Raw genomic sequence first — 568,197 nt, 5'->3', positions numbered from 1 at the left:
GGTAGCTGGATTTGAACCCACACAGGAGGTTCCCAAGACCTTAGAACTGTGCATGCACACGCGCTAACCACTGCGCCGCCGTGCTGCCTCATGTAAACGTGCTTTTTAAAAATATTAGTAGGACAAGAAATTTGTATTTATTTTTAAAAACATGAGGCTGACCTGACAAGATTGTCCGCCATCTTGCAGCTACGGTTACTTTGTGAAAGGCTGAGCAGAAAAAATCAGAAGAAAAATGGTGCAGTTTGTTCATTCGGCGTCTCCTTAGTTTGTATGCCTTCTTGTGCTTTGTTGCACTCGTTTTCTGTTGCACGGCACAATACAGAGGCATCTTGTGGTCAAATATGACACACTATACCTTTGAATGAATAAAAAATGCACCACCAGAGTCTAATATAAAAATTGTATAAGATCTGTATTCCTGTTTATTTCACATTCAGTCGCATTTTATATGTATTCATTGCATACAATCTCATCTTGTCTCAAAGTAATTATAATTTAAAGTCACTTAATATGGTAATTTTCGCTTCTTTTTCATATTATTATTATATTCTTTAATAATATTTTACTGTTAATGTAAGGAAACTATGTATAAATATATCCATCCATCCATTATCTGAACCGCTTATCCTCAGTAGGGTCACGGGGCTGCTGGAGCCAATCCCAGCCATCTTTGGGCAATGGGCAGGGGACACCCTGAACAGGTTGCCAGCCAGTCGCAGGGCACACAGAGACAGACAAGCCCTAGCTCATTCAAACCTATCTAAAAACAAGTTATGTAAAAAGTGATGTTTCTCATTTTAGAGGTTTATGTAGGTTACTCTATTTCTTTGTAGGGGGTCTGGTCTTGGTTTACTCAGAAACGCTGTCTTATATTTAGCATTTAATGTAACTGTGGGTCTTTTTTGACGCATTAAAAGATATAACTAATTGCAGCTATTTAATGCAACAATTTTAGGTATTAATATACCTAAATTATATAATTAGGTATTAATATACCTCATTTCAAAGCACTTAAGCTTTTATTTTGAAGGAACCATTTCATTGTTTTATCCTTCTAGGTTCTTTTTCCATTTAAATACATAAATAATTTGAATAGAGGTACAAAACAGTTGTTAAGCTTTTAATATGTGACCATAGCACAGGATGCAACGTCATCGTCAGAATGTGATTTTTCAAAAAAAATGCCACAAGTGATGCAATGCGTATTGTACGGTGATAATATGAACAAAACAGGCCTTCTGTAAATTTCGGAACGAAAAGTTTTCCTCCAGTTAATCAGGATCTAGTATTAATATTGTCACTCATACGTCGCCGCCCGTCTATGATCTGGCTCATTGCTAAAGCTTTAAACTGAAAAACAACAGCGACCAGATGATGAAGTTGCTGCATCTGAGTCAAGTCAGGAGGCTTCACCTGCAACTGGTAACCATGGAAAGCAGTGCAATCTGTTGTATGTGGGGGAGCAGACCCCTATCCAAAATAAAGGCCTGGAGAGGGATAGGTGCAGCTTGGCATAGCTTACCCAAGACACACCACAGGAAGTAATACCCCGACAGCCCTGGCAGTTAAGGGATCCGTGAACCATGACATTTATGATGATGTCAGGCCAAGTGCAATTGGTGCCTCCCCCCTGGTTCAGTCAGAATCTTCCATGCAGGAGTTGATAAGCCAATATGCCCAGGTTGTGCTACCAGGCTGTACCTGCCTAAGACACACCACAGGAAATGGTGCTACCACAGCCCGAGTTGTTAAGGGATCCAACCAACCAAACCAACCAAAAATAATTATAGGAGGCTTGTTTCAAAAGAAAGAGAAAGGACATAAAGTAGAAACTTTAGGTAACTTGAAGATTGACCTCACAAAAATAAAGCACATATTCGTATTTCTTAATCACAGGACAGCGAAATTAAAAAAAAAAATCACAATAACAAGAATTATTTTTCTTTGAGTACCTATAAAACCTCACAGTTTTTTCTTCTTAAAGTATTTCATTATAAATCACAAATAGTTATTCAAAAATAAAATGTTGCCAAATATTTGAGATGCCCAGGAGCTCAAGCACCACCTAGTGTCTATCTGTGCTTGCACTGTTAACGTCAGTGATAAGATAAGAAGAACCCATAAATGTAGACACAACATAATATTTTCGAAAAAACGATTTATTTACAAAAAATGAATCAGTACACAATAGTGTGCAGAAAAAAAACAACGCCGTTTACTAAGATTTTCAGAATTCTAAAATATCAAAGCTACTCCAACACTGACTTCACTACAGATCCCTGCTGCGTAATGCTCAAACATGAACCAGATCTAAATAAACAAAACATGAAGGTAAGACAATGTGGGATACGTAGTGATACCAATTGGCTCTAACGGAACAAAACATACAAGGCAGAAGACACAGGATGTTGTATTACCAACCAGCTCGCACTGAGCAAAACATGAAAGGATGACAATGCACAAAATGTTGGAGTACCAACTGGTTAGAACTGAAAATGTAAGACAGAATATGAAGGATTTTGGGACGCAAACCAACTCACACTGAACAAAACATGAAAGGAAGACAACACAGGATACATGGTAATACCAACTGTTTTTTACTCAAACAAAACATGAATGGCCGAAGAAGAAGGATTTTGGGGCACAAACCAGCATACACTAAACAAAACATGAAAGGAACACAATTCGCAATATGTCAGCATACTGACTGGTTCAAAAAAACAACATCAACAAAGAAGATGCAGGATGTTGGACCACAAATCAGCTCACACTGAACAAAATACAGAGTGACAATGAAAGTTATTTTGTCTGAACAAAACATGAAAGAAGGAAAACGTTGGATGTTGGGACAAAGACCAGTTTGCACTACACAAAACATGAAAGACGACAACAAAAGATATGTTGGAGTACCAACTTGTTCTAACTGAAAAAAAACCTGTAAGACAGAACATCAAAGCTGTTGGGACCTTAACCAGCTCAGACTTAACAAAAAATAAAAGTAGTCAACGGAGGATATAGTAATACCAATTTGCTCAAACGGAACAACGGAAGACACAGGATGCACAAACCATCTCCCACTGGACAAAACATGAAAGGAGACGAACTGAGATATATTGTAATACCAAAGGGTTTTTACTGAACAAAACATAAAGAAAAATTTGCAGGGTGTTGGGACACAAACCAGCTCACACTGAACAAAAAAAGAAAGAAAGAAGTTTGCAGGGAACATAAGCACCTGTTAATAGAACAACCACATAACCAAAACAAGACAGTTACTCAGTGCACGAATAATCTAGCACAGAAAGATCAGCGCATGACAGTTTTTTTGATTAGCTTTCATTCACAATGTCTTTGCATTTTGGGGCTCTTCACTCTGGTCGTGTCACGAGCGAGAAGCAGAGGGGCCCAGCGGGCGAGCCGGGCGCCCTCAGGGCCGTCCCATGAGAGGACCCGAGGGACCGAGGGCCCTCTGTCTCCCGGCGATGATGGTGATTGATGCGGGCACAATTCAGACAGCCCAGACGTTACAGCAAATTAAAAGGCCATTTTGTAAAGTTGTAAAGGAGCAGAAAGGCAGGGCGGGGCCAAAAGGAAGGGGGGGGGGGTCACAACGTCAGCTTCTGTTTAGCCTCCACGGAGTCAGGAGTCCCTCAGGGATCCCGTCACGGCCCTTTCACATTGTAGGCCATCCTCGCGTTTGCACAGATGGAGTTTCTGTGATCGAACCAACGGAGAACGATATCATTCCTTGATATCTTTACACATCCAGAAATCGATAGGATAAATTATTCGAACAGTTTATATCTATTTTGGATCCAGTTTTTCAACAGTATAAATTCAATAGGATTAGCATCACGGCATGGCAGCAGTTTTTAACTTAATGGGTTTGAAAATTTGGCTGAGGGGCCTGGCCAAGAATAAAACAAAAGATTGATTTGAATGAGGAAAAAAACCACATCATTTATCCAATATTTCATTTTGTATTTATCTATTATTGTTTTTTGTTGGGCGGGCCGGATTAGAAAGGGCAACAGGCCGTTTTTTAGCCCAGGAGCCGCAGTTTGCCCTGCATGGTCTCCATAAGCAATGGGTTTCTCTCTCATAATTATGTGATCAATGAATTTGCTATAAAACATAAAATTTAAAAATATTTAAAAACAAACAAAACAAAAAACAATATATTATATTTTAAGTGCCAGTTTGGCCCAAAATGTACCAGAACATATGCAAAAACTGTAATATTATAAGTAAAATCAAATCTCTGACATCAGGACTAAAACGCTAAATATTCAGGACACTTTCAACAGAGTACAATGGTTTAATAAATATGTTGTGTTCTCACACTTTAGATTGTAAAATTAAAGCCCACAATTAAGAATTTACCTCTTTTTTAAAATACATTTAAGAAACTTGAACTAATATGTGATGATCCGAAGTCAGCAAATATTTCATTTACACTCATACATTAATCTTTCGTCTTCTATCAAGGAAAACAACTGCCTCGGACTCTTGATTGGCTCTCTGTCCCTATTTAAACCCATTCCTATCTGTCCCCTTTTGTCAGTCCGTCTGAGAACCTCAGTTAACACTAGGCAAGCCCTTTTTGACCCTGACTCCCACCTGTTTTTTGCTCCCGTCCGTCCCCCGACTTTGACCCGTTTTTGATCCTGACAATGTCTACTCTCCCGTTCCGATTTCGACCCGTTTTTGATACTGACCACGTCTACTCTCCTTACCTTTCCTGGCTTACGACTCGTTTACGACCCCGACCACGTTTTTGCTCCCCTGTCCCGGCTAATGACCCGTTTTCCCGTTCCCGAAACCGCCATCGCTCACCACGGAAGTTCCACTTCAGAGCGACCTGCTTCCCGCGCCAAGCCATCACCGGATCGTGGGCGCAACCCTTTCCCTTTCTTTCAACAAAACTTGAGCGAGACGCAACGCAAGTGGGTCCTGTCTCATTCTGGTCCTGACATGAGCAGTATTTTAGAACTACAAAGAATAATGGAAACAGACTCACCACAGCTCATTTATTTCGGATTTTTCGTCCATTGTAAAACACACCGTCACCGGGTGGAGTCAAAACGATGAAAAGGAGAGATTTGGTTTTCCGAGCACCCACTTGCTAACAATTTCTATTGATAATTTCTATTCCTGTATGACTTCTAGGCTGACATGTGTGTTCCGCCCGCAGTGAGCAATGCCGAAAAACGTGCTATAGGTTCTTGCTATTTGTCTTTTTTGACAAAACTTTATTGAAACAGAATAATAAAACAATGTACGCTAATTAAAATATTTAAATTTGTTAATTTAGTTATATGATCAAATATTTACTGCATTGCTAAAATTCGCCCTATGCTGTCTTAGTCGGACGCGGATATTATAATTCACGCGTTTGTTACATCCCATCTCGATTACTGTAATGCACTACTCTCCGGTCTCCCGAAGTCCAAAATCAAAAGCCTTCAGCTGGTACAAAATGCTGCAGCGAGGCTTTTAACTAAGACAAGAAAGTTTGATCACATTACCTGATTTTAGCTAACCTGCATTGGCTCCCTGTTAGCTTAAGATGTAATTTTAAGGTTCTGTTGGTATTATACAAAATCATCCATGAACTTGCTCCCTCAATCTTTCAGATTTAATTTCCCCCTATGTTCCGGTCCGGAGCCTTCGTTTTGAAAATGCTGGTCTACTCGTGATCCCAAGAGCCAAGAAGAAATCTGAAAGTTCGAGAGCATTCTCCATTCAGGCCTCGGTGCTGCTTTTACCCCTGAGATTCGATCTGCAAACCTCAGTAGAAATGTTTAAATCTAAGCTTAAAACACACTACTACTCTATAGCATATGGATAACCTATATCTTATGTTGACAGTATCCGTGTATTATTTGCCCTCATATAGGTTTTAGATCAGGGGATGGTGTCATAACAGTCTGTGGTTTGCAATGGTCTGTGGTCTGTGCAGCCCTTTGAAACCCTTGGCAATTAAGGGGGTCACAAATAAACATGACTTGACTTAAATGTTAAATTATCTTTGAATTGGTTAGTTTCGACTTGTTTTGGAATAAGGGTTACAGTAGACAAAACATCAGTATTTATTTTGAATTCTTAACATAAAGTATTTTAGTTTTCCACGTCTACTTTCAGTTCAAAAACATCCTGAGGCAGTTTTATCCTCCCGGAAAGTGACTTTGCAAACGACGTCGGAAGGCAAAGCGGCGCGCAGCCTTATCGACATGATTTACAAATCATTTATCTCCAATTTGAATTTAATTGACCCGGCCGACCCGGTGATGAGCGCCCCCCGCGTGTGGAGAGAGGAGATACGCCGCCAGACTGCCGAGACCCAAGCCGAGCAGCCCGAGGGGCTGGACCGGTCACGCCGTTCGGGTCAAAGCGGCTCCGAGTGGGGAAAGAGGACAGCTGAGCTGAGCTTTGTGCTCGTACGTGCAGCTGCCCTCAGTTAAAAAAGGGAAGCGGGCGATGTGTTGTGGGGGAGGGCCTCGGGAGCATCTTCATTCTGGGAGGGGAATTAAAGACAGGGGGATTGGACCCTGGGGACTTTTATACTGGCAGCAAAAAGGCACATGATACGTCTTTCATAAGCGGAAAAAAATAATACAAATGATAATTGCTATCTTTTTCTGTGTACCGCTGCTCGCTGGTTCATTAGCCCGGTTTAATTTTAATAGGGAATATTTTACATCGATCATACCAGCAAAAAATATACTATTTATGTCAGGTTTTACCAAGAGCATCATAAATATTTGGTACTTTAGACTGTTAAGCTAATATTCCGACCCAAAAAATGAATGTATACTGAATTTTCTCAATTACAAAATGATTTTGAGATTGTGTATTATTTAGCCTTTCATAGTAGTAAAATACGTTGATCATCCCCCAAAAAATAGTAATATTGATTTGAATAATAGGCAAAAATACATGTATATCTGTGCATTTAAAATAGAAAAAGAAAAATGAGCAAAATCTTCTGTAAATAGGGCAATAATTTAAATTTTCAATTTAATACGGTAATATCTATCTATCTATCTATATATATATATATATATATATATATATATATATATATATATATATATATATATATATATATATATATATATATATATATTGTATCTTTATTTATGCCTATAGGAACTTCCATGTACACCATTTACTTTACGTCAAAGCAAAATACTAGATAGCAGAAGACTCAAACTTGAATTTCTTAGGGGCTGCTGGAGTCGGGTCTGGGTGGGGTTTGGGAAAATTGGGTTTTACACCAAAAAAGCACAAATAAAGACATTTAAATTGTTTTAAATACATAAAAAAAAGATATACCATTAAGATCTCATATGGTAGAGAGAGTCTAACAATTAAGTTAAAAAAATGAAATGTCAAGAAAAAAAACATTATTTAAGAATACCATTGTTTTTATTTGCAGCAGGACAGAAATTCTACCAACTGTTGGTATCAGCTTGTGGTGCTGGTATTATAACTACGCTGGATATAGGTATCTTTTTTGGTCTGAAAAAAATGTGGCATGGAACATCCCTTATCCTTAGTGTTTTACCTACAAAACATTTTAAACGATCACATTCAGTACCAAGGACAGCAATAAACCGCAAACCTCAATTCTCTACTATTCCATACAGTCCTCAATTTTAGATTTTTAATGAACGGGTTAATATTTAATGCATTTCGTATTATCTGTGATATTTTAAAACTTTAGTTCCATAATTTAAAGAAAACACTTAATTCTAGAGTTAATGCTTTAACTTTTAACTGCATTAAACTGACATTTAGCTGCCCAGTAGGTTATGACATATTTTTTCAAGGAACAAGGAATGTAAAACTGCAAAACTGTTTGAATTAAGACTTTGGATTATCAAATTCAGTGCCAAAGACGGTAATACACGTTGAAACTCTATTTTCTGTGTTCTTGGAATTTTGATGAACAAGTTATGTTTAAAGGTATATTGTGTATTAGTTTACCTTTAGATGTCACTCTTTGGTGTAGTGCAGTGTTTCGCACACTTTTCTGTACCACGGATCAGCTTGATGTTTGACATTATTCTTGTGGCAATAATAATAATAATAATGATAGTAATAATAATAATCAAGTAAGAAAAAAACACGGCTGCAAATGAGTAAAAAAAATACATGAATACATGAAAAAATAAATACAAATACAAACAATACAAGCAAAAAAATAAGGTTACTTATTTTCTATGTGTGTGGCCAGATAACAAACAACTCATATCCCGAAGCGGTCCACAACCCGGTGGTTGCGGACCACTGGTGTAGTACATCTGAAAACAGGTAAAAAAAATCCAAAAAAGAATAAAAAGAACAGATACTCAAAATGACCAAACTATGCCATTTTATTAAAAAAATTGCACAGCCTTTTGCGTAATTTTGGGGTTCCGTAGCAGCAAGATGACAATTATTTCAGCTCCGTTTCTGTGAGGCTCATCTTATGTAAAATACCACCCGTAGCAGCAAAATTGCAGATAGTTATGTCAGCTCCCTTTTGGTGAGGCTCATGTTATGTAAAATACCACAAGGAGGTGCTAAATAATACACACCGTCGATTGATTGAGTTTTCTATTTAGTTTAATGTTTTAACTTTTTACAGCATAAATCTAATATTCAGAGGCCTGGGAGGTTAGGGCACAATGCAGGGTGATTCAAAAGTCTAGGACACATTTGAAGTCCCCACATCTCCTTAACTATGAAATGTAGTAAAAAAATGTATGGCATTTTAGAGCTCATTACATAATTTTTTTTGTGAGGCCATTTACTTTTGTATTCTTTTTCAATTTGGTTTATATTTTTTGCTGGCCTTCTCTTCTAAAACAGTGGTACCTCTACTTACAAATTTATTCCTTCAGGGAGTATCTTCGTAACCTGAAAATTTTGTAAGTAGAGACGCAGTTTGTATGTAAATGCGCTAATCGTTCCAAGCCCCCCCCAAAATTCAGTATGATAGTTTTTTTAATACAATTTTATAAGAGGATCAGAACCTTAAACAAATCCATATTGGATTTAGATTACAGCACAATAAACATAAAACAAAACGCACATTAAGTGAATAAACGAAGAATAAAGTAAATAATAAAAATGACATTAATGACATTCACTCAATCAGAAAAGACATTTCGTGTGGTTGAATTAGCAAAAAAATGAATCATGTACTGTTGTTCATCGTGCATTTCGCTAAATATCTGGACAGGAGCCACCAAAGAGGATGTCCATAGTGAAATAGCAGGGTAAATTCATAACGGATGGGTGCTTATGCCCAGCTAAAACAATGAGACGCCCTTATACCTCAGAAGATGTGATTGAACAAGTTTAAATATTTTTCCAGTGAAGCCCCATAAATCAATCAGAAGAGATAGAAGGGAACTTCAGACAACTGGCCTCACAACTTAATTAGTCCAACACTTGAAGGACGCTGATGAACCAGTTCATTGTGACTTTTTAATTGTGATGCAACAGAAGATGAAAGGTGACGGATTTGATGACCCACTTGTTTTGAGCAATGGGGCGACTTTTCATGAAAAAGGCAAAGTTAACAAGCATAAGACGTGCAGATGGGGTGATAAGAACCCATATGAACTTCTTGAGCAACAGCCAGATCCCCCAAAGGTGTTTTGTGCTATGTCGAAGAAAGCTGTCTAAAGACCATTCTTCGTTGAAAGAGCAACAGTCAATGTGGAGACGTGTCTCAACATGCTGGAAAACTGGTAAATGGATAAATTGAGTGAGAAAGAGTTCAGTGACCATATTTCCCAACAAAATGGAGCGCCACCACACTGGAGCTTCAGGGTTGGACAGATTCTGATTGCAACAATGTGACATAGATCGATTTGATGGTCTGGGCAAAATCAGTGTCTGAAATAACATCTGCACGCCGGGCGTACAACTTACAAAACGTCTCCGCCCGGGTGGCCAACAATTTTTTCAAGAAAAAAAATATCTTTTTTTCTTTTTTTTTTCTCAAATCAAACGTTTGCTTTATTCCGATTTCGAAATCTTCGTTCGGTTTGGAAAAATTCGGAATTTCGGTTCGTTCCGAATTTGCATACTCTGCAGCCAATCAGAAGCCTGCATCGAATACGTTCGTGCTTCTGGACTCTCCCGAGCGTTATAAGGTCGTGCATTTGCATATCATTTTCCAAAGTAGATGCACATAGAAGACATGAAAAATGGATAAGTGGTTAGTAATCAAGCCAAAACTTCAGCCCAGGAAGAAATATTCAAAAGAAGCTAACAAATTTATGACGCTACAAAACATAAAATACATTAAAAGCATCGTGGAAAGAGGAGTTCACGTGGCTTGTAGCAGACGACGCAACGCAAACATTGCATGAATGAAGATGAGTAAATGCAGGTCATACAGATATAATGAACTTAATTTTAAAGTGTTGTTTTGTTATATATTCTGATTATCAATCCTTAATACTTTGCAACAATGTTTTTTTTTTGCGATGAGTCGTCTTATTGCGTTTCAAGTTTTGAAAAATGGGGCAGGCAATTTTATGGCTGGGCAGGCAACATATCAGAGTTGTGGTGTCCGGTAACTTTTTGTCCTGACTTTCAGACACTGCCAAAATGATCAAAATGATCACGTTCTCGTGTCCTGGCCACCCAGACCTCCAGATTTCATATCATGTGATTTCTTTTAGTGGGGATTTGTAATAGGTTTGGTCTATGTGCCGCCTATTCAATAATGAACTGAAAGCAAATAAAAGAAGCTTTTGCAACCATTTACAATGTAATGGTAGGACACATTTGGCAAGATTTTGACTTGATGTGTGTCGTGTGATCAATGGTGCTCATTTTGAATTTACAGTGGAACCACGGTTTTCAGTTCGAACAAATCAGAGTCCGACCAAAAATTTCGAGAAATTCTTGCTTCGCTGTTAGGTCAAAAAATCGGAGTTCGAACGCCGGTAATGCGTGAGTCCGTATGCTAGGGTGCGATGCTGAGCGGCGTACGGGTGTAGATCGCTCTTTTCGTGACCAACTGTTATCGCGTGCGGACGTGCTTCGTTTTGCTTTCGCTTTTAATATAGGTGTACGATGTGTTTTAGCCCCTAATTATGCCTCCGAAGAAAGTCAGTGCAAGCGGCAAAGTTGCTACAGGTGAAAAAAGAAAAGTAGTGCGTACAACTATTGCATTTAAGAAAGAAATAATAGCCAAATATGAAGGAGGTGTGCGAGTGTCTGATCTTGCTAGGGAATACAGCATGGCTTCTGCTGACCACCACAAAGGTAAGAAATCCTATTCATAATTCTTTTCTTTATCTTTTTTTTTTTTTTTTACACGTTCGTGTTAGCGTAATCTTTCGTACGGAAGATTACGATAACACGAACGTACGATTAGCCTGGGTTAGCTTTATGTTTACGTTAAACATTCAAGGTAAACATTCAGGGTGTTGGAACGGATTAAAACAATTAACATTATTTTTAATGGGAAAAATTATTTCGGTGATGGAACAAATCGGTTTTCGAACAGGGTTCTGGAACGGATTATGGTCGAGAACCGAGGTTCCACTGTATTTGAATGTTTCATGTTAAAACTGAGATTTCTGAATTTACTAAATATGTTTTATATCCTCAATTGTTTCCATTGTATTTATTTTAAAACGTGCCTTAGAGTTTTGGAACACCCTGCATTTGAAGGAGCACCAAATGCAAAATCATTTGAACGGAGACATCAAATCGTCCATGTATGAGTGCAGCCGGACGATTACCGACACCGACCGGGGACCGATTCAAGATGTACTTGCCTGTCACCCCTCAACTTTCTGAATCAATACATCTGTCATCCGTACGGACCGGCCTGCTTGTGGTCTGCGTCAGCAGCTGTCAGTCTCTGATCTCCCAGTCGTATGCAAGCAGGGGAGTCACGGATTCCAAACAAGAATACAAGTGGAGCGCACGGACAAGCTGATGCAGCCGCCCACCCTTGTCCTTTCAGCTGGGTCTTCTCATGCTCAGCCTTTCATCGGAGGCAGCTCTTGGGGACCCGGCTTTTCTCCGTGCACAAAACAGATGGATGTCTTACAAAAGGGACGTCTTTTTTTTTCTTTTTTTGCAAGCTGGTGTTGTACATGGCTGATTACACCTAAATACCAAAATCAGAATTGATACAGTGGCTTCTGCTCAATTTATGCAATGAAGTTTTGCAGGGCAGACAGGGGGGGAAGTCAACATGGTCCCTTTTGTTTTATATAAATATATACCGATATATATATATATATATATATATATAAAATTTATGTTAAATTAATGGTAGGAATGGAAAACGTAGGCAGCACGGCGGCGCAGTGGTTAGCGCGTGCGTGGCACAGTTCTGAGGTCATGAGATCGAACCTCCTGTGTGGAGTTTGCATGTTCTCCCCGTGCTTGCGTGGGTTTCCTCCGGCAACTCCGGTTTCCTCCCACATTCCAAAATTATGCATGTTAGGTTAATTGGCCGGTACAAGTTGTCCCTAGGTGTGAATGAGCGAGTGAGTTGTCCGTCCCTGTGTGTCCTGCGTCTGGCTGGCAACCAGTTCAGGGTGTCCCCTGCCCACTGCCCAAGGATGCTTGGGATGGGCTCCAGCACCCCCGCAACCCTACTCAGGATAACTGGTGCAGATAATGGATGGACGGATGGAAAACGTTTGATTGTATGTGAAACAATTTGATGTGCCACTCTTAAATATACAATTATACTGCAAAACTAAACAAATATTATATCATGTAATTGAAACAATGTACGAAATATGACAGGCTGGCAACAGGTTCAGGGTGTTCCCTGCCCACTGCCCGAAGGTAGCTGGGATGGGCTCCAGCACCCCCGTGACCCTACTGATCTGATCTACTATCTGTGATAATAATAGATGGATGGATGCTGGTAAGAAATCTATATTTAAATAACTTAAGTATGGATGCAAAAATATACAAAACTAAAAGTCCTTTACCAGACAAAGAGTCTTTGAGCCTTTAACCTGACGTGACGCTTTTGTCACATAATATATTTTTCAAGAAAAATATGAAAGCCACAAATGAGCCAATATGTAAAGTACGACATGATACTATAAATGGTGAATCAAAATAGATTTTTTTTACCAGTGATTTAGGACCAAGTTATCGGTATCGTCGCACGCCACTGCCCATTAATGCCAAGGTCCAGCTCATCTCCAAAAAGCATGATAGCGCTTTACATCGGAAAACAACGGCGACCAGATGATGAAGGTGTTGTATCTGAGTCACATCAGGAGGCATCTCCTGCTACTGATATCCGTGAGAACTAGTACTATCTGTTTCAAGTTGGGGGAGCAAAACCATATCCAAAGAATGGGTGCTGACTGGTTGTGTTTGCCCAGGACATACCCCAGGATGACCCTGGCGGTTAAGGGATTCGTAAACCATGAAACGTGATTTCGTTTTTTTTCCCCCCAGCATTTATTTGTTTATAAATGGTAAATGGTCTGCATTTATATAGCGCTTTTCAAGTCAATGACTTCCCAAAGCGCTTTACAATGTGCTTCACCCTTACCCATTCACACACACACTCACACACACCAATAGCGGCCAGGCAGCCATGCAAGGCGCCGACCTGCTTATTGGGGGCATTGGGGATTCAGTGTCTTGCCCAAGGACACTTCGACGTATAACACGGAGGAGCTGGGAATCGAACCTGCGACCTCTTGATCCCAAGACGAGCGCTCTACCTCCTTTATCTATCTATTACTTCTGTATCTTTGTATCCATTCCAGTTCTATGTATTCTCTTACTGTTTTATTATTTACATATTTATGGTTAACTTATTTATATGCAAAATCGAACACCAAAGAAGCCAATAAATGAAAAGAAACAAAAGAAAGAATAACCGAAGCCTTTCTTCTTATCAGACTCTGCTTCCTCCCATCTCTCTTTCCGGCCGCACAACCGTTCCTGTCTGGCCTCCCCGATATGTTAATTGCGCTGTTAGAATGTCCTGTTAGATAATTAGCATACATTACCCCGCGCTCATCTCCGGATTAATTCTCGGGCTGCGTAATCGCATTTGCACCTCTTTGGCTGCCCTGTGTTATAGGTGAGGCGTGAATAAATAGAATCTTGGCCCATAGTTCTAGCACAGGCGTGTTGTGTGCATTAGAAGCTCATTGAACTCCTCCAGGCCATTTTTTTGTGGACTGAGAAGACTCAATAAAAGACATTTATCTCACCGGAGATAAACGGATTGCTGTTCACTTTATTATTGGTGTTGTAATCCATGCGTGGAACGTTTATTGTGAATATCCATTCTTCCGAAACATAGAGAGGAAGAAAACGTCACAACTGAACTGGGCTGGACTCATGATTCCGGTTAGGAGTAAGGGTGATCAGATCGTTGTAAATATTGATACTATCGATACTGAGCGAGTACAGACGCTGCCCGACCTATGACCAAGTTAGGTTCCGGACGATCGTTCGTAAGTTGAATTTGTTCGTAAGTTGAATTTGTTCGTAAGTTGCTGCAGTGCTATATTTTGTGTGTTCAAGGTTTATGTAAGAATGTTTAAGGCTTGTATAAGTAACCTGTATTGTTTTGTACTAAAAAAATAAACATTTCATGAAATAATATGCTCTATAAAGATAAATGAAGTGAATTTTAACTTACTTTTGGAAGATGGACTTCAAGAGTTAGGTGACTTCCTCCTCCGTGGAAGAAAGTGGCCGAAAAAAAGCGATCCAACCATTTTCTCAACCACATCGAGCTTTCTTATTCCACTTTCATTTCAAAAGAAACGGCTCGCCTCTTCTTTACACTTTACACCAACCATTTGAATGGATGCACGAGATATTAAACAATAAAAATGTCAAAAACAGTGGAGATGTTTACACACAAACTAGGAAGAGGAAGCGGATTTCTTCTTTGGGGTGGATGCTGGGTGACCTCCCACAGCGCCACTCAGCGGTAATAAGCACCACCGCAAAAAATGTTCGTATGTACCGTTGTTCGTAACTCGAATCTTTGTAAGTAGGGGAGTGTCTGTACTTGGATCGTATCTATACTATCATCTTGGGATCGATACAGTCGTCCAATTTTAGTAATCACTATAAAGATATCTTCAGTAAGTCTTACAAAAACATACAAAGGTAATGTTAATTTCTCATTGTACAGAGAATGTTTTCTACAGCACTTTGGGTTGCAAATTGTTGACTGGAAATTCGGATACAAATGAATTTTGATTTGAAATTGATACGTTTTAACTTTTTGAGCCAATTGTGTTTGCTGTCACAATTACCCATTGCCCTCATCTGTGCCCGCTGGTTTGGCGCTAGCTGCTGCTCGTTGCTTGATCGGCTCCTCTCCTATTTAAACTCAGTGCTCATATTCACTCCTGGTCAGTCTGTCAACAAATTTCTGCACTTGCAAGGCATCCATTTTGACTCTGTCCGGTATCCTGCTCGTGTATCCAGTATCCGGTATCGATCCCGTCTGGCCCGTCCTGTCCGGTATCTTGCTCGTGCATCCAGTATCGATCCCGTCCGTCCTGTCCTGTATCTTGCTCGTGTATCCCGTATCAAGTATCCATCCCGTCCTGTCCGGTATCTTCTCGTGTATCCTGTATCTGGTATCGATCCTGTCTGTCCTGTCCGGTTTCAATCTCGTCCACCCTTGGCTTCCTGTTTTTCCGCACCTGACCTCTCTGTCTCACTTCTTCTGCCCAGCGATCGCCAAATCCCTGGCGTTTGTGTTCCCGCGCATGACTGCCTGTTTCCGTAAAATAAAGCTTGGTGTGAAAACGTTACGCGTTTGGGTCCACCGTCCATTCGCGTTCTGACATTTACACTTTATTTGCACCACTGGTTTCATTTAGAATACTGTGCAATGAAATGTTTTTAAGGTTTCTTGTTGACCCTTTTATACAGTATTTGTATTTTTGCAGTATTGCTACTTTTATATGTGACTCTATTTTGTTCTTAAAGAGTTGTTGAAGAATAATACATTTTTTGCATGGTAATGCAGGGGTTAGCACATTCGCTCAACACGCAAAAGGTCCCCGGTCCGAGACCGAGTAGACATATTTGTTGGCCTGGACAGGGATGGGTGCCAACAGTCTGTACCTGATACACTACAGGATATAATGCCCCAACGACCCTAGTCGTTAAGGAAACCTATCCTACCCTTACTCACATTGCATCGTTTGCACTAGTTGCACTTTCAGAATTAATTTTTAAAATGTTGTGCAATGGAAAAAAATTAAGCTGTTGTGTTGACATTGCTTTATGTGTATCTTTATTTCATTGGTGAGTTTGGAGGATTGACTCTCTTGACTTTTGTTCCGAAATAGTTGTTGTAGTAGAAATATTTTTTATACTGTTAAAGTTTGCACTGTACGGTGTTTGTTTTAATGAAAGATAAAACATTTAAATTGACTAAAACCTTTGTACTGCGTTTATAACAACTATCATAAACTAACTCAGGAGAGGGGGGGAATCAATTACCGAATGATCATGACATTTCCAAGGAAAATGTATCGGCATCCAATCGGTAGAAATCGATAAGACCCTGTATTTACTTGGATCAGATCGATACCGAAATGTCCTCTGTGTCATGATTGCCGATTGAGCGCAGCTACGGCGGCTTAATTGGCGCCAACAGCCCGGACAGCTGATTGGCTGACACTCTCTTTTTAAACCCCCAAGAGGAAGCTGTCAGATCGTTATGCGAACTGTTGCCTTCAGCTCAGTAAGCCTTTTCATCCGACTCCGTTTTTGCCCTGCCTGATCTTTGTTGCCAACCTGTTTCCGGACCCGACTACGCCCCGTTCTGCCCGCCTTTTACCTGACCTGTTTTGCCCCGTTACCTGCCTACTTCCTGCTACCGACTTCGCTTACGAACTCGACACCGCCTTTGATCTCCAGTCCTGGCCAACGACTTGCTATTCCCGCCTGTCTCCGATCCTCCTCGCCATACCCGGAAGTGCCACTTCCGCACCACCTTTTGTCCGTCAGCCATTGGATCGTGGAAGCAAGCCTTACTCTCCATCTTATTCAATAAAAACTGAGGAAACGAGCGCTATTGGGTCCTGTGTCCGTTTCTGGTTTGTGACACACTGTCACCCAGGAGACCATGGAGCAGCAAAAATGGGGAAAGAGGAAAAACGTATATAGCACATTGTTTCACAAATAATACGACAGTACTCCTACTATCTGTATGTAGAAAATAATTTAAAATTAATAGTCCTAATTGGCATTTGAATCTTATCAGGCAAAGACCATACATGTATTGATAGCCACTCCCACTTTTTATATCTCATTTGAATATATTGAGTGGGCCCATCTGTAAGCCATTTATCTACATCCAAAAGCCGTTAGGAGAGCAATGTCCTCCCCCCCGGTTCCGCCCAGGCCGTGCCCCCAGCCTCACCGGCACATACAAATCAGCATGAGTGTGTGTTTCTGAAAAAGAAATATCTACAAATGTGACCATAAGTTAAAAATCTGAAGGATCGTTAAATCGTCCATAGGATTTATATTCTTCTGTTTAGAATGTCTGCATGTTTGAGTGACCTCACCCGTGACTGACAGTGTCGAACCCCCCCAAGGCGGGTTGGGGAGCGGAGACATTTATGTTAATTCTGCAACCTTTATGCTTCATGGATTGTGTATATTAAATTCACGCTCGTGTTTTGTACGAGATATTAAAATGTCTCCTGACGGAGCCTCAGGCTGAACTAGACGTCTTCATTTAGTGTTTTTGGGGGGGACTTCTTCGAAAGAAGATCTAGTGAATCGAACTATTGTTTGAAATGTTTAAATAGTGTACCATGACTTCTACTCAGCTATTAAAACGAATTGCAGAAGAACGGCTTTTCTCCCTTCACAAGTTCTTTTTATATCCAGGTTATGAAACGACGATCAAAATAAGAGCTACGGAAAAGCTGTTATGTCGAGGTTTTTATGATGGAACATTCCGGCCACAAATGACCAACAGATCAAAGGCTGTAAATTCACAAATGTGAAATAAGAATTGTTGAAAGGGTGGTCCATGAGTAAAAACAAAAGCTAATATAGAAATAAAAAAGCAGGCAAACACTTATATAGAAAGGGTGATCGGGAAACTGAAACTTTAAGGAAAATAAAGCATAAAGTACAGTGGTGAAGGAATTTTCCCATTGACACTTTGTTTAAACTGGTTCTAGCAAGTACTGATATCATTTAAGACTGTCATGAGTGTGATTCACCTGTGCCCGCTCATTTGGTGCCAACTGCCGCGGGTTCTGATTGGCTCCCTCTCACTCTTTGAACCCAGTCCTGTCAATCCCCTGTTGTCAGTCCGACTGCGAACCTCTGATGATACAAGGCAAGCCTTTTTTGACTCTGACTCTCGCCTGTCTCGTTTTTGCTCGTTTTCATCCCGACCATGTCTGCTCTCCCGTCCCAACTTACGACCCATTTCTGACCCCGACCACGTTTTTGCTCCCCTGTCCCGGCTATCGACCTGTTTTTCCGTCCCTGACACCGCCATCGCCCGCTACGGAAGATCCACTTCTGTGTTTGGATCACAGTTTCAGCGACAGACTGCTGTCACTGTCTTGTACTACGGACAGACTGATGCCATGAGGCTCTTTAACTCTACCCGGCAGAGTAAAAGCCCACAGTAAACCACACCACCTACATTGCATATTACCGAATCTTATTGCAATATGTATTCTGTGTAGCACTATTTAGTTATTCTATATAACACGCTAAAGTGGGCATTTGCACGTCACACTGGGTATTTGTATATTGTATTCTTTTTGTTTTATTATTGCATTGTTCTCAGCTCAGGGATGCTGCTGGAAATGTGAATTTCCCTTCGGGGATGAATAAAGTATCTATCTATCTATCTATCTATCTATCTATCAGTCCGAGTCCAAGAGCGACTTGCTTCCCGCGTCCAGCAAGCATCGGATCGGGGGCCCTGCCCTTCCTCTTTCTTTCAATAAAACTGTGAGAAATCGTTATGCGATTGGGTCTACCCTGTGTGTGGTCCTGACAAAGACCACTTTCTGGCTGAGAAATAAAACTAAAAACAATGTAGAAACTGAATAAAAAAGTCTCAATAAATGAATCTATCAAGACATCAAATAATTACGTATATACAAATAACAAAGTTAAATAATTAAGGCTAGATAAACGAAAAATGAAGACATTATGTAGGACTTGAAATAATAAAGCTAAAGAAATCATACAATAACGACTATAAATGGGCAGTACATTTTTCAATATTATAGTAGAATTTTGGAAAACTCAAAAGATTGTGCGACCAGAAAATCGATTTTATATTTAAAACATGTAGGTGCATCAAAGTACACCAAATCTGATGTATGTTTAGGGGTATTATAAAAAAAATGCCCATTACCAAATATGGGCATGGATTTAAAAACAACGTTGTTAAAACTCTTTGACCTCTTCAAGGCTTTACCGCACAGGTGTCAAACAGGCGGCCCGTGGGCCAGATCAGGCCCGCTAAGGGATTGAATCCGGCCCGCGAGACAACATTCAGAGAAGCACAAGAGAAAAACAAGCTGCAGGTTGAAATATGTCAACTTGATGTTGCCAAAGCCAGGTGCCTCTCACAAAGACACTGTACTTTTTTTTAACTCTCTCTCTCTGTCTCTGTCTGTCTGTCTGTCTCTGTCTGTCTGTCTGTCTCTGTCTTTCTCTCTCTCTGTCTGTCTGTCTCTTTCTCTCTGTCTGTCTGTCTCTCTCTCTCCCCTTTTCTCCCACTCTTTCTCTTTCACTCTCCATGTCTCTCTTTTTCCCTTCCATTGTTGCTCTTTGTCTCTCTCTCTCCCCTTTTCTCCCACTCTGTCTCTTTCACTCTCCGTGTCTCTCTTTTTCTCTTCCATTGTTGCTCTTTGTCTCTTTCTTTCTCTGTGTCTTTTTAACTTCTTTTGCTCTAACTTCCTTTTTCCTTTTCTCTCTTTTCTCTTTCTCTCTTCCTACCCTTCGTGCTTTCTTTTATCTTTTCTCCCCTTCCGTCTTTCTATTTCTCTTTGGATTTCTTTCTTCCTTCCCCTTCTTTTCCCCCTCTCTCACAACTTTTTATCTTTTGTTTCTCACGCTCTCTCCCTCTCTCTCTTTTTCTTCCTTTGTCCCGCCTTCTCTCCTTTTCCTTCCCTCTTTCTCTTAGTACTTCATCTCTTTTTCTTTCTCTTAAATCTACTAGTCCGGCCCCCGACAGAATGTTTGTTCTATCGTGTGGCCCCCGAGTTAAAATGACTTTGACACCCCTGCTTTACCGTGTGATGGGAAATTTTCCAATTCAATTTAGTTTACAATACATATGTATCCAATGTAGTTTTGGTCATAGCATAGTACTGCTTTACTGTCAATCTTAGGTGTGTATTTATGAAGACATATGCTTTTTAGATCTTGAGTAAATCGCATTTATTTATTTTTTTGAGCAAAATCTCTCCCCATATAGGCCTTGGGTAAAATGACAATAATATCTAGCTTACATTATTCATGGAAGGAAGTTCTTCCCATGACAATTCACCACTGGGAAACGCTACCTTCCATTTCGCATGGCCCCGTAATAAAAGCCCATACTTAAAACATAATCCTTGCACTATTTGGGTGTAACATGCCCCTGTCCTCCTGGGCACGATCCATAGGGGGTAATGAGGCTTTATAGGACAATGCCGTACAAACTAATGCCAGTTGCCGTTAATCACAAGGAAAGAAGAAACACAATGGCACAGCAAAGCCACCAGAGAAGACTGTCAGCGTCATTTTCAAGCAGACTTTTTAAGAAACACGGGGACAGTTTCAATATTTACAAGCACTTCACCCAAAATTCAAGCAGTTCTCAGTCATTGAAAACATTTTCAAGGATTTCAAGCACCTGTATCAACCCTGAATGAAAAGAAATAGACTTTTGTTCTTTCTTCACAATAATGAAAATCCGTGAATCTAATAATGTTCATCTTCACCCACTGTGGCCATTGAAGGGGCTGGCTCCATCTCCGGGTGAAGTGCTAATGGAGCAGCTGATCTCACCCTGGGAGTCTGCCAGTGCCGCCGCCATGTGAATCTTGACTAAGACATATGCTCATGACAAAACATGTCTGCGGCTGCAGTTCTGGCACCCCTGCTGCTCTTTATTCAAGCCCCACCTCCCTTCCCCTACAACCTCCGCAGGCACAAGCCCACAAATCCCGATATTGTGCTTCTGCTTGATTTCAAGGGTGCTGAGACTACCCCGAAAGTCGTTTCCCCGGCGCCACGTGGCGTCTGAAGCATTAGCATGCAAAGTGTTTATTGTCAACACAGATGCCACCACCGCCATGTCAATAAAGCCATTTGTGGGGTTGAGCGCAAATCACAGAGGAGCCCGGAGTCATCGATCCTTCACTCCGAACCCGGGATATTGTGGAGATGCGCCAGGACGCGAAGGTGAAGGCACCACATGCTACTCCTTAAGGACCGGTCAGAGATCAACATCACCCCTCCCCGAGAGGAGAAAGTCCACACAATTGGCACGTCAGGTTTGATTCCATCACTCTGGGACCATTACTTGGATGATCAAGCCAAAGCCGGGGTTCCTCCCTTCCCTGTTTGTGACTGACAGCAAAGATATACAGTATCTCCAGGTGGAACAAAGGCTTCTTTGAAGAAGTGGAGGAATGGGGGGCGAGAATCAATTACTCCTTTCGCTAGTGTCACAAAGAATGAATGCCTTCTCCACCAACGAACAATCATTGAATATCTTCGTTTGGTCGCTGCCCACCAAAGACTCCTGGCCTGTGATTTCAGGGTTTACGTTCCGTATTGATCGACTTCATCTGTTAAGCCTGCAGATAAGACGCAAATTAGCGTTGAGATGATCCATGGGTTGTTTAGATTTCAGTCTTGTCTGTATCGCTGTGATTTTAACTACTTGACTTGGCTTTTGTATCTTCTTGTTCCTGCTAGCCAATGACCTTCTCAGTCCTCAGTTCCCTCGATCGGTTCTATCCTTGTCGGGTATTTGAAGATTTGACGGACTAGATTACCATTCAAATTAAAATAGAGGTTTGACGTGTATAGCCGTCTGTTGTTGGGTACAAATGGTTGTTGGTTAGAATTTAATGTATATGGTAGCCCTACGGCATCAGAGCAGTCCGAGATGGTGGTTACAAAGTGAAATTGCTGTATATGGGGGATAAAAACCTACGGTATTTACATAAAGAATTCTGAATCCCCGGAACATACCTGTCAACTTGTACGTTTTTGCCGTACAAAGTCGATTATTATGCATTTCAAGACGTGTACGACGTACAAGAAAATCTGTAGGGAAAAACGCAAATTTGTCAACTATGGGTACCATCCGGTATACACCGACGATGACGAAACGGCAAATCAATCAAGTCAAACGAGTTCGCCGGGGTAGCATCCATCTCGGTATCGTTTTTTTTTCGTTGCTAACGAAGCGAGCGGTTTGATGCTACTGTGCGCATGCATCTGCCGCCTCGGATTTCATGTGGTAGTTATGTAGTGAAAGGAAGTCCGTCTATTTTTACAGAACTGGCTTTTTCGGCTCAACTCATTCAAGAGAGCCGGCTTTCAAATGGCTCACTTTTTTGATGCATTATATTACGAATCATTATTGTTGTATAAAGAAGTTAAGAAAAAAGGAAGTATAAAAGGAGAAAATGAAAAAAGACAGGTTTGTGGTTATCTCTTTAATCAGTATATTACCAACAACAATTCAATGCAGAAAATGAATTCATAATTTGAAAAAGAAAATGTATTATTCTACTTAATTATATTTGCATGTATTTTTCCTTCTACAGTGAACGTCCGAGCTACTTCATTTTTTAACTTTTTTATAATAAACCTCATTCATGTTGAGCAACTCAGTATCTCACAACAAAATGTTCATTAACAATATATATGATATAACAAAACACATGTAAAATATAACATGTTAAACTACATAAATAAACACGTTTATGGTGTAAGATTATTTTGTATTTTGTAAGGGAAAATGCAACATTTTGTAAGGACATGGAGCCCTGGAGGTTGACTGGTATGCCGGTACCTCAGATAAAAACGTTGAATTAATGAAAGAGTACTAAAGTACTGAAAGTACTATTCATATAACACGCTTAAACATCATAAATTAATATAGATGCAAAAGAAAAATGAAATATAATATACATTAGCTTGACATAACAAGCGGGTGAGTGCAGAGGAGGGAGGAGAGTTCGCTTAAATAATTAAACTGATTCTAAAACTTCCACTTGCAATGATTATCATGCCTTAAAGATTTTTTTTTGTTTGTTGCTTTAATTGCCTTATTCTGAATAGTTATCCCGGTCGCCGATTCGTTCCGGCCATGTAACTTTGCGAGGGTAGCAATTTGTGTGCCTTCTTCTTATTTCTTGATAATCGCCAGCTGCATATCCATGGTTATCATGGTTTGGCTTCTGCAATTACATCACAGCAAGATTTGGGATAGCAAAGAAACACAGTAAAAAATTACAGTATCGTATTTCCGATTCGGAATTTAGATAAATTCATTGTGGGAGGGGGGATTAGACCATAGCATATTGGCATCGTACTGATACTGTGACGCAAACCAATTGCAAACCAATATTTCATATGCTGTCGATCAATAGCAGACAAGCATCTTGGAGACGTATGAAGCACAAAACACTGCAAAGAATGAATATTGCAGTGATTGGTGTAAGGGCCTGCAAGGCCTTCTCTGTGGCCCTAAAAATATCCAAATTATGTGACTTTAATTACATTTTGCCCTTTAATGCTTGTTAATTAATGACTTGTGCCATTTAATTTATTTGTATTAATTTGTTACTTTCACAATGAATTATATACATACCTCAAGACTCAAAAGATCATTTTACATTCCTGTTTTACAAACCCTTTCAAATTCTATTTCTGATTCCGCCGTGGCGACCGGAAAAACTATACGAGACTTTGTTGCATCCTTGAATATCTTTCGGATCCGCCGTTAATCCGAAGCGTGATCCGCTAATACCAACAGATCGCCTTCCTCATGTAAATCAAGTCTTTCTCACAAAGCATTCGGTAATGACGGTATTAACTGTCGGCAAGACTGGGCCAAATCTGCTTCTGTGAAAGCAAATACGTTGTGATGGAAAAGACATGGCGCACACCGGGCTTGGATTTTCATTAGCCGGGTTTTACACCTCATTTATTTTCACTCGTCTTATGACCGGCTACTCTGGGATATGTAAATAATAGGATGGAATAATGAGTCCGTCTGTAGCACGGTGATGGGGAAGGGTGGGAATCAACCTATGATTATGTACCTTGACTGTTATATGGTTCTAAAAAAATTATTTGAATTTCCATAATTATTTTCTAATACATATCGTTATTTTCCCCTGAGGTTCGCTTGTCAAACTCCTCTCGAGGAAAAGCGTAAAATGGGAAAAGAGTGTTCTCGACCACCACCGCGGTTGACATTCTTCTCATCATGTTTTATACATCAGCAGGAAATGACTATGTCAGATTTGGACAGGCGAGTGACGAGGGTGAGTGACGGGAGAATACTCGGGAAAAACATCCGGAAAACAGTTTTGTGGCAGAGAACAAGATGGAAAAATACAAATGGGGTTGAATCTTCTGGGCCAGGAAGTCAAAAACGGGTAATGAGTCTAGGATAAATGATAAGGGTGAACCAACAGAAATGGTTTTTCACTATTGACCGTATTTTTCACACTGAATTATAAGGCACGTCCCCCAAAATTAATACTTTGTGATATTTTTTTCCAATATACCATACTTTCCGCACTATAAGGCGCACCGGGTTATAGGGCGCACCCCGAAAAAATAGTTTTTGGTCCTATATTTGACATACATAAGACGCACCGGATTATAAGGCGCTACAATGGGAACGTCGCCAAAACAGTCATATAGTTCAGTCAAACTTATTACCCCCATAACATTCCGAAAGCTCGCAAAGAAGCAAATACGTGTCGAGAACACGTGCGGATGCGGTGTCCGTACGATGTCACTCAAATGCATCATTCCAAATATCATTCGGAAGGATAAAGTCTTGGGATTCAAGAAATGCCAACTATTCCTTAGTTTCTATTTTCTTTTTCGCTCGCAACTTTACTGTGCATATGACAATAAACACTTGGAATTGAGTTTAATTTAAAAATAGACACTCCATTCCATCCATTATCTGCACCGCTTATCACAGAAACATCGAGTTCAGTCTGAACAACAAGATACAGGGAAAATATATAGCCGGAGTAGCTCACCGAAGTCGTTGTGTTCAATAATAATGTGCAACCATGGTCCTCTTATATTCGTTGAGTGTGGTAAATCCAGGAGAATAAAATATTTACAAATACAGAATAGTAAAAAATGCTTTCTCTTTGCCGTCAACCCAACGTGTGATTCACATTCATCTTTTTTGGCCAATTGCAGGCTTTGTTTTGTCGCTTTAGCCTATGCCAGCCTGTATATGATAAAAAGGATCCGCCCCCTTTACCTCCGAATAACTTTAGCCAATAGTGATCGATTCAACTGATGATTGACACATCTTTTTCGGCCAATTGCAGGCTTTGTCTTGCCGCTTTAGCCTATGCCAGCTTGTAAATGATAAAAAGGATCTGCCCCCTTTACCTCCAAATAACTTTAGCCAATAGTGACTGATTCAAATGATGATTGACACATTGGTTAGCCAATGAAACGCTGGTAAATAAATCCCAGCATACAACGCCTACTACTTGGCGTTTGGGGGAAAATCTAGTCGGCGTCTGCTGCTTTAGTTGCAAGACTTTGCGACTTAAAATTGATCTATAAATAAGGCGCACTGTACTATAAGGCGCATGGTCAGCTTTTGAAAAAAATAAAGGCTTTTAGGTGCGCCTTATAGTGCGGAAAATACGGTACAAGGCGCTCTGGATTACAAGACACATAGAATTAAAACTATAGACGCTGCGTTACTTAAGAAACGAGATAGTTTCCGGACGATAGTTAGTAAGTTGAATTTGTTCGTAAGTTGCTTCAGTGCTATATTTTGTATGTTTAAGGTTTATACAAGTATGTTTAAGGCCTGTATATGTAACCTGTATTGTTTTGTACTGATAAATAAACATTTCATAAAATAATAGAATAGAATAGAATAGAATATGCCTTTATTGTCATTGTTATGTTCTATTAAGATAAATAAAGTTGAGTTCAACTTACTTTTGAAAGATGCGCTTCAAGATAGATAGATAGATAGATAGATAGATAATTTATTCATCCCCGAAGGGAAATTCACAAGAGGTAGAAAGTGACCCAAAAAAAAAACATTTTCTCAACCGCATCGAGCTTTCTTATTCCACTTTCGTTTCAAAAGAAACGGCTCACCACTTCTTTACACTTTACACCAACCATATTGAATGGATGCACGAGATATTAAACGATAAAAATGTCAAAGTTTTTAACATGCTAGAGATACAGTGCAGTGTGTTTACACACAAACTAGGGAGTACAAGTCGGATTTCTTCTTTGGGGAAGATGCTGGGTGACCTCACAGCGTCACTTGCTGGTAGCTGTCCTCTACTCGGAAAAAGGTGCATGCAATACAAAATCCAACTTACAGCAATGTCCGGATATTTTCCGACATCCCGAAAGAAATGTTCGTGTCTACCGTTTTTCGAAAGTCGAATGGTCGTAAGTAGGGGACCGTTGGTACAATAAGGGCCAGGAGTGCACAAAAAACACATTAGTACCACAACTATGCATAGTTGGTCAGTCGAAATGTGTTGCAGATCATAATTGCAAAAATGTAGATGGAATGGGAATCAAACCCGGATTCCGGTGTAGATCGCTGGATCCTATCCACTATTTTTAGTCACGGCAACTCGTTGTTGATGTTATTACTGGGCCGAGCCGCGTGGATATTGTCGGACCATACATCAGTCCGTGGTTCAAAAAAAGATTAATGACCACCTAGACACAGTATTACATCGCTGACTCGCAAAATCTTTACGAAGCGTAAGCAATTCTGACCCACATTGCAAAGTTTTGAGGGTAGAAATTTTGGTTAACCTGATATATTCAAAATATGTAGGTAATAGCTAATAGGTAATCAATGTTTGTCACTTACAAAGCTTCGTTTGACTTAAAGTGAAACAGTTTTGTACCGATTTTTAATCATTTTCTGTTTTCTCATTTCTCTAACATTTGTGTGTTCATGGACCCATTAAAGGTCAGGGTTGGTAGATCACTAGTTACTGGGGTGTGTCTGGGGCAAATACAGCCTACTGGTACCCATTTCTCTCTGGGTCGATTTATTTTTTTATAGGGGTTTACATTCCCACATGAAGCATATTTTACTGGTTTCCTGTCACGACCAGCACACAGCGTGGACCCAATCGCGTAACGTTTCATTCAAGCATGTAACACAAAATTAACCCAAACCCGACTTCAAGTCCCGCGATTGAAACTAAATGTCCTTCATTAAAGTCCACAGTCCAAAAATCACATCCGGCAAAATGAACGGAAAATGATACCGGTACTTAAGGTTTGATGCAGACCTGCAGAGCCCGGGTCCCGTTGAAAGTAATTCAAGGAAAAAAGTGTATGTTTTCAAAGGTAAGGGTGGGAAAAATATATCAGATGAACACATTTACTCACGCAACTCCTTTTTCTTTAACTAACTTTTTACCCCCTCTTCTTTCCTTGTCTGTCCCTCACCTTTAGCGGTCCCCACTTAAACTCGGCACCCCGCGTTTGTTCCGCCCCTCATTTTTCATTCATCCGTGCAAAACATATCAGAATAAGTGTCTAAAATAAATAAAAATGAATACATTACAAAAATATACAGTTGCAAATACATATTATACATGGGTTACACATATTTACAAAGAAAGAGGGTACAGCGAGAGAGTTTTCAAAGCTTTAATAATAATAATATAGCTTTGACAGGGCAGCTAATGGTAGCAACACTCGAGCGCCGCTGGCGGCCGTTAGAAAAATTACATAAATTGGCCGCATCACTGAATAAGCCGCAGGGTTGAAAGTCAGGGGAAAAAGTAGCGGCTTATAGTCCGGAATTTACGGTACACATGAATTCTGTCCAATTTTGAGTTTTTGGGTCCAGAAAATACGGTAAATCAAACGGAAGTATTAAAAATCGAGATCATATTTCGTGGCAGGAGTAAACGCAGTTGTGGACGGTTGAGTGGAGGCGCGCCGGGTTACGGGAGGCAGAACAGATGGCGAGATCAGGGGGTCTCTCGCAGGCAGGGCACAATGTGCCACGAGGTGGCAATGACTAAATGAATATGATTTGTTCACCTTTGATACCTAAGCGGATTATAGCTAATGTTCAAACACGGAATGGTGAATAGCCGTGGATGAGAAGTGACACTGAGCGGAATAGCATTAGCTGCCCCTGAAGGCCTCATTGTTAACTTCTTGCCTAATCCTTATTAGGACTGGAAGGTCTCGGGGAACTGTCAGTGGCCACGGGGACGCTCACCCCCATTGTGCCGCTGATGGTTAATCACGCCGTCATGGCGGGAGGAGGAGAAAGCCAATGAAAAGAGAATGAGGGATCAAGAAAGTATATAAAGGTCCCCCTGCCCTTAATGGGCTTGGCTGAGTCTTGATCCGCCTTTGTGGCTCGGAGGCTGGAGTGCGGAAGCTCCCACTCGTCCTGTGCAAATGGTACCGGCACAATGGACGAGTCCTAGGTGCAGATGGAACTGCTGGAGGGGGGCTGGATGGGATTATACTTGAAATGAATTTGGAGATTTCATGCAATGGAATATGTTTTTGGGGAGTTATTTGTATGATTAAGTATTTGATCTCACAATGCCACATTCAGTTCTGTGGCTTATAATCCTATCAATGAAATTATATTCCTCTCTATAAGGCTCTTCAGATTATAAGGCGCACCCCCCTGAAATCATCTTTTGTCATATGTTTTCACACATAAGGCACACTAGATTATAAAACACATGGGATTAAGACTACAATGAGAGCTCGATTGTTTATTTGTGTTAACAGGGTTGGGTAGGGTTACTTTAACTGGATTACTTTTGGATTACTCCAATACCAAATATGCTAATAAAAGACAAAAGAAACTAAATATGAATAAAATGACTAAATTTTCTGCAGGCTTGGGGAGTAACGGAATACATGGAATGGCAAAAATGATGTTGGCAAGCTGTTTGGATTTCTTTTCATTTAGTTTCTGTCGCATTTTATGTTAGTTTTGCCGGAGATCAAAGAGATCAAAGCCAGGGGAGAAAGCTTACCACGTGTTGTGAGTCATCATTTTATTCATGGAGGGTGGAGTAGCATAAACGTGATCGAATCAAAAAACGAATCGTTATTCTGGGCGGGGGAACAGACGTGGTCGAGATCAAAACAGGTCGTAATTCGGGACGGGAGAGCAGACGTGGTCGAGATCAAAACAGATCTTAGCGGGAGACAAACAGGAGCAAAAAAATGGGACAGGCAAAAAAGAGATTCCGAGATTCGCGGACGGACCGACCAAATGGAACTGACAGGATAGAGTTTAAATACTGACCAATCTGAACCAATCTGTCAACAAGCTGCAACTGGCGCCACATGGGCGGGGCCAATTGGGCGCCATGGTAACCGTGACAAATCTTTCTACTCACATTTGTGTACATTTTCCTCATTTGCTGTATTGTTTTATTTATTGATAGATTTTTGGGGGGAATAAATATTTAAGCTTCTTTTGTGTAAAAATCAGTTTAATTGTACCCACACCCGAACTCTGGCGGCCCCCAATAAAATTGGGTTTGGGACCCCTGCATGTGATATTTATGCAATGGTCGAATTGTCAAGTCAAGTCAAGTCATGTTTATTTGTGACGCCCTTAATCACAAAGGGCTGCACAGACCACATATTATTGCAAACCACAGACTATTATGACAGCATCTCCTGATCTAAAACCTACATGAGGGCAAGGAAAAACTCAAAAACCTCAACATGAGGAAAATGAAGGAACCTTGAGTAAGGACCCCACATGAGGTAGTCCCCCTTCCAGGATGACCAGGCCAATATGGATGTTGCAGTAACAAATAATACACAGATATTGTTAACATAAAAATATAGGTTATTCATATGCTATAGAATAGAAGTGTGTTTTAACCCTAGATTTAAACAGTTCCACTGAGGTTGCAGATTGAATAGATGCCTAACTTACTTATTTAAAGACCCATTATTTAATTTGGAATTACCCCTCTAAATATATATACAGTGGAACCTCGGTTCTCGACCATAATCCGTTCCAGAACCCTGTTCGAAAACCGATTTGTTCGATCACCGAAATCATTTTTCCCATTAAAAATAATGTAAATCGTTTTAATCCGTTCCAACACCCTGAATGTTTACCTTGAATGTTTAACATAAACATAAAGCTGACCCAGGCTAATCGTACGTTCGCGTTATCGTAATCTCCCATACGAAAGGATCCCCTAACATGAACGTGTAAAAATACAAAAATCTGGTCGTTTACAAGTCATTTAGCACCCGGGTCTCCACAACAAGTGGTGAGCGGTTCATTGGAAAGGGGGCTCCGTTCCAACACCCTCAATGTTGGGCTCCGTTCCAACACCCTGAATGTTTAACGTAAACTTAAAGCTAATCCAGGCTAATCATAAGTTCGCGTTATCGTAATCTTATGAATAGGATTTCTTACCTTTGTGGTGGTCAGCAGAAGGCGCTTGCACACCTCCTTCATATTTGGCTATTATTTCTTTCTTAAATGCAATAGTTGTACGCACTACTTTTCTTTTTTCACCTGAAGCAATTTTGCTGCTTGCACTGACTTTCTTCGGAGGCATAATTAGGGGCTAAAACACCCATACGCCGCTCAGCATCGCACCCTAGCATACGCACTCACGCATTACCAGCGTTCGAACTCCGATTCTTTGACCGAACAGCGAAGCAAGAATTTTTCTCGAAATTTCTGGTCGGACACCGATTTGTTCGAACTGAGAGGCGTTCGAAAACCGAGGTTCCACTGTATATGTTTTAGGGTCTCATTCTTTTCAGGAGGCGCAATGACCCTTTTGTCCTCCGGATGTGCGCCTGCCGATAACCTCCGCGTCCCCTGGCACTTACACGTGTTGCACCACAGTTCGCCTGTCCGTTTCTCCATGGAGGTGCAAAGGACAATGAGGTTGTACTGTCATGCAAATGAAGCATTTTCAAGTACCTTTGCAAGATCGCCGGTCTGGCAAAAACAAGCCCTTCTGGAGCGCCTCCGCATTGTGCCGACACAAAGAGCAGCTGCGGCATTCCCATCCAAAGACCGGAGGTCAACGTCGCTGCAAAAGAGGTGCATGCGGGAAAAGCCAAGTTTATTCTGCTTTCTTGCAATAAATATATATAGACCGTATTTTCTGGCGGCTGCCGTGTGGTTAGCGTGCAGGCCCCAGCATCCAGGGTTCATTTCCAGCTACCGAAGCCTCCCTGTACAGAGTTTGCATGTTCTCCCCATGAGTGTGTGTGATTCTTCCTACATTCCCAAAAAATGCATGTCACATTTGTTTGTCCCTAGGTGGGACTGAGCGAGTGAGTTGTGTGTCTCCGTGTGCCTTGTGACTGGCTGGCAACCGGTTAAGGGTGTCCGCTGCCCACTGCCCAAAGATGTCACAATCACCCGGATCGGGAACACCTGTGTTCAGGAATTGGCGCCAACAGCCAGGACAGCTGATTGGCGCACCCTGTACATTTAAATCCCCAGCTTCCGGTAACACTTTGTCCGATTGTACTATGCGATCTGTTGCCATCTGCTCAGAAAGCCCGTACCTCCGACTCTTTGCCTGCCTTCTGTTTTTCTACCCGTTGCCGACCCGTTTCCGAATTTGCCTACGACCTGCCCTGCCCACCTGACTCCTGATCTCTCTTCCGAACACAACGACGCCCTTCTTCTCCAGCCCCAACCAACAACACGACGACTACGCCTGTCCACGACCATTCTTGCCAAGCCTTCACCCACCTGTCAAGTCTCGACAATCCGTCAAACAACGGATCGAAGATTAACGTCTTGTCATTCCTTCCTTCCAATAAAAATCAAGAAACGAGTGCAAGTGATCTCAGTTTTCCTTCCGTCCCGCCTGATAAAAGATGGTTGGCATGGGCTCCAGCACCCCCGCGACCCTACTGAGGATAAGTGGTGCAGAAAATGGATGGATGCATACCTATGAGCACACCAAAAACCCACAGATTGACCAGAATTATGTGCCTACAAATTCATGCATTTATACAGTGGGACCTCGCTACTTCGCGGTTCCACGTTTGCGGGTTCAGAGCTTTGCGGGTCCAAAAAATAATAATAAGTAAATAAAATATATTTTAAAAAAAAAGCATTTTAAAGCATTTAAAGAGGCGTCGCTACTTCGCAGATTTTCACTTTTCGCGGGTGGTTTTGGTCCCCATGAACCGGGTCTAAAAAATAATAATAATAAAATAAAATAATAATAAAATAAAATAATAACAATAATAATTTTATTGTATTTTTTTTTTAAGCATTTTTGAAGGGGCGTCGCTACTTCGCAGATTTTCATGGTGGTTTTGGTCCCATTAACCGGGTCTAAAAATAATAATAATAAAATAAAATAATTAAAAAAAAAAAGAATAAAAAATAAAAATAAATAGTAATAATTTTATTGTATTTTTTTTAAGCATTTTTGAAGGGGCGTCGCTACTTCACAGATTTTCGTGGTGGTTTTGGTCCCCATTAACCGGGTCTAAAAATAATAATAATAAAATAAAATAATTTAAAAAAAAAGAATAAAAAATAAAAATAAATAGTAATAATTTTATTGTATTTTTTTCAAGCATTTTTGAAACGGTGTCGCTACTTCGCAGATTTTCACTTTTCGCGGGAGTTTTTTTGTCCCCATTAACCGGGTCTAAAAAATAATATTAATAAAATAAAATAATTAAAAAAAAAAGAATAAAAAATAAAAATAAATAATAATTTTTTTTTGTATATATATATATATATTTTAAGCATTTTGAAGGGGCTTTGCTATTTCGCGGATTTTCACTTTTCGCGGGTGTTTTTGGTCCCCATTAACCGCGATAACCTGTATAGGGAAATTATTGGAAAAGCATTACCATATTTGTGTAAACAAGGATCAAACCAGAAAGCATTGGTAAGAGCACTGACTCCTAAACACCCTGCTAGGGACATGGATTATTCTTCATATTGCCAATAATAACATCCATAATTCTGTTCTTTGCCTTTGTCTGTATCCCTACTGTTCTGGTGGATATGATCGAAACCGCTGTCTGGGTTGGATTTCCGTACCATCCATTTATTTATTTTCTGCACCGCTTATCTTCACCAGGGTCGCAGGGGGTGCTCCCAGCCATCTTCAGGCAGTGGGCAGGGGACACCCCGAGTTGGTTGCCAGCCAGTTGCAGGGCACACAGAGACAGACAACTCACTCGCTCATTCACACCTATGGACAATTTAGACCGGCTAATTAATCTAACATGCATGTTTTTGGAATGTGGGAGGAGACCAGTGTCCGGAACGCAGGCAATGGGAGAACATGCAAACTCTGCACGGGGAGGATGCGGTAGCTGGGATCAAACCCTGGATTTTCGCACTATAGGGCTGCACGCTAACCTCAGAGCCACCGTGCCGCCCCCCGTAGCATCCATAGTTTGCAATTGTGATCAGTGATATATTCCAAATGATCATCCCATACCTGTCAACCTTCACGGCTCCATGCCCTTACAAACTGTCATATTTTCCCTTACAAAATAGAAAATAATCTTACACCATATATTTTTTTCAAACGTGTTTATTTATGTAGTTTAACATGTTATATCGTACATGTGTTTCGTTATATCATATAAATCGTTAATTAACATTTTGTTGTGAGATACCGAGTTGCTCGACATGAATGAGGTTTATTATGAAAAAGGTTCAAAAGTTAAGTAGCTTGGACATTCACCGTAGAAGGAAAAAATACATGCAAATATATTTAAGTAGAATAAAATATTTTCTTATTCAAATTATTAATTCATTTTCTGCATTAAATTATTGTTGGTAAAATTCTGATTAAAGGGACAACCACAAACATGTCTTTTTTCATTTTCTCCTTTTATACTTCCTTTTTTTCTCAACTTCTTTATACAACATAATAATTCGTAATATAATGCATCAAAGCAAGTGAGCCGTTTGAGAGCCGGCTCTCGTTAATGAGTTGAGCCGAAAAAGCCGGGTCTCTAAAAAGAGACGGACTTCCTTTCACTACACAAATCGAACTCGTTTGACTTGATTGATTTGCCGTTTCGTGATAGTCAGTGTATACCGGATTGTACCCATCATTGACAAATTTGCGTTTTTCCGTACAGATTTAATTATTCGTCGTACACGTCTTAAAATGCATAATAAACGTACTTTGTACGGCAAAAACGTACAGGTTGACAGGTATGTCATCCAAAGCACGAATACAGTACTTTTTTTGAACCAACCCTGGCCCTTATTGTAGTTTTCCATTGCTCTGTCAGTCCACCTTATAAATGAAAAAATGTCAAGTCTAGTCATTTTTATTTGTATAGCCCTTAAATACAAAGAGTCTCAAAGGGCTTCACAGGTTATTACACAGACTATTTTTTACACCATCCCCTGATCTGGAACCAACATGAGGGCAAGGAAAAACTCAAAAACCTCAACATGAGGAAAATGAAGAAACCTTGAGAAGGGACCCCACATGTGGCATCCCCCTTTCAGGATTACCAGACAGCAAAGGATGTTGCAATCACAAATAATACAGAGATATTGTCCACAAAGAGTATAGGTTAAAAATAAAAAAAACATCACAAAAGACTATTTTTGAGTTGGTGCATTATAATCCAGTTTGCCTCATAGTGCGTAAAAATACAATATATGATTGTCAACATCATCTCTCGTATCCCCCACCCCTGCCAGCCTGAAAACCATTGAAAGGCATTGTATCTGGAAAACAAAACACTCGATTGTCGTTCCGCAGCGTTATCTATGCTAGTGCGTAATAGCGAGGAGGACAGCAGCGGCGCCATCCAATTGATGATTCCAGCGCCTGCAGAGTCGGCAATCAAAGCGCTATTAATTTATGAAGTCGAGCTTGTCGCCGAACTCCCTCTTGTTTGTTTTGACATCATTAGAGAGCTGAGAGCTGCCAATTGCCAAGGCAAACAGTGCGGGCTTCTGCGTGTGCAGAGTCCCCTCGCCGTAGGGTTTGTGAAGGGTACACAGAATTAAAAGAAAATAGAAACTTAACCAAATAGGAAAAAAGAAGCACTTTGCTTGTGCGACTTTCCACAAAATAAAATAGATGAATAAACAAAAACACACTGGTTAGCTCATGGTGCTAGCCACGGAATTATCAATAATTAATAATCTTTTCATATATTTTTGATACACAAAAACAGGCTTCTGTAAGAGTCATCTCATTAGCTGCACCGCTTATCCTCAGTAGGGTCGCGGGGGTGCTGGAGCCCATCCCAGCAATCATCGGGCAGGGGACACCCTGAACTGGTTGCCAGCCAATCGCAGGGCACACAGGGACAGACAACTCGCTCGCTCATTTACACCTAGGGACAATTTGGACCGGCCAATCCACCTGAAATGCATGTCTTTGGAATGTGGGAGGAAACATACAAACTCCGCACAGGAAAGTCCAGTAGCTGGATTTGAACCCACGCAGGAGTTTCCCAAGACCTTAGAACTGTGCCGCACACGCGCTAACCACTGCGCTGCCGTGCTGCCCTCTTTATACACCTTAAATTGCCAAAACGTTGTATAATAAAGAAATAGAACCATAGTCGTTGCAGTGAGGGCGCCAACACCAGTGGTACAGACGACACACGAAAAGGCATTAGAGCGTATCTCATTATCAGGGTTGGGTAGGGTTATTTTAACTGGATTACTTTCAATTACTTTTGGATTACTTCAAAACCAAATATGCTAATAAAAGACAAAAGAAACTAAATATGAATCAAATGATGACTCACAACACGTGGTAAGCTTTCTCTCCGGGCTTTGATCTCTTTGATCTCCGGCAAAACTAACATAAAATGCGACGGAAACAAAATGAAAATGAATCCAAACAGCTTGCCAACATCATTTTTGCCGTTCCATGTATTCCAAGCCTGCACAAAATTTAGTAATTTATTAAAACTCTTGCAAAAACACTTCCTCATACGAACGTAAAATGGTACTCATGTCTATGTTTCTTGCACATCTTGACTGCACTATGTTTACTGCTCACCTTGCACAATGTTGTCTATTTTTTTTGCACTATGGTGACTATTTTTGCACCAAATGCATAATTGCACAAACCCTTACGATACCAAACTGTATTACGATACCAAACTTTATGTAACATCCTACATGCCGACATTTCTTGTGTAAATATTGTGTAAATTACAACTAACCTTATCCTCCTTGTTTTATAACCTTATCTTCTCTGTTCCTTTATCTTCTTGGCTTTTTTACCTCACTGTGAATGTGTGAACCTGGAGTGTCATGCCCAATTTCATTGTCACAATATGTTAACCCATTTTAACAATGACAATAAAAGTATATTCTATTCTATTTTATTCTAACATCCCAAACGGGTCGGTGGCGACCCTGACACAAGAGAAGGGCTAAGTCGCCATGGTTTATTATTCGAATATCCGACTACATCCGAACGTCTAAGTTGCTGTTATGCCGGTAGATCCCTACAAACCTTAACACGTCGCGTGTCAAACTTCCTACCCGAGGTAACCTCAAAGCGACCTTTTTCAATTTCCCGTTGTGGGCTTTTGTTCACCTGCCTTCTGCAGACCTTTGTCGGGAAGCACATAGCCCTTTCTGCCCCTCGGCTTTTGTTTATACACACAAAATTGCTCCTGTTAAAGAACAGAGACGAGCACCAGCAATCTCGGCAACGATTCACCCGCACCCTTTGGAAAAAGGCTTTTATATTGTTCCCATTAAACGTGTTGTACTGTTGGTCAAAATAAATAGCATGATTGCGGTAGTTAGATGGGTAAACGCTCTGTAAGCGGCCATTAGAGGCCACGAGACGGAGGACAGAAAGCAGACGGCAAGAAATCCTGCTGGAACCACCTCCAATTATAGATAATAGCGCCGCGGCGCCGGCGCATGCTAACAGGTACTATTTAAACAGGTTGTGGAGTTTGATTGGAAGTTATTTTGTCATTCGAGGGCGGCCTACGATTCAAGGGAAAATAAATGTGTAACCTTACACATTTTTGATATAACGGTTGCACGCTGTAGTTGTGGTTGTTTGGGAAAATAACAGTCAGAAACAGGAATGGCTCTTTATACGGTTAGCCTAGAAGCTTTTGAGATTTTAGCTTCAAACTAATGAGCTACCAGGGTTGGGTCAGGTTACTTTAACTGGATTACTTTCAATTACTTTTGGATTACTCCAATTACAAATATGCTAATAAAAGACAAAAGAAACTAAATAGGAATAAAATTATGTCCAGGGTTGGGTAGGGTTACTTTAACTTGATTACTTTTAATCACTTTTGGATTACTCCAATACCAAACATGCTAATAAAAGACAAAATAAACTAAAAAGCAAACAACAGAAACTAAATATGAATAAAATTACTAAATTTTGTGAAGGCTTGGGGAGTAACGGAATACATGGAACGGCAAAAATGATGTTGGCAAGCTGTTTGGATTTATTTTCATTTTGTTTCTGTCGCATTTCATGTTAGTTTTGCCGGAGATCAAAGAGATCAAAGCCAGGAGAGAAAGCTTACCACGTGTTTGGAGTCATAACTTTATTCATATTTAGTTTATTTAGTCTTTTATTAGCACATTTGGTATTGGAGTAATCCAGAAGTAATTGAAAGTAATCCAGTTAAAGTAACCCTACCCAACCCTGATAGTTGGGATGGGCTCCAGCACCCCCGGGACCCTACTGAGGATAAGCGGTGCAGATAACGGATGGATGGACGTTCTGAATGCAACTCAATTTCAGACAATCATTTTTGGACTAAAGCATGTCTATAAAAGACCAGATTTATCCCAAAATCCAGCATCCAAAACCCCGTTCATACAATGTTGAATCTCGCAATCGTCCACACTCAATTTGTTGTTTTTATCCGCGCTCGCCTCTCTAATTTGCAAACGTGGAGATCTCATCAGACTACAATTAGATATTGATTGATTTGACCATGTTGTGACATTTGTACCGTAAAAATGTTTGTTATCATATCACATGAGAGTAATTTGTTCCACAGGGTCAAAGCTTAATAACAAAATAATGTGTTTATTATGTTACATAAAGCATACAATTGCATCATGGCAGCTCTTCATCGATTTTCAGTGCTACCTGGGATATCGTGATTGACTTTGGACCGAAGGCAGTTAACAGAGACAACGAAGACCGTTATAAACTTTAAACTATAATTTGATCCAATTGTCTGTTTTTTCTTTGTAATAATATGGAACTAGTTTTGTGCCGATTATGTTTTTCTTTTTTTCCCATAATTCAGCTAAGAGTCAAAGTTTTCAGTATCAACTAATCCACGAGTCAACATTTTTTTTCATGTAATAATTACTATGCACTTAGGGCACAGGTGTCAAACGGGCGGCCCGCGGGCCAGATCCGGCCCGCTAAGGGATCGAATCCGGCCCGCGAGACAACACTCAGAGAAGCACAAGAGAAAAACAAGCTGCAGGTTGAAATATGTCCACTTGATGTTGCCAAAGCTAGGTGCCTCGAACAAAGACACTGTACTTGTATTTCTTTCTCTCTCTCTCTCTTTCTTTTCCACCCCTTTTCTCCCACTCTGTCTCCGTCTCTTTCACTCTCTGTGTCTCTCTTTTTCTCTTCTTTTGTTGCTCTTTGTCTCTTTCTCTCACTGTGTCTTTTTAACTCCTTTTGCTCTAACTTTTTTTCCTTTTCTCTCTTTTTTCTTTCTCTCTTCCTACCCTTTGCGCTTTCTTTTCTCTTTTCTCTCCTTCTGTCTTTCTATTTCTCTTTGGATTTCTTTCTTCCTCTCCCTTTCTTTCCCCCCTCTCTCACGATTTTTATCTTTTGTTTCTCACGCTCTCTCCCTCTTTCTCTTTTTCTTTGTTTGTCACGCCCTCTCTCCTTTTCACTCCCTCTTTCTCTTATTTCTTTATCCCTCTTTTTCTTTTTCTTCAATATACTAGTCCGGCCCCCGACAGAATGTTTGTTCTATCGTGTGGCCCCCGACTTAAAATGAGTTTGACACCCCTGACTTAGGGATACAAGAAAAATCAAAAAAACAAACAAAAATGGCATGATTCTGACTTTGTTTCTTTTAATTCTTACTTAAAAATCCTAAAACTATATATGTGAGAGGATTGGAGTTGGTAAAGAAACAGACGTTTTAAAAATAAGAAAAAAACAATTGGAAGGATTTTGACGTTTCTTTTAGACAATTCCACTTCAGAGTCATACATTTCTCTGTCTCAAACCAATCACGTTTTTTCGTTGTTCCTGTAGTGCAGACGCTGCCCTACTTACGGACAATCGTTGAATTTGTTCGTAAGTTGCTTCAGTGCGATATTTTGTATGTTTAAGGTATGTTTAAGGCTTGTATAAGTAACCTGTATTGTTTTGTACTAAAAGATAAACATTTCAGAAAATAATATGCTCTATGAAGATGAATAAAGTTGAGTTCAACTTACTTTTGGAAGATGGGCTTCAAGAAGTCCTCCTCCGTGGTAAAAGTGGCTGAATAAAAGCGTTCTGACCATTTTCTCGACCGCATCAGGCTTTCTTATTCCACTTTAATTTCAAAAGAAACGGCTCGCCTCTTCTTTGACACTTCCCACCAACCATAGTGAATGGATGCACGAGATATTAACCAATACAAATGTCAAAGTTCAATGTATAGAATGTTTACACCTGAACCAGGTACTGAAGGTTGGATTTTTTCCTTTGAGATGGATGCTGGGTGACCTCTCACAGCGCCACCTGGGGGTAAAGAATCACTACAAAACAACACAATACAAAATCTAATTTACAGCAATGTCCGGATATTTTTCGACATCCCGGAAAAAATATTCGTGTCTACCGTTCTTCGTAAGTCGAATGGTCGTAATTAGGGAAGAGTCTGTACAATAGACGGGGATAAAGGCCAATTCGGTAGAATGAATATTTGACAGGATTCGGACTTTTTTCCCTAGGAATAATCAAAAGATTTGTTTTTCCCCAAAAGAGTTTATTTCAGGGTCATAAAGTTTTCAGTATCATCTCATCGAGATGTTCTTCTCTGTTCCTGTAATCAACAAGGAAGAAGATATTTGGCAATTAAGAGAAAATAACAATCGCCAGGATTCTGATTTTTTTCCCCGAGGACTCTCACTTTAGAGCAGGGGTGTCAAACATGCGGCCCGGGGGCCAGATCAGGCCCGCTAAGGGATTGAATCCGGCCCGCGAGACAACGCTCAGTGAAGCGCAAGAGAAAAACGAGCTGTAGGTTGAAATATGTCCACTTGATGTTGCCAAAGCCAGGTGCCTCTCACAAAGACGGTGGACTTGTATTTCTCTCTCTTCTCTCTCTCTCTCTCTCTCTCGCTCTTTTTTTCCCTTCCCTTTTTCTCTCTCTCGCTGTCTCTCTCTTTCACTTTCTGTGTCTCTTTCTTTGTTTCTCTTTGTCTCTTTCTCTCTCTCTTTGTCTTTTTACTTTATTTTGCTCTCTCTTCCACTCTTCCTTCTCTCTCGCTCTTGTCTCTCTTTCTCTCTTGCTTTCCCATTCTCTCCTTCTCCCATTCTCTCTTTCTCTCCTTTTTTCTCTTCTCTCTATTTCTCTTCGGATATTTTTTCTTTCTCTCTCTTTCTTTCCCCCTCTCTCATTATTTGTCTTTATCTCTTGTTTCTCACGTTTCACGTTCTCTCTCTCTCTTTTTTTTCTCTTTTTCTCACTCTCTCTTTTTCACTCTTTCTTTGTCCTACCCTCTTTTTCTCTCCTTCGCTTTGTCTTATTTCTTTCTCTCTTTCTTTCTCTCTAATCTACTAGTCCGGCCCCCGAGAGAATGTTTGTTCTATCCTGTGGCCCCCTGAACTGCTTTAGAGTCATAAACTTATTTAAGAGGATAAGGCTTATTATAAAAACACAAATTCTGAGAAACATTAGCAATTATTTTGTTATTTTTTTCAAAGAACTTCCACTTGAGTCATACGCTTTCAGTATCAACTCATTGGATCATTGACAGGGAGGTTTCGGACAGTTAAAAATCAATTACCCAAAATATTGAATATATTTAACCTTATACAAACCATTAAATCACCATTTACTCATATACTGGGTGAAATGTCTTCCAGTTTTTGGGGGGGCGGAGTTATATCGAGCAAGGAATAACAGGAGTCATTTCGAAAATCCGTTTGCCCAAAAGCGATCCATCAAGCCACGTGATCAACATATTAAGAGACGTATTCATATTTCATGTTTAATTAAAATGAAATATTTATGACCTTTTACGTTTCAGGTGCCGATAATCATTCTTTACGCGATGTGCTGGCACACTTTCGTAGAAAATGGAATGTGCCTGTGTTTATTGCACTTACGAAAAACGGTAGATACGAACATTTTTTTTCGTGTTGTCGAAAAATATCCGGACATTGCTTTAAGATAGATTTTGTATTGTGTGCACCTTTTCCCGAGTGGAGGACTTTACTGTAGTGCTTATTTCCGCCACAACCGGCGTGTGGCGCTGTGAGAGATCACCGAGCATCCACCCCGAAGAAGAAATCCACTTCCTCTTCCTAGTTCGTGTGTAAACATAATATATTGTATCTCCGGCGCGCTAAGAACTTTGACATTTTTATTGTTTAATATCTCGTGCATCCATTCAATATAGTTGGTTTCAAGGTTAGAGAAGAGGCGAACTGTTTCTTTTAAAATGAAAAAGGAATAAGAAAGCTCGATGTGGTTGAGAAAGTTGTCGGAAAGCTTTTTTTCGGCCACTTATTACCACGAAAAGGGACCTCTTGAAGCGTATCTTCCAAAAGTAAGTTAAACTCAACTTCGTTTATGTTTATAGAGCATATTATTTTATGAAATTTTTATTTTTTTTTAGTACAAAACATTATAGGTTACTTATACAATCCTTAAACATACTTATATAAACCTTAAACATAGAAAATATAGCACTAAAGCAACTTACGAACAGATTCAATCTCGTTCGTAAGTAGGGCAGGGTCTGTATTCCCAAATGAGTTTTTCCAGTTAATATTTGCTTCATGCGATATGAAAATCAAATCACTCGTGATTCAAATCCACACCCGGCATTTATTTCCACGCACTCGCTGCAAAGCCCCAACATACGTTTCCCGCTTGTTCATGATAATCAGTGTTTTCTTTCCATTTCCTGCCGCTTTTGATTTTCCCCAGTGATCACCAAAAAAAACATAAATCAACGACACAATGCAAATGCGGTGGATAACAATTTGCAATAAAACGTGAAAAGGACAAAAAAAAAAAAAAAACAAATGCATCGAGCAGGCAAGAAGGCTTTTGTGCGTCTCGGAGGATCTTACAAGGGGAAATAGTGATTTATGACAGCGGCTAAGAGGGGGTCAGGACGAAGCCACGAGTCAATAATGATAAATTTCTCCTTGAATGTAAATGCCACACCCACCGTATTCATGGGTTTTATCAACACTTGGATCAACATTTCAGTACACAATTATCATTTGGATGAATATCCTTGAAAAGGGGTGTGGCTTGGTGGTTGATTGAGGCATGAAATTTGATGTGTTCTTCATTGAGCTTAACAGACACCGCACAAAAAAACTGAAAACTCGTGCCAACACTACCTCATACGAATATAATGTTACTCATGTCTTGTTCTTGCACATGCCGACTGCACTACGTTTAATGCTCAAATTGCACAATGTCTGACCATTTCCTGTTTCTGCACTATGATGTCTATGTTTGCACCAATGCATATGCTGACTATTTTTGCACTATGATGACTTTGCACCAAATGCAATATTGCACAACCGTTACGATACCAACGTTATCACGACAACCCTGTATGTAACATCCCACATGCCGACATTTCTTGTGTAAATACCATGTAAATTATAACTATAGCCTTATCCCCCTTGTCTTATAACATTATCTTCTCTGTTCCTTTATCTTCTTGCTCATACCTCACTATGAATGTGTAAAACTGGAGTGTCATGCCCAATTTCGTTGTCACAATATGTTAGCCCATTTGTAGCAATGACAATAAAGGTATATTCTATTCTATTCTATTCTATTCTATTTTTAGCTTCATGAATCAATTAAGATTTATAGCGACGAGCTGATGCTGATTTAAAACACTTAAAATCAACCAAATGCATCAGTGATGTGAAGTCAGAGGAGGCAGGTGAGGAACAGACTCACCTGTATTCATGGATATATAAAATAAAATATATTGAATTATTATATTTAATTGTATATCTCGGGGCAGCAAGGCGGAGCAGTGGTTAGCGTGTGTGCGGCACAGTTCTAAGGTCTTGGGAACCTCCTGTGTGGGTTCAAATCCAGCTACCGGACTTCCTGTGCGGAGTTTGTATGTTCTCCCCGTGCTTGCGTGGGTTTCATCCGGGCACTCCGGTTTCCTCCCACATTCCAAAAACATGCATTTCAGGTGGATTGGCCGGTCCAAATTGTCCCTAGGTGTGAATGAGCGAGCGAGTTGTCTGTCCCAATGAATTTAAAGAGTTAACATTTTCTTTATTTGCGTTGCGGCTTGTAACTAGAGTGGGGTGCTAGCTCCTCAATCAAGACAAATTGAGACGGACTCATTTATAGCACTCATTTTCCATCGCACCAAACCATACAGCGACATCTACTGGTCAAAAAACATACACTATCCAAGCAATGTATACGTCTTCCCCTCCGGAAAACATACACTCACTCAATAAATGATCAACTTCCTCTCCGGTACCCAAGTACATTGCACAAATAAGTGACCGATGCATTTTCCCCTTCTGCTTGAGAAGAACAAAAGAAGTAAAAGAGAAAAAAAAGAAAAGAAACAGCAGCGAGAACATGTTAAAAATACTAATCGAACACGCTTTCATCGGGGCTCCTAAGAGAGCATCTCATCCCGTTCCTTCGCCATGGCAACCGGGGATTCATTTCAGAGGTGTCATGCTGCATTATCATCTCGCCGGTTCATCCGATTCCCCTCCGCCCCCCTGGCTTGGACGCTTTTGCCCCCCCCCCCTCGACCAAACCCCCCCTTTCGAGACCCTCGATCTCAAAGATGCTCGGCGTCCCGGAAGGAAAGAGCCGTCTCCCGTCTCGCATTTGCATCAGAACACGCCGAGCATCGATGTTTTCCGACCGTTCCAGATTCGACAAGATCAACCTCGATTGAGCGTGTGCGGTCCGATCCAAATATCGATATTATCGATACTGAGTCAGTACATGGACAGGGTTGGATAGGGTTACCAGACGAAAGAAAACTAAATACAGTGGAACCCCGGTTCTCGACCATAATCCGTTCCAGAACCCTGTTCGAAAACCGATTTGTTCGATCACCGAAATCATTTTTCCCATTAAAAATGATGTAAATCGTTTTAATCCGTTCCAACACCCTGAATGTTTACCTTGAAAACTTAAAGCTAACCCAGGCTAATCGTACGTTCGCGTTATCGTAATCTTACGTACGAAAGATTACGCTACAAGTCATTTAGCACCCGGGTCTCCACAACAAGTGGTGAGCGGTTCATTAGAAAGGCTCCGTTCCAACACCCTGAATTTTGGGCTCAGTTCCAACACCCTGTATGTTTACCTCGAATCATAAAGCTAACCCAGGCTAATCGTACGTTCGCGTTATCGTAATCTTCCGTACGAAAGATTACGCTAACATGAACGTGTAAAAATAAAAAAAAAGGATAAAGAAAATAATTATGAATAGGATTTCTTACCTTTGTGGTGGTCAGCAGAAGGCGCAGGCGGACGGCTTGCCAACATCATTTTTGCCGTTCCATGTGTATTCCCTTACTCCCCAAGCCTGCACAAAATTTAGTCATTTTATTTATATTTAGTTTCGCAGCACGGCGGCGCAGTGGTTAGCGCATGTGCGGCAAGGTTCCTGTCTTGGGAACCTCCTGCATGGGTTCAAATCCAGCTCCAGACTTCCTGTGCGGAGTTTGTATGTTCTCCCCATGCTTGCGTGGGTTTCCTCCGGGCACTCCGGTTTCCTCCCACATTCCAAAAACATGCATTTCAGGTGAATTGGCCGGTCCAAATTGTCCCTAGGTGTGAATGAGCGAGTGAGTTGTCTGTCCCTGTGTGCCCTGCGATTGGCTGGCAACCAGTTCGGGGTGTCCCCTGCCCACTGCCCGATGATTGCTGGGATGGGCTCCAGCACCCCCGCGACCCTACTGAGGATAAGCGGTGTAGCTAATGAGATGAGATTTATATTTAGTTTATTTTGTCTTTTATTAGCATATTTGGTATTGGAGTAATCCAAAAGTCATTGAAAGTAATCCAGTTTAAGTAATCCTACCCAACCCTGTACATGGATCATATGGAGACTACTGTCTTGGGATTGAAAATGAGTTCACATTATAACTATCACTATGAAAATGTTAGCGGGTCGTAAAATTCTGTATACATTATAACAGGTGGTGGAAACCTATGGCTCGCGAGCCATACATGGCTCTTTTCATGATTACCGATATGCATCACCTGTGCCCGCTCCTTTGGCGCCAACTGCCTCGGATTCTGATTGGCTCTCTGTCCCTATTTAAACCCACTCCTATCCGTCCCCCTTTGTCAGTCCGTTTGCGACCCTGACACCAACCTGTTTTTTGTTCCCGTCTGTCCCCCGACTTCGACCCGTTTTTGATCTTGACCACCTCCACTCTCCCGTCCCGGCTTTCGACCTCTTTTCGTCCTTATATTCAATTAAGAAATATTGTAGTATACTGCAGAATAATAATAAGTTATTTTTACCTATCTACTCTTGTCTTTCTTTAATTAGAACATAATTTTGTTCGTTTGAAGTCACATTTTTCCGTTTTTGCAATTTATTTTTAACTGATTAGTATTTATTATTATATCACATACAATCAATATTATATTATTAGTCATATATTCGAAGTTAGTATTAAAGGAGCAGTGTGTATTGTTCGACCATGTCACGAGGTGGAAGGGATGACCGGACCAGAACGGAGGCAGGAAGGGAGAACTGAATTGCGTACGATCAAAGCTTTTATTTACCAAAATAAAAGTTGTCCAAAAACTCCGGGACAAAACAGAACAAAAACATTCTTACGCTCAGAATGGTCAGGTACAGGTTTCCTCCGACTTAAACTAAACAGGACAAGGCATAACAGAACAGAAAAGGTATAATGAGCCAACGCCCGCAATACCCACAACCCAACCTTAAATAGCAGCCACGCAATTAGCTGATCTGCTTCAGCTGGTGCCCAGGGGGCGGGGCAGACCGGTCGCCGGATGTTGTTGTGTAACGGAACTTAAAACGAGTGCTAAAACACACAAGGAAGAATGCAAACTACTTCCTCAAAGTGAACAAAATGCACCATTTTGCTTATTTTTTACCCCGCTTATATGAGGTTTGTGGGTACCCCTAGCAGCAAGATGGCGGACAGTTATGTCAGCTACCTGTTGGCGAGGCTCATGCTATGTAAAATAAATGCAGCTTTCTCAACTAACGAGTATTTTAAAAAATGCATTAAATAATGTATATATTTTTACATTTTATTAAAATTAACATCGTTTTTTTAATGATTAAGGTTTTTTTCCACTAGGTGGCGCAAAATTTAAGTTATTTTTAGTCCTTTTTTTATATTGTTATCTTATCTTTTATTGTACGGAACAATAAAATAATATTTGATTTCCTTTAATATATTTTAGTATAATGAAGAAATTTCATTGGGTAAGATGATATGCCATATCAAATTGTTTTACTCGAAATATGACAATTTTGCTTTCGTGTGAAACAGACCTATTTTAAGGTTAGTCATTTATTTTTAGTATGCGTTTTTTTTTTACATTGTAAACAAAAACAAAGAGCCTCTTCTCTAAAATAAGACATAATTCCCATCACTACAACTGAGAGATATTGTGCTTATTTGACGGAGAGAAGGCAGATAAGAGCACAACACAAGAGAGAGCACACACTGACAAAAATATGAGTGAAAATAATGACAATAATTCAATGAGCGGCAAAGGTAGGGGGGGGGGGGTGCTCCCTCCGCGGGGACTGACGCAAACACTGTGTGCTATATGACACAGGAGAGTCCACACTAGTGTCCGCTGACAGAGACAATGTTGTATAAATGGGGTTGCAGATGCGCTGCTCAGACTGCCGTCAGTACTACATCCACTTCTCTTTGGGTGGGCATAAATTGTCCGTGGTTTGGCACAGCCTACCCCTGATTGACACTTTTGAAAACAATAAACCGACCTCTTCATTCAACAAGACTTGAGACCAATGTTCCCTCTAAGCTGCGCGCGTGCGCAATCACGCACTGCCTGCACATTCTCAGCGCACAAGAAAATCTAGCCAGCGCACAAAAATCAGGGCTCGAAATTGCTAATTAAGAAGCGACTTAAGTCAAAGTTACAGTGCATGAAGGTAAAAATACACAGGTCACCCTGACGCTGTTTTCTAAATGCGGTATTTTGAAGTCAATCTCGAACGAAGTTGAAAAGTAAAGTCAGTAGAGTTTTTCGAGAACCGGCTTCTTCGGCTCGGCTCACTTAAGAGAACCGGGTCCCAAACGGCTCTTCAGGTTGTTTTTGCTTCTTTAAACGCTACACGACCAATTATTATGTAAAATTGTGCATATGATGACTTGAAGGAAGGGGTGGGGTGGTGGGGTTGGAATAGAACAAAAAACAAAAAAATACCAAAATGAAAAGGTAGTGAAAAGCTGAGAAAAAAAAGAAAGAGAGGAAGAGAAAAAAAGAAGGAAAAATTTAGAAAAAAGCCAGAAAAAAAGAAAAGAAAGAAAAAAAGGAAAAAAAGCAAATAGAGAACAAAAAGAAAAAAAGTAACAGCTAGGAAAAAAATAAAGACAATGAGATTTTTTTCAAGGAATTAAAAAAAAGACAGGGAAAAAGAAGAAAAAGTTTGTGTTGCATTCAAATAATTTCCAATTATATCAAGTGAATCTTGTTGCCAACATTGTACTTCCACTAAAAAAATCAATAAAACGAACGCATGCTTCAAAATTGATAATAATTTAGTTGCCACACTTGGGATTGCCGTCGCTCTCTGTCGTTTCAAGCGTTGCTCACCGACTTTATGTGAACGCTCAGACCCGTAGGGAAAATCACAGGGAACATTGCTTGAGACAAAGAAATATTCCGGCGAAATCTTTTGGATAAAAACGAAATTGTAGCGCGCGTGAACACACAGACACACAGCGCCCCGAATTACAATATTATTGAACTAGCCATTATCCCAAATTAAACCAGGTCTCATAAAACGTTTGCAGCGTGCAGGGCGGGTGATATAGCGCGCTTCCTCCCTCTCCAATCGCCCCAGGCAGCACCCACTTAGCGGGTGGTCCTTAATGCTTATTAAAAGGGGCGCATGTTAACGTCGTCTGGTGTCCTCTGGGTTCTGAATTTAGTGTCATTTTGTGAACAACTTCTGCGATTTAGATTTCTTTTTTTTTAAAAGGGGTTTTGATGCATGTTTTAATACTAGCCTGACCCCTGGTGGTTAATACTAAAAGTGCCTAAAAATGGGAAAATACTCTACAGCCTGGTGCGGGGTCTGCAACAGAAAGCTCTTTGGCGCTCCCTGGTGGCTCTACAGAGTTTTTTCATCCATTTTTTTTAATAATGGGAAATGTAGAAGGACAAACACGACACATTCTTACCGTTTTCCAATGAATATATTACTTTAACTGGATTACTTTCAATTACTTTTGGATTACTCCAATACCAAATACGCTAATAAAAGACAAAATAAACTACTCACTCACTCATAAGCTACACCGCTTATCCTCAGTAGGGTCGCGGGGGTGCTGGAGCCCATCCCAGCAATTATCGGGCAGTGGGCAGGGGACACCCTGAACTGGTTGCCAGCCAATCACAGGGCACACAGGGACAGACAACTCACTCGCTCATTCACACCTAGGGACCATTTGGACCGGCCAATTCACCTGAAATGCATGTTTTTCGAATGTGGGAGGAAACCGGAGTGCCCGGAGAAAACCCACGCAAGCACAGGGAGAACATACAAACTCCGCACAGGAAGTCTGGAGCTGGATTTGAACCCACGCAGGAGGTTCCCAAGACATGAACTGTGCCGCACATGCGCTAACCACTGCTAAATATGAATAAGAAAATACATATGAATAAAATGATGACTCACAACACGTGGTAAGCTTTCTCTCCTGGCTTTGATCTCTTTGATCTCCGGCAAAACGAACATAAAATGCGACAAAAAAAAATGAAAATAAATCCAACCAGCTTGCCAACATCATTTTTGCCGTTCCATGTATTTCGTTACCCCCCAAGCTTGCACAAAATTGAGTAATTTTATTCATATTTAGTTCCTTTTGTATTTTATTAGCATATTTGGTATTGGAGTAATCCAAAAGTCATTGAAAGTAATCCAGTTAAAGCAACCCTACCCAACCCTGTGAATATAAATATATATATTCACTTAAGCACTAGGGTTGTAGTGCCACCATTTCCTGTTGTGTGTCTTGGGCAAGTACAACCTGGTTGCGCCCATTTCCACCAGACAGTATGTGTTGCCTTTCTTCTAAGGCTAATATAAAGCCTTATATTTTTTGCAGCTCATCTGCCCCCCCTAATGGAGTGTCTGCCACAGTTAAAGATACAATGTGTCATATTTGGGTCCTATGTTTCCGTTTAGTGTTGTGCAACTGAAAGAGGGTGCTGAAAAGCACAAGAAGGAATACAGACTATGAACAATCAAAGTGATAAAATATTATGTTTCCCCACTTTTTGCTTAGCCTTTCGCGAAGAAAAAAAAGAAACAAAGAAAGAGAAAAAGGAAAAAAAAGAGAAAAATATGATAAAAATTAGAGAAAAAAGCAGAAAAGGGAGAAAAAAGTAAAGAGGAACGATATTGAAGAAAAAGTGGAAAAAAAATAAAGAAAGACAAATTTTAAAAAAAGAGAAAGTAAACAGAAATAGAAAAAATAACAAAAATAATACTCTAAATGTGCTAAACAGTAGATGGAGATAATGCCCTGCTCAATCTTTTCTTCCGTTTTAGTCAATAAGTGCGTTTGAGAGGGACCACATTTCATTTTAATGTGTTTTTGTTGGTTTTATTTCCCTTTTTCTACCCATAATAACAGGTCCCAAGAAAGTTAGTGATTAGGGAAAGGAAAAGTGGAAAACACAGCCATTGAAGTGCTGCTGGAAGGCACAGTAAATGGTTTAAGACTGCTATATTTTTTAGCTTTTTACCAGTATATTAATTTTTATTAGCTACACCATTAAACAATTAGCAATTATTACGTGCAGGCTTTATTAACATTAAGAATTTCTTTAAGTATGTGGCTATATAAAAGCAGTTTTAGGGGGTCACTTTTTTGCCATGTAGCCTTATATGCGAGTATATATAGTACTTGAAGTCGTTTTTTAAAAAAAAGGTGAATATTTTATATTATCTCTGCTTTAAACTGCATATATTTGAGAAGTGGATTTATTTTCTTGTCCTGGTCATAGTTTGCCATTACGGTGGAATACTGGGTCCTAAAATTTGACCAGTTGAGAACCGCTGATTTACACAATACTCTTGAATTGATTAGGGAATAGACTAAAATATTTATATAATATGTGTGTGGTCTGATTTTTTGAGAATTTAATAGGCTGAAATGTTGTTTTATTGTTTATATGTTGTCTTAATTTTGTCATGGCCAGCATGGTCGCCGTGGCGACCGGCTGGCCCCGCACCCTGGGCACCAGCTGAAGCAGATCGCCTAATTTGCGCGTTTGCTTCTTAAGGGTGGGTTGTGGGTATTGCGGGTGCTGGTTCATTACATTTTCTGTTCTGTTTTGCTCTGTCCTGTTTTGTTTGAGTCGGAGGAAACCTGTGTTTGCACGTTTTGAGTAAAAGCTTGTTTTGTTAGTATTCCTAGTCTAAGTTCCTGTTTGCCTGTAAGCCTGATTTTGTTTTGTCCCTGAGAGTTGGACGACTTTTATTTTGCTAAATAAAAGTACGGATCGTTAATACGAATGAGTTCATCCTTCCTGCCTCCTGCCTCCGATCTTGTCCGGTCTCGTGACAAATTTAGGTTGTAGTAAATGTATGAATATACATATTGAAGCATGCGTTTGTTTTATTGATTTTTTTTGTCTTTCTATTTCAATAAAAAATGTATAAAAAAGATAGCTTAAAAGACATTTATATTCTATAGCTTATGAATGACCTATATTTTCATGTTTCTATGTTTGTTAATGCTACATCCATTGCAACCTGGTAATTCCTTTGAGTTTATATTGATCGTATATCATACTTTAATATTTAGATTTTATTTCTTATTCTATTCTTTGTTAATGCAACATCCATTGCAGCCTGGTTATCCTGGAAGGGATATTATTTCAAGGTTTTTTCATTTTCCTTGTGTTGAGGTTTTTGAGTTTTTCCTTGCCCTCAAGTAGGTTTTAGATCAGGGGATGGTGTCATAATAGTCTGTAGTCTGCAATAGTCTGGAGTCTGTGCAGCCCTTTAAGACTCTTTGTGATTAAGGGCCAAACAAATAAACATGACTTGACTTGAGGTTTTTGAGTTTTTCCTTGCCCTCATGTCGGTTTTAGATCAGGGGATGGTGTCATAATAGTCTGTGGTTTGCATAGTCTGGTCTGTGCAGACCTTTAAGACCCTTTGTGATTAAGAGCGTCACAAATAAACATGACTTGACTTGAGGTTTTTGAGTTTTTCGTTGCCCTCATGTTGGTTTTAGATCAGGGCATGGTGTCATAATAGTCTCTATTCTGTACAGCCTTTTGAGACTGTCCTTTTTCAAGGTTTTCTTCATTTTCCTCATGCTGAGGTTTTTGAGTTTTTCCTTGCCCTCAAGTAGGTTTTAGATCAGGGGATGGTGTAGTAATAGTCTGTGGTTTGCAATAGTCTGGTCTGTGCAGACCTTTGAGACCCTTTGTGATTGAGGGCGTCACAAATAAACATGACTTGACTTGAGATTTTTGAGTTTTTCCTTGCCCTCATGTAGGTTTTAGATCAGGGCATGGACTCATAATCGGCTGTAGTCTGTACAGCCCTTTGAGACTGTCCTTTCTCAAGGTTTCTTCATTTTCCTCATGTCGAGGTTTTTGAGGTTTTCCTTGCCCTCATGTCGGTTTTAGATCAGGGGATGGTGTCATAATAGTCTGTGGTTTGCAAAAGTCGGTGTATCCCTTTGAGACTGTCCCTTCTCAAGGTTTCTTCATTTACCTCATGTTGAGATTTTGAGTTTTTCCTTGCCCTCATGTAGGTTTTAGATCAGGGGATGGTGTAGTAAGTCTGTAGTTTGCAATAGTCTGTGCAGCCCTTTAAAATCCTTTGTGATTAAGGGCGTCACAAATAAACATGACTTGAGTTGAGAATTTTGAGTTTTTCCTTGCCCTCATGTAGGTTTTAGATCAGGGGATGGTGTAGTAAGTCTGTAGTTTGCAATAGTCTGTGCAGCCCTTTGAGATCCTTTGTGATTAAGGGCGTCACAAATAAACATGACTTGAGTTGAGAATTTTGAGTTTTTCCTTGCCCTCATGTCGGTTTTAGATCAGAGGATGGTGTCATAATAGTCTGTGGTTTGCAATGGTCTGTGGTTTGTGCAGCCCTTTGAGACCCTTTATGATTAAGGGCGATAAACATGACTTGACTTGAGGTTTTTGAGTTTTTCTTTGCCCTTATGTTGGCTTTAGATCAGGGGATGGAGTCATAATAGTTTCTAGTATGTACAGCCTTTTGAGACTGTCCTTTTTCAAGGTTTTCTTCATTTTCCTCATGCTGAAGTTTTTGAGTTTTTCCTTGCCCTCAAGTAGGTTTTAGATCAGGGGATGGTGTAATAAAAGTCTGTAGATTGCAATAGTCTTTGCAGCCATTTGAGACACCTGAGCTACTCAAATAAACATGACTAGACTTGATGGTATCGTCAGTTTTGAAAAGCTTAGATGCCCTCTACTGACAGTAGTATGCAACTGTAGTCCGGCCAAGTTATTTCATTGAACTGTTTATATTTCTCTCTTTTCTCTGTATGCAATCATGAAGGAGGCAAATGTATTGGACAGGCAGTTTATTTACAAAGAGCAGATTCAGACACGCAAACAAAAGACAAGAATACTGTGTGGCCAAATCGCCGAAGAAAGCTAGAGGGTAGGAACATGTATGGAACAGATCTCAACAAAACCCGCCTCATCTCCCCTCTAGGTCTGCTACTGAATTAGCCTGCAGGGCATTACAGAACACAGATATCAACGTTTTGTCATACGCAATTCAGTTTATAAAAATATCACCACAGATTCACAGAGCGGACCTCGGAAAGACATATTTACAAAAATCCTGGCAAAGGGAAAGGTGAACAGTGCAGAGGGAGATCCCAAAAGGCAAAGCTAAAGCAATTCAAAATCTGGAAATTGACACCTCTTTCCTCTTTTTTTAATCGTTACGTAATCCTGCAAAGACCAGACACACAAATCTGTCGAATAGCAGTCCGTATAATCTGTGAAACTTTATCTTTTTATACACGTTTGTACAGCATACAAATAATCCTTTTTTTTTTTCATGTAGTCATATATACAAAGGCCAAGTCATACGCCCGCCACGTCTCAAGTGGAGAAGGTTATACTCGCGTTTATGCTAAAAAAAGAAATACACAAATAGGCTGATGAGTTTGAAATGCACCATACTATTCTTTTGTTTATGGTATGTTTCGCAATGTAAAGTTGGCTGTTTTGAGATATGTGCATGTCAGTTTTTCAATGTAAATCTCTTGAATTTCTGTCTCAAGGTAATTAGCTTGTTTTTATATTACTGAATATAAAAACAATGTTTCTCATATACATTTTCAACAATGAGTGTAATTATATCTGTTGTACGCTTATCAATCTTGTATTCTTTTATTTTGAAGTCATGTTCTTGTGTGTACTGATTTCTCTGACGCAAAATAAACCACTCCCTCTCTCTGTTTTGGACCTCAGCCAGGAAGGACGTAAGTTCTTTGCTGCCATAATCATGTAGAATTAAACTATATACATGTATTTTATCTGTGCAAATATAGCCACTAAATAGTCTTAATAATGTCCATCTCTGACCGTGCATTTCTCAGAATTCAATACAATGAAAATTATCTGTTTTTATATTCCTAAATTTCAAAACAATCTCTCTCACACACGCACATAGTCACGTTTCAAACATCAGTCTAATTTCATCTTTTATACGTTTCTCTATCTTATATCCTTTTATTGTGAAGTCGCGCTCATGTGTGTTCCTTTTCCTGTTTGTGTCAAATAAACCACACCTCCTGACCGGAGTCAGTTCTGTCGGAGAGATTTTGGCGAGATGGCTTCCCGGCAGTGCTAAAACTTAATGAGTGATTTCATCTGAGTAATTCTGCCAACAGAGAGTTTATATAATATATAGCTCTAACACGCAAAACCTGACATTTAACTCAATACAAGAAGCGGCGTTTTTATCGATTATTGTATAACGCAGAGGATTTTTAATATTATTCCAAAGGACGGATATGGAAGAAACAACCAGTGACTGCAAATTGCATTTCTAAATGAACTAAGTTTTAAAGGGATTATGGATACGGATTCAGGATTGGCTTTATCATCATTAGGTTTGATTTAAATATTGTATGTACAGGGCCTTGTAAAATTATCACCGGTATCAGGGAAAAGTATGGAGTCTGTGGGCTGCACTAAGAAATAAGGGGTACAAAAAATATCAATGCCTTTATGGTTTTAAGATTGTAGGATTTTGTTTCCACTGCAGAGCAAATAAGACCAGCACAAAATTGACTTCCAAATACAGTGGAACCTCTGTTTTCGAACGCCTCTCAGTTCAAACAAATCAGAGTCCGACCAAAACTTCGCTGTTCGGTCAAAAAAACGGGAGTTCGAAAGCCGGTAATGCGTGAATGCGTACGCTAGGATGCGATGCTGAGCGGCGTAAGGGTGTAGATCGCTCTCTTCGTGACCGACTGTTACCGCGTGCGGACGTGCTTCGTTTTACTTTTGCTTTTAATATAGGTGTACAAAGTGTTTTAGCCCCTAATTATTCCTCCGAAGAAAGTCAGTGCAAGCGGCAAAGTTGCTACAGGTGAAAAAAGAAAAGTAGTGCGTACAACTATTGCATTTAAGAAAGAAATAATAGCAAAATATGGAGGAGGTGTGCGAGTGTCTGATCCTCTCCCCACCGTCTATCTGCGCCTTCTGCTGACCACCACAAAGGTAAGAAATCCTATGCATAATTATTTTCTTTATCCTTTTTTTTTTTTAAATTTTTACACGTTCATGTTAGCGTAATCTTTCGTATGGAAGATCACGATAACGTGAATGTACGATTAGCCTGGGTTAGCTTCATGTTTCCATTAAACATTCAAGGTAAACATTCAGGGTGTTGGAACGCAGCCCCCTTTCCAATGAACCGCTCACCACTTGTTGTGGAGACCCGGGTGCTAAATGACTTGTAAACGACCTGATTTTTTAATTTTTACACGTTCATGTTAGCGTAATCTTTCGTACGGAAGATTACGATAACGCGAACGTACGATTAGCCTGGGTTAGCTTTATGTTCACGTTAAACATTCAAGGTAAACATTCAGGGTGTTGGAACGGATTAAAACGATTTACATTATTTTTAATGGGAAAAATTATTTCGGTGATCGAACAAATCGGTTTTCGAACAGGGTTCTGGAACGGATTATGGTCGAGAACCGAGGTTCCACTGTAACTCTTGGAATAAATGGAACAACTGCCTCCCCTTTTGGACAGTTCCTGAACTTACCAATTCACTACATACTATGATAAAATCTGATAACATGAAGTTTGAATGTACTTTAAATATCCTAGGGTATGTATTGATAAAATAATGTTTTCACCATATGTGATTATGTCGGTGAAGGGATATTCTCAAGTACTGAACATTAAGCAAATTTCTCACTTCTTTGGCTTTCTGTCAAGTTTAGCAACTTCAATCTTTGTCATGCGAATTCTGGTGGTCTCAGATGTTTATGACCCCGCCCAAAAGGGCTTGACCTGGTCAAGCGTTCCTGATCCGCAGGGTTGAGTAGGGTTAATTTAACTTGATTACTTTCAATTACTTTTGGATTACTCCAATACCAAATATGCTAATAAAAGACAAACAAAACTAAATATGAATAAAATGACTAAATTTGGTGCAGGCTTGGGGAGTAACGGAATACATGGAACGGCAAAAATGATGTTGGCAAGCTGTTTGGATTTATTTTCATTTTGTTTCTGTCGCATTTTATGTTAGTTTTGCCGGAGATCAAAGAGATCAAAGCCAGGGAAGAAAGCTTACCACGTGTTGTGAGTCATAATTGTATTCATATTTAGTTTCTTTTGTCTTTTATTAGCATATTTGGTATTGGAGTAGTCCAAAAGTACAAGGGAAAGTCCCATAATCTCCAGCGTACTATCATTAATTCTCTGTGTTAATAAATTGTGTGTGTTACTTCCATCGGCCTGGTTCATTGATTTTAATGAAAGAAAAAAAAATATTTATGAAGTAAGCAAAACACATAAACTATCATATGATTTGGCATTTCCTTAAATACTTTTAGGTCCAGAAATTATCTTAAATAATACGAGCCTAGCCCAAAGGGAACTGACATAATTATCCTCCATCTTGCTGCTGCGGGTACACCAAAAAAAGAAAAAGATTGGGCTCAAAATAAGAAAAAAGGTCACTTCCTTGTTCCTTATTTATACTGATTATCCACTGTTCATGGTTTTGACTTTTACATCATTGTGACTATCGGCCAAGCATGTTGCTGTTCTTTGATACCCACACCCCTCCTGGCTAATCGTTTTTGTAACCGTGAAAATATAATAAAAAGAGGAGGCTCAGAGAAGGGCTTGATGCGATTCTCTTATCCAAAGGCTCCTCTCCTGTTCTCCTTGCAAGTTCAAAATACATTAATGTCTTCTCTCCCTATTTCTACTAAAGTTAAAACCTAACATGTGGTTAAAATGTTTATGGACAATGTTACAAAAACGTGGAAGAGGTAGTCGAGTCGAACGAAGGTCTGGCGACTCAGGTGAAGGTGAACAAGACGTGGCTTCGGCGATGGGCGGCGATCTCACTTCAATGCTTTTGGTGAGGTGTCACCGCCAAAGGGAAAGCACCTTCTAGTATCGAGAATGTGCCTGCCAGTGCTGGAGGAGAACAGGATAGGGTTGGAGAAGTTCTCTTCGGTCAATAACACTATGATGCCATGATAATGTCACAGAGACAAATGGAGTGGCTTGGTAAGAATGATGTTGAATGGAAATGAAAGCAAGAACAAATCTGTAGGGTTTGTCCAATACTGAGGTGAAGAAAATACTGCGTCAGTATAGTTTTTGGAGTTTTCATGGATTTCTTGATTTTTTTTTTCCTAATTACAGGCAGTGTTCCCTCTAAGCTGCGCGCGTGCGCAATTGCGCACTGCTCGCACATTCTCGGCACACAAGAAAATCTAGCCAGCGCACAAAAATGAGGGATCAAAATTACTTATTAAGTAGCGACTTAAGTCAAAGTTACAGTGCATGAAAGTAAAAATACACGGGTTCCCCTGACGTAGTGTCCTAAATGCGGTATTTTGAAGTCAATGTCGAGCGAAGTTGAAAAGCAAAGTCAGTAGAGTTTGTCGAGAACCGGCTTCTTCGGCTCGGCTCACTAAAAGGAACCGGCTCTTTCGGGTCCTAAACGGCTCTTCAGGTTGTTTTTGCTTCCTTCATCCCAACATGACGGAATATTATGTAAAATTATGCACAAAATGACTTAAAGGAAGGGGGAATAGAACAAAAAAGAAAAAAAATACCAAAATGAAACAGTAGTGAAAAGCTGAGAAAAAAAGAAACAAAAGGAAGAGAAAAAAAGAAGGAAAAATTTAGAAAAAAGCCAGAAAAAAAATAAAAGAAAGAAATGTAGGGAAAAGGGAAATAGAAAACCAAAAGAAAAAAGTAACAGCTCGGAAAAAATAAACACAATGAGATTTTTTTTTAAAGGAATTTAAAAAAAGTAGTAAAAAACACGGAAAAAAGAAAATAAAGTTTGTGTTGCATTCAAATAATTTCTAATTATATCAAGTGAATCTTGTTGCCAACATTGTACTTCCACTAAAAAATGTGATTAAGTACAGTTCTGTATCTTACAACCGACTAAATAATCCCCCCAAAATGGTAATATTATGCGACAAAATATGTCAGGAAATAAAAAGAAATGGATATCTTGTGAAAGAATTATAAGAACAAACGATGTTTGTAGGCTGTACAACCTTTGCAATAGTACATGAGTCAATTCATTCAAAAGACAAAAATAATTTTGTATTGCTGGAAACTCAGCAAAATGTAACTTGATGTTAAGTTTTGGACATGTTTGATAATGGATTAGTTGCCACACTTGGGATTACGGTTGCTCACTGTTGTTTCAAGCGTTGCTCACCGACTTTGTGTGAACGCTCAGACCCGTAAGGAAAATTACAGGGAACATTGATTACAGGTATTTGTGGATAACTGTTCAAGTGTTTTTTCTAGCTCTGTGATGCTCCATTGTAAAATTGGTTACATTTTTGGAGTGCTTCTCAATGATTTTACGTCACGCCCCCCCCCCCCAAAAGAAGAAAACCTCTCGCTTCCCCCCCAAAACTCAATCGTCTTATCAGAGTTATTTGTCCTTAATTGAGTGCTTAATGTATGCTGTCCGCTGCCAACTTTTTCAAACATAGCAAGCACATAGTTATTTCCTCGTCCAACATCAGTGATGCCGATTAACATATATGCTTCCTTAAAATTCTTCTTCTTTGCTCTTGGGAGACTTTCACACTTTTCTCTTTACCTATACTCTCTGCCTGTCTTCTCATTTTTGTTAATATCATGGGGTCACTGGAGGGTTTGCAACTTTTTGTGTCTGTACTGCATAATCATTCTCTCGCCTATGCAAAGCGTGGATTAATTACCATCGAGCTCAAACACTGCCAATGAGAACTCTGCTGCCCTCTAATGTAGTGGAGGTGCAATGCACTTTATTTTAGGAAAGAAAAATGAAAATGTTTCCGATGTCGAACGGGACCCTCTCAGCAGAGCCTCGTGCTCCCCAGGAGTCCGGTCCCACTATTTTGGAACCACTGCATTATTCAACAAAAGTTTAAAACGTTTAATCCAACCAAATTAGCAAAACGCCTTATTGGAAAATACTAAGGGGCAAAATATACTTCTAAATATGTTTTTATTACTGGTGAATACATTTAGTAAATGTAGAATCATGACAACATAAATGATAAAACACATATTTTTTTTTAATCTTGTGTAGTTAAAAAGGAAATACAGTTGGAAATTTCAAAAATGTTAGCTTATTAAGACTATTCAAAATATGTATCTTCAAGTACAGTTTTTTGGAAAACATTTTCTATTAAAAAAACAAAAACATCTCTGAAGAGCGGAAGGACGCCTTACACCGACAACAACAGCGACCAGATGATGGAGGTGCTGTATTTGAGTCAGATCAGGAGTTTTTTTCTGCTACGGCTAATCATGGAAACTATCCGTTTCATGTGGGGAAGCAAACCCCAATCCCGAAAACCAGCCTGGAGAGGGATGGGCGCAACCAGGCTGTACTTGCCCTAGATACACCACAGGAAGTGGAACTCTTTCGACCGAGGTGGTTAAGGGAACATGTAGGGCATGTATTTCTTATTAATATAAATGAATTTATATTTTTTACATTGTTTGGATATTAATAATTTATACAATGTAACATATAATTTATATAGTATGATATATAATTGTCTGGGGATCAAGAGATCGCAGGTTCGATTCCCAGCTGCTCCGTGTTATATGTCGAAGTGTCCTTGGGCAAGACACTGAATCCCTAATGCCCCCAATAAGAAGGTTGTTGGGGGCATTAGTGTGAAGCACATTGGAAAGTGCTTTAGGAAGTCTTCATTGACTTGAAAAGCACTTTATAAATACAGATCATTTCATTTCATTTCATAATATTTATAGAATAATAAAAAAAATGTCCATTTTGTTTGGCAGTTTAACTAAATTTAATATTGACTTTATAAAAATCATTTTTGTGTAACTATTTTTGGTATTATCATTTGTGATAAAAAAAACAGACAATTGAGGGAATACATTTGCTATAATTATATATTCATTGCCTTCATTATTAAGCTATTTAGAACAAATATTGTATGTCAAATTTCCAGACAGTTATTAAATAGAATATATAATATATATTTTTCATCATTGTACATTAAGTTTTTGTGTACAGCACTTTTAGTTGCATTTCCATCTCTAAAAAAATGCTATAAAAATAAATATTTTGATCTGATATTACAATACAGACAAGCTTATTGTTCTCCATTTGCATCCCTTGGATGGAAAAGACGAACTGCGGGCGCCCTCTAGCGGTGAAAGATGAAATGGCAACAGGATGGCCAGTCATGCAGACGGGGTGAGGAAGATTCAGGAAAGGACGCTTGTGTTTTCGGAGTCCACAGCTCTCATGTTCATCACATCTCTACTTACTCCTCTCTCATAAACGGAATTGTCGAAAGAGGGCTCCTCCGCCATGTTGTTGTAGGGGGGCGATGATGTTGCCATGCTGATGGACTTCCCTTGGAGCCTGAAACAACAGGGGGACATAATATGTATTGTGCAATTTGTGCAAAGGTCATGCATCACATCACTCACCTCGTAGCACAAACATAAATCCCGAGCGCAAATACCAGGATAATGGCCACGGGAATAAAGACAGCCAGGGTTATATTGCTTCCCTCGACGCCATTGTTTGTATTGACAGCTGTGGGGTCAAAACACACGCAACCCACATAACATTAATACTGTTAAATACCAAAACACAGGGCTCCTGCACCTTTTTCATCACCGAATTCAAGCACCTTTTAAGGACCTTTGAAACCAATTTTTAAATTATGTTTCCAGTACCATTAAAAGATAAAAACAGGAGTGAATCAAGTATTTTGCAGAGCCACAAACATAGTGTATTGTGGAATCTTGCGTGTGCATTTCTAAAGACGTATGATTCAGTGTTCTTGTTTGCCCGCGTCCCTTCGTCCTAGACCACAGGTGTCAAAGAGGCGGCCCGCGGGCCAGATCAGGCCCGCTAAGGGATTGAATCCGGCCCGCGGGACAACACTCAGAGAAGCGCAAGAGGAAAACGAGTTGCAGGTTGGAATATGTCCACTTGATGTTGCCAAAGCCAGGTGCCTCGAACAAAGACGCTGTACTTGTATTTCTCTGTCTCTCTCTCTCTCTCTCTCTCTCTCTCTCTCTCTCTCTCTCTCCGTCTCTCTCTCTTCCACCCCTTTTCTCCCACTCTCTCTCTCTCTCTCTCTCTCCTCCACCCCTTTTCTCCCACTCTCTCTCTCTGTCCCTCTCTCTTCCACCCTTTTTCTCTCTCTCTCTCTCTTCCACCCCCTTTCTCCCTCTCTCTCTCTCTTCCACCCTTTTTCTCCCACTCTCTCTCTCTCTCTTCCACCCCCTTTTTCTCCCACTCTCTCTCTCTCTGTCCCTCTTTCTTCCACCCCTTTTCTCCCACTCTCTCTCTCTCTCTTCCACCCCTTTTCTCCCACTCTCTCTCTCTGTTCCACCCCTTTTCTCCCACTCTCTCTCTCTCTCTCTCTCTTCCACCCCTTTTTTCCCTCTCTCTCTCTCTTCCACACCTTTTCTCCCACTCTCTCTCTCTCTCTTCCACCCCTTTTTTCTCCCATTCTCTCTCTCTCTGTCCCTCTTTCTTCCACCCCTTTTCTCCCACTCTCTCTCTCTTACACCCCTTTTCTCCCACTCTCTCTCTCTCTCTCTCTCTTTCACCCCTTTTCTCCCACTCTCTCTTCTACCCCTTTTTTCTCCCACTCTCTCTCTCTCTCTCTCTGTCCCTCTTTCTTCCGCCCCTTTTCTCCCACTCTCTCTCACTCTCTTTCACCCCTTTTCTCCCACTCTCTCTTCCACTCCTTTTTTCTCCCACTCTCTCTCTCTCTCTCTCTGTCCCTCTTTCTCCCGCCCCTTTTCTCCCACTCTCTCTCACTCTCTTTCACCCCTTTTCTCCCACTCTCTCTCTCTCTCTCTCTCTCTCTTCCACCCCTTTTCACCCATTCTCTCTTTCTCTCTCTCTCATGACTTTTTATCTTTTGTTTCTCACGCTCTCTCTTTTTCTTTATCCCTCTTTTTTCTTTTCTTTTGAATCTACTAGTCCTGCCCCCGACAGAATGTTTGTTCTATCGTGTGGCCCCTGAGTTCAAATGAGTTTGACACCCCTGTCCTAGACGCATCATTTTTGCTGGGGACGCATAGTCTCAAATCAACGTGCGTCCCCGGGACGCTACTTTTTTGCCCCCAAATTGTCATTACTAGCCGATTCCTTTTTTTTAAACAAAGATTTACCGCACTCCAAACTTTTCGTCAGGCAGATCCGCCTTTGTTGTTTTGGTCTCGCGGTTTGAGTTTTCGTCTGCATGCCGATCTCGGCCAACGAGATCTCGTTGCTTCGAGATGACGTCATTGTTGTGGTGCTTGTCGTCGAGCGAAGGTTAAGTATGCCTCTGATACAGTTAGTATTAGGTGAAAATCAACACAAAATTGGTCATTTCTTCAGTGTCAGTAATAAGTCGAAACATAATGCAGAAAGTGATAACAACGGCAATAATTTTGGCACCAAAAAATGGCGGAGAAATTCATACCTGTCAACCTGTATGTCTTTGCCGTACAAAGTACATTTATTATGCATTTTAAGACGTGTACGACATACAAGAAAATCCGTACGGAAAAACGAAAATTTGTCAATTACGGGTACCATCCGGTATACACCGACTATCACCAAACGGCAAATCAATCAAGTCAAACGCGTTCGAGTTGTGTAGTGAAAGGAAGTCCGTCTTTTTTGGCACGACTCATTAAAGAGAGTCGGCTCACTTACTTTGATGATTGATATTACGAAGTATGTTGTATAAAGACGTTAAGAAAAAAAGGAAGTATAAAAGGAGAAAATAAAAAAAAGACAGGTTTGTGGTTATCCCTTTAATCGGTATATTACCAACAATAATTTGATGCAGAAAATGAATAATTTGATGATTAAAACTGAATGAATATATAGATTTATATTATATATTTGTCACCGATTTACAATTTCAACCTGGATAACACTAAATTTTGGGGAGCCATACTGTAGATCTCTGTTGGGAGCCTCACTTTTCAGAGGTTAAATGAACACTGATGATTTTTAATTTTGGGTAAATTACAAATGTATTTGTTTTTGAGACAACTTTCTCCCTCTATAGGTGTTGGGAAAAAATCTAAGTAATATATAGCTTATATTTTCAGTTGCAGGAAGTTCTTCCCATTACCACTGGGAAAATGCAATTTTTTGCATGGCCCATAGTCTGTACGTAATCCTTGCACTATTACAAATTTCATAGTCCTCTTGACAATGATGCTTCATGGGAAAATACCAGACAAACTAATACCAGCTGCTGTGATCACAACAAAAGAAATGCAATGGCAAACCACAACCACCAGAGAGCAGTGTTGGCATTATTTCTAAGCAGACTTTTGACAAACATAACCATTTCAAGCTTTTACAGGTACCGTATTTTCTGCACTATAAGGCGCACCTAAAAGCCTTTATTTTTTTCAAAAGCTGACCATGCGCCTTATAATACAGTGCGCCTTAATTATGGATCAACATTAAGTTTTCCAACTTACTTGCAGCCGCCGACTAGATTTTCCCCCGAAGGCTAAGTCGTCCGCGGTGTATGCTGGGATTGATATACCGGCGTTTCATTTCCTAACCAATGTGTCAATCATCATTTGAACCAGTCACTATTGGCTAAAGTTATTCGGAGGTAAAGGGGGCGGATCCTTTTCATCATTTACAGCAGACCTGGGCACTCCGGTCCTGGAGGGCCGCACGTCCTGCCAGATTTTGAAGTTTGCTCTTCTTTAACTCAGGTGATACAAATTATAACCTCGTTAGCAAGCTAGCAAGTGCTCGTTAACGATACTGGTGATTGGAATCACCTGTATTGGATCAGAGAAACCTCAAAAATCATGCAGAACACGCGGCCCTCCGGGACCGGAGTGCCCAGGTCTGATTTACAGGCTCGCATAGGCTGAAGGGGCGAAACAAAGCCTGCGATTGGCCGAAAAAGATGAATGTGAATCACACGTTGGGTTGCACTACGGCATAGAGAAAACACGTTTCACTATTATGTATTTGTAAATATTTTACTCTCCTGGATTCACTACACGGTTGTAAGAAGACCATGGTTACGTATCATTAATGAACGTGAAGGCTGCAAGAGAACTTAGGTGAGCTATGCGGCTTTATATTTTCCCGGTATCTTGCTTTAGAACGATCTTGATGTTTCTGTGATGAGTCTATTTTTAAACTCAATTCAATTCAAAGTGTTTATTGTCATATGCACAGTAAAGAACCCCGTTTCCCTGCACAATAAAATTCTTACTTTGCTGGCAAAATAAAATGGAAACTAAGAAATGTTTGGCATTTCTTGAATCCCAAGACTTTAACCTTCCGAATGATATTTGGAACGATGCATTTGAGTAATTGGTGACATCGTACACACACTGTTTCCGTACACGTCTGAGACACGTATTTGCTTCTTTGCAAGCTTTTGGAATGTTAAGGCGGTAATAAGTTTGACCGAACTATCCGACTGTTTTGTCGACGTTCCCATTGTAGTGCCCTATAATCCGGTGCGCCTTATGTATGGAAAATATAGGACCAAAAACTATCCTTTGGGGGTGCTCCCTATAACCCGGTGCGCCTTATAGTGCGGAAAATACGGTACTTCACCCAAAATTCAAGCATTTTTCAATCTTTAAAAACACAACATTAAGATCCAATCATTTTCACGGATTTGAAGCACCCGTACGAACCCTGGAAATAGTATTTTTTAAAGCAGAACTCACCGTCCAGTTTGTGTTCGTTCACGTATCGACTTGTGGGAGCTGCGGAGAGACAATCAGTGAGCATGTGCTGCACACAAAGGAAGCGCCGAACTCGAAAACTAAACCAAATCTTGTTTTTTTTTATCCGCGGCAAAGAAATCAATGGGGCGCGAAATTGCGCTCGTTACCTCGACAAGCGGGCGGCGTGCCGTTCCACTGAGACGGGTGCCCGGGCATACAGAAGATGCTAGCCTCGCCTTGCAGCTCGTAGCCCGGCTGGCAAGAGAAGGTCAGCATCTCGCCCGCTTGGTAGAAAGCCTTCTCGGAAGTTTGCGTCCTGGTGGGCGGGACTCCGGGGTTACGGCACGGCTCGTACTTTTCGGCTAAGGATGAAAAATCAAGTACAACTTTAGTTGGTTGTGAGCAATGTTCCCTCTTATTTTCCACGGGTCTGAGCGTTCACACAAAGTCGGTGAGCAACGCTTGAAACAACAGTGAGCAACAGTAATCCCAAGTGTGGCAAGATATTTAATTATCAAACATGTCCAAAACTTGACATCAAGTAACATTTTGCTGAGTTTCCGGCAATACAAAATGATTTTTCTCTTTTGAATGAATTGACTCATGTACTATTGCCAACGTCGTTTGTTCTTACAATTCTTTCACAAGATATCCATTTCTTTTTATTTCCTGATATATTTTGTCGCATAATATTACTATTTTTGGGGGCTTATTTTGTCGGTTGTAAGATACAGAACTGTACTTAATGACATTTTTGAGTGGAAGTACAATGTTGGCAACACTATTCACTTGATATAATTGGAAATTATTTGAATGCAACACAAACTTTTTCTTCCTTTTTCCGTGTTTTTTTTTCTACTTTTTTAAAAATTCCTTTAAAAAAAATCTCATTGTGTTTATTTTTTCCGAGCTGTTACTTTTTTCTTTTTGTTCTCTATTTACTTTTTTCCTACATTTCTTTCTTTCCTTTTTCTCTTCCTTTTGTTTCTTTTTTTTCTCAGCTTTTCACGACATTTTGGTATTTTTTTCTTTTTATGTTCTATTCCCCCCTTCCTTTAAGTCATTTTGTGCATAATTTTACCTCATATTTGGTCATGTTGGGATTAAAGAAGCAAAAACAACCTGTAGAGCTGTTTAGGACCTGAAAGAGCCGGTTCCTTTTAGTGAGCCGAGCCGAAGAAGCCGGTTCTCGACATACTCTACTAACTTTACTCAACAATGTTCGACTTCAAAATACCGCATTTAGGACACAACGTCAGGGGGAACCCGTGCATTTTTACCTTCATGCACTGTAACTTTGACTTAAGTCGCTTCTTAATAAGTAATTTTGAGGCCTTATTTTTGTGCGCTGGCTAGATTTTTTTGTGCGCTGAGAATGAGCGAGCAGTGCGCAATTGCGCACGCGCGCAGCTTAGAGGGAACACTGGTTGTGAGTAATTTTTCTCAAGTTTGGATAATGGAAGAGAGTGTTTATGGTGGGCAGCAATACATGCTAATTACCATAAATACTCGCGTATAAGCCTACATCACATATAAGCTGACCCCTTAAAACGGCTTCAAAATAGCAAAATACTAAAATACATATCCAAAATCTAAAAGGTGCGGTCCAGAATTTTAAAATGTTCTACTCGCTAACACCATCTCTTGCTTAAGTCTTTATCGTCTTACCCTGGAAAATTAGAGGGAACATTGTCCCTCACCCACAGCTTTACCAACCCTCAGATGAAAACAAAGCTTATGAGAAGAACCCAAAGAATATTTATCATGTTTTGTTTTTTAACTGGCATTTTAAAACCTGTTCACATTCTGATTTGAAATATTCACCCCCAAAAATAATATAGAATTGAGCGTAAGACTCACGAAGACACTTTGGCAGCCGGTCACTCCACTTGGGCTTGGCTGAGTCTCGATTGTAGCAGGTAAGGAGGCTGCTGCCTGACAGAACGTAACCTTTATGGCAGAAAAACTGCACAGAGGAACCGACAGCAAAGCGGGTGCCCGTGTTGACTCGCCGGCTGTGTTCGACGTTTCCGGGGTCTTGACACGTCACCACTAGAACACATGAGAAGCGGCAATTTTTGGAGGTGAATGTGAGTTTATGTGGGAGAAACAAGTAGTGAGGTAGGACTACTCAAAAAATTGGGACTCCATGTATTAACAAAAGGAGGTATAAAGTGACAAACAAACATGAGCCATATCCCCCTAGTGGGAGGTGGCTGGAGTCATTTCTGACTCTTTTTGGGAGATTGATTCAGAGGAGGGGATTCCCAGCCCCCTCGCTCAACCCAACTTAGGTGTTGGGAGTCATTAGGTGACTAAACCCCCCAATTCCAACCCTTAATGCTGAACGCCAAGCAGGGAGGCAACGGGTACCAATGTTTAAGTCTTAGGTATGACTCGGCCGAGGCTTAACCATGAGTTAATAAAACAAAAGAATGTCCCAACAAAACAAAACCTGAAAAAAATCCAATTCAGAAACGAAACTGGAAATGGGAACGGAAAATGCAATGAGAAAAGTAACAGAGAAACCAGATACAAACACAAACCTTGTGTGGCGGTGGAAATGAAAATGACCAGACTATGTGTGACATTCAAAATGTCCTTATATATGATTCAGGATAATCGGACACAGGTATGTGGTGATTGGCTACACCTGTGCCCAGTTCAAATTGGGTGGGGGCCCTCTGATGGTTGGAGGGATTTTTTAAAAAAAAAACCTTTTTTTTGTAAAGGTTGTAACAACAACAACGGGATGGCTAAAAGTCTCCTTGCTGCCAGGAAAGGGAACCAGGGCACCGTCAAGGGCTATCTTCACACCGCCGGGTCAGGAAACCAGGGCCAACTGAGGGACCTTCTCCCTGCCGTAGAGACAGGAACAAAAAGCCGCCACTGGGACATGTATTCTGAGGCCTCTTCCTGGTTCCTTTGGTTGTTGGGTCATTCTGTTAAGGTTTTCAGGAGTGCTGGACCCATTTGGGGGAAGTGGGAACTGAGGCAGGGTATTTAATAACAAAAGTCCAAGTCAAAAAACAAAACCAAAACTGGAAACGGAAACGGAAAATGCAATGAGCAAAGTAACAGAGAAACCAGATACAAACATAAACCTGGTGTGGCAGTGGAAATTAAAATGACCCGACTATGCGTGACATTCAAAATGTCCTATTGAAGGGTTTGGGGAAATCTAGAACAGGTGTGTGGTGATTAGACACACATGGGGCAGCAGTGGCTCAGGAGGTAGTGCGCTCGTTTTGGGATCGAGAAATCGCAGTTCGAATCCCGGCTCCTACTTGTTACATGTGGAAGTGTCCTTGGGTAAGACACTGAACCCCTAATACCCCCAATAAGCAGGTTAGCGCCTTACATGGCTGCACGGCCGCTATTGGGAAATGTGAAGCACATTGTAAAGCGCTTTGGTATATCTTGACTTGAAAAGCGCTATAGAAATGCAGATCATTTCATTTCATTTCACATGTGCCCAGTTCAAACCCCAGTTGGGGCCCTAACAGTGAAATTGGTTAGCAGGTTTTTCTCACCTTCCTGACATCTGGGCACGTCCCCGCTCCAACTCATGTCCCACTGGCACATGAGGATTTCCGACCCCGCCATCTCATATCCCGGGTAGCACTGGTACGTGACCACGGTTCCATGGATGAGGTCCGGGTGGGAGGTGCTCTTCCAGCCATTGGCGATCTCCGGCAACTCGGGGCATGTGTCGTTTCGTGCCACTTCTGGAAAATCGGAAAGTTTTTTTACATCGTCACAGCATTATTGAATATTATGATCAAACAGATGAAATATGTTTGAATGGATGTATAATTGTCTCTCTTGGCTTTTGTCATTGAATTTGGTGATTAATACAGGTAGAGTAAATCAACTTGGGCTATAAATACGTAATAATTAAAACACGTATAATGATAGATATTATTTGAGGCGCCTACTTGCACACAATGTTCCAGTACAAAGAACTATATAAAAACATTTACCGGTACATCTTTAAAGCATTGATAAATTATAAAATAAATTACTGTTATGGAGAAAGAAGAATTCATGAACCATATCCTGTGTTTTATTAAATTGTGATATACTGTCGAGGACACTGTTGTAGAAAGTCTTATCTCATCAGCCGTACCGCTTATCCTCATCAGGGTCGCGGGGGGGCTGGAGCCCATCCCAGCCATCTCCGGGCAGTGGGCAGGGGACACCCTGAACTGGTTGCCAGCCAATCGCAGGGCACACGGGGACAGACAACTCATTCGCTCATTCACACCTAGGGACAATGTGGACCGGCCAATAGAAAGTAAGTATTGAAAATAAATAGAATAAAAAAAAAATCTAGGTTCATTGGTAGATAATTAAGATAATTTTAACTACTTTTACAACTACTTATTATGTATGTTAAACTTCTAAAATAAGTAAAACAACTATCCTATTTTATCTTTTGTTTTTAATGTTGGTATGAATTAATTCTTAAACTGAGAAAATTAACCTGCCATATCATATACTTAGTTTTATCTTAAAATGTTTTTCCCTCCATTTATTAGAACATTAAAAAGGTAAATATCAACGTTTTTTATTATTTTTTTGTTTTATTTTACAAATCAGAGAATTACTGAATATTCTGATCAAACAGAATAAATACGTTTTAATGGATACATTATCATTGGCTCCCCTTGTTTTTTTAAAGCTGGTCATTAATAAAGCCGTAGTAAATCAACTTGGGCCAAAATTATGAAATAATAAATATTTTATAGAATGATGGATTTAATTTGAAGCCCTGTACAAAGAGTTGTATAAAACCACAATTAAATCATTAATACCAGAATAATGTATGTATATTTTAAGGGATTATTGAATTAATTATTATTAGAGCGAAAGAAAGAAAGAGAATACGATTCCAGTATGGATTTTCTTTTCTAGTTATAAAAAAAAAATCAGAAAATCAATTAATAATCAATAGTCAATGTGAATAAAAGAGAATTGATACACAATACATGCATTGATAGTAAATAATATTAATAAAATAAATAAGCATGTATTAGGCAGCACGGAGGAGCAGTGGTTAGTGCGTGTGCGGCACAGTTCTGAGGTCATGAGATCGAACCTCCTTTATGGAGTTTGCATGTTCTCCCCGTGCTTGCGTGGGTTTCTTCCCTCATTCCAAAAACATGCATGTCATGTTGATTGGCCGATCCAAATTGTCCATAGGTGTAATGAGTGAGCGAATGGTCTGCCCCAGTGTGCCCTGCGACTGGCTGGCAACCAGTTCAGGGTGTCCCCTGCCCACTGCCCGAAGATAGCTGGAATGGGCTCCAGCACCCCAGCGACCCTACTGAGGATAAGCGGTGCAGATAATGGATGAATTTAGGATTGAAATAGCAACTTTTCACCAACATTTTGAAAAAACAGACTGAAAATATTAGATTGTTTTTACATATTTTTGTTATATTGCTTTCCAACTTAGACCTCTTTTCTTCCAATCTTCAAAAAAGGGATCATACATGCAGCAAAACAATTCTCATTGTCAATTCTTTGTCAAGGGAGATAATGGCGTTGTTTTTAAGGATGAGAAGAAATAATCACACAACAGCAGGTGATACAAAACAAGAGTGTTTTGGGACACAAATGCAAACAAAATGCTCGAGACGTTTGCCGGAAGGAACGCAGCAGGCGGCTTGGCACCGGTTGATGCAAAACAACAACACAAAGGAACCGGGCAAAAAAAAAAAAAAAAAAAAAAGCCACAATTAGCTGTAGCCCATGATTGCGTTCTTGTTTTCGTGTTATCGGGCGCTGTGCACCTGCCATGAACCGAACAAACCACGCCAAAGGATCTTTTTGTTTCCGGCCTCACCGAAAAAGTGCACCACGAAGCCGTTGTTGTAGCCGTAGATGTTGGTGGCGGGGTCGGACTGGAATTGGATGGTGACGTCCGCCATGGATGTGAAAAGCTTGAAGTGAGGACGTTTGCCGCTGTACTGGCCCAAAATGTTGGCTGAAAGGTCATCGCCGTCATAGAAAGCCAGGAGGTCGTTTTTACCCAGGTTCAGTCTGCAGAGAGTAGAGAACCGCTGTCATTTCCATTGTCTCGCATGCATAGGATATGCCTGTTGGGCCGCCAGGGTTTAATTGGTCCTGCCAGAGTCTCAAAGAAATGTATTATCTATCTATCTATTTCTCAATCCATCCAATCTTGTCACTCCTAACATAGTCCTCAAACACTTCATCTCAAAAACATTAATTTTCCTTCTTAAATCTGCGTTCAGGCTCCAAGTGTCGGCACCATACAACACAGTCGGCACAATCACACTCTCATACAGTCCCCTCTTAAAATCCATACTCATACTCTTGTTGTTCATCACTCTCCTCAGAGCACCCAAAACCTTGCTTCCTTGATTCACTCTGTGCAATACCTCGCACTCCATTCCACCAACTGCAGCCACATTACAACCCAAGTACCTAAAGCTTTCAACTTCTTCCTGCATCTGTCCATGCAACCTGATTTCTAACGTCATGTCCACTCCATCACGTGAACACTTCATCACCTTACTCTTCCCAACATTGACACATAACTTACGCCCATCACACACTCTTCCAAACTCCGTTACCAACCTTCTCAATGTTTCCTCAGAATCAGCCACAAGCGCTGTCATCTGCAAACAACAACTGACTTACCTGCCACACTGTTCCACTGTTGTCCATCATCTCTACACCTCTGCCAAATACTCTTGCATTCACCTCTCTCACCACATCATCCATGTACACATTAAACAGCCATGGTGACATCACACACCCCTGTCTCACACCAGTCAACACAGGGAACCACTCACTTGTCTCACTCCCTATTCTTACACATGCTCTGCTGTTCATATGTATTATAAAAATATATAATCAGGTATTTAAATGTATATAAATGTGAAGTTAATCAAAATATATTAAATACACTGCCTCAGTTCCCACTTCCCCCAAATTATAAATGATTGCAAACGCCATGGTGTGTGTTTGTGCTTTGTATACCCGAGCGGCGTCTTTTCCCAAGTTGACTACAGACGCTACCCTACTTACGACCATTTAACTTACGAAAAACGGTAGGTACGAACATTTTTTTCGGGATGTCGAAAAATATCGGAACATTACTGTAAGTTATATTTTGTGTTGTGTGCATCTTTTTCCGATTACAGGACAATACTGTAGTGCTTCTTTTCGCCGCTGCCAGCGTGTGGCGTTGTGAGGTCACCTAGTATCCACCCTGAAGAAGAAATCCGCTTCCTCTTCCTAGTTTGTGCGTAAACATAATGTATACCGTATCTCCAGGGCTCTAAGAACTTTGACATTTCTATTGTTTATTATCTCGAGCATCCATTCAATAGGGTCGGTGTGAAGTGGAAAGAAGAGGCGAGCCGTTTCTTTTGAAATGAAAGTGGAATAAGAAAGCTTAATGCGGTTGAGAAAATTGTTGAATTTCTTTTTTTTTCGGACACTTTCCACCACTGAGGAGGACCAGATCGATACTTTGACATTAATTAATTTACAAAATCTTCTTCCAAGGGTTGGGAAGAAACACTGGACCAAGCCAATACTTGTTTTGTACAGTCAACCGGCCAAAAAGGATATATGTTAATAATTTCAAATAACTATATCCTGAGAATTATTTGTTGCAAAATGAAAGAGAAAAAAATGAGATACTTGAGACTAAAGGTGAAACAACTTTAAAAAAAATCCTGAAATATTTTCATTTAAAATTTTGGTAAATTTGTCAATAAAAAGAACCCTTCAAAATGTGGGTCATGTTGTTCAAACCAACCCCCAGATATTGACACATTATATTTTAACAGCCCCCAAAATATGCATTTCTGTCTTAAAGCAGCATTTCTTTTGATTTGAACTAAAAAAAAATTTTCAAAAAGTATTAAAGTATGTATACAAATTAATTTGGAATTTGGGTCAAGGAATAAAAGCAACCCAAAAAACCCCACCATAAAAGTTTATAAAAAAGTTTCAATAATAATTGTTAAAAAAAAGAAAAAGAAAATAAAAGATGAAATAACGTAAAAAAATGGCTGATTTTAAAACAAACAGAATATATTTTTGTTGGAAATAATAACCCAAAGTTTGTCAATTTATTTAAAAAAAAGAAAAAAAGAAAATACAAAATTGGGTCAAGGAATAAAATCAACCCAAAACATGAGGCCACAGAAATAAAAAAAATAAAACAACACATTTTGGTTGTTCAAAAAAAAGATAAAATAAGCATTGGCTTTCTTAAAATAAACAGAATATATATTTTTGTCTAATATAACACCCCAAATGTTGTCATTTTATTAAAACTAAAATACAAATTGGGTCAAAATTAAAAAAAAAAAAACAACTGCAAGAAGAAATTATTGAAAATATATATACATAAATAAATAAAATTATTTGTTTTACAAAAAAGGTATTTTTAAACAATTAAAGAATAAAATAAAGTACAAAGTAAAAACAACTCACACCTAACATAAAAGATAATATTTAAAAAAGTATCAAAATGTGCGTTGTAAAATACATTTATTAATTTGGTTGTTAAAAAAAAACAACACATTTTTTAACTGGGGCGGCAGTGGCTCAGGAGGTAGAGCGCTCGTCTTGGGATCAAGAGATCGCAGTTCGAATCCCGGCTCCTGCGTGTTACATGTCAAAGTGTCCTTGGGTAAGACACTGAACCCCTAATACCCCCAATATGCAGGTTAGCGCCTTACACGGCTGCACGGCCGCTATTGGGAAATGTGAAGCACAATGTAAAGCGCTTTGGGAAGTCTTGACTTGAAAAGCGCTATATAAATGCAGATCATTTTATTTCATTTCATTTCAATTTAAAAAAAAAACATATTCTTTTATCTTAAATATTGGTTGTACGAAACAAAAAATACAGAACGAACCCACCTAAACAAAAAAATGTACAAATGAATTTATTCGGAACAACTTAAAACGTTATTTTGTTAGGGAAGCCAAAGTGGTTGTTTTCTACCCCAAAAAGAAACAAAACAAGATCTCTTCTGAACCTTCTAGCTCAGAAAGCAATCTCAATTGCATCTTTGCTTGACAGGAACTACCACGAATCACCACAAGAGAGCTCCCCGAACCCAACATGCCTGATCCTTTCTATTCAGACGCTCGTCTCCGAGAGAGGAAACATTTCCTTCAAGCTTTTGTGCAGGTGCACATCAGCTGCAAGATATGCTCTGCTTCCATGCTAATTATCCAAGCTCCATCCCCCCTGTTTGGCCTAAATTAATCAGTGCTCATTATGCACGCCGCTCCTCTGTCATTTCCAGCCCAAGCACGGTGATGAATGATAATATGAAAAATGTTCTCATTAGAGTGGTAGAGGTGCTCCCCCCACCCCCACTTTCCTTTTATAAATAATGAGACAGCACTCATCCAAGAACCTTTTGTCATGTCAACACGCGTGACGAGAGCAAACACGTTCGACAAAACAAAAAACATTGATTTTTGTCTTCCTGACCTTCAACACTCGGATCACACTTATCTACATCACCCAAGGGCAGTGTTCCCTCATTCTCAGCGCACAAGAAAATCTATCCAGCGCAATGTTCCCTCTAAACTGCGTGTGTGGGTTTTTAGAGTTTTTCGAGAACCGGCTTCTTCGGCTCGGCTCACTAAAAGGAACCGGCTCTTTCGGGTCCTGAACGGCTCTTCAGGTTGTTTTTGCTGCTTTCATCCCTGTATGACCAAATATTATGTAAAATTATGCACAACATGACTTAAAAGAAGGGGGAATAGAACAAAAAAGAAAAAAATACCAAAATGAAAAAGTAGTGAAAAGCTGAGAAAAAAAAGAAACAAAAGGAAGAGAAAAAAGGAATAATTCAGAAAAAAGCCAGAAAAAAATAGACAAAGGAAAAAAAAACTAAATAGAGAACAAAAAGAAAAAAAGTAACAGCTTGGAAAAAATAAACACAATGAGATTTTTTGAAAAGGGATTAAAAAATAAAAGAAAAAACAGGGAAAAAGAAGAAAAAGTTTGTGTTGCATTCAAATAATTTCCAATTATACAAGTCAATCTTGTTGCCATCATTGTACTTCCACTCAAAAATGTGATTAAATACAGTTGTGTATCGTGCATTTTTTTTTCGCATTGCCGGAAACTCAGCAAAATGTAACGTGATGTCAAGTTTTGGACATGTTTGATAATGACTTAGTTGCCACACTTGGGATTGCTGTTGCTCACTTTTGTTTCAAGCGTTGCTCACCGACGTTGTGTGAACACTCAGACTTGTGGAAAATTAGAGGGAACATTTCCCAAGAGATATCTTTTTTATCATTCAGCAATCGTAATTACATATTTTTTCAACTTAATGGAACGCAAAGCATGATAACATGTTAGAAATCAGTGGTGGGGTATTAAGGTGCGCGAAGGCCTTCTCTGCTGGTTTAAAACGTATGCGAATCATGTGATGTTCAATTTTTTGCCCATGAATTCTTGTTAAATATTCCAAATCGTCTATCATCTTCTTTTACTGCTTTTCCCATGGTTGCACTTCTTTCAGATGTGTGCTTTCACATCCAAGCCTTTAACCTATCACATTTCTGCCATTACTTGTTGCCAGGGTCAGTAATCTACCCGGAGGCCTTCACAATCAGTTCTGCAGGCCCTGGGGTATGAAATAAGTGACGATAGAGCTGGTAGTTTAGCCAGTAGATTTCGAGTTGGTGAGCCAGCAACTACTAGGAGGCCGAGGGAAAGATCACCAGTTTCACAAACCATGATTCGCTAGGGGTGGTAACGGAAGTATCTAAATGAAAAAAAAGAAAACGGTCCCTAACCACTGCTTCTGTTGGAAGGACATTTTCAGTTCTAAATAAAATAAAAATGGATGCCATAAGTAGAAAAAGACAAGCTCGACAGGATTAGCCTCGTGAGATTGAAAAGCACATCTTGATGGGACTGAAACGCACACATAATCTGTAAAACAGAATAATGGAAATATTTTTGAGGAAAGAAATGAGGATAGATATTGTGCACGAATAGGATTTTAGGTAAAATGTAGCCGTATTTCTAAATAATATCACAATTCTATGTTATTATTGATGCTTATTTGTTTGTGTCACAGCTTTAGCTTCAGGTTTTATAGTTATTAAGCAGGGTTGGGTAGGGTTACTTTAACTGGATTACTTTTCAATTACTTTTGGATTACTCCAATTCCAAATATGCTAATAAAAGACAAAAGAAACTAAATGTGAATAAAATGACAAAATTTTGTGCAGGCTTGGGGAGTAACGGAATACATGGAATGGAAAAAATGATGTTGGCAAGCTGTTTGCATTTATTTTAATTTTGTTTCTGTCGCATTTTATGTTAGTTTTGCCGGGTATCAAAGCCAGCAGAGAAAGCTTACCACGTGTTGTGAGTCATAATTTGATCATATTTAGTTTCTTCTGTCTTTTATTAGCATATTTGGTATTGGATTAATCCAAAAGTAATTGAAAGTAATCCAGTTAAAGTAACCCTACCCAACCCTGTTATTAAAGGTCTGATTGATTCAGACACAGCACTACTGAAAACTTAGGTGGGAAATGCACGGCCCGCCACCGTCAGAAATAACAAATCGTGTTTTTCTTTCATTTTCAGGTAACTTGCTTTCATGATGAGTCGGCCATGATTGCACAACTCAAATGAGGACAAATCGCCACAAAAAACGCACGGACGGACACGTCTATATGGATTTGGCCACTAAGCAAGCGTGAAATTAAGAAAGCTAACTATTCGGGATAAAGAAAATCCCAAAAGGTGAGAATTCGGTTCAGTGCCTTTAGAGCGGTCGGAGGAGAAAAAAAACCCTTGCTTTTTACTTGGTAGTTTCCAAACATTTGAATGATAGCACCTTGGTACTAATGCAGGGTATAAATGAGTGGCCTTTATTAGCTTATGCTACTGGGCACAAGACATAAAAAAGGGACACTAGAACAAGTGCATTTATTAATGTATGTTTGGGTAAACTAGTACCATTATTAATCCCAGGTTAAGATATTGAATATATTCTGGTATATTTCCATGTAATTGAAAATTTAATTTAAAGTGGGAGTGTATATTAATCTACCAATAGAGGTTGTTGTAGCTTAGATTGGAGCTAAATCGTAGAAGAAGAAACACTATGGAAACTTGTAGGATATTATCTGCGAACGATTACCTGCAGCCAAGTGGCTAAAGTGAGTGGATAGAGAAGGAAACAGTCAAAGAAGCCTGAATCACAGAACTTGGTGAGCTGAGGAAGATAAGTGGCCATTATGGCTAAAAGCACTACGGGACAAGCTAGCTCTGAAGAATGGTCATTCGGGCTTCCATAGTAGTAAGATGTCATATCTTTCTGGTTTGGTCACTTTGAGTCTCCGTAGTTTGTTTTCTTCCCTCTGCTTTTTAGCACTCATTTTTCATTGGCACTACTCAATACAGTGAAAGCCAGCTTTCAATTAATAAACACTGTCTCTTTAAGAATAATTTCTTATTCAAATAGAAAACAAATATAAAAATAAAGAAAACTCTTTCATCCACAAAATACAATATATCAAGTACAAAGAGAATTGTACTAGAGGGGAAAATATGTAAAATATAGATCTAAAATTATCTAAATTTGACGCAAATAACGTAATTATAGTTTTCTTACATTGCACTATTATTGTAGCTTCGTGCAGTTCCTATGCACTAGCTTGTGAATATAAATAGTTTCAATATAGCTTCTTTTTAAAGTCTTCACTACATGTTTACCATGGAGTGCCATGTCTAATCTCATTGCATACAATGTTTAACAATATTGATATCTGTCACGGTTGCCATGGCGCCCAATTGGCCCCGCCCGTGTGGCGCCAGCTGCAGCTTGTTGAGAGAGTGGCTCCCTGGCCAGTATTTAACCTCTGTCCTATTAGTATCCTTTTGTCGGTCCGTCTGCGAATCTCTGTTTTTACACAGCAAGCCCTTTTTCGCCTATCCCGTGTTTTTGCTCCTGTTTGTCTCCCGCTACGATCTGTTTGATCTTGAACACGTCTGCTCTCCCGTCCCGAATTACGACCTGTTTTGATCTCGACCACGTCTGTTCTCTCGTCCTGAATAACGATCCGGTTTTTTATCTCGACCACGTCTTCTCTCCTCTCCTGGCTTTTGACTTGTTCCCGATCCCGAACACAGTTTTTGCTCTCCTGTCCCGGCTACTGACCCGTCTTTTCCATTCCCCACACCGCCATCGCTCGCCATGGAAGTCCCAATTCCGCGTTCAGAGCGACCTGCTTCCCGTGTCCAGCGATCACCGGATGGTGGGTGCAACTCTTTCCTTTCTTCCAATAAAACTGAGAGAAACGTAACGCAAGTGGGTCCTGTCTCCGTTCTGGTTCGTACTGTCTAATCTCATTGCATACAATGTTTAACATTATTGATATCAATGACAATAAAGACAATTTAGTTGATGGAAAGAGTTGCACATGCATAAGAATATTGCATTCATTTAATTGTTATTGACCATCAAATAATTTTTATTTTATTTCAAGTTTATTTTAGTTTCCCCAACGTGAATTGTTTTCTTGTTGGCATTAATATATTTTAAAATAAATACGTTTTCTGACAGGTTTTTTTTTTTTTTTATAAAAACGTTTTGAGAATGGTAAAATCAGGTGGTAATCACATTAAAGGGACAGTGTGTAAATGTCTAGTATTGTTTAGTGCACACAAAAACAAGCGCAACTCGCAACTAAGGAAAAATAGAAACTACGGAGACTCAAAGTGACCAAATCACCCAGTATTTCTCGAAACGCACATTTATATGATAGTTCATGTGTTTTTGCGTATTTTTCAAATCAAAGATATTTGATTAAGATTGGTTTTTTTTTACCAATAGGATGTTTACAAAAATTCCACAAAAAAAACTATTGCTACAGTGGAACCTCGGTTTTCGAACGCCTCTCAGTTCGAACAAATCGGTTCTTGACCAAAAATTTCGAGAAATATTTGCTTTGCTTTTCGTTCAAAAAATCGGAGATCGAACGCCGGTACGCTAGGGGCGATGCTGAGTGGCGTACGGGTGTAGATTTCCCCCACCCCTCGTAAAGAACTGATGTCACGGCAACGCGCACTGCTTCTCTGCTTTCGTTTTTCAAAAGCGGTGAAGGGAGTGTTTTAACTCCTAATTATACCTCGGAAGAAGGTTGGTGCAAGCAGCAAAGTTACTACAGGTGAAAAAAGAGGAGTAGTGCGTACAACTATTGCATTTAAGAAATAAATAATAGCAAAATATGAAGAAGGTGTGCGAGTTTCCCTTCTTTCAGGAATACAGCATGGCTTCTGCCGACCGGTAAGAAATCTTACTCATAATTCTTTTATTTATCCTTTAACCGCTCACCACTTGTTGTGGAGACCCGGGTGTTAAATGACGTGTAAACGACCTGATTTTTCTATCTTTACACGTTCATGTTGTTCCATACGAAAGATTACGATAACGCGAACGTACGATTAGCCCGGGTTAGCTTTATGTTTATGTTAAACATTCATGGTAAACATTCAGGGTGTTGGAACGGATTAAAACAATTTACATTATTTTTAATGGGAAAAATGATTTTGGTGATCGAACAAATCGGTTTTCGAACAGGGTTCTGGAACGGATTATGGTCGAGAACCGAGGTTCCACTGTATATGGTTATTTGTATAGCCCTTGATCGCAAGGGGTCTCAAAGAGCTGCACAGACCACAGACTATTGCAATTTACAGACTATTATGACACCATCCCAGTGTTCATTTTACCTCTGAAAAGTGATGGCATGCTCAAAAATCTATGGGTCCCAACAGAGATCAATGGGTCCCCCAAATTTGTGTTATCGAGCATGAAATTGTAAATCGGCGACAAATATATAATATAAATCTATATATTCAGGCGAACTAGCCTGGGTGAGCTTTACGTTAAATATTCAAGATAAACATTCAGGGTGTTGGAACGGATTAAAACAATTTTAAATTACTTTTAATGGGAAAAAAACGACTTCGGTGATCGTACAAATCGGTTTTCGTACAAAGAATTGGAACGGATGATGGTCGAGAACCGAGGTTCCGCTGTATATGACAAATCGTACAAACGCCCGAATGCTTACATAACTAGATCTCCCAATAAGCAACAATAGCCGTCGTCGGGCTTGTCTGCGAGTCCATTTTTCCACAGCCAGCGGCAACTTTCCTGCTGTTTTAAATTTAACCTCGCTGCGCTCCCGTGCCTGCAAACGCTTCAGGCAATAACATCATCACTTATACATTTTTTTTTGTTGCCGAACCAGAATCTTTCTGATGAAAAATCTCTTATTTGCCGAGCGTGGCGACGCGAGCAGCATGCTTTATCACGTGCCCCTTCAAAGGACATTGTGTATTATTCATCCCAATCCTATAATAAGTGAAGTTTATTTTGTTGACTCATTTCTACTGAAAATGCTACTTCCTTTTTTAGATAAATGCTTTGATTTTTTTCAGTGCTCACTTTTGGTTTAGCGTGGTTTAATGTCAGGTACCTTAATATCGCAGACAATCATTTAATTTCTTTAAAGCAGTTGTCCCCAAACTACGGCCTGTGGGCCGGATGCGGCCCGCCTCCACATTTGGTCCGGCCCCCTTAACAATACCAGAAAGCATTTTGATTTTTTTTTTCATATATGTGTATTTCTATTTGATAATAAAGTTGGAATTTTGCAATAAAATGTTCCTTAGTTATGAAGTATTTTCATTATTAACTATTAGTTAGTACGGCGCAACAGGGGTTGCTGACTTGATTTTGGTGTTATTTTGTAAAGCAGAAAAAGTGAAGTACCAGTATATCACCACTGGATGACATAGTCCCACAGGTCAGAGAAGGGTGTTTGGGGCAAGTCTCACGGGACCTCACGTGATTTAATGAGACTCTTAATGTCAATAGGTAAATGGTGTCGTGTGAGACTGACATTTACCATCTATTTTGCAGGTGAGATGTACAATACATTTTTACATTTAGGCACTCCTGCAATCATCACGCTTTTTCTGTTACAAACTGACCCCGGCCCCTCATCAGAGGAGGGAAAAGTTATGTGGCCCTCACAGGAAAAAGTTTGGGGACTCCTGCTTTAAAGGGACATTGGGTATTGTTTAGCATCTCCTAGTAGTGAAAAAATACAATTCATAATGAAAAAATAAGATATTGATTATGGGCAGCACGGCGTGGCAGTGGTTAGCGCGTGTGCACACACAGTTCTGAGGTCTTGGGAACCTCCTGTGTGGGTTCAAATCCAGCCGGACTTCCTGTGCGGAGTTTGTATGTTCTCCCCGTGCTTGCGTGGGTTTCCTCCGGGCACTCCGGTTTCCTCCCACATTCCAAAAAAATGCATTTCAGGTGGATTGGCCGGTCCAAATTGTCCCTAGGTGTGAATGAGCGAGCGAGTTGTCTGTCCCTGTGTGCCCTGCGATTGGCTGGCAACCAGTTCAGGGTGTCCCCTGCCCACTGCCCGATGATTGCTGGGATGGGCTCCGGCACCCCCGCGACCCTACTGAGGATAAGCGGTGCAGCTAATGAGATGAGATGAGATGATATAACAAGGCGGCGCAGTGGTTAGCTCGTGTGCGGCACAGTTCTAAGATCTTGGGAACCTCCTGTGTGGATTCAAATCCAGCTACCAGACTTCCTGTGCGGAGATTGTATGTTCTCCCCGTGCTTGCGTGGGTTTCTTCCCACATTCCAAAGACATGCATTTCAGGTGGATTGGTCGGCCCAAATTGTCCCTAGGTGTGAATGAGCGAGTTGTCTGTCCCTGTGTGCCCTGCGATTGGCTGGCAACCAGTTCAGGGTGTCCCCTACCCACTGCCTGATGATTGTTGGGATGGGCTCCAGCACCCCCGCGACCCATCTGAGGATAAGCGGTGCAGCTAATGAGATGAGATGAGATGATATCACGAGGCGGCGCAGTAGTTAGCTCGTGTGCGGCACAGTTCTAAGGTCTTGGGAACCTCCTGTGTGGATTCAAATCCAGCTACCGGACTTCCTGTGCGGAGTTTGTATGTTCTCCCTGTGCTTGCGTGGGTTTCCTCCCACATTCCAAAGTCATGCATTTCGGGTGGATTGGCCGGTCCAAATTGTCCCTAGGTGTGAATGAGCAAGCGAGTTGTCTGTCCCTGTGTGCCCTGCGATTGGCTGGCAACCAGTTCGGGGTGTCCCCTACCCACTGCCCGATGACTGTTGGGATGGGCTCCAGCACCCCCGCGACCCTACTGAGGATAAGCGGTGCAGTTAGTGTGATGATATAACGAAACACATGTACATGTTAAACTACATAAATAAACACGTTTTGAAAAAAAAATATGGTGGTCAGTTGTTACACCGTGCCCCTTCAAGACCAATATCATAGCGATGTGGAGGTTAATTGGGTGATGGTTGAAAGGGGCGCGGGGATCTTATGTTGACATCAGTGTGCCGTGCCTGTCGAGTTCCAATCAGGAGAGCCGGATAAGTGGCCGAGGGGAGCCGACTGCCAACGCATATTCATTTCAAAGCCAACTCGGAGACACACCAGGGAAGCGAGCGCGGGGAAGCTTACCGGCTAATCTGGTCTGAGAACGAGATGGAAGCGAGGCGGAATGCAGAGGACGAAAGTGTGGGGGGTGTCTAATTAGGACCACAACTATAGAAACACTTGTCACGGTGTGTCGGCGTGAGATAAAAGTCCAGCGTCTGGAGACGCCTTGTAGCACGCGTGGAGGTCGGGGCGACCTCAGATATCCTCTCGGGGGCTTACACTTGAATATCCAGCATGATGCGCTTGTCCTCTTCCACGTGGATGCCCCAGATGCAGTCCTGGCCCTTGTCGTAAGCCTCCGGCCAATTAGGAGACAGGACGACGCCGGCGGAGTCGGTGATCTCGCCGCTGCATACGGCTGCAACCGCGAAAACAAAAGAATTACAATCAGGATGTTGGATTCGAAACCACCTTTTGGATAAAAAGAACAAAAAAAATCCAGTATAGGGGAACCTCGGTTTTCGAACGCCTCTCAGTTCGAACAAATCGGAGTCTGACCAAAAATTTTGAGAAATTCTTGCTTCGCTGTTCGTTCAAAAAAATCGGAGTTCGAACGCCGGTAATGCGTGGGTGCGTACGCTAGGGTGCGATGCTGAGCGGCGTACGGGTGTTTTAGCCCCTTATTATGCCTCCGAAGAAAGTCAGTGCAAGCGGCAAAGTTGCTACAGGTGAAAAAAGAAAAGTAGTGTGCACAACTATTGCATTTAAGAAAAAAATAATAGCCAAATATGAAGGAGGTGTGCGAGCGCCTTCTGCTGACCACCAGAAAGGTAAGGAATCTTATTCATAAGATTACGATAACGCGAACGTACGATTAGCCTGGGTTAGCTTTAAGTTTACGTTAAACATTCGGGGTGTTGGAACGGAGCCCAACATTGAGGGTGTTGGAACGGAGCCCCCTTTCCAATGAACCGCTCACCACTTGTTGTGGAGACCCAGGTGCTAAATGACTTGTAAACGACCTGATTTTTTTATTTTTACGTTCATGTTAGCGTAATCTTCCGTATTGCCGTTGTTACCACTTTCTGTATTATGTTTCGACTTATTACCGACACTGAAGAAATTACCAATTTTTTGTTGATTTGCACCTAATACCAACTGTTTTTACGGAGGCATACTTCTCTTTCACTTGACAACCACCAAAACAATGATTTCATCTCAAAGCAACGAGATCTCGTTTGCCAAAATCGGCGCAAGACCAAAACAACAATGGCGGATCTGCCTGACGAAAAGTTTGGAGTGCGGTAAATCTTTAAAAAAAAAAAAAAAAAAAGTTATTGGATAATAATGACAATTTGGTGTCAAAAAAGTTGCGTCCCGGGGACGCACGTTGATTTGATGTTGTAGAAATTGGAGGTCCGATAATCGAGAGAAAGTCTTCTCATAAGTGGATAAGGATGGGCAGGAGCCAGCCGGTTGGAGGGAGATGTCACTTTATTGATGCGTCAATAAAGATCTCACAGAGCTAGGAACATGACAATGTATTTAAAGCTGGTAGTGACGTTTAGGCTTCGATTGAGTACACCCCAAAAGGCGGTCCTGTATCACGTATCAAGTACAGAGCGTCCCGTCCCTTGCACGCTATCTTCAAGGAAACTTAATGTCTGCCAAGAGTATCTTCAAGGATGTCTACCCGACCGTTTCCCACTACTGTAAGCAAGTCTTTCTAAATTTCTACACGTATGCAAATCCATTCTACATTTGCAAGTGTATTTGCCACAACATTGACACAATGCGTCCCCAGCAAAAATGATGCGTCTATGACGCAGGGACGCGGGCAAACGAGAACACTGCCATCCCCTGATCTAAAACCTACATGAGGGCAGGGAAAAACTCAAAAACCTCAACTTGAGGAAAATGAAGAAACCTTGAACTAATCTCCCTTTAATTGATAAAATAAATCTTCACCTACAGGAAGATATGGTTGCATAATTAATTGTTTAATATATTTTAACAATATTGTTACTTTTCATAAAAAAATATTTTCCTTATTTTACTGTAAGTAACAATGTATGTATTTTATTTTGCTATATTTTCAATTTATTTTCCTAGTAAAATAAGAAATATACTAAAGCCTTTATTCTGTGAATAATACTCGTAAAATGTTGTTAAAAAAATATCTACCCCTATTGGCAGATAGTTTTGCCTAAAGAAAAACAAAGTTGAAAATATAGTCGGATAAAAAAACTGTTGCTGTTTTTTTCTCAAAGTGATACAATCGTTTTCCTTATTTTACTATATTTTTTTAGCAAAACAAAAAACATTTCAAAACACAATTGTTCTTTTTTTGTTCTTTTTATTCTTGAAAAAGCAATGTTTTTGCCTGTTTTTTCGTTTTTCTTTTCTTTTTTAAAATATGTGTAATGTACAAAATAAAATGAAATTTTCGTATTTTTGTTGAAATTGATTAAAATATTTAGTCTACATCAAGACAGATTGCCTTCCATCTGTTAACTGATACTTTTCAATTCATGGGTAACTTTTTTTATTTTTTATTTTATTAAAATATAGAAATAAAGTGAAATAAAAAAAACCCAATCCCAAAACCCTTTTTTTAAATTTTACACTAAAAAAAAACTACTGGTAAATATTTCCATCAGCAACTATTACATTATCTTTAAATAAGGCCCAAATTATTTTTAAATTAATTTAAAAAAAAGTTAAATCAGCAGTTTTATGCCTTCTGCAAGATAAGAAAACGTTAATTGATAAGAAAAATAGCATGAAAGAAAAATTATATCAGCTGGCGGTGGATTCTCTTGATCGTACCGGATAATGATCACAAACTGAAAAATCAATGTTTGCAGGTGAAACAATAAATGTTTATAAGACTGCAATCTCCTATTAAAACCACAAATGAAATAAACCATTGGTGCAAGCTATTTCTCTTACGGGGAGAAATATAAAAAGCGCTCAGCCTGTAAACCAAAGGGTGTCCGTGACCCTGGGGGTGCGAATATCTTTTTTTTATTTGCTGGTGTTCTTGCGCTGAGCTTGACAGAAGAGCTTTTCCATTTTGCCGCGTTACCATTAGGTCAGCTTGTGTAGGTGAAGTGTAGAGAATAACAACAACAAAATAATTAAACCCAATTGCACTCTAGAGGGCGCCAACCTGTGGGGAGTGGCTGGCCTAAGGAGTGTCCACACCTGCACATCCCTCTTCTTGCTCCTTATATCGACAGGACCAGTACCATTGTTATGGTATCATCTTATTTGTCTGTTGTTTCTTGTCTAGGCATTTTGTTTAATATTTCACATTTTTGGTTTTGCTACTTTGTACCTGGCTTAGGTTATTAAAACAACATATTAATTTCGAGCAAAATGTGACAGACCCCATGTTGGCTCCCTCTAGTGCAGGGGTGTCAAACTCATTTTAACTCAGGGGCCACACGATAGAACAAACATTCTGCCGGGGGCCGGACTACTAGATTAAAGAGAAAGAAAAAGAGAGATAAAGAAATAAGAGAAAGAGAGAGGGAAAAGGAGAGAGGGTGAAACAAAGAAAGAAAAAGAGAGAGAGGGAGAGAGCATGATAAACAAAGGATAAAAAGTCGTAAGAGAGTGGGAAAAGAAAGGGAGTGGAAGAAAGGAATGGTAAAATGTTATGAAGAGAGAAAGAGAAAAGAGAGAAAAGGAAAAAAGGAAGTTAGAGCAAAAGAGGTTAAAAGACACAGAGAGAGAAAGAGACAAAGAGCAACAAAGGAAGAGAAAAAGAGAGACACAGAGTGAAAGAGACAGAGACGGAGTGGGAGAAAAGGGGTGGAAAAGAAAGAGAGAGAGAGAGAGAGAGAGAGAGAGAGAGAGAGAGAGAAAGAGAGAGAAAGATAAATAAATACAAGTACAGTGTCTTTGTTCGAGGCACCTTTCTTTGGCAACATCAAGTTGACATATTTCAACCTGCAGCTTGTTTTTCTCTTGCGCTTCTCTGAGTGTTATCTCGCGGGCCAGATTCAATCCCTCAGCGGGCCTGATCTGGCCCGCGGGCCGCCTGTTTGACACCTGTGCTCTGGTGGGTAATGGAGTGCCATATCAAGACAGTCTGTTTTATACTTTTACATTTTTTGCAGGCTTGGGGAGTAATGGATTACATGGAACGGCAAAAATGATGTTGGCAAGCTGTTTGGATTTATTTTCATTTGGTTTCTGTGGCATTTTATGTTAGTTTTGCCGGAGATCAAAGAGATCAAAGCCAGGAGAGAAAGCTTACCACGTGTTGTGAGTCATAATTGTATTCATATTTAGTTTCTTTTGTCTTTTATTAGCATATTTGGTATTGGAGTAATCCAAAAGTAATTGAATGTAATCAAGTCAAAGTACCCCTCCCTAACCCTGGTCTGGAGGAACCTTATAGAATTGGGTCTGCGTCTAAATTTGGACTTTTTGGGCACTTATTATACCACCTTTGATATCTCGAAGAGCTACAAAGAGATGCGGGATCTCCGCGGGTGGCCAACCCACTTACGAAGCGGCGGAGATGGCGTAGGGACTCTTTGTGATTAAGGGCTATACAAATAAACATGACTTGCCAAGACGAATCACAACAATAGAGATCAAGGATGGAGGGACTCACCCCTGCAGGCCGGCTCCGTCTCATTCCACTGAGCGTTTTCGGCGTCCACGCACTCTATAACCACCGATCCTTGCTCCAACGTGTAACCCGGGTCGCAGGAAAACTCCACCACGGCCCCCAAGCCGTACGTCGAATCGCTGCTGCTGAAATTTCCGTACTTCACGAAGGGGGCATAACACATCCCTTTGGCGAAAGCTGATAGAAAGGAAGGGGGAGGATATAGCATCTCGGTATCAACAGAGTAGATTGCTCACGTGTAGGAGGAAAAACTCACCTTCGTATCTGATGGCCGCTCCGGTGGAGGTCAGCGTCCCGTCCGTGGTGAACTCCACGAAGAGATAACGTCCCGTGCTCAGGACGCCCTCTATAGGCAAATACTCCACCTCGTACGAGTCGTACACGGCCGGGGAGTCGATGTTGTTTCCGTTCTTAATCAGCAGCCTGGAAAAAAAAGAGAAGCCGGTTACCCTTGAGTGTTAGCAGATGCGCAAACAATGGCGGAGCTGAGATAACGTCTGTCACCTCCAAATGAGGTCAACGTGTGTTGATAGCAATTCGTTCTTTCTACTTCTCACTTCGTAGATTTGCAAGACTGAGCATGTATCTCCTTGTGTATGACCTTTTTTTTCTTTTGAGAGAGATCGAGCATCTTTCCAGCCATTTCATTTCATCAAAAATGAGAAATTAAGCACAATGTCCATGCATCCATCCATTAACTTTAGCTTGTGTCGGGTCGCGGGGGCAGAAGCCCTAACAGGGAAGCCCAGACCCCATTATCCCCAACCACCTCTTTTAGCTCATCCGACGGGATCCTGAGGCGTTCCCAGGCCAGCCTAGAGACATAGTCTCTCCACTGCGTCCTGGGTCGTCCCCGGGGCCTCCTGTCGGTGGAACATGCCCGGAACACCTCCCAAGGGAAGCGTCCGGGAGGCATCCTTATCAGATGCCCGAGCGACCTTAACTGGCTCCCAAGGAGCACATTGAGCACAATGAATGTTTTTTAAATCTCAATTTGTGAAAAAATGTGTCTGGTATAGCAGATCTATCTATCTACCTTGTTCATATCCCTCAAGAGGGGTGACCGACAGCAAGACAAACACATACAATAACAAAGAAAATAAAAAAGTGAAAAAAATAGTAAAAAAAACACACACAAACCTTTTTGGACCATGGCCAACCCAAATGCCCAAACACCCAACCAAGTTAGGCACCTCGGTACCTAAGTTGGTCATGCTTTTGTCCCCCCAGATGACACGGGACATAAGAAAGCGGCCATGTCACTCGGGTCAGGGTGACACAACACACTTTTTTGTTCAACAGCAGGGCCCGACAGCTTTCACTGGTTTACCCCTGCCGCATCATATAAATATATATAGCAGATACACAGCAACAAATAAAATCCTACCCAAATGACACCACATGTTGCCAATTTATTGTAGAATTTTTGGTAATATATCAATATTATAAAAAAAACTATCCGCCACACTGCAAACATTTTAATTTAATCCTATTTGTTGAACATTTTGCCCATATTAAGCATAATTTATCCTACTTAAAGTTACCTTATCTATTTTTTTCTTGCAATCAAGAAAATTGATTCTTAAAATTATGGATGAAGCGCAAGAAAATGGAGGGATGGATGGATGGGTTCTTAAAATTAGCAAACTTATCTGATCTAATGTATTGTACACAATTTCCAAGAAACTCTTTTTTTTCAATAGAAAAAAATTAACAAATTGAGTAAAACAATCATTATCTTCTAAATGAGAATACTTTCATTTTTTTCTTTGTTTACTAAAAAAATTAGAATGGCCTAATTGAGATAAATTATACTTAAAATAAGAAACATGTTCAGCAAATGGAATAAAATATATTATTGTAGTGTGGCAGTTCTTATCATTTTAAATATATGTTTCTTTTTATAATGAAAAAAATCATTCTTACATTTAGAAAAATACTATGTAATATAAAAATAATAATAAATACATGTAATAATAAGACATGTCAACCAACATACACTGGTGTGTGATTTTGATAAAAAGTTGTACTTTTTTTAATTAATCAAGTAAATTGCAAAATAAGTTTAGTCGAGACGTTGAGAAGGGTCAAAATAATAATTTCATTTGAAAAGGAAAATCTATCCTTCAAACTTTTCTTTCCTTAAAGAATGGACATTGGTTCCTTCTCTAGGTTTCTTCATTTTCCGCATGTTGAGGATTTTGAGTTTTTCCTTGCCCTCATATAGGTTTTAAATCATGGGATGGTGTCATTATGGTTTTTGGTTTGCAATGGTCTGTGGTCTGTGCAGCCCTTTGAGACTCTTTGTGATTAAGGGCGTCACAAATAAACATGACTTGACTTGACTAGACATTTATAAGCAACCCTACATTTTTAAGGTTAGTATGTCATATTTTTATTTGATTTTATTTTCATTTTGTCATAATATAAGTAATAAATACATTTTTAAAAATGTTATTTGAAATAATTTAATAAATTATTGAACCTTTTACAGGTTCCATAACCGATTGTTTTTCTCCATCACATAAAGTTTTTGATACACACAATTTCCAATTTATTTAAAAAAAAGTCAAATACATAAAACACTAACACGCAAAACATTTTTCTCTGAGTGACTTCCGAAAATAAAGCAACCTCACTTTACTTCCTGGTTACCTGCTATCACTTCTAAATATAGGCAAAATGGCAAACATGTACAAGGTGAAAAAGGGTCCATGAAGGTCATTTCCCATTACTGATTATCAGGGTTGGGTAGGGTTACTTTAACTTTATTACTTTCAAATGAAATGAAATGAAATGATCTGCATTTATATAGTGCTTTTCAAGTCAATGACTTCCCAAAGCGCTTTACAGTGTGCTTCACATTTCCCAATAGCGGCCTTGTATTGCAGCCATGTAAGACGCTAACCTGCTTATTGGGGGTATAAGGGGTTCAGTGTCTTACCCAAGGACACTTCGACATGTAACACGGACAAGCCGGAATTCGAACTGGGATCCCTTGATCCCAAGACGAGCGCTCTACCTCCTGAGCTACTGCCGCCCCTTTCAATTACTTTTGGATTACTCCAATACCAAATATGCTAATAAAAGACAAAAGAAACTAAATATGAATAAAATGATGACTCACAACACGTGGTAAGCTTTCTCTCCGGGCTTTGATCTCTTTGATCTCCGGCAAAACTAACATAAAATGCGACAGAAACAAATCCAAACAGCTTGCCAACATCATTTTTGCCGTTCCATGTATTTCGTTACTCCCCAAGCCTGCACCAAATTGAGTAATTGTATTCATATTTAGTTTCTTTTGTCTTTTATTAGCATATTTGGTATTGAAGTAATCCAAAAGTAATTGAAAGTAATCAAGTTAAAGTAACCCTACCCAACCCTGCTGATTATCCTTTGTATTCCAGGAACGAAGCTGAAGCATGCCAACTTATAAAAAGAAAAACTAGCGCTAATCTACCTGTCATCGTCCTCCGCCAGGGCCACCTTCTCAAAGTGGATGTGCAGCCGCTGTCCTTCGGGGGCCTCCAGGACCCAGTGGCAAGTCAGGTTATTGCTGTAGTTACCGGGAAATCCGGGAGAAACGATGCGACCGGAGGTTGCGTTTTTGATCATCCCGCCGCAGGATGCTGCAGGAGGACAGCCCCCGAAAAATGGCACCGTAAATGAGCAGTATTATCACAATGTTTTCGGTAGACCACACAATAAAAGCTAGACAATAGCCGAGGACTCTGTGTCAACCAGAAAATAACCTGGAAAGAAACTTTGGGTAATCATTCCTTCCTATGAATCCATGCTGTGGCTCCTGGGCTAATTTTTTGCCCTGTTATTCAACTTTCTATGGTCATATTCTAACAAAATACATAAATCAAATGAGCAAACTGGTCTACTATTTGCCGTATCAATTTAGCTTATCTTGGTATTATTTTTCATAATCTAATGAAAAAAAAGACCCGAAAACCATCAGGAAAAGAATATGCCAATAGAAAAACAATTTATTGTTTTCTTATTTTCTAAATTGGAGAGAAGTGGTAACCAAAAAGGTGCCCGCCATCAGTAGCATTTAGGCAGCGGGGAGCCAATAGGGCCATCCGTGTTGTAATGTTTTGTCCATTAAATAATTCTAAATTGTCTGTCAGTCTCATTTCATTGCTTTCCCCGTGGCTTCTTCCAGATGTGTTCATTCATATTTCAGCATTTAACCAATCACATTTCAGCCATTACTCAGAAATCTGCCCGGAGGCCTTCATAATTGTTTGTGAAGGCCTCCTCTAGCATACCATAATGTCAAAGACGTTGTTGGTTTAGCCAATAGGATTTCTAGTTGGCAAAGTGAGAGGCCTCCGGTAGGCTGTGTGAAATGTCATCTCATCTCATTAGCTGCACCGCTTATCCTCAGTAGGGTCGCGGGGGTGCTGGAGCCCATCCCAGCAATCATCGGGCAGTGGGCAGGGGACACCCTGAACTGGTTGCCAGCCAATCGCAGGGCACACGGGGACAGACAACTCACTCGCTCAGTCACACCTAGGGACAATTTGGACCGGCCAATTTACCTGAAATGCATGTCTTTGGAATGTGGGAGAAAACCCACGCAAGCATGGGGAGAACATGCAAACTCCGCACAGGAAGTCCGGTAGCTGGATTTGAACCCACACAGGAGGTTTCCAAGACCTCAGAACTGTGCTAACCACTGCGTCGCCGTGCTGCCCTCTACTAAATAATAATACCCTTTATTTTTTTCCCTCTACAATGAACTTTAAACTTTGAACTTTTTTTTACATTGAGTAACCAAAACTCAAATCTCTGAAAATCACACAACAAAATCGTATTTAGAAATATTGACTTTTCAGTGCAACAAAAAAACATACAAGAAGAAACCTTATATGTTTTATAACAAAAAAAAACATTACTCCTGAAAAACACAGGAAACAAATTAAAACATTTACAGATGTACAACAAATAAAAACCGTTGTATACCATAAGGATTATACCTAAAAAAATCAGACCTTTTTTTTTGTATCTGAATTTTCTTGTGCAAAAAACGAAAAGGGGGAGGGGGAACAAAACCGAAACCAAACATACAAAAAAAAAAACAGCAACAACGAATAAAAAAAACAACTAAAAAATTAGACAACGAAAATGGCTTCAAAATGTTTTGCTAATATTGACAGCTAGCCAACTTAAAGGCTTATAAAATACATGTTTTGAAAAGATAAATAAATAAAAAAAGAGAGAAAAAAGAACAAACAGCATCGACACATAATCTAATCTAATCATAACAACTGGCCACCTTAAAACAATGATAAGGGACTTCTTGATTTTTGGGGAAAATGTGACTCCATGAACAGTTTCGAATGCTATTTTTTGTTGAGCGAATGCACATTTATTTTCAAGACGATTAACCCAAGCGGGGGAATAAGTGTAACTGGGGACAAACTCCCCTAAAATCATAACTGGTTGGTTGTTTGGTTGGATCCCTTGATTACTACAGTAGGCGAACCGTTTCCTGTGGTGTGCCTTGGGCAAGTACAGCCTGGTGGCGCCCATCCCTCTCCGGGCCAAAATATGTTTCAATCTGGTCTTGAACCGGGAAACTTTTCCGTTGTAAACGGATGTGCACTTTAATACGTACAAATACCGTAAATTCCGGACTATAAGCCGCTACATTTTTCCCTAACTTTTAACCCTGCGGCTAATTCAGTGTAGCGGCCAATTTATGTAATTTTTCTAACACCCGCCAGCGGCGCTCGAGTGTTGCTACCATTAACTGCCCTGTCACAGGCACCGGTTGGGATGAAAGTTATATTATTATTATTAAAGCTTTGAAAACTCTCTCGGTGTACCGTCTTTTTTTGTAAATATGTGTAACCCTGTATAATAGATATTTGCAACTGTATATTTTTGTAATGTATTTATTTGTATTTATTTTAGACACTTATTCTGATACGTTTTGCACGGGTGAATGAAAAAGGAGGGGCGGAACAAACGCGGGGTGCCGAGTTTAAGTGGGGACCATTAAAGGTGTGGGACAGACAAGGAAAGAAGAGGGGGTAAAAAGTTGGATAAAGAAAAAGGAGTTACGTGAGTAAATGTGTTCATCTGATATATTTTTCCCACCATTACCTTTGGAAATCTACACTTTTTTCCTTGGATTACTTTCAACGGGACCCGGACGCTGCAGGTCTGCATCAAACCTTAAGTACCGGTATCATTTTCCGTTCATTTTGCCGGCTGTGATTTTTGGACCGTGGACTTTAATGAAGGACATTTAATTTCAACCGCGGGACTCGAAGTCGGGTTTGGGTTAATTTTGTGTTTGTGTTACATGTTTAAATGTGGGCGCATGCGGCTTATATACAGGTGCGACTTGTGTATGTACAAAATCGGTTTTCCTCTTAAAATGTGGTGGGTGCGGCTTATAATCAGGTGCGCTCTATATTCCAGAATTTACGGTATATGATCTCAAAGTCATATTTGCAGATATCCAACCGTCACATTTGGCCTTACCAACGCATTGGGGCTCCTTGCCGCTCCAGTAAGGCGTGGTGGCGTTGCGGCAGGTGAGCACTTGCATCCCTTTCAACCTATAGCCGCCGAAACAGTCGAAAAAAGCTTCCCCTCCGGGGTGCAGCTTCGTCACAGATACCTCACCGCCGGCTGGTTCTTTGGGGAATGAGCAGCTCAGCACAAATGCTAAAACAGAGAACACAGAAGACGCCGTTCCGAATATTTTTGCAGGGATTTCATCACATTTCAACGCGATCGTGATCGTCTTTAAACTCTCGGAGTAGGAAGAAAAACAGCATCGTTATGTTGCTTTGGTGTTGCAGCAGGTTAAGATCAATGCCCCAAAACCAGATTGTCCCCCTTGCAAATAAATGAACTGAGAGCAATTGGACCAAGGAAAGCGCTTCTAATGGAAGCTATTAAACAAGCTCTCGTCCTGTCTAATAACCAGGCGGTTCTACCTCATTAGGGGGGTTTGTGGGGGAGCTTTTAATGACAATGCTACAACTTTGAAACTCCCGCAAATGAATGCGCATCGTAACAAGTAAACATAATTAGAGTCAGGATGGAATGGAAGCGGTTGTGGAGCTGGCCAAATGACGGTATACGTGTCAACTTTTAGCACGGCAACTTTCTGCTTAATGAGCTGTCCTGAAGACAAAATGAGAGCTACTAAAATGGGAGGGGAAGAATCAAATCTACAATCAACAACCGCTGCATAAAATCTCACCTTGAGCCTACATAATGTAAGATCACAGCACTTGCTATCTTTAACTTCAACTTTTTTGTTATTACTTATCCACCCCAACACATCAAAGGGACAGAGAGTAATATTTAATGCCTCCTAGTGGTCAAAAATGTTTCGTTCTGTAAAAAAAACAACAGCATTGCAGTAGCTCAGGAGGTAGGAGAGCGATCGTCTTGGGATCAAGGGATCCCAGTTCGAATCCCGGCTCGTCCGTGTTACATGTCGAAGTGTCCTTGGGTAAGACACTGAACCCCTAATACCTTCAATAAGCAGGTTAGCGTCTTACACCGCTGCAATACAAGGCCGCTATTGGGAAATGTGGAGCACATTGTAAAGCGCTTTGCGAAGTCATTGACTTGAAAAGCGCTATATAAATGCAGATCATTTAATTGAATATGATAATAACCAAAATACATGAACTATTATACCAATGTTATTTTTTATAGTTATTCATGGGTCAAGAAATTGTTATTTTTTGCAATGTGCAATCCATAACTAGATGTCGCCGCCATGTTTTTTTCTGGGATCTTTCTGCTACGCTGTGCTCATTTGGCACTGGTTTTCATTTGCATTAGACAATACAGTGCCATCTGTTGGTCAAATATTACTCAATGTACCTTTACAATTAGTAAATCAGCTCTTGCACATTTGAATTTGTTTCTTAGTGAAATAGATAACAAAAACGTTTTTCATTTGAAAAACCAGTTGAAAAAAAGTTAATTTTGATTACATCAATCAAATAATAATTTAAAATATTTTTTCCGTATACTAAATGACTTTTAAATAAAAAAATGTAAATTTAGCATTTCATTATAAAACTTTTTTTATTCAATACGTTGACATTGTATTATTTTGCAAGAGAAACAAGTAAAGCTTATAGTCAAACAAGAAAAAAGAAAATTTAAAAATGTGTGTGAAAATAGTAAAATCAATCAAAATGAGAGAAATAGTTTTACGAAATACTTTAGTAGAAAGATAATTTAAAATATGTAATGCGATCTAAGATAGCTTCAGAATTACTAAACAAGGTTTTTCATCCGTTTTCCTGACACAATGAGCTAAAAACGTATGTGGTGCTCCAAAAAAGGCGAGACGAATTTTGAAAAGCTCTTTAATTCACTTGGTCAATAAATTGTTAAAATAATTTATTTACTACTCATATTTAAGAAAAAAAATCCGTAAAGAGGAAAAAAATAGCGTCAGCAAATAAAACAAATCTTGATAGTTAGCCACTTATCAGAAACGGGCAGGAGGAGGAGTACAGGAAATTGATTCAGGACTTTGTCCGATGGAGCGACGCAAACCACCTGCACCTAAACACCACCAAGACCAGAGAGATGGTGGTGGACTTCAGGAGAACCAGAACTCACCCGGTTCCTGTAACCATCAAGGGAGAATGTGTAGAATTTGTCCAGACCTACAAATACCTGGGTGTGCAGCTAGACAACAAACTGGACTGGACTGCCAACACAGAAGCTCTATGTAGGAAAGGGCAAAGCCGACTTTACTTCCTCAGAAGGCTGGCCTCCTTCAACATCTGCAAAAATCTCCTGAAAATATTCTATGAGACAGTAGTGGCAAGCGCCCTCTTGTATGCGGCAGCGTGTTGGGGAGGCAGCGTCAAGAAGAAGGATTCCTCTCGTCTCAATAAACTGGCTAGGAAAGCGAGCTCTGTTGTGGACAAAGAGCTGGACAGCCTAACAACAGTAGCTGAGAGACGAGCACTGAAAAAGCTGAGGTCAATCATGGACAATCCATCGCATCCACTACACAGCATTATCTCCAGACAGAAGAGCAGTTTCAGCGACAGACTGCTGTCACTGTCTTGTACTACGGACAGACTGAAGAGATCTTTTCTTCCTCATGCCATGAGGCTCTTTAACTCCACCCGGCAGAGTAAAGGCCCACATTAAACCACACCACCTACATTGGATATTACTGAATCTTACTGCAATATGTATTCTGTGTAGCACTATTTAGTTACTCTATATAACACGCTACAGTGGGCATTTGCACGTCACACTGGGTATTTGTATATTGTATTCTTTTGGCTTTATTATTGTACTGTTCTCAGCTCAGGGATGCTGCTGGAAATGTGAATTTCCCTTCGGGGATGAATAAAGTATCTATCTATCTATCTATCTATCTATCTACTTCAAAGATTTTTCTCTGAAAAGAAAGAAAAATGAAAAAAAAAATCGAAAAAAGTAAGCTTTGGTACGTATTGCTAATCTTCACAGCTAGCCACCTTAAAGGTTTCGGTCGTCTCCTTGTTTTACGACCAAGACGATGATAGCTAAACTGCGCAAAAGGCACTTCTCTTCCCAGAAAGTCATTTCGGAGAAAATTTGATTTTATGAGACATATAACTCGGTACTAAACACGACCGCCTCTGAAATTAACCTCGAGGGAAAATAGCCGCCGTTGCCTAATGGCCATAAAGCGCGTGTAAAACGCTCTCTATCTCTTGTTTTAATTTAATGACTTATGTTTTCCTTTCGCATGAGCCATCGCTTTCCTGCCGCTAATGAAACTCCGTGCCCCCGCCAGGGTCCGGTGGCCCCCCTCAACCGGGTCCCCGAGATGTCCGTGCAATTCCTCATTTATCACCGGCTCCAATGAAGCTCGTTATTGCTATTATCTCAGAAGCATTTACATTCCTATTGCTGAAGCGCCCAGGGCAAAACTTGTAGAACCCATTCCGCTGGTATTAAATTTTGCGCCGCTTCTGTGCCGTGAGACACCGGGCCATAAAGTCTGATTATTTAGCCATAACAAATAATAGCCGCGCCGCTTCGGAGATTAGCCACAGGAAATGGATGGAAGGGTTGAGTTGTTGACTTTTTGTCGGTAACCTAGCGCAGTGGTTCCCCCCTTGTCTGACTTAAAGACCCACCACTCCACTCCGACCTATATCAAAATAAAAATTCAATTTCTCAACTTTATCGAATCAAAGGATTGTACATTTCGAACCAGAGATTGTAGACTCTATTCAACTATTTTTAAAACAAAAAAAATGACAAGAAAAACCAAAACAACTGTATACTCGCATCTCATCTCATCTCATCTCATCTCATCAGCTGCACTGCTTATCCTCAGTAGGGTCGCGGGGATGCTGGAGCCCATCCCAGCAATCATCGGGCAGAGGGCAGGGGACACCCTGGACTGGTTGCCAGCCAATCGCAGGGCACACAGGGACAGACAACTCACTCGCTCAGTCACACCTAGGGACAATTTGGACCGGCCAATTCACCTGAAATGCATGTTTTTGGAATGTGGGAGGAAACCGGAGTGCCCGGAGGAAACCCACGCAAGCACTGGGAGAACATACAAACTCCGCACAGCAAGGCCGGTAGCTGGATTTGAACCCACTCAGGAGGTTCCCACGACCTCAGAATTGTGCCGCACACGCGCTAACCACTGCTCCGCCGCGCTGCCCGTATACTCGCATATGGAAATAAAATCCAACCAAATCACAATAAAATGAGATGTGCTCCCTCTCAAACACAATCAGAATGGCGCCGATTGACTGAACAAGAAGAAGAGATCAATTAGGGCATTATCGCCATCTACTAGAATAGAATAGAATATACCTTTATTGTCATTGTTACAAAATGGGTTAACATATTGTGACAACGAAATTGGGGATGACACTCCAGTTTCACACATTCACCGTGAGGTAAAAAAGCCAAGAAGATAAAGGAACAGAGAAGATAAGGTTATAAAACAAGGAGGATAAGGTTATAGTTATAATCACGCAGACAGGAAAACGCTCCAGAGGGTCATCAAAACAGCCCAGAAAATCGTTGGTTGCTCTCTGCCCAGTCTGGAGGACATTGCCTGCTCTCGCTACCTCAGCAGAGCAGAAAACATCATCAAGGCCACCACCTCTTTGACCTGCTGCCTTTCGGCAAGCGCTACAGGTCACACAAAACAAAAACAAACAGACTCAGAGACAGTTTCTTCCCCAGAGCCATTACCACCCTAAACAGACACCGCACAAAAAACTGAAAAACTCTTGCAAAAACACTACCTCATACGAACGTAAAATGGTACTCATGTCTATGTTTCTTGCACATGTTTACTGCTCACCTTGCACAATGTTGACTATTTTCTTTGCACTTTGATGACTATTTTTTGCACCAAATGCATATGTTGACTATTTTCTTTGCACTATGATGACGATTTTTGCACCAAATGTATAATTGCACAAACCCTTACGATATCAAACTGTATTACGATAACAAACTGTATGTGACATCCTACATGCCGACATTTCTTGTGTAAATATTGTGTAAATTATAACTATAACCTTATCCTCCTTGTTTTATAACCTGTAATCGATCTCTGTTTTGTCTTCCTAAAATGATCAAACAATAGCAAGACATGTGAAGTGAATACTGTGTTTTAAGTCAATCACATAAATACGTTATCTGACTGATACTGGTGGAATGTAAGATTGAGGAGGGGGGCATTAGCTTGAGTTTGGGCATCAGAGGTTGCCGTGACAATTCCACCACAGGGGGTCCGCCCCCACCCATGCCCAGTAGACCAGAACCTTATTTTGCCAGGTGACCCACAGAAAACATGATTTCGACCCACTTTTTGGTCACAACCCACCAGTTGAGAAACGCTGACCCGGAGGGTGCTGACATAAGTGTCTGCAGCATATCGAATTTGCTAATGTTTAGGTATTCTAATTATAAACCAAGCATTATATTATATTATATTAATTTATATACCGGTATATAAACACATATATATACACATTCTATATTTTGTGTATTATATTGTTTTTTTGTTTTGTTTTTTTTTCAAAATTGCTGCTGCTAAATCTCTATATATCTATATATCTAAATCTATAGCTCTATATCTATATCTCTCTCTCTATATATATATATCCCTACATCTATCTATAACTATATTTTTCTTTACATTTATCTCTATATTTATCTATGTATTTATCTCTATATCGATCTCTATCTCTATCTCTCTATCTCTATATCGCTATCTCTATATCTTTACAGTGGGACATCGCTACCTCGTGGTTCCACGTTCGCGGGTTAAGAGTTTTGCGGGTCTAAAAAAGTAATAATAATAAAATAAAATAAAACTTTTTTTTTTAAAAAGTAATTTTTTTATTTATTTAGTTTTTTAAGCATTTTTGAAGGGGCGTCGCTACTTCGCGGATTTTCATTTTTCGCGGGTGCTTTTGGTCCCCATTAACCGGGTCTAAAAAATAATAATTATATAAAAAAAAAAAACATATATACATATATATGATTTTTTTTTGAAAGCAATTTTGAAGGGGCGTCGCTACTTCACGGATTTTCACTTTTCGCGGGTGGTTCTGGTCCCCATTAACCGCAATAACCGAGGGACAGGGTTGGGTAGGGTTACTTTAACTTGTTTACTTTCAATTACTTTTGGATTACTCCAAAACCAAATATGCTAATAAAAGACAAAATAAACTAAATATGAATAAAATTACAAAATTTTGTGCAGGCTTGGGGAGTAACGAAATACATGGAACGGCAAAAAGGATGTTGGCAAGCTGTTTGGATTTATTTTCATTTTGTTTCTGTCGCATTTTATGTTCGTTTTGCCGGAGATCAAAGAGATCAAAGCCAGGAGAGAAAGCTTACCACGTGTTGTGAGTCATCATTTTATTCATATTTCGTTTCTTTTGTCTTTTTTTTTTAGCATATTTGGTATTGCAGTAATCCAAAAGTCATTGAAAGTAATCCAGTTAAAGTAACCCTACCCAACCCTGTATCTAAATCTATAGCTCTATATCTATATCTCTATATCTATATCCCTATATCTATCTATAACTACATTTTCCTTTATATTTATCTCTATATCTATCACTATATCCATCTAACACTCTATATTTTTCTTTATATTTATCTCTATATTTATCTCTATATCGATCTCTAGCTCTCTATCTCTCTTTATCTCTCTATCTCTATATCGCTATCTCTATATCTATAAATCTATATAAGTAGGACAAGAAACTTATTGGGAAAATAATGTACTTTCTTGCAGTACATTACAGTTCAAATTGTCTTTTGATAATTTCCTCAACAGTCACTGCATCTGTATAATAAAGCATTGATTGATATTCCTGGAAATTCGAATCTAGGAGATCACAGGAATAACGTTGTGGAAGCATTCATCATTGGCAGGCGCCAAGATATTAATTACTGGGAGTCCATGCTTGTCCAATCACATTTCTCACAGCCCATTATAAGAGACAAGGTGTCGCCACGGCTTGCCGGGGGGGGAGACGAAGACGAATTGAAATATGCCCCCCCTCTTCGTTTGAAACCCCCCATTTTTTTCCCCATGGTGGCTACGGTTCGTTTAAGATGTAAGCAGGACGGGATTCGGCAGAGCGTCGACCTTTCCCAAGGTCGGACTGTCGTCCTTTGGATCAACAAGATGCTTCTAGGATAAACACATTTGATGCAAAATGAGTTCCCGTCGACGGCCATATTTGTTTTGGGAAGGCTAGAATGAAGTAATGAGAAGAAAGAATAGACAAGCGGTAACTACAATGCTTTCTTTTTTTGAAAGTATTGGAGCAAACATTTTATGTTTTGAAGTAGCAGTGGAGAATTTGGAACTTAATTACTATCTGCTTCCATCTCTTGGCTTGAAGTTATGATCGCAAACTCGGTCAGCTCCTTTATGATGCGCGTGCGAGTACGTTCAATTCATCTGTTCGGCCAAATATTTCCATATTTGGAGCTTGTAATCCGACAAATATGATTTTATTTTTAGTACTGTTTCGCTCAGTTTCACTTTCACTTTTGTTCGCTGCATACTGTTTTATTATTAGTAGCTCAGGAGGTAGAGCGCTCGTCTTGGGATGAAGGGATCCTAGTTCGATTCCCTGCTCGTCCGTGTTACATGTCGAAGTGTCCTTGGGTAAGACACTGAACCCATAATAACCCCAATAAGCAGGTTAGCGCCTTACATGACTGCAAGGCCGCTATTGGGAAATGTGGAGCACATTGTAAAGCGCTTTGGGAAGTCATTGACTTGAAAAGCGCTATATAAAATGCAGATCATATAAAATGCAGGTTATTTGTTATCTTATATTCAACTTTAATTGTTCTATATTTTATTTTCATTCTTATTGTTTGTTAATGCTACATCCATTGCAGCCTGGTCCTCCTGGAAGAGGGATTACCTCATGTGCCTTCTCATGGTTTCTTCCTTTTCCTTATGCTAAGATTTTTTGAGTTTTTCCTTGCCCTCATGTAGGTTTTAGATCTGGGGATGGTGTAATAACAGTCTGTAGTCCGTGATAGTCTGTGCAGCTTTTTGGAACTCTTTGTGATTAAGGGCATCACAAATAAACATGACTTGACATGACAAAATGTTAGCATCAGTACGCTAATGTCAGCTGGACGGCTTAGAGGTTTAGGATACGTTTTTGACTAAAAACCGAAAAATAAAGGAAAAATAGTCAAAAACAAAAGTCGGCACATATCGCTAATCTTGTTACATAGCCACCTTAGTTTTTTTTTTAATGAAAAACAAAACTCACAAAAAACAGGAAAATAGACAAGAAAAAATATAGCGTCTGCACGTATTTATAATCTTGAGAGCTGGACACATTAAAAGTTTTATAAGGACATGTTTTGAGAAAAGAGAGAAATTAAACATAACAAAAGTTCATGCCAGCATGTATCGCTAATCTTGACAGCTTGCCACAATCTTGTTGTTGAAAATAAAGACAAAACATAGCCTAGAAGAAAAGTTAGCGTCGGCATATATCGCTAAACTTGACTCTAGCCACACTAAATGTTTAATGTAGAACATGTTTTTGAGAAAAGAAAGAAAACATACAGATAACCTCGACAGCCAAACTAAAATATGTTTTATGATACATGTTTTCAAAAAAATGAAGAAGACTAGAAATATGGACAAGGAGAACCTTTAGCATCGGCATATTTTGCTAATTCTGAAAGCTAGCCCCCCTTCAGATTTAAGGAATGTGTTTTTGAGAAAAAAAGAAGGGAGAAGGAAAGGTTATCTATATATGCATAGCTAACCTTAACAGATAACCACCTTTAATAGGATACATGTTTTTGTAGAACAAAAAGAAAATAAGAGAAATAGTAAATACACCAAAAGAGGAATTAGGGTCAGCACATATTGGTATTCTTAATAGCTAGTCACCCAAAAGCATTTATAAGTAACATGTTTTCATGAAAAGAGAAGGAAAAATAGACATACAGTAAGTTAGCGTTGTCGTTTCCTGCTAATTTTGACAGCTAGCTAGGTTAAACGTTTAATAAGGAACATGTTTTTAAGAAAATAGATAAAAAAATAAACGAGAAGAGAAGTTAGTGTTATTCTACTGTTGCATACTGTGTTCTATTCTTGCTTAGTGTGCCATTCTCGCCTGGTTCAATAGTAGTAATATTGTTGATACGATAACATGTTGTTGTAAGTTTAAACAGGTGTTGATACGATAAGATGTTGTGAAAACAGATCTCAAACTGTTTTTTTGTCACTCCCTGTCCCTTTAGCAGAAGAAACACGTAAACTAGGGCGTTCCTAATACAATAAAAAGGCAAGGACGAAATGGACTTTTTCAGAGTGTGTAGTAGACTGTAACAGGCAGTCTATGGTCATCTCTCCTTGCAAGTATGTGATACTCACGGTCTCTGTGTCTTCTTCATGTGCAGGTTTTTATTACAAGTGTTGGGGTTAACCTAACAATAGTGCCTGAAAAAAACTAGCCACCTTGAAGGTATTGTAAGGAACATATTTTTGAGAAAAGAAATATGAATAATAGACAAGAATATTTGGCCTTAGCATGTATCGCTAATCTTGACAGCTAGCCAACGTTAAGGTTTATATGATACATGTTTTTTGGGGACAAAAATAAAATTTAGCATTAGCGTGTATCACTAATTGTAACAGCTAGCCACATTTAAAGGTTTAATAAGGAATATGCTTTTAAGAAAGGAGAGAATAGAAACTAGACAAGAAATGTTTGGCCCATTATGTATAGCTAATTATGACAGGTAGCCACCTTAGAAAATTCATAGAGAACCTGTTTTTGAGAAAAGAGAATGAAATAGGCAAGAACAAAAGTTGATCTTGATAGCTAACCATGTTATTGGTTTAATGGAAAACATGCTTTGGAGAAAAAAAACAGAAACAAATAGTCAATAAAAAAAAGTTAGCTTCTGCAAAGCTCGCTAATCTTGACAGCTAGCCACCTTAAAGATTTCTTAGGGAACGTGTTTTTGAGAAAAGACAATGAAATAGACAAGAAGAAAAGTTAATCTTGACAGCTAGCCATGTTATTGGTTTAGTAAAAACATGCTTTGAAAAAAAACAAAAAACAAATAGACAATAAGAAAAGTTAACACCTGCATAGCTCGCTAATCTTGACAGCTAGCCACTTTAAAGATAGAGAACGTGTTTTTGAGAAACGAGAGAATAGAATAGACACGAACTAAACTTAGCGTTGGCATATCTCGCTAATCTTGACAGCTAGCCACATTAATAGTTCAACAAGAAACTTGCTTTGGAGGAGAAAAAACAGACAATCAAAAAAAGTTAGCATCTACATAGCTCGCTAATCTCGACAGCTAGCCACTTTGAAGATTTCTTAGGGAACATGTTTTTGAGAAAAGAGAATATAATAGACAAGAACTAAAGTTAGTGTTGGCATATATTTTTAATATTCACAGCTAAACACATTAAAAGTTTTATAAGGAACATGCTTTGGAGAAAAAAAAGGGAAAACAATAGACAATAAGAAAAGTTAGCATCTGCATAGCTTGCTAATATTGACAGGTAGCCTCATTAAAATAATCATATAGAAGATATTTTTTTAGAAAAGAGAATTAGAGAATAGACAAGAACTAAAGTTAATCTCGACAGCTGGCCCTGTTATTGGTTTAATAAAAACATGATTTGCAAAAAAAAAAAGAGAGAGAGAAACAAATAGACATTAAGAAAAGTTAGCGTCTACATAGCTAATCTTTACAGCTAGCCCCCTTAAAGATTTCATGGGGAGTGTGTTTTTGAGAAAAGACAGAATAGAATAGACAGGAACTAAACTTAGTGTTGGCATATCTCGCTAATCATGACAGCTACCCACATTAATAGTTTAATAAAGAACATGCTTTGGAGGACAAAGGAGGAGAAAATAGAACAAAAGTTAGCGTTGGCATATCTCTCTAACCTTGACAGCTAGCCACCTTAAAGATTTCATAGGGAACATGTTTTTGAGAAAAGAGAAAATAATAGACAAGAACTAAAGTTAGCGTTAGCATATCTCGTTAATCTTCAGCTAGCTAAACATATTAATAGTTTAATAAGGAACATGCTTTGGAGAAAAAAAGGGAAAACAATAGACAATAAGAAAAGTTAGCGTCCGCATAGCTTGCTAATATTGACAGCTAGCCACATTAAAAAACATACTTTTTTTAGAAAAGAAAATTGAATAGACAAGGACTAAAGTTAGCGTTGGCATAGTTGCTAATCTTGACAGCTAGCCACATTAATAGTTTAATAAGAAACAGGCTTTAGAATAAAAAATCAACAAGAAAAAAAGTTTGTGTTGGCATATTTGCTAATCTTGACAGCTAGCCACATTAATAGTTTAATGAGAAACAGGCTTTAGAATAAAAAATAGACAAGAAAACAAGTTTGTGTTGGCATATTTGCTAATCTTGACAGCTAGCCACATTAATAGTTTAATAAGAAACAGGCTTTAGAATAAAAAATAGACAAGAAAAAAGTTTGTGTTGGCATATCTCGCTAATCATGACAGCTAGCCACGTTAAAGTTTAATAAGGAACGTGTTTTGGAGAAATAAGACACAAAAATAAACAAGAACGGCACGTATAGCTTACCCTGACAACTCGTCACTTCAAAAGTAGCTACGTTTGATTTAAGCTGAAAGCAGAGCATTGACCTTTATCAAGGTCGAACTGTCACCGTTTAGACTAACAAGATGCTGCTATTGATGAAGAAAATAAAGCCCGATGAATTCCCCTCCGCGGCCATGTTTGTTTTGGGAAACGCCGACGAAAAAAAATCAACGTAATGTGTTGCAATGAATGTTTTGTTGAGCGGCTTCCAGTGGAATCGATGGGGCGTGTAATTGGCGGCCACTTTGTGCGATTGTTAGGATAACCAGACGTCGTTGTGCGACACGGAAGATCGATGTTGCACAAACGCACACGCTCGGAAAAATGAAGGTAAATTTATGAGCGCGCGTATATGCAGCCAGAGCTCGATAATGGGTTCGCCTCTCGTCTTTAAAGGTGGTGTGCAGGATTTGAGAATTTAAGACTGCAATCATGACTTTAAAGCAGGAGATGGCGGCAGAGTAATACATGATATGCATGCAATTACCGTATTTTTCGCACTATAAGGCGCACCTAAAAGTTTCTTTTGTCTTTTATTAACATATTTGGTATTGGAGTAATCCAAAAGTAATTGAAAGTAATCCAGTTAAAGTAACCCTACCCAACCCTGGAAGTGCTTAACAAATACATTGGATTTGATTTGATAATTTTACTATATGCTTATTTACATTGTTTGGACTAGCTCAGAATATATCATTTTACATGTAAGTAGAAGGAAAAGTATAACCCGGCACCCTCCTCCACCCCTGGTTCAATTGGAGACGTACGAGATGATGAAAGTTGGTCTCACCTCGGTAATGGAGCTGGAGGACTCCGGCGTTTTGTTGACGGTCGCCACGGAAACGGATGGAGATCTGGTTGCTTCTGCTACGTAGAACCAGGCCTTTCATTAAGATCGATTCGTTGGCTAGGAGGAAAGATTCCCGGCCGCCTGTGTCCTCCACTCTCACTCGACCTCCTTCTGACGTGCTGCCATTCATCACCTAAAAAATTAAAGAAAATGACGATAAAAAACAAATGATGGTTGCTAATCCAAAACCATAAACAAAAAGAACAGATACCAAAAAGACTGAACAATCAAAATCGTTTGATTCAATGACACAAGCAGTATTTGCATGTATATTATATATTTTTATATGTTATATAGGGGCAGCACGGCAGTGGCTAGCGCATGTGCAGCACAGTTCTGAGGTCGTGAGATCGAACCACCTGTGAAGAGTTTGCATGTTCTCCTCGTGCTTGATATATTATACATCTACTTTTAAGTCTTTTTTGAAATTTATATTTTCCTTTTTTCCTTTCTATAATTTTTGTTGATGTTTCCCAAAAATATTTTTAGGCTTTTCTTTTACCCATTTTTTTCCATTTTTGCCTTTTTTTAATCGTACATTTTCCCATTGCAAAAAAAAATAAAAGACAACAATATGAGATGTTTTAGAATAAAATCGGTGATATATTTTTTTAAATGTTTTCAAACAAAGAAGAAAAAAAAATATTCACAATTATCACAAAAATGATCTCAGATAAGATTTTTTCTTACCTAATTAAATAAAAATATAAAGTAATTAGATATTTTTACTAAAATCATAAAAAAGGTTAAACACAATTTTTATATAAAAATTCATACCAAAACCAGATTTATTTTTTTCCCTCTCACTGCGTAAACTAAAATAAAGAAGATCTAAAAATAGGAATGATATTGAGGTACTCTTGCACCAACTCCCATTTGTCATATCTTACAATAGTTTCAATTTTTTTATCCAGAAAAAAATAATACAAAATAAAACAAAATAATTGTATATATAAAGTAAAAACAAATTAGCTGTTTAAAATAACATACTTTTTAAATGTGATAATCTGTCAGGACCCAATTGCGTTATGGTCGGTGGTTCGCGCCCCGGCCGAGTCATTCCTAAGACTTAAAAAGTGGTCGGCGGCGCCCTCTGTTGGCTGCGGCTGCATCGGCTCGCTACAACGGGTCAGGTGCAATCGACATTTCGTTCTGTGTACATTGTTACACAGAATGACAATACAAGGAAATTATTATTATTATTATTATTATTATGTTTCTCATAAGATTTATTAAAGGAAAGAGGAAGGGCTGCGCCCACGATCTGGCGTTCGCTAGGCGCGGGAAGCAAGCCGCGGGAAGCAAGCCGCTCTCGTATTCGGATTGTAATCCAAATACGGAAGTGGGAAGTGGACGGAAAAACAGGTCGATAGCCGGGACAAGAGAGCATAAACCTGGTCGGGGTCGGAAACGGGTCGTAAGCTGGTACGGTAGAGCAGTCGTGGTCGGGATCAAAAACGGGTCGTAACCGGTGACAGACGGGAGCGAAAACGGGACAGGTGGGAGTCAGGGTCAAAAAAGGATTGCCTAGTGTTAACTGAGGTTCACAGACGGACTGACAAAAGGTGACAGATAGGAGTGGGTTTGAATAGGGACAGAGAGCCAATCAGAATCCGAGGCAGTTGGCGCCAAAGGAGTGGGCAGGCGGTTCACATCGGTAATCATGACAATATTCATCGCAGCATTTTGGTACCAAAACACATGCTAATTGTAACAATATTATCACAAAGAATAACGATTATCATTCATATTTGTCTCCCGCTGCTTATATTTGTTTGTATTTTTTTAAAATAACACCCAAAAAAAAACCTCATGAAAGTGTGAGCGTTTGTTTTCCCCAGGCAAGGGAAGCTCATGAAGGACACAGGGGATGCATCCAGCATAAAACATTGGGGCCAAAGCCCCTGAGGGCCCCGTCATCCGTCACCTTCCACAGGACCTGTCATCGCAGCCGGCAACAGCTGTCCTGCCTCAATTATGACTCATTGGCCGTGTCAGGAGGGGGGGGCAGAGGATTTTTTTTTTTTTCAAGCCGCCTTCCATTCACCAACCCAGTGGCCGAATGCTCAAAAGTGAGACATGTTTCCATGCTCACCTAGCCAAATATTTATTCTTCTTACGGATGAATCTCCATATACAATGGTACTGTCACGATTGCCATGGCGCCCAATTGGCCCCGCCCGTGTGGCACCAGCTGCAGCCTGTTGACGGATTGGCTTCCTGTCAGTATTTAAACTCTGTCCTGTCAGTCCCCTTTTTTCGGCCCCTCTGCGAATCTCGGTTTTTACACGGCAAGCCCTTTTTCGCCTGTCCCGTTTTTTGCTCCTGTTTGTCTCCCACTACGATCTGTTTTGATCTCGACCACGTCTGCTCTCCCATCCCGAATAACGATCCGTTTTTTATCTCGACCATGTCTACTCTCCTCTCCTCGTTGCTGATCTTGACCGCGTTTTTTGCTCTCCTGTCCCGGCTACAGACCAGTTTTTTTTCCGCTCCCGACACCGCAATCGCTCGCCACAGAAGTGCCACTTCCGCGTTCAGAGCGACCTGCTCCCCGCGACCAGTGATCACCGGATCGTGTGTGCAATCCTTTCCCTTTTCCCCGATAAAACTTGTGAGAAACGTTGCACAAGTTGGTCCTGTTTCCGTTCTGGTCCTGACAGGTAGCTCTTTATAGGAATTTCATTTGTTCCAGGATCGTTTCGGCAGTAGTTCAGGAGGTAGAGCGCTCGTCTTGGGATCAAGGGATCCCAGTTCGAATCCCGGCTCCTCCGTGTTACACGTCGAAGTGTCCTTGGGTAAGACACTGAACCCCTAATACCCCCAAAAAGCAGGTTAGCGCCTTACATGGCTGCAAGGCCGCTATTGGAAAATGTGGAGCACATTGTAAAGCGCTTTGGGAAGTCATTGACTTGAAAAGCGCTATATAAATCCAGATCATTTAATTTCATCGTGCTTGTCACTTGAATTGGTTGTGTAAAAATAAAAATGAATTGATCCGCTCCTTAGGATACATCTTCCTGGTTACTCAACACAAATTTAAAATATTCATAGTTCACAGATCGCTGAACCGCTTGGATCATAGGGTCACCATTTTCCATGGCGTAGCTTGGAAAATTACAGCCCTGCAGTGCCCATCCCTTCTCTGGACCGTTTTATGGGTAGGAATTTGCTCCCCTACATGAAAAAAACAAGTACTGGTTTTCATTGGTACCAGTACCAGGAGAAGTCTCCCGATCTGAGTACTGTAAAGCACCTAGTCACAAACTAACCCATACTGACAAGTTCAAATTTCAGAACCCTGAACAAAATATCTCAATAGGGCCAACTCACAGAAGTTCAGGGATAGAAAAACCACTCATAATTATGCGCAAAACTAAAATATCTGCACAAGGTTGAATTTTGGGAACACACAACAAACATCATCTCACTGAATCATAAACTCTAAATCACAATGAGAAATAAAAAGCCTGGATTGAAGACCTTGATGAGCACTACTTTGCTGCTAAGTACCATATTTTCCAGACTATAAGGCAGACCTAAAAACCTCAAATTTGCCAGAAATTTGGTAGTGCACTTTACAAACCGGTGCACCTTATATACCGTAAATTCCGGACTATAAGCCGCTACTTTTTCCCCAAACTTTCAACCCTGCGGCTTATTCAATGATGCGGCCAATTCATGTAATTTTTCTAACGGCCGCCAGCGGCGCTCGAGTATTAAAGGTAAGATTTAAACCAGTGGAATATATGCGCAGAGGAAGACTGCAACTTCTTGGCTTGACTAGCGGCGAGAAATCTTTCACTAAAACTGGCCGCGTGCGAAAGGCAACTTTTTCGCAAGTCTGCCAGTGGATTCTGACAGCGTGGGGCAGCATCAAAAAATCCACCATCACCAACGGGTTTCGAAAAGCCGGTCTGCTGCGTGAGGGAGAGGAGGGCACAGAATCAGGGGTGGATGGGAGCGTGGGACGACGTCTATATGACTTTTTGACACTGAGGAAGACGACTTTGACAGCTTCAGTTCTAAAGAGGAAGATGAGGACGGTTTACCGTGATTTTTACAAGTACGGTATGTTTTTTTAACAAACCCGTTTACTGTTTTGCGAGCGTGTTGCTAGCGTGTTACTACCATTAACTGCCCGGATGAAAGTATTATTAAAGCTTTGAAAACTCTCTCGGTGTACCGTCTTTTTTTGTAAATATGTGTAACCATGTATACTATGTATTTGCAACTGTATATTTTTGTAATGTATTTATTTTGGACACTTATTCTGATATGTTTTGAACGGCCAATTAAAAAGAAGGAGCGTAACAAACGCGGGGTGACGGGAAGTGGGTACCGGTAAAGGTGAGTGTTTGTGGACACGGCGGACAATAGTGGATATATATTTTTCCCACCCTTACCTTTGGAAATATACACTTTTTTCCTTGGATTACTTTCAACGGGACCCGGACTCTGCAGGTCTGCATCAAACCGGTACCGGTATCATTTTCCGTTCATTTTGCCGACTGTGATTTTTGGACTATGTACTTTAATGAAGGAGATCCAGTTTCAATCGCGAGACTTAAAGCCGGGATTGGGTTAATTTTGTGTTTGTGTTACATTCTTTTAATGTGGGCGCATGCGGCTTATATACAGGTGCGGCTTGTGTATGTACAAAATCGGTTTTCCTCTTAAAATGTGGTGGGTGCGGCTTATAATCAGGTACGCTCTATAGTCCGGAATTTACGGTAGTTAATTTCTGTCAGTTACACTTTCTTGCAAAAGTTTAATGATCATGTTACTACATGTTACTACATAATAGCACTCCGGTAATTTACTTTGTCCGAGTCATTTTGCAAGTACAAGTTGAGTGTTTGAATGATTTTATTATGCAATAAAGTTGTTTTGACTGCAACGACCTTTTACAGATATTGTATCATCGACTAGCGTGGGCGGCTTTTACTTTAATTACAAAAGGTGCTGTTGCGCATTAGCGAAATGTCCACTTCACTTGTTTACATCCGGGCAGTGTTCCTCATAAGCTGCGCACATTCTCAGCACACAAGAAAATCTAGCCAGCGCACAAAAATGAGGGCTCAAAGTTACTAATTAAGAAGCGACTTAAGTCAAAGTTACAGTGCATGAAGGTAAAAATACACGTGTTCCCCTGACGTTGTGCCCTAAATGCGCTATTTTGAAGTTGAACGAAGTTGAGTAAAGTTAGTTGAGTATGTCGAGAACCGGCTTCTTCGGCTCGGCACACTAAAAGGCACCGGCTCTTTCGGGTCCTAAACGGCTCTTCGGGTTGTCTTTTCTTCTTTAATTCCAACATGACCAAATATTAAGTAAAATTATGCACATAATGACTTAAAGGAGGGGCAGCACGGCGGCGCAGTGGTTAGCGCATGTGCGGCACAGTTCATGTCTTGGGAACCTCCTGCGTGGGTTCAAATCCAGCTCCAGACTTCCTGTGCGGAGTTTGTATGGTCTCCCCGTGCTTCCTCCAGGCACTCCGGTTTCCTCCCGCATTCCAAAAACATGCATTTCAGGTGAATTGGCCGGTCCAAATTGTCCCTAGGTGTGAATGAGTGAGTGAGTTGTCTGTCCCCGTGTGCCCTGCGATTGGCTGGCAACAAGTTCAGGCAAGTTCAGGGTATCCCCTGCCCACTGCCCGATGATTGCTGGGATGGGCTCCAGCACCCCCGCGACCCTACTGAGGATAAGCGGTGTAGCTGATGAGATGAGATGAGATGAGATGACTTAAAGGAAGGGGGGAATAGAACAAAAAAGAAAAAAATACCATAATGAAAAAGTAATGAAAAGCTGAGAAAAAAAGAAACTAAAGGAAGAGAAAAAAAGAAGGAAAAATTTAGAAAAAATCCAGAAAAAAAGAATAGAAAGAAATGTAGGAAAAAAGTAAATAGAGAACAAAAAGAAAAAAGTAACAGCTCGGAAAAAATAAACACAATGACACCTTTTTAAAGGAAATTTAAAAAAAGTAGAAAAAAACACGGAAAAAAGAAGAAAAAGTTTGTGTTTCATTCAAATAATTTCCAATTGTATCAAGCGAATCTTGTTGCCAACATTGTACTTCCACTAAAAAATGTAACCAAGTTCAGTTCTGTATCTTACAACCGAATAAATAAGCCCCCCAAAAATGTTAATATTATGCAACAAAATATATAAAAAGAGATAGATATCTTGTGAAAGAATTGTAAGACAGTTTGTAGGCCGTACAACCTTTGCAATCGTACATGAGTCAATTCATTCAAAAGAGAAAAATCATTTTGCATTGCCGGAAACTCAGCAAAATGTAACTTGATGTCAAGTTTTGGACATGTTTGATAATGATTTAGTTGCCACACTTGGGATTATGGTTGCTCACTGTTGTTTCAAGCGTTGCTCACCGACTTTGTGTGAACGTTCAGACCCGTGGAAAATTACAGGGAACATTGCATCCGGGCTATCAGAATAGAAAAACAGAGGTTTGACGTCTATCGTCGTGGAAAAAAACCCACACTCAAAAAATGGACTGAGAAACGCCGATAATTTATTGTTGAAAAACATCTGGCGCGCCTTCGTAATGAACATTTACAGTGGCTCTCAGGAGCCGTTGTCGAAACGAGGAGGATGTAATCAAACTCATCTCACTATACATGGAAATTAAACGACCCGGCAGCTCGGGTGGGTGGTCATAAATCAACGGCTTTTGGACTCAGCGGCTGCAAAGACCTCATTATGATGATGAAACCCACTGACCGGTATAGCGAGGTGTCGACGGAGGCCACCTGCCTCGTCGCCCTCTATTTCGTAAGCTCATTTCTCCATCGCGGGCCGAATAAGCCGCCTCCAGGTGCTGTTTTCTGGACGTCTCGATAAATTCTGTTCAAAAAGGGGCCCGGAAACATTATCTCGATTCGACACTCGCCTCCATACAAATAAGCCGGGAGCAATTCCTCATTTTCGGCCCGTGGAAAACAATGACTCCGTCCCAGGCAGCCAAATTCTGAGTGCTAATGAGAACATGCCAGAGGCGATTGCAGAATCCATTACTAAATACCTTTTTCTGAAAATATATTTATTCACCTGTGACAAAACCACAACACCCAATTGGAAGTTGTGAGATTTTCTCACTTCAGTATGATGATAGGATTACAGAGAATACATTCTACAATTGCATTAATATGCCAACATAAATTATACACTTAGGAATACCACAAGGTTCCATTCTGGAGCCGTTACAGTTTCTATGAATAATCTTGCAAATATATTCTATTATTTACATATTATTCCGATTGCTAATTTCTAGTTTAAAAAATGGATACATATACATCCTTCCATAGATCTGAGCATCCACACATAGTCTTTGATCATCACTTGAAAAATTATCACGATTATCAATATAAGACCTAGTGGTCAAAACCTTAGATCATGAGTCTCCAACCTTGTTCAAGCTAAGAGCTACGTTTTGTTACAATTTAGCGCAAATGCCTATGTCATTATGTTATTATTATTTTGTTACAATAATGCTAGCAGATTAATTATGGAAGTAGGGTGAAGAATACTCAGTCCACCACTAAAAATCACAATGCTCCAGCAATCGTGAGCTATTTTACTTAATATGATAAAACATGTTTTTTCCTATGCTACAGTTTATATATTGATTCCTTGCTCTGCCAATACAATGATGGATAAGATTCATCAAGGTTCATTTATTTGTCAAGTCAAGTCACATTTATTTGTATAGTCCTTAATCACAAGATGTCTCAAAGGACTGCACAGGTCACAATGACACCATCCCCTGATCTTAAACCAACATGTAAATCTGACTGTGCCTCACCAGACAAGAACTTCAGAAAATCATAGTAGGATTGATCTTTCTTGAAACTTAAATCCAGATTTATTCATTTTTTAAAACTGACACCGATACAGTGGAACCTCGCTAGTTCGCGGTTCCACTTTTGCGGGTTCAGAGCTTCGCGGGTCTAAAAAATCTACCTTGCCTTCTCAATAAAAGCATTTATTGACTTGCGCGAGCTTATGTCAACTGAGGACACGGTGTGGACACTCTTATTGTGAAGGGGAGGGGGAGGCCCTGACACAATGCTTAGTCATGGTGAGTTACCGCTTCGCTCACCCCCCCTCTTTTAACTCCTCCCACCTCACCCCCTTCTTATGTGGCGCTCAGTTTATCATGGAGGAACTCGGCGACGCGACGTAAGTATATTCTCTTGTCACATTTCATCTCAAGTTTGACTTTATTATACCAAAAGCAAGCGGTTGTTTGTACTACCTAAACACGGCTAATTGTGTGTGGTCTCGTGTATTTGTTGTAAAAGCCGTTCGATGCCGCTAGCTATGGCATGTTGTTATTGTCAGAAGGTAGCTCTTTCACTTTCATTAAAATGAACACAGACCATTTTTTTAACTGTTGTTTCCCAAAAGGCTTTACAAAAACTCATCAAATATCACATTTTCACTGTTTTTACTTTCAATATGTAACCGGTAGTGTTAACGAGCGAAATAAACTGCGATTGCTGCATGTGGTTGAGAGCGGTTACTACAATCATACTGAATGGTTCGTAGTGGTTTCGCCGCAGTCCTATTCCGTGTACATACAACATATTTTACAGTTTTTTTTTTTTGTTATAACATGAATTTCACCCTCTCTCTCTCTACCCGTATTCTATATGGTGTACTGTATACAGGGAGGGTATACTGTATACGTTTTTTAAGCATTTTTGAAGGGGCGCCGCTACTTCGCTGATTTTCAGTTTTCGCAGATGGTCTTGGTCCCCATTAACCGCGATAACCGAGGGATTACTGTATTACGTGCATAATACAGTAATCCCTCGGTTATCGTGTGCTTTCTTTCCTAACGGAAACGGATGACTCTTCCCGGCTCCCCATTTTCCAAGCCAGCTGCATCTGTCAATGGTTCCCGCTGCAAGATGAGGAAGTAGGAGTAAGGAGAACATTGCACTCGACGGAAAATGAGACGTTGCGATAGAGGCGACGATTGTTTCCATTAATCAAGTTTTGGAACAGAGAAGAATGGAGAAGGCGGCTCTTCTTTTCTTCATGTTGTGCCTTTCAGGAACAAGACAGGGACATAAAGCCCGGGCTTGATCCTGATGAGCTTTTTAGGGTGTCAGGGCTTTGCCGAGATGAGTTTTCGTGAAGCCTAGCCGTCTTGAGAGGAACGCTTTTCAGGTGACACTAATTGCTGTTGCACCCATCAAACTGTCATAAAAGGAGAAGGCTGTGGCTGGCAGAGGGCTTGTGTTCCTTCAAACACACAGCGTCACCTCAGAAAAAACCAAGAGATTCGAGATGCACGCTCGAAAATACTAAAAGCAATCCACCAGGCATGAATCGAAAGCTATGGAAAAGTGCAGGCGGCTGTAAATAAACTCAAATGTCACAGCTTGAGAGGCATGGAATAAAGTGGGGGTGTTTTATTGCCAGGTTAGAAGCTCATCTCATGAATAAGATTGATGCAAGGTTGGCTTTGGCTTTTCCCAAGAAGGTTGTTAACTCGCTAAAACACTCACAACCGGGTGGAGCAGCAATCTTGCACTGTTAGGTCGGAACACTCCCCAGACTCGTTTTGGCTGGGGGCCACATGGTAGAAAAAACATTCTCACGGGGGCCTAACTAGTAAATTAATGACATAAAATGTGTGCCTTCGCTGGAGGGATTGGGGTCTTTTCCGAGGCTCACAACTAAAGGATTATTCAAGGGTTTAAGATTTGGTTATAAAACAATTGTAAAGTCCCAATGTGCTGTATTTGACCACTAGGTGGCACTGTGTTGTCTGGAACGAGCAAGGGCCAGTAATGGTATACGGCGCCGACCTATGTCGCGATTCTGCGGTGTAAAAGAAGTAGACTTCTTGACTTTTGCTGGTCGTTTTATTTTGTTCTCGATTTTTTTGAACTAAAATTATTATTGGTATGATTTTGCCTAGTATTCAATAATTCTCTCTCTCTCTCTCTCTCTTCCTGCACCGCTTATCCTCAGTAGGGTCCCGGGGGTCCCAGCTATCTTCGGGCAGTGGGCAGGGGACACCCTGAACTGGTTGCCTGCCAGTCGCAGGGGACACAGGGACGGACAACTCGCTCGCTCATTCACACCTAGGGACAATTTGGACCAGCCAGTTAACCTGAAAGGCATGTCTTGGGAATGTGGGAGGAAACCGGAGTGCCCAGAGGGAACCCACACAAGCACGGGGAGAACATGCAAACTCCACACCGGAGGTTCAATCTCATGACCTCAGAACTGTACCACACATGCGCTAACCACTGCGCCGTTGTGCTGCCCTATTCAATAACCATAACACTATATACATTTTTACTGGATGAACCTTTTTTCTACCACTAGGAGGCGCCAAACTTAGTGCACTGTATCTTTAGGGTTTTTCTTTTCCTCAATATGTTTTTCCTTCAATAGGGTTTGATCTCTTGTAGTGTTTATTAACTGAATATTTGTAAAAAATAATATAAAAAAATAAAGAGAAAAATTGAATTAATTTCCATAACAATTTATTTAAATCTGAAAAACCTGCTGACTGTAATGTGAGATAAATAGCTCACAAACACTAATTTAAAAGAGGTTTTTATTGAGGAATAGGAATGTAATGGCAGATTGCAAATAATGTTCTTAATTTTAAGAACTGTTGACTTAAATCAGAAAAATAAAGCTTAAATTAAACAACACTAGCTATTATTTGCATTATCACAGTGTATAAAATAAATACAATCAACATCTTTTTTTTTTTTTACTTAAAAAAACATCAAGATAAATAAATACTTAAAACATATGGCTCAATAGACGGAAAGGTTTAGTCTGTTTAGGATAAAATGTATCTGTTTTTTACTTTATTTATTTATTTTTGGGTGAACACTATGTTTGATAAGGTATAATTTTATTAATTTATTATATAAAATTTGGGAAATTTAAAGGTTCCTTTTTATTGTGGTCTGTAGAAAGAAACAAAAGTTTGAATTCCATTAAAATAGGAAACATGATACTCCAGAAAGTTTTACTGATTTTAAGTATCATTTTTCTTAAATATAGTATCGGCAGATAATTTTGATGTATTTCAATAATAGTAATGCAAATCCAATTTCAATACAATTCTAGATGTCAGTCATTTTTTATAAATGAAAAAAATCACAAAGAAAAATTGAAAGAAGAAAAATGATCTTCCTCATAATTCTGTATCTTGTTTAAGTATTAGTTTTCTGTAAACTTATTAAAACAACTAAAGAGAATTTTAAGAATGTGAAATGTTCTCATAATCTTATAAACATTGAGATATACGTACCGTAAAATAAAAGACCCAATTGCCAGAAATGTTTGTCCAATTAGGGTATTATTTCCGTATTTTATTTTATTCACATATTTAGTTTTTGTGTGCATTTAGAATATGTTGACCCATTTAAAAATATATATTCACATTATTTTATATTATTCTTGGGGGTGGGGTGATTTCCACACTATAAAGCACACCGAAAATAAGGCACATGATATTGTCAGGACCAGAACGGAAACAGGACCCAATTGCGTAACGTTTACGTTTAAGTTTTATTGATGGAAAGAGGAAGGGTTGCGCCCACGATCCGGTGTTCGCTGGACGTGGAAAAGCAAGTCACTCCCGTACTCGGAATGTGATCTGAACACAGAAGTGGATCTTCCGTAGCGATCAATGGCGGTGTCAGGGACGGGAATAACTGGTCGGTAGCCGGGAACGGGAGAGCAAGGCGTGGTCGGGGTCGGAAACGAGTCGTAAGCCTTCTGGGAGAGTAGACGTAGTTGGGAACAAAAATGGGTCGTAAGCCGGGAGGGGAGAGCAGGTGTGGTCAGGATCAAAACAGGTCGTAGCTGGAGACAAACAGGAGCAAAAACGGGACAGGCGGGAGTCAGGGTCGAAAAAGGCTTGCCTTGTAGACATAGTGATTCACAGTCAGACTGACAACAGGGGAGTAAAAGGACAGGGTTTAAATAGGGACAAGGAGCCAATCAAAACCTGCGGCGGTTGGCGCCAAAAGAGTGGGCACAGATGATTCCCATCAGTAATCATGACAGATATATATTTCTATATATATACGATATATTTTTCATCTGAAAGCTGCATGGAATTAAAACTACATCAAGAGCAGAATAAATAAACAAATACATTTCAATTTAATTTATTAATTTCATTGAATATAAATCATCATTAGGGCATCTGGTGTCAACATTAAAATTAATTTAGCAACAGACAACCACAAGAAAGCACTCAAGGACAACTATGTTTCTCAAAAGCAGAACAGTTAATGTATGCAGTATCATTTCATTCCAACTATGCATTTCCAATTGTATCCACCGTATTTTTCGGTATATAAGAGGCACTTTGCGCCTTATAGTCCGGAAAACAAAACAAATTCTAGAAAAATCCCTAATTTGAAGAACTGTGACTTAAAAACTCAAATGCACCCGACCACAAACGCTTCCAACATCCGTCTAGGATCCATACAACCGCCAATTGGTGTCTGCCGATTACGCAATCCATATTTTAGCTTTGACAGCTCGCGACGCATCACAGAGTCAGAAAAAACAAATAGTCTTTGTTGTAGAAAACCCTGCTGGTAAATTAACACCACCAAAAGAAAAGTCATTCTCCGCCTCATCAATCATGCTCAACCAGGGTCAAATTTGCGGCCATTTTTTTCCCCCTTTCGGTAGAAACACACCGAATTTAAAGTAAGGGTACTCGGATCGATGCGGCAATCGAAGCGTGTCTGTGAAGAGGCTGCGTGTCAAGTGTTAGTGCCGCTTATTAAAATGACGATTGATTGGAGTCAGAAGAGCGTGGTCAACTGCCGTCTCATCGACAAACAATTGGCGAAGCTCGGAAGGCCTGGAAAGTCAAGCGTGCTTTATTTTTTCTTTTCTTTTCAAATGTTTATCCAACTCAGTGAATCATTTCCAAAACAGAAATGTAAGTATAAACAAGATGAAATAACACAATCGTGGTCAATTTAGGTCAAACCTTTTTTTTGTTTGTTTTTAGTCTACCTCTTCCATTTCTTTTACCGTATTTATTCGTGTATAACACTCACATGTGTGTATAACCCACACCCCTATTTAAAAAAAAATTAACATTTCAATAAACAAACATTACCCCGATTTTAGCTAACTGGCATTGGCTCCCTGTTAGCTTAAGATGTGATTTTAAGGTTCTGTGGGTAGTATACAAATCATGCATGGACTTGCTCCCTCATATCTTTCAGATTGAATTTCCCTTCTATGGCCTGCGCTCTGAAAATGCTGGTCTACTAGTGATCCCAAGAGCCAAGAAGAGATCTGCAGATTCGAGAGCGTTCTCCATTCGGGCCCCGGTGCTGTGGAATGCTCTTACCCCAGAGATTCCATCTGCAACCTCAGTGGAAATGTTTAAATTTAAGCTTAAAACACACTTCTACTCTATAGCATATGAATAACCTATATTTTATGTTGACAATATCTGTTTATTATTTTTTATTGCAAAATACATTGCAGCCTGGTCATCCTGGAAGGGGGATTACCTCATGTGCAGTCCCTTCTCAAGGTTTCTTCATTTTCCTCATGTTCAGGTTTTTGAGTTTTTCCTTGCCCTTATGTAGGTTTTAGATCAGGGGATGGTGTAATAATAGTCTATAGTTTGCAATAATTTGTGGTCTGTGCAGCCCTTTGAGACTCTTTGTGATTAAGGGCTATACAAATAAAAATGACTTGACTTGACGGGAGGCGGCGCGGCGGGTCTGTGGTTAGCGTGCAGCCCCATGGTGCGAAAATCTAGGTTTTGATTCCATTTTTGTGTGGCCATGATTAAAATCATTTTTGACAATGTAAACCATGAACACTATGCATACAAAAAATGTATTCAGTACCCTTTCAAATCCGATTTGTCAGCTACACCAAGGAATCGTTTCCCTTGCCGTGCTTTTCTGCGCATTTTTTCATTTTTTCAGGACAACTTTCCTTTTTTTCCATCCTTCAACATTTATCTCTGGTACTGTGGATAAAAACACTGAGATATTTAAATTAAATCTAATGCTTTTTCATATGTCATCTGTGTCATTGGTTCTCAACCGGTCTGACTTCAGGACCGACCATTTCACTCTAAAGACAAGTTGCAACACAAATCAAGAAAACATTTAGCTTTTAAAATGTATCCAATGACAGAATTGTGCAGTTCGAATCAGAGATAGTATAGTATATTAACTTTTTGTTGTCACTGTGTACCCATTTTTCTTCCCTCATCACTACTTGGGAGCCATTACTATGGGCAGACGATCAAAACAATACCAACAAATTCACAATAAAATGAGATGTGCTCCCTCTTAACACGTGCCGATTAAATGAACAGGTAGAAAAGATCGAACAGGGCAGAATATTTTGTTGACTGTAGTTTTTATCATCCTCTTTTTTTTATCTTGTTTCTGGACTAAAATAAGAAAAAAAACTATACCTTATTGGAAAAATGATGTTACCCAGCATTCAGGAGATTCTTTTTATATTGAACAAACAATCAGCTGCTAGATATATTGGCTTTGCTTATTTTAAGGATCTTGGCCACTGTACTGAAGCTCAACTTCTTGTAGCCTTGGGAAGCCTTATGTAGTGCTACAATGCATTTATTTAAGGTGCCAAGAGAGTTATCTGCCATGGTGTGCCATATTGGGAGTTTCATTGACCAGTAAGATAGAGTGTACTTCAAATGGAACACACCTGATCCCTGAGACCTAGTAAGAGTAACAAGTCACATGGCATTTTGGGGGAAAATAACAAGCAGTGCTTTGTTTGGACATACAGGGTTGAAGTGCATGTGGGGCGTACTCGCTTTTGTGGCCAGAAGTTAAGTTATTGATGGCTGTATTTTGAATTTTTTAAGGTGAAAAATAATTTTACTCTACTATATAAGCTTTACACAGAGTTCTTTGTGTCTTCAGTGTTGTTCTGTTAAACATTATAATTAAATATCTGCAGATATGTGAGGGGTGTACTCACTTTTGTGACATACTATAAATGAGTATAAGGATAATTAAATTTGATGTTAGTTTTAACTTTTTCCGCCTTCCTTTTTTTTTGCAGTGCATGTGATTTAAGTCTGTTTTTTTCCCCCCAATAATTCCAAAACAAGATACAGGAAATAAAAATCTGTAGAGTTGCATTAATATCTTTTTACCAGCTGAGTCGCTGGTATTTCTAAAAAGTGCTGATTCATAACAACATGCATGTTTGATGCAGATGGGCCATGCCAAAGTGGAGATTACATATTTAATTCAAAAGCAGCAAAAGCCTGAAAAAAAAAACCCATTAACGCTTGAAAAGCTTTCCCGTACAACTGATACCAATCAAGGCACCAAAATGGCCAGACAAATAAAAATACGGCGGCATTAGTATGGAAATGGGAAACAAGAAAAGAACTGAAGAAGAAATGAGATTGGCGGTATTGAACACAAAATCTATCCCCGCCATCTTCTGGAACGCCGCCGCTGCCTTAAGCCTGTCAGAAAATGGAAACACTCCTGCAATCACGCTTTGTGGCAGTGGGAGAAATTGCCCGTCTGGGCTCCTAACCCCCTTCAATGCATCAAGCTGGAGCACCCCCCTGCAGAATTCATTCCCCTTTTCACCTCCGCAACACAAAATTCCAAACCCTGACGGACCTGCGAGGACAACGAGAGATGGAGAAAGCAAGCTAGGGAAAGGAAAGGATAGGAGTCTTACAAAACAGCCCTCTTATCCGCATATTTCATCAGTCAAATTAGACCGAAACTGATTTGAAGACATTTAACAGTGAATTATACATCCTAGACAGGGTTGGGTAGGGTTACTTTAACTGGATTACTTTCAATTACTTTTGGATTACTCCAATACCGGCGGCAGTAGTTCAGGAGGTAGAGCGCTCGTCTTGGGATCAAGGGATCCCAGTTCGAATCCCGGCTCGTCCGTGTTACTTGTCGAAGTGTCCTTGGGTAAGACACTGAACCCCTAATACCCCCAATAAGCAGGTTAGCGCCTTACATGGCTGCAATACAAGGAATATTGGGGAAATGTGGAGCACATTGTAAAGCGCTTTGGGAAGTCATTGACTTGAAAAGCGCTATATAAATGCAGATCATTTCATTTCATTTCAATTCAATACCAAATATGTTAATAAAAGACAAAATAAACTAAATATGAATAAAATGACTCAATTTTGTGCAGGCTTGGGGAGTAACGGAATACATGGAACGGCAAAAAGGATGTTGGCAAGCTGTTTGGATTTATTTTCATTTTGTTTCTAAAGTATCTATCTATCTATCTATCTTTCTAGTTTTGCCGGAGATCAAAGAGACCAAAGCCAGGAGAGAAAGCTTACCACGTGATGTGAGTCGTCATTTTATTTGATTTGATTTGGTATTGGAGTAATCCAAAAGTAATTGAAAGTAATCAAGTTCAAGTAACCCTACCCAACCCTGATCCTAGATTGCCACTTGTGAAGCCCCTTCTGAAGGTTTCTTATTTTTCTCATGTTTAGGTTTTGAGTTTTTCCTTGCCCGCATGTTGGTTATAGATCAGGGGATGTTGCAATTGTGGCCTTTTGAGACATTTTGTGATTAAGGTTGATACAAATAAATTTTACATGACTTTACATTTCTTTTCATAGCAAAGTCGTTTAATGCAATGGTTCTCAACTGGTCTTGATGACCCACCATTCCAATCTAAAGACAAGCTACGACCCAAAAAAAAAAAAAAAAAAAAAATCCAGTACTGTGCAGTGAAAAGCAGAAGATGTATGATATATTCACCTCTTTAAAAAAAATAATAAAAAAACAAACGGTTAGCAAAACCAATCCACTTTCAAGAACTGTATATACTTGCTATACTGTAGTGATTTGTAGTATTTCACTCCCTCTCTTTCTCTCTCTTTTTCTGATTTTTTCTTTCTCTTTCTTGATCTCTTTTTCTCTTTCTTGCTTTCTCTTTTTTCTCTTTCCTTCTCACACTCTCTCTTTCCCTTCTTATATTCCCTCTCTCTCATTTTTTTCTCTATTGTTTTCTTTCTCTGTCTTGCTCTTTGTTTTTCTCTTTTTCTCTCTTTTACTTTCTCTTTCCTTCTCTTTCCTTCTCACCTTCTCTCTTTCCCGCTTTTTCTCATTTTTTTCTATTTTTCTCTCTCTCTTTTGCTCTTTCCTTCTTTTTTTCTCACTGTCTCACTGTTCTCCACTCTCTTTCTAATGCTCACTCTTGTTCTCTCTTTTTCTTACTCTATCTTTTTCTCCTTTTCTTGTACTTTTGATCTTTCTTTTTCTCACTTTCTTTCTTTAATTTTCTTTTACAGTCTCTTTACTCTTTTTTTCTCTCTACGTGTCTCTCTCCTTTTTTCTCATTTTCTGTCTATCGCGTTCTCTCTCTCTATTTCTCTCATTTTTTCTCCATGTTTCTGTCTCTCTCACCTTCTCTAATGCTGTCTCCTATGTTCTCTCTCTCTTTATCTTTCTCTCTAATTTCCCCCTCTCATTTTCTCTTTCCTTTTCTCTTTTTCTTAAACCTACTAGTCTGGCACCCATGAGATTTTTCTTTTAAGCATGTGGCCCCCAGCTCAATTGAGTTTGACACCCCTGTTCTAGTAGATGAAATATTGTTTTATTATTTTAATTTATAGTAAGTATGGTAAATAATCAGGGCAGCACGGCGGGGCAGTGGTTACCGCATGTGCGGCACAGTTCTAAGGTCTTGGGAACCGCCTGTGTGGTTTCAAATCAAGCTACCGGACTTCCTGTGCGGAGTTTGTATGTTCTCCCCGTTCTTGCGTGGGTTTCCTCCGGGCAATCCGGTTTCCTCCAACATTCCCAAAACATGCTTTTCAGGTGAATTGGCCGGTCCAAATTGTCCCTAGGTGTGAATGAGCGAGCGAGTTGTCTGTCCCTGTGTGCCCTGTGATTGGCTGGCAACCAGTTCAGGGTGTCCCCTGCCCACTGCCCGATGATTGCTGGGAATGGGCTCCAGCACCCCTGTGACCCTACTGAGGATAAGCGGTGCAGCTAATGAGATGAGATGAGATGAGATGAGTAAATAATCATTCATAATCATTCATCTCCATTTCGATTCTTTGTGGCATTTCCTTGCACCATCTACCGATATCCCATAAATCTATTTCGGCTCAAATGAAAATGTTGCCCAGTGCAATATAGCAAAAATTGATGTCAAAATGATTTGTGATTACATCGCAGTCATGCACTCGATTACGACAGTGTGCAAATTCTGTCCACGGAAATACGAGTTGGTGGGTTGGGGGGGGTTTAGCCCCATTCCCCCCGAGATAGTTGCAAGAAAATGGCAAACAAACTCATCAGGGAAGTGGAAGCAATCAATTTACTCGCTCCGCCGATAGTTCGTGGCAGGGCTCTTTTCTTATTGGATGCTGTGATTAAAGGGAGATTAGTATCACCGAAATGGCTTCGCACAACATGATCAAAAGTGGAACTCTCCAAATGAGGGGAAGGAGCATTTCAATTGCCTAATAGATCAATTCGTGTGTGTGTGATAGGAGATGTGAGGAGGATGCATTCTATGGAATAAAAAAAACCTGGATGTGTTACTTTTTAGTTGTTAGTGAAAGAATAAGGTACAGTGAGCTTCTGGCCAGTGTTCCCTCTAAGCTGCGCGCGTGCGCAATTGCGCACTGCTCGCACATTCTCAGCGCACTAGAAAATCTAGCCAGTGCACAAAAATGAGGGCTCAAAATTTCAAATTAAGAAGCGACCTAAATCAAAGTTAAAGTGCATGAAGGTAAAAATACACAGGTTCCCCTGACGTTGTGTCCTAAATGCGGTATTTTGAAGTTGAGTTGAAGTAGAACGAAGTTGAGTAAAGTTAGTAGAGTTTGTCGAGAACCGGCTTCTTCGGCTCGGCTCACTGAAAGGAACCGGCTCTTTCGGGTCCTAAACAGGTCTTCAGGTTATTTTTGCTTCTTTCATCCCTATATGGCCAAATATTATGTAAAATTATGCACAAACTTACTTAAAGGAAGGGGAAATAGAACAAAAAAGAAAAAAATACCAAAATGAAAATGTAGTGAAAAGCTGAGAAAAAAAGAAACGAAAGGAAGAGAAAGAGAAGGAAACATTCAGAAAAAAGCCAGAAAAGGGAAAAGAAAGAAACAAATGAAAAAAGTAAATAGAGAACAAAAAGAAAAAAGTAACAGCTAGGTAAAAATAAACACAATGAGATTTTTTTAAAGGAATTTAAAAAAAAAGAAAAAAACAGGGAAAAAGAAGAAAAAGTTTGTCTTGCATTCAAATAATTTCCATCTTGTTGCCAACATTGTACTTCCACTAAAAAAAAGTGATTAAATAGAGTTGTGTATTGTGCAACCGACTAAATAAGCCCTCAAAAATGTTAGTATTTTGCAACAAAGGATACCAGAAAAAAAAGAAATGGATATCTTCTGAAAGAATTGTTGTAAAAACAAATGACGTTTGTAGGCCGTACAACCTTTGCAATAGTACATGAGTCAATTCATTCAAAAGTGAAAAGAATTTTTGCACTGTCGGAGACTCGGCAAAATTTATCGTGACGTCAAGTCTTGGACATGTTTGATAATGACTCAGTTGCCACACTTGGAATTGCTGTTGCCCACTGTTGTTTCAAGCGTTGCTCACCGACTTTGTGTGAATGCTCAGACCCGTGGAACATTAGAGGGAACATTGACTGTAACTATGGTGGTCCTGGCTTAGCGCTTTCTGTCGGATGTATGAATTGTGATTTGTGTGTGTGTGTTTGTATGTGACGTATAGGTTCCGAAACGGTTAAACTGAATTTCGTGAACATTTACACTATTGTAGCTTAGGCCTTTGTAAGTGTTTTTGGCTAGGTTTCGTGTCAGGGCACCCCCAATAAATACCCACAAAATTGCTGAAATTCAGTTTGAGTGTTGTCGGTTTTAACAGGTCTATAACGCACTCTGGCAGCCAAATTGGGTACCGCTGCCCAGCAACACCGGGCTATTTTGCTCTTAACAACAAAACCGAGAAGCAGCAACTGGAAAATTTGAATTGTGAGTATGCTGCAAGAATACCAAGCGACTTGAATCGCCTCCGGGCAGCTACATCATGTGCTTGCCTTTACCAAGTCTTCTTAAAAAAAAAAAATAAAAAAAAACACACACACACACAGAGGGCAAAATTGACTTTCTTCCAATCATCGGTCGCTGAAGTTCAGCACCGGTCATCGGCTCATCAGTATGGCAGACTGGAACTCCCTTTCCCGGGCCACCGACTACAAAGCAGTCAATGAATATTTTGTCGGTTCACAGCTAGGACGTTAAAAGTTGTTACTCAGGTACAGTGTTCCCTCTAAGTTGCGCGCGTGCGCAATTGCGCACTGCTCGCACATTCTCAGCGCACAGGAAAATCTAGCCAGCGCACAAAAATGAGGGCTCAAAATTGCTAATTAAGAAGCGACTTGAGTCAAAGTTACAGTGCATGAAGGTAAAAATACACGGGTTCCCCTAAAGTTGTGTCCTATATGCGGTATTTTGAAGTCGAGTCGAAGTAGAACGAAGTTGAGTAAAGTTAGTAGAGTTTGTTGAGAATCGGCTTCTTTGGCTCGGCTCACTAAAAGGGAGCGGCTCTTTCGGGTCATAAACGGCTCTTCGGGTTGTTTTGGCTTCTTTAATCCCAACATGACCAAATATTATGTAAGACTATGCACAAAATGACTTAAAAGAAGGGGGGAATAGAACAAAAAAGAAAAAAATACCAAAATGAAAAAGTCGTGAAAAGCTGAGAAAAAAAGAAACAAAAGGAAGAGAAAAAAGAAGGAAACATTTAGAAAAAAGCCAGGAAAAAAAGAAAAGAAAGAAACGTAGGAAAAAAGTAAATGGAGAACAAAAAGAAAAAAAATTACAGCTCGGAAAAAATAAACACAATGAGACTTTTTTAAAAGAATTAAAAAAAAAGGAGAAAAAAAACACGGAAAAAAGAAAAAGTTTGTGTTGCATTCAAATCATTTCCAATTATATCAAGTGAATCTTGTTGCCAACATTGTACTTCCACTAAAAAATGTGATTAAGTACAGTTCTGTATCTTGCAACCGACTCAATAAGCCCCCAAAAATGTTAATATTATGCGACAAAATATATCAGGAAAAAAAATTAAATGGATATCTTGTGTGTTTGTAGGCCGTACAACCTTTGCAATAGTACATGAGTCAATTCATTCAAAAGAGAAAAATCATTTTGCATTGCCAGAAACTCAGCAAAATGTAACTTGATGTCATGTTTGATAATGAATTATCTTGCCACACTTGGGATTACTGTTGCTCACTGTTGTTTCAAGCGTTGCTCACCGACTTTGTGTGAACGCTCAGACCCGTGGAAAATTACAGGGAACATTGCTCAGGTACCGTCAGCAGGTAAGAGTTTTCTGTGGTTCTCTGGAAAAAAAATCTCTTCAGAGAGAGCATCCTCAGTCAAGTTTTATCTCGGCTTTCCAGAGGCAAGGGAAACAAAGCTAACGTATCGTTTCAAGTCTCCGCTGCTAAATTAGCTGTTTGAGGAATCGCAAACGCCAAACATTGAGAATTAATTCGTATAACCTTTTATTTTTTTTATACGTATCCGTGCCGGCATTCAACCTGAGAGTGTTTCTGTCCTCCCACGTGCCCAAGTCATTCTCCGCCTGTCTATCTCCATCAACCCACACAAGAGCGACGAATATTGTGAAACGCCGAATATGTCATCGCTCTTTACTGGATTAACCCGTGCGGCCTTATTTCGCTTAAGAGTTTTTTTTTTGATGTAACACACATTAGCGTTTATTAAGCGCATTATGAGACGTAGCGGCCTGGTCGCCATTTAGAAAGGGCAACAGTATTGAGCAACATGTAAATAAAAAGGGGTCATTGGAAGCGAAAACGTGATAGGATAACTAAAGGAGGGCTGGGGAAAAAAATAAATTATCTTCAGGAAATTTTGGCCATCTGCTTATTCACTACAGTGGAACCTCGGTTCTCGACCATCATCTGTTCCAGAACCCTGTTCGAAAACAGATTCGTTCGATCACCGAAATCATTTTTCCCATTAAAAATAATGTAAATCGTTTTAATCCGTTCCAACACCCTGAATGTTTACCTTGATTGTTTAACGTAAACATAAAGCTAACCCAGGCTAATCGTACGTTTGCGTTATCGTAATCTTCCGTACGAAAGATTACCCTAACATGAACGTGTGAAAATAAAAAAATCAGGTTGTTTACAAGTCATTTAGCACCCGGGTCTCCAAAACGAGTGGTGAGCAGTTCATTGGAAAGGGGGCTCCGTTCCAACACCCTGAATGTTGGGCTCCGTTCCAACACCCTGAATGTTTAACGTAAACTTGAAGCTAACCCAGGCTAATCGTACGTTCGCGTTATCGTAATCTTATGAATAGGATTTCTAACCTTTGTGGTGGTCAGCAGAAGGCGCTCGCACACCTCCTTCATATTTGGCTATTATTTCTTTCTTAAATGCATTTCCTTTTTCACCTGCAGCAACTTTGCTGCTTGTACTGACTTTCTTCTGAGGCATAATAAGGGGCTAAAACACCCGTACGCCGCTCAGCATCGCACCCTAGCGTACCGGCGTTCGAACTCCGAATTTTAGACCGAACAGCGAAGCAGGAATTTCTCGAAATTTTTGGCCGGACACCGATTTGTTCGAACTGAGAGGCGTTAGAAAACCGAGGTTCCCCTGTATATGTAAAATAAATTATGGTGTAAATGTGCCTTTTATACTGTATTCTGTACTCTTACACATTATATTTAATTAATAATTGAGCAGTTGCATTTTCAAACTGTTTTTTGGAGCGAGCGCCTCCAAAGTCAAGAGCATAAGCTTCCCAGGCCAAAGGAACTTTGTCTCTACAGCCTGGAGGCCACTGGTGGGCTCCCTATCCGTTATCAAACAGGTGCACAGAACTCCTTCCGGCTAACCCATGCAACCCAAGGAGAGGAGCATAAGCTTCCCAAGCCAAATGAACTTTGGCCCTACAATTTGGAGGGCACTGGTAATTTTCCCAAGACTCCTATCTATGTGCAAACAATAAACTGCTGTGATTTATCATTCATTATAATCGCAAGCCATCTAGCGACCAACATTATAGACTGCATTTAAATATGTGATGCCTGCCTAAACCAATAAGAATGTGCCTACATACATGTGTTTTATTCTATCCTCCGATCAGATATCTATTAAACGGTATAAGAAAGAGGCTCACGCTTCAGTCCGTGGGATTATTTCATAGCAATCCAATAAATTTGTGCTTAGTGTAAGTGTATTTTTTATCGAGTTTAGAGCTGTTTTTACTTTGTTTTGGAATGAAATAAGTAGATTTGTAATTCGATTAAAAAAAAAAAGTCATCTAGGACATGCTAGATTTTTTTTGCTCATTTTAGACTTTTTTCTTTGTGGTAGATATATTTTTTAAAACAAGTAAAATTATCTACGTTCTGATCGAACATCAGAGAAGCATTTTTACGTGTTCTACGTAAGCCTTGTTATAACTTGCAACTACTTATACTTGTATTTTTCCTCCGGCAAAAAAAGGTTTAGTCTTGAAATTCAGAAAAACAAATGTCTCATTCATTATTTATTGTATGGATTGTTTTGCTTGTTCTAAGCATTTTCCCAGAGATGAAAGACATTATTGCTTATTTTTTCGACTTAAGAGCTTCTTTCAGTTGTTTTTCGGGTACAAAAAAAAATATGTATTCTCAAAATAAAATAAAAAATCCAATCGTTCACACGGTGGATTATTTAGCTCATTTTAAGCATATTATTCAGCCATGGTAGCACTTTTTTTTTAAAATTAGCAAACTCATTTACCATCTGCTATATGAGCCAATATTCCTTTTTCAAAGTATGTTGTTTTTTGGTGATTTTGAAGAAACAAGACAAAATATCTTAAAACCAGAAAGAATCTACAGTACTTGATTTTGGAATTATTTCTGCCAAAATATCAAATTTGTATTTTAAATAACTTAACAATTACACAGGGCAAAATATAAGAAAAACAAAAAAAACAAAAAAAAACGTATGATTGCTCGCTCAAGAGCAGTCTAAAATATTCAAGATTACTACAACCACACATACTTACTAGTATTAAAGTTGTTTTTAATCATTCATTGGTAATTATTAGGGTATGTGTATATATATATATATATATATATATATATATATATATTTATATATATATGGGCAGCACGGCGGTGCAGTGGTTAGCGCATGTAAGGCAGAGCTCAGAGGTCATGAGATCAAACCTACTGTGTGGAGTTTGTATGTTCTCCCCGTGCTTGCGTGGGTTTCCTCCGGGCACTCCGGTGTCCTCCTCCCACATCCCAAAAACATGCATGTCAGGTTAATTGGCCGGTCCAAATTGTCCCTAGGTGTGAATGAGCGAGCGAATTGTCTGTCCCTGTGTGCCCTGCGACTGGCTGGCAACCAGTTCAGGGTGTCCCCTGCCCACTGCCCGAAGATAGCTGGAATGGGCTCCAGCACCCCCGCGACCCTACTGAGGATAAGCGGAGCAGACAATGGATGGATGGATGCGTATATATCACACAAAGTATAATACAGAACATTTACAATACATTTATTTAAAAGGTTTTTCTTCCTTCTTTTTCTCTAAAATGTTATTTATTTATGTATTTATTAGTATTATTAGTGTCTGAAATAATGTCTGCCCGGACGCCCGGGGCGTGCATCTTTTACGTCGGGCGTACAATTTACACAACGTCTCTGCCCGGGTGGCCGACAACTTTTTCAAGAAAAAAAATAAAAAATACAAAAATAAAAATTCAAATCGAATGTTTGCTTTATTCCGATTTCGAAATCTTCGTTCAGTTTGGAACTATTGGAATTTTGTTTGGTTTGGCAATTTCCACACTCGGCAGCCAATCAGAAGCCTGCATTGAACAACTTTGTGCTTCCAGACTTTCCCAGGCGGTATAAGGTCATGGGTTTGCATATCAATTTCCAAAGTAGACGCACAGAGAACACAAGAAAAATGGATACGTGGTTAGTAAACAGGCCAAAACCTCAGCCCCAGAAGAAAGATTCAAAAGAAGCTAACAAAATTTCTGACGCTACAGAACGTAAAGCATCATAGAAAGAGGAGTTCACGTTCCTTGTAGCAGACGAGGCAACGCAGACATTGCATGAATAAAGATGAGTAAATACAGGTACATACTGATGGCAGATGGAAAACAGCGATGTCATATACATGCAATAAATGTTATAAGTAGATTTACAATCTTCATTTTAAAGTGTTGTTCTATTATATATTCTAATTATCAATCCTTAATACTTTGCAACAACAGCTTTTTTTGCCATTAGTCGTTTTATTGAGTTTCAAGTTGTGAAAACTTTATGGCTGGGCAGGCAACTTTTCAGAGTTGTCCGCCCTGGTGTCCGATAACTTTTTCTCATGAGTTTCAGACACTGGTTTTATTAGTAATAGTTTTGTCTGTATATATTTGCATCAATTTCCAAGGTTTAGTAAGAAAAGAAACTTTCTATCACTGTATGACGATATAAAAAGAAAATGTGAATTAAAAAATCATGATCACAAAATGAGAATCTTCTCTGTTTCATAACTCAAGAATGACAGTCACGATATTAATCAGTTATTAACAATCATTCTAAACCACACATTTTTGGGTATGCACATATTTTAACACGCAGACAGAAATCATTCATTTTAATTGGTTTTAACTCACATTTATGACTTTATTACTCTGTCCCCATAAAAAGCTACTCATAGCTTGTTCCTAATTTGCTTACATGCCGCAATGCAAAAGTTTCATACTGACCAAATCAATTCAAACTTTATTTACCGTATTTTCCGCACTATAAGGCGCACCTAAAATCTGTTTTTTTTTAAAAAAGCTGACTATGCGCCTTATAATCCGGTGCGCCTTATATATGGATCAATATTGAGCCGCGACAGGTCTCGCAACTTACGGTAAGCAGCCACCGACTCCATATTTCGCGTAGAAGAAGAAGTGCGCTGTGCATACTGGGAAATATTAAACAACGATTCTCTTTTATTTGTGCGTTTGTATAAAGACCCTGAAATGGCTCCTATTAAGAGACACGCTTACAACGCAGAGTTTAAACTCAAGGCGATCAGTCACGCAGTAGAACACGGAAATAGAGCAGCAGCAAGAGAGTTTAACATTAATGAATCGATGGTGCGGAAGTGGAGGAAGCATGAGGATGAGCTGTTTACGTTTTACATTTTACAGTTATTATGTTATTGCTTTATTGTTATTGTTTTTTATTTATTTTATTGTTTTTGCACATTACGAGTGTCACTATATTGCGATTGCACGAATGTTTAATTTACCATAACAGTATCAGACGTTTTTTTGCGTGTTGACTAAATGGAGGAAAAGTAAAATGTTATGCCTTGCTGTTGTTCAAAGATGTTAAAGATGTGTCACGAAAATGCTTTACCTCAGAGAAAATAATAAAACAGCTGTTTATTCATTTGGGGAGTGAATGGAGTTGTGGAAAGCTTGTTTGTTATCTATTAATAAAGTTTGACTGACCTATCTGACTGTTTTGTTGACATTCCCTTTTGCGCGGCACCATCTAATGGTTGCATAACGTAACTACAGCCTCTACTGTAGCGCCTTATAATGCGATGCGCCTTATGTATGGAAAAATGTTTAAAATATATCATTCATTGAAGGTGCGCCTTATGACACGGTGCGCCTTATAGTGCGGAAAATACGGTAATATTCTCTGAACTTTAATCTATTTATAAAATTACAAATTAATCATTTAAATAAAACAACCACCCAGCACTACAAACTAGGAACTCAACCTGCACGTGAAAGTAGTCCAATGCCTGTGGAAAGATGCAAAACTCTTTCACAAAGAAGGTAATAAGGGGCTATTATCTTCTCCATGTAATAGCATAATTCAGTAACCCTTTATTCAAACTTGATCTCATATTCTTGGAACCTTTGTTGATTTATAAGATGGCATACTGATCAAATTGGAATAAGTGTCCACTACTAAAAAAATAGAAACTCAAATTGCACGTGAAAATAATTCCGATGAGGTTTTTCAAAAGAAGAGTAATAGAGGGAGATTATCTTCTGCAGGAAAGTTTGTACCGTAAATTCCGGACTATAAGCCGCTACTTTTTTCCCAAACGTTCAACCCTGCGGCTTATTCAGTGATGCGGCCAATTTATGCCAGCGGCGCTCGAGTACAAAAGGTAAGATTTAGACCGGTGGAATATATGCGCCGAGGAAGACTGCAACTTCTTGGCTTGTGCATACTGTAAATTAAATTAGCGTAAACATACCCTCATCATGCAAAATGCAAAAAGGAAGGCACATGACGCAGCTTTCAAGCTAAAAGCAATCGAGCAGTCCGATAAAGAGGGAGCAAGCATGTTGCCAGCGTGTTTTGGAATAAGGGAGCATGGGACGACGTCTATATGACGAAGTTTCTTTCCGACACTGAGGAAGACGACTTTGACGGCTTCAGTTCTAAGGAGGAAGATGAGGACGGTTTACCGTGATTTTTACAAGTACGGTATGTTTTTTTTACAGACCCGTTTACTGTGTTGCGAGCGTGTTGCGAGCGTGTTGCTACCTGTCACAGGCACCGTTTGGGATGAAAGTTATTATTATTAAAGCTTTGAAAACTCTCTCGGTGTACCGTCTTTCGTTGTAAATATGTGTAACCATGTATAATATGTATTTGCAACTGTATATTTTTGTAATGTCTTTATTTCAGACACTTATTCTAATATGTTTCCCAGGGGCGGATAAAAAAGAAGGAGCGAAAAAAACGCGGGCTGACGGGAAGTGGGGACCGGTAAAGGTGAGTGTTTGTGGACGCGGCAGACAATAGTGGATATATATTCTTCCCACCCTTACCTTTGGAAAGATACACTTTTTTCCTTGGATTGCTTTTAACGGGACCCGGACTCTGCAGGTCTGCATCAAACCTTTAGTACCGGTATTATTTTCCATTCATTTTGCCGGCTGTGATTTTTGGACTGTGTACTTTTATGAAGGACATTCAGTTTCAATCGCGGGAGTTAGTCGGGTTTGGGTTAATTTTGTGTTTGCGTTACATTTTTTTAATGTGGGCGCATGCGGCTTATATAAAGGTGCGGCTTGTGTAAGTACAACATCGGTTTTCCTCTTAAAATGTGGTGGGTGCGGCTTATAATCAGGTGCGCTCTATAGTCCGGAATTTACGGTATATGTAATAGCAGCATTTTGGGTGATTGGTCAAAAGTCCGCCTCTTAATAGCTTGTAACGATTATTTCTTGATATTCTGGGTTTCTTTCACATGAATTCAAAAACAACAACCGAGTTCTGGTTCACAGAGGCCAGACAAAGTTAGCACAACTCAATCACTCAGTCCAAATCCTGGTATCGGTCCAGACGCCCGGGAGAACGATGCGAAAGTCTTGACCACTGACCTGAAGCTCGATGCCGTAACCCAGGTAGACGGTAATCAAGTAGTTGCACTCGGTGGCGGTGTCAAGCTGCTGAAAGATTTCAACGTTGCCCTCTGGGTCGGTGAAATTGAGGCCGCACGGCTCTGCAGAAGACAGCCAAAAGACGTGTGATTCGCTTTCGATACAGTCCGTTGATTCTCGCTGACAGCCCACCTGGGTCCTTGTGACCGTTTCAATAGTCTTTGTGGATTGGTACTTTAGCTATGGCAAGGACAGGTAGTGCACATCAATTTGGTGGTGAAGTATTACCTTGCTGTTTTGCGGTTCGACTGAGCAATACTCATTTATTTTCTATTCATAGGATCCACAGATAAATACGTAGTTTGCAGAATCACGGCGTCACTTAACAAGCGCTTTTACACTCAGGGAAATGTCTCCTAGTGATACTGATGACTGCGATTAGGCAGTGTTTGAGAGTCTCCCATTGTGAGAAATGTATAGTTTGATTATAGTTTAAATGTGCCTTTGTATGATTTTATCCTCCAAAGAAATGAAATGATCTGCATTTATATAGCGCTTTTCAAGTCAAGACTTCCCAAAGCGCTTTACAATGTGCTTCACATTTCCCAATAACGGCCATGCAGCCATGTAAGGCGCTACCCTGCTTATTGGGGGTATTAGGGGTTCAGTGTCTTACCCAAGGACACTTCGACATGTAACACGGAGGAGCCGGGATTCGAACTGCGATCTCTTGATCCCAGCCACTGCCGCCCCAAAGTACCTTAACAAAGCCAAAGATTATTTTTAGGTGTTGTTTGTCTTTTGTTACAATTTTATCAGTTTAGGTAGTTAATTTTCCCCTTCAGGCACGGAGATGGCGCCTCGCGGTCTTCCATCAAAAAAAGTCTTTCAGAGCGCCTTGCTGTCTCACCTCGCTAAAATGTGCCTCTCCCTCCTATCTATGCTTCCTTAGGAATACACTGCATCATTGTTCAAGCTTACCGTAAATAATGAACTCCTCTCTCAACGGGAAGGCTAATCCTTATCTTCCTTGGTCAGTTGGGCAGCTGGCCGGATATTTTAACTTTTGTTTCTCATTTATTATGATAGTGGGACACTTAATGACCAGCATTATATCGTTCCGTGTAATCATGTGATCTTGTTTAAGCCAATCAGTAATGCTGTTTTATGTCTGTGTTTTGAATACATGTGTGGGATTCATCTCTGAACCGGTCTTGGAGGCAGATCTGAGGGACAGCTCAGGTGGGATGCGCCTTCGATGAAGGGGCTACCCAACTCAATGTCCAACTCAGAGTGTGTTTCTGTCTTTTTAACACAATCTCAAGTTTTAACCTCGACACCATTTACAAGGAAACACAAGAGCAATGTCATCATGCTAATTGACGTCGTTTCCACAATTATATTTTTAATAAAATGGGATTTCATTCATGTCACTCACCAAAGTCAACAGACTACTATGTTTCCTTGCTCCAGAAATGTGGTCCATTGCTGTGTCTTGTCTCTTTAACTTGGCTTTCCAGAAGTAAAGACTTACACCATATATAGAAGGCCGTGGTATGTTTGCAACCGGTTCAGAAAATTAATCGTGAATCTTCTGGAAAAATTGACCAATGCACATGAGGATTTTTTTAGTGAACAAGCCGAAGTTTGCATTGATCATTCGTCTCTGTACTACAAGTCCAGTGTGCCCATATCTAGTTCTTAATTTTTTCATGGTTTGTTGAACAAACCTGTTTAAACAATCCGGAGAATTGTATTCAAGATTCATGGGTGGTTTTCCCTCCAATATCCTACGATCAACCAATTTCAAATCAAAATCCAGACACGATTGAATTTTTACTTCACTACTTTTTGTCTCGTTTGCTGTTTGATATAGCTTGTTTACCTTCTAAACAAACACTTTCTAAATTATATAGGGAGCTGTCTCAATATATGCCAGATTCACAAATAGCCCTGGTTTCTGGGCCAATTATGTACGATCAACTACCTCTCCTTGCAAGGTAAATCAAACTAGGCAGAGTTAAATTATTACATTACTTCTTTTTGTCTTATCAGCTGCTTGATTAGCTCACTTGTTCTTTTTTATGTAATACATGTGCATTGGGCAGCACGGCGGCACAGTTCTGAGGTCATGATATCGAACCTCCTGTGTGGAGTTTGCATGTTCTCCCCCGTACTTGTGTGGGTGTTCCCTCCTGGCACTCCGGTTTCCTCCCACATTCCAAAAACATGCATGTTAGGTTAATTGGCCGGTCCAAATTGTCCCTAGGTGTGAATGAGCGAGCGAATTGTCTGTCCCTGTGTCCCCTGTGATTGGCTGGCAACCAGTTCAGGGTGTCCCCTGCCCGCTGCCCGAAGATAGCTGGGATGGGCTCCAGCACCCCCGCGACCCTACTGAGGATAAGCGGTGCAGATAATGGATGGATGGACATGTGTGCTGTATTTAAGATATGTCGATCCCTACATGGCTAGGGTACATTGACCATTTACATATGATAAACAATCTCTCCTTGCAAGGTAAATTTAAAACCATTCACAACTGAATTATTACTTTAATTATTCTTGTCTCGTTCACTGCTCGATTCAGCTTATTTAACTTCTGTTTTTCAAGTAATATACAAATATGTTGGCCAATTACGCACGGTCAATCACATTTCTCTGCAGGGTAAATTAAAAAACAATTTGTTTTATAGCTATTTAGGGTTAACCTGGATGATTCTGTGAGGTTGGGAACGAATTAATTGGTTTTCAGGCATTTCTTATGAGAAAAATGTGTTCGAGATACGAGAAATCCTAGTTACAAGCTCGATCCTGGAATTAATTAATGTTGTATGAAGATGGGCTAGTATATAATGTTGTCTTCTAGGTTTTACACACTTGGTAAAGCTACTTACCAGACGTTTGCATCGTAGTGATAGTCGTAGTAGTCATCACGGAAGTCGACCTGGCTGTGCCCTGTGTTCGAGATGGCGACGTTAGCATTGGGGCAGGCAGGTTGAGATTGATTTTGTCTTTTGCCGTGGTTTCTCCAGCCTGGCCTTTCTCCATTCTCCAGGGTTGATCTGGCCGCAACGATAAGGGAGCAGCAGGGACGTCTTCGTTATTTGGTGTCATCCTGGTCGTTGTAGGCTGGAGCTTATCGCTTTCTTTTTTCTCTTGGGCAGATTGGAGCAGGAGTGGTGAGAGAGGTCTGGGCGTAGTCGGTGAGAAGGTAGTCGGCGACGAGGTGGCAGATGTGGTGGCGGTAGAGGCTACATCCGAGAAGGCGGGTGCGTCCTCGTGGGGAACGACTTGAGAAACTCCATCAGAGGAAGACACGGAACCCGGTCTGGTGGGAAAGGAGTTGTCGCTGCGAAAAAAATGCTGGTCGCCTTCAAAGTCCCTCAAGAGGAGATGTTCATTTAGTGCTGAGCCTTTCAGGATGGACCTGTGGTCCAGATTGCGATTAGGGGCTGGGGTGGTGATCCAGTGGACTTCACTCTCCGTGTCTTCTGTGGAAGGGATTCTGATGTGATCCCGGTTTAAATCCAGAGTTTTGCTCTCACTTTCGTTTGGACCTAAAAACAAACACAAGGAACATTGATTTATTTAAGAGGTGTTAGAAGAAGAGTTTTAATTCAAAACAGCACAGACTGAAAACGTGTTGATCCGACAGTTGTTTTCACAGTTTTCTTTCATATGAATTCGCTTTTTATGACGTATGTTTTTATAAATGCCAAAATATTTAAAATTCTGCCTTCACAAGCAAACTTCTTAAAGGTGGGGTCTGTCATTTAACTTGTCCTTAAAAAAGTTATATATTTTCTCTATTAGCTATGTGTTAATGCCCTCGAGCTCAAAGAACCCTGATGTTTTCTTTTGTTTATACCGTGCCTATTTGCTTTTATTTTACTTTTAGCAAAGCTCCTCGGTGCGGAATAAATTAGGTAGAAGGAATGGGGGAAGATAAGGGACTTGAAAAGTAACTATGTTTTTCTCCACAGTTTATTCTGTGTCTAATTTTTAGTATAGCATGAAAATGGTAAAAGTTAGAAAAGGCCTGCTTCATGTAGCGTACAAATGCCAACACATACAATCAAAAAGATGAATAAAAAAAGAGTTTATTCGAGCAGTCTAAGGAATGCACATAATTGAATGCGCATATCAAGGAGCTGGACAGGGGCTGCAATGATGACACAAGCCAGGAGATGGCGGCAGCAAGAACAAAAGTTCAAAATCTAGTTCAGTTTCTTTCATAAATAAAGCATTCTGAGAATGGAATCAATAATAAAGTTTTATCTTAAACACACAAAAAACTCAAATAAATAAAAACATAAATAAAGCCAGACTATTTCACTGATTTTAATTGTATTTTATTCAAAATTTGAAATATTTTACCTAATTTTGTAATAAAAAATATATATACTTCAGATAAGCAAAATGTAGGAAATGCTGCATACATATTGTAATATTGATATAAAACATTTCTTAAAATTTCTAAAATCTAAGAAAATTTTTTATATTATTTGACTTATTTTGAATGCATTTTTTTTAAATTGCATGACAGTTTAGCGATTGTTTCTAGTAAAGTACAAAAAAATGTAATAAAATATACCTACAATTATTAAAAGGTAGCAGATGGCTCATTATTTTTTTTTGCAATATTAACAAGATTTATTTAACTTAACCAAATTATCTACCACTTAAAAGAAGACGTTTTTTTCTTAATTTGAAGATTATTTCTCATATTTGAAAACAGAAAACAATACAATAAGAAAAGTCAAATGTAAGAATCAAACAAGACGAGTATTTTCTCAATCTGGAAAAAAATATATATATTATCAGTACCCTCACTGGAGAAAATGGCAGAAACATGTGTTGATTGTGTAGTTGATCATATTTTAAAGTATTGTAATTTGTTTCAGGAAAAATATATGCTTAAAAAGATAATTTTAAGAGCGCTTTAGCAATGTGGGTGGTTTGTGGAAATTGTGTTTTGTTAAATAAGCAAAACCATCTACTAAATATGATTACTGCTTATTTTGAATATGTATTTTTATTTGTCAACCAGAAAGAGTCTTAGAAGAAAACATACGATGAGAAATATGTACTGCCAATAGGGTAAGAGTTTATTTTTGCAGTGCCTATGATATAATAGGCTTTGAACAATTGCCATAAATGCTACAAATGCAAATACAATAAAATAACATATGTGCAAATCCTGAATTCAGAAATGTCAACCCCACTTTGAAGTTTAAATTTCATTAAGACTTGAAACTCACATTTTCCTTGCCCAACAGTTTGCTTATTTCATTAAAACCAGGTAAAGGTAAGCCTGAAAAGAATAACCAATGTTTTAATATTTAATCAAAACACTTTATAATTAAACAACACGGCCCTGACTGATTTAATTTTGTACGTTTGGCCTACATCGGTACGGTGTAATCAGCGCTAGCAGTGAATTGCCTCCCCCGCCGCTCGTTTGCCTGAGTTGTTCTGACAAACATAATTTGGAGTTGCCAAAACCTGCTCATAATCATGCTACTGAAAAGTGAACCGATAATTATACCAATTTTTTTTAAAAAAGGGTTGTCATAGATGTTGGTACCCCATAATTGAGTGTGCGAGTTTTAACTACCGTATTTTCAGAACTAGAAGGCGCACCTAAGATTTTTTATTTTTTTTCAAAAGCTGACCATGCGCCTTATAATACAGTGCGCCTTATATATGGATCAATATTGAGTCGCAAGGTCTCGCAACTAAGGCAAGCAGCCGCTTACTAGATTTTTGCCTGTAGGCGAAGTAGTCCACGATGTATGCTCGGATATATAAACCCGTGTTTAATTACCTAAGCAATGTGTCAATCATCATTTGAATCGGTTACTTTTGGCTAAAGTTATTCGGAGGTAAAGGAGGTGTTTTTTTTTAGCATTTACAGGGTCGGGCTAAAACGGCGTAAAAAAAAGCGTGCAATTGGAAGAAAAATATGTAAATAGCAACTTAGGTTGCTCTACGGCCTGGAGACATATTTTTACTAGTCTGTATTTGTAAACAGGAATTAAGGGGCTAAACAAACAGCTAGCAACAAGCAACGTCCATCGATACAGAGTTGCTTTTCTGCAGATTTTTTCTTTCATTTGTCGGCATTATTGCGTGTTCTGCATTATGTAAATATTTTACACGATTGGATTTACTACACTCACGGATGTAAGAGGACCATGGTTGCGTATTATTATTGAATGTGATGGCTGCAAGATGACTTTGGTGAGCTACCCCAGCTTTATTTTTTCCCAGTATATTGTTTCGGACTGATCTTGATGTTTCTGTGATGAGTCTATTTTAAAATTCAATTAAATTAAAATTGTTTATTGTCTTATGCACAGTAAAGAACCACGTTTCCCTGCACAATGATATTCTTACTTTGCTATCCACACAGTTGTGAGCGCAAAAGAAAATAGTAACCTAGAAACGGTTGGCATTTCTTGAATCCCAAGACTTTAACCTTCCGAATGATCTTTGGAACGATGCAATTGAGTGATTGGTGACATCTTACAGACACCCTGTCCGTACCTGTCTGAGACACGTATTTCCTTCTGTGTGAGCGGTCAGAATGTAAATAGGTTAATAGGTTTGACTGAACTATCTGACCGTGTTATTGACATTCCCACTGTAGCGCCTTATAGTCTGGTGCGCCTTATGTATGGAAAATATATGACCCAAAAATTATTTTTTGGGGGTTGCACCTTATAACCCGGTGCACCTTATAGTGCAGAAAATACGGTACTTGTTTACCAAGAGCATCATTTGAATTCACGGTCGCGAAGGAATTGCTTTTATTTTTTTTCCAGCATGGGAAGAAGAATCTTGAATCAATCCCCCAGATGCCAAACATTTGCTCTGGAAATATAACGGGCACAATATTGATCTTCACGGGACTGCAAAGTAAGCCTTGCATTTAAATGTCATGCCTTGGACAGTTGCAGGAAGACATTCGGGACGATATATCAACTGCAATGGTTATTGTCTTGCATATATTCAAAACCTGCTTGTGTTACTGTTGAGATTTTGCCCGACTCCCGGCAGTCTCGATGTTAATGAGGAAGAATGATGGAGCAGAGTGCTAGGTTAAAGCAGATTTTCTCAAGCAAATGATAAGCTTATAGTTTAATAGATGCTCACAATCAGGGTTGGGTAGGGTTACTTTAACTTGATTACTTTCAATGACTTTTGGATTACTCCAATACCAAATATGCTAATAAAAGACAAAAGAAACTAAATATGAATAAAATGATGACTCACAACACGTGGTAAACTTTCTCTCCTGGCTTTGATCTCTTTGATCTCCGGCAAAACGAACATAAAATGCGACATAAACAAAATGAAAATAAATCCAAACAGCTTGCCAACATCATTTTTGCCGTTCCGTGTATTCCGTTACTCCCCAAGCCTGCACAAAATGTCGTTTTTTTATTCATATTTAGTTTATTTTGTCTTTTATTAGCATATTTGGTATTGGAGTAATCCAAACGTAATTGGAAGTAATCAAGTTAAAGTAACCCTACCCAACCCTGCTCACAAAAAAGGGAATTACATCAAATCATTGAGCTTGAAACGGGGGAAAACAGTACAAAACCCCAAGATGTAAAAATCCAACATGTTCTGAAGGTCCTACCACAAGCCAAATGTAAACTGGAACGATCTTATCTCCCAAATCGCTCTACAATGCACTTCACACTTATCCACTCACACATCTATAGCACCTACCTGCTTATTGAGGGCATTAAGGGACTCTCTTAGATTTAACTCTGAGGGGCCAAACACTGAACCAGCACCCATTTGGGCCCAAGACTCGCTCTACCTCCTGAGCTACTGTCACTCGAAAGACAATGTTGTAGTTAATGCTTAATAAACTACCCTACAACAACAAGCAACTACTTGTCATTGGTTTCCTCCATTTTTTTAAGATTACGTTGTTTTTTGATTCTGAAAAAAAAAAATCTATTATTTCAGGTTTATTTTGTGTTTTATTTGTATATTTGGTATTGGAGTGATCCAAAAGTAATTGAAAGTAACCAAGCTACTTTACTGTAGAATTCTCATCTCATTAGCCGTACCGCTTATCCTCATTAGGGTCGCGGGGGGGCTTGAGCCCATCCCAGCCATCTCCGGGCAGTGGGCAGGGGACACCCTGAACTGGTTGCCAGCCAATCGCAGAGCACACAGGGACAGACAACTCATTCGCTCATTCACACCTAGGGACAATTTGGACCGGCCACTTCACCTGAAATGCATGTTTTTGGAACGTGGGAGGAAACCAGAGTGCCCGGAGGAAACCCACGCAAGCACGGGGAGAACATACAAACTCCGCACAGGAAGTCTGGAGCTGGAACCCACGACAGGTTCCCATGACATGAACTGTGCGGCACAAGCGCTAACCACTGCTCCGCCGTGCTGCCCTACTGTAGAATTATAATACTTAAATGATGTTACTGATTACATATTTCAACAGGTAACTAGTAAATGTATCATGTTAAATTTTTAAAGTAAGATTAAAAATTGATGAGATTGAAGATAGTCTTTATTTCCATTTACATAAAATGCTAATGAATGCAGCCTCCGTGTACAGTGTTTACAAGGAAGTTCAATTCACAAAGGGAGTTCAAATTTGCAGAGGGAGTTAAAAACATGAAGTAACCTGGAAATAACCTAAACATATTATATATTATGTAGGCGTTTTGTCATTTATTTATTTCGGTTCGAATCCCGGCTTGTCCTTGTTACATGTCGAACTGTCCTTGGGTAAGACATTGAACCCCAATTACCCCCAATAAGCAGGTTAGCGCCTTACATGGCTGCACAGATCACGGCCGCTATTGGGAAATGTGAAGCACATTGTAAAGCGCTTTGGGAAGTCATTGACTTGAAAAGCGCTATAGAAATGCAGATCATTTCATTTCATACTTCTTTTTAAATTCCTTTAAAAAAAATCTCATTGTTTTTATTTTTTCCGAGCTGTTACTTTTTTCTTTTTGTTCTCTATTTACTTTTTTTCCTACATTTCTTTCTTTTCTTTTTTTCTGGCTTTTTTCTAAATTTTTCCTTCTTTTTTTTCCCTTCCTTTTGTTTCTTTTTTTCTCAGCTTTTCACTTTTTTTTCATTTTCTTTTTTTTTTCTTTTTTGTTCTATTTCCCCCTTGCTTTAAGTCATTTTGTGCATAATTTTACATAATATTTGGTCATGTTGGGATTAATGAGGCAAAAACAACCTGGAGAGACGTTTAGCACCCGAAAGAGCCGGTTCCTTTTAGTGAGCCGAGCCGAAGAAGCCGGTTCTCGACAAACTCTACTAACTTTACTCAACTTCCTTCTACTTCGACTCGACTTCAAAATACCGCATTTAGGACACAACGTCAGGGGAACCCGTGTATTTTTACCTTCATGCACTGTAACTTTGACTTAAGTCGCTTCTTAATTAGTAATTTTGAGCCCTCATTTTTGTGCGCTGGCTAAATTTTCTTGTGCGCTGAGAATGTGCGAGCAGCGCGCAATTGCGCACGGGCGGAGCTTAGAGGGAACACTGGTTATCATCATGCAAATTCTTCTTATCTCCAAAACATGCTCTGCTACTGTCGATATTTCGCCAGACTCCCAGCGGTCTCGATATCGAGTGGCACGAAAAGATGGAGCGGGGAACTAGGTTAAAGCAGAGTTTCTCATGCAAAGATCGATAGGCGATCGATACGTCCGGGTTGGCAACCCCGCTGTGGTGATTACCGCGCAACCACAATGTTCTCAACCCTAATTGGATGTGCGCGGTACAAGCAGCTCAAAGTAACTCTTGAGATCTTCTTTGATTTCTGTTTTTTTCTGCTCTTAAGACTTTCAGCTTTGGACATTATCAACTATGAAAAACAATGTACTAAAGGAAAAGGCTGTTTCTTCAAATCGATCCAAGGAACTTGGGTTGATAAGCGACAGACCGCCACTGATTTTCAACATACAAGTTTGATCCAATATTGATTCAACCAGTTGTGTCCTAACCAATGTTCCCTGTAATTTTCCTTACGGGTCTGAGCGTTCACACAAAGTCCGTGAGCAACGCTTGAAACAACAGTGAGCAACCAAAATCCCAAGTGTGGCAAGATAATTAATTATAAAACATATCCAAAACTTGACATCAAGTGAGTTTCCGGCAATGCAAAATTATTTTTCTCTTTTGAATGAATTGACTCATGTACTATTGCAAAGGTTGTACGGCCAACAAACGTAGTTTTTTTCACACGATATTCACTTATTTTTATTTCCTGATATATTTTGTCACATAATATTAACATTTTGGGGGACTTATTTAGTCGGTTGTAAGATACAGAACTGTACTTAATCACATGTTTTAGTGGAAGTACAATGTTGGCAACAATATTCACTTGATATAATTGGAAATTATTTGAATGCAACACAAACTTTTTCTTCTTTTTTCCGTTTTTTCTCTATCCCTAGCTGTATGCCTATCGCTATCCCTATCCCACCTACCCTACCATATCCCTGAACTCTCAACCTAACCCTGACCTTAAACCTAACCCCTTAACCCTTTTTTTCGAATTTAAAAAAAAAATGCATGCTTTTAACCGGGCAATATTAACGATGATGCAATCGCACAACCGTGAGCACATTTATTGCAACGTCGGCTAAAAGTAGATCGCGAAGTTGTTCGTGCGACTGCATGAAGTCACATGACACCTTGTTAATTAGAGCGTATTCATAAATTAAAGGTGGTGACAGAATGAGATTACCGTTATCGTGCTGGTTAGTGCTCTTATGCAGACTAATACACAGAGAAGCTATTTAAAGTCCGTTGGGAAATTAGGTAGGGAAAAGGAAGCTACTCGTGTAGAATTCATTTTGACTTTGGTGGGTTCCCGCAGGGTAATGACAACTTTAGGAGGTGTGAGATGAAAAACAGGGAGGGGATTTGAAGGTTTTGGATAAGTGTTGGACTGTGTTTTGTATTTCGGGAAAATTAGAATGCATTTTTAAATCAAAACAGATGAAATAAACTGAATCACATCGCCTGCACATGGGATAAATGTTATTTTCATTTGTATTTTTTCTATGTTTTGAATTGTCTAAGAAAATAATGCTTAACAGTTATTGTAGAAATAAACAGTAGGTAGACCTTCATAGCATTCAATAACACATTTGTTACTTTACTGTATTTTGAATGTGATTTTCTCATAAAATAAGAAAATTATTATTATTAAAAAAATCCGGTATACTGCATGCACTATTTCTACCATAGGTTCCTAAAATGATAACATATAATCAACAATTAATCAACTGACGTGACCAATATTTTTTATTTTTTGAAAGTCATTGGTATCCCCTTTATACGAACTATATTTTATTGGGAAAATATATTTTATTAAATACTTCAATGATAATATAACGCTAAAAAAATAAAAACAATACTTTAAAAAGCTATTTTTCTGGTTAAAACGTGCACTAAATAATTTCAGCATTGTACATTTAGCAATAGTAATTACAAAAAAGGCTTGAAAAAGCACAATAAATTAAAGAACATAAATACAAACTTTTAAAAATCTTAATATATATATTTTTTACTTATTTGTATTTTTTTAACATTTCTAAAAGTGAAAAACAAAATAAAAGCAACATTTTTTAATATTACAAATTGCCAGTAATTCTGACTATTTTAGGATTTATTTATTCACCAAGAATAATGATATAATAAAAAATATATTATCATAATAATAACATTTTTTTATAATTAGAAATGTACCTAATAAAATGATTACTCACACCCGCAAGCAAAATGAGGGTGGTGATGATGTTTTTGTTTGGGATCAAAATAGATTTAGATCGGTTTGTCTTTTCTGTCTGTCCAACCAAGAATAGCAGTAAAGGAGTTTAGATATGACCACTCTCTTTCACAGGCAGTCAGGTAGGTTACCCTAGATGTGAAAAATGCCACAGAAGCTGTCACAGCACTTATAGTTCTATTGCCTTAGCATTTTTTCTGCAAATAAGAGCAAGAGGAGGACCAAACAAACTGCTTTTCAACAGTCAGTTTCCTGTTTTCTTGGATTCTTTGCATTTTTAGGTTAATCTTTTCCGAATAATATAGATGTATATTATTACAAATTTGGGCTGTTCAAGAGTTCTCTCGACCTGGACTCAGTCTTACTTTTTTTGTTTTCCATTTTCATGTGCCAATGACCCTGCCAAAATGGGACCTCAACCAATGTTCCCTCTAATTTTCCACGGGTCTGAGCGTTCACACAAAGTCGGTGAGCAACGCTTGAAACAACAGTGAGCAACCTTAATCCCAAGTGTGGCAAGATAATTCATTATCAAACATGTCCAAAACTTGACATCAAGTGAGTTTCCGGCAATGCAAAATTAATTTTCTCTCTCTTTTTGTTCTCTATCTATTTTTTTCCTACATTTCTTTCTTTTCATTTTTTCTGGCTTTTTTTCTAAATGTTTCCCTCTTTTTTTCTCTTCCTTTTGTTTCTTTTTTTCTCAGCTTTTTACTACTTTTTCATTTTGGTATTTTTTTCTTTTTTTGTTCTATTCCCCCCTTCCTTTAAGTCATTTTGTGCATAATGTTACATAATATTTGGTCATGTTGGGATTAAAGAAGCAAAAACAACCTGAAGAGCCGTTTAGGACCCGAAAGAGCTGGTTCCTTTTAGTGAGCCGAGCCGAAGAAGCCGGTTCTCGACAAACTCTACTAACTTTACTCAACTTCGTTCTCCTTCGACTCGACTTCCAAATACCGCATTTAGAACACAACGTCGGGGGAACCCTTGTATTTTTACCTTCATGCACTGTAACTTTGACTTAAGTCGCTTCTTAATTACTAATTTTGAGCCCTCATTTTTGTGCGCTGGCTAGATTTTCTTGTGCGCTGAGAATGTGCGAGCAGTGCGCAATTGCGCACGCGCGCAGCTTAGAGGGAACACTGACCTCAACCCAAAATGTTTTTCATGTCTCCAAACGGGTGATGCTATAATAGTGCAAACAAATTCTAGTTTCACGGTCTCGCAAGTGGACTATTTTCACTAAAATTCAGAATGCCTAGAAAATTGATATGCTCAGATAGAACCGCTGCGCATTTATTCCGACAAAAAAAAAATCCTCAACCATAGTACAACTTTGTTTCCGATCCCTCCCCGTATCCATGACAATCCGCAGCGACAGCGTGAGCAATCACGAGGGACTCCCTCTTAGGATGGCGAGCGACACGCGTCTCTCTTCACTTGCATATCAATGGAGTCATCAGAGAACACTCAGTGTATGGAGAGCGCCTTAATAAGATGAGACAAGCCACACTCCAGGCCGGACGTTGATTGACATCAATCTCCTTTGCATCCAGAGGATTTATTTATTTATTATAACACGGTGCGGGCCAATTAATCGGCAGCGTCTGCCTCCGGAAATCAAAACGTGACTGTACCGTACCTGTAGTGGTTTTGTTTGGATGGCGGCGATAAAGAGAGAGGACGGGACGCAATGAACAGCGTCTGATAAATGATTCCATTAGTCGACTTAATGAATTGATAATTTAATCAGGCTTTTGGGTGTCGCAGGTGAACGGAAGCGGAAATAAATAAAGAGTCGGGAGGAAAATGAAGGGAATTCAATTCCTGCGCTGCGAAAAAAAGATTCTTACCCTGTTGACAGAATTTGTTGCTCATTTTAGGTCTTAGTTAAAACAATTTACCTTATTTCTCAAATAAAATAAGCAAAGCATTTCATGAACCGGAACAGGAGGAGGACCCAGATGCGTAACGTTTCTCACACAAGCTTTATTTTATGTGAATGTGTTAATGTGCATGACTGCCCCAAACGCAAGTGATTCGGCAATCGCTGGGCGGAAGAAGAAAGACAGAAGTCTGGCATGGAACAACAGGAAGGCAGAGACCCACAGGATCGATACCAGTTACATGAGCTGATACCGGACTGAACGGGACTGACAGAAATGGGAGACTGAAATGAAATAAAAATGAAATGATCTGCATTTATATCGCGCTTTTCAAGTCAAAACTTCCCAAAGCGCTTTACAATGTGCTTCACATTTCCCAATAGCAGCCGTGCAGCCATGTAAGGCGCTAACCTGCTTATTGGGGGCATTAGGGGTTCAGTGTCTTGCCCAAGGACACTTCGACATGTAACACGGAGGAGCCGGGATTCGAACTGCGATCTCTTGATCCCAAGACAAGCGCTCTACCTCCTGAGCTACTGCCAGCCCATGGAGAACGAGATCAGACAGAACGAGATAGACGGGAACGATACCAGACACTGGAGACTGGAGACCGATATCAAAACAGGACGTACCGGAATGATGAAAGTAAAAATGTCTACTTCAAGTTCAGTCCAAACGTCAGCCCAAACACCAGGAAAGACAAATAATGCTAAAGTTTTTTCGAGCATATGTGACAAATACATTTTGTAGTGCAATGGTTAGCACATTCGCCTACCAGGCGAAAGGGTTACGAGTCTGAGACCGGATACAAACATGTGTTGGCCTGGATAGGGATGGGCACCGCTTGGCTGTACTTTCCCAAGACACCACAGGAAATGGTGCCCCTCCGTCCCGTGTGGTTAAGGGATCCAACTTAAACATGCATCATGAATAAGCTTACAGAGATTGCAATGAGGGTTCAAATCCAGCTCCGGACTTCCTGTGCGGAGTTGGTATGTTCTCCCTGTGCTTGTGTGGGTTACCTCCGGGCACTCCGGTTTCCTCCCACATTCCAAAAACATACATTTCAGGTGAATTGGCCGGTCCAAAATTGTCCCTAGGTGTGAATGAGGGAGTGAGTTGTCTGTCCCCGTGTGCCCTGCGATTGGCTGGCAACCAGTACAGGGTGTCCCCTGCCCACTGCCCGGAGATAGCTGGGATGGGCTCCAGCACCCCCGCGACCCTACTGAGGATAAGCGGTACGGCTAATGAGATGAGATTGCAATGATGACACGAGCCAGGAGATGGCGGCAGAGCGTAACAAAGTTCCAAATTCAGGCCAGCTCCTTGAAGTACGTATTTATACTTATAAAACATTACGATGTGAGCGTGCGAAAGTTGATCTTTGCAAATGAACACTGTATATTATTTTAACCTAGAATTGGCAAATTGCACCAAATTATTCTCTAAAAGCATTTAAGCGCACCGCCTTACATTAATCCATTTGGAAGTTGCGAGTCCTCTTTCACCTCCAGCCCCCTTCTTAATTGACTCCAGCATGGAGTAAATGAGAAGAAAATGAAAAGATAGATTACAGTAATGGAAGGAAATGAAGTGTGTAAGAGACATTTCCTCCCAGTGTGTTCTGGAGATGTGCAACAAGAGTAAATCGAATTATGAAAACGGTCCTACGACGTTATAACGCAGGCCATGGACACGGAGCGACGAGATGGGCTCTCATCGCGCTTGATGAAGATGAGCTAAACACGCGTGATGGAAATCGTAGGGAGTTGCGGAAATTGGCAATTGAACGGTATTCGAATGAGCATTTAAGCGGTCGCTGTCTCCCATGCAAATAAGGCGTATGTGTGTTTTTGTTCCGCTTCGGTTTAAGGTCAGGCCTTATGAGCTTCCATTAAGACCGTTTGTTTGGAGCCTGAAGGACGAAGTTCAGTCAAGCGGAACATAAGAAATGACAGCGTAAAGTTATACGGTTCCGCTCGATGGAGTCAAAGGGTAAAGCTGAGACAGACACTCCATCATATATATTAGATGTAGAGATGTAGAGAGATAGAGAGAGATATAGAGATATAGATAGAGATGTATAGAGAGAGAAATAGAGAGAGAGATAGATAGATAGAGAAATATAGAGGAATATAGAAAGATTCTTTATATATATATCTCATCTCATCTCATCAGCCGTACCGCTTATCCTCATTAGGGTCGCGGGGGGGCTGGAGCCCATCCCAGCCATCTCCGGGCAGTGGGCAGGGGACACCCTGAACTGGTTGCCAGCCAATCGCAGGGCACACAGGGACAGACAACTCATTCGCTCATTCACACCTAGGGACAATTTGGACCGGCCAATTCACCTGAAATGTATGTTTTTTGGAATGTGGGAGGAAACCGGAGTGCCCGGAGGAAACCCACGCAAGCACGGGGAGAACATACAAACTCCGCACAGGAAGTCTGGAGCTGGATTTGAACCCACGACAGGTTCCCATGACATGAACTGTGCCGCACAAGCGCTAACCACTGCGCCGCCGTGCTGCCTATATATGAATATATATATATATATATATATATATATATATATATATTTTCTCATCTCATCTCATTAGCTGCACCGCTTATCCTCAGTAGGGTCGCGGGGGTGCTGGAGCCTATCCCAGCCATCTTCGGGGAGTGGGCAGGGGACACCCTGAACTGGTTGCCAGCCAATCGCAGGGCACACGGGGACAGACAACTCGCCCGCTCATTCACACCTAGGGACAATTTGGACCGGCCAATCCACCTGAAATGCATGTCTTTGGAACGTGGGAGGAAACCGGAGTGCCCGGAGGAAACCCACGCAAGCACGGTGAGAACATACAAACTCCGCACAGCTGGATTTTAACCCACACAGAAGGTTCCCAAGACCTTAGAACTGTACCTGCACATGCGCTAACCACTGCGCCGCCGTATATATAAATAAATGAGAGAGAGAGAGAGAGAGAGAAAGAGAGAGAGAAAGAGATAGAGAGAGAGAGAAAGAGATAGAGAGATAGATAGATATATATAGAGATAGAGATATAGAGAGATATTTAAAGAGATATAGAGAGAGATATAGAGCTATAGATAGAGATGTATAGAGAGAGAGAGAGAAAGAGAGAGAGAAAGAGGGATAGAGATATAGAAATAGATATAGACAGATGGAAAGAGAGATGGAAAGAGAGATAGAGATAGAGAAGCAGAGAGACAGAGAGACAGAGCGAGACAGAGAGAGATAGAGAGATAGAGATATAGAGATATAGAGAGCAAGAGAGCGATCTAGATATATATTTACAGGATTTCTTATCAAGTACGCTGGAATTTATGCCGATCATTTTTACTTGTACTACAAGTCCCATAGCACTTTGCGGCATAAAATACTGTAATCCCGAGCTACTTCACACCCTCAGTGCAACAGGGGTTGAAAAATATCCCGCGATACATTATATTATTATTATTACATTTTTTTTCTAAGCTCAAAATAAGCATTGTAAGAGACGAACTTTGTTGAATTTGAAGAGTAATGATTAAAATCATTTATTCACTATGTTAAATATGAAAATAATACCAACATAAAATGTACAATAAAATTTACACTGTACAGTATTTGTTTAATGTCCGTCAAAGTCAAATTCATCATCAGATACACCAAATAGTTGTGACCCTCGTTGAGCTTTTTTTTACGGTTTTCTCCTTTCACTAACATTCGTTTCTGGCACCATGAATAAAAATAGTGTGATTATGAGGTAAAATTAAATGCCTTTCAAATGTCATCTATATCACTTATGGTCTATTGGTTGAGATTTGGCTCGCTCACTGTCGCGACCCAGGTTTGATTTTCGATTGTGGTCAGTTATAGTCTTCACTGAACAATCATAAATGTAGTAAAACAAAAACACAAATAATACAGTAAGTAACTTGTTTCTCTGGTGAAATGAGGAAAATGATTTGCAATCACAGTTATAATTGTATTCCTATCTTTTTATTTCTTACTTGAACACAAAATAAATATGTGGATTGAGCCAAACAATAAGCCATCCACCCTATGAGAAATGTGACATCTAATTATTCATTCATTATTCACCATTTTTAAACTTGTTTTATGTAGTACACACAAGTTGAATTATCAAATTATAAAAATAATATTTTACTTAAGAAACAAAGAAAAAAAGTACACCACTTTTCCATTGTTATCCATTGCTATTTTACAGGTTGTAATTTGCAGCCTCGGTGCATTGTGGGTTAAAAATATTCCGAGATTCACTATCCCGGATCGCATATAGCTGCGAGCAAGGGGAAGCAGAGCACATTTCTGCTGGAGCTGGCAGCTCTTTTATGTTCTGCTCAGCAAAAAGTGACCTGCACTCTCACAGCTAAAATCTATTATCCCCAATTGATATTGCTCGAAGCCTAGGCCAGCAGAGGGCATTTTTGTCAAGCCTCTAAGTTCTTTTTTGTCGTTCTATCCACGAGTGAAGTGCACTCGCCGGCTACAATCCATTACTTATACCCGCATATTGCTGCGAGAAAGGACCAGCAGAGCTCACTTTTGTCGGGCCTGGCGGCTCTTTTTTGCCGTTAGTGAATTTCTACCTAAAATGAACTGCACTCTGGTAGCTAAAATCCATAATCACTGATTGATGTTGCTAGAAGCCAGGTCCAACAGAGCATATTTTTGTCAAGCCTCCAATTTTTTTTGTCGTTCTATCCTGGAGTGAACTGCACCCGCCGGCTACAATCCATTACTTGTACCGGCTTATTGCTGCGAGTAAGGACCAGCAGAGCTCACTTTTGTTGGGCCTGGCGGCTTTTTTACCATTATTGAATTTCCACCTAAAATGAACTGCACTGGTGCAGAACCACAATGTCTAAGTTGTTCAAATAGTGCGCATTTTTTAGTTCCAAGTGATTTTAAAACGTGTGACGCAGCTGTTAAACCTGTCAAAACGAATCCATTATCCCATAATGCAGCTAACGGGGACCAGCAGAAGGCTTTCCGTGCGGGAGGCGTGCCACTATGGCCCGCACTCATGATTGCAAAGTGCATTTCTCTTTTTTTCCTGTTTGAGCCACTGAAGCGTGACTTTGTGGCCGGCTTAAAATGAACTGCACTGTTTTGGCCACAATCCATTGTCCCCAACCGACTATTGCTGAGATCCAGGGCTGTAAAAGTGATTTTTTTTTCCCGGTTTGTACCATTTAGGGCCATTTAGGCCTGCTAAAAATGAATTGCACAAATTATTCTTGGTCAAAAATTGCTGAGAGCAGGTGTTGAAAGAGCAAATTATATCAAACTTGTTTCACATTATTCCTGACAAATTGATGGCATCAGTGCGGCCGCGATCTAATATACCCGGTCGACTTTTGCTGCACACGCTGGGGCTGGCAGAGCAAATTTGATTTTTTTTTTTCAATTTGGTGGCTATTTTGCAGATTTTTGCATATTTCCATGATAAACTAGGGAATACTACAATATACATCTTCTTGAACGCCGTTATCATGCCATATTTTGTAGCAGGCGAGGAGAAAACCTAACTGCTATCCACTTCACCATTATGTTTTAGAGTTCTCTGCAACTGCATATTTCCGCCTCTGTCGTTGAATCAGAATGACTCAGTTACTGCTCACTTGATTTTTGTTTGAGGCGTCATCGTCCAGTATGTGTCATTACCGAGCTGTATTAGTTCTGCTCAAATGGCCCTCCAGTTTCTAGCCTCACTGTGAGCTTTACCTCCCACTGTTAATGTTTGTTTTGTTTCTACAATATAAATGAATTCATATTGATAATAATAGTCAAGTCAATTCATATTTATTTGTATAGAATAGAATAGAATAGAATATACCTTTATTGTCATTGTTACAAATGGGCTAACATATTGTGACAACGAAATTGGGCATGACACTCCAGTTTTACACATTCATAGTGAGGTATGAGCAAGAAGATAAAGGAACAGAGAAGATAATGTTATAAGACAAGGGGGATAAGGCTATAGTTATAATTTACATGGTATTTACACAAGAAATGTCGGCATGTGGGATGTTACATACAGGGTTGTCGTGATAACGTTGGTATCGTAACGGTTGTGCAATATTGCATTTGGTGCAAAGTCATCATATCACAAGTCTAAAAGGGCTGCACTGACTACATACAACTAAAACAGGTTTCTACTTAGCGGCTTTTGAGTATTGCGGGGCCTTTTTGAAACGCAAACCCTGCAAAAAGAGGGATTACTGTATTTAAATGTATACTTAACTTCTCTCAATACCCCAAAATACTTGACAGACAAAAATAGACCCAGCAGGAAAAGGAGGAATTAACTGTCAGGCCTAAGGAGGCAGCACCTCCCCTAGCCGGCGAGTGTTAACCACACAAACTGTCAGGGTTGGGTAGGGTTACTTTAACTGGATTACTTTGTTACTTTTGGATTACTCCAATACCAAATATGCTAATAAAAGACAAAAGAAACTAAATATGAATAAAATTACTAAATTTTGTGCAGGCTTGGGGAGTAACGGAATACATGGAACGGAAAAATGATGTTGGCAAGCTGTTTGGATTTATTTTCATTTTGTGCATTTTATGTTCGTTTTGCCGGAGATCAAAGAGATCAAAGCCAGGAGAGAAAGCTTACCACGTGTTGTGAGTCATAATTGTATTCATGTTTAGTTTATTTTGTCTTTTATTAGCATATTTGGTATTGGAGTAATCCAAAAGTAATTGAAAGTAATCCAGTTAAAGTAACCCTACCCAACCCTGCAAACTGTAAATAAACGGGGGAAATGTGAGCGGAGCATTTAGGGTAAAAGTGCGCATGATTTTTAGTATTTTTGTTCGTAAGATTATTTTTGTAACACACTATGTCTGGAGAAAAAAAAATATCTTGCACGATAAGCAAAAAATGGAAAAGGAGACCTTTGAGCCTATAGACAAAATGGATATGGAGTGTTTCAGCTAAGTGTTGGTTTGCATGTTCTCAAGATTGCACAAAACAAGACATATGAGGGGTTTTACTGCTTGATTTCAAAAGTATTGAGTATAGAAAGGGTGTATTCGTTTTACCTTTTAATTTGTTGTTGATGTGTAAATATTTTAGTGTAGGTTTCCTGTTTTTTACAGCAATGAGCTTTTTTTAAATAACAATCGTCATGTTTATTCTCGTATTTCAGTTTATTTTATTCCGTGTTTTTCAGAGATTTTGAATTGCTAGATTTTAAAGGTGTAGTATAAAAAAAGTTTAAATTTTTTAAGAGTTCACTGTAGAGCAAAAAAATATATATATTACTATGTTATGTTTGAAATTGTTTAAAAATAGTGTTGTCAGGGGTTATTAAATCTGGGTGCATATGATTAAAAAAAAAAACGTCCATATTTTAAATGAATTAAGTTTTAGTTGTAGAGCAAATAAGCCAGGCACAAAAATGTTTTTGACATTCTTTGTTTCAAATGACTCACTTTGGAATAGATGGAAGGACTATATCCCCTTTTGGACTGTTCCTGTACAAATTCACCATGTACCATAATGAAATCCGATAACATGAAGTTTTGAATGTAACTGAAACATCCAAGGCAATGTATTGATATTATAGTGTTCTCACTGTACGTAATTATGTCGATTGGAGGGACATTCTCAAGTACAGAACTTCACGCAAACTTCTCACTTCTTTGGCTTTCTAACAAGTTTAGCAACTTCAAACACCGTCATCCGATCCTGGTGGTCGCAGATATCTGAGACCACACCCAAAGAGGCATGAAAATGGTTGCGCATCCTGGTCCATGTAAAAGGTCCTGTAGATAGCTCGTCCTTTTTTTCTCTTCCCAGCTTTATCGTAGTAGTACGGGTCTGCACTGCGGCTTTGAGATCAGCACGTGGGCCATATATTGCGACCATCCTGAACAACAGCAAGTAAGAGGACAGTCTCAGATTCAACACCATGTTTGCTGGTTCTTGGGAATGAGCGTTTTTTATTTTCTGTACAAGAGAATCTCCCCAAATAGACTACCATAGCAGGAAACTATTTTCTGGCTAGTAACTTCCAGACTTTCAGCGGTCGAATACTCCCATAATCTCCAATGCGTCCCCCCTCCTTTTTTATCAATCATTGATTATCTGTGTTAATAAATTGTGTGTCCTATTTCAAACAGCATGGTTCATTGATTCCATTTTCTTGGGATAAGTAATTCATATGTAATTCAGTAATTCATATCAATTCATATTCATATTATAATTCATATATGCAGTGTTATGAGTGCACTGCAGGAAAGAGGTCTAAATACAATGGAAGCTAGAGCTCTTGTTGGTGATCGAAAGGAGTGGAGAGGTGTTGTGAAAGGATAGTGGGATGTGTGGACACGTTCTAAGGGATAGGCACCTGTATGATGCCGCAGGGGTAAACCAGTGAAAGCTGTCGGGCACTGCTGTTGAACAAAACAGAGTGTTGTGTCACCCTGACCCGAGTGACACGGCTACTTTCTTGTGTCCCGTTTCATCCGGAAGGACAGAAGCATGACCAACTTGGGTGCCGAGGTGCCTAACTTGTTTGGGTGTTTGGGCAATTGGTTTGGCCATGGTCCAAAAATTTTGTGTGTGTTTTTTTTTGCTATTTTTTTTCCCCTTTTATTTTCTTTGTTATTGTATGTGTTTGTCTTTCTGTCGGTCACCCCTCTTGAGGGATATGACCAAGGTAGATAGATAGATGGATATATTAAATCATATCAGAACTCAAAGTACTCAAAGTAATAATGTTGTTTTGTTATCTGTGTAGGAAATTCTAGCATCCTTCAGAGAAAGACATTTCATGTAGAGCACTGTTAAAGTCAATCATTATTAAGACTATTTTGTGGCTTTATTTACACAAATAAAATACATATAATGTTAAAATCTAATCGTGATACCAAGAGCAGAAATTACTCACGTCCTCCATGATGTTGATAAGAAGGGAAAGAGACCCCGCCCACAATGTGGGCGTGATTTATTATACGTCTGGGAGAAACAGCACACATGAGCACTTCACAATAAAAGAATATAAGATTGATAAACGTACAAGACATGCAATTAGACTGATTATTGAAACGTTACTTCATGTGTGTGTGTGTGTGTGTGTGTGTGAAAGAGTCTTTTTATATTTTGTAATATAAAAACAAGTTATATTCACACAGTGAATTCTGAGAAATATTACAACCAAAACGACCAAAATATCACACAGGCAACACCTAGAGGCACATTTGTTTACCGATTGCAGTAAAGAATAAATTGTTTCAATCCTAACGGTTTTCAAAATTAAAGCTAGAAAAATCCATATGTAGTATTATTTTAGAAATAGAGACACTTTTGAATAAAACAGATTGGTTGCCCCGATTTTGGACAAGAGAAAAAAGTATATCTATCTATATACTGTATATATCTATATTGAACTTGACAAAAAAATTGAGAAGGCAGCACGGCGGCGCAGTGGTTAGCGCGTGTGCGGCACAGTTCTGAGGTCGTGGGAACCTCCTGAGTGGGTTCAAATCCAGCTCCCGGCCTTACTGTGCAGAGTTTGCATGTTCTCCCCGTGCTTGCGTGGGTTTCCTCCCACATTCAAAAAAAACCATGCATTTCAGGTGAATTGGCCGGTCCAAATTGTCCCTAGGTGTGACTGAGCGAGTGAGTTGTCTGTCCCCGTGTGCCCTGCGATTGGCTGGCAACCAGTCCAGGGTGTCCCCTGCCCACTGCCCGATGATAGCTGGGATGGGCTCCAGCATCCCCGCGAGCCTACTGTGGATAAGCGGTGCAGCTGATGAGATGAGATGAGATGAAAAAAATAGAGAACCCTTTCATCAAGACTACGGCACCTTCTCCGATCTAAAAAAAAAAAAAGAAAAGCAAGTGCAGAGTGCCACAGGGAGCAGCGTCATATATCACTGTCAGCGTTCTTATTTGTATCCGGCGCCTCCCCATAGGCAGCTCGTGTTCCGCTTTACAGGCTTTATGTTTTCAGCCTGGCGATGGCGAGCGCTCACCTGGATCCGCTCTCTGACACCCGCTGCCACAACAAACAAAAGCCATTTCCAAAGGAGGACGTATATTAAAGGTGCAAGCTCGCCGTCCATCTATGTTTTATCACCTCGCCTCAGTCTGTTTATTTGTTTATGGTTTCCAGACAGGTTTTCAAACTTGCTTAGGATCAATTTTATGTGGAATATCATACGAGTGGTGGCTGAATTCCTGGAAGGTTCTTCACGAGGTGATGTTATGGATGGTGGCATTGTGGATCCTGCTCCATTCTCTATGATAACAGTAACATAATTAGGTTTGTTATCGCTCGTCTTTTTAGACCAATACAGAAATTGTGAGTAGCCTTTGCCACTGATGTGACATAGGAATACGATTAGTAGATACATTCTTTCCTAAATGCAAAAAAGTGTCAAGAACCAGAAACGGATCGGGACCCAAACGCGTGACGTTCTCACATAAGCCTTTTATTTTTATTATTTCTGTCTGCGAACCTCAGTTAACTCTACGCAAGCCTTTTTCGACCCTGACTCCCACCTGTCTCGTTTTTTGCTTCCTTCTGTCCCGCGGCTTTGACCCGTTTTTGATCCTGACCATGTCTACTCTCCCGTCCCGGATTTCGACCTCTTTTTATCTTTTTGGCTTACGACTCGCTTCCGGCCCCGACCAGGTTTTTGCTCTCCTGTCCTGGCTACCGACCAGTTTCGCTTGCCATAGAAGATCCACTCCCGCGTTCGGAGCAGATAGTGTCAGAGCGACCTGCTTCCGACGTCCAGGATCGTGGGCGCAACCCTTTCACTTTCTTCCAATAAAAGTTGTGAGGAACGTAAGTGGTTCCCGTCTCCGACCTGGTCCTGACATAATATCGATACCTGGTATAGGTATTTACACACGTCTACTCTCCCGTCCCGGATTTTGACCTCTTTTTGTCCCCGACTACGTCTTTTATCCTATTTTTGGCTTACGACTCGCTTCCAACCCCGACCAGGTTTTTGCTCTCCTGTCCCGGCTACCGACCAGTTTCCCTCGCCATAGAAGATCCACTCCCGCGTTCGGAGCAGATTCCGAGTGTCAGAGCGACCTGCTTCCGACGTCCAGGATCGTGGGCGCAACCCTTTCTCTTTCTTCCAATAAAACTTGTGAGGAACGTAAGTGGTTCCTGTCTCCGACCTGGTCCTGACATAATATCGATACCTGGTATAGGTATTTACACACGTCTACTCTCCCGTCCCGGATTTTGACCTCTTTTTATCCCCGACTACGTCTTCTATCCTATTTTTGGCTTACGACTCGCTTCCGACCCTGACCAGGTTTTTGCTCTCCTGTCCCGGCTACCGACCAGTTTCGCTCGCCACAGAAGATCCACTTCCGCGTTCGGAGCAGATTCAGAGTGTCAGAGCGACCTGCTTCCGACGTCCAGGATCGTGGGCGCAACCCTTTCTCTTTCTTACAAAAAACTTGTGAGAAAAGCAAGTCCTGTCTTCATTCAGGTCCTAACATAGTATCAATACCTGGCACAGGTATTTGCGCATGAATAATCATAATGACAAGTAAATTTTAACTCTTAAGACAGATTGTGTAACTATGTTCCAATAGAGCACAACAGCATGGCAGCAGACAGGAAAAAAAATAAAGAGTAATCAACACAGCCCAAAGTATCATTGGCTGCTCTCTGCCCAGTCTAGAGGACATTGCCAGCTTGTGATACCGCAGCAGAGCCATCAACAATATTAGACCCTTCCCACCGAAAATATATACCTGGTGACTTATTTGGATATTTTGTTGCTGATAAATGCTATTGCACTTCTTTTGATTGCACTATTGTTACGATGAACTATTCGTTTTAATCCCCTATTTTTAGAACTTGGGCCAGTTTCTAAATCACAGGTGTCAAACAGGTGGCCCGCGAGACAACACTCAGAGAAGCGCAAGAGAAAAACAAGCCTCAAGTTGACATATGTCAACTTGATGTTGCCAAAGCCTTTGTTGGTCTTTGTCTCTTTCTCTATCTCTGTCTTCTAACCTCTTTTGCTCCAACTTCCCTTTTTCCTTTACTCTCTTTTTTCTTTCTCACTTCATACTCTTTGCGCTTTCTTTTCTCTTTTCTCTCCTTCTGTCTTTCTATTTCTCTTTGGATTTCTTTCTTCCTCGACCCAACCCCCCTCCCATGACTTTTTATCTTTTATTTCTCACTCTCTCTCCCTCTCTATTTCTTTCTTTGTTCCGCCCTCTCTCTTTTTCCCTCCCTCTTTCTCTTATTTCTTTATCTCTCTTTCTTTCTCTTTAATCTACTAGTCCGGCCCCCGACAGAATGTTTGTTCTATCATGTGGCCCCCGAGTTAAAATGAGTTTGACACCCCTGCTCTAAATTGTACATTTTCTTCTGCCTTTAACCTGATAGGGTTTTCTCATTTTTTTTTCTCTTTAAAGTCTTGATTAGGTGTTCATCCTGAAATGCTATGTCGGATCTCTTTGCATACAGCGGCCTACTACGTTGTTATCAATGACAATAAAGACAATTCAATTCAGTTAGAAAAGTACCCCTCCCCACCCAAAAAGCTCAGTGCTTTTGTGTACACAACTCATCCTTCAATATCAGTCCCCGAGGAATGGTTTTATAAATATCCCGGCGACGCCAAAATCGGCATCCACAGCTCGTACGATAAAAAGTACGCGTCAAGCCGGAAAATGCAGTTTTAACGCAGCAAATAAACATATTCATCAAATGCCAGCAGTGGGCCAGCCAAATAGGTTGACATCATGCAGAGTATATTATATTATTTTATATGATCCTTTTCCCGCAGTGACTGCTTGGGCGCCATCTGGTCGTAAATGTAAAAGCAACAGATTTGTTTCAGTGAATTGACAACAAGAACCGTTCTTCATCTTTTGCCTTCATTTGTTTATTTTTGAGAAGTATAGAGGTCATTTTTAATAGATAACTCTCACGCCGGACAGCACGGCGGCGCAGTGGTTAGCGCATGTGCGGCACAGTTCAAGTCATGGGAACCTCCTGCGTGGGTTCAAATCCAGCTCCAGACTTCCTGTGCGGAGTTTGTATGTTCTCCCCGTGCTTGTGTGGGTTTCCTCCGGGCACTCCGGTTTCCTCCCACATTCCAAAAACATGCATTTCAGGTGAATTGGCCGGTCCAAATTGTCCCTAGGTGTGAATGAGCGAGTGAGTAGTCTGTCCCCGTGTGCCCTGCGATTGGCTGGCGACCAGTTCAGGGTGTCCCCTGCCCACTGCCCGATGACTGCTGGGATGGGCTCCAGCACCCCGCGACCCTACTGAGGATAAGCGGTGCAGCTGATGAGATGAGATGAGATGAGACCATATTCTGACTAGATTATAATACCGAAAACGAGCAAAGATGGCACAAAATCTTACACATCAAAAGTATTATTCTGTCATGAACTGGATCAGGACCCAAACGCGTGACGTTTCTCATACAAGCCTTTAATTTTACGGGAAACGGGGAGTCATGCACGTTAGGCAGCAGTCTGGTGTGAAATGATAGGAAGCCAGAGGCCGATGAGATCGATACAAATTGCCCGAGTAGATATCTGACAGATGGGGTCGATACCGGACAGGACAGGACAGACAGGATTGATAATGAAAACAGAGTATTGAAAATAAACAGGACAAACTAGACGGGAACGAAAACTTGAGAGAATAATAAACAGGATAAAAATAAACGGTATTGAACAAGGTCAAAAATGAACAGAAACAATACCGGACAGGGATTACCAACAGGAAACAGGACTGGGTCAAAACCCACGTGTTGCGGGTCAGAGGTTCGTTGACGGACTGACACAGGAAGAATGAGAGCACTGAGCTTAAATAGATGGAAAGCCAATCTGTCAATGAGCCGCAGCTGGCGCCACACGGGCGGGGCCAATTGGGCGCCATGGCAGCCGTGACATATTCAACTTTAAAACAAATAAATTATATACAATTCATGGTTCAAATGAGGATTAAATCATAGAAAATATTTAATAAATAAACAAATACAGAAAAAAAGATCATAGATATTCAAGATGAGCTACGTTTTCTGCCGGACAGGTGATGTTTTTTTAGTTTGCTAGATCAGATGTATAAGCTTATTTTAAGGATGTTTTAAATCTGGGAAATATCTAAATTTCGAAAAAGATATACTTTAAAACTGTAACACTTATTACATATTTTACTGTTATTTTACTACTCGAGAAATAAATACAAATAGGGATTACATCGTTTTTGTGGAGGAGGGGATGTTCTAAGATATAAAAACGAAAAAAATTAATACCTTAGATAAGCTACAAAGATAGATAATGTCTTAGTTAATGGATTGTTTTTCTCATTATATAAAGAAATAAGTGCAAATCCCTTCCCCTACGAAAAAAACGTACTCAAAATGAGCAAAATGAATAGAATATTTTATTATTATTTTGCAAGAAACATAAGTACTAATAGGAAACATATACAAATTTTATTTGGAGAAATGATTTTTAAATGTTAAAAAGCTCATTAATATTTGAGATGTGTCCTGATTACCGATGTGAGTCACCAGTGCCCACTCCTTCAGACTCTGATAGGCTCCCTGTCACTATTTGAACCCAGTCCTGTCTGTTTCCTGTTGTCAGTCCGTCTGCGAACCTCAGTAAACACTAGGCAAGCCTTTTCGACCCTAACTCCCACCTGTTTTTGCTCAACCGTTTTTTTTTCGACTGACCACGTCTACTCTCCCGTCCCGGTTTTCGACCTCTTTTGTCCCCGACCACATCTACTCTCCTTTCCTGGCTTACGACTCGCTTACGACCCCGACCACGTTTTTGCTCGCCTGCCCAGGCTACCGACCCGTTTTTTTGTTCTCGATACCGCCATCGCTCGCCACGGAAGATCCACTTCCGCGTTCGGAGCGACCTCCTTCCCGTGTCCAGCAATCCCCGGATCCTAGGCGCACCCCTTTCTCTTTCTTCCAATAAAGCTTGTGAGAACCACAACGCAAGTGGGTCCTGTCTCCGCTCCGGTCCTGATAAGATGAGCAACATTTTCTGCTAAAAGTGTAACTTTCTTACTAAAGGACGATTGTTTTATTTAAGAAATAAGAGTAAATATCTTAAATCAGGGGTGTCAAACTCATTTTAACTCGGGGGCCACACGATAGAACAAACATTCTGTCGGGGGCCGGACAAGTAGATTAAAGAGAAAGAAAAAGAGAGATATAGAAATAAGAGAAAGAGGGATGGAAAAGGAGAGGGCGGGACAAAGAAAGAAAAAGAGAGAGAGGGAGAGAGCGTGAGAAACAAAAGATAAAAAGTCGTGAGAGAGGGGGAAAAGAAAGGGAGAGGAAAAAAGAAATTCAAAGAGAAATAGAAAGACAGAAGGAGAGAAAAGAGAAAAGAAAGCGCAAAGGGTAGGAAGAGAGAAAGAGAAAAGAGAGAAAAGGAAAAAAAGAAGTTAGAGTTAAAGAGATGAAAAAGACACAGAGAGAGAAAGAGACAAAGAGTAACAAAGGAAAAGAAAAAGAGAGGCACAGAGAGTGAAAGAGACAGAGAGTGGGAGAAAAGGTGTGGAAGAGAGAGAGAGAGAGAGAGAGAGAAAAAAATAAATACAGTACACAAGTACAGTGTCTGTGAGAGGCACCTGGCTTTGGCAACATCAAGTTGACATATTTCAACCTGCAGCTTGTTTTTCTCTTGTGCTTCTCTGAGTGTTGTCCCACGGGCCGGATTCAATCCCTTAGCGGGCCTGATCTGGCCCGCGGGCCGCCTGTTTGGCACCTGTGTCTTAAATTGAGAAAAAAATCTACTGAAACTGAGCAACATTTTCATCCAATGCCGTAATACGGTAGACGGGCAAGATTGCCCATCATTTTTTATGCATCGCTGCTCTACCAATAGCTAAAGTTGCAAAACTAGCTCAAACTCAAACCCCTCCCCCGATTTACATAATTCATTTTCTACATGACGATGTCAAGTTATGCTAATTCGAAAGGCTTATCAGCATTTATCATTTAGCTAGGGGCTGCTTCCACTAACACGACCCCAAAAAATTTTCTTTTTTTCTCGAGTAACGCGGCCTGACAGCAGCAGTATCACGCACGGAGCGCGTCTGAATTATTCAAAGTGTTTTGAAAAGGGACAAAAGACGAAGGGAGAGTGACATCTTGTCTGCGGGGAATGAATAAGTGATGGTCGTCAGATGTCTCTCATGTCACTCGCACCTTCTGGTTTTTGGAGTTGGCGTTTATCCGAGAAAACACGACAAAACAATAGGCTCCTTTCAGTGTTGGTCACGTAGCCAAGCTGCGCGTGCATTGTTAATGCAAAATGGTGGAATTTATGTCAGTTTATACCAGCCCATTGTCACGGTTGCCATGGTGCCTAATTGGCCCTGCCCTTGGGCGCCAGCTGCAGTTTGTTGACGGATTGGATCCCTGTCAGTATTTAAACTCTGTCACGTCAGTCCCCTTTTGTCGGTCCGTCTGCGAATCTCTGTTTTTACAGGGCAAGCCCTTTTTTGCCTGTCCTGTGATTTTGTTCTTGTTTTTCTTCCGCTACGATCTGTTTGACCACGACCACGTCTGCTCTCCCGTCCCGAATTACGACCTATTTTGATCGCGACCACTCCTACTCTCCTCTCCTGGTTTTCGACTATTTTCCGTTCCCGAAACCGCCATCGCTGGCCATGGAAGTCCCACTTCCGCGTTTGAGCAACCTATTCCCCGCGATCACCGATCTCCGGATCGTGTGTGCACTTCTTTCCCTTCTTCCCAATAAAACTGTGAGAAACGTTACGCGAGTGGGTCCTGTCTCCGTTCTGGTCCTGACACCCATTGACATAACAAGATCGTGGATCGTAGAGTAAAATACCTTTTTTAAATGGGAGCAATTATAATGTACGTTAATAGTGGCTTAGATCACAGGTTCTCCACTGGTCTGACTAGAGGACCCACATCCCCCCAAGCTGCAACCGAAATCAAGGAAACGATTCTACTTCTCTAATGTATTGAATGAAAGGATTGTGGAGTTTTAAGCAAATAGAATAGGTAATTTTTTATACATTTTTTCCCAAAACAAAATGGTCAGCAAAACCTTAACGACATCAAGTAACATATTTACGCACATATTGTCAGGACCAGAACGGAGACAGGACCCACTTGCGTTACGTTTCTCTCAGTTTTATTGGGAAGAAAAGAAAGGATTGCACCAACAATCCGGTGATCGCTGGTTGCGGGAAGCTGGTCGGTCTGAACACGGAAGTGGCGAGCGCTGGCGGTGTCGGGATAAAAAAAAACGGGTCAGTAGCCGGGACAGGAGAGCAAAGACGTAGTCGGGATCAGCAACGAGACAAAAGCCCGGAGAGGAGAGTAGACGTCGTCAAGATCCAAAAACGGGTCGAAGCCAGGGAACAGATGGGAGCAAAAACAGGAGTGAGTCAGGGTCTAAAAAGCTTGCCTAGAGTAAACTGAGGTTCGCAGACGGACTGACAACCGGTGACAGATAGACGTGGGTTTAAATGGGGAGCCAATCAGTGTATGTCAGTATGTCAGTTCATACCAGCCTATTGTCACGGTTGCCATGGCGCCCAATTGGGCCTCGTCGTGTTCCGCCAGCTTCTGTCACGGTTGCCATGGTGCCCAATTGGCCCCGGCTGCGTGGCGCCAGCTGCAGCTTGTTGACAGATTGGCTCCCTGTCAGTATTTAAACTCTGTCCTGTCAGTCCCCTTTTGTCGGTCCGTCTGCGAATCTCCGTTTTTACACGGCAAGCCATTTTTTGCCTGTCCTGTTTCTTGCCCCTGTTTGTCTCCAGTTACTATCTGTTTTGATTTAAACCATGTCTTCTCTCCCGTCCCGAATTACGACCTGTTTTGATCTCGACCACGTCTGTTCTCCCGCCCTGAATAGCGATCCGTTTTTTACCTCTCCTGGCTTTCGACTTGTTTCTGATCCTGTTTTTGCTCTTCTATCCCGGAGACTGACCCATTTTTCCGTTTCCGACACCGCCATCGCTCGCCACGGAAGTCCCACTTCCGCGTCTGAGCAACCTGCTCCCGACCAGCGATTTCTGGATCGTGTGGGTAATCCTTTCTCTTCTTCCCAATAAAACTGTGAGAACCGTTACGCGAGTGGGTCCAGTCTCTGCTCTGAGATCTTCTCTCGCTCCATTTAAACTCCTACTTTTCGGGTCCAAAATGCAAGTGCATCCAGTGCTGACGTAGCCTAGAAAGGGATCTAAAAGACGGCGGCAGTCGAAAAACCAGGAAGGTGAGCCGAAATGACATTTTTTTACGTCCTCCGTTGCCTCCGGGCCGTCGCCTTGACTCACTCGGCTTCCGGTCGGAGGGAGCCAACTCCGACCACGTGTGTCCAAAATGGCAGCTGCGCCGAAGGGGGAGTTACACGGACGAGCGAGAGAGCGCCAAGCGTAACCGTGAGCAACCGGCAGCCGCGTTCTGCTACGATTTGACAGTTTATGGTCAGTGCGTTTATCACAAATGTCAGCCTGTATCAGCGCCGGCCTCTATCACCAGGAGGGTGTGCATAAAGAGTGCGGTGACAACGGATAAACTTGTCAAGGCTTTTTCTGTCGAAAAATAAATAAATAAAAGATACTAAAAGCAGTTAAATAGTACATCCATCCATTATCCGGACCGCTTATCCTCAGTAGGGTCGCGGGATGGCTGGAGCCCATCCCAGCCATCTTCGGGCAGTGGGCAGGGGACACCCTGAACTGGTTACCATCCAGTTGCAGGGCACACAGAGACAGACAACTCACTTATTCACACCTACGGACAATTTGAACCGGCCAATGAACCTGACATGCGTGTTTTTGGAATGTGAGAGGAAACCGCAGTGCCCGGAGGAAACCTACGCAAGCATGGGGCGAACATGCAAACTCCAAGTGTCATTGAATAGGTACGATATCATGACCTCAAAACTGTACCACACATGTGCTAACCACTGCTCCGCCGTGCTGCCCCGTGGAAACCACCAATGACAACAAATAAAAAGTTGACTTAACATGTTTGTGTTGCAATCTGGCACTATTCTTAACATTATGGTGGACCTGGCGCTGGACCTGACCCTGTGCTAGACCTGGCCCCGTGCTCATCCGTGTTTTCTTTCAGCGCAGTTAAAAATACGTGCTCGTTATAGTAATTGCCATCTGACTCTTCGGTAGTGGCCACCGTGAAGGGTCACACGAGCTGAAAACATGTGACCAAGGCAACTTTTCAAAGTTTTCGGAGTACGGGGAGAGCAAGCAAACTCCGCACAGGAAGGGTGGTAGCTGGATTTTGTCATGGTTGCCATGGCGCCCATTCTACCCCGCCCGTGCGGCTCGTGAACAGATTGGCTTTCTGTCTACTTTAAGCTCAGCGCTGTCACGCTTCCCTTGTCAGTCCGTCAATGGACCTCTGTCCCGCAAGACGTGAGTTCTGACTCGGTCCTGTTTACCTGTTGGATTTTCCTGTCCGGTATTGTTCACGTTTATTTTGTCGTGTTTAATTTTGGTGTCCAGTTGTCTTTCCGTCTATTTTTGTCCTGTTTATTTTTTTTCCAGTTTAGTTGTCTAGTTACTCCTGTTAATTTTCGATATCATGATTCGTTATCTATCCTGTCCGGTATCGACCCCATCCGTCCAATATATAATCGGGCAATTGGAATCAGTCTTGTCAGTCTCTGGCTTCCTGTCCTTCCACGCCAGACCGGCTGCCTAACGTGCATGACTTCCCATTTGCCGTAAAATAAAAGGCTTGTGTGAGAACGTTATGCGTTTGGGTCCTAACCAGTTCTGGTTCTTGACAGATTCAAACGCATGACCTCAGAACTGTGCCACAGACGTGCTAACCACTCAGCTGCCATTCAAAACAAATTATTTTTATAATTTTAAGAATAACCCCTTGCAGTATATTGTGCTGAAGCGTAAATAATAAATAATATCTTTAAAATAATTAATTTATGGATTTAAAAAAAACATCTTAAAGAAATGTGATCGGATAACTTTTCTTATTCTAAATATAATAATTTTACAGAATGAATTATCAATTTAAAAAGTATTACATTTCTTAGTTTACAGATTTGTTTTCTTAATCTAAATCTTGTCAGGAACCAGAACAGGATCAGGACCCAAACGCGTGACGTTCTCACCCAAGCCTTTTATTTTACGGGAAATGTCATGCACGTTAGGCAGCGGTCTGGCGTGGAAAGACAGGAAGCCTGAGACCGACGAGATCGATTCCAATTGCCTGAGTTGATATCGGATAGATGGAGTTGATACCGGATTGGACGGGACAGACAGGATAGATAATGAAACAGGATACCGAAAATAAACAGGACAAACAAGACGGGAACGAAAACTGGAGAGAACAATAAACAGGAAAAAAATAGATGGGAACGAAACTCGAAATCGATATTAAACAGTACAAAAATAAACGGAAACAAAACCGGACTGGAAATACCAACAGGAAAACAGGACCGAGTCAGAACTCACGTCTTGCGGGGAACAGGTTTGTTGACGGACTGACAAAGTAAGAGGGAGCTCACTGAGCTTAAAAAGACGGAAAGCCAATCTGTTAATGAGCTTCTGCTGGCGCCACACAGGCGGGGCCAATTGGGCACCATGGCAACCGTGACAGATTGTAATATTTATTAAAAAAGGTAAAACCTGTTTGCTCATTTGAAGTAAAATACCCACAAACCCCAAAATATAAAATACAAAACAATGTATAGTATTATTCTTTTGGTTATTTTACAGAAAATGTTGCTATTCAACAAAGTAAGAAAAAGAATTGCCCAAAATGGTCCAGCAGATAATCTGGCTCATTTGAAGTATTATTATTATTTTGTTTATAATCTAAATGTACAGTTAACTTAGAAAAATGTATGCACCCTTCAGATTTTTGTGAAGATTTTTCTTTTAATAATGGGAAAAAAGTAACATATGTATATAAAGTGTAAAATAATGCTTTAAAAGCGTACTGTGGACCTTTTCGTTTTCTATATTCACTTACAAGCTCTGGTTTTCTGTGTAATTAAAGCCTCTGTCAAATTGTATTGTATTTATAGAAATACTGCGGCGAAGCTTTTGACTAAGACAAGTACATTTGATTACATAACCCAATTTTAGCTACCTGCACCGACTCCCTGTCACCTTAAGATGTGATTTTAAGGTTCTGCCGGTATTATATCAAATTTTGATTGGGTTTGCCTCATCTTTCCTATTTGATTTCCCTGTTCCTGCTCGGAGCCTTAATTTGGAAAATGTCAGTGTGATAGTGATCCCAAGAGTCAAGAAGAAATCTGCAGGCTTGCCCGCATTCTCCATTAAGTCCTCGTGCTTTGGATTGCTCTGCTCTCTGAGATTTGAACTGTAACCTCAGTGTAAGGGTTTAAAATCACGCTGAAGACACACTCATATTCAATATCTTATGAGTGATGTTGACCTCATCCTCTTGTCCTTGAGGGAGATGGATGAGCCTGGTTTTTGCACAGTGAATGCATTTTAAGCCATCGTATCGGCACTTGGACCTGATGTTGGTGATGTATGTGTGTTGTCTGTTAATGTCCTTGCAACATCATTTGCAGCCTGGTCATCCCGGAAGGGGGTTTACCTCGTGCGTGGCTCCTTTTTAAAAGTTCTTCATTTCTTCATGCGGAGGTTTTGAGTTTTTCCTTACCCTTATGTTTGTTTCAGATCAGGGGATTGTCATGTTTACCGATATGGATCACCTGTGCCCACTCCTTTGGTGCCAACTGCCTCGGACTATGATTGACTCCTTGTCCCTATTTAAACCCACTCCTAAATGTCCCCTTTGGTCAGTCCATCTGCAAACCTCAGTTACCACTAGGCAAGCCTTTTTCAACCCTGACTCCCACCTGTTTTTTGCTCTGTCCCCCGGTTTCGACCCGTTTTTGATCCTGACCACGTCTACTCTCCCGTCCTGGCTTTCGACCTCTTTCGTCCCCGACCACGTCCTCTCTCCTCTCCTGGCCTACGACTCACTTCCGACTCCGACCACATTTTTGCTCTCCTTTTCCGGCTACTGACCTGTTTTCTGTTCCCGACACCGTCATTGCTCGTCACGGAAGAACCACTTTTGCGTTCAGAGCGATCTGCTTCCCGCGTCCAGCAATCATCGGATCGTGCGCGCAGCCCTTTCTCTTTCTTCCAATAAAACGCAACGCAAGTGGGTCCTGTCTCAGTTCTGGTCTTGACAGGGATAGTGTAATGGCAGCCTTTTGATACTTCTTGTGATATAGGGCTATAGAAAATAAACATGACTTGACTAGATTGCTTTTAGTTAAAAATATATGTATTTATTAACGTATTTTTTAGAACCAAAATATTTTTTTCAAATTATATGAGAATAGTTACCTTATTATTTGTTTGTCATGCTAGCGAAATAAAAAAATGGAATAAGAAAAAAATACATGAATATATTTGTCTTTAGTGGCGCATACATGATATACACAAAAAAGTCAACATTGTACCTTTAAGTAAGCGAGTCTTTTAACACAAGGTTTATATAAGGACCAGAACGTAAACAGGACCCAATTGTGTTACGTTTCTCACAAGTTTTATTAAAGGAAATAGGAAGGATCCGGCGTTCGCTAAGCGTGGAAAGCAAGTCGCTCTCGTACTCGGATTGTGATCCGAACACGAAAGTGGATCTTCCGTAGCGAGCGATGGTGGTGTCAAGGATGGAAAAACAGGTCGATAGCTGGGACGGGAGAGCAAAAACGTGGTCGGGGTCGGAAACGTCTCTTAACCGGAGACAGACGGGAGCCAAAAACGGGACAGGTGGGAGTCAGGGTCGTAAAAAGGCTTGCCTAGAGCAAACTGAGGTTTGCAGACGGACTGACAACAGGGGACAGATAGGAGTGGGTTTAAATAGGGACAGGGAGCCAATCAGAGTCCGAGGCAGTTGGCGCCAAAGGAGAGGGCACAGGTGAATCAGGACAAACAGTTTATTTTATCTTTGAAAAAATATTCAACACACAGCTTTTTTTACGGGCCCTCACATAGGATGCTAATAACAGTTTGCCACTGATGTCAATCACATTTCGTCGCATCCTCAGTTGTTGTATTTTTTTTCAAATATGCAAACAGCATTCATAGTCTGAAGCATTTCTACTTTTAATTGCTACATCTCTCCATAGATAGAAAAAAATGGAGTGTTTCTACTCAAAAACAAAAGATTCACAGTCAAGTACATGCTTCAAACATCACAACAAAGTCACCGAGCACCCTCCCTCGACTCGCTGGCGCTACCTGTCAGCTCGTTTCTGTGGGGAGAAGTGCTGGGGAGGCGATGAAGGGGAGGTTGAGTAAGCAAAGCAGCCCGACACATCGACATCAGAGCGTTTGCACTGCGGGCGATGCCAAGTGCAAGGTTGAAAGCGCTGCGACCTCTGCGCACAGCTGCTAGCGAAGGTTGCAGAAAACGGGATGTCAAAGAGGTGGCGCCGGATCATTTCCGTGTCGTTGGTGGGGATACCAGCAAAAAATGGCTGATAGAATAATAATTGGATTTGTATGTATATATATATATATATATATATATATATGTATATATATTTATACAGGGTTGGGTAGGGTTACTTTAACTTGATTACTTTCAGTTACTTTTGGATTACTCCAATACCAAATATGCTAATAAAAGTCAAAAGAACCTAAATATGAATAAAATTACATAATTTTGCACAGGCTTGGGGAGTAACAGAATACATGGAACGGCAAAAATGATGTTGGCAAGCTGTTTGGATTTATTTTCATTTTGGTTCTGTCGCATTTTATTTTAGTTTTGCCGGAGATCAAAGAGATCAAAGCCAGGAGAGAAAGCTTACCACGTGTTGTGAGTCATCATTTTATTCATATTTAGTTTCTCTTGTCTTTTATTCGCATATTTGGTATTGGAGTAATCCAAAAGTAATTGAAAGTTATCAAGTTAAAGTAACCCTACCCAACCCCGTGTGTGACTGACTGACATACTGATGGGAAGACAAAATTGATTCCAAGACAAGGGTATCAATCCGATCCAAATACTTGCTAAGTATCAATAATTTCAATATTTGAATAGATCCACCCTCTCCTAATAGCAAGAGCTTGTTTTTCCCCTACCAACCCTGCTAATTATCTTGATTACATACAAATCCAACATACAACCAGCTCGGTGGCCTTTGGGGGTATGGCCCCCGCCCCAAGACTGGGAGGTTGTGGTTCAAGCCTCGGCCGAGTCATACCTAAGACTTAAACATTGGTACCCGTTGCCTCCCTGCTTGGCGTTCAGCATCAGGGGTTGGAATTGGGGGGGTCTAGTCACGTAATGACTCCCAACACCTCAGTTGGGTTGAGCGAGGGGGCTGGGAAACCCCTCCTCTGAATCAATCTCACAAAAAAAAATAACTCTAGCCACCTCCCACTAGGGGGGTATGGCTGTGGTATATAGTCAGGGTTGGGTAGGGTTACTTTAACTTGATTACTTTCAATGACTTTTGGATAACTCCAATACCAAATATGCTAATAAAAGACAAAAACTAAATATGAATAAAATGATGACTCACAACACGTGGTAAGCTTTCTCTCCTGGCTTTGATCTCTTTGATATCCGGCAAAACTAACATCAAATGCGACAGAAACAAAATGAAAATACATCCAAACAGCTTGCCAACATCATTTTTGCCATTCCATGTATTCCGTTACTCCCCAAGCCTGCACAAAATTGAGTCATTTTATTCATGACATAACATATACCAAAAAAATATTAAATAAAGGATAAAAGGTTTTCTCTAAACCCTGCTACGAACGTTTTCAAATAAATACACACAAAATGTGATTAATATTATATTTTGTGTCAATTTAACCTAAATAGAAGAAAAAATAACCATTTAAATTCCATCAAAAACATGAGCACACGCATCTATTTTATTCCTTTTTTTTCTATTTTTGTGGCTGATTGCCTGAAATGTCATCCTTTCAGTCATTTTATTACCCCAGAGAGATGCATTCACAGCCAACTTTATTTACGGCCTGGGTGACCTTTGGCGAGCCGTAAACAATGCCCGTCTTTGCCGGTTTTTATAGCGTTAGGGTGTAAACGGTGTCCTCTGTGATTTTTCTACCGTAAGAACAACACGACCTCGACTTGGTGTCCGTGAAACGTGCAGCGAAGAATCGCGTAAAATTGGCGAATATTAAAACGATGGATAAGAAACACTTATAGTTATCGTGGGAGGAGCCAAAGTCCAAAATGTACCTGGAAAGTCAGAAAGAACATTTTTTCATGATTACTGATTCGGGGCACCTGCGACAACAGCCCTAGTCTCTGATTGGCTCCCTGACTCTTTTTAAACCCCTGTCTTCCAAGCGGAAGATGTCAGACCGTCTGCAAACCTGTGCTTTCAGCTAGGCAAGCTTTGTACTATCCGACATTCTCCTGCCCTGTTTTCTCCTGTCTGATACCTGTTGCTGACCTGTTTCTGGACCCGTTTTACCTTGCTCCTCGTGTCCTGACGGATCACCACCTTATCGTGGTGGGGCACTTTGCGCGTCTCCATGACCCCTAGAGCTATGTCGGCGGGAGTCTCGTACTCCTGGAAGGGTTACCCAAGCCGAACAGGTCGAAGGGTAGAGTCCAGACCAGACCTGGGCACTCCGGTCTTGGAGGGCCGCATGTTCTGCATGATTTTTGAGGTTTCTCTGATCCAATACAGGTGATTCCAATCACCAGTATCGTTAACGAGCACTTGCTAGCTTGCTAACGAGGTTATAATTTGTATCACCTGAGTTAAAGAAGAGCAAACTTCAAAATCTGGCAGGACGTGCGGCCCTCCAGGACCGGAGTGCCCAGGTCTGGTCCAGACTAAGAATGATCCCAAAAGCTGGTGGCGGCACGCTTTGAGGCGGTTTCCTACAGACCTGGATCCCGTTAGCCGCCTGCAGTTGTAGAAAGATGCCGGTCGTCTAGGGTCTCCCTTGCCACTGGAACCATCTTCTTTACAATCAAGATAGTGGCATTGGGGAAAGCGCACCCCTTACGCCACTTTAAAAACCATCATTGCGCAGGAATCCTCTTTTACCTGAGTCTCCGACCACAATCCAGGATCGGACTGTTCAAACATCAGCAGACTCACAAATAAAGGAAGATGGTCATCATGGAATCGATGGACAACCCCAACAACGAACCTTGCTCCTCCATCCCGGCCATCGACCCGTTTCGCCCTGTTTCCTGCCTGAAACCTGTTGCCGACCTCTTTCTGGACTTGTTACTGCCTTTGCTCCTCCGTCCCGGCCATCGACCGGTTTTCCTGCTGTCTACGACTACCCTCGCTCGACACGGAAGTACCACTTCCGCGTTCCTGCCATCAGCTACCCGAGACCGACGATCATCGGATTGTGGAAGCAAGCACTGCTCTCTTTCTCAATAAAACTGAGTAAAAACGAACGCTATTTGGGTTCTGTCTCCGTTCCTGGCTTGTGACACATTTAAGTTCAATGCCTGTCCTGTTATATGACCGGCTGGCTAGTAAGGTGTGGTTCAATGACTGAAACCCCTGAGGCCATTTTCTGTGTGGAAAAGCCTCCCTTAGGTGTTTCTTTTGTATTATTTAACCATTGTGATCAAGTGTTTCCTGAGTTGGTGGGTGGGGATAAAGGAGGGGATTTTACTGTCGCATTCTACACTGAATTTTTTTAATAAAGCACTTTGAGTACCAATGTATTGCCTGAAAAGAGCTTTTAAAAATTGATTTGATTTAAAGGAAGAATAAAAAAACTCAAAAACTCATGTGAACTTATCACACTTACCCTTAGCCCAATCCCAAAACATCCTAAACCTCACCCACACTTACCCTTACCCTAACAGTAGACATAGGGTTAAGGGTACGACCTATTTTCATGAAGCTGCTTGGCAATTGCCCTTTCCAGCCTCGTGGAGGTGTAAAATGTTGTCTCTGGTATGTCTTTGGTCTTCGCCATGAGTTAAAGTCCTACTGATTATATGGGGTGGACAAGTGTCTTTATGCAGCTAATGACCTCAAACAAGGAGTGCAGGTGGACTTCAAATGAGCGAACAGGTCTTTCAGGGTCAGAATTCTAGATGATACACAGGTGTTCAAATACTTATTAGCAGCTGTATCACACAAATACATTGTTAAAAAAAATCATGCATTGTGAATTCTGGATTTTTCTTTTTAGTTTATCTCTCTCACAGTGGACATGGACCTAATATGACAATTTCAGACCCCTCCATATTTTCTAAGCGGGAAAAATTTGCAGCTGTATCACACAAATAAATTGTTAAAAAATCATGCTTTGTGAATTCTGGATTTTTCTTTTTAGTTTATCTCTCACAGTGGACATGGACCTAATATGAAAATTTCAGACCCCTCCATGTTTTCTAAGCGGGAAAAATTTGCAGCTGTATCACACAAATTAATTTTTAAAAAATCATGCATTGTGATCTCTGGATTTTTCTTTTTAGTTTATCTCTCACAGTGGACATGGACCTAAAATGAAAATTTCAGACCCCTCCATGATTTCGATTACTTTTGGATTACTCCAATACCAAATATGATAATAAAATACAAAATAAACTAAATATGAATACAATTATGACTCACAACACGTGGTAAGCTTTCTCTCCTGGCTTTGATCTCTTTGATCTCCGGCAAAACTAACATAAAATGCGACAGAAACCAAATGAAAACAAATCCAAACAGCTTGCCAACATCACTTTTGCCGTTCCATGTGTTCCGTTACTCCCCAAGCCTGCACAAAATTTAGTCATTTTATTCAGATTTAGTTTCTTTTGTCTTTTATTAGCATATTTAGTATTGGAGTAATCCAAAAGTAATTGAAAGTAATCCAGTTAAAGTAACCCTACCCAACCCTGTATATATACATATAATTCATACAAAATTCCTATTTACCTGCACAACAGACTATGATGTATAGTAGAAATTGATATGATAATAATCCTGCAGCAGTCCTTTTGAGAATTTCAGGATCAAATCTGAAAAGGAAAGTAGTAAGTAGTAGCGCTGTTCCTCCGAGACCGATGTCTGGAGGTCATTCTTAGGTCTGTATCTCAGGTATCACTCGAAGAAGAAAAAAAAAGAACCAGAAGGAACAAAGCCGACACCGTCTTTGCATAGTGCTGATGCGGCAGCGAGATGCGCTGCCATTTTTCATTCTGTCGGTAACTGAACACAATTGTCAAGATATGAGCAGCCCAGTCATAAAACGCTAGCGTGCCGACGAGGCAATCTCAGACAGGCGTATTTGTCTTCAAAATTAATCCCGTTCAGTGCCGTTGACGGCTATTAACGTCAACGCAGCTGTTTGAGTGTGATGGCGCAATTTTGAGGATGGAAAATCTCGGACCGGTTTTCGCTCAGGTACGAAGAGACCTGCTTTCCCTCCTGAAATTGCTTGGAAAATTACAGTTGACGGAGAGGGACAAAAGGACAAGAAAGGGAGAATGGCAGTTGGTGGTGACTCGGCCGTCTGGTGGAATTTTAATTACTGCACGCGGCAGATCTTCTCACCGAATAATCTTGTCCCTAGAAAGATTTATGACCACCACGATGCTGACAAAGTGATGGCTTGGAATAAAAAACTATAAAATAAAGCTGGATAATGGATATTCCAAACACTTTGGTTCTAATTTGTATATATTGTATATATTATTCTATGTTATTAATAGGTTTATTTTGGTGTTTGGGTATTTGTTTTATTTCTAAGTATTTTTTTTTTTTCAATTTCCGCAACAAATACATTTTTAGCCAATTGGAATATAATTGTGCTATTTTAATTGTTATTGCAATTTGTATTTTGTCATTAATAACAAAGTGGTGAACATTGTAGGATAAGTTCATATTACTATATATAGTAAATGAAAGTATTTTATAAACCGCATTATATTATGTACAACTAACACTGGTAATATGCACATATTTATTATATATATATATATATATATATATATACATATACGGCGGCGCAGTGGTTAGCGCGTGTGCGGCACAGTTCTGAGGTCGTGGGAACCTCCTGCGTGGGTTCAAATCCAGCTCCCGGCCTTACTGTGCGGAGTTTGTATGTTCTCCCCGTGCTTGCGTGGGTTTCCTCCGGGCACTCCGGTTTCCTCCCACATTCCAAAGACATGCATTTCAGGTGAATTGGCCGGTCCAAATTGTCCCTAGGTGTGACTGAGCGAGTGAGTTGTCTGTCCCTGTGTGCCCTGCGATTGGCTGGCAACCAGTTCAGGGTGTCCCCTGCCCACTGCTTGCTGGGATGGGCTCCAGCACCACCGCCACCCTACTGAGGATAAGCGGTGCAGCTGATGAGATATATATATATATATATATATATATATATATATATATACAGTATATATATCATCAAATAGCATCCTTATGGGAGAGTGTTATGGAAGGTATGGAAAAATGGTTAAAATGCACTCTCCCAAAATCACGGAGCCTGTGTCTTTTTGGAGATGGAACTGTAGTACCCCACTGGGACTAATCATTTTTAAAAAATTCTCAAGACTGGATTCGTGACCTGCGCTCGCATCATTTTGAGACACTGGAAGCCATAAAGATTTGGAAAACACTACTGTTCAATGCAATTTCTTGTCAAAGAATGCTGGGAAGAGTGAATGGGTGGAATGGGACTAATGAGCGATGGGATGACTTTGGGAACTCTTTATTCACAACCACAATCAACCACAATTATATATTTTATTTTTTCCACATAATGAACTATTCTTTTGCATGTCAGTCTTGATGTTGGTTTAGTGGAATTCCTTTTCATCTTTGTTTGGAAAAAATGTTAAAAACTCATGAAAATTATGAATTAAAAAAAAGAAAATAGGAAGAATGAGCAAAGTATCTATCTGTCATGATTACCGATGTGAATCATCTGTGCCTGCTCATTTGGCGCCAACTGCCTCGGACTCTGATATGCTCCCTGTCCCTATTTGAACCCACTCCTATCTGTCCCCTTTTGTCAGTCCGTCTATACAAGGCAAACTTTATTTGACCCTGACCCTCGCCTGTTTGTTTTTTGCTCCTGTTTGTCTACCGCTACAACCTGTTTGGAGCCCGACCACGTCTGCTCTACCGTCTGTCCCCCGGCTTCGACCTCTTTCGTCCCGGACCACATCTTGCTCTCCCAGCCCCGGCTACCGACCAGTTTTCCGCCCCCGACACCGCCATCGCTTGCTATGGAAGATCCACTCCCTGTTCGGATCGTGGGCGCACCCCTTCTTCGTTCCTTCAATGAAACTTGTGGTAAACATTACGCGAGTGGGTCCTGTTTCCAATCTGGTCCTGACACTTTTATACATTCTCATCTATTATTATTTTTTTTACTTGCAGTAAAAGGCGAAAACTCTGCAATTTAGTTATATTATTATATAAAGACAATAAAGGCTATTTCATTTGATTCATTTTGATTATATATATATATTTCACATTGTTTTAAACTCATGTCTTTGGTATATCAAAAAAAAAAAATTGCTAATCTACAATATATTTTACGAGAGTGTCCCAGAAAAAAAAACGGTTAAAACTTAGTTTGATGTGTACAGTTTACATGCAGTGTTTCCGTCATGCGATAGTTAGACTATTTTATTTGTTTCAAGCTTTTTTGTTACCTTACCCTAAAATATAATTACATATATGACGGGTTAAGACTTCTTCTGTTGGTTTGGTGGATTAAAAAGTAATATATGCATACAGTCTATGATATCAACAATAATATATTACTTTCTTATTTACTGCAACAGATACATTTTAATATATTATTTTGCAACCTATTTCCCAAAAATAATAAAAATGTATGTCATGAACCGGAATAAGATCTGGACCCAAATGCGTGACGTTTCTCACACATGGGGAGTCATGCACATTAGGCAGCGGTCTGGTGTGGAATGACAGGAAGCCAGAGGCTGACGAGATCGATACCAATTGCCCGAGCAGATGGGGTCGATACTGGACAGGACGGGACAGACAGGAAACAGGATATTGAAATTAAACAGGACAAAATAGACGGGAACGAAAACTGGAGATAATAATAAACAGGACAAACATAGACGGGAATGATACTGGACAGAAAACGCAGGCAGGAAACCAGACAGAGACAAAACCCACGTCTTGCGAGGCAGAGGTTCAGAGGTTCGTTGACGGACTAACCAAGGGTGAGTGAGAGCACTGAGTTTAAATAGAAGGGAAGCCAATCTGTCGAGCCGCAGCTGGCGCCACATGGGCGGGACCAATTGGGCGCAGTGGCAACCGGGACAATGTATGTATACGGATAGAATTTAAATTATAATCATTAAAAAAGCAAAGATAGGTTAAGACTTATTCTGTTGCGTACAATATATTAAAAAAAAACATGCATTATCTGCATACAGTATATGATATCAGTTATAAACATCATCATTGGTTTTCGGCATTTATGGGGCTAAAAAAACAGTTATTATGTATGTTAAAGATGAAGAGCAACCAATGTACAAGGACCAATTCGGATTCGATTGTTCTCATCCTTCACATGAGCGAGTTCTGCTTTTTTTGGGTTCTCTCTTCTCGGACTCCAAGCGCTTCTCCTAAAAGTTCATTTCTTGCACAGTCAAACATACTATGAGTTTAAAAAAAAAAAGAAAGATGTATGCAAGGAAGCAGAAATGATGGATTCCCCACCACCGTGTAATTTCCAAGACTTGCAGTCAGGACAGCGCCCGTTTCACCCCGGTTTTCTCTTCTTGACATTTCTATTATTGAGAGGCAGCAACTATAAGATAGTAGGGCTTCTGCAGCTGCACAATATCCGCTCAGACCTAATCCTTTCACTGGCCTACTCTTCGTCCCTGTTCACCCAAACTATTTGATTTATAATCCTTCAGGGATTGGATTACCGCGCTGTGCTTGCTTGAAAATATTCTCATCAGCAGCGATCATGCCCGGCAAATGGTAAATGGATTAATAAAGGCTCGCTTTGCTTGTTGGGAGACTGTCTCGGAAACTTCATCTCTCGTCTCGGTCACGACTTGCTTAGACCATCAAGGGCAATCAGAGGCGCATTCGGTCAGCGGTGATTTTAATTTCACACTCCAAAGTCAATTTCACAGCTCGCGATTCTCGTATGTTTACATGTCGAGGGTCTCATCTCGGTTATTAGTGAGATGTTGTTGTTATGCCATGAGAAATGAAAGGAAGGAAGGAAGGGAGGGAGGAAGGGGGGAGGGAAGAGAGTAAGGAAGGAAGGAAGGAAGGAAAGGAGAGAGAAAGAAAGAAAGAAAGAAAGAAAGAAAGTAAAAAGAAAGGTGGGAAGGAAAGAAAAAAAGAAAGAAGGAAAGAAACAAAGAAAGTAAGAAAGAAAGAAAGAAAGAAAGAAAAAAGAAAGGTGGGAAGGAAAGAAAGAAGGAAAGAAACAAAGAAAGTAAGAGAGAAAGAAAGAAAAAAAGAAAGAAAGAAAAAGAAAGAAAGAAAGAAAGAAAGAGACAACAAACAAAATAATGAAGGAAATACAATAAAAGAGAGAAAGTCAAACAGAGGAAAAAAAGAGGGACAAATAAATCAAATGAAGGCAGTGAAAACGGAGACAGAGAGAGAAGGCAATTAGGAGAAAGCAAAAAAACATAAAAGACAGAGTACAACAATAACAATGAAAGATTAGTAAATATTTAGTATGGAAAAAAAGAGAACAGATGAAACAGAAAGAAAAAAAAGAGAAACTTCAAAGACAGATACAAAATAGAGAGAAAGATAAAAACAGAGACATAAAAGGAAACAAAAGAGAAAATAAGAATGACAATGGATGTGAGATAAAGTCATTCCAAGATAGAGAGAGAAAGAGAGAGAGAGAGGACATTAGTTAGAGACAGAAGGAAAGAGGGGAGAGAGAAACGGGATGAAGGAGAAAAAACGGAATCAACGAGAGAAAAAGAGACAGACACAGATAGGAGAAAAAGATCATGTAAGACAGAGGGACAAATATAATACAAGAAAGACAAAGACAGAAAAATTGTACAATATAGAGGCAGAAGAAAAACAGAAAAAAACAAGAAAAACAAATGGATAGAATATTAAAAGTGAAATGAAAATAGAAAGGTAGGCAGGTAGATAGAGATAGATGTCTAGATAGATAGATAGATAGATGTCCAGATAGATAGATATATGTCCAGATAGATAGATATATGTCCAGATAGATAGATGTCCAGATAGATAGATATATGTCCAGATAGATAGATATATGTGTAGATATATGTCTAGATGTCTAGATATATGTCTAGATATATGTCTAGATGTCTAGATATATGTCTAGATATATGTCTAGATGTCTAGATATATGTCTAGATATATGTCTAGATGTCTAGATATATGTCTAGATATATGTCTAGATGTCTAGATATATGTCTAGATATATGTCTAGATAGATGTCTAGATATATGTCTAGATATATGTCTAGATGTCTAGATATATGTCTAGATGTCTAGATATATGTCTAGATATATGTCTAGATGTCTAGGTATATGTCTAGATATATGTCTAGATGTCTAGATATATGTCTACATATATGTCTAGATATATGTCTAGATGTCTAGATATATGTCTAGATGTCTAGATAGATATATGTCTAGATATATGTCTAGATATATGTCTAGATATATGTCTAGATATATGTCTAGATATATGTCTAGATGTCTAGATATATGTCTAGATGTCTAGATATATGTCTAGATGTCAAGATATATGTCTAGATAGATGTCTAGATAGATGTCTAGATAGATAGATAGATAGATGTCCAGATAGATATAGAGATAGATGTCCAGATAGATAGATAGATGTCCAGATAGATATAGAGATAGATATAGAGAGATAGATATAGAGAGATAGAGAGATAGATAGATAGATGTCTTGATAGACGTCTAGATAGATAGATAGATAGATAGATAGAGATAGATAGACTCTACACAATCATTAGTGGAAATAACAGACCCTACGTACAATATACGTAAAGTGTGTGATCACAATAAAAGCACGGAGCTCCTCTGCCTAAGAATAGACGCAAGAAAATCTGCTCACAAATCTTGTGAACTAAACAATAGAGGAATCCAGGCGAAGCGCTATTAAAGCGTCAGTACACTTAACAAACCCCAACCAAGATGGATATTCCCAGGAACAAAGACAAGCATGTGTGGGAAAAACCCTTAGTTCTTTTAATATTGACTGTCTTTCATCTATCTTCTCACCACAAGCCAATCATGGAAAGAGTATGCTCCACACCAAGACTTCACAACGAAACAATACCGATTAAAAACAAGCACAGAATGGATTTTCCACGTTTCATTGGAAAATATTTTTTTCAAGAGGATGAAACAAAATGAATATGTTTTACTTCACAAATTAATTTTGGAGATTTTTCTAATATGAAAACAGCCATACGTTTTCACTTTACGATCTCGGATGAAAAGTTTTCCAGCCCCTCGTTAAAGTATTTTTGTAGGGTAAATTTGTCACGAACCAGGACAGGAAACAGGAGTGAGAACCCAATCGCGTGACGTTACTCACAGTTTATTGGGGAGAAGAAGAATGAGCGCACACTCGATCCGAAGATCGTGGGAAGTTTTTGGAGCGGGACGAGGAAGTGGTCAAAATCAAACAGATCGGGCCGAAAGTAAAACAGGATCAAAACACGGGCAAAAATGGAGATTCACAGGACTTGGGATATCTCAACAGAGTACAGCAGGAGTTTCGCAGGCGCTCTGACACCAGGCAACTCACAAGACAGCGTTTAAGTAGTCTGGCAGCAATCTGTCAACGCGTTTCAGCTGGTGTCAATGGGCGGACCATTCAAGCACCGTGGCAACCGTGACAGACTTTGGCGCCACACGGCAGGGACCAATTGGGCACCATGGCAACGTGACAAAATTAAACTATAAATGTGTGTCTTTTTATGTTATTAATTCCGATTCGCTGAGGGTTATGTGACCTGATAGTCAACCCATAAGAACAATGTATGGTCTCCCTAAACCTTCTGCTGATAAAACCCAAGGTCCCAAACATATCTGCTGGTTCAAGTTTCCTCAAGATAGCAAAACAGCATCCGGCTATCCGTGCTTGAGTTTAAATGAGCTGTTCTCAAGCATATATCCTGTTTCTCACTCTTAGTGAAGGTCACCATTGGTCAATGTGTTTAAGCTCACGATTCAGCTGTCTTCAATGATTGATTTACTAGTTAAAGTTTCAAGTCATATAATGTTTTGCGCTCTCACGACTGGAAGTGCATGAAAAGGCGGAACAAACGGTGACTAGGACAAAATCGGCAGGCTGAACTCGGTCAGGTGTCCTTCTTGCAAGAAGCTTAATAAGGTGTCACTCTGATCCAGACTCACACTTCAGTCTTTTTATTTCACATGTGGGCGGACTGAACCAAAGTAATAGAGGTTTAGATCCCCCACTATACGTAAGTATATATCCCCCGCCATATGGCTATTTCCTTTCTAATCTCCACCTCACAACTTATTAATGTTGTTTCTACTGTGTATGAATAAATTATGCACACTTGTAGCAGGGAAAAGATATAAACAGAAAGCAGAGACCCCTTAACCGCAGTGGTCATTGCTTAAGCTGAAAATGACCCAGGAGGATGGCCCAAATTGTCCCATATCACTAGCAAACCGTACAGGGAGTGCAGTTTGCTGTGTTTTACAAAAAACGTGGCTAACGTCTAGCATCCCAGACGCTAACGTGGAGCTACCCGGCTTCAGCGCTGTTAGGGAAAGAGACACAAAAGCCTGTGGGAAGCGGAGAGGAGGCGGACTTGCTATCTACGTGACCACGAGGGGGTGTAACCCTGGGCACAAAGATTTCCATCTACTGCAGGGACGTCGAACTTTTGGCCTAGCGTGTGACGTCATCCACTCTGCTGTTGCTAAACTACAACACAGCACCCCGAGGCCATCCTGTTAATAAAAAACAAAAGGATACTGCTGGAAGTGTGAATTTCCCTAAGGGGATGATTAAAGTCTCTATCTATCTATCTATCTATCTATCAAAGCACTAGTTTATCACTGCAGCAAAAAGGTGTAGCTGTCACCAATAGCGGTTAAGCGTCCCCTGACCAGCTGTTGACGGTTGGTAGGCGCCACCCATACTGCTAGTATATTGACCCATACTGACAACGTGATGCTAATTAGTCAATGGAGATGCGTTCAGTTTGGTATTTTCTCAATTGTCCCGGGGGACACCCAGAGTAGCGTATTTGCCGGCGCAAGCTAACACACCCTGGACTCATAACCAATTTGCCGAGAGAGCGCCGAGGATGCACACGCAAAAATCCAATTCGAGTTTCAAAGCGGCTCCGCAGATGGTTTGGCTCGCACTCGAGAGTGAAAAAATATGCCTCCTAGGACTTTCGACGTTCTGACTTCAAGCAAGATGGATACTGAAGGATTTTATACACAACACTATAAAGGATTTTATACAATTAACTATAAAGGATTTTATACGATTGACTCATAATGCAATGAAGATTTTCACTGAGTAGGCTTTAGTTCAATGACAGGTCAAGGCTGTTTCAAATGCAGAATATTTTGTCTAGTTCTGTTGATAACAGGACTCTGACGGAGGACGGCAGGCGTTGTTTTGAGAACAAGGCGCTGTGTTGTGAGAACGGTGGGCGCAAAACAATCATTTGGCACGCCCATGGGAGGAGCCGAGACGCCATCTTGCGGAGAGACGTGGGCCAAGAAGAGAAAGCTAAAGGACTTCAGGGAGGCTTCACACAGACTCAAATGTCACTAATTCGTCCGTTTTCGATGGAGTACACTAAGTTAAATTGTTAATGAAATTTAATCTGCCCCCGTTTGTGCATCTGTTTTTTTTTTTTTTTTGCACTACTGGGAGTTCTCTTATACCTAGCCACTCCTTTGCACATCTGTTCTCAGGTGTTATTGTTATTGTATAGTGACTTGTTTACCTGACTACCCATTTTGCAGATCTGGTTAGCTGCTCCTCTTGCACTCTTTGCACTACTGTATAATATTATACATAGCTATAATTATTTAGTATATTATTAGTATTTCAATGCTCCAACTCAATACAACATTTTATTTATATCTGTACATTCAAGGAAACTGTGCGGGTCAGATGTATTGACATTTCGTTCTGTATACACGTGTACAAGAATGACAATAAAGTATATCTGAATCTGAATCTCACTCTGAAAATGTCGGCTTCCTGTTCATCTTTTCCCTCAAGAAACGAGTGCGCATGCATTGTTGGGTGAATGGAGTCAGATAACTAATTCGAACTATTTGGTAAATGGTACTTTTGATATTTTAATTCCAACAATACGGAAAATATACCATTCGATTTGAGATCGGCGGGATTCAGCAGGTGTCACGTTCCTTGAAAACCCAACCGCACGCCGTACTATACCGTAAAACATCTTGACATTTCACGCGCTATTCAAACAATCTTGAACTCCGCCGTCGAGACGATCATTACGGGACCTGACACCGACTCTGCTTGCTCAGCCTGCAGGATAAATTGACACTATGGCTTCCGTTCGGTAATTTCGACAAATACATTTGTGTAACCGGGTCAGGATTCTGCAGTTCATGTGAATCTTCATCAAATACAAGCGGAACAATCGCTAAAGATAAAAACCCTTCAATACTGGAGCGCATTTCCCCCGAGCTTGTGCAAAATGTTACAAAGAGTACTTGTTTGAGGTATTTGTTTAGCTTGGTGAAGCTAGCCGCCGGGTAAGGAAGCAGACGTGGTTTTGGATGTTATTTTCGTGCTCTTGGTGGTAAAAATGAAGGTACTTTCCGACAGCCTTCCGGCTATTTTATGGAAGGTACGTACCGGTTTTCCCACAGGATTAAAATAAATGTCAACATACTTGGAAGCAACCGTACTTAAGGCTCCGTATACTTTGTTGGCAAAATTATAAATAACTTGCTGACAGGGTTGGGTAGGGTTACTTTAACTTGATTACTTTCAATGACTTTTGGATTACTCCAATACCAAATATGCTAATAAAAGACAGAAGAAACTAAATATGAATAAATGACTACATTTTTTGGGGAGTAACGGAACACGTGGAACGGCAAAAATTATGTTGGCAAGCTCATCTCATCTCATCTCATTAGCCGTACCGCTTATCCTCAGTAGGGTCGCGGGGGGGCTGGAGCCCATCCCAGCAATCATCGGGCAGTGGGCAGGGGACACCCTGAATTGGTTGCCAGCCAATCGCAGGGCACACAGGGACAGACAACTTTTTTGCCCACAGAGCAAAGAGATCAAAGCCAGGAGAGAAAGCTTACCCCTTGTTGTGAGTCATCGTTTTATTCATATTTAGTTTCTTTTGTCTTTTATTAGCATATTTGGTATTGAGGTAATCAAAAGTAATTGAAAGTAATCAAGTTAAAGTAACCCTACCCAACCCTGCTTGCTGAAAGTTGAAGAATGCTTGAGAAGTGTAAACAACGTACGAAAAAGGTTTCACAAAAGCAGGTGATAATGGTTGAAAAACATAGAGAACATTTGTAAGCTTTCATAGAGTGACATTAGCCACAATGGGAGTTAGAATATGCATACCTGTCAACCTGTACGTTTTTGCCGTACAAAGTACGTCTATTATGCATTTTAAGACGTGTACAACGTACAGAAAATCTGTACGGAAAAACACCAATTTGTCAATTACGGGTACCATCCGGTATACACTGACTATCACGAAACGGCAAATCAATCAAGTCAAACGAGTTCGCCGCGGTAGCCTCTATCTCGGTATCGTTTTTCCGTTGCAAACGAACCGAGCGGTTTGATGCTACGATGCGCATTACTCTACCGCCTGGGGATTTCCCACCATGCATCATTCCAAAAAAGAATATGGTGTAAGATTATTTTTTATTTTTGTAAGGGAAAATACGACAGTTTGTAAGAGCATGGAGCCGTGGAGTTTGACAGGTATGGGGACGGGAGAGCAAAATGTGGTCGGGATCAAAAACAGGTCATAGCTGGAGACAAACGGGGAAATCAGGAACGGGCGGGTGGAAGATCCAAGCGGGACCGATGGGAGTCAGAGTCAAAGTGCTTGCCTTGTAGAAACAGAGGATCGCTAACGGACTGACAACAGGCGAGTGAAAGGACTGAGCTTAAGAAAGGCGGGGAACCATCATTCCGATCACACGTGAACAAAGCAAAATCAGAGCAGTAAGCCCACATTACAACTTAGTTTTGAATTTTTTGGGGATACAATCATCAAGTCGCAATGGCCAAACCTGGATTAAAACGCTGTAAGTCATTCTGATCTGAAAACAACAGGCGGGGTTGATTGAGTAAATTTGAAGTACACGAGGTCTTAAAAAACATCGGATTCCATGTGGTAGTTGTGTAGAATAGAATAGAATAGAATAGACCTTATTGTCACAAAATGGGTTAACATATTGTGACAACGAAATTGGGCATGACACTCCAGTTTCACACATTCACAGTGAGGTAAAAAAAAACAAGAAGATAAAGGAACAGAGAAGATAAGGTTATAAAACAAGGAGGATAAGGCTATAGTTATAATTTACACAATATTTACACAAGAAGTGTCGGCATGTAGGATGTTACATACAGTTTGGTATCGTATGGTTTGGGCAATATGCATTTGGTGCAAAAATAGTCATCATAGTGCAAAAAATAGTAAACATATGCATTTGGTGCAAAAAATAGTCATCATAGTGCAAAGGAAGTCCGTCCCTTTTTAGAGAACCGGCTTTTTCGGCTCTACTTATTAAAGAGAGCCGGCTCTCAATCGGCTCACTTGCTTTGATGCATTATATCACAAATTATTATGTTGTATAAAGAAGTTAGGAAAAAAAGGAAGTATAAAAGGAGAAAATGAAAAAAGACAGGTTTGTGGTTATCCCTTTAATCAGTATATTGCCAACTATAATTTATTGCAGAAAATTAATTCATAATTTGAATAATAAAATGTATTATCCTACTTAATTATATGTGCATGTATTTTTTCCTTCTACAGAGAACATCCAAGCAACTTCATTTTTGAACTTTTTTTATAATAAACCTCATTCATGTCGAGCAACTCAGTATCTCACAACAAAATGTTAATTAACAATATATATGATATGGGGCGGCAGTGGCTCAGGAGGTAGAACGCTCGTCTTGGGATCAAGAGATCGCAGTTCGAATCCCAGCTCCTCCGTGTTACATGTCAAAGTGTCCTTGGGTAAGACACTGAACCCCTTATATCCCCAAATAGCAGGTTAGCGCCTTACATGGCTGCACGGCCGCTATTGGGAAAATGTGAAGTACACTGTAAAGCGCTTTGGGAAGTCTTGACTTGAAAAGCGCTACATACTTTCATTTCATTAGACAGCAACGCTTTCAGCAATCCCACTAATAATACGAAAATGAACGGTTCTTGAGGTTTTTCATTCAGCTAACAGTGGAAAACATTCAACTCTATTGTCTAAAAAACCCTGAGGCGGGGATTACCGTACGTCTTGGATGGTGGCCTATTCCTAATCCCCTTTGCTTCCCTTAAATGTAGTGCTAGTGCTCCATAATGAAACAAGGTGACGCAAAAGACAGCATGTATTTCCAACAAGCCAGGACAGCAGGCGTGGGTTCCTCCCGAGGGGATGGTCTCACTGATTTCTCCTCAGCCCGCGCCCCTAGGACGGATTTGCCAGCCACCGGCTAGGTTTCAAGGTTCTCATTACCGCCGCGTCCATGCAAAGCCGCTCACAGCCGAAGAACAGAATTCGAGAGCTACAAGCAGGAATGATGGATAACCTTGTCTGGGTTACAGATGGCTTCAGCTGGGGGAGGATGGAGGGGGGGGGTGTCTTCTCCCCCTCGGGAGCAGTCAGCCAAGTTTGGGACCACATGCCGACGAGCCGGTCCCTCGTCGGAAAACATACGGACGCACGGAGCGGTCCGTAAGGAGACCGAGGACAAAACAGGACAACCGGCGAGGAGCATTTTATCGATAAAAAAAAAAAAACTCCTGCGCATCTAGGCTATTCTCTGAGGTGCAATTATTTTTTTCATCACTAGTTAGAAAGATAAAACGTCCGCACTCGCCGCTTTGTGCGACGGGGGAGGGGCTTTGAAGTCCAGGCCAGAAGAAGCTCTTGATGATATACAGGCGGGCAGCACGGCGGCGCAGTGGTTAGCGCGTGTAAGGCACAGTTCTGAGGTCATGAGATTGAACATATGGTGTGGAGTTTGCATGTTCTCCCTGGTTTCCTCCCACATTCTAAAAACATGCATGTTAGGTTAATTGGCCGGTCCAAATTGTCCCTAGGTGTGAATGAGCGAGCGAATTGTCTGTTCCTGTGTGCCCTGCGACTGGCTGGCAACCAGTTCAGGGTGTCCTCTGCCTTAAGACGGCTGGGATGGGCTCCAGCACCCCCGCGACCCTACTGAGGATAAGCGGTGCAGATAATGGATGGATGGATGATATACAGGCTTTGCATTGGAACACTGTGTTAGAAAATTAACATCTAAATATTGTTCAACCTGATTATATTGCAGGGGTGAAAAGAAATAAAGAAAGAAAGGAAAGAAGGAAGGAAAGAGAGAAAGGAAATATGGAAGGAAGGAAGGAAGGAAGGAAGGAAGGAAGGAAGGAAGGAAGGAAGGAAGGAAGGAAGGAAGGAAGGAAGGAAGGAAGGAAGGAAGGAAGGAAGGAAGGAAAGAAGAAAAAAGGATGGAAGGACTGACGTCAGGAAAAAAGAAAGAAAGGAAAGAGTAAAAACCAAAGGAAAGATAAATTTGCACAAGCAGTTCTATGCAGCAAATCAAGAAATAAAAACAGAGACAAAGAGGGAGGGAAAAAACTGTGAAATTCTTGAAAGAAACAAAATAATAACAGAGAGAAAAAACAGTTAGGGAGAAAAAGCGATCGGGACGAAATGACCTAAAAATACGTCTGCGGCACTGAGCGAGTGCTAGAAAAATAAATCCTAAATCTAAACAAAAAAAAAACATGTATTTTCTTTGCCTGCGCCACTTCAACGCCACCTCTCTATCCCCCCGTGTGAATGAATACATCCGGATCACAAAACACTCCGGTACCGTAAATAAATTCCGGTCGCCATCGCTCGGATGGACCCCGGAGCACATGCGCTTTGATAGAGGGGGGACCTGAGGGTGAGCGCTTATAAAAGAGCACACCAGGGGGGGTGGGGAACGGGAGGTCGCCTCTCTTTGAGACCTGCCCTTTGAATAAGCCGCGCCTGGCCGATCGCGGCCTGCCGCTTGTTACAGGTAAGGGTAATCATCGGGTCCAGGCGGCGAGGCCTGAATAAAACATGACGAGAAAGAAAAAAAACCTAATCAAGCAGAGGGCATGGACGGGCGCCGTTCGCCACCGTCCCTGCCATTCGGCACATGTGTCCTCATACTAATGACAAGCCTAAAAGGAGGCAGAGGGCAACCTCTTCTCATAATCAAAGTGTTTTTATTCATGACATGTCTATTAATTAGTTTGGAATAGTCAGCACTGCGCGCTCGGGAGAATTTAAATTGGCTGAGAAGGATTTGCCCTTTCTCAGACAAGCCAATGATTTCTTGGCACGCTTTCCGTCGCTCTCGCCGGGAGATGAGAGGACAAGGACGGAGAAAGACGTCTTTCTGTCCGTCCGGCCTCTCGCTTCCGCGGCGGGTGACGCGTGGACCTCATCAATCACACGGGCGCTGAAATTGACACGGGTCCAGATGGAACCTGCGAGCCCCGTTGTTCACAGGAAAATCACAAAAAAACGAAAATCCAGATGTAGATCATCATATTATGGATGGAGAACGTAGTTTGTGGTGTTTGAGGTTTAAAATGGGGTACAAGCCAATTCATTTCATCATGCCTATCTGCTTTTATCTTAGTTTTATCCTCAGTATTCCAGCCACAAAGAGGCTGGACGAAAGGAGGCTAGTTGTTTTCATTTATTCCAAGATGAAAATGGTGAAAATAAGAGAAGGACCGCTTCAATCACAGTCCAGAATTAGAATTAAGGCAGGCCTGACAAAGGCTTTTTCCGCTGGTCCTCGCTTGCTGCAATATGCGATCGAGGATAATGAATCGTGGCCGCACAAGTGCAGTTTACTTCTTAGTAAACAGAACAGCAAAAAAGAGCCACCAGACCTTGCTGTGCCTTTTTGGTTGACAGAAGAGAAAACGAGAGCTGCCAGGTCCGACGTAAATATGCTGCGCCAGCCCCCGCCTGCAGCAATATGAGTTATGGGATAATGGATTGCGTCCAAACAAGAGCAGTTTACTTTTTGGTCGACAGAAGAGCAAAAAAGAGCTGCCAGGTCCGACAAAATTATGCTGATCCAGCCCCCGCTTGCAGCAATATGAGTTATGGGATAATGGATTGCGTCCAAACACGAGCAGTTTACCTTTTTTGTCAACAGAAGAGAAAAAGAGAGGTGGCAGGTGCAACATAAATATACTGTGCCAGCCCCCGCTTGCAGCAATATGAGATAAGGGATAATGGAACGCATCCATACAAGAAAAGTTTACTTTTTGGTCGACAGAAGAGCAAAAAAGAGCTGCCAGCTCCGACAAAATTATGCTGTTCCAGCCCTTGCTCGCAGCAATACAAGAGTAGGGATAATGGATCACGGAATATTTTTCCACCTGCCATGCCCCGAGGCTGCAAAGTAGAAAGCACAAAGAATTCCGTGTCACGGTTGCCATGGAGCCCTATTGGCCCCCGCCGCGTGGCGCCAGCTTCTGTCACGGTTGCCAGGGCGCCGAATTGGCCCCGCCCATGGACACCAGCTGAAACTCGTTAAAAGATTGCTCCCTGCCACTACTTAAACACTGTCCTGTGAGTCTTTTTTTGTCGGAGCGTCTGCGAAACTTTGTCAACGTCAAGCCCAGAGAATCTCCGTTTTTCCTGTGTTTTTGCTCTTGTTTTGCTCTCGCCACGATCTGTTTGATTTTGACCACTTCCGCGTTCCGAGCAATCTACTCCCCGCGACCAACGACCTCTGGATCGAGTGTGCGTTCCTTTCTCTCATCCCCAATAAACTGTGAGTATGTTACGCGAGTGGGTTCTACTTCCTGTCTTGGTCCTGACATTCCGAGATAACAGTATCTATGTTCTTCTTTGTAATATCAGCACAACTGTGACAATTCCACCTGACCGTGGGTCACTTCAGATTTTGGCCCTGTCAAATTTGACACAAAAACAATCGGGCATCACATCAGACACAAAAACAAATTGAGCCGCGGAATTGACACTTGTCAAAACGTAATCTCCAGTGATATTTTAGTCACGCTAGCTGACGAAACAGGAGACTAATTGTTTGCTAAATCTCATTCCATACTCCCGACGTGCAACAATGGCCCGGCTGGCTGCGTAACACCAAATTATCGTTCCCCGGGCTTAATTATTCATTAGGCAAACATAATTAATTTAAGACGCCTCTCTCGCAGGGGAGCTTTAAAATAAAGGCCAAGAAGGACGGCGTCGGGCTTAATGATGAACTCAAACCAGCAGATGGTCGCAGAGGAAGCGTCCAAACAAGAGTGTTTTTGTCAAAAATCGTCAGAAAACTGGAACAACTAAAAGGACGGGATATTAAAGGAATCGGGATATAGACAGGGTTGGGTAGGGTTACTTTAACTGGATTACTTTCAATTACTCTTGGATTACTCCAATACCAAATATGCTAATAAAAGACAAAAGAAACTAAATATGAATAAAATGACTACATTTTGTGCAGGCTTGGGGAGTAACGGAATACATGGAACGGCAAAAATGATGTTGGCAAGCTGTTTGGATTTATTTTCATTTTATTTCTGTCGCATTTTATGTTAGTTTTACCGGAGATCAAAGAGATCAAAGCCAAGAGAGAAAGCTTACCACGTGTTGTGAGTCCTCATTTTATTCATATTTAGTTTATCTTGTCTTTTAGCTAGAGCTCTTGTTGGTGATAGAAAGGAGTGGAGAGGTGTTGTGAAAGAAAAAGTGGGATTGTGGACGCGTTCTTAAGGATGGGCTGGGCACCCGTATGATGCGGCAGGGGTAAACCAGTGAAAGCTGTCTGGCCCTGCTGTTGAACAAAAGAGTGTGTTGTGTCACCCTGACCCGAGTGACATGGCCGCTTTCTGGTGTCCCATTTCATCTAGAGGGACGAAAGCATGACCAACTTGGGTGCCGAGGTGCCTAACTTGTTTGGGTGTTTGGGCAATTGGGTTGGCCATGGTCCAAAAAATGTTGTGTGTTTTTGCTATTTATTTCCCTTTTATTTTCTTTGTTATTGTATGTGTGTGTCTTGCTGTCGGTCACCCCTCTTGAGGGATATGACCAAGGTAGATAAATAGATAAATGTCTTTTATTAGCATATTTGGTATTGTGGTAATCCAAAAGTAATTGAAAGTAATCCAGTTAAAGTAACCCTACCCAACCCTGGATATAGAGAACCAATCGTAAATGCCATACGAATAAATAAACACTTAAATGAATCATGTAATACCAAAATGTAACATATGATTGCAATGTATTCATTAATTTTTGCGTTTTGTCGTTTATTTTGTCATTTATCCATTTCTGTATTTATTTTGTTGTGTATTTTGTAATGTATCTTGTCATAGATTTTGTGGTGTATTTCGCCATACATGTATTTTGGCAGTTGGCACCAACTTCCGCGGGTTCTGATTGGCTCCTGTCAGTATTTGAACCTAGTCCTATCTATCCCCTTTGGTCAGTCCGTCTGCGAACCTCAGTGAACACTAGGCAAGCATTTTTCGACCCTGACTCCCACCTGTCCCGTTTTTTGCTCCAGTTTGTCTCCGGCTTTGACCCGTTTTGATCCTGAGCCCGTCTACTCTCCGGTCCCAGGTTACGACCTCTTTTCGTCCCCGACTACACCTACTCTCTCGTTCTAGCTCACGACTCACTTCCGACCCCAACCACGCCTTGCTCTCCCAGTCCCGACCTGAATAAATTGTATTCACGTCATATATTTAGGCATTATAGAATTTATATACGTGTCTATTTATTTATATGGCATACTGTCATGATTGCTAATTAGGGGCACCTGCGATTGCCCCGTTGGCGCCAACAGCCCTGGTCGCTGATTGGCTCCTTGACTCTTTTTAAACCCCCGTCTTCCAAGAGGAAGCTGTCAGACCGTCTGCAAACCAATGCCCTCAGCTAGGCAAGCTTTGTACTATCCAACATTATCCTGCCCTGTGTTCCCTGCCTGATACCTGTTGCCGACCTGTTTCTGGACGCGTTTCTGCTTTTGTTCCTCTGTCCCGGCCAATCGACATGTTTTGCCCTGTTTCCTGCCTAATACCTGTTGCCGACCTCTTTTCTGGACTCGTTACTGCCTTTGCTCCTCCGTCCCGTCCATCGACCTGTTTTCTCGCTGTCTACGACTACCCTCGCTCGACACGGAAGTGCCACTTCCACGTTCCTGCCATCAGCTACCCGTATCCAACGATCATCGGATTGTGGAAGCAAACACTGCTCTCTTTCTCAATAAAAATTGAGTAAAACGAACGCTATTGGGTCCTGTCTCCGTTTCTGGACGGTGACACATACATTTGTAGGTATTTATTTATTTATATATACATGTCTTTCTGCATATATGGCAGTATTGATCCTCCATAGAACTCAAACCAGCAGATGGTCCCATCCAGTGTTCCCTCTAAGCTGCGCGCGTGTGCAATCGCGCACTGCCTGCACATTCTCAGTGCACAAGAAAATCTATCCAGCGCAATGTTCACTCTAAGCTGGGTGTTTGAGTTTATAGAGTTTTTCGAGAACCGGCTTCTTCGGCTCGGCTCACTAAAAGTAACTGGCTCTTTCGGGTCCTAAACGGCTCTTCAGGTTGTTTTTGCTTCTTTAATCCCAACATGACCAAATATTATGTAAAATGATGCACAAAATGACTTAAAGGAAGGGGGAATAGAACAAAAAAGAAAAAAAAATACCTGAATGAAAAAGTAGTGAAAAGCTGAGAAAAAAAGAAACAAAAGGAAGAGAAAAAAGAAGGAAAAATTCAGAAAAAAAAGCCAGAAAAAAGAAAAGAAAGAAACAAAGGATAAAAGTAAATAGAGAACAAAAAGAAAAAAGTAACAGCTAGGAAAAATAAACACAATGAGATTTTTTAAAAGGGATTAAAAACAAAAAGAAAAAAACAGGTAAAAAGAAAAGGTTTGTGTTGCATTCAAATAATTTCCAATTACTCCAAGTCAATCTTGTTGCCAACATTGTACTTCCACTCAAAAATGTGATTAAATACACTTCTGTATCTTGCAACCGACTCAATAAGCCCCCAAAAATGTTATTACTATGCGACAAAATATATCAGGAAATAAAAAAAAATGAATATCTTGTGAAAGAATTGTAAGAACATAACGTTTGCAATAGTACATGAGTCAATTCATTCAAAAGAGAAAAATAATTTTGCATTGCCGGAAACTCAGCAAAATGTAACTTGATGTCAAGTTTTGGACACGTTTGATAATGAATTAGTTGCCACACTTGGGATTGCCGTTGCTCACTATTGTTTCAAGCATTGCTCACCAACTTTGTGTGAACGCTCAGACCTGTGGAAAATTACAGGGAACACTGCTCCCATCGGAAGCGTCCGAACCAGGACGTTTTTTCCCGAGATCTTCAGATCACGCAAAAAACTTCAAAGACAGGAAATGGGAAGAATCGAGAGCCCGCCGCTTCATTTCCGATCTTTCCTCGTCCATCACGACGCCCGAGAGCCTAGCTAATTACACGCAAAGACACGAACTATGGCCTCCGTTGTCCTCTTCATCTCGTCCTTCTTCCCTCCATCCAGGCGAGGTCCCGGCTTTGATCTGCTTTCTATTCGCCGCCGAGCGTTCGGGTTTGGTCTCGGCTGACGATTCCGCGGGGGGAGCCCGGCACAAAGAGCAAACATGGAGGAGAAAGTGCCTTTTGAGATCCATTTGCGGTAATGACCGAGCCGCCTGACCCTTTTTTTTTATCATTCTCTGCATATAACATGATGAAAAAAATGCACAAACCTTCGGCACTCCATTAACTCGTTTAATTAATACTCGTTTATTTAATTTGTGTTTTCTAAAATGTCCATTTGGAGTAATAGTCTGTTAGGAATAAAACGATGGAAACAAAAAAAAACATTGTTAAATAACATAAATGAAAATACAGATAGATAGATAGGTGTCTAGATAGATGTCCAGAGATAGATAGATAGATGTCTAGAGATAGATAGATAAATGTCTAGAGATAGATAGATGTCTAGATAGATGTCTAGAGATAGATAGATAGATAGATAGATGTCAAGATAGATGTCTAGATATAGATAGATAGATAGATGTCAAGATAGATGTCTAGATATAGATAGATAGATAGATAGAGTGTCAAGATAGATGTCTAGATATAGATAGATAGATAGATATAGATAGTTAGATAGATATAGATAGTTAGATACATTGATGTCTAGATAGATGTCTAGAATTCTAGATAGATCGATGTCTAGATAGATAGATAGATGTCTAGACAGACAGATAAATGTCCAAAGATAGATAGATAGATGTCTAGAGATGGATAGATGTCTAGATAAATGTCTAGAGATAGATAGATGTCTAGAGATAGATAGATAGATAGAGATATATAGATAGATAGATGTCTAGAGATAGATAGATAGATAGATGTCAAGTTAGATGTCTAGATATAGATAGATAGATGTCAAGATAGATGTCAAGATAGATGTCAAGATAGATGTCTAGATAGATAGATAGACAGACACATATGTCACGGGTGTAATAATAACTTTTGTTTTATTGAAATTCCTGCTGAAATATGTTGTATAGTTTTTGTGTAAGTGTCCTGCAATGATGAGTCCAACAGTGCCACCTGCTGGTATGGGGTAGGGTTTGGTTTGGCTTTTGACATGTGACCGGAAGGCGGGGTTTTTAGCAGTCTACAACGAGCTGCCAACAGTAAGACACGATCTTTTGGTGCTCCCCAAAAAGTGAATTTTAAACATTAAAACCACAGCTGACAACTCTCTCAACATGCACAGTAATGTGATTGATGTTGTCAAGCTGTTTGGATTTATTTTCGTTTTGTTTCTGTCGCCTTTCATGTTAGTTTTGCCGGACTTTGCATGTTGTGCTAAAATGCTAATTCCCCTTATAGATCAAAGAGATCAAAGCGAGCAGAGAAGGCTAGATAGATAGATACTTTAATCATCCCCCTAGGAAAATTCCCACTTCTAGCAGGATCCTTTTGTTGTTCATTAACAGATTAACAGTTTAGCAACAGCGGAATGGATGACGTCACACGCTAGGCCAAAAGTTCGAGGTCCCTGCAGCAGATTTTAATTGTTTAATGTTTTTGATTAAATTAATTTTGACAGAAGGTCTGTGTAAAAACCTTCGACACTACCTTAACTCATATCATTAATACTCATTTAATTAACACGTGTTTTCTAAAATGTTAATTTGGTGTAATAGTCTGTTAGGAATACAGGGATGAAAACAAAAAAAAAACAGCTGCGGCTCATTAACAAATTAGCTTTCCGTCTTTTTAAGCTCAGTGCGCTCTCTCTTACGTTGTCAGTCCATCAACAAACCTATGCCCCGTAAGACGTGTGTTCTGACTTGGTCCAGTTTTCCTGTTGGTATTTCCAGTCCGGTATTGTTCACGTTTATTTTGTCCTGCTTAATATTGGTTTCCAGTTTTTTTCCCGTCATTTTTGTCCTTTTTATTATTCTCTCCAGTTTTCGTTCCTGTGTAATTTGTCCTGTTTAATTTCGATATCCTGTTTCATTATCAATCCTGTCTGTCCCGTCCTGTCCCGTATTGACCCCATCGGTCCGGTACCTACTCGGGCAATTGGTATCGATCTCATCGGCCTCTGGCTTCCTATCATTCCACGCCAGACTGATGCCTAACGTGCATGACTCCCCATTTCCCGTAAAATAAAAGGCTTGTGTGAGAACGTCACGCGATTGGGTCCTGATCCTGTTCTGGTTCTTGAACAATACACGCATTAACTCTTAAGTTAAAGCTTTCGCACTGGTTCAATCTTTGCATTAAAGCAACTTTGAGAAAAGCTAATAAATATTGGAAATGATATTTTCCAGTCTCCCTAGTCACCTTGTCTCCTTTCTCGGCAGAAAGAGCAAACCTAGGGGAAAAAATGCCTTTTGAGATCCATTTGTGGTAATGGCCAAGCTGCCTGACCCTTTTTCATCGTTCTCCTTCTTGGAGCCGCTTTATTCCAAGAAAAAGAAAATCATTAATCTCAAGTTCTTTTCAATGATGTCACTATTATTTTGGGGATGGCGACACCCCCACAAAAATCATTTGCTTTTCTTTCTGTTTCTTCTAGGGCAGGTGAGGCTTTCTAGTTTCTGTTACCATGGGAACGATTGTTTCAATGTTTTTCCCTGAACTATGTTACGAGAAATAACAAAGGATCATTACGGTTGTACAGGGAGTGCAGAATTATTAGGCAAGTTGTATTTTTGAGGATTAATTTTATTATTGAACAACAACCATGTTCTTAATGAACCCAAAAGTCTCATTAATATCAAAGCTAAATATTTTGGAAGTTGGAGTGGGGCTTTTTTAGTTTTAGCTATTTTGGGAGGATATCTGTGTGTGCAGGTGACTATTACTGTGCATAATTATTAGGCAACTTAACAAAAAACAAATGTATACCCATTTCAATTATTTATTTTCATCAGGGAAACCAATATAACAGCTCAACATTCACAAATATACATTTCTGACATTCAAAAACAAAACAAAAACAAATCAGTGACCAATATAGCCACCTTTCTTTGCAAGGACACTCAAAAGCCTGCCATCCATGGATTCTGTCAGTGCTTTGATCCGTTCACGATCAACATTGCGTGCAGCAGCAACCACAGCCTCCCAGACACTGTTCAGAGAGGTGTACTGTTTTCCCTCCTTGTAAATCTCACATTTGATGAGGGACCACAGGTTCTCTATGGGGTTCAGATCAGGTGAACAAGGAGGCCATGTCATTAGTTTTTCTTCTTTTAGACCCTTTCTTGCCAGCCATGCTGTGGAGTACTTGGATGCGTGTGATGGAGCGTTGTCCTGCATGAAAATCATGTTTTTCTTGAAGGATGCGGACTTCTTCCTGTACCACTGCTTGAAGAAGGTGTCTTCCAGAAACTGGCAGTAGGACTGGGAGTTGAGCTTGAGTCCGTCCTCAACCCGAAAAGGCCCCACAAGCTCATCTTTGATGATACCAGCCCATACCAGTACCCCACCTCCACTTTGCTGGCGTCTGAGGCGGACTGGAGCTCTCTGCCCTTTACAGATCCAGCCACGGGCCCATCCATCTGGCCCATCAAGACTCACTCTCATTTCATCAGTCCATAAAACCTTAGAAAAATCCGTCTTGAGATTTTTCTTGGCCCAGTCTTGACGTTTCAGCTTGTGTGTCTTGTTCAGTGGTGGTCGTTTTTCAGCCTTTCTTACCTTGGCCATGTCTCTGAGTATTGCACACCTTGTGCTTTTGGGCACTCCGGTGATGTTGCAGCTCTGAAATATGGCAAAACTGGTGGCAAGTGGCATCTTGGCAGTTGTACGCTTGACTTTTCTCAGTTCACGGGCAGTTATTTTGCGCCTTGGTTTTTCTACACGCTTCTTGCGACCCTGTTGACTATTTTGAATGTAACGCTTGATTGTTCGATGATCACGCTTCAGAAGCTTGGCAATTTTAAGAGTGCTGCATCCCTCTGCCAGATATCTCACTATTTTTGACTTTTCAGAGCCTGTCAAGTCCCTCTTATGACCCATTTTGCCAAAGGAAAGGAAGTTGCCTAATAATTATGCACACCTGATATAGGGTTTTGATGTCATTAGACCACACCCCTTCTCATTACAGAGATGCACATCACCTGATATGCTTAATTGGTAGTAGGCTTTCGAGCCTATACAGCTTGGAGTAAGACAACATGCATAAAGAGGATGATGTGGTCAAAATACTCATTTGCCTAATAATTCTGCACTCCCTGTATTTGTATTTGAGTTTTCTTGCCAACGCTAATAGATACTCGCATGAGGAGAACACCCGCTGTGCTGGTTGGTTTAATGGTGTCATAAACCAGGTGAATACATACTACGGCGTGGGGGCAATTGGGGGACTGCTAATTACTTTTAGTGGCCCCCAGTATGCACTGAAAGTATTATCTGTTGGGAGAATAAGGTTTTAAATACTGTTTTTATGTATGCAGGAAAAAAACTGTGGATCAAACTCCATGTATAACTAACATAAGATAAAAGATATGCATTAACTCTGAGTTAAACCTTTGACACTACCGTAACCCGTTTGATTAATATTTTTAATTGATAATTTTAGGCATGATTTGTTTTAATTATATTAAAATGTAGGTATTTTTTCCATCAGACAAATGGCAAAAAATATTTCTTATTGTAGGATTATTTTCTTTTCTATTTTATTTTCGTTAACACGCTTTGAATTTATTTTTGTATATGGCTAGTTTTAGCAGGTTGCTCATATGTGTGTCACGGTTGCCACGGCGCCCAATTGGCCCCGCCCGTGTGGCGACAGCTGCAACTTGTTGACAGATTGGCTTTCCGTCTATTTAAGCTCAGTTTTCTCACTCTTCATTTGTCGGTCTGTCAACGAGTCTGCGCCCGCAAGACGTCAGTTCTGACTCGGTCCTGTTTCCTGTTGGTATTTCCTGTCCGGTATTGATCCTGTTTATTTTCTCCTGTTTAATATCGGTTTCCGGTTTTGTTCCCATCTATTTTTGTCCTGTTTATTATTCTCTCCAGTTTTCATTCCCATCTAGTTTATCCTGTTTAATTTCGATATCTTGTTTCAATATCAATCCTGTATGTCCCGTCCTGTCTGGTATCAACCCCACCTGTCCGATAGCTGCCTGGGCATTTGGTATCAATCTCGTTGGTCTCTGGCTTCCTGTCTTTCCACGCCAGACCGCTGCCTCACGTGCATGACTCCCCATTTCTTGTAAAATAAAAGGCTTGTGTAAGAACGTCACGCGTTTGGGTCCTGATCCAGTTCCGGTTCCTGACAATATGGCTAGTTTAAGGATGCAATAGTATTCGGTACTTAAAGTCATTTTGGTTTTGCTGGTCAGTTTGTTTCTTGAAAAAAAGTTAAACACATTCTACTATCTTTACTTTAAACTGCATTATCCTTTCATCTGATGAACATGAGAAGTGGAAGTCTGTTTTCGGGTTTGGGTCGCAGCTTGTCATTAGGGTGGAATGGTCAACTCAGACTAGTTGAGAACCAGTGCCTTAAACGGACATCACTGATCACAACCTCCATCCCTGGAGCTCAGACAAGGAAGGTCCAGAACAATGTTCCCTGTAATTTTCCATGGGTCTGAGCGTTCACACAAAGTCGGTGAGCAACGCATGAAACAACAGTGAGCAACGGCAATCCCAAGTGTGGCAACTAAGTCATTATCAAACATGTCCAAAACTTGATATCACGTTACATTTTGCTGAGTTTCCTGCAATGCAAAAAAAAAAAATCACTTTTGAATGAATTGACTCATGTATTATTGCAAAGGTTGTAGGGCCTACAAACGTCATTTGTTTTTACAACAATTCTTCCACAAGATTTCCATTTCTTTTGTTTCCTGGTATATTTTGTCACATAATACTAACATTTTTGGGGGCTTATTTAGTCGGTTGAACGATACATGACTGTATTTAATCACAATTTTGAGTGGAAGTACAATGTTGGCAACAAGATTGACTTGGTATAATTGGAAATTATTTGAATGCAACACAAACTTTTTCTTCTTTTTCCCTGTTTTTTTTTCTATTTTTTTTAATTCCTTTAAAAAAAATCCCATTATGTTCATTTTTTCCTAGCTGTTACTTTTTTCTTTTTGTTCTCTATTTAATTTTTTTCCTTTGCTTCTTTCTTTTTTTCTTGCTTTTTTCTCTTCCTTTTGTTTCGTTTATTCTCAGCTTTTCACTGCTTTTTCATTTTGGATTTTTTTTCTTTTTTGTTCTATTTCCCCCCCTTCCTTTAAGTCTTTTTGTGCACAATTTTACATAATATTTGAGTGTGTAGGGATTAAAGAAGCAAAAACAACTTGAAGAGCCGAAAGAGCCGGTTATTTTTAGTGAGCCGAGCCGAAGAAGCCGGTTCTCGAAAAACTCTACTGACTTTACTCAACTTTGTTCTACTTCGACATTGACTTCAAAATACCGCATTTAGAACACAACGTCAGGGGAACCCATGTATTTTTACCTTCTTGCACTGTAACTTTAACTTAATTCTCTTCTTAATTAGCAATTTCGAGCCCTGATTTTTGTGAGCTGGCTAGATTTTCTTGTGCGCGGAAAAGCTCGGGGTAGTGCGCAGTTGCGCACACACGCAGCCTAGAGGGAACATTGGTCCCAAGCATCTTCATCAGTTCGCCGCCTTGGTGTGGGTACGCCGCTTTCCCGGTAATTCTCCGGCTATTCACATCATGCCCGCTGCGCCACCTCATCAATCCGCAAAGGAACAGAGGTAACCACGCTTTGCAGGTCGGCCATTGCCGAATTGTTGACAGCCGCACGCCCACAGCGCGGGCGGGGGGCTCACAGGACACACACCGATGCTTCGTTTACAGAAGGTAATTGCGCTGGAGCCTGGCGGCCGAGGGATGGACACTTGTGTTTGCTTTGCCCGCTTTACTAAAACTTTGGATTGGGTTCACAAACGTTATCGGAGAATTGGAATGACATTGCGGCCACTCGAGAATTGAAAAAACAAAAAACTGACTGGTTCTTAAAAAATTCAGATTGAACCAATTATTCTTTTTAATTAAGGGTCAAAAACCGCATCGATGTATTGATGGAAAAAAAATAGAATACCAAATAATCCCTATTAGAATGATTTCCACGCCTATCGGGATTGGACCTTCTCCAGATTTCAGATTCTCTAGGGCAGGGGTGTCAAACTCATTTTAACTCAGGGGCCACACGATAGAACAAACATTCTGTCGGGGGCCGGACTAGTAGAATAAAGAGAAATAAAAAGAGAGATAAAGAAATAGGAGAAAGAGGGAGGGAAAAGGAGAGAGGGCGGGACAAAGAAAGAAAAAGAGAGAGCGGGAGAGAGAGTGAAAAACAAAAGATAAAAAGTCGTGAGAAAGGGGGAAAAGAAAGAAATCCAAAGAGAAATAGAAAGACGGAAGGAGAGAAAAAATAAAAGAAAGCGCGAAGGGTATAAAGAGAGAAAGAGAATAGAGAGAAGAGGAAAAAAGGAAGTAAGAGCAAATGAGGTTAAAAGACACAGAGAGAGAAAGAGACAAAAATCAACAAAGGAAGAGAAAAAGAGACACAGAAAGTGAGAGAAAAAGGGTGAAAGTGAGAGAGAGAGAGAGATAAAAAGGGTGAGAGAGCGAGAGAGAGAGAGAGAAAAAAGGTGAAAGTGAGAGAGAGAGAGAGAGAGAGATAAAAAGGGTGAGAGAGCGAGAGAGAGAGAAAAAGGGTGAGAGAGCGAGAGAGAGAGAGAGAAAAAGGGTGAGAGAGCGAGAGAGCGAGAGAGAAAAAGGGTGAGAGAGCGAGAGAGAAAAAGGGTGAGAGAGCGAGAGAGAGAGAGAGAGAGAGAGAGAGCGAGACAAGTACAGTGTCTTTAAGAGAGGCACCTGGCTTTGGCATCATCAAGTTGACATATTTCAACCTGCAGCTTGTTTTTCTCTTGCGCTTCTCTGAGTGTTGTCTCGCGGGCCGGATTCAATCCCTTAGCGGGCCTGATCTGGCACCCGGGCCGCCTGTTTGACACCTGTGCTCTAGGGTATATATTGACCGATTTATTTTGTTTTCCATGATAGAAGATGGAAAAAAAATGGAATACCAAATAATCCCTATTAGAATGATTTCCACGCCTATCGGGATTGGACCTTCTCCAGATTTCAGATTCTCAAGAGTATATATTGACTGATTTATTTTGTTGTCCATGATAGAAGATGGAAAAAAAATGGAATACCAAATAATCCCTATTTCCATGATAGAAGAGTTTTTACATATGTCAAAGGTACATTGTATAAGATTTGGCCACTGGATGGCACTGTGTTGGCTAATTTGAACAAAAATCAGTGCCAAATGAGCACAGCGTAGAAGCAAGATGCCAGGCAAACATGGAGGCGACTACTAGGTATGGATTCTTCTATGTAAAATCCAAGTTTCTCAAACTATGAATATGTATTTACATTAACATTGGTATTATAGTTTATTTATATTTTTTTGGACCACTAGGTAGCACCAAATAGTATACACTGTCCCTTCAAATCAAATAATATTCTGTAATACAGCAATTTTTTGGGTTAGTGTAATACCAGCTCAGTAGCCTAGATGGTAAGGCGCCCGCTTTGAGACTGGTAGGTCGGTGGTTCGCGCCCCGGCCGAGTCATTCCTAAGACTTAAAAAGTGGTCGGCGGCGCCCTCTGTTGGCTGCGGCTGCATCGGCTCGCTACAACGGGTCAGGTGCAATCGACATTTCGTTCTGTGTACATTGTTACACAGAATGACAATACAAGGAAATTATTATTATTATTATTATTATAGTGTGGGGGTAATTTTAAAAAAATTGACCGCTCATAAGTGTCAAAATTATTAATTTTTGATAAAAGGGTTTTTTTCAGTGGGCCAATGCTGTTTTTTACTTTGAAGAAAAATTGTTATTTATTGTGGCCTAAATCATTGACTGTACTACTTTGGATTTATAGTATTTTTTAAAATAAAGGGATCAAAAGATTCCATCACAAAATAGCATAAATATAAAAGTATGCATTAGAGTTATAGCTTTAAAACTCCTTTAATTTCTTCAGTTCATGTGTGTTTTATATAATGTTGATTTGGAAAAGCAGCCTGTTTGAAAAAACAAGAATTGAAAGAAAAATAAGCATTACATAGAGTTAAAGAATTAACACCCCTTTAACACTCAATTAATTTTTGTTTTCTATCAGGTTTATATGGTCTAGGTGTCTGAAGAATAAAAGGATTGAAACAAAAAAACGCATTTATCAGATTACATAAATAAATGACATAAATAAAATTGGAACTTTAACTCAGAGTCAACACTTTCATTCGTTAATCTAGTTTTTATAAAATGTTAAATTTATCAAATTTTATGTTCAAGAATAAAAGGATAGAAAAAACACATTGATAAAATTCCATAAATAAGTAGGATAAATGAAAATACACGTAATAGCTCTGAGCTAAAGCTTAACACTCGTTTAAGACCTTTAAATTATTTGTGTTTTCTAAAATGGTCATCTGCTTTAATAGTCTGTTAAGAATACAAACAAAAAGCATTCATACAATTCCATAAATAAATAACATTTTTTAATGTATTCATTAACCCTGAGTTGGAGCTTCCACTCCTTTAATTAATCTGTATTTCATAGAATGTTAATTTTGGTGTTAAAAAAAATGGGGAAAATCCCAGGGAGCTACTCTGCAGCCCTAAAGAGCCACATGCTCCTTAGCCAATCAGAGTTTGAGTTGGTGACACCAAAGCCTTCTAGAAGGCGTAACAAAAAGTCAGTGGTTTCACAAACTTTGATGGATTAGGGGGCGTTAACAGAAGTATCACAACGCAAATGTGAAGTAGAAAGTCCCTATGTCCACACTGCTTTGGTCGAATGGACTTTTCCAGCCCTAAATTCAATAAAAATTACGACACGACAGTTTTGACTTTGAACATTAGCTTTGACACTCAACATGTTTGTCCTCCAACAGCAATCAAATAAAAATTAAATTATATTTTAAATTTAAGTATGTAAGGATCAAAACAAAATGCATTGATCGAAATCTATAAATAAATCATAAAAATAAAAATATACGCATTAACTCTGAGTTAAAGCTTAAACACTATCTCATGCTTCAACTCATGCATTGAAGACACGTTGAGAAATTCATTTAATATTAGATTTTCAGATCTTCTTTTCACCAGTCATGAGATAACCTCAACTTTTTTCTTCAAACGGGCAAAAACTCAACAACGTGGCACTCTAAATTTGTCACAGTTACCTGCTGGATCTATTTGGACACTTTACTAGGTGCAACACATTATGCCAACCAATGAGAGCTCAAGAAGAATAAAAATGATAACATTATAATGGATATGGGCAGCACGGCAGAGCAGTGGTTAGCGCATGTGCGGCACAGTGGAGTTTGCATGTTCTCCCCGTGTCTGCGTGAGTTTCCTCCGGGCACTCCGGTTTACTCCCACATTCCAAAAACATGAATGTCAGGTTAATTGGCAGGTCCAAATTGTCCCGAGGTGCGAATGAGCGAGTGAATAGATAGCTGGGATGGGCTCCGGCACCCCTGCGACCCTACTGAGGATAAGCGGTGCAGATAATGAATAAATGAATATAATGGAAATTTTAATGAGTTTAAAGTGCTCATCCCTTTGTTCTCCATTTTAAGGTCGTGCAACTTTTTCACTCGACGGTTTTCGTAAGAATTTCAGCAGACGGGGAGAAAGATTAACTTGTCACGGTGTTCAAGGAAACATCAATTCTTTCGCCCCCTTTCTTTTTTCCCCGAGGTTGCAAACTGTGAAATAATTTTTCCCTCCTGAGTCAATCAAGTCGCCAGGCTGCGATTGTACTGCGGGATAAAAAGCAGATTTTATCAGCTCAAAATTGGTCGCTTCCGTTAGAATCGTTTCGCCGACCGTTCGTCGCTTTGTTCTCTGTGAAACGGTTTCAGGACTTGGACTGAATTTGAGTCGTTAAAAATGGGAGAACTGGGAAACATGGACTGGTTTATCAAGCGGTTTTAAATGTTATTAGAATTCCCCAGGATTACACAGTTTGTTATGTTATCCCATTGAAATTCTGTGCTATTTTCTCTCGTAATGTTAACTGCACAAGATTTTTAATTGATAAAAGGACGGTTTATGTCTTATTAATAATTCAAACCCGTTCATCCCACTTTTATGCTTCTGCTCACTCTTCTGACAACTTAAAAATAAAATTGTCACAGACCAGGAACGGAGACGGAACCCAATTGCATTCATTTTACCCAGTTTTTATTAAGAAGTCAAGTCAAGTCAAGTCATTGTTATTTGTATAGCCCTTAATCACAAAGAGTCTCAAAGGGCTGCACAGATCAAAGACTATTATGAGACCATCCCCTGATCTGGAAACAACATGAGGGCAAGGAAAATCTCAAAAACCTCAACATGAGGAAAATGAAGAAACCTTGAGAAGGGACCGCACATGTGTACCAGGCAAAGGATGTTGCAATTACAAATAATACAGAGATATTGTCCACAAAAAGTATAGGTTATTCATATGCTTTAGAGTAGAAGTGTGTTTTAAGACCCCAAAAAGACCTTTAATAAGCAAACCCGGAAGGAGAACAGGACTTGAATGCACGATCCGATGATCGTCGGTCACGGGTGGCAGATAGCAGGAAAGCGGAAGTGGCACTTTCGTGTCGAGCGAAGGTAGTCATTGACAGCGAGAACAAACAGGTCAATGGCCGGGTCGGAGGATAAAAAACAGATACGGGTCCAGAAAAGAGGTCGGCAACAGGTATCGGGCAGGAAACAGGGCAGGATAGAGTCGGAGAGTCACAAAAAGCTTGCCTAGCTGGGAGCATAGGTTCGCAGACGATCATACAAGTGTTTTTAGGAAGGCGGGAGTTTAAAAAGAGTCCAAAGCCAATCAGTAATCATGACAGAAATAGCACACCTTCAGATCTACGCCGCCACACCCATTAAGTCTTCATGATCGCTAAGGGTAACACAAAGCTAGCTAACAGTCTTCCCGTGGTTAGACAGCTTTAAATCGAAAAAGTTTGAGCTTGATAGTCCGGCAAGAGACCCACTGAGCAGATGAATCGTGGAGAATGAGTTTTAGGAGGGTCTACCTGTCAGGACCAGAATAGAGACAGGACCCACTCGCGTAACGTTTCTCACAGGTTTTATTGAAAGAGAGAGGAAGGACTGTGCCCATGATACGGTGCTCATTAGATGATCAACTTGAGTCTCTGTTGTTCGTATTCTTCCCTGTTGTTTGTAGCATTCATTTTCTGAAGCACTACACTATACAGCCGCATTTAGTGGTCAAATATTACACAATGTTTGTCAGGCACAGAATGGAAGCAGGACCCACTCGCGTAACGTTTCTCACAAGTTTTATTACAGGAAAGGGAAAGGGTTGCGCCCACGATCCGGGGATTGCTGGACGCGGGAAGCAGGTCGCTCCGAACGCGGAAGGGAATCTTCCTTAGCGAGCGATGGCGGTGTCAGGGACGGAAAACTGGTGGATAGCCGGGACTGGGAGAGAAGGACGTGGTCGGGGTCGGAAACAAATCGCAAGCCGGGACGGGAGAGCAGACGTGGTCGAGATCAAAACAGGTCGTAGCGGGAGACAAAGAGGAGCAAAAAAATGGGACAGGCGTAAGTCAGTGTCGAAAAAGGGCTTGCCATGTAAAAACTTCGTGTAAAAGATTCGCAGACGGACCGACAACCGGGGATTGACAGGACAGGGTTTAAATAGTGGGGAAGCCAATCTGTCAACAAGCTGCAGTTGGCGCCACATGGGAACCGTTTCCTAGTTCTCCCATTTTTAAGGTGGGTGGATCCCTTAACCGAAGGAGTCATAGGGGCACTATTTTGTGTGGTGTATCCTGGGCAAGTACTGCCTGGTGGCGCCCATACCATTTTTCTAATTCATTACTCATTTCTCTTCTTGTTTTTTACGTCTCATGGACACTATGCAGGTTTACTTCCATTCCAAAACAGGAAAAATAAATAAATAAAAAGCCTGTGTCAGGAAGGACATCTGTTGTAAGAATTGTGCCAAACCGCAAATCATTCGAGTGACTCACTCTGGCGACCCCTGATGGGGAAGCCAAAAGTCAGAATAACAACGAACCTATTAATATTCAAGGAATCTTTTTGGAGGTTTAAAGTAAAAACAAGTAAAATACAAAATAAAACAGAATATTATTTCAATAAAGAGCATACCTGTCAACCTCCACAGCCCCATGGCCTTACAAAATGTTGTATTTTCCCTTACAAAATACAAAATAATCTTACACCATATTTTTTTCAAACGTGTTTATTTATGTAGTTTAACAATTTATATTGTACATGTGTTTCGTTATATCCTATATATTGTTAATTAACATTTTGTTGTGAGATACCGAGTTGCTCGACATGAATGAGGTTTATTAAAAAAAAAGTTCAAAAATGAAGTCGCTTGGACGTTCACTGTAGAAGAAAAAAATACATGCAAATATAGTTAAGTAGAATAATACATTTTCTTATTCAAATTATGAATTCATTTTCTGCATTAAATTATTGTTGGTAATATATTGAAGGGACAACTACAAACCTGTCTTTTTTCATTTATAGTTCCTTTTTTTCTTAACTTCTTTACACAACAATAATGATTCCTAATATAATGCATCAAAGCAAGTGAGCCGTTTGAGAGCCGGCTCTCTTTAATGAGTCGAGCCGAAAAAGCCGCTTCTCTAAAAAGAGACGGACTTCCTTTCACTACATGACTACCACATGAAATCCGAAGCGGCAGATGCATGCGCACAGTAGCATCAAACCGCTCGCTTCGTTTGCAACGGAAAAAAACAATACCGAGAGAGAGGCTACCGCGGCTTGATTGATTTGCCCTTTCGTGATAGTCGGTGTATACCGGAGGGTATCCATCATTGACAAATTTGCCTTTTTCCGTACAGATTTTCTTGTACGTCGTACACGTCTTAAAATGCATAATAGACGTACTTTGTACGGCAAAATCGTACAGGTTGACAGGTATGAAACAGACAATGAGTAATAATGATTTCCTCCTGGCAAAAATACACGAACTATCATGCCATTTTTAATTTTTATTCAAACAAATCTTAGTTTGAAAAATTTGTATCTCTTTGACATGGTGGAATCCCTTTGGAGTAGTCGCCGCCAATGTTCCCTGTAATTTTCCACAGGTCTGAGCGTTCACACAAAGTCGGTGAGCAACGCTTGAAACAACAGTGAGCAACAGCAATCCCAAGTGTGGCAAGATATTTAATGATCAAACATGTCCAAAACTTGACATCACGTTACATTTTGCTGAGTTTCCGGCAATGCAAAATATTTTTTCTCTTTTGAATGAATTGACTCATGTACTATTGAAAAGGTTGTACGGCCGACAAACGTCGTTTGTTCTTACAGTTCTTTCACAAGATATCCATTTCTTTTTATTTCCTGATATATTTTGTCGCATAATATTAACATTTTTGGGGGCTTATTGAGTGGGTTGTAAGATACAGAACTGTTCTTAATCACATTTTTAGTGGAAGTACAATGTTGGCAACAAGATTCACTTGATATGATTGGAAGTTATTTTAATGCAACACAAACTTTTTATTCTTTTTTTCTGTGTTTTTTTCTACTTTTTTTTTTTTTAATTTCCTTTAAAAAAAAAAGTCTCATTGTGTTTATTTTTTCCGAGCTGTTACTTTTTCCTTTTTGTTCTCTATTTACTTTTTTCCTACATTTCTTTCTTTTCTTTTTTTTCTGGCTTTTTTCTAAATTTTTCCTTCTTTTTTTCTCTTCCTTTTGTTTCTTTTTTTCTCAGCTTTTCACTACTTTTTCATTTTGGTATTTTTTTCTTTTTTGTTCTATTCCCCTTTCCTTTAGGTCATTTTGTGCATAATTTTACTTAATATTTGGTCATGTTGGGATCAAAGAAGCAAAAACAACCTGAAGAGCCGTTTAGGACCCTTTTCAGTGAGCCGAGCCGAAGAAGCCGGTTCTCGAAAAACTCTACTGACTTTACTTTTCAACTTCGTTCGACATTGACTTCAAAATACCGCATTTAGGACACAACGTCAGGGGAACCCTTGTATTTTTACCTTTATGCACTGTAACTTTGACTTAAGTCGCTTCTTAAGTAATTTTGATCCCTCATTTTTGTGCGCCGGCTAGATTTTCTTGTGCGCCGAGAATGTGCGAGCAGTGCGCAATTGCGCACGCGCGCAGTTTAGAGGGAACACTGGTCGCCGCCATGCAGCAGATTTTCACCTCAATACAGGAATAAAAATATGTTGCGTTCAATGGAACGCAGAAACAACTTCGATCATTTGCATAATTGATTTTATTTCCCAACATTAAAACATCGCCCCAGCAATTTAGCTTTGCCAGCTCCGTTTGCAGTGTGACCTTTAAAGTTCTCGGTTAAGACTATCACACGAGGGGGTATTAAATTGATATCAAACATTTGCTGTAGTCTCAGTTTTGTGTGCCCGAGCTGCGTGAAAGGCCAGGTCCTCTACGGTTGCCGTCCCTTCTCGTCTGTTTGCTTTTATAATTCACATGCAATCCCAAAACACACACTGAGCGATGAGTCACTGGCAAGAGCCTGAACCCCGTTCAGCTACCTATGTCAGGTTTAAATTTGTCAAACAGGGGGGATGAAATTTTATACGATAATTACTACATATTTTGAAACTGAGTTCGTTTGTCACCCTGATTATCATAACACAAATATTTTAGAGAACCGACAACACTTAAAATAAACACGAAAGCCATTCGTTGATGCAAGGGGCTAAAGCAGGCATGGCAAAAATACGCAGGGTTGGGTAGGGTTACTTTAACTGGATTACTTTCAATTACTTTTGGATTACTCCAATACCAAATATGCTAATAAATGACAAAAGAAACTAAATATGAATCAAATGATGACTCACGACACGTGGTAAGCTTTCTCTTCTGGCTTTGATCTCTTTGATCTCCGGCAAAACGAACATAAAATGCCACAGAAACAAAATGAAAATAAATCCAAACAGCTTGCCAACATCATTTTTGCCGTTCCATGTATTCCGTTACTCCCCAAGCCTGCCCAAAATTTTGTAATTCTATTCATATTAGACAAACCAAAAACCACAGCTGGCAAAATGAACAGAAAATGATACCGGTACTTAAGGTTTGATGCAGACCTGCAGAGTCCGGGTACCTGTTGAAACTAATCCAAGGGAAAAAAGTGTATATTTCCAAAGGTAAGGGTGGGAAAAATATACATCCACTATTGTCCGCCGCGACAACAGGTCTCACTCACCTTTACCCCACTTCCCGTCAGCCTGCGTTTGCTCCGCCCCTCTATTTTAATTCGCAAAACATATCAGAATAAGTGTCTCAAATAAATACATTACAAAAGTATACAGGTGCAAATACATATTATACATCGGTTACACATATTTAAAAAGAAAGACAGTACACCGAGAGAGTTTTCAAAGCTTTAATTATAATATTATAACTTTCATCCCAAACCGTGCCTGTGAAGGGTAGCAAAACGCTACTAGCAACACGCTCGCAACACAGTAAACGTGTCTGTTAAAAAAAAAAACGTACCGTACTTGTAGGAACCACGGTAAACTGCCCTCATCTCCCTCCTTATAACTGACGTCATCAAAGTCGTCTTCCCCAGTACGGGAAAGAGACTTTGTCATATAGACGTCGTCCCATGCTCCCTTAATTAAAAAGACGCTAGCAACAAGTTCACGTGCAGTAGCTCTGTTTCCTTCTTTATCGGAATGCTCGTTTGCTTGTAGCTTGAAAGCTACGTCATGTGCCTTTCTTTTTGCAATTTGCATGATGAGGATAGGTCTACACTAATTTAATTTGAGCACAAGCTAAGAAGTTGCAGTCTTCCTCGGCGCATATATTCCACCGGTCAAAATATAAAGCTGGCGGCTGTTAGAAAAATTACATAAATTGGCCGCATCAGTGAATAAGCCGCAGGGTTGAAGGTTTGGGAAAAAAGTAGCGGCTTATAGTCTGGAATTCACGGTAATTTACGTACATCTATTCCTGAAATGATCAGAAAGTCTAAAAATCGAATTAAATATCTGCCAGCAGAATAAAGTCATCAGTTTCCCCGAGCGATCTCCGGCCCTGCTAGCGCAACCCGCCTGGCGTGTTGACGAAGGAGGTTAATCCAAAACGCGGTCGCGGTTGAGCGTTATTTGTCGCGTCTACCCTTAAATGTCAGCCATTTGTTTATTTTACGTAAAAAGAACCCGCTGCACAAACACGAGGATCCATGCATTCCGTATAAATGTCACAGGAGAACTCGCTTGGGTGAACGTTTTCAAAACATCGCCGTTCCGCAACATGAGCTCGGTATTCAATTACGTGGCTGTTATTAAACGCAAGGAATGTCACTGAAGTCACATTCCTCGATGATTTCGCTCCCGTATTCGGAAACGATGACAACCGGCTGGTTGCTAGCGACTGACAGACAATTTCCTAAACACGTAGCAGTCGCCACGAGTGGCCGTGTTCGATTTTCTGGAAATGGAAGGGGGTCGATGTTAGCTACCTCCAAATGATACAAAAGGCTCCCGGGGGACCTCATTTCAATATGTCGAGTCAAAAGACACTGCGTACTGACAACTCAGCGGGACTAAAAATGCCCGCTGGAACATCGAACGGGAAGGAAATGGACGGTATGCCTTCGGTGCTTTTGCTTCTGTCCTCCGACAGTCACAGTACAAAGAAAAGCATTCATTGCTGCTTCCTGGTCCCCGAGAGGGGGCCGAGCCATTATGGATTTTGTGGAATAATACTGCAAAAAAGTAAAATGGAGTCAAAGATGAAAAAGGATCATTTTTTGAAGACTGTTTTTTTCAGTTCCGCCAGTAAATTATCTATATATCTACCTGCCAGGGTTGGGTAGGGTTACTTTAACTGGATTACTTTCAACTACTTTTGGATTACTCCAATACCAAATATGCTAATAAAAGACAAAAAGAACTAAATATGAATAAAATGACGAAATTTTGTGCAGGCTTGGGGAGTAACGGAATACATGGAACGGCAAAAATGATGTTGGCAAGCTGCTTGGATTTATTTTCATTATGTTTCTGTTGCATTTTATGTTAGTTTGGCCAGAGATCAAAGCCAGGAGAGAAAACTTACCACGTGTTGTTAGTCATCATTTTATTCATATTTTGTTTCTTTTGTCTTTTATTAGCATATTTGATATTGGAGTAATCCAAAAGTCATTGAAAGTAATTCACTTAAGGGAACCCTACCAAACCATGGTAACATCCTATATGCCCAACTTCTTGTGTAAATATTGTGTAAATTATAACCTTTATCTTCTTTGTTCCTTTATCTTATTTGTTTTCTTTTATCTTCGCTGTTAAAAGTGAAACTGGAGTGCCACGTCCAATATCGTTGTCACATTATGTTCAACCCATTTTGTAACAATGTGTTAAATGTATATTCTATTCTATTCTAATAGTCACTCAGGAAGAAGGGCGGAGAAAGTGGCCAGTAAGTATGAAATATTACCAGGGTTGGGTAGGGTTACTTTATCTGGATTACTTTCAATTACTTTTGGATTACTCAAATACCAACTATGCTAATAAAAGACAAAATAAATTACTAAATTTTGTGCAGGCTTGGGGAGTAAGGGAATACATGGAACGGCAAAAATGATGTTGGCAAGCTGTTTGGATTTATTTTCATTTTGTTTCTGTGGCATTTGATGTTAGTTTTGCCGGAGATCAAAGAGATCAAAGCCAGGAGAGAAACCTTAACACGTGTTGTGAGTCATAATTTTATTCATATTTAGTTTTTTTTGTCTTTTATTAGCATATTTGGTATTGGAGTAATCCAAAAGTAATTGAAAGTAATCCAGTTAAAGTAACCCTACCCAACCCTGACTGTAGCACCATCAATATGACACCAAGTTAAATCATTTCTTCTCTGAATAGTGAAAACGGCAACGATAAAATACAGTGCATTACAAAGTAACATTTTTAGTACATTTGAAATGTTATGTAAAGAATGTTTTTATAATTAACAAAAAGTAGGAACACAAAAGTATTGTCTTATTGTAGTTGTAAATAAAATAATATTTTTTGCAGTCATTTCTTTTAAGTAATACATCACAGTAAATTAGATCTAAAGCGGAAGCAGAGGGAAACGAAGAAATGAAATTAAAAGTGTCCTCGTCTTTTTTGACTTTTCTTTCTTTTTTGTTTGTCTTTACTCTTTTCAATTCCTCAAGGCGATACAATTGTCTCCCTTGATCTCTCCACAGCAGTGTTATCTTTCTCTCCTTCTTATAATATGTTTACTCATCCCCATGCATTCAATTACATCTTTCACAGGAAATTACTGCGAGGGTGGCACCACCCGCAAGAGGTCAGGACGGACTGTGAATACTAAAAGCACCCTTGCCCAAAATATCCCCCCTCCTCAACACATTACCCAGCCTATCACCTGCTGCTTTCCAGACAAAACACTTTCTGGATGGAATCTAGGACGGGGAAGAGGAGAAGAACCCGGCCACTGCCCTAATCGTTTCGAAGAGGCGTCCCCCGTCACAACCACAAAAGCCGCCAGTCCGGATTAAGGTGTTTTAAGCGTGAAAGGTGCTGAAAAGCAACCTGAGCCTTGGGAAGGGACACCGTCATGTTCTTCTCTTTCCTTCACGGCCGGTCATTACCATCGATCTGGTGCCGGGCAGAAAATAAAGCGCTCATGTACTGCCTTAACAAAGTCAAAAATATATTTTTATTAAAACTTGGTGTTTTCTTTTTCTTCACATAGAAAAAAATGCATTATTTGCAAGTTGTGCACCCTACCAAGTCCCTGCAGGAGGTCCTGCTCCCATTATGCTTTCTTTGTTTTGGAGGAGAAACATCAGAAAAGATGGTGGTCCTCAATAATGTTGCTGAATTCGGTAAAAGGGGAAATTGAACTCAAGACCAGAACGGAGATAGGACCCACTTGCGATACATTTTTTTCAGTTTTATTGGAAGAAAGGAAAGGGTTGCCCCCACGATCCGGTGATCGCTGGGCGTGGGAAGCAGGTCGCTCTGAAAGCGGAAGTGGGACTTCCGTGGCGAGCGATGGCGGTGTCGGGAACGGAAAACGGGTCAGTATCCGGGACAGGAGAGCAAAAACGTGGTCGGGGTCGGAAGTGAGTCGTAATCCAGGAAAGGAGAGTAGACGGGGTCTGGGACAAAAAAGGTTGATAGCCGGGACGGGAGAGTAGATGTGGTCAAGATCAAAAACGGGTCGAAGCCAGAAAACAGAAAAGGGCCAAAAAATGGGTTGGAGTCAGGGTCAAAAAAAAGACTTGCCTAATGTAAACTGAGGTTTGCAGACGGACTGACAACACGGGACAGAAAGGAGTGGGTTTGAATAGGAACGTAGAGCCAATCAGAGTCCGAGGCAGTTGGCGCCAAAGAAACGGGCACAGATGAAGAATACCGGTAGTCATGACAGATAGCCACAATCCAAATACGAATTCTTACATGAATTTTAGGAAAGAATTTTCCTTTGTTCATATAATTTCCAATTCATTTCTCCAGTAAAATAAAAACAATTATCCTTGAAGGGACAGTGCGTAATACTTTGAATCCTAAACCCCGCAGGACGGATCTGCTGTCTGTAACCTAGAAAATGTAATAAAAAGATAGGCCTCAAGAGAGAACTTTTACAACAGATTTGGAATTTGGTATTGTCGGATTTTTTTGGGACAGTCATCTCCTGTTCTCCTTGCAAGTTTAAAATCTACTGATGTCTTTTTTGTCTCATTTTGCGTCTGCAAAACTATTAACTCATCGGTTATCGATGATGCATTCCCAATTTAATTTACAAAGTTCCCAGCCCACAAGGCATGCTGGATGATATGGTGCATCTGCAAATGTCTGCAAATTTTTAGTTTTCGGTGCGCCTTGTGGTCCGGAAAACCCGGTACACCTGTTAATTCAAACCCAAGACCCCTGAACTGTGCTCACTGCTAACCTCTCAACACTCCTCCTTTACAGTGACCCAGGAGATGATTGCACCGAGTGGAAGGATGGGCTCTTGCAGAAAACCTCTCACATAATTATGTGTAACCTCTTTCAAGCCCATTCAATCTGTGAGACTGATTACTCAAACGGGATGGAAAATGCAGTTTCTTCTCCCAACATGGGGCTACACAAGCATCAAACCATTATTACTGTCATTGTAGATTATTGAATGCTTTCCAGGGTCCAAGAAAAAAAGCCCTAAAGAGAGGGTATTGTTTGTAGCCAGAGTAAAATACATGACCACATTGACCAATATTTACGTCGGGTACTAATATTTCATCTTTGATAATAATAATAATAACAAAGAGGAGCATCCTTTGCCAACCAATACAAAAAATAAGCACCCTGTAATCCAGTCTGGAAATGCTGACAATGCATTGTATTCACAGTTTGTCTCTCTATTATGCAAGCAAAGACCAAAAAAGAAGCTATTATTCTATTTGACGTTACCCGTGTTTGTTCTGTGCATAAAATTTATTACGTAGTAATAGTAAAATACATTTTTAAAAAGTCACTGAACTAGGTAAAAATTGATTGTATTGCTGGAACATATTTTACTATTTATGAGGGATTCTTTGTTAATGAATAATTGAAAAACGATACGATTTCTTACCGCATTTGGCATTAAGGTGACTCTTTTTTTATGTATTTAACTCGTTTTTATTGTATTAATCTAATACATCTTTGTTGATATTTTTTAATTGTGTTATTGTTTTTTATTTTACTTTAAATTTGTAATTTTTAAGTATTTCCAAGCTTTTAAAACTTGTTCCGCAAAGTATAAATAAGTGAAATTGTTTCATATAATTGTTGGCAGAAAGTTTCGCTAGTGTTAATTTTTATTTTTATTTAAATTCAGATTTTGAGGGTATTTAACATATTTAGATAATATTAAGGATGAAAAATAAGAAAAATAAAAAATAAAAATCCTAAAACTTCTAAAAATCCTAAAAGTCTATCTATCTATCTAGTCAGCATTCTTTTCTCGGTTTGAGGTTTTTTTCTACTTAAAAAAAACCCAAACAAATCCTATAAAAAAATAGGAAAAAAATGCTTAGAATAATCTCTTTTTTCAGCTTTTTTTCACTGTTTGGGAAATAATTTGATCGCAGACTTCAAAAACTATGATCAAAAACAACTACACATTTTCATATTAGCACCAGCATGTCAAGTTTACTCTGTTGACAAGCAATTAACTCAAAATCGAATTAAGAATTCAACAAAAAAATACGGGAATTAAAAATGCGAATCCAATTTTCTTGACGAACCAATACCGAGCAGCAAGATCACGGATCTTCATATGTCTGTGGGCTACTTTTTCCGCCGTGGGCCAACCGATCCAAAATTCTTGGCGTGTATCAAAAATAACTAAATAAAGAGAAATCATCATTTAAATGGAGCAAAACAAGCATCGAGGACTCGACTTAGGATGCATGCAACATTCCTCCGGAGCCAGAGAGGCATTTGCACATGAAGAGATGAAAATGAGCAGCATTCAGCAAAGATACGAGCTCCACCTACGAGGCGGGGAAGGGAAAGAGAAGCTGCGGCGGGTGCGGACGGGATGAGGGGGCGCTTCCTGGCGTAATGACTCTCATTTAGCCGTGACGGGGCTTGCTAAAATTGAACCAATTATGACAGCACGCAGATGCTGAATAGCCCTTGATGAAGTTAATCACCAGCGATCCGAAAAACAGGTGTCGAGCATTTTTTTTATATTACCGCCCCTCAAATTACGAACGATGCCTTCTTCAAGTAGAGAGTATTTCCAAAGAAAAAAGGATTTCATCCTACGGCTCGTCGTGCAACGTCTCGGAGCATGTGCAGCCGCTAAAACAGTTTTCAGCAACCATCAGGCAAAAGAAACAATACCAGGCCTTGGGTAGTTTTGTACCAGGCCGCACAGAAAAGAAAATAAGTTCCATGATCTTTTATCTATTGTTTTTTTCCTGACACTGCTACATTTCAGAATAAACCTGAATCAGGGCTTTGAGGTGAATAAAAAGCAGAGTGTGTTTGCATGGAAAGGTCAGATGCCTGTCGGGCATCCTAAACAAGGAGAAAACTAACCAGAAAAGCAACTAAGAGGCCCAGGTTACATTGCATAACCTGCAATCATACACACGTAAGTTGGGACAATCTGTGCATAACAGAGTCGTACGCTGGATAAATCTCTATTTTAATGGATGAGTGGCTTTCTGAAAGAGCACCACAAAAAGGCTTGTTTGGCGTTTGCAATAAGCCACATGGGAGACATAAATACCATTTGATAAAAGGTGCTGTGGTCAGATGAGACCAAAATTAAAAATGTTGGACTAAATGCAAAGTGTTACGTTTGGCAGAGAAGTAAAATTGCACATCGCCCTGAAAACACGATTCCCACTGTCAAACATGGTGGTGGCAGCATCATGCTCTGGGATTGCTTTTCTTCAGCAGGGGCTGGTTAGATTGTTTGAGTTGATGGGAACATGGATAGAGCCAAATACAATTATGAAAATGTGTTGGAGTCGGCAAGGGACTTGAAAACAGGGCGCAGGTTCACCTTCCAACAGGACAACTACCCTATGCATAAAGCGAAAATCTACAATGAAATGGTTTAAAAATAACTATTTAAGGCCAGGCCAAATTCTGGACCTCAATTTCATAGAGCATGTTTTAAAATGATCTGAAAAATGCTGTGCACAAACGATATATATATATATATATATATATATATATATATATATATATATATATAAGTTATGCACTTGAAGAAAACGAAGGAGTACTTTAATATCAACTTGTTTTCTCTTCGTGGAGTTCCACAATAATGCGATTTCGTATAGCATTAATTTTACTTTACTATAAAGCAATTATAAAATATAGCAGTACTATAATACAACAGAAACTGCTAAAAGTAGTGTAAATAAGGAAAATAACACTCAAAATACAAACGTTTTTAATACTTCACTTTGTTGGACAATTACAATGGTGTTTTGCACTTTAAGGAAGCTAAAGAATACTTTAATATTACTTTTTTCTCGACTCAAAGAAGCATTTGATTTATTTTACTATAAACTTAGTTTAAAATACAGCAGTACTCTAATACTAGAAACAACTGCTAAAATAGTGTAAAAGGGAAAATATGACTTAAAATAGGTAGCAATAGGTGAAGCTTTTTTATTTTTTTGCAGAGTCATTAAAAAAATGTTATGGACTTTAGGGAAGTAAAATAATAGTTTAAAGTAACCTCCGAGTTGCTCAATAAAGCTATTTCAAAGCTGCGCTGTGTCGATCGATTTGTCAGTTAACAAACTCGTTCATTCGTATTTGCCACTGGGACGGAAAAGTAAACAAGAGTGTCGGAAGGAGGGACGTGTGAAATAAAAAAAAAGAATTCTCTCTCGAGAGAGAGAGAGAGAATACAACAAAGTAATGAATAGCAGCCATCAATCTGCTTAGAACTCATTCCCTGCGAGGAAATAGGTCCCGCCCTCAAACAGGGGTTATTATTAGCGACGGAATGACAGGGCTCCATCTTGGAGACATTTTTTATACCTTAAGTGGGATGTCACGGAGAGCTCCGTCAACTGCTCATAACTCATTTAATGAGCTTCAGGAGACATAAAACACGTCTGACTGCAGGACCGCCGCTGATCATTGTTAACTTGGAATAATAATGTGTCGGCAGAACCGTAACAGGCTCAGATGAACCTCCTTAAACTTTACAAAATCCTCAAAGTTCGTATGGAGGGGAAGGGCTACTGGCAATATAATAATAGACGCGAAAAAAGGACATTGCACCGGATGCCAGTTTGTATTTTTCACGATTATTCCTCACTGTTGTTTGTTACTTTGACTGTTATGCAATGTTTACATTTTGACACTACCGGCCAATAATGTTGCAGTTCATTGAATCTCACACTATTTGGAAAGGATTTTCTTTTGTAATCTAGGAGGAAATACAAAGAAAGGGTCATTTTGCCTGTCAGGCAGCATAGGCAAGGAGAAAACTAACCAGAGAAGCAACCAAGAGGGCCATGATCACATTGGATGACCTGCAGGCATACACAGGGTGGTGGAAAAGCGACGAAGACATTTTGGAACGGGTTGGAATTTGTTTTAACTAAGAGTTGGGTCCTGTTCTCCTTGCAAGGTTACACTCCATTAACATCTTCTCTCCTTTGTTTGAGCGTCAACTATAAACTTATCACATATAAAAAATAAATAAATCATATTTTAGTACAGTACTATTTTAAAGGTAATCAATTGGAAGAATTTTTTGCTCATTTTAAACATTAGATACATAATTAATGTGGAGGAAAAAGGAAAAATACTAGAGGAATGATGCCTTAAACATGTTTTATGAGGTTTATCTGGAAAGAGAACATTACACATTTTTAATTTCGAATGATTTTAGAAAATCACAACCCATAGGGTCATTTTAAACAAAGCTTCTACAATGATTGAACATTTTATTCATTGTTTGCTCATTAAAAAAAGAAAACTTTTTATGTTTATTTAGTTTTTGTTATGTTGCATGGAAAGGATCCAAACGCAGAAACACGTTTCAGATTGTATAATCTGTAATGGGGACAAAGAAGTAACGCTCCGTAGAGGAAGGTAATGGAAAAACTGGTAACAAAAACACAGTCCATAAAACGGCAAGGCTGGAATAGTTACAAAAGCTTACTAAAAAGCTATGAAGTATTGAGGGCTTTCTTGAGCAAAGTGCAGGTGGGTTTGACATTCAACACTCCGACAATGAGTCTCTGTTGATTTTGCACTTAGATACCACAGTACTAGGTGTGCCCAATCAGGCCTTATGACTTGCGTTGGTGTACTGGAACCTCACAGTTATACTTTTTTTCTGAGCAAAATGTAATTGTTCACTTTTTATATGATTCATTACACTCATTTTAAATAATATTTTCTCCATTGGTGGCACATTGTACATTTGCTCATTTTAAGACACAATTTATTCATATTTTTCTGTCCTATTATTTTTCTGGCCAAAACTTTATTTTTGGTGTTTTTATTAGATCCATTTTGCTCATTTTAGGGAATATTATAACCATTGCTGCAACATTTTACTAATTTTTAATGATTGCGTTTAACTTTTCTGTAGTTTTACTTCTTTGCATGCTTTATGCATTTCCAACCCTACCCTCCATATAAGGTGCACCGGGTTATAAAGCTCACATACAAATGTCTGGTCAATTAGAGGTTTTTGGGTCTGCCTTGTAGTCGGGAAAAAAAGTTTATCCATCCATCAATTATCTGCACCACTTATCCTCAGTAGGGTCGCGGGGGTGCTGGAGCCCATCCCAGCTATTTGGAGCAGGGGACACCCTGTACTGGTTGCCAGCCAATCGCAGGGCACAGAGAGACACACAACCATTCACTGTCTCATTCACACCTAGCACGGGGAGAACATGCAAATTCCACACGGGAAGTTCGATCTCATGACCTCAAAACTGTGCTGCACACACGCTAACCACTGCGCCGCCGTAATGCCCGAAAATAAGTTTAGTAATTCCTAATATCTGTCAACTGTACACACTATTTTGATAGATATTTGTTTGTTTATTTGTTTGTTTCTTTTTCATACTGCCATTGCCGGGTAAAAAAAATGTAGGTATTTTATTGATATTTTAATGTTTTTTTTTTTCTTTTTTGAAAAAAAAGCAAAGAGGGGCGAGTAAAGTCAAACAGGGCCCGTATTAGCACATGTCAAATAAACTCAGGTCTGACTGCCACAAACGAGGTAGGAAAAGGACAACCAAATCAAACGTACACCCACCTAATTGCCCTTGCCCCATGCAGACATTTTTTTCCCTTCAACTTTTCAAACCAGTACAGCCGAGACCACAACAACAATCATTTGGGGGCATTTTTTCGCATACCCGCGGTGTGTTCGACACTCCCGCTAGGAGGAAAAAGGCGAGTATTTTTAGAGCAAAAAAAAAAAAACTTGCTTCCATTAGTAAATTTACTGCTTAGCCGGCAACCTTTCCATTTTTAATGGCGAAGGTGTCCACAGTGGCGGACTCAATTTGACTCCCCGCCCGGCAGGTTCCTCAAGCAGCCATCGACAAACGCACACAACATGTACATTTTCGACCTTTGACTCGTACTGGGAGCTGAGACGGTGCAAATTATAGGTGACGGCTGTATTCACCAAGTGTCTTTGAACGTGTCACTGAGATTATGTCTGATTATTATGTTGACTTCTGGATTGATTTGGCATTTGTTTGTCATCAACATTTTTTCCCCTCGGTAGATTTTTTCCGAAGTAACTCGATTAGCTGGATCGCAACTTTACACACAGAAGGCGTTTATAATGAGTCGAGAATGTTTTGCAAATTGTGACATCTGCTCGCTCGGAGTCCTCCATTATAAATGAAAAATATTTTCAGTTCGTACCCGAACTGTAACTTTAATTTCTTAATGGTGGAACATTTCAATTGCTATGTTTTTTTTTTAATTTCTGTTGGTTTTCTTTCTTTCTAAAGACATGCCTACCTTGGTGAGTTTGTAAAAAAAAAGGAAAATACAGGCAAAAATAAGCTTATTTGAGAAAAATGATTATCATTTCAAGTTTTTTTCTGATTTTAATCAGGGTTTTCACAAAATTTAAATACTTTTATTTTCAGTTTACGATGTGTTGAACTTGATTTTTATCCCTTTAAAATAAGACTTAAAGTAATCACAACTGTGAATTTGCAGATAGCAAGAATATTGGCTTATTTTTAATACCTGTAATATATTTTAATTCTAGCAAAAAAAATCAAAAATGAGAAAAAATGTGCTAAAATTACACTAATTTTTAGAAAAATGGAGGCAATTTAGGATTGTTTTCCTATCCTAATAACACTCTTCACGATATTTGAGGATTCTTACTTTACCACAGTTTTAACTTGTTATTTTGTTCTTTATAATAAGACACAACATAAACACAATTGTCTAAAATTTCAGATATCAGGACATGTTGTGTATTTTTAATATATATTTTTTATCTTGGCAAAACATATATGTGGATTAACAAAACATTTTGTTAAAGGGACAGTGTGTATTATTTGACCACTCGGTGTCAACGTATAATGTATTACAACTGAAAATAGGTCCTGAAAAGCACAAGAATTTGGATACCCATAGCAGCAAAATGGCTGACTATTATGTCAACTCACTTTATGTGAGACTCATGTTACATAAAGAATATGCAAATTCTTGACATGAGTGTTTTTAAAAATGTTTATTTATATGACGGATCATGTGCTTTTGCTTATTATTTAAATTTTCTACTCAAATAATGTTTATTTTTTAGACCTTAATCACAAGGAGTCTCAAAGGGCTGCACAGACCACAGATTATTGCAAATTACAGACTATTATTACATTATCCCCTGATCTAAAACCTACACGAGGGCAGGGGAAAACACAAATAACTCAGCATGAGGAAAATGAATTAATATAGTTTGTTAATAATGTCCCCTTAACTTGTTTTTCTTTAGAATAAGACTTAAAATAAGCATAATTGTTGAAAATGGCAGATATCCAGAGACATTTGCATATGGGGTTTTGGGGTTTTTAAGGGTTATTGATCTATCTTCGTTATTCATTATCCATTATCCGTTATCGGTCAGTTCATAATACGCTACAAAGCCTAGGAGCCGGGACACTTACTCTCAGCCAAAATGATTTAAGTATTTTAAGTAACAAAACAGTCGCTTTCAGAAATACAAAGTCAAAGTCATTAAACCAAATGAGTGTCTGTAAAAAGCTATGGTTTCTAGTTTTGTCCACTGGGCAGAGGACTGCCAACTACTTGAAAACGCCACCAACGTCTATAGCAGTCCAAAGTGTTTTATCCTTTTCCCAGCAAAACGGTTTAATTCATACAGCAGGTGTTACAAATTCATTAATTCTGGGTGGGTGGGGGCAAAGGGCGTGTCAGTATTTCAATTAAGGAAAAAAAAACTAATTCGGGCCAGGCCACCGAGCACGGATCGGCAGCCTTCGTCTGTGTCCAACAGCTTGCTGAATAATCTTCGGCAATTCCCGAGGATTAGCGTCTTATTACGCGACACCGTCTGTCATGCAGACTTCGGTATCTGAGGTTCCGGTTTTGCTTTCCTGAAGGGAGAAGGGGGGCGATTGTGATCAACCTCAAACGACCCATGCCAATTTGAGTTTTTAAGGGGCCTTTGCGTGTTTGGATGGACTTGTTGTAAGTTTGTTTATCTGTGTATTCGTCACAAAAACAACATCAACCATTAATCAATAAAATGAACATATAAACTATTTGCACACACAAAAAAACAGCTGTGCAATATATTATAATACATAAACATGTCCCCAAGCGGAGTAGACTGGGGCTGATTTTTTTAAGTGGCAACAAACACTCCATTTATTCCTTGCAGAGAAGACATATTTAAAACCAAAGCAAGAAAACAGAACATTCCTCACAAAAGGAAAATAAGAAAACAAAGACATGACATTTCAAACTTATAACAGAATCACCAGAGACCCCTAAAACATAATACACAAAGCACCTCTTGATAGATTAATCTTCTTTAGTATATTTATCTAGTTAAGTTAGAGCAAGTGTGAATTTCTTTTACACACACTTGCATCTTCACACTTTTTTGTATGTATTACATTTGTAATTTGTAATTAGTCAACAAAAGGCTTACATTAAGTCATTGGAATATTTCCTCTTGTTTTAAATATGAATTTAAACGTCACTATTTGCACATTTTCCGATGCAAAACCACGGGTGATTGTATTCCCCAGGTGTTGATTTCAAATACAAAGGATAATTGGAGAGTAAAATCACAGAATCCCGTTTAATTTGCAGTCCGAACAACAAAGCCAAGCGCCGTAGAAAGTTCTTACCTCGTCCTCGGCCGGCGGCTACGGCGGCGGCGAAAAGCCCCCACGCCAACAGCGCGCTCCACGGCAACGTGCGAGCCCGCCACGGACGATCCATTTGTGCTCGAGTCGAGGTCGTGCTGCAAAATGACGTCCTTGTGTCGACAAAAAAGAAAGGTAGGGGTGAGGGGGCGGGGGGTGTCAGGCTTTTACGGCAACAATAAGAAACAAAAGCAAAGAGAAAAAAAAGAGAAATCAGTGCATGGAGGGAAAGGAGAAAAGCGGCCGTGAAAAAGGGGGAAATAACAAAGCAAAGTTGTTTCTGCGAGGACGGACTTGGCTTCGATCGTCCGTGTGACAAGGGAGGTCCCCGGTTCCGTTCCGAGATTTAGCAAGCGGCTTGCGGCTGCGATGGCTGCAGCAGGCGACCCATCGGACGGAGACGGCGGTACGAGTCTTCAGCACCGAGGACAGCTCCTTGCGCCTAGCGTTGGAAAGGCGGAACCGCCTCCGTGGAGTTAGAGTGGGGGCGGGCCTTTGGCGTCACGTGACCCTGGCTGGACACAAATGATTCACCACGTAGTTCAAATAATTTAGTTTTACGATTACAAAACGAGCTAACGTCATACATGTACATTACAACAATAAGAATTATACTGAAAAAGCAATATTTTGTATTACTTAACATAGAGCAGGGGTGGCCATGACAGACAGACACACACAAGACACACACAATTAAAAGCATATTATTTTCCTTAACACACTCCTCTCTTTACAATACAACAAGTATTGTTCTTGTGTTGATTTCAAGGTTTTTTTTGGTTTGAACAATTTTATTAACACTTTTAACAGCAAATAAACAATGTGAGGTTTGAACATTTTTTTAAGCATATTCACAATTTCGTTATATCATTTTCTAACAATATGACGTTTGAACATTTTTTGTCGACATTTTTAACAGCAATTAAACACATTCACTATTTCATTATATCATATTCCAACAATATGAGGTTTTATCGCCACTTTTAACAGCAATTAAACACATTCACAGTTTCATTATATCATATTCTAACAATATGAGGTTTGAACAATTTTTATCGACACTTTTAACAGCATTTAACCAATGTGTAAAGGGCAATACTATTGTGCAGGGGCGTAGCTCTGTCTTCTCAAGTGGGATTTCTTCCCACCCTCCCAAGCAGCATCCTCCAGTCCTCTGCCCGGGATGCTCAGATGGGTCCTCTCCCTTCTTGCTTCTACTTTCCACAAGAAAGTGTCCACCCTCAATACACACAAAAAAAAACTAAATATGAAACAAGGCGAAGAGCCACAGTATATAGAAAATATGATGAGGCAGAGAGCCGCATTATTATTGGCCAAGAGCTGCATGTGGCTCTAGAGCCACATGTTCGCCACCCCTGACATAGAGGGTTTACCTATAAAACCATACTCATACTACCGCTTTATGTGTTTGACTACTGCTTTTATGCCCTTAAAACGCATGCAGATCTTCTTTTTTTTTTTTAAATCTGGCACTTTCTCAAGAGACTAGTATTTTAGTCCATAACCGATTTTCTTAAATAATTTGTGCGTGAATAAAGTGCTCAAACAAACGCATTAGATTTCCGTTTTGGTAAAAGTTTGCTACCTACAGCTTAAAAAGCACATGTTGTTTGTTTGTCTTGTATTATATTTGTTTGTATAATAATAATAATAATAATAATTTCCTTGTATTGTCATTCTGTGTAACAATGTACACAGAACGAAATGTCGATTGCACCTGACCCGTTGTAGCGAGCCGATGCAGCCGCAGCCAACAGAGGGCGCCGCCGACCACTTTTTAAGTCTTAGGAATGACTCGGCCGGGGCGCGAACCACCGACCTCCCAGTCTCAAAGCGGGCGCCTTACCATCTAGGCTACTGAGCTGGTATATTTTGGGGACTGAGTTTCACGTGAAAAATAGAGTGCGTGATAGAATACACCCCTTTTTAATGTGACGAGTTTGGCATGTATGATAAAATAAAAATAAAGATATCAGTTATTTAATTGTTTTAGACAAGTAAGCTCGTTTTATGTCTTATTTTTACTAAGAAAAACACAAGTTTAACATTTCACTAAGTAATCACATTATTAATAATAGTGGAAATGATTGTCAAAAAATGTTTACATACATAAAATTTTAATATGAAAACCATTTAATTCTGTTATTTTAGACATTAATCTTTACAATTTCCCCACAAAATACAAGTTAATCATGGTTAAATAAGAATAATAATTCTCCAATCTCACAAAGGGCAGGACATCCATTATCTGCACAGCTCATCCTCAGTAGGATCGCGGTGGTCCTGGAGCCTATCCCAGCGGTCTTCGGGCAGTGGGTAGGGGGCACCCTCAACTGGTTGCCAGCCAGGCGCAGGACAGACAACTCACTCGTTCATTCACACCTAGGGACAACTTGGAACGGCCAAATAATCAAAATAGCATGTTTTTGGAATGTGGGAGGGCACCCTAGTGCCCAATAAAGGACAGAGAGAATATGCAAACTCCACAGAGGAAAGCTGGTAGCTAGATTTGATCACATGAGCACAGAACTATGCTGCGGACGCGCTAGCCACTGTGCCGCCCAGGGAAGAGCGTCTTTACTGAAAATGAAAAAAAAACAACACAGTATTCATTACATCAAACAATTGTGTTTATTTTATTTTAGTTGTTCTTATTTTACGGAATAAAAAGTTTAAAATGTGCATTATCGTTCTTCTTTCTGAGAAAACAAAGTGAAAATGTAGATAAATGACTCCAAAAGTCTAGAATTAGGTAATATTTTTTCCTAGTCTTTCTGAAAAAATTAGTTGAATTTATAATAAGTATAATATATAGCTAAAACTAAAATCCTGTTTAAAACAAGACAACAAAATTGATTAAATATACTGTAAATGAATAAAAAAGGAAATCTAGTTTAGTCCAATGGCTGGAAAAAAATTCTAGACTATTTATCTTCTCTACAAACAATATTTGCCCTATTCTAAATAAATCATATTTGAAAGAAATAAAGGGAGTGTAAAAAACACATTCCAAAAAATAAAATAAAATTGGAGAAATATCAAATTTAGATCATTTATCCTCACTATGGTCCCAGTAGTTGCTGGAACCCATCCCATCATTCTCTGGAGAGAAATTTGGGACACCCGGGACAGTTTGCAGGCCAATCACAGAAAAGTAGCGACAAGTTAGTCTCACCAGTTGAACTGGAATTTAGGATACATTTGGAATGCCTAAATCAAACCTGTTCAGGCACTGGAAGAACCCTGTACATCTGAAGTGTGAGGCGGACATGTTATCCAGTCTACAACCTTCAGCCCACAATAGCAAAACATTTATGTCACAAAAGGGACTGGGAAGCAGGAAGTCGAAACTCATATGCGTAGACGATCTGTCACTTTGATTAGGAAAGAAAAGTTGTCAAACACACAAACGGACCAAAACAAAACAAAAAAGGGTCAAAGGCAATCAAAATTACAAACTAGGCATTACTCAGATCAAACGGGCATGAACAGGGTTTCAACGAGTGTTAAAAAATGGTCTGGTAACGGGCAGTCCCAAAAGGAGCGTTTGAGTACTCCAAAAGCAATCACTCCAATGCGTCTCAGCCGGTGTCAAAGGGCGGGGCCAGCTGGGCGCCATGACAACCGTGCAGGACATGAAAATTTACTTCATTCAAAAGAATTACTCTAGTACAGTAAGTAAAAGTTAAAACTTTGTCTGCCAATAGGCAAGAATTTTGTAAGAGACGCGATACACAGTAGGTCAAAACCGAGTTTCGGTTGTTTTTTATCGAGTTTTGCTGCTTGAACCACCCACAAGCTGGTCACATTGATCGGTCTCTGGGTTGGCTGACTCTTGCTGCGATTAGCACTTGGAGAAGCCGCTAGCACCCCAGATGACATTATCACACCCAAGATAAACGTTTGCAAAAATAAAATAACACATTTAGACTGGTTGTGTCATTTCAGTTGAAGTTTTGTCCTGTACAGGCTGTAGATCAGCTCACTTAACCAAGTGCCTTCTGTACACCGTGTCTTTTATTTCATTTATTGACCTTCCGGTCAAGTCCGGGCAAGTGACACAATAGCCCGAGATCAATATCCCTAACGGCGCCACATCAGACGTCAAACGCTATTTGCGAAGGAGTCAAAATCTCATTAAAATCGATGTACACACTTCTGCTCGCTATATTTTTGGTTTAGTCTTGAAGAGTACATCATACACCAATGAGGTGCATTCTGAGAATGAAAGCAAATTAGGAGACAAGTGCAGAGAGACAGCATGAGGAAGGCACAAGAGAGAACTTATTGAAGGTACGGAAATAGCATCTGCAAACAGATGCTATTTTTAAAATTAGAGCAGTTGAAAAGACCCAATCGTGTATCATGTAGATGAGTCGAAAGCACACGTTCTCTGTTGAGTGGTTTCCAAAATAATGGATGAAACTGACGTTACACAAAATCCCTGTAGCCTTAACCAACACAAAGTACAGTAAAAACAAAGGAGGTGACATTAATTCATTCTGAGGTGGGGATCACAAGCAGTGTTCTCGTTTGCCCGCGTCTCTGCGTCCTAGACGCATCATTTTTGCTGGGGACGCATCGTGTCAAATCAACGTGCGTCCCCCGGACGCAACTTTTTCGACACAAAATTGTCATTATTACCCGATTACTTTCATTTTTAACAAAGATTTACCGCACTTCAAACTTTTCGTCAGGCAGATCCGCCATTGTTGTTTTGGTCTCGCGGTTCGAGTTTTCGTCTGCACGCAGATCTCGGCAAACGAGATCTCGTTGCTTCGAGATGACGTCATTGCTGTGGTGGTTGTCGTCGATTTAAGGTGAAAATCAACACAAAATTGGTTATTTCTTCAGTGTCAGTAATAAGTCGAAACATAATGCCTAAAGTGATAACACCGGCAATAATTCCGGCACGAAAAAGCGGCGGAGAAATTCTTCGGAAGATCGCTAGGAAAACACAAGAGGCTAAGACTGGACGAAAGAAAATAAATAAAATAATACTCCTAAGCAAGATAAGGACTTTTCTGCCAAAATGAACTTAATTTTATTCCTGGTAACGCTATGAGGAGGGTGATAATGGATTGGACCTTGAGAAGGCATTACAACTGTGGCGTGACAGCAAACCACGAAGAATATATAAACTGAAAAATCTGAAGTGATAACTGCTTTGTATTACCAATTAACTGTTATGATTAAAACTGCATGACTATATAGACTAATATTTCAGCAATATTATTTCGTATAATTTACAATATTGTGAACTGAAAAATCTGAAGTCATAACTGCTTTGTATTACCAATTAACTGTGATGATTAAAACGGAATGAAAATATAGATTAATATAATTATTTCAGCAATATTATTTTGTATAATGTACAATATTGTTGTGAACTGAAAAATCTTTAAGTGATAACTGATTGGTATTACCAATACTGTGATGAATATATAGATTTATATTATATATTTGACGCCGATTTACAATTTCAACTTCGATAACACTAAATTTTGGGGACCCATAGATCTCTGTTGGGACCCATAGATTTTTGAGGATGCGAGTCCCCGGGACCCATCACTTTTCACAGGTAAAAGGAACACTGCACAAGGTACAATTATCATATGGCAGGGAATAGAAACCTATGGTAGTTGGCTAATGCATTCCAAACCCTTGGTACCTCAGTCAAAAACATTCAAAATACTTGTAAATATGAAACAATATTAACGAAACAGTATATACTAATTACTAGTTATGTGTTTTATAACCACAAATAATGCAATGAGTATTATAAGATGTGAAACTCAAAGTTTCGGAACAAAATAGTTTTCCCACAATGATTTAGGATCTAGTATCAGTATTGTCACTTGCCGCCGCTAATACCCGGCTTATCTCTGAAGAGTGGGATGACGCTTTACACCAAAAAAACGGTGACCAGATGATGAAGGTGCTGTATCCGAGTCAGGTCAGGAGGCTTCTCCTGCTACTGGTAACTATGGAAACCAGTACTACCAGTTTCATGTGGGGGAGAATACTTCTACCCACAGAAACAGCCTGGGCAGAGATGGGCGCCACCAGGCTGTACAGGCCAAAGACGCACCACATTAAGTTGGCGGTTAAGGGATCTGTGAACAGTACATTAAATTAAATTAGTTGAAAATTAAAACAGGATTATTTATCTTAAATTAAGTCAATTCCCGCTAATTTGATAAAACATACAATATTTCTTAAATAAATAGATATTTTCATTATGATGAAAAAAATAAATATTAAAAAAAAGCAACATGATATACCTTTTCCCACATGAGATATTTTTGATTATCTTGAGTATAATTATTCTTTTTTTACCCCCAAAAAATAAACAAGTGTTTTACTTGAAAGTAAAGGAAGATATTTAAAATAGGCAAAGTTTTCTTCAATTTGAGTAAAATTTTAAGTGTTAAATAAATGTATAAATCAAGATAGATATGGACTGTTAGCAGTGACGGGATTGGAACTGGTTCAGTAAAATTAGTGGGTGGATGCTGACACAGGAGAAGGACTAAAATCAGAACTGATTTTAAAACTTTGACTTGCGAGGATTGTTAAACCATTAAAATACTTTGTTACTTTAAACACGTCCTTATAGTTATTGTCCCGATCCACCATTGGTTATGGGCATATGCCTTAGCGAGAATGCCGTTTTCATATTTCTTGATAATCATAGGCTCAATTTCCATGATTAATATATTTTTCCGACTCCATTTATTATCACTGCAAGTTTTGGAACCCATAGCTCATAAATGGTTGATATGTGGGTTGGTTTGTTGGTTTGTTGGTTGATGGGTTGGTTGGTTGGTTGGTTGGTTAGTTGGTAGGTTGGTGGGTTGGTTGGTTGGATACCTTAACCACTATGGTTGTGGGGCACCTTTTCCTGTGGTGTTTCTTGGCCAAGTACAACCTGATGGCACCCATCCCTCTCCAGGCCTACATACAAGTACATGTACAGTAAAAAAATATAGTATTGTGTACCACTAAGACAAAGCACAGAATCTGAGCTGAATAAAGAGAAAGACATTGTGGGAGGGAGCGCAGCCAATAGCACATTGGAATCTTAGTGATTCTGTAACAAATACCAATAGCATACCAACATTTTATATGATATTGACCAATTTTGTGCATTTTAGGCATGCAAAATAATTTGTATAGGTAGTTTATGTCGTATGGTGGGGAAATTTCCATAACCAGGGTGGAAAAAACAGCTTGTTCTAGATCTTGATGTTGATTTTGACTACTTCAGCCAATGAAACATCTATTGCAGCCTGATTATTGTCATGTCCTGCATGGTCGCCATGACACCCAGCTGGTCCTGCCCCTTGACACCGGCTGACACAGATTGACTTAATTGCGTCTGGGATTCTTAAGGGCTCGTTTTGGGACTGCCCGTTGCCATACCATTGTTTTGTTTGACTCAAGGAAAAAACTGTTCATGCCCGTTTGTTCTGAGTTACTGCCTTTCTTTCTTGAAGACCTGTTCGTGCCCGTTGGTTCAGAGTGATTGCCTGTAAGCCTTTTTTTGTTTTGTCTTTGGTCCCTGCGTGTTGGACAACTTTTATTTTGTAAATAAAAGTAACAGATCGTAACGCAAATGAGTTCACATTTCCTGCCTCCTGGTCCGTTCCTTGACAATTATCCTGGAAGGGGGATTACCTTTTGTGTGGCCCCTTCTCAAGGTTTCCTTTTTCCCATGGTTTTTGAGGGTTTTTTTTCCTTGCCCGCATGCAAGTTTCATATCAGACATTTCGTGATTAAGGGCTATACAAATAAATTTGACTTGACATGACTAGATCATACCGAGAAAACATCGTAACGTACCTCCCAGGGTTTTACTGTATCTACCAATACACAAACAGGTCGTTCCCCCCAACTGACTCACCTCCATCATTATCATGACCTGGAAAGAAACACTCCGAAGCCCTTCAGCGTTAAGGTCCAGTTGGCATCCAGATGGTCGCGGGCGAGCTTTCATTCTGCTAATAGGTCGGGGAGGGGCAAGCGGTTAATGAAAGGCAGACCCTTGAAATGAAATGACCAATGTCCCGAGGTAATGAGGCACTCCGCGGCAGTGAGCCTTTTACAAGCGTTAAGGTAATTTCATATGGCGGGATGACGTTAAGAAAAAAAAAAGAAGAAAACATCTAATGATGCTGAGCAAGTGTAACAGAGGACTGCCTGATTATTACATGCTCGGCTGGCAAAGTCACGGACTGAGATGCTACGAAGGGCTACCGGCGCCGGCGCTTTTCAAATGCTATCAACAGGTCCTCATCAACGTTCCCTGTAATTTTCCAGGGGTCTGAGCGTTCACACAAAGACGGTGAGCAACGCTTGAAACAACGTGAGCAACGGCAATCCCAAGTGTGGCAACTAATCCATTATCAAACATGTCCAAAACTTGACATTAAATTTTAGTTTCCGGCAATGAAAAATTATTTTTCTCTTTTGAATGAATTGACTCATGTACTATTGCAAACGTCGTTTGTTCTTACAATTCTTTCACAAGATGTCCATTTCTTTTTATTTCCTGATATATTTTGTCGCATAATATTAACTTTTTGGGGGCTTATTTAGTCGGTTGCAAGATACAGAACTGTACTTAATCACATTTTTTTGTGGAAGTACAATGATGGCAACAACATTTACTTGATATAATTGGAAATTACTTGAATGCAACACAAACTTTTTCTTTTTTTTTCCGTGTTTTTTTTAAATTCCTTTAAAAAAAATTATTGTGTTTATTTTTTCCGAGCTGTTACTTTTTTCTTTTTGTTCTCTATTTACTTTTTTCCTACATGTCTTTCTTTTCTTTTTTTCTGTCTTTTTTTCTAAATTTTTCCATCTTTTTTTTCTCTTCCTTTTGTTTCTTTTTTTCTTAGCTTTTCACTACTTTTTCATTTTGGTATTTTTTTCTTTTTTGTTCTATTCCCCCCTTCCTTTAAGTCATTTTGTGCATAATTTTACATAATATTTGGTCATGTTGGGATTAAAGAAGCAAAAACAACCATTTAGGACCCGAAAGAGCTGGTTCCTTCTAGTGAACTGAGCCAAAGAAGCCGGTTTTCGACAAACTCGACTAACTACTCAACTTCGTTCTACTTTGACTCGACTTCAAAATATCGCATTTCAGACACAACGTCAGGGGAACCCGTGTATTTTTACCTTCATACGCTGTAACTTTGACTTAAGTCGCTTCTTAATTAGTCATTTTGAGCCCTCATTTTTGTTCTATTCCCCCTTCCCTTAAGTAATTTTGTGCATAATTTTACATAATATTTGGTCATGTTGGGATTAAAGAAGCAAAAACAACCTGAAGAGCCGTTTAGGACCCGAAAGAGCCGGTTCCTTTTAGTGAGCTGAGCCAAAGAAGCCGGCTCTTGACAAACTCTACTAACTACTCAACTTCGTTCTACTTCGACTCGACTTCAAAATACCACATTTCGAACACAACGTCAGGGGAACCCGTGTAGTTCTATCTTCATACACTGTAACTTTGACTTAAGTCGCTTCTTAATTAGTAATTTTGAGCCCTCTTTTTTGTTCTATTCCCCCCTTCCTTTAAGTCATGTTGTGCATAATTTTACATAATATTTGGTCATGTTGGGATTAAAGAAGCAAAATCAACCTGAAGAGCCGTTTAGGACCCGAAAGAGCCGGTTCCTTTTAGTGAACCGAGCCGAAGAAGCCGGTTCTCATCAAACTCTACTAACTACTCAACTTCGTTCTACTTCGACTCGACTTAAAAATACCGCATTTCAGACACAACGTCAGGGGAACTCGTGTATTTTTACCTTCATACACTGTAACTTTGACTTAAGTCGCTTCTTAATTAGTAATTTTGAGCCCTCATTTTTGTTCTATTCCCCCCTTCCTTTAAGTCATTTTGTGCATAATTTTACATAATATTTGGTCATGTTGGGATTAAAGAAGCAAAAAAAACCTGAAGAGCCGTTTAGGACCCGAAAGAGCCGGTTCCTTTTAGTGAACCGAGCCGAAGAAGCCGGTTCTCGACAAACTCTACTAACTACTCAACTTTGTTCTACTTCGACTCGACTTCAAAGTCGCCTCTTAATTAGTAATTTTGAGCCTTCATTTTTGTGCACTGGCTAGATTTTCATGTGCGCTGAGAATGTGCGAGCAGTGCGCAATTGCTTAGAAGGAACACTGGTCCTCGTCCCACACGGCGAGCTCAAAATTGCAGCCCGCGCCCGCGTTGGGCGATATGACCGCCTCGCAAATGAAGGCAGGCATAATCGTGGTGCATTACCTTCAGAGAACACGCTGTGACATCTTTTAGCTGGCAATCATAATCATTGTCCGGAAATCAGCGGCCTCCCTCCACCGGGTCTAATGGCGGTAATTTGAATCTGGCCAAAAAAGAAATCATCCACCGATACATCAGAAGGTCAAAATCAAATCCTGAATGAGTCATTTTCTTTGAAAAGAGACAACAGAAATCAAGGAGGGTAATGGAGGCCAGCAAAAAAATAGGATGAGAATTGTATAATGAAGCCAATAAAGCATAGCTGACATGGCTAACGATGTAATCGCACTACTTTTCATTGCACTGTTGTCAGGAAAGAAAATTGCACTTACAATTTAGGCTAGTCTTCAAGAACAACCTTTTCAGTCTGGTTTTTATCTTGTTTATCCTTAAATGCCATTTATGATCTTGTTGCACACGATGTTCTTTATGTTGTTAGCCATGACAATAAAGACCATTCCGTTCTATTCGCAAACGCGGACATCATAATTCACGCGTTTGTTACCTCCCGTCTCGATTACTGTAATGCACTACTCTCCGGTATCCCGAAGTCAAGAATCAAGAGTCTTCAGCTGGTACAAAATGCCGCAGCGAGGCTTTTAACTAGGACAAAAAAGTCCGATCACATCACGCCGACTCTGGCTAACCTGCATTGGCTCCCTGTTAGCCTAAGATGTGATTTCAAGGTTCTCTTAGTATTATACGGTCCCTTCTCGAGGTTTCTTCATTTTCCTCATGTTGAGGTTTTTTGAGTTTTTCCTTGCCCTCATGTTGGTTCCAGATCAGGGGATGATGTAATGATAGTCTCAAAAATAGTCTGTGTAATAACCTGTGCAGCCCTTTGAGACTCTTTGTGATTAAGGGCTATACAAATAAAAATGACCTTGACTTGACTATTCTAGTCTAACAGAAAATAACAAACATAACCATGTAAATTTCAGAAGAAATCGTACATGAATGTACCTAACTACACAGGAAAAAATAACTGGCACCGAACTTTACGTATATTCATACATTTTACCGAATGGTTCCGATAAAATGAGAACACATTTTTGAATTCATTATTTTTTTTTTAGTAAAACAAATAATGAATAAACAAAACGGTTCAAATGTTTGTTTACAAATTGCCTTCCTAAAATTGTCGTGATTACTGATGCGAATCACCTGTGCCAGCTGCCTTAGACTCTGATTGGCTCCCTGTCCCTATTTAAACCCACTCCTATCTGCCCCCTTTTTGTCGGTCCGTCTGCGAATCTCTGTTTTTACACGGCAAGCCCTTTTTCGACTCTGACTCACGCCTGTCCTGTTTTTTGCTCCTGTTTGCCTCCAGCTACAACCTCTTTTGATCTCGACCACTTCTGTTCTCCCGTCCCGAATTACGATCCGTTTTTGATCCCGACGATGTCTGCTCTCCCGCCCCGGCTTACGACTTGTTTCTGAGCCCGACCACGTCTTGCTCTCCAGTTCCGGCTACCAGTTTCCCGCCCATCGCTCGCTACGGAAGATCCACTTCCGTGTTCGGATCACAAGCCGAGTACAAGAGCGAACAGCGGATCGTGGGCACACCCCTTCCCCGTTCCTTCAATAAAACTTGTGGTAAACGTTACGCGAAGGGGTCCTGTTTCCGTTCTGGTCCTGACAAAAATGGGTCAAATTATCTCAGACAAGTATACTAACATTTTATGCATGAACGATGCATAAGCTGACGTTTGGGATGACCTAAGACTTATAACATTGGTAAAAATGGCGGCGCCCTCTGTTGGCTGCGGCTGCATCGGCTCGCTACAACGGGTCAGGTGTATCGACATTTCGTTCTGTGTACATTGTTACAAAGAATGACAATACAAAGGAAATTATTATTATTATTATGTCATCACACCATTTCAGTCACTCGGGAAGGGGTGGCGAACACGTGGCTCTAGAGCCGCATGCGGCTCTTGGCCAATAAGATTGCGGCTCTTTGCCTCATCATATTTCCTATATACTGTGCCTTCCTTTATGTTTAGTTTTTTTTTTTTGTTATATTGAGGGTTGACACTTTCCTTGAAATCAACACAAGAACAATACTAAGGAGAGGAGTGTGTTATGGGAAATAATATGTTTTTAATTGTTGGTTTTGTGTGTGTCTGTCTGTCATGGCAGGTGATTGCGTGGTGTGGCTCTTTGACTCTTACAGTTGAAAATGTTGGTTCTTTGTGTCAAACTTGTTCGCCACCCCTGCACTAGGGAGTCACCCACACACTCTCAAACGCTGGATAGGGGAAGCAATAGGATGAAGTGGGGGCCCCTCAATGCGTGGATAAATATCTAATCACTGTCATTCTGACATGTAGGGGTGATGTCTCATCTCTCATTAACTGCTCCGCTTATCTTTAGTAGGATCGCGGGGGTGCTGGAGCCCATCCCAGCAATCTTTGGGCAGTGGGCAGGGGACACCCTGAACTGGTTGACAGCCAATCGCAGGGCACACAGGGACAGACAACTCGCTCGCTCATTCACACCTAGGGACCATTTGGACCGGCCAATCCACCTGAAATGCATGTCTTTGGAAAGTGGGAGGAAATCGGAGTGCCCGGAGGAAACCCACGCAAGCACGGGGAGAACATACAAACTCCGCACAGTAAGTCCGGTAGCTGGATTTGAACCCACACAGGAGGTTCCCAAGACCTTAGAACTGTGCCGCACACGTGCGAACCACTGCGCCGCCGTGCTGCCCTAGGGGTGATGTATCATACTGAAATAATTCCCAGAGGCTTGATACTTACTAATCAGCAGCGCCACAATAGCTTTTTAAAATGAATTATGTTTTGGCACTCAGGGATAATTCTTCTGAAGATCTATACCTTATGGCACTGAATGAGTTAAAGAACCACGTCTAGGTATTGGCACAGGTAGTGTTATTCCAAATTTTGGATGCCCAATCTCTTCTTGCTGTTCAGTGAATTGGTGCCATCCCGATTGTGTTTGAATGGGACCATATCTCATTTTATTGTGTTTTAGTGTTTTTTATTGCCTATTTTTCCCTAATTATAATGGGTCCCAAGGAATGAATGATAATGGGAAGGAAAAGTAGAAACTTGAACAATGATAACATCAAAAAACAAAATGCTTGGATTTATTTTAAAGGAGGACAGTCCTTTTTTACTGACGCAGGTGCTTCGCCAGGACACCCTATCTGAGCTTCCGTCTTGTATCCTCAAGCTTACCCCATGCCCGATCTCTTCTTGCTGTTCAGTGAATTGGTGCCATCCCGATTGTGTTTGAATGGGACCATATCTCATTTTATTGTGTTTTAGTGTGTTTTATTGCCTTTATTTGAACATGATAAGGACCGCTCCAAACAATCTTTGAACACCTTCCAAAATTCAATCTTCACATTTAATGAAACCTACCTTGGACTATTTGAAGAAAAAAAAATGGGGGTAAGCAGCATGTTGGGCGAATGTGCTAACCACTGCACTACGGAAACACGAGGCAGGCTTATAATTCTGCCTTGGTCGGCTAATTCAATTCTGAAGAATCTAGAGAAAAAAAAACAAAAACCAAAAAACATAAATACAATAAATAATAAATGATGCCTGTGAGTGACATTTATGAAGGGCTGATCGTTCCAAACACAATCAATTCGCAATTTTGCTCGGTAGCGACTGGAATACGAAATTGCAATTTTATCTGCAGCCACTGTTCATTTTGAAGTGCGGACAAACAAACAAACCCAGATAAAAACATTTTGATGATAGGGAAGGTTTTGAAGTCAACATTTGCCCCAGTGAAGGACATGTTTTAATTTAACTGCAGAAGAGGCGCCGTCTTCGAGTAGAAAGACGATGCGTCCCAAAATACATCCCTGGAAAGTGTTTGATTGTTTTTCACGTCTTCTTGAATGTGTCTTCAGTGATGGATTGAGGGAGAGACATGTAAAAGTGATAATTTTTGCATGAAGAGAGGTGCTATCGAAGTGGTTCTCAACTGGTCTAACCCCAAAACCACCATTCCACCCTAATGACAAGCTGTGACCCAAATCAAAAAACAAAAACCCTATTCTATCTATCTACCTTGGTCATGCTCCTCGAGAGGGGTGACCGACAGCAAGACAAACACATACAATAACAACAAAATAAAAAGGGAAAAAGTAGCAAAAAAACACAGACAAACTTTTGTGGACCATGGCCAACCCACATGCCCAAACACCCAAACAAGTTAGGCACCTCGGCACCTAAGTTGGTCATGCTTTTGTTCCTCTAGATGAAACGGGACACACTTGGGTCAGGGTGACGCAACACACTCTTCTCTTCAACAGCAGGGTAAGACAGCTTTCACTGGTTTACCCCTGCCGCATCATACAGGTGCCCTGTTCATCCCTTAGTGTGTTTTATTGCCTATTTTTCCCTAATCATAATGGGTCCCAAGGAATGAATGGTAATGGGAAGGAAAAGTAGAAACATGAACAATTATAGCATCAAAAACGTAATGCTTGGATTTATTTTAAAGGAGCTCAGTCCTATTTTACTGACTCAGGTGCTTCGCCTGGAAACCCTATCTGAGCTTCCGTCTTGTATCCTCAAGCTTACCCCATGCCGATCCCTTCTTGCTGTTCAGTCTATTGGCGCCATCCTGATCGTGTTTGAATGGGACCATATCTCATTTTATTGTACTTTAGTGTTTTATTGCCTATTTTTCCCTAATTATAATGGGTCCCAATGAATGAATGATAAGGGGAAGAAAAAGTAGAAACTTGAACAATGATACCATCAAAAAACTAAATGCTTGGATTTATTTTAAAGGAGCTCAGTCCTATTTTACTGACTCAGGGTGTCCAGGCGAAGCACCTATCTGAGCCTCCATCTTGTATCCTCAAGCTTACCCCATGTCCGATCTCTTCTTGCTGTTCAGTCTATTGGCGCCATCCTGATCGTGTTTGAATGGGACCATATCTCATTTTATTGTGTTTTAGTGTGTTTTATTGCCTATTTTTCCCGCATTATAATGGGTTCCAAGGAATGAATGAAAGGGGAAGGAAAAGTGGAAACTTGAACAATGATACCATCTAAAAACAAAATGCTTGGATTTATTTTAAAGGAGCTCAGTCCTATTTTACTGACTCAGGTGCTTCGCCTGGACACCCTATCTGAGCCTCCATCTTGTATCCTCAAGCTTACCCCATGCCCAATCTCTTCTTACTGTTCAGTCTATTGGCGCCATCCTAATGTTTGAATTGGACCATATCTCATTTTATTGTACTTTAGTGTTTTATTGCCTATTTTTCCCTAATTATAATGGGTCCCAAGGAATGAATGATAATGAGAAGGAAAAATAGAAACTTGAAGAATCATAGCATCATGCTTGGATTTATTTTAAAGTATTAAGGGGTCACCTTGTATGTGATTTTAGCCTTTAGGGCCAGTATATACAGTATCCAAAATGGTGCTATAAAAAAAACGATGGAAAAAATCAGGGTAATTCAATACATGAGTTGAAATGGTCTAAACATTTCCAACAAAGCTCAGAAACTCATCGAGAGTCTGCCGTGAATCATCACAGAGGGCAGTCGAGAAGGCGTCACGAAAGGCACCGAATATGGAATGCGGACTCGTCCATTCTTGCAGGCAGCAATCACAGCCCCAATCTGTGATTTTGCAACGGGGGAGATGCTTCCCCCCTCATCACTCATGCGTGAAGAGGCCTCATAAATAATGTTTGTGCAAATGGCAAATGTGCAAATTGGCAATATCTTGTAGTTTGACAGGGGGGGTTCTATGTTTACTGATGAGAATGGAAAAACTGATTAATTACCGTGTTCTTAGCACTGTAAGGCGCACCTAAAAGCCTTTATTTTTTCAAAAGCTGACCATGCGCCTAATAATACAGTGCGCCTTATATATGGATCAATATTAAGTCTCAAGGTCTCGCAACAAAGGCAAGCCGACTAGATTTTTCCTCGCAGGAAATGTTTGTTGGGATACATATGCGAGCGTTTCATTTCCCAACCAATGTGTCAATCATCATTTGAATCGATCACTATTGGCTAAAGTTATTCGGAGGTAAAGGGGGCGGATCCTTTTTATCATTTACAGGCTCGCATAGGCTAAAGGGGCGAAACAAAGCCTGCAATTGGCCGAAAAAGATGAATGTGAATCACACGTTGGGTTGCACTACGGCATAGAGAAAACATTTTTGACTATTCTGTATTTGTAAATATTTTACTCTCCTGGATTTACTACTCTCACGGTTGTAAGAAGACCATGGTTGCGTATCATTATTGAACGTGAGAACATAGGTGAGCTATGCGGCTTTATATTTTCCCGGTATCTTGTTTTAGAACGATCTAGATGTTTCTGTGATGAGTCTATTTTTAAATTAAACTCAATTCCAAGTGTTTAGTGTCATATGCACGATAAAGTTGCGAGCGAAAAAGAAAATAGAAACTAAGGAATGGTTGGCATTTCTTGAATCCCAAGACTTTAACCTTCCGAATGATATTTGGAACGATGCATTTGAGTGACATCGTACACACTGTTTCCGTACATGTCTGAGTCACGTATTAGCTTCTTTGCAAGCTTTCTAAATGTTAAGGGGGTAATAAGTTTGACTCAATTATCTAACTGTTTTGTCAACGTCCCCATTGTTGCGCCTTATAACCCGGTGCGCCCTATGTATGGAAAATATAGGACCAAAAACTATTTTTTGGGGGTGCGGAAAATACGGTAAGTATTGCTTCTATTTCTACTTTGCCCATGACTGTGATAAGGCCCATTTGCACCTAGGTGTCAAAATGTCTTATTTTAGGAATATAAGAGAAGCTTGCAAATAAATAATGCATTTCTTCCTTCTGTTAATTGCACTTCCTGATTAGCATAAAGAAGGGGGAGCATCCCCTTGAGCTACTCTGCACACAAAACAGCTTCTCCTCCACTTCGGAAGGAGAAAATAAAATGTGTACAGGCTTTGACCCTTGACCGCTAGCGTTTCACATCCACTTGGTGTTTTTTTGTAATAGAGTGTGCAGAGAGGGGAAATCATCTCGCGCATTGTCTTAGGTTTGGAATTGACTCCGCTGGATGGCGCCCCCCTCCCTCGCGCCTGATCATTACTCCAATCTGACGGGTCGTGAGCAGCACCAGTCCTGCTCATGCAGAGCTTTGCCAATGGATTCAGCAGCCGGTGGTAATGAGCCCAAAAGGATTCCTCTGCGCCATGCTGTTGCTTTGATGACTCCAAAATTAACACGGCACAGGAAATGCTCAACACCTGCTTTAATAACATTGCGGATAAAGGAAATATGCCAACAGTTATACGAGGGCAGGGAAGTTTCTGTCAGGACGAGAACGGGAACAGAACCCACTTGCGTAACGTTCCACACAAGTTTTATTAAGGGAACCCTGCACCCACGATCTGCTGTTCGCTCTCGTACTGCTTGTGATCCGAACACGGAAGTGGATCTTCTGGGTCGAGCAATGGCGGTGTTGGGGATGGAAAAAAAACAGGTCGGTAGCCAGGACAGGAGAGCAAAAACGTGATCGGGGTCGGAAGCGAGTCGTAAGCCGGAATGGGAGAGTAGACGTGGTCAGGATCAAAAACGGGTCGTAAGTCGGGACGGAGAGCAGACGTGGTCGGGATCAAAACGGGTCGTAGCTGAAGATAAACGGAAGCAAAAACGGGATAGGCGAGAGTCAGGGTCAAAAAAGCAAAATGTATGTTATATCGTGAGCAAAGGAAGAACAGGTAGCATTCAGGGGACATTGTAATTTGTGATCTGTTTTAATTAGCAGCTGAGTAACGCACCGATTTGTAACAACAGTTACTAAAATGTTTTGATAACGCGTTAAACTATTCGTTACCGAGAAAAGTAATGAAGGTGTTCCTTTGAAAGGCATCATTCCCAATACTGGTGTTAAAAACTGCGCTATGTTCCCACTCATACCAAGACCTCCTTCCTTTTGACGTTGACATCCCTGTTCTAAGGTAAATATCATGATTGCTGATTCGGGGCACCTGCGACTGGCTCGTTGGCGCCAACAGCCACGGGACCTGATTGGCTGTTGACTCTTTTTAAACTCCCGTCTTCTGAAAGGAACCCGTCAGACCATCTGCGAACCTATGCTCTCAGCTCGGCAAGCCTTTTGTAGTCTCCGACATTATCCTGCCCTGTTTTCCTGCCTGACACCTGTTGCCGACCTGTTTCTGGACCCGTTTCTGCTTTTGCTCCTCCGTCCCGGCCATCGACCTGTTTTGCCCTGTTTCTGTTGCCGACTTTTTTTCTGGACCCGTTTCTGTTTTACACCCCCGTCCTGGTCATCGACCTGTTTTCTCGCTGTCAATGACGACCCTCGCTCGACACGGAAGTGCCACTTCCGCGTTCCTGCCATCTGCTGTGATTTTTGGACTGTGGACTTTAATGAAGGACATATAGTTTCAATCGCGGGACTTGAAGCCGGGTTCAGGTTAATTTTGGGTTCGTGTTACATGTTTAAATGTGGGCGCATGCGGCTTATATACAGGTGCGGCTTGTGTATGCACAAAATCGGTTTTCCTCTTAAAATGTGGTGGGTGCGGCTTATAATCAGGTGCGCTCTATAGTCCGGAATTTACGGTAATATGGTCGTACTTCCTGGTTCTAGTCAGGACCCGAACAGCAGCGTTCTGGATGTTCTGCAGCTGTCTTACAGCTCGTTTAGAAAGTCCAGTCACAAGGCCGTTACAGTAGTCTAACCTGCTAGAGATAAATGCATGGATAAGTTTCTCTAAGTCTGGTTTAGACAGTAAACCTTTGATTCTGGCAATGTTTTTGAGATGGTAAACGGCGGATGATGTTATGGATTTAATGTGGCTGTTAAAGTTTAGGTCTGAGTCCAATATTTACCCCGAGATTTCTAACCTGATTTTTAGCTTTTAAACTACCGTAAATTCTGGACTATAAGCCGCTTCTTTTTTTCCCTAAATTTCAACCCTGCTGCGTTTTCAGTGATGCGGCCAATTTATGTAATTTTTCTAACGGCCGCCAGCAGCGCTCGAGTGTTGCTACCATTAACTGCCCTGCCATAGCTATATTATTATTATTAAAGCTTTGAAAACTCTCTCGGTGTACCCTCTTTCTTTGTAAATATGTGTAACCCATGTATAATATGTATTTGCAACTGTAGATTTTTGTAATGTATTTATTTGTATTTATTTTAGACACTTATTTTGATATGTTTTGCACGGTGAACGAAAAATGAGGGGCGGAACAAACGTGGGGACCGCTAAAGATGAGGGACAGACAAGGAAAGAAGAGGGGGTAAAAAGTTAGTTAAAGAAAAAGGAGTTGCGTGAGTAAATGTGTTCATCTGATATATTTTTCCCACCCTTACCTTTGGAAATATACACTTTTTTCCTTGGATTACTTTCAACGGGACCCGGACTCTGCAGGTCTGCATCAAACCTTAAGTACCGGTATCATTTTCCGTTCATTTTGCCGGCTGTGATGTTTGGACTGTGGACTTTAATGAAGGACATTTAGTTTTAATCGCGGGACTTGAAGTCTGGTTTGGGTTAGTTTTGTGTTTGTGTTACATGTTTAAATGTGGGCGCTTGCGGCTTATATACAGGTGCGGCTTGTGTATGTACAAAATCGGTTTTTCCTCTTAAAATGTGGATTATAATCAGGTGCGCTCTATAGTCCGGGATTTACGGTAAGTGATTCCAGATGACTGATGACAAGCAAGGTCTTTGCTCAAAGCTAGCATCGTCTACATCTACGCTTAAAGCCAGAGTGGGCTTTTTCGATAATTTCCCTATTTAGCTTCCTCGGCCGTAATACGGGAAGCGTGACACAAAGCACGGACACGCAACGAGGTGCAGGCGCCTTTGACATGTCGTAGGGCTCTTGAACATACGCGTCGCCGTCCACTCTGCGTCTCCCACCGTGCCCCCCGTCCTCCCTCTCCTTGACCTTCTCTTTTCATTAGTCAGAGGCTGCCGCCGCCTCTGAGCGTGCTGAAAGTAGTGGGCTCCAAGGCTGCATTTATCATGATGATAAAGCGCTCTCGGGCGACGGGCCGGCATCTCAAGGCTGGCGCAAGCGACGCCTGACAAGTGACAAGTCACACAAACCTCCCCGCTTTCTTCATCCTCCCCCGCCAGGTGTCATCTATACAGTGCATTGCACTTTCTGGCTCGCAGGCAATGTTCCCTGTAATTTTCCACGGGTCTGAGCGTTCACACGCTTGAAACAACAGTGAGCAACAGTAATCCCAAGTGTGGCAACTAATCCATTATCAAACATGTCCAAAACTCGACATCAAGTGACATTTTGCTGAGTTTCCGGCAATGCAAAATAATTTTTCTCTTTTGAATGAATTGACTTATGTACTATTGCAAAGGTTGTACGGCCTACAAACGTGTTTTTTTTTACGATTCTTTCACAAGATATCCATTTCTTTTTATTTCCTGATATATTTTGTTGCATAATATTAACATTTGGGCAGCACGGCGGGGCAGTGGTTAGGGCGTGTGCGGCACAGTTCTAAGGTCTTCGGAACCTCCTGTGTGGGTTCAAATCCAGCTACCGGACTTAATGTGCAGAGTTTGTATGTTCTCCCCGTGCTTGCGTGGGTTTCCTCCGGGCACTCCGGTTTCCTCCCACATTCCAAAGACATGCATTTTAGGTAGATTGGCCGGTCCAAATTGGCCCTAGGTGTGAATGAGCGAGCGTGTGGTCTGTCCCTGTGTGCCCTGTGATTTGGCTGGCAACCAGTTCAGAGTGTCCCCTGCCCACTGCCCGATGATTGCTGGGATGGGCGCCAGCACCCCCGCGACCCTACTGAGGATAAGCGGTGCAGCAAATGAGATGAGATGAGATATTAACATTTTTGGGGGCTTATTTAGTCGGTTGTAAGATACAGAACTGTACTTAATCACATTTTTGGGAGGAAGTACAATGTTGGCAACAAGATTCACTTGATATAGTTGGAAATTATTTGAATGCAACACAAACTTTTTATTCTTTTTTCTGTGTTTTTTTTTCTACTTTTTTTTAAATTCCTTTAAAAATAATATCATTGTGTTTATTTTTCCCGAGCTGTTACTTTTTTCTCTTTTTGTTCTCCATTTACTTTTTTCCTACATTTCTTTCTTTTCTTTTTTCTGGCTTTTTTCTAAATTTTTCCTTCTTTTTTTCTCTTCCTTTTGTTTCTTTTTTTCTAAGCTTTTCACTACTTTTTCATTTTGGTATTTTTTTTCTTTTTCGTTCTATTCCCCCCTTCATTTATGTCATGTTGTGCATAATTTTACATAATATTTGGTCATGTTGGGATTAAAGAAGCAAAAACAACCCGAAGAGCCGTTTAGGACCCGAAAAGAGCCGGTTCCTTTTAGTGAGCCGAGCCAAAGAAGCCTGTTCTTGACAAACTCTACTAACTTTACTCAACTTCGTTCTACTTCGACTCGACGTCAAAATACCGCATTAAGGACACAACGTCAGGGGAACCCGTGTATTTTTACCTTCATGCACTGTAACTTTGACTTAAGTCGCTTCTAAATTAGTAATTTTGAGCCCTCATTTTTGTGCGCTGGCTAGATTTTCTTGTGCGCTGAGAATGTGCGAGCACGCGCGCAGCTTAGAGGGAACACTGCTCGCAGGTGGTCGGTTTTTGTCACATGACCTACTAATGATGAGTTAAGAGGAGGGAACATTGTTTGAGAACAGTCCACTAGCCCTTAGCGTACAGTACATCAAGTGAACCGTGAAGCAACAGAGTAAAGACTGCTCTATATTTATTTCCATGTATATTCTACCTAACAGATCATTTTCCACTCATTCAAGATACTGTGCTTCGTGAATTCATTGCCCTCCCCAAGGACGTTTTGTCATATTGCCACAATTAAGCCTTCAAACTAAAAGCTAAATGACTGGCAATGGACATGCTCTGTGATGGGCTCAGAGGTCTGTGAAAGCAGTAGAGCAGACAGCATTATAAAGACAAAAGACCAGACAAGGCAGGTCGGGGATAAAGTTGTGGAGGAATGGGATACTAGAAGATTTAGCAACATTTACACATCTAGCACAGTACAAGCAATAGTATCAACATGGGGTGAGCATAAAACCACTGCAAATCTACCAGGAGCCGGCCCAAACAAGGATACAACTAATCAGAAGAGCAACCAAGAGAGCATTGGCTAACCTGCAGGTATTCAGAGCTGAAGTTGGACAATCTGTGCATAAGACAACTATCGTGCCAAAATATTCCTTTTTATGACAAAATGTTTGCATGTAGGCTCAAGTAAAAGTTGGGCTTTTTTATTTTTATGTTGTTGTGTTAATATCCAGTGGTGCAATTTTCTAAAGTGTACAACTCATTAAGGATTACTTGATATGTTCTTTTAGCAGGTCATGTTAATTCATAGCACAAACAGCACAGTTGCAACCCTTTTAGACCACATGTGTCAAACAGGGGGGCCACGGGCCAGATCAGGCCCGCTAAGAGAAAAGAAGCGCAAGAGAAAAACAAGCTGAAGGTTGAAATATGTCCACTTGATGTTGGCCAAGAAAGGTGCCTTGAACAAACACTGTACTTGTATTTATTTTTCTCTCTCTCTCTCTCTCTCTCTCTCTCTCTCTCTCTCTCTGTCTCTCCCTCTTTTCCACACCCTTTCTCCCATTCTCTGTCTCTTTCACTCTGTGTCTCTCTTTTTCTCTTCCTTTGTCTCTTTCCCTCTCTCGCCTTTTTAACTTCTTTTGCTCTAACTTATTTTTTTCCTTTTCTCTTGCTCTCTTCCTACCCTTCGCGCTTTCTTTTCTATTTTCTCTCCTTCTGTCTTTCTATTTCTCTTTGGATTTCTTTCTTCCGCTCCCTTTCTTTTCCCCCTCTCTCACGACTTTTTATCTTTTGTTTCTCTCCCTCTCTCCCTCTTTTTCTTTCTTTGTCCCACCCTCTCTCCCTTTCCCTCCCTCTTTTTCTTATTTCTTTATCTCTCTTTTTCGTTCTCTTTAATCTACTAGTCCGGCCCCCGACAGGATGTTTGTTCTATCGTGTGGCCCCGGAGTTAAAATGAGTTTGACAGCCCTGAATTAGACGCATTTGTTTTCCCTGCTCCTTTTTCTGAGACCATGTTCCGTCTGAATTGTACCCGATTAAAGAGCCGTTACAACAGAGAACTTTGGAACTTTTGGAATACAATTCTAAAATTAAAAAGCTGAAAAGGCAATATGTCACTTGATTACGTCGGGTTTCATTTTATTTCTGTTCTTGAGCGCACTCATTATTCCGCGAAGCTTCCCAGTGACACTGATTGAATCGTGGCAAACGGCAAGTGTAATTTACAAGCTTTTCAGCACGTCAACCGCGCGTTTTATGCATCCTGCACTATTTTTCGTTTTTTTTTCTGTGCCTAAATCAGCAATCTGACTTTCACAATGCCGCGGTGGTTTGTATACGGCGGGTACGCCTGCATGCTTGGAAGACAAACAACTGCAGATTTTCCGTTTTGTAGAAAATGGAGGAGACATTCTGTTAGTGAGGCAAAAGGAAGAAAAATCTTATCAGCAGAAAACATGGCTCATTTTGCATATCAGTTTTCACGTAATTAGATATTTTAAGATGTTTTCGACTAGAATAAGAAAATAATCCTTAAAACTAGACAATTCCCGCGGCAATTGTAAGAGTTGTGATTAATCTGGAAGATGATCCCGGCATGTACCGTATTTTCCGCACTATAAGGCGCACCTAAAAGTCTTAATTTTTTTCAAAAGCTGACCATGCGCCTTATAATACAGTGCGCCTTATATATGGCTCAATATTAAATTCGCAAGGTCTCGCAACTTAGGCAACAGGCGCCGACTCGATTTTCCCCCGAAGTCGTTTGCGGTGTATGCTGGGATTTATATACCGGCGTTTCATTGGCTAACCAATGTGTCAATCATTTGAATCGATCGCTATTGGCTAAAGTTATTCGGAGCCTTGGACACGCTAAAGGGCCAAAACAAACCCTGCAATTGGCCGAAAAAGATGTGTCAATCATCCGTTAAATCGATCGCTATTGGCTGAAGTTATTCGGAGCCTCGGATACGCTAGAGGGCCAAAACAAACCCTGCAATTGGCCGAAAAAGATGACTGAATAGCAAGCTTGCTTAACTACGCCATAAAGAAACATGTTTCATTAGTCTGTATTTGTAAATATTTTACTCTCCTGGATTTACGACACTCACGGTTGTAAGAAGACCATGATTGCGTATCATTATTGAACGTGAAAACTTAGGTGAGTAATGCGGCTTTATATTTTCTCTGTATCTTGTTTTAGATCGATCTTGATGTTGCTGTGACGAGTTGAGTGAATTAAACTCAATTCCAAGTGTTTATTGTCATATGTACAGCAAAGTTGCGAGTGAAAAAGAAAATAGAAACTAAGGAATGGTTGGCATTTCTTGAATTCCAAGACTTTAACCTTCCGAATGATATTTGAAACGACGCATTTAAGTGACATCGTACGGACACCGCATCCGCACGTGTCTACGACACGTATTTGCTTCTTTGCAAGCTTTGGGAATGTTAAGGGGGTAATCAGTTGGACTGAATCATCTGACTGTTTTGTCGACGTTCCCATTGTAGCGCCTTATAATCTGGTGCGCCTTATCTATGGAAGATATAGGACCAAAAACTATTTTTGGGGGGTGCGCCCTATAACCCGGTGCGCCCTATAGTGCGGAAAATACGGTATATATAACCCCGGTTGATAGCATTTTGACATAGCTTAAAGTTTTTAACTCAGAGTATTTCTGTCATTTTTTTACTTGGTTCTGTGGGGGGAACCCCTAACGCCCCCAATAAGCAGGTTAGCGCCTTACATGGCTGCATGGCCGCTATTGGGAAATGTGAAGCACACTGTAAAGAGCTTCGGGAAGTCTTGACTTGAGAAGCGCTATATAATTGCAGATTGTTTCATTTCATTACTGTATAATAGTTAAAGTAGGAAACAAAAAAAAAACATTGTAACTTTTGGCGCTCAGGGATAGCGCTTCCATGATGGCACTGAATGAGTCAATTGGTATGTTACTGGATTTTCATAGAAATGGCTAAAAACAGCACTTGTGTCTTAAGGACACTCCCTCTCGCTTCAAAACCGATTTTTGCCACAAGGTTATTAGCTTCTTTTTATATTACTAAATATAAAAACAATGTTTCTCATACAAACACACACATAAATTAACGTTTCAATAATCAGTCTAATTGCATCTCTTGTATGTTTATCAATCTTGTATTCTTTTATTTTGAAGTCGTGTTCTTGTCTGTACTGATTCCTCTGACGTTTATAAACACTCCCTCTCTCTGTTCGGGACCTCAGCCAAGAAGGACGTGAGTTCTTTGCTCCCACCATCATGTAGAATTAAACTATATACATGTATTTTATCTGTGCAAATATAGCCACTAAATAGTTTTAATAATGTCAATACCTGACACATCTCCCGGTAGATACTCGCAACTCAGCTTTGTCAAGACGCCTCTCTATCGATTACCGGATCCAAGAAAACTCGCTTTTTCATTAGCGGCCGCACACAAACGATGGAGCGCCGGGAATATTTCCCCCGACCTCCCGTCGCACGATTAACAACATTGTTAATTGAAGCGAGGACAAATCGGGTGACGAGCATGTCGACTCCAAACAAAATGTCAGCGACGCAGTTGATGAATTATTGAGCACTTTATCCACAGCGTGAGTGTAACTCCCCATTACGCGGCAAAACAATGCAGAAGGTATTCATTAAAACGATATTGACACGAATTTCTAAAATACTGCTTGAAAAGTCAATGTGACCTGTAAACATTCACAGATTGATTTTCGTTTTTTTCTTAGCTAGGTTTGCCTTGTTGATTTCCACTGAGGTTTCTTTCAGATATGCAATTTTTACAATCCCCCTGTTATTATCACAGCATACACGCATTGATCCTCCATTGTGAAGTCAGTATAACAAATGTTTACTATTATAAATTATTTTTTCTGTCTTTGTATTTTTATATAACTTTCCCAAAATCTCGACTTGCATATTATAACTTTATTTTTTAAGATATTTGGAGTTTTTCAAATTCAGTAAGAAAGTACTTGGAGTAAGCTATACTTACCGTATTTTCCGCACTATAAGGCGCACCTAAAAGCCTTTATTTTTTTCAAAAGCTGACCATGCGCCCTATAATATATGGCTCAATATTAAATCGCAAGGTCTCGCAACTTACGCAACAACCGCCGACTCGATTTCCCCCCGAACGTGGAGTAGTCCACGGTGTATGCTGGGATTTATATACCGGCGTTTCATTGGCTAACCAATGTGTCAATCATCATTTGAATCGATCGCTATTGGCTAAAGTTATTCGGAGCCTCGGATAGGCTAGAGGGCCGAAACAAACCCTGCAATTGGCCGAAGAAGATGTGTCATTCATCCGTTAAATTGATCGCTATTTGCTGAAGTTATTCGGAGCCTCGGATTGGCTAGAGGGCCAAAACAAACCCTGCAATTGGCCGAAAAAGATGTGTCAATCATCCGTTAAATCGATCGCTATTGGCTGAAGTTATTCGGAGCCTCGGATTGGCTAGAGGGCCAAAACAAACCCTGCAATTGGCCGAAAAAGATGACTGAATAGCAAGCTTGCTAAACTTTGCCATAAAGAAACATGTTTCATTAGTCTGTATTTGTAAATATTTTACTCTCCTGGATTTACTACACTCACGGTTGTAAGAAGACCATGGTTGCGTATCATTATTGAACGTGAGAACTTAGGTGAGCTATGCGGCTTTATATTTTCCTGGTATCTTGTTTTAGAACGATCTTGATGTTGCTGTGATGAGTTAAGTGAATTAAACTCAATTCCAAGTGTTTATTGTCATATGCACAGTAAAGTTGCAAGCGAAAAAGAAAATAGAAACTAAGGAATGGTTGGCATTTCTTGAATCCCAAGACTTCCGAATGATATTTGAAATGATGCATTTGAGTGACATCGTACGGACACCGCATCCGCACGTGTCTACGACACGTATTTGCTTCTTTGCAAGCTTTGGGAATGTTAAGGGGGTAATCAGTTGGACTGAATCATCCGACTGTTTTGTTGACGTTCCCATTGTAGCGCCTTGTAATCCGGTGCGCCTTATCTATGGAAGATATAGGACCAAAACTATTTTTTGGGGGTGCGCCCTATAACCCGGTGCGCCCTATAGTGCGGAAAATACGGTACTTATCTAGGAGAGGGTATATTTGCTAAAGTCCCCCCACCCATTTTCCTATTTTTTTTTTCTAATTTTGGTTGAAAATCATTCTTAAAATGAGCAAATATTTATTTTATTTTCCGAATAAGTACCTTTGCTTCGTTGGTTCGTTGATGGACTGACAAACGAAGAGTGAGAGCACTGAGCTTAAAAAGACGAAAGGCCAATCTGTTAACGAGCTGCAGCTGGCACCACACGGGCGGGGCCAATTGGGCGCCATGGCAACCGTGACATCTTTGTTGACTCCTTTTTTGAAAATATTTGGAAAGAAATTAAACTTAAAATAAACAACATTTTCTACAAACCGGGTGAGGTTTATTTATGTGTAAATTCATTTTTGTTTGCTATGAAATGTCACTAAAATATCAAAGTGTTCCAAAAGTGCTTTTTTAGATGTCTGCAAGAATTTGAGTGTAGGCAAGTGCCCATGCTGCGAGTGCTCCCGCTGACTTGTAATAACACACCTCGGCGCCACCTGAAATATTCATAGCCAGGTAAGCCCATCGCTTTGTGCCAGTCGTGTGGATTCTTATTATCACTATCTTCTACTTTTGCCTCCAGGTCGCTTTTATTCCGCCACGGACAAGTCACCTCTCTGCTTCGGGTTGCGCCTCTAGCTCAGTATTCCGCCCTTTATTGCTTGTGCGATTTCCCCCAAATCCTGGAAACAATAACTGTCAGAAGTCTTGAACACACACCAAAGGTTAACACAAAACAAAAACAAATAGAAGTCTGGAAGCCCTTCAACTGACCTTCTCTTTTCAAACAAAAAATATAAACGGGCGGTGCTGGGACTAACATGTAACAAAGGAACGCATTTTTTGGAATGCTAGTACTTTTAATTGTACTGTAATGCGATATTGGCAGCACGGCAGCGCAGTGGTTAGCGCTTGTGCGGCACAGTTCATGTCTTGGGAACCATCTGCGTGGGTTCAAATCCAGCTTCAGACTTCCTGTGCGGAGTTTGTATGTTCTCCCCGTGCTTGCGTGGGTTTCCTCCGGGCACTCCGGTTTCCTCCCACATTCCAAAAACATGCGTTTCAGGTGAATTGGCCGGTCCAAATTGTCCCTAGGTGTGAATGAGCGAGTGAGTTGTCTGTCCCGTGTGCCCTGCGATTGGCTGGCAACCAGTTCAGGGTGTCCCCTGCCCACTGCCTGATGATTGCTGGGATGGGCTCCAGCACCCCCGCGACCCTATTGAGGATAAGCGGTGTAACTAATGAGATGAGATGAGATGAGATTAAATACTAGTACGATATTAGTACAATTAGTACAATGTTCGATTCAACTGTCATTACAAAATGGTGCTTTACTGCCAGGGTCGGGTAGGGTTACTTTAACTTGATTACTTTCGATTACTTTTGGAATACTCCAATACCGAATATGCTAGTAAAGACAAAATAAACTCAATATGAATAAAATGATGACTCACAACACGTGGTAAGCTTTCTCTCCTGGCTTTGATCTCTTTGATCTCCGGCAAAACTAACATCAAATGCAACAGAAACAAAATGAAAATAAATCCAAACAGCTTGCCAACATCATTTTTGCCGTTCCATGTGTTCCGTTACTCCCCGAGCCTGCACAAAATTTTATATTTTTATTCATATTTAGTTTCTTTTGTCTTTTATTAGCATATTTGGTAATGGAGTCATCCAAAAGTAATTGAAAGTAATCAAGTTAAAGTAACCCTACCCAACCCTGTTTACTGCGCTATTTATTAAAACAAATCATGAATTAAATTATCTTCTGATTGCTAACTTTCCCTCCTTCTCTCACGATGTGTCATATAGTCACCACTCCAACTTGCAGGGTACTCATAAAGTGAAGGTGTTATGACCAGAACGGAGACAGGACCCACTTGCGTTGCGTTTCTCACAAGTTTTATTGAAAGAAAGAGGAAGGGCTGCGCCCACGATCCGGTGTTCGCTGGACGTGGGAAGCAAGTCGCTCTCGCACTCGGATTGTCATCCGAATACGGAAGTGGATAAATGGTAAATGGTCTACCTTTATATAGCGCTTTTCAAGTCGATGAAGACCTCCCAAAGCGCTTTACAGTGTGCTTCACACTTACCCATTCACACACACGCTCACACACCAATAGGGAGTCCGTCTCCAAACGTTGGCTCCCTGTGCCTATTGAGGCAATGAGGATAATCAAGATGCTAAATGGTAAATGGTCTGCATTTCTATAGCGCTTTTTAAGTCGATGAAGACCTCCCAAAGATTACAGCGGTGCTTTTAAGTAACTAGTCCAGGGTTGGGTAGGGTTACTTTAACTGGATTACTTTCAAACACTTTTGGATTACTCCAGTGCCAAATATGCTCATAAAAGACAAAAGAAGGCAGCACGGCGGCGCAGTGGTTAGCGCATGTGCGGCACAGTTCATGTCATGGGAACCTCCTGCGTGGGTTCAAATCCAGCTCGAGACTTCCTGTGCAGAGTTTGTATGTTCCCCCCATGCTTGCGTGGGTTTCCTCCGGGCACTCCGGTGTCCTCCCACATTCCAAAAACATGCGTTTCAGGTGAATTGGCCGGTCCAAATTGTCCCTAGGTGTGAATGAGCGAGTGAGTTGTCTGTCCCGTGTGCCCTGCGATTGGCTGGCAACCAGTTCAGGGTGTCCCCTGCCCACTGCCCGATGATTGCTGGGATGGGCTCCAGCACCCCCACGACCCTACTGAGGATAAGCGGTGCAGTTAATGAGATGAGATGAGAAGACAAAAGAAACGAAATATGAATAAAATTACTAAATTTTGTGCAGGCTTGGGGAGTAACGTGTAACGGCAAAAACATGTAACGGTAAAAACGATGTTGGCAAGCTGTTTGGATTTATTTTCATTTTGTTTCTGTAGCATTTTATGTTAGTTTTGCCGGAGAACAAAGAGATCAAAGCCAGGAGAGAAAGCTTACCACGTGTTGTGAGTCATCATTGTATTCATAGTTAGTTTCTTTTGTCTTTTATTAGCATATTTGGTATTGGAGTAATCCAAAAGTAATTGAAAGTAATCCAGTTAAAGTAACCCTACCCAACCCTGCTAGTAACCGTAGGTATTACTGTTTTTCAGCCCAACACGGACTGTCAGAAATCTTAAACACACACTAAGGTGAAAACACAACAAAAGGAATACCAAAGTCCAAGAGCCCTTCAACTAACCTTCTCTTTTCAAACCAACAATATCAACTGGTAAACTTTCAATATCGAGCAAGGTAGAAGTCGACACCAGCGCTCAGGCTATGCATGACTTTTAAATGGAATCCTTGTGGTAAGAGTGGGGTCAGCAAGGGCAGATTTTGCCTGTGAGCGGCTTTTGCTAACACACAAACATGGCCGCCTCTCGCTGGTGGAGGTCTACCCGCAAGGTCAACCTTGCAGCAGGTCAATCGCCGTTCCAAGGGAAGCAAGGGAAAAGCGAGAATTCTCTTCCTGTAAGTGGGAGGAAAGCACGGGAAGCAAATGGATATTGTCGTGAGGAGTAGTTTGCTTAGAATTCACGGATGAATGGTTGGCTAATGCTATCTTAGTTAATAAACCCATTTTCCGTCTTTTGTTCTAGCACTGTAAAATAAATAAATTACCATCCCAATGGAAGAATATTTTATTTGAATATGTTTTATGTTTTTTTTTTCTAGTAATAGAATATTTTCTTCCTCATGCCATGAGGCTCTTTAACTCCACTCGGGGGAGTAAAAGCCCACATTAAACCCCACCCCCACATTTGCATATTACCCTATTTTTATTCCAGTGTGTATTTTCCATAGCACTATTTAAATACTCTATATCAACACTATATCTATCTATACCTATCTAACATACAAAAAATAGCTAAATTAGCTAAATAGTGTAAGCTAGCCCACAGTCCATTAGAATATTATATAATAAATTATTATTATAGAACCAGTACGTGGTACAGAAAAGGTTGCAAACCACAGAGCTAGCCAATAGTTGATTCTATCAGCAAAGTATAGTAGAAAATGTTGCTTATTTTATACTTGCTCTATTCCCTCGTTTTTGTTTTCGTATTGTTTTGTTTCTGCTTGGTAATATTGCATGAAAAAGCTTAAAGTATGAATGAGAGGCAGGGGTCCATGTCATGATTACTGATGTGAATCACGTGTACCCGCTAATTTGGCACCAACCGCTGCGGGTTCTGATTGGCTGTCTGTCACTATTTGAACCGAGTCCTATCACTCTCCTGTTGTCAGTCCGTCTGTGAACCTCCGTTGATACAGGGCAGACCTTTTTTACCCAGACTCCCGCCTGTCCCGTTTTTGCTCCCGTTTGTCTCCGGCTACGACCCGTTTTTGATCCCGACCATGTTTGCCCTCCCGCCCCGTCTATCGACCTGTTTTTCTATCCCTGACACCGATCACGATCCGATTGCGAGAGCGACTAGCGAGCACTGGAGCGCGGGCGCTGCCCTTCCTCTCTCTATCTCAATAAACTTGTGAGAAACGTTACACGATTGAGTCTACCCTTTGTTCTGGATATGACAGTCCAGGGTTTGATACTAGTTGCTGTGGCCTCCCCGTGCAGAGTTTGCATGTTCTCTGAGTACAGTCCGAATGCCAACCTTCACCCAAAGAAAGATAAAAAGAAGAAGAGTTTATTCCAGCGTGTTTAAAAAATGCATATACTTGCATATACTGCCAGGAAATGGCAGCCGGGAGTAAAAAGCTTCTAAATTCCGTACAGCTAATTTCAGAAAATGAATACTTAAATTAAGAAAAATCATCCACCTGCTGGTAGACATTTTTTCTTAAGTGTTATTTTTTAATCTATGTCAAAAAAAATCTTTTAAAATGAGAGAAACGATCTAAACTTTAGAATTATCTTAATTAAATTAAATTGGCGGAATTTTAGTCCAACCGAGTATGAATTTTTTTTGTACAGTGCAACGCATAATTAAAAATGTTCTTGCTTTTTTGTTATTGGACTTAATTCTTTTTATTTTTATTGTTATCATATTTTTTCTATGTTTTCTAATATTTGTTATTGCTATTATGTTATTGCACTAATTTTCATAGCACTATCCGTATGATGCAGTGTTTTTATTTGCCCTAATTGTCAACCGGAACAGGAGGAGGACCCAGTTGCGTGACGTTTCTCACACAAGCTTTATTTTACAGGGGAATGAGGCAGTCATGCACGTTAACCCAAATGCCAGTGATTCGGCCATCGTTGGACGTAAGGCAGCAGTCTGGCGTGGAATGACAGGAAGCCAGAGGCCGACGAGATCGACACCAATTGCACAGGCAGATATCGGGCAGATGAGGTCGATACCAGATAGGACAGGACAGACAGGATTGATATCAAAACTGGATATCGAAATTAAACGGGACAAACTAGACGGGAACGAAACTGGAGATCGATAATTCAAAAAGCTCCTGAAAATATTCTATGAGACAGTTGTGCCAAGCGCCCTCTTCTATGCGGCAGCGTGTTGGGGAGGCAGCATCATGAAGAAGGATGCCTCTCGTCTCAATAAACTGGCGAGGAAAGCGAGCTCTGTTGTGGGCACAGAGCTGGACAGCCTGACAACAGTAGCTGAGAGACGGGCACTGGAAAAGCTGCGGTCAATCATGGACAATTTATAACATCCACTACACAGCATTATATCCAGACAGAAGAGAAGCTTCAGTGACAGACTGCTGTCACTGTCTTGTACCACGGACAGACTGAGGAGAACTTTTCTTCCTCATGCCATGAGGCTCTTTAACTCCACCCGGCGGAGTAAAGGTCCACATTAAACCACACCCCATACATTGCATATTACCGTATTTTATTGCAATGTGTATTCTGTGTAGCACTATCTAGATACTTTATATAACACGCTACAGTGGGTATTAGCGCGTCACATTGGGTATTTGTATATTGTGTTCTTTTTGCTTTATTATTGTATTGTTCTCAGTGCAGGGATGCTGCTGGAAATATGAATTTCCCTGCGGGGATGAATAAAGTATCTATCTATCTATCTATCTATCTATCTAAACAGGACAAAAATAGATGGGAACAATACCGGACAGGAAACACAAGCAGGAAACCCGCGTCTTGCGGGTGCAGAGGTTTGTTGACGGACTGACAAAGGGAGAATGAGAGCACTGAGCTTAAATAGAAGTCAATCTGTCACCGAGCCGTAGCTAAATATACAGTGGCTCGGGAAAGAACTAAAAAATGTGTTGAAAGACTTGTTTCTGTTGTTTATTTTGGCAAATAAAACTTGTCTACATGGATATATTTGTTTTATTCTACATAATCTGTTTTGCTGTAATTAAATAGGTGCCATAAAGTGTGTGTTAGGGTTATTATCATTTAATAAGGAGAATTGCAACCGGCTGGTGTTGACAGGTATGTTAGGAAACCAGCGATACTCTCCAACAATCACACATACAGGAAACCGAGTTCAGAGATAGATTGGAGTTTAGTTTTACTTGAGGCGGAACACGTGTCGGACGTTTGGTTTACATAACGGCTGCAAAACTCCGACAGCAAATCAATTTTACCGGGCTTGCTTCCAAATGCAGTCCATTTTGATGTATACCCAACATGAGTGGAGCGGCCGCTCTGTTTCTTTTGTAAACGAGATTGTCACCGCCAACAATGATTGAGGAGACGCCTCCAATGCAGCACAAAGGAGAACAAAATAAACAAACAGGCATGATTGATCGCTGGCACTAATAGGCGAACATGCATTTTTATATCTTCAGATTACAGCAGGTCTTTATTTTTTTTTATTTTTTAGAAATATCCGCGGGTCGATACGCCATGTTAGATCCAGAAGAAGTTGCGGTGAATTGTGACTCGCATTAGTTCGAGAATACCCTAGAGCTCCAAGAGGGGAACATCCCATCTTCTGCATTAAACATCAGGCATTAGTAATCAATCCCAAAATACGCACCTTATTTTGAATGGACATGGCGTGTGTCGGTAACCTTAAGCAGAACTGTGCAGGAATGTGCAAAAGAACCATAAATGAACAGACAGGAATTTGCTGAATTTCAGACCTAAACAAACGATTTAGGGCTCTTTTCATGAAGATGTGTTCTTATTTTCAGAAACTTTATCTCAACTCATCTCATCTCATTAGCTACACCGCTTATCCTCAGTAGGGTCGCGGGGGTGCTGGAGCCCATCCCAGCAATCATCGGGCAGTGGGCAGGGGACACCCTGAACTGGTTGCCAGCCAATCGCAGGGCACACGGGGACAGACAACTCACTCGCTCATTCACACCTAGGGACAATTTGGACCGACCAATTCACCTGAAATGCATGTTTTTGGAATGTGGGAGGAAACCGGAGTGCCCGGAGGAAACCCACGCAAGCACGGGGAGAACATACAAACTCCACACAGGAAGTCTGGAGCTGGATTTGAACCCACGCAGGAGGTTCCCAAGACATGAACTGTGCCGCACATGCGCTAACCACTGCGCCGCCGTGCTGCCCTAGAAAGTTTATCTTGCTTTTGAAATTAAAAAAGGAAAATTCATCATTAAAATAAGTGAAATTAGGGTATCAAGCATTCTGATTGGATAAACAGTCTCTAAGAGAGTGGGGTGGGTGGATCACTTAACAGCCTAGTGGCGCCCATTCCTCAGTACAGTGGAACCTCGGTTTTCGAACGCCTCTCAGTTCAAACAAATCGGTTCTCGACCAAAAATTTCGAGAAATTCTTGCTTCGCTTTTCGTTCAAAAAATCGGAGTTCGAACGCCGGCGTACGGGTGTAGATCGCCCCCACCCCTCGTGAAGAACTGTTGTCACGGCAACGCCCACTCCTTTTCTGTTTTCGTTTTTCAAAAGCGGTGAAGGGAGTGTTTTAACCCCTAATTATGCCTCGGAAGAAGCTTGGTGCAAGCAGCAAAGTTGCTACAGGTGAAAAAAGAGGAGTAGTGCGTACAACTATTGCATTTAAGAAAGAAATAATAGCAAAATATGAAGAAGGTGTGCGAGTTTCCCTTCTTTCAAGAATACAGCATGGCTTCTGCCGACCGGTAAGAAATCCTATTCATAATTCTTTTCTTTATCCTTTAACCGCTCACCACTTGTTGTGGAGACCCGGGTGCTAAATGACGTGTAAACGACCTGATTTTTTTATTTTTACACGTTCATGTTAGCGTAATCTTTCGTACGAAATATTACGATAACGCGAACGTACGGTTAGCCTGGGTTAGCTTTACGTTAAATATTCAAGATAAACATCCAGGGTGTTGGAACGGATTAAAACAATTTTACATTACTTTTAATGGGAAAAAACGGCTTCGGTGATCGTACAAATCGGTTTTCGTACAAAGAAATGGAACGGATGATGGTCGAGAACCGAGGTTCCTCAGTAGTTAAAAACTTTTAACAGATAAACAGTACTTTTTTTGTCTTTTTTTCAATGTAAGATAGAGTGTTTTATTGTATAAGAAGGTTTTCTACTTCATGGATTTTGCCTATCATGGAGTTTGGAGAATAACCCTAGGATGAAGGAGGGTTCACTGTATATATATTGAATTTTTAGCCCATGCTGAGAAAGTTTTCTTTCTAAAGCGATTCGATTCCTTTTACTTGCAAAATATCTTGTCAAGTCAGGTCATGTTTATTTGTGACGCCCTTCATCACAAGGAGTCTCAAAGGGCTCCACAGACCACAGACTATTGCAATCTACAGGCTATTATTACCTCATCCCATGATCTGAAAACTACATGAGGGCAAGGAAAAACTCAAAAACCTCAGCCTGAGACAAATGAAGAAACCTTGAGACTCATATGAGGTAATTCCCCTTCCAGCATAACCAGGCTGCAATGGATGTAGCATTAACAAACAATACACAGATATTGTCAACATTGTCATAATTTGTCAACTGCCCTCACCCTTTCAGCCCCAGTTGACACTCGTTCCCTAATTAGCCCTCCTCCTATTTAATCACGTCATTCTCGTTCAATCCGTCAGTGAACCTCCGCACTTGCAAGGCAAGCAATTTTTACTCTGACTCCCGTTCTGTTCCCAACCTGTCCTGTATACTGTATCGATCCCTAGTCCCTGACTCGTTCCGATCTCCAACCATGCTCCGTTCTCCACGTCCCAGCTACCCGACTTATTCTCATCTCCAACCGCGTTTTGTTCGCGGGGGCTTCCTGCTCAGCCTGCCCATCGAACACCAGATTGCGTTGTTTTTCTCTCGCTCTGACTTCCCTGATCCCTCAATATAGCATTGTGTTAAATGTTACACATTTGGGTCCACTGCTTATACCGGTCGTGACAATTATGAAATATAGGTCATTCATAAACTATAGAATACAAGTGTGTTTTAAGCCTAGATTTAAACAGTCCCACTGAGGTTGCAGATTCAATCTCAGGGGACAGAGCATTCCACAGCACCGGGGCCCGAATGGAGAACGCTCTGGAACCTGCAGATTTCTTCTTGGTTCTTGGGATCACTAGTAGACCAGCATTTTCAGAGCAAAGGCTCTTAACTTGTAAGCATCACTCAATCTGCTTGCCTGTTTTAAAAAAATGCGTTGTAACGTTCTTCCTGAGTAAAACTTTCATGTTTATATGAATATTTTTGTTTTTTAACAAGTAAAAAAAATGCATCTCTTGGTTTTGGCAATAAATAACCCATTATGGAAGTGAACACCTGAATATTATTTGATCAAGGATAAAAGATGAGAAGGTTCGCCAAATGATTGAAACGAGGTTCCCTCCATCTGCAGCACCATAGATTTTGGTGTGAGTTGCTCGACATGAATGAGGTTTATTATAAAAAAAAGTTCAAAAATTTAGTAGCGTTGACGTTCACTGTAGAAGGAAAAAATACATGGAAATATAATTAAGTAGAATAATACATTTTCTTATTCAAACTATGAATTCATTTTCTGTATTAAATTATTGTTGGTAATGATTACTGATTAAAGCACAGGTGTCAAGCAGGCGGCCCGGGGGCCACATCAGGCCTGCTAAGGGATTGAATCCGGCTCGCGAGACAACATTTAAAGAAGCGCAAGAGAAAAACAAGCTGCAGGTTGAAAAATGTCAACTTGATGTTGCCAAAGGCAGGTGCCTCGAACAAAGACACTGTACTTGTATTTCTGTTTCTCTCCTCTCTCTCGCTCTCTCTCACACTTTCTTTTCCACCCCTTTTCTCCCACTCTGCCTCTTTCACGCTCTGTGTCTTTTAACCTCTTTTGCTCTAACTTCCTTTTTTCCTTTTCTCTCTTCATACCCTTTGCGCTTTCTTTTCTCTTTTCTCTCCTTCTGTCTTTCTATTTCTCTTTGGATTTATTTCTTCTTCTCCCTTTCTTTTCCACCTCTCTCACGACTTTTTATCTTTTGTTTCCCACGCTGTCTCCTTCTCTCTTTTTCTTTCTTTGTCCCGCCCTCTCTCCTTTTCCCTCCCTCTTTCTCTTATTTCTTTATCTCTCTTTTTCTTTCTCTTTAATCTACTAGTCCGGCCCCCGACAGAGTGTTTGTTCTTTGTGTGGCCCCCGAGTTGAAATGAGTTTGACACCCCTGGATTAAAGGGATAACCACAAACCTGTCTTTTTTCATTTTCTCCTTTTATACTTCCTTTCGTTCAAAACTTCTTTATAGAACATAATAATTCGTAGTATAACGCAACAAAGCAAGTGAGCCGTTTGAGAGCCGGCTCTCTTTAATGAGTTGAGCCAAAAAATCCGGTTCTCTAAATAGACTTCCTTTCAAAACACAAGTACTACATGAAATCCGAGCCGGCAAACTTATGCGCACAGTAGCATCAAACCGCTCGCTTCCTTTGCAACGGGAAAAAAACGATACCGAGATAGAGGCTACCGCGGCGAACTCGGTTGACTTGATTGATTGGCCTTTTCGTCATAGTCGGTGTATACTGGATGTTACCCATCGTTGACAAATTTGCGTTTTTCCGTACAGATTTTCCGTACGGCTAAAACGTACAGGTTGACAGGTATTCAGCACCTAAGAGAAGACGTGTGCCACTTTCATGGCAATCTCGTCATTTTTTTCTCCATATATCCGAAATAAATACTTATCAATATCTCATCTCATCTCATCTCATCATCCGTACCGCTTATCTTCATTAGGGTCGCGGGGGGGCTGGAGCCCATCCCAGCCATCTCCGGGCAGTGGGCAGGGGACACCCTGAACTGGTTGCCAGCCAATCCCAGGGCACACAGGGACAGACAACTCATTCGCTCATTCACACCTAGGGACAATTTGGACCGGCCAATTCACCTGAAAATGCATGTTTTTTATCAATATCATTATCATATTATCAATATGGCTAAAATAATATAGAAATGACAGTGAGGCCATACCAGAGCAAAGGAGGCAGTAATGTCCTTCAACCGCCTGCCGGAAAAATGATTCCGATTCAGTCCCGAACATTATTAGCGTCCTACCATGCTGATGGCCACAAAAGTAATTCGCTTAAGACTGGCGGCTTGGATCCCCGCAAGCATTTCCCCGTAAAACAGCCATGCAGGTGCACGATAAACCTTTTGAGGAGTGCTCAAGCGGAGTGCGTTTTAACACCTGCCAGAGTGTCATTTTGGAGACCACGGGAGGCCAAATCTGTTCATGTAATTCATTATTTATTTATTATGTTATGGAGAATTGCACTAAAATGTCCAAATATATCTATATATTTTCCTTTCTTTTATTGACTTCTATACTCGTTGACCAGGGTTGGGTAGGGTTACTTGAACTGGATTACTTTCAATCACTTTTGGATGACTCCAATACCAAATATGCTAATAAAAGACAAAAAAAGTAAATATGAATACAATTATGACTCACAACACGTGGTAAGCGTTCTCTCCTGGCTTTGATCCCTTTGATCTCCGGCAAAACTTGAAAAATGCGACAGAAACAAAATGAAAATAAATCCAAACAGCTTGTCAACATCATTTTTGCAGTTCCATGTATTCCGTTATTCCCCAAGCCTGCACAAAATTGTCATTTTATTCATATTTCGTTTCTTTTGTCTTTTATGAGCATATTTGGTACTGGAGTAATCCAAAAGTAATTGAAAGTAATCCAGTTAAAGTAACCCTACCCAACCCTGGACTAGTTACTTAAAAGCACCGCGGTAATCTTTGGGAGGTCTTCATCGACTTAAAATGCGCTATAGAAATGCAGACCATTTACCATTTAGCATCTTGATTATCCTCATAACGTTTGGAGATGGACTCCCTATTGGTGTGTGAGCGTGTGTGTGAATGGGTAAGTGTGAAGCACATTGTAAGGACTTTGGGAGGTCTTCATCGACTTGAAAAGCGCTATATAAAGGTAGACCATTTACCATTTATCCACTTCCGTATTCGGATAACAATCCGAGAGCGAGAGCGACTTGCTTCCCACATCCAGCGAACACCGGATCGTGGGCACAGCCCTTCCTCTTCCTTTCAATAAAACTTGTGAAAAATGCAACGCAAGTGGGTCCTGTCTCCGTTCTGGTCATAACACCTTCACTTTATGAGTACCCAGCGAGTTGTAGTGGTGACTACATGTCACATCGTGAGCGAAGGAGGGAAAGTTAGCAATCAGAAGATAATTTAATTCATGATTTGTTTTAATAAATAGCGCAGTAAACAGGGTTGGGTAGGGTTACTTTAACTTGATTACTTTCAATGACTTTTGGATTACTCCAATACCAAATATGCTAATAAAAGACAAAAGAAACTAAATATGAATAAATATACTAAATTTTGTGCAGGCTCGGGGGTGTTTGGATTTATTTTCATTTTGTTTCTGTCGCATTTGATGTTAGTTTGGCCGGAGATCAAAGAGATCAAAGCCAGGAGAGAATGCTTACCACGTGTTGTGAGTCATAATTTTATTCATATTTAGTTTCTTTTGTCTTTCATTAGCATATTCGGTATTGGAGTAATCCAAAAGTCATTGAAAGCAATCAAGTTAAAGTAACCCTACCCAACCTTGATTATGACTCACAACACGTGGTAAGCTTTCTCTCCTGGCTTTGATCCCTTTGATCTCCGGCAAAACTTGAAAAATGAGACAGAAACAAAATGAAAATAAATCCAAACAGCTTGCCAACATCATTTTTGCCATTCCATGGAATCCTTTACTCCCCAAGGCTGCACAAAACTCTGTAATTTTATTCATATTTAGTTTCTTTTGTCTTTTATTAGCATATTTGGCATTGGAATAATCCAAAAGTAATTGAAAATAATAAAGTTAAAGTAACCCTACCTAACCCTGTACAAGACACACCACAGAAAATGATGCCCCTAGGACCCTAGTGGTTAAGGGATCCAACCAACCAACAGACCAACCAAGCAACAAACCAAGCAATTCCATGAACACAATTACCATAATTCTTGTTGTGAAGAAAATGTATTTGATTTGCATTTGCTAGCAAACAGGCAATACAGGCGCGATTACATCCATTGTGATTTGAGACTCAGGAAGTACCGTCCTTTTACTTTCTTTTCCCCCAGTACAGAATGCCAAAATAGCATAAAAGGTTTTTCCTTGATTTGCACTCGACGGAAAATTCTTCATCAGCTTCAATCGGGATCCGCCACTTTTCCTTGCACGGCAATTACTTGTCAGCTCTGGTTTCTTAGCCCGAGAAGAAGCTGAAGGTCATCCATCAATCACGCTCAAGTGGATAAATGGAGACCTTTTGTAGAGCGGGAAGAATGACGAGAGGGACCGTAAGTGATTGGTGTGCGGCCCCTGCGCTCCACGATAAGTCGTCCTCATTGGCCGCGCACGCACGGCGGTGAAACCTTATTAGACAAATTAAACAAGTGAGTAGTGACAGCCAAGACGGAGAAGAGAAATCCGGCCATTGTTGCCCGTGACAAATGTGCCGATGACTTGCTGATGGTATCGACTGTGTAAATCCGTGTGTCATACTTCAATTTTCAGGTTCACTGGGCTTCCTCTGTCAAGACAAATCTAAGTTATCTGGTTTCGCTTTCCCCGGGCTGTGAGGGGGCAGCTGGCATGCGCTCAAGTTGAGGTCGGCTCGCGGATGCCGCTATGAATAAAAACTCTTTTTGTATGCGGTCATCTTAGAATGAACTAAAAGATATGTAGTCATTTTGTACGAGGTGAATTAAAACAGTGGTCGGCAGCGATGTTCCATGTAATTTTCCGCGGGTCTGAGCGTTCACACAAAGTCGGTGAGCAACGCTTGAAACAACAGTGAGCAGCGGCAATCCCAAGTGTGGCAACAAAGTCAGTATCGAACATGTCCAAAACTTGACATCAAGTTAAATTTTGCGGAGTTTCCGGCAATGCAAAAAAATATTTCACTTTTGAATGAATTGACTCATGTACTATTGCAAAGGTTGTACGGCCTACAAACGTCGTTTGTTCTTACAACAATTCTTTCACAAGATTTCCATTTCTTTTTTTCCTGGTATCTTTTGTCGCGTAATACTAACATTTTTGGGGGGTTATTTAGTCGGTTGCACAATACACAACTGTATTTAATCACATTTTTGAGTGGAAGTACAATGTTGGCAACAAGATTCACTTGATATCATTGGAATTTATTTGAATGCAACACAAACTTTTTCTTCTGTTTCCCTGTTGTTTTCTTTTTTTTTTTAAATTCCTTTAAAAAAAATCTCATTGTGTTTATTTTTTCCTTGCTGTTACTTTTTTTTGTTCTCTATTTACTTTTTTTCCTTTGTTGATTTATGTTCTTTTTTTCTGGCTTTTTTTCTGAATTTTTCCTTCTTTTTTCTCTTCCTTTTGTTTCTTTTTTTCTCAGCTTTTCAGTCCTTTTTCATTTTGGTATTTTTTTCTTTTTTGTTCTATTCCCCCTTCCTTTAAGTCGTTTTGTGCATAATTTTACATAATATTTGGTCATTTAGGGATGAAAGAAGCAAAAACAACCTGAAAGAGCCGGTTCCTTTTAGTGAGCCGAGCCAAAGAAGCCGGTTCTCGAAAAACTGCGCTGGCTAGATTTTCTTGTGCGCTGAGAATGTGCGGGCAGTGCGCAATTCTGCACACGCGCAGCTTAGAGGGAACATTGGTCGGCAGCCTTTTCTCTATAACAGACTGCTTCAATGTCCATTATTATTCTCATAGCCCAACCCACCAATAACACTAGTGATAATAACAGTAAAAAAAATCATAGTAATAAGTCTTAATACGCTGGGTAGATCACTAGTAAAAAACATGGAAAAGAAGGTTGATGGAGCGCAGGTGAAAGTTGAGGATGACACCCCGACGTTTGACCTGAAAGAAAGGAAAAACTGAGGATCTGTCAATGGAGAGAGATCTTATCTTTTGACAGGATGTAATTGCTGCCAATGAGAATTAATTCCATTTCATTGCTGTTGAATTTCAAGAAGTTGACGGTGAACCATGACTTTATTTTAGTTAGGCAGGAGGTGAGGTTGTCATGGGTACTGATGTGAGGCACCCCTGCCCGCTGATTGGCACCCTGCCACTATTTAAACCCCCGTCTTTCTGTCACCGGTTGTCAGTCCGTCTGCAAACCTCAGTTCACGCTAGGCAAGCTTTTCGACGCTGACTAACTCCTGTTCTGGCTTCCGGCTTCGACCCATTTTCTGATCTCGACCACGTTTTTTGCTCTCCTGTCCCGGCTACTGACGCGTTTTTTCCGCTCCTAACACCGCCATGGCTCGCTGCGTCTGTGCAGCCTGCTCCCCGTGACAGCGATCTCCGGATCGTGAGTACAATCCTTTCCCTTCTTCCCAATAAAACTAAGAGCAACACACGCAAGTTGGTCCTGTCTCTGTTCTGGTCCTGACAGAGGTAGGGTAATCCTGACAATGATAAAGTCTTAAAATTAAAAATACGATTTTCTGAACGAGTAAACGGATAGTGAGAATGAGAAACATGAAGTATTTCACAAGGTAAATTCGTAATTTCGTAAGTCTTTAAAGCTATTCATGTAGACTACACTTCGGGCCTGTCAGATTAATTCGGGATATTAATCTCTGGCTGATATAAGAGTCAAGGAAGACGCAGATTTGATATTTCCAGGAGGCCTCCAGTTACCGCGGGGAGAAAAACGGACCCACTCCTCTGAATGACTCCTCTTTCTCCCCGTGGCCCTGTGAGGCGATTCTTTCATTAGAAAAAGTCAAGCAGTTGTAAAAACATACCATGATGAGTTTCCTGTATCCTTCAAAATAAAGACTGAAAGTATGCGTGTTTTTAAACAGAATCATATAAAAGAGTAGAAAAATAGAGAACAGAGAATAAAAAAACAGTATGAAAGCAAGTATATTCCATCAGAGCCATTTGTAACGTGTGTAACTGAGAAAATTACAAATAACTAAATGTAATATACCTTACAGGCCCCAGCCTATTGTCTTGAAGACTTGATTGAAAAAAAAATGTCACCAGGGACAAAACAATCGACAAAAATCTGGATAAAAAAAGACAACCGGTTACCCAAAGCTACTGAATATCAATAGCTTCATTCCTGGCACTGCAGAGCTAGCTCGGAGAATAGCAACCAGTTTCTCTGTTTCATAATAAATCGAGTCCTCACTGCACTCCACTCAAGTCAGAGCTCATTCAGCACCGGAACCTTCGAGTGGAAATCATTTGAGGACCACCTATGCACGAAGAGCTGCAGGACTTCAATGATCGGTTTGCTGGTAGTTGCAAGAGGAGAGTGAGGACATGCCCGATTGATTAGAGCAGGGGTGTCAAACAAGCGGCCCGTGGGCCGTGTCAGGCCCGCTAAGGGATTGAATCCGGCCCGCGAGACAACGCTGAGAAGAGCGCAAGAGGAAAACGAGCTGCACGTTGAAATATGTCCCCTTGATGTTGCCAAAGCCAGGTGTCTCTCACAAACACTGTACTCTCACTTTCACTCTCTCTCTCTCTCTCTCTCTCTCTCTCTCTCTCTCTCTCTCTCACTCACTCAATCTCTACCCCCCTTTTTCTCTCACTCTCTGTCTCTCTCTTTCACTCTCCCTGTCTCTCTTTTTACTTTATTTTGCTTTCTCTTCTTTTTCTCGCTTTTTTCTCTATTATTCTCTCTCTCTCTCTCTCTCTCTTGCTCTCCCCTTCTCTCTTTCTCTTTGGATTTATTTCTTTCTCCCTCTCTCACTATTTCTCTTTTTATCCCTTTTGTCTATCTCTCTCTCTCTCTCTCTCTCTCTCTCTCTCTCTCACACTCACTCTCTTCCCCCCCTTTTCTCTCACTCTCTATCCCTCTCTTTCACTCTCCCTGTCTCTCTTTTTACTTTATTTTGGTTTCTCTTCTTTTTCTTACTTTTTTCTCTATTATTCTCTCTCTCTCTCTCTCTCTCTTGCTCTCCCCTTCTCTCTTTCTCCCCTTCTCTCTTTCTCTTTGGATTTCTTTCTTCCTCCCTCTCTCTCTCTCTCTCTCTCTCTATCTCTCTCTTTCACTCTCCCTGTCTCTCTTTTTACCTTATTTTGCTTTCTCTTCCTTTTCTCGTTTTTTCTCTATTTTTCTCTCTCTCTTGCTCTCCCCTTCTCTCTTTCTCACCTTCTCTCTTTCTCTTTGGATTTCTTTCTTTCTCCCTCTCTCACTATTTCTCTTTTTATCTCTTTTTTTTCTCACGTTCTCTCTCTCTCTCTCTATTTTCTCTCTCTCTTTTTTCTCTGACTCTCTCTCCCTCTCTTTTTCTTTCTTTGTCCCGCCTTTTCCCTCCCTCTTTCTCTTATTTCTTTATCTCTCTTTTTCTTTCTCTTGAATCTACTAGTCCGGCCCCCGAAAGAATGTTTGTTCTATCGTGTGGCCCCCGAGTTCAAATGAGTTTGACACCCCTGGATTAGAGCTTCAGCCTCGGCTGGGACAAAAATGTGTCAAGCATGGGGATGAAAATATAAAACACCAAAATATTATCTTACCAAGCTTACAGGGTTCAGTGCTTTGCATTAGTGCAAAAATTAGAATAAGAATTGTTTTTTTTGTCACTAATAACAAAGTACTGAACATTATCAGGATAAATAGGAAAAATAATTATAAGGTAGTGCTTAGAGCAGGGGTGTCAAACTCATTTGAACGCGGGGGCCACACGATAGAACAAACATTCTGTCGGGGGCCGGACTAGTAGATTAAAGAGAAAGAAAAAGAGAGATAAAGAAATAAGAGAAAGAGGGAGGGAAAAGGAGAGAGGGCGGGACAAAGAAAGAAAAAGCGAGAGAGGGAGAGAGCGTGAGAAACAAAAGATAAAAAATTTGTGAGAGAGGGGGAAAAGAAAGGGAGAGGAAGAAAGAAATCCAAAGAGAAATAGAAAGACAGAAGGAGAGAAAAGAGGAAAGGGAGCGCCAAGGGTAGGAAGAGAGAAAGAGAAAAGAGAGAAAAGGAAAAAAGGAAGTTAGAGCAAAAGTGGTTAAAAGGCACAGAGAGAGAAAAAGACAAAGAGCAACAAAGGAAGAGAAAAAGAGACACAAAGAGTGAAAGAGACCGAGACAGAGTGGGAGAAAAAGGGGTGTAAGAGAGAGAGCGAGAGAGAGAGAGAGACAGACAGACAGACAGACAGACAGACACAGAGAGAGAGAGAGAGAGAGAGAGAGAGAGAGAGAGAGAGAGAGAGAGAGAGAGAGAGAGAGAGAGAGAGAGAGAGAGAGAGAGAGAGAGAGAGAGAGAGAGAGAGAGAGAGAGAGAGAGAGAGAGAGAGAGAGAAATAAATAAATACAAGTACAGTGTCTTTGTGAGAGGCACCTGGCTTTGGCAACATCAAGTTGACATATTTCAACCTGCAGCTTGTTTTTCTCTTGCGCTTCTCTGAGTGTTGTCTCGCGGGCTGAATCCAATCCCTTAGCGGTCCTGATCTGGCCCGTGGGCCGCCTGTTTGACACCCCTGGCTTAGAGACTGGCCTAAATTGTAAAAAGTGTCTTAATTTTAGAAAAAAAAATATCAAGCAAAAGCAATGTAAACATTGTATTAAAACAGGTTAAAAAACACATGTTCTAGTATTTTTAAACGGCAGATAACTTTTTCAAATATTTTTTAAATCTTAACAATTTGAGAATGTCACAGTTGCCATGGCACCCAATTGGCCCCGCCCGTGTGGCGCCAGCTGCGGCTTGTTGACAGTTTGGATTCCCTGCTATTTAAACCCAGTCCTGTCACTCTCTTTTTGTCAGTCCGTCTGCAAATATCCGTGTATACCAGGCTAGACTTTTTTGACCCTGACTCCTGCCTGTCACGTTTTTGCTCCCATTTGTCTCCGGCTTGGACCCTGACCACGTCTGTTCTCCCGTCCCGACTTACGACCCTTTTTGTTCCCAACTGCATCTAATCTCCTGTTCTGGCTTACGACTCGCTTCCAACCCCGACTACGTCTTGCTCTCCCAGGCCCGGCTACCGACCAGTTTTCCGCCCCTACCACCACCATCGCCCGCTACGGAAGATCCACTTCCGTATTCTGATCACAATCTGATTGCGAGAGCGACTTGCTTCCCGCATCCAGCGAACACCGGATCATGGGTGCAGCCCTTCCTCTTTCTTACAATAAAACTTGTGGTAAACGTTACGCAATTGGGTCCTGATTCAGTTCTGGTCGTGACAAGTTGACTTAAAAAGGATGACGTTGACTATATATAATAAACAACTGAAACTGGAATAAAACTGATATTATATACAAAAATGACATGAACCAAAATACCGTTTTGATTTGCAACAACCCCTTCTCCCTGTTGTTTGAAAAGATTTCACAGAATTGCATTGCAGCTAAATAGTAGACTTCTACGGTGAATGAACTGTTTATTTTGAGCAAAAATAAATAAATGCAATCACGCTGTCCCAAAGTTGCCGACTCCCCAAGGGTGCGAGCCAATGACCTGCCAGATCTCATTTCTCAGCGTGTCTATTTACCCGAGTAGCTCTCATGAAGAGGGAAATGTATTGTGTCAGCGTCTGGTGGCTGGCCGGGTTATGAAAGTTCACCGACCCGTTGCTCGGAGCAGCCATTTGCAAAGCGTATTGGAGGAGAAATAGCATAAAAGATCAAGTTACGGGGCGGAATACTCAGGAATTAGAGATTTGACTGGAGGATTGCCTCCACAGTTTGTGCCCGATAAAAGCTTATGAGGTGTGCCGATGAAATTACGGAACAGTGAGTCCTTAAGTGGACACAAAAACTTTAGTTTTATGCACATGATGTTAGGATCCAGGGTCTTCCAGGGTTGCCAAAAGGAAGAGTGAATGTAGGACCCCATTCCTGACGCGATTTAAGAGATGAATTTAAGGACTGTGCAGACAGCAGTGGCTGTTGGATCTGTGCTTCATCCTGGACTTCTGAACTTTGCATCCTCCCCTATTACCCCATGTGCCTTTACTTAATTATGTCACGGTGGCCATGCCGCACAATTGGCCCCGCCCGTGTGGCGCCAGCTGCAGCTCATTGACAGATTGGCTTTTCGTCTCTTTAAGCTCAGTGCTCTCATTTTTCCTTTGTTAGTCCGTCAACGAACCTCTGCCCAGCAAGACGTGGGTTTTGACTCGGTCCTGTTTTCCTGTTGGTATACCCTGTCCGGTATTCATCTCATCTCATTAGCTGTACCGCTTATCCTTATTAGGGTCGCGGGGCCTGTCCGGTATAGTTCCAGTTTATTTTTTTCATGTTTAATATTGGTTTCAAGTTTTGTTCCCGTCTATTTTTGTCCTGTTTATTTTCGATTATCTATCCTGTCTGTCCCGTCCTGTCCGCTGTCGACCCCATCTGTCCGACGTCAACTCGGGCAATTGGTATCAATCTCGTCAGCCTCTGGCTTCCTATCATTTCACCTCAGACTGCTGCCTAAAGTGCATGACTCCCCATTTCCCATAAAATAAAAAGCTTGTGTGAAAACGTCACGCGTTTGGGTCCCGATCCTGTTCCGGTTCATGACAAATTACTTTTAATTTGCCTGACAATTTTAGCTCATGAACATAAAATTCGTTGGAACAATGGGAACTCATTTTATTTCTTTGAATGAGAACACATCAGGATAACTGTATTATCATGCAGAAATGAATCCAGGTAGGGTAGCCCCTCGCTACAACCAATTGACTTTTCACCGTTTCACTATTTCGCGGATTTGCTTCGTACATTGTGTTCTGTATTTTGACATTCTCCCTGCTTATTATTATTTAACAGTAAGGTTTTATATGAAAAAGTACAAATGAAAAAACATTCATACAGTACTTTTACTTGTTAAACAGATGCTTGAACATGTAAAAAGGGTTTGTTCTTTGGTTTCAGTGTTTAATAGTGTCACGGTTGCCATGTCGCCCAATTGGCCGCACACTTGTGATGCCAGTTGCGGCTTGTTAACTGATTGTCTTTCCGTCTTTTTAAGCTCAGTGCTCTCACTCTTCGTTTGTCAGTCCGTCAACAAACCTCTGCCCCGCAAGACATGGGTTCTGACTCGGTCCTGTTCTTGTTGGTATTTTCCAGTCCGGTATTGTTCCCGTATATTTTTGTCCTGTTTAATATCGGTTTCCAGTTTCGCTCCTGTCTATTTTTGTCCCGTTTATTATTCTCTCCAGTTTTCGTTCCTGTCTTGTTTGTCCTGTTTATTTTCAATATCCTGTTTCATTATCTATACTACCTATCTGTCTGTCCCATCCTGTCCAGTATCGACCCCATCTGTCCGATATCAACTCGGGCAATTGGTATCAAACTCGTCGGCCTCTGGCTTCCTATCATTTCACGCCAGACTGCTGCCTAACGTGCATGACTCCCTATTTCCCGTAAAATAAAAGGGTGGTGTGAGAACATCACGCGTTTGGGTCCTGATCCAGTTCCGGTTCATGACAAATTACTTAACGTTGCATTTTAGTTTTAATTTGCTTGAAAATTTTAGCTCATGAATGTAAAATTCGTTGGAACAATGTGAACTCATTTTATTTCTCTGAAATTGAACATATCAGGATAACTTTATTATCGTGCTTAAATGAATCCAGGTAGAGTAGCCCCTCGCTACAACCAATTGACTTTTCGCTATTTCGCGTAATTATCTTCGTGCATTGTGTTCTGTATTTTGACACTCTCCCCGCTTATTATTATTTGACAGTAAGGTTTTATTTGAAAAAAATACAAATGAAAAAACGTTCATACAGTACTTTTACTTGTTAAACAGATGCTTGGACATGTAAAAAGGGTTTGTTCTTTGGTTTCAGTGTATAATAGTGTCACGGTTGCCATGGCGCCCAATTGGCCCCGCCCGTGTTGCTTTCTGTCTAATTTAAACTCAGCGCTGTCACGCTTCCCTTGTCAGCCCGTCAACGAACCTCTGCCCCGCAAGACGTGGGTTCTGACTCGGTCCTTGTTCCCGTTTATTTTTGTCCTGTTTAATATCGGTTTCCAGTTTCGTTCCCATCTACTTTTGCCCTGTTAATTATTCTCTCCAGTTTTCGTTCCTGTCTTGTTTGTCTGACTCCCCATTTCCCGTAAAATAAAAGGGTGGTGTGAGAACATCACGCGTTTGGGTCCTGATCCTGTTCTGGTTCTTGACAAATAGAGTATTACATTTGATAATAATTTGGAAAAAAAGTAGAAGTTTCTACTTCTAACACAGGTTTTCTTTTTTACAAAACCTCCGTAATAATCAAGGGATCAGTGTCTCTCAATTTGGTTTAGTCGATGTGATTCTGGAGAACTGAGTATCCCTCTCCTCGATTTCAGTGAATTTAATCATTACGTGTGAATTAAATTCCAGCTCGGGTGGCGTACATCCAGATTTCTTTTAACTAACGGGACTAAATTGGAAGGGGAAAAATAGAATTGGGTGAATCATGTAGTGTGAACACAGCCTTGAAGACACACATTTCCTTTTGTCCTGCTTGATGTCGGACGAATAAAAGAAAATGGCTTTGGAAGGTTCTTTACTCATCCATTTATTATTTTTTTCTAGGATAGAACAGAATCGGGAGAGGCCGTCTCAAAAACCTTCAGACAAAAGAGACGGAGGTTTCCTCTTGTGGGACAAATCAGGGAGAAATTTGTTTGACTTCTGTGGAGTCGGTCTCCCGGGTCGGTTTTGACATGGAATTGAATTTGCATTTGATTTAATCGTATTTGCATGATGTCACTGGCTGCGATCCAGTGGCTTCTGAGAACAGTTTTCCAAAAATAAATATATTTTAACGACGCAATCAAAGGCTATCTGTCAGTGCGGCGTTGTAAAAACGTAGCCATGTTCATCGACATCCAGCTAGCCGGTTTCTGTAGCGCTTTTCGGAGCAAGTGTAGAGAAGCTTTTGCTTTTTGGGGGGAAAAAAGTTAAAAAATTTGAGCACATCAATTCCTGAAGGTAAAGCTGGACCTTTTTCTGATTCAGTTAGGTAGAGCTGCCAAATTGAAATGTTTCAGGTGATGGGAAAGTCACTAAGGCCCCAGAATTGTGAAACAAAATGGAATCATATTTCAACAAGAAGGAAAACAAATGTTTTAGTTTATTTTATGTTAAAAGATGTCACATTCATTGTTTATGCTGATTAAGTCAAAGTAATGTGGGCAGCGCAGTGGTTAGCGCATGTGCGACACAGTTCATGTCTTGGGAACCTCCTGCGTGGGTTCAAATCCAGCTCCAGACTTCCTGTGCGGAGTTTGTATGTTCTCCCCGTGCTTGCGTGGGTTTCCTCCGGGCACTCCGGTTTCCTCCCACATTCCAAAAACATGCATTTCAGGTGAATTGGCCGGTCCGAATTGTCCCTAGGTGTGAATGAGCGAGTGAGTTGTCTGTCCCCGTGTGCCCGATTGGCCGGCAACCAATTCAGGGTGTCTTCTGCCCACTGCCCAATGATTGCTGGGATGGGCTCCAGCACCCCCGCGACCCTACTGAGGATAAGCTAATGAGATGAGAGATGAGAAGTCAAAGTAATGTGTTCATCGGTGTTATTTGAGTTTTGTTGTCTGGTGTATTGTGCTATCCATCCATCCATTATCTGCACCGCTTATCCTTAGTAGGGTAGCGGGGGTGCTGGAGCCCATCCCAGCTATCTTAGGGCAATCGGCAGGGGACACCCTGAACTCCTTGCCAGCCAGTCCCAGGGCACACAGGGACAGACAATTCGCTCGCTCATTCACACCTAGGGACAATTTGGACTGGCCAATTTACCTAGTGCCCACGCAAGCATGGGGGGAACATGCAAACTCCACACAGGAGGTTCGATCTCATGACTTCAGAACAGTGCCGCACATGCGCAAACCACTGCACCGCCATGCTGCCCTGTTTTGTGCTAAAAATGGAAAAAATGCCCCAAAAGTATATCATTTTATAAAACAATAGACAAAATGGGGGCAGCAGGGCGGCGCAGTGGTGTGAAGAAAAAAATTAAATAAAATATAATACTTAATGAAAAATTAAATATGACAAAGATATCTTAAGAGATTCACCATCCGGCAGTAGCTCAGGAGGTAGAGCGATCGTTTTAGGATTAAGGGATCCCAGTTCAAATCCCAGCTTGTCCGTGTTACATGCTGAAGTGTCCTTGGGTAAGACACTGAACCCCCAATACCCCCAATTAGCAGGTTAGCGCCTTACATGGCTGCACAGATCATGGCCGCTATTGGGAAATGTGAAGCACAATGTAAAGCGCTTTGGGAGGTCATTGACTTGAAAAGCGCTATATAAATGCAGATCATTTCATTTCATTTCATTTCATTTCATTTCATTTCATCCGAAAACATGTACGGATACCTCACTCAGACACAGGGTTGGGTAGGGTTTCTTTAACTTGATTACTTTCAATTACTTTTGGATTACTCCAATACCAAATATGCTAATAAAAGACAAAATAAACTAAATATGAATAAAATGATGACTCACAACACGTGGTAAGCTCTCTCTCCTGGCTTTGATCTCTTTGATCTCCGGCAAAACTAACATCAAATGCGACAGAAACAAAATGAAAATAAATCCAAACAGCTTGCCAACATCATTTTTGCCGTTATGTGTTCCGTTACTCCCCAAGCCTGCACAAAATTGAGTCATTTTATTCATATTTAGTTTCTTTTGTCTTTTATTAGCATTTGGTATTGGAGTGATCCAAAAGTCATTGAAAGTAATCCAGTTAAAGTCAGACATCATATTTTTTCTTATCTTACAGATTTTAACCTCTTGGGGTTCTTGTCCCTTAAATACACCAATACTGCAGAGCACACTTCATTTGTCACACATAAACTATTTCCTACTCAAGAATAAAAGAAATATTTAACATGCCTCCCAAAATTCCCATCTACCATGGCTTATTTGGCAAGAAATTTTGGATCACCGCCTCCGATTGGCAATAGGGAAATCTCGGTGTAGCGCATTGTGTGTTTGGATCGACTCCAAACATGCCATCTGCTTCTCGAGACATGCCTGTAAATTGTGCAGTAAAATGCATTGTTAATTCTTGCTATCTTTGCATTAGTACTTAATAGCTCCAAAATGTTGCTAGCACGGAACAGCTAGCTGCCAAGCTCTTGGCTTTAACTCTCAAACGTCTGCAGTTCCGAAGGTCTCGAAAAACAGATAACCTTTCTTTTAGATTAACATTGTCTAAGTATTAACAATGTGGTATCATACCCTGCAGCCATGCAGCTAACTTGCGTGGCTAGAGAATGAAACGGTGGAAAAAAAGTGGAATACGCCAGTTGAATGACCAGCTGCGGAAGATGAGTGGCAGTGAAGGACAAAGCGTGAATAGCTAACAATAGCAGCTAGAATCAAGCCATACCCTGCAGCCGAGTGGTTAACATGGGTTACTAGAGAAGGAAACAGTGGGGTAAAAAGGTCAAAAACGCCTCAATCACAGGAGTCGGTAACCATCCCAAGGTAAGTGCAAAAGGCACAACTTGCTAGCTACACAAAATAGTCATCTGGGCATCCCTAATAGTAAGATGGCAACCAGACATGTTAGTTTTCTTCAAGTTGTGTAATTTAATGAAACTATCTAATTTTTTAAACCTAATCTATGTTTATGAGACAGTATATACAGGTATGTACTATACGTCTCACGTGGGAAGCAAACCCCTACAGATTGGTTCATCAATATCAACCTTAGACTTCTGTTTCATTTGTCATGAAAGAATAAAGGCATGGATGGCACTTGGGAGTCAATTTACCCCAAAAACCTTTGTCTCCCTGAAAATTGAGGTGGACTTTAGTTTGTGAAATATCAAATATTTCAGAGTAGTTTCACCCTTAGAATCCATCATGTTGCTGTTCCAAGGCAGTGAGGAATTTTACTCAGTGCAATGCAGAATGCTCAACTGAATTATAACCAAAGTTCAGCAAAATTGTCTTGTTATTTTTTGGTTTCTTTAATAATGTTATTTCGGGTACTCCAACGCAGCAGTCATTCCGTCATTTTAATGATCCTTGAAAATTCCGATCGGGAATTCAGGATGTTGCCAAAAGTCGTTGCCAACATCCAGTTCCGCCCAATTCAGTTTGTTGTACCACAGATGCCAAAAGGTGACCCTTAAAACCCATTTTTTTGGGGGGTTCAAACTATTCATGGATCCCTCAACCACCTGGGTCATTGAGGCAACACTTTCTGTGGTGCATTTTGGGTAAGTACTGCCTGGTGGCAGCAGGCTTGGGTAGAGTTACTTTAACTTGATTACTTTCAATTACTTTTGGATTACTCCAATACCAAATATGCTAATAAAAGACAAAAGAAACTAAATATGAATACAATGACTACATTTTGTGCAGGCTTGGGGAGTAACGGAATACTTGGAAGGGCAAAAATGATGTTGGCAAGCTTTTTGGATTTATTTTCATTTTGTTTCTGTCGCATTTGATGTTAGTTTTGCCGGAGATCAAAGAGATCAAAGCCAGGAGAGAGATTAGCATATTTGGTATTGGAGTAATCCAAAAGTAATTGAAAGTAATCCAGTTAAAGTAACCCTACCCAACCCTGAGTATGGGCCTGCACTCGGGAAAAGGTGCACACAATACAAAATCTAACTTACAACAATGTCCGGATAATTTCCTATATAATTCTATATAATATATTTTTTTTTTCGTATCTACCGTTTTACATAAGTCGAATGGTCATAAGTAGGAGAGCAACAATTTTAGTTTTTTAAATCTCCAAAATAATACATTTTACTCTTTTACAAGCCCTCCAATTTAAGCCTGTTTAGGTCTTCACTCGTGAGGCCAAAAGCAACAATTTCATTTACACAAAATTTCACGATCGGTTTTGCCGATCCGGAGATTCGACAAGCTAATTACTAAAGATAAGAGCATGATTCCGGCAGCACGGCGGTGCAGTGGTTAGCGCGTGTGCAGGCAGAGTTCTAAGGTCTTGGGAACCTCCTGTGTGGGTTCAAATCCAGCTACCGGACTTCCTGTGGGGAGTTTGTATGTTATCCTCATGCTTGCACTCCGGTTTCCTCCCACATTCCAAAGGCATGCATTTCAGGTTAATTGGCCGTTCCAAATTGTCCCTAGGTTTAAATGAGCGAGTGAGTTGTCTGTCCCTGTGTGCCCTGCGATTGGCTGGCAACCAGTTCATGGTGTCCCCTGCACCGATGATGGCAGGGATGAGCTCCAGCACCCCCGTGACCCTACTGAGGATAAGCGGTGCACAAAATGAGATGAGATGAGATGAGAAGAGCATGATTCCCTGTTGAGATGGTGTCAAAACCGGGAAAAGGACTGCGTCGTCAGAATGTAAACAACGTTTCAGGCCATCCACGTGAACCTCATTACGAGGCCTCGCTATGCACCGCGTCCATTAGAGTGAAAATAATTCCCGCAAATAAATAGAAGAACCCAAGCAGTGCACTCTGCGTTTTTTTTTTTTACTTTCTCTCAATTGAAAACAACTGCAACCTCCTCACCTGTTTCCTGTAGACAACTTGCTGCTGCCTCCAATCATCAACACAATCCGCCCTAATATTCGCAGGGTTGGGTAGGGTTACTTTAACTGGATTACTTTCAATTACTTTTGGATTACTCCAATACCAAATATGCTAATAAAAGATAAAAAGAAACTAAATATGAATACAATTACTAAATTTTGTGCAGGCTTGGGGAGTAACGGAATACATGGAACGGCAAAAATGATGTTGGCAAGCTGTTTGGATTTACTTTTAGATCAAAGAGATCAAAGCCAGGAGAGAAAGCTTACCACTTGTTGTGAGTCATCATTTTATTCATATTTAGTTTCTCATCATCATCTCATTAGCTGCACCGCTTATCCTCAGTAGGGTCGCGGGGTGCTGGAGCCCATCCCAGCAATCATCGGGCAGTGGGCAGGAGACACCCTGAACTGGTTGCCAGCCAATCGCAGGGGACACGGGGACAGACAACTCACTCGCTCATTCACACCTAGGGATAATTTGGACCGGCCAATTCACCTGAAATGCATGTTTTTGGAATGTGGGAGGAAACCGGAGTGCCCGGAGGAAACCCACGCAAGCACGGGGAGAACATACAAACTCCACACAGGAAGTCTGGAGCTGGATTTGAACCCACGCAGGAGGTTCCCATGACTTGAACTGTGCCGCACATGCGCTAACCACTGCGCCGCCGTGCTGCCTATTTAGTTTCTTTTGTCTTTTATTAGCATATTTGGTATTGGAGTAATCCAAAAGTCATTGAAAGTAATCCAGTTAAAGTAACCCTACCCAACCCTGAATATTCGCGTACAATAACCGCCTCCAAACACGATACCCCCCTTTTTTCCAGTAACCCTGCTAATCCTCCTCGCTTCCTCACAAGGTCAGAAGACGGCAACGCTCAGCAAATGGAGCCGTGCTGTAACAACGAAAAAATGCTAGTGTCTTTGGCGGCTCTCCAGCTTATTTGTCATTGTAAAAGGTGCATATTTGTCCACGCCGCCGCCGCGTCTTATTGGAGGAGACAAGCAATTTCCATTCACGCAATGCAAGGACGCGGCCCGTGGAAATTACACGTGACACATAAAGCGTGGGGGGGAACCAATTTTCCCACGTCGGGCTTCGAAGCGAAGGACGAGATATGTAAACTAACGTCGTGCGGGCAGTGAGGACGTAGCGGGATGTTCTATACTCGCGTAGGATATAAACATAAAATTCAGATTCTCAAAATAAAAATGTGATTTTATATACAGCAGTGTTCTCGTTTGCCCGCGTCCCTGCGTCCTAGACGCATCATTTTTGCTGGGGACGCCTTGGGTCAAATCAACGTGTGTCCCCGGGACGCAACTTTTTTGACACTAAATTGTCATTATTACCTGATTACTTTTTTTTAACAAAGATTTACTGCACTCCAAACTTTTCGTCAGGCAGATTAGCCATTGTTGTTTTGGTCTCGCGGCAATCTCGGCCAACGTCATTGTTTTGGTGGTGGTCGAGTGAAAGAGAAGTATGCCTCCGAAAAAACAGTTGGTATTAGGTGCAAATCAACAAAAAATTGGTAATTTCTTCAGTGTCGGTAATAAGTCGAAACATAATACAGAAAGTGCTAACAACGGCAATAATTCTGGCACGAGAAAACGGCGGAGAAATTCTTCAGAAGACCGCGAAGGCAAGGAAAACATGTGTTTTGAAACGAACGATTCGACGAAAGATAAACAAAAGAATACTCCTAGCAAGGAAAGGACTTTTCTGCCAAAATGGACTCAATTATATTCCTGGTTACGCTATGAGGAGGATGATAATGGAGGCTACATGTTCTGTGATGCGTGCACCCAGCGTGACAAAAAAGCTGGATTGCAAAAATTATTTCGCAATACGAACTTTCAGAAAAGCACATTGGATCGGCACAACGACAATGAAAACCACAAATTAGCTATGGAAATTCCGTTGCTGCAATTGGACCTTGAGAAGGCATTACAACTGTGGCGGGACGGCAAACCACGAAGAATATATGAACTGAAAAATCTGAAGTGATTAAAACTGCATGAATATATAGACTAATATTTCAGCAATATTATTTTGTATAATGTACAATATTTTTGTGAACTGAAAAATCGGAAGTGATAACTGCTTTGTATTACCAATTAAGTGTGATGATTAAAACTGAATGAATGTATAGATTTATATATTTATTTACAATTTCAACCTCGATAACACTACATTTTGGGGACTCTGTTGGGACCCACAGATTTTTGAGCATGCGAGTCCCCGGGACCCATCACTTTTCACAGGTAAAATGAACACTGATACAGTATACGTTTGTTCTGTTTTTGATAGTGGACAACTGCAAAGGAGATTGCATACGATGCCAGTTCATCATTTTGACTATTACAGACGCTGCCCTACTTCGTTCGTAAGTTGAATTTGTTCGTAATATGCTTCAGTGCTATATTTTGTATGTTCAAGAAATATATAGGTATGTTCAAGGCTTCTATAAGTAACCTATATTGTTTTGTACAAAAAATAAACATTTTATAAAATAATATGCTCCATAAAGATAAAGCAGAGTTTAACTTACTTTTGGAAGATGCGCTTCAAGAGGTCCTCCTCCGTGGTAGAAAGTGTCCGAAAAAAAGCGATCCAACCATTTTCTCAACCCCATCAAGCTTTCTTATTCCAGTTTCATTTCAAAAGAAACAGCTCGCCTCTTCCTTAGACTTTACACCAACCATTTTGAATGGATACAAGAGATATTAAACAATAAAAATGTCAAAATTCTCGCTGGAGACTCAATACTTGTAGCACTGCATGCTTACACACGAACTAGGAAGTAGAAGCCGGATTTCTTCTTCGGGGTGGACACTGGGTGACCTCTCACAGCGCCACCACAGGCCGGTAGTGGCGGAAAGAAGCACTACAGTATTTTCCTGCCAAAGTCACAGTACGATATTTTGTTGATGGATGTTTTCTATATTATGCCAGCACTGATTTTGTTGATTAATCAGGTTAACTCAACATTTTATTAATTCAGTCTCTGTTTTCTAAAGCCCATTTCACATTCAAATTTGAGAAAACCTTGACTCATGCTAATTTAGTTAACGGTCAACATTTTCTTAAAGGGACAGTGTGTATTATTTAGTACATTAGACAGGATACCACCTAATTATTTTGACTTTTATTGCTCACTAGTGTTAGTTGTTTTGACTGTCATGCACTGTTTATCTCATCGTCACTATCGGCCAATCATGTTGTTGTTCTTGGATTTTTGATCGGCTTTTGTTAACCAGCAGATTTAACACAAATAAACCACTCTGAAGAGGGCTTCCAAAACAGATTGGAATTTCTTGTTTGAGGTTTGGCCTTTTTCCTGTTCTCTTTGCAATTTTAACATCCATTGATGTCTGTTCTCCTTATTTTGAACATCTACTAAACTAATAACTTATCAACAAGAAAAACATGTTACACCTATAGCAAAAGTAAGAGCGATTCTTTCACAAAAATTTCAGCTAATGAGGTAAAAATATATTTTTTGCAGTTACTAAGTTTATTAACAGCATTTATAAAGTGTCAGGGTCAGCACAGCGGATGGGTGGTTAGCCTGCAGCCCTGCAGTGCGGAGGTTGAGGGTTCAAGTCCAGCAACCGCAGCCCCCCGCCCCCCGTGTGGAGTTTGCATGTTCTCCCACATTCCAAAAAACGTGCTTTTCAGGTTAGTTGGTTGGTCTAAATTGTCCCTAGGTGTGAATGAGCGAGTGAATTGTCTGTTACCGTGTGCCCTGCGACTGGCTGGCAACCAGTTCAGGGTGTCCCCTGCCCACTGCCCAAAGAAGGCTGGCATGGGCTCCAGCACCCCCGCGACCCTTCTGAGGATAAGCAGTGCAGATAATGGATGGATGGATAAAAGTGTCACGTTTTTTTGCAGTTATTTTGACAGATCTCGGCTTTTCAAGCAGGGTGTAGACTAAAATAGAAAGGGTGTTTGATACGTGGAATTGCCGGGCTAATGACTTCCTGCTCCAGTAGTTTGGGAAAGTGTCGGCGAGCTCCAAGAAGTCAAATCAGAAGCCAAATTTAATCTGCCACTAAATGGAAAGCCTTTAAGCAGCCACCCAGAGGGTGCACACAGGCGAGCTGAAATTGCATCAAAAGCTCTCGGGCAGAGTGAAGGACAGCTTGTGTGTCGGCATGGGGATTAGAGATTGGTTGGATAAATAAGAGATGGTGAGGAAAAAATAAAAACATACCGAGCGTGACTATCCAGCAAGGTGCTGATTCTCCGAGCCATCAATCTATTTCAATCGGCTCACTGTAAACTGTATAAGGATGAAGATTGATGGCGAGGAAGACCGCTTTGCTTCCCTTTAATTTGCCTCCAGCTCGGTTCCGCCACGCGCTATACATATTAAAACCTTCAGCGATAACGTGAGCAACAACAGCAACCTCCTTCCTTCCCCGAAGCTCGACTTCATTCATTTCCACCAATTGTTTGTTTCCTTGCCGTCTCCTGAGAAAAAGCCTACAGCTCCGCCGAGGAGATGCACTCGATTTAATTAAACGCATTGGCTAGGAGTCGTCGCTGACTTGCTATTCTTCCGTTCGAAACTGGAGGATTCAGGGGGGAAATTGAGGTAGCCTGGAAGTCATTGATCTTGTCAAGGTTCATTTATCGCCCAGAAAGGGGAAAAAAAAAAGTCCAAAAATTAACATATCAGATTCCTCAAACAGTAATTAATGCTTTCACTTCTTTTTTTTAAGATCTCCAACATCAAAGATCCTATATTAATGTCTTGCTATTTTTCCATTCCATACTGGAGGGGTTCAGGGGGAATTAAGGTGGACATGAAGGAATTGATTTTTTTCATACTTTTTATTGTTCATTTAGAAAATTCAGCTAATGAACCTAGATCAGAATCCGTCAAAAAGTAATGCTTTCATTTCAACTCTTTTGAGAGCACCGATATCAAAGATCCTATATTCATATTCATGACTTGCTATTCTTTCAAATTGGAAGAGCCAATGTTTGCCATTTTTACCTATTTTTCAAGGCCTACAGAAATAATAGTTCTGTAGTTATAAAGGCATTAACATTTCAAAGTTAGTGTTAGTTGAAGTTTCTTGAAAACTTGACTGACTTTGGTGCTTTTCTTATATTTATCTAACGTCTTGCAAACTAGCATTTTATTGCAAAAACACATAATTGATGTATGAACAATGCATTATTTTAGCAAAAAACTTCTCAGCCCCGATGTTCCCGGTGACTTGATCATACGATTTTGATATTCCTGCGGACGTGCACAAAAAATCATCCCTCCATGCCCCAACGATGCAAAGAGACTTGTTTTGTAGAAAGAAAAAAAGCTCTGTTTGTACTTATCAGTATATTCACTGATTCAGTACCCATTCGCCAAATGAGCCGCCGACACACTCTTAATCACTCTGAAGTGGGGTCTCCCTCGGTGTGTGGAAAAAGATCCGATCAAAGCCACTTTTACCAACTAATGTTTTTCATACTGAAATTATTTCCAGAGGCTTGATACTTACTCAGCAGCAGCACCAAACCCTATGTAATGTTTTGTTTTGTTTTATTTAACCCAAACAATATTCTTACGTTTTAGCACTCAGGGACGATGCTTCCTAAAATGTATTTCCACGTGATGGCACTAAATTAGACAAGGTAGCCAGGGAGTCATTGATATTTTCATAGATCATTTATTGTCAAGAGAAAAAAAAACATTCAGAAATGCAAATCAGATTCCTCAAACAGTAATTAATGCGTTCACTTCAACTTTTTTCAGATCGCCAACATCAAAGATCATATATTCATATTCATGAGGAGCAACGTTGAAAAAGGAACATGAAATGCAGATGAGGTTTCCCAAGATACTTTTTTGTTAGCTCGCTTGTTTTTTTTTGTTTTTTTCACATCGAGTTGCTCTTTTCAATTTCTCATGATCAACATAAGGCCCAAAATAGAAAAATACGGACTTCAAACAAACACGTGTATGTATACCTAACAAAATAGCCCTTTTATTCTATTTTATGGCATTCTATAAAAAGCCCATCCAAAATGCACCAAAAAATGATGTCACTTTGGCAGAAAATAGTGCTCATTTTTCTCATGTTATTATATTTTTATACCTAAACTAGAAGCCTTAAGTTCAGCAAAATTAGATGACATGCCTAATAATAGTTCATTATAATTTTTCTGATTGTTTTTTTTTTTACCTTTTACGTTTAGCTAGAAAAATATGTGCCAGAAAATTTGTTAATTTCAACCATTTAATCAGTATTTTTGTTACTTTTCTATTAATTGTTTCCTAAAAAAAAATGAGAAAATGTACTAAAATATATGTAACGGAAAGAGTAAAATGACCATATTTGACCAAAAACAGTTAATTTTGCTTATTTTAAGTAGTAATATCCCTAATGTATTCATTCCATTTATTTCACTTATGTTACAAAAAAATATTGAAATTTGAACAAAAACATATCGTCCATTGGCCTTATTGGATACACTGCAAAACATAAAATCTTAAATCACTGGCAGAGAAATTGGTTATATTTGAATATAGTGTAGCTTACATTTTTTAACACAAATAGGAAAAAACACCCTTGCAATAAACAAAAATGTCTACCGATAGATCTTATTTTCATCATAATGATAAATTCAACAGAGATTAAAAAAATACTCAAAATGAAGACATTTACCAGAAGAATTTACAGTATTTTTTTGCAGTATAATTTTACCCGTTTAAGTAAGTCATATTTGTTTTTTTTGGCTTTGCAGTACATTCAACATTTTTCTCTAGATTTTGCTTTTGGAGTATTTCAGGTTGGGAGCTAAAAACCGTAAACTTAATTGTATTCAAAAAAGAAAAATACTGAAGAAATAAGCACTTGCTACATCTGAACAGTTTGCTCAACATATTCATTATTTGTATCGTGGAAAACAAAATAAGAAATGCGTTTTTTTATAATGATCTGTCAATAGAGCAAAAATCTTATTTAATAATGGTTTATTTTCTTATATGTATTTAAAGAAGCATTATCACAACTTTTAATCACATTGTTATAATACATTTTAGATTGGAGTTGAATTTTTTTTTTACTAGTACCACTTAAGTTAAAAAAAACGATAATTCAGAACTGCAGAAATGTTCTCATTGGACGATTGTCCAAATAAATAATAAACTAAGGTAGCAATCAGAAAAACTCCTTCAGATTTAACTAGTCAACAGCTACATTCTTGCCTTCGATATAAATCCCTTTAACCGGCATATAAATCTTTTACACGTCTCCATAATTTACGGCAAATAGTCACCTTCAAAAACTTTGCGTGGACTAAAAGAGAGTCGTCTCTAAATTCACTCATCTCCTATATGAAGGAGACGGAGACGCCATTGACTGTCTACCTTCCCTTTGAAGTGTGATGGAAAAAGGATGAATTTAACACAGTCATCAACGCTTTCAATTTGAAAGCCCTTCGTTTTCGATTGACGCCACTTCTGTTCAAGCACCCGGCAAATGGATTCATTCGCCGTTTTTTTTCTTTTCCCGAGCAGCGATTCAATCTCTTTTGGAAAACCTTGACATTTGACGTAAAAATTATAATTCATGGTAATTAATTTAAAGAGGAGCGCATTCTTCCCTTCCAGCTCGCCTCCCGTTAATAGGAAGAGAGATAAGAGGAGTCTTAGGAGTTGGTCAGACTTTCTTGGTGAAGTCCGTCCAGAGTGAGCTTATCTAAATCCTCTCGTCGGGGCTGAGCAGACGGGAAGCACAAGATGAAGGCTTACATTTGCCTGAAGAGAACTCCTTTAAATTCGGAAGTGGAAAAAAATCAAACGGGACTGGATGTTTTTTCTGGTCGGTTTTAGGAAACGCCCTCGCCGTCGATGTCCACCTCGTCCTCTTGTTCGGTTCTGACCAGGGTCACCGGTTTCCTGGACGCTGGAGGGCTGTCACAATGGAGACACAAAATTATTTTGTTGCGATATTGTCAGGAAGTTAGTAATTCTGCGCTAAGGAAGGGTGGGAGGATGCATCCAAATATGGATAGATAGATGTTTATTGAAAGTATTGTTAGATACATTAATCAAAACATGACACAAAACTACCGTATTTTCCGCACTATAAGGCGCACCGGGTTATAGGGCGCACCCCGAAAAAAATCGTTTTTGGTCCTATTTTTGACATACATAAGACGCACCGGATTATAAGGCGCTACAATGGGAACGTCGACAAAACAGTCAGATAGTTCAGTCGAACTTATTACCCCCTTAACATTCCCAAAGCTTGCAAAGACGCGAATACGTGTCGAGAACACATGCGGATGCGGTGTCCATACGATGTCAATCAAATGCATCGTTCCATCATTCGGAAGGTTAAAGTCTTGGGATTCAAGAAATGCCACACATTCCTTAGTTTCTATTTTCTTTTTCGCTCGCAACTTTACTGTGCATATGACAATAAACACTTGGAATTGAGTTGAATTTAAAAATAGACACTCCATTCCATCCATTATCTGCACCGCTTATCACAGAAACATCGAGTTCAGTCTAAAACAAGATACAGGAACAATATAAAACCCGGAGTAGCTCACCGAAGTCGTTGTGTTCATAATAATGTGCAGCCAATGTCCTCTTATATCCGTGAGTGCAGTAAATCCAGGAGAATAAAATAATTACAAATACAGAATAGAAAAAAATGCTTTCTGTGTGCCGTCAGCCACGTGCTATACGCATTCATCTTTTTCGTCCAATTGCAGGCTTTGTTTTGGCGTTCAAGCCAATGCCAGCCTGTAAATGATAAAAAGGATCCGCCTCTTGACCTCCGAATAACTTTAGCCAATAGTGATCGATTCAAATGATGATTGACACATTCGTTAGCCAATGAAACGCCGGTAAATAATTCCCAGCATACACCGCATACTACTTGGCGTTCAGGGGAAAATCTAGTCGGCGGCTGCAAGTTAGTTGGAAAACTTAATGTTGATCCATAAATAAGGCGCACTGTATTATAAGGCGCATGGTCAGCTTTTGAAAAAAATAAAGGCTTTTAGGTGCGCCTTATAGTGCGGAAAATACGGTAATGCTGAGAGTGAGCATGGCCAAATTTGGTCACCTTACGCCCCCTCCCCTAAGAAAATTTGAAAAAACTATCTCTGCCAACCTTCGCTTAAAAGTTTGCACCAAATTTGCACTCAGGCAAAAAATTCCAAATTATTCGCATCCTGAAAGAAATAAAGTTTCCATGCAAGTTGCTGGTAGGTCTAGGCACCCGTAACTTATATCTGTGACCATGTAAACCATCAACACAACAGAACTCCAAAAATTGATCAAAGGGCTCACTGATCATGCCATGTCGTACTTTGAACACAAAAATTAAATCAAATCGAATTCTGCGGAGCTCCAAAAAGTCCAAGTTCAGTCTTTATAGTCTTTCCGGATATGACAAGTTGTGCATCCCAGGTATCCGCTTCGTATACATACATTGAACTCCTTCCAGTAGGTTGATGTCTTTGAGTAAGTAAGGGTTCCACACAACGCTATTACATTCTAACCCGGGTCTAACATAAACGCAAAACATTCGAACTAAGAATATTATTATTATTATAGGGATATTATTGGCACTGTGTCAGTACTTTGATTGGATCAATACCATTGCCTTAAAATCAATACTTTCTTCCCATTTAATCTATCACTATGATAATTTTGTGAGAGGCTTGTAAGGTCATTCATACATAATAACACAATTAAATGGAATTTGAAAGTTAACACTTTTATTAAGTTTAAATTTTAGTAGAGACTCAAAATAAGAGGAGGAAACATCAATTGATTTATAACTGGCAAAGGCGCACAGGGAGAGAAGCCTTCAAATAAGAAATCCCATTTGCATTATAAGTAACAAAAAGCAAATCAGCCCAAAAGGGTGTGGTTATCAAAGAACAGCAACATGATTGGCTGTTAATGGACACGGTGAAATATTCAAAACAACAAACTACAATGTGCAATAATAGTCAATACAAGGAACAGGCATCCTATGAAATCTCCTTTGCAAATGTCTACTATTAAAAACAGATTGAAAATATCAACTTTATTTGCACTAGTGACTTACTACTAGGTATTTTAGTTGACTTGTTGACATTGTTATGCAGTATTTGTATTATATGACTGATGTTTTTTGGTTTCACTCTTGACTTTTGTTCTGAAATAGTAGTTGTAGTACAAGTATTGTATTTTTGTAGTGTCGATAAGGGTTCTCTGTTTTTAGTATTGGACGCCAGCAAAGGAGATTGCATTATTGTTTTGTTTTTTACCATTCTACCTCACTTTAATTTTAACTATCATGCATCATTGTCACAATTGACTAGTAATGTTGTCAAGTCAAGTTTATTTGTATAGCCCTTAATCACAAAGAGTCTCAAAGGGCTGCACAGGCCACAGATTTTTGCAAACCACAGAGTATTATTACACCATCCCCTGATCTAAAACCTACATGAGGGAAAGGAAAATGTTGCTGTTCTTTGCTATTGAGACACTTCATTCTGTAAACTAATAGATTTCATACAAAGAAACTGCTAAGTGTTGGGTCTTTTAGAACAGGTTGAAATTTCTTATCTGAGGTTTGGGGTCTCTCCTATGTTCTTTTTGCAGATTCAAAACCAATTTACAAATTCTATCCTTGTTTTGAGTGTCTACTAATCTTTAAACGTATTAGCTTTCAAACTGAATTGATCTCTTTCTCAAACAAAATTTATGTAAATGTCATCGCTGACATTTACTTGACAGAAATTGCTGCTGTTCCTCTATTAATACAGTAACAGTCCACTTCTGTTCTCCTTGTAAGTTGAAAATTCATTTATTTTTAGTGTCTACTCATACTATAATTCATTTGGTACTTATGCGATGCGCTTAAAGTTTCAGGTCAAGGTAATCGACCTACAGCTAAGTCCTTGGCAGTTAATTTTCCCTTTCCGGACTGGGCCTCGGCACAGTCTCTGAGAGCGGATAGTTTATGCAGTACCAACAGGAGAGAAGACATTACTGGATTTTTATTACTTGCAAGGAGAACAGGTGGGAACTGTACAAGAAACCTGAATTACCAAATACTGAAGCTATTCTAAAATGTCTTTACATTGGATGGTTTATACTATGTGTACATGCTCAATCTTCCAAATATAGTGCAATGGGAGGTATTCTAGCTGTCCTGTTGACATTCTTATATTTGTATTTTAGTCATCCTGCCGCTTTTATTTTTTTTGACTCTATCGACTTTTGTTCTGGAACAATTGCTGTCGTAGAATCATTATTTTTTTTAAAGTTAAAGTTTGAATTGTAGTTATTTAAGAAAAATGAAAGATTGATATTGCCTAAAATCGTTGTGTTTATTATCATAGTACCGTATTTTACGCACTATAAGGCGCACCTAAAAGCCTTTATTTTTTTCAAAAGCTGAACATGCGCCTTATAATACAGTGCGCCTTATATATGGATCAATATTAAGTGGCAAAGTCTTGCAACTAAGGCAAGCAGCCGCCGACTAGATTGTCCCCCGAAGGCGAAGTCGTCCGCGGTGTATGCTGGGATTTATATACCGGTGTTTCATTGGCTGACCAATGTGTCAATCATCATTTGAATCAGTCACTATTGGCTAAAGTTATTCGGAGGTAAAGGGGGCGGATCCTTTTAATCATTTACAGGCTCGCATAGGCCAAAGGGGCGAAACAAAGCCTGCAATTGGCGGAAAAAGATGAATGTGAATCACACGTTCGGTTGCACTACGGCATAGAGAAAACATTTTTTACTATTCTGTATTTGTAAATATTTTACTCTCCTGGATTTACTACACTCACGGTTGTAAGAAGACCATGGTTACGTATCATTATTGAACGTGATGGCTGCAAGAGAACTTAGGTGAGCTATGCGGCTTTATATTTTCCCGGTATCTTGTTTTAGAACGATCTTGATGTTTCTGTGATGAGTCTATTTTTAAACTAAATTCAATTCAAAGTGTTTATTGTCATATGCACAGTAAAGAACCCCGTTTCCCTGCACAATAAAATTCTTACTTTGCTGTCCACACAGTTGCCAGCAAAAAATAAAATGGAAACTAAGAAATGTTTGGCATTTCTTGAATTCCAAGACTTTAACCTTCCGAATGATATTTGGAACGATGCATTGGAGTGATTGGTGACATCGTACAGACGCTGTTTCCGTACATGTCTGAGACACGTATTTGCTTCTTTGCAAGCTTTCGGAAAATTAAGGGGGTAATAAGTTTGACTGAACTATCTGACTGTTTTGTCGACGTTCCCATTGTAGCGCCTTATAATACGGTGCGCCTTATGTATGGAAAATATAGGACCCAAAACTATTTTTGGGGGGTGCGCCCTATAACCCGGTGCGCCTTATAGGGCAGAAAATATGGTAATAAACTAAAACAAGAAATAGGAGGGATACAATTATTCAATTATTGTGACATTTCCAAACAGAAAGTATATGTATCGCATCAATATCAGCTGATACTATCCTGCTATTACTCGATAACATATGTATACCAACATTTCCAGTATTGCTCCCCTCACTGTTAAGGATCCCCTGTCTTAAAGCACAAGGCAAATACAGAGCGAATATGTGCAATGTGCAATTATAATATTTCATTGAATGTCCTGTGAAAGTAGTTGATGTTACTAAGCAACCTCACAAAATGTCAAGTTGAAGGACGGAGGCATTCAATACGGCGTTCTAATAAAGCTATTCAAAGACGAGCAAACAATCAGGTGGGAAAAAAAATGAAAAGAATAAGTCAGAAATATATTTCAGACACCAACCAAGATAGCAGGGTACAGAAAGGTAAGGATGCCAATTGGAATGTGGGGTTGATCTATACCACAGGTGTCAAAGAGGCAGCCCGCGGGCCAGGTCAGGCCCGATAAGGGATTTAATCCGGCCCGCGAGACAACACTCAGAAAAGCGCAAGAGAAAAATAAGCTGCAGGTGGAAATATGTCAACTTGAGGTTGCCAAAGCCAGGTGCCTCCAACAATGACACTTTACTTGTATTTCTTTCTCTCTCTCTCTTTCTTTCTTTTCCACCCCTTTTCTCCCACTCTCTGTCTCTGTCTCTTTCATTCTCTGTCTCTCTCTTTTTCTCTTCCTTTGTTGCTCTTTCTCTCTTTCTCTGTCTTTTAACCTTTTTTTTGATGCAACTTCTTTTCCTTTTCTCTCTTTTCTCTTTCTATCTTCCTACCCTTGGCGCTTTCTTTTCTCTCCTTCTGTCTTTCTATTTCTCTTTGGATTTCTTTCTTCCTCTCCCTTTCTTTTACCCCTCTCTCACGACTTTTTATCTTTTGTTTCTCACACTCTCTCCAACTCTCTCTTTTCCTTTCTTTGTCCCGCCCTCTCTCCATTTCCCTCCCTCTTTCTCTTATTTCTTTATCTCTCTTTTTCTTTCTCTTTAATCTACTAGTCCGGCCCCCGACAGAATGTTTGTTCTATCGTGTGGCCCCCGAGTTAAAATGAGTTTGACACCCCTTGATCTATACAGTAATGAATTTTTGAGGTGGTCTAGAACGTTTGATTATGTGATATTTAAAAAAAAAAAAAGGCCCATTTTATTTTCTCCTTGATATTTTTTAACCTTTTTTTTACATGTTCATACATTTAAGAGACAATATATTGATTCATACTTACAATTAATATGAGAGGTTAATTTATTGTGAATTATTTAGTCTGCCTTAAACAATCATAATTGACAGTTAATTCATTTTTTTTTAAAAGCAAACCAATTTTTGTATATAAGAATTATGAGAGTTATCAAAGTATAGTAAACGCTTAAACCTTTATTTTTTCACACTGTCTCGATTTTTTTTAACCCCATTAATCAAATTCGTTGCATGATATTGCATTTATTTTCTTATTTCAAAAATATATTTTCACACTTACTGGTTTTAGATAAATCTATTGTTCTACAAAAATATACTTTATCAAAATGATCTCCTGTCCACTAGATAGAATTTTCATTATTTATTGTTTATTAAACTTTTCTTACTTAAAAAAAACATTTTCGATAAAAAATGCACTTAAAATGGGCTAACTTAAGCATTTTATTTTTGCGGTATATAGATATAGAGATATAGATAGAGATACATAGAGATATATATCTAGATATTTAGATAGAAATATCTAGATGGATACATATATAGAGAGATATCAAGATAGAGATATATATATATATATATATATATATATAGATAGATATTTGGATAGAGATAGAGAGAGATACATTGTTCTCGTTTGCTCGTGTCCCTGCGTCCTGGACGCATCATTTTTGCTGGGTAGGCCTAGTGTCAAATCAACGAGCATCCCTGGGACGCAACTCTTTCGACACAAAATTGTCATTATTACCCGATTACATTTATTTTTAAACAAAGATTTACCGCACTCCAAACTTTTCGTCAGGCAGATCCGGCAGATGTCGTTTTGGTCTCGCGGTTCGAGTTTTCGTCTGCACGCCTATCTCGAGTTGTGTGGTGAAAAGTCCGTCTCTTTTTAGTGAACTGGATTTTTTGGCTCAACTCATTCAAGAGAGCCGGCTCTCAAACGGCTCACTTGCTTTGATGCATTATATTACGAATTATTATGTTGCATAAAGAAGTTAAGAAAAAAGTATAAAAGAAGAAAAACGGGAAAAAAAAGACAGGTTTGTAGTTATCCCTTTAATCGGTATATTATCAACAATAATTTGATGCAGAAAATGAATCAATAATTTGATGGTTAAAACTGAATGAATATACAGATTTTTATTATATATTTGTCACCGATTTACAATTTCAACCTCGATAACACTAAATTTTGGGGACCCATAGATCTCTGTTGGGACCCATAGATTTTTGAGCATGCGAGTCCCCGGGACTCATCACTTTTCAGAGGTAAAATGAACACTGGAGATAGAGAGGGATGGAGAGAGATAGAGGGGGATAGAGAGGGATAAAGAGGGATAGAGAGAGATAGAAAGAGATAGAGATAGAGAGAAATATATATATATATATATAATCTATAACTGGGCACATCTACAAGCCCTACCTATAAGGCATTCATTGGACAGAAGGAAAATAAAAACAATTGCAGTAAATTTAAAAAAAATCATCTGTGACAAAGGTTTACTTCCTTAGGGTGAACCATGTTTTGCCCATTGCATTAGGGAAATAGAGTCCAAGTTATATGTCTACGTTCTCCTACTCCATGAATAATTCCAAACGATGATGTCACGCAGATTTATGAGTTTCTCTCAGCTCCACTGAGACCTTCCAAAAGTGCAAGGAGAAATATTAAGATCGGATGATAGAAATGAGATTTCCCACAAAACAAAAGCCGAGACCCCAAGGTGTTGATTGCGTTTGTGGCGCACAACAAACGAGAGTTCCGCATCGGGCCGTGCACGTGCGTGGGTGGCGTGACTGGAGATCTTCGAGCTGTTTTGTCTCGTAATTTGCTTCTCTTGTCACACCAGAGAAGTAAACCGGAGCGCTTTTTTGCTTTGCAAATGGTTTCGGCTCACGAGCCGTCACCATTCGAGTGATTAAAACGCGACCGAATAGCCCAGTACAAAACGTTTATAACATTTGTTTGGTGAATGGTTACAAAAAACATAATTTATTCAAATCTTTTGGGTGCAAAACAAAAGCGTTATTACCCCAATAGCAGAAGATTTGGCGGATATTTCCTTGATTTAAGGTACAGTGGAACCTCGGTTTTCGAACGCCTCTCAGTTCGAACAAATCCGAGTCCGACCAAAAATTTCGAGAAATTCTTGCTTCGCTGTTCGGTCAAGAAATCGGGGTTCGAACGCCGGGGTGGATGTTTCACATCGCATTTTTTTTACTCCTTTTAATTTTCTCAGGTGCAATTGCACCTCCAATACACTAGGGGGCGTCCGAGATGAAACAAATGTGTAGGAAATGGGCCGAGTTACAGAATTTCACCACACCGATGAAGCTGCAGCCACCAGAGTCATCGTGACTTTAATGACACTGTCATGAACCACTTCCGAAAAGTGCTAAAAAGAAGGCAGAAGCAAGTGTCATTGGATAGATATTTTAAGAGAAAAGAACATCCTGTAGCCAGTCATCCGTAGCAAAGAGATTTAAACGTGTGAGCACCCCTCAGACAGAAGAACTCCCCCAAGTTTTTATGGAAGGGGACTCTCCTTCCAAACAATCATTTTCCTTCCTCCTCCATCCCTCTCACCGTCCATCTGCGCCTTCTGCTGACCACCACAAAGGAAAAAAATCCTATTCATAATTCTTTTCTTTATCCTTTTTTTATTTTTACACGTTCACGTTAGCGTAATCTTTCGTACGGAAGACTACGCTAACGCGAACGTACGATTAGCCTGGTTTATATTTATGTTATTTGTGTCTTAAAGGTAAACAAAGGTAAACATTCAGGGTGTTGGAACGGATTAAAACGATTTACATTATTTTTAATGGGAAAAATGATTTCTGTGTTCGAACAAATCGCTTTTCGAAAAGGGTTCTGGAACGGATTATGGTCGAAAACCGAGGTTCCACTGTTTATTTTTTCTAGATTTTTTTTTTTCATTCCGAAGAAAACCTGAGTCATCGAGCAGAGAGTAGATAATAGGTCTCATTTTAAGAAATGTTTTTGAAAAATACATAGCAATGTCAAAATTCTTCACTACTTGAAAAAGGCAATCTAAGTATAACATTTTAAGAAATTACCTTTCTTATCACTTAAATGAGGCAATTTTTGCTTATTTGTAAGTATAATAAATAAACCGTAAGAGTATTCCTAAAATGTATTCTAAAAAAATTACTAGAGTTTACATTTCGGGAAAAAATTAGTTTTCTTAAAAATAGGAAAAATGGGTTAATATTGCAGATGCTAGATAATGGGGTTAATTTTACAAAGAATTAATTAAAAAAATTGCAATTTTAGAAATTCTCATTCGTTAAATGAGGCATTCTTTCTTATTTTCATATTTACCATTTTTAAGAAATGATTTTGAAAAAAAATGCCATTTCATAATTTCTCATCAATTAAATGAGGACATTTTGCTTATTTCGAAGTATAACATTTCCTCTAGAAAAAAATACTAGAGAAGTTAAAATACACTTAATAAAATAAACTACATTTCCCCCCAATGGAAAGAGCAAAGTATCAATAGACCAAGTGAGGAGCAATTGTGCAAGCAGAGTCAAGTTAAAATGAAAATATGAGAAGTTATTCGAGTTTCCTCCACAAGTATGAGAACGTTTTTGAATCAATTTAAAGTTTTTGAATCAAGACGCAGAAGAACCTCTGGTGAATAGAAAATAATCCATCCAGAAGGAGCTTCAGGATACTGACTGGGAAAGTCAAATACCAGTCTTTAACCCAACAGATAAAAAAAACCCAAAATTAGTCTTATAATGTCTAATAAAACTATTTTGACTGAAGATTCCAACAAATTCCAAAACCAAAATCCAAAACCTTTACGCTTCCAGTTCTTTGGAGGAGACTTGATAGGAACACACGTTTCAGCAGTTAGTGAGTTAGTGTTGTGGAGTTAGGTCAAGTTTCACACTCCAAGGCAAGCATCACCTTCCTTTGTTGCCATCAGTCACTGTCTGGTCTGTACAGGTACTTCATCATAAGGTTGTCCATCTTCTTCTGTTTCCTCTTGCTCTCTTTCTTCGTGGGTGCCCTACCACCTGAATTTCCCTTTTCGTCGTCCGACGGCTGTTTGGGACTCTTTTTCACACTGTTGGAGCTGCGGTACGAGACCGTGGAGTCCGACGAGGAGGATTCAGAGGAGTCCGAAGAATCTGATGACTCGCTTTCCCTTTTCCTAGATCTTTTCTTGGACTTCTTGCCCTTCTTTCGCCTGGACCTTGTCCTGCTGTGACGATCGTCCGAAGAGTCATCCGACGAGGAGCTTTTGACCTTTTTGTCTTTGCGACTGACGTAGTCTAGAACGGAGCCGGATGCAGAGCGTGACAAGTTGGATTTACTGCCCCCAAGTCCCTCGTGATCTTCAGTCTTCCGTACCGTCTTTTCATCTGCTTCCTCGTCACTGGACTCCTCCAGCTTACTTCGTTTAAACTTAATGGGTTTGAAGCTGAGAACTTCATTAATGGCCGCTTCCAAGTCGGGGTCCAAGTAATTCCGGTGCGTGACGGGCTTGATGTCGGACGTATCTGGCAGGTTTCCGTCGGATGAGCGAGGTTGAGCTGGGGTAGAGAAACTACGGGCTGAGCGAGAACTGTATGGGGAAGCCTGCCGTTCGGTAAAAGCAAGACTACGCCTGTCGTCGTCCTCATCGTCGAGTCGCACACCGAACTCGCTAAGTCCGCAACTCCGGGCGACGGACAGGCGGGAACTGCTGCGTCCATCGTCTTTCCAGGAGCTGCTCCGGTGCAACGATCGCGGGCTGGAGCGGCTCACGCTGCTGATGGTGGACTTGATGTCATCGTCGTCATCTAGCATCAACCTTCTGGTGGAGACCCTGCTAGGAGCCATCGATGAGATGGTAGAGTCTTTATCCAACTCGGGGCTGCTTCGCGTGGTCCAGCGTGACTCCAACCCTTTCCTCGCTTTGCTGCTGGCCTCGGAATAGGCCATGGAAATGACAGAGCCTTTATCGTCCAAATCTTCCTGCGACTGGTTCTTCTGGAGGTCCCCAGGTTTGACCCTGGCTTTGCGAATCGAGGTGTGGTCAGGGCCGTCTGGCTGCTCTTTGAGGGTACTAAACAAAGAGCTCTCGTCGCCCTTCCCTCCGATGGAGTCTTTGAGGTTGGAACGCTTCCGGTAACTCAAGGAACTCATGACGGACATCGACCTGCTTTGTTCTACATCTTTGCCATCTGGACTACCGTCACTTGTTTTGTCCTTACCCTCTTTCCCGTCTTTGGCATCGGCATTTGCTGCATATCTACAGGGTAGCACATAGGAATAACTGAAAAGAATTTCTGTCCAGGCAAAGACGTTAACATAATGAGGAGCATATTGTTGTGAGAGTGTCCTGATGCTAATCTGCGCCGGCGGATTGGACCGATAATTTGTCGCATTCTTTTTGTCCTTCAGAGGTTGACGGCACACGAGCGCCATGGCCCTCTAGTTATTGCCGCTTGTGTACACTATTGCGGGGAGTCAACAAGTGAGAAGATCTATGGAAGCAGAGGCATCATTTAGCAGAAGCGCCAACTGGCCACAGGCCACTTCAATAAATTTGACAGCAGCCACTTCGCCGTTCCGCCTGCTGTCATTAGACAGATTACTGGAAAGGAGAGTAATGGCACCTAATCTTATAAATTACCCATCCTTTTTCCTTGCCTCGGGTAACGTTGGGTCTTTTAAAGACTCGAGGTAGTTATCTCCCGAAGAATGTATGTTTTGCCATACTTGGTTAATCTCTATGTCAACAAGGAGGACTGGAAGGAATTTATTTGTGGTGTGGCTTAGCTATTGTTCTGAGGTCATCATAGTCATACAGAGAATAGGCGGAATATGCTAAGTTAAGGTCCGTGGTAGACTGTCATAACCCATCCTCCATTGTTCTGCAACGCTCCATTGCTCTCTTTAGTTCTCCACTTATACATTGGCCTTAGGTTGGTTCAGAATTTCTCTGGAGTCCATTTCTTTTTCAAAACATGATAAGCTTTAACGGCTTTCTATTTATGGATATGATGTTACTTTGTGGTGGGCATTTATTTAAGCAAGAGTTGAGTGAAAAAATTGACAGCCAGGACCCAAAAATGATGGATACAGTTTCGAGTCGATAACTAATGATTAAGGAAATGAGTTGTGTGTATTTCCCTTTTGTATTTCTATGCATGAACATGTTTATATCGTATTTGCTATTATTAGACCCATTTAGATATTGTGCCCCTATTTGGGCACGATTTGTTTCAATATGCATTCAAAAACTCAAAATAAAAATTATTTTGGGCATGAAAAATATTAATATCTTGATAAATACAATTCATGATAAAAACATTGTGAAATTTTTAGTTTTCTGCATAGGAGGTAGGGAGACTGTCTCAATTATTCATAGTTTTATTAATTTTTTTGAAATTCAATATCCTAAATTATTAGTAATCCATTATTTAACTGTTGGCAAGTGATAAAGGCCTTAACTTACATACCTAGTATGCAATCATGGCTGGACTGAGGTTGTTTCCATACAATATCCTTTCAAAATCCAGTCCTTTTTTCTTAATGTTTCAAATGAATAGATCAGACATTGGGAGGTCTATTATAGCGAGGGGAATTAGTAAAAAGTAAGCCACTCTCACTCGGAAATATGTTTTAATTAATGATTTGCTAAGTAGCGATTGTGTCAACTCATTATTTAGTATCAATACAAATTAATAGGTGATTTCAGAACCTATGACTAAGTGCTACTCTTGATTTCAAAATGTAAAACAGTTTTTGGCCTTTTGCTTGAAAACCAGTTCTTGTCTGCAATGGCATTTTTGGATTAGGCTAAGGAATTTGCCGCTAATAGTGTAACCAAAACGACAACAGTTTTTTATTTGTAGTTGGTTGGCTGTTGGGATTCCTTCACCACTGACGCCGCAGGGGCACCATTTTCTGTGGTGTGTCCTGGGCAAGTACAGCCTAGTGGTGCCCATCCCTCTCCAGGCCAACAACCTTTTGCTCAGCCTAACGGATTAAAAAGGTTGTATTTGGCCCGTGATCTGTACTTTACCCGACCAGACTCTGCTGATCACTGTAAAACGGCAGATTTTCGACAACTGGGTTCTACCAAGAAATAATGAATTACATAAAATTGGGTAATTCCCAGCGTCACACCGGTTGAGAGACAAGTTGCTGAGAGCACGACAAAGGTTCTTGAGCAACCAAGGGCACTGCTCAATATCGCTCTTATCGGTTCTCCATCGCAAAGATCCGTGTGGTTATCTGCCATGAGGTAAGAGGATGAGAGAAGGACGAAGCACTAACCTGGCGCTCTTCAGACTCCCCTCATCCGACTGGGGCTTGGACGCGGCTTTGTTCTTGGAGAGCCAGGATTTAACCCCGTCTACACGGTCCTCCACTTCGGAATCAGAGTCTGTCTCCTGCCCTCTGTGAGAACAAAGAGGCCTCAATTTCACCTACCGTAAATTCCGGACTATAAGCCGCTACTTTTTTCCCAAACTTTCAACCCTGCGGCTCATTCAGTGATACGGCCAATTTATCTAATTTTTCTAACGGCCCCCAGCGGCGCTCGAGTACAAAAGGTAAGATTTAGACCGGTGGAATATATGCGCCGAGGAAGACTGCAACTTCTTGGCTTGTGCATTAATTAAATTAGCGTAAACATACCCTCATCATGCAAAATGCAAAAAGAAAGGCACATGACGCAGCTTTCAAGCTAAAAGCAATCGAGCAGTCCTGACGGTTTACCGTGATTTTTACAAGTACAGTATGTTTTTTTTACCAGACCCGTTTACTGTGTTGCGAGCGTGTTGCTTGCGTGTTTTAGAATAAAGGAACGTTTGAAGTCACTGAGGAAGACAACTTTTATGGCTTCAGTTCTAAGGAGGAAGATGAGGACGCTTTACCGTGATTTTTACAAGTACGGTATGTTTTTTTTTACCAGACCCGTTTACTGTGTTGCGAGCGTGTTGCTACCATTAACTGCCCTGTCACAGGCACCGTTTGGGATGAAAGATATATTATTATTATTAAAGCTTTGAAAACTCTCTCGGTGTACCGTCTTTCTTTGCAAATATGTGTAACCCATGTATTATATGTATTTGCAACTGTATATTTTTGTAATGTATTTATTTGTATTTATTTTAGACACTTATTCTGATGTTTTGCATGTGCAAATGAAAAAGGAGGGGCGGAACAAACGGGGGGTGACGGGAAGTGGGGTAAAGGTGAGGAACAGACAGACCTGTTTGTGGACGCGGCGGACAATAGTGGATATATATTTTTCCCACCCTTACCTTTGGAAATATACACTTTTTTTCCTTGGATTACTTTCAACGGGACCCCCACTCTGCAGGTCTGTATCAAACCTTAAGTACCGGTATCATTTTCCGTGATTTTTGGACTGTGTACTTTAATGAAGGACATTTAGTTTCAATCGCGGGACATAAAGTCGGGTTTGGGTTCGCATGCGGCTTATATACAGGTGCGACTTGTGTAAGTACAAAATCGTTTTTCCTTCTAAAATGTGGTGGGTGCGGCTTATAATCAGGTGCGCTCTATAGTCCAGAATTTACGGTACCTAGAAATGATTCTTACAAATATTTGCAACTAAGGCATTGCCTCCATTAACATGATGAATGGGGGAAAATATGTAAGGAGCCAACTCAAGTTGAGGAATTAATAATATCATACTCAAAAGGACAATCAATAAAGGGGGTTATCTCAAAATTGTAAAAAGCTCTGCGAATGGATCTCAGTTATGATGACATGTGGTAAAGGAAAAATGGGAACAAGAAGCTAATGTAGTGATAAAAGACGACGAATGGGAAAAAAAAACTTTGAAAGAGGGACACAAAATAACCAGCACTTCAAAATATAAAAATACCTCAAATCTATGTTGGCGTAACTGTAGGAGGGTCAGAGATTTCACGCATATTTTTGGTAATTGCCCTGTAATAATACTTTTCTGGAGAAGTATTCAGACAGAAGTAAAATTAATAATTGGTTGGGAGTCGCGGTTGGACCCAGTGACTTATGTATTATGAATTTTGCCGGAAAAATTATTGACTGGTCAACATAAGATGGCGGCGCGCGCGAGTGCAGCGGCTTCACGGGCTCCAGTTCGTCTTTTGTTTTTCAGTGTTCTTTTATCCCTCATATTTTCCCTTCGACTCCTTTCGCAACTACAATAACATCCACAACATCCCGAGGGATATACAGAGACCACCCGATCTCCCTGGGTGATCTGCCTGTCGACAACGACGGAGCAAAGGAAAAAGGCTGCCAGTCGGGCCTGGGCTAAGAAGGCGACCACACAGACCAGCGCTCCCAAGCATGTTCCTAACCAACGCCAGATCCATTGTCCACAAAATGAGTGAATTTGAGCTGCGGATCGCCACCAACAGCTTCGTCCGAAATTGGAGTATTTTTGTCATCACGGAGTCTTGGCTTCCCCGACGCAGTCCAACTAGCAGGATGCACGCTTCACCGGCATGAACGAGACGGAGGCTCCGGTAAAAACAGGGGTGGGGGACTATGCGCTACAATAACAGCCGAATCATTGACACACACTGCTCACTCGATATAGAGTTTCTAGCAGCATTGTGTAGACGCTTATATCTACCGAGAGAGCTAACTGTGGTCATTGTGCTTGCTGTTTACGTTCCACTGGATGCTAACGTTCCACCGGATACTAACGTTAGCATAGCGCTAAATCTCCTGCCGGCTGCTATCAATAAACAGCAGCTTGCACACCCCGACGGAGCTTTTATCGTCGCCGGCAACTTTAATCGGGCATGTTTAAGGACTGTACTTCCCAAATTCATTCAATACGTGGACTGAGCAATTAGGGAAAAAAACACTGGACCGTGTGTACAGTAAGATCAAACATCTAGTTGGATCCGCCCATCTCTGTCTGTCCCTCACCCCCTCATACACCCCCCCTCCAGAGGAAAACAAAGCCTATACAACAAGGACAGTACAACTTTGTTCCTTTATCTCTTTGTTTTCCTTATCCTCACTGTAAAATGTGGACCTGGAGTGCCACGTCCAATTTCGTTGTCACAATATATCCCATGTTGTAACAATGACAATAAAGGTATACTCTATTCTATTCTAAATATATACTAAAGGTTATGCTTCTGGTAGCAAAGAAAATGATCACAGTGTCCTGGCTGAAACCACAACCTCCTGACATAAAACCATGGAGAGACAAATTAAAGCAAATGTACATTATGGAAAAAAATCACTGCAAGACTTCAACTGAAACTAGATCAATTCGAAAAAAGAGCTTATCACACAATTTTATTTTATTTTATTAACATGTTTTGTTGTTGTTTCTTTTGTTATTCGTGGGCAGGGTTGGGTAGGGTTACTTTAACTGGATTACTTTCAATGACTTTTGGATTACTCCAATACCAAATATGCTAATAAAAGACAAAAGAAACTAAATATGAATAAAATGATGACTCACAACACGTGGTAAGCTTTCTTTCCTGGCTTTGATCTCTTTGATCTCCGGCAGAACTAACATAAAATGCGACAGAAACAAAATGAAAATAAATCCAAACAGCTTGCCAACATCATTTTTTCTGTTCCATGTATTCCGTTACTCCCCAAGCCTGCACAAAATTTAGTAATTTTATTCATATTTAGTTTCTTTTGCAACCAGCTCGGTGTCTTGGGGGTATGCGCCCGCCCCGAGACTGGGAGGTTGTGGTTCAAGCCTCGGCCGAGTCATACCTAAGACTTAAACATTGGTACCCATTGCCTCCCTGCTTGGCATTCAGCATGAGGGGTTGGAATTGGGGGGTTTGGTCACCTAATGACTCCCATCACCTCAGTTGGGTTGAGTGAGGGGGCTGGGAATCCCCTCCTCTAAATCAATCACCCAGAAAGAGTCAGAAATGACTCTGCCACCTCCCACTAGGGGGATATGGCTGTGGTATAAAGTTTCTTTTGTCTTTTATTAGCATATTTGGTATTGGAGTAATCCAAAAGTCATTGAAAGTAATCCAGTTAAAGCAACCCTACCCAACCCTGTTTATGGGTATGTCAATTGTATATATTTTTTGTTTGTGTTGCTGTTTGACGGAGGAATCAAACCTCTGTCCAAGTGTGTGTGAGAAATAAAAAGTTCTAAAAAAAAAATAGAAAATAATAAAAAAATTTAAAAAAAGCCGTGCTTTTGATTGGCAAACCACGCCATTTATGAAATGAAATGATCTGCATTTATATAGCGCTTTTCAAGTCAATGACTTCCCAATTTCAATGACGCTAACCTGCTTATTGGGGATATTAGGGGTTCAGTGTCTTACCCAAGGACACTTCGACATGCAACTCGGACGAGCCGGGATTCAAACTGGGATCCCTTGATCCCAAGACGAGCGCTCTACCTCCTGAGCTACTGTCGCCCCATATCCGTCAAGTCGAGTCGCCCCTTACTCTGCTTCGTGTCGGGATGTGAATCATACGGACAGGTTGGAATGATTTTCACAAGCCGACGATAAAACGACTTGTTGGGTGAATATTGATGCGGCGTAATCACATAAATTACACAATGCGACGGAATGAATGGTCACTTTGTAATAGGGGGTTAGGATGATGCATGGCGGCGAGGACAGCGGCATAAATCTCATGCTGTTAGTCAACGTAGTGTGGTTAAAGTGCGTGTATTATACCGGCAGAATACAGATGAAGCCCTTGGCTGGGTAATCAACTTGTTTGGATGCTAGCTTCTGATGCGTCTAATGGAACACAGCCAGCGGCAACAATTAAAAGCTCCAATGGCAGATAAATTGGTGTATTTGACGATTTTTTTTTTTACTTGTATCTCTAGTGAAATAGGAATATTTGGCACAGAGCTGGACAGCCTGACAACAGTAGCTGAGAGACGGGCACTGGAAAAGCTGCGGTCAATCATGGACAATTTATCGTATCCACTACACAGTATTATCTCCAGACAGAAGAGCAGCTTCAGCGACAGACTGCTGTCACAGTCTTGTACCACGGACAGACAGAGGAGGTCTTTTCTTCCTCATGCTATGAGGCTTTTTAACTCCACCCGGCGGAGTAAAGGCCCACATTAAACCACACCCCCCACATTGCATATTACCGTATTTTTATTGCAGTGTGTATTCTGTGTAGCACTATCTAGATACTCTATATAACACGCTACATTGGGTATCAACACGTCACATTGGCTATTTGATATTTATAAAGTATCCATCTATCTATATTTGTACCGAATATAAGTTATTTTTTCTCTTCTAGCTGATAATTTGGCTCATTGTTTTGGTATTTTAGAGGCTTGTATGTTTGGGTAGGTTGCTTTTTTATGAATATTGAGTGTAATCACACATTTTTACTGTCATGATAACCGATTTGAATCACCTGTTCCCGCTCATTTAGCGCTCTGATTGGCTCCCTGTCCCTATTTAAACCCAGTCCTGTCATCCTGTTGTCAGTCCATCTGCAAACCTCAGTTGATACAAGGCAAGCCTTTTTGACCCTGACTTCCGCCTGTCCCGTTTTGGTACCCGTTTTACCACCTGCCCGTTCCTTTCTCCCCGTATGTCTCCGGCTACGACCTGTTTTGATCCCAACCACGTCTGCTCTCACGTCCCTGCTTGCGACCCGTTTTGATCTCGACTACGTCTGCTCTCCTGTCCCGGCTTATGATCCGTTTCTGACCCCGACCACGTTTTTGCTCTCCTGTCCCGGCTATCAACCCGTTTTCCGTCCCCGACACCGCCAACGCCCGCTACGGAAGATCCACTTCCGTATTTGGATCACAATCTGATTGCGAGAGCGACTTGCTTCCCGCATCTAGTGAGCACCGGATTGTGGGCGCAGCCCTTCCTCTTTCTTTCAATAAAACTTACGTTACTCAATTAGGTCCTAAATCTCTTCTGGTCATGACATTTATTATCTTATCTTTTATTTGCAATGGGGAAAATAACAAAAACAATTGCCTGCTAAGTTGAACGATTTCGTCAATCAATACAAAAAAAATACAAAGAAAAACAAAGACAAAAAATACAATTAAAAACGGCAAAAGGGAAGCCCGGCCCAACCCAACTTAATGATTGACCTTTTAAGCCCGAACCGATAATTTCGTGCCAGTTTGACAAAAATCTTACCTCTCTTCCCCTTGTGCTAAAAAGTGTTTTTTGTTCTTGTACAAAAAAGAAAATACACCTAATTGTGTCTTCAGATTGGGGTAAATGGAGTCCAATCAAAGAAACTGATCTTCCGATTGTACATGAATTTATAAATTTATATACATACATATAAACAGGGTTGGGTAGGGTTACTTTAACTGGATTACTTTCAATTACTTTTGGATTACTCCAATACCAAATATGCTAATAAAAGACAAAAGAAACTAAATAGGAATAAAATGACTCAATTTTGTGCAGGCTTGGGGAGTAACAGAATACATGGAACGGCAAAAATGATGTTGGCAAGCTATTTGGATTTATTATCATTTTGTTTCTGTCGCATTTTATGTTCGTTTTGCCGGAGATCAAAGAGATCAAAGGCAGGAGAGAAAGCTTACCACGTGTTGTGAGTCATCATTTTATTCATATTTAGTTTCTTTTGTCGGCAGCACGGCAGCGCAGTGGTTAGCGCATGTGCGGCACAGTTCATGTCTTGGGAACCTCCTGCGTGGGTTCAAATCCAGCGCCAGACTTCCTGTGCGGAGTTTGTATGTTCTCCCCGTGCTTACGTGGGTTTCCTCCGGGCACTCCGGTTTCCTCCCACATTCCAAAAAACATGCATTTCAGGTTAATTGGCCGGTCCAAATTGTCCTTAGGTATGAATGAGCGAGTGAGTTGTCTGTCCCCGTGTGCCCTGCAATTGGCTGGCAACCAGTTCAGGTTGTCCCCTGCCCACTGCCCGATGATTGCTGGGATAGGCTCCAGCACCCCTGCGACCCTACTGAGGATAAGCGGTGTAGCTAATGAGATGAGATGAGTTTCTTTTGTCTTTTATTAGCATATTTGGTATTGGAGTAATCCAAAAGTAATTGAAAGTAATCAAGTTAAAGTAACCCTAAATATATATATATATATACATATATATATATATATATATATATATATATACATATATATATATTGAAGTTCTGCCTTCTATATAACACAAAACCGTGTAGAATAAAAGGTGGCTTGCGATTGAATGTTGTGCAAACGGTGTCAGAGCCAATTTGTCCTTGGCCCCCGCACTCCAAGCTAAGCGTTCCTGAGGCCTGCAGATACAAACAAGGCCCAAGAATTTGAAAGCAAACAGTAATGGCTTCTGACAATCAGCCTTGGCTGGTTGTAAATCTTTGTCACAAATACTCAAAGTCAGACTCAAATCGCATATGCCTCGACGCTGTTGCTTCGGCCTCGGACTTTTTTAAGGCCCTTGACGGGTGGGGGTCACATTTTATTTACTTTGAACGGACTGTGAGTACATGCTTACATAGGCAAGCAGGTAGAGGTAGGTACATGTATGTCGGTGGGTAGTTATAGCAGTGTAACGTGAAGGTGCTATTCTTTCAGTAACAGGGTAATCGCTAACCAGATGTAGTTTTCAGCGGCCGAGTTGTTTACGTCACGTCTTTTCGGATCGTGTCACCAAAACAGCGACTACCATATACAGTGGAACCTCGCTAGTTCGCGGTTCCACTTTTGCGGGTTCAGAGCTTCGCGGGTCTAAAAAATCTACCTTACCTTCTCAATAAAAGCATTTATGGACTTGAGGAAGCGCGAGCTTATGTCAACTGAGGACACGGTGTGGACACTCTTATTGTGAAGGGGAGGGGGAGGCCCTGGCATAGTGCGTAGTCATGGTGAGTTACTGCTTCGCTCACCCCCTTCTTATGTGGAGCTCAGTTTATCATGGAGGAACTATGGAATATGGAAGTATATTCTCCTCTGTCACATTTCATCTCAAGTTTGACTTTATTATACCAAAAGCGAGCGGTTGTTTGTACTACCTAAACACGGATAATTGTGTGTGGTTTCGTGAATTTGTTATAAAAGCCGTTCATGCCGACATTTCTTGTGTAAATACCATGTAAATTATAACTATAGCCTCATCCCCCTTGTTTTATAACCTTATCTTCTCTGTTCCTTTATCTTCTTGGCTCATACCTCACTGTGAATGTGTAAAACTGGAGTGTCATGCCCAATTTCGTTGTCACAATATGTTAACCCATTTTGTAACAATGACAATAAAGGTATATTCTATTCTATTCTATTCTATCTAAAGTATGTTATTGTCAGATGGTAGCTCTTTCACTTTCATTAAAATGAACAAAGACCATTTTTTTAACTGTTGTTTCCCAAAACGCTTCACAAACACTCATCAAATATCACATTTTCACTGTTTTACCAGCTCAGTAGCCTAGATGGTAAGGCGCCCGCTTTGAGACTGGGAGGTCGGTGGTTCGCGCCCCGGCCGAGTCATTCCTAAGACTTAAAAAGTGGTCGGCGGCGCCCTCTGTTGGCTGCGGCTGCATCGGCTCGCTACAACGGGTCAGGTGCAATCGACATTTCGTTCTGTGTACATTGTTACACAGAATGACAATACAAGGAAATTATTATTATTATTATTATTTTATTTTCAATTTGTAACCGGTAGTGTTAACAAGCTAAATAAACTGTGATTGCTGCATGTGGTTGAGAGCGGTTAATACAATCATACTGAATGGTTCGTAGTGGTTTAGCCGCAGTCCTATTCCGTGTACATACAACATATTTTACAGTTTTTTTTTTTTGTTATAACATGAATTTCACTCTCTTTCTCTCTACCCGTATTCTATATGGTGTACTGTATACAGGGGGGTATACTGTGTACCTGTATATGTTTTTTAAGCATTTTTGAAGGGGCGCCGCTACTTCGCGGATTTTCAGTTTTCGCGGGTGGTCTTGGTCCCCATTAGCCGCGATAACCAAGGGATTACTGTAGTTGGATAGCGATTACGAATAGAAGAGGCGAATGAGGGCTACAACGCGAAAGATGTGAGCCCAATATTTGACAGCACCAGAGCTTTTGTCATTAGTGCGGCAACAGACTCGTGTCGTTGGCGAACGAAACGTCTCAATGTCCCGTCCCCACGGAGATCCCGCATCTCTTAGTTTCTCTTGCGGGATATCAAAGGTGGTATAAAAAGTGCCCAAAAAGTCGAAATTTAGACCCAACTGTATAAGTTCCTCCCGACTAAAGGTATTATTGGCCATGCATGTGTCCAGAAAAGAAAGCAAAAAAGACAAGAGAACGGTAATAAATAGAAAATTAGCTGAAGAGCTGTGAGCCGCTGCGTCTGTGCGCGCCGCCATCATCTTCAAAGCTGATGAGATCATCAACAAAGTAATTTTAACTTTTTTTATACTGAACAAATTCAAAGTCAACAGCACGAAATCCTTTGAAAAAATTCATTTTGAACAATCTCAAGAGAAAAACAGCGTCTCGAAGGGTACCGGCTTCTGATTGGTGGGTAGCCGGGTCCTATTTTCAAGAGATAGCTTATAGAGCAGTTTAGTTTGCAAACGACTCGAGTCGGGTGTTGTCAAAACTCAGCCCTCATTAGTCTTTTATTCCAGCGCATTAGTAAATACTGTATTTATAATCAATCAACTAGATAGATAGATAGATAGATAGATAGATAGATAGATAGATAGATAGATAGATAGATAGATAGATAGATAGATAGATAGATAGATAGATACTTTGTTCATCCCCGAAGGGAAATTCACATTTCCAGCAGCATCCCTGAGCTGAGAACAATCGAGAACAATCGAAAATAACACGGGAGCTGCTGGAGTGGCTGCCATTCGTGACGGCGCCGGAAGAAAAGGGGGAAAAAAGGAATTGAAAAAAAAAAAGAAAGCTAGAAAACAGAATGAAAGCTAGAACGCCAGCACACCAGAAAGCCAGAAAGAAACAGAGAAACAAAGAAAGGAAATGAAGGAGAAAAAAAATAAAGTCAGAAAGAAAGAAAGCCAAAATCAAAAAGAAAGCCAGAAAGAGAAAAAGAAACAGAAAAAAACAAACAAACAAACAGAGAAAGAAATAAAGGCAAAAAACTCAAGGAAATATCAAATAAAGGAAAAAGCAAACAAACAAACAAACAAATAAAGAAAAACTGAGAGGAAGAATGAAGGAATGAAATGATGAAAGAAAAAGAAGAAAGAGAGAAAAGGGGAAAGACAAAGAGAAAGAACCAAGGAAAGGAAAGTAAGAAGGAGTGAAAGAAGGAGATAAGGAAAGAAGGTTAGGGGAAAGAGGGAAAGAGGGAAAGACGGAAAGACAGAAAGCTAAAAAGCCAGAAACCCAGAAAGCAAGGTAGAAACCTAGAAAGCAAGAAAGGCAGAATGAAAGAAAGATACAAAGAAACAAAAATCACAGATACAAAGGAACAAACAAAGACAGAAAGAAACAGAATAAAGAAAGAAACAGAGAAAGAAATAAAGGAAAAAAACTCAAACAAATATCAAATAAAGGAAAAAACAAACAAAAAAACAAACAAAGAAAGAAAAACTGAGAGAAAGAATGAAGGAATGAAAGGATGAAAGAAAGAGAGAAAAGGGGAAAGACAAAAAGAAAGAAGGAAGGAGAGACAGAAGGAAAGGAAAGAAAGAAGGAGAGAAAGAAGGAAAGAAAAGAAGGAAAAAAGGTTAAGGGAAAGAGGGAAAGAGGGAAAGATGGAAAGACAGAAAGACAGAAACCCAAAAAGCAAGGTAGAAAGCTAGAAAGCAAGAAATCTAGAAAGCAAGAAAGGCAGAACGAAAGAAACAAACAAAGAAACGAACCAAGAAACAAAAAAAGAAAAACAGAGAAAGAATGGAGGAATGAAAGGATGAAAGAAAGAAAGAAAGAAGAAAGAGAGAAAAAGGGAAAGACAAAGATAAAGAAAGAAGGAGAGAAAGAAGAAAAGGAAAGAAAGAAGAAGAGAAAGAAGGAAAGAAAAGAAGGAAAGAAGGTTAGGGGAAAGAGGGAAAGACAGAACGCTAAAAAGCCAGAAACCAAGGTAGAAAGCGAAAAAGCAAGAAATCTAGAAAGCAAGAAAGGCAGAATGAAAGAAAGATACAAAGAAACAAAAATCACAGATACAAAGGAACAAACAAAGACAGAAAAAAACAGAAAAAGAAATAAAGGAAAAAAAACTCAAAGAAATATCAAATAAAGGAAAAAACAAACAAAGAAACAAAAAGAAAAACTGAAAGAATGAAGGAATGAAAGGAAGAAAGAAAGAAAGAAAGAAAGAAGAAAGAGAAAAATGGAAAGACAAAGAGAAAGAAACAAGGAAAGGAAAGAAAGAAGGAGAGAAAGAAGGAGAGAAAAGAAGGAAAGAAGGTTAGGGGAAAGAGGGAAAGACGGAAAGACAGAAAGCTAAAAAGCCAGAAACCCAGAAAGCAAGGTAGAAAGCTAGAAAGCAAGAAAGGCAGAACGAAAGAAAGAAACAAAGAAAAAAAAATCACAGATACAAAGAAACAAACGAAGACAGTAAAGATGTATTGACAGAACAATTTTTTCACACTCACATTTTGTTCTTTCTTTTCTGATACTTTGTCACCATGTCTTGCAGACTGCAGGGATGGAGTGGGGGAGGGGATTATGAAGAGAGAAAGGAACAGGTGAGATTTCTTTTTCTCTTTTTCTCTCCTCAATCACTTTTGTCTCATTATTTCAGACATTCAAGAGTGACGCCGACACATCATTCGAGACAAAGACCACAAATGAATGATGGACAGCTCATCATCCCGTCGTTATCCGACAAAAGCCATCCAAGGCGTTTGGCATACCTGTTAATTAAGTCCTCATTGTCATCGCTCTCCATTTCGTCCTCGATGGCCGCCTGCAGGTCACCGATCCTCTTAAAAGCCAGTTTCAGGTCCGCCTGCAGGCTCTGATTGGCCGCTTCCAAGCTCTCGATGTCCATTTCCTGGACGAGGTGGAAGCCAAATGTCATTCCCTGCCCAGTTCGAGCGGAATCTCCGGCCTGGGCTCACCAGCTCGTGTTTTTTGCGGCTGGCCTCGGCTTCTTTCTTGGAGACGTCGGTCATTTCTTCCTTCATGTCTCTTATTTGCCTCTGCATCCGCTTGTTTTGCTCTTTCTCTCGGTTTTCTGCCGTGATGCGCTGGTTTCGGTCTTCCGACAGCTTCTCCAGGTTCTCTTTGAGACGGCCTACCAGGCTCTAAGGGAGAACAGAGAAATGAAATGATCTGCATTTATATAGCGCTTATCAAGTCAATGACTTCCCAAAGCGCTTCACAATGTGCTCCACATTTCCCAATAGCGGCCTTGCCGCCATGTAAGGCGCTAACCTGCTTATTGGGGGTATTGGGGGTTCGGTGTCTTACCCAAGGACACTTCGACATGTAACACGGACGGGCCGGGATTCGAACTGGGATCCCTTGATCCCAAGACGAGCGCTCTACCTCCTGAGCTACTGCCGCCCAACTGGGTAGGGGGGCGGGGTGGGCATATGATGCTGAGGGGGTAAACCAGTGTATGCTGTTGGGTCTGCTGATAAGGCTTAATGTTCGGTGTTAGTTTTGGAGGAGCGAAGTGGGATGAATGTTTGGTTAATGGGAGTGTGTTCTTGACTACATAAAAAAATAAAATTGGTTTAATGAAAATAATGTAAAAAAAAAAAAAAGGAAATAAAATAACAACAGTAAAAAATAATAGAATACCGCGAAAAACGCATGTTAAGAAAAATGGCATTCAATTAACACATCGAAAATGAATTTAATAAAAATAAAATATAAAATCCAAAATAAATTACACAAAATAAAAAAAAAGATTAATAGAATATTGAGAGGACATTCGAGATGATCAGGCACAGTAAATTAAACTATCATAGAATGAATATAAAATAAAATAAAACCAAATACATTTTAGAAAAATGATTGAATTCGATACTTATATTAAATAATAAATAAAAAGAATAAATGGAATTCTATATTAAAGTATATATTAAATTTAATAAGAACATTCATAGATTTATATATTATGTATAAAACATATTTCTAGTCTCTCTTTCAATTTAGGAGATGTGTTGATATCTGCACCCCCATGCGTACAAAATGCTTCAAATTGATATTTTCGCCGAAGAAAATACTTCTGACCTCCAAACGTTTGATCTGCGTCCTTTCGTATTCCAGTTTGGTTTCCAGCTCACGAATTTTGGCCTCCTGCCGGCTCACCAGAGACTTCTCCACCATGGATTGTTCCTGAAACTCCAGCTGACTCTGCAGCGAGTGGAGCTGGAAGAGAAACAAAAACACACACTCGCTTAACTCCAGCAAGCCCCCCAGATGCCAATTCTTGAGCTTGGCTTTATTGTTAAGTGCAAATCTTTGAGCATATTGTTCAACCGAAAAATACAAAAAAGAAAATAATCAGCTTGGAAAAATGGCCGAGCTACTATCCCTTTTTGACTCAATACTGTAATCACTTGCAGTAATCCCTCGCTAGTCAGCTCTTCAGTTATCACTGATTCACAGATTTTGCGCACACTGAATTGAAATATCTTTATTGTCATTGATATCAATGTATCGCACATTGTGTTCTGAGCAGACAGCACACAGCAAATGTTATCTCAGGGGCAGGTTAGGGAGGGATCTGCCTGTTGGGTGGGCGTGGCCGTCTGCGTGTGCGACTGTGATAAGCAGTGTATGCTGTCAAACAGCGGGGCAGGTTCACAAGTAAATGTTTCATCCAAAGCAACCTGCGAAGTATGCCTACAGCTGATCATCAGCCGGTGCTCTGTGGATTGTTATCGAGTGCGGGAAAGGACTGAGGCGGCGTCGGGAGACAAGGCAGCCAAGCTGCAGGTCCGGCCTACTGCTACGACTAAGCTATGTGACAACTATCACAAACTGCCCCTGAGGAGCCTGTGTCTCACCAATGCCAGATCCATTACCTATGAAATGGATGACCTGGAGTTACAACTCGTGGGAAACTGCTAGATTCGGGATGGTTGTATTTTCATCATCGCAGAGATCTGGGTAAACTCGTAGAATCCCGATCCTAGCGTGCAGCTATCTTTTTCTTACAGTGAAAGAAGAAAACCTCTAATTATGTTTTTTAACCACAATTTTTGTGTTCTGTGTTTTTATTTGTGGATCTATATTTCTTATTTTGTTACAGTCGTATACTCTTAGTTGGCAAGGACGTCATCTCGAGGTAAGTTTAAATTAGGGGGCTTTTATGAAGGTGTGACGCTACTTCACGGATTTTCACTTTTCCCGGGGGGTTCTGGTCCCCATTAATTGTGATATTGTGTATTTTGGTCTAAACTACTATCCTAAACTGCACTTGTGCATCTGTGATCCATTATCCACTGTCCCAAATCCCATATTGTTGCAAGCCGGGACTGGCAAAAGGCACTTTTGTCGGAAGGCATGCAGTTCTAGCCTTCCTAGAATTAAATGCGTGGTTGTGGCAGTGATCCATTATCCCTGGTCAGCTATTGCTGAGAGACGCCATCAGAGCAGCCCACTGAGATTCAAACCTCAATCTCAGTGGGACTGTTTAAATCTAGGCTTAAAACACACTTCTAATCTATAGCTTATTAATGACCTAGATTTCATGTTGACAATATCTTGGTACTGTTTGTTAATGCTACATCCATTGCAACCTGTTCATCCTTTTGATTTTATATTATACTTTAATTATTTAATATTTCATTTTTTGTTTTATTGTTTGTTCATGCAACATCTATTGCAGACTGGTCTTCCTGGAATGAGGATTACCTCATGTGCAGTCCGTTCAAGGTTTCTTCATTTTCCTAATGTTGAGGTTTTTGAGTTTTTCCTTGCCCTCATGTAGGTTTTAGATCAGGGGATGGTGTAATAATAATAGTCTGAAGTTTGCAATAATCTGTGGTCTGTGCATCCCTTTGAGACACCTTGTGATTAAGGGCGTTACAAATAAACATGACTTGACTATTTCAGCATGAGACTGGGAGGTCGGTGGTTCGCGCCCCGGCCGAGTCATTCCTAAGACTTAAAAAGTGGTCGGCGGCGCCCTCTGTTGGCTGCGGCTGCATCGGCTCGCTACAACGGGTCAGGTGCAATCGACATTTCGTTCTGTGTACATTGTTACACAGAATGACAATACAAGGAAATTATTATTATTATTATTATTATAAGAATACAGCAACATCTCCCAACAATCAATGGAGACCATTTCCATAAATTCAAACGCATTCAGATGACAGCAACTGCTGCAGGGAAAGTCAAGCTTCTCAAATCAAGGTTAATTTTGACAGATTATAGACAGAAAGAAAAGCCAAAAGGCACAATGACACTTAATGAGTGACTTCAAATCCGATATGGGGGCCATTTTTATGGAGTCAAATTGGCCTAGGGAAGAGATAACAGTCACAAGGTCAAAACCAGTCCCGGAAAACTCAAATCTTTTTCGGAAATATTAAGGCCTAAGTGCAGTTCACTTGTGTGTTTTATTTTTTTTTAATAACGCAGAGGCAGTTTTAGAAAAAAAATTCAAAAGGTGTATCTAAACTCTTGTATAAATCCTAATGTGTGTGGGTGTGTTCGTATGTGACTTATAGGCTCCGGAACGAATGAACTGATTTTCGGGAAAATTCACACAGTTGTAGTTTAGGTCTCTGGGAGTCATTTTCACTAGTTTTGGTGTCAAGGCACCCCCCAATAAGTACCAACAAAATCGATAAATATCTGCTTTCGTGTACAAGCGGCTCTTGGTCCTTCACCTGTCCTTTCGGGCGCCATGCATAGAGGGCGGTGACGCTTTACATGCCAATGCCATACCAACTAATGCCTGCTGTTGTTAGTTGCGAAGGAAAAAGAAAAGCAATGGCAAATGTAAGCACGCCGGTGTCAAGTTTAAGCACACTTAATTTATTTTTCACCATTTAATGTTTAGTCTATCGAGTCGGACAGCCGATAAACTTGGCAACAATTTGAAGGATTCACTAGGTCTTCATCCAAAATTCAAGGATTTTTCAAGTTTTCAATCAAGCATTTTCAAGGATTTCAAGCACTTCTACTAACTTGGTAAATACATATATAAACATAAATATTATTTCTCATGATATACTAACCCATACTGTGTATTCGTGGTATGTATCTTAGAAGGAATCTTAGTCAGTAAGCTCCTCCCCCACACTTGCAAAGGTGACATTGGTTATGGCGTTTGTCCAGCCTCACCTCTGATTAGATGGCTGGGTAAAATGTGACTTTGAGGAGCATCAGGGCGGACATTTTTCAACTCTCGGCGACCAGAAAAAAAAAGGTTTACTACTGAGTGGTCCTGCAGAAAACCAGCCCAGCACCAACCCACCAGGGTCCCACAATGAAAAACACTAAAAAAATATCATTAAAATACACCAAATTAAAAACTTGTGGTTATTTTTAAGTATTTCTTCAATAATCTTAAAAGTATTTACTCAGAAAATAAGTAAGCAATGCGGAAATAAAAAAAATAATAATTAGGGTTAGAAATTGAGGGATAAATGTAAATTATCTTTCAGGTAGTTTTGCTCATTTTGAATATTACTAAGATTTAAGATTCAATTTTTGTATAAGAAAATAAGGAAAAATACAAATAAAGTAAAATGATCTTTATATGGGGCAGCATGGCGGCGCAGTGGTTAGCGCGTGTGCGGCACAGTTCTAAGGTCTTGGAAACCTCCTGTGTGGGTTCAAATCCACCTACCGGACTTCCTGTGCGGAGTTTGTATGTTCTCCCCATGCTTGCGTGGGTTTCCTCCGGGCACTCCGGTTTCCTCCCACATTCCAAAGACATGCATTTCAGGTGAATTGGCCGGTCCAAATTGTCCCTAGGTGTGAATGAGCGAGCGAGTTGTCTGTCCCTGTGTACCCTGTGATTGGCTGGCAACCAGTTCAGGGTGTCCCCTCCCCACTGCCCGATGATTGCTGGGATGGGCTTCAGCACCCCCGCGACCCTACTGAGGATAAGCAGTGCAGCTAATGAGATAAGATGAGATCTTGATATGTCAGGGTAGGATCATTTTTTGTTCATTTGAAGTATATTTTTCATGTTTTACTAAAAAAGAAAAAAACATATTGAAATATAGTAAATTTACGATGAGCAAAAATAGTTTTCGGGGATTTTAATCCAGGGTGCTTCAACTACCGCACTTTCCGCACTATAGGGCGCACCGAGTTATAGGGCGCACCCCCAAAAAATAGTTTTTGGTCCGATTTCTTCCATAGATAAGGCGCACCGGATTATAAGGCGCTACAATGGGAACGTCGACAAAACAGTCAGATAGTTGAGTCAAACTGATTACCCCCTTAACATTCCCAAAGCTTGCAAAGAAGCAAATACGTGTCGTAGACACGTGCGGAGGCGGTGTCCGTACGATGTCACTCAAATGCATCGTTTCAAACATCATTCGGAAGGTTAAAGTCTTAGGATTCAAGAAATGCCAACCATTCCTTAGTTTCTATTTTCTTTTTCGCTCGCAACTTTACTGTGCATATGACAATAAACACTTGGAATTGAGTTTAATTCACTCAACTCGTCACAGCAACATCAAGATCGTTCTAAAACAAGATACCGGGAGAATATAAAGCCGCATAGCTCACCTAAGTTCTCACGTTCAATAATGATGCGCAATTATGGTCTTCTTACAACCGTGAGTGTAGTAAATCCAGGAGAGTAAAATATTTACAAATACAGACTAATGAAACATGTTTCTTTATGGCGTAGTTTAGCAAGCTTGCTATTCAGTCATCTTTTTCGGCCAATTGCAGGGTTTGTTTTGGCCCTCTAGCTAATCCGAGGCTCCGAATAACTTCAGCCAATAGCGATCGATTTAACGGATGATTGACACATCTTTTTTGGCCAATTGCAGGGTTTGTTTTGGCCCTCTAGCCAATCCGAGGCTCCGAGTAACTTCAGCCAATAGCGATCGATTTAGCTGATTATTGACACATCTTTTTCGGCCAATTGCAGGGTTCGTTTCGGCCCTATAGCCTATCCAAGGCTCTGAATAACTTTAGCCAATAGCGATCGATTCAAATGATGATTGACACATTGGTTAGCCAATGAAACGCCGGTATCCCAGCATACACCGCGGACTACTCCACGTTCGGGGGAAAATCGAGTCGGCGGCTGTTGCGTAAATTGCGAGACCTTGCGATTTAATATTGAGCCATATATAAGGCGCACTGTATTATAAGGCGCAGGGTCAGCTTTTGAAAAAAATTAAGACTTTTAGGTGCGCTTTATAGTGCGGAAAATACGGTACATGTTTTTTAAGTTCCTATAGAAATATACAAGTGAGGACTTTATATTCATTTTTAGTACAATACACCTTGTTTTAGAGGTACAATGGATTTATTTCTATTATAGATTTATAGTGTTTTTCAAAATATTAAAACATACTGTGTATTGTATGACAATACAGTTCTTTTTCATGTCGGTCGTGATTATCAAGCTTAGCATGTTTTTTTGTCTGGATTTCTTTCTTTTCGTAATCACAAAAGCACGATTGTTACGATTGTACGAAACGCATTCGCCCGTTTAACATGTCAATGCGCGTAAACGCTTAGCCTGGGTATTAACAAGACACATTGCACTGGAATACAATCAGTCTTCCCGGAATAAAAAGGGCCTCGTTCGATAATGAGGCCGCGTCGGGGTTACAACAAGCTGTAAACACTTGCAAAATAAAAAGGCAGCCACGCGTGTGTCGGTGTCTTTGTGTGTGTCTTTGAGTGTGTCTGTGTATACCTTCTCTTGAATCTCTTGCTTCTCCTTTGTGGCCTCCTCCAGCTGTGCCTGCAGATCGCTGATCTGGCTTAAATCTCTGGCAGACTAATGAACACAAACCATTACAAAGGGTTAGCGTTTAGGGTGGCATTGTAGGGTTTCCCCCAGAGCTTTATAAGCCTGGCTGGCTTAGTACCCATGCTAAATACCACCCTATCTTAACTTGTGCCCACTAATATTCAAGATGAGAGAATTATTCATTGTTTTATCAGCAATACTGGATCAAGTAAAATGACCAAAATCCACAAAATCCGGCATAAATGTCGGAGAATCAACTATCCAATCAAATCAGAAATCATATCACTTTTTATTTTTCGGAATGAATTACTTTAGAATTGTATTTGCAATAAAATGCAAATTCCACTCATCGTTCAAGTAGAATTTGCATTTTATTCAGTATTATAGTTTAGGTTATTTCTCATTCGGTTTTTTTGGAGTCCCCACAATATGTTTTAAACATTCAAGGTCTGTTACTTAATAAAGAATAACAAATGAGGGAAAAACAGGCTGAAAAGCATTTCTTTTTTTTCTAAAACAAAAATCAAAAAAAACAATAATGTTTTTTGTGTGATTGAGTCTCCATTTTTGGTGGATGTGTGTCATTCCAAAGATAAAAAGCACATAAACCTGATAAGAAGAAGGAAAAACATAGCCAAACACGAGCAAGGTGAGCAGCCATCTTGGCTACTCTTGCTCAGTCGGTTAGCATAGTTTTGAGAGAAATAGCGCCAGTCCAACAACACGTTTTGAGAATTGATTGTGTTTTAGTGCGTTTTATTGCCTTTTTTGACGATAATAAAGGGTCCCAGGAAAGTCAGTGACAAGCGGAAGGGAAAAACACAGCTAAACACGAGTGAGGGGAGCAGCCATCTTGGCTACGCTTGCCCAGTTACCATAGTTTTGAGAGAAATATCACCAGTCCAACAACACGAGTTGAGAATTGATTGTGATTTAGTGCGCTTCGTTGCCTATTTTGACGATAATGGGTCCTAAGAAAGTAAGTTAAAAGCGGAAGGAAAAACACAGCTAAACACGAGCGATTTGAGCAGCCATCTTGGCTACTCTCGCCCAATCGGTTAGCATAGTTTTGAGAGAAATATCGCCAGTCCAACAACACGAGTTGAGAATTATTGTTATTTAGTGCGTTTTATTGACTTTTTTTATGATAATAAAGGGTCCAAAGAAAGTCAGTTGAAAGCGGAAAAAAAACACAGCTAAAGACGAGCGAGATGAGCAGCCATTTTGGCTACTCTTGCCCAGTCGGTTAAAATTCTTTAGAGAGATCGTAAATCTGACAACATGAGTTGAGAATTGATTGTGATTTTGTGCGTTTTATTTTGCATTTTTTGACGATAATAAAGGGTCCCAAGAAAGTCAGTGACAAGCGGAAGGGAAAAACACAGCTAAACACGAGTGAGGTGAGCAGCCATCTTGGCCAGTCTCACCCAATCGGTTAGCATAGTTTTGAGAGAAATATCGCCAGTCCAACAACACGTGTTGAGAATTGATTGTGTTTTAGTGCGTTTTATTGCCTTTTTTGACGATACTAAAGGGTCCCAAGAAAGTCAGTGAAAAGCGGAAGGGAAAAACACAGCCAAACACGAGCGAGGTGAGCAGCCATCTTGGCTACTCTTGCCCAGTCGGTTAGCATAGTTTTGAGAGAAATATCGCCAGTCCAACAACACGAGTTGAGAATTATTGTTATTTAGTGCGTTTTATTGACTTTTTTTATGATAATAAAGGGTCCAAAGAAAGTCAGTTGAAAGCGGAAAAAAAACACAGCTAAAGACGAGCGAGATGAGCAGCCATTTTGGCTACTCTTGCCCAGTCGGTTAAAATTCTTTAGAGAGATCGTAAATCTGACAACATGAGTTGAGAATTGATTGTGATTTTGTGCGTTTTATTTTGCATTTTTTGACGATAATAAAGGGTCCCAAGAAAGTCAGTGACAAGCGGAAGGGAAAAACACAGCTAAACACGAGTGAGGTGAGCAGCCATCTTGGCCAGTCTCGCCCAATCGGTTAGCATAGTTTTGAGAGAAATATCGCCAGTCCAACAACACGTGTTGAGAATTGATTGTGTTTTAGTGCGTTTTATTGCCTTTTTTGACGATAATAAAGGGTCCCAAGAAAGTCAGTGACAAGCGGAAGGGAAAAACACAGCCAAACACGAGCGAGGTGAGCAGCCATCTTGGCTGATCTTGCCCAGTCGGTTAGCATAGTTTTGAGAGAAATATCGCCAGTCCAACAACACGTGTTGAGAATTGATTGTGTTTTAGTGCGTTTTATTGCCTTTTTTGACGATAATAAAGGTCCCAAGAAAGTCAGAGACAAGCGGAAGGGAAAAACACAGCTAAACACGAGCGAGGTGAGCAGCCATCTTGGCTACTCTTGCCCAGTCGGTTAGCATAGTTTTGAGAGAAATATCACCAGTCCAACAACACGAGTTGAGAATTGATTGTGATTATGAGCATTTGATTGCATGTTTTTTGCCGATAGTAAAGTGTTGCAAGAAGGTTAGTGAAAAAAGGAACACATTTAAATAATACTAACTACAACTTTTGTCAAACAATTACAATCCAGTGGTTTATGCAGAGTTTCGCCTAATGCCACCATTTTGCCTTTTTAGTTCATTTTTTTTTAGAGACGAGTTATTTGTGTTGCTACTGTTTTCTGTCTTGTTACGGTACTTGTGTTTCTGTCTCTTAGTGACACAGGTGTGGGTTCTTCTACTACTTGTGTTGCTGTGTCTCTTGTGTTTGTTTTAAAAGCTATAGGTATAGTCAGTTGCGGGCTATGAACACAATGAAAAATGAAATAGGCACGACTTATAGTCAGTTGCGGCTTATAATACAGAAATTGTGGTCGTATGTAAAGTATGTATGTTTTCTGGTCTAAATTTTATTGCTATTTATGCCATTTCAGAATGCGTAGGAACTACAGGTAAGATCGGGTCAGAAAAATCTATCCGGACTTGAGTGATTAACCTGATTTGAGAGACCGAGCTGGAAGCAAACCCAAATTTTCGTAATTTAATCATGAGGACTTTGGAGGAAGAGGGGTGTTTTTAGCCGATTACAAACCCCCACCGCCACACATTTTCCCCCACCCTTCCCCTCGCTGTGAATCCACCGTGTGACACTTTAAGAAGTTGATGGGAAAGAGTTTACGGGAAATGTTGGCGGCTTGAAAAATGGAGCATAAACTACAATAGCAGTACTTACTCGGACAAAAAAAAGAAACAAAGACCAATGATGGGTGGATAATTAAAAACAGAAACAAAAAATCAGAGAGAGACAGAGAGAAGCCCGGGCTTACAATCTCATCTCTGGTAGGAAAACACATTTTTCGGTACGATTTAAAAAAACCAAAGAGTCCGTGTTACCTGAGCAACAGCAGCCTTGTGTTTTTTCATGAGTTCGTTCATATCCTCTTGGTCTTCCTCCGTCCGGGACTGCAAGTCGCTCTTTTCTCTCTGAAGGCGGCTCACCTGCTCCTCCAACTGATGGGGGGAAAAAGGACAAAAATGAGATCTATGTACGAGCCACGATAAATGGCCATTAGCGAATCTGAAAGCGCAACGATGAGATGAGACAGACTGTAGATAATCAATGAGCTCATTTAAGCTAGCGAATGTGCAGATACCCGCCAGTGTCCGAGAGGGTTTCAGCCCTTCCGAGTGCTTTTCTTGAATCCGAGACATTTCCAAGGCGTACCCTTGACATATACCCTGCAATAAACGAGTCGCCCCGGAGGCTTTTGCGCCACCGTCAACAAGTCGGGAATACAGCCGGCACGCTTACGTGACAGCGATTAATGGGAACATTGTAGAGCGGGAAAAGGGCATTTTTTTAGCCATTAGCGCAAATTGTACAAATCAAACACATGCCAAAGGCCGTGCATTATTCCGCCGGCCTACTGAAAGAGATGACGGTGCACATACGAGCGCAGAACCAAGAGGTCGGGGTCTCTCATTTGCATTTGACTTGCTAATTGACGACTCTTAGACTGACAGGAAGTGGAATCGAGACGAGCGGCGAGCTCACCGACAGTTTAGCCGTCACCAAGTCCTCCATTTGGATGTGAAGGTCCTCGATTTCTAACTCCATGCTCTTTCTGGCCTTCACCGCACCCGCACAGGTGAACTCAGACTCTTCCAGCTAGAGTGAGGGGAGAAGGGAGGTCATAGATTTGATGGGGGGGTTGTAGATCAGTATCAGAAATTATTTTCCCCCCATTTTATTAACACTCCACTTATTGAAACATGAATATTTTGTTTGTTTGTTTGTTTGTTTGTACATGATTCAATTGTTTGTTTGATTGTACATGATTCAAATTGAATCTTTTCTTCCGGCGCCGTCACGAATGGCAGCCACTCCAGCAGCTCCCGTGTTATTTTTCGATTGTTCTTTTCGATTGTTCTCGATTGTTCTCAGCTCAGGGATGCTGCTGGAAATGTGAATTTCCCTTCGGGGATGAACAAAGTATCTATCTATCTATCTATCTATCTATCTAGATGATTTAAACTGTGTAGCATTTTCTCCTAGTATCGAGACTGGTATACTTTTTTTTTTAATATGTTCAAAAATGATAATGATCATAAATTATTTTTAAAGGTAAACTGTAAAAAACATCTGGCCTAGGGATGTCAAACACACGGCCTATTGTAATGATTTTTTTTTTTTATTAAATGCAAACCAAATGCTCTCTACAGCCCTTAGAGGGCAGTGTTGAGTTTGTAAAGCAAGGTGTGTTGGTTCAGGTGTAATACTGTATTCATTCAAATTTTTAACTGTAAATTCAAGAGATATTTTTTATATTTTTAATTATTTATTTGATTTCACTTGTGTGGTAATATATATTTTCTTAATTTAAATCTGATGTATTTTCGATTTGCACAATTATATTTTTGTTTTTAATTAAACATATACAAATATAGAAAAAGAATATATTTAAAAAATATTCAAAAATATAAATACAAAAATACGAAAAATAATTTGAAATAAAGTACAAATTAGTACATTTAAAAATAAAATATATAAATTCAAAATTAAAATGAAAAACATGTTTAAAATGTCCTATAAAGCTTCTTCCCCAGGGCCATCATCACCCTAAACAAATGCACAGAAATGAAAAAACATATCTTTCTAACTTATTTTCTTTTTTTTGCATTTGCTGTTCTTGCTAATTTGAACTGTGAACATAAAAACTATTGCACTAAACTGTTAAAATGTATACCTTGTGACACACATTAATTAATTTTTTATCGTTGCTTCTAAATGTTATTGCACTATTGTTACAATGCACTGTTCTTTTTCATTGCATAATAATTATAACTCAGCCCAGTTTTCTAAGCACTACGTTGTATTTGTTCTTTTGCCTATTTACCCTGATAGTCTTTTATCTTTGTTTTTTTCCTTCAAAGTCTTTATTACGTTTTACCCCGGAGTGTCATGTCTAATCTCATTGCATACACTGTTTCACAACGTTGATATCAATGACAATAAGGACAATTCCATTGAATTTCAATTCAATTCAATGATGATTACTCTCAGTTTATTAAAGAGACATTAAAAAATGCCTTATAATTAGAAAAATAAAACATACTTAAAATGAAGGGGAAAATGCCTATAAGGTTTTTATGATATCATAAAAAAATAAAATAATAATTTGCACTTAAATAATCCAAGCTAAAAAGGAAAAAAAAGAATTACATACTTGACTTTTAAACTGTGCAATCTCCCTTTTGCTGGGGGCGTTACTCTTCAGGTGGTCTAACATAATCTGAGCATCAGCCAGCAGGACTTTGGTTCTTTTGAGGTCTTTTCTCAGCCTCTTCTCGCTCTCCACGTCCCTGTGGCTCACCTGAATGAAAAATCATTTCCTGTCTAGGTTATGCAGATAAAAAAAAAAACCCTTCTCCTTTATCAGGAGATTTTGCATTTAATAATCCGCACGGCACACGCGAAAGATGAAGATGAGACAAATGCGAGGGGGCTACCTGCTCCTGCGCATTCAGCAGTTTGGACTCCAGCTCACGTCTCTCGCGCAAGACTTTTTGCTTATCGTCGTATTCTTCTTCCAGCTGCACTTCCATCTGTTTCAGCTGAGGGATGCATGACGGGGCGGCACGGTGCAACAAAAGAAAGATTAGATCATGTATGCCACTTCGGATCTAATAGTAGATAGTCACTATCTTTGTGACATGACGTTTTATCGTCGAAAAATTGAGTAGTTCAATAGAAAATTCCATATATGCCAATCGTTTGACATCAAAAAGTGCTAGATGTTACTGCACACTCTAGTTTTATGCGTGAAACACGATCCCTCTCCAGAATATATAAAAAACGTGCTTGCAAACCTATCAAAACAGAAATCTGTAGGCATTTTTAAGGGGAGGAAAGTGGTAGCTTAACGCAGTGTTTTGCAACTCTTGGGTCGGACCCAAAAGTGGGTCGCGGACTGGTTTTCAGGGGGTCGCGGGCAAAATAATGCCAAGAAGAAGGAAAAAACTCAAAGGTCGTTTATACTCATTGACAGTAGATGGTGATGATGCCCTCCGTGATCTTTTCTTCCTGTTCAGTCAATCGGCATTGTCCCCATTATGTTCGAGAGGGATCACGTTTCATTTTATTATGATTTTGTCGGTTTAATTTCCCTTTTCTGCCTATAATAATAGGTCCCAAGAATGTTAGTGATAAGGGAAAGGAAAAGTGAAAAACGGTGACGAAGAAAATGATCGTGAACTACGAAAATGGTGAAGTGTCTGCCATTGGATCATTGCTGGAAGGTACGGTAAATAGTTTAAAATGTTATATGTTAAGCTTTTTTTAATGTCATTGAGATACACGCTTAAATACAATTTTTTTTTGGGGGGGGTAATTTTAAAGCAGTTTCAGCTGTGGTTCATATGTGATGTAAGCTTATATGAGAGTACATATGGTACTTGAAGTCATGTGGATTTTTTCTGTTATTTTTAAAAGGTGATTTTATTTTATTATCTCTGCTTTGAACTGCAGAATGCTTTCATTCGATACATTTGAAGAGTAGAATTACTTCTTGATTTGTGTCGCGGTCTGTAATTAGGGTGCTACGGTGGGTCCCAAAGTCAGAGGAGATGAGAACCACTCAACTAACGCATGAAATGGTAGTGTTGGAGAGAGCAGAAATTATACAGCATTAGTAATAACAAAAGCAATGTTGTCAAACGCTGCAAAAACAATTTTAAATTGTGTTTTATTCAATATTTATATTAAGTATGTTTTCTAATAAAATAACAAAACCAATCTTTAAAAATTACGAGTTGTATCTCATTTCCCCAGGTCACTTTAATATCAGATTAAATAAATTATACTTTAAGTGAGCAAATACTTTTTTCTATCCACACTGTGGGGACATTTTTGCTTATTTTAAAGTACACTTGTAGGTTTTTGTGTGATTTTTATCAATTAAGATATATGAAAGTAATTTTGCAATAAAATGATATAAAATACGTAAATTACCATTACTTACACATGTATAATCTCATACACATTGAAAATATTTAATTCGATATTTATTTTCACAAAATGATTTGTCATTTACCAATAATTTAAAATCATAAATTTTGAATTAGTGAAGCCAGAAATAAATTTCACTCATCGTTGTTTTATTTTGTTTTTCCAAACCAGGATTTTTTTGCCATCAATTAGGGAGCGCCAGGTTTAAAAATATATTTGAAAAATAAAGAAAAGAAAAAAAAGCTTTTAAAAAAAAAAAGAAAATGGCATACATTTTTGTTTCAATGTATTCAAAAATATAACAAACAATATAAAGCATAATGAAATAAATTACTAAAATAAATAAAAAATTAAAACACAAACAAAAAACAAATTTAAGAGAAAAAAAAAACCCTTCAAATTTTAAATGTCTAGCTTACTCAAAGTGTAATTCCTAAATTTTAAATATATTTTTTCTTAGTTTATTAGCGAAACACTATAAAATGTTTTGACATTGTAAATGTCTACGTATATAATTAAAATGAGACAAGTATTTTGCCAATGGAGTATTTTTTTTTTCAATAAATCAAAATTTGAAAAATGTTACATTACACAATTCAGTTATTTTAAAGGTAAAATAAAATTTTTAAAAATATTATATATAATTTAAAAAAATGGTATCCATTATCCTCACTTTTTGGGGGGGGTAAAATAAGGAAAGCTATATTTATAAACAAGGACATGTTTTCGTTTTTTTTTTTTACATCTTAAAAATTAATCCAAGCTTAAAAAAAGCAGTGGTATGTTGGTTGACTTTTGAACTACGCAGTCTTCCCTTCTGTTCTCCCTCCTTACTGTTTTAAATAGTTAGTACTCTGATTGACATCAGAATATACCGTATTTTCCGTAAAAGCCTTTATTTTTTTTCATAAACTGACCATGCGCCTTATAATACAGTGCGCCTTATATATGGATCAATATTAAGTCGCAAGGTCTCGCAACAAAGGCAAGCAGCCGCTGACTAGATTTTTCCTCGTAGGCGATGTGGTCCGCGGTGTATGCTGGGATACATATGCCGGCGTTTCATTTCCCAGCCAATGTGTCAATCATCATTTGAATCGATCACTATTGGCTAAAGTTATTCGGAGGTAAAGGGGGCGGTTCCTTTTTATCATTTACAGGCTCGCATAGGCTAAAACGGCGAAAAAAAGCCTGCAATTGGCCGAATTGAATGTGAATAGCAAGTTTGTTTGTCTACGGCATAGAGGAAACATGTTTTACCATTCTGTATTTGTAAATATTTTACTCTCCTGGATTTACTACACTCACGGATATAAGAGGACCATGGTTGCACATTATTATTGAACGCAACGACTTCGGTGAGCTACTCCGGCTATATATTTTCCCAGTATCTTGTCTCAGAGTGATCTAGATGTTTCTGTGATGGGTCTTTTTTAAATTCAACTCAATTCCAAGTGTTTATTGTCATATGCACAGTAAAGTTGCGAGCGAAAAAGAAAATAGAAACTAAGGAATGGTTGGCATTTCTTGAATCCCAAGACTTTAACCTTCCGAATGATATTTGGAACGACGCATTTGAGTGACATCGTACGGACACCGCATCCGCACGTGTCTACGACACGTATTTGCTTCTTTGCAAGCTTTCGGAATGTTAAGGGGGTAATAAGTTTGACTGAACTATCTGACTGTTTTGTCGACGTTCCCATTGTAGCGCCTTATAATCTGGTGCGCCTTATGTATGGAAGTTATAGGACCGAAAAATATTTTTTGGGGGTGCGCCCTATGACCCGGTGCGCCTTATAGTGCGGAAAATACGGTAACTGTAATCTTGGAACGCAGATGAACAACGCGATATTTCCCCCCAAAAAACTGAATTTTGTCTGCAAAAGAAGTAGGAATATAAAATTAAATGTCATAAGATTATGACAGGGAGCCTCCTGGAGAATCCAGCGAGTGCACAGAACTGACAACGGAGCCCAGAGGTCCCCAAACACCTACTGATCCCTGAAACAATTGATACTGGGCTGCAGCGAGAGACAGCGAAAATATATTTTATTGATCAGAGGTTGACAGAAGTCTTATTTGAGAAGCCGGTGTGTTCCTCCGTGCCTCTCGCTCGCCTATGTCACATCAGACGTTTGAAGAAAGAAAAAGGAAATTATATAAGGTAAGGCTCGAGTGAGGAATACGAAGTATAGAAACCAAATGTGCTTGGGGGGAAATATTATATAAAAAAACAATGAAAAATCTAAGTCAACTGTTTTTTTTTCTTGTTTTATTTTTTTTAAGTCTTCACACAAAATATGCTTAAAAATACAGATGTATACAAATATAAAGATGAGGGTCGATTCTCTAGACCAGGGGCACCAACCTTTTTGAAGCTGATAACTATTAAAGCAAGGAGCTACCCAGTTTTATATATGTTTTTAAAATAACTCTTCTGTTATTTAATATTTAAAAATTTAATCATAATAATAATTTAATTTATTCATCACTCTTGCTGCTGCTGGACCTTAGTGCTGCCTTTGACACTGTGGACCATGATATCTTACTACACCGGTTTGAAAAATGGATTGGTCTCTCAGGAACCGTCCTCTTAAGGTTTAGATCTTACCTCTCAGATAGGACGCACTGTGTTAAATATGGTGAAATGACATCTGAGCCCTTTCGTGTTACCTGTGGTGTTCCGCAGGGTTCAGTACTTGGCCCCCTTCTTTTCAGCATTCACATGCTTCCATTTGGTGATATTATTCGCAAGTATAATTTCAGTTTCTTGGTTCCGACTCGAGGAATTTCAACCTCAAATGTGATGGTGTTACCGTGCACTAACGTTATTTTTGATCATTATTTAGTTACATTTGAGGTGCTGGCTAAATTTTGTATTAAAGAAACTAAAGGATTTAGCGGCCGCAATATTTTCACTGGTACATATTCTGAGATCTTTGATCTTCTTTCAGGGGTAATTGCGTTGTTTCCTTTATATAAAGGATCTATTGACTCACTCATGAATGATTTTAATGCTTCTCTGGCTAGTGTCCTGGATTCCGACCTGGTCATCCTAGATGGGGGATGACCTCATGTGCGGTCCCTTCTCAAGGTTTCTTCATTTTCCTCATGTTGAGGTTTAGATCCGTAATCTCAGTGGAATTGTTTAAATCTAAGCTTAAAACACACTTCTATTCTATAGAATATGAATAACCTATATTTTATCTTGACAATATCTGTGTATTATTTGTTATTGCAAAATCCATTGCAGCCTGGTCTTCCTGGAAGGGAGATGACCTCATGTGGGGTCCCTTCTCAAGGTTTCTTCATTTTCCTGATGTTTAGGTTTTTGAGTTGTTCCTTGCGCTCATGTAGGTTTTAGATCAGGGGATGGTGTAATATTAGTCTGAAATAATAGTCTGTGCAATAACCTGTGCAGCCCTTTGAGACTCTTTGTGATTAAGGGCTATACAAATTATAATGACTTGACTTAAACAATTTAACTAAGTGTGCTCCATCGAAATTGGCCGGATTAGTCGAATTAGTATCGTCAAAGTCTCCGTCAAGCCTCCTCTCTCATTCTCTCGCTTTCTTCTCTAGGCCCACGTTTTTCCACAAGCTGGTGTGCCGGCTCCTCCCATGGGTGTGCCAAGGAAGCCCCCCACCCCCCATGGGCTTCACCACGTCCTCGCCGAAGGGCGTCACGATGTTTGTCCTTGTGGTTTGCAATAATCTGTGGTGTGCGCAGCCCTTTGAGACTCTTTGTCATTAAGGGCGTCAAAAATAAACATGACTTGACTTGTCTTATGTAATTCCCCGTACGACCCTAGTGGTTAAGGGATCCAATCAATAAATCAATCAATAAATCACCGTGTAGTTACCATGTTATTACTGTAAACCCTCGTTCATCACAGTTAATGAGGACCAGAAGCCCCCGTAACATGCGGATATCCCCAAAGTACCTTCTTGCTGCAGGAGCGCCTGATTTCGTCCACCTCTTCGTCCTTACTCTCAATGTCTTTGGAGTGGCTCTGCCGCTGCCTTTCCATCTCCATCTCAAGCCGTAGTTTAGCCTGCGCTCAGGAAGAGGACGCACGCAGAATTAACCGCGGGAAATGAAAATTAGAATCCTAACTGATGAAACGAGTCTATAAAGTGACTTTTTAATTGGTGCTAGCGCTTGGCCACACCCATGTTTTCGATCAAGTCTCTAATTAACTAAATACCTAACAAACAAACTAGCTGACTCTCTCCTTTGTTATAAGAAAATAGATTTTTATTTTTTTTTACTTAGTGTAAAGATGGTCGCATTTGCGGGTTATTTTTTCTCAGCAACAAACTGTGCAAAATGATGCCATGTATATTTAAACACAATTTGGGTCAAAAACAGACTGAACCACTACTCGGGTTCATAAAACTATTTTCTTGGGTTGTATTGTGCAAAAGATAAATAGATTGGGTTGTTTAATATAAGACAATTCCTGAATATAAAATTGATTATATTGTAGAACACAAAAAGGTTAAAAACATTTTAAACAACCTAGGAAAAATTATTTTTTATATTTTAAAAATTACAAAAATAAAACACCCTCTGACAAAAACATGACCATTTTGTTTGGAATGACCCAATAAATTGTATTGTACAACTTGAAATGCATCATTCAGTCTATTACATAATTTTTTTTTGTAAAAAAATAGACTTGCCTGAAATTGATCATTTTGTTTATAAAAAAAAAACAAAAATTGCACAATTTTAAAATTAAAAGACAGCCCCGAAAACTGAAAATTTTCTTAACTAAAATAATATATACATTTGTAATAAACAAAAAGAAAAAACTCGAAATTAAGTTTGTTAGTCAGAACCCAAAAATTCCATTGAACTGTCTAAGACTTAAAAAAACGGTTACTTGTTTCCAACTTCAAATAATAATATTTTATACTCTCCCCAGAAAAACTGTTGGTTTGAAACAACCCCTGAAATTCGGTTTAACAGTACAACTTCAAAAAATTGACAATTTATTGGCAAAATTAAAAAACATACCATTGTAAAACAATAAGACCCAAAAAATGATCCTTTTGTTCATAACAACCCCAAAAATGTCATTTTGGAAAAAAAAAATCCCCCGAAATTAACAAGTTTGTTTAAAATAACCAAAGAAAATGGCATAAGAAGAGCAGCTTCAGCGACAGACTGCTGTCACAGTCCTTTTGCACGGACAGACTGAGATCATTTCTTCCTCATGCCACGAGGCTCTTTAACTCCACCCGGGGGAGAAATAGCCCACATTAAAACCCCAAACCCACATTTGCATACTACCCTATTTTTATTACAGTGTGTATTTTCCGTAGCACTATTTAAATACTCTATATCAACACGTTATATTGGGTATTTTTGTATTCTATATCTTTTATTATTTTATTTTTCAACACAAGGATACTGCTGGAAGTGTGAATTTCCCTACGGGGATGAATATCTATCTATCTATTGCAAAAAATAAATAAACCCTCCAAAATAGATAATTTTTTTGTAACAACTAAAAAACTTGTTTGATTTGTCCAAAACTTTATAAGTAAGGTATTTTATTTTTAACAAGCTAAAAAAGTACCCCTGTGTAATCCCCCCGAAAAAAAGATACGTAATTTTTTGTATGAAACGACCCGAATTAATCGGTTCCAAGATTTAAAAAAAATTCCCAAACGGGGTCCATTTTTCAAGAAAACAAAATGGTCACATATTAAAAAAAAGGATACATATTCAGGGAATAACTTAACATTTTGGGGTTGTGTTTAAAAAAACAGCTTATTTTGTTCATAACAACGGAGAGAATTGAGTCATTTTGTACACAACGACTTGTAAAATTGGATCAAAATGATCCAAGTATTGCTTTTATGCAATTTTCGACCGAAATATTTGAGAGTAAGTCTTTTTAACCTGCTCCAACATCTGGATGCTTCCAGCCTGCTCGTCCAACTCCTCCTCTTGGTCTTTGACCTTGGCCTCCAGGTCCCGCAACTGCTTCTTGACCTTGGCCAGCGAGGCTTCATCCTTGGACTCCTGCGAGGTGAGATCCTGCAATTCGGCTTCTAGCTGCTGCACCTTCAAGTTGGCGGCGCACAAGTCTGCGTCCTTCTCCTGTGGCGCGACCAGACAAATATCAAAAAAGTAGGCTATGGAGATGGTATGGAGAGCACAAAGAACCTGAAGCTGCTGTTGGATGTTGAAAATCTCAGCCGCCATGATGTCTTTCTCACGAGCCAGCTTCTCCCTTTGATTTTTTTCTCTTTGGACCTCGGCCTGAGCCTGATTCTGCTCCACATCGAATCTGACAGAAATATGAGAACAAACAGCAGCAAATCAATCCAAATTGTGGAGTTTTGTGAGCAATACTCTCATTGTTGCTTCCTTCAGTAGCCGAAGCGAGAGACGTGAAGGCGAGAGCTGAGAGTTTCATGTTGTCAAGGCGCCTCATTGTAATTTTCTCCCCGCTGGAGCGCAACTGAAAATAATTTCACCCACAGAGCGTCTTCAATTAGCTGCAGGGTATGACTTCTCAAGTGCTTTAAGTCTTCGTCGTTTTCAGAGCTAATGCTATGTCTGCAGGCTCCGGAGGAACTTGGCCGTGCAATTCTACGAAAATAGGAGTGAGCATTGGAATTAAAGTTGTTTCAAGATTTAACTCATATTTTAAGCCAGTTTTAACTCTTGAGTTACCTCTAGAGTTAAATAAAATGAAATAATCTGCATTTATATAGCGCTTTTCAAGTCAATGACTTCCCAAAGCGCTTTACAATGTGCTCCACATTTCCCAATAGCGGCCTTGCAGCCATGTAAGGAGCTAACCTGCATATTGGGGGTATTAGGGGTTCAGTGTCTTACCCAAGGACACTTCGACATGTAACACGGACGAGCCGGGATTCGAACTGGGATCCCTTGATCCCAAGACGTGCGCTCTACCTCCCGCCCTGCTGCTTCAACTCTACCAGAAACTTTCAAGGTAAAGCTGCATTAACTCTAGATTTGACTCGCAATTCAAACCTGCTTCGTGTATTAATTTGACAATCAACGGCGATTTAGTCTTTGATTCAAAGTTGCCTTAACTCTAGATTTGACTAACGATTTAAAGCTATGATATGATTCTCAAGTTGAAGATGCTTTAACTCTTGATTCACTAAAGTTAAAACTGCTTTAACGCTTGATTTTACTAAAGTTAAAACTGCTTGAACTCTTGATTTAGAATAGAATAGAAGATACCGTTATTGTCATTGTTACAAAATGGGTTAACATATTGTGACAACGAAATTGGGCATGTCACTCCAGTTTCACACATTCACAGTGAGGTAAAGAAACCAAAAAGATAAGGAACAGATTTAACTCTCGATTTTAAACTGCTTCAACATTGGATTTGACTTAAGTGAAATCTGCTGTATCTCTAGATTTAGCTCTTCAACTTTCAATTAAATCACAATTTAAAGCAGCTTTAACTCTTGAATCACACCTCTTGAGTTAAAGTTGGTTGAACTGTTGATTTTACTAACATGCCTTATTAACTCTTGATTTAACTCTATTTGAAACTGCTTTAACTCTGTGCAACTCTTAGCTACTTCAACCCTTGATTTGACTCTCAGGTTAAAGCTGCTTCAATTTTAGATTCTACCCGAGTTAATGCTGCTTTAACCCTTGCTTTTACTCTTGTAAGCAGTTTTAATTTTGGATTGGACTTTTCAGTTAAAGCTGCTAGTACAGATAGCTTTTTTTCATTTTACGCTTGATTTAACTAAAGTTAAAACTGCTTTAACGCTTGATTTTACTAACTCTTGATTTAACTCTCGATTTTAAGCTGCTTCAACATTGGATTTGACTCAAGTGAAATCTGCTGTAACCCTAGATTTAGCTCTTCAACTTTTAATTAAATCACAAATTAATGCAGCTTTACCTTGAAAGTATCTGGTCGAGTTTAAGCAGCGGGGCGGGAGGTAGAGCGCTCGTCTTGGGATCAAGGGATCCCAGTTCGAATCCCGGCTCGTCCGTGTTACATGTCGAAGTGTCCTTGGGTAAGACACTGAACCCCTAATACCCCCAATAAGCAGGTTAGCGTCTTACATGGCTGCAATACAAGGCCGCTATTGGGAAATGTGGAGCACATTGTAAAGCGCTTTGGGAAGTCATTGACTTGAAAAGCGCTAGATAAATGCAGAACATTTCATTACACCTCTTGAGCTAAAGATCGAATCTGACAGAAGCTGCTTGAACTGTTGATTTTACTAACACGTCTTATTTACCTCTTGATTTAACTATTTGAAACTGCTTTAACTCAGTTCGACTCTTAGGTTTAAGCTACTTCAACCTTTGATTTGACTCTCAGGTTAAAGCTGCTTCAATTTTAGATTCAACCCAAGTTAATGCTGCTTTAACCTTTGCTTTTACTCTCGTAAGCGATTTTAATCTTGGATTGGACTTTTCAGTTAAAACTGCTTTAACTCTTTTCTTTTGGTTTGTTTATAAGGACTTGTAGTACAAATAGCTTTTTTTAATTTTATTTTTCTTATTTTTATTTTTCAGATGAATTTTTCTAACTTTGAGCGTGTCAGAGATTGACCAAAATGTTATTTTGGGGTCTAAATAAGTTAAAATTCATACAAGAATATCAACTGTGTACAGTGTTATGTGCTTTAACTGATAAAAAATATTCCTACAAGCAATTGGCTGACACATTACTCGGATGGTTTTTATGCTGAGAAACGTAGAAGTGTGTACACAAAATACTTTTATCCTGGGGGAGGCCATTTTTCGTGAAAAACTACTTATTTATTGAAAAACCCTTTTAAATTAATCCATCAGGGGTTCTCATTGTGTAAATCGTGATCTACCGGTAGATTGTAGAGGTAGTACTGGACGAGCTCCGGGATGTGGATTCCATACTTTGTATTTGTTGAAACACACTGCCATCAGGTGGTCAAACGTAGCATGCCGTCATGAACATTAATGTTTCGCATGCAGTGCAGGAACAAATTGGAGACCAACGAAAAAGTTTCAAATGAAAGGTGTAATCTATTACGATTACAAATACGTTTATTTTAAAATAACGATTAAATTCGACTTACTGAGTATTTATTAATCAAGAGCTCAAATTAATCGTAATATTTGATTTTGCGTGAAGATTTTTATATCGGAAAATATATAACGTTGAGTGTCGAGTTCATTGTTATACCTAACAAATGCAAAAAAATATATTAATTTTGTTACTATTTACGTTGATGTTGGGCAGTTAATATGTTTCAATTTATCACACCTCTAATTCTTGCAATAGCATCATTGGGGAATATTGGCAATAATTGTGATCATTAAAATAGATGTTTTCTTCTGAATGCTAAATGTCCTTTAAAGCTTTATTCATTTTATTGAGTCATTAGAGGTGTAAATAATCAGGAAAGGGGGTGTAAATAATAATAATAATTACATTTGACAATAATTACAAATTTAGCATTTTTTGTGGTAGGTAGATGCTTTCGACTTGGTCATTTTGTTAGTAGCTTGCATGCAGTAAAAGTGTGAGCACCCCCGGAATACATGAACTTTCCACATGGGCATGTACCCAAACACCACCTAGTGTCTAGTACCGCACTCCATTCAACTGGTTCATATCCACAAGTACCGTAAATTCCGGACTATAAGCCGCTACTTTTTTCCCAAATTTTCAACCCTGCGGCTTATCCAGAGATGCGGCCAACTTATGTAATTTTTTTAACGGCCGCCAGCGGCGCTCGAGTATGAGTGGTAAGATTTAGACCGGTGGAATACATGCGCCGAGGAAGATCACTTCTTATGAGCGTAAACATACCCTCATCGTGCAAACCTCACAAAATAAGGCTCGTGACGTAGCTTCCATGTCGAATGCTAACAGGCGTATAGCTGGGGTGTATTGAAGTAAGGGAGCGTGGAACGACGTCATCATGAGAAAGTTTCTATCCGACATTAACAAAGACAACTTAGATGTCATTACCAAGGAGGAAGAAGCGTATGGTTTGCCGTGATTGTAATGATTACGGCATTAATTTCCTTAACAGACTAACTTGCAGGTACGCGAGCGTCTCGTTAGAAGCGTGAGGCTACCTCCCAAAGGCACGGTTTAGGATGAAAGTTATATTATTATTATTAAAGCTTTGAAAACTCTCTCGATGTACCGTCTTTCTTTGTAAATATGTGTAATATGTATTTGCAACTGTATATTTTTGTAATGTATTTATTTGAGACACTTATTCTGCACGAGCAAATTAAAAAAGAGGGGCGGAGAAACGCGGGCTGATGGGAAAGTGGGGACCGGTAAAGGTGAGTTTTTGTGGACACAGCGGACAATAATGAATATATATTTTTCCCACCCTTACCTTTGGAAATATACACTTTTTTTCCTTGGATTACTATCAACGGGCACCCAGAATCTGCAGGTCCGCAACAAATTTTAAGTACCTATATCATTTTACGTTCATTTTGGCGGCTGCGATTTTTGGACTGTGTGCTTCAATGAAGGACATTTAGTTTCAATCGCAGGACTTGAAGTTTGGCTTGGATTAATTTCGTGATTATTTGATGTGGGTGCATGCGGCTTATATACAGGTGCGGCTTGTGTATGGACAAAATCGGTTTTCCCCTTAAAATGTGATGGGTGCGGCTTATAATCAGGTGCGCTCTATAGTCCGGAATTTACGGTACTCTGTAAAGCAGAACTGAAACTGACTTCCTTTGCTTCTTCTCCAAATCGTGATTGCGGCTCCGAAGGCCCTCCAGATGCCGTTGCGTGTCCTGCAGCTCGGCAGTCATCTTCTGGCTCTTTTTCTTCAGCTGCTGCACGGAATGCTGCGCATCTTCATTGTCCGTCTTCAAATCGGCCAGCTGTATCGCATTTCGACGTACAGGCAATCAAATATTAAATGCAGCCTTTGTGAATGATTGAACGTGACAAAGCGTCTTGCCCTTCTTTCAAGATGTCGTCTGCTCTGCTGCTCCGTTTCCAGCTTGTCATCAAACTCCTGCTGGAGTTTCTTTTTGGTGAATTCCGTTTCCCGGACGGCCCGGTTGTATTTTATGCGCCATTCTCCGCCTGTAAGAAAAAGTGGAGAGAAAAAAAAAATCTCCATCTCCGAAGATGAAGGGGCTGAAAAGCCCTATGGTGACTGATGCCGCGGATTAGGGGGAACATTGTACGAGCTGCGCTCTTTTATTACACTGAAGCCTTAGAATCAAATAATCTCCGATGAAATAAAACCGCTTTTCGTCAACCTTGCGAGGTCAAAATATTTGACAGCTAGCTGGCTCAGCTGCAAGAAAGCACATAATGGAAGTGTGTGTATGTGGGTCTACTGGGTCTTGTCAGGCCCTCGTGGTTCACTTGCTTGGTTGTATGAAGTCCGATCCCATTTTATGAATTGACATCTGAAAATTCTATTCAGAGCTGCCAAACATTCAAAATTACATTTCAGATTATTTGTAGAGAATCTACAGTTTTTTTTGTACTTAATAGCAATAAAGAGCATATTTTAAGTGAAAAGTGCTTTTTAGACAAGTCTGTTGTTACTCCAAGTGTCCAGTAGATGCATAGTAATCAAGTAACAACCAACATTGTCAATACCAAGATAAACTTTTTCTTAGTTTTTATAAAATAATCGAATTTTATGATGCGGAGGGGGTAAACCAGTTAATTTTGTAGGGCCTCTCTGCTGATGAGGGTTGCATGGCACACAACTCACCACTTGTTGTGCTGTGGGCTTAATGTTTGGTGTTAGGTTCAGAGGGGCGAAGGGAATTTATGGTGAATGGGAGTGTGTTCTCAACTCTAGCCATCTCCTATCTATCTATCTATCTATCTATCTAACTTGGTCATATCCCTCAAGAGGGGGTGACCGACAGCAAAAATGTTTGGACCAGGGCCAACCCAATTGCCCAAACACCCAAACAAGTTAGGCACCTCGGCACCTAAGTTATGTACCTACTAGGGGTATATGGCTACAGTATGTAAAGATATTAATATAAAATATCAAGTAATAAGCTATAAACTGGAGTAGTAAACTACAGAAATTAGTATTTGGTAGCGCTGCCTGTTTTTAGGTTTTATTGTCTGGGGCGGCAGTAGCTCAGGAGGTAGAGGGATCGTTTTAGGATTAAGGGATCCCAGTTCGAATCCCGGCTTGTCCGTGTTACATGCCGAAGTGTCCTTGGGTAAGACACTGAATCCCCAATACCCCCAATAAGCAGGTTAGCGCCTTACATGGCTGCACAGATCATGGCCGCTATTGGGAAATGTGAAGCACAATGTAAAGCGCTTTGGGAAGTCATTGACTTGAAAAGCGCTATATAAATGCAGATCATTTCATTTCATTTCATTTCATGTCTCTATTAAGGAGGGAGATGAGAAGACATAATAAGACCCTTAGAAATTATAAATTGGGTGTTAACCATGTGATCATTTCTAAATTGCCTAACAAATGACTTTTATGATGATGTAAGGCATGATAAGTTGAAATAATTTGATAAAATAAGGTTGTTTAGGGCATTGTTTTCCGACACTCTAAGAGCCTTAGCACATCCTTTTGACGAGAAAATATTAAGGAACACCGTTCGTGGAAATTATTTAAAAATTAATTCCAGGCACCATTGCTTTTTTTTTTTTTTTAAATCATGTTGAAATATCATGTTGCTTAAATTTAAACATTTTTCTTTATCATTTGTGATCACCGTGACTCAGTAGGTAATATAGGTGATGGTGAAATATTTTGGATTTTATTATATATGACTATATTTATATGACATTTTATGGCCAAAATAATATTTAAAAGGAGAAAAAACGTATCTGCCATTGGACCAAAAATGTTTTACTTCATCCTAACTTTGTTTCAGTAAAATAAGAAAAAAATATTTATACCTTTTAAGTGAAAAAAGCTTCATCAAACAATTATATTTTAATTTTGGATGTTATTATATTTCTTGAGTGTTGTTCAAGCGTTATGTTTTTGTATCAGTTTGGAAAAATGACAAAAGCAATATTTGAATTTAATCTGGAGTTTTTTTATTTTTTGCAGTGCTATGTTAAATAGCTTCATCAAACAAAATGTTATTAAATATACTGTACTACCTAATAATCACATACGTAAAAAAAACATCTGCTGCCATCTACTGATATGGAAGAATGGTACAGTTATTCAGCTGATCACTGGGAAAAAATCAAAGATTCTGAACAATGCAGTATTTTTTGCATAGATAAAATTGGTAAATTTCCTGCTTCACACTAACAAGATCTCAAGACACTAATGACCACAGGACACTCATTGAAAACACCGATTTAGGGGAGGGTCTTCTAAAAAAATTTAACCCGTCCTCCCTTTTTTCTTTTCGAGTGATTTGTTAATTCTGTGATAAGACGTTTGTTACAAAATTCCTGCTAATAAATGAAAACAAATAAAAAGATAAATGACTATAATCTTGAACCACAATGGCAGTTAGCATAACCAGCTCAGTAGCCTAGATGGTAGTGTGCCCGCTTTGAGACTGGGAGGTCGCTGGTTCGCGCCTCGGCCGAGTCATACCTAATTGGTAAAATGGCGGCGCCCTCTGTTGGCTGCGGCTGCATCGGCTCGCTACAACGGGTCAGGTGTATCGACATTTCGTTCTGTGTACATTGTTACAAAGAATGACAATACAAAGGAAATTATTATTATTATTATTATAAACCACGGCTAAGAAAATCTCTGCATCTTGAATTTAATTCTGTAACTGTCAGTGATAATCAGAACTTCAACGGGTGGTCAAGGTAGACATTCAGGTTTGGGTTCATTTCCGAGCCTTATCCTTTTTTTTCCCTCTATCTGCTCCTCCATCAACGCTGCTCATTATCATATATATAGCATAATGACAACTGGCGAGGCCACCGGCTCAGATCCCGACTATTTTCTCATTCATCTCCAGAATTTTGATGTGCTTTGTAAAAGCGGCGGCCCCCCGGAAATGCGCTTTTCGCTTTCTCAGCAGGAAACGGGCGGCAACCAATCAGAGACTCGCGTTGCTACGTACACCTGCAAGGGAACATTTTAATCCCCTAGCGTGAAATCCTAAATTTGAAGAGTATACTTGGAGTAATACTTCTAAGAGTGGCATCGCCCACTGAAACAGGCAATGAAAGACGGGGATTCCCACGGTGACAATTAGAATAAGTGAGATTTTGCAAGCTGTCCGCGCATAATTCGATCCCTAGATGCTCAATTAGCTTCACCTGAACACTTTAAGTCCTTTGTAGGAGACTGTTGTAGATCAGAACTATACTGGGCAACAGATCCCTTGTATGATTTATCTGAATTCTAATTAAAAAAATGAGAAATCAGTCATGTTCCATCTCTGTTGCGGGACATGCTTTCTCCTAATGGGCTTTTGTAGAAGTGTACACATCAAAAAACAGAATCCTACTTAATTGGCAGGACATGTTTTGCTTACTGAAGTAGTTCTTCAAATTTCAATATATTTTAAATACAATAATGTATGACCAAGATAATTCTCCAAGGCACAGTCCAAGGGGGCAGGGAAGGGGAAGAACGAAAAAGAACTGTGTACAAAGCACGGAATACACATCCCTGAGCTCAACCAGTACTACCTCTACAATATAAGAGTAGAACTGTGAATTAAAATGTAATAAAATGGGGAAAAGTATTTAAAAATGTATTATTTTTTAAGGAAAAGGAGAAGTGATTTACCATTTGCTAAATGTTATTTAAATAAAAAAAATATATAAGTTATTCTAAATGAGCAAACTTTAATACCAAAGTGGCACAAATTTCCTTGTTGTAGCGTATGCCATTAGCAGAACATGCTAATTTTAAGCCTATTTTGTCCTGACAAGATAATTCATCTTGTTTTTCTAATAAAATAAGAAGCATCATCCTTTCAATGAGCCCGATTATTATGTCTGGAATGTTGTCGAATTTTTTTGTTGTTTTTAAGAACTATTTTCCACAAATGTGTGTAAAAAAAAGGACATCTATGAGACATTTTTGTTATTTTAAGAATACATGTTCTATTTTACTATGAATATTCCATTTTTTGCTCTTAAAATTTGGAAAAAATACAGTTAAAAACCCACATTCTGTTAAGTGATTGTACAATAGGGAGAAATTGTTATATATATATATATATATATATATATATATATATATATATATATATATATATATATTTATATGTCTATATATCTATATTATATATACAGTGCATCTAGGAAGAGTCCTGGTGGTTCCAAATGGCTTCCATTTACAAATAATGGAGGCCACTGTGCTCATTGGGACCTTCAAAGCAGCAGAAATATTTCTGTATCCTTCCCCAAATTTGTGCCTCAAGACAATCCTGTCTCGCAGGTCTACAGACAGTTCTTTTGACTTCATGCTTGGTGTTTGTGCTCTGACATGCACACTCAACTATGGGACCTTATATAGACAGGTGTGTGCCTTTCCAAATCATGTCCAATCAACTGAATTTACTGCAGGTGGACTCCAATTAAAGATCTCAAGGATGATCAGTGGAAAAAAGATGCACCGGGGGCGGCAGTAGCTCAGGAGGTAGAGTGATCGTTTTAGGATTAAGGGATCCCAGTTCGAATCCCGGCTTGTCCGTGTCACATGTCGAAGTGTCCTTGGGTAAGACACTGAACCCCCAATACCCCCAATAAGCAGGTTAGCGCCTTACTTGGCTGCAAAGATCACGGCCGCTATTGGGAAATGTGAAGCACAATGTAAAGCACTTTGGGAAGTCATTGACTTGAAAAGAGCTATATAAATGCGGATCATTTCATTTCATTTCACCTGAGCTCAATTTTGAGCTTCATTGCAAAGGCTGTGAATACTTATGTAAATGTGATTTCTTAGATTTCTATTTGTAATGAATTCAAAAAAAAGTAAAAAAAAAAAAACTTTTTCAGATTGTCATAATGGAGTATTTTGTGTAGAATTTTGAGATAAGAGATTAAATTAATACAATTTGGAATGAGGCTGTAACAAATCAAAATGTGGAAAAAGTGAAGCGCTGTGAATACGTTCCTGATGCACTGTATATATATATATATATATATATATATATATATATATATAATGTTGTCTTTTTACAATTTGATGAGTGTAGACGTTTTAAACACTTTGCTAAAAGAGCTAAAACACTTCTTTGGCAACTTTATAGTGCATTTTACTTTCCTTACTTCTCTCCAGTGCGTTTTCAAGTGAAAATCATAGGGGTGTGTCAAAGAATGTATATAGTTAGCATATATTTACTCATTTAGTCATCACAAATTAATACTTTGAAGAGGGCAATCATTTGCTTTGACTTCCTTGCATTAACTCATTTACTAATATTATGGGCTTCATTCTTTCTGGCCTTCTGCAAGACTCTGATGTCACAATACACTATTTGATGTGTTCGGGTCATAAAATTCCATATCAAGGGAATGTAAGTGCGTGATGCCGTTCCTCCTGCATGTGTAAATCAAACTTGAGTATCTGTTGACTTTGTTGTTCTGGATTGAACAAGGCCCAAGGAAAATTTGCTTTTCTCTTTGATTTCTCTATTTCGACTTATGTCATTGCGTTGATTCTATGATAGAATGAATGACTGAACTTGGGTCAACTAACCAGCATCATCATCAAGGTCCAGATCCCCGTTGACCTCTGATGTTTTCATGAGCCGGGCCTCCATCACTTCTATCTCCTGGGCTTCCATTTGTTTCTTTACGGATTCAAACTTTGCCTGAAATCACACGTTTCTTGGTTTTACATTTATTGTATCCCCCCCCAAATAATGCATGTGGCTATGTGTTTTTGCCTGCAAGTCCTTCATGTCCTTCTCTAGGCGGAGTCTCTCGGCTGTTTCGTTCTCCAGAAGCTGAGATGCTGACTCACTTGTGCTCCTCTCATCGGCGAGCTCAGCCAGCAGGTCTGCAATCTGTCCAGAAAGTAAAACAATTTAGTCATCACTCACTGTGCCATCAACACTTGCAATACCGACTCTGCTCTCCAGTCGGTCAGTGTTCAGTCTCAGTTCGTTGCGCTCCTTCTCCACTTTTTCCAGTTTGGACTTGTGCATCTGGATCTCCTCCTGAACATCACACAGGACGTTTGAAAAGGTCTGGTGGGTGGGCAGTGGACTTTACTCACAACTTTGCTCTTCATCTGGTCCTCGGTGAGCTGCGCCTTAATAAGCGGCTGGACGGTCGTGAAGAGCTTCCACCATTGCCAGTCCTTCACACCCCGGTTTTTCTGGATGTTCTTCTGGATACAGCGGATTGCTAGATCCTGAACCTGTTGCCATGACAACAAGTATATGTCAAAGCACTGTTGAAAGCGTGATTTAATACACGTACAACTGAGCAGAAAGTTATAAAAATATCAACAAGAAATTAATTTTTTTGTTTCCACTGGGAGAGCATTTACCTCATTTTTAAGTATTATTTCTATTATTTTACTACATTTTTTTAGGTTATCTAATAAAACTTTAATTTTATAATACTTGAAATAAGTATTGTAAAAAATAATACTTCTAATGAGCACGCATTCAGTAAGTATTTTCGTTCTTAGTCTACTGAAAATGTATAAAAAAAATAAAAGTAAAAATGTCAAGTCAAGTTAAGTTTATTTGTATAGCCCTTAATCAAAAAGAGACTCAAAGGGCTGCCAAGACCAAGGATTATTGCAAACTACAGACTATTATGACACCATCCCCTTATATTATAAAAATATATAATAATGTTGTTGAGTCGCTGTAGTTTGTATCCTTCCTTGCGCTTTCTAGCACTCATTTTCGGTAGCACAAAACGGTACAGAGACATAATGGTCACATATTACTTGCTGTACCTTTAATGACATTGTAATTTGAAGAGAATGGGTACTACCGTATTTTCCGCACTATAAGGCGCACCTAAAAGCCTTTATTCTTTTCAAAAGCTGACCATGCGCCTTATAATACAGTGCGCCTTATATATGGATCAATATTAAGTTGCAAAGTCTTGCAACTAAGGCAAGCAGACTAGATTTTCCCCCGAAGGCGAAGTAGTCCGCAGTGTATGCTCGGATTTATATTCCGGCGTTTCATTTCCTAACCAATGTGTCAATCATCATTTGAATCAGTCACTATTAGCTAAAGTTATTCGGAGGTAAAGGGGGCGGATCCTTTTTATCATTTACAGGCTCGCATAGGCTAAAGGGGCGAAACAAAGCCTGCAATTGGCCGAACAAGATAAATGTGAATCACACGTTGGGTTGCACTACGGCATAGAGAAAACATTTTTTACTATTCTGTATTTGTGAATATTTTACTCTCCTGGATTTACTACACTCACGGTTGTAAGACGACCATGGTTACGTATCATTATTGAACGTGATGGCTGCAAGAGAACTTAGGCGAGCTATGCGGCTTTATATTTTCCCGGTATCTTGTTTTAGAACGATCTTGATGTTTCTGTCATGAGTCTATTTTTAAACTAAATTCAATTCAAAGTGTTTATTGTCATATGCACAGTAAAGAACCCTGTTTCCCTGCACAATAAAATTCTTACTTTGCTGGCAAAATAAAATGGAAACTAAGAAATGTTTGGCATTTCTTGAATCCCAAGACTTTAACCTTCCGAATGATATTTGGAACGATGCATTTGAGTGATTGGTGACACCGTACAGACACTGTTTCCGTACACGTCTGAGACACGTATTTGCTTCTTTGCTAGCTTTCGGAATGTTAAGGGGGTAATAAGTTTGACTCAACTATCTGACTGTTTTGTCGACGTTCCCATTGTAGCGCCTTATAATCCTATGCGCCTTATGTATGGAAAATATAGGATCAAAAACTATTTTTTGGGGGTGCGCCCTATAACCCGGTGCGCCTTATAGTGCTGAAAATACGGTTATTGCATTTTGCAGAGCAAAATCTAAAAAAAAAAAAAAACAGAATTCTTTAAAATGATTTGATTTTTTTTAAAAGATTGATCAGGTTTTGACATACACCAGCCCCATTTAATAATTCGTGCGGGCTTGTTCTATTTGGTAAGCAGCTAACCCAAGCGCTTGCCAACCTCCTACTGAGAATTTCAGCCAAGCACGTTCCAAGGCTGGAAGCTAATTTCTGATTAATTAAATCAAACACGTTGGCAGCCCATTCTAAGTATTACACGATTTCCACGCCGCTTATGCGCGAGGCTCTCTCGCGGCGGCAGATTACGGGGCAAACCCAATTAGAGCGACACGATTCTCGACGTCAGGTACACGGCGCCCTGAAGGTATGTCCCGTGACCAATTACGATTCGTCACGCCGCGAGAGGATAGAAAACGCGGCCAATCGCTGACACGGCTCGCACTCGTCGGATATGATGGCAACACAAACAAACGATTGTGAGACACGATGGGCGTGCATAAACGTTTAAGCATCCGAGGTACGGAGAGACGGCGCGACAACCGTGAAAGCAAATTAGGAGACAAGTGCATCGGAGCTAAAGATGTGTTTGGGCTTTGTGCCGTGTTTGTGTTATACTGCTGACACCTTAATCTCATTAGTCAGATTAGCGCATTCATTTTTCATAGGATTATCTCCGCGCGGCCGTGTCGGTCGGACGAAAGGGCCCGGCACGTTGTATGACCCCTGTATCAGTTGATTTCAGATGTCTGAGGTGAAGCTAAGGTCAGCCTTTCCCGGACCTTCCGCAACATTGATTGAGATGAAATAGTATTAATAATGCACTTCGTTTGAAAATGCCTTAGGACACCAAAAGTTGCTGTGCAGAGAATAAAAGACAGTATTATTGACATCAAAAAATATATAAATACATTTAGTCAAGTCAAGTCATTTTTATTTGTATAGCCCTTGATCACAAATAGTCTAGAAGGGCTGCACAGGTTATTGCACAGACTATTATTTCGGACTATTATTACACCATCCCTGATCTGAAACCAACATGAGGGCAAGGAAAAACTCAAAAACCTCAACATGAGGAAAATAAAGAAACCTTGAAAAGGGACCGCACATGTGGTAATCCCCCTTTCAGGATGACCAGGCTGCAATGGATGTTGCCATAACAAATAGTACACAGATATTGTCAACAAAAAATATAGGTTAAACAAATATGAAAAACAAGTAGAGTAAAAAAAAAAGGGAGACCGGCTTTTAACTAAGACAAGAAAGTTTGATCACATTACCCCGATTTTAGCTAACCTGCATTGGCTCCCTGTTAGCTTAAGATGTGATTTTTAAGGTTCTGTTAGTAGTATACAAAATCTCTCATATCTTTCAGATTTAATTTCCCCCTATGTTACGGTCCGAAGCCTTCGCTCTGAAAATGCTGGTTTACTAGTGATTCCAAGAGCCAAGAAGAGATCCGCAGGTTCAAGAACGTTCTCCATTCGGGCCCCGGTGCTGTGGAATGCTCTTCCCCCTGAGATTCGATCTGCAACCTCGGTGGAAATGTTTAAATCCAAGCTTAAAACACACTTCTACTCTATAGCGTATGAATAACCTATATTTTATGTTGACAACATCTGTGTATTATTGGCCCTCATGTAGGTTTTAGATCAGGGGATGGTGTCATATTAGTCTGTAGTTTGCTATAATATTTGATCTGTGCAGCCCTTTGAGACTCTTTGTGATTAAGGGCTATACAAATAAATGTGATTTGACTTGTTGACCATGTGAAGCAGTTTAGATGAGGTGGATGTATACTCTAGTCTGAAAAAGTGTGTTTTGAGCTTGGATTGGAAGATGGGCAAGGTGCCGGAGTTATAGAGGTTATTTTTATGCGAGTGGAAGGAGAGTGTACTGTCGAGGTTGACATTGAGACGCTAGATTTGAGGGGAGGGAAAGGCTGAGGAAATGTAGATGGAGAGAAATTGTCAACTTTGGACAGGGTGGATTTTGTGCAAATTAGAAGGCATTCAGTTTTATTGCTGTTAAATTTGAAAGTGTTAGCGGTAAACCATCATTTTATTTTAGAAAAGGTAGGAGGTGAGGGAGAGGGGTTGTAATGTGGAGTTGGGTAAGCAGGAACGGCAGAGTTGGGTGTCATCTGCGAAGCAGTGGAAATATAATGAATTTACGGAATATGTGACCAAGGGGGAGAAGGTAGGTTATGAACAGTAGGGGGCCACAGGACAGAGCCCTGGGGAATACCTGTGATAAGGAGAAGCACTTGAGATTTATAAATTGAGTATGATCTGTGAGGTAGAAATTTAACCTGAGGAGGGAGCGGGGGGAATGATACCAATTGAGGACAGTCTGTTGAGGAGGCTGGGGTGAGACATGGGATCAAAGACTGCATTTAGGTCGAGGAGGGTGATGCGAATTGTTGGGGTTTTTTCAGATATGTGTTTTGCTTGTTTTTGTTGATGCACCAAATATTTCCCAATCCAATAAATAAATCAAGCTTGTTTTAAGTGACATATTCCCTGTGATTTATTGTTTGGGAAGGGGAGGTTGAACCAATGCCATTTAAAAAAAATAACCAAGTACTTCACAGTTTAAATAACACACCCCATGTTTCTTTCAGCGACACACACCACGTGAACAGATTGGTTTCTTCACAAATATTTTTTTTCATGACTGTTACGTTTATTCTGTTATTTAATATTGGACAAATGCAAAGGAGATACAATAGGATATCAGCTTAATATTTTCACTATCATTGCGCTCAGTTGTCTCTATGTCATCGGCGCTATCGGCCAATCACGTTGCTGTTCCTTGATTTCAACACCTCTTCGGGCTGATCTGTTTTTGGAACATTGAAGATTCAATAAAAGGGTTGGCAGATACGGAGATGGAAATTCCTTATCTGAAGGTTTCTCTCCTTTTCTCCTTGCAAGTTCAAAATCCATTGATGTCTATTCTCCGACTGAAGTTTAAAAAAAAAACAGTTGTGTATCTCCTGTATTTTTCTTATTTTTGGCGAGGGCGGTGGACATAACCCATGTCATTTTTAATCGTTTTTAACATAACCCATGTGAATTTCAATTTATTTATTTTTTTCCTTAGATAAGGGCTTCACTTTTAATGGCACACAGTCATTTTTTGTTATGTTATTGAATGTTTTTCTATCCTTTTCTTTTTTTTCCAGACCAGCTTTTATTTGATTTTTTTTTTCAAAAAAATAAATCAACATAAAAAGTTATTATACATTAAACTCAAATTAAATATCTTTTAAAAAAGTATTTTAAAAAAGAATCGTGTCACCTATTTGACATTTATGTGTGGAAATAATTAACGTGATAACTTATCTTTTACCTGACAAACAATAATTGGTCTATTTTTGTATGTATTATAAAACTGAGTCAAAGTGAAATAATAAAAAAGAGTTCTCGCCTCGTCAAACAAAACAAAAAATACCATTTCCCAAGTGAATTGTCATTGCAATCATTCTGTCGTTCTTCAATAGGAAAATTCAATAAACCGGAGACAGAATCTCAGTCTGCACTACCAGCAATTTCTCAAAGGTTGTTTACAGAAGCGTTTGCGTGCCAGTCAAATCGAGGTATGTTTTCTTTTATGCATTTCTGATTTTAATGCAAATATGCTGAAATGTTTCATTTGGAGGACGCACCAAGGACTGCCAAAGAACTATTGCTAAGCTGTACCTGTCCCTGAGAAAAACGTGAATGACATCTTCACATCTGTTATTTTGACTGAAGAGTGGGACAAGTGTGATTCGATATAACTAATGATCGTGATTTATTTTAATTCCCCCCCCCAAAAAATGGGCTAATTAAATCATACACTTCTAGGACAACAAACTATGAATGATGTTCAAAGAATGCACATCAGTTTGTGTCAGTCAGTCCGGAAGCTGATAATGTCATGAACTGAAATGTCCATGTAACACAAATGTGGTCTTTTAATGACCCGATTTACAGTTAACACTGTAAGATGATAAAATATTTTTACGTGCAGGATATCCATCCATCCATCATCTGCACCGCTTATACTCAGTAGGGTCGCGGGGGTGCTGGAGCCCATCCCAGCTATCTTCGGGCAGTGGGCAGGGGACACCCTGAACTGGTTTTCAGCCAGGCACAGGGCACACAGGGACAGACAACTCACTAGGGACAATTTGGACCGGCTATTTAACCTGACATGCATGGTTTTGGGATGTGGGAGGAAACCGGAGTGCCCGGGGGAAACCCACGCAAGCACGAGGAGAACATGCAAACTCCACACAGGAAAATTCGATCTCATGACCTCAGAACTGTGCCGCACACGAGCTAACCACTGTGCTGCCAACGGGCAGGATATGACGTCACAAAATTCGATTCCAGGTAGAAACTTCGACTTTATACATGAATTAATTTTTCGTCTCACCCCTAGTATGTGTATATATTAGAATAATACAATGCAAAAAATGAGCACTTACTGTATACACTACTGTTCAAAAGTGCAAGGTCACCCAAACAATAGAATTTTCCAAGAAAAGTAACACTTTCATTTTCATTAATCAAACTATCTATCAATCTATCTATCTATCTAGCATGGTCATATCCCTCAAGAGGGGTTTAATCAAACGAGTTGCAAAAAAAGAAAGTCGAGACATTGAGATGTAACAGGCATTTTTGAGTCTGTGCTTAGTTAGGAGTTTGATTGCCTCCTTTCTTTTCACACTCCTTTTTGGAAGAGTTTTAGAACTGACATGCACTTCAGTTTGTTCTTTGTAATACTGTACCAGTTTTTGCGTCCTTTTTTTTCATCAGTATTTGCACTTTTTCATGTTTAGTGTTATTTTCGTTTTGTTTCTGTTGTGCTAAAATGGTAATTCCCCTTATAGAGATCAAAGAGATCAAAGCCAGCAGAGAAGCTAATGTGACTCATTTCATCTGCAAGTAAATTGTATCAGTTTTTATACTCATTATTGTTATCACTTCTATTTTCTCATATATATATAAAAAGGATGATGTTGGTTAAAATTCAGACTAAAGAAAAATATGTTGAATTCATTGTAAACGTTAAAAAAAACACTATACGATCTTTTGTTAAAAGTATCTTGTTAAAATGGATGTAAAATGTATTGTGATGTTCTAATATGTATTTTATGAAAATTGAAAAGAAAGCTCTTTGATATGCTTTTGGGCAGTCTACAGAGCGAGCTGCCAACGAGATCAAAGAGATCAAAGCCAGCAGAGAAGCTAATGTTGTGACTCATTTCATCTGCAGAAACTGTAATAAAAACCTCATCATCCAGTCCAGCGTGAATGTGGATCTTTGGTGGGACAGGTACACCGCGGTTACATTGTAATGATTTGATTTTAAAATAAAAATTGCATCCTTAAAATGTTGCTTTTGTTTGAAATTTCTAAGCGACCCCAAACTTTGGAACAGTATATGTTTGGGTGAACGGACTGTACATGTAATCAGAGCTTTGAATGAGAATGGATATGTTCTTTTCTAATATCGAAGTTAAAGGAAAAGATTGGACGAGTGTTCTTAATAGAACAAGGTGACATTGTAATCTTTGGATTGAAAAACACAAAAAAAATGGTTTCTTCCCCTAAAATGGCTTTCATTAGTTCCTCGTGAACTCGGTTCCCTTTTCTGCCAGTCTATCAAGCCTAGCTTCACTCGTTCGTCCTTTTCTCATTCACCCTCTGCTATTTGAGGCTTATTTTTGCAATTTAAAACCAAAAAAAAAGCAAAAACTCATCCCCTGTCTGCTATTTCAATTCCATCAGCGTTCACAATGGTCGATACGAGCTCTCGTTGATTCGGTTTATTTGCCGTGTCCTTGAGTAATTCCTCATAAACGCGGTCTTCTGGAGCCTTTCGCGTTTTCTTGTCGTGGGCACAATCAAATCTCCCCTGATTAGGCTGAATGCACGCGAGGCGTTCAAGAGCGGGCCGAGAGAGTCGGCAATTTTTGTAATTGCTGGAGGAGTTGCGGAAAAAAGCTGGCAGAAACGAGTGGAAAGCAAACAGGCGCTTAAACGAGGTCTGAAGCGAGATTTCTGCGAGCCACAAATCACATTGTTTGCTTGCTTATGCAAGTCTGCAAGCAAGATTGCCTGGCCATGTCGTCTAAATGCTGATGTGGATAAAACAAGAGTTATGTTTTACACCCAGTCGGGATGATAAAGGGTTTTTATTTTTTGTTTTTTGCTTACCTTTCTCTTTTTAAAGGCTTGTCGTGCCAGATAACCTCTACTGGCAGCTTGGAATAGGATTAAATTGCGCTTGGTTTGCTCGTCCCTCTGCTCTTCCAATTTTGCCAGGATTCCAGCTTTGAAGAATAACTGCAATGTGAAAAAAAAAGATTAATACATTGATTGAAACACACAAGAGAACATGTTTATATTGTTCATGAAGGAACATGTGAAGGAATGGCAAAATAAAGGTTTGGAGGAAGGTTGACTAAACACTTAATCGCCCTACTTTGTATATACCGTAAATTCCGGACTATAGAGCGCACCTGATTATAAGCCGCGACCACCACATTTTAGGAGGAAAAACGATTTTGTACTTACATAAGCCGCACCTGTATATAAGCCGCATGCACCCACATTAAAACATGTAACACAATCAGAAAATTAGCCCAAACCCGACTTTGAGTCCCGCGATTGAAACTGAATATAAAGTACACAGTCCATAAACCACAGCCGGCAAAATTAACAGAAAATGAAACCGGTACTTAAGGTTTGATCAGACCAGCAGAGTCCGGGTATCCGTTGAAACTAATTCAAGGAAAGAAGTCTAAGGGTGGGAAAAATATATATCCACTATTGTCCGCCACGACAACAGGTCTCACACACCTTTACCCCACTTCCCATCAGCCCGCGTTTGCTCCGCCCCTCTTTTTTAATTCGCAAAACGTATTAGAATAAGTGTCTCAAATAAATACATTACAAAAATATACAGGTGCAAACACATATTATACATCGGTTACACATATTTACAAAGAAAGACGGTACACCGAGAGAGTTTTCAAAGCTTTAATTATAATATTTTAACTTTCATCCCAAACCGTGCCTGTGAAGGGTAGCAAAACGCTACTAGCAACACGCTCGCAACACAGTTAACGGGTCTGTTAAAAAAACATACCGTACTTGTAGAAACCACGGTAAACCGTCCTCATCTTCCTCCTTTAAACTGAGGTTATCAAAGTCGTCTTCCCCAGTATGGGAAAGAGACTTTGTCATATAGATGTCGTCCCACGCTCCCTTTTTCCAAAAAAAGCTAGCAACGCGCTCGCAAAGTAAAGTTTACGTGCAGTAGCTCTGTTTCCTTCTTTATCGGACTGCTCGTTTGCTTTTAGCTTGAAAGCTATGTCATGTGCCTTTCTTTTTGCAATTTGCATGATGAGGATATGTCTACGCTAATTTAATTTGTGCACAAGCTAAGAAGTTGCAGTCTTCCTCGGCGCATATATTCCACCGGTCTAAATCTTACCTTTTGTACTCGAGCGCCGCTGCCGGCTGTTAGAAAAATTACATAAATTGGCCGCATCACTGAATAAGCCGCAGGGTTGAATGTTTGGGAAAAAAGTAGCGGCTTATAGTCCGGAATTTACGGTACACAGTATCTACAGTATATACAGATTATATATACATATCATTTGCTGCAGTTGGGGTAGATTTTTTTTTTAACGACGAACACAGAGCAGGATAATTTTTTTAAAAAGACATTTTCTGAAAGTGGTGTAAAAATTCATTTTTGCAGTGTAGGGCCACTTAACACTTAAGTGGCCATTGATACAGAATTGTACTCCTTTCAATTGTTTTGGGGCAGTTTATTGTTAATATTCACAATTTAAAGGCATCGATAAATATAAAATATAAAGGAAAAATGAAGAACATCAATTCCACCGCTCATTGACAGTGCCATGAAAAGGTTTTGACCCCCTTCCAGATTTGTATTTTTTGTATATGTATCACTCACAAAGGTTCCAGATCATCAAACCAATCACGCAGAGACAACCCAAGGAAAAACAAAATGCAGTTTTGAAATGTCGATTCCATTTATTAAGGCACCAAACAAAATTAAAACCTATGTGAAAAAGTAAATGCCATTTTTTGCAGCAAAAAGAGAAATCTAACGTTTATGATATTTGGTCATGAATCTTTCAAAATACTGTGTCTGAATTTTGGCCCACTCTTCTTTGCAAAATTGTTTCATATCAGCCATATTGGAGTGTTTTATAGCATGAACTGCATTTTTAAGATCACACCACAGAATCTTAAATTGATTGACGTCGGGACTTTGACTTGGCCACTCCAGAACCTTCATTTTGTATTTTTTTCCAAACATTCAGAGGCGGACTTGATGGCGTGTTTCGGCTTGTTGTCTTGCCGCATGAACCAAAACCGCTTGAGTTTGAGGAGACAAACTGATGGCCGGAGGTTCTCCATCAGGATCTTCTGGTAAACACCAGAATTCATTATTCCGTCAACCCCTGCAAGTTGTTCTGGTCCTGAGGCAGCAAAGCAGCAACACACCATTTACAGTGCATGACTCCACCATAAGAAACACACTGGCCAAAATGGTATCCATGGGAGAGTTTCCAAGCAAAAAAAAAAGCATCTTGATTATCCTCAAAACTTTGAGACTTATTATGTGGACTGATGTATCAAAAATTGAACTAGTTGGAAGCTGGGTAGCCTGTATCATCTGATGTGCCCTCAAACTTAAGCACACTCGGATCATGCAGTAGGACAACAATCTGAAACACACAAGTCCTTCTCTGAATTGCTAGAAGAAAAAAAAAATGAAGGTTTCGTGTGGCTGAGGGAAAGTCCAGATTTAAATCCAATTGAGATACTGTGGTGTGACTTTCAAGGGGCAGCTCATGCTAGAAAACCATCCAACTTGGAATATTTTACAAAGAGAGCATTGTAAAAGACGCAATACCAATTACTGTATACGTTTGATTTATGATTTTTTTTTTTGTGCCCCAATAAATGGAATAAACATTTCAAAACTGCATTTTGTATCCTTAGATTTCCATCTTGGCCGATTGAGATTCTCCTGCGAGGATTTGACCTCGGTGCCGTTCTGTTACAAGTTGCACTACAAAACAATGACAGACGCCCGTTCGTATCGCTTTGCACTCCTGACCCGAGACGAGGGAATCTGCGCATAGAGACAGCCGGCCGGATCAGACGCCGGCTCCCCTTTGGAGCTTTCGGGCTCACAAAGACGAAAGGAAGGGGGCGGAGGGTGGCGACTTTCCAGCATCAGAAGAGAGAGGTCCAGGTGCAATGAAGGACGACGCAGAAGAAGAAGAAGGGAGTGTTGCGTGTGTGTAATGTTAATAGAGGAGGGAATGGCGACGTTGCAAAGAGAAGGTTTATTTAAGGTTTCAAAGCGGGAAGCAACCCAAATGACTCACTGACAGATTGGTGCACAAATGGAGTTCACTGCAGGGGTTACATGAAATCTTAGAATAAAGACAACAGAAAAACATCAAAATCAAAAGCACTTAACCTGGTTTCTACGCTATAAGGCGCACCAGACTATAGGGTGCATGGAATTAATATCACAGTAAGGGACAGGGTTGCACAAAAAGTAAAAAAGCACCACATTTGTGCATTAATTGATTAGTCTGATCACTGATCGTGATTTCATAACAATGAATCCAATGGGAATTGGACCTGGATCATGGCAGGAAGCGCGCTGATCCTTTACACTACACCACGAAGGATACAGACGATTCGCACTGTTTTTAGTCACAGTACCAAATTGTTAATGTTATAATTCGGCCAGGCTGCAAAAATATTTTCAGACATTAAAGCGGTCTGCGGAAATACGGTTTTGTATCTCTAACTCTTTACGAAACACATGAGATTTTGAACTGAAAAAGGATCGCTCCTCTTGAGAATGTGAGGTTGCCGGTTCGATTCCCGGCTCTTCAGAGTTAAATGTCGAAGTGTCTTTGGGCAAGACACTGAACCCTTAATGCCCTTGATAGGCATGGCGTTCTTTGGCTATCGGTGTGTGAGTGTGTGCATGAATGGATAAGTACAAAGCACATTGTAAAGCACTTTGGGAGGTCTTCATTGACTTGAAGAGCGCTATATAAATGCAGACCATTTACCAGAAGGCCCACGTTCAAATTTGGGGTTTTTGGGGGTATCTCTTAGTCCGATAGATAAGGTATTTAGGATTAAATGTGGAACTCAACCTAAATGACTCATTGACACATTGGTACACAAATGAGGGCACTGAGGTGGGTGACATGACATTTTAGAAGAAAAATACTAACAAAAAATGACTTCAATGCAGAAATCAAAGCACTTTCTTTCAGCCTACTCCGCAAATGTACATACAGTATACATACATAAGCATACACATATATACATGTGCATACATATAGATAGATAGAGCGATAGAGATAGAGATAGAGAGAGATAGAGAGGGATAGAGAGATGAATACAAAGTATCTATCTATCTATTTCGATAGTTGGTGCCAAGATACTTTTTAGCTCACGACCAATCAGAATTGTGCTTCTGAGAGCAGGTAAACCGTGATTGGTTGTTAAGTAATGATGTTAATGTTGCCTAACAACACCTCAAAATGGCCGCCTCCACGGAAAGATCAAAACAGATGGATTTTCTTTGTATTCTTATTCTACAAACACAACAAAAACTCAAAATGAGGCTCATCAAATAGTAATGTCAGAAAATCCTTTGGGTTTGACTTCCATTTTTAACAAATGATTTGTTCTACTGTGTCATGACTCACCCGGCTCACACCCATGTGGTAGCTGCTCTTCTCCAAATCCAGACACTCCAGGAGCTCTTCCACAGCCTGACAAAACATTTTAAACACATTATCAAAATGACTTAGGGCAGGGGTCGGGAACCTATGGCTCGCGAGCCATATATGGCTCTTCCTATGAGTACCTATGGCTCAGAGACCAATTTGATTGCATGCAAAATTTCTCCATCTTGTTCAAAACCGAGATAGCCTATCCTATTTAGGTACACGTAAAGCCAAACCAAAGCTAAATGCAAAGGAAACACTTCGCAGTATATATAGGGCACGTTTTTCAATACAATTTACAGTCAAGGTGTCACACAAAAAAAAGGGGAAAAAAAACTCGTTTTGGCTGTACAACGCTAAAGAATCCTTTATTTAAAAGTTCACTATATAATCTGTGTTCAGTGTTCAGATACTTTATGATGAATCCACAGAACTGTAAATACGCCAAAACACCGGAAGAGAACTTAGTCATTTGATTGGGTGAGTGGGAGGGATGGGTGGAGCTATGCAAAAAGTACAAGCATTCCCTCCCATCTCTCGCCAAAGGTAAGCACATAAGGCTCCCTATTCTCAGAATGTTGTGACGTTTTTACAAAATAAATGCTCGCATCTGGTTTTGAAACCAATATGTATGAAAAAAAGGGTCAAAAGGAGTTTAACCGATCTTGAGTAATTGCAAGAAAGAGAAGTTTAAAGTGGTCTGTTTGTTGAATTTGGGACAGGGGCTCTGGCATTATTCTCTTTTCATAATTTTTATCAAATCATCAAAAATAAATGTGCTGAAGACTAAGCTTTTGTCTGGGGCGCGGGTTTAGCAATTTAGTAAATTTGTCTCATAATATATGGTGTGGCTCTTTCCCAAAATAAAATTAATATTTTTTGCTTTTATGGCTCTTTGAGTCAAAAAGGTTCCCGACCCCTGACTTAGGGCGTTTCCAGATTCCACATTTAATCCATTATGCCTAAGCAGTTGTATTTCAAAGGGTTGACTAAAATTGCAGTTTTCTTAGTTGCATTTTTAATTCCTGTAAAAAAAATCTGAGACTTTAAGAAAAATAGTGACAGAGAAATTCAATTTAAAAGCGTTTTACGTGCTATGTTCAATATTTGTATATGATGATGCGTCACATGGCAACATTGTTGTCATAAGTTATAACTAAAACACTTGATCTACAGGGGCGTGCACGGATATACACTAGGCGGTGCTAGCTTATAACTGACGTAAGATATTGTAAATATGAATATTTGTCATTGAAAATACATTTCTACACTGCCTCAAAAATGATTAACGCCATCGCCAACGCCATCTTGCCCAATTTACACATACTGTTGACTTATCTTAATTTTATCTATTTTTTTCTTGAAAAATAAGATTATTCTCCTTATTTTTAAAGAAAAACGAGTACTATTTTTACACTTAAATTTTCTGCTCATGGGGAAATTCGTATACCTAATTTTATTTTTGTTTTGTTTTGCAATGTAGTACAATCATCTGTTTTAGCCAGCCCGGTTTTCTGAGCATCGGCTTCATAAAATGAGCAAAAGGATTTTTCCATCAGCTAGATATATATTTTTTTTTTTTTAGATAAAATGATTTTCCTTTTCTTTATCTTCAAGAAAAACAAGTACGATTTCGAACACTTCTATTTTCTGCTTGGTAGATACGATTTTCTTTTTTAAATTATTGAGATAATATGTGGTTAGCACGTGTGCGGCACAGTTCTATGGCCATGAGATTAAACCTTCCTGTTTGGAGTTTGCATGTTCTCCCCGTGCTTGTGTGGGTTTCCTTCAGGCACTCCGGTTTCCTCCCACATTCCAAAAATATGCAGGTCAGGTTAATTGGCCTGTCCAAATTGTCCCTAGGTGTGACTGAGCGAACTGTCCCTGTGTGCCATTCGATTGGCAGGCAACCAGTCCAGGGTGTCCCCTGCCCCCTTCCCGAAGACAGCTGGATGGGCTCCAGCACCCCCGCGACCCTATTGTGGCTAAGCTGTGCAAATAATGGATGGATGAGATAATAATTTTTCAAAAGTCCAATACAAACAAATAAAAAACAAAATACCTCTACCCTATTGGCAGAAAAATGCGCTCAATAAGGATTTTAAAATTGAGTTTCCAGTCACAAAAAGAAAAATCACATAATAATCTCAACTGTAGATTATTTTAAAAAGTTTTACTTGTTTCTAGGAAAAAAAGAAGAAAAATACATAAGCACCATCTGGTAGATATTTGTTTTTCTTGAAAAATAAGACCATAACAGTACAATTTCTTACACTTAAATCATCTGCTAATGCGGTCATTTACTATATTCATTTAATTATATTTAACGTAGCACACTTTCTCGGACATCTGTTTGGACAGCCCGGTTTTCCGAGCATCCGCTTCTGCGGGCGCAATCCAAATTCCGCCTCAGTTGATTAGATCATGACAACAGCTCTTGATGGATGAAGGCTTACTTCTCCGTCAGACGGCTGCTGACAAATCAGGGGCAGATGTAATGAAGCTCCCCTCTCACAACATTAATCTTAAGTGTTTGGCCAGTGGCAGCGCTCTCTCGCTGATTGACTCACTCTCTGCTCGTCCTTCACGATGTAATTCCGCCCGTGCTTCTTGGTGAGGTGCGGCGCCAGCACATCAAAACGTCGACGGAACTCCGAGAACACCATGTGGTCGGGGTAACCTGCCAAGGTCGGTGCCAGGTATCAGAAAATTGTGCTTACTATAGGTTTTAACCCTCCTCTTGTGTTTGCTTTAGCGGGTCGATGGCCCTAAAATGCTTTAAAAACAATAATACCGCATCCCATTTTTGGTGAGAGTTTCTGGGCCTTTTTTTTGCCAGTACACCCCCTCGGGATTGATTTTTTAAATGGTTAACTGTACCTCTGCTTTATTTGTCTTTACTACGGTAAATTTCCCCTTCAGACGTTTTTGTCCAAGGCCATAGCTGGTGAAAAACTTGTCACAAGTGACATTATGGCCCAGCAGTCCAATAGACACATCAAGGACCGCACATTTTCTATTTTATTTGACAAGATTGGATAGATTGAGAGATGAAATTGTGAAAGCCAGAACTGGAGTAGTAGTGGAGCTGAGCAAGCGTGTGGATAAGAGTACTCGGTTGGTTTGGACATATGGAGAGGATGGATGAGGAGCGAATGTTGAAGAGGATCTACAGAGCAGAAGTCAATGGAAGGAGACCAAGAGTAAGGGCGCAATTGACGTGGATGGGTGGTGTTATGAGTGCACCGAAGGAAAGAGGTCTAAATCTAGTGGAAGCTAGAGCCCTAGTTGGTGATAGGAATGAGTGGAGAGGTGTTGTAAAAGGATAGTGGGATGTTTAGACGCGTTCTAACGGATAGGCAGGGCACCTGTATGATGCAGCAGGGGTAAACCAGTGAAAGGCGTCGGGCCCTGCTGTTGAACAAAAGAGTGTGTTGTGTCACCCTGACCCGAGTGACACGGCCGCTTTCTTGTGTCCCGTTTCATCTGGAAGGACGAAAGCATGCCCAACTTGGGTGCCGAGGTGCTTAACTTGTTCGGGTGTTTGGTAAATCGGTAACTTCCATATATAGTTGGTTTTAGCATAACAGGCTGTCCAAATTCCAATGCTATACTCTCCAGGTATTAAAAGGTTTGAAGGGACATTGTTAACTGGTAAATACTCTGCAAATTACCAGCTCTATACTGAATTCAACAAACAAGTCTCGACAAATTTTATTTTTGTGCTGATATAATGGTAACATGGCAAAATGAGAATAGAATAGAAGAATAGAATAGAATATACCTTTATTGTCATTGTTACAAATGGGCTAACATATTGTAACAACGAAATTGGGCATGACACTCCAGTTTTAAACATTCATAGTGAGGTATGAGCAAGAAGATAAAGGAACAGAGAGGATAATGTTATAAGACAAGGGGGATAAGGCTATAGTTATAATTTACATGGTATTTACACAAGAAATGTCGGCATGTGGGATGTCGTATTGATAGAATTTTGGAAGAACAGTCCTTAAACATGCCTTATTAAAGTCGCCAGCGATTATAAGTTCCTGGCGACTTCAGATTCAGATCAGATTCAGATTCAGATCTACTTTATTGTCATTCTAGTACACGTGTATACAGAACGAAATGTCGATGCATCTGACCCCCACAGTTTCCTTGAATGTACAGATATAAATAATGTTGTATTGTATTTTGGCTACGTATAGTATTTTACCATAGTGCCGATAGTGCAAGAAGAGTAGCTAACCAGATGTGCAAAATGGGCAGTCAGGTTAACAAGTCAGGTACACAGTAACATTAACACTGTAACAATAACGCTGTAATTACAATAGTGCAGAGAGCAATGTGCAAGGAGTGGCAAGCTATAAAAAAAAAAAAAAAAAAAAAAAAAAACTGCCAGTAGTGCAAAAAGTCAGATTAGCAGCCGTTTAGATTTAAGTTAACTATATGTTAGATTGACCATTTAACAGTCTAATGGCCAGGGGGACTAGACTATTGCGGAGCCTGGTGGTCCTGCACCGCACACTGCAGTACCTCTTCCCAGAGGCTAGCAGAGTGAACAGTCCATGATGGGGGTGAGAGGGGTCCCCGGTAATGTTTTTAGCATGGGATAGGCAGTGCTTCTGGCCAATGTCCTGAATGGAGGGACTTAAGGTGATAGTTGCCGAACAGGTATTTATAAAAGAAAAGATGAGAGAAAAAAGAACACTTAAAGTAAAAAGATTTACTGGAGGGACACAAGCCGCTGCGTGTAGTCGCGCCGCCATCCCCTAAAGCGCTGGTTCTTAACTGGTCTGACTTGAGGATCCACTATTCCACACTTGCAAGCCAAATCAAGAAAAAAATTCCACTTCTCAAATGTATCGAATGAAATGATTGTGCAGTTTGAAGCAGAGAAAGAATATATTAACCTTTTTTTCCCAAAAAACGAAATGACCAGCAAAACATAGCGTCTATACTCTAAATTGCATACAAGCGACCCACTAGAACTACTTTAAAATGGCCACATATTAAAAGAAATGTGTACCCAAAATATTTATAAAACACGCACCTAAACATTCATTATTATTTGATTATGAATATAATTAAGATGGATATACTGTTGAACAGTTAAAAAAATAACTTTTCTAAACCATGTATTGTACCTTCCATTATCGCTTCAATGGCAGACACTCTTACGTAATTATTGTATTTTGCAATATTTTCCTTCTGCCGCTCGATCGTTGTTATTACCGTTTTCCATATTTTCTTTCGTTTATTGCTAACTTTCTCAGGACCCTTTATTATAAGTATAAAGAAAACCAACAAAATTACAATAAAATGAAATGTGGTCCCTCTCAAACAGAATGTTGACTGCGCCAATTGACTGAACAAGTGATTGTGCATGGAAATATCGCCATCCACTTGTAAGGAGTGCAACTGACCCTATGTTTTTTTCTTAGGTTCCGTTACCCCCTTTTGGATCCCGACCCACCAGTTAAGAAACAATGCCTTACAGCTCATATAAGTGAGAGAGGGGCTGGCTACCACTGTATTGACTAACAGTCTACTTGTGATTTAAGTTTTTGCAGAAGCCAGTAATTTATAATCTTGTTTTCGTAGCAACCGACCCTTGTATGTAATGTAAGAATTTCAATCAGAGCATTTTATAATGTAGTATATAATTTATATATACAATTCTGCTAACTTTGGGTGAACTATTTCCCATTTTACCAGAAAAAATAGATAAAATGTCTTAGAAATAAGGACATTTGAAATCAAAGGAGCTAAATCTTCTGCCAATCGGGAACAAAATTGTGTTTTCATTGTGGTCCATCATTTGATGCAATAAACAAATGTATGTGGTTTACCAGCTCGGTAGCCTAGATGGTAGGGCGCCCGCTCTGAGACTGGGAGGTCGCTGGTTCAAGCCTCGGCCAAGTCATACCTACAACATTGGTACCCATTGCCTCCCTGCTTGGCGCTCGGCATTAAGGGTTGGAATTGGGGGGTTTGGTCACCTAATGACTCCCAACACAGCAGTTGGGTCTAAAAACCCGGCGCCAATCGAAAGCGACGAGTCACGTCGATAGCTTCGCGTGACAAAATGATTTCCGGTAGATATCATGTTGATGGTTGATACTGGCTGAATAATAAATAAATTTGTTTGCATTAAAAATACAAAACGGGTTGTGGTGAACCTAGCACAAGAGGAGGGTTAAACACTTTTTTAAGAGGGCGAGTGTACAAAAAAAGGAAAATGCTGGATATTGATTTTACAGGTGAGGTCGCTCACCTTGCCGATGGATGCGGAGGGCGTCGAGCAGCTTGGACCCGCGTAGTTGAGCTCGTAGCAAAGCTACGTCCAGCTGCGTGAAAGCGGAATCCCCGGCCTCCCCCTGAGCTTCGCTTTCCGCACCTTTGATGAAGGATCCGCTCAGACCTTTAAGAGCATCTGCCTTGGGCAATATGCAGTGAACAAAATGGATCTTGGACCTCCGCACCATGTCCAACAGAGCGTCCTGAGACAAAGAACAGAAAAAGAATTACGTCATTAATACGCTAGCATCAGATTGACATTTTAAGCAGTTATTAGCTTAGAACAGGGTTTGGGGGCCACGTAGTTCAAAAGATTTGATTGGTTATGATTGTTTTGTTTTTTTCTGCCAACACGGTCTCGATCTGATAATTTTGTATTTATGAATACATCTATTTTGATTGAGGACGGGGTCACAAAAGGACACTGGCACCAAAAGATTTTTTTCCAACTTTCTGCTAAATGGGCTGCATTAAAAAGCCGGGGGGCCGTATCTGGCCCACAGGCATTAGTTTGCAGACCACTGGTCTAAGTCAAGTCATGTTTATTTCTATAGCCCTTAAACTGCTGTTCAGACTACATACACTGGTCTACCACAAGTTTTTTTATGTCAGTAATCCCTTTCTGTATTGCGGATTAGCTACTTTACGGATATTCATCATGCATTGTGTTCTACATTCTGATTGGTTAAATAGAGGAATATTATTTCTATCGCCAACAAAGTTGGACCTCTTCCCCTGCTAAACTTGCTCTTGAGCAACATGAGAATCTTTAGCTCTGAAAATGCTGGTCTACTAGTGATATCAAGAGCCAAGAAGAGATCCGCAGGTTCAAGAACGTTCTCCATTCGAGCCCCAGTGCTATGGAATGCTCTTCCCCCTGAGATTCGATCTGTAACCTCGGTGGAATTGTTGAAATCTAAGCTTAAAACACACTTCTATTCTATAGCATATGAATAACCTATATTTTATCTTGACAATTGTTAATTGTTTGTAATTGCAACATCCATTGCAGCCTGGTCATCCTGGAAGGGGGATTACCTCAAGTTTGGTCCCTTCTTAAGGTTTCTTCATTTTCCTCATGTTGAGGTTTTTGAGTTTTTCCTTGCCCTTATGTAGGTTTTAGATCAGGGGGTGGTGCAATAATAGTCTGTGGTTTGCAATAACCTGTGGTCTGTGCAGCCATTTAAGACTCTTTGTGATTAAGAGCTATACAAATAAACATGACTTGACTTGACTTGACTTTAGCGTCCCCCAGTGGCTCCCTGGTGCTTTTTCAAACTGTTTGCTTGGAGAAATATATGGTTTCTGTAGGACAGAGCCGGAATGTAAACGCTGTTTTCTTTAACGTCCACATGATGACGGCAAAGTATCATGTAATGTAAAGTAGGCCGGGTCCTGAATCCAGATCATTTTTTAAATGATTATTTGGCAGTAGAGAAACTGTTTGTAAATATAAAAAAAAATTAGCCTGTATATTGGGTTTGTTCTGTGTTTGCAAAAAAATAAAGTAAATAAATAAATAAAGGTTTCTTCTTTGCGGGTTTTGAATGACAGGACCTTTTTGGAATGCAAAAAAACAAAAAAACCACTGTATACCTTTTGAGGAATTTGATGCTTACCACTTGAAGCTTGATTTGAATACAGAGAGACTTTTTCTTCATGGCCGCCACCCCCGGAGTGAAGCTCCTCCTCAAGCTTGAAACCCGCCGCAAGGAAATCTGCGAACCGCCTTCAAGACCGGCTATGGAACCGGACAGAACGGTCGCCCCGCCCGCCCGACTCATAAACAATGAGCTGATGATCTTCCTACGAGACGTGCATGATGTCACTTTCGACATTTTACGAAATAAATTAGGCCACAAAGGCAAATGGTCGGCGCTTACTTCCGAGAGTCTTGCAGTAGACCCGTAGCGTGATTGGAGGCTGGGTTTTGCTTGGCGTAGTTGAGCCAGCCTCGGGCGTCGTACTCCACCCAGTCGGTCCCGTGACTGTGGCCCAGTAGGAAGTGATCGTCTTTTTCGCTCTTCAGGAGGAAAGTGTGACCTGGCGATGGAAAAAGAAGGGCTTCTGACCAGTGTTCCCTCTAAGCTGCGCGTGTGCGCAATTGCGCACTGCTCGCACATTCTCAGCGCACAAGAAAAACTAGCCAGCGCACAAAAATGAGGGCTCAAAATTACTAATCAAGAAGCGACTTAAGTCAAAGTTACAGTGCATGAAGGTAAAAATACACGGGTTCCCCTGACGTTGTGTCCTAAATGCGGTATTTTGAAGTCGAGTCAAAGTAGAACGAAGTTGAGTAAAGTTAGTAGAGAACCGGCTTCTTCGGCTCGGCTCACTAATAGGAACCAGCTCTTTCGGGTCCTAAATGGCTATTCAGGTTGTTTTTGCTTCTTTAATGCCAACATGACCAAATATTATGTAAAATTATGCACAACATGACTTGAAGGAAGGGGGGATAGAACAAAAAAGAAAAAAATACCTAAATGAAAAAGTAGTGAAAAGCTGAGAAAAAAAAATAAACAAAAGGAAGAAAAAAAGGAAAATTTTCTGAAAAAAGCCAGAAAAAAAGAAATGTAGGAAAAAAGTAAATAGAGAACAAAAAGAAAAAGTAACAAAAAAGTAGAAAAAAACACGGAAAAAAGAAGATAAAGTTTGTGTTGCATTCAAATAATTTCCAATGATATCAAGTGAATCTTGTTGCCAACATTGTACTTCCACTAAAAATGTGATTAAGTACAGTTCTGTATCATACAACCAACTAAATAAGCCCCCAAAAATGTTAATATTATGTGACAAAATATATCAGGAAATAAAAAGAAATGAATTCTTGTGAAAGAATTGTAAGAACAAACGACGTTTGCAATAGTAAATGAGTCAATTCATTCAAAAGAGAAAAATTATTTTGCATATTGCCGAAAACTCAGTAAAATGTAAGGTGATGTCAAGTTTTGGACATGTTTGATAATGAATTATCTTGCCACACTTGGGATTATGGTTGCTCACTGTTGTTTCAAGCGTCGCTCACCGACTTTGTGTGAACGCTCAGACCCGTGGAAAATTACAGGAAACATTGCTTCTGACTGTGTTTTTTCATTAACATTGGTGCTTCACAGGAGAATACAAGAATATACACCACATGTGTGAAGGTCATGGACTGCAGGCCAAATGTGGCCCGGGACATCATTTTATGTGGGCTGCGAAATTATGCTGAGAGAACCACTGTTTGGATTTATTTTAATTTTGTTTCTGTTGCATTTTATGTTCGTTTTGCCGGAGATCAAAGAGATCAAAGCCAGGAGAGAAAGCTTACCATGTGTTGTGAGTCATAATTTTATTCATATTTATTTCCTTTTGTCTTTTATTAGCATACCAGAAAATCCGGACTATAGAGCGCACCTGATTATAAGCCGCACGCACTCCATTTTACGGGCATTATTGTTTTTGTCCTTACACAAGCCCGACCTGTATATAAGCTGCATGCGCCCGCATTTAAACATGTATCAAAGTCAAAAGCTTATCCCAAATTTGACTAGATGCCGCGAATGTAACTATAAACATAGTATACAATCCAAACACCACAATTGGCAGCATGAACGGAAAATGATACCTGTAATTAGAATTTAATGCAAACCTTTAAAGTCCGGGTCCCGTTGATAGTAATCCAATGAAAAAAATGTATATTTCCAAAGTTAAGGAAAGGAAAAATATATACCGGTATCCACTATTGTCCGCTGCAACAGCATACATATTTAACTCAGCTTCACCACACTTCCCGTCAGCCCGCGTTTGCTCCGCCCCTTCTTTTTGATTCGCTCGTAGAAAACATATCACAATAAATCTCTAAAATAAATACATTACAAAATATACAGTTGCAAATACATATTATACATGGTTACACATATTTACAAAGAAAGACGGTACACCCAGAGAGTTTTCAAAGCTTTAACAATTAAAATATAATTTTCATCCCAAATCGTGCCTGTGAAAGGCACCAACACGCTACTAATAACACGCTCGCAACGCCTCATGCGTACCGCAATTGCGAAATTCACGGTTAACCGTCCTCATCTCTCTCCTTATAACTGCCGCCATCAAGGGCGACGTCCTCATTATCGGAAAGAAACTTTGTCAGACTGACAATTCGTACGCAAACTAAGAGGATGCCGTCTACCTCGGCGCACTTATTCCACCGGTCTAAATCTTTTGTACTCGAGTGCCGCTGGTGGCATTTAGAAAAATGACATAAATTGGCCGCTTCACTGAATAAGCCGCAGGGCTGAACATTTGGGAAAAAAGTAGCGGCTTATAGTCCGGAATTTACGGTATTTGGTATTGGAGTAATCCAAAAGTAATTGAAAGTAATCCAGTTAAAGTAACCCTACCCAACCCTGACGAAATGAGACCACCAAAATGTTGGTCAAATAAATCAATGCGGTTCTACACAATTTGAGGAAGGAATTGCAACTTTTCAGCTCCAGATTCGAGACAAAATGACATATCCACGCAGAGGCGTCGCGGCACACTCGTCCGGTCCGTCAAGGTTGTTCGGCGTTTCGCTCTCTTCCTACAATATAAAATTTAATGGACGGCATTAATAGACTGGCTCGGAATTCCGTCAAGCGGATTGACCGGCCGCAAAAGTCCTTGCTGCGTTATTGTTGTTCTGCCACCGTCGCCATGGTTACAGCCCATGCAGAGTGCTCTCCCAGGAGCACTCAAAGCGAGTGAAGGCGTGAAGTGTGATTTTCTCCGTCGAGCGCAACCTGTGAAAGCGTCTCGGTTTTGCCCTTTTCTATCGATGCAGATTCCCAGCCCGACTTCAGTCGCTACTCTTTGACATTTTTATTCTGTTTTAACGATTTTAGACAGCAAACGTTGCATGGTTAAGTTCAGAGCCGTCCCATCTTTTCAGATTTCAACAACAACGTTATGTTCCCCTGCAATTGATTGATTACCGTAAATTCCGGACTATAAGCCGCTACTTTTTTCCCAAATGTTCAGCCCTGCGCCTTATTCAGTGAAGCGGCCTATTTATGGATTTTTTCTAACGGCCACTGGAGTATAAAAGGTAAGAATAAGACCAGTAGAATGTGTGCGCCAAGAAAGACTGCAACCTCTAAGTTAAAGCATACATTGTCTGTAAAGTTAAGGTAGACAATGAGGAAGACGCCCTTGATGGCGATAGTTACGAGGAGGAAGTTGAGGACGATCTTCCAGAATTTGACAATTACGGGATGCTTTTCTTTAACAGGCACGTTTGGTACATTGCGAGCGTGATCCTACTAGCGTGTTGGTACCTTTCAAAGGCATGGTTTGGGATGAAAGTTGTATTATTATTATTAAAGCTTTGAAAACTCTCTCGGTGTAACGTCTTTCTTCGTAAATATGTGTAACTATGTATAATATGTATTTGCAACTGTATATTTTTGTAATGTATTTATTTTAGAGATTTATTCTGTTATGTGTTCTACGATCCAATAAAAATAAGTGGGTGGAGCAAACGCGGGATGATGGGAAATGTGGTAAAGCTGAGTTACCGGTAGATCTGTCTGTTGTCGCAGCGGACAATAGTGGATATATATTTTTCCTACGCTTAACTTTGGAAATATACATTTTGTTTCCTTGGATTACTTTCAACAGGACCCAGACTTTACAAGTCGGCATCATACGTTAATTACGGGTATCATTTTCAATTTGTGATGCCAACTGTGGTTCTGAAATTGTGTACTGGGTTGATCAAACAAGATTCTAAGCATATCGGCAAGTGATGGTCAGGTCAGGACCTTAACGGCATAGTATAATTCTAGCGTTTTTGCAATCCGGAGATGGAATAAGAGCTTGCTCTGTCCACTCCACACATCGGCCCGGTATTGCAGTACCTCCGGGAACGGTGCTTTCACACTGATCGCTGCATGATGAGAACAAGTGTCTCGGCCTGTGACTTTATAGTGAATTATGAATTGACCGATAATGGATAATTGATAACGAATATAGAACAATAACCCTCACAAATTCCCCCCCCGCCCCCCTCACATTGTTTGTTTGCTTTTATTAGTGTCAATTAATTTGTTCAAACCAAAAAAAGCAGTTACAATTGTGGAAATTATAGCATTTACTGTGGTGTGTCTTGGGCAAGTAAAGCCGAGTGGTGCCCTTCCCTCTCCAAACCAACAAATGTTGAGATAAAAATAAAAATAAAAACATAAGCGAAATGTTTTTTTGTTTAAGTGAAATGTTTGTTTAATTTCTGGAATTGTTTTCAAATTTAAATAATAAAATAAGTAAACTGTTTTAACTGTTGAAGGAAAATAATAAAAGAAGAGCAGAGCAGCTAAGGCCCTTACACAAAAATTTATTTTCTTTTATTTTGAAGTAAAATCTGTTTTATTTGAATTTTTCTTACCTTATTTCCTTAAACAAATAACCAAAATACTGTTATTCTATTCTATTGTTTTTTCTATTCATATAGAAACATTATTTTTCTATTATTGTAAATTCTGCACTGGTAAGTATGCTTATTATTTTTGAAGGTGGGGTGTGTAGTTTGAGGAGACCTTAAGTTAGAAATTAAATATTTTATTTTAAGTATGTGTTAACAATTCCCAACTGAGTTTAAAGAGCCTTTTTTTCACAGCGCATATCCGCTTTTTTCTTAATTATACCTAAAGCGTTCGGGCAACGTAGTGCATTTAACTGAAGGAAAGGAGGCGGGGGAAATGGGGGGAGGAGAGTGAATCACGCATGTGCTCGCGGTTTTCTTTTATGATGAAAATGGTGAAAGTAAGAAATAGACTGTTTCAATCACGGTTCAAAAACCAAACTAAACCCCCAAAAAGATTAAAAAAAAGAGTTTATCCGAGCGTGTCTAAGAATTTCACATACTTGCATGCGCAACAAAAGGGGATGATAGGGGCTGCAATGACGATTTCACCCAGAAGATGGCATCAACAAATAGAATATTTTGAAGTTATGTACATAACCTTAAAAAATAAGGACAACAGTCCCATCTTTTTCAGATGTTAACTACAAACAACGTTCAGTTTCTCCTGTAGTTGATTAAGAAATAAAACAAATAAGAACTGAGTCATTATTGACTTCAGTAAAACTGTTTTTCATTTAAAAAAGAATGGAAATGGAAAAGAGCTGAGGATAAAGGGCTCTAACACCACCTAATGTCGATTCGTGGAATAATTTCATTTAGTTTGAAAAATGGCAGAATTCATTTGAATTTTCTCTAAAATATAAAATAAGTAAAAAATTCTGCCAATGGGGCATCTCCAGGTGTTATGATGAGGAGCCAAGCCTTCTCCAACATAACACAGTAAGCATATTTATTTCCGATTTATTGAGCATAAAGTTCTCCCGTCCGGCGTTCTCACCTTTGCTTTCACCTTCAGCAGGCCCGTAGTAGCTAAAAAGGCGATCCAGCAGTGTTTTTTCGGACGCCCCGGGCTGCAGAACCTCCTCCTCCATCAACCACAAGAGCCCGCGGGCTTCATCTGTTCGCCCTCCACGCACCTGATCAATTGCACAAACAAACTCCTCACCGCCATGCTAAATCATTTCGGAGAAATAAAGCCTTTTACGTTATAACACTTCCACTTGCTTCTGTAAAAACATTCATGTTAATCTACGGCAGGGTTGGGTAGGGTTACTTTAACTTGATTACTTTCAATGACTTTTGGATTACTCCAATACCAAATATGCTAAAAAAAAAAGACAAAAGAAACGAAATATGAATAAAATGACTAAATAATTTTTCACTAGGATTAGAAAAAAAATGCATTTGAAATGACCATGAATCTGATTTCTGCTTGAAAAGAAAAAGTCATTTGTTCTAGGTAAAAAAAAAATCCCATTTGATGAGAAAAAAAAAGTAAAAATACCGTTTATACATGCATTCAAGCCTATGTTGCATATAAGTTAAACCCCTAAAACTGCTTTTGAGTTTCTCCTTTCCTACAGGTTTCAGATAAAGGGATGTTGTAATGGTGGTCTGTGCAGCCCTTTGAGACTTTAGCCCTATACTAAAATAAATACAAACCCAAAATTTTTATGAAATATCTTTGACTATTTATCCAGACATTCTTTCATCCTATTTATTTTAAGATTTTATTCTGGAGTGCCATATCTCATCTTGTTGCAAACAATACTCACTAAACTGTTATTAATCATAATGAAGATGATTTAATACAATTTATGCTTTTAATGTAGATAATAACAATTAATATACTGGCAATAAAATAAAATAAAATTAGATCAAATAGAAGCAATTTTTAACCACTTACTGTTCGTTTAAGCAACACTTCCTTGGCAGACACTTGTACACTATGGTTGTTTTCAACTTTACTCATTACTAACTTTATCAAGAACCATAATTATGGGCAGAAACAGGCAAGGAAACACAATAAATCACAATAAAATTAGATGTGATCCCCCTTAAATACAATCGGGACAGGGATTGAAGATTGGGGGACCGCAAGGCCGTAGGCTATTCCTGTCTCCTACCTCTTTGTGTTCATTTTGTTTTATGCTCATATAAGCCGACCTGATTTCAGTATTGTATTTTATAGATCTAAATTTGGCTTCTATGCTAGTATTGACGGCATTTTAAATTAGAAATATCTTAAAAGGCACTTCAAAGAAAATTGTAGTCCTAGTGAAATTTTTTTTTGCATAGTAGTTTTTACGTAGACATACAAAAATGCATAGTTTTTGCAGGAAATTTGCACTTTTATTAACACTCCTAACAGTGTCATTTTTGTATAACTTATTTAGGAAAGGTTCTTTTTGTCTCCCAGTCAAATTGGAGAGTCAAAGCGCAACAGAAGAAAACACGAGCCACGGAGATAATGATTTTGGTTTTGTGTTTGCAAGCCCGAACGCTTCCCGGAACCTGCCAAACCAAAATCGGTTGGAGCTCCTATCGGAAAGTGACGTCCTTATCGGCGCCGACTGCAACACAAAGTATCAGTCCGCAGGAGACAGCTGACAACTATTCGGCTTTTATTGAACGGTGATACAATGTGAAAAAAGGAAAGGAGCGAAATAGGGAAACGATGCCACAAACATAAAAAATACAAAAAAAAGCATGGAGTGGCTCTAAAACAGGGGTTGGGTAAACTATGGCTTTGGGAGCCACGTATAGGCTGATCAGTCTTTTTAATCTGGCCTGTTAAACAGAATAGTTAAAAATGATAATAGGTATGAAATCGTAAAAATGTAATAACATATCTTAAAATGCCAAAGTATTTTTCCTGATAGGGCGCACCTGATTATAATATACCTGCCATTCGTTACATACATAAGGCACACCGGAGTATAAGGCGCAGGAAATTAAAACTACAGTTAAAGCTAAGGTTGCATTAAAAAACTTCAGATAATAAAAATATATTTAATAGAACTAAAATGTTAGGTAATCTGCTTTAATAACTAATTTAACTAAAATAATTCATATATGGTTACTGTAAGAGCAAATCACTGTAATTATACATGTCCGATTGTATTTACTGTATAACGGTTCTATAAGGTGCACAAGATTATAAAGGGCACTTTGGAATTTCTTACAGTCTGGAAAATATGGTAAATAAAATGTGTTGATTTGGGGCCACTCTTGTCTCCAGTATCCCTTATTTGGTCCGTGTCATAATTACCGATTAGACTCGGCTGTGTCCGCTCATCTGTCGCGGGTTCTGATTGGCTCCCTGTCAGTATTTGAACCCAATCCTGTCTGTCCCCTTTTGTCAGTCCGTCTGCGAATCTCCGTGTATACAAGGCAAGGCTTTTTTGACCCTGACCCCCGCCTGTCCCGTTTTGCTCCCGTTTTGCTTCCGATCACGTCTGAACTCTCGTCTTGGCTTACGACTCGTTTCCGACCCCGATCACGTCTGCTCTCCCGTCTTGGCTTACGGCTCGCTTACGACCCCGACCACGTTTTTGCTCTCCTGTACCGGCTACCAACCAGTTTTTTTCCGTCGCCGACACCGCCATCGCCATCGCTCGCCACGGAAGATCCACTTCCGTGTTCGAAACACAAATCGAGTAAGAGAGCAAACACCGGATCGTAGGCGCAGCCCTTCTTCGTTCCTTCAATAAAACTAGTGCTAAACGTTACGCAAGTGGGTCCTGTTTCCGTTCTGGTACTGACAGTATGCCCCTATAAAAAATAGTTTTCATTAAACACTAATATAGGTGGCTCTCTATCATGTATATATTTTTTCATGCACAAAAAAAATACTTTTGTGCTAGCCCTATTACATTCTCAATGTATATAGTCCAGATTTTGTGGATGAAAAAAGCAAAATAATAAATCACTTCGCTTATTCTATTATAGACTGACAAAAAAATGAAATATCGCATCCACATGTTGATGCCTGCCTATTTACCGTTTCATAAATGCATTTCGTTGCTGCTATTCAGAAACGACTTATCGCCATTTTTTGCGTGAATGAAAGATTTACAATGAGAGGAAAAGCAGCAACGTGGCAAAAATGCCTGAAAAAGCAGTGTGTTTGAACCTTTTTTGAGCCAACGCTCATTTTTTTTCATTGAAAAATGTTCCGCGGTACACCACCAGAGTGTGCTGTTGCATCTCCGGTAAAAGTAAATCCGGATATAGCTTTCGCTAGACCGCACAGGCACACACATTTGATAAATCCCCACAGCAGAGTATGACAATTACTGTGCAGAGTGGTTGAAAAACACTTTGGTTCCTGGGTCGGGATACAGACTTTCGGTTTTGAGGCAGGCCAGATCACTAAAAGAACGTCAACTCAGAATTTTTACATTTGTTTTTGAGTAATATGATTTATCATTCAGCCTACATTACTAACCAATCCCACATATCAGGTTCAAATCCCACAAATGACACATATCATTTAGAAGTAAACGGTATTAATCATACAGCCAGTGCAGTTCGGTGTACGTGATTTAATTATACAGAATTGCCAAGCAGTGTAAGGCGCAGTTTGCTGTATATAAATTTAATAGAGGTCAAAACACGCGTCAGAATGGCCAAATCTGACTTCTGATATACATCTTTGGAGTGAACTGAATTTTATACGTTCAGTGCAGTTCGTTGTACGTAGATTTGAAATGGGTTGAAACACAAGTCACAAAGCTTGAGCATTCTAAGGTGCTGCTTTCTGGATGCCGTCTCTCTGGGGGCGTAGGTACAAATCCCACTTCTGACACACATAATTTAGAAGTAATGGGGCTTATCAAACAGCCAGTGCAGTTCGGTGCACGTGTTTAAAGATACAGAATGGCCGAACAGTGTAAGGCGAAGTTTGCTGTATGTAAACTTAATACGGGTCAAAACGCACGTCAGAATGGCCCAATCCTACTTCTGACATACGTTTTTGGAGTGAACTGAATTTCATATGTTCAGTGCAGTTCGTTGTACGTAGATTTGAAATGGGTTTAAACACAAGTCACAAAGCTTGAGCATTCTAAGGCGCTGCTTTCTGGATGCCGTTTCTCTGGGGGCATGGGTACAAATCCCACTTCTGACACACACAATTTAGAAGTAATGGGGCTCATCAAACAGCCAGTGCAGTTCGGTGCACGCGATTTAAAGGTACACAATGGACGAAACATGTAAGGCGCAGTTCGCTGTATATAAAATTAATAGAGGTCAAAACACACATCAGAATGGCGAAATCAGACTATTGACATATGTTTTTGGAGTGAAATGAATTTCATATGTTCAGTGCAGTTCGTTGTAGAAGTGAACAGGATTTATCATACAGCCAGTGCAGTTCGGTATGCGTAATCTAAAGATAGATTTGTATCTGTTTGGGAACTAATGTGGTAACTGGTTTACATTAAGTAGTTTTACACCTAAACCAATTCCCCAGGCCGTATCAATTCAACATTGCCCTCTAGTGGCCGGAGAGAAAATTTGGTTTGCATCTATTTTTTTTAAAAATCTCAATTTTTGATAGAAATGACCTACAGATTCGCATGTTTGACATGCCGATTCTAAAAGGTAATGGTGATGCTTTTTAACGTTTTTCTCGATCCTAAATACAAGCGTGGATGAATTAAAGAATAAAGCAAAATAAAACGATTCGGGATCATACCAACGTGATCTATGACTGGAAAATCTGGCAATTTCTGTTTCCATGGTGCAGACTGCAAAGGCCAAACATTGATTATTATTCTTTTGAAGTCAATGCACTAACCTTAGTTTTTTCATCTGTGCCCTTTGCTTTTTTTCTCTGAAAACCTTTTGCCACACAACTTATTCAAGTAGTTGAAGGCTACCTAACAAGTCTTTTGATCTCCAGAGATGATATTTACTCCAGATTAAGGCAGCAGCCGAGAAATAGGACGACGGAATAGGATCATGCTTACTAGGGCTTGGTTCGAAGCTTGATCCACTACTGCCACGGAAAAGGAGGTGTCCGGCTCGGTGTCGTCGAGGGAAACCGAAATGTTTTCCTAGGGGAAGCAAAATTGGGTGAAAAACCTTTCAGTAAGTGCATTAATTCCAAAAAGACATCTTAGAAAATTACAATATATATGGGCAGCACGGTGGCGCAGTGGTTAGCGCTTGTGCGGCACAGTTCATGTCATGGGAACCTGTCGTGGGTTCAAATCCAGCTCCAGACTTTCTGTGCGGAGTTTGTATGTTCTCCCCGTGCTTGCGTGGGTTTCCTCCGGGCACTCCGGTTTCCTCCCACATTCCAAAAAACATGCATTTCAGGTGAATTGGCCGGTCCTAATTGTCCCTAGGTGTGAATGAGCGAATGAGTTGTCTGTCCCCGTGTGCCCTGCGATTGGCTGGCAACCAGTTCAGGGTGTCCCCTGCCCACTGCCCGAAGATGGCTGGGATGGGCTCCAGCCTCCCCGCGACCCTAATGAGGATAAGCGGTACGGCTAATGAGATGAGATGAGATATATATATATATATATATATATATATATATATATATATATATATATATATATATATTAGTCAACTGAGAATAAAAATATCATATATAATATAAGGATATAATATAACATGTATAAATATATATGTTTTTATAATGTTATCTTGGCAGATTTATTTTAAATATTGTTCTTTGGTAATTCATTTTTCTCAATTAGTTTTATTATTTTGTGTTTTTAAGAACATTACATATTTTCCTAATTATTTTACTGTAAGATAAATATAATATATTCAGAATCATCTGCAAGTGGAACGAGATGTTTGATTAAGACTATAAATAACACCAGAAATTATTTGAAATAAAGTATAATGGAAAAATAATTTCCTACCCCTTTGGCAAAAATAAACGTGAACAATTGTAGTTATGACTCGTTTCCATAATGATGGGAAAATAATAATGGGAAAAACATACTTTAATTATAAGGTATCTTTTACTAGATTAGATCACACTGACAGAAGAAGGTATATTTTTTACTTCTTTTCTTTTGAATTTTTTTTTTACTAAGAACTAAAATGCTTCAAATAAGAATTAAAGTTCAAATTTTACTGGAAAAAATAGAAATATAGTAACATATGGAGAATATCACGTTGAATACAATTTCAAAGAAGATTATTGCTCATTTTAAAAAATATTTTAAATTTTTCTAGGAAAAAATTAATGGAAATATAGTAAAATATTAATAATATCCCTTAAATATCATTACAAAATAAAATTTCAAATGTAAAAATAGTAAAAATAATAATACTTAAAATAGGCAAAAGTATTACTCATGTTAAGTATTATTTAAAACTGAAATGTTCAATGAAAAATAAGGTTTCAAAGTAATTATTTAAATAAATACAATTTTAAAATTAAACAAGTTCAAATAAAAACTAAGTAAAATATAAAAGACCAAACATTTTTTGTGTGTGTGTGTGTAAAAAATGGGAAGAACTTCCTGCAACTGAAAATGTAATCTAAACATTTCTATCATTTTTACCCTTCACCTATATTGGCAAGAACATTTTCTAAAAAACAAATAATTCACAATTTACAAAAGATCTAAAAATCATACGTCTTTATAGATGCACGCGCAAAATTAAAAATCGCAGATTTATTAATGACTCTGCAATTATACACACCGGATTTATTCTTTTAATGGTACTGGATGTACTTGATTAATATATATGTAAATATGTATATAGGGATGTACTTTCTCTAGCATTGCAGTATAATTTTCAACTAGAGGCACTCTATTGTACCAAGGCAATTCTATTGTAATACTCCAATGTATGTTCCCTAAGTCAGTTAGTACTTTGTTCCTTTGTTTCTTGTTTCCTTATCCTCACTGTAAATGTGGGACTGGAGTCGTCCAATTTCGTTGTCACAGCATATCCCATGTTGTAACAATGACAATAAAGGCATATTCTATTCTATTCTATTCTAATGACATGCCTTCTCCTTGGTCCAGTATAGATCCTGTTTCCACATTTCTGGACATTTATGTCAAAATCAGAGTGACCTTTACACTGGAAAATGACTGATATATATTTTATAAATCAGGAAATGTCCTAGCTTGGCCATCCTGTTTCCAAAAGCCACTTTAAGATGAGTGCAAACCATCAATGGCTGACATTTTCATATGTGTAATGAGCTACCTTGAGCATTCCATTCTCCCACAGCAGGAAATGAGTTAAGATATAAATTGCTGCAAGGAATTGAAACGAATTATAATAATAATTATCACAGCGCCTCGTCAAAGCAACTGAAAAACATTTTTGGGAGAAGTCTAATGATAATTGAAATGTAATTAAGATATGAAGAGGTAAACTCGGAGAACCTCTCAATCTGATCTCCATCAGTATTAATTGAACTGTGTGCCACATTTTGAATAAGATGGAGAGTGTAACTGTTATTGTTATAGACTCAGATAGCAAATAAAGGAAAAAAAAAACGGAAAAAATCCATTCTGCCGGAGTGCTTCGAGACATAACCTCCATGTGACCCCCCCCCCAGATCCCCAAATGAATGTTGAGTGTCACTTTCCGAATAAATGGAACAAAATATGAGTGCGGGATGAAAGACGTCTTGTTTCAGAAAGGCTTCAAATGCAGGCGGTGGCAACCATCAAATTAATTAAAAATCCCAACTCGGGGAAAATTAAATGATGTTTTTCAGAGACTCGGGCAGTGGCTAGTATTCAAACGTTTCTTGAAAAGGATGATTATAATACAATGATTATAATTAAGGTGAACAGGACATGGAGTACAAATTGAGGTAATTTAGTCATTGCCGTCACCGGGCAGTATAATTATTAGAGACATAGAGACATAGAGAGAGAGACATAGAGACATAGAGAGAGAGACATAGAGAGACATAGAGAGAGAGACAGAGAGAGAGAGACAGAGAGACAGACAGACAGACAGACAGACAGACAGACAGACAGACAGACAGACAGACAGACAGACAGACAGAGAGAGACAGAGAGAAACAGAGAGAGACAGAGACAGAGAGACATAGAGACAGAGAGACAGAGACAGACATAGAGAGATAGATAGAGAGATAGATAGAGATATACGTGTGTGTCCGAAATAACGTCTGTCCGGAAGCCTGGGGCGTGTATCTTTAACGTTTTTCAAATCAAACGTTTGCTTTATTTCGATTTCAAAATCTTTGTTCGTTTTGGAAATTTCGGTTCGTTTGGGAATTTGCATACTCGCCAGCCAATCAGAAGCCTGCACTGAATAACTTCATGCTTCCGGGCGCATTTGCATATCATTTTCCAAAGTAGACGCACAGAGAACACAAGCGATATGGAAAAAGGGTTGGGAATCAAGCCAAAACCTCAGCCCCAGAAGAAAGATTCAAAAGAAGCTAACAAAATTGATGACGCTACAAAACGTAAACGTACATTTAAAGCATCGTGAAAAGAGGAGTTCACGTGGCTTGTAGCAGACGACGCAACGCAAACATTGCATAAATTAATATGAATAAATACAGGTACATACTGATGGCAGATGGAAAACAGCAATGTCATATACATGCAATGAATGTTACAAGTAGATTTATAATAAACTTAAATTTAAAGTGTTGTTCTGTTATATATTCTGATCATCAATCCTCAATACTTTGCAACAATGGGTTTTTTTGCGATTAGTGTCTTAATGTGTTTCAGGTTGTGAAAAATGGTGTACGGTAACTGTTTGTCATGAGTTTCAGACACTGATTTTATATATATATATATATATATATATATATATATATGTATATGATGCAACTAATGACAGACCGAAGTGCTACTACAAGCATGTCCCTTTAACTCCACTCGTATTTGTCTTGAACTAGTGTGCTGAGACGCGCATGAATCAAGCAAAACAACAAATTGATGGATTTTTATCGATTTGTTGGTGCAGCCCTACTGCAATCGCTCACTACATCGCACTTCATACTTTGCGGTCTCGGTCCATTGCTTCTTGAAAAATATTCCGCAATCCATTCCTCTTTATAGCTTATTACTGTGAGCAGGGTCCGAACACTTTTTGTAGGGCCTGGTGGCTCTTTTTTGCCGTTATTTCCACATAAAATGAACTTCACTTGTGCAAAAAAGATCGATTATTCCCAAACCCTTAGTGGAAGAGTCTCGTTCGATGTGTTCAAATGTTGCTGTGAGCAGAGAACGAGAGCACGTTTTTTTTTTTCCAGGTCTGGAGTTTTGTTTGTTTTTCCCCAACAAAAATGAACTGCACTTTTGCGTTTACAATCAGTTATCCCCAATCCCATATTGGTGTGAGTGGGGACTGGCAGAATGCACTTTCGTCGAGGGGCAAGCTGATCTTAAACCGCCTAAAATGAAATGCACGGTTGTGGTCGGGATCCATTCTTAAGAGACGACTGTTGCCCTGAGCAGGGGCCGGAAGAGTGCTTTTTTTTCGAAGCTTAACAATGCGGAATGCCTAAATGAACAGTACTTTTTTGGCTGCAATCCATTTTCCCCGGTTGACAATTGCTGAGCGGAGTGGCAGTGTGAGAGCGAATTTGTGTCATGCGTGGAGCTATCTTTAAACCCCAATTGACTATTGCCCAGAGCAGGGGCCCGCAGAGCGCTTTTTTGTTTTATTGGTGCCGCAGAAGAGTACCATTGCTGGCTGCCTAAAATGAACATCTCCGCTGTAGCAGCCATCCATTATCCCCAGTTGACTATTGCCCAGAGCATGAGCTGGCAGAGCACTTTCGTTTTTTTATTGGTGCTGCTGAAGAGTAGCATTGTGGCCTGCCTCAAACGAACAGCACTGTTTCGGACACGATCTATTAACCCCAGTTGACTATTGCTGAGAGCTGGGGCAGAGAGAACAAATTTGTGTCATGCGTAGCGCTTGTTTTTTCCGTTCTTTCTTGCCTAAAATGAACAGCACTCATGCAGCAGTGGTCTGTTATCTCCAGTTGACGATTGTTGCAAGCAGGGGTTGGCAGAGTGTAGGTTAATAATGGCTATTTCATGGCTTTTCTCACATAACTGTGATAAATGAGGGATTACTGATTTTAAAAATAAACCAAAATTAGTCAGTTATGAATTCAGTTATAAGGAGGAAGATGAGGACGGTTTACCGTGGTTTCTACAAGTACGGTATATTTTTTTTAACAGACCCGTCTACTGTGTTGCGAGCGTGTTGCTAGTAGCATTTTGCTACCCTTCACAGGCACGGTTTGGGATGAAAGTTATAATATTATAATTAAAGCTTTGAAAACTCTCTCGGTGTACCGTCTTTCTTTGTAAATATATGTAACCGATGTATAATATGTATTTGCACCTGCATATTTTTGTAATGTATTTATTTGAGACACTTATTCTGATATGTTTTGCGAATTAAAAAAGAGGGGCGGAGCACCCGCGGGCTGACGGGAAGTGGGGTAAAGGTGAGTGAGACCTGTTGTTGCGGCGGACAATAGTGGATATATATTTTTATTTTACATGGATATATGTAGACTTTTTTCCTTGGCGTAGTTTCAACGGGCACCCGGACTCTGCAGGTCTGCATCAAACCTTAAGTACATTATATTCAGTTACAATCGCAAGACTCAAAGCCAGGTTTGGGCTAATTTTGTGATTGTATTACATGTTTTAGTGTGGGCGCATGCGGCTTATATACAGGTGCGGCTTGTGGAAGGACAAAATCGGTTTTCCTCTTGAAATGTGGTGGGTTCGGCTTATAATCAGGTGCGCTCTATAGTCCGGAATTTACAGTAATCGGTTATCTGTGGCTTAGATATCATGCATCTCTTTTATCTAATAAGAATAAACATTTTTTTCCATTGAATTTTCTGCAAAAGAACGCTAAAGATGTCATTTGTGCAGCAGATGCTAGCATTTCGAGGATCATGTGGAGTCAAGTAATGATAAATCACCTTGTCGAGAACAACAACGAAAAAAAAAACGACACAGGCGGTACTGGAAACGTGGGGAAAAATGTTTGCAGGGCTAATAGCGCGCGCATGACAGATGCCGACGTCGGAGTGGAGCATGTGTGTCGTGGAGCCTCGATGATTTTCTTCTCTATCGTAGCGAAACCATATGCAGGCGAAACACAAAGACCTTTCAGCCAGCTGCGCTCCGAGCCGGCTTTTAATTCTTCAAGTACAAAGTCCATTGTGCGCCGGCATCACTTTTAAACCTGCCTGTCACTGCAATTATTGATACAGAGAGCGGTTAAAAAGGAGTTTGACCCAGTTCTCTGCAGCGCTTTCACGGCTCCTTTTTAGACTGCCAGTCTCTGACAAAGGAGAATCAGGGCCCTGCATAGGCAAATGCACTATTTCATGTTGCTCCGCTTATTTGTCACCTGGGCAGGAGACGAGAATGGGAAATCACCGATTCAATCTTCAAACGACAGCTTATGATTTGTGATGAACGGAAGCAATTTGAAGATTGGGCAGAGAAATAATACAAGATTGATATTTCCGACTACCGTAAATTCCGGACTATGAGCCGCTACTTTTTCCCCAAACGTTCAACCCTGCGGCTTATTCAGTGATGCGGCCAATTTATGTAATTTTTCCAACGGCCGGCAGCGGCGCTCGAGTACAAAAGGTAAGATTTAGACCGCTGGAATATATGCGCCGAGGAAGACTGCAACTTCTTAGCTTGTGCACAAATTAAATTAGCGTAGACATATCCTCATCATGCAAATTGCAAAAAGAAAGGCCCATGACGCAGCTTTCAAGCTAAAAGCAATCGAGCAATCCGATAAAGAAGGAAACAGAGTTATTGCAGGTAAACTTTACCTCGCAAGCGTGTTGCTAGCGTGTTTTAGAATAAGGGAGCGTGGGACGACGTCTATATGAAAACGTTTCTTTCCGATACTGAGTAAGTTTGATGGCGTCAGTTATAAGGAGGAAGATGAGGATGTTTTCCTGTGATTTTAACAAGTACAGTATATTTTTTTAACAGACCCATTAACTGTTTTGAGAGAGTGTTGCTAGTAACGCGTTGCTACCTGTCGCAGTCACAGTTTGGGATGAAAGTTATACTATTATTATTAAAGCTTTGAAAACTCTCGGTGTACCGTCTTTCTTTGTAAATATGTGTAACCATGTATAATGTGTATTTGCAACTGTATATTTTTGTAATGTATTTATTTTAGAGACTTATTCTGATATGTTTTCCACGGGCGAATCAAAAAGAAGGGGCAACAACAGCGGGGGCTGACGGGAAGTGGAGTAAAGGTGAGACATGTTTTTGGACGCAGCGGACAATAGTGGATATATATTTTTCCCACCCTTACCTTTGGAAATATTGACTTTTTTTGACCGGGACTCAGCAGGTTTGCATCAAACGTTAAGTACCGGTATCATTTTCCGTTCATTTTGCCGGCTGTAGTTTTTGGATTGTGTCCTTTATATTCAGTTACAATCGCGGGAATTAAAGTCGGGTTTGGGTTACTTTTGTGATTGTGTTACATGATTTAATGTGGAAGCATGCGGTTTATATACAGGTGCGGCTAGTGTAGGTACAAAAGCGGTTATCCTCTCAAAATGTGGTGGCTGCGGTTTATAATCAGGTGCGCTCTATAGTCTGGATTTTACGGTAGATGAAAAATGTTAATGGAAAAGTATTGAAATTCGATTGAAACAACTGTTACATAAGAATTGGCAACAAGGCGCGAGTTTGTATGTTCTTCCCGTGCTTGCGTGGGTTTCCTCCGGGCACTCCGGTTTCCTCCCACATTCCAAAAAACATGCAATTCAGGTGAATTGGCCGGTCCAAATTGTCCCTAGGTGTGAATGAGCGAGTGAGTTGTCTGTCCCCGTGGGCCCTGCGATTGGCTGGCAACCAGTTCAGGGTGTCCCCTGCCCACTGCCCGATGATTGCTGGGATGGGCTCCAGCACCCCCGCGACCCTACTGAGGATAAGCGGTGTAGCTGATGAGATGAGATGAGATCTTACAATAAAGAGATAGTGTATATGATTTAAAACACTTATTTTAAATGGACTGTAGTCCATCTAAAAAATAAATAAGTGATGCATACAAATAAAAAAAAACTCTCACACTAGTAAATCAATAAATAAAATAGAGCCTCGAGTCTCTGCTGAAAAAAATATACTTCGATCAATTATTAGCAGTGGGTGGGTGTTATTTCTCAACAGGTGAAAAACAACAATGTATTAACAAAAATAAAAATAAATAAATCGACTAGCCTAAGGTCAGATTAAAATAAAAATAGACGGGCGTATTTCGAGCACTCAACACCAACATGATGACCTTTTCTGGTTGGAGGCAGGATCACTCATCGTCTGTGAAAGTGAAGAAAATATTCCGATTGTTTTTTTTGTTTTTATTCAATCGAAAGAGCCACTGTACAGACTTTATTTTCCGACTGCTATATCTAGCCATATTAGGGTAACATTGACATGCATAGACTGACAACAGGTGGTGCAAGAGCTCCTGCTTATCTGCATCGTCAAAAATCTTCATTTCAAATCAATGCAAGGAGTACCGTATTTTCCGCACTATAAGGCGCACCTAAAAGCCTTTATTTTTTTCAAAAGCTGACCATGCGCCTTATAATACAGTGCGCCTTATATATGGATCAATAGTAAGTCGCAAAGTCTTGCAACTAAGGCAAGCAGCCGCCGACTAGATTTTCCCCCGAAGGCGAAGTCGTCCACGGTGTATACTGGGATTTATATACCGGCGTTTCATTTCCTAACCAATGTGTCAATCATCATTTGAATCAGTCACTATTGGCTAAAGTTATTCTGAGGTAAAGGGGGCGGATCCTTTTTATCATTTACAGGCTCGCATAGGCTAAAAGGGGCGAAACAAAGCCTGCAATTGGCCGAAAAAGATGAATGTGAATCACACGTTGGGTTGCACTACGGCATAGAGAAAACATTTTTTACTATTCTGTATTTGTAAATATTTTACTCTCCTGGATTTACTACACTCACGGTTGTAAGAAGACCATGGTTACGTATCATTATTGAACGTGATGGCTGCAAGAGAACTTAGGTGAGCTATGCGGCTTTATATTTTCCCGGTATCTTGTTTTAGACCGATCTTGATGTTTCTGTGACGAGTCTATTTTTAAACTCAATTCAATTCAAAGTGTTTATTGTCATATGTACAGTAAAGAACCCCGTTTCCCTTTCCCTATGTTAGATTTACCGGAGATGCAAAGAGATCAAAGCCAGGAGAGAAAGCTCACCACGTGTTGTGAGTCATCATTTTATTCATGTTTAGTTTTTGTCTTTTATTAGCATATTTTGTATTGGAGTAATCCAAAAGTAATTGAAAGTAATCCAGTTCAAGTAACCCTACCCAACCCTGTATATGACGTATACTATACTATGTACCAGGGGTCGGGAAACTTTGGCTCGCGAGCTACATATGGCTCTTTCTATGAGTACCAATGGCTCAGAGACAAATTTAATTGCATGCAAATTTTCTCCATCTCGTGCAAAACTTGAGCCATTGGTCCTGTTCACTTACACGCAAAGCCAAACCAAAGCTGAATTATGTAGAAGTACTTTTCAGAATATATATAGGGCACGTTTTCACTACAATTTACAGTCAAGGTGTCACACAAAAAAAAAAACTCGTTTTGGCTGTACAACGCTAACGAATCCTTTATATAAAAGCTCACTATATAATCTGTGTTCAGTGTTCAGATACTTTTTGATGAATCCACGGAACAAATTGTAAATACGTTAAAACACCGAAAGAGAATTTAAAGTTATTTGATTGGGTGAGTGGGAGGGATGGGTGGAGCTATGCAAAAAGTGCAAGCACTCCCTCCCATCTCCCCCCCTACTCCGTCTGCGCCAAAGGTAAGCACATCAGGCTCCCTGTTCTCAGAATGTTGTGACGTTTTTACAAAATAATTTGTGTAGCATTTTCATATTTCTACTTTTGGCAGGAAATATATTAAGGAGAGCAAAATCTTTTGGGATATTGAAGTTTTCATTCATATATACATTGACATAGGAGCAAAGAAATTTGAATGTTATTTCAATGTTAAGTTGTTTAAGTTCTAAGTTGTATATTTTAAGAAGATATTTTTATTTACAGCAAAATAATAAATACTGTATAAGTGATTTAAGGTTTAAATGTAATATTCTTGTCTGTTTTTATTCAGATTTATGTTCTAAAAACATTCAGTTTAAGTGTGTTCAATAATTGTTTATCCTGGTTGGCCCGCAACCTTAAGTGTGTTTTGAATTTTGGCCCCTTGTGGAATCGAGTTTGACATCCCTGCAATAGAGAGAGGCTATGGTTTTGTGCTGCTGTTGGGTGTGTCTCTCGAGTATCTATTCTTTGATCTTGGAAGAAGAGACGAAGCTTGGAATGGCTAATGACAAGGTCTAGCACACGAACCACTTTGGCTCGTCACGTCTGGTGACGGGTGGGATATATCGAGAAAATGATGTGTGAAGGAACCCTGCACCCAGGGTGCATGTATAAAGTGAGAGGATGGACGGACAAAGGATTGGGGGCAGAGAGAGGGGACGTGGTAGTGAGAGAGTGTGTGTTAGAGATAAACAGAGACAAAGAGACAGAGTGAAAGAGAAAGAAAGAAAGAGTGAGAAAGAGAGGGGGATACAACGGGGAAAGAAAGAGGGAACGAGCAAAAAACCTAGAGGCAGGGATTGTTAAAGAAGGAGGGTAGGAGGGACAGTGAGATAGGGTAAGGGGAGGAGAGGAAGGAGAAAGGGATGATGGGAGTAAGAGAGAGGGCTAGATAGCAAGTTAGAAAAAAACGGGACTAGGAAGGGAAAGCATGAGAAGGGGATGAAGAAGAAACGTGAGCGGGACAGAGGACAGATGGGGACAGAGAAAAAAAAGTAGGGATATTAAGTGATTGAGAGGGGGAAAGAAGAGGAAAAAGAGGGATAGCTGTATTGAAAGAGTGAGAGAAGGAGAAAGAGGGCATAGCGACATAGTGGGCATAGAGACAAACAGAGTAGGAGACATAAATCATGACACAAATGTGAGAAAGCGAGGTAGAGAGAGAATATACATATAGAGAGAAAGAGATAGAGAGGGAGAAAAAGGGAGAAAAAGAAAGAGGGCAATAGAGAGGGACATGGTAAGAGGATAAAGAAAGGGTGAGAGAGATGGAGAGAGAGAGTACAAAGGGATACAGAAAAACAGAGTAGAATAAAAAATAAAGGAAAAGGGGATAGAGTTGGGGACAAAGAAGGAGGGAAGTAAGAAAAGACATAACTGGATTAAGAGATAAGAAAAAAATTGAGAGGAGAGACCGGAGGTGTGAGAGAGAGAGATAGAGAAAGAGAGAAAGAGGAGGAGAGATGGGGGGAGAAAGAGAGAGAGAGAGAGACAAGAGGAGAGTGAGAGAGACAGGAAGTGAGAGAGAGAGAGAGAGAGAGAGAGAAAGAGAGACAGAGACAGGAAGTGAGAGAGAGAGAGAGAGAGAGAGAGAGAGAGAGAGAGAGAGAAAGAGAGAAAGAAAGAGAGAGAGAGAGAAAGAGAGAGAGAGAGAGAGAGAGAGAGAGAGAGAAAGAGAGAGAGAGAGAGAGAGAGAGAGAAAGAGAGACAGAGAGAGAGAAAGATGAAGAAATAGAGACAGAAAGAGACATACAGCAAGAGATTGAGAAATAGAGCAATAGATTGAGAAATAGAGCAAGAGATTGAGAGTTAGGGAGGGATAGGAAAAAAGATAAGAAAATAGAGTAACAGAAAGAGTGAGAGGGGAAAAAAAGAGAAGGAGAGAAAGAGAAAGACAGAGAGATTGATAGGAGAGGCGATAGAGGGGGAACTAGAGACAGGGTGAAAGAGAGGGCGAGAGAGAGAAAGAGTGATAGGAGAGGCGGTAGAGGGTGAACGAGAGAGAGGGCGAGAGACAGAGAGAGGGTGAGAGAGAGAGGGTGAGAGAGAGAGGGTGAGAGAGAGAGGGCGAGAGAGAGAGAGAGAGAGAGAGAGGAAGGGTGAATGAGAGAGAAAGATATAAAGATATGTGGGGTATTACTAGAGAATTTGGGAAAAGTGCTAAAGACACAGAAAGCATACAAGAGGTTGACCACGCTTCCAGCCTCTATGTTCTCCCACCTCCTTGTATCTCTCCAGCTCCTGCAGGAACGTCCGCTGGTAGAAGAGCGCCTGCAGACGTTCTTGGGCATAGTTGTGGCACAGGTCGTCGAAAGTCGCCCCTCGGTCTCGCTTGAGCAGCCGAGGGTTTTGAAAACCCGGCGTGTCCACGATCAGGAGGGAGCACAGGGGGAGCTGGCCGCATTTCAAGGCCCTGAAGCAGACACAAAACAACCGTCATGATTTATTGAGAGATTTCACAAAATCACCTCCAGCTTTGAAACTTCTCACACTCCACAGTCGTCACCCTGATTTTAGTTTTTAAGCTGAAATCCAGCTTTAGCTTAAATCTTATGTGCTTTGGATCCAGAAATGAGGAAAGTTCCAAAGCTTGGCTGATTTTAATATGTGTAACGAAAAGCTTCGCATAATAATACAGTCAAAGATGATTTATATTTTTTAAGAGTTAATTTTCCAGAAAAAAAATCTCACAGATATACACATTACATAAGTCGGATATCAATAATTTTAATAATAATAGTCACATATTTTATACACTAATCATCGTATTACCCATCTATTATAGTTATAATGCTCATCTCATTAGCTACACCGCTTATCCTCAGTAGGGTCGCGGGGGTGCTGGAGCCCATCCCAGCAATCATCGGGCAGTGGGCAGGGGACACTCTGAACTGGTTGCCAGCCAATCGCAGGGCACAACTCATTTACACCTAGGGACAATTTGGACCGACCAATTCACCTGAAATGCGTGTTTTTGAAAATGTGGGAGGAAACCGGAGTACCCGGAGGAAAACCACGCAAGCACGGGGAGAACATACAAACTCCGCACAGGAAGTCTAGAGCTGGATTTGAACCCACGCAGGAGGTTCCCAAGACATGAACTGTGCCGCACATGCGCTAACCACTGCGCTACCGTTATAATGCTACTAGTCACTAAATATCATTGTGACACCAATGATAACAACAGTAGCAATAATAACAGTTATGATATAATAGTAGTAACAAAGTTACAGTATTTCCACAAAGTATTTCTAATCTCTAGTATCACTCATACCCCATTTTCTTTATCTCTGTTTTCTGCCAGTAATGTTTTTGTTGTATTTAAATTTGAACACTTGAATAGTTGGACATTGTTTGATCTTGGGATCAAGGGATCCCAGTTCGAATCCCGGCTCGTCCGTGTTACATGTCGAAGTGTCCTTGGGTAAGACACTGAACCCCTAATACCCCCAATAAGCAGGTTAGCGTCTTACATGGCTGCAATACAAGGCCGCTATTGGGAAATGTGGAGCACATTGTAAAGCGCTTTGGGAAGTCATTGACTTGAAAAGCGCTATATAAATGCAGATCATTTCATGATCTTGTAAATTATTCCAAAGTTTGACTCCACACACAGACACACACATACTTTTCCTGGTGGTTCTCACCTTTGAGATTATGAATTATAATTTCCCTCTTTCCGAATGAATAATTTATGGATGTTTCCTGGCAAGTTTTTGTTGACCTTAAATAGCAGTTGTGCAGTTAAAAATGTTACTAAATCATCTCATTTTAATCATTTGGACTGCAGGAATAAAATATGAGTATGATCCAGATATCCTACCCTGTGTATGGTTCTAATTGCACGTTTTTGTTCCTCAAATAAAATGATAAAATTATAAAATTTTTAACACAATTGTCATGGTTGCCATGGCGCCCAATTGGCCCCCTCCGTGTGGCGCCACTTTTTTGTCACGGTTGCCACGGCGCCCAATTGGCCCCGCCCATTGACACCAGCCGAAACGCATTGACAGATTGCTGTCGGACTATTTAAACGCGGTCTTGTGAGTCTCCTGGTGTCAGAACGTCTGCGAAACTCCTGCTAGACTGTGTGATATGAATCTGCCTGTGTTTGATCCCGTTTTATTTTCGGCCTGATCTGTTCGATTTTGACCACTCTTTAGTTCTGATTTCAATCCATTTTCGCAACCATCGATCCCCGGATCGCGTGTACGCGCATTCCTCCTCTCCCCCAATAAACTGAGTAACGTTACGCGATTGGGTTCTCATTCATGTTTCCTGTCCTGGTGCGTGACAAAAATTGAATAGACAAACCCATTTACATCGTCATAGATAATTTTAATTAAAATATCCATCCATCCATTATCTACACCGCTTATCCTCAGTAGGGTCGCGGGGGTGCTGGAGCCCATCCCAGCCATCTCCGGGCAGTGGGCAGGGGACACCCTGAACTGGTTGCCAGCCAGTCGCAGGGCACACAGGGACAGACAATTCGCACGCTCATTCACACCTAGGGACAATTCAGACTGGCCAATTAACCTGACATGCATGTTTTTGGAATATGGGAGGTAACCCACACAAACACGGGGAGAACATGCAAACTCCGCACAGTAACGTTGGTAGCTGGATTTGAACCCATGACCTCAGAACTGTGCCGCACACGCGCTAACCACCGCGCCGCCGTGCTGCTTAATTAAAATATGTCATTAGAAAATAAAATCACTCGAATCTAGTGCCTTCTAGATGACTTAATTTCCATAGAAGAATTTTCCTAATTTTTAAATTTCCATATATAAAAGACGATACAATGAAAATAAGCTACATTTCTTGCCATCGGGATAATATTTTATCTTTATTATAGTTACTAAGCTAAATTGTTTTTTCCAGCACAGGGCCCCTTTAAAAATATAACATTCAAAATAACAACATTTACCTAAAGAAATATTCTAATTCTGATTGTTGGAAAAAATGAGAATTATGATTATTTGTTGGACATAAAGAAACAAGGAAAACTGTCATAATATAAGATCAGTAATTACAATGAGCACTGTTTTTGTGAATGGGATATAAATATATTTTTAGCGACATAAAAAAAAAAACAGCTGCCGGTCCTTATATCTAAAAATCCGTATTTAAAAAAAATGTTGCATTGATTTAAGGAATACAAACCTGTTTAAAAGACAGATGAGAATAGTGAAGAGTTCAGAGTAGAGCCCAGTAGCCATGGCCTCTAAACACTCCATGGCTGAAGACTTCGATCCTACGTGCAGCAAAATAAAACAAATACCGATTAAGACAAAAAAGACCAAAAAGACAATTCCCGCCCCGGCCACCGACTCTTTGGCCTGTTGCCCTCTGGTAGGCGCTACAGGTCCTTCAGAACTGGGACAAACAGGGCGATCACAACCCTAAACAAACGCACAAAACTGGGAAAACATACCTTTGATCATTTGGGATTTATTTCCCTTTTTGTTGTTGCCAAAAAATCAAAATGACCAATTATGGGTACCATCCGGTATACACCGACTATGACAAAACGGCAAATCAATCAAGTCAAACGAGTTTGATTTGTGTAGTGAAAGGAAGTCCGTCTCTTTTTAGAGAACCGGCTTTTTCGGCTCAACTCATTTAAGAGAGCCGGCTCTAAAACGGCTCACTTGCTTTGATGATTGATATTACGAATTATTTTGTATAAAGAAGTTAAGGAAAAAAGGAAGTATAAAAAGAGAAAATGGAAAAAAAGACAGGTTTGTGGTTATCCCTTTAATCTGTATATTACCAACAATAATTTGATGCAGAAAATGAATTAATAATTTGATGATTAAAACTGAATAAATATATAGATTTATATTACCGTAAATTCCGGACTATAAGCCGCTACTTTTTTCCCCAAATTTTCAAACCTGCGACTTATTAAGTGATGCGGCCAATTTATGTCATTTTTCTAACGGCTGCCAGCGGCGCTCGAGTACAAGAGGAAAGATTTAGACTGCAACTGTTTAGATTGTGCACAAATTAAATTAGCGTAGACATTTCCTCATCATGCAAATTGCAAAAAGAAAGGCACATGACGCAACTTTCAAGCTAAACGCAAACGAGCAGTCCGATATAGAAGGAAACAGAGCTATCGCGCGCAAACTTTACTCTGCGAGTTTTAATTAAGGGAGTGTGGGACGGCGTCTGTATGGCAAAGTCTCTTTCCCAGACTGAAGGAAGACGACTTTGATGACGTCAGCCATAAGGAGGAAGATGAGGACGGCTTACCGTGGTCACTACAAGTGCGGTATGTTTTTTTAACAGAGCTGTTTGCTGTGATGCGAGCGTGTTGTAGTAGCGTTTTGCTACCCTTCACAGGCACGGTTTGGGATGAAAGTTATAATAATATTATTAAAGCTTTGAAAACTCTCTCAGTGTACCGTCTTTCTCTGTAAATATGTGTAACCATGTATAATATGTATTTGCAACTGTATATTTTTGTAATGTATTTATTTTAGAAACTTATTCTGATATGTTTTGTAAGAGAAAATGAGAAAGAAGGGGCGGGGCAAACGCGGGCTGACGGGAAGTGGAGTAAAGGTGAGACGTGTTTGTGGACGCGGCCGACAATAGTGGATATATATTTTTCCCACCCTTACCTTTGGAAATATACACTTTTTTCCTTGGATTACTTTCAACGGGCACCTGGACTCTGCAGGTCTGCATTCAATTTTAAGGACCGGTATCATTTTCCGTTCATTTTGTCGGCTGTGTTTATTGGACTTTATCGGGTATGGGTTAATTTCGTGTTTGTATTGCGTTTTTTCAATGTGGGCGCATGCGGCTAATATACAGGTGCGGCTTGGGTATGTACAAAATCGGTTTTCCTCACGAAATGTGGCGGGTGCGGCTTATAATCAGGTGCGCTCTATAGTCCGGAATTTACGGTATATATTTGTCACCGATTTACAATTTCAACCTCGATAACACAAAATTTTGGGGAACCCATAGATCTCTGTTGGGACCCATAGATTTTTGAGCATGCGAGTCCCCGGGACCCCTCACTTTTCACAGGTAAAATAAACACTGATTACTGTGTATGCCATTCATATTTCTTTCTGAAACGATGTAAGGAAAAGTGTGTCGTATGAGCCTCAGTGTCCTCGTAAATTAAACAAATGCAAAAAGCAGCGATTTCCAAGCATTCAATTACTCCAATTGACTTCAATATCTCATAAAAACGACCAGTTTGATAGCACCCGAGGGGACATTCTCAAGTGCGCTAATGCACACAAGACGGGAAGGTCAAGCGGAGGTCATATGTGTTCCACCCTGCCCTGGTGGTCAGGTGGGGAAAAAAAAAATCAGAAAAATCGATGCGTGACAAAGATGATTTCAAGGACAAGCAAGCGAGAGAGAAAGCAGAATTGCTTCTCCTCACGTAAGAGCGTGTACTTATCCGTCAAACGCCCATTGTTAAGCCGCGCTATTCATTACCAAGATAAGATTCCCTTGCTGCTTCTGAGCATGCAATTTCCCTCAGGTGGAGGTGGAGGGGGTGTCGGGCAGTGTTCCCTCTAAGCGGCGCACATTCTCAGCGCACAAGAAAATCTAGCCAGCGCACAAAAATGAGGGCTCAAAATTACTAATCGAGAAGCGACTCAAGTCAAAGTTTTAGTGCATGAGGGTAAAAATACACGTGTTCCCCTGACGTTGTGTCCTAAATGCGGTATTTTGAAGTCTAGTCGAAGTAGAACGAAGTTGAGTAAAGTTAGTAGAGTTTGTCGAGAACCGGCTTCTTCGGCTCGGCTCACTAAAAGTAACCGGCTCTTTCGGGTCCTAAACGGCTCTTCGCGTTGTTTTTGCTTCTTTAATCCCAACATGACCAAATATTATATAAAATTAAGCACAAAATGACTTAAAGGAAGGGGGGAATAGAACAAAAAAGAAAAAAAATACCAAAATGAAAAAGTAGTGAAAAACTGAGAAAAAAAAGAAACAAAAGGAAGAGAAAAAAAGAAGGAAACATTTAGAAAAAAGCCAGAAAAAAAGAAAATAAAGAAATGTTGGAAAAAAGTAAATAGAGAACAAAAAGAAAAAAGTAACAGCTCGGAAAAAATAAACACAATAAGATTTTTTTTTTTTAAAGGAATTTTTTAAAAAGTAGAAAAAAACACGGAAAAAGAAGAAAAAGTTTGTGTTGCATTCAAATAATTTCCAATTATATCAAGTGAATCTTGTTGCCAACATTGTACTTCCACTAAAACAGTTGATTAAGTACAGTTCTGTATCTTACAACCGACTAAATAAGCCCCCCAAAATGTTAACATTAGGCGACAAAATATATCAGGAAATAAAAAGAAATGGACATTTTGTGAAAGAATTGTAAGAACAAATGACGTTTGCAATAGTACATGAGTCAATTCATTCAAAAGAGAAAAATCATTTTGCATTGCCGGAAATTCAGCAAAATGCCAAGTTTTGGACATGTTTGATAATTAATTATCTTGCCACACTTGGGATTATGGTTGCTCACTGTTGTTTCAAGCGTTGCTCATCGACTGTGTGTTAACGCTCAGACCCGTGGAAAATTACAGGGAACATTGGTGTCGGGTAGACGGGTTTACCTGCAAATTCCGCACCGTTTTCCTCCGGCGTTTGGCGGACGCTGCCGGTTCTGGACAGGGCTCCCTTAGCTTGGTGTTTAAAGACGGAAGAAGATAGCTCCTCCAGGGTACATCCCAGCAGGTAGGCGGCCTTCTGGGCCCACTCATGACGTGCAAATTGTTTCCTGCCAGCTGAGAAGCAAGCGCAAAGACCTTCATTAGCCCTTCTGCCAACCCTGCATTTGCACATGGCCGGCTCTTGTGTTTTGCGGTAATTCTATCTCTGAGGCGCTGCATAATGGAGCTGGCTAGAAGGAAGCTGAGACAGCTGTGGTGTTGATGCAGAGAATTGTGGTTGAAGGGTTTTTCGCACTGTGAATGCAAATATTTACATTTCCACTCTTGACTTGCAAAACAAATCTCACCTATTTAGCAAATGTCACTCATCTTAAAGGGACAATGTGTCATATTTGACCACTTGACGACACTGTATTGTGTGGTTCAATAGCAGGGTTGGGTAGGGTTACTTTAACTGGATTACTTTCAATTACTTTTGGATTACTCCAATACTAAATATGCTAATAAAAGACAAAAGAAACGAAATATGAATAAAATGACTCAATTTTGTGCAGGCTCGGGGAGTAACGGAACACATGGAACCGCAAAAATGATCTTTGGCAAGCTGTTTGGATTTATTTTCATTTTGTTTCTGTAGCATTTTATGTTCGTTTTGCCGGGGATCAAAGAGATCAAAGCCAGGAGAGAAAGCTTACCATGTGTTGTGAGTCATCATTTTATTCATATTTAGTTTCTTTTGTCTTTTATTAGCATATTTGGTATTGGAGTCATCCCAAAGTAATTGAAAGTAATCCAGTTAAAGTAACCCTACCCAACCCTGTGAAAACAAATTTTAAAAAGCACAAGGAAAATCATCAAATACACTCAAAGTGACCCAAAAGAAACATTTTTTCTTACTTTTTTACACAGCTTTTCTTATGATATTTGTTTTATTTGGGGGGTATATTGTGCACTGAAAATGGAGAGAAAGAGAGAAGGGGAGAAAAAGGGGCAAGAGAGAGAGAGAAAAGGTAAAAATACAGAGAGAATGAGAAAAAGAGGAACAAAGAAAGAGAAAAAGAGAAAGAGAGAGTGTGAAAGAGAGATAAAGAGAGAGTGAAAGAAAAAGGGAGAGAGAGAGGGAGAAGGAGAGAGAGAAATACAAGTACAGCATTTGTGAGAGGCACCTGGCTTTGGCAACATCTAGTGGACATATTTCAACTTGCAGCTCGTTTTTCTCTTGCGCTTTGTTTTACCTCAAGAGGTAAAGCTCTCATCTTGGGATCAATAGGTCGCAAGTTCCATTCCCGGATCCTCTGTGTTATATGTCAAAGTGTCCTTGGGCAAGACACTGAATCCCTGATGCCCCCGATAAGCAAGTACTGCCTTGCATGGTTGACGCTGCTATCGGTGTGTGAGTCTGAGTGTGTGTGAATGAGTAAGCATGTAGCACATTGTAAAGCGCTTTGGGTGGTCAGTGACTTGAAAAGCGCGTTATAAATGCAATTCCATTTCCCCGTAGCAGCATAATGGCAGACAATAATGTTAGATCCCTCTAGTTGAGGCACATGTGATGTCAAATAAATTCAAATTTTCAAACTAGGAGAATTTTCATCAATGCATCTTTATATAACAGTTCATTTATTTCGACTATCATTTGAATCAAGATTGTTTTTTCAAAGAATGAGCAGGTAGGAGGCGCTAAATATTAGACACCGTCTATTTTTCCTTATTTTAAGATATATCCTCTTGTTGCTCTAATAAGTAAGATCATCCTTGAAAAAGGTTAAATTATCTTATTGAACGAAGGGTAGATAATTATGCTTATTTTAAGACCAATTTTATATAATAAAATTTTATAATATATTTTGTGAAAAAAAGGAATGAAATAAACAAAGACAATCTACCAGTTGCATGAGAATTTTGTCTAGTTTTAATAATGAAACAGGGAAAAAGACTCCTTAAAAAAAAAAAAAATCTTAATTATCTGATGGTGGACAAGTTTGATCTCCAAAAACAAAAACTTTTATTAAGAAAATAAACTAAATGCTTAACACAAGCAAAAAACAATCAACCAATTGTTTTTTTTAACTTGTTTTTTATTAAAATAGGGAAAAAAAATCATTGTAATAAGTACAATTCTTTTATCTTACCGAGTCGATGGTAGATAATTTTGATTTTTTTTTTTAATAAATAAAAAAAAATTACTGAAAGTAATCCCAAAACAGGATCAGTATCATAAAATGCTTCATATATTAAGACTTTTTATCTTATTTTTAAGGTAATACACAGTTTAAACTTAAAATAAGAATCATCCCTGGCTGAATATTGTCATCTCCCTTCTATTTCTTTTTTGTTTTGGGATATTCCAGCTCTTCTTTCTACAAAATAAGTAAATGCATGAAAAAAAAAGATATATGGGCTGCAAAAAATAATTCTTACCCCATTGATAGAAATGGTTGCCTATTTTTTTAAATGTTTTAAAATGTTTTAAATATTCCTCAGAATATTATGTCTTATCTAGCAGCTGGTGAACGATTTTACTCATTTCAAAAACAATTTTATAGTTTTAAAATAAATTTAAAATAGAATGAGAACAATTATACAATTTTTCTTGAAATTTACATTTTCATAATGTCCTAGAACAATTAGTATAAAAAATGTGAAATTTAGAAAAAAAATACACATAAACATATGTATGCCGTTTATGCTTTTAAATGTATAGTTATATTTCTATGGAATGTATTTATTTATTAGCAGAATAACAAGATATATCTTAAAATAAGAAAAGCTATACTTAAAAGTGGCACCAAAAATTGCATATTTCAGAAAAAGAATAATAAAAAGTCTTACCCTATTAGTAAGAAAAAGGACTATTTTTGGTGTATTTTTTGTTATAATAGTTATTGATCAAAGAAAAGGCGTACTAGCACATGGTACTGTTTTATTCTACTACTACGATGGAAAATATATTTTCAAAATTAGCAAAAATATCTCCAATAAATACGATCATTTCGCTCATTTTGAGGATTCTTGTCAGCGGCGACAAACAACAAAAAAAACATTTTTAAAAAAGGATTTTTACGTCCGTAACGAAAGACGGCGGGTCAATTTTCAAACATAAAAAGGAAGTACGACTGAAATAACTTTTATTTGAATTCCGAGACGAGAGAAGCCGTGCTGATACTTGTGCAAGTAATGGCCCATGAATTTATCCTGCAAGACTTTCACACAGAGAGCTGCGTAGCCGCAACGCTAGTAGATTTTATCCGGCTGACAGATCCCCTGCAGGGTCACTAATAAGCAGGAAGCTTGCACACACACGAAAAGACATCGCAGATTCTAAATATTCCGTATTTGCTTTAATAGGTGCTTTCTACTTGGTTTGTTTTAATCCTGTTTAACTATTAAGGTGTGGGGATTTTATACGGCAGGATTATGAACTATGATTGCAATGAAACAGCACAGCATCAGTGATTACAATTCCAGGCAATTTTTTTTCTCTAGTTTAAAAAGAAACACAAGCTATTAAATATTAAGGTGTGGAGATTTTATGTGGCGGGATTATGAACTATAATTGTATAAAAGCAGAACAACATCAGTGATTACATGTGCAGGCTACTGTATTTCCTTTGCAGGATTAGAGATCGTTACTGCCCCCTTGTGGTTAATTGTGAACGCGCGCAAACAGCCCAGTCTCATTAATCATGTTTATTAAATCAAATACAATTCATATTTGTTTTTAGCTCTTTTCAGAGAATTAAAAACAACTCGAAGAACTGTATAAAAATGTTCAATACAGATTAAGTTACACACCGTTTCAAAATTAAAGATAACAGATAAAACATATTGGCAAGGCACAGACAGACCATGTGAGGAAATATGTATATTTTTTTTCTCATTGTTAACGAAATCCAAGAGCTGGGACTAATAGCCTTCCATTAAATAAAAACACATTTATTTGTATATTTTCTTATACTTTATTTCCTTCATTTGTTTTAACTGGACTCTCCATTGGAAAAAATATTGCTTATTCTAAGTAAAATTGTCTTATTTTATTAAAAAATCAAGATAAAATATTATATATACATATATATATATTATATATATATATATATATTATATATATATAAATATATAGATAGACAGAGACAGAGAGAGACAGAGAGAGACAGAGACAGAGACACAGACAGAGAGACAGACATAGAAAGACAGGGAGACAGAGAGACAGAGAGAAAGACAGACAGATACAGACAGAGACAGACACAGACAGACAGAGAGACAGAGAGATATAGATAGAAAGAGAGAGATAAAGAGAGAGAGAGAGAGAGAGAGAGAGACAGAGAGAGAGAGAGAGAGACAGAGAGAGAGAGACAGAGATAGACATAGAGAGACACAGAGACACATAGAGACATAGAGACATAGAGAGAGACATAGAAAGACACAGAGACGCATAGAGAGAGAGAGACATAGAGAGAGACAGAGACGCATAGAGAGAGAGAGACATAGAGAGAGACATAGAGAGAGAAATAGAGAGAGACATAGAGAGACAAAGACACATAGAGAGAGACATAGAGAGAGAGACACAGAGACAGAGAGACACACACAGACACACACACAGACACACACAGAGACACACAGAGACACAGAGAGAGAGAGAGAGAGAGAGAGAGAGAGAGAGACAGAGACAGAGAGACAGAGAGATATATGCCTTAAGAGGTTAATAAAGTTTGACTGACTTATCTGACTGTTTTGTTGACGTTCTTACTGAAGCGCCTTATAGTCCTGTGCGCCTTATGTATGGAAAATTTATGACTAAATACCATTTTATGATGGTGCGCCTTATTATCCGGTGCACCTCATAGTGCAGAACATACAGTGTACAGAACATTTTTTTTTTAAATTCCCTTCAAACTTACACACAATAAAAAACGCATGAGAGAACTACTGAATTCCAACGCAAGAACAACAACAGTCTTGCCCTGGGTTTCATCATAAAATATAACTAGAAAAATCCAGACTGAACCTCAAGGTGAAATAGACTACGTCTCCCAAGGTGCATTTGGTTGGCATGACAAGACCCAAGGGTTACGATATATCGTTTCTCTTTTGTTTTTACTTTCCTGCTGCAAGAACTGTGCAGCAGCCTCTCTTGATCTAGATCAGGGGTCTCCAACCTATTTGAAGCTGAGCTATACTTTTTTTGTTACCAATTAGCGCAAAAGGTTACTAGTCCGTGTTTCTATAACTTGTGTTATTACTATGTTATTAATATAGTATTACCAGGATGTAATTATTAGAAAAAAGGTTTAAATAAGCACAACCAGTAAAATATCAGGCAAGTTGGACAGAAATTGTCCTAGAAAATCACAATCACATTTTTAGAATTGGTTTGTGAGCTAAATATGAGTTCAGATACGAAACATTTAACTCAATCATATCTCTTTTCGATATTAAAAGTATGAACACAATGGAGTTTATTGTTTGTGTGCAAAATAAAACCATAATTAAAAAGAAATTAAAAATTAAAACAAACAAAAAGATCACCTGCTACATAAGACAATGTTATTTACTTAAAGTTTCCATTTTCTTCATGTCCTAGAAAATTATGTTTAAAAACCCCAAATTTAGATAAAATACACTTAATATGTATTTGCTTTCCCATTTTTACATTTATATAGTATTCCTTTGCAATTTATTTTTATTTTGTTACAAAATTAGCGAGATACATCTTAGAATAAGAATATCTATCATTTGAAATTGGCACAAAAAATGGAGAATTTGTTCAAAAAAAATGTAAAAAAATACATAAATAAAAGGCTTCCAGTATCGGTAGAAAAAAAAATCCCTACCGAATTTATTCGTGTATAACGCACATTAAGAAATAAATCAGTTTGGGTTTACATTATGCACAAGGTTTTATCGTATTATATTACCGTATTTGTGCAATGCTTGATCAGTCGAAAAATAGTGCTGACCACAATCACAAAACCCTGTATGCAACGGGAATAGAACCTGGACTGCGGCAGTGAGAGAGCCAAATCCTAATCCATAGACAGTCATTGACACAGATGCCAGATGGGAAGGCATTCGATTTTATCTCACAGCACTATTTTTACTCACGGGACCAGCGGCGGGTGTTAAAATATGAAAAAAAAACAGAAATGAACACAAAAAAAAGACATTTCGAAAATGAACCTTTAGTAGCTCCTGCCGCCCCCAGGTGGTAGATGGCCCCCAGGACGAGCCAAAAAGCTCTCTGTTCGTCAGCACCGATCCCCAGAACCTTCATGGCCGCTTGCAGCTTGGAAAATTGTTGGGCTGCCCGCTGCTTTTCCTCTGCCTAATGGAAATCACGACACACATTATAAAATGATACTGGTACCGGCTGACTTTTAGTGACCATTTAGGGATGGACGTGTACCGATCCCAAGTATAGGTATTGCCAGATATTTTCAAGGTTTTACTACTCATAACATGGCTGCCATTTAGAGACCATTAATGTACACCAATCTCTTGCTATGTAACAGTTTACTTAATATCGGTTTTGCTACTTCGCGGAGTCTCGTCATGCACTGTGTTCTGCATTTTCATTGGCCAAAAATAGGAAGATGCTTTCAATCGCCAACAAAGTTGGATACCTCGACCCGCTCTGGAGCCAGATGCGAGTCGTTAGCGCTCGGTGTGGCTGCCTGGCGCTTTTTAAAAAATGTTTGATAATGGAAAAATATATGGTTTCTGTAGGGCAGAACCGGAGGGATCGTTGCCATAATCTATACAGTTGTACAATTAAACAGCAACGTTATTTTTCTAAGGTTTTAGTTCTAATGATAATTGTGTTGTCTGAATTTAATGATCATTTATGGATGCGCGAATACTGATCTGTTGGTACCAGTGCTGATACTAATATATTTTCAAAGTATCTATCGATAGCATTTAGGGATAGGCTGTCATGATTTGCCCATTGCTCTCACCTGCGCCCACTTGTTTAGCCTTAGCTGCTGCTCATTTCCTGATTGGTTCCCCTCCTATTTAAACACATCACTCTTATTCACTCCTTGTCAGTCCGTCTGCAAACCTCAGCGCACGCAAGGCAAGCACTTTTTGACTCTGGCTCTCGTTTTGATCATGCCCAGTTTCCTGTATCGATCCCCGATCCAAGCTCCGTTCTCCTGTCCCGGCTACCCATATCCTCGTTCTGTTTTCTATATCGATCCCCAATCCAAGTTCCGTTTTCCTGTCCTGGCTACCCGTATCCTGTATCGATCCCAGATCCAAGCTACCCGTATCCCGATTCTGTTTCCTGTATCGATCGATCCCCGATCTCTGGCTTCTTGCTCGTCCTGGCTACCCGACTCGTTCCGATCTCCGACCGCGCTCCGTCTCCCGTCCTGGCTGCTCGACTTGTTCCAATCTCTAGCCACGATTTGTTCCCGAGGGCTTCCCGCTCCTCCTGCCCAGCAAGCACCAGTTGATACCAGTCTTTTTTAAGGTATCAGTACTCATAACACTGTTATTGGTTCCCCTCCTATTTAAACACATCACCCTTATTCACTCCTTGTCAGTCCGTCTGCAAACCTCAGCGCACGCAAGGCAAGCACTTTTTGACTCTGGCTCTCGTTTTGATCATGACCGGTTTCCTGTATCGATCACCGATCCAAGCTCCGTTCGCCTGTCCCAGCTACCCGTATCCTGTATCGATCCCAGATCCAAGCTACCCGTATCCCGATTCTGTTTCCTGCATTGATCGATCTCTGATCTCTGGCTTCCTGCTCGTCCCAGCTACCCGACTCGTTCCGATCTCCAGCCACGATTTGTTCCCGAGTCGATACCAGTCTTTTTTAAGGTATCAGTACTCCTAACACTGTTATTGGCTACTTTTTGTTGAACATTTACAAACCAGGAGCCTAAAAATATACATATGGTAAATACTCACTAGATAAATGCAATTTTAAGTAAAAATATGATGTTGAGATTTAAAGTGAATCATTTAAATATATTATTCATGCAGAACAAAGGGTTAATATGTACTAATTGTGTCGATACTTGATATCTGGAGACAGGATTAAAGTATTGGAATCAGTCGGGAAAATGTGATATTGCACATTTCAGAAATTCTATTCAGGAACGGGAACGTACTGAGGTATTGAGGACGATACCAGTCTTTTTAAAGGTATCAGTACTTATTATTTGTTAAGTTAATGTAAAATTAATGAAAAATGTGATATTACGATTTAATTAGTACAATAATTATCTAAATGGATGATTTATGCAGAAGAAAGGTTGAATATGTACTAATTGTATCGATATTTGGTATCTGCATTAATCATTAGTCAACATTTAGGTATTGGAATCAGTCTAGAAAAATGTGATTTCCAACATACGAAAAATAAGGTATCAGATAGTGGTATTAGCTTCTTTTTTAATAATAATCAAGATCTAAAGCAAACTAATCCATTAAGTAAATGCATTATTAAGGAAAAATAGTCTGTGGGGTTTAATTAATCATTTTTTGCAGCGGGTTTTAATGGACTAATAGTAAAAATATTCGCTATTAGCATTGAAAATTATACCATTCAGGTTTTGGGTATTGGTATCAAAATATAGTATCGGACATTCCAAACCTCCAATGCTTTGGGAAGAAAAAAAAAACACATTTTAAATGCCAGTTTTAAGAAGAATAATGATTTGTAATAACTCTACCTTAGTCTGAGGCACCATCCCAAACGTATTATTCTCAGCAAAGTGGTTTAGGTGAAGTTCAGTCCTAATAAAAAAGACAGATGGCAAATGGGTTCACTTTTCTCAACAATGTAAGATACAACATATAAAAAAAGCTTCTTTTTTTAACCCTTTGCCAAAATGATCATTCAAATGTTGCTTGAATACATACACATTTCAAAAACAAATGAATTGATTGCAGCTCCAGACCAGTGTTCGCACATTCTCAGCGCAAAAGAAAATCTAGCCAGCGCACAAAAATGAGGGCTAAAAATTACTAATTAAGAAGCGACTAAAGTCAAAGTTACAGTGCATGAAGGTAAAAATACACGGGTTCCCATGACGTTGAGTCCTAAATGCGGTATTTTGAAGTCGAGTCGAAGTAGAACGAAGTTGAGTAAAGATAGTAGAGAACCGGCTTCTTCGGCTCGGCGCACTAAAAGGAACCGGCTCTTTTGGGTCCTAAACGGCTCTTCAGGTTGATTTTGCTTCTTTAATCCCAACATGACCAAATATTATGCAAAATTATGCACAACATGACTTAAAGGAAGGGGGGAATAGAAAAAAAAAGAAGAAAATACCAAAATAAAAAAGTTGTGAAAAGCTGAGAAAAAAAAGAAACAAAAGGAAGAGAAAAAAAGAAGGAAAAATTTAGAAAAAAAGCCAGAAAAAAAGAAAAAGAAATGTAGAAAAAGGTAAATAGAGAACAAAAAGAAAAAAATTTAAAAAAAGTAGAAAAAAAACACGCTAAAAGAAGAAAAGGTTTGTGTTGCATTCAAATATTTTCCAATGATATCAAGTGAATCTTGTTGCCAACATTGTACTTCCACTAAAAAATGTGATAAAGTACGGTTCTGTATCTTACAACCGACTCAATAAGCCCCCAAAAAATCTTAATATTATGCGACAAAAGATATCAGGAAATAAAAAGAAACGGATATCTTGTAAAAGAATTGTAAGAACAAACGACGTTTGTAGGCCGTACAACCTTTGCAATAGTACATGAGTCAATTCGTTCAAAAGAGAAAAATTATTTTGCATTGCTCCGCAAAATGTAACTTGATGTCAAGTTTTGGACATGTTTGATAATTATCTTGCCACACTTGGGATTATGGTTGCTCACTGTCGTTTCAAGCGTTGCTCACCGACTTTGTGTGAACGCTCAGACCCGAGGAAAATTACAGGGAACATTGCTCCAGACGTTGGGTCTGCTAGAAATCCATCACCATGATAGATAAGATCTAGTCACACTTTATAAGGGTCGGAGGTGTACCGTGCATTCAAGTGTCCGGTCAGCGGCGAGCCATACCTCAGGGAGCTGTCCACTCCGGCCATTAGGTAGTAAAACACGTGAAAAGTGGTCTCGCCCTCAGGTCGTCTCGTCACCCTCGTCTTCTCCAGCAGCATTGTCTGCGAAGACCCGCACAAACAGTCACAGTCAGGACGGTTAGTAGATAAATAAATACAGTAGACCCCCAGTTTACGGCAGTTTCCCCACCGTACGACAAACAACAAATTATTTTACTTCCAGAAAATCTTACATAATTACTATTTTGCGGTGTTCCTGCATGCGATTATTATTGTTAACCAGTGTTCTCGTTTGCCCGCGTCCCTGCGTCCTAGACGCATCATTTTTGCTGGGGACGCCTAGCTTCAAATCAACGAGCGTCCCCGGGATGCAACTTTTTTGACACAAAATTGTCATTATTACCTGATTACATTTTTTTTTTAAACAAAGATTTACCGCACTCCAAACTTTTTGTCAGGCAGATCCGCCATTGTTGTTTTGGTCTCGCGGTTCGAGTTTTCGTCTGCACGCCGATCTCGAGTTGTGTGGTGAAAAGTCCGTCTCTTTTTAGAGAACCGGCTTTTTTGGCTCGACTCATTCAAGAGAGCCGGCTCTCAAACGGCTCACTTGCTTTAGTGCATTATATTACGAATTATTATGGGGTGGCAGTAGCTCAGGAGGTAGAGCGCTCGTCTTGGGATCAAGGGATACCAGTTCGAATCCCGGCTTGTCCGTGTTACATGTCGAAGTGTCCTTGGGTAAGACACTGAACCCCTAATACCCCCAATAAGCAGGTGAGCGTCTTACATGGCTGCAATACAAGGCCGCTATTGGGAAATGTGAAGCACACTGTAAAGCGATTTGGGAAGTCATTGACTTGAAAAGCGCTAGATAAATGCAGATCATTTCATATTATGTTGTATAAAGAAGTTAAGAAAAAAAGGAAGTATAAAAGGAGAAAATAAAAAAAAAGACAGGTTTGTGGTTATCCCTTTAATACCAACAATAATTTGATGCAAAAAATGAATTAATAATTTAAAGATTAAAACTTAATGAATATATAGATTTGTATTATATATTTGTCGCCGATTTACAATTTCAACCTCGATAACACTAAATTTTGGGGACCCATAGATCTATGTTGGGACCCATAGATTTTTGAGCATGCTAAAGGGCGAACCAAAAACCTAATAACCATGGAAAAGAAACTTGTCATATCCAAGATATACAAAGGAGGCACACAAACGGCTACCCTCAAAAAGTTTCATGGCCCGGCATTATTAGTAAAGATAATGAAGCACTAAAAGCACGAAAATCTTCTAAGGGCATGATTATCGACACCAATAGAAGATTCAAAATCGGTTTTAATTTTGATGCGCCATACTCTCCCCTTTAGCATCCACCAACTAACTCCAGCGTACCAGCTTTTCCCCTACCTGTTTTATATTCAATCACATACATGCATACTACTTAGTAGTGGTATTTACTATGTATTATTTTAATATTAAATATGTACAGGTATATATAATATCAACCATTTTGTTTGGGATATTGGGGGTCCGGAACGCTTCAGAATGGTTTATAGTCGTATTTCGGGGGTCGACTGTAAAATAAATACCTGGATAGAGGCTGAGGTCACCAGGCCCGACTGGTCGAAATCCAACGAAACGATATGGGAAAAGCGACTGGCGTTCCCGTTCATGCAGCTGGACGCGTTTCCGAAGGCTTCCAAAACCGTGTACACTGCCTGCCACTTTTCCACTGAAAGACCATTAGATTCATGACACTATGCACAATACAGTGGAACCTCGGTTTTCGAACGCCTCTCAGTTCGAACAAATCGGAGTCCGACCAAAAATTTCGAGAAATTCTTGCTTCGCTGTTCGGTCAAAAAATCCGAGTTCGAACGCCGGTAATGCGTGAGTGCGTACGCTAGGGTGCGATGCTGAGCGGCGTACGGGTGTTTTATCTCCTTATTATGCCTCCGAAGAAAGTCAGTGCAAGCGGCAAAGTTGCTACAGGTGAAAAAAGAAAAGTAGTGCGTACAACTATTGCATTTAAGAAAGAAATAATAGCAAAATATGAAGGAGGTGTGCCAATGTCTGCTCTTGCTAGGGAATACAGCATGGCTAAATCTACGATCAGTACGATACTAAAGAATAAGGAGGCTGTGAAATCTAGTGATGTGGCTAAGGGAGTGAGTGCTATAAGCAAGCAACGGCCGCAAGTTTTGGAGTTTTTGATGATTTTTCTCTCCCCACCGTCCACCTGCGCCTTCTGCTGACCACCACAGAAATCCTATTCATACTTCTTTTCTTTATCCTTTTTTTATTTTTACACGTTCATGTTAGCGTAACCTTTCATTCGGAAGATTACGATAATGCGAACGTACGATTAGCCTGGGTTAGCTTTACGTTAAACATTCAAGGTAAACATTCAGGGTGTTGGAACGGAGCCCAACATTCAGGGTGTTGGAACGGAGCCCCCTTTCCAGTCAACCGCTCACCACTTGTTGTGGAGACCCGGGTGCTAACTGACTTGTAAACGACCTGATTTTTTTATTTTTACACGTTTATGTTAGCGTAATCTTTCGTACGGAAGATTACGATAACGCGAACGTACGATTAACCTGGGTTAGCTTTACGTTAAATGTTCAAGGTAAACATTCAGGGTGTTGGAACGGATTAAAACGATTTACATTATTTTTAATGGGAAAAATGATTTCGGTGAGCGAACAAATCGGTTTTCGAACAGGGTTCTGGAACGGATTATGGTCGAGAACCGAGGTTCCACTGTATTTATATCCAGGATTTGCTCCAACATACAGGAGAATGTTTTGTTGGTGCTGCCAGCAATGGTGACCAGATATTGAATGACGTGTTGACAGTTTGTGGTCTTGCCGCTGCCGCTTTTGCCCAGCAAGACGATGGACTGATCTTGGCGGGTGGTCAGAAGCTTCCGGTAGGCGGACTGAGCCGTGCTGTAAATATGCGGGGCCGAATCTTCCCTCCGACAGCCTTTAAACATTTGCATCACCTGCCGGGAGACAAACGTACGGAAATAGAAGAGTGACAGAAGACGACGCCCTCTGGAGGTTGGGAGGAACGATATAGGCCTAAATTGATATCTAAGACCACGCGCGTAGAGGCATGATCTGGTGAAGCGTCCCAGGTCCATATAAATGGAGGAGCTGATCGATAGCTCACCCACTCGTCTAGAGAATTAAATCAAGATCGTTCAAAGTTACATTGTTGGGGCGGCTGTTTTTAAGGTGCTTTGCTAACAACCAATCACTGTTCACAAAGCTGTAGAGCAAATAAGCCCAGCACAAAATTGACTTCCAAGTAACTCAGAACTTTGGAATGGATGGAACGACGGCGTCCCCTTTTGGACAGTTCCCAAACGTACCACTTCATCATTTACCATAAGGAAATCTGATAACGAAGTTTTGAATGTAATTAAAACATTCAAGGCAACGTATTGATAAAATAATGTTCTCACCAAACTTAATTATATCGATTAGAGGGGCATTCTCAAGTACAGAACATTACGCAAATTTCTCACTTCTTTAGCTTCCTAACAAGTTGAGCAATTTCAAACACCGTCACCTGGTACTGAGAGTATCAGATGTCATACAGGCATGATTTGGTAAAGTGTCCCTGGTCCATATAAATAGAGGAGCTGATCGATAGCTCACCCACTCTTCTAGAGAATTAAATCAAGATCGATTCAAAGTTACATTGTTGGGGCGGCTGTTTTTAAGGTTCACAAAGCTCTAGAGCAAATAAACCCAAGCAAAAAATTGACTTCCAAGTAACTCAGAACCGCGGAATGGATGGAACGACAGTCTCCTTTTCGACAGTTCCTGAACGTACTAATTCACCATGTACATAATGAAATCTGATCAAATAAGGTTTTGAATGTAATTAAAACATCCAAGGCAACGTATTGATAAAATAATGTTCTCACCAAACGTAATTATATCGATTAGAGGGGCATTCTCAAGTACAGAACATTATGCAAATTTCTCACTTCTTTAGCTTCCTAACAAGTTGAGCAATTTCAAACACCGTCACCTGATACTGAGAGTATCAGATGTCATACAGGCATGTTTTGGTAAAGTGTCCCAGGTCCATATAAATAGAGGAGCTGATCGATAGCTCACCCACTCTTCTAGAGAATTAAATCAAGATCGATTCAAAGTTACATTGTTGGGGCGGCTGTTTTTAAGGTTCACAAAGCTGTAGAGCAAATAAACCCAAGCACACAATTGACTTCCAAGTAACTCAGAACCGTGGAATGGATGGAACGACAGCGTCCCCTTTTCGACAGTTCCTGAACGTACCAATTCACCATGTACATAATGAAATCTGATCAAATAAGGTTTTGAATGTAATTAAAACATCCAAGGCAACGTATTGATAAAATAATGTTCTCACCAAACTTAATTATATCGATTAGAGGGGCATTCTCAAGTACAGAACATTATGCAAATTTCTCACTTCTTTAGCTTCCTAACAAGTTGAGCAATTTCAAACACCATCACCTGATACTGAGAGTATCAGATGTCATACAGGCATGATTTGGTAAAGTGTCCCAGGTCCATATAAATAGAGGAGCTGATCGATAGCTCACCCACTCTTCTATTGTCTCGCATGACTGCCGCAGGGCGCGACCGCGCGGGCCTGAACTGTGGCCTTGAGTTCTGCACGTGGGCCATACGTCTGGACCACGAGACCAAATCTCTCAGCGACATCAAGTAAGAGGACAGTTCCAAATTTAACGCCATGTTTTCTGGTTCTTGGGAATGAGCGTTTTTTTTTTTTTTCTGTAAAAGAGAATCTCCCCAAATCGACTAGCATTATAACGGGAAACTTCCTTTTTGTGCTAGTAACTTTCAGCGGTTGAAAACTCACATAAAATCAGGTTCAGCTTACCTTCTCAGAATACATGGAAGGAGCACTAACGGGGTTAATGATCACCATGTTGGGCCCGGCATGGGTGTGCACCAGGTTTCCGCCGTACCGTTGCCGCAGTGAATGCATCACGCTGGACTCATTCAAATACTGAAGAGAGGCCAAGTCCTCCACACGCTCAAAAGACGGCGGATTGGCCTGGAAGGTTCGGGTGGCGAGAAGTTTTACCCGGCGTGTTTTTGACTGATGCCTTTCAAAAGGCGCTCTTCTGATTTATTACCTTCTCCACATCGTCTTCATCAACATCTAATAACGATCCATCACTGTCCAGGCGGATTTTCACCTTGCCTTCGGGCAGACTCCCCGCTTCTGTCTTCAGCAGGGTTGCTGCAGGACCAAAAGATTAATTTGTTTGATTTTTAAAAAATGGATCTGGCCGAGAAAGGTTTTACTCACCCAAAGAGAAGCCATCTTTGTGGACAAGCCAGACTTTCTCTGAGTTGTACCAGGCTCCCTCTGACGCGACGTTTGCTTCATTCTCTGCCTGTATGTTAATGATTTAAGAAGAGACACAATGTTCATGAAGACATCGAACTGAAATAAAGACATCATGAGTATTTGTTTACTCAACATTTTTTAAAAAAAAAAGACTATTTCTAAGTGCAAATATAGGGGCTTTGAACTCACAAAATCCACAAAAATCTATCTAAATCTAATTATATATCTAAATCCCAATTTGTGTGTACACGTACGTTCGTGTGTGGCTTATAGGCTCCAAAACGGCTAAACCGATTTTTCGGGAAATTTACACAGTTGTACTTTAGGCCCCTGGAAGTGTTTTAAGCTAGGTTTAGTGTCAAGGATCACCAATAAATACCAGATAAACATGTGCCTTCGTTGTGGTAACCCAAAGTCCCACACTACAAGACTGTACTGGGTCAGCTGACACACCCTTTACTGTTGGGCCAGGTTGTGACCCACCATTACCTCCCAGTACATGCCTCGCAATTTATTGGTTCGTGGGAGTGGTCACAACTGGGGCCAATCTGCAAGGGATCAGCTCTATTTAATGACAGATGCTCAGAGAGAGAGACATAGAGAGAGACATAGAGAGAGAAAGAGAGACATAGAGACAGAGAGAGACAGAGAGACAGAGACAAAGAGAGAGAGAGAGACAGAGACAGAGAGAGACAGAGAGACAGAGACACAGAGAGAGAGAGACACAGAGAGAGAAAGAAAAGCAGATCACCAAACTGGGGAAGAGAAAGCACCAGTCCCCATAAAATTCTGGGGTAAGCGGCCAGTAGCCGAATATTTTTTGGGAAAGTCATAACAAAAATTCCGTTTTGTTTAGAGTGAAGAAAAGTCAGGACTGGACGGAACCCTGACCTTTCGTGGAGTGCTAAAAGAACGGCCTGATTTGATTTTAACTGTTCTCTCTACCACCTACCACAGAAAGCCTATTTCCGATGGTAGAAAAAGCTTTTTTGGGACCTCATCCCCCATTTCTCTAAACCGTTTAGTAGTAGTAAATGAACAACCTTTTCTTCGAATCTGGAAAGCCGTCTCTTGGTTGTGTGATTTCAAGTGTAAAACCTGCCCTTGATCCCTTGGTAGCTCTGGAGGTTCATGCAGTCATGCGGCTTTTTGGGACAGTACTGTCAATTGTCTCCCTGGCGTTTTTTTCAACAAACCATGGCCCAAAAACCTCGCCCAAGGAGGAGGCCTGGCGACTGCAATCTATGCGCCTTATTGTCCGGTGCGCCTTATGTATGAAAAATATATATGACAAAAGACTCTTTTTAGGGGGATGCTCCTTATGATCGGGTTTGCTCCATCATGCGGAAAATACAGGAGTTGAGACATTGGGGATGTGCTGAGGACGAGCCACCTCAGACTTGTAGAAGTCTCGGGTCACGGCACCAATTGAGACAATATGTTGTTTAGTTTCTGTACAAGTGTCCTGCAATGATGAGTCCAACAGTGCCACCTGCTGGTATGTGGTGAGGTTTGGTTTGGCTTTAGACTTTGCGACAGGAAGGTGGGGGGTTTTGGCAGTCTACGACGAGCTGCCAACGGTAAGACGCGATCTTTTGGTGCTCCGTAAAAAGTTAATTTCAAACATTAAAACCTCAGCTGACAAATCTCTCAACATGCACAGTAATGTAATTGATGTTGTCAAGCTGTTTGGATTTATTTTCGTTTTGTTTCTGTTGCCTTTTATGTTAGTTTAATAATAATAGTAATAATAGTCTGGAAAAATAGTCTGTGTAATAACCTGTGCAGCCCTTTGAGACTCTTTGTGATTAAGGGCTATACAAATAAAGATGACTTGACTTGATTTGAGAGACTCCTTGGGATGCAGACCATAGATTGGAAAATTATTGATTTTTAATTTGAAGTTATGCTTTTAAGAAAAACAATTGACTTCACCAAAAAACAGCTAAACAGTCTCCTATTGAATTCTTGTAGCCCTGATCTTGGATTATCATAAAGTCCAGCTGTGCCTCCACTTCCTGAGAGTCCTCATCTGGACCCGAAGCTTCATCCGGCCACCCACCGCTCGTCCATTGAGAGCCCGCCACATTCTCAAGGACGCCACCCACCTTGGTGCTCATCTGTTGGAGCTCCTGCCATCTGGATGGCGATACGACATGCACAAAAGCTGGAAAACGCTGTCTTTGCCAGAGCCAGAGCACAGTGGCTGCAATTAATCAGGCTGGATTCAAAATCCTTTGCGATGCTTATTATGCATTCCATCCTACGTATGTATTTTGATTTTACACTTAAATGAAATGAGCTGCATTTATATAGCGCTTTTCAAGTCAATGACTTCCCAAAGCGCTTTACAATGTGCTCCACATTTCCCAATAACGGCCTTGCAGCCATGTAGGGCGCTAACCTGCTTATTTGGGGTATTAGGTGTTCAGTGTCTTACCCAAGGACACTTCGACATGTAACACGGACGAGCCGGGATTCGAACTGGGATCCCTTGATCCCAAGACGAGCGCTCTACCTCCTGAGCTACTGCCGCTTAAATAGTTTTTTTGTTTTTTATTTTACGCTTTACTCTAAAGAAAAAGCACTCTTGTTTCTATTGTATAATTATGATAAATTTAGTCGTGTTTAAATCTAAGCTCAAAACACACTTCTACTCTATAGCATATGAATAACCTTTACTTTTTGTGGACAATATCTCTGTATTATTTGTAATTGCAACATCCTTTGCCTTGTAATCCTGAAAGGGGGATACTACATGTGCGGTCCCTTCTCAAGGTTTCTTCATTTTCCTCATGTTGAAGTTTTTGAGTTTTTCCTTGCCCTCATGTTGGTTCCAGATCAGGGGATGGTGTAATAATAGTCTGAAATAATAGTCTGTGCAATAACCTGCGCAGCCCTTTGAGACTCTTTGTGATTAAGGGCTATACAAATAAAAATGACTTGACTTGACTCGTATCATACCTGTCAACCTGTACGTTTTTGCCGTACAAAGTACGTTTATTATGCATTTTAAGATGTGTACGACGTACAAAAAAATCTGTACGGAAAAACGCAAATTTGTCAATGATGGGTACCATCCGGTATACACCGACTATGACCAAACGGCAAAGCAATCAAGTCAAACAAGTTTGCCGCGGTAGCCTCTATCTCGGTGAGTTTTTTTTCCGTTGCAAACGAAACGAACGGTTTGATGCTACTGTGCGCATGCGTCTGCCGCCTCGGATTGCATGTGGTAGTTATGTAGTGAAAGGAAGTCCGTCTCTTTTTAGAGAACCAGATTTTTCGGTTCAACTCATTCAAGAGAGCCGGCGCTCAAACGGCTCACTTGCTTTGATGCATTATATTACGAAGTATGTTGTATAAAGAAGTTAAGAAAAAAAGGAAGTATAAAAGGAGAAAATGAAAAAAGACAGGTTATTCCTTTAATCAGTATATTACCAACAATAATTTAATGCAGAAAATGAATTCATGATTTGAATAAGAAAATGTATTATTCTACTTAATTATATGTGCATGTATTTTTTCCTTCTACAGTGAACGTCCAAGCGACTTCATTTTAAACTTTTTTTATAATAAACCTCATTCATGTCGAGCAACTCCGTATCTCACAACAAAATGTTAATTAGCAATATATATGATATAACGAAACACATGTACAATATAACGTGTTAAACTACATAAACAAACACGTTTGAAAAAAAATATGGTGCAAGATTATTTTGTATTTTGTAAGGGAAAATACAACATTTTGTAAGGGCATGGAGCCGTGGAGCTTGACAGGTATGGTTGTATTCTTTTTTTAAACACCAACAAAAAAGCCCAAACCTTTGCTGCTAGGTGTGATGCTTGAAGAATGGTCACTGGGTCCTCAGAAGGCTTTGGCTGGAGAAGATAATAATAAGTCATGTACTGTAATCAATTTGACATTAATGTACTACAGTATTCGCTTGATTTTTGCATTCAATCCGTTCCACGAGTGAATTTCCGTGAAATATGGCCCATATTCATTTTGTGTATATGTAATTTATAGCATAACACAAGTTCACTTGTGCACATTACTATTATAAGTTTCCCTCAACAGGAATATTTTGATGCCGCAAAGCACTATGGGACGTGTAGTACAGAGACAATTGATCCACGCAAATTTGGCTTATTCGCTAAAAAAAATCTCAAGCGCATTGATTGACTTATCTAGGAATTTTCCATTTTATTTTATGCACCAACGCGGAAATGTCACAGTTGTATTCATACATATATACTGTAAGTCGATGCTTCCTCAAAGCAATGTATTGTAAATATACGGGACCGAGTAACTGAGCACTGATTTTATTGTGTATTTATCTGTGGAACCTGTAAATGGCAAGGGAATACTGTAGTGTGAGGAATTCAAAATGAATGTCTATTTCCCTTTATTGTTAATAACATTAGTAGTCATTAATACTTTGAAATTACCAAACTAAATCTGAAAAGACATTCATAATATTTCAGATGAGTAGTCTTAAACCAAATAAGTTGACATGGAACTAAAAAGCACTGCACTCAATAACTCTCGCCCGTAGAGGCATGATCTGGTGAAGCGTCCCAGGTCCATATAAATGGAGGAGCTGATCGATAGCTCACCCACTCTTCTAGAGAATTAAATCAAGATCAAGTATTTGGATCGTTATGGATGTTGAAAATATTAATGGGAGTAAAAATTTGCTCATTTTCTAACATATATTTTCTGGTTATCTCACACAGAACTGTATTGGAACGATAAAGCTATCCGTGATGCACAGTATTTTGTATCAAAATCTTGTTCGCTTTTGAAAGCAAAAAAAGATAAACATGCTTTTAGAAAATAACATCATTAGCACAAAAAATAATTCTTAACCTAAGATCAGGAAATGTTGAAATCCTGACTTTATATAATTATATATACAGGATATGAGAGAGAGAGAGAAAGAGAGAGACAGAGAGACAGAGACAAGGACAAAGAGAGAGAGACAGAGAGAGATAGAGAGAGAGACAGAGCGAGAGAGACAGAGAGAGAGATAGAGAGAAAGAAAGAGAAAAAGAGAGAGACAGAGAGAGAAAGAGACAGAGAGACACAGACAGACACAGGCAGAGAGAGAATTTTCCTTCATTTTAGTAACATTATTTTATCTCAAAAAATCTTAAAATGGGAAACATGTTTTATAAACTGATATTGGATTTTTATTTTTATTTTTAATTTAAGGGGGGAAGGGAGAGTTAAAGTTAAAGCAAAAATAATGATCAAAACGTAAAGGAAAGGGCTTTAAACTCCCAGAATCATTGAAAATATTATTAAAAATAATTACAGTATTTATTTATTTTACCCTATTTAAAGGACATCAGCACAGATACTAAAAACTAATACTCTTATTCCATCAAATTGACTGATTAATTTCTAAAAACAACACTTCTTAATCTCACCAATATTCTATTTAAGTAGAAAAAGAAATCTTATAACACATTATTAAGTGCCATAAGTGTCACGGTTGCCATGGCGCCAATTGGGCCCCGCCCGTGTGGCGCCGACTGCGGCCCATTAACAGATTGGCTTCCCGTCTTTTTAAACTCAGTGGGCTATCTCTTACTTTGTCAGTCCTTGAACTATTTTCTGCCCCACAAGACGTGGGTTTCGACTCGGTCCTGTCCCTGTTGGTATTTCCTTTACAGTATTGTTCCCCTTTTATTTTGTCCCGTTTAATATCTGTTTTCAGTTTAGTTTCCGTCTATTTTTGTCCTGTTTATTATTTTCTCCAGTTTTCGTTCCTGTCTAGTTTGTCCTGTTTATTTTCGATATCCTGATTCATTATCTATCCTGTCTGTCCCGTCCTGTCCGGTATCGACCCCATCTGTCCGATATCAACTCGGGCAATTGGAATCGATCTCGTCGGTCTCTGGCTTCCTGTCTTTCCACGCCAGACCGCTGCCTAACGTGCATGACTCCCCATTTCCCGTAAAATAAAAAGCTTGTGTGAGAAACATCACGCGTTTGGGTCCTGATCCTGAATTGTAATCATCATGCTTCTTATTTACCTAAAACCACAATAAAATACAGTGAAAAAAGATAAATAATGATTAAAATAACCCCCGAAAATCCTACCAAACCAATCTCTTACCAGATAGTAAAACAATAAAAAAGGAACAACTTTAAACTGCAAGCATCATCCGATATATACAAAAACAGCAGGTGGGTGCAAACAAAGAGAAAAATGAGAAGGAAAAACAAATAAAGGAAAGGAAATCAATCTCTGGCACGGACTGACGCAATTTGTACCTGAAAGGATTTGGTTGCCCGTGCACGCTAGCCATGCAAGCATCAAAGAAAGCAGCAGGAAGTGGAGGTCCAGTGACCCACAGAGAAGCAGAGAGCAGAAATAACCGTCAGAAAATGTTATGATCACATTAAAAAAAGGCCAGTGAGATAAGTTTATCACCTCTGTTCCTTTTCAACAAGAACAATGCAATAAAAAAAACAAAAAAACAATCAACACGCTTGACTTAATCCATCAAAATCCTTCACAGTAGCACAGATATTGCCTATAGTTTAAAGGGCAAATATTTGAAATGAATGAATGAATGAATGCAAACTTTATTTCGAACATTATAAAATAAAAACAAAAATAATTTTTTACATAAAATGTTCGAAAAGGGGTAGTAAGAAGACGCTTATTTTCCCTACCCCTTCATATTCCCTATTAAATACATTACATACATACAGGGTTGGGTAGGGTTACTTTAATTGGATTACTTTCAATTACTTTTGGATGACTCCAATACCAAATATGCTAATAAAAGACAAAAGAAACTAAATATGAATAAAACGATGACTCGCAACACGTGGTAAGCTTTTTCTCCTGGCTTTGATCTCTTCATGGTAATAACATAGTAATAACACTGGGATGAAGATCCCACAGCACTTGGCAATGTAGTCGTGCCTTGCTGAAGCAATCACAACTATTAAAATTATGACTCACAACGCGTGGAAAGCTTTCTCTCCTGGCTTTGATCTCCGGCAAAACCAACATAAAATGCGACAGAAACAAAATGAAAAAAAAAAATCCTAACAGCTTGCCAACATCATTTTTGCCGTTCCATGTATTCCGTTACTCCCCAAGCCGGCACAAAATGTAGTCATTTTATTCATATTTAGTTTCTTTTGTCTTTTATTAGCATATTTGGTATTGGAGTAATCCAAAAGTAATTGAAAGTAATCAAGTCAAAGTAACCCTACCCAACCCTGCATATAATAATAAAAATAGTCAGATATTTTATACACTAATCATCGTAGTACCCATCTATTAACGTTATAATCCTACTAGTCACTAAATATCATTGTGACACCAATGATAATAACAATAGCAATAGTAACAGGTATGATATAATAATAGTAACAATAACAACAGGGTTAACTATAGTTGTAAACGTAGTATTTCAATTCTCTAGTATCACTCATATGCCGTTTTCTTCATCTCTGTATTCTGCCAGTAATGTTATTTTTGTATTTATATTTGAACAAGTGACTAGTTGGACATTGTTTGATCTCATTTTGTAAATTGTTCCAAAGTGTGACTCCACACACAGACACACACATACTTTTCCTGGTGGTTCTCCCCTTTGGGATTTTGAATTTAAATCTTCAAGCAACTATGTATTATAACATGTATTAAGAATGATGTATTATATTCCGGAAAACGGGCTGTTTGCAACAAGTTTAACAAAAAAAAAAAAAAAGAATGGAATATCTCAAACATGTATTTTATTGTGTATTTTACTTCGAGTAGTCCTTTATTTTATAAGGGGTACGGATCTAAACGCAGAATTACTGGTTTTTAATTTTTATATTTTGAAATACTTGTCTATACTGTTGATATTCTTAGTTGTTATTCTTACTGCTGTAACAAATTTCCTCATTGTGGGATGAATAAAGGATTATCTTATCTTACCTTATTAAGAGTTTTATCGTTTAATTTGCTGTAGTCAAGTGGATTTTTTTCTTTATTTTGTTATCATGAAATTGACTTCTCACAGTGTTCAAGAATTCTTCCGTTAAATACTAATTACTTAATACTCCAACTTATTCGGGGTTGTCAGAGTTAAATCTTTTTGCTTTATTGCTTTTTTATATGTTGAGTTAACTCTAGAGTTAAAGGATCCTGAAAAACTAAATCTGATCTAACTCTTGAGTTAAAAGTGTTGAAGAATACCAAACAGTCAAACTTATTGGGGGTTGTCGGGGTTAAGGCTACGATACTTATTTCACTCTGAAGTTAACTCTACAGTTCAAAGTGTTGAACAACAAGGAATACCAATTACTGAATGCTCCAACTCATTGGGGCTTACCACAATAAAAGCTTTAATTGGGCTTCAATTGTGGAGTTAACTGTAGAGTTAAACATGAAAGAACATGGAGTACACGTTACTCGTTTGGAGTAATCAGAGTGAAAGCTTTAATGCTGATTTAACTCTGGAGTTAAACCTAGAGTTAATGGTGATAAAGAATACTAAACCATCAAATTTATTGGGGGTTGTCGGTGCCAAAGCTTTAAAGTTGCTTTAACTCTGGAGTTAACCCTCCAGGTAAAGAATGCTAAAAAAATAAAACTTCCTCGGGGTTGTCAGAGTTAAATCTTTATTGCTTCATTAACTGTTGCGTCAACTCTAGAGTTAAAAGTGTTAAAGGATCCTGACAAACTAAATCTAGGAGGTTAGAGTTAAATATTTAAAGCTGATCTAACTCTTGAGTTAAACCTAGAGTTAAAGGTGTTGAAGAATACCAAACAGTCAAAAATATTGGGGGTTGTCGGCATTAAAGCTTTAATGCTGCTTTAACTCTGAAGTTAACCCTTGAGTTAAAGAATACTAAATACAAACTTATCGAGGTTGGTTGGAGTTAAAGCTTTATTTCTGCTTTAACTCTGGAGTTAACTCTAGAGTTTAAAGTATTAAAAATTACTAATAGTATTTGAATAATGTACCACGTTTTACCTAGATTGTTATTATTTTAGTGCTTTCACACAAAATAATCTATTTTGAGGGTTTTTATGAACAAAAGATGATTTAAGAATTGAAAAAAACGTATTATATTGCAAAACTTTTATTATTTTGAAATGCTGATTATGACCAACAGCATTGGAGTATGTTTTTTTCTAAATATTTAAGATAGGATTTTGAGTTTTCCCCATGACCAGTAATGTTTTTTAATTGCATTACAGAAAATATAAATTGTTTATACTTTGGGTTTCAAGACAGTCCTGTATAGAAAAATGCAACTTTGGAGGAAGTTGTTTTTAAACAGGCAGCATAAAATTTTGGAGCATGATACAATTTTTCTGATTCGTATTTTGGCATTATACACGCCTACGACAAAAAATGTTGTAGGTGTGGAATAGATTTTTGGGGGGTTTATTTTTAACTCCACTCTATTCAGAAAATACAGAGGCTTGCGAAACTATTTGGCACCCTTGAACTTTGTGACCATCCCCATTGTCAAACATGGTGGTGGCAACATCATGATTTGGGCCTGCTTTTCTTCAGCAGGGACAGGGAAGATGGTTAAAATTGATGGGACGATGGATGGAGCCAAATACAGGACCATTCTGGGAGAAAACTTGACGGAGTCCGCAAAAGACCTGAGACTGTGATGGAGATTTGTCTTCAGACAAGACAATGATCCAAAACATAAAGCAAAAGCTACAATGGTATGGTTCACCAAAAAAACATATCAAGGTGTTAGAATGGCCAAGTCAAAGTCCAGACCTCAATCCAATTGAGAATTTGTGGAAAGAACTGAAAACTGCTGTTCACCAACACTTTCCATCCAACCTCACTGAGCTCGAGCTGTATTGCAAGGAGGAATGGGCAAAAATATCAGTTTCTCGATGTGCAAGACTGTAATCGCAGCAAAAGGTGGTGCTACAAAGTAGTAACTCAAATGGGGCTGAATCATTTTTCACACCCACTTTTTCGTTTTTTATTTGTTAAAAAATATCCAATAAAAGTGTGTTCCATTTCATGATCGTGTCCCACTTATGGTTAATTCTTCACAAGAAATTAGTTTTCTATTTTTATCTTTGAAGTCTGAAATGCGACAAAAGGCGGGGATGAATAAAGTATCTATCTATCTATCCATCTCTATCTAAAAGTCAAGGGGGCCAAATAGTTTCGCAAGCCACTGTCGCCTTGTAAATATGTACATCAATTGCATGTGTAATCATCCTGAAATGACATGATGAAATTATATTTTCATGTCATTTTAAAATGACATGTTAGCGATTTTTCGAAACATTTTTGTATCTTAATTGACATTATGCACATCCAAGAAACGTCAAGACTTGGAAAATAGCAAGCACACAGAGGAACAGAGTCCTTACATTATTGCTAGGGATGGCGAAGATCCTTTCCACACGCATGTGATCTTCCTCAGTAGGAATGACCTCTGCAACCTGCGAACGCAGGGGCCGGCATTTTCATGCCGCATCCGTGAAACGTGTTTTCCAATGCAGAAAAATCGATAAACATGCATGCAAACATGCACACGCGTGTTCACGCCACTGAGAATGAGCCTGGAGGTGTGCGGCAGGAGATAGCTTGCACCCAACGTTGAATAAGGAGTCTCCTTTATGTGACCGTCAAACATAGCGTGCAGACAGATAGGAAACATGCATAAATGGATAGACGATGACGACGGGTAAATGCAGGGAATAGTCCTTTGTGCAATCGGAGTATTGCCAGAATTCAAGTTAGCCGTGTAATCGGTCACAGAAATCCAAATCAGGTCTTAGTCTGACCACGAGTAGTCCGATTAAAATACCTAAGTTAGTCTGATTACTCGTGCATGTAATTAATATTAACTTGCATCAGATAATCAGTTTACTAGTTTCCCTAAACTAGGATGTTTTCACACTGCATTGCAGTGCAGAGACGAATGATACCGGCAAATTCCAATTTATTTGCAAAAAAATATGTTTATTAGTTGAATTCCCCGGGACATTTCCATTTTTTTAAACTCCAAATATGCTACAGTTGTATCCATCCTTTTGGAGTGTAAGTCACTGCAGAAGTTGAAAGCAAATGGAATGCAGCAATGGATCATACTTTTAGAGGAAAAAAAAACAAAAAAACGTTTTTTGGGGTTGATTTTGGTTAGAGACATGAATGGAATAATCTATTATTTAATATCAAGTGAAGTGGGGAAACAATGTCAAATGTGATTCCTCAGGAACGGCAAGTACATGTAATCATTTGTTTGTCACTAGTCGTGTAAAGGATTATTTCGGATTGCTCCATCCATCCATTATCTGCACCATTTATCCTCAGTAGGGTCACGGGGGTGTTGGATCTTCGGGCAGTGGGCAGGGGACACAATGAACTGGTTGTCAGCCAGTCACAGGGCACAAGGAGACAAACAACTCACTCACAGACAATTTGGACCGGCCAACATGCTTGTTTTTGGAATGTGGGAGGAAACCCACACAAGCACGGGGAGAACATGCAAACTCCAGACAGGAAGGTTTGATCTCATGACCTCAGAACTGCGCCGCGGATGCGCTAACCACTCAGCCGCCGTGCTGCTCGGATTGCTCCAAAAATCAGATTTTGGATCCGAGTCTGATTATTTATGACATAGATAATGTTGTTAGTGTTTTAAAACAGGGATGCAAAAATCAAATGGACAGAGTGCCAAAAGCCGGAGTGATGGAATGATGAAATTGTTTAAAATGACTGAAAAGCTAACAAATATATTCCAATATGACCTGATAAAGCAATATTTTACAAAAGCTTCTTCAGTAATCCTGAATTTTACGCAAAGGAAAATCTCCTTGGTATAAAAATTCCCATAATATGATTAAAAGAAACTTGTTGGTATCATTCAGGCACCAGCAACCTCTAGTTTCTGTTTAAGAGATGGTGGGCTAAATAGAATTTTTTTTTTAAAAGAAATCATAATGTTCTATCATTTAGGAAATGGAATTTGATTACCGATGTGATTGGCTCCCCCTCCCTATTTAAACCCAGTCCTGTCACTCTCCTGTTGTCAGTCCGTCTGCGAACCTCTATTGATACAAGGCAAGCCTTTTTTGACCCTGACTACTGCCTGTCCCGTTTGTCTCTGGCTACAACCTGTTTTGATCCCGACCACGTCCGCTTCCCCGTCCCGACTTACGACCCATTTTTGATCACAACTACGTCTACTCTACCGTCCTGGCTTAGGCCTCGTTTCCGACCCCGACCACGTTTTGCTCTCCCTTTCCCAGCTACCGACCTGTTTTTCCGTCCCTGACACCGCCATCGCTCGCTGCAGAAGATCCACATCCGTATTCGGATCACAATCAGGGGCACCATAGAGAGCATCCTGACTAGCTGTATCTCTGTGTGGTGTGGAGGCTGCAGTGCCTCTAACTGGGGTAGTGTGAGGAGGGTGATGAGGACAGCAGAGAAAATCATCGGGACTTCTCTCCCCTCCATTCAGGACATTGGCCAGAAGCGCTGCCTATCCCGAGCCAAGAACATCATTAGGGACCCCTGAATCTGAACAATCCGAGTGCGAGAACGACTAGCTTCCCCCGTCTGGCGAACACCAGATCATGGGCGAAGCCCTTCCTCGCTCTTTCAATAAAACTTGTGGTAAACGTTACGCAATTGGGTCCTGGTTCTGGTTGTGACAATTTGATAGAAATGGAATAAAGTGCTAAAAAAATTCTGACAGAACACACAACTCTTGGTGAATGATACAATAGATCAAGATCATTTCAGGAAACTGAAAACCTCGCTAGCCGGTTGTAGCCTGCGGGCCTTGGCTTCAACATATGACGAGTGATTAGCCGCACGCTAAAATTAGCAAAACGGCAATCACCATTCAGACCTAACATCTAGCGTGCTCCGCTAATGCACAATACAAAATCATATAAAAAATCTCCGTCGCAATGCTTGACTAGCAAAGAGTGACACTAATGAGTCACAGCTCAGTGCCTAATTGCTTACACTTGCTGGCTGGATTGGAAGCCGAGAACAATATTATAGCCGCTGATGAGGACGAGGCTGATCATAAACAGCTTTGTGCACTCAGCAAACGGCATTTCTAGAAGGCTTCATTATACTGATTGCTTTTCTTTTTTTTTTTTTCTTCTGCCGGGATTAATATGTTTGGAGATTTTTTTTTTGTAGGGCTGAGAAAAGAGGAATGGGGCCATGAACTTAGAAATAGATTTACACGGGATCCATTATCGGGTCTCGAGGAATTAACTCCTCTTTCGTGTTATGAGCTTTAATGGCTCTGTTGTTATCACACAGCATGCTCCGCAGAGGTTAAGCGGCAAACTATGGAGGCACAAAAATGCCCAAACTATAAGCAAACAAATAACCTAATATTTAGGCCACTCTACTAGCATACCTTAATAATAGTGCACATCTATCCTTAAATTATTTTCATTTTTCTTCTTGAAATCATTACAAGGTTATCCTGGAGTTCCACGTCTAACTAAATAATATCCACTTTGTTGTTTAATCAATGTCAATAAAGACAAGTATACTCTAAATAAATAATATATAGTTTTAATTAAAAGCCAAAAAATACAACCAGAAGAAAACAGCAAATGTAAAAAAGACTTAAAATGATAAAAATACATAAAATAAATTACAAGATAATGAAAAATATATGAATATAAACAGGACTATCTCCTAATTACATAAATAAAACTGCTTCGCCTCACATTTATTTATTGCAGCATCAAAACAAGTGATTGAAGAGCCTGTTTATTGATTGAGATTTGCTTCATACACTTATTTTTTAATTTATTTCTACATTTATTTGTATAGTCGGATATAAAGTCTCAAATTTTATAGTCATTTTCGATATAATTTTTGTATTGATTTCCACATTTATTGCAGCATGTAAAATAGGAGTCACTAGCCAATTTAAATGAGCCTTTTAAATGATTGAAATTTGATAATTATATACTTATATTTATTTTGCATTTATTTCCACATGCATTTTTATATCGTTTTTTTTTACATTTTATTTTCGTATTATCACATATTTGTTGTTTATTTGCATGTATCTATATACATCTTATTTCTAATTGAATTTGTAATTTAATATGTATGCATATATGTATTAGTTATGCATCTACGTATGCATCCATGTACTGTATACATCTACATGTGCGTCTACATACGATCTATGTATGCATTTATTTATTTATAGTTTGGTCCTCCATATTAAACATGCAGTTCTTGTACCTCTTGTTTCTTGACCGCTACAGAGCGAGGTTTCGGGATAAATCCTGCAGGAGGTGCAAGAGGATCCGACTTCGGGACAGGTATAAAACCCACTGGCCTTGGCAGAGGGTTTTGTTTTGGGACAACCGGACTAGATTTTCTGGCAGGTATAAAACCGACCGGAGGTGTCAAGAAGGTTGGCTTGGGCATAGGGATGAAGCCAACTGGTGGGGCCAAAGGGTTGGGTTTAGGCAGAGGGATGAAGCCCAAAGGTGGTGTTGAGGTTTTTGAATTGGACAAAGCGCCGTTTGGTGACATGCTCTCAGGTGCAGTTGTGGAATCCTCAGTTCCACCCTCCCCTTCTTCTACTTCCTGCATGCTCTCCTTTTTCACGTCTTCCTTGCGGTCTTGGTTGCGGGTGCGAGGCCGATGTTCCTTGGTTCTTCCTCTGCCCATGAGGCTGGTCAGGCCCATGGAGATATCATCTTTGTCCTCTTCGGATGTTTTCTTTTTGAGTGCGACAGTAGCTTTGGCAGCTTCGGACACAGCAAGCTGATTTTGCTCCTCCGTCGCCACAGGAACAACACGTCTAACCATTCTCCTGACGATTTTTTTAGTGCCGGACTTCGGGACCGCTCCTGGAGCATCTGGGCCACCCATAGCTGCACTGTTGGTGTCTTCTGCTGACGATGCACTTCCAGTGTCTTGTTTAGTCCCTGCCAGTGGCCGACTTGGTTCTACATTAGGCTGGATGCAAATAGATCCAAAAGATTGTGTATTGATGATATAACAGACTACAACAGTCCTGAGCACTCTGGTCCTCGAGGGTTGCATGTCCTTCATTATTTTTGAGGTTTGCCTGCTCCAATACAGGTGATTCTAAATCATCAGGTTTGTTAACAAGCTCCTGCCAGCTTCCTAAGGAGCTTATCATTTGTATCACCGGAGTTGAAGACGAGAGACCTCTAAAATCATGCAGGACACGCGGCCCTTGAGGATGGGAGTGCCCAGGTCTGGACTAAAAAGTTACCTGTTCAAGTTCCCCAATCAAAAATGTCTTTCAGCCTATAGAACAATCATAGAGTACTTCAAAAAGTCAACAGCAGGCCCCCAGGATATGAGATTAATCAGTTCTAAGGTGGGAATGGCAAGGTGAAATTGGCATATGGCTGGCAATAGAAACCTATGGTAAATGGCTCGGGCATTCCAGACTTTTAGATATACATTTGATATATTAGCAAGTGCAGAAGCCTTTGTTTCTCGCGGGTTACGTTCCAAAAAGAAGCCATGATGGGAAAAATCTGTGCGTTAGAATTTTTTTTTTACAATTACTATGCAATTAAATGCTGTAATATACGTTGAAACCAAATAACAAACCCCTTCAGAGGCCAAAGAATCTGTTTAACAAATAGGAATACAGTACACTGTGCCTTTCCACATTTTTTTTAATTACTTTACCAATACTTACTCTCCTCTGGACTGTTTAGACCAAGGGTCTGAGAGCTACTTTTTGTTTCTAATTAGCGCAAATGGGTACACAAGGCAACATTGATATGCATTTCTAAAAGAATAACTTATGTTATTACTATGTTGTTACCCTAATATTACCCAATTAATTGTTGGAAGTAGGGTACATGGATTCAGTCAACCACTTAGAAATCATTTTACTAGAACGTCACAATAACCTGATAAGCTAATTAGAACAGGTCCAAGGGCACCTCAGCTGTCCTCCACATGGGAGACCTTTGGTTTGGACGATCAAGATTCAGAAGACATTGTATCAGTGAAGCAGCAAGACCATGAAATGTGAAACGCATTATAGCGAGGGATTACTGTGCAATTTATATGTGTTCATGAATAAATGTCGGATAAAATATATGTGTAAAGCAAAAATTTAATTGTATTCTTTATTATATATTTGGTGTAACATGACTTGAGCTGGTACAGAGGAGTTAGGGGTGGATGCAGAGTGAAGGAGAGAATAAAACAGATTTTAAAACACCCTGTTGTGAGGATTGTTATGCCCTTAGAAGATATTCTGTTGCTTCAATCGCCTCCTAATTCTTGAGAATTGTCCCAGTTGTCGATTGTTTACTGCCATTTTTCTAAGCAAGGGTAACAATGTGTGTGTTTTATATTTCGATTCGTTTTCATGGTAATTACATTTTTGCTTTTGCTTTTAACATCACTGCAAGGCTTGTAACCCATGGTGAAAAAAATACAATACAAGAATACACTACTTTATCTCTCTCTTTATGAAAAGAAAACAAGATTGTGAACTTAACGACGATATAAGGCATTGTGGGAGGAAGTTCAGCCAATGGCATATGACCATCTCCGTGATGCTGAGACACAAACAGCTGTCCAGAATCATACGACATATACTTGTGTCACACAGACAGTCTGTAGAGATTCATTTTATACGTTTGTGGGCACATTTAATCATCATTTGCTTTGGATTTCAAATACGGAGGAAAATGCTGTAAAAAGGGGCTGAAAAAGCATCTTATTCCATATCGTAATGTAAAAAGGTACATTAGGGAGGCCATAACCTAGGGGTCTGCTGTAACTTTTTAAAACCGACTATGAGCTGACTGAATCAAGCCAAATTCAAAAGATTAGCACCGTGTAATGAACTGCTTAGATCATCTGTTAAATCCCTGCGTCTTGTGATGGGTGGTCTTCCAAAGTGACCAACGGTAAGCCAAACTTCTTTGAACTGCTTGGTAGAAAAGGTGCCTTTAAAAGCCCCATTAAAACAAACACTTACGCTATAAATCCATTACATTCAGCAGTTTCCGTTTTCCTAGCAAACTGCTGGCTTAAGGCATCACTTAATTAAATGATTCAGGGGACAATAAAGGCGCATTTAGCTGCGACAAAAAAAAATATTTACGGCATTAGCTTGTCATGATCGAGTTGGGACTATGAAAAGAAGATTGTCGCTTTACAAATTCGGCATTGTTATGAAGATATTTGGAGTCACCCCAATTCATCCTTTAAAAAGATCTCCAAATTCTACAGGCTGGCTAGCATCCCAGAAAAGCAGCGTGATAGTCTCCTCATTTGTTTGAATCCAGATGATATTTGCAATTATGAGTGAAAAAATTAAATTCAAAGGGAACTTACATCTGGCGTGTTCTCAACTTTAACCTACACGAGAAGAATCAACATCAAAAGATCAAACCAGAGTTCCATACCAAAGCATTTCTCAAGCGAATTATCAAATGAGCCAAGATGCATAACTGAAATAAAAAGAAAATACGGCAAAAAAGAGCCAAACTTTCCTTTTGTTCCCAAAATGAAAAGCGTGATTTGTACGCCATGGCGATGGACCGGGCGTCATGAAACAAGCTGGCGGGGAAGAGGATATGCAATGCTGACGAACGCAAAAACCAGCTGGGGACAGAAGACATGATGGGAGAACATGATGAGAGGAGGATAGCTTGCTTTCCATCTATATTGTTATTCTGGTGAGATTCAAACACAAAATCAAATCCAGAAAGCATGCTCAAATGAAGTCAGTTACAGAGCAAGTTAGGGTTTCACTCCTTGCAATGGCACACGATTAACTACTGTTAGTGTCAGGATTACAGATTTGAATCACCTGTGCTGTTGTCAGTCCGTCTGCGAACCTCAGTGTATACTAGGCAAGCCTTTTTTCAACCCTGACGCCCACCTGTCCCGTTTTTGCTCCCGTCTGTCTCCGGCTACGACCTGTTTTGATCCTGACCACGTCTGCGTTCCCGTCCTGGCTTACAAACTTTTTTGTCCCCAAATACGTCTACTCTCCGGTTCTGACTTACGACTCGTTTCTGACCACGCCTTGCTCTCCCAGTCCCGGCTACCAACCGTTTTTTCCGTCCCTGACACCAGCATCGCTCGCTACGGAAGATCCACTTCCGTGTCCAGATTGCAATCAGAGTAAGAGAGCGACTTGCTTCCCGCGTCCAGTGAGCAACGGATGCTGCCCTTCCTCTTTTTTTCAATAAAATTGTGAGAAAACGCGATTGGGGCTACCCTGTGTGCTGATCGTGACAGTTAGTCTAACCTCTCCACGCAAAATCATTATCAATCACATTTGCTTTTTAAAATATAAAAGTGCACTGATAGTAATTCTCATTCATCTTTCTTATTTTATCAATAATTATCAGCCAACACACGATTGTTTTTTCAAGATATGAAGTACGTGCAGTCAATGTTCCCTGTAATATTCCAGGGGTCTGAGCATTCACACAAAGTCGGTGAGCAACACTTGAAACAACAGTGAGCAACAGCAATCCCAAGTGTGGCAACGAAGTCATTATCAAACATGTCCAAAACTTGACATCAAGTTACATTTTGCTGAGTTTCCAGCAGTGGAAAAAATATGTTCTCTTTTGAATGAATTGACTCAAGGACTATTGCAAAGGTTGTACGGCCTACAAACGTCGTTTGTTCTTGCAATTCTTTCACAAGATATCCATTTCTTTTTATTTCCTGATATATTTTGTCGCATAATATTGAGATTTTTGGGGGCTTATTTAGTCGGTTGTATGATACAGAACTGTACTTTATCACATTTTTTAGTGGAAGTACAATGTTGGCAACAAGATTCACTTGATATAATTGGAAATTTTATGCAACACAAACTTTTTCTTCTTTTTTCCGAGTTTTTTTCTCTATTTTTTTTTAAATTCCTTTAAGAAAAATCTCATTGTGTTTATTTTTTCCGAGCTGTTACTTTTTTCTTTTTGTTCTCTATTGACTTTTTTCCTACATTTCTTTCTTTTCTTTTTTTCTGGCTTTTTTTCCAAATTTTTCCTTCTTTTTTTTTTCTTCCTTTTGTTTCTTTTTTTTCCTCAGCTTTTCACTCATTTTTCATTTTGGTATTTTTTTCTTTTTTGTTCTATTCCCCCATTCCTTTAAGTCTTTTTTTGCACAATTTTACATAATATTTGGTCGTGTAGGGATTAAAGAAGCAAAAACAACCCGAAGAGCCGTTTAGGACACGAAAGAGCCGGTTCCGTTTAGTGAGCCGAGCCGAAGTAGCCGGTTCTCGACAAACTCTACTGACTTTACTTTTCAACATCGTTCGACATTGACTTCAAAATACCGCATTTAGGACACAACGTCATGGGAACCCGTGTATTTTTACCTTCATGCACTGTAACTTTGACTTCTTAATTAGTAATTTTGAGCCCTTATTTTTGTGCGCTGGCTAGATTTTCTTGTGCGCTGAGAATGTGCAAGCAGTGCGCAATTGCGCACGCGCGCAGCTTAGAGGGAACACTGCGTGCAGTAGAACCCCTGGATATGGCGTCCCCGCCTTACAACGTTTACACTTCATTAAACAACAAACAAATTATGACAAAATTCAAACTTTACAGATGTTCTTGAGTATGACAGTCAGAAATCACGCACCTCATACATCTCTAATTAGCTTGTCTGCAGAGGTGGGTAGTAACAGAGTACATTTACTCCCTTTACTTGAGTAAGTTTTGGTAAATGTTGTACTTCTAGGAGTATTTTTAAATCTCTATACTTTTACTTGAGTAAATTTGTGAAGAAACAACGGTACTTTCACAAGGCAACATTGAAGTCATTACTTAGTAAATCCCCTCCGCGTGAATACGCGTCTGTCCGTCTCCGCTAAGGCTCTACCGTGTGTAACCAATCAATGGTAGCAGCCCCGTCATGTGACCCTTTTCAACTTCAGCGGGGGTAAAAATGATTTACAGATGAAACGGATCGAAAATAGCACTTAGCAATACTGACTATTAAAACACAGAAGGGGAGGAGCACCCCTGGCCTCATATCAAAAGCATCTTCCCCTTAAAAAGAGTGCTAAACACCAGCTACAATAAGCAATGTCTCCTTTGTTTGAGTTCATGAGCTAGCAGCTAGCCGCTAACTTGTTGTTCTGCTTGCAGAGCCTGTTAAGATAAGCAACAGGGTTGGGTAGGGTTACTTTAACTGGATTACTTTCAATTACTTTTGGATTACTCCAATACCAAATATGCTAATAAAAAACAAAAGAAACTAAATATGAATAAAATGACTACATTTTGTGCCGGCTTGGGGAGTAACGGAATACATGGAACGGCAAAAATGATGTTGGCAAGCTGTTTGGATGTATTTTCATTTTGTTTCTGTCGCATTTGATGTTCGTTTTGCCGGAGATCAAAGAGATCAAAGCCAGGAGAGAAAGCTTACCATGTGTTGTGAGTCATCATTTTATTCACATGTGCTACTTGGTACTGCATGTGCTTTATATTTTTATTCATGTTGCTTATTTTAATATACTTTTAAATGAATGAATACGACGATGCTACAGTTACCCAGTACTCGAGTCATTTTTTCACCAAGTACTTTTCCTCAAGTTAATATTTGGTTGACTACTTTTACTTCTACTTGAGTAATATTATTCTGAAGTAACTGTACTTTTACTTGAGTACATTTGTTGGCTACTCTACCCACCTCTGCCTGTCTGCTATTGGTCAACACTATACAAGATGCCGTTCTGTTATTGGTTTGCAACACGGCTACATGAAAATGGCTGTTTGGTTTTAGCTGAACCTCTCACAACGCCTTGTTTCTTTGTTCAGTTCGGACTGTCGTGTGCTTCGTCAACATTTTGCGAGTAGGTGCGATTCAATACTGTATTTTTTTGTACTGTATTTGTTATGAGTCGCAAGGCTTGCTGTGATGCTAAAGAGAGAAGCAAAAACATGTGAACCATGTAAACAAAGCAGTAAACACTAATCGCTAATGTCGGTAAGATGGATAGCTGTACTCAATCAACCATCAGGACTAGGTTGTGGTGATTAAACCGAGGTGGAAGTTTTAAAAATCAGTCTTCATTTTGATCCTCCCGCACTCTGCATCCACCTGCTACTCTACTGGACCAGCTCACTTCATGTCGCAATTAAGATAAATACAATTTCATTTTTCTTTTACATGTATGTTTAGAATGTTATCCAATCATATGCATTAGAGCTTATATAAGTAGCACTACACACAATTGTTATTTGAATGTTTTTATCTGGGGTACGCATTAGCTAAGCATCAAGTTATTAACCCCTACCCTACGGCAATTTCCCTTTGCGATCCCCAATTTAGAACAGATAAATGCCATATCTCGAGGGTCTACTGTAGTTCATTTAAATCAGGCAAAAAAGGAGCGGCTGACCTTTTCGGACGAATGAGAATGGATCAATGGAAATGATCTGTTTGTTTGAGAAGGGATAGACCAATCACGCTGCTGCAAAACCACGCCACCGATTGATCGGCTAGCCTTATTATAAAGTACCGAAAGCAACTTCAAAACGTCAGGTATAAGTTAAAGTTTCAAATGTGAAGTCCGGAAATTTAAAAACAAAACCATCACGCCATGCTTTTTTAAAAACACCCTTGTGATTCTTTTAACCCTCCTATTGTGTTGGCAGTGTCGGAAACTCATGAGAAAAAGTTAGCGGACAGCAGGGCAGACAACTCTGAAAAGTGGCCTGCCCAGCCATCAAGCGTCCATGCTCCATTTTTCACAACTTGAAACACAATAAGACGACTAATAGCAAAAAAAAAAAAAAAAACATTGTTGCAAAGTGTTAAGGATTGATCATCAGAATATACAACAGAACAACACTTTATAATTTAGTTTATTAAAAATCTGCTTATAACGTTCATTGCATGTCTATTCCATCTGCCATCAGTATGTATCCGTATTTACTCATTTTCATTCATCCAATGTTTGCCACGACTTCTCTTTCCACAATGCTTTTAATGTACGTTTACGTTTTGTAGCGTCATAAATTTTGGTAGCTTCTTTTGAATCTTCTGGGGCTGAGGTTTTGGCTTGATCCGGAAGCACGAAGTTATTCGATGCAGGCTTCTGATTGGCTGCCGAGTATGGAAATTGCCAAACGAACCGAAATTCCGAAATTTACAAACCGTGCGAAGATTTTGAAATCGGAATGAAGCAAACATTTGATTTGAAAAAAAAAAATAATAATAATAAAAGATTTTTTTTTTTTCTTTCTTGAAAATGTTGTCGGCCACCCGGGTGGAGACGTTGTGTAAGTTGTACGCCCGACGTAAAAGATGCACGACCCGGGCGCCCAGGCAGACGTTATTTGAGACCCTGGTGTTAGGGTCAATGCCAACCCGTTTTGGATTTGAAATGCAGGCAAAAAACACGATTATTGATGGTATCAAAGCTTTGTTCGGAAAGTCTAATTCAGGAGTGTCCTACTCATTTTAACTCGGGGGCCACACGATAGAACAAACATTCTGTCGGGGGCCAGACAAGTAGATTAAAGAGAAAGAAAAAGAGAGATAAAGAAATAAGAGAAAGAGGGAGGGAAAAGGAGAGAGGGCGTGACAAAGAAAGAGAGGGAGAGACTGTGAGAAACAAAAGAGATAAAAAGAGAAGTCGTGAGAGAGGGAGAAAAGGGAGAATAGAGAGACAGAAAGAGAGAAAAGAAAGCATGAAGGGTACAAAGAGAGAAGGAGAAAAGACAAAAAAGAAGTTAGAGCAAAAGAGGTTAAAAGACAGAGAGAGACTGAGAGAGAGAGAAACAGAGACAGAGACAGAGAGAGACAAAAAGAGACAGAGAGAGACAGAGACAGAGAGAGACAGAGAGACAGAGACAGAGACAGAGAGAGAGAGAGAGAAATACAAGTACAGTGTCTTTGTTCGAGGCACCTGGCTTTGGCAAAATCAAGTGGACATATTTCAACCTGCAGCTTGTTTTTCTCTTGCGCTTCTCTGAGTGTTGTCTCGCGGGCCGCCTGTTTGACACCTGTGGTCTAATTCAATAAAATCAAAAATGTTTTCAGTACATAACTAAACGCCCTTATGGAATTGTTACAATTGTAATGTTAAGGTCAGAATCCACCCGATTTTAAAAATAAGATTATAAAACACTAACTACCGCCAGTGGTCAGTAAACAGTGACAACCAGCCCCTTTCCCACTAATGCGAGCTTTAGGGTATTCTCATTTTGTCATTTTTCCAGCATATCTGCACAAAAATTAAACAAAAGCTTGTCAAGACATTTAAGGCCAATTCAGTACTGAGGTCGTGGTTTGCAGTTTTATCAAGGCAACAATGTCACTTCAAACCTTTCAGATTAAGTAAGCCAGGGGAGTATGGCATTAAAATATGGGCAGATTTACACAGGTAAATCTGCAAGTGGCATCACTGAGAAAAAACAGGTGAATTATTTTTAAAGTACCGTATTTTCCGCACTATAAGGCGCACCGGGTTATAAGGCGCACCCCAAAAAATATGTTTTGGTCCTATATTTTCCATACATAAGGCGCATAGGATTATAAGGCTCTACAATGGGACCGTCGACAAAACAGTCAGATAGTTCAGTCAAACTTATTACCCCTTTAACATTCCGAAAGCTTGCAAAGAAGCAAATACGTGTCTCAGACATGTACGGAAACAGTGTCTGTACGATGTCACCAATCACTCCAATGCATCGTTCCACATATCATTCGGAAGGTTAAAGTCTTGGGATTCAAGAAATGCCAGCCATTTCTTATTGTCCATTTAATTTTTTGCTGGCAACTGTGTGGACAGCAAAGTAAGAATTTTATTGTGCAGGGAAACGGGGTTCTTTACTGTGCATATGACAATAAACACTTTGAATTGAATTTAGTTTAAAAATAGACTCATCACAGAAACATCAAGATCGTTCTAAAACAAGATACCGGGAAAATATAAAGCCGCATAGCTCACCTAAGTTCTCTTGCAGCCATCACGTTCAATAATGATACGTAACCGTGGTCTTCTTACAACCGTGAGTGTAGTAAATCCAGCAGAGTAAAATATTTACAAATACAAAATAGTAAAAAAAAATTTCTCTATGCCGTAGTGCAACCCAACGTGTGATTCACATTCATCTTTTTCGGCCAATTGCAGGCTTTGTTTTGCCCCTTTAGCCTATGCGAGCCTGTAAATGATAAAAAGGATCCGCCCCCTTTACCTCCGAATAATTTTAGCCAATAGTGACTGATTCAAATGATGATTGACACATTGGTTAGGAAATGAAACGCCGGTATATAAATCCCGGCATACACCGCGGACGACTTCGCCTTCGGGGTAAAATCTAGTCGGCGCCTGCTTGCTTTAGTTGCAAGACTTTGCGACTTAACATTGATCCATATATAAGGCGCACTGTATTATAAGGCGCATGGTCAGCTTTTGAAAAAAATAAAGGCTTTTAGGTGCGCCTTATAGTGCGGAAAATACGGTATATATAATTAACTGATGAATTAAAATTAAAGAAATATCTCGCCGAAAAGTCAAGTAACAGAAAATCTTTTTATCTATTTACATAATTATTTTGTGGCTCATTTTACCGTTTTGTAAAATCGAAATGAAGGGGTATACTGACAAATAGAAGGCCCATAGACCCATACAGTAAATAGAATAAGCAATATTTTCATGGTTAAGGAAGCCTGAAAAGGTAACCAAGAGAATAGGAAAAAAAAAAATGGCTAACATGGAGCATTTTCCCTGATACACAAAAAGAGGGTTGGATGCAACAGCTACATTTCAACTAGATTTCATCAGTCTGCGGCTAAAAATAGCGTTAGCAGCAAGATAAGCCGTTCGGAGGCGCCATTGGAGCCTGGCTAAGAACATGCACCCGTTAAAATACAGCAAACCACACAGTCCACCACAGCCACAAGTCCGTTACCTTCTCTGAAGGGCCCGCTTAAACTTCGTTCTCTGAAACGAGGGCCCCGGTAGGTTTCAGCCAAGTCTATACTCCTAGTGAGTGAAAGGGCCCCAGGATCCCTGGTAGGCGGTGTCACAAGTGGCCCAAACTTGTGGTCAATGAAGTGCTATGGTAGGGGGGAGTAATTTGAGGAGTGGGCCGCAAGAGGACAGCTGCCGGAATTTAGAAAAAGGCTATGAATAGAATTTGCGTGACACACTGAAGCACTCGTACCTAAAGACCCTATTCTTTTTAGGCGGCCATTTTCAGATTTTTCTCTTCCTTCTACTTCAGGAACCTGAATTGTATTTATTTAATTATACTAAGCCTTTGTCACGTTGTCTTATAAAATGCTGAAAAAGCAATTTTTTATAGATATTACTTAATTTAAAGGGGACGCTTGTATAATTAATTGCTTTATCCATTTTAAGTTTGTAAAAACAGCTTTACTGAGACGGTGCTATGGATCAATCATTTAAAAAAAAAACTGATTTATTTCATTTTATGCTATCACAAACAAAGATAAGCAACGATTTGGAGTTAATCTACAAAAAATAGAAGCACGGCAGTGGTCTTCCATGTAGTCTGATAATCCTACTCTGTGTCAGATACTGGGACATAACACTATCTAAGCTGTTGGTTGACACATGCTTAGCGTAAAGTAAAAGATTAAAGACTCATAAACCATTCAAAACTAATTCTGGCCTAGTTCAGTCCAACATTATGTTTGGGAGAATTAACTAGACAAAAAATGCCCTTTTTGTTAAACAAAGATGGACAAAAAAGGGAAGAAAATATGAAAAATGTATACCATATTTATATTTGAGTTTACAGAAAACAAAAGAAAAGGGGATATATAGAACTAAATCTCATTACAATGGGAAATAATCACTTTTTAAGCCTTGGACATGGAATAAAATGTTTATCTTTAGAAAACCCCGCCTCTTTCTAATCTGTGCCCACTCTAATATCTGGCATCTTGGTGAAAGGATTATTGTACTGTATACCAATTGCTGTTTTTCATGGTCAAACTAGGTCTAGTTGACACTCGCAGAATTCCAATGCTTCCACACCTCTAAAAATGTTCACAAATTGTGCAACATCATGAGCAATTGATTGTTCCAATAAATTTGTAAGCATTTCTTGCTAGCAATGTATTTAAATGTAATTATTTTTATCAACAAGACATGCCATGAGGCTCTTTAACTCTACCCGGCAGAGTAAAAGCCCACAGTAAACCACACCACCTACATTGCATATTACCGAATCTTATTGCAATATGTATTCTGTGTAGCACTATTTAGTTATTCTATATAACACGCTACAGTGGGCATTTGCACGTCACACTGGGTATTTGTATATTGTATTCTTTTTGTTTTATTATTGTACTGTTCTCAGCGAAGGGATGCTGCTGGAAATGTGAATTTCCCTTCGGAGATGAATAAAGTATCTATCTATCTATCCATCTATCTAAACCAAAAACAGTAGTTTCATACTGTGATGTGATCTGCACATTTCATCAATAAAGGTTTTTTTTTTTTTGTCTTTTTTTGGAGTATTGCAAACTCACAGAATGCTTTAGCAGTCAAACCAATAGAAGCAATTCTTTTACTTGTGCTGTAGTATGGACGATGGCTGCCACCTAGTGGAAAAATGTGCTCAGCTTGGAACATGTTATTTATTTTCCAAAAGAAAAAGTGAAAAGGCTCGTGTCAAACTGGGATGTTCCTTATCATGGGGATTATGGGGACTTGTATCCATCTACAGAACTGTTTGGGGTAAAAAGAGAATTGTCATATATTTAATATATAGTAAAAATAAATATGTATTACAGTCCTCTTATCTAAATAAATGGGAGTAGACAGCCTCGGTAAGGAATACTTTTTAATTCTTTTTATTATAACAATTTTTCAAAATAAATAAATAAAGAGCCACATTCAAGCAGTGCCTCCATCTGCTCTAGATGCAGACCCAAGATCCCATAATAAGCATCTATAAATAGTGCATCTGGTTCTAGGTCAACTTCCCAAGTGCATTTTTGGGGGAGTTCCTTCAAATTACCTGGAGATCAGCTAAATGAAGGATAATGGAGTGACTGAAAAATGTTCATTAATGAAACAAACACAAGTTGGGGCTGTTGGGTGCTAGGATTTACACGAAAACAGCCTGCCCCTGAACGCCTCAACGTGAGGCTGAATGTATATAATTAAACAACTGGGAGTTTATTTTTATTTATGAATTGAGTTATTGAATATTTCTTTATGTAATTGATTTGATGATCATTGTGTTAAAAATCTTCCAACTACTGTAGAACATTTTGCTCATTCTGATATGTTAATGAATATTTAACTAGTTGCTCTACTTAAAATAATGGGTAAAATAATAAAATTTACCAGATGGTAGATACTAGACCAGGGAGCAAACTTCTGAGTCAAGTTCATTTGGCAAAGCAGCCGGGCCAGAAGGATGAAATAATTAATACTTTTTTTTATATTTGCCAATGCAGTGTCTCAATTCTGATACCTTGGCAATGCATGAGGAAAATATTAATTTTCTAAAATATATTTATGAAGAAATATACAAGCAAACATGTGCTGTATGTATAGATATTTTATTTAATATTTATTAATAAACCATTTAACCAAATTGTAGTAGTAATATACAGTATTTTATTATTAATGTGTTTTTTCTTTTGCACGGCGATGAATACATTTCTTGCAGTATGTGTGTGTGTATATATATATATATATGTACATCTCTCTCTCTCTCTGTGTGTATCTCGTTCTCTCTCTCTCTCTCTCTTTCTCTCTCTCTATGTATCTCAATCTCTCTCTCTATGTATCTCGATCTCTACCTCTCTCTCTCTCTCTCTCTCTCTCTCTCTCTCTCTACCTCTATGTATCTCGATCTCTCTCGCTCTCTTTCTCTGAGTATCTCGTTCTCTCTCTATGTATCTCAATCTCTCTCTATGTATCTATATCTCTACCTCTCTTTCTCTACCTCTATATATCTCGATCTCTCTCTTTCACTCTCTCTCTCTACCTCTATGTATCTCGATCTCTCTCTTTCGCTCTCTCCATGTGTCTAGATTTCTCTCACTCTCTATATGTATCTCGATCTCTCTCTATGTATCTCTCTTTCTCTCTACCTCTATGTATCTCGATCTCTAGCTCTCTCTCTCTCTCTCTCTACCCATCTCTCCCTCTCCACCCCTCTCTCCCTCTCTCTCTACCTTTTTTGCCCTCTTCTTTTTTTCATTTCTATCTCTCTTGCTTTCCCCTTCTCTCTTTCTGCCCTTCCTTCTTCTCCCCTTCTCTCTTCCTTTCCATTTACAGTGCACAATATTAGTCAAGATAAACAAATGGCATCCTGTGAAATCTCCTTTGCATTCGTCCAATATCAAAAACTCAACGAACGTATCAAGGGATCCGATTCAGTTTAAACACGATCGTGCATACGCTGAAAAAAAGAAGTGAATCGGTTGCCAACTACGACCATATGGCGCTGGTCTTAAATGGTGTTGGGGCCATTGTCTACTTCAGCCAGCATTTCATTGTTTGATGTCAAAGGGGGATGGGGCGGGATTGTATATACATCAAAAACACTCTTTAAACACACAAAGACACACTCCTCTCCCGGGTGAATACAGATCCACAGCAAAATTATTTATCTCGGGCCTGAATTCGACTCACGCACTTGAAAAATTATGCACGGAGGATATGCACAATCAGGGTTGAGTAGGGTTACTTTAACTTGATTACTTTCAATTACTTTTGGATTACTCCAATACCAAATATGCTAAAAAAAGACAAAAGAAACTAAATATGAATAAAATGACTACATTTTGTGCAGGCTTGGGAGTAACGGAATACATGGAACGGCAAAACTGATGTTGGCAAGCTGTTTGGATTGATTTTCATTTTGTTTCTGTCGCATTTTATGTTAGTTTTGCCGGAGATCAAAGCCAGGAGAGAAAGCTTACCACGTGTTGTGAGTCATCATTTTATTCATGTTTAGTTTCTTTTGTCTTTTATTAGCATATTTGGTATTGGAGTCATCCAAAGGTAATTGAAAGTAATCCAGTTAAAGTAACCCTACCCAACCCTGGTTGTGGCAACCGTAACTTTGTCGTAAGCAGGGTTGGGTAGGGTTACTTTCACTGGATTACTTTCAATTACTTTTGGATTACTCCGATACCAAATATGCTAAAAAAAGACAAAAGAAACTAAATATGAATAAAATGACTACATTTTGTGCAGGCTTGGGAGTAACGGAATACATGGAACGGCAAAAATGATGTTGGCAAGCTGTTTGGATTGATTTTCATTTTGTTTCTGTCGCATTTTATGTTAGTTTTGCCGGAGATCAAAGCCAGGAGAGAAAGCTTACCACGTGTTGTGAGTCATCATTTTATTCATATTTAGTTTCTTTTGTCTTTTATTAGCATATTTGGTATTGGAGTCATCCAAAGGTAATTGAAAGTAATCCAGTTAAAGTAACCCTACCCAACCCTGGTTGTGGCAACCGTAACTTTGTCGTAAGCAGGGTTGGGTAGGGTTTCTTTCACTGGATTACTTTCAATTACTTTTGGATTACTCCGATACCAAATATGCTAAAAAAAGACAAAAGAAACTAAATATGAATAAAATGACTAAATTGTGTGCAGGCTTGGGGAGTAACGGAATACATGGAACGGCAAAAATGATGTTGGCAAGCTGTTTGGATTGATTTTCATTTTGTTTCTGTCGCATTTTATGTTAGTTTTGCCGGAGATCAAAGAGATCAAAGCCAGGAGAGAGAGCTTACCACGTGTTGTGAGTCATCATTTTATTCATGTTTAGTTTATTTTGTCTTTTATTAGCATATTTGGTATTGGAGTAATCCAAAAGTAATTGAAAGTAATCCAGTTAAAGTAACCCTACCCAACCCTGTGCACAATGAATAATACACTAAACACTAAAACCAGGACGCTCTGTTTTATGTTTATCATGCAGTCCATCAGCTTTACACTTGTTTTCTCTCCCACTCGTGGGATAAAATCAATCGCCCGTTCTACTTTTCGCATCTATGCCAGAAAGAAGGGTTAGCCGTACATTTGCAGTGGGTGCCATGTCAACCGAGGATTGCCCTATTTAAAAACGGACATTTTTTTTAATCTGATTTTTTAAGGGTAATACGCAGTGTCTGAAACTCATGACAAAAAGTTAGCCGACATCAGGGCAGACAACTCTGAAAAGTTGACGACTAATCGTAAAAAAAAACATCGTTGCAAAGTATTAAGGGTTGATAATCAGAATATAGAACAGAGGAACACTTTAAATTTAAGTTTATGATAAATCTACTTATAACATTCATTGCATGTATATGACATCACTGTTTTCCATCCGACATCAGTATGTACCTGTAATTACTCATCTTAATTCATGCAATGTTTGCGTTGCGTCATCTGCTACAAGCCACGTGAACTCCTCTTTCCACGATGCTTTCGGAGCGTCATACATTTTGTTAGCTTCTTTTGAACCTTTCTTCTGGGGCTGAGGTTTTGGCTTGATTCCTCACCACTTCTCCATTTTTCTTGTGTTCTCTGTGCGTCTACTTTGGAAAATAATATGCACAACCTTATAACGCTACGCAAAGTCCGGAAGCACAAAGTTACTCGATGCAGGCTTCTGATTGGCTAAATAGTATGCAAATTGCCAAACGAACCGAAATTCTGAAATTTCCAAACCGAACGAAGATTTCTAAATCAGAATAAAGCAAAAGTTTAATTTGAAAAGAATAAAAAAACAAAAAATAAAAACAAAAGATTTTTTTTTTTCTTTCTTGAAAAACTTGTCGGCCACCCGATTTCAGACACTGGTGATACACTATTTAGCAGGAAAACAAGTAAAAAGCAATATAAGATGGCAAAACTATATTTATACATCACCTCATTGAAAGAAATGTTAGATATACAGATATATAGATATATAGATAGATATATAGATGGATGGATAGATGGGTAGGGAAATTCACAATTCCAGCAGTATCCTTTTGTTGTTTATTAACAGATTAACAGGATGGCCTCGGGGTGCTGTGTTGTAGTTTAGCCACAGCGGAGTGGATGACGTCACACGCTAGTCCAAAAGTTGGATTGCTTGGAAGTATTTGTTCTTATTGTACTACATTTGAACGTTTCTTGTGTGATCCAAAATAAAATCTGACCTAAAGTAAGCTAACATGTCAAAAAATAAATCACATTTTCGAGGAGTAAAACTATTTTCCATCCAGACCATTTTACTAAAGAAATGATTAAAACTATATTAGTTTATTTCTTATTTATACTTAAGGGGGCAGTGTGTATTATTTTGCACTTCCTAGTGTTACAAAAATAAAGCAGAAAAAAGGAAAATGGAGAAAGAAAAGGAAGGAATTAAAGAGAACAAAAGACAATAATGGGAAAAAAATGCAATTGTCTCTGCATTTCCTTTCCATTTTTTATTTTTATTTTTTTCATAAATTTCATGTTTATTTTCCATTTTTCTTGAGTTTCACTTTTTTGTTTCTTTGTTTTTTTTCTCTTTTCATTATCCTTTTATTTTCTTTTTTTCACCTGTTTCTTTTCTTTTTTTATTTTCTTATTTCTCTTTGTTCCAAAAGTAATAAGGCGCTATTTGTTCATTTTGAGTCTTTGTATTTTGTTTCCTTCCGTTGTGCTTTTAGCACTCGTTGTTTTAGGTGGCACAACAGAATACAGCAACACTCAGTGCGTATATAATTCACATCGTCCCTTCAACTTTCATATTAAGGCGGAGGCCTTTAACTATTTTCCTGAGGGGCGCAATTGGCCCTGGGCCGTGGGTTTGAGACCCTAGCTTTAAGTCTATTATTTGCTTGTTTTTATATCTATCTAACACTTATTTTTATTCTCTTTAATTCTTAATGTTTGTTTTTTGATCTTATTTTGTCTAAAACAAATGTACATATTTGAGAACAGTGCTTTTATCTGAGCCCGTCTTGAGGAAAATCCTCACCCAGACCTTAGCTGGATTAAATTGAGTTTGTGACACCTACAGTAAATAAGAAGATACCTCGAAATGTGAAAAAAATTGTAACTTACTAGGAATCCTTCGATGTCTGGTCCTCGAGATGTCCTCAGCCAGCTGCGGTTCAACTCACTGAGCTCCAGAATGGGCTGCACCTTGAGCAACACTGACTCCCCAGATTGCCGGATCATCTCCACGATCTCGTCTCTGCTCCTGTCCTCAACTTTGATCCCGTTGATCTCCACCAGTCTGTCTCCTGGCACCAGGCCCGGCGCGCCATCCTTGGCAGCCGCGCCGGGCTCTGCAAAGTGCACCACTCTTCGAAACACGTCTCCGTCTGCCTGCCGGTCAAGCACGGTGGTCCTCCTCAAAGAGAAACCGAAATCGCCAGTGTTGCGTCGCTTGAGTTTCAGCTCTCTTGGATGGGGCATGGGGGGTGCGACGAGCGCCGGCAACTGCAAGTCCACACCCGGGAACGTTTTTTCTACCAGGTCGGGTACACGAGTCCGGATTATGCTTTGCTGTTTACTTCCTTGCTGACAATATTGAGGTTTTGATGTCTGAACAGAAGCTCCCGGAGTATCAAACGCGTTAATCCTTGGAGAAAGAGTCTGATACCTCTGGCCGATCCCTGAATTCAATTTTGCCAATTCCCCAAACATGGCCGCCTTCTCCTTTACAGAGCTACGTGTTTGATGTGGATCGCCCTCACCGGATCCCACATCCTGCTTCAAGGCCTCCCTGCTGTTGAGGTGCTCCACATCTATGTCTGAAAGACTGAGATCCAGGTTGCTGGCTACTTTGATAGGAATAGGATCGGATATCTCCAACTTGCTCCTTAATTCCTTCTTGGAGCTCCCTCGATGGAGGTGGAAAAAGCCACGGCGGATGCTCATCTCTTCCAGACTGTTCAACTCAGACTGGGACATCCGCTCCTTTCTTTCTTTTCTGTCCTTCTTGTCTTTCTTACAAAGGTCCTTTTCTTTCTCTTTGTCCTTCTTAATCAGATGAAACATCTTGTATCTTTTCTGCAGACCCCTTCACTCCAATGGCCTACAAACAGGAAAGGATCCCTAGAGCAGAAACCGGAGAAAATCCTTTAAGCTGTAAGATGGAAAGGGCCAAATTTTGTAGTTTGCAATAGTCTTTGATCTGTGCAGCCCTTTGAGACTCTTTGTGATTAACGGCTATACAAATAAGCATGACTTGATCTGAATATTTTAGTCCAAGTGTAACAGGTGTAATAATAATTTTTGTTTTATTGAAATTCCTGCTGAAATATGTTGTATAGTTTTTGGTAAGTGTCCTGCAATGATGAGTCCGACAGGGCCACCTGCTGGTATGGGGTAAAGTTTGGTTTTGGCTTTTGACATGTGACCGGAAGGCGGGGTTTGTTGGCAGTCTAACAGCGAGCTGTCAACGGTAAGACACGATCTTTTGGTGCTCCGCAAAAAAATAATTTTCTACATTAAAACCACAGCTGACAAATCTCTCAACATGCACAGTAATGTGATTGATGTTGGCAAGCTGTTTGGATTTATTTTCGTTTTGTTTCTGTCGCCTTTTATATTAGTTTTGCCGGACGTTGCATGTTGTGCTAAAATGCTAATTCCCCTAATAGAGATCAAAGAGATCAAAGCCAGCAGAGAAGCTTACCACGTGTTGTGACTCATTAATTTGCAGGTAAATTATACCCGTTTTTATACTCATTATTGTTATTGTTTCTATTTTCTCATATAGATAAAAAGGATGATGTTGGTTAAAATTCAGACTAAAGAAAAATGTGTTGAATTCATTGTAAACGTTAAAAAAAACCACTATACGATCTTTTGTTAAAAGTATCTTGTTAAAATGGATGTAAAAATGTATTGTGATGGTTGATATTCTAAAATGTATTTTATGTAAACTGAAAAGAAAGCTCTTTGATATGTTGTTGGGCAGTCTAACAGCGAGCTGTCAACGAGATGAAAGAGATCAAAGCCAGCAGAGAAGCTTACCACGTGTTGTGACTCATTCATTTGCAGCAACTGTAATAAAAACCTCGTCATCCAGTCCAGCGTGAATGTGGATCTTTGGTGGGACAGGTACACCGCGGTTACACAAGTACTAATTATAATACAAGGCAAACTATTGGCCGCTTCTCTCTTTTTGCATTGATATTTCATTTATGGGGCAGCACGGCGGCGCAGTGGTTAGCGCATGTGCGGCACAGTTCATGTCTTGGGAACCTCCTGCGTGGGTTCAAATCCAGCTCCAGACTTCCTGTGCGGAGTTTGTATGTTCTCCCCGTGCTTGCGTGGGTTTCCTCCGGGCACTCCGGTTTCCTCCCACATTCCAAAAACATGCATTTCAGGTGAATTGGCCGGTCCAAATTGTCCCTAGGTGTGAATGAGCGAGTGAGTTGTCTGTCCCCGTGTGCCCTGCGATTGGCTGGCAACCAGTTGAGGGTGTCCCCTGCCCACTGCCCGATGATTGCTGGGATGGGCTCCAGCACCTCCGCGACCCTACTGAGGATAAGCGGTGCAGCTGATGGATGGACTACTAACCAATCACAATCAGTGGGATGAGATGAGATTTCATTTATGAAGGTGCCCAAAATAAATGAACACATTAATAAACACAGTCCTCAACGTTTAAGAACAGAAAAATAAGAATGCATTAAAAATTGGAATTACCTTGCAGATATGCGTCATTATCTCTCAATGCTAAAACAATGTCTCCATCCATTTAAAAAAATGTATTAAAAGTAAAAAACAAATGCATTTCAAGGGTTTGCAGCGAATTGAGTTGATGCTAAGCTCGTCAATGTTTTCCCATGCACGACAAGCCCTGCGAGCGCTTGGATATAATTCTAAGCTGCTTTGCCCTCATTAAAAACCTGATGGTCTCGGGGAAGGATAGCAATGGAGGATGCACCAATAAAATACGATGCAAAGTCCTGCATTGCACGAAAAGAGAGAAACGCCATCATACCTGTGATTGTAGACAGGTGACAGGTTGCTGCTTGAAGTTTTCGCAATTAGTTTCCACGGAATTGTCACTGAGAGTCACGGTACACTCACGGTGCGTTCATGATCCATCGTGAATTACAAACCCCTGTGATGGATACACTTCAACGGGAAACCTGCACTCACCCGATAAAATCCTCTGTGACTGAAATCTGAGAGAAAGTGTAGTTTAGAAATAGTATAATATCTGCCAAAGATATGTGAGTACACAAGCTTACGAGTAAACATTCTGTAGGCTATAAAGAAAAAAATGATTGAAGTCATTTAAAACTCAAAAGAAAGAGGTGTAGAAAATTGAAATTCTGACTGTTCTTAAATGTAACACAGGGAAAATCGGGCAGCAATGACCTCTGCCGGTCAGTTTTCACAATAGCAAGTTTGTATTAAAAAAATAACTGAAAAAGTAGAATGGTTTTCTTTAAAATTGCTCTCAATGTAACCTATTAATTATGTTTTAGTTTCATTATTGTGTATGTATAACTTGTATTTCTATTTTATATTTTTTTTCTACTTTCCATTCATAAAAATGAAAAATAAATTAGCGCAAATAGTATACATATCACCTAAAAAAATATTTCAAACCAACAACAGCAGTTAATACTATCTGCAATCTGAAGAGGGTTGTAGCAAAACACAGCATTTGGAATTCCGGGATCTATGCATAGATATATGTTGCCTAGCACAATTGTGGGACTGTAGTCTAGGATAGTCAAACAGAATCCTGGTAGATCAGGTAATGATTTTAAAACAACAACAAGTGAAGCAATTACTGTATAATAATTTATGTTGTTTTGTCTTTTTGTTTTGTTTTTGATCATGGGCATACATTGGTGAAAGTGAGTACAGTTGCATGCCTGTATAGAAAATAAATTATATCAGATTCCATTTCCCCCTATGTTCTGGTCCGGAGCCTTCGCTCTGAAAATGCTGGTCTACCTGTCATGACTACCGATGTGATTCACCTGTGCCCGCTCATTTGGCGCCAACTGCCGCGGGTTCTGATTGGCTACCTGTCCCCACTTGAACCCAATACTGTCAATCCCCTGTTGTCGGTCCGTCTGCGAACCTCTGTTTTTACAAGGCAAGCCTTTTTCGAACCTGACTCCCACCTGTCCCGTTTTTGCTCCTGTTTGTCCGGCCATGACCCGTTTTGATCCCGACCACGTCTGCTCTCCTGTCCCGACTTACGACCCGTTTTGATCCCAACCACGTCTGCTCTCCCGTCCCGACTTACGACCCGTTTCTGACCACGACCACGTTTTTGCTCTCCTGTCTCGGCTATCGACCTGTTTTTCTGTTCCGCGACGGACGATCCACTTCCGTATTCGGATCACAATCCGATTGCGAGAGCGACTTGCTTCCCGTGTCCAGCAAGCATCGGATCGCGGGCGCTGCTCTTCCTCTTTCTTTCAATAAAATTGTGAGAAAATGTTGCACGATTGGGTCTACCCTGTGTGCTGGTTGTGACACTACCAGTGATCCCAAGAGCCAAGAAGAGATCTGCGGGTTTGAGAGCGTGCTCTATTCGGGCCCCAGTCCTGTGGAATGCTCTTCCCCCAGAGATTCGATCTGCAACCTCAGTGGAAATGTTTAAATCTAGGCTAAAAACACACTTCTATTCTATAGCATATGAATAACCTATATTTTATGTTGACAATATCTGTGTATTATTTGTTATTGCAACATCCATTGCAGCCTGGTCATCCTGGAATGGGGGATGACCTCATGTGCGGTCCCTTCTCATGGTTTCTTCATTTTCCTCATGTTGAGGTTTTTGAGTTTTTCCTTGTCTTTATGTAGGTTTTAGATCAGGGGATGGTGTCATAATAGTCTGTAGTTTGCAATGGTCTGTGCAGCCCTTTGAGACTCCTTGTGATTAAGGGCGTCACAAATAAACATGACTTGATATGTTTTGGTTGTACATTGATATTTGTCTTCTTAATAAAAGAGGTGGGTTGGGTATTTTAATATTTGACTTCTATGCATCATTTTAACAGTACTGTGAAAAAAGATTGCCTATATGTATAGCCAAACGTATATTCATAATTTATTCTTTATTCTAGTACAATATTACTGCTAATGCCACTGCACTATCTCCGTTACATTTTTTTGTCAGGACCAGAAAGAAAACAGGACCCAATTGCGTTACGTTTCTCCTAAGTTTTATTAGAAGAAAAGGGAGGTGGTTGCGCCCACGATCCGGTGATTGCTGGACGCAAGAAGCAGTTCGCTCTGAATGCGGAAGTGGATCTTCTGTGGCGAACAATGGCGGTGTCGGGAACGGGAAAACGGGTCAGTAGCCGGGACAGAAGAGTAAAAACGTGGTCGAGGTCGTAAGCGAGTGGTAAGCCAGGAAAGGAGAGTAGGCGTGGCTGGGGACAAAAGAGGTCGAACGCCGGAACGGGAGAGTAGACACAGTCAGGATCAAAAACGGGTCGCAGCCAGGGGACAGACGAGAGCAAAAAAACAGGTGGGAGTCAGGGTCGAAAAAGGCTTGCCTAGTGTTAACTGAGATTTGCAGACGGACTGACAAAAGGTGACAGATAGGAGTGGGTTTCAATAGGGACAGGGAGCCAATCAGAGTCGAGGCAGTTGGCGCCAAAGGAGCGGGCACAGGTGATTCATATCGGTAATCATGACAGTATTCTTCATTCTTTTGCAATGTTGCTGTTAATGTCACTGAAATTATTACATTGCACAATTTTTTGCACACTCACAACTTATCATAATATCATTTTTGTATCGTTTTTTTTTTCTTAAATGTCTTTTATTACATGTTTATCCTGGAGTGCTATGTTTAATTCATTTGTAAACTATGTTGTTATCAATAACAATACTGACTATTTGAATTCCAAATATGGACAGGCATTTCTTGGATTCTGAAACTTTTGACACTTAGAAATTTCGATTGTATATTTTGGTTTTATTCAATTATCCAGTGTACTTATCCAACAAAGATATCGATTTTTATATAAGTGAATTGTGTGTATTATATTTTGATTTTCATGCATAATGTCAGCATAAAAAATGTCTTTCCTATCTATAAAAAAATGATATCCATGTTTTACTCTTTTTTTCCTCATTCACGCACAATGTTGCTAATATTCACGGTTCACAAGTCCCTCAACCGCTTCCCGGTAGTGTGTCTTGGGCAAGTACAGCCTGGTGGCGCCCATCCCTCTCCAGGCTGTTAGTTTTGGGTTAGGGGTTTGCTCCCCCACATGAAACAGATACAGGTTTCCATGGATACCAGTAACAGGAGAAGCCTTCTGATTTGACTCAGATACAGCACCTTCATCATCTGGTTGCTGTTGTTTTTCAGTGAAAAGCAGCATCTTGCTTTTTAGTGATGAGCTGGACCTCACTATTTACTGGCAACTGTGTGTGAAAATACTAATACTGGGTAAAAAAAAAAACGATGTTCCGTTCTGAAATAATGGGTATCAAATGACTATCATGTTGTACAATGCCTATTGCACCACTTTCATATTCATATTAATCGTCCTTTTCTTTTTCTGCAAATGTAATTCCACTATTTCCATTGCACAATTTTCTGATGCACTTTCCACTTATTCCAATCTACAAGACGTACCTTGTAAATATAGTTTATCTATTATAATATCATTTTTGTGTCACGGTTGCCATGGCGCCCAATTGACCCCGCCCGTGTGGCACCAGCTGCAGCTCATTGACAGATTGGCTTTCCGTCAACACAAGCTAAGTTCTCAGATTCGTCCTTTGTCAGTCCATCAACGAACCTCTGCCCTGCAAGACGTGGTTTTTGACTCGGTCCTGTTCCCTGTTGGTATTTCCTGTCCGGTATGGTTCCCGTTTATTTTATCCTGTTTAATATCGGTGTCCAGTTTTGTTTCCGTCTTGTTTGTCCTCTTTAATTTTGATCCCCTGTTTTGATATCAATCATCTCTGTCCCGTCCTGTCCTGTATCGACCCCATCCGTCCGATAGCCTCTGGTAAGAGGTACTACAGTGTGCTGTGCGGGACCACCAGGTTCTGCAACAGCTTTGTCCCCCTGGCCATTAGACTGTTAAATGGTCAATCACACACACAGTAAGCCTACACAGCTGCTAATCTGTGCATCTGTTTGTTTTGTTTTTTTTGCACTACTGGCAGTTCTCTTATACCTAGCCACTCCTTTGCACATCTGTTCTCCTCTGCACTATCGTACTCCAGTGTTATTGTTATTGTATAATGACTTGTTTACCTGACTGCCTATTTTGCACATCTGCTTAGCTGCTCCTCTTGCACTCCTTGCACTACTGTATAATACTATACATAGCTATAAAGTATTCAGCATATTATCAGTACTTCAATACTCTAACTTAGTACAACATTTATTTATAACTGTACATTCAAGAAAACTGTGCGGGTCAGATGTATCGCCATTTCGTTCTGTATACACGTGTACAAGAATGACAATAAAGTATATCTGAATCTGATGTCTACTCGGGCAATTGGTATCGGGCAATAGCTATGGATCTTGTCAGCCTCTTATCTTTTCACACCAGACTGCTGCCTAACGTGCATGGCTCACCATTTCCCGTAAAATAAAAGGCTTGTGTGAGAAATGTCACGCGTTTGGGTCCTGATCCTGTTCTGGTTCATGACATTTTGTATTAATGTCTTTTATCACATGTATGTCCTGGAGTATTATGCCTAGTCTCATTGTAAAAAATGTTCAGCGTGTTGTTATCGATGATAATAGTGATTTATTTACATAGAAATGTGAATGTTTCTGCAAACTAAAATGAAAAAGTAGAATAGTTGAAATAAGTGCATGGTGCACAACCTGTTGTCCACTCATCCCTAGTCTATGAATGAAAATGAACAGCTATTCTTGAGGGGAATCCTGGTGCAAATTTTACGGAAAATATGCATTGAATCCATAAAAACTGCAAAATAAGGGTCGTTTTAAAGAAAGCACAACGTTATTTAAAGATGTTTTGTAGTTCTACCGACGGATCGTTAACCAAAGATGTCTATGAGAAAGACATGCGGCATCGTGAATAGTCAATAAAATATGCCTTGCGGGGAGTCAGCCAAAACAGAAAAAAGGGGGCAGATTAGTAATATTATGTTGCTTGTATGATGTTAGTAAATGATAACTAATCGATAACCCAATTTAAAGACTAGTCTAATAGTATATTTATTATTCTAGGGGATAACATTTAGAGTGTAGAAGTATTAAAAATACCCAATTCTAAAACGGAGATATTCTCACCCCCGTGATTTTGTTCAAAATGGTACATCCTTTAAGGTTACCGGAAGTTGTTTCAGCTGCCATGTTTGGCCGCTTTGTTGTAGGCTTCTGCGAGGTTTCCTACACAACTACTAAGTGTGGAAATGGAGGCGAGCTGGAGCACGTTTCTTTTCCAAGTAAGTTTACCCTTTCGCCCGTTAAGGCTATTATCCCATCCGGGAATAAGAAGCGACGATAACCACCGTGATTTTTGGCGGTAAAAATACGTTTTAAACGAGTAGTGCGAAGAACAAGTAACACAGCAAAACAATGGTAAAACGAATCCTGGCTTCCAGCTGTGAGGGTCGGGAATGACGCTCGAACAAAAAAAAAATCCTGATGCTAAAGCCTGTGCGTTTATCGTTTAAATAAAGAAGCTAAAGAGGGAATGCTCTCGTGGAAATATTTGTGGAAGTTTCTTTTCCAAGACAAACATGTGGGAACATTTCAAGTGAGGCGCTGCACCGTTACATTCGATCCCGCACTCTCTCGTCAGATTCGGCCCAAGAGGACCACGTTCGTGGGTGATCGTGAAATCGCAGGGTTTTTTTTCCCCACTGATTTATATAATGTGTTCTTTTTCTGGTCGTATTAAAGATTTTTGCGCGCTTAGTAAAATCTCAGCAGCTGATAACCGCGTTTCACCGCCAACTTTCCTCCTGCAGCGACATCGCCAATGGAGGGGTTGAGCAAACCTCCTTCACTTAAAAAAATCTACAGAAAAAAATCCTCTCCTGCATATCCCTGACGTTACATTCTATTATTAGCAATTATTAGATTTAATTGTTCTTACGCTGATCGTTGCGGGAAGGAATTCCGACTGCACACATTATCGGCTAACGAGGAAGCTAATGCTGCGAGATATTTCATATGCAAAACAATTCACTCTCCTGCTCTCAAACGGGGTAAATAAATCCCCGCTTTTCAAATGCCCTCTCCTTAGGACGTATTTTGTGCAGTTTTGTTTTTTTATACGATGGGAGTGGTTATTTTGTAATGAGCGACTGTGATTGGTTAGTAGTCCATCTATCATATGCACTGCTTATCCTCAATAGGGTCGCGGGGGTGCTGGAGCCCATCCCAGCTATCTTAGGGCAGTGGGCAACCCGCCAGTTGCCTGCCAGTTGTAAGGCACACAGAGACAGACAACTCACTCACTCGTTCACAGCTAGGGACAACTTGGACAATTAACCTGACATGCATGTTTTTTCGGGATGTGGGAGGAAACCGGAGTGCCCGGAGGAAACCCATGCAAGCGCGGGGAGAACATGCAAACTCCACACAGGAGGTTCGATGACCTCAGAACTGTGCCGCACACGCGCTAACCGCCATGCTGCCTGGTTAGTAATCCGAATGAGGAATTCTTGGGCTCAAGTGAATCGGATACGTAACTCACCCACAATTTGGGTTTTTGGGTTAGAAACAATGATGTTCTTGTTTTATTTCTAAATTCATAGTTCATGCTAATGTCATTGTACGATTTTCTTACGTACGCACAATAAACTCCAGTCTCTTACCTATTTTTCCTAATTATTTTTTTAAGGAACATTGTGTATAATCCCGCACGTGTTGATGTTACAATATTGGTTTAAATAATGAGCCAAATTACATGAACAATCACGTTATCATGTGTTTTTTTATGAAATACTCTTATTAGGTCTAGAAATTAGCATGTATTTTACATAACATGAGCCTCACCTAGAGGGAGCTGACATCTTGCTGCTACCAGAACCCAAAAATGAGAACTAAAATGGGACGTTTTGGTCACTTTGAATCTCCAAAGTTTGTATTCTCCCTTGTGCTTTTAAGCACTCATTTTCCTTTGCACTATACCATACAGTGACATCCAGTGTTCAAATAAAACACACTGTCCCTTTTAGATATGAATTTATTTTTATTAGTTTGATTATGCATGCTACGTCTAATCTGGTTGTAAACAATGTCCACAAGACTATTCTATTCTAAATTCCGCTTAGTCCTTTTTGCATTTAGTTATGGATGGACGTCTCAATTTCGGTTGTGTTCAACCCATCAAATGTTGACCAAATTTAGTCAAATAACAGTTGTTTTTTTAACTTGTAATATTTTCTAAACTTAATTCCGAATAATAGTTTGAAGACTTCTCTGGGGTTGCTTTACATATGCTTGGAATTCCATCCGTGAATAAGGCATTATGGTCTGTTGTTTTTTTTTTTTAATTGTGTTTTTAGTTGCGGTCTTATAGAACATTTTTTTGGGCCAGGATGAAGGTCGACTAAGTAATTATTTTGTTTCTGGCACAAGATTATTTATTTTCACCCAAGTTGATTCAACACAGAAAATAAACATATTTACACAGCATTTTAAATTTATTCAGTTTGAGAATGTCCAAACAAGGTTTGGAAAAGGTGTGTAACTTGACCGTTCCTAAGGTTTACTCCTGAGTGCCAAATGGACTGTCATTTGAAATACAGAACCTAAGTCCCTTTTTTACGGTGAAAAACAAATTTGATTTGATTCGTAGGCCTCAGTTTTAAGGTTTTACTTTAACTGCTTGATCACATTAGGGTTCGTACTGGTGCTTGAAATCCTTGAATTTTAATGTTGATTTAAAAGTCATTGAATTTTGGGTGAAGAGCTTGTAAATGTTTAAAATCTTTGCCATGTTTCTCAACAAGTTTGTTTAAAAAAGAACCTGATACTTCTCTCTGGTGGCTTTGCCGTTGGGGTTATTCTTCCCTCGTGGTTAACGGCAGCTGGCATTAGTTTGTATGGCATTGTCAATCACAAGATGATAAGGTGGATGCTACACCTACACAGGGCAATATGAAATGTATATTGTTGCTACGATTAAGTATCACTTATGGACATTACAGACCTTGCAAAAAAATTAATGTTGCATATCCCAGTGGTAAATTGTAATGAGAACAACTTTCTCCAACTGGAAAGGTTAGCTTCATTTTCCCCAACACCTATGTAGGGAGAGATTTGTTTGTAAAATATTTACACACATATTGTTCAGATCCACAAATATATTTGCGATTTAGTCAAGATCTAAAAATCCTGTCTTGATAAATGCACACACAGGATCTATGTATGTAAATCACAGATATATATATATCTGTGCATCTATAAAATACATGAATAAACCCCAACTTTTTCTTTTAATGGTACTAGAGAAGGTGGAAAGTTGGCTTTGAAAGTCCTTAGATGTCCTTGAATTTGGCCAGGAAAAAGGTGTATCTTCCCGTCCTATGTCTGGATGTATTCTTATTCCCCCAGCCATCTCTGATGTCTGTAACTCATGATCTTAAACTACTGTATTTTCAGTTTTTGTTTTAATTAAAGTCTAAACCAAACCAAGTTCCCCCCCATGAAAATGTAATCATATTCCATATCAGATAGTGTTTTCTTTATTTTTTTACCAATGCTTCCCTCCCTCCAATATCTCCCAGTTTTTACATAGTCTTTGTTTTGGTTCAAAATAGGATTATGCCAAGCAGCTGTATCGCGAGACACAAAAGATGGAGGAAAGGCGGCGCATAATCGGACTCAGACTGCGAGTGCTGTTCCAGTCCGCAGCGGCCCTCCGAGTCGTCGGGACGCTCCCTGGGATTTGATGTTATTTATGAGCGAGCAGTCTCAGTTGTCAGAGCGCATTTGTGTCAAAACGGTCAGAGCTGCATGCAGCTTTTCTGGGCCTGCTCTTCTGCTTTGTGGGTCTGCGTTTCGCTGGCTATCCTAGTATCGCCGGCGGTGAATGGGACAGAATCGCACAACTGATCTCGGAAGGCGGGAAGTGTGAGCAGAGAAACTGGTGCGCGTGGGCTCGTCGGCAGGATCGTTACGATACAGTGCCGTGAAGAAGTATTTGATCCCTACCTGATTTCTGTGTTTGTTGCGTATGTATCGCTCACAAAGGTTACAGACCTGCAAACTGATTTTGATATCACACTGAGACAACACAAGGAAATACAAAACGTAGTTTTGAAATGTTAATTGCATTTATTAAGGCACAAAGAGTCAGACCCTTTGTCAAAAAGTAATTGCCTTCCTGAAACTAATAGCAAGGTGGGCCACCTTTGGCAGTGATAACAGAAATCAAACGTTTGCAATAATTGTTAATGAGTCTTTCATAACTGTGTAGGAATTTTGCCCCACTCTTCTTTGAAAAATGTTTTCAAATCTGCCATATTGGAGGGTTTTCTAGCAGGAACGGCCCCTTGAAGATCACACCACAGCATCTCATTTGGGTGTAAATCCAGACTTTGACTTGACCACTCCGGGACCTTCATTTTGTTATTCATGTGCCAATCAGAGGTGGACTTGCTGGTGTCTTTTGGATCGCTGTCCTACAGCATGATCCAGGAATGCTTGACTTTGAGGGCACGAACTGTTGGCCGGACGTTCTCCTTCAGGATCTTTTGGTAAACACCAGAATTCACTATTCTGTCAACCACAGCAAGTCACCCTGGTCCTGAGGCAGCAAAGCAGCCCCAGACCATCACATTGGCACCACTAGGCTTTACTGTTGGCATCAAGTTCATTTTGCCAAATACGGTGCCATTTTTATACTAGCTGTAAACAAAAGATTCTTTTTTGACTCATGAATGTTTCTCAAAGTCTTGAGGATAATCAAGATGCTTTTTGGCAACTCCGAGACGACTCTGTGTTCCTTAATGATTGCAGTGCTTTTCGCCTTGGAACTCTCCCATGGATCAAATTTTCTGCCAGTGTCTTTCTTCTAGTGGAGTCATGAACCTTAACTTAGGCCAGCGAGGCCTGAAGTTATTTGGATGTTTTTTGAGTTTCTTACGTAACATCCCAGATGAGTCGTTGTTCCACTCATGGAATAATCTTACTTTAGCCGTTTATGGATAATGGCTCTGATGGTGGTTTGCTGAGCCCTACTGGTTTTATGAACGTTTCTGGTCTGATAGATTTCAATCACTTTTTTGTTCTAATTTATTTGGATCTTGCTATGTTAATTTTGTTCTTGGGATTTTGTAGCTTACTTCTGTCTAACAGATTCTAGTGATGTCTTTATTCAACATAGGTGGTGTCAATCTTTTTTTGGTGTGACCTGTGGAATTGAGCTCAGATTTCCTAAAACTGGTTAGTCACAATTCATTTGTGATTTAATAAAGGGGGTAAGTTACTCTTTCACCTAGGGTCAGATAGGTTTAGATTTTTTTTTGTTCCTTAATCAACGGAAACAACATTTCAAAACTGTATTCTGAAACCTTTGTGACTCATGAATATGCAAAAAACTCAGAATTTAGGTAGGGGGGTAAATACCTTGTCACGGTATTCTACATAAGCTCACTTGCCAGGTTGTGCCAGCTGACTGCTAGCTTCACCGAGCGGTGTGTGTATAAACAATGTCCCCGGCTCATGAATAGATGAGCCAAATCAATGAAGATGAGCATACAAAGCACCCCCGCTGCGGCCCTAGTGCATCACTGCTCAGATTTGTGTCTGTCACAATGGGCCGGGTGACATAAGGAGGACATTGTGTTTGTGTGCTTCATTTTTCTTGGAAGCCCCCCTGCCCTTCACTCTTGCAACTTCTATCTTGGCTGGCCTTTTTGGACGGATGGTTGAACCTTAAAGGGAAAAGGTCAAGCATTGCACCTTGGCCGTTCTTGCCGAGTGTGAACAGCATTGGGTGTTGCACAGTTTTGATATTACTGGTCTCTGCAAACAAACCTAATTTTCCAAATACTCTCTGATTGTACCTATGTATTTCATGGTTTAAACAAATATATATTTTCTTTTTTTATTCCAAGTCTTTGTGCCCAGCAAAAAGTCTTAAAAAGGTTTGAGGGAAAATAAAGTAAAATAATCATGTCTGCAAGCAAAACATATGCTATGTTTTTTTTTCTTTAAACATATTTCAGGAGTTATTGTTTAAAAAGTAATGATTTTTTTAATAAGATAATATTGTTTAATAAGAGAGATATGCTTAAATGAACAATAAAAAAAATAACCCAGCTATATAAGACCATTTTGTAAATTTTAAATATTGTTTTCTTATTTTACTAGGGAAATAATAATCCTTGCACTGAGCAAAATAATGCATTTTTTGCTGTTAGGTTACCCATAAAATGTATTTAGAATCAGTACTTTTACTTTAAAAAAACATTTAGGACCTCAGTGCATCTATCCAAGACAATTTCTGTCAAATCATTGCTCCTTTTTTATATATATATTTATAAGTTGATTTTTTTATATTTTATACTGATCCAGGTATCGTATCAATGGTTTGGTCGTTTAATAGCTAAAAAATGTTGAAATGTCATTATTCAGTCATGCTACTTTGTCACGTGCTAGGTCAATTCATAGGTCCCACAAAATGAGACCTTGTCCCACAAAATCTATGCTTACTTTTATAACAATTAAAAAAACTCAATGTAAGTCCTGAGCTTGAGGCCACCTAGTGAATACAACCTAAACTAGAAAGGCTGTGCACCACATACGAAACCATTTTTAGGGTGGCATTTACCTTTTTGGCTGGGTCATTTACCTCTGGAGTGACCCTACTTGATTGTTTGTGCAAGATTGTGATCCTGGCCAAACTTCTTGCCTGTAAGAGTAGAATGTCTTTCTGGGAAAGCTTCTGAGTCAGCAAAACTAAAACTGCCAAGACCGCTTTTTGGGTAGTTTTCACATCTGGTATAACCTATCTACCGCCTGTAAAAATTGTGTTGATATTCAATGTACTCCTGGTCTAGGAGAGGGGATGTTTTTCCTGGGGAAAAAAATGCCAAGTCGGCAAAACCAAACGTATTGAGTCGACTTCGTTGGGCTTTTTCCACACATCTGGTAACTTACCTTGACTGCCTGTGAAAGATGGTCCTCATATCTAAATTTCTCGCCCCTTATATTTGGATCCCAAAACGAAAACATCATCATCGCCCTCGCTTTGCTAACCAGAGACCCAAAACTAATTTGAGATGTCGGCTGTTTTGTAATCATTGGAACTCCAAAACATCTGCTTGTTTCCCTGTCAATGACTACTTTGCGTTACATCTCACCCAGTTGACGTCTCATATTTCTATTTAATCCACCAGCAGGCCAATGAAGCCCTCCACCACCAGCATCAGGTTGCCCAGAACAGCCTGCTGCCCCTTCTCAATGCAGGAAATGAACCCCTCGACCAAAAGCCTGTGCTGCCCATCCAAATGGACCAGAAGAACCCTTCAATTTCCTTGGATCTCCTTAAAGACAACTTGGGCAGCGGAGGAGGCGGCCGGCCTCCCGTGCCTTTGATCAAGAAAGAACACAAAGGGAAGACGCCGTTTGTTTGCGGCTACTGCAACAAAGCCTTCCGCGACAGTTACCACCTGAGGCGCCACGAGTCCAGCCACACGGGGATCAAAATGGTTTCGCGGCCAAAGAAGATCACCCAGACGGCACCAACTATGGTGCCCATGATCTCCTCCATGCAGCGCGAGAACAACGGGAACGTCTCGTACATCTCCACGGCGGCGGGTATCCTCTCCACGGCAACCACTTCTGTCTCTTCCGGCGCCAGCATCATGACCTCCGCGATGGGCAATGTGGCGCACCACCACCAGCAGCAGGTATAAAAACCTCTTTTCTTTCCGCAAAACTGTTTTCAAGTTTAAATGGGTGACCTAGGTGAATCGTGCAATTCAGAGAAGTAACTGTACTTTGTAAACCTCATTTTACAAATAACCTCTGTACTGTCAAATTACTATAATTCTAAAAAGAAACTTGACGTTTTATTGCACAATGTATAGATTAAGGAAGCGATCCACTTTACATGATACTCCGCCAAAGCGAATCTAGTAGTCCAGTTTTGTTGGCGATAGAAAGCATCTTCCTCTGCATAGCCAATTAGAATGCAGAACGCAATGAACGATAAAATTCTGCTAAGTAGCGAAACTGCAATACAGCAAGGGATTACTATTACCTCAAAAAGTGCACGAGAGATGTCAATATTTTTTATCCTTTTTGTTTGTGGTTCCGATCAATAACGCAGCAAAGTTCTAAACCGCCTCAATTTCCAATCATCACCCCAATCTGAGTCCTTGACAAGATTTGGAAAAGCTGTCAAATAATAATTTAAAAAATCTTGCCATTTTATTGCACAACTGTATGGACGATCCACTTTACTTGCATTTACTTTCCCGTTCTGTTACAGAAATCATATAGTTTTCCATTATCAAACAATTTTTAAAATGTGCCACTAGGCAGCGCAAAAGAGCTGCACGAGGCTCCAGAGCAAGTTTAGTAGGTCGAAACATCCAACCTAATTGGCAATAGAAAGCCTCTTCCTCTGTTAAGCCAATTTGAATGCAGAACACAATGCACAATGAAAATCTGTGAAGAAGTGAAACCACAATAGGTTAACAGCGGGGGATTACTGTAGTCCACGCGGGTGGGAGTAGTTGCCTGTTGAGCCGTGCAACTGCTCTGTTAGAATCAAGGAAGATACAGCAAAGCCTGAATCAAACTAAACTTCTTCCGTTTTCAGCCAATCAGGGGGGAGACTGGTCAACTGCAGCCCCTTAGTCCTGATACATAGATTAGAAAGTAAGCAAGCTTGATGAATGCTAAGATTGCGCTCTGGAGGTAATTTGACAAGCCCTGTTAATTGGCAAGGGATACTTACCTGACAGCAATAAATTTACAATGAATGACTGTAAACTATACGTTGCAACAGAGTTTAATGAAATGTCAAGATAGCTTTTATTTGGAATTTTAATGCTGGATAATTTAAAATGATGCACCATATCGAGAGACCAGGGAAATGCTTTAAAACTCACATGATAGACAGTAGAGGATACTCTTATCCTGGTAGTTGGCCTGGTCAGGAGCAGGCCAGCTGTAGAGAATACAGTGTCGTATTTTCTGCCTTCCTGAATTCTTTGTTTTTTGCATATTTATCACGATTTCAATCATCAAACAACTTTTAACATAACAGGCCTAAAAGACATGCGCCTGAGTAAAAGTACCGTATTTTCCGCACTATAGGGCGCACCGGGTTATAGGGCGCACCCCCAAAAAATAGTTTTTGTTCCTATATCTTCCATACATAAGGCGCACCGGATTATAAGGCGCTACAATGGGAACGTCGACAAAACAGTCAGATAGTTCAGTCAAACTTATTACCCCCTTAACATTCCGAAAGCTTGCAAAGAAGCAAATACGTGTCGAGAACACGTGCGGATGCGGTGTCCGTACGATGTCACTCAAATGCATCGTTCCAAATATCATTCGGAAGGTTAAAGTCTTGGGATTCAAGAAATGCCAACCATTCCTTAGTTTCTATTTTCTTTTTCGCTCGCAACTTTACTGTGCATATGACAATAAACACTTGGAATTGAGTGTAATTTAAAAAAAGACCCATCACAGAAACATCGACATCACTCTGAAACAAGATACTGGGAAAATATATAGCCGGAGTAGCTCACCGAAGTCGTTGCGTTCAATAATAATGTGCAACCATGGTCCTCTTATATCCGTGAGTGTAGTAAATCCAGGTAAAATATTTACAAATACAGAATGGTAAAACATGTTTCCTCTATGCCGTAGACTACCAAACTTGCTACTCACATTCATCTCTTTCGGCCAATTGCAGGCTTTGTTTTGCCCCTTTAGCCTATGCAAGCCTGTAAAAGGCTCCGCCCCCTTTAACTCCGAATAACTTTAGCCAATAGTGATCGATTCAAATGATGATTGACACATTGGCTGGGAAATGAAACGCCGGCATATGTATCCCAGCATACACCGCGGACCACACCGCCTACGAGGAAAAATCTAGTCGGCGGCTGCTTGCCTTTGTTGCGAAACCTTGCGACTTAATATTGATCCATATATAAAGCGCACTGTATTATAAGGCGCATGGTCAGTTTTTGAAAAAAATAAAGACTTTTAGGTGCGCCTTATAGTGCGGAAAATACGGTAATCAACATTTCAAAACTGCATTTTGTATTTCCCGGGGTTGTCTCTCTGTCATTTTGAAATTGGTTTGATGATTTGAAATCTTTGTAAGTAAAAAAACACAGAATTCAGGAAATTGGGAAATACTTTTTCACAGCACTGTAAATCACCTTAGTAACCAAGCCGAGCTGAATTTAACCTGCTTTCTTGCATCCGACTGAGGCTAGATTTAGCCAGAATAACAAAAACATCCAGGTTTAATCCCTTATCTCGGTTTTGTGCAAAACCCCTGTATAGTGTGCCTCACTGAATAGATTTTTTCATGTAGTACAGTGTACAGGAACATACTTCCTCCACACCTTCTCACCGTTTTAACACCTGACCCATTTTCTTGCCTGCAGCAGAGTGTCCCAAAGAAACCCCCCAAACCGGTTAAGAAAAACCACGGGTGTGAGATGTGCGGCAAGGCCTTCCGCGACGTCTACCACCTCAACCGCCACAAGCTTTCCCATTCGGACGAGAAGCCCTTCGAGTGCCCCATTTGCCACCAACGGTTTAAAAGGAAAGACCGGATGACGTACCATGCTCGCTCCCATGATGGGGGAGTCCATAAGCCCTACGTGTGTTCCGTCTGCGGGAAAGGTTTCTCCAGGTAAGGCTAGTCAACACTTGAGGAAAGTGGAATTTTTTTTGAGATTCTCACAATCACGTGGATCACAAACCTTTCACGGAGGGTACATTTTTTTAAAGACTGTTCAAAGAATGACTGGCTGAATAGTCGGCCTCCACACATTTTCAGTTTACTTGATGTGGCCTGCTTTCTGAAAAATTTGGACATTAGAGCGATTTAATGGTACTTTCATCATTTTATTCATTATTTTTGTACCCTTAATTCTGCGTTTTTGATACCTTGTTGAGCATAAGCAAACTGGTAATGCTAATTTTTTTTTTAAAACTCTAAAAGGGACATTGTATTTTAAAATAAAATTAATTCATTAAAAAAACTATTGTTTTTAAAAATAAGTAAACTTTTTTTTTTTAAAGAGATTTGTATTTATTTCATTCAACTTTAGGCTCACCTAGAAGAAGCTAAATTGATTGTCTGCCATCTTGCTGCTACAAAACCTATCAAAAGGCTGGGCAAAGAAATGAGAAGAAACTCCAGATTTTCATCTTCTGCTCGGTCAATAAACCTTGCACGATTATAAGAAGATGGGAAGTGAAATGATCTTGATTGAAAAAGTAACATTTTTGATTTATCAGAATTACACAGGTTTTTTTTTTTGTTTTGTTTTTTTTGCAAAAAAATAAAATGAATGAATGAAAACTTTATTCGAACATTAAAATAAAAAAAACAGAACAAAAACAATAACTCAACAACAAATTAAATGGAAAAGCAGCCATCGCCAACATTTATTATCTGTGTTCAGGGTTCGTAAGAGGGTTGTGTTTTCGAGGAAAAGGAGTGTTTGAATTTTGCCTGAATTGCTTGAAATTGTTGCCATTTTTTACAAGTCTGACTTCGCCTTTCCATTGCATTTCTCCTTTCCTCGTAATTAATGGCAGCTGGCATTTATTTTAATGCCGTTGTGCTGTGAAGTGTCATTGTCCCACTACGGGTCACGGCCAAGAGGACAAGTGCATGCTACGCTTAAACAGGGCACTATGAAATGTGTATAAGTCTAAGAATTACGTATCATGTATGGAGATTTGTTATGGACCATGCAAAAAAAACTAGTGGTAAATTTGTAATGAAAACATATTGTTCAGATCCACAAATAAATACTCAAGATCTGTTGATCTGCAAAATTCATGAAACACACCGTGTTGTTTTTTTAAATGCACCGGAGTAATTGGAAAGGTGGCAATGAAAGTCCTTAACAAGTGCTTAAATTTGGCCAAAATCTCTAATCAGTTTTTATTTTAAGATTAAAAATTTGTGCACTCAGACGACAACTTCTAACGACAAGGTATAATGGCCACCCTGTCATTTGTAGTACTAATTGCGACCGGTGGTCTTCTCGTCTCTGTTGACGTGTTTGCCATTTTAAGGTCATCATTTTTCTAACGAGCAGAAAATATGAATAACGCCGAGGTGGCACCACGCTAGTCTAGCCTGCACTGTGACGCTCGTATGCCAGGCATGCCTCCAGTGCACTGACGTGGGTAAGGCATTCGTCTGTCTGCTGGAGAGCGTCAATGAGCCCTGAAGGAAAAAAAGGGCACCGAGTCACCATCACTCAGCTTAATTTGCTGGCATCCACCGGATTCTACCTTTGTTTGCTCCCTTTGGATTGAAACCAGAAAAAAAAGTGGTTGAAAACGGTTTGCCATTTTTCGGATATATATATATATATATATATATATATATATATATATATAAAACACAGCCATGTCCCCCTAGTGGGAGGTGGCTAGAGTCACTTCTGACTCTTTTTGGGAGATTGATAGAGAGGAGGGGATTCCCAGCCCCCTCGCTCAACCCAACCTAGGTGTTGGGAGTCATTAGGTGACCAAACCCCCCAATTCCAACCCCTCATGCTGAACGCCAAGCAGGGAGGCAATGGGTACCAATGTTTAAGTCTTAGGTATGACTCGGCCGAGGCTTGTACCACAACCTCCCAGTCTCGGGGCGGCCGTCATACCCCCAAGACCACCGAGCTGGTTTCTTCGGATAAGTAATAAGTAAAGAGAAAGAGACTATAAAGAGTCCAGAAAATGAACGGAGGGATATTCGTTTCAATGGAATATCAGTTCAGTATTCATGGTCCGTACCAGTCTCTGAAATCCTTGAAAATGATTGAATTTTAATTTTGTGTTTGAATTTTGGGTGAAGTGCTTGTAAATGCTTGAAATTGTTGCCATTTTTTTTAACAACTATGCTTAAAAAGGATGCAAACGCTACTCTCTGATGGCTTCGCTTTGCCACAGAATTTCTTCTTGCAATGAACTGCAGCTGGCATTAGTTTGTACGGCATTGTCCTGTGAAGCGTTATCGCCCCCTAAGGGTCTCGCCCATGATGACAGGTGCATGCTACACCTAAACAGGACACCTATGAAGTGGGTATTAGTGCATGGATTTCATTTATATGGCGGACATTTATTACGGGCCTTGCAAGAAATTGAGGTAGCGTTTCCCAGTGGTAAATTTGATCGGGAAGAATCTCTTTCAACTGGAAATTTAAGATACATTTTACTGTCATTTTTTACCTGTAACACCTATATGGGAAGAGATGTGTCTCAAAAACAAATATATTTACAATTTACACAACCTAAAAATCATGTGTCTTGATAAATGCACACGAGATTAAACCTGCATATGTAAATTACAAATATATTTGTTGCTATGCAAAAATAACCGATTCACACCAGATTTTTTCTTTTTATGCTACTGCAGAAATTTCACAAAATGGTTTTGAAAGTCCTTAAAAAGTGCTTGAATTTGGCCATTAAAAAGGTGTAGGAACCATAAATATTCTCCACCCAAGAAATGTGGTTTTATTTCAAATTTGCTCGAGTATTAGCACTCCGATAGCAGTCCTTTCCAATATCCACTCTGGCTTTCCCAATACCCGAATATGAGGATAGCAGGACGAAAATTGAGTCTGAGAAATCTAAATCGAGTTTTTAAAAAAAAAAGTACAGACAGCAGTATGCATATTTCTGTGGAATCGTATCTTATGTTACTGATATTGGACAACACCATGGTCATGCTCAGTCCTGAATGTGCGATTGATAATATTTATAGCGCCAAACACCGTTATAAAGGACTCCTCTCACCCTGGCAGACATTTCTTCCCCAAGGCATTCACCACACAAAACAAATATCTTGCCTAACTGTATTCATTTGTGAAAAATACCGCGCTATTGTTAAGATACACTTACATTTAAGGAGTCAAAGCACTGCCATGTAAATGTTTGCCCATTTATCCTGACATTATTTTTTATCTTATTTTGAGTATTCATTCTAGAATTCCATGTCTAATCTAAATAATGTTCAATACGTTGTTATCAATAATCTAAAAACATGAATTGGATAAAAATAAATTATCTTCAAATTTGAACAAAACTAAAGTGATATTCTTCGGTAATCACAAGGCAAATCGAGACCTGGCGGTGAAAACGGATTGTGTTGCCATAGAGATTGTATCAGAAATAATTTTTTTAGAGATTTCAATTGACAGTAAATTAAATCGGAAAGCACACATCAGACGCATACAAACTAAGGTATCTAAATGTATTTCAATTATTAATAAAGCCAAATTCTATTTAAATTATAATGCGCTGTACTTGTATTGTTCTTTAGTTTTGCAATACTTAACGTACTGTGCAAAGAAGTTTGGGGGAATAATTGTAAAAGTTCACTCCATCCCCTTTTTGTACTCCAAAAGCAAGCAATAAGAATTATATACAAGGTAGGATACTGGGACCATACCAATATCCTATTTCTGTAGTCCAAATTATTAAAACTGTTAGATCTAGTGTAGTTTTCCACTTTCCAACTACTACTCAAAGTGAACAAAGATATACTAACAGAGAACATAAGCTACAACTTGAGGGGATGTAGTAACTTTAAGATCCAACTGGTGAGAACTACCAGGAAAAGTATGTGTGTGCCTGTATGTGGAGTTAAACTTTTGAACAAATTACAGAATGAGCTCAAAAAATGTCCAAGTATTCACCTGTTCACATTCAAATACAAAAAACAATATTGGCAAAGTACAGAGAGGGAAAAAAGGGTGTCTGAATGATATAGCAAAAGGTAGATATAAGCAAATCAACAATGTTATGATTGTTATTATTAAATTAATATATTGTCATCATTGGTGACTATGATATTAGGTGATTACTAGCCTTATAGAGTTAATAGAGGGGTATAACTAAAGTTATCTGGTAGGATAAAAACAGTGATGAAAGTGGTGATACTGATGATTATGAAAAGACTGTGTATCCACAGAGCCAATGTGTCAAGAGGTGTAAATTGTATGTAAATACCCAGAAGAGCTAACTGGGACACAATTATTAATCAAGTCAAAGGGGTAGGATTTAATAAACATATCAGTGTCCGAAACTCATGACAAAAAGTTACCGGCAACTTTTCAGAGTTGTCTGCCCAGCCATAAAGTTGCCTGCTCCCTTTTTCTCAACTTGAAACACAATAAGATGACTCATCGCAACAAAAACATAGTTGCGTAGTATTAAGGATTGATAATCACAATATATAACAGAACAACACTGTAAAATTAAGTGTATTATAATTCTACTTCTAATTCTCATTGCATGCATGTGGCATCGCTGGTTTCCATCTGCCATCAGTTTGTACCGGTATTGACTCATCTTCATTCATGTAATGTTTGCATTGCGTCGTCTGCTACAAGCCACGTGAACTCCTCTTTCCACAATGCTTTTAATGTACGTTTACGTTTTGTAGCGTCATCAATTTTGTTAGCTTCTTTTGAATATTTCTTCTGGGGCTGAGGTTTTGGCTTGATTCCTCACCACTTATCCATTTTTCTTGTGTTCTTTGAGCATCTACTTTGGAAAATGATATGCAAATGCAGGACCTTATAACGCTCGGGAAAGTCCAGAAGCACGGAGTTATTCGATGCAGGCTTGTGATTGGCTGCCGAGTATGCCAATTGCCAAACGAACCGAAATTCTAGAATTTCCAAACCAAACGAAGATTTCGAAATCGGAATAAATAAATCAAACTGGCTGAGAGGTTTTGTAAGTTGGACGCTCGAAGTAAAAGATTCAGGCCCCGGGTGTCCGGGCAAACGTTATTTCAGACACTGAGCATATGCTTCTTCCTACTCCCTTTCGAACATGTACGATAACCTTGTTTGTGGGTTTTTTTTAATGTTTTTTTTTCCGATTTGTTATGTTTTTGTTTTGTCATGTTCGAAAAATAATCATTCATCAATGACAATAAAGACGATTCTAATTCTATTCAAAATGAACAGCCCCTTTCACAACTTGCACCATTGCATTCAAAAATCCGAGTTGCAGATTTCTAACTCCACCTGCATGACACAACCACTCATTTTGTAATTGCGCGAGGAAAAAAATTATGAATCTGAGAGCCGTGCGGGCCTCAACCGCCACTTTAACGAGAGTAAACAAGCGTACAATGTAGCGGTGTAGCATCTCAGTGTGGCGCTTCCTGAAAGTAGGCCAAACTAAGTCACGCATGATTGATTGCAGAGAATCAACTGCCGCTGATGCAACTTTTAAGGGCTAACACAAGCCTCTTGTTATCAACATCCGCATGTCAGCAGCCGAGCAAATCGAAATACTACAAAACGTAGCAGCTTTCATTCTGTATTAATAGGAATTGTCCCAAAAAAAAAGAGATTTAATAGGATTCTGGACTGCAACTAACGATTATTTTAATAGTCGACTCGGCACCGACTATTGAAGTTGATTTAATTACTGTATTTCAGGACTATAAGTTACAGGGGTGGGACTTACGCATTAGTGAGGCTTATCTGTGAAATTATTGACACATTATTACCAGGTACAGTGGAACCTCGGTTCTCGACCATAATCCGTTCCAGAACCCTGTTCGTAGTGGGACTCTATTTTGTTCAACTGCCCGACGTACTTTTTAAATGTTTGTGCGTCACTGCCTTGGGTTACTGCTTTTGCGAGCAGTATTTTTATTCGACATCCACTGGCAAAGTTTAAAAGTTTCGGTGCACATACTTAGTGTTGGCGTCGCCACGGTTTGGGATGAAAGTTATAATATTATAATTAAAGCTTTGAAAACTCTCTCGGTGTACCGTCTTTCTTTGTAAATATGTGTAACTGATGTATAATACGTATTTGCACCTGTATATTTTTGTAATGTATTTATTTGAGACACTTATTCTGATATGTTTTGCGAATTAAAAAAGCGGGGCGGAGCTAACGTGGGCTGACAGGAAGTGGGGTAAAGGTGAGTGAGACTTGTTGTTGCGGCGGACAATAGTGGATACATATTTTTCCCACCCTTACCTTTGGAAATATAGACTTTTTTTTCCTTGGATTAGTCTCAACGGGTACCCGGTCTCTGCAGGTCTGCATCAAACCTTAGGTACCAGTATCATTATCCGTTCATTTTGCCGGCTGTGGTTTTTGGACTGTGTACTTTATATTCAGTTACAATCGCGAGACTCAAAGCCGGGTTTGGGCTAATTTTGTGATTGTGTTACATGTTTTAATGCGGGCGCGTGCGGCTTATATACAGGTGCGGCCTGTGTAAGTACAAAATCATTTTTCCTCTTAAAATGTGGTGCGGCTTATAATCAGGTGCGCTCTATAGTCCGGAATTTACGGTACATTTATAATCATTATATAACATGTTTTTTTGTTTTCTTTTCCCAGGCCGGACCACCTGAGCTGTCACGTGAAGCACGTCCATTCTTCCGAACGACCGTTCAAATGTCAAGTGACGGTACGGCGATAATTTGTTTCCTTATCGTCACCGGTCTGTTGCCGTCGCTCTCGTCTGACCCTGATCCCGGTCTTGCAGGCGTGTACCTCCGCTTTTGCCACCAAAGACCGACTGCGTTCTCACATGATCAGACATGAAGGAAAGGTGACCTGCAGCATCTGCGGGAAGATGTTGAGTGCCGCTTACATCACCAGTCATCTGAAGACTCACGGGCAGACCAACTTCAATGCTTCTATCAAAGGTAGTTTGATTAACAGAACAGTAACTTCAAGAATTATATGCATTTTGTGAAGTAGTATTCCCAAGTGAACTGCAAAGTCTGTAACAAAAATTCTTTGTTTCTTAACAGTTAACGTCAAACTGTTTTAACTACTGCCGTTTGTCGTATCAACAATATCGATACAAGGCTGAAATTGGGCACTTCAGAGTGCAGTGTTCTCGTTTGCCTGCGTCCTAGACGCATCATTTTTGCTGGGGACGCATTGTGTCAAATCAACGTGCGTCCCCGGGACGCAACTTTTTTGACACAAAATTGTCATTATTACCTGATTACATTTTTTTTTAACAAAGATTTACTGCACTCCAAACTTTTCCTCAGGAACATCCGCCATAGTTGTTTATGAGAATATATGAACTGAAAAAGTTGAAGTGATTAAAACTGCATGAATATATAGACTTGGATTGGGCAATTAACCTGACATGCATGTTATGGAATGTGGGAGGAAACCCACGCAAGCACGGGGAGAACATGAAAACTCCACACAGGGGGTTCGATCTCATGACCTCAGAACTGTGCCGCACAAGTGCTAACTGCTGCGCTACCATGCTTCCAAATGAACTGAAATTCCAGTATTTACAAAACGAACGAAGATTTCGAAATCGGAATAAAAGGTTCTATTTGTAAAAGAAGAAGGGAAAATAAACGAAAAAAAAATTTCTTGAAAAAGTTGTCGGCCACCCGGGTAGAGACGTGAATGTTGCACACCCCGGGCATACGTTATTTCAGACACTGATAAAAGATGTATCACCGTTGTCAACAATGGAATTCATCGTGGACCATTTCTATTATCCATTTTTTTGTCGACAATATGAACTAATCGCTGCTGCCAGTGTTCCCTCTAAGCTGCGCGCGTGCGCACTTGCGCACTGCAGGCACATTCTCAGCGCACAAGAAAATCTAGCCAGCGCACAAAAATGAGGGCTCAAAATTACTAATTAAGAAGCGACTTAAGTCAAAGTTACAGTGCAAGGTAAAAATACACGGGTTCCCCTGACGTTGTGTCCTAAATGCGGTATTTTGAAGTCGAGTCAGAGTAGAACGAAGTTGAGTAAAGTTAGCAGAGTTGGTCGAGAACCGGCTTCTTTGGCTCGGCTCACTAAAAGGAAGCGGCTCTTTCGGGTCCTAAACGGCTCTTCGGGTTGTTTTTGCTTCTTTCATCCCAACATGACCAAATATTATGTAAAATTATGCACAAAATGACTTAAAGGAATGGGGTGAATAGAACAAAAAAGGAAAAAAATTACCAAAATGAAACAGTAGTGAAAATCTGAGAAAAAAAGAAACAAAAGCAAGAGAAAAAAAGAAGGAAACATTTAGAAAAAAAGCCAGAAAAAAGTAAATACAGAACAAAAAGAAAAAAGTAACAGCTTGGAAAAAATAAACACAATGAGATTTTTTTAAAGGAATTTAAAAAAAAAAAAGAAGAAAAAAAACACGGAAAATAGAAGAAAAAGTTTGTGTTGCATTCAAAATAATTCAAATAATTTCCAATTATATCAAGTGAATGTTGTTCAAAAAGAAATGGAAATTTTGTGAAAGAATTGTAAGAACAAACAACGTTTGTAGGCCGTACAACCTTTGCAATAGTACATGAGTCAATCCATTCAAAAGAGAAAAATTATTTTGCATTGCCGGAAACTCAGCAAAATGTAACTTGATGTCAAGTTTTGGACATGTTTGATAATGAATTATCTTGCCACACTTGGGATTATGGTTGCTCACTGTTGTTTCAAGCGTTGCTAACCGACTTTGTGTGAGCGCTCAGACCCCTGGAAAAGTACAGGGAACATTGCCTGCTGCCCTAATAAACATTCGCCGACTGTTCTTTGTCCCTCCCCAGAAGAAGTCTGCAACCCGAGCCCACCCATTTCGGCCCCGATCACCACGGCGATGAACCGGGGCAACTCCAACAACAACAATAACGCCGTCACCATCGCGGCGCAAATGAACATCAGCACCAACACGGTCAACATCACGTCCCCCGTCAGCCTCCAGCATCCGCTCACCCTCACGGGGCCCGTCAACATCGCCTCGGTCAACATCCCGTCTAGCGGTTCCATGAACATCGCCCACCCGGTGGCGATAACCACGCCCATGCCGATGAATATCGCCGGACCGCTCAACATCGCCATGAGACCCGTGGACAGCATGCCTTTCTTGTCCCAAGTCTTGCCGTCTTCCCCACCCTGGTAATTAAAAAAAAAAAAAGGTAAATTCATAAACAAATCGGTTAAGGTAAGAAAAGGAGCACAAAGATAAATGTCAGACTAGAAATGTTATCTTTCATTTTGCTCTTCAAGCCTCGCTTTTTCTTTTTTTTAAACTTGTTATGAATGGTTTTTCCACACTCGTCGTCGTTTGCATTTAAAGGTATTCCAAAATTCTCAAACATGCAAGATGTGAGGAAATGGTACTGTTTTTTTCGAATAAAATCGACATAAATTCAGTATATGCCATCCATCCATCCATTATCTGTACCGCTTATCCTCAGTAGGGTCGCGTGGGTGCTGGAGCCCATCCCTGCCATCTCCAGGCAGTGGGCAGGGGACACCCTGAACTGGTTGCCAGCCAGTCGCAGGGCACACAGGGACAGACAATTCGCTCGCTCATTCACACCTAGGGACAATTTGGACCGGCCAATTAACCTGACATGCATGTTTTTGGAATGTGGGAGGAAACCAACGCAAGCACGGGGAGAACATGTAAACTCCGCACAGGAAGGTTTGTAGCTGGGTTTGATCCCATGACCTCAGAACTGTGCCGCACACGTGCTAACCACCGCCCCGCCGTGCTGCCCCAGTATATTCAATATTTATTTTTAATTTTTTCATAATAATATATTTTGAGGACAGCTTCTCTCATCTTTGTCATCTTGAGCTGTGACATCGTTGGAGGAACACTAGCAAGCCAGTCACCATATTGTTTTACATGTTAGTCAAATAGGCTGTTTTAAGCGAAGTTTTGCTAGTCGTATGGCGAACGCCGAGGTGTTGTGTCGCAGGTGGATGCAGTAATGGTACAACTAAGGGGGTGGGGCCAAAAAGGAGCTAACTAGCAAAAACAAAACATGGAAAGCTGTCAATGGCGACATATTCGAAGATTGCCGGGGATGAACTAAGAAACCGGGGCTAACCTTCCCGCCAAACAATATTCATTCTGCAGCCAACGAGCGCCAACCAGGAACAAGCAAAACAGGAAAGCCCTCGGCAGCTCCAACGCTAACAGGGAGCTAGCTGGACAAAATTAAAACAACTGCACCACACAGGACAAATAACACAAGCAGAAATGAGCAGTATGCAATCGATCTTCACTACTACTACAGGTCACTTCGGAGCTGCCTCACATGTTTTCTTAAAGGGATTCCACATTTTGAAAGTGTTGTGTTCCTTCAATGACGTATCAGAACTACCGGAAACAAGCCAGATGGGTCAACTTTAAGAATACATTTCTAGAATCCCCTCGGCGCATGGAATATTTTGAAACATATTTGCATAGGAACACTACATATTCTGTACGTCATTGGAAAAAACATCTGTTTTGGAATACCTTTAAAATAACTCGCCACGTTTCTGCTTCTTCACGGCCAACGCGAGCAATAGGACGCTTGAGTCGGACCCAAATAGGAGCATCCTCGACTCAAGGACACGTTTAGGACTAAGCCGAATTAGTCGTAGTACCGAAAGACACCAGGCGAGGTGAAGCGATTCGTAGTCGTTGGTTACCATTTGACAAGAAAAGCGGAATGTCGCTTTGTACGTTAGTCTATTTTGCATATTTAATGTAGGAAAGGAGCATAGATTTTAAAAAGGGATAGCAGCTTCCACGCACGTGGAAGAATATTTTTTTCATCGTGCTACAGTTTTTCCAGTTTTCTTTTCAGATTTTAGTTACTAAGGTACAGATGTAAATTTGGCATCGTTTGCATCGTAGGATTTTATGTCTTTTGAGAATAGCCGCTCGAGTTTAAGAATTTTGTATTTTTCTATTTGTTTTTGAAATCATGAAGACTTGTGTTACGCATGTTTTTTGTTTTCCCCCACACAATGTAGTCGAAGTTGATTTAAGTCTTGCACTGAGCGCACGACGTACACAGGATCAGTATTAGCGATAAAGGTCAATTTGACATACAAGTGTGTGCCCGTAGCCTCGACTGGAAAAGGAACTCAAGCTGATGTTGCGTGACGTTTGATTCGAAACTACGGCCCCGAAAAGACTCACTCAGGAAGCACACCTTTTGGGGGGGGGAGTCTATCATGTATTTCGTTAGTGAAATGTATTTGGTACCTAAGATTTTTTTTTTTTCTCTGAACAAATATGTCATTGATTGAAGAGGAAGCTTTGACAACGCCAGTGTTACTTTCATAAGGAGCTTCTCATTCGCCATTCAGGACAAATGTTTTTATTTTTTTAGGTAAAGTAGCGAATGGCTGGCACAGGCTGTGTCTTTTATTTTATTTTGTACCAACTTCTATTTTTCTTTAGTGATTATTTGCACTGGGATCTACTGTTAGAGTTCAGATAGTTGATGTATTAATTTGAAAGGTCAAACTAATGATTCTGTTTGTAAAGTAACCAACAATATTCCATAAAAAAACCCAGTTACATTCTTCCAATAACGACAGGGATAGATTTTAGAAGATTAACTGTTCACTCTGTTGATGTACAATAGCACATCTACTGTGCATTTGATTATCCCCGACACAGGGGTCAGCAACCTTTTCGGTGTGGAGTGCCACTTTCAATTTTTCTTGTAAATCAGTGTGCCACACCAAGATCAATGACTCGCACAACAATTTTTTTATATCCAACTTAAAACCAGTCCCGATATACAACATGGATATACATTGAAATTGTATAACAGACCAGTTTATCAAACTAAAAAGTGGGTATGAGCAACATGTGGAAAGGCCTGTAGCCTTCCTTCCATGACTTCAACTTTTTACCACAAGAATTAACCAGAATCAACCATTCTTCAGCAACAATGAACTACAATCAAAAACAAGTGATATGGACATCTACCATACCATTAATCAATGAAATATTATTGCAAAAAATATCAAAACTTGAAATAACAGCAATAAGGCAGAAGGCTACTTGAAAATAAGTGCAACAGAAATAACGATTTGGTCGCAGATATAAATGGTTTTCCGTGCTTTGCTATGCAGCGAGCAATGTGATAACTTGCTTCAGTGGTGGTGTTTTTAGCAGTGACAAAGGTTTTAAGGGTCTGTGTTTGTTGGCCGTACCTGGACACAGCGCGATTTAATGTCCCCGCCTTGTCAGACTTATCCTTGAATTCATGTTCATGTTTCGTCTTATAATGACGATTAACACTTGATGTGCGAGGTACAACACTCTCGAGGCATAATGCACAAACAGCACGGTCATTTTTTTGCAAATAGCCCTAGTCATCGGTCCACGCTGGCTGAAAAAAAACAAGATTTTTTCGCTGGTGGAGCAGTCATGATTCACTCATTTATCGCGCGCCGGTATTTCTGTGGCTGCGTTGAAACACAGATTTTTCCTCCTCTGCGAGGCGCGGCGCAGACACGCACTCACATACGAATCTGAGGAGGAGGGGCGCTATCGTAAACACAAAGCGCAACTGAAAATGTCTAAATTTCAGGTAAAAATGTGCTTTTAAAAAAAATAATTATTTGTATTATTTTGCCGTGCGCTCGCGTGTCATAGGTTGCCGACCCCTGCCCTACACAAAAAAATTTGCATCAATCTCGGGCTGAGGACTGTTATTTTCTTCCCTGTCTTAATATACTGTAGTGATACGACAGGATTGACCATGCATGGCCCCCTGGACATTCTACATTTGTTGATCTTGAATTTTTTTATGAATGCATTGTTACTCCTGAAGACATTCAGTTAACACTGAAAAAGTGCGTGATGCATGATTATCTTTGTTCTATTATGTTGTTTTTTTTAATTGTTTTTAATTACAAAATGTATGTATAACATAGTTACACCGTAATAGTTTGTTTTTGCCAAATTTGTTACATGATATGATAAACGCTAAAGTTTTTTTGTCGATAATTGATGATGATCTTTATTTTTTTAGGCAATTCTGATTTGGAATTTCCCTGAGCCTCGTTAAAGCAGTTGAATGTATATCTTTGTAAAAAAAAATAAAAAAAATACAAAAAAACATTTTAGGTCTGCGGATTACGGTAGTGAAGGTAGATGTGAAAGGAAAAAAATAACACTTTTTTTAAAACAAGACTTTTTGTATTAGAATATTAACAGTTACGGTTTTTGTATATACATGAAAGTAGGCTTTTCAATTAGATCAAAACATTCCTGCATTTTGAAAATGTATGTTTGTCAGATTACTACATGAACATGCGCAATGTTATGTGCCTTTTATTTGGGTTGTCTAAATAAAAGAAAACCATGACAGATTTTGTATTAAATGATTTTTGACATTGTTTACTGCAAAATACTTTTTTTTCTCTTGCTGTCTTGTTGGTTATTTCCCTTATTGGTATTTTGATGTCATGTTTATTTGTATAGCCTCAAAGGGGTGACCAGACCAACCTTACAACATCCCCTGATCTGAAACCTACATGAGGACAAGGAAAAACTCAAAAAAACTCAGCATGATGCAATCCCCCTTCCAGGATTACCATGCTGCAATATGTGTTGCAAGGGAGTGAACAGACAATATAGATAGATAGATAGATAGATACTTTATTCATCCCCTAAGAGAAATTCACATTTCCAGCAGCATCCCTGAGCTGAGAACAGTACAATAATAAAGCCAAAAGAATACAATATACAAATACCCAGTGTGACGTGCAAATGCCCACTGTAGCGTGTTATATAGAGTAACTAAATAGTGCTACACAGAATACATATTGCAGTAAGATTCGGTAATATCCAATGTAGGTGGTGTGGTTTAATGTGGGCCTTTACTCTGCCGGGTGGAGTTAAAGAGCCTCATGGCATGAGGAAGAAAGGATCTCTTTAGTCTGTCCGTAGTACAAGACAGTGACAGCAGTCTGTCGCTGAAACTGCTCTTCTGTCTGGAGATAATGCTGTGTAGTGGATGCGATGGATTGTCCATGATTGACCTCAGCTTTTTCAGTGCTCGTCTCTCAGCTACTGTTGTTAGGCTGTCCAGCTCTTTGCCCACAACAGAGCTCGCTTTCCTAGCCAGTTTATTGAGACGAGAGGCATCCTTCTTCTTGACGCTGCCTCCCCAACACGCTGCCGCATAGAAGAGGGCGCTTGCCACTACTGTCTCATAGAATATTTTCAGGAGCTTTTTGCAGATGTTGAAGGAGGCCAGCAGACATCTTCAACATTAGATAGAGGTGATAACATAAATTTCAGTTGATAGATTCTTACCAGCTCGGTGGCCTAGGGGTAGGGCGCCCGCCTGAGACTGGGAGGTCGCTGGTTCAAGCCTCGGCCGGGTCATACCTAAGACTTACAACATTGGTACTCATTGGCTCCCTGCTTGGCGCTCAGCGTTAGGCGTTGGAATTGGAGGGTTTGGTCACATAATGAGCGAGGGGGCTGGGAATCCCCTCCTCTGTATCGATTTCCCAGAAAGAGTCAGAAAAAGACTCAAGCCACCTCCCACTAGGGGGACATGGCTCTGGTATATACAATAATAATATATATAGATTCTTAGTCCAAAATTGGATCCAAGTATTGGTATGAAAGCTCAAAATGCAAGCACTTTGCAACAATCAGGCTTATCCCTCTCCCTAATAAGCGTATGGGGACAACACCACTCAAGCTGTAGAATACAGACTCTGCCCTACTTACAAACAAGATCGCAAGTTGAATTTGTTCGTAAGTTGCTTCAGTGCTATATGACTTGTGTTTCAGGTTTATATAAGTATGTTTAAGCCTTGTAAAAATAACCTGTATTGTTTTGTACTAAATAAATAAACATTTCATGAAATAATATCTTCTCTAAAGATAAAAAAAGTTGAGTTTAACTTACTTTTGGAAGAAGGGCTTCAAGGGGTCCCCTGTGGTAAAAAGTGTGTGAAAAAAAGTCATCCAACCATTTTCTCAACCGTATCGAGCATTCTTATTCCACTTTCATTTCAAAAGAAACAGCTCGCCTCTTCTTTACACTTTACACCAACCATATTGAAAGGATGCACGAGATATTAAACAATAAAAATGTGAAAGTCATGCATGGACTTGCTCCCTCATATCTTTCAGATTTAATTTTGCCCTATGTTCTGGTCCGGAGCCTCCGCTCTGAAAATGCTGGTCTACTAGTGAACCCAAGAGCCAAGAAGAAATCCGAAGGTTCGACAGCTTTCTCCATTCGGGCCCCGGTGTTGTGGAATGCTCTGCCCCCAGAAATTCGATCTGCAACCTCAGTGGAAATGTTTAAATCTAAGCTTAAACACACTTCTACTCTATAGCATATGAATAACCTATATTTTATGTTGACGATATCTGTGTATTATTTGCCCTCATGTGGGTTTTAGATCAGGGGATGGTGTCATAATAGTCTGTGGTTTGCAATTATCTGTGGTCTGTGCAGCCCTTTGAGACTGTCCCTTCTCAAGGTATCTTTATTTTCTTCATGCTAATGTTTTGAGTTTTTCCTTGCCCTCATGTAGCTTTTAGATCAGGGGATGGTGTCATAATAGTCTGTGGTTTGCAATAATCTGGTCTGTGCAGCCCTTTGAGACTCTTCGTGATTAAGGGCTATACAAATAAACATGACTTGACTACCGTGATCTGGTTTGAAATATATTAAAAATATACACCCGATAGACTATCTCACTGTCAAGTGGACCTGATTTCGGAATTGTTTTATTAAGAAATTAAAAAATACTTACATTGGTTAAATGCAGTGCCCTCTACAGCACAGTCTGTGGATGGCCAGCAGAGAGCGCCCGCTGAAGAATTTTCAAAGGTTGCTGCGTGTGAGGTTTGCTGTTCCTCCACACAGAAGAGAAAAACACATGCACGTTTATGATTTCTAGATTATAATCCTGCATCAAAAATCTTGTAATTTGATTAGAATAGTTCTAGACTAAATATTTCTGATTAAATAAAATACTGGGGCGAACTGTCCCCAAAGTCATTTGTCCTCAAAGTGCAAGAACCTGGAGAACCACAGACTGTGTCACCTCAGGATGAAGATACACCTTTTTAATTCATTCCAAAAAAGACATGGCACACAGACCTGGTAAAAGATAAGAAAAAATACTGCATTGTACACTCTCTCCTTCCTGTGTGAAGCAACATGGCTGTTTTGCAACATTGGTGGCTTCATATTTCTGTCGCATTGAAAATCTTGCAACTTGTGTCCATGTGTAAGTCTTTTGCAAATGAAGTTTTCATTAAGCTGCAAAAAAAGGCACACGCTGTGTTGCTGGCCACAGACTATCGAATCTGTTCTGTTAGAACAATACGACTCATGTGAAGAAAATGTTGCGTAAGGACAACTAAAACAGACACAAAAAGTACAAAATGTTTTTGCGGAGTGCGTGCAAAATCACCACAAGTGGCTTCATTTTTAGACTGATGACTCATTTGCATTTTAAAGTGTCAAAATTACTTAGTGTCTGTACTCCCTTCTGCCAATGAATACTTTCTTTTTTACCAGCGTTTTAGTTTTATTTGAAGATAATGGAAAAAAAGGTAGCACAAACGCTGAAGGTACATAAGAAAATATTAAAGATAATTGTAGACGTTGGATTATGACACAATTGTGACACGTTGAGAAAGTTTATTTAGGGAAGGTGTCAGGACCAGAACGGAGACAGGACCCACTTGCGTTACGTTTCTCTCAGTTTTATTGGAAGACAAGAAAGGGTTGCCCCCACGATGCGGTGATCGCTGGGCGCCGGAAGCAGGTCGCTCTGAACGCGGGAGTGGGACTTCCGTGGCGAGCGATGGCAGTGTCGGGAACAGAAAAATTGGTTAGTAGCCATGACAGGAGAGCAAAAACGTGGTCGGAGTCAGAAACGAGTCATAAGCCAGGAGAGTAGACGTGGTCGGGGACGAAAAAGATCAAAAGCTGTGACGGAGAGTAGACGTGGTCAGGATCAAAAACGGGTCGAAGCCGGGGGACAGACAAGAGCAAAAAACAGGTGGGAGTCACGGTCGAAAAGGCTTGCCTAGTGTTAACTGAGGTTCGCAGACGGACTGACCAAAATGGGACAGACAGGAGTGGGTTTAAATAGGGACAGGGAGCCAATCAGAGTCCGAAGCAGTTGGCGCCAAAGGAGTGGGTACAGGTGATGCATATCGGTAATCATGACAGGTGGGAGAAACGGGAGAGCATGTCCTTGTGTATGTATGTGTGTGTGTCTGTTCCCCAGTGGCTGAGTGGCGTTGGGGGTAGTAGGAGGAGATGGGTCCGGGCTCACTCACCACGGGTCTGGAAGACCAGGGCAGAAGAGGGGGCAGAGGAGGGGGCAGAAGGGCCAAACAAGTCCAGGTTCAGAGTCGGAAGCGCCGACAAACAGGTTCAAGGTGTATGCTTTGCAGACAATCTGACAAAGGTAGGTTGTAAGGCAGGGCTTTAAATACATACAGGTGGAACAGATCAGGGTGCAGTGACAGAGCAGGGAGATGATTGGTGCTGGCTACCGGTAGAGAGAGAGCTCATGACAGCAGTGGACACAACTTAATTTAAGATGACCAGTATCATTTTTTTCCCAGACGCATACGCAAATCCTGAGTCGTCATTAATATCAATACCACATACCTACAACATTAATACATTATATTCTCTTCCCTTTGCAAAAATAAAATGAACAGTATTATATTACCATTAAACCCAAACAGCATATATGTGTTCTTTTATATTGTATTCATGAAAGAAAAGTAACTACTTTATTTCAGGTCCCTAAACAGAAAGTTAAAGAAAATAAATGCATTTATTTATTATCTTTCTGTTCCCTTATTAAATTGTTGACTTTCAGAATCAGAATCCAATTATTTATTGCCATTGACAAAAAGATCAACACAACTTTATTTGGAGCATCCATTCAATTAAAAGATTCTACAGACTCTGCCGCTATGCCGCAAGTGACACAAGCTGGGCAAAAGAGGAGCGAATGCGGTGCTAGGAATCAAATGGACGGAACCGTTTCAAGGCAGTGGAGTAAGATGCTGTCAATCATGGACAACTCACTACATCCACTACACAGCATCATCTCCAGACTGAAGAGCAGCTTCAGTGACAGACTGCTGTCGCTGTCTTGTTCCACAGACAGACTGAAGAAATCATTTCTCCCTCATGCCACGGGGCTCTTTAAACCCCAAACTCACATTCACATATTGTGCTTTATTTCTGTTACAGGGTTTATTTTTTTGGAACCCTATTTAAATGCTTTTTATTCTACATGTTATATTGTGTATTTTTGTATTCTATATATCTTTTTTTAACATGAGGATGCTGCTGGAAATGTGATTTTCCCTACAAAGACGAATAAAGTATCTCTATCCATCTATCTATCTATCTATCTATCTATCTATCTATCTATCTATCTATCTATCTACAGGGTGTCTCAAAAAATGTACTCACTCTTTTTATGTGTTGCAGATATCCTGACTGTATCCATCTATCGATCTACCCCGACCACGTTTTTGCTTTTCTGTCCTGGCTACTGACCCGTTTTTCCGTTCCCGACACCGCCATCGCTCGCCACGAAAGTCCCATTTCCGCGTTCAGCGCGACCTGCTTCCCGCGCCCAGCGATAGATCGATCGATCTATCTAGATATCTATCTGGACATCTATCCAGACGTCTATCTAGACATCTATCTATCTATCTAGACATCTATCTAGACATCTATCTAGACATTTATCTAGACATCTATCTAGACATCTATCTAGACATCTATCCATCTAGACATCTATCTAGACATCTATCTAGACGTCTATCTAGACATCTATCCAGACATCTATCTAGACATCTATCCATCTATCTAGACATCTATCTAGACATTTATCTAGACATCTATCTATTTAGACAGCTATCTAGACATCTATCTATACATCCATCTATCCTGACACTATCTAGACGTCTATCAAGACATCTATCTAGACATCTATCCAGACATCTATCTAGACATCTACCTATCTATCTGGACATCTATCTAGACATTTATCTAGACATCTATCTATCTAGACATCTATCTAGACATCTATCTAGACATCTATCTATCTAGACATCTATCTAGACATTTATCTAGACATCTATCTATCTAGACATCTCTATCTAGACATCTTTCTAGACATCTATCTAGACATCTTTCTAGACATCTATCTAGACGTCTATCAAGACATCTACCTAGACATCTATCTATCTAGACATCTATCCAGACGTCTATCCAGACATCTATCTAGACGTCTATCAAGACATCTATCTATCTATCTATCTATCTGTCTGTCTCTGACGCTGCTCTGCAGTTGTTCACATTATTTATTTTGATTTTTTTAACTTTTTTTCCCCATTTAGCATTTTACATCATAATTAGGCCTATCCTGTCCCTTGTTAAAGAAAAGAGTTTTTAAAATGCTCTTTGGTAGGGTACTTGGGTTAAAAAACAGGCTGGTTACGCCCATGACAGCAACGCACCCCTCATAGACTCCATTTCCCGGGATGCATCGCGCGCCTCATGATGTTCCCAACAGCTGACAGACGGCGAGCGGAGAGCCGCCTGCCTGTGGGGGGGCGAAGAAGACTCTCGTCGCTAAACAACAGGCCAAAACGTCACGTCGAGGAACACTTCAACAACCTTTGTTCTTTTTTATTTTACATTCATTTCAAGAAGATAGGATAAACTCTTCTTTCGGACCAGTGCGCGGCTCGGAAGCTGGGGACATTGGCTCGCTCGGTCAGGTGCTTTCTTGCCCCCCCCCACGAGGGCTTCTGCTTATGTCGGATTGGATCCATTAACGCTTCGACTCCTGCCCTCCAAGCCGAGCCCAAATGCCGAGGAATGGATAGTTTGTCTTCTATCGGCGGGAACATGGTCGAGAGCGGCGAGAAACCAGAAAGGGACGTCGGTGGCGGCGGCGAAGCAGCCATGGCCGCGCTTCACCAGTGCGAACTGATCCAGAACATGATCGAGATCTCCATCTCTAGCTTACAGGGACTCCGGACCAAATGTGCCGCCTCCAACGACCTCACGCAACAAGAAATCCGCACGCTGGAGGTAAATGGCAACCGTCGAGTGTCGTTAAATTGCGGAGTCATGAAGCCGCCACGTCCGTCTGCCTCCATTGCTTGCATTTTGGGCTAGTGGCCACCCCCCAAAAAGATCTCCTTTCGTTCATGCACCTTTCTATGATTTCTTTCACATCAGCACCCCTAAAGATGCTTAAACCCCCCCTAAGAGACATCCCTATTGCTTCCATTACCGTGCAATTCATCTCAGCTTAATATCGAATAATCTGCTTTTATTTATAGAACTGCACGCGCCGCACATGCTGCGCTTGTATTGTAGCCTGGACTCCCAGAGGCCCGCACGACGGACTGACAGGGGAGCAAAAAAATGGAATTGCACAACATGTTCTTGTTTTTCTATTCGTTGCTTGCATCTGGATGCAGCCTTGTCATGACCTGACATTGCTTTGCGCAGGGCTTCTGCACAACAAGGGCTCCCTGCTATGCCATGGAAGCAATGCAGCTTTTGCAAAAGCGATCAGATATCAACATCGGCAGCGTTTTAGTCATTCAGATTAGCCTGGGGCACTCATTCATGGGGAGAAACAAGTACGGATATGTTTAGATACTAAAGCAGATTCCAGCATTTTTTTGTTTTCAAAAACCGTGTTAGAGGCGTCCTTAAAAAGTCGAAAGTTCCATATTTTCTCTCTGAAGTATGTGTTAACAATGCCTAACTGATTTCAAAGAGCCTTTATGCTTTATTTTCCGCTGAGCCTTTATGCCTTTATCTTATATTTAACACTTTATCTTCGAAGAATGGGGTTTGGAGGAAGTGCTGGAGAGTGAGGTCACTCTCGTCCCCAAAGGGTTTTTTAGTATACAATAGCATGAAAGTGATGAAAGTGAGAAAAGGGATGTCTCTAGTTCGCTCATAACGTCAACCCAAACCCCAAAAAGATGTAAAAAGAAGAGTTTATTTAAGCATCTCTAAGAAATGCATGTACCACCTGTATGTGCATCATTAATGAGCTGACTGAGGCTGCGATCATGACTTTAAGCCAGGAGATGGCGGCAGAGAGTAACACAGATCCAAATTCTGTACAGCCTCTAAGACGTTGAAACTTAAATATTATTTTTACTTTCCACTGTGCCTATCTATCTAATTTTACTTTACTTAGACGGACTGTTCGAGCGTAAAACATTAGGTTTGAGGAATTGGGGTCGGAGACTGACATCATGTTGGTCCCCACAAGTTTTATTTTTATTTGTCAGTCTAGAATAAAATTGGTAAAAGGAGCAGGCATTTTTCTTACAAGTAGTGTCCAAATGCCAATCCAAACCCCCCAAAATATGCAAAAAGAACAGTTCCTTCGAACACATCCAAGTAAAGCACATACTTGCACGCGCATCATGAATGAGGTGACTGAGGCTGCAATGATGACACAAGCCAGGAGATGACGGCAGAGTGCAACAATTTTCCAAATTCCATGCAGCTCCCTTAAGATAGCAGTACTTTCATTTGAATGTCTCTAATGGAAATTTTACAATCAGGAACCTAGAATTAAAGAACATCAAATTGACCTTGAGCGGGATGGGTGCTACCAGGCTGAACTTGCCCAAGACAACCCACAGGAAATGGTGCACCTATAACCCTAGTACTTAAGGAATCCAACCAACCAAATTAACTTTAAATAATTGTAATATGAAAGGGACAGCGTGTATTATTTAGCTCCTCTTAGTGGTAAAAAGATCCATTCATTTAAGAAAAAAACAATAGCAGCTCAAGTGATAAACACGTGTACATGTGTTTGTCGATTTTTTTTTGGGGGGGGTACAGCAGCTTCACCGACAGACTGCTGTCACAGTCTTGTTCCACGGACAGACTGAGATCATTTCTCCCTCATGCCATGAGGCTCTTTAACTCCATCCGGGGGAGTAAATACTTAACAAAATGAATCAACAAAATATTTGCATAGTTCATAATCATTTGCCCCAAGGAGGAAGGCTGAAGAAAATGCTTTTTGGTGCCCTATTTCATTTTTTTCTGGCGGAAAATATATATTCAAATTTAAAAAATGAACTTGCATTTTAAAAATTACTCATAGGTCTAGAAATGTGCAACTGGCATAGCTTAAAACACACTTCTATTCTATAGCATATGAATAACCTATATTTTATGTTGACAATATCTGTGTATTAATTGTTTTTGCAACATCCATTGCAGCCTTGTCATCCTGAAAGGGGGATGACCTCATGCGCATCCCTTCTCAAGGTTTCTTCATTTTCCTCATGTTGAGGTTTTTGAGTTGTTCCTTTCCCTCATGTAGGTTTTAGATCAGGGGATGGTGTAATAATAGTCTGTGGTTTGCAATAACCTGTGGTCTGTGCAGACATGACTTGACATAGGGAGCAGACATGATTCAAGATTGTCCACCATCTTGCTGCTAAGGGTACCCAAAAAGACAAAACACCTCACAAAAGTCTGGGCAGAAAAACAACATGAAAAATAGTGCATTATTGTCTCTGTATTTTGTCTGGTTCCTTATGCTTTGTAGCACTCGTTTTGGGTTGCATTACACAACACAGCCACATCTAGTGGTCAAATAATAAACACTGCCCCTTTATGGTAAGTATGATATTGTGTTTTAAAGACATTTTTTTTAAAAGCATCAGCATTTTTTGGCGAAGAGAGGGCAGTTGTTGTAATAAAAGTAGCAGTATGTGGACTAATTACCGATAACTTCGAGTATATTCTGGGAAAAAAATGTGGTATCAACAGCCCTAATTAGACTAGACTAGAATTGTCTTTAATGTCATTGATGACAAAGCTGTGTACATAGTTTATGAGATTGGATGTGGCACTCCAGGATAAACATGTAAAAAAATACTTCAAAAATAATAAAACTAAATAATAATATTAGGATACATAAACTGGCCTAAATTATGTATACATCGAGAAAAGAGTGCAAAGACATTTAACATTACAACTAATTTACATTAAATGCTGTTCAGCCGCCAAAAATCATGAAACTTCCTTAAATGTACTTAAGATGTATTTGTTAATTTCATTGGGATTTGACTTTAGGCGACACGATGAGTCGATTCATCACTGGCCGGCATAAAGAGAAGGCCAGCTGTCTGGTGTTGATCTGTTGTTGTCTATCTACACGTTTTTTTGACAAACCCCTGATTGTTCTTTTAAAGTATAATTATTCTTCACTACTGATCTAACCAGTGAGGATCATTGAAACTGTTCGTTGCCCCCCAAAGTTCCTGTCCCATTGTCAGATAATTTAGCCCTGTTTAAGTAAATGTATTATTGCTTTTTTTCATATTGTACACCTTTTTAATCATAAAAAACTGTCAGGACCAGAACGGAAACAGGACCCACTCGCGTAATGTTTCTCCTAAGTTTTATTAGAAGAAAGGGGAGGTGGTTGCGCCCACGATCCGGGGATTGCTGGACGCGGGAAGCAGGTCGCTCTGAACGCGGAAGTGGGACTTCCGTGGCGAGCGGTGTCGAGAACGGAAAAAAACGGGTCAGTAGCCAGGATAGAAGAGCAAAACGTGGTCGCGATCGGAAACAAGTCGAAAGCCAGGAGAGGAGAGAATACGTGGTCGAGATCAAAAACGGATCGTTATTCGGGACGGGAGAACAGACATGGTCGAGATCAAAACAGGTCGTAATTCGGGACGGGAGAGCAGACGTGGTCGAGATAAAAACAGATCAAAGTGGGAGCCAAACATGAGCAAAAAACAGGATAGGCGAAAAAGGGCTTGCCGTGTAAAAACAGAGATTCGCAGACGGACTGACAAAAGGGGACTGACAGGACAGAGTTTAAACCCTGACAGGGAGCCAATCCGTCAACAAGCTGCAGCTGGTGCCACACGAGCGGGGCCAATTGGGCTCCATGGCAACCGTGACAAAAACATAATTTTCAGCAATATTTTTTTCAGTTTTTATAATATTAGGACTATTCATTCATTCATTTTCTAAACCACTTATCCCCACAAGGGTTGCTAGAGTTGTTTTTATTTATTTCATTTAAAAAAATTACAATTATTTGATAAGGGAATGATTATCTAAATGTGTGTATGTGTGTTTTTCTAAGAAATACAAATTTATAATGTAGTAAGATGACAAACATTAGAAATAAGCAACATTTTGTGACAATTTTGCTATTTCTCTGGTAAAATAAGTAACAAATGTAATGGAAATGTAAGGAAATAGAATGAATACATCTACAAGACATACTTCTGGAATGGGATAGTTATCGTACTTTTTGCATTATCATTGATACTACTCTTCAAAGTACTTTAATGTCCCCCATTTTAAAAAACATCAGTCTTCTTACACACACTTAATATTACTTCTATTGCCACACTGGAAGTCAATTGTGTAATCGTGTTTCATGTTCTATAACCATATAAATAATCTTGAATTCATTGTACGATTAATTTCTTCATCATGCCCATGTGACTTCCCTCAAGGGCCACTTTTATATGAGGCCACTGTGGGTTTTATTTATGTGTGTTTTCAATAGTGCATACTACGTTCTGTGGACCCACAAAGTCAGGACAATTTGACAGTTCTTCTCAATGCCGGGCATGTTTTTGCGGGTCGAAACTTGTTTTTTTTTAGCGTTTCAGTTTACGTTGCATGATGGTAGGAGTTGTTTTTATTACTCTCTTACTTCGAGCTGATGTCCGCATTCTTAATCTTGAAAAAAAGTTCTCAGGTAGCTTTGCAGCCTTTGTGTTTTCAAGTGGCCGGCACTAGAAGGTTGGTGCTGTCAACTCTCAAACTTCCTTGGTCGTTACCCGCAATGCTCTGATCTCTTTTCTTGCCGTCTTGCCACTTTCGTTTCTTGTTCTTGAACCCCTCCTGGATTTCCAAATGTCTGACATTCTTGAGCGGTGCCTCCAGTCGTCTTTTTTTAACGCTCCTGCGGCTTGCTATCTTTCTCATCTAAGCCGTGCTTTTATGCTTTTGATTTTTTAATGCCAGTTACTAGGAAGATTTTTCTGGTGAACGTTTACTTCCACTAAATTCCTTCATTTAACCTATAATGACATTTTGACTTCTCACGTGGCTTATAATGGTTCCACTTTCCAGTTATTAAGAGCTCAGATAGTTACGCTAATGAAAATAACTAACATTAGCTTCGGGCAGGGGTGGAGAAACGTTTTAAGTCCCTGAGAGCATTGGCAGTGTGTATCTTTCACATCGGGCGTACAACTTACACAACGTCCCTGCCCTGGTGGCCGACAACTTTTTCAAGAAAGAAAAAAAAAACCTTTAGTTTTAATTATTTTATTTTTCATCTTCATTGTTCCTCAAATCAAACGTTTGCTTTATTCCGATCTCAAAATCTTCGTTCGGTTCGGAAATTTCGGAATTTCGGTTCGTCTGGCAATTTGCATACTCGACACACAATCAGAAGCCTGCATCGAATAACTTAGCTCTTACAGACTTTTCTCGAGCATTTGCATAGCATTTAGACACACAGAGAAGTCAAGAAAAATTGGTAAGTGGTTAGGAATCTAGCCAAAACCTCAGCCCCAGAAGAAAGGTTCAAAAGAAGCTAACAAAATTGATGACGCTAAAAAATCTAAACATACATTAAAAGCATCGTGGAAAGAGGAGGTCAGGTGGCTTGTAGCAGACGACGCAACGCAAACATTGCATGAATGAAGATGAGTAAATACAGGAACATACTGATGGCAGATGGAAATCAGCAAACTCATATACATGCAATGAATGTAATAAGTAGATTCATAGTAAACTTAATTTTAAAGTGTTGTTCTGTTATATGTTCTGATGATCAATCCTTAATACTTTGCAACAATGTTTTTTTTTTTTTTTGCGATTAGTCGTCTTATTGTGTTTCAAGTTGTGAAAAATGGCAACTTTTCAGAGTTGTCTGCCCTGGTGTCCGGGAACTTTTTGTCAGTTTCAGACACTGGCATTGGGTTTGAAAATTTGGCAGAATGTCCAGGCCAGAAGGGAAAAAGAAGAGTGATTAGATTTTTTTGTATCTGCCAGTCTCGAATATGATACCTCAAGAATATGTGCATATCTCATTTTTCTCATGCATTTATGAATAAATATACATGCAGACATCTACAAATACATGTCATTTCTTTTAAATCTGTTCATAAACAGATCATTTAATGAAATGAGCTTTGAAACACTAAAAATAAAGCAAAGTAACATAATACGGCACTTTTCAAACACTAAATTTGATCCCCCAAGAAACGTTAAAATTTAAGTAGTGACTTCCCCTTCTAAAAAGCCCCTATGGGTCAAACCTACCCCGATATTGACGTCCTTACCACTTGTAACAAAATAACCATAGATCTAGAAAAAAACACAGAACACATAATTGCAGTTGAAATGAGTGTGTTCATTGTCATTATACAAAAGTACAACACAATTGTAGGGCTTCTCCTTTTCACCGTAGGAAAGCGATTTAGTGGGCAGCTGGCTAGATGCATGCTAGTCCGCCCATGTCTCCGTGATTATTAGAATACAAGTGTTTAGAATGTAGTGGTTTTTTTTTTCCACGAGTTGTTGCTCCAGGTCATCCGTTTCATGGGTAATAGATTTGGGATTGATGAGAGACAGGCTCAGCAGGGGTAGCCTTTGAGAGTAGTGACCTGCAGCATCCTTATTGCTTTCTTTCCCCACACCGCCTCAGTCGCTTCCCGGACCTGATAACAATCCACGTAGCACACGTTAGTGATCCTCATTTCTTTGTGCTCTTTTGACTTCCCTCAGAGTCGATTTAATTGATGAATTTATTTCCAATGTAATGGGCCGCTAAAACCTAGTTGTTGCCATGCTTTGCAGTTAGTTTTGGTGGCCTTATTGACTTGTGCACCTGCCCTGCCATTTGATTGACTGCATACACCAGCCTATCACAGTCGCGCACACAGTCACACCCGCCTAACACACACACACACATTCAACCTGCTCCTATAATAGGGTTTGCTCTCTCCTGTTTGCTGCAGAACACAATGCATGATACGTTGATGTCAATGACAATAAAGACAATTCATTTCAAAATCCGTAAAGCAGTGAACCAGCGTTAACTGAAGCGCGAATTAGCGAGGGACTACTGTATGCAGTGAAAAACTCAAAATCTTGATTTATTCATAATGAAAACTACAAAGTACATAAAAATGGTACCAGCTATTCTTACATTGGCCTTCAGCACAGTGCACAGGGGACAAGAGTGACACCAACTAACACTTTTTCCCATTATATATACTATTAATATATTTTTACCATTTTCATTTGTCGGGCCAGACTAAAAAGCCTGATGGCCCAAAGTTTGCTAACTGCTAGTTTATGTTGACACGCAAGTGTGCTAAACTTTTATTTTGAAATGTTTGTTCTGTGTTCTTTTTGAATTATAACACAATTTGCAAGATTGACATTGGCTTGACACCCCCACACATCGATATTGATGACCACTACCTTCTAAATGTTGCAGCTGTTCATTATTAAAATAAAATAAATTACTTTTTTTGTGCAGTGCGTGCTTTAAAGTTGAAGCTCTCGCTATTAAACGTTTATTGTCAAAATGGGAAGATCATCCGTTAAGTCACCATGCACATTTCAAGATTTTTAGCCATGAATATCTTTAGCCAGATTTGACGCCTTAATTATTTTTTTCCGCATACCAAACATATCTCTAAAAACAATGATTGTCATTTAAATGCATCATCTGTGGCTACTCTATTGCGAACAGCTTCATAAGAACAATTCATTGAATGTTCAGTTTGAATTGCGTCGTATCAAAAGGCTAACACGGTACTAATTTTGAACTTTTTCTTTGTTACTAGGTAGTTTTGCAACTGTCATTGTACAAATTAATATATGTCCCTGTACCACTCTGAACAGAACCATATTTTTTTCTGTCACTCTGTTTTTTTCTCAGTAACACAATTTCCCCAAAAAAAATTACCATCCTATTGAAAATGAAGTTTCGGCAGCATTGAAATTCAAGACAACATGTAATGTAAGTTTGTTTTCTGCTGGAGGTGTTTGCAAGAATCTTTTAAATTACATTCTTTTAAATTGGGTTTTCTAGATTTTGGGGATAGAGGTTTGTTTCTTTAGCTAGCTCAAAATAAAAAGCAATTATAAGAAATCAAAATGCCACATTTGAAAAAGAAAAGCCTGTAATTATTGAAACAGTCGCGGGGGGGCTGGAGCCCATCCCAGCCATCTCCGGGCAGTGGGCAGGGGACACCCTGAACTGGTTGCCAGCCAATCGCAGGGCACACAGGGATAGACAACTCATTCGCTCATTCACACCTAGGGACAATTTGGACCGGCCAATTCACCTGAAATGCATGTTTTTGGAACGTGGGAGGAAACCGGAGTGCCCGGAGGAAACCCACGCAAGCACGGGGAGAACATACAAACTCCACACAGGAAGTCTGGAGCTGGATTTGAACCCACGACAGGTTCCCATCATAATAATAATAATAATAATAATTTTCTTGTATTGTCATTCTGTGTAACAATGTACACAGAACGAAATGTCGATTGCACCTGACCCGTTGTAGCGAGCCGATGCAGCCGCAGCCAACAGAGGGCGCCGCCGACCACTTTTTAAGTCTTAGGAATGACTCAGCCGGGGCGCGAACCACCGACCTCCCAGTCTCAAAGCGGGCGCCTTACCATCTAGGCTACTGAGCTGGTCTGTGCCGCACAAGCGCTAACCACTGCGCCTCCGTGCTGCCGTATATGTATGTATATATGTATATGTATATATATATATATATATATATATATGTGTATGTATGTATGTATGTGTGTATATATATCTATCTATCAAGCTATCTATGCACAGATAGATGTATCTATGCACAGATAGATGTAGATAGATATGTGTGTATATGTAAATATATATATATATATATATATACACAGTATGTATGTATATATGTATATAAATTTGAATTTGGAGCAAGACAACCTTGTGCATCAAGATATAGTCTCAAAGCGCCCTCTGCCGTACCAAAGTGCTACTACTAGTTTATCGCTGGATGAAGAGGAAATTGAGTGCATTCTTTTATTTGCATTGAATTAATTGAGTTCCGCATAAATCGCACGACACCACGAATTGATTATAAAAATTGTTGCCAACAATTTTAATTATACATTTATATTCATTTGTTGCTGCAGCTCTAATCTCAATTGCCAAATAGCAGTCTGTAGTACGGCACCGCACCACATGGCGTTGCCACTTTCTTTTCGCGGTCTGATACATCGGCAATCTGTCAAGTCCTCCAAATCAATCCCGATTGCGAATGCATCTTGGATCAATCCCGATTGCAAATGCATCTGGGCTTCAGTTTTAATGCTGCCGCAAGGTCAAAATCTCAGTGACGCTGGTGGCGCTAAGCGGCCTCGCTTCAGTATCGCGCTGGAGTGTAATCAAGAGCGACTCCAATTCACTTGACGTGCTCATTGAGACAGCTTTATTATTCCACTTGAACTGTGTGTTGTTCTGCTTTGCTAGCGAGAGGATAATGATATCGGCCTCTCCAAATGAAGGGCTAACTGCTACTTCACTTTAGGTGTGTTAATCCCACTCAGTCTGGCCTCTGTCTGCCTCTTGTGCTGCCTACATTCTACTTCACCGATTCCTCCTTTTGCCATCATCGTATCCACTTTTTGTCTGGTCAACATGAGCAAAAAGTTCTGTTCGCTTTCTGTAAATTGTGTTGAATTCCATTGCTCCACTCTAAAAACATGCCGTCATAGACTTTCTGGACTAGTTTACAGGCTGGGGGTGTCGCTGCTGTCATGCACTTTCCGGACGAATTTTCAACATGTTACCTAGTGTTTACGATGTTTGTGTACTGTAATGCTAAATGTAATTAACCCTGGTCATCCTGAAAGGGGATACCACTTGTGAGGTCCCTTCTCAAGGTTTCTCTTTTTTCCTCACGCTGAGGTTTTGAGTTGTTCCTTGCCCCCATGTTGGTTTAAGATCAGGTAATTGTGTCATTGTAATCCTGTGCAGTCCTTTGAGACATTTTTGTGATTAAGGGCTATATAAATCAATTTGACTTGATTTGACTTGACAAAAAGAACTATTTTGGGTCAAAAATGGACCGACACAATATTTTGGTCAATGTGATCCAACGTCCTGTGTTGTTTTGCAAAAACAAAAATTGTGTAATGTTTTTTTTTCTTGGTAGAAGAGGATTCTGCCCAAAAATATTATTTTTGATTTATTGGGTGGTTTGGGGCGGTTAAGAGTGTTTTTCCGCACGTGCTGAAGGTTCTTTTTTGATTCTAAGATGAAAACAGTGAAAGTAAGAAAAGTTGTTTCAAAATACCGTCCAAATGCCAAACCAAACGCCAAAAAAGATTGAAAAAAGAAGAGTTTATTCGAGCGCATCTAAGAGAGTCCCGTACTGTAAAATTCGGATTATAGAGCACATCTGATTACATTTTAAAGGAAAAACACTTCGTACTTACAGGAGAGAAAAAAAGACAATACAGTTTTAATAATATACGGTACCTAAACTGGCTTTTAATAAACAAATGCGTGTCTGTACAATGTCACCAGTCACTGAAATATGTCATATCATCGTAAAGCTAAAACTTTTGGCATTTAGGATATAATGACCATTTCTAAATATACTCATGAGAGAAACATCACGATAAGTCTGAAGCAAGAAATCCAAAAACTATAATGCTCACCGCAAAAGTGCTGTTGTAGTCAGCTGATTAATATAATAATTCCCAGCAAATATAGACTTCTTACATCCAGCACAGCGCACTGAATCCAACCGTGTAAAACATTCACTCCAAAACACTCAACAATGCAGACAAATGAAAAATAAAAATACGCCTAAAAGTATTCCTGCATCGTTTGACGATCCTTGTTGTAATCAGTTTTTGTTCCAAAAATCCCCTTTAATTATAAACAGACTCGTCAGATCATTTTGAATACTGACTTTAGCCGCTGACCTTTTGATTGACACAATTTTTGTGCCAATTGCAAGCTTTTTTTCATAGTCCTTAGCCTATAACAACCTATAAGGGCCTCTATTGAAAACAATGTCATGACCTACTTTGGCTTTGAATATCTTTAGCCAGTATTAACAGAATAAAATACTGATTTACACATTGGTAACATTGTGGTATTAAAATAATAAGAGAGGTAAAAATAAAACCGGCAGTCTTCCACACAGATTCAATTTCGCTCTATGATCCGGTCCGGAGCCTTTGCTCTGAAAATGCTGGTCTACTAGTGATCCCAAGAGCCAAGAAGAGATCCACAGTGTGAGAGCGTTCTCATTTCAGGCCCCAGTCCTGTGGAATGCTCTTCCCCCTGACATTCGATCTGCAACCTCAGTGGAACTGTTTAAATCTAGGCTTAAAACAAACTTCTATTCTATAGCATATGAATAACCTATATTTTATGTTGACAATATCTGTATTATTTGTTATTGCAGCATCCATTGCACCCTGGTTATCTTACCTCATATGCAGTCCCTTCTCAAGGTTACTTCATTTTCCTCATGTTGAGGTTTTTGAGTTTTTCCTTGCCCTCATGTAGGTTTTAGATCAGGGGATGGTGTAATAATAGTCTGTGGTTTGCAATAGTCTCTGGTCTGTGCAGCTCATTGAGACTCTTTGTGATTAAGGGCTATACAAATAAACATGACAAATAAATGACACACTTATCTGTAACAAAGACATAGCTTTATAAAGGTTGCTGACCACTGTACTATTTTTTGCGCTTAAGGATGGCGCGGCGGAGAGCATCAAACTGCACGGCGTCACCGTGTTTTGTCTCCCCTCTGTGCGGCAGAGAGACTTTGCCATGCGCATGTAGCGTGAGCTGTTTTGGCTGCAGCTATATTTAGACATCTCCTCTTCCTACGCATTTTCAGGGTAGGTTGTTAAATAAGAAAATCAGATGACGTGCAAAGAGGCTGGAAGGAAAGGGGAGGGCAGAATGAGAGCCAATTGGCAGCGCCGCTGCTTATGACCTGACAACTGCCGTTGGTCGGTGTGCACGCGTGTGATTGTGTGTGGCTGAGAGGAAAACAATAGAGAACACAGCTGACATGCGAGCACTGAGGAAGCGCAACGTTCGCGATTGAAGCAACACTGACCCCGTCTGTATTTCCGCTTAGATCCCCAGTTTGTGAACCTGTCGACGATGCAAAAGACTGTTGTGGAACCGTGTAGGCCAGCATGACAGCAAGACCCAGCAGGGATGGGTTTCAATTTTGGGGAAGAACTTGTTAGGTCTAGCTGTTACTCGCACTATTTATCGGCAGTGTTGGGCACGTTACTGGAAAAAAAAGGAGTTACAGTTACTGGTTACCTTATTTAAAAATAAATTGCCTTATCCCTCATATTACTGACGCCCAATAGTAGACCATTAATCTAAGAGTAACTATCAAGTACATAATCACATTGAAGTGGGCCCGCTAAAACAGCTTAAAAGTTGCCACATTATAATAATAATAATAATAATTTCCTTGTATTGTCATTCTGTGTAACAATGTACACAGAATGAAATGTCGATTGCACCTGACCCGTTGTAGCGAGCCGATGCAGCCGCAGCCAACAGAGGGCGCCGCCGACCACTTTTTAAGTCTTAGGAATAAGTCAAGTCATGTTTATTTGTATAGCCCTTAATCACAAAGAGTCTCAAAGGGCTGCACAGACCACAGATTATTGCAAACTACAAACTATTATTACTCCATCCCCTGATCTAAAACCTACATGAGGGCAAGGAAAAACTAGAATAATAATAGAAGTAAAAGAAAATTTGGACATCAACCTGTGGCTTCGATGAAGACTTCATATTTCTTGGTTTGTGCAATCTAGAGAGCTTGTAAACCAAGAGTTGAAATACTTACATCCAATTTTTGTTTTGTCTTCAAACTACATGAACATTTTCTTTTCGATTTCTGGGTAATGTCTAAGTCGTTTTCTTTTTTCTCCAGGCATGTTGTATTACAAAAATAATTGCATGAAAGAAAATACCATAATTCAGCACTCTTTTACCATAAATCATGTATTCACGTTAGCCCCATTTCTCTCACTTTTCCTGTATAAGCCATTCGCTACAGGTGATACACAGTCAAATATGTGTTTATAAACTGATCCTCTGATCACAGTATTTATTTTATAGTTGTAAATACAACTCTGATGTGAGTATACGGTAGGATGAATATCTGAATATCAGTTAGGAGAAAATACGCCCGGACTCTCGAGACGGCACCAACAAAACTATATTCAGTTGTATGTTGTAGGTATTTACAAACATCCCAGCCTTTCCATGTTCATGCCATTTCTAGGCCATTATTCTTGATTTATTTTCGTCCTTCTCTTATTGAGTATCCTATTTTTCTGGGCAGGGTCTGCTGTTTGCTTGGATAAGCGTGGGTAAACTATACCACACATACACATAAAGCTTGCAACGTCTCAACGCAGGAGATAACAATACAAGGAGGAGGGGCCCTTAAGCAGGCCATTGTCCCAGAGTATTGTGCACGTACATGGCTCTTAAAGGTCATGTGACCTGGCTACTGCCTATCTTAGCCTTGCTGCCTGCACTATTTTTGTCCCCGACACAAATTCACGTTTTGTTGCTAATGAGTTTTCTGTCCCATGACTGTTATCATCATTGTCATGCAATGGTGGATAGCGATAAGAAATTAATTGATCATTAATTTCCCTGTGGTGAGGGGTCCTTTCCTTGTGAGAGGTAAGAGAATTCTCCCGCCATGGTCCGCTGTGCGTCGTAAGAGGCGACTAAAGTGGAGGGAGCGAGGGGTCTGGGGATCCTCTCCTCTCTATCTCTACTCCCTAAGAGACAGCAAGGCAAAGAAAGGGGGGCGGGAGACCAAAAGGTCTCGCAAACCCTAGTTATAGGGTCATTAAATGTGAGAGGATGTGGAAGTAAAGCGACTGAGTGGAAGAAAGACGAGATTGGAAAGATGATGACTAAAAGGAAGGTTAATGTGTTAGCCTTGAGTGAAACAAAGATGAAAGGAAAGGGTGAATTACAGCTTGGAGGTATGTATGGTAGAAGGTCTGGAGTTACGGGTGGACATGCTAGAGAAGGGGTGGCTGTGCTTGTGAGTGAAAAGGCAAAGGAAAAACTGGTGGAGTGGAAAGAGATATCTTCCAGATCAATGTGGGTGAGGTTGAAGTGGGGTGTAGAAGTATGGATGTTTATAAGTGCATATGGACCTGGTTCAGAAAGAAGCGCTGAGGAGAGAGAGGAGTTCTGGAAGGACTTGTCCGAATGTGTGGCAAGATCAAAAGAAGGGTGGAAAGTGGTAATACTAGAAATGAAATTGTGAGGGACAGAACTGAGTAGTCGTGGAACTGAGCAAGCGTGTTGATACGCGCTGCAGGAAAGAGGTCTAAATATAACGGAAGCTAGAGCTCTTGTTGGTGATAGAAAGGAGTGGAGAGGTGTTGTGAAAGGATAGTGGGATTGTGGACGCGTTCTTAAGGATGGGCTGGGCACCCGTATGATGCGGCAGGGGTAAACCAGTGAAAGCTGTCGGGCCCTGCTGTTGAACAAAAGAGTGTGTTGTGTCACCCTGACCAGAGTGACATGGCCGCTTTCTGGTGTCCTTTTTCATCTGGAGGGACGAAAGCATGACCAACTTGGGTGCCGAGGTGCCTAACTTGTTTTGGTGTTTGGGCAATTGGGTTGGCCATGGTCCAAAATTTTTGTGTGTTTTTTTTTTGTGCTATTTATTTCCTTTTTATTTTCTTTGTATTTGTATATGTGTGTCTTGCTGTCGGTCACCCCTCTTGAGGGATATGACCAAGGTAGATAGATGTATAGAAATTAATTGCACAAATATGGTAATATATGAATTTGCTTTTCCAATTATACCTGTAAATATTTGGAGTTTTTGGGTGTGCCAGCTATTAACATATAACTAGTTTTCCATTTTATTACTGTGCTCCATTAATAGCGAAATAAGAACATAATATCAACTGACTTGGCAGAATTTTGTCACTGTATTTGTTGTCCTATTCCCATTTGACCCCCGGGGCCCATCAAGGCCCTGCTGTGTCAGACTCTCACCTCTCCTGTTGTGGCTGACACACTGCTTGTTGTCACTCATCCTCTCATAGCATTAAGCTGTTGCCATGGTGCCCTTGAGCCAGGCTGACAGTTGGGCTCTGACGCCATTTGTCTCCCCGCCCACCTCCAGGCCACGCGTCACTAGCTGCTTTTGCTACTCTGCAGCAAAAGAAAAAAAAACATTAAAGGCGGTGAGGCCTGTTGTTATCTCGCTTTGTTGACACGCTTGCCCGCCCATCCCAAATGCCATCTCGGTGATATTAATGAGGGACTGAGGGGACACGTCGCTGTTATTTAGCAAGATATCAGATGAGTCAAGCGCTAAGTAAGATTCCCGCCCTATTATTTTGTTGTTGTTGTTGCTCTGCAGAGCTGCGTGGTGACATTTTTATGCGGGCTCGCCTTTTGTCAGTGCTCAGTGTTTCACATGCATGGGAAAATCCCACTGAAATGTTGCTGACGATTCAAAAGAGGGGTTGCTAGGTAACATGACGTCACGGGGCCGCAGCAGAGTCCAAGGAGGCCAAACGGGGCTAGTTTGTTAGCCACATCTAACAAGGTGTGATTTAATGCCACAACTAACACCGTGTCTAACTGGAAGAAAGCGAAAGCGAAATTTTTGCTTTTCAAGCGAAGTACCTGTTTGAAATTATTGGCTACGATGAAATGCTTATGTGTCTCATTTAAAACACGGTAGTGAATATTGTTTATAAGAAGATTGGACATGGCTCTCCAGGATAAACATGTAATAAATAACAGATTCAGATATACTTTATTGTCATTCTTGTACACGTGTATACAGAACGAAATGTCGATACATCTGACCGGCACAGTTTCCTTGAATGTACAGATATAAATAAGTGTTGTACTGAGTTAGAGTATTGAAGTACTAATAATATGCTAAATAATTATAGCTATGTATAGTATTATACAGTAGTGCAAAGAGTGCAAGAGGAGCAGCTAACCAGATGTGCAAAATGGTCAGTCAGGTAAACAAGTCAATATACAATAACAATAACACTGGAGTACGATAGTGCAAAGAACAGATGAAAGACAAAAAGGTAAGGTTTGTAGTTTAAACTGTCCTTGAAATGTGGAGAGTTAAATATTTTTTCTATTATCTGTAAACAATGCAAAACTGAGTTCAAAGACACCTTTTACTAAATATTCATGCTTGTCTCAGCAGTTTTTTTTTTTAAATACTACTTGTCAGTGTAGCTTGAATATAGTGAAAGTAAAAAAAGGCCTGCCTGAAGTAGAATCCAAACACCAAACCCCAAGAAAGATAAAACAAATCTAAGTTTATTCAAGCGCATCTAGAAAATGCACATACTTGAATGCACATCATGAATGTGCAGATTGAGGCTGCAATAATGACACAAGCCAGGAGATGGCGGCAGAGAGTAGCACAGTTGCAGATTCCGTATAGCTCCTTTTAAAAGACAAAAAATAAGATAAATATGTCAGGATAAATAGCCAAACAGATTTACTAGAGAGAGCTTGGAGACTTGCCTAAGTTATAAATGCATTGTTGCTTTGAAAACGGCACATGGTAACGTGGTGCAACAAAAAGTAGTGCAATTATATTCCGCAGCGTCAAAATTTCCAAATAAATACGTTTTTTTCTAAACAATTCCAGTTTTTCAATACAATTGGCAAGATTATATTTTAGTCTTGCACACTTGTTTAGGGTGGGGATGGCCCTTGGCAAAACTGTCTCTGAGCCTGTTAATCCTTGTTTTAACCTGTAGCCTCTACCAAAAGGCAACATGTCAAGAAGGCGGTGACTGGTGTGAGAGGAGTTCTTTATTATGTTTTTGGCTTTGGCGCATGCCGGCAATGTCCTCCAGCCAAGGAAAATATGGGGCAATACTTGACTTTGAATCTTTGTTTCTACAGTCGACAGATTATTTTTATTCTGAACTAATTTTCAGTTTTTTGTGCGCGCTTACAATATCGCCTTTATCCTTTTTTTCTGGTGCATTTCAAGGGCAACCTTACCTAGAGAACCATCTGGGTAATTTTTATCTTTGACTATCACAAGGCGAATTCAATGAACAGCGAAAGACTGTCGCTCCTATTCAATACTCGGGCACTCGAGAGGCTTTTGGCTGGTAGTGGAATAAATGGTGTTGCACGGCTCATCTGAAGGTGCCGCCTGCTGTAATGGACCCATGCAGATAGACAGCCTGATAAGAGGACACACAATCTGCCACGCTATTCAAACTGCAAACCAACACTGTGGTGCTCATTGTCATACACAGCCAACAAGGAAGCCGCAGGATCACTTTTAGGTCTTTTGTGGTTTAGTTTTATTTTAAATGTCCATAATGCATGAACTAGATGCATTTATTCTGAAGGTATTTTGCACCACACTGGGAAAGTGGGTCAAACACACACTGCAGGTTATGTGAATCCGTTGCATTTTCCAATGGAAAATCTAATACAAATATGTCCGTACACAACTTCTACTGTGCTTGCCCCTCCCATCATGAGTCATGTCCTTTACTGCTCCCTGCAGGTGAAGCTCCTGAAATACATCTGTAAACAGTTGCAGTGCAAGCTCAAAGTGCCAGAGACCGAGAGGCCCGACAACTTGGACAGCTACCCTCGCCTGCGGGACTGGCTCCGCACTGTCAATTTACGGCGGGAACTCATTGAGGTATGCTAGTTTTGCATTACTGCATATTACATGTAATGGTTTCACGGGAAATCCGTTTTTTTGAGGTAGTCAAGGATGCAAGGGGCACTTTGACTCTTTTTACATGGAATTTAACATGCACATCCAAATCCATCACTTTCCTGAAAATAAATGATCATTCATCCACCATTGTCTGATTGAAATGTATATAAATCACAATAGTGTTTTAGGAACGTGCTTTAAGCCATTGATAAACGTCCAGTGGACCCAGAATTCCCCCAGGCCTTTGTTTAGACCACAGGCGTCAAACAGGCGGCCCGCGGGCCAGATCAGGCCCGCTAAGGGATTGAATCCGGCCCGCCAGACAACGCTCAGAGAAGCGCAAGAGAAAAACAGGCTACAAGTTGAAATATGTCAACTTGATGATGCCAAAGCCAGGTGCCTCTAACAAAGACACTCTACTTGTATTTATTTATTTATCTCTCTCTCTCTCTCTCTCTCTCTCTCTCTCTCTCTCTCTCTCTCTCTCTCTCTCTCTCTCTCTCTCTCTCTCTCTCTCTCTCTCTCTCTCTCTCTCTCTCTCTCTCTCTCTCTCTCTCTCTCTCTCTCTCTCTCTCTCTCTCTCTCTCTCTCTCTCTCTCTCTCTCTCTCTCTCTCTCTCTCTCTCTCTCTCTCTCTCTCTCTCTCTCTCTCTCTCTCTCTCTCTCTCTCTCTCTCTCTCTCTCTCTCTCCCCCTTTCCTTTCCACCCCCTTTCTCCCGCTCTCTGTCTCTTTCACTCTCTGTGTCTCTTTTTTTCTCTGTGTCTTTACCTCATTTGCTCTAACTTCCTTTTTTCCTCCTCTCTTTTCTCTTTCTCTCTTCATACCCTTCGCGCTTTCTTTTTATCTTTTCTCTCCTTCTGTCTTTCTATTTCTCTTTGGTTTTCTTTCTTCCTCTCCCTTTCTTTTCCCCTCTCTCACGACTTTTTATCTTTTGTTTCTCACGCTCTCTCCCCTCTCCTTTTCTTTCTTTGTCCCCCCCCTCTCTCCTTTTCCCTCCCTCTTTCCCTTTTTTCTTTATCTCTCTTTTTCTTTCTCTTTAATCTACTGGTCCGGCCCCCGACAGAATGTTTGTTCTATCGTGTGGCCCCCGAGTTAAAATGAGTTTGACACCCCTGGTTTAGACAGTACTGATGTAGAGGATGCAGAGGTGGTTTAGGTCTATTACCATTGGTGAGATCTCTCTTGAATAAAAGGCATTTGCACATTCATTACAGTAATCGACCGTGGCAGTCTTATTGTTTTCCTTGGTTGTTATACAACAAGTATTACTGTACTATTTATAGCCGTGACATCGAGTTGTAGGATACTAAAAAGCCCAAAATGAAATGGAAGGTTGTGTCTAAAATTGTTTTTCATTTTCTCCGTCTGTATTGATCGCTGACTGATAGATACAAAGTCGGTCAGAAAAATCCAGATTTCCTCTTTTCGAAAATGCACGTTGGAGCTTTATGTACAGTCAGTCTCTAACCCCCTGTTGTCGTCTGAGTAATTTTGGGATGGGAAAGTAGGTTTATCTCGTTGTGGTTGAGTGATTTAAAGTATAACTGGCTTCAGGCTGTATGAGGGAATGAGTGAGAGGGGTCACCCATCTGATGCCTGAACCCTTTGCGGTGGTATCGCTGCCGTTGTGCGGCCGAGTAACGGTGGCAGTCGGGCGCGGGCCTCCTCCAAGGGGTGGCTCTTCTGATGTCCCTAACTTGGAGCGACAGGGATAACGGCGGCAGTCGGGCGCAGACATCGGTCACGCGTTCACGCGGCTGACGTCCAGAACCTGCCTCCGCGCCTGGCCGCCTGAGCTTAGAGGACCGGGAGCGTGCGCTGGCTTTAGGAGCCCACTAGGCGGTCACAAACCCTCAAACACAAGCCCGGGATTCAAGCCACACTTCCCCAAGCACCAGCCTGGTCTTCGACCCACAGGTCCCGAAACACAAGCCCGACATGCCTGTGCGGCTGTGTTGTCGCCAGCCTGGTTCGGTTCCACTGCGTGGTCACTGTCCCACCCTTAGTCCAGGCCTGGCCGTGGCCAGGTCAGGGATCAGTCCCCCCTTAGTACCTGTTGCATAGAATAGAATAGAATATACTTTTATTGTCATTGTTACAAAATGGGTTGAACATATTGTGACAACGAAATTGGACGTGGCACTCCAGGTTCACATTTTACAGTGATGTTAAAAGAAAACAAAGAAGATAAAGGAACAAAGATGTTTGTATTGTATTGTCCTTGTTTCATGCATAGCATTTCCAGGTGGTATCGGGTGGAGCCGTCACAAGTTGGCACCCAACTTCGTGTGGGATTGGTCTGTAATTTCTTTGTATGTGATCTTGCAAAGGTCTTAAAAATTCTTAAATTTGAATGGAAAAATCCTGGGGGAAGACATGTCTAAGTATAAAGTTCATTTTTTTCTCTAATCCCACTCATGTCACTCAGGACATACGTAGAAGAAACTCATCGTTCATTTTCATCTCACCATTTCCGTCATTGCTCAAAATATATTCTTGTCATGTTTTACGTTTTTTTCCCCTTCCATCACTTGTTTTCCTTCCTGTGCAGCTGTATACTGTACTTTTTTTGTCCTTGTTTTCTTTTGTGTTGTGACTTCACTATAAGATAAATATTAAGGCTGTTTATCTAGGTTGTTATTGTCTAACTCATCCAGCTTGGGCTGCTCCATTATTATTTTGAAAATAATAATTGTGCGAAACAAGAACATGTTTATGGGTTAAAATTCAATGAAACTCCAAATACGCAAATTTGCTCAAGTATATTTTTCTCATTTTATTAACAGAAGTCAAATCAATTGTAACATCAATCATACATTGAGAAAAACATCTGCTAGTGCACGTATGCCAAAGTCAAGGCCTACGTGTAACATCCGGCCCCTGAGAAGGTTTTCTTTGGCCACTGACACCATCTTGGGTTATTAATGATTAGTGCATTGTCAGGAATCGTTGTTTATTAGTTTTCACTGTATATTACTTCTCCTTGCACTTTATTTTATAGTAGTTTAGTGAATGATAGAAAATTACTTTTAGCCAACTTGTGTTGAAATATGATCATTCCTGGATAATAATTGGTTTCTTTTGTTTGATTTTCATGTCATTTGGATTGTTATGTCAAGTAACATTGTCTTTTAGGCCTGTTGAAAATAAAGATGACTGACAGTCATAAGAAAATATTGCTCTATTTATCCATCCATTCATTATCTGCACCGCCGAGCAGTAGGCAGGGGACGCCCTGAACCGGTTGCCAGCCAGTCGCAGGGCACACAGGGACAGACACCTCGCTCATTCATTCACATTTAGGGACAATTTGGCCAGCCAATTATCCTAAAATGCATGTTTTTGGAATGTGGGAGGAAACCGGAGTGCCCGAAAGAAACCCACGTAAGCACAGGGAGCACATGCAAACTCCACACAGGAGGTTCGATCTCATGACCTCAGAACTGTGCCGCACATGCGCTAACTGCGCCGCCGTGCTATTTATTAAGTCATATTGTAATATGTTTGTTCAATTAAGTTTACTAGACCAGTGTTTTTCAACCAGTGTGTCTAGTGTGCCGCTGAAATTTGCCCAATTTTATTTAAAAAAATCAGGCCATTATTCAGTATTTTTGCTATCTTCAGATGAGAAACTGTAATAGTCATCCATATCAGTAGGTGGCAGTAGATTTTTATATACTTTTTATACACTAATTATATGCTCATGAGGTAGCATAGTACATTTAATAATCCAATTTGTTCAACAACGGGGTTTAAGATTGCACTGTAAAAAATAAAACATAAAACACTTCATTTTCAACGGACGGTGTGCCTCTGAGCTTCTTTATAAATAAAAGTGTACCTTGGTTCAAAACGGGTTGAAAAACACTGTACTAGACAATTGGTCCTCAACTGGTTTGATTTCAGGACCCACCATTCCACTCTAATAACAAGCTGCGACCCAAATCAAGACAAGAAGCCAATTCTTAAATGTATCCAATGAAGGGATTGTGCAGTAGAAATTGAAAGTTACAAATGTATATATGGTTCCATGAGTCCCGTCCGACCGCTAGAGCCTCTTGTCACCCGGAATCCTCGTGTTCACACGAGAAGATTCTAAAGGTGACTCATCTGTGATGAGATGGGAATTTAGACATTCCTAATGAGACATGTGCAATGGAGTGATTCATTTTTTGGTATGCATTTCTCGAAATGCACATGTGGTACAAAATAGAACAGACATAGTAGAATGTATTCACTTTTTTTTTTTTTTAAATACTTCAAGTACCGTGTATACTCGATATATAAGCCCACATCATATAAGTGACCCCCTAAAACTGCTTTGAAATATCCACATTCTAAAATAAATTCAACAGATAATTAAAGCATGTACCTAAACATTAATAATTATTCAATTGTGTTTTTAGTAAAGATGATAATATTGGTATAAAGCTTAAAAAATAACATTTCAAACCATTTACTGTACCTTCCAGTAATGCTTTTACGGAAGATACTTGTCCACCATTTTCAAATCTCACAATCATTTCCTTCATCGGCTTAATCGTTGTTGTCACTTTTTCCACTTTTCCTTCCTCTCATCACTAACTTTATTTGGACTCATTGTTATGGGCAGTAAAAGGAAATAAAACAACAAAATCACAATAAAATGAAATGTGTTTCCTTGCAAATGCGCTGATTTACTGAACAGGTAGAGGAGATCGAGCAGGCCTTTAGCGCCATCTACTGTTAAGGAGTGTAATTGAGCTTCCGGTTATTAATGATTTTTGGAATTATTTTGTCAAGGTAAAGGCCCGTGACCTACTGAAAACGGGTCCGCGACCCACTTTTCTGTCCCGACCCACACTGTACTAGACGATAGGTTTTATTTATAGAAAATGTTCAACATTTAGTCAGTCCAGTCCTTAGTTTTTAGCTTAACCTTTTATTTGCCCCCCTTCATCCGTTTGATGGTGATGTCATGTTACTAGTGAGGCAGGAAAGTTGTACTCGAACAGATCCCAGATTTTAAAAAAAATTAAGAACTGTTTTCCCGGAATGATTGACAAGGTGGGTGTTGGTCCTTTCCCTCCCACTTTGACTCTGCTTGGTGGAGGACGTTGCCCTCACTGTGTGGTCATCGTTTGGCCTGTGGAAGCGCGGCTTTGGCCTGCCTGATAAGCAAGTGCGCACTTCCCATGGCTAAAAACAACATCCCAAACTCACTGGGCTGGTGAATTATTGTATCCGCTCGTATCCCTCTTCTCGGAAAAATTACTTACCGCCTAGTCTGATATTGACGCTGTCTGGTTCGCCAAACCACAAGCATCTGCAGGGCAATAAGGAAAAGCATTTATATCTTCTCTTGAAACGATCTATTGTATTTTTTTTAATTTACGTCATATTTTTTTTTTGTTTGTAGGCAGTGGAAGCAAAGTTCTCTCTGGATGCCTTACTGCAGATGGCAGGAACTCAGGTGAGGGAAACAATGAGAAGGCTGGGATTCACCTCTGAAGAATGTGCCCGACTAAGTGCTGCCCTCTCCTGCCTCAAGAGTGCAACTGAAGCCGGTACGTTTAACACGTGTGTTTTCCAGCGCTCCGCTGTGACTAAGATTGCAACGTTCCGGAACCCTGTTCGAAAACCGATTTGTTCGATCACGGAAATCGTTTTTCCCATTAAAAGTAATGTAAAATCGTTTTAATCCGTTCCAACACCCTGAATGTTTACCATGAACGTAAACATGAAGCTAACCCAGGCTAATCGTACGTTCGCGTTAGCGTAATCTTCCATACGGAAGATTACGCTAACATGAACGTGTAAAAATAAAAAAAGGATTATGAATAGGATTTCTTACCTTTGTGGTGGACGGTGGGGAGAGAAAAATCATCAAAAGTTTTTCAACCTCTTCCAAAACTTGCGGCAGTTGCTTGCTTATAGCGCTAACTTCCTTAGCCGCATCACTCAGTTTCACAGCCTCCTTATTCTTTACTATCGTACTGATAGTAGATTTAGCCATGCTGTATTCACTAGCAAGATCGGAAATTCGTACACCTCTTTTATATTTAGCTATTATGTCTTTCTTAAAGGCAATGGTTGCACGAACAACTTTTTTTTTTCACCTGTCCTGCTTGCACCGACCTTCTTCTGAGGCATAATTAGGGGCTAAAACACCCGTACGCCGCTCAGCATCGCACCCTAGCGTACCGGCGTTCGAACTCCAAATTTTTGACCGAACAGCGAAGCCAGAATTTCTCGAAATTTTTGGTCGAACACCGATTTGTCCGAACTGAGAGGCGTTCGAAAACCGAGGTTCCACTGTATACTATTTTAATAGTCGAGTAGTCACCGACTATTCAAACGGTTTGTTGAAGCAACGGATAACTGTTAACGTTTCCCTAAATTCAGCATGAAGTTGATGTAATTATGTGGAAAATGATAATAAAAACTAGCAACGGCCATTAGAGCATCACCGGTGTTGAAACGTAAAACCATTTGAATGTCGTTCTCAAAAAAACTGCTGAGTCTGCAAAACCAAAAGTGATGAGTCAGGTTTTTTTGAGCATTTTCACCTCTTCACTTTATTGCTAGTGAAATGTTTTGTTCTGGCCTGGGAAAGTAGAATGTCTTTCTTGGAAAGTTGCTCAGTCAACAAATCGAATAAATCGAATGTCACCTTTCACATCTAGGGTAACCTACCTCACTGTGTGTAAAAGACAGTGATTATAATCGATGTCAGCTCTCATTTTGAAAAAGGTTAGAGTGATTTTCACCACTGTGCCGCGGCACACTTGTGTGCCGAGAGAAATTATCCAATGTCACTTTTTAAAATTTAAAATTTTATAAAACATTTAGGAATCATTTTCTGCTAATTTTATGTCATTGGCAAGTGTCTGTGCTGTAAAAACCGGGTGTATTATAAATTATATTGTAATTAAACATACTGTTCAGTGTCATTTAATAACATTTTTGGTTAGTGGTGTGCCGCAAAATTTTTCAAATGTAAAAAACGTGCCCTGATTCAAAAAAGGTTGAAAAACACTGGGTAAGAGAACCCTGATCTAGCGTAATGCTCAAGCTCTCTTTTATAGCCAAATACACGCATACCTGTATAATGCCCGATGCTTGTGATTAAAACCGTATTTGCTTGAATTTGACTTAAATCTTAGCAAGGCGAGTCAGCCTCTGTTTTGTTCAACTGTCCGACTTGCTCTTTAAATTCCCATGCGTCACCTTGCTATTGCCATAATATGCAAAGTCTGCTTTGCAAACTTTGCAAGTAGTTTACAGGCAAAAATGCTCCCAAACTAGACGTTTTGCTACGCATACTTGATGTTGATGCTGCCATTTGTCTATGTTCATGTTACCGCTCAAGACAGAGACTCTATATTGCATGACCTATTCTCAGCAGCGATTTTATTCATGCTTATATGCATTGGTTGGAAAAACATGTCTGGCGACAATATTCAATGTTGGAATTCATCCTTATTTCTATTATCAATCAACAACGTCGACTAATGAATGAATGAAAACTTTATTTTGAACATTAAAATAAAAACAGGACAAAAACAATGAGTCAACTACAAAATAATGTTACATAACATGTTCGAAAAGGGGTAGTCAGAAGAAAATACTTATTTTGCCTACCCCTTTATCTTCCCTATTAAATACATTTTATAAATCCTCTTCTCCTCTTGTGTCTAATATAACAAAATTTCATGGATATACTTATTACATAAGTCAGATATCAATAATTATAATAATTACAATAATCACATATTTTATACACTAATCGTAATACCCATCCCTCAACGTCATAATGCCACTAGTTACCAGTTGTTGCGGCACCAATGATAATAACAACAATAGAAATAAAAATAATATTTATGATAACAGTTATGATATATTAATAGCAACAATAACAACAGAGTTACCCATAGTTTTAAATGCAGTATTTCCAATCTCACTCATAACCCATTTTCTTCATCCCTGTATTACGCCAGTAATGTTTGTATTTAAATTTGAACACATGAATAGTTGGACATTGTCTGATCTCATCTTGTAAATTATTCCAAAGTTTGACTCCACACACAGACACACACATACCTTTCCTGGTTTTTCTCACCTTTGGGATTTTGAATTTACTACAGCCCCCTCAAGTTATGATTTCCCTCTTTCCGAATTACCGTATTTTCCTCACTATAAGGCGCACCGGGTTATAGGGCGCACCCCCCAAAAATAGTTTTGGGTCCTATATTTTCCATTCATAAGGCGCACCGGATTATAAGGCACTACAATGGGAACGTCGGCAAAACAGTCAGATAGTTCAATCAAACTTATTACCCCCTTATCATTCCGTAAGCTTGCAAAGAAGCAAATACGTGTCTCAGACATGTACGGAAACAGTGTCTGTACACTGTTTCCGTCATGAGTGATGCCACCAATCACTCAAATGCATCGTTCCAAATATCATTCGGAAGGTTAAAGTCTTGGGATTAAAGAAATGCCAAACATTTCTTAGTTTCCGTTTTATTTTTTGCTGGCAACTGTGTGGACAGCAAAGTAAGAATTATATTGTGCAGGGAAACAGGTTCTTTACTGTGCATATGACAATAAACACTTTGAATTGAATGTAGTTTAAAAATAAATTCATCACAGAAACATCAAGATCGTTCTAAAACAAGATACCGGGAAAATATAAAGCCGCATAGCTCACCTAAGTTCTCTTGCAGCCATCACGTTCAATAATGATACGTAACCATGGTCTTCTTACAACCGTGAGTGTAGTAAATCCAGGAGAGTAAAATATTTACAAATACAGAATAGTAAAAAATGTTTTCTCTATGCCGTAGTGCAACCCAACGTGTGATTCACATTCATCTTTTTCGGCCAATTTCAGGCTTTGTTTCGCCCCTTTAGCCTATGCGAGCCTGTAAATGATAAAAAGGATCCGCCCCCTTTACCTCCGAATAACTTTAACCAATAGTGACTGATTCAAATGATGATTGACACATTGGTTAGGAAATGAAACGTCGGCATATAAATCCCAGCATACATTCTCAATATTGATCCATATATAAGGCGCACTGTATTATAAGGCGCATGGTCAGCTTTTGAAAAAAATAAAGGCTTTTAGGTGCGCCTTATAGTGCGGAAAATATGGTAATAATTTTTGGATGTTTTCTGGCACCATGCTGCCCAAACGGTGACGTCACTCCACTTTGTGTACAGGCGGCGAACTGAAGGAAGATGGCACGAGTTGGTTGTCCGACCCCACTCGGAGGGACAGCGGATCTCTGTTGACTGCCGATCAGCTCCCGGGCTTCGGGAACCCGCTCCGGCCGCACAGCCCCTCACCTCTCGCCCGCCCCCCCTGCGTCCATTCGACACCCTCCACCCCCTGCGCCACGTTTCCTCACCCCCGCTCCGGCTCCGTGTCGGCCATGCCTGAACCGCAGACGCCGCACGGCGAAAGCCCCCTCACCAACACATTCCCTGGGACCTTCGCCCGATCGGCACGTCTCCACGGGCATGCTTGCACCCCGCCCATCACGCCGCCGTCTAAGCGCCGGCACAGGTTAAAGCCACCTTGCACCCCGCCGCCCCCGTCCCGCAAGGTGCTACACCTGCTCCCCAACATCACCCTCACGCGCAGCAAAAGTCACGAGTCTCAGTTGGGCAATCGCATTGAAGACCCGCTCACCAACAGGTAGGTACTCGGAATACTTTCTTTAAAGGTATTCCCAAACAGATTTTTTTTGGGGGGGGATTAGGGACAGAACTTTGTCCCCACAGTTATACAAATAGGGCAGCAGGGCGGCGCAGTGGTTAACGCGTGTGCGGCACAGTTCTAAGGTCTAGGGAACCTCCTGTGTGCGTTCAAATCCAGCTACCGGACTTACTGTGCAGAGTTTGTATGTTCTCCCCGTGCTTGCGTGGGTTTCCTCCGGGCACTCCGGTTTCCTCCCACATTTCAAAGACGTGCATTTCAGGTGGATAGGCCGGTCCAAATTGTCCCTAGGTGTGAATGAGCGAGCGAGTTGTCTGTCCCTGTGTGCCCTGCGATTGGCTGGCAACCAGTTCAGGGTGTCCCCTGCCCACTGCCCGATGATTGCTGGGATGGGCTCCAGCACCCCCGCGACCCTACTGAGGATAAGCGGTGCAGCTAATGAGATGAGACTAGATGAGAATTATACAAATATGTTGCAAAATATTCTTCAGACCAGGTGAATCTAGAAATTTAATCTCAAAATTGACCCATCTGGCAATTATGCTGTGACGTAATTGAAGGAACACAACACCTTGAAAGTGGCAAATTAGAATAGAATATAATATACCTTTATTGTCATTGTTACAATATGGGTTGAATATATTGTGACAACGAAATTGGAAGTGGCACTCCAGTCCCACATTTTACAGTGAGGATAAAGAAAACAAAGAGATAAAGGAGCAAAGAAGATGTTTGTACCTTCCTTGTTGCATAGGCTTTGTTTTCCTCCGGAGGGGGGTGTATGAGGGGGTGAGGGACAGACAGAGATGGCCGGATCCAACTAGATGTTTGATCTTACTGTACACACGGTCCAGTGTTTTTTCCCCTAATTGCTCAGTCCACGTATTGAATGGATTTGGGAAGTACAGTCCTTAAGCATGCCTGATTAAAGTAAAATTAACACAACATGTGAGCAAACCTCAGAAACAGACTAAACAGCGATTACATATTCGTCATTTTTGCTAGGGGATGGTCGATTGTGGCTTTCGTTTGTGTTTTTCACTGCGTGTATCAAAGGTAAGGTTTTGTCAGGCTATCTCTCCGTTAGCATCGGGGCTGCTGATGGCTTCCCTTTTTGTTCGGTCCTGATTGTTAAAAAAATAAGCATCAACAGAGAAGCCCTGCCCGACCAGACCCAGACGTAATGTTTGACATTTTAGGCCCAACCTGACCCAAAATTTTTGGGGGTCGGGCTTGGACCTACAATCTTACCTCTATCATGCGTTAGTCCGTTTTGTCTTAAAGTGCCACTAATTTATACATTCTTTGTAGAGAAAAATCCCAGGTTGGTCCTCATTTAAGGAATAATCTGCACAAAATATTTGTCACTTTGGCAGGGGAATTCTATATTTCATGTCACAATAAGATTTTATTTCAACAGGGATGTGTAGATTTTTTAAACTCCATCTACAGTCTTTTACAAAGTGATTTTGGATGAGTCGAATGGTAAGTGCACTCTTTCCAACGCCACCACAACCGTTACAGCACATGACACTTGACAAAAGCGTCTGTCCTGTTTTCATGTCCGTTTGCCCTCGGTACACTTCCTTACTCTGACTGTTTGGTTGGGGCTAATCCCCTCAGATTCCCAGAGATTATGAGTCATGTACAAACAGGAAGTGTTTCCTCGGGACTAATGCTCAGGGCTGGCAAGTCAAACGCACACATGCCGACGCGCAAGCAGTATCTGTCTCCCTTTTTTTTTTTCGATACCACGCACGAATAAGCACCGGTTTTACCCGCCCTATATTTTCTGTATTTGGAGCGATCTGTACGAAATAGGTCTCGGTTGTAATGTCATGGACTTTTTTTATGTTGAGATTGCTCACACGGGAACGTGCGTCCTTGAGACTTGAACGCGGCCGGCGGGGATGTTATTCACTCAAACGTGCTGCTTTCAAATCCTTTTACATAACTCCGACGCTGCACGTTCTGGCAATTCAAACACATGTATTGACTTGCGACCTTGCTTTTCCAGGTGTGTCAAAAAGAACAAAATCCTCTTGAATATGCAAGTGAATGGGAACGGGCACGAGGACACGCCTTTGTGCTACCCTGCTGTCCCTGTAAGGACCCCAGGGGGGGCCCCGCTGGCAAACACCGCACCTTACACTCTGCCCAGTACACCCACCCTGTTGGAGGAGCATAGCATCATTAAAAGTAAGTTTTACCTGTCAGGGATCTTTGGGGGTGTTCCAAGACACAACCAAACAAAAAGGGACCAATTAATGACTGTTTTTATATTGTTTAAAACAAAATTGACCCAGTTTTGTTTAGGTGTGTAAGGGGATAATAAACAAAACGAATCATTTTTCTGTGTACTTAAAATGGCCTAGTAAAGTGTTTTCTAATATACAATAAAATGCCTTTCTTTTGAGTTTAGTTTGTTCAACTATTCTTTACTATACTATTCTATACTATGTTGTGCTGAAGTCTTTACTACAATAGACTATGCTGATGTCAACTATAATATAATAAAGTATATGCTATGCATGCTATGCTACTATTTTGTACTATACTCATTAAGTCCAATAGTAAAGTCTAAGCCATACTGTCTTTACAATACTTTGTGGACTTTGCTGATGTCAACTATAGTATAGTAAATCATATGCTATACTATGCATGCTATACTATTCATACTACACGTGAGGTCTCCAACGTATTGCCCGCGGGCAACAGATAGCCCCTGAAGAGCACCTGAGTAGCCAGCAGACTAGTTCTGAGAACAGCTCACCAGTGATGGGTCATAGTAAATTTGATTTTTCACTGGCATAGAGGTTGACTGGGCTTATTTTAACCTTATTTCTAATACAGTGGAACCTTGGTTCTCAACCATAATCCGTTCCAGAACCCTGTTCGAAAACCGATTTGTTAGATCACCGAAACCTTTTTTCCCATTAAAAATAATGTAAATCGTTTTAATCCGTTCCAACACCCTGAATGTTTACCTTGAATGTTTAACGTAAACATAAAGCTAACCCAGGCTAAACGTACGTTTGCGTTATCGTAATCTTCCGTACGAAAGATTACGCTAACATGAACGTGCAAAAATTAAAAAAAGGATAAAGAAAATAATTATGAATAGGATTTCTTACCTTTGTGGTGGTCAAGATCAGACACTTGCACAACTCCTTCATATTTTGCTATTATTTCTTTCTTAAATGCAATAGTTGTACGCACTATTTTTCTTTTTTCACCTGTAGCAACTTTGCTACTTGCACTGACTTTCTTCGGAGGCATAATTAGGGGCTAAAACACTTCGTACACCTATATTAAAAGCGAAAGCAAAACGAAGCACGTCCGCACGCGATAACAGTTGGTCAGGAAAAGAGACATCTACACCCGTACGCCGCTCAGCACCGCATCCTAGCGTACGCACTCACGCATTACCGGCGTTCAAACTCCGATTTTTTGACCGAACAGCGAAGCAAGAATTTCTCGAAATTTTTGGTCGGACTCCGATTTGTTCGAGGTGAGAGGCGTTCGAAAACCGAGCTTCCACTGTAATTACATACTGGTAATAACATAACAACGTAGTAATAAAATACGTTGCTATTTTTAGAAATGCATTTCAAACTGCTAGCCTTTTGTGCTAATAAGTAACAAAAGAAGTAGTTTTCAGGTTCACTATACTATACTAAAATAGTATTTTTGCTATACTGGTTGGTTGGATCCTTTAATCACTAGGGTTGTAGGGGCACCATTTCCTGTGGTGTGTCTTGGTCAAGTACAGCCCAGTGGTGCCGATTTCTCTCCAGGCCAATATGTTTTCACCCAGTCTCAAACTGGGGACCTTTCATGTGTTAGGCGAATGTGCCACTGCACTGTGGAAAAGCTACAATGCTATGTAATAACTATATTTTAAGGGTTGTCAGAGGGTTTCATCTTGTACCTCTTTTTCACCAACAGCTTTTATCTTTTTCTTGTTATCACCAGCAATTTTGTAAATATATATATATATAGTTATTCGGTTTGAATTGTATTTGCCTACTTTTTCAGATAACAAACCAGTTCATCGCAGCTCGCCACAAGCTGTAAGGAGGGATATTGGCCTTGCTGTCACACACAGGTGCTTTTTGTATTGTTAATAATCAATATGAAAATCTAAGCAGAGGTTTTGGCTCAATAAAAAGATAATTTATTGTTTGTAAAGTAAAAGAAAACAAGTATTATTTGTACTATTTTACTGTATTTGTAACCCTTTTCCCTGGTAAAATAAGACATAAATGTTAGGACTCAACAAAAAGAGGATATGCTCATTTTCAGAAAAATATTTCACTCAGATAATATAATTTTTTTAAATTATTTCTTTAAATTTGTTCTTCCATCTTTTTCCAGTGAAATGAATTATATCGTTAATAATGATTAGTGTTTTTTCTAGGTTCTCCACCAAGTCCTGGCTCTCTCAGACATGTCAGGTGTGTCAGAAGAACATGATGTTTGGGGTGAAGTGCAAACATTGTCGGTGAGTTGAGCACTTTTAAAATCTCTAGGAGTATGTCAGACCGTTTGAGAAGTAAGCCATTCTTGCTTTCATATGTAACCTCATACTTCTCATACAACTATAGTCTCATACGGACACAGTCATGTCATACCCATGCACAACTATACTACTGATTAAAAAGTCTTATACTCTCTTATACATGTAGTGTTAAACTCCCATACTCACAATACTATGCTTTCACATACATATTACTAGTAATACTCTCTCTCCCACCCTCACACATTACTTTAGACTCTCACACACAGTGCTTTTCTTTCTCACACACCATTAAGATTTCTATGAGTATAGGGTTTTTCCACACCTAGTGTAATGATCACCTCACCTCTGAGTGTTGTTTTACTCTGAGTAATTTTGGTAACCATGGCGATGCACACCAAACAGTGTGTAGGTGTTGTACAGTTTGACAGCAAACTGGAGTTGCACCCAGTATTTGTGAGATAGTATAGTAGTAGATGTGAAAGAATGTAATAGTATGTGTGTGACACCATAGTAACGTATGACAGTATAGTAATATGTGTAAGAGAGTATGGTAGTGTGCGTCTTGAGAGTATAGTGATATGTGTGAGACAGTATAGTAGTGTGTGTATGAGAATTTAGTCGTGCGTGTGGATGTGAGAGATTATAGTACAAGGTATGAGCTAGTGTTTGTGCATAAGTATGATAGTGTCTGTATGAGAGTACAGTATAGTTGTGCATGTAGAATGTATGAGCGAGTATAGAAAAGTTTGTGCATGGATATGAGAGTCAAGCATTGTGCATGTGCACGCTATATGTGAGAGCAAATAGGATTTCATTCTCAAAAGGCCTCTTCAGGAGAATTGGTTAAAAATAACAATCTTATCATTAAAAAGTGCACTATATAACGGGATTTTCATTTATTATTTGTGATATTTCTATTTAGATTAAAGTGCCACAACAAATGCACAAAGGAAGCTCCATCATGCAGGATTTCTTTTCTTCCAAGTAAGATTAGATTTGCTTCCTGACTAACATCAGGCAGCATGTGACGATACCATTGTCCATCTTTGAATCCAGTTGCCAAAATTAGGAGGACAGAATCTGTGCCATCTGATATCAACAACCCGGTGGATCGTCCTTCCGAAGCTCCGCAGTTCGGTACACTTCCAAAGGCCATTACCAAAAAGGTAACATGAATTTCTCTTGATTGGCGAGGCATTCGAGTGCTAGACTAGAGTCTCTTGTCTGGCACTTAAGTGTTTGTATGTGTGAAAATTCGGAACCCACTGGCGCAGATGTCCTCTACGTCTGGACGTTCCTGTTTCGTCTGCTTTGGTGTGAAAGGCAAATAGATTTGCAGGTGTTTTTTTCCACCTGACGTCTCTTCACTGCTATGTGAACATCAGACAGAAAATATGAGAGCCGCCTGATTTCCTCTTAATGATATCCTAGAGAATTGCCTTTAAATTGATGAGCATTTAGATGAATCCTGTTAATTTCAGACGTGCCTTTGTTGTTGTATTTAGTTTTTCTTTATTTCTAAAAATGTTTGCAATTTAAAGCTTAGATCTTCAGAAAGAAATAAAAATAGGGATGTTTGCTAGAAGTTTCTTTGTGAACACAGACTTTTCTTCTCTATGAATTTGTCCAGAGTGAGCTATATTGAATCATTTAACAATATTTGTATGGACAAAAAAGACCTATCTGGTCTTGCACTTTCAGCTCTAATCAGTATGGTCTCTGTCATCGAAAGCATAGGACAACGTCATCATAGATTGCTATTATAGTTGCGCTGTTCTATATAAACTGTCTTGCTGTAAGTAAGTGCCACATTGTGTTTATCACTGCTTAACAATGAGGATTTGCAATCATTAATAAGGGGAGCAATTGGCGGACGTTGACAGGTAGGAGCTCGAGAGACTGTTGATGATATGTAAGCACTTGTACACGATAATTAAAGTAACTTTAACTTTAAATGAACGTACATTCAAACATTTTTTTTACAGCACAATGTTATTTTTTAGTAATTTGCATGTGCAAACTGGATGAGCTGATGATGCTAGCGGTAAGCAGTCACAGCTTAACGGAGCAGTTCCCTCCCTTGACAGATACAGTTGAGTGTCTGCATAGGAATCGAAAATAATATTATACTTATGAATAATATAAACTAGCAGAAGCATATAAAGAAGGGGGACAAGTACAGAGCCCTGTGGCAGGCTACAGTTGACATCAAAATGTTCAGAGGTCATATTGCCGTAGAGAACACAATGCATCCTGTCCGAGAGGTAGACTCTCAACCATTAGGGGACAGTTCCGGAGAGACCAATACATTTCTCCGGCCGATCTAGTAAAACATTGTGGTCCATAGTGTCAGATCAAGAGATGTTGTAATGGGTGTCTGTGATTAAGGGCTTTACAAATAAACATGACTTGACTTGACAGAGGGCCACAACTAGACAAATTGCAATCTATTTTTTTACTGTATTCTTTGGGTGGGCTGCAAATGGCTCAATCCAGTCGTACATAACGAGCGCCCTGCAAGTTCTAAATGGGAATAACTTGTGTCAGCAGGATCATCCACCCGTCCTGAACCAGCTGGACTCTAGCAGTAATCCGTCGTCCACGACCTCGTCCACCCCTTCCTCCCCAGCCCCCTTTCAGCAGAGCAACCCCCCTAGTGCCACGCCGCCACCCAACCCTTCGCCCAAAGGCCATCGGGACAGCCGCTTCAATTTCCCAGGTGAGCTCTTGCAGATGAAGAACCAGACCAAAAGGTCTATGCTGCATGCTAGAATGAGGTACAGGCAACACACGGATACTCTTCATTTTTTTTCTTCGGTAATATGAAATAAAGCCTTCTCCATACCTTAAATGGAATTAACACTGAAAATATTTGATGGCTGTTTCTTTCTTAGGAAAAAAAATCTAATCATGAGTCTCTCTCCCTCTGTCATGCTTGCTGGCCTTTTCATTTTTTTTTCTAAACAAAAGCTGCCTGCTACTTTCAGCCTAGACAGCAGTTTATCTTCCCTGGTGAGTCCCAAAATGTCAAACTGCATCGTCACCATCTTCCCATCATTTCCGAGATAGCCTGTAGGCACTAGCGCCCCCTGCCTGTCATTTCAGTGGCGTACTATGCACAACTATTACTTTATAATTGACGACATCTACTGGTGGTAGTGGAAAACTGCATGTGGCTGTGTTTCATTTTGTTGTGAGTTGAAGATTCACGAGAGGAATATTTTTGAGTTGTATCTAAATGTATTGCTTCTTTCCCAGATGTTACCAGCCCTGCTACTTTCCACACGGATATTCTCCAAAATACAGTGTAAGGATCTTAGAATTAAATTATTCCTAAACAAGGATATGTTTACTGATCCTTTTTTCCTTTATATATACACATTTGATTGGATGTTTTCCTTGGATTACAGTAGTACGATCGAGCAATCGGTAGAGGACATGCATGACGAGCTGGTTGAAGATGAAGACGAAGACGAGGAGGTAATTCGGATCAATGTCGGGAAAATCAACAAAATCGTGATGTTGAATTGAAAATCTTGGTTGTTTAACACGATGTTTATTAGTTTTCAATGTGCAGTATTTAGTTGATGTATCAATAAATCGAGTATCAACTTAATAGGCATCTTTATAATATTTTTAATTGATTGTTTATATTTGGATTAGATAATCTCCTTATTTCATCTACTGGAAAATATAAACGGGGTTCAGTGTCCTGTGATGGATATTTTAAACAAGTGTTTGGCCAAATTACAGGTTATTGGGACGCAAAGCAATTTTAGGGCTTTGATAAGATTTTTCTTGAGCAACTTTATTGCTTTACTTTAAAGCACCAGCCTTTTTAAAACTAACACTTACTTTTTAGTTACTGATTGAGAGTTTGATATGCATTACTAAAATCACAAATTATCGTGATATTAATATGTTGTTATTATTCTATTATTATTATGTTATTACCAGGTGGTAGTTATTAGAAAGTGGGTTACAATAGGCTCAGTGCTTTGAGACTTATGAGCTTTACAAATAAATGTGACTTGACTTGACTCAACACCTGCTTTGCTTGAGGGCACGGAGTCATTTACATTTTTAAATTATAGGCTAAATTCAAAAATAATTTTGGAAGATTTTTTATGTATATAAAGACAGTGATCATGTCAACGGTTTATCAAGCCAGTTATCAATCAAATGTTCCAGAATATCCCAAAGAAACATCACTGGTGAGCTACTAAGGTTTTCTTAGTGGGCTACCTGGTGCCCAGATCATAATCACTTAACATTTATGAACTGAATACATCTTGCACCACATCCCAGGAAGTGGAGGATGACATTGAGGATGAAGAAGAAGAGCCTGAACCGGACGTAGACCGCGAAGAAGAGGAGGATGAAGAGGAGGAGGAGGAAGAAGAGGAGGACATTTGCGAGGAAGGCGAGGAGGAAGAGGAGGACGACGAGGACATGCGGATGAACCCGGGCTCGGACGGGGAATGCGAAGGAGACAAATTGGACGATCTGCCCTACTCGCGAGGGAACCAATGGAAGGTCCCTATCTCCCGCAAACCCAGCCAGACCAGCGTCTACCTGCAGGAGTGGGACATACCTTTTGAACAGCTCGACCTCGGAGAACTCATCGGGAAGGTAAGGACTGCACACGGATGGTTTGACAAAAGGGATTGTAGAATGGAATAGAATTGTTAACAAAAAGACTTAAACAATAAAAATACAAACATAGAATAGATGGGCATATCTGCTAACCTCAGTTAATTGCTCCCCTTGTGAATGATTGTATTTTACCGCATTAATCAATGAGAAACCTTGCAAATGCAACGCGGCACCTATTTACTCACAGCATGACAGATTATGTAGAATAACAGGACAATATCAGCAATCTACAAACACATGGTCTGCCACGACTGACCGAGACCGGATAAGAGCCGAAATTGGCAAGGCGAGATCAATCTAACAAAACAACTAGTCACTCAAAAAAATCCTGTCTAAACATTTTTATAATACGGTGTACACTGTACACAATTTGAAATGATCAGAAACATACACAATTTCGGGAAACCGTATGCCAAGTCTCATATTTTTTGCTAATTTTAGTACTATTTTTCTCATAAAATGAGAAAAACAAGACTATACATAATTACAGACACATGATAGTCATAATAAGACAACAGATTATAATCAGAATAATACTAATGATAACACATTATTTTGCTTTTTATTCCCTTTCTACCAGAATGATTTTCATTGTTTAATGTTTTCAGAAAAAAAACAAAAAACATACCTTCCTACTATACTATAAAAATATAAGGAGTAATTAAATCAAAATTTTAATCTTAATAAATTATAGTTGTGTTCATGTTCTTTTTTATTATCTTACCAGAATATTTTAAATAAAAATACTACTGCTTTAATATAAAAACACCTTTAAACAGTGAAAAAAGAAATATAACATTTCAATTAATCCGACAATCAAATAGACAATATTACTGACAATGGAAATCAATTATTCAAGGATTTCCTTTTTAATTTTGGGGCAGGGGGGGGATAAAATCACTACTCTAATAAAATTTATTTTTAAATAGTAACATAAGTAATCTACCATTTCAAGGAATCTGAGAGACAACCTTTTTTGGGACCGTACACATAAAGTTAACGTCATTATATTTCCTCTTTTGTGGTCTGAGGTCATAGCCATCCATCGTAATCTAATTTTAAATTTGATCTAAATCTAGATCTGGACTATTATTTAAACCCGGATTGGAGTGCGTGTTCATGTCTTTGTGTGTGGCCTATAGGCTCCGAAACGATTTTCGTGAAAATGTACACAGTAGTATTTGTTCTTGCAACATCCACTGCAGCCTGGTCATCCTGGTCAAGGGGGATTACATCATGTGCGTTCCCTTCTCAAGGTTTCTTCATTTATCTCATGTTAAGGTTTTGAGTTTTTCCTTGCCCTTATGTAGGTTTTACATCAGGGGATGGTGTAATAATTGTCTGTAGTTTGCAATAATCTGTGGTCTGCGCAGCCCTTTGAGACTCTTTGTAATTAAGGGCGTCACAAATAAAAATGACTTGATTTGACTGGTATTTTAGGCCTTTTGAAGTGTCTCAATATAGGTTTCAAGTCAAGACACCCCCAATAAATACCATCAAAATTGATAAAAATCTGCTTTTGTGTACGAGCGGCTCTAGAGTTGCTTGCAGTCATACTGCTCTTTGGCACTCCCTGTCGCTCCCTGGCACTTTTTCAACAAACCAGCGCACCATCAACCTTGCTCAAGTAGTAAACCCGGAAATGCCGGGACAATATGCTTGTTTAATCCAAACTACTTTATAAATCCCAATTTGTGTGTGTTTGTGAATTACAGACTCCAAAAGTGCTGAACCGATTTTCGTGAAATTTAACGCAGTTGTACTTTAGGCTTCTTGCGAGGGTCTTTTTGCTAGGTTTGGCGTCTAGGGACCACTAAGAAATACTAACAAAGTCAATAAATATCTGCTTTCATGTGTTCTGATTTTGTTGGGTCACTATCGCCCTTTGGAATCCAAATTGGGTACTGCAGCTCCTGACCTCTTACCACTCCAAGCAGCCAAATCCAATATTCCATCGGCCCGGCAACACCTAGCCATTTTGATTGTCGGTTCTAAAGAAGAAACTAAAAAACAAACAGATGGAAATTTTTGTGTGTGCAGGGCCGCTGGGGCAAGGTGCACAAAGGTCGCTGGCACGGCGAGGTGGCCATCCGACTTCTGGAGATCGACGGGAACAATCAGGACCACCTCAAGCTCTTCAAAAAGGAAGTGATGAACTACAGGCAGACCCGGCATGAAAACGTTGTGCTCTTCATGGGGGCCTGCATGGCCCCACCCCACTTGGCCATTATCACCAGGTGAGTGCTCCAAGATTTGTTATTTTTACTCACCTATACGGCAAAGAAATCATTTTTCATGCTTTTTACAGTTTCTGCAAAGGGAGAACACTGTATTCTGTGGTGAGGGATACGAAGAACTCTTTGGATATCAACAAAACCAGACAAATTGCCCAAGAGATTGTCAAGGTGGGACAAAAAAAATGTCTGTTTATATCGTGATTTCATTTTTGGCCATTTTTAAAATAGACGTTTCAACTACGTAAAAAATGCGGGAAAGCAAACAGGGGTGAAATGGAGGAAGAACGCTAGCAACGAGAACTTAATACATTTGAATCCAAAGTATTGACACATTTTGGTGTTCCTTGTTTGGACATCATTCATTATTTATTGTATCGAGAATCATATAAATCAAAACGGCACCTTAGTATCGTGAAGCACTTTATTGGTTAGTATATAACGTGGGACAGACACAAATCCCGAAAGATGAGATGTCTCACAAGATTTTCTCCACATGTAAAGAACATAACAACAATGTTGCTTGAATTTATTATACAACAAACAATAAATTCCCACCCAATAGGCAGAACATTTTGCCCAGAAAAAAAAGGAAAACTTAACATGAGCATTTGCTTGTATTAAGCATTTATTGCTAAAAGGTGGGGCAGCACGGTGGCGCAGTGGTGAGATCAAACCCCCTGTGTGGAGTTTGCATGTTCTCCCCGTGCTTGCTTGGGTTTCCTCCGGGCTCTCCGGTTTCTTGTCACATTCCAGAAACATGCATGTTAGGTTAAATGGCCGGTCCGAATTGTCCCTAGGTGTAAATGGGTGAGTGAATTGTCTGTCCCTGTGTGCCCTGCGACTGGCTGGCAACCAGTTCAGGGTGTCCCCTGCCCACTGCCCGAAGATAGGTGGGATGGGCTCCAGCACCCCCGTGACCCTACTGAGGATAAGTGGTGCAGATAATGGTTGGATGTTTTCTGAATAAAAGAGCCAGGTTCATTAGCATTAGTGTTACCTGAGCTATGTTAATATTACCAAGAGGTGCCGTGAATTACATTTGATTGTTAGGTCACATTTATCAGTACAGCCTTCATCATAAAAAAAGTCTCAAAGGACTGCACAAACCATAATAACATCCTCTGATTTGAAAGTTGCATGCGGACAACGAAAAATTTAAAAAACCCTGCATGAGGAAAATCAAAAGAAGGGGCCACACAAGTGGTAATCCCCTTTCCAGACTGACCAGGCTGCAATGGATGTTGCTATGGCAACAATACACAAAACAATGTCAACATAAACAAGAAACGTAAGTTTACCCAACTGCCGCATTGTGAACCAGATGCCATCTTTTGATCCTAACCATCGGAGACCAGAGAGAAATACATTACAGTATTCGAGATGAGAAGTAACAAACACATAAATGATATAATCTTTGGATTTTCTTTTGACAGCATCGGGTGAATCTTCACAATATTACCAAAGTGGAAAAATGCTATTCTGGTTATGACACGATTTTTGTCCAAGTCACTCTGGGTGATAGTGTATATTTCAAGGTCCAGAGATGTGTTTAAGAACAAGTCGCAATGATAAGCTGGATCCATTTTTTTTCTGGGTTTAAGCGCAAAAAATTACGTCACATCCATCTGTTTATCTCGGGAAGGCAGTTAGAATTGTGGGTCATCTGCATAGCAGTGGAAACTAGAATTATACTTGCAGATGATAACACCAAGTGAAAACATAAATGCTAAAAAGAAGGGGGCCAACAACAGAGCCTTGTGGATAGCCACAGGTGACCCCAAAAGGTTCAAAGTCCATAATGCCATAGTTAACACTATGCGTCCTGTCTGAGAGGTCCAAAACCACAACAGTATGGTTCCTGAAATACCAATCAATTTTTCCAGACGATCATGTTATATATTTTGTCAATGGATTACACTTCATTATAAGAACTGCTTGGGAGTGGACAGGAGTTTTGTTGTAATGTATCATACAATGAACCAATTTCTCCCAACTTAGGGAATGGGATATCTGCACGCTAAAGGCATCGTCCACAAAGACTTGAAATCCAAGAACGTTTTTCACGACACGAACAAGGTGGTGATCACAGACTTTGGCCTTTTCGGGATTTCCGGTGTCGTGCAGGAAGGGAGGTAAGTACCGATTGATCAGGCATGACCTCGAGATGCCATTTATATTTCGCTATTTCTTTTGGCGTCAGGCGAGAGAATCAACTCAAACTACCGCACGGCTGGATTTGTTACCTCGCGCCAGAAATCGTGCGCAAAATGAGCCCAGGAAACAACGAGGACCGGCTTCCCTTCTCCACGGCGGCCGATGTCTACGCCTTTGGGTAAGAATAATCAGACCGCTGCCCGGACATAGCATAACCCCAGTGTCTGAAATAATGTCTGCTCGGAAGAAAAAAAAATCTTTCGTTTTTTAATTTATATATTTATTTTTATTTATTTTTACTTATTCAAATCAAATGTTTGGTTTATTCCGTTTTCGAAATCTTCGTTCGGTTTGGAAATTTTGGAATTTCGGTTCGTTTGGTAATTTGCATACTCAGCAGCCAATCACAAGCCTGCACCGAATAACTTCGTGCTTCCGGACTTTCCCGAGCGTTATAAGGTCTTGCATTTGGTTATCATTTTACAAAGTAGACGCACAGAGAACACAAAAAAAATTGGTAAGTGGTTAGGAATCAAGCCAAAACCTCAGCCCCAGAAGAAATATTCGAAAGAAGCTGACAAAATTGATGACGCTACAAAATGTAAACGTACATTAAACGCATCGTGAAAAGAGGAGTTCATGTGGCTTGTAGCAGACACAAACATTGCTAAATGAAGGTGAGTCAATACAGGTACATACTGATGGCAGATGGAAAACAGCGATGTCCTATACATGCAATGAATGTTATAAATAGATTTATAATAAACCTAATTTTAAAGACTTGATCTGTTATATATTCTGATTATCAATCCTTAATACTTTGCAATAATGTTTTTTTTTTTTTTGCGATTCGTCGTCTTATTGAGTTTCAAGTTGTGAAAAATGGGGCAGGCAAATTTTAGAGTAGTCTGCCCTGGTGTCCTGTAAGTTTTTGTCATGAGTTTCAGACACTGATAATCCTCACGCCCGTTTGTTTTTGGGGGGGAAGCACTATTTGGTACGAGCTTCAAGTGAGGGACTGGCCAATCAACAACCAACCGGTGGAAGCAACTATCTGGCAGGTGGGAAGCGGGGAAGGAATCAAAAAGATCCTGTCCGAGATCAGCCTGGGGAAGGAGGTGACGGTGAGTCCGAATGGTCTGACAAGCAAGCCGGTTCCGATTCTGCGTCCTGACATCCGGCATCTTCCCAGGAAATCCTCTCGGCCTGCTGGGCTTACGATTTGCGGGAGCGGCCCCCTTTCACGCAGCTGGCCGACATGCTGGAGAAGCTGCCCAAACTCAACCGCCGGCTGTCTCACCCGGGGCACTTCTGGAAGTCAGCAGAGTAGGTTATAGGGTGATGACAATGTCTTCATGTGAAAAAAACTGATCATCTCATTTTATTTCCAAGCTGTCTTTGAATATGCTCTACAGACGCGGGTTCGCATTCTCGAGATGGTGTGCAAAAAAATACACACAACTCTTTATCATACTTAAGCCACATTTTCTGTCGAGGGTTATTTTCATTCTTAAGAGTTTACAAAAAAAAAATTTAGCACATTTTTCAGACTATGTGGTACGGGCACTATCATTCAAAAGTTTAGGGTCCCTATCTTTTTAGAAAATCAGTTTCTTTCCAATGGAGGTAACGTGAAACTCACCAGAAATGCACCCCATACATAGTTCAAGTGGCAAATTAGTATTTCTTTCTGCAAATGTCTGATTTTTATTGTAATATCTATTTAGGTGTATGGAGGCTGATTTCCAGCAAGCAGCACACCAGTGTTCTAATAGTACATTGTGTTTGCTAATTGCGTTATAAGGCTATACTATATGATAAGAAAATCCTTGTGCAATGACGTTATCACAGCTGAAAGCAGTTTGGCAGGTTAGAAAACTATAAAATTAACACTTCGTTTGAGCTAGTCCAGTCTCTGGAGCACCACATTTGTGGGTGTGATTCAACTTTCCGAATGCCAAGAAAACAGTTTTTCTGTGTGAAACTCAACAATCTATTCTTTATTCTAAGAAATTAAGGCTTTAAGGTCTCCTACAATGGTGTGTATTACTCTCTTCAGCACAAATAGCCTCTAACTAGAGAAGAAATAGAAGTGGGAGGCCCTGCTGCACAAACAAGGAGTAGTACAGATACATTAGAGTCTGTAGTTTGAGAAATACATGCCTTATAGTTCCTCACTTAGCAGCTACGTTAAACAGCAGCCACAAAACACCAGTGTCAACATCTACAATGAGGACGCAATTCGAAAATGCTGATTAGCTAAGAAAAAGCCATATTTGAGACTAACAAAAGGAAGAGAATATTTCAGGCAAAAGTTATTTTGTAAAAATTACAAAAATACTGCAAACATGTACATCGAAATATTTAGCTTCGGCGCTGATGGCTCTGGGTGTTTACAGTTTGTTCTGTGGGTTTTCATCATTATGTGTCTGAACAGTGAACCTTGATTATAGAATGCGCTTCCATTTAAAGGATTATTTAGCGACGTATGGCCAAACCAGGTCTGTTGGTGTGACACCATGACTGTAAATATTAGTTCAAAATGTGCCCTGTACATCCTGCACCAAAACGTCTGTAATCATGGTGACGCTTCAGATTCTCATGGACGACGATTAGCTTCACTCACGCTATAAAAGGGAATATACGGTGAACATTTGCAAGATGTTAATTTTGCCTCCGTGCTTGATGTACTCATGAAAAGATCCTTATCTGGCTTGCGAGCCATGGGTTCCTGACCCTTGCAATAACCCACGCTCCTGTAATTTTTTGGGGTTAAATCTGTACAAATTAAATATAATACAAGCGTGTGCAGTCAATGGCTTTTATAAAAACTATTTTTGTTAATTTGTGGGGAAAATACTTTTTTTCTGTTTTTATTGTTTCCCCCTGTATTTTTTGTTATAGTTTCGATATTTTGGGTGCTTTTCTGAACATTTTTTCTGTGTCCCTTTTGCTGCAACTACCAATAACCATTACTACTGTTGATTTAAAGAAAATCTATAAAATTTAGATATAAGAAAATACAGGTTTTTGTCGTGGATAGCTGTCAATGGCACCAAATTACCATATTTGCGTTACTATAGCTTGCACAAACAAAGAAAAATAAACTTTTTGTGAAAACCTTTACTTATAGGGCACCCGAAATGAAAACTACTGTGAGAACTAGGGGTGTACTAAAAAAAAAGTAGTAAAAGAACAAAATAAAATAAGTTATTTTATAGAACATAAACTAATGTTAGGTATTCTGGTTTCACCACAAAAATAAATTGGTTACCGTTTGTCGTAGAACTTCATTGTGATCATGCATTTTCAAGTTGTATTTACTGTATTTTCCAGTTTTTGGGTGGGCCTTATAGTCCAGAAAATACGGTACTTAATTCATAAAGGAGAGAGACTGTTTTCCAATGTATTTTTTTTTAAATTAACAATTTCTGGGGTGCTTTTCTGAACTGATTTTGGCCTTTTTTTCTGCAACTAACAGTAACCCGCACTGGTGTTTATTTAAAAAGAAATCTAATTTATTGCATAGCTTGCAACTTTAAAGGGACGGTGTGTAATATTTAGTGCCTCCTAATGGTAAGAAAAACAGCAGTCATTAAAAAAACATATATCTTGATTTATATAATAAGCAAAGAAACATCAGTTGAACGTGCTATATTTAAAAACTGGTAGGTTAAGGAATTTGCATATGTTTGAGATGAAATGAGCCTCACCTTTTTTTTTCATTCTTTTTCTTGCTTTTATCCTTTTTCCTTCTCTTTCTTGTATTCTTTTCTTAATTCCTTTGCTTATTTTCGTCTTTCACTTTTCTTTTTCTTAGTACTGTTATTTTTCTCCTTTTTTTTTGCCTCTTTTATTTTCTTTTTTTTTTTCTTCTTTTTTTCTCTTCAATTTTTTGAAAAAGATAAAAATTATGCGTTTTGGTCACTTTGAGTATCTGTAGCTTGTAATCTCCATTTTGCTTTGTAGTACTGGTTTTCAGTTGCACAATACAGCAACCTCTATTAGTCCATTATTACACACTGTCCCTTTAATATAATTACATATGGGGTGTATTGTGTGCATTCATTTTCAATATTCCGCACAGATACACAATGCTTCCTGGCGTGTAACACAAAAATGTTTAAAGATTATTTTAGGGGGTCATAAAAAAACCTTGATCATTTCATATGCACAATATAGCATTTTCTGAAGGTCCAATAATACACACTGTCTCTTCAGGGGAAATCACACCAAAGGAACAATTGGCAACAATGCCGTGAAAGAAGTATTTGCCCCCTTCCTGATTTCTGTGTTGTTAGCAGATTTATTACTCACAAATGGTTTCAGATCATCAAACCAATTTTTAATATCACAAATGCAAAATGCACTTGAAAATGAAACGTGGATTCCATTTATTAAGGCACAAAAACAATCCCGTGAAAAAGTAATTGTCCCCTGAACCTAATAGCGAGTTGGGCCACCTTTGTCAGTGAAGAGAGGTGATTAAGGCCTACACAAATAAACATAACTTGACATGACTCTTCAGCCTACAGATTGTTTCTCCAAAGGTCTTGAGGATAATCAAGATGCTTTTTAGCAGTCTATTGGAGTCATAAACACTGACCTTAACTGAATCCAGCGATGCCTGCAGTTTTTTGGATGTTTTTCAAGGTTCTTTTGTAACCTCCTCATCACACTCTTGGAGTAACCTTAGTTGGTCGACCACTCCTAGGAAGATTTGCCACTGTTCCCAGTTTTTGCCATTTGCGTATAATGGCTCTGACAGTGGTTGGCTGAGCCCCACAGCCTTGGAGATGGCTTTGTGAGCTTTTCCAGATGGAATTTCTGGAATTTCTTTGGATCGTGGCATGCAATTGTGTTCTTGAAATTGTGTAGCCTACTTCACTCTGTCTAACATGATGTCTAACATAACATATGACATAGGCGCTGCCGCGAGCGGCAGCCTTTCCAGGAGCTCCCTGTTATTTCGCTCTTTTTGTGATTTAGTGTTTTAAGTGTCTGCTTCTATCTTCGGTGTTTTTCGTCTTGTTTGACAACTACACTTTGGATTACTTTCTATCCTATCGTTATGGGTTTTAACACACAAAAATGCGTTTATTCGAGGAATCAACTCCTTGCCCTGAAGAATTCTCGTGCCGGCGTGATGAGGGGGCCCTATTGTGGCTGCAGAGCCGGAGCTAAGGCTCAGCGGCTGGCGGCGTTATAAGTCCGTCCGTAATCATGGTAAATGTGAACTCTCTACCAAATGAACCGACGAACTGGCTATGCTGTGTTTTACGAAAACGTGGCTCACGTCTAGCATCCCGGACGCTAACGTCGAGCTACCCGGCTTCAGCGGTGTTAGGACAGACAGAGACACAAAAGCCTGCAGGAAGCGGAGAGAAGGTGGACTCGCTATCTACTTGAACACAAGGTGGTGTAACCCTGGGCACAAAGATTTCCATCTGCTGCAGGGACGTCAAACTTTTGGCCTAGTGTGTGATGTCATCCACTCTGCTGTTGCTAAACTACAACACAGCACCCCGAGGCCATCCTGTTAATCTGTTAATAAACAACAAAATGATACTGCTGGAAGTGTGAATTTCCCTACGGGGATAAATAAAGTATCTATCGATGGTATCTAATCAATCTATCTCTATCTCTATGTATCTATCTCTATCTATCTCTATCTATCTCTATCTATCTATATCTTATTCAATTTGAGTGATTTCTTGATTCAACACAGGTGGTGTCAATCTTTTTTGGGTGTTGCCTTTGGAAATCAATTCGGCTTTCCCAAATCTCTATAATTAATCCGTTTTTTTGTGATTTAACGAGGGGGGATTTACGTTTTCACATAGGGCCGGATAGGTTTTGACTTGTTCAGTGCTTTGATAAACGGAATCAATATTTTAAAACTGTTTTGCATTTCCTTGTGTTTTCTCTGTTTGTTATTAAAATTGGTTTGATGATCTAATACCTTTTGTGAGTGATACATATGCAAAAAAAACAGGATTCAAGAAGGGGGCGAATACAATTTCACTGTAAATTGTCCTCTGAAAGTGTGTCTTTCCTGCTTTTCTCATCTTCCCAGTTGTCACCCTTTTAACAGATTGCCTAACCGCCTTCTTAACAGCTTCTGCTTCCTGTGTCTCTCTTCTCCTGTCGGCTTTCAGGTTGTAGCGGCAAACCTAAGCAATGCAACACAAAGGCCGGGTCTGCCTTGCATGTTCCCGAATCCTTAACGCCCGCCGGATTGTTCAAAGCCTCCGCAACCTTCTCTCACTCACTCGTCTCGTTTGCAAAAAAGACAAAAAGAGCATCAGTGGACGGAGGTGTAGCACACTTTTTCTCCGCACTGTCCTTTTGGCTCGCTGAGGCTTTGTTTGTGATCACATGGATTTGAAACACACTCACTGCGGAACATGAAACGCACCGGGAAACCCTTAGTCCATGTCGCTTGCCTATCGAATCACAAACTCGTTTAGTTTTTGGGGTCTTTTTTTTGCATTTAATCTCCTTTTTAACCCTCGTGGCATGGGTTTGCTTTGGTGACACAATACATGTGGACGTGAACATAAATATCTCTACCGTTTATGAATAATTTTTGACCTCTAACCACTAAAAAAATGTTTAGAGACCTATTCACACTCATACAGTTCTTCAAATGATATATATTATATATACCGTAAATCCCGGACTATAGAGCGCACCTGATTATAAGCCGCACCCACCACATGTTGAGAGGAAAACCGATTTTGTACAGACACAAGCCGCACCTGTATATAAGCCGCATGCGCCCACATTAAAACATGTAACACAAACACAAAATTACCCCAAACCCGACTTCAAGTCCCGCGATTGAAACTATGTCCTTCATCAAAGTCCACAGTCCAAAAATCACAGCCGGTAAAATGAACGGAAAATTATACCGGTACTTAAGGTTTGATGCAGACCTGCAGAGTCCAGGTCCCGTTGAAAGTAATCCAAGGAAAAAAGTGTATACTTCCAAAGGTAAGGGTGGGAAAAATATATCAGATGAACACATTTACTCACGCAACTCCTTTTTCTTTAACCAACTTTTTACCCCCCTTTCCTTCCTTGTCTGTCCCTCACCTTTAGCGGTCCCCACTTCAACTCGGCACCCCGCGTTTGTTCCGCCCCTGATTTTTTTGTTCACCCGTGCAAATCGGAAAAGTGTCTAAAATAAATACATTACAAAAATATACAGTTGCAAATACATATTATACATGGGTTACACATATTTACAAAGAAAGAGGGTACACCGAGAGAGTTTTCAAAGCTTTAATAATAATAATATAGCTTTGACAGGGCCGTTAATGGTAGCAACACTCGAGCGCCGCTAGCGGGCGTTAGAAAAATGACATAAATTGGCCGCATCACTGAATAAGCCGCAGGGTTGAAAGTTAAGGGGAAAAGTAGCGGCTTATAGTCCGCAATTTACGGTATTTATAATAGAGATAAGGTGAGAAGCTAAGTCATCCAGGAGGGATGTGTAAAGCCTCTGCTCCTCCGCATTGAGAGGAGCCAGTTGAGGTGGCTCGGGCATCTGGTAAGGACGCCTCCCCCGGGAGCATGTCCCACCAGCAGGAGGTCCAGGGGACGACCCAGGACGCGCTGGCCTATTTAGAGCTTTGAATTAGTCAAAACGGGGTCACAATTGTTTTTTAACACATTTTTTTTGAGGATAGCAGTTTTCGCGAAAAGCTTGCACAATTCATGTCAGTGTACATTATTTGGACTTGAACTTCAAGTGTGATAACTCACTCATTTCTGAATATTTTTCTAACTTTAATAAGCCGCTTGGCTTACAAAAAGATGGCCCCACACAACAAAGGAAAGTTGAAATGATCAACACTTGAGCGCCCTCTTGCGGTTTAGTGTGAATATAACATGTGAAGTGTTGTACCGTACCGGTAATAAATATTCAAAACTCAAAGGATGTAATAGAGTTAATGATGTCACATATAAAACTAACAAGAGTATTAGAGCCGCATTAGCTCGGGAGGTAGTTTGGCTTGGGTTCAAGAGGTCGCGGGTTCGATTCCCAGCCTGCGTGTTATATGTCGAAGTGTCCTTGGGCAAGACGCTGACTTCCTATTGCCCCTGATACAGTAGTCAAAAAGTGATGACAATTTTTTTTATTAATTAACTGCCCTTTTTTTACAATAGCATTTTCCCCCAATACCTCACATGTTAATTTCACCTGCAAACCACTATTATTTGGGCAAGGTGTGCATACTCAACAAAAACTGTTACTTTGCATATATTTGACTCCTCGGCACCGAAGGAAAAAAAACACAGAATTGCATTGAAATACGCCAGGTTTATGTTATCTCAAACATTACGAATTATAACGTCCAAAAAAATGCACATAGCAGGTTTTGTGTACAGAATGTGGTTAGCTCCCAAATGCTATCTATCTATCTCCCTTGGTCATATCCCTCAAGAGGGGTGACTGACAGCAAGACAAACGCATTCAATAAAGATATAATAACGAAAACAAAAAGGGGAAAAAAAATAGCAAAAAACACACCCAAACATTTTTGGACCATGGCCAACCCAATTGCCCAAACACCCAAAGAAGTTAGGCACCTCGGCACCTAAGTCGGTCATGCTTTCATCCCTCCAGATGAAACAGGACACAAGAAAGCGACCGTGTCAGTTGGGTCAGGGTGACACAACTCACTTCTGTTCAACAGCAGGGCCCGACAGCTTTCACTGGTTTAACCCTGCCGCATCATACAGGTGCCCTGCCCATCCCTTAGAACGCATCCAACATCCCAGTATCCTTTCACAGCACCTCTCCACTCATTCCTATCACCAACAAGAGCTCTAGCTCCCACTAGATTTAGACCTCTTCCCTCCAGAGCACTCATAACACCATCCATCCACGTCAATCGCGGCCTTCCTCTTGGTTTCCTTCCATTGGCTTCTGCTCTTCTCAACATTCGCTCCTCATCCATCCCCCCCATGTGTCCAAAACACCTGACCACTCTCTCATCTACACGCTTGCTTCGTTCCACTACTACTCCAGTTCTGTCTCTCACAATTTCATTTCTCAATCTATCCAATCTTGTCATTCCTAACATACTCCTCATCCCACAAACATTTAATTTCCTTCTCAAATCTACATCCAGGCTCCAAGTTTCTGCACCATACAACACAGTCGGCACAATCACACTCTCACACAGTCCCCTCTTAACATCCATACTCATACTCTCCTCAGAGCACCCAAAACCTTGCTTCCTTGATTCACTCTGTGCAATACCTCGCACTCCATTCCACCAACTGCAGCCACATCACAACCCAAGTCCCTAAAGCTTTCAACTTCTTCCAGCACCTGTCCATGCAACCTGATTTCTAACGCCATGCCCACTCCATCACGTGAACACTTCATCACCCTACTCTTCCCAATTATGAATTATAACGTCCCAAAAATGTACTTAGCATGTTTTGTGTACAGTATGTGGTTAGCTCCCGAATGCAATAACGTATAAATCACAGCACAATGCCATTTTGAACATCTACATGTTCTCAGAAACAGGGTGAGCTCCCAAGTTTTTTACTTTTCAATGCTCTTTGATTAAAAATTATATTTTAGAAAAAAAATGTAAATAATATGTAACTACATGCCACGAGGGTTAAATTCATGACATCCTTTTTCAAATTCGACCTACCACTGCAGTGTTTCGGGGATCGTTTTCCTTTCTTCATTAATAACAAGCATTTAATGATCGCTACATATCCCATAATACTCTTGTTTATAAAACGTCCTCCCAGGAAAAGGCATATATGCTGGAATTTCGTTTTCAAATATGTCAAGTGCACCTTATAAAATTGCGTTATTTCAAGCAGCTGAGTGGATTGATGAGGAATGGAAGAAAAAGTGTTCTCTATCTTCCTTTTAACATTACCTCTGGTTTGTGTATGTAAGCGTGTTTTTTTTATTTTTATTCTTTGCAGTCGTCCTGCTGGTGTGTTAACGCGTGTCTGCGGCTGGGATAAGTAGTTGATTTTGTCTTGCAAATCTGTACTGTAAATACTTCATTTACTGTACAGCAATTTATGAGGATTTAACATTTGTACAAGCATTTTCTATGTAAAAGGCATCAAAACACGTTTTTTGGAATACAGCCCGCTTATGCTGATACAGATGTATATATATTTATATTTTTGTCATGTATAAAGACTGTACATTTTTTTGGTTAATGGGCCGATACATGTTTTTTATTTGATGTTGTAAAAAAATCCATATTTTTGTATTGCATGTGAGGACCGTTGTGTACACGCAGGTTTCGTTTTCATCCTTGGGAGACAATAAATCCAGGCTCGTCATGAAACTCTCTGTGCTTTTGATCAATTGAGATTAAGATGTCAAGTTTTGGCGCTCGAAATAAGATTTAAGGACATGGTTTATTTACGGTAAAGGAATCTGATCACATGGTGTACAGAAACAGAGAAAGAGTTTGCTGTGATCTTCAGAATTCAAATACATCAAAGCTACTCTAACAGTGTCAGGAACCAGATCAGGACCCAATCGCGTGACGTTCTCACATAAGCCTTTATTTTACCGGAACTGGGCAGTCATGCATGTTAGGCAGCAGTCTGGCGTGGAATGACCAGAAGCCAGAGACCGACGAGATCCATAACGAATCAGGATAACGAAAATAAACAGGAGAAACTAGACGGGAACAAAAACTGAAGAAAATAATAAACAGGACCAAAATAGACTGAAAGAAAACTGGAACCCGAAATTAAACAGGACAAAAATAAACGGGAACAATACCGGACCGAAGATATCAACAGGAAAACAGGACCAAGTCAGAACCCACGTCTTGTGGGGCAGAAGTTCTTTTGACGGGCTGACAACCGAAGCAAGAGAGCGCTGAGCTTTATATAGAAAGAAAGCCAATCTCTCAATGAGCCGCAGCTGGGGCCACACGGGTTGGGCCAATTGGGCACCATGGCAACCGTGACACACACGGGCGCGGCCAATTGGGCGCCATGGCAACCGTGACACACAGGCTTGATTATGCATACCTGCTACAAAATGTTAAAACATTAACTAGATCTAAATGACCAAAACATTGAAGAAAACATTAACTAGATCTAACTGACCAAAACATTAAAGAAATAAATCACAGGATATGGTAGAATGCCAACTGGTTCTAACGGAACAAAACATGAAAAAGCAAAACATACTCCGGCATTGAAAAGCTACACAATGTTCCAACGCTAAGCAGCTCTAACAGAACAAATACAAAAATAACTAGCAAGATGTTTATTAACTGATCAAAACATGAAACTTGACAATACAATGTTGTAAAACTATAGTAAGCAAGAGAACAGAGTGTACGTTTGAACACAAACTCAAAATGAAGAAAAAATGGTTTGAACATTAACCCTGAGGAAGTCAAGTCATGTTTATTTGTGATGCCCTTAATCACAAAGAGTCTCAAAGGGCTGACTTTTACAGACTACAGACTATTATGACACCATCCCCTGATCTAAAACCTACATGAGGGAAAATAATACACGGATATTGTCAACATAAAATATAGGTTATTCATATATAGAATAGAAGTGTGTTTTAAGCCTAGATTTAAACAGTTCCACTGAGGTCTCAGATCGAATCTCAGGGGGAAGAGCATTCCACAGCACTAGGGCCCAAATGGAGAACGCTCTCGAACCTGTGGATTTCTTCTTGGCTCTTGGGATCACTAGTAGACCAGCGTTTTCAGAGTGAAGGCTCCGGACCGGAACATAGGGGGGAATGAAATCTGAAAGATATGAGGGAGCAAGCCCATGCATGATTTTGTATACTACCAACCGAACCTTAAAATCACATCTTAAGCTAACAGGGAGCCAATGTGGGTTAGCTAAAATCTGGGTCATGTGATCAAACTTTCTTGTCTTGCTCAAAAGCCTTGCTGCGGCATTTTGTACCAGCTGCAGGCTCTTGATGCTGGACCTTGGGTGACCGGTGAGTAGGGTATTACAGTCATCGAGACTGGAGTTAACAAACACATGAATTATAATCTCCGCATAGGACAGCATGGGACGAATTTTAGCAATGTTGCGAGGATGGAAAAAAGCTGTTCTAGTAATATTCTTCTCGTGTGTTTGAAAGGACAGATCGGGGTCAAATATGACACCTAAATTTTTAACTAAGTCACTCGGGGTGATATTACATTTGTCAATGTTCAGAGCAGTTTTTGAGAACAATTCACAACATTTAGATGGATCAATAACTAACATTTCGGTCTTTTCAGAGTTAAGGCGCAAGAAGTTGAGTGACATCCACTCTTTTATCTCAGTGAGGCAGGCCTCCAAATTTCCGCTGTTTAGTGTGGCAGATTCCTCCGTCGGAAGATATAGTCAAGGTTGGGTAGGGCTACTTTAACTGGATTACTTTCAATGACTTTTGAAATACTCCAATAGCAAATATGCTACTAAAAGACAAAATAAACTAAATGTGAATAAAATGATAACTCACAACACGTGGTAAGCTTTCTCTCCTGGCTTTGATTTCTTTGATCTCCGGCAAAACTAACATAAAATGCGACAGGAACAAAATAAATCCAAACAGCTTGCCAACATCATTTTTGCCGTTACGTGTATTCCGTTACTCCCCAAGCCTGCACAAAATGTAGTCATTTTATTCATATTTAGTTTTTTTTTGTCTTTTATTAGCATATATGGTATTGGAGTAATCCAAAAGTAATTGAAAGTAATCAAGTTAAAGTAACCCTACCCAACCCTGGTAATATTTCATACTTACTGGCCACTTTCTCCACCCTTCTTCCTGAGTGACTATTAGTATAGAATAGAATAGAATATACCTTGGGCAGCACGGCGGCGCAGTGGTTAGCGCTTGTGCGGCACAGTTCATGTCATGGGAACCTGTCGTGGGTTCAAATCCAGCTCCAGACTTCCTGTGCGGAGTTTGTATGTTCTCCCCGTGCTTGCGTGGGTTTCCTCCGGGCACTCCGGTTTCCTCCCACATTCCAAAAACACGCATTCAGGTGAATTGGCCGGTCCAAATTGTCCCTAGGTGTGAATGAGCGAATGAGTTGTCTGTCCCTGTGTGCCCTGCGATTGGCTGGCAACCAGTTCAGGGTGTCCCCTGCCCACTGCCCGGAGATGGCTGGGATGGGCTCCAGCCCCCCCCGCGACCCTAATGAGGATAAGCGGTACGGCTGATGAGATGAGATGAGATGAGAATATACCTTTAATGTCATTGTTACAAAATGGGTTGAACATAATGTGACAATAAAATTGGACGTGGCACTCCAGTATCACATTTAACAGCGAGGATAAAAGAAAACAAAACAAAGTAGATAAAGGAACAAAGAAGATAAAGGTTATAATTTACACAATATTTACACAAGAAGTTGGGCATGTAGGATGTTACCAGGGTTGGGTCGGGTTACTTTAACTGGATTACTTTCAATGACTTTTGGATGACTCCGATACCAAATATGCTAATAAAAGACAAAAGAAACTCAATATGAATCAAATGATGACTCACAACACGTGGTAAGCTTTCTCTCCTGGCTTTGATCTCTTTGATTTGGGTGTCATCTCAATGTAATGTATTCATAATTTGCTTATTTGTATTATTCTAAGTGAATCTTATCGATCGCACTTACCACAATTTGAAATCACCATAAAAGGACACGGAATGAGATTTTGAGTCAAGAAGAAAGTATCCAAGAAAAAGTGACACCAAAAAAGGGCGACTCGCCCTCTCCGGGTTTCAAGTGGGTCATCCAAATATCGATCGGACGTCGCGCTAAAGCGCATTTATCAGGGCGTCCTAATCTACTTGCCGGCCCTCATTTGGATTTGGAGCAAACTTCAAGTCCCCGCAGCAGCAAAACAAAAACACACTGCCTTTCACCTTGCCGCCTCGTCTGTCCTCCCGATCAATCGCCGGTGCCGGTAAAATGAGGAACGCTGATAAGGAGGAAGGATGGATTTTCACAAACTTTCTGATCCCTTCTGCAAAGACGAAAGTGGGAGAAGTTGGTCTGACATTGCAGGGCCGAGCTGACGCCAAATAACAGACAAGCGTTTTATTAACGCCCAGGGTTCGTACGGGTGCTTGAAATCTTTGATTATGCTTCAGTTTCATGTCAAGAATTGATAAGTCTTTGAAGTTGGCGCTGTAAGGTTTTAACATTTTTTATACTGAAATCTGACTCGGAAGACACTTCACGTGTCTCGTCTCAACCCTTACAGTTGGAGCATGTCCAGAAGTCGGAGAAATTATTATAGTCCACATATTAATTTATTTAGCATAATCAAAGAATGGATCTGTCATGATTACCGATTGAGAGCACCTGCGAATGCTTAATTAGCGCCAACAGCCTGGACAGCTGATTAACTGATGCTCTCTTTTTAAACCCGCCGTCAGATCGTTATGCGAACTGTTGCCACCGGCTCAGTAAGCCTTTACGTTCGACTCTGTTCCTGCCCTGCTTTTCTCTGCCTGATCTTCGTTGCCAACCTGTTTCCAGACCTGACGTTGCCCCGTTCTGACTGCCTGTTACCTGATCTGTTTTGCCCCGTTACTGCCTGCCTCCTGTTGCCGACCTCGTTTCCGAACTTGACACCGAATTTGCTCTACAGTCCCGGCCAGCGACTTGTAATTCCCGCCTGTCTCCGATCCTCCTCGCTTGACACGGAAGTGCCACTTCCGCATCGCCCGCTCCTCTTGTCCGGCAGCCATCGGATCGTGGAAGCAAGCCCTGTTCTCCTTCTTTATTAATAAAAACTGAGAAAACGAGCGCTATTGGGTCCTGTGTCCGTTTCTGGTCTGTGACAGGATCTTTCTTCCTTGCCAATTACAATCATGTGGAGAAAGAGCGACGGGGGCTCTAGTGTTTCCCACTTTTATAACACATGGCGATGAAATGTTCACGCCCCATGACCAAGCTGCTGTGATTGGTCTGCACCATCATCGATACAAATTTACCAACCATTGCTTGAAGAATGGGAGGAGGGGTGATAGGACGGTGCCAGGCAGATATCCAACACCCCAGGCAAGGTGATAAATCATTATCTGCACAGACTGAAACCAAAGACACATTCCAAAGCAAAGGCGGTTTACAACACCCTTCTGAAGAGTTGCACTCAAGGCTGAGGTCAAACTTAGGACACGTATTTTTAAGTACAAGTGGAATGCAACAGCGCATAAAATAGCCTGAAGTGCTTGTAAAGGTTTGAAATTGTTGTCATTTTTCACAAGTCTGCTTAAAAATGAACCCGCAATGTGTGCACTTCGGCGCTGTGCTGTTTGTTGTCAGAGACTGCCAAAATCACCTTTAAAATGTGAAAATTCAGGTGTTTGTCAGGCTCGGTAACTCAAATCAAGTTAATCCGCCGAGTTCAGGTCAGGTCGGGATCAATTTTTTTTTAGGCCTGATCCTAAATACGTTCGCAATTTACTCGAGATCTATAAATCATGTTTTGATAAATGCATACAGTGTTGTGGAATATGGATAATAACTAATAAGTATGTCAGCATCTGGTGAAGGTCGTCATTTTTGGGGCGACGCCCAACGACGTTCTCTACAAAATAATTGGCGCCCAACCTGGGGCCACTTATTATGGGGCATCGCCCCAAAAATTACGCAGAGAGGAGATATGGCGAAAAGGGAACCAGCTTTATTGCATTCGGGACACGTTCAAAGTTCCAGACGTTTAACATTGGTTCAACATTTTATGGTGTTCTCAAATAAAGTTAAGATATCTCGTGAAGGTCGTCCGCCCCGGTTTCCTCAGCATATCAGCTTGTGACCTCTTGCAACAACATCATCCCACGGCCTTCACCAGATGCCTACATACTCATCATTAGTTACTATCCACATTCCACAACAACACAAGATTAAAAATCGCATATGTAAATCACAGATATTTGTGGATCTGCAAAATACACAATTCACACCAGGTTTCTTCTTCTATGGTACTTTTAATTGTCTTTGAAAGTCCTTATAAAGTGCTTAAATTTAGCCATGAAAGGGTGTAAAACCCCTGTTTATTATTCCTGTCCTTTAAGAAAGACAGATCTCTAAAATGCAGTTTATAAGGGACAATTTGTTTTATTTAGCACCTGGAAGGGGTAAATTTTCGAATGAAATGGCACAAAATAGGAAAGAAAAGGTGAAAGGATGTCATGATTAAATATTTACCCCAACTTCCCCCAGAGGGCGCCACCTGAGTTCAATCACCACACACCTGTCTCTATCAATACCAAGCCTTTATACTGACTGATGGGAAAGGGGCTTCTGTTATCATGTCAGGTTTGGACATTTTGTTAGTTGCTTTGAGACCTAGTTTGTTTTCTTTTGTTGTTTGTCAATAAAACAATCATTTGTTGAGCACGTATGCCTCCAGCTTCCCTGCATTTGGGTCCTCCTCCGTAAACATGACAGAATGACCCGACTACCAAAAGACCCAACAGGAAGCGTCCATCTCTTTTGTCCTTTTTTGGTAGCAAAGGCCTGTCTGTCCTCACCTGCTCCTTGTACCAACGATGAAGAGAAGGTCCCTCAGCCGCTTTTGTTCCCTGTCCAGGCAGTGAGGAGAAGGTCCCTCGGCCGCTTCTAGTCCCTGTCCTGGCAACAAGAAGGTCACGCCACTGTGTATGGCATTGTTACAGCTGTCCCTTGTTCTGGTAGGGGACTGTCTCCTGCAGCCTCTGTGATTTTGGTCCGTGTGGCATCCGGCCCTTGAGAGGAAGGTAATGTCTTGCATGACTCCTTCACCAGAGGGCGCCCATCAGCGACCCAATCTCCCCACACCTGATGGCGATCTTCCTGACTCATTAAAATGACTGTTTGGACAGCACACGGGGTCGAGTCATTGCCATTTCCGTGCCACTGCTGTCCTGTCTTCTGAATCCATGTCACGTTTGGTTTTTGTTTCTGTTTTGGACACTTTGTTAGTTGTTTCAAGACAAGGTTTGTTTTGTTTGTTCCTGGTTTTGCTTAATACTATAAATGCCACCTTTTGTTAAGCAATCCTTCTACCAATCTGGCTTTTATGCATTTGGGTCCACCTCAACAAAACAATTTAGCACCTTCAAGTGTAAAAAAAACATCACATTTTTAAAAATTATTATTGATTCACGTAAGCAAAATTTTGCTGGAGTGGAGGAACAAGGAGCTCACGGGCTCGGAGCGTGGTCAGAATGCGGAAATGAGTGGAGTTCCTGGGATGGGTGATCAGAGCGTGGTCGGTGGGAAAAAAACGGGTCAAGTCGCTGGAGCAGGAAATCGGAGCGTTGTCGGTGGGCAAAAACGGGTCAAGTAGCCGAAGCGGGGGATCGGAGCATGGTCGATGGACAAAAACGGGTCAAGTAGCCGAAGCGGGGGATCGGAGCATGGTCGATGGACAGAACGGGTCAAGTAACCGGAGACAATTGGGAAGTCAGGGACAGCCGAGCTGGATATAGGTGAGGACGGGACGGACGGGAGCCAAATAGTGCTTGCCTTGCGTATGCAGAGGTTCGCTGACGGACTGACAAGGAATGAATGGAGTACTGGAGTACTTAAATAGGAGGGGAACCAATCAGGCAGCAAGCAACAGCTGGCGCCAAACGAGCGGGCACAGCTGAGGGCAATGGGTTATCATGACAACTACTGTATTATGACACCATCCCCTGATCTAAAACCTACATGAGGGCAAGGAAAAACTCAAAGGGAAATGAAGAAACCTTGAGAAGGGACGGAACATGAGGTCATTTATTTATTTTTTACATTTTTAAAATATTGTATTTATTTTACATTACATACATTAAATTTAATTGTAATTCGTTTCTTGTAAATGTTGATTTTATACTGTGTGTAAAAAAAGGTAAGTCAAATGTATCTTATTTTTACCTCCATGTTAGTTTATGTTATTTAATCATATATATATATATATATATATATATATATATATATATATATATATATAGAATATTTATACTACAAACTATTTTGCTACTAATGTTTAATATTACAATTTCACCTTGTTTACCTCACTTCTTAACGTACAGCACTGTCATGTTCTATAATATGGATTAGTTTGAGAGAATTAGTTAAAAAGCTGGAACTAACGTAAATTAAGAAACATTTTGATCAAAGGAGAATGTATCAAAATACATAAAATAATCTTTAAATAATGTCGATGCAAACATTTTAAATACAAATATTACTATACGTAGGTCGGTGAACTTGCAGTGACCAAAATTGGCCACTTGATGGCAGTATATCTCCAGTGCTGAATGCGGCCCTTAACTGTGCTTTAGTTAAACGTATTGATTGATCTTTCAAACCTTATTAGATTGTAACGGATTAAGTAATCTGTGGGGGTTTTACTGTTACAAGATTAATATTGTCAATTTGGTGCCAAAAACTCCGCACAATCAGAGTGTTTTCCCCTTTCTACACAATAATGAAAAAGTACTGTTCCGTGAATGCGGCAATTGGGGTTGTTCACATGGAATGCGGTCGGTTTAGGACGATAAATACATCTTGAGCCCTATTACAACAAAAATACTACAAACGTTCAACTAAAATAATAGTAAAAAATATTTACACTGGAAATACTTAAAAAATACTACAAGATACCGTTACAGTAATGCTATAATACAAAAACACTGTCATGATTGCCGATTGGAATCACCTGTGCCTGCTCATTTGGCGCCAACCGCTGCAGGCTCTGATTGGCTCCCTGTCCGCTACTTAAACCCAGTCCTGTCAATCCCCAGTTGTCAGTCCGTCAAGGAACCTCTGCCCTGCAAGACGTGGGTTTTGACGCGGTCCTGTTTCCTGTTGGTATTCCCTGTCCGGTATTGTTCCCGTCTATTTTTGTCCTGTTTGTTATTCTCTCCAGTTTTCGTTCCCGTGTAGTTTGTCCTGTTTATTTTCGATATCTTGTTTTATTATCTATCCTGTCTGTCCCGTCCTGACTGGTATCGACCCCATCTGTCCGATATCAACTCGGCCAATTGGTATCGATCTCGTTGGCCTCTGGCTTCCTATCATTTCACGTGCATGACTCCCCATTTCCCATAAAATAAAAGGCTTGTGTGAGTAACGTCACGCGTTTGGGTCCTGATCCTGTTCTGGTACATGACACTGCAAGAGAAATATGACAGAAATACTAAAGAAATACTGTTACAGAAACATAGCGACAGAAATACTACAAAAGTGCTACAGATGTGCTACAAAAATCCCATGGAAATACTACACAAAACACGGTAGAAATACTACAAAATAAAAGTACAGTAATACCATGAAAAATACAACTTGAGTAATACTACAAAAATACGGGCTGGTTACTCCTCCACCGAACATTGTCTACTTTAACATGTGAGGGGTATATATGTACTACAAAAATACTACAGATGTGCTACAGAAATCCAATTGAAATACTACAGAAAACACATTAGAAATAATACAAAAAAAGTACAGTAATACCATGAAAAATACAACTAGAGTAATACTACAAAAATACTGGTTACGCCCCCACCGAACATCGTTTTCTTCGCATTAGCATAGCGGTGTCAAACTGGTTTTAGCTGGGGGCCACAAATGCTATAAAAAAAATCTCACGGGGGCCGGACTAGTAAGTTTAAGAGAAAGAGAGAGGGAGAAAAAGACAGAGAAAGAGAGGGAGGGAAAGAGAGAGCGATAAACAGATAGGGAGAACAAGGGAGAGAAAAAGAGAGAGCAGAATTGGGATATGAATGGAGAGGAAGGGGGAAATGAATTTAGAGAGAAAAAGAGAGTGAAAAAAGAGAAAGATAAAAAGAATAAGAGAAGTGAAACGACAGAAAGAAAGAGTCAGCAGGAGAAAAGAGACAAAGTGAGAGAGAGAGAGAGAGAGAGAGAGAAAGAAAACCAAAGAGAGAAAGGGAAAAAAAGAGAAAGAGAGAATGATCAAAAGAGAGAGAGTAAGAGAAAAAGAGAGAGAGAGAGAGAGGGGTCGAAAAAGGGAAAGAAAGAGGGTGAGAAAGAAAGAGAAAAATAGAAAAAGAGAATTAAAGTGTGAATTAGAGAGAGAAAATAAAAAGAGAGCAAGCAAGAGAAAAAGAAAGAGTTAGAGAGTGAGAGAGAAATAGAGAAAAAGAGAGAGAAAGAGAGTGAACAGGAGAATGAAAAAGAGAAATGCTACCAAAATTGTTTTGCAAGTATTAATTGGCTTTAGTGACATCCGGTGGAGGGCAGCACGGCGGCGCAGTGGTTAGCGCTTGTGCGGCACAGTTCATGTCATGGGAACCTGTCGTGGGTTCAAATCCAGCTCCAGACTTCCTGTGCGGAGTTTGTATGTTCTCCCCGTGCTTGCGTGGGTTTCCTCCGGGCACTCCGGTTTCCTCCCACATTCCAAAAACATGCATTTCAGGTGAATTGGCCGGTCCAAATTGTCCCTAGGTGTGAATGAGCGAATGAGTTGTCTGTCCCTGTGTGCCCTGCGATTGGCTGGCAACCAGTTCAGGGTGTCCCCTGCCCACTGCCCGGAGATGGCTGGGATGGGCTCCAGCCCCCCCGCGACCCTAATGAGGATAAGCGGTACGGCTAATGAGATGAGATGAGACATCCGGTGGAAATATTAAAAACTACAGCTCAATTTCCTCTTGCGCTTCTCTCACTGTTGTCTTGCGGGCCGGATTTAAACCATTGGTGGGCCTGATCTGGCCCGCGGGCGTTGTGTTTCTCACAAGTTTTTCTGGAAGAAATAGAAAGGGTTGCGCCCATGATCCGGTGATCGCTGGACGCGGGAAGCAGGTCGCTCTGAACGTGGAAGTGGATCTTCTATGGCGAGCGATGGCGGGATCGGGAACGGAAACACGGGTCAGTAGCCGGGACGGAGAGCAAAAACGTGGTCCGGGTCAGAAGAGAGTCGTAAGCCAGGAAAGGAGAGTAGACATGGTCGGGGACAAAAGAGGTCGAAAGCCGGGACGGGAAAGTAGACGTGGTCAGGATAAAAAACGGGTCGAAACCGGGGGACAGACGGGAGCAAAAAACAGGTGGGAGTCATGATTGTGTTGTGTAGTTTGCATCAGAGTTTGCCCGTCTGCAGATTAATGGTGAAACTAATCCAGTCAGTTGGCTGTCCTTTGGGCATTCTATCTAGGAAACCCAAATAGCTCAGCTTAAAGTGTAAAACCAAATGTCTTAAAGACGTCCAGTGCCGGGTGCGATGCCGTCACTTTCAGCCGGAGAACTTGCTGACAGACCCTTCAAAGTATGGCACGAGGGGCAGGTGGGGGGTATTGGGGGCGTCATAGCAGCCAATTATTTTGCTTTCACCAGACAACAAAAATTGATGTCAGATTTCTCTTCTCCTAATAACTGACAAGGTGTCGACGGCTCGGATCATTTGGCGCCGCGCTGGCTCGTTTCATCTCTCTGCCCGGGCTTGTTTGCCGCTAGTAGGCCGACACTTTTTGGGGGTTTGCTTTCACTGCGCTAAATGAAACCATTACTCTTGATGCGGGCAACCCGCTGCCCTCCTCGTGTTTGCTTCCGATCAAATTTGACTACATGTCGTTATTATACGAAAACCGCACCTTTTAAATCGCTCTCGTGGTGAAAAGAAAAGAAAGGGAACGTCCAAAGTGAGCTAATGACTGAACTGCTTTTCTTCTCGGTGCTCTATTTCACCCTCGGTGGTGATTTACTCTTGCCTTGAGATACAAGCACCTTGACTTGTGTCTTGTTTGAAATATGCAGGACACAAATCCTGGAAAATGCTTGAATTATATTGCTATTCTTTTCAAACATTGACACATGCTTGAATTTGGGGTGAATGCTTAAAAATGACGCTGACTCTGGCGGCTTCGGATTCCCCTTGCATTTCTTCTTGGCTCTTGTATCTTAATGGCAGCTGGCTTTAGTTTGTATGCAGGGTTGGGTAGGGTTACTTTAACTGGATTACTTTCAATTACTTTTGGATTACTCCAAAACCAAATATGTTAATAAAAGACAAAAGAAACTAAATATGAATAAAATGATGACTCACAACACGTGGTAAGCTTTCTCTCCTGGCTTTGATCTCTTTGATCCCTGGCAAAACGAACATCAAATGCGACAGAAACAAAATGAAAATAAATCCAAACAGCTTGCCAACATCATTTTTGCAGTTCCATGTATTCCGTTACTCCCCAAGCCTGCACAAAATTTTGTAATTTTAAGTAATTGAAGTAATTGAAAGTAATCCAGTTAAAGTAAACCCTACCCAACCCTGTTTGTATGGCATTGTCCTATGAAGAGTCATTGCGCCCAAGATGGCTTGACATTGTTGCTCAATAATAACGCCAATACTGCGCTGTGGTGGTTTTGCTTTGCCACTGCATTAATTCCCTCAGGATTAACGGCAGCCGGCATTAGTTTATATGGCATTGTTCCATGAAGCGCCGTCGCTCCCAAGATGGCAGGCGCATACTAGACCTAAACTGGGTAACAATTATGGACATTTCTTATGGACCATGAAAAAAATAGGGGATTGTTCCCCAGTGGTAAATTGTAATTGGAAGAACTTCCTGCAACTGAAAATGTAAGCTACGTATTACCATCATTTTTACGCAAAAGACAAATTATATCAGAACTGGGCAAGATTATATCTTTGTGAAAGAAACATATCTAAAAATGCGAAAAAATCTCTAATTGTCATGATTACCGATGTGAATCACCTGTGCCCGCTCATTTGGCGCCAACCGCTGCGGGCTCTGATTGGCTCCCTGTCCCTATTCAAACCCAGTCCTGTCAATCCCTTGTTAGTCCGTCTGCGAACCTCTATTGATACAAGGCAAGCCTTTTTTGACCCTGACTCCCGCCTGTCCCATTTTTGCTTCCGTATGTCTCCGACTACGACCTTTTTATATCCCGATCACGTCTACTCCCCCGTCCCGGCTTACGACCCATTTTTATCCCCGACAACGTCTACTCTCTCGTTCAGGCTTACAACTCGTTTCCGCCCCCGACCACGCCTTGCTCTCCCAGTCCCGGCTACTGATCTGTTTTCCTGTCCCTGACACCGCCCTCTCTCGCTACGGAAGATCCACTTCCGTATTCAGATCACAATCCGAGTGCGAGAGTTGCTTCCCGCGTCCAGCGAACACCGGAATGTGGGCGCAGCCCTTCCTCTTTCCTTCAATAAAACTTGTGGTAAATGTTACGAAATTGGGTCCTGATTCCGTTCTGGTCGTGACAATGTAGGCTTATATGCGAGTATGTTCTGTACTTGAAGTCGTTTAGGTTTTCTCGTTTTTTTTTTTAAGGTGAATGTATTTTATATACTCTGCTTTAAACTGCACATTCCTATTACTGGATAAATTTGAGAAGTGGACATCTTGTCTTGTTTGGGTTGCAGATTGTCATCAGGGTGGAATGGTGGGCCCAATAGTGTCATGATTACTGATGAGACTCACCTGTGCCCGCTCATTTGGCGCCAACCACAGCGGGTTCTGATTGGCTCCCTGTCACTATTTGAACCCAGTCCTGTCTGTCCCCTGTTGTCAGTCCGTCTGCGAACCTCAGTGTATGCTAGGCAAGACTTTTTTCGACCCTGACTCCCACCTGTCCCGTTTTTGCTCCCGTCTGTCTCTGGCTACAACCTGTTTTGCTCCCGACAACGTCTGTTCTCCCGTCCCGGCTTACGACCTCTTTTTGTCCCCGACTACGTCTACTCTCCCGTTGTGGCTTAAGACTCGTTTCCGACCCCGACCACGCCGTGCTCTCCCAGTCCCGGCTACCGACCCGTTTTACCGTCCCTGACACCACCATCGCTCGCTGCAGAAGATCCACTTCCGTATTCGGATCACAATCCAATTGCGAGAGCGACTTGCCTCCTGCGTCCAGCGAACACCAGATCGGATCCTCTATCCTTCAATGAAAACTTGTGGTAAACGTCACGCAATTGGGTCCTGTTTCCGTTCTGGTCCTGACAAATAGTGGATTCCTGTTGCATCCAATCTTTTGCAATCAGTGATATTTTTTCTCCCAATCATCATACAAATACTTTGGTACCCAAAGTTCTTTTTTACGAAAGCATGCAGTTGTCCCTCTAATAATCAATCAAACTCTATTCTGGGGCGCCTCCATCAGGACATAATAAGCAACGCAACAAGAAGGATTTTGAAGCTTGTTCAAGGCTGCTGCATAGCCGCAATATCAATAGGAAGCCCAGATCAGACTGTTACCCAAGCAAAGGACGCTCCAATGTTGCACATCAAGTTTATCTGATAAAAGCTAATCTGTATCGACACCTTGCGTCTCTACGCCGAGGGGCCGGCCGCCTCATTCGGCCCAGAGCCACGTTTATCCTGTCTGGCCGGCTGATCAACGCGAACGGGAACGTGTCGGGATCGGGAAGTAACAATGTCCGTGACGGCCCAAGCCGAGGGACCGAGGAGAGGGCCGAAATTGGAGACCTTGTTCGTCCGGGGTGGGGGAAAGACGAGGATGTCCCGTGTCTCGCTTCTTGTCTCCATGACAAGGCAAGGTCGGCGTTAAGGTCATGTGGAGAACAATGTACGGTGGAAGTCGGTTAACGGCCAAAATGGTTTCTGTGCTATTTGTGTTTGAGACACTGAAAAACACTTCATTTTTTAGCAGATTGATAACCAAGTACAGTAATTTCTGCACCATAAAGCTTACCGAATTATAAGTGCCACTCCCCAAAAATGGTAATTTCTGGTATATTTTCCATATACTGTCAGAACCCGAACAGACAGACCCAAACGCGTAGCGATTTCACACCTAGCTTTATTTACAGAAGCGAGGCAGTCATGAGCAGGAACACAAGTGCCAGCGATTCAGCGATTGCTGGGCAGAAGGAGTGGGTCAGAGAAGTCAGGCGCGAAAAAGAGGAAGCTAGGGGAAGGACGGGACAGACGGGATCGAGACCGGGTACAGGATACACGAGCAAGATACCAGACAGGACGGGACAGACGGGATCGATACCAAATACACAAGCAAGATAAAGGACAGGACGGAACATACGGGATTGACACTGAATGCTGGATAGTGGATACATGATCAGGATACTGGACAGACAGGATCGATACCGGATGCAGGATACACGAGCAGGATACCGGACAGGACGGGACAGAGGGGATCGATACCGGATACCGGATACTGGATACACGAGCAGGATACTGGACAGATGGGATCGATACCGGATGCAGGATACACGAGCAGGATACCGGACAAAACGGCACAGACGGGGTCTATACCGGATACAGGATACACGAGCAGGATACCGGACAGAACGGGACAGACGGGATTGATACCAGATACCGGATACATGAGCAAGATACCAAACAGGATGGGACAGACAAGATCAATATTGGATACACGAGCAGGATACCGGACAGAACGGGACAGACGGGATCGATACCGGATACTGGATACCCGAGCAGGATACCGGAGAGTCAAAATGCTTGCCTTGCAAGTGAAGAGGTTCGTTGACGGACTTACAAGGAGTGAATGAGAGCACTGACTTTAAATAGGAGGCGAGCCAATCAGGCGCAAACGAGCAGGCACAGTGAGGGCAATGGGCAATTGTGACATGTACAGTAATCCCTAGAAAGCCGGGATGCGTCTCTACAGTTTGTTTTCTTCCTTGTGCTTTTTAGCACTCATTTTCGGTTAAACTACACGATACAGCGGCATTTAGTGTTCAAATATTAAACCGTGTCCCTTTAGTACAGGAGTGTCAAACCCATTGTCACTGAGGGCCACATCAGCATAATGGAGGCCAAACCAGTACTTTATAGTCGTAATTGATCATTACTGATAGGAGTTCTTGGTATCAATGCTAACACGCTAACACAGACCTTTACTCTTGATGGTTTCCGGCACCAGTATTGGCGGTCTTCCTGTTGGCAATTTACTTGTACAATCGGAAACATGAAATTACAGAAATGATAATTTGCTAATCATTAAATGCAATATTAAGGAAATTGTTATTTTGGGATTGAAAATTATTCAAGAGATTGAAAGGTCCACAGCCCACAGGATGACTACTCAAGAGTATCACATGTCTATTTTTCTACCGTTTTTGATTTATGTAATTTCCTGTTATAGAAAATAGAACATAAACATTTATTTATTTCATCTGAATCATCAATTAATCAACAGATTACCTGCATATTAAATTAATTATATGGCGCAGGTTGAAAGAGAAACTAGCACAACCTTGGAAACACGATCCCAGCCATATAGATTTTAGATGGAGCGGAAACTCCGGAGTGAAACACAATCTACACTGTTACTTTTGTCATGTCCTGCACGGTTGTCATGGCGCCCAGATGGCCCCGCCCCTTGACACCGGCTGAGACGCATTGGACTGATTGCTCCTGGAGTACCGTATTTTCCGCACTATAAGGCGCACCTAAAAGCCTTTATTTTTTTCAAAAGCTGACCATGCGCCTTATGGATCAATTTTAAAATTGCAAAGTTTTCCAACTAACTTGGAGCCGCCGACTAGATTTTCCCCCGAACGCCAAGTAGTCCGCGGTGTATGCTGGGATTTATTTACCGGCGTTTCATTGGCTAACCAATGTGTCAATCATCATTTGAATCGATCACTATTGGCTGAAGTTATTCGGAGGTCAAGGGGCGGATCCTTTTTATCATTTACAGGCTGGCATTGGCTTAAACCAGGGGTCGGGAACCTTTTTGACTCAAAGAGCCATAAAAGCAAAAAATATTAATTTTATTTTGGGAAAGAGCCACACCATATATTATGAGACAAATTTACTAAATTGCTAAACCGGCGCCCCAGACAAAAGCTAAGTCTTCAGCACATTTATTTTTGATGATTTGATAAAAATTATGAAAAGAGAATAATGCCAGAGCCCCTGTCCCAAATTCAACAAACATACCACTTTAAACTTGTCTCTTTCTTGCAATTACTCAAGATCGGTTAAACTCCTTTTGACCCTTTTTTTCATACATATTGGTTTCAAAACCAGATGCAAGCATTTATTTTGTAAAAACGTCACAACATTCTGAGAATAGGGAGCCTTATGTGCTTACCTTTGGTGAGAGATGGGAGGGAATGCTTGTACTTTTTGCATAGCTCCACCCATCTCTCCCACTCACCCAATCAAATGACTAAGTTCTCTTCCGGTGTTTTGGCGTATTTACAGTTCTGTGGATTCATCATAAAGTATCTGAACACTGAACACAGATTATATAGTGAACTTTTAAATAAAGGATTATTTAGCGTTGTACAGCCAAAACGAGTTTTTTTTCCCCTTTTTTTGTGTGACACCTTGACTGTAAATTGTAGTGAAAAACGTGCCCTATATATACTGCGAAGTGTTACCCTCGTGTTTAGCTTTGGTTTGGCTTTACGTGTACTTGGATAGGATAGACAACTCCGGTTTTGAACAAGATGGAGAAATTTTGCATGCAATCAAATTGGTCTCTGAGCCACAGATACTCATAGAAAGAGCCATATATGGCTCGCGAGCCATAGGTTCCCGACCCCTGGCTTAAACTGTAAAACAAAGTCTGCAATTGGCCGAAAAAGATGTGTCAATCATCAGTTGAATCGATCACTATTGGCTAAAGTTATTCGGAGGTCAAGGGGCGGATCCTTTTTATCATTTACAGGCTGGCATTGGCTGAAGCGGCAAAACAAAGCCTGCAATTGGCCGAAAAAGATGAATGTGTATAGCACGTGGTTTGACGGCATACAGAAAGCATTTTTCTACTATTCTGTATGTGTAAATATTTTATTCTCCTGGATTTACTACACTCACGGATATAAGAGGACATTGGCTGCAGATTATTATGAACACAACGACTTCGGTGAGCTACTCCGGGTTTTATATTGTCCCTGTATCCTGTTTCAGACTGAACTTGATGTTTCTGTGATAAGCGGTGCAGATAATGGATGGAATGGAGTGTCTATTTTTAAATTCAACTCAATTCCAAGTGTTTATTGTCATATGCACAGTAAAGTTGCGAGCGAAAAAGAAAATAGAAACTAAGGAATGGTTGGCATTTCTTGAATCCCAAGACTTTAACCTTCCGAATGATATTTGGAACCATGCATTTGAGTGACATCGTACGGACACCGCATCCGCACGTGTCTACGACACGTATTTGCTTCTTTGCAAGATTTGGGAATGTTAAGGGGGTAATAAGTTTGACTGAACTATCTGACTGTTTTGTCGACATTCCCATTGTAGCACCTTATAATCCGGTGCGCCTTATGTATGGAAGATATAGGACCAAAAACTATTTTTGGGGGGTGCGCCCTATAACCCGGTGCGCCCTATAGTGCGGAAAATACGGTAAGTTCCAACTTCCTGCTTCCCGGTCCGTTTCGTGACAACTTTGGTTTGTATTTATACTTGTTTCACTTTACCCTCCACCTCCACCCATTTCTACCACTTATGCTTGGTTGCGAAAATCGTTCCGTCGTCATGCTAGCCATCGGGCTAACAGTGCTGACTACAACGCCAAATTAATTACTTTATGTAATCGATATGCAATTAATCGCGGAACACAGATTACCAGTCACAACAAGTTCCATTTCCGGGGATTTTCATCATCAATATTCGTCTTTCATAACTCGATGAAATGGCCGCGGAATGCTAGCGCTCAGCCTCCGGTGCGGCTTAATTTAATCATCTGTGCAGTTAAAGTAGGAATAATGAAAGAAATCATTTATCAGCAGAAACATCCTTTCCACTGATCTGCCTTCAAATAGTTCCTCCGCCACGCGCGTATGATAAGCACCTTTGGGGAAACAAACACGTCGAGGATGAAAACAAGAAATCTCTTGATTCATTTCAGCAGCATCAACTGATCATTTATGGCCGCCACGCTCTTTTTTTTTTTTTAAGGCGGGTTGAAAGCGGCTGACAGACCGCACTCCGGTGGGCGGCTAATTCCTGGAACAGGGCCGTCAATTATGCATGTTAGTTCGGCCCGGTTTCCTCCTCCTCGAGGCTCGCTCGCCGGCTTTGGCGTAAACGAAGGGGACAAAAACCCTCTTGGGAGAGGCTGCAGCTTTCATGGATTCACGGACGTGCTCCTGAGAAAGGGTGATGTCTCAATACATGGAAATTTATAGAAAATCATTGCTGTTTAATCTACCGTAAATTCCGGACTATAGAGCGCGCCTGATTATAAGCCGCACCCACCACATTTTAAGAGGAAAACCGATTTTGTACTTACACAAGCCGCACCTGTATATAAGCCGCATGCGCCCACATTAAAAAATGTAACACAAACACAAAATTAACCCAAACCCGACTTTAAGTCCCGCGATTGAAACTGAATGTCCTTCATTAAAGTACACAGCCGGCAAAATGAACGGAAAATGATACCGGTACTTAAGGTTTGATGCAGACCTGCAGAGTCCGGGTCCCGTTGAAAGTAATCCAAGGAAAAAAGTGTATATTTCCAAAGGTAAGGGTGGGAAAAATATATATATCCACTATTGTCCGCCGCGTCCACAAACACGTCTCACGCTTACTCCACTTCCCGTCAGCCCCCGTGGTTTTCGTTCCTTCTTTTTGATTCGCCCGTACAAAACATATCAGAATAAGTCTCTAAAATAAATACATTACAAAAATAGTTGCAAATACAGTTGCAAATACCTATTATACATGGTTACACATATTTACAAAGAAAGACGGTACACAGAGAGAGTTTTCAAAGCTTAAATAATAATAATATAACTTTCATCCCAAACGGTGCCTGTGACAGGTAGCAACACGCTAGCAAAACGCTTGCAACACAGTAAAGGGGTCTGTTAAATAAAACATACCGTACTTGTAAAAATCACGGTAAACCGTCCTCATCTTCCTCCTTAGAACTGAAGCATCAAAGTCGTCTTCCTCAATGTCGGAAAGAAACGTCATATAGACGTCGGCCCACGCTCCCATCCACTCCTGATTCTGTGCCCTCCTCTTCGTCACGCAGCAGACCGGCTTATCGGAACCCGTTGGTGATGGTGAATTTTTTTATGCTGCCCCCACGCTGACAGGATCCACTGGAAGTTGCCTTTCGCAAGCGGCCAGTTTTAGTGAAAGATTTCTCGCCGCTAGTCAAGCCATGAAGTTGCAGTCTTCCTCGGCGCATCTATTCCACCGGTCTAAATCTTACCTTTTGTACTCGAGCGCCGCTGGCGGCCGTTAGAAAAATTACATAAATTGGCCGCATCACTGAATAAGTCGCAGGGTTGAACGTTTGGGAAAAAAGTAACGGCTTATAGTCCGGAATTTACGGTATATCCCGAGCGAGCAACTGTTTTGTGCATCGTGCGCTCAATTTAGTTAAGCTTGATCCAAACCATGAGTCAGTTCAAAGGATTTTCTAGCAAGAATATGCTGTACGGGCCCTAAACACAATTTTTTGACAAATATTGTGTTAGTAGAATATGTGTCATGATTGCCAAAATGAAGACACCTGTGGCAATCGTTTGGCGCGCAGGAGCGCGCTCTCTGATTGGCTGGCACTCTCCTCTTAAGCTGTCAGCTGCCAGAAGAGGGTGTCAGACCGTACTTGTGTCTCTCAGTGTGTTTCGCCAGATTACCAGTACCAAAGACTTCTCCTGCTTGATTCCTGCCTGCCTTCTGTGTCGACCGGTTTCTGCCCCACGCTTACAACCTGCTACCCTGCCCTGGCCATCGACTTGCCCGCTAAGCCGTATCGATTCTGCCTACCTGTCACAGAGCTGCTATTTCGTCCAGCGCTGCCAGCGACCAACAATCCTCGGCTTCCTAAGCAAGCTCTGTCAGCTCAATCTCAACCGTCTTCCGAAAGGAACCCGTCAGACCGTCTGCGAACTTATGCTCTCAGCTAGGTAAGCTTTTGTACTCTCCGATATTATCCTGCCCTGTTTTCCTGCCTGATACCAGTTGCCGACCTTTTTCTTGACCCGTTTCTGCTTTGGCTCCTCCGTCCCGGCCATCGACCTGTTTTGCCCTGCTTCCTGCCCGATACCTGTTGCCGACCTTTTTTCTGTACCTGTTTCTGTTTTACTCCCCCGTCCTGGCCATCGACCTGTTTTCTCGCTGTCAACTGTTAGGTTTAAGTCCCCAACATTTATAATAAAACGCTCTGAAACAAAGAAGACATAGAGAATCGGTCATTGAGAATTGGTTATTTTTTTAATCATTATAATGAGAGCGGCGGAGACCGGGCTGTTACAAATCTCCTATCTTACTCTGCCCAGTCTCCGCAGCGACGGAGACTGGGCAGTCGCAAGTCTCCTCCCTCACTTCTCTGTGGCCCCGTCGCGAAGCCCCGTCTCGGTTCTGTATCTTACTTTTATTCTATTGTCCATAAGTTTCAGCCTCCAAAGGAAGGGCTCTATCTTACTGGTGGAGACTTCATTCTGACTGTTGCTACGCGGAGTTAATTAAATCTTCTTTCGCACGGCCTGCTTTCCACCCGATGATCACAGCTGGTTTCTGTGTGGACACCTTCTTTTCTTCTTCCAAGGTTATTGCATTCCAGGTCAAGTTGTTTCTCATTGGTATGTATGATTAAAAGAGACAGACTGTACAAAGAACAACTCAACTCATGGCCTTGAAGAACAGCTTACGGCTGAAAACTAAACAAGAAGGGCTGAGAACACTTATAACATATTAATGTCAACTGTAGGATAAATATATGTATATAATTCCAACATCAACGACTGCCCTCGCTCGACACGGAAGTGCCGCTTCCGCGTTCCTGCCATCTGCTACCCGTGACCGACGATCATCGGATCGTGGATGCAAGCACTGCTCTCTTTCTTCATAAAAACTGAGTAAAACGAACGCTATTGGGTCCTGTCCCCGTTCCTGGTCTGTGATACTTCCCCAAACTCTGATGTAAAATGTAATCCATGCAAAAACCACCAGATGAAAATCTAAGTACAAGTTTTGTTATTTTATGTTTAATTTATGTTACGAACATAAATGAATAAGTAAAAAGAATGACACACGCTTTTGTAGGTGAATTACATTGTGACGCAAATAAATAAAGCATGAACCCTAAAATACATCAAGGCAGCAATCATGTATTTATTCACCAAGCCGTGTACGAGAATGAAAACGTGTTTCCGTCAGTCAATCGATGACGGCAAATCGCTCAATTTCCAAAGCGGCCGACGACGTGCGGAAATGTCGAATCTGCAAACATGCAAAATCCGAACCCGTTTTTGTTTGGTTAGCTAATTATCGGCATAATTCTCCCGAGCGGGTTTCGCCAGCATTGAAAAAAAGGTTCAAATCCTTTGTGGTGACCCTGAGGCATGGCCTTTCACATCTGTATTCATTATGGAAGTATTTTCCCACGGGGATTGAGAGCTGTATCCATAAACATCAGTTTAGATTTTTCCATTTTTTTTTCCTATGATAAGAGTGTGCGATTACTGCCATAGTCAAGGCCTTCTGCTGTGGAATGGAGCTGAAGATTTCCACTTCCGTTGGAGGAATCTACTACACTAAACTGGAAATTTGGAGGCCTGCCTCACTGAGATAAAAGAATGCACTCAACTTCTCATCTCATCTCATTAGCCGCACCGCTTATCCTCAGTAGGGTGGCGGGGGTGCTGGAGCCCATCCCAGCATTCATCAGGCAGTGGGCAGGGGACACCCTGAACTGGTTGCCAGCCAATCGCAGGGCACACAGGGACAGACAACTCACTCGCACATTCACACCTAGGGACAATTTGGACCGGCCAAACCACCTGAAATGCATGTTTTTGGAATGTGGGAGGTGTCAGAGATAGTCATTATTAAGACTCTTTGGTGGCTGTATTTACACAGATAAAATACATATATTGTTAAAAACTAAATCGTGATACCAGGAGCAAAAGTACTCACAGCCTCCATGTTGGTTGAAAGAGAAAAAGAGAGAGCGGGTTTATTATACGTCAGGGAAAACAGCACACATGAGCACGACTTCACAATAAAAGAATATAAGATTGATAAACGTACAAAAGATATAATTAGACTGATTATTGAAACGTTGTTTTATGTGTGTGTGTGTGTGAGAAAGATTGTTTTTGTATTTAGGAATATAAAAACAAGTTATTTACATAATACAGAATTTTGAGGGATTTACATCCAAAACGGCCACCTTGACATTTTAAACCAGAGTGTCCAGAGGAAACCCACGCAAGCACGGGGAGGACATACAAACTCCGCACAGGAAGTCCGGTAGCTGGATTTGAACCCACACAGGAGGTTCCCAAGACCTTAGAACTGTGCCGCACACGCGCTAACCACTGCCCCACTGTGCTTGTCACTCAACTTCTTGCGCCTTAACTCTGAAAAGACCGAAATGTTCGCTATTGGTCCATCTAAATGTGTAAAGTTGACTGTTTTTGGATGTGTATTTCTCAGACTTCCATGCTATGAAATATACCCGTTTTTATATTTAGGAATATAAAAACCATCATCACACACATACACATGGTCACGTTTCAAAGATCAGTCTAATTCCATTTTCTTTGTAAATACGTTTCAATTTTATTTCATTTCCTTGTCAAGTCGCGCTTATGAGTGACTTCATTTCCTATTGATGTGTCAAGAAAATAAACCACGCCTCCTGACGGATGGGGGTGTACGGACGGGGATTGTGGGAAGATGGCTGCTCGGTCGTCCACACACCATTGGCGAGGGAAGTTAAAACCTAAATGAGTGTTTTCATCTGAGTAATTCTGCCAACAGAGAGTTTATATCTTGTTCTGTCACGCGACCGGACCAGATCGGAGGCAGGAAGGGTGAACTCATTCGCGTTAACGATGAGTTACTTTTATTAAGGAAATAAAAGTCGTCCAACACTCAGGGACAAAAACAAAAACAGGCTTACAGGCAAACAGGAACTCAGACTAGGAATACTCACAAAACAGGCTTTTACTCAGAACGGGCAAGTACAGCTTTCCTCAAGTCAAACAGAACAGAATAATGCAAAGTAATGCAATGAACCCACAACCGGCAATGCCCAAAACCCGCCCTCAAGAAGCACACACGCAAATTAGAAAATCTGCCACAGCCGGTGCCAAGCGGGCGGGGCCAGCCGGTTGCCACGGCGACCATGCTGGACATGAAATGTACATCTCTCACAAAATGCCGTGACCTGTTCTCAAAAACAGTTCAGAACAATAGCAGTTCAATAGCAAAAAGATGAACCTCTTTTCAAAAGATGGTGGAGAGGCGTTGAAAACTGCAGGATTGGTGGCTTTGGGGAGAAGTAAAATTGATAGCGTGTGAAAGAGATGAGAGAAGGGAAGAAGTTATGGGATGGTGTTTCGGAAAGTGGGCCTCCTATTTTCTGTATAAACCCAGTGTCTGAAACTCATAAGAAAAAGTTAGCGGACAACAGGGCAGACAACTCTGAAAACGTGCCTGCCCAGCCATAAAGTTGCCTGCCCCATTTTTCACAACTTGAAACGCAATAAGACGACTCGTCGCAAAAAAAAAAAAAAAACATTGTTGCAAAGTATTAACGATTGATAATCAGAATATATAACAGAACAACACTTTAAAATGAAGTTTATTATAAATCTACTTATAACATTCATTGCATATACAGTGTTCATTTGACCTCTTAAAAGTGATGGGTCCCAGGGACTCGCATGCTCAAAGATCTCTGGGTCCCAACAGAGATCTATGGGTCCCCAAAATTTAGTGTGCTCCATGCCCTTACAAACTGTCGTATTTTCCCTTACAAAATAAAAAAGAATCTTTTTTTTTTTCAAACATGTTTATTTATGTAGTTTTATGTTATATTGTACATGTGTTTCCTTATATCATATATATTGTTAATGAAGATTTTGTTGTGAGACACTGAGTTGCTCGACGTGAATGAGGTTTATTATAAAAAAAGTTCAAAAATGAAGTAGCTTTAGAAGGAAAAAATACATGCAAATATAATTAAGTAGAACATTTTCTTATTCAAATTATTAATTCATTTTCTGCATTCAATTATTGTTGGTATCAAGAGACCAGAACAGACCAGGAAACCCCAGAGCATTCGTTACAGTTCTTTATAAGGGAAGCGTACAGGGCTTGCGGGAGACGTGATGTCTGCCAGACGTCAGCAGCGGAGCCGGGAAGATAGCTTCGGATCAAGTAGCCAATCGGAGTGCGGAAGTCAAGCAGGTCAAGTGTACCGGGGCTGGTGAGAAGTTCGTAGCGTGGGACGGAAGCAGGTCGGGTCGGAGGCAGGCAGGAACAGATAAACAGAGTTCTAGGCGAAACAGGTAATCCGGAGAGTCACACAGAGTTACAATCGTATTCTCTGACGAAGAGGTAGAGAAGAGAAGGAAGCATCAGCCAATCAGAAGGCGTCCACATGATTGCTCCAGGTGACCAGAGTTAGCAATCATGACAGTTGGTAATATACTGATTCAAAGGGATCACCACAAACCTTTTTTCATTTTCTCCTTTTATACTTCTTTATACAACATAATCATTCGTAATATAATGCATCAAAGCAAGTGAGCCGTTTGAGAGCCGGCTCTTTAATGAGTGGAGCTGAAAAAGCCGGTTCTCTAAAAAGAGACGGACTTTCACTACACAACTCGAACTCGAGATCGGCGTGCGAGACCAAAACAACAATGGCGGATCTGCCTGACGAAAAGTTTGGAGTGGGGTAAATCTTTGTTAAAAATGATAATGAAAATTTCGGGTCAAAAAAGTTGCGTCCCGGGGACACACGTTGATTTGACACGATGCTTCCCCAGCAAACATAATGCGTCTAGGACGCAGGGACGCGGGCAAACCAGAACACTGCATCTATATGACATTGCTGTTTTCCATCAGTATGTACCTGTATTAACTCATCTTCATTCACGCAATGTTTGCTTTGCGTCGTCTGCTACAAGCCATGTGAACTCCTCTTTCCACGATGCATTTAATGTAAGTTTACGTTTTGTAGCGTCATCAATTTTGTTAGCTTCTTTTGAATCTTTCTTCTGGGGCTGAGGTTTTGGCTTGATTCCTAACCACTTATCCATTTTTCTCGTGTTCATCTGGGCAGCTGTTATTTCAGACACTGATAACCATCCCCGGTGCTATGGAATGCCCCGCCTCTGGAGATAAGATCTGCAACCTCAATGGAAGTTTTTAAATCAAGGCTTAAGACACACTTCTATTCCAAAGCTTATCATTGATGCCCACCTCATATTCTGTATCGTCCTGTCTTTTTCCGACTGCCTGCTTAGTGGTGATACGAAGGAGAAGGACGATTGGAGATGAGTCAGCGGACCAGCGTTTGACCTGAAGCATGTGAACGCCTGCATGGACCAGCTGGCAGAGATGGGAAGCTGCGTCGTGGCCGTCATAGACTTTCTGGACTAGTTTACAGGCTGGGGGCGTCGCTGCTGTCATGCACTTTCCTGGACAAATTTTCAACATGTTAGCTAGTGTTTACTATGTTTGTGTACTGTAATGCTAAATGTAATTCACCCTGGTCATCCTGAAAGGGGGATACCAATTGTGAGGTCCCTTCTCAAGGTTTCTCTTTTTCCTCACGCTGAGGTTTTGAGTTGTTATTTGCCCGCATGTTGGTTTAAGATCAGGTCATTGTGTCATTGTAATCATGTGCAGTCCTTTGAGACATTTTCTGATTAAGAGCTATATAAATAAATTTGACTTGACTTGACTTGATAAACTTTTGCGATATTCACTTGAACTTTGACCAGAGCCAAAACATTCCTACGTATGTACAGATTGGTCAAATATGGAAATATATGTTGCAGACCTGTCTTTTGTTTCAAAGACATTAATGTTTCACCATTCCGCAAACATATATTGCGTGAGTACCTTAATAGCTGAACGTTAATAGAATACAAACACAAATTTAATTGTTATTGATGATTAAAAAGTTTGTTTACCTGAATATGCTGTTAGATATGCATATAAATTATAGAAGGAAGCTAAAGTTTCTTTAAACTTCTGCAAAAACTCCCAGATGCCATGTTTTTACATTTTGTATTACTTGTATTACCCTAAACCAGGGGTTTCAAAACTCAGTTGATTGAGGGGACGCTGAAGCTAGGATCCGGGTGAGTTTGGGACAAAAACAGCCTCGATAAAAACATTCCATTGTTCTTAAAGGGACAGTGTTTTATATTTGTCCACTCTAATGTGTAGTGCAACCAAAAATGAGTCCAAGAAGGACTACGGAGACTGAAAGTGATCGAAAAGCGCTAGTTTCCTTCCATTTTTTTCTCAAAAAAAGACAAAAAGAAGGTTTTTCTCCCACTTTCCTGGAATGCTGCAAAACATCTCACCTTTACTTTTTAATTGCATAAAATGAAGTGGCAGACCACAATTGGCCCGAGGTTTATGAGTTTGACACAAGTGCTTTAAAAAAAAAAAGTCACTTTGATAACTGTGCGTGACTAACTGCATTCTCTTATCTCACCACTAGATGTCAATAATTATCGCTCATGGTACCTTTGACAGGTGACAACAGAGGGAAATCCGTTCGACAGCAGAGGGCAATATTGGTCTCTTTTAATATTTAATCAAGGGAATTACAACCACTTTCAAATCATTTTATTTCACTAAAACAATATGAATAAATAATAAAAGTGTGATTTTAATTCATTTAAAATATAAAACAGTGCGAAAATGTCACACGAGACCGCGCACCTGCTCGGAAGTGCGAGAGGACACTTTGACCTCCCCGCTTTCTCTCTCCCCGAATTGACCAATCGGCTGGCAGATCGCTCGATTTGACGTCAACCGGATTGGTTAGGTGAACCTTCGAGGCCCCGCCCACTCGTGGGCCAAGGTAGCGCGTGCTGCGTGGAGAGAGGGAGGGGAGAAAGTGAAGAGAGTGAGGCGGGAGGGAGCGAGCGAGGGGGCCGTGCTGATCCCACGTGTGACGCTGCTGTCCCCGGCTCAGTAATATTTCTCCTAGCGGGGCTTCGCGTATCTATCCGCGGGTCTGCCACTACTTCGGAACGGCGATGGAAGGAGACGCCAGTCAAACCACATCCGGGAGCCTCAGCGACTCACAACATGACCCGGGGTAAGAATCATCAGACGCGGAGGACTTATACCGGATCCGTCCGCGCTGTTACGCCGCTCTCCGCGTCTCCCCCTCGGGTAGTTTTTCCACCGGCACTCGGAGGTGTCCCCCTCCCTCCCTTATCCTTACTTCCCCCACCACCCCGTTCGGGGAAGAGCGACTCACTCGCTCGCGCTCGGTCCTCTAAGGTGGCTTTTTCCAAGTAGTTAGTCGTCAAAATGGCCGAACTGACATCTGGACTCACTTGTGTTGTTTTCCCCTCTCCTAGGAAAATGTTTATCGGCGGCCTGAGCTGGCAGACGTCACCAGGTGAGTCTTGTCGGAGCGCTTCGTCCTTTTGCGTCCGCGGCTTGTTTTGCGAATGTTCGCCGCGTTGCGCCTCCGCTATACAGCGCGAGGCTTATTTTCCAACAATATAATTCTGTCCATCACAAGTCCTCTATTTGACCCCTAAATGCATCGCAGCGTTGCTGCTGGTAAAGGGGGCGGGGGTATAGAAGTGCATGTGCACGCCCTCGTGTGTATGTTATTATTAGTATTAAATAAATGACACCATTAATGACATGACGTATTTTTTTCCCACCCCACAGACAGCCTTCGAGAATATTTTAGTAAATTTGGAGAGATAAGAGAATGTATGGTGATGCGAGATCCCACGACCAAGCGCTCAAGGTAAAGAAACTACTTTGCATGTGCATACCTGTCAACCTCCACGGCTCCATGCCCTTACAAAATGTTGTATATTCCCTTACAAAATATAAAATAATCTTGCACCATATTTTTTTTCAAACGTGTATAGTGTACATGTGTTTCGTTTTATCCTATATATTGTTAATTAACATTTTTGTTATGAGATACTGAGTTGCTCGACATGAATGAGGTTTTTTATAAAAAAAGTTGAAAAATGAAGTCGCTTAGACATTCACTGTAGAAGGAAAAAAATACATGCAAACATAATTAAGTAGAATAATACATTTTCTTATTCAAATTATTAATTCTTTATTTATTAATATTTATTGTTGGTAATATACTTATTCGAGGGATAACCACAAACCTGTCTTTTTTCATTTTCTACTTTTCTACTAACTTCTTTATTCAACAGTAATGATTCGTAATATAATGCATCAAAGCAAGTGAGCCGTTTGAGAGCCGGCTCTCTTTAACGAGTTGAGCCGAAAAAGACGGTTCTCTAAAAAGAGACGGACTTCCTTTCACTACATGACTACCACGTGAAATCCGAGGCGGCGGATGCATGCGCACAGTAGCATCAAACCGCTCGCTTCGTTTGCAACGAAAAAAAACTATTCCGAGATAGAGGCTACCGCGGCAAACTCGTTTGACTTGATTGATTTGCCGTTTCGTGATAGTCGGTGTAGACCGGATGGTACCCATAATTACCAAATTTGCATTTTTCCGTACAGATTTTCTTGTACACGTCAGAATATGCATAATAAATGTACTTTGTACGGCAAAAACGTACAGGTTGACAGGTACGCATGTGTGTCCGTGTGTGTGTTTCTGCATGTTTGTGTGTGGCTATACAGTGGTACCTCTTTATACAAGCAGCTCTAAACACGAGAATTTATGTAGCTGAGTTTTTATCGCTGTACAAAGTAAAATCCCATTCACAAGAGACCGCTCACTGCTCGTGACGGCTCACCGCCAGCATGAATTTGTCCAGTTTGTGCATGCAAACCACAACAGGCAAAGAAATCAACACAGTGATACCTTTTTATAACCATGAGAATATCCGTATACGTTTTTTTCCCCGTACAAAAATTGACCTCTATATAACAAAAGAAAATCCAGTTCAAGAGCAGTCCCAGAGGCTACCACCAGAGACCGCTCTAAACCACATTAAATTGTAAATGGCCTGCATTTATATAGTGGTTTTCAAGTCAATCAAGACCTTCCAAAGCACTTTACTATGTGCTTCACAAAAGCTGAAAATTAAATATGTTAAGAGTATTGTAGCCCTTTGAGACTCTTTGTGATTAAGGGCTATACAAATAAAAATGACTTGACTTTATTGCTTCCTTAATGATAAATGTTAGACAATATGAGGCTATTTGGAATCAATTCGTGTGTGGTAGTGTGAGCAATGCCTACTGGCCAAATCAGCAACCACAGAATTAGATTCTGGACCTGATAAATGTAATTTAAACCAATTTTCTTTGCATAAATTATTGATCGGCAGGCCAAACGTGAAATTTCAAGTAAAAGAGTAAGAATTTAACAGTCAAATTCCCTTTAAATTCTAACTCAGCTAACCTTAAAGTTAAAAAAGTTGGATGGGCTTAACACCACCAAATTTTAGACGTTTATTTTGGGACTAAATTTGAAAAAAAAATCACGCCTTTTAGGAATATTACATCATTCACCTCTTTATTCTTAATATTTGCGCAGATTGTCAAATGTTTTTGAACAATTCCTTTGCGTGTTCCTCATTTGTAAGTATACAGTCTGCTTCCATATCATTAACCAACTCTCAATATCATACTTGTAAACCTCCGCTAATTTCTCCCCTTATTAAGGTTCGTGAAATCCTCCTCATCAAGCAATTAAAAAACCTCACTAACTTAATATGGCGCCTAAAAGCAAGACAGACTACAATACCGGGAACAATATTATAGCAATCTACGATGACGTTGTCGTCTGCAAACAGGGACTGAGACCATCTAGAGTAGAGCCGAAATGGACAAGATGAGATCTGTCTTTTTCAATTTATTCTTCGTCTGAAAATTGTTATACGGTGTACATGATCTAAATAAATGTATTGATTACGGGGAAAACGTATAGGTTGACATGTATGAGATCTCCATGACTACTCCTTCCCCCGTAGCCACGCACTCACATTATTTTCAGAGCTCATAATAAACTAGCATTGATTTTTTTTTTACAAATTATCTTTGTCCTATTACTGTATTTTTTTTATATTTGATCACTATTTAAATCTGCTTTTAGTGATCAGGAATGTGTTTTTAAAGCTATTAAAGATTCACTTAGTTGCGTTTGGGAGGCCCAGGAGCGGACCAATTAGTTTCTAATTTTTTGATATCGGATAATTCAAGCTATGAGCACGATCTTGGACAAAATTCACCTCGTAAGAAGAGGTAGCACTGTACTTTGCATGTGTTTTTGTGTGTGCACGGCTGTACTTTTGTTGCGTGCTTAATCCACTGTCGGTACGCGTGAGAGTGAAAGCGCTTGTGCACGCGTGTGAGTGTGCGTTTTTTTTTTTTTTTTCCCCAGCGAGCCAGATAAGCCTAAACGCTCGCTGCTGTAAAGCCGCAGCCCGAATGCAATTTGACATTGACTTTGTGACTGCAGCGCGGTGTGGCGAGAGCGGCTCGCTCACTTTCGCTCCGTGCCACATAGGACGTCCGCAATCTGGATGATAAACACATGCACGCGCTCTTGCGAGACTGTTTTAACAAGAAACAGCAGTTGATACCGAGCCCTCATAGAAGAAACATGACATGCTGTGCAATGTCACGGCGTTTGCTTTTCACGAGTCACTTTTGCGCGCCTTTTGACGCTGTTGTCGTTTGTCTCTTTTGCCTTGCAGAGGGTTTGGCTTCGTTACCTTTACAGACGCTGCCAGCGTAGAAAAAGTCCTAGCTCAGCAACACCACGAATTAGACTCAAAGACGGTGAGTTCATTTCTTTGCACGTTTGCTGTGCGAGGTTGCTCAAGGTCATCATTAGGGAGTAAATGCGCTACGGGCCTTTCAGACCTAATTCAGTCAATATAACGCTTGGAATATTACATGTGCATGTTCACTTGTGTGGATGAATGGGAATGACACGCCCCCTTCCTTGACTGACGCGTGAGCGAGCATGCACATGCGTGATGCCCTCCCATGTCAGTGTTTAGCCCACATGTCTCATCTCATCTCTCATTAGCTACACCGCTTATCCTCAGTAGGGTCGCGGGGGTGCTGGAGCCCATCCCAGCAATCATCGGGCAGTGGGCAGGGGACACCCGTAACTGGTTGCCAGCCAATCGCAGGGCACACGGGGACAGACAACTCACTCGCTCATTCACACCTAGGGACAATTTGGACCGGGCAATTCACCTGAAATGCATGTTTTTGGAATGTGGGAGGAAACTGGAGTGCCCGGAGGAAACCCACACAAGCACGAGGAGAACATACAAACTCCTCTGGAGCTGGATTTGAACCCACGCAGGAGGTTCCCAAGACATGAACTGTGCCGCACATGCGCTAACCACTGACCCGCCGTGCTGCCCAGCCCACATGTCATCTCATAGAATGCACCCAAATTGGATTTTAAGACTAACAGTGCAAAATATTTCATTTTACCAATTAGGGATGCTTAATGACTGTTTTTCTACCACTACCAATAACCGATACCTTATACCTAAAATGGAAGTACACACAAAATCCAACAACTCTAATGTGTGTCTTTGTTTTTATTCACAATTACACTATACTGCTTTTTTTAAACTAGTCTCCAAAAACAGTGTCGGAGAGACTAACGCTGAGCTTCATCAATAATTCAATGAGTACTTACTTTGTCAGTAATAACTATAATGATAAAATATTATGTGTTTGTAATACTGCCGGGCTGTGGTTAGCGCTTGTGCGGCACAGTTCTGAGGTCATGAAATCGAACCTCCTTTGTGGAGTTTGCATGTCCTCCCTGTGCTTGCGCCAGCCCAAGTATTAGCGCAAGCTAGCTGTAAACACTGTCGGCAATGCTAACTTCTTCATGCTAAAATTTTTTGGTAATGGCTATATTTTAACAACATCATATTTACAAATTATGCTAATGGGTTCATGTTAATCAGTTATGCTAACAGATACATTCTAAAAAGTGATGCTAACGGCTAAATGCTCACTTTTTCATCCTAAAAAGTTTGGTAATGGCAATATTTTATGTACTTCATATTTACAATTTATGCTAATAGCCTCTTGTTGATGAGTTATGCTAACATATACATGCTAAAAACTCCGGTTTCCTCCCACATTCCATAAACATGCTTGTTAATTAATTGGCCAGTCCAAAATCAAATTCTCCCTACGTGTGAATGAGTGACTGACATATCTGTCTCTGTGTGCCCTGCGACTGGCTGGCAACCAGTTCAGGGTGTCCCCTGCCACTGCCCGAGGATGGCTGGGATGGGCTCCAGCACCCCCGCGACCCTACTGAGGATAAGCGGTGCAGATAATGGATGGATGGATATAATACTGCCCACTGCCCGAAGATAGCTGGAATGGGCTCCAGCACCCTTGCGACCCTACTGAGCATAAGCTGTGTAGCTAATGGATGGATGGATGCCTGTAATATCTTATTAAGGATTTTAGAAAGTATTAACATTAAAAACAATACATTTTTATGTCCGAGCCAAGCAAGTATTGATTTTTTTTTTCCCCAAGTAAGACTCCATTTTTTTCCGCTTATGAAGCAACACAGACAGGTCTTGAGAAAAATACTAATAATTAATCAATTAACCGTAACATGTTGGGTAGGACGAAAAAAATCATTAAATTCATCAAAATCGGCATTATCACGAAGTAGTTTTTTATTTACTGTTTGATTAGTTGACCGATAGATTACAGGGAATATTTATTTATCATACAAAACAACTGTACGCTCGTAAATAACCTAAGAAAAGTCCTAGCTGTACCACCAAGTAAAAATAAGGTTCATACAGGTGCTTGAATCCTTGAAAATGCTTGGATCATGCTGCGTGTGTATATATATATATATATATATATATATATTGACTACCTAATACAGACATATAGATATTACAGAGTGCATGTCCATGATTATGGTTGGGAACACTATGTGGAAATAAGTTACTTCTAAACATTCTTCAGCCACTCCAAAAACCTAAAATAGGCATACAAAGGCTAATGAATAAAAGGGGAACCACATTTAGCAAAAAAAAAAAAAAAACCTAAACAACATTTAGACAATTATGAGAGTGGAGGTTGAGAAACCCATACAATCACACTGCTGCTGTACATGTACGTGCTACTGGTGATACTAAGCCGTGCTACTGGTGATAGGTGAGCTATCCGGTTGCAGGCGCACATTCAAGGAGGTAGAGAGGAGACAAAACCAAGTTTTGATATTACTTTTTTATAAAATAAAAACGTATTCTAATGTGGGACATGAACACTTTGAATCATTTGGCTGATTGAACATTATAGCGTAGCTCCAAGTGACTAATTTTTGGGTCTTTATTTCCGATTGGCCGATACCATCATATTTTGCTGCTATACTATCAGTCCTATAATTTATGTCCATCGATAGTAGAAGTTATCTGCTGTAAGCTATGAGTTTGAAGTTTTGGGGAAAAAGGGCAATCGGGTTCATTCCAAATACTTTATTGTAAAATATGTCCGGGGTCATAATCGTTTTTGACGCTTAAAGCGACAAATTTTCCTTAATCTTAGAAAATGGCCTTGTTATTATTAACAATTATTAATAGTTTTGATGAATACACAGTTTTTGTCACTTCACCCAAAAATCTGGCAACCAATAGATGACAATATGCGACCCCTTGATTCTCAAAAAATGGTTTTCCTTCTATACACTTTTCAATTTCCTAGAGAATCAAAGTGGCTCATCAGTTTTGAGCTATTTCGGTAACTGGTCCACCGGCTACTCTTGTGCCTGCTGCGCTGATGGTCTTTTTCACCTTGACTTTTCTCCGATTTGAATCTGCGAGTTGAATTTACTCATGTAAATTCCTATGAATAAACCTCCATTTATGAGCACACTCTGCACCACTGTGGATTTTCTCCACTTTTTGAAAAATTGTCCATGAATGAATAATTAAACAGGCGGGCCTTTCTTTTCGTAGACGTCAGTGACAGAAGAGACGTTTTTCGCCTGAAGTTTAATTTGGCGTTTCCACAAAACATTGTTTATTGCTTCTGTCAATTAAACTGTCGGGTTGGACTTTGTATTTACTAATCAACTAGATGAGAAAATACACAAAAACACTCCTAGGTTTTCCAACTCAAATGGATGCAGATTTTGTCCAGGGCTTCACTTTTTTGCACCATTTTAGGGTGACTCTCATGCGCTTCCACTTGTGGGATTGCTTTCGGGTTAGCGGCTTTCCTCACACGAGTTCCACTCTTGTCATGTCATGTTGCCAAATTGCCTTAAGCTCTATTTAGGTGCTGTTGGCGGTGAGCCAGATGGGATCACACTTTGTTTCCTATGTTTCCAATTAGTCGCCACAAAGAGGAGGGACAAGTAGATGCCAGCAAAGTAAGCTATCACCACCGCAATTACAAAGATGATTTATTTAAAATATGAATGAAATGGGGCAGCACGGCAGCGCA

General features: G+C 40.2%; 6 protein-coding genes and 1 pseudogene across 15 annotated transcripts in view; 4 read left to right on the top strand and 3 right to left on the bottom strand.

The window, feature by feature from the left end:
* Nucleotides 1-56,711: 56,711 nt before the first annotated feature.
* LOC148349019 (seizure protein 6 homolog) lies at nt 56,712-226,686 on the bottom strand. 2 transcript variants are annotated; one of them, XM_088320942.1, is made up of 17 exons: nt 226,241-226,686; nt 137,701-138,363; nt 134,807-134,928; nt 106,254-106,446; nt 93,806-93,991; nt 90,759-90,927; nt 87,552-87,718; nt 87,278-87,472; nt 82,927-83,065; nt 71,000-71,196; nt 68,682-68,876; nt 67,009-67,200; nt 65,316-65,510; nt 65,149-65,187; nt 60,898-61,006; nt 60,733-60,829; nt 56,712-57,375 (listed from the first exon to the last, which is right to left on the bottom strand). In XM_088320942.1, exons 1-17 carry the CDS (start codon nt 226,332-226,334, stop codon nt 57,349-57,351), a joined length of 2,979 nt encoding a protein of 992 aa, XP_088177068.1. In that variant the 5' UTR covers nt 226,335-226,686; the 3' UTR covers nt 56,712-57,348. The 2 variants fall into 2 exon arrangements, with proteins under 2 accessions (XP_088177068.1, XP_088177067.1); XM_088320941.1 differs by lacking the exon at nt 56,712-57,375 and having other exon boundaries at nt 60,549-60,829.
* A 60,543-nt stretch (nt 226,687-287,229) lies between these two features.
* LOC148349016 (unconventional myosin-XVIIIa-like) lies at nt 287,230-445,816 on the bottom strand. 2 transcript variants are annotated; one of them, XM_088320741.1, is made up of 43 exons: nt 445,779-445,816; nt 442,880-443,878; nt 414,665-414,721; nt 410,795-410,882; nt 410,619-410,725; nt 410,360-410,536; nt 408,248-408,458; nt 407,041-407,183; nt 405,444-405,544; nt 404,117-404,180; nt 401,612-401,756; nt 395,378-395,548; nt 391,944-392,034; nt 388,995-389,187; nt 376,871-376,957; nt 371,893-372,031; nt 366,397-366,556; nt 366,133-366,319; nt 364,491-364,716; nt 360,781-360,890; nt 358,187-358,252; nt 353,613-353,741; nt 345,654-345,797; nt 345,505-345,594; nt 345,322-345,441; nt 345,132-345,246; nt 339,447-339,574; nt 339,212-339,366; nt 334,678-334,801; nt 334,411-334,611; nt 332,441-332,551; nt 326,996-327,100; nt 326,713-326,859; nt 325,041-325,154; nt 324,380-324,496; nt 320,957-321,040; nt 315,334-315,471; nt 314,211-314,396; nt 314,004-314,143; nt 313,743-313,787; nt 302,509-302,631; nt 299,146-300,475; nt 287,230-289,498 (listed from the first exon to the last, which is right to left on the bottom strand). In XM_088320741.1, exons 2-42 carry the CDS (start codon nt 443,819-443,821, stop codon nt 299,161-299,163), a joined length of 7,296 nt encoding a protein of 2,431 aa, XP_088176867.1. In that variant the 5' UTR covers nt 443,822-443,878; nt 445,779-445,816; the 3' UTR covers nt 287,230-289,498; nt 299,146-299,160. The 2 variants fall into 2 exon arrangements, with proteins under 2 accessions (XP_088176867.1, XP_088176868.1); XM_088320742.1 differs by lacking the exon at nt 299,146-300,475.
* On the top strand, nt 370,323-370,407 carry LOC148349018 (U2 spliceosomal RNA; annotated as a pseudogene).
* LOC148349017 (uncharacterized) lies at nt 425,069-430,480 on the bottom strand. Its single transcript, XM_088321644.1, has 3 exons — nt 430,472-430,480; nt 428,198-428,221; nt 425,069-425,815 (listed from the first exon to the last, which is right to left on the bottom strand). The coding sequence occupies exons 1-3, from the start codon at nt 430,478-430,480 to the stop codon at nt 425,069-425,071; spliced, it is 780 nt and encodes a 259-aa protein (XP_088177770.1).
* Nucleotides 445,817-451,115: 5,299 nt separating the features above from the next.
* On the top strand, nt 451,116-475,086 carry LOC148349015 (vascular endothelial zinc finger 1-like). 2 transcript variants are annotated; one of them, XM_088321476.1, is made up of 6 exons: nt 451,116-451,207; nt 458,123-458,635; nt 461,366-461,613; nt 468,327-468,396; nt 468,475-468,637; nt 470,517-475,086. In XM_088321476.1, exons 1-6 carry the CDS (start codon nt 451,175-451,177, stop codon nt 470,867-470,869), a joined length of 1,380 nt encoding a protein of 459 aa, XP_088177602.1. In that variant the 5' UTR covers nt 451,116-451,174; the 3' UTR covers nt 470,870-475,086. The 2 variants fall into 2 exon arrangements, with proteins under 2 accessions (XP_088177602.1, XP_088177601.1); XM_088321475.1 differs by having other exon boundaries at nt 461,363-461,613.
* A 6,208-nt stretch (nt 475,087-481,294) lies between these two features.
* ksr1a (kinase suppressor of ras 1a) lies at nt 481,295-533,203 on the top strand. Of its 4 annotated transcripts, none has more exons than XM_088320700.1 (21): nt 481,295-481,838; nt 499,421-499,561; nt 504,981-505,128; nt 508,790-509,267; nt 511,306-511,487; nt 513,327-513,396; nt 513,709-513,792; nt 514,733-514,794; nt 514,867-514,976; nt 516,361-516,529; nt 516,781-516,822; nt 517,069-517,117; nt 517,221-517,290; nt 518,119-518,442; nt 520,507-520,703; nt 520,775-520,871; nt 522,702-522,835; nt 522,904-523,035; nt 523,846-523,981; nt 524,050-524,183; nt 529,016-533,203. In XM_088320700.1, exons 1-21 carry the CDS (start codon nt 481,623-481,625, stop codon nt 529,020-529,022), a joined length of 2,982 nt encoding a protein of 993 aa, XP_088176826.1. In that variant the 5' UTR covers nt 481,295-481,622; the 3' UTR covers nt 529,023-533,203. The 4 variants fall into 4 exon arrangements, with proteins under 4 accessions (XP_088176826.1, XP_088176825.1, XP_088176827.1 ...); XM_088320699.1 differs by having other exon boundaries at nt 516,358-516,529; XM_088320701.1 differs by having other exon boundaries at nt 524,050-533,203.
* Nucleotides 533,204-560,681: 27,478 nt separating this feature from the next.
* Nucleotides 560,682-568,197, top strand: part of msi2b (musashi RNA-binding protein 2b) — a 576,812-nt gene continuing 569,296 nt past the window's right edge. For all 4 annotated transcript variants that reach the window (XM_088320755.1, XM_088320758.1, XM_088320756.1 and 1 more), the window contains exons 1-4: nt 560,682-560,866; nt 561,135-561,175; nt 561,457-561,538; nt 564,435-564,519. In XM_088320755.1, the coding sequence (XP_088176881.1) occupies nt 560,805-560,866; nt 561,135-561,175; nt 561,457-561,538; nt 564,435-564,519 (270 nt within the window). In that variant the 5' untranslated portion in view covers nt 560,682-560,804. The remainder of the gene's footprint in view (nt 560,867-561,134; nt 561,176-561,456; nt 561,539-564,434; nt 564,520-568,197) is intronic.

The sequence above is a fragment of the Urocampus carinirostris genome, chromosome 17, assembly GCF_059441175.1.
Source record: "Urocampus carinirostris isolate Australia breed hairy pipefish chromosome 17, RoL_Ucar_1.0, whole genome shotgun sequence".
Classification (NCBI taxonomy): Eukaryota; Metazoa; Chordata; class Actinopteri; order Syngnathiformes; family Syngnathidae; genus Urocampus; species Urocampus carinirostris.
This window is presented reverse-complemented; position numbering and strand designations above follow the sequence as displayed.

Bases quoted from the DNA above. Each gene is read 5' to 3' on its own strand.
- LOC148349019 (XM_088320941.1), bottom strand. From the start codon at position 226,334: ATGGATCGTCCGTGGCGGGCTCGCACGTTGCCGTGGAGCGCGCTGTTG. The intron at 65,511-67,008 runs GTGAGTCTTACG...TTTCATCCTTAG, and splicing joins CCGGCTGCCAAAGTGTCTTC to CCGAAAAGTACGAGCCGTGC. The intron at 60,830-60,897 runs GTGAGTGATGTG...CTGTTGTTTCAG, and splicing joins ATTTATGTTTGTGCTACGAG to GCTCCAAGGGAAGTCCATCA.
- LOC148349017 (XM_088321644.1), bottom strand. The intron at 425,816-428,197 runs GTAAGTTCCCTT...ATTTGCATCCAG, and splicing joins AAGTTGAGAACACGCCAGAT to CCTAATGTAGAACCAAGTCG.
- LOC148349016 (XM_088320741.1), bottom strand. From the start codon at position 443,821: ATGTTTCATCTGATTAAGAAGGACAAAGAGAAAGAAAAGGACCTTTGT. The intron at 366,557-371,892 runs GTGAGAACGCCG...TTCCATCGCCAG, and splicing joins TGCTGAAGGTGAAAGCAAAG to GTCACACTTTCCTCCTGAAG. The intron at 302,632-313,742 runs GTGAGTGTGAAA...TTGTTCTCACAG, and splicing joins CAGAAAAGAAAGAACAAAAT to AGGGCAGGAGACAGACTCTG.
- LOC148349015 (XM_088321475.1), top strand. From the start codon at position 451,175: ATGGAGGCGAGCTGGAGCACGTTTCTTTTCCAA. The intron at 451,208-458,122 runs GTAAGTTTACCC...TTAATCCACCAG, and splicing joins GGAGCACGTTTCTTTTCCAA to CAGGCCAATGAAGCCCTCCA. The intron at 461,614-468,326 runs GTAAGGCTAGTC...TTCTTTTCCCAG, and splicing joins TGCGGGAAAGGTTTCTCCAG to GCCGGACCACCTGAGCTGTC.
- ksr1a (XM_088320699.1), top strand. From the start codon at position 481,623: ATGGATAGTTTGTCTTCTATCGGCGGGAACATGGTCGAGAGCGGCGAG. The intron at 481,839-499,420 runs GTAAATGGCAAC...TGCTCCCTGCAG, and splicing joins AAGAAATCCGCACGCTGGAG to GTGAAGCTCCTGAAATACAT. The intron at 523,982-524,049 runs GTGAGTCCGAAT...GCATCTTCCCAG, and splicing joins GCCTGGGGAAGGAGGTGACG to GAAATCCTCTCGGCCTGCTG.